General features: G+C 37.5%; 1 protein-coding gene and 2 pseudogenes across 3 annotated transcripts; 1 reads left to right on the top strand and 2 right to left on the bottom strand.

Annotated features, from left to right (window-relative positions):
* Window positions 1-33,321: 33,321 nt before the first annotated feature.
* LOC309962013 (mitochondrial import inner membrane translocase subunit Tim17-A-like) lies at window positions 33,322-33,834 on the bottom strand (annotated as a pseudogene). The gene has a single exon. The product of its transcript is annotated as a mitochondrial import inner membrane translocase subunit Tim17-A-like (transcript).
* Window positions 33,835-34,535: 701 nt separating this feature from the next.
* Window positions 34,536-34,956, bottom strand: LOC309961984 (phosphatidylinositol N-acetylglucosaminyltransferase subunit P-like; annotated as a pseudogene). The gene has a single exon. The product of its transcript is annotated as a phosphatidylinositol N-acetylglucosaminyltransferase subunit P-like (transcript).
* Window positions 34,957-140,491: 105,535 nt separating this feature from the next.
* Window positions 140,492-509,336, top strand: LOC309961738 (uncharacterized protein; the record flags this gene model as incomplete). The annotated part of the gene is made up of 5 exons (XM_082839243.1): window positions 140,492-140,526; window positions 206,671-206,750; window positions 335,292-335,437; window positions 506,217-506,337; window positions 509,251-509,336. Exons 2-5 carry the CDS (start codon window positions 206,684-206,686, stop codon window positions 509,334-509,336), a joined length of 420 nt encoding a protein of 139 aa, XP_082695369.1. The 5' UTR covers window positions 140,492-140,526; window positions 206,671-206,683.
* Window positions 509,337-576,716: the final 67,380 nt, after the last annotated feature.

Here is a 576,716-nt window from a genome sequence, read left to right as displayed (position 1 = left end):
TCCACTCCAGTCAGAAAATGTACCCTGATTTCAATTCTTTAAAATTTATTAACATTTGCTTTGGTCTATTTTGGCAAACGTCTAACTGCATTTGAAAAAAAAATGTGTACTTTGCAGTTGTTGGCTGTAGTGACTATATTATTGCTGATTATTCTGTCAGCTATTATAACATTTCCAGGAATGATTGTGGATTTGTCTCTTTTGCCTTTAAATATTAGGTGACATGCATTTAGGAATATTTTATTTTCTTGTTTAATGGACTCCTTTATCATTTTGAAATGTCACTCTATTTCTAGTAATGCTTAAAGTCTACTTTGCTTGGTATTATTAAAGCTGTACCATCTTTATTTTGTTTAGTTTTTGCATACGATATATATTTCCATTCTTTTTACTTTTAAGGCTTCTGTGTTCTTATATTTAAAGTTTGTCTTTTGTAAACATCATATAGCTGGGTATTATTTGTTTGTTTGTTTTAAATTCAGTCCAACAGTCTTTGTCTTTTAATTGAAGTCTTTGTTCTGTTTACATCTTGTATAACTACTGATATAGTTGGTGTTATGGAGTGAATGTTTCTCCCTAAAAATCATACGTTGAAACCCCACCTCTTAATGTGATGATATTAGGAGGTGGAGCCTTTGGGAGGTAATTAGGATTAGATGATGTCGTGATAGTGGAGCCTTCATGAATGGGATTAATGCCTTTAGAAGGGGAGCTTGCTTCCCCTTTCTGCGCTCTGCCATGTGAGGATGCAACAAGAAATCAGTAGTCTGCAACCTGGAAGAAGGCTCTCACCAGAACTCAAGCATGCTAGCACCCTAATCTTGGGCATCTAGCCTTTAGAACTGTGAAAAATAAGTTTCTGCTGTTTATAAGCCATCCAGCCTATGGTATTTTCTTATAGCAGCCCAAACTGACTGAAAAACAGTTTGGTTTACATCTACTAACATATTGTTTGTTTTCTATATATCCCATCTGTTCTTTGATTCTTCATTTTTCCTTTCTTGAATTACTTTAATCAGGTATTGTTCATTACTCTATTTGCCCTCTATAGGATTTTTTTGTTGTACAGTGTAAAAATTATTCTTTTTGATGTTTTCCATGTAATTACAATATACATCCATATCTTATTGTAGTCCACTTTAAATTAGTAGCTTTACCAGTTACTGACCAATATAAGAACACTTCAACAGTTTAATTCCATCTACCTACCGGCCACCATTTGTTCCAGTGTTGCCATCTATCTATCTATCTGTCTATATATATATACACATATATTAACCACATGAGGCATTAACATGAGTTGAAGGGAAGTTGAATGCAGATTTTTGGATCCTTCTCTCAATTCCTTTCCTGTCTGGGATTGTGATGCTCAATTCTAAGACACAATGGCAGTGCTGAGCTCAGACCTCTTTCCCCTCAGTCCAGTAAGACTGTGCCTTTCTGTTCTAGCTATATTCCCTACATTATAATTAGAAAAATGCCCTCAGAAAAAAGCCATAGCGTGAATATAGACCTCACCATATGTGCTTCCTTTCTCTCAGAGACTGAGTCCTGCCTATTCTGTCTTTTTTGTTTTGTTTTTTTTGCCTGTGCCTTCAAACAGTTGATTTACGTATGTCATCCAGCTTTTATAGTTGTTCTTGGCAGAAGGCTTCGTTCAATACCAGCTACTTTATCATGCATGACTGAGACTGGAAATCCCTTAGAATGCTTTTATAGACAGAAATTTCTCCTCATGTAATATTTGGTACACCAGTGGTATAGTTCATGTAAAAGCATGATTATTTCTTATCAGTATTTAAAATAGTGAGATAATTCCTTAGCATCCTTCAATGTTGACCAACTATTATTATTTTTAGTGTAATTATGAGTTCATGATTAAAACATATTTGTTGTAGGAATTATTCTTAGTGATGCCCAAATTTTCCCACCTTTGACCACTGGGAACCTCTTTAAGTTAACTCTTGAGTTCTTTTGAAATGACCCTGGTGGGCTTTTATACTTTCATTGTTATATGTTTGACAGATACTCCAGGATCATCTTGTGCGTTTTTTTCCTTCCTAGACCTGGAATCAGCCATTTGTCTAAGGAACCCAAGATAGAGTATGAGAGGAGGATCAAGGGTCAGTGGTGTTCTCAGGGCACTGCCAAGTTTCGGTTAAAGCAAGAAGGTAAAGAGCCTACCTAGACAAAAAGTTGAAGACATATTAGGTGATTTTGCTGATGGTGGTTCATGATTTCTAGAGGGCAGAGAGATTCTTAGAGGTAGGTAGGGTGCAAGATTAGGTAAAATGAATGAGTTAAAGGAAAAAAGGAGATGGAATATAGAAGCCTGGTGAATACTAACATGTATATTAAACCACGTAGTATGTATATACTTATTTCTTGTGCTAACAAATTTCATTATAAAAAGTCACCATCAAACAATTCCCATGTTGCTAATAGCTGCATAGACTCAAGTGTAGGACTTGACTGATGATATCTGTTGGCCATGCCTTTGTTTCTATCAGATTTATCTGGAAAATATCTCTGTACAGAGCTCAGAAAATGTGAATATTTCCTCCTTTTCATTAGCTTAGTAAAGTGGTCCCCTTTGAGAAGTGGGAAGAATCACCAGACACTGTAGAGAAACAATGAGTAGGACTGTAATTCATTCGTACATTTTATTCAGTAATAACTCTGCTTCATACATAACACATGTAAAGATATTTATTTCATTTACATATATTATTGAAAGAGTCTTAGTGCATAAACCGTTGGTTGATATTTTCTGTTGAGTTGATAGATTTCAGAGAAATTCCTGGTAGGAACAGTATCATTACTTGCAAAGTTATCTTCCTGGGCAGGAGTCTCTTGAAATTGTAGTTATGCTAATGGAGATAGTTGAATAGTAAAGTCATGTTAATGTTGACTGTAAACTGTGTGTGTTTGTGTATGCGTCTGCGGTACATGATTTTGATTTTTCACTGCGATGGATGAGAGGGACCTCTCTGATTTCAAGAATTTCATTAAGTCTAGCGGTAGGGACAGGTAAGCTATAGAAAATATTTAAGGCACGTAATAAATGCTTTATGCTTGGGCAGCAGGGATGTAGGGTTAGTAGTAAGTGCTTTATGCCTGGGCAGTAGGGAGCATCAGAGGCTTCACCGAGGAGATGATCCTTGAACCTCCTAGTTGGTGTTCACCCGCAGTGGAAGGAGCCTTTCCAAACAGAGGGAACAACTTGTGCAAGGGTGCATAAGGAAGAAGGATAGGAGATAAGGCTATAATAATGTATTATTCTATATATAATGTAGCTAAATCGAATGGCCTTTATTCCATCATAAGGAGTTTGCACTTTTATCCTATATGAAAAGGGGAAAATAACCATTAGTTGAAATTAGATACAGACAAGAGAAATTTAGTTAGTAGAATAGAGCCAGAACATTTTTAATAATTAGGTATGGGAGATTATGGAAAAAGAAAGGTTAAGTGGGCTTCCCACATCCCTGATTTTATAACTGGATAATAATAGAGTGGGAGTGGGTTGGAAATAAGCAGTCATTGGGGGAATGGGACTATGATAAATTTTATATTTATATATCTCTATTAATATATTGATCTACAGTTGTGTGTATGTCTCTCATGGTATTTTTTTTTTAAAATAAATTTATTTATTTATTTATTTTTGGCTGCGTTGGGTCTTCGTTGCTGCACGCAGGCTTTCTCTAGTTGTGGTGAGCGGGGGCTACTCTTTGTTGCAGTGCACGGGCTTCTCATTGCAGTGGCTTCTCTTGTTGCGAAGCACGGGCTCTAGGCATACGGGCTTCAGTAGTTGTGGCACATGGGCTCAGTAGTGGTGGCTCGTGGGCTCTAGAGCGCAGGCTCAGTAGTTGTGGCACACAGGCTTAGTTGCTCTGCGCCATGTGGGATCTTTCCGGACCAGGGCTCGGACCTGTGTCCCCTGCATTGGCAGGCATATTCTTAACGGCTGTGCAACCAGGGAAGTCCCTCTCATGGTATTTTTTTTTTTTTTTTTTTTTGCGGTACGTGGGCCTCTCACTGTTGTGGCCTCTCCTGTCACGGAGCACAGGCTCCGGACGCGCAGGCTCAGCGGCCATGGCTCACAGGCCCAGCCGCTCCGCAGCATGTGGGATCTTCCCGGATCAGGGCACAAACCCGTGTCCCCTGCATTGGCAGGCGGACTCTCAACCACTGCGCCACCAGGGAAGCCCTCTCATTGTATTTTTTAACCTTCTATATCTCTTAGGCTAACCTCTCTGCTCTTCATAGATAATGAAATATATTCCCTTGTTTTTATTAGGAAACATTTATCTTGTGCTGCTCTTTCAGCTGTTTACTTGTTCTGTAAGCTTTCATGTTTTCTTGAATAATGTTATGTACCCAGTGGATATTTTTATAATGAAAAGTCACACGTAGGGCTCTATCACACATAGAGATAATATTAGTCACTTCAAGAAAGTGTCATCACACAAAAATGGGCCAGATTGAAAGCTAGCTAGATATGCCTTGCTGGTTGCAGCCATGAAGGGGGTTCGGTACTTGACAACAGATTTAGACTTTAAGGGAGGAATTAACTGAAAATTCTTGAAGAAGACACAGGTAGCATAGAGGCAGACAGACAGGACGATGTTGGAATGGAAAAGAATGCATAGTTTGGGAGGCAGCTCTTTGATACACGTTTGGCTTGCATTAGAGTCTGCCACATTAACTGAGTGTTCAATCACCTTGCTATTTATTTCTTGTATGATTTAAAAATTGAAATGTTGGAGTTCCCTTGTGTCACAGTGGTTAAGAATCCGCTTGCCAATGCAGGGGACACGGGCTCGAGCCCTGGTCCGGGAAGATCCCACATGCCACGGAGCAACTAAGCTTGTGCGCCACGACTACTGAGCCCACGTGCCACAACTACTGAAGCCCGTACGCCTAGAGCCCAAGCTCTGCAACAAGAGAAGCCACCGCAATGAGAAGCCCGCGCACCGCAACAAAGAGTAGCCCCTGCCCGCCACAACTAGAGAAAGCCCGCGCACAGCAACGAAGACCCAATGCAGCCAAAACTAAATAAATAAAGAAAGAAAAATATTTTAAAATTGAAATGTTTACATATCTGTAAGTGAAAATATTGAGAGAGATATGGATTTGGATTTTTTTATTTGACCAAGTTCTCCATATTGGTAGGATGTAGGACAGAGTTACAGAGAGTCATGAAGCACCATCACAATGTCTCCCATTTGTCTCTTCTGACTCAGTTTATGTGCTCATTATCTCCTCCTGACCTACTGAAATAGCCCTCTCTCTGTTATGTTTCTATCTCTAGACCTCCTTCCTTCTGATGCATTTCAAACACAGCTAGAAAGAATTTTAGATGCCATTCAACAAGTCTTAACAATATGCATGTTGCTAAATTAATTAAGCAAGGAGTCCACAGACTATGGCTCTAATGCCCTGGTGGCCTGTAAGCAAACTGACCTCTAAGTCTGTCAATGCGTCAAGGTTAGGAAATCAAAACTCTGAGGATAACCAGTCACAAAGAGCCAACTAGGCATTAGCTTTAACCAATCAATAATTTCCTTTCTTTGCTTCCACACTTTCTCTGTATGTCTTTTTCCCGGTTTCTCTTGGTGGAGTTCTCATGACCACTTTCAGTTTGGGGCTGCCTGATTCACATCAGTTTTTGCTCAGATAAACTCGAAATTTTCAGTATGCCTCGGTTTATCTTTTAACAGTGATTTTTCAGTCAGTTTGTACTTTCAGCAAGACCTCTAGCTTTTAACTTTAATACGGGGTTAATGTTTTTGAAATTTCTTTCCAAAAGGCTTGAATAAAGTCCAAATATTTTACCTCGGCATTTGAAACTTTCCAAGATTTTGTTGTAAATTTATTAACAGCCGCTCTTCCCTTAGGCCATCGTGAACTTGCTCATGTCACTCACTTCCATATGGCTTTGCCTGCCATCAGTAGAGTGTAGGCACCACAAAGGCTAATCTCCAGGAAGTTGAACAAGGGGAAGATTTTGAAATGAATGAATCATTGATGAATCATCCACTCATTTGTCTACCTCCTCCTCAATCTCTGCATATCTAAATTCTGTGCTTACCATAAGGCCCAGATCAAATACCACCTCTTCCATGATGGTTTCCCAATTCCTTCACACAGAAGAGCCATGTACTCTGGAGTCTATAATATTTTGTTTATGCCTCTTTTATGATGCTTATTCTCTTCTTGAACTTATTCTTTATATATTCTCTAGAGTGGAGTCTATATTATATTTATTTTTGTATCTTCCCTAGACCCTAGACTCATGGGGCTTGGCACATAGTAGGAACTTAGTTAATGTTCCTTGAGTCCATTAATTACGAAAAGAGAACTGAGAGGTGATTGTTGCATGAATGCCTGAATCTCTAGCATAAGTTCGTGTAAACACACATTTGGAGCTCTCTTTTCATTAAAAAAAGAAAACCTAGTGAAAATAAAATTACAGCCCATTTTGGTATTACCATTCCAATGATTAACAACTTTGATAATAGTAGCGGCTATGCTTTATTGAAAACTGACTCTGTGCCAGACAGTGTAATCACTTTAAGTATATTATCATGAATCTTCAAAACTACCTTGTCAGGGACTGTATCCATTTAAATAATGAGCATATTAAGGCTGAGGCTGAGGCTTACACATTTAAAGCTTACATGACTAAGATTTACGTATTGATCTGACTGACTTCAAAGCTCTACCCACTCGGCCATACCTCTGCACTTTTGGGGTTAAGAAATACTTCTGGTTAACTAAGTTAAATGTCTTGTGTGATGTCCACAGTGGAGACACAAACATGACCAGGAAACCTGGCTATTTGCAGTGACAGCCCTTAGTCTCCTTAATAGAGAGCTGCTGACTATACTGCTACCAAAGGAAGAAGGTACTGTTAGTAAACTTTTAAGGGAAGTCCCAGAATTTAAGTTGAACTTGGTCACCATTTTCTATAATAACTGAATATTACAACCTGGAATCCAGGGGTGAAAGGGAATTTTGAGAGTACTCCTAACTGTGGCTACCTGATTACAGGTTAAAGATCTGTGTATCCTGATGACCAGGAGTCCACAGGATTGCCTTCCTCTACACTGCCTCATTAACCTAACTCCCCCTGCCTACTCTATCTCCAGTCATCCCTGGGAGATGCTAATTGTAATGGCTCTGGAGTCAGTGGAAGGTAGAAACCACACAGGCACAAAGCAAATAAACTGCAGAATTTCCAGTTTTATTTCACAGCCTCAGACTTTTGTCCTTATGATTTTCTTTTCTGGTGGTTTAAAAGATTATAGTATGGCTAAGTCAATGAACCTTTCATTCTGTAACTCTGTAGTGGGTGTTCATTATCTTTTACATGGGAACTAGAGAACATTAACTCTCTTTCCTTCCATTTCCCTAACTGATAAGAGTTAGGTAAGTGAGGAATGTTCTAGCTTTTTTTTTAGTTTCTAAATTATTTTTTTTATTATTGAGGTATAATTGACATACAGTATTATATTAGTTTCAGATGTACAACATAGCAATTCAACATTTGTGAAATGGTCAGCACAGTAAGTTTAATTGCCATCTGTCACTTTACAGAGTTAATGCAATATTATTGTCTAAATATAGCTCCTTCTTGGTTGTCTTCTTCCTGCTCCTCTAGTCTATCCCTGTTAGTAAGGTTTTCTGCCTCCCCACTTCAGCACTTCTTTTAGTATCTCCCAGTAGTAATAATTAATGAATGGAAATCATCCATGTGTTTTGTATGGTGATTTCTATTTTGCATATCCATTATCTTATTTTAGCCTAAAAATAACAATCTATGGAAGGTAGATTGATAGTATTTTCATCTCCATTTTACAGCTAAGGGGACAGGTCCTTTTTCTTTTGAATGTGAGAAAAAATAGCATTTGTAGTTCTGCTGTCATCAGAGCCATCAACTTCAAGACTATATTGTTGTAACAGAGGACCAGGAGATAAGCAAGCTGAACTAGGGTTCCTCTTCCTTGTTTTCTCTTGAACTTATCAGTACATGGAACACTGAGTTAAGAGCATAGCCTTTGGATTAAGACAGCAGGAGTACAAGTCTCAATTATGATACTTAGAAGCTGCATGTTATTGGGCAAGTTACTTGACCTACCTAAACCTCAATTTTGTATTCTAAAAAGATAAAAGATAAGGATTATGATAGTTATACCCAACTCAATAAAATAACATTAGGAACCATTTAATTCCAGGTCATCTTCATTACACTTAACACTCATCTATTCAAACTGGATATGTTGTTCCGGTGTTCGTACGTTCCCTTAACAAATATTTGAGCGTCCACTGTGTATTAGACACTGTGTTGTAAACCAGACACACACAGTCCCTGCCCTCATTAAAGTGTACATAACAAGCTCTTCACCCAGGGATGAGTTACCTGCTACAGGTAGATGGATCATGAGCAATTTAGGCCACTGCTTCATAATGTGAGATAGAATATGCTGTTATTATATTTGCAATACCATTTACATGGAAGATTTATTTAGAGAATCTGTAAGTGCTTGCAAATCATTGAGTATTTGCCATAAGTCCATAAGGTGAATGCTATGAAGCTATTTCCTTTGAGTTAAAGTGACTCACTAAATAGAGAAATCATAGCCATCATGTTTAAAGGTACATGAGTATATAGAAAAGGAATAGGGCCTCCAGTTCACACATCATGCCAATTCTTTGTGTAGATTGCCTTGGGGAATAATATTTTTTAAATTATAGGTATCCATAGAAAATAGGAATAGCAGATCATTTGCTTCTCACTGCTCACATTTACTAAGATTCTTATAAAGATTTTCCCTGGGCACATGAATCAGTTTAATAATGATTGCTGCCAGTTGGTGGCTAGACATCAGACTGCCAGCCTACTCAACAGTGTTGCCATCTGCTATTTGGATTCACAGTGTGCTGCGGCTACGCACCACCTCATTAAGAACGGGACCCTTGTGAGCTATAGACAGTAGCTTATTCAAGTGAGCTGAGGCAAACTCCTCCCCGGGCCACATTTGTAGAAGCTGCATGCATCTCATCTTCTTTGGGAATTGCTCTGATTATACGGTCTGATAGCTCACCATCTCTGATCATTTAGGCGTTAGTCTTTCAAGCCAGCTCCTTGTTTCAAAGTGGTATTAAAATACAAAAATGATTATTTCAAAGATATGGATTTTTTTTTTTGGTAATACAGTTACATCTTGGGATGATATTAGTCAGTGGCTTGCCAAACACAAATACTTTAGTAAGTTAAGTATATTATAATTCATTGGGCTTTTTTTGGTTAGACTTTCCAGTTCTGAAGTTTTTTTCAGTTTTGAGGAAATCCTACTGCCTAGTTTTCATGGAAAATGATTTTCAAAGGCTTTCAATATACTTTTCTTTTTTCTTCTCCCACTAAGTATCCCAAGGCAGCTGTGAATGCAAAATATTTGTGTTTGTCAGACAAAATTAAATGCGTTTTATCCAAACCCACTGATCACTTTTAGCGTTTTTTACAGGAAAATAAAAATTTATTTGTGTAGGTCATATAATATTTAGAGTTTCTCCCTCTGCCTCAATAGCTAATGGATTCTGTAGCACTTTAAGAATTAGGTATATCTCAAAATTGGTCTGGTTTCAAATTGTAAAGGACTCATGGGCTGGTGTTCAGGCTCAGGCACCCTTCCCTCACTTCCCACACAGACACTTACCCAGTTCTCACACTTGTACTTACCAACATCCAAGATGTGTTTCCTAACCCTGTGCTTGTTAGGTACTCTGTGAAGAAAGGTTTTGGTGGGCAAACAGAATTGGGAAGTGGGGCATCTCAGACTGGTTTCTCCAGGATGCAGACTCTGAGATGTAGCTTAACCTGCAGGATGTTTATTTAGAAGAGTGCTTGGGACCAATACTTGTAGAAAGAGGGGAAGAAACGGGAATGGGTAGAAGGAAAAGCTGAGATGTAATGCAGGTCCAGCAACAGCCTTGGCCGACATCGTGGAGAGCTCTGGAGTCGGAATGACCTTCAGAGTTTCCCTGAGATGGGCAAGAGAACAACTTTGTAATCTTGCTCTGGTGGGTCATTGGATATGGGCAACCCATGAAGGGGTGCGACCTTGGTTGAGTGGTTCCCTGCAGCTGAGGCAATTCCCAAAGAGGGCTGACGGCTGCAGGCTGCCTACTAACAGTACTCCCAGCAAATGAGGAGCAAGTCCTTCCTTGAAGGGGGATCTGGGCAGTAAATAGATCATAATGCTGCCACAGGACCCAGATCGAATAATATCTTTTGAAGAGCTTTACTAAACTTCCACATATGAATGGCTTTGAGAAGCTGACACTGAAGAAACCTTCCAACTTTGTTTTTCTTCTAACATCAATTCATATCCTATGGAACTAGTGTGTCACAGAACATAATATGATAAATGTCTCACTAATCTTACAGTGCCTTGCAGGCTATGTTAAAAGAACTGAGTACAGATGATTTTCTCCAGGCTCCGCTGCCTATAAGTCCTGATTGAAAACTTTGGTGTTGCCATAGTAATTATGGGCTTGCAAGTCACACATTCAGGTGTGTGGAAAAAGGACTTTGCTTTTCCATAATTGACCTTAATTTATTTTTTAAGCTGTCCTTCTGCCTAGTGGCAAACATACAGTCACACACCCCAGATCCTTAACTTTAGTCATTTTCCAGGTATACAGACATCATATCTTAAGGTAAGTTAATACAACATCTCCTCTTCCACCCAGGGTTGCAGCTAAGCTCCAGGGGACTTCAGTCATGTCTTGGTCTTGGGGGTACATCTGATTCTTTATTGGCACCTGTCCACAGCTGGCATCAGCTGAGATGAACACTGTCCTTTCTGGTCTTCACTGACATCACCTTCCATGCTGACATCTGATGGGATGTCTGCATTTCCATCCAGTACTGCTTCAAAGAGTTCACACTCCATCTCTGGCCAAGAGGTCCCTCTAGTCTGTCAGCTCTTGAGGTCATGTTTTCAATCACACCAAGAAAAGCATTAGCTCCATTCTGTAATTCTGTGGTCCCATAATGTCTGTGACATAGTTTAGGATCCATCTGCCTAGTTACTCAATGCCGATTTTTTTTTTTTTATTGAAGTATAGTTGATTTACAATGTGTTAGTTTCTGGTGTACAGCAAAGTGATTCAGTTATATATATGTATTCTTTTTCATTATAGGTTATTACAAGATATTGAATATAGTTCCCTATGCTATACAGTAGTACCTTGCTGTTTATCTATTTCATATATAGTAGTTTGTATAAGTCCAAACTCCTAATTTATCCCTCCCCACCCCTTTCCCCTTTGGTAACCATAAGTATGTTTTCTATGTCTGTTTACATTTTGTAAATAAGTTCATTTGTATCATATTTTAGATGTTTTGTAAATAACATCGTATTTTAGATCCCACATATAAGTGGTATTATATATTTGTTTTTCTCTGTCTTACTTCACTTAGTATGATAATCTCTAGGTCCATCCATGTTGCTGCAAATGGCATTATTTCATTCTTTTTTTATGGCTAAGTAGTATTCCATTCCATATATATATATCTATATCACATCTTCTTTATTCATCTGTCAATGGACATTTAGTTTGCTATGAACATTGGGGTACATGTATCTTTTCGAATTAGAGTTTTCTCTGGATATATGCCCAGTAGTAGGATTGCTGGATCATATAGCAACTCTATTGGAACCTCCATACTGTTTTCCATAGTGGGTGCACCAATTTACATTCCCACCAACAGTGTAGGAGGGTTCCTTTTTCTCCACACCCTCTCCAGCATTTATTGTTTGTGGACTTTTTAATGATGGCTATTCTGAACAGTGTGAGGTAGTTTTGATTTTCAATGTAGCTATTTCTACTCCAAGTTTAATGCCACAATGTCAAAACAACACTGTGGGACTTTCTCAGGATAACCAGACAAGAAAAATAGGGCACTGGTCTCTCTATTTTTAGTTCACATACATTTTTTCTGGGGGGTTCTTTCATGCTCTAAGTTAGAATAATGAAACTCTCTTCAGAACCCTCAGCAGCAGTTAACTCTCTTGCTTTCTCTTCAACTGTGATTTACTTTCTTCTTACTTAGTGTTGAGATTTTTTTTTCTTCCTTGAATGAGTTTGGAGGAGGTAGGCATGGAAGAGATTGGCTAGACAAGTATCCCTCCAAGCCTACATTTTAGGCCATGATTTTGGTCCTTGGAATCCCAAAGCCAATAACTAACTTTTATTTTGATGAATCATCTATGGCCTCTCTTCCCCAAGGCGTGACGCCTACAAGTATAATTTGAGTGGGGGAATGAGTTTGGGTGGGGAATGGGTGCTGGGGTAGGAACAAAGCGTTTGCTTCTAGAAAAAACATAACCATAGTTTTACTTCACTATTCTATTCTATTAGCCTATTAATTTATCGTTGTGCAAATATTACCTGTCTTTATTTCTGTAGCTTTCTGGTGGGTTTTGATATCTGGCAGTGTAAACCTTCCAACTTATTCTTCAAGACTGTCTTGGCTATTCCAGTCCTTTCTATTTCTATATACATTTTAGATTCAGTTTATTAATTTCCTCAAAAAAAAACCCTGCTAGAATTTTTATTGGTATTGCAATGACTCTATAAATAAATTTGGAAAAAATTAAAAATATTGATCTTTAAAATTGAGTCTTCCTTCCATTAACATTGTTCATATCTCTATTTAAATATTCTTTAATTTCACTTAGCAATATTTTGTAGTTTTTAGTGTAGAAAAATTGTATTACAATTAGTTTACTTCTAAGTATTTGATCTTTCTGATACTGTTGTAAATTTAAAATATTTTAATTTGTCCAATTGATCCAGTACAATAATATGTAGTACAATTGATTTTGATAGAGTTACCCTGTATCACAATGTTGACCTCACAGTCATTCTAATTGTTTATTTGTAGATTATTTCAGATTTTCTACATATGGTAGATCATGGGGTAACAATTTTATTTTTTCTCTCCAATATATATATTCCTGTTTTTTTCTCTTCTTCACTGTCCTGGCTAGGACATCAAGTGCAATGTTGAATAGAGGTGATGAGAGTGAACATCCTTGCCTTAATCTCAACCACAAGGGGAAAGATTCCATGTTTTACCATTATGTATTATGTTAGCTGTAGGTTTTTAGCAGATACCCTTATCGGGTTAGGAAAGTTCCCTTCCTTTCTAGTTTGCTGATAATTTATAATGTTGATGAGTGTTGATTTGTCAATTGCTTATTCTGCATCTATTATCATATTTTTTTCTCATTTTTCTGTTATTAATGTTCAGATGTTAAGCCAACATCCTGATGTACTAATTAACCTCTTTACATATTGCAGATTCTGTTTGATAATATTTCACTTAGTGTTCTAGCACCTACATTTGTGAGGTTTATTGGCTTCTGAGCAGGAAAGAGTTAAGTAGCTAGATTCCAAAGAGTATTTCCTGGAAATGTTTCCAGGAAAGAAAGATGTTTCCAGGAAAGAAAGAAGAAAAAAGAAGCCAGGTTAATTATCTTGTAAACATAGTGATAACAGACTTCATGTAAAGAAAGTAATATTAATTAGTAGGACATGAATCCTTATCTTTGAAACATTTTTAGCAGGATTTCCCTGACTTAGAATTGATTATGGTAAACAAAATCACAGTCTCTGCATTTATGGGGCATGTAAGTATCATGTAAGTATCATGTAAGTTACACATTTACCTGGATAGTATCATGTAAGTTACACAATTACCTGTAAGTATCATGTAAGTTACACAATTACCTGGAAAGTATCATGTAAGTTACACAATTACCTGGAAAGTATCATGTAAGTTACACAATTACCTGGATATAAAATGAAGACGTGTCATCACCTAAAATCCTCCATGTTGTGTGAAGTGACCTCATTTAGAGAATGTATCTTTCCAGCTTTGCCAAATAGCTCATCCAATGCAAGAAGGAAGGAAATAGGCATACATAGACATTATTCACGACTTCTCTCTGCTTTGCCTGTGCCTCTTGATTGCTTGTATTCTTGAGATTATTAGCAACACTATATCATGGATAAAATCTTTTATTCCTGTGTCTTTGAGTCTGATTTGACAATCCTATTATCTTTTATGTCGGCTCCATCTATAATTTTCCCTTTTTGTAATTCCATGTCAGTTATGCTTGTTTTTTTCCCTTAAATGTTTGGAAGAATTTACCAGTGAAGTCATATGGGACAGCATAGTATTTTATGGAAAGCTATGGACTTTTCCTGTGGTGGAAGATATCACAAAGCCCCCTTCTTGACGAGACAGTAGGTAGATGAGATGCCTCCATCTTCGTTCCAGTCTGCTGGGCAGATGACTAGAATTAAATCCAGCATAACCTCATTTGAGAAGTGCTGGGCCTGATAAGGGAAGAAAAAGATTATATACTGAAGGTGCTACAAGAAGTAGTATGTACCAGGTTTGGATTTTTGAGGGTGCTTTATCCAGGGGCCAGGATATAAGACTAGAAAAATAAGAACGTGTTTATTAAGGGACACTTTATTGGGACACAGGATTTATCATCCTAGCAAGAACCCCAGGAGATGGGACAAATTCACTGATAGGCTAACCCTTAGAAGTCTGATATAGTTATGACCAACACAGTGAAATGGAAATGCCCAATTTGTCCTGGATAATGGTAGGACATTCAATGAAAAGGCTGAGGGAAGTGGTTATACTGGACTGGATATATTAGGAACCTAGAAAACCCAGCACATGATTTTGTTCCAAAGCAGAGCCCAGAAGACACATGATTCAAAAGGTTGCCAGGGATGTGCTTGTAAAAGGGTGCGAGCATCATGGGTTCAGTGGTGGCTCTCCTCTTTAGAACAGGGCTGATTGCAGGTCAGGTGGTAACAGAGGTGGGCTTGTTAATGTCATTGGGGGTGAGGGGCGCTGAAGTAATAGCGGACTGGTGCTTAACTACCGAAAGTCAGGCTGCCATAATCACTGTAACAACTGGTGAAGTGGGAGGGACAGTCAAGGGGGCTTGACCCTCAGGGTGTTTGGGAGATGATTAATTGAACATAACACCCCTACAGCCAAAATAAAAGGGTAGGTGACAAGAATGCTGCTTAATATCTATAACCGGTAAGGCAAAAATGGAAAAGGATGAGGCCGAGGACATTGTTCCCAGTGAAATCTCGTGCTCCCTTGTTCACTCCCCAGATCTGAGGCAATTTTCAGATTCGGAACCCACAGATGGAAGAGGGGGCTGGGTCCCTAGGAGGAAGAACCCTGCTATACAGTGGCATGAATATACTGTGATGAATCACCAAGTTCTTCCCTAAATGGACATGTGACCAGTTACTAGGGTGACATTGATACCTGGAAATCCAAAGCAGCATCACGGCCCCCTGTTAAAGTGCAGACTCCTGGGGACTACTTGGTCCTGGCTGTCGTACTGGCTAAAATCTGGTTCACAAAGGACACATTGAGTCTGTGGACCCACAAGTGGTCACGCCCACAGTACCTTAATGTGTTCTTAGAAACGATTGCAACATACACATAAAGCCTTTTGGAAACCTCTGAAATTCCTCCTCATCCCAGCCAAAATAGGAAATCAAAAACATTTGGCCAGGGTGGGGATGGGGGGAGGTGGAGATCATTGGTGGTCCCCATCATTTCTCCATTTACTTTGCCAGTTTGGGCTTTGAAGAAACTGGAGAGAATGGCTGTAGACTACTGCAGGTATAACCTTGTATGAGCCCTGATTGCAGCTGCTGGGCAGATGTGGTTATCATCGGTGACAGAGATTAAGAAAAGCTCAGGTACCTAGTATGTGTCATTGATCTGGTGAATGTATACTTTTCAATCCCAATCAGGAAAGAGGATCAGAAAGAGTTGGCTACATTATAGCTATGACCAGGAATGTACTTAAAGGTCAGTGAGAGGGCAACTCTTTCTAATAAGCAGAGCTGTGAGTGGTGTACCTGATCATCTACTTTGTGTAGAGAACTGGTTCTAGGTGAGAATGTGTACTTTACTGGCCAGTGGCTAATGGCTGAGGCATCTGTTCAGGGACTTGGACGGAAAAAGTACTGGATAATTGGAGCCAAGGAAGTCTGGTGTAGAGGTATGTGGATGGGCCTATGGGAGTGGACACAGAGTGTGAAGATTTTTGTTTCACACACTAACATCCACCAGAAAGCAACCATTATGAAAGGGGCACTTAGCAACCAAATAAACAAAATGTTTTGACAGTCAGGCCTTGTCATCAGACACCCCGAACCGGCATGATAGACACATGAACGGAGTAGCTACAGTGGCAGAGCTGGAAGTTATGTTTGGGCTCAGCACATGGACTGTCACTTACCAAGGCTGATCTAGCTACTGTGGCCTCTGAATGTCCAGCCTGTCAGCCACAGAGACCGTCAGTAAGTCCTCAACATGGCACTGTTCCTCAAGGAGACTAACTGGTGTCACCTGGTGACAAGTTAACTATCACAGGCCTCTCCCATCTGGGAATAGCTATTAATTTGTCCTCACAGGGATAGAACCTAGTACAGGTATGGGTTTGTCTTCCCTACGCGCAGAGCCTCAGCCAGCACCACTATAAAGGACTTACATAGTAAGTCCTGGTGATGAAGGTGCAAGAGTAGGCCCATGACCATGAGATCCCCTGGTCTTATCACATACTCCACCACCTACAGCCTGATACATGCAGCCGGCCTCATGGAATGCTGGAACAGTCTTCTAAAGGCACAGCTAAAGTATGAGCTTCGAGGCAACATTCTGAAAGGTTGGGATGTTATCCTTCAGGATACAGTGTATTCATTAAACCAGAGACCTCTATGGTGCTGCGTCCCCAGTAGGAGGATTATGAGAGTCAAATGGGATGGCAGAGGAGTGGCCTCATTTCCAACACTCCCAATGACTTCTTATTGGAAGCATGCATGCTTCCTGCCCTGCAACTCTACCCTCTCTAAGCTGAGGCCCCGGTTCCCAAAGTGGGGATACTCTTGCCAGGGGCTACGGTAAGGGTCCCATTGAGCTACAAGAAATAACTGCCATTAGGGCACTTTGTACTCCTTGTGCCCAGGGGTATGCAGGTGAGGAGTCACCATATTCACGTGATGAGCAGGTCGGGCTGCTTTTACAAAATGGCACAGGGAGGCATGTGTGTGGATTCCAGGTGAGGCACTTGGTGCCTCCTGTTCCTGCCTTGCCCTACTGTAACTGTGAACAGACACACGTGGCAAACCCAACCTAAGAAGGGCGTGGTCACTAAAAGTTCAGACCCTTAGATGTGATGAAAATTTGCATCCCATCATCAGGTAAACTGCCAAGAACTGCTGAGACGATTGGTAAATGTGATGGGAACCCAAAATGGATAGTGGAGGAAGGAGAGGATGAGGACCACTTGAAGCCCTGAGATCAACTGCCAAGAGAGGGGATGTCGTTCATCTCGCTAATGTTACTACCTCCTTCTTCTAAGTTTCCCCCAGGAAGATAGGCCCACAGGGACCACGGCGGCCTCGCTCCCTGAGCTCGGCAGCACAAGGCGTGGACTACAGAGCCATGGAAGTACATTACCCAGATCTATTGCAGACAGTAGCATACCTGAGGGCCCCAGCTGCTCTCTGGATCCATTATTTTCATGCTTAGGCTACATTTCCCATGGGTCGTTTCTATTGGAACAACCACTGAGCAGGTATCCTAACGCACGCCTATTCCTGTGAGGTAGGAACTCCTTTGGGAGGCAAGTTCTGACCTTAAACCTTCCTGGAATTATGCTGCAGTCTGGGACCCTTGTTACTCAACCCTCCTTCCTTCTCTCTCTCTTTCAAAGGGGTCAGACATGTTAGGCAGTCTGAAGACTCTACTCCTCTGGCTTCCTCTCTATTTCAACCCTTACAGGCATTTCCCCAAGTACATCTCTTGTAAATCTAATTCCATATTTGCATGTGCTTCTTGGAGGACCTGAACTAACAAATTTGGACTTGGTTCTGGCAGGTAGTTACTTGAGGATCAGCTTCATGTTACTGAGGCTTGTCTTTTGAGCAAGTCTAGATTTTATTGTCACGCTACTTTAGCCCTACTTATGTAAGATGTCGCCTTCCTGGTGTGGAGTTCTCTGTGAGGACACCCCACTATGGCTGGATGGAAGTTAAATGTTTCCCACTCTTGTGCTTGTTTTGGGAATTGTTCAGTGTGCAGCAGTGGCACAGAGGGATCCGTATGCAAATTTCTGGAAATTTTTTCTCTGTATACCTTCCTTCTTGCTGATACTCTGCCCTGAAATTCAAGACACTTGTCCCACTCAATACTAACCCTTGTCTCCTCAAGTCAGCAGGACTCCTTTGCTCCGTTCAAGCTCCTCCTCCTGCAACGAGGTCCAGAGTGCTTAAACCCAGAAAGGCAGGACAATGGTAGGGTCACCTTGTTCCACCTGCTCTGTGATCAGTCCTTTGCTGCCAGTTGTCCCATGTCTGAAAAGCTGCTTCACACAACTATTTTCCTAGCTTCTTGAAACACTGATAGCTAACCTTTTTGTAAAGTTTCTAACAGATGTATTTGGAGGTATAAATTTCCCATAAGCATTTGCTTTCACAGCATGCCACGAAGTTTTGATATGTTGTATTTTCATTAGAATTCATTTAAAAATATTTTCTAAATTCCACTGTGATTTATAGGTTGACTCAGGGGTCATTAGGGGTATGTTCCTTATATTACGACCATTTGGGAAATTTTTTATCTTTATATAATTGATTTCTGATTTCACACTCTTACAGGATTTTAATCTTTTGAAATTTGTTCTGGCCATTTGTGATCAATCATATGGTCAGTTTTGGTAAATGTCCTGTATGTATTCTTAAGAGTATGTATTCTGAAATGTTTGGATGTAATGTTTTATATTATGTCTTACTCATATGCAGTGTGCCAATACATAGCAAATAGTAGGAGCTCGATCCATATATATATATACTTTTTTATAAATTTATTAATTTATTTATTTTTGGCTGTGCTGGGTCTTTTTTTCCGGTGCGTGGGCTTCTCATTGCGGTGGCTTCTCTTGTTGCGGAGCACAGGCTCTAGGCGCGCGGGCTTCAGTAGTTGTGGCTCGTGGGCTCTAGAGCGCAGGCTCAATAGTTGTGGCCCATGGGCTTAGTTGCTCTGCGGCATGTGGAATCTTCCCGGACCAGGGCTTGAACCCGTGTCCCCTGCATTGGCAGGTGCATTCTTAGCTACTGCATCACCAGGGAAGCCCTCGATCCATATTAAATAACTCAAAAGTTTATTCCTACTGGTGGCAGTTCCAGACCAAACAAGTGAGGATGATAATGACATCACATGGATGTAGGCAGAGAGAAAATTATTTCTGGTAAAATGTAACTTCAAAAGAGGAACCCCAAGTCAAAATGTGCAGTTTCCCCCCTGCCTCCCCGATTCCAGCCAATATTAATGCCAACCCTTTAGGTTATGGAAATTATTCCAACATTTTTCCTTCCTGTGTTTCTACCAATTTTTCCTTTGTTGGTTGTAAGCTGTGTATCACTAGTCTATGTGACAGTAGAAGACAATATCTTAGGAAAAATTAATGACACTGATTTACAAAGCTAATAGAAATATAAGAAATGATTAATTTTATTTCTCCAAACAATTCATGATTACTTCTGAGATTACATGAGTTTAGAAGATATCTAATATTGCTATCCAATGGTAAAATGTTTCAAGTAGAATAATTTAAAAATTTTCCAAGTTCTAGGGTCACTTTCTATTTCTTGTGTCACTCAAGGTTAAAACTGTTAACATACAGCTTCTAGGAAATACATTTAACCTTCCTATTTAACCCTTCTGCCAGCCTTGATCTGGACGATGAAATTTTGATGATAGAAAGAAGAGAGAATATGGATTTAGACAAGGCTAACAACACATTCTCTAGGCTTATGAGATGCCTCCTGTGCACTGTCTCCCATCTCTTCCACTTCCGATTCCAGCCGCAGCTTTGGTTAACAGCTCTGGGCAGGTTTCATCCCGCTCTGTGCTGTCAGTGCCTCATCTCAGGGTTGCGTCAAGAATCTAGCTTCCTGTCCCAAAGCTTCTCTGTTGCAGCACATGTGATGCTGTAGTACCAGTGAGGGTCTCCTCAGGGGGGAGTTAATGCCCCATGGGAGCAGCCCTCAGCACACAGGTGATAGCTGCTGAGAGATAAATCCTTCTTCTTTTCGTCTCTCAGGCAGACTGTTCTGAGCCAAAGTTTGTTAAGAATCCTGGGAAGGCTCTGCACTAAGTAGCCATGAACGCTAGTGGACCACTCAATAACACTACCTTGTTTTGTCTGGACTTTCCCTTTTCCGCCTGTTCACTCCCCTCTGTCTCATTCCTGTTCCCTGGGATCACATTCCCAAATAGAATGTGTCTACCTTTGTTTCAGGCTCTACTTTCAAGAATAACCCAGATTAAGACCGTAGGTAAATAGGTTGTTGGTAGACTAAATAATACAGGAATATAATTTCCCTTGACTCTGCACATGCTATAAGGAAACACTTAAGGGAGCACAGTTCATGGTAAGTTCGATGATTTTCCATCCTTTTCCTTTTTGAAAGTTCATCATCGATCCTGATGCCTGAATGCCTGAAGAAAGAAGTTGGTACAAATTAGCTTATAATTGAATAGGCAAATTTCTTTGTGATGACAGCTCTCAGTGTTTTTTCTTTGTGAGGCAGCCCTCAGCTATTTGATTGGATATTTCAATCTAATAAGGAGAAACCCTCAGTCTACTTAATGAGGTAAAGCTTTTCGTTGCTTTGGAAACAACCATATCACATTTCTTATTCTCTTTGGTAAAAAGCTGGAGCTTTTACTGCTCTAATCCTTTTTGCTAAGACACTCAGACATACCTTAAACATTTAAAAATTACTGGAATACTGTCAGGACTTTCCTATTCATGAAAAACTGAAGAAGTACCTTGAAAGATTTAGAGGTTATTAGGAATAAATTAAGGTTGCCCACATGCCAGCCCTGAGAAAAATGTTATCAGTTATAATTTTTTACTCATTTAAGGTACTGAAGACACTACAGAGAACAAGATTGGTTAAATCCCCCTCCGTCTTCACCAGAACTTATATTCTACTGGTGCGGAAAGTGAGACAGTAAGGAAATTAAATAATTAAAATACATAGCATTGGGCTTCCCTGGTGGTGCAGTGGTTGAGAGTCCGCCTGCCGATGCAGGGGACGCGGGTTCGTGCCCCGGTCCGGGAAGATCCCACATGCCGCGGAGTGGCTGGGCCCGTGAGCCATGGCCGCTGAGCCTGCGCGTCCGGAGCCTGTGCTCCGCAACGGGAGAGGCCACGGCAGTGTGAGGCCCGCGTACCACAAAAAACAAAAACAAAAACCAAAAAAACCCCATAGCATTTCAAATAAAGGCTACATATAAAAATAAATTGGGGATGGGGGAATGAACTCGCAAGTTTTTTGTTTTGTTTTAATTTCTAGGTCTTACTGAGAAAATGACGTTTGAACAAAGACCTGAGGAGGAGAAAAGAGTCAGTCATGTGCATGTCTGGGGGAGAACCATTCAGGAAGTGAGAAAAGCCATCCCAAAAGCCCTGAGATGGAAAGATGCCAGTGTGGTTTGCGAGATGTGAGCATTAGAGATGAGGTTAGAAAGGGCATGGGGCAAGGAGGAAAGGAGGCAGTGGCAGATCACGTGAGAGAGGGGTTCTCGATGGATGTAGGGCCATACTATGCACCGAGGGGATATTTTGAAAAACTGGGAGGACATTTTGGTATTACTATGATTGGGGTGGTACTATGGGCTTTAATGGGTAGGCAACATTTATGCGCAAAGTACAGTAATGCTCGGGACAGTTCCACCCAACAGAGTATTTTTCCACATTTTGTGTGTCTTTAAAGTGCCCTGCTGCTCATTTGTGTAGATGTATGCTAACTTCTAAATTCCATTCATGGTAAGCTAGGTTATTGGGATCCACTCCCCACTGAAAACAAGTAAATGTCCTGGATAAAATATAGTTGATCAATTTTGGAAAGCTTTTGCTAATATTTTTTCAAATATTTTTCTGCCCCAGGTTCTCTCTCCTTGCTTTTCAGGAGTTCAGTTTCATGTATGTTAGGCCATTTGATGCTGTTCCATCAGTCACTGATGCTTTGTTTATTTAAAATATTTTTTTCTCAGTGCACTTATATTCGGATGATTTCTAGCAACCTGTCTTCAAGTTTAATGATGCTTTCATGACTGTGTCCAACCTACTGATAACCTATCAAATAATTTCAGATATTATATTTTTCAGTTGTAGGATTTCCATCTCATAAAAAAATATTACCCGTATCTCTCTCGAAATTCTCTACTTCTTCACATATTACATCTTGTTTTCGTAAGATTCCTTAACATGTTTATCATGGCTAAAGACCTTGTCTGTTAATTGCAGGATCTGTACTGATTTGTGTTTCTATTGATTTATGAGAAAAGTGACACTGCAGGGCAGTGGGAAAAGAATAGTCTTTCAAGAAGAGCACCTGGGTCAGCGGGATAGCTATATGAAAAAAAAATTAACACTTAACTGCACACCATACTCCAAAATCAATCCTACGTGGTTAGTAGATTTAAAGATTCAAAGAAAAACATTATGTTTTATTTTTAATTAATTTTTTTTTTTTAATTTATGGCATGTGGGATCTTAATTACCTGACTAGGAGTCGAACCCTTGCTCTCTGCAGTGGAAAGTGTGGAGTCCTAACCACTGGACCACCAGGGAAGTCCCCCAAACATTATGTTTTTAGATGGTAAAACAGGAGAAGGTCCTTGTAGGCAATGGTTTCTTAGGATAGCAAAGGTACTAACCATAAAAGAAGATTGAAAAGTTAGACTGCAATAAAAATTTAAAATTTACAGTCATTAAAATTTAACAATGAGATGGTTAAAATGCAAGTCACAGATTAGGAAAAGTGTTTGTTTGTTTGCAGTACTCATAAATGAAAATGGACTCACTATAAATCAAACAGAAAAAGACAACCTCACCAAAAATGGAATAAAGAACCAAAAGGCATTTTACTAAAGGGCATATTCAAACGACTAATAATTACATGAAAAGGTGCTTTTTTTCATTAGTCATCAAGAAGTGTAAACTGAAACCACACAACCACCAAATGTTGGTGAGGGTGTGGAGCAATGAAAAGTCTCACACGCTGCGGGTGGGAGTGTAAATTTGGACAATTGTTTGGCACTGTCAACTACAGCTAACCATAAGCGTAACCTATGTTGGAGCTATTCTACTTTTAGGTATATATCCCAAGAGAAATATGTATCTATGTGATACATATATAGCTTTAGATACACATAATATGCTGATTAGTATAGTAATGTTCACAACAGTATTATTTGCAATAGCTGCAAACCTGGAAATAACATGAATATTCAGGATCAGTGTAAGGGACCAGCCACAAAAGACATATGACTCCATTTTTATGAACTATCTAGAATAGGCAAATCTATAGAGACAAAAAACAGATTAGTGGTTGCTTAGTGCTGGAGAGGATGCAGGGTAGGGGAGTGACAGCTAAAGAATATGGAGTTGTCCTGAGGTGATGAAAATGTTCTAAAACAGACTGTGCCTGTCAATGGTTGCACTTACCTGTGAATATACTAAAGAAACATTAAACTGTACATTTTAAATGGATGAAAATTGTATGGTATAGGAATTATAACTTAATATAGCTGAAATTTAAAAAATAACAGCATAAATGATAAACTGCAGCATATTCACACAATTAAATGCCATACAGCATATAATAAAATACAGACCTGTTACATGCAACAGTGGATGAATCTCAAATGTAATATGGAAAGAAATAAAATACTACAGAATATTTACTGAATAATTCATTTCATGTGAAATTAAAGAAAAGACAAAACTAATCTTTTGATTATGGTTATATTTGGGGAGAAGTTGCCCTTGACTGAGCACGCTCTATTTCTTGATCTGGGTGGCAGCTGCAAGGTTATGTTTGTGTTAGTCTTTGAAAGTTTATTGAACTGTTTATTTACAGTTTCACCACATTTTTGGATTTTGTAATTCAACAAAAGTTTATTAAGAAAAATTTTTTAGAAATCCAGTTCAGTAAGTTGTCCTATTAATATGCATTGAAAAGCTGGACTAGAAGAATACAGAAACATTTTGATAGTTCATTTTTGTGGGTTGGGAGTATGCTGAATTTTAATTTTTGTCCGTATGCTTTTCCGTATTTTCCAAATTACCAGAGTGGACATAAATATATTACATCTATCAGTAGAAAAAATGCTATATAAATACAATTGTCTGAGATCTTGTATTGTTTATACTCATTTAATCACAGTGTGAGGACTTTGGTTTTTGCTCCCAGATAGGAAGGGATTGTCATTTTAGAGTGAAGGAGGGTGTGGCTGCTTGTCTGGGGATATCCTGGCAGCCCTCCTGACTGCCAGGAACTCAACGGCCACTCAGCAGAGAAGAGCAGAGGTGCAGGTGTAGGGGCCCAAAAGATGGTAAACTAAGCCTCAGTAGGTGGCGCCCAGTAAGCCCGGTTGGGTCGTGGTCCTCCTGGAACCTGAGTCTTTACTGCAGAACTGTGGTTGGACCAGAGACTTAAGCTCTAGCCTCCGTGCTGGGTAAACTGAAAGACTGTAATCTAATCATAGTAATCCCCATGTTTTTGTAAAGCCCGAAGCTAAGAGCGGGTTTTTTTCCTTACATTTTTATGAGGTTGTTAAAAAAAAAAAAAAGAAAAATAAGCGACAGAGGCGACTGTTCCTGCCCTGCAAATCCTAAAATATTTGCTATCTGGCTTTTTACAGAAAAAGTCTGTCAACTCCTTAAGAAACTCTAGGCTGAAAATTTTTAAGGTATTTAAAAATGTTACCTGGGTAAGCTGTTGTTGGCGAGAAGCCCGGTGTGGAATGAGCCTGCCCGGGCATTTTCGGTCAGTGGTCACGAGCTGTAGTACTGCCCAGGCTCGTCAGAAAGTAAGTCAGAATCCACTAAGCAGAATGTGAAAGCTCACCTCTGGAGAATCCAGCCTGCACGGGAATGGCCAGGCACCAGCGGCCTCAAGCAACGTGCTCTTCCTGGCAGAGGGCTCCAAAGGATAAGCGATGCTCCGTGCAGCCCGCGGCGGATCGCAGAGGAGGGGGCGGGGTTCAACTGGGAAAGCAGCGTCGTCACTCCTGGAGAAGACAGCGGAGCCCCCTTGGGAGCTTTCTCTTCTCTCCTCTGCTCCAGGCAGCCGAGGTGACTGCGAGGTCTGCCCCACCTCTGTTAACTTTTGGAGAAGCGCCGCGTGGGCGTGGCTGCCACTTAGCGCCTGCGCAGTGGTCGCTCGCAGGGTCCTCCCACCGCGCAGGCTCGGCGGGTCCGTGCGCGCTAGGAGGAGTACGACCCTGCTTCGGTACCCGAGGGAGGAGGAAAGCAGGGCGGAAGGACATGTACAGTGTGTTTTGCTGAACAGTTTGAGAGTGAGTTGTGGACGTCATAACCCTTCACCCTTAAATGTTACCAATATTTGACCTGCGCGGCAGACCATTTCATTTAATTCAGCCTAATATCGCAGTACTGTCCCCTGAGAATAAGGGATTCTCCTACATCAAGGTTTATCAACTGTGGCGCTGTTGATTTTGGCGTGCAGTCTCTTTGTAGTGAGGGGAGTGGGGCTGTCGTGGGCATTGTACAGTGTTCAGTAGCACTCCTGGCCTTCACACGCTGCTGGATGCCAGTAGCACCCGGCCCTCCCCTCCCCAACTTGTGACAACCCAAAATGTTTTCAGACATTATCACGTGGGTGTGGGGAGGGCGGGGCAGGGCAAAATCGCCCCAACTGCGGACTACTGGCCTATAGGATCAGTGCTGTGTCTTTAGGAAATGTATCCCTAGGCTTTTCAGACCTGGGGAGGCGGAATGCGCTAAACGTTGTTACATTACTCTAAGTTAATATATAGTCCATATTAGAATTTCCTCCATTGTCACCCCACGCCACCCCAAATCCTTGCTTACCCTGTTGTTGTCTGTAGAATAAAAATCCAGGATATAACAAGGATCACGTGTCGATTTTAGTCATAAAGTCTCTTGAGCTTCCTTCAGTTTAGACTACTTCCTCAGCCTTTTTTGCTGATTTTTTTTTTTTTTTTCTGGCATTGACTTTTTTGGGAAAGTTCAGACCAGTGGTTTAACAGAATGCCCTTCAATTTGGATACTCAAATTGGTCCTCGTTGAAAGATTGACGTTGAATTTTTTGGCTTTTCTGGCTGGAATTCCACTTAGGTGATGTTGTATCCGATGTTTTCTGTTTCACAGACCTATTTAGCTGTTCTAACAACATTTAATTTTCAAAAACCCATTTATTTCGCGGTGATTTGAGATACCACTTTTATCACATACATAAATTTCCACATTGTACGTGGCTCTACATCTATATTTACTATTTTTTTCTATTGATCTGATTGTCTACTCAAGTGCTAATATTATACTGTTTTAATTATAGAAACTGTATAATATGTTCTAATATCTGGTAGAGCTAGGCCTGCCTTATTGCTGTTTTCTTATTTTGATTTCCTGTTTTGGGGGAAATAATCTTGCTTATTTATTTTTTCCATGTAAACTACAGAAACTAGCTGTGTAAAAAACACTTTGAAAATTGGCATTAATTTATGATTTTGATTTTGCATTATTCAATTGAGGAGCAAGGTTTATTTTTCCTTTTATTCAAGTCACAGTTTTCAATCTTTCAGGAAAGCTTTAAAGTTTTTCTCATACAGGTTTTGCACAGTTCCTATAACATTTACTCCTAGGATATTTTTTCATTTTTGTTGGTAATGTAAATGGGGTCATCTCTTCTATTTTCCCCTATAATCACTTATTGCTTAAACATATGAAGACATCGATTTCTACATGTAATTTTGTATCTCGCTCTCATATTGAATTTCCTATTGCTTCTAGTTTTGCATTGATTCTATTGGCATCTCTATTTACGCTTTTATATAATTGCAGTGATTATTCATTTTAAAGCTCAAATTGCCCATCTTTGGCTTCTGTGTTCATTTGATAACTGCAAATGTCTTGATAGCTTCCTTGCTTTTGGATACTTTAAAGAGTCCCAGTCTCGTATTGGAACAGTCTCATTTACTGCTCCAGACCTAGAATCAGCCATTTCTCAAAGGAGACTTCATTGCTTTCAGTGAAAATGGTATTTGTTGACCACAGTCTGTGCATGTAGGATGTTCATGGCTAAAAGGCTTGTTGTTACTTCTCAGACATTTTAATACAGATCTAGGAAATATGTGGTTTTTCAAAGAAAAATAAATCATAACTTTGTGCTGATACTCCAATTCTAATGAAAGGTTATAGAATTTTTTACTTATTTAATTTTATAGAATCTCTTTTCTGCTGAAAAGCATGGTTCCTAATAATGTTAACATAATTGCTTATTTACTTTTCCCCATAATATATGTTAGTTTCAAAATAACAGAACCAAAGTTATAATGAATTTATAAAAGTGCTAAATGCAGTTTGATACAACTAAGTTTATTTGTTTCAGGTTGTTTTCAAATCTAGGTTGCTTAATTAAAAAGAAAATTAAGTCCAAAGTAGGGAGAAAAAAAAAAAAAAACAAGTCTTAAATATTTCTAACTTTTTGAGGATAATGTCTATCTCATTTTCTCTCATTTTTATTGATACAAATATTTAAATCTATGAATCTTTTTCTAAACACTCTTTAGCAGTATCCTGTAAACTCTGATATCATGTTTTCATTATTTGTTTCTAGAAAATTTCATTATCAGTTGTTATTTTTTCCTTGAGTCAAGCTAAGTTTAATAGAAACATTTTAAATTTCACAGTGGGAAGATTTTCTTATGTTTTGATTGTTATGGATTCATACTTTTATCATCTTGTTGATGGAGAATATTATTTGTACTTTTCTTTATGTAATTTATTGAAGTATAGATGTCTCTGTAATTATGGAATCAATTATTATAAATGGTTTTTGGTACCATTTTTGGTCTTGGACCAAGGGAGGTATGCTAAAGTCTGCTATTATTTATGTATTTCTAGTCTCTTTGAGTCTCCCGTAGTTTCTGCTAAATGAAAGAAGCTACTGTGTTATTTGCTGCATATTTTATAAATATTTTATTTTCACTGTGAATTGTAGCATTTAGCATTTGTAAAGTGCTCTTTGACTTGTTAATAGGTTTGGGTCTAAATTCTACTTAGTTGGATTTCAAAATCTCAATTCTTTCTTTGTATTTTCTTGGTATACCTTTGTGCATCCTTTCATTGTTAGCATTTCTGAATTGTTTTAGGTGTGTCTTTGTCTTTTATGTGCAGCAAAGAGTTGGGTTTTGCTTTGGAATCAACTGTTTTGTCCATTTAGTAGGGAGGTTAAGCCCTCTGTTGGTAGATACGTTTGGTTTCAGTAGCTCATCTTTATTATATGTAAGATGTAGCATATAATATTTGATGATGATAAGTGCTATTGAGGAAGATAAAGGAGGGGGAGGAGAGTAGGAAATGCTAGGGGGGAGTTTTCTATTTTAAGTAAGTGGTCAGGGAGAGCCTCAGCGAGAAAGTGACTTTCGCACAAACTCTTGAAGTAGGTGAAGGAATGAGTCGTTTGGATAAGTGGGCTAAGACTTACCCTGACTTGAGAGAACTGCAAGGCCCTGAGGCACAAGATTACTTGGTGTGTTTTCAGAGAACAGCAAGGAGGCTGGTGTGACTGGAGCGCTGTGTGCAGGAGAATAGTAGGAGACAGGCCAGAGGGGATAAAGTCGAGGGTATCAGATAGAGCCCTCAGTCTCAGGGAGGGAAAGGACTATCCCTTGACGAGGAATTTTAGTGCCAGATGTTGAAATAATATTACTTCTGCCATTCCACAGTCATAAACTAATAACTCTGTGAGAATGCATTAGTAACTCTGGGAATTCCAGCCTAGGTGGGAGAAAGAAGCCAGTCTTATGGGTTTTATATTTTGGGGTGCAACTCAAATTATGCATGAAATAGTTCAATCTCTGCTGATTTTGAAGGTTGGATTATGAAACACCTTCCAATGCAGTGGAAATGATCCTTGAATATATTCCTCAAATCTCTGATGTTACAGTTTCTACTTTATATTCTACCCCCAAACTCATCAGATATAGCTTCACAACTGCAGCTTTTTGCTGTTTAGCTGAAGGCGTGAATTTACAGGGGAAAACTTTATTGAAAAATAGCAATGAAATGTATCTTGACTAATAAATGTTTAAAAAGCAGAAAAACATTAAAATTCTATACAGAGATGCTTGACCAAAGGCGAGCACACAGTTTTTTGAATTCTTTTAAAAAATATTCGGCTTAAAACAGTTTGTTCTTTTTATAAAGAAATACGTTGTTTTAACAGAAAACTGTGTGACAGAGAAGGTAGAATGAAATGAGTGCATCTATGAGGGAAGGGTTAAGGGTGAATTAAGTCTGTAATCCAGGAAAACAATGTTTAAGATTCCAGTGGATGGGAACAGAGAAGGGACAAACTTTCAATACATGCAGGATTACTTCTTCCTTGTCTTTTTGTGTTTCATTTTGCTGCACTTTAATTTTCTTTCCTCTTTTTTTTTTCTCCTTCACCTTTTTTTTTTTTTCTTAAGCTAAACTGTCAGTGAAATGCTGTCTGAATAAGTCACAACTCATAGAAAACTGAACAGTGCATTGTAAAATAGGACAGAAAACAAAAGACTTCATCTGAGAGCTGAGATCATCGCGTTGGGGTACACAGACCCAGTGCAGCAATTCAACAGTGTTTCTTAGAGCCTGAGACAGTTTCCACAATTCTTGGTGTGCTATTGCCCCCTGCTGTTCTTGTGGAAGCACTGACAACAGAAATAGGTTTTCAAAACGTTCCATGTTTTAGTCTAATTTAGCGTGCCATCAGAGAAAATTAGACGAAGCAGTTCAAATATTTAAAACAATAATTTAAGGAATTGTTTTCTAAAAAGCTGAATATCAGAGAAATCCCAAAGCATCTTCCCTACTCCCCAATAGATCAAAAAGAAATGTATGATTCTGTTATTTGGCTAATGAATCTAGTTTCCTTTTTAAGTTTCTGAAGAGAGCAAAGCACAAGGCAATTGAGGTAGCTCGGAGAAAAAGTGGTGAAGTAAGCAGGGAAAATGGAGGGCAAAATGTGCAAAAGGAGGGGGTAATGAGTAATTTACATACAGCGAGGGTAAAGCAGTTCAGTCCTGAACAGATCATTCGCATTCCTCTGAGGGTGTTGGATAGAAACTGTTTTGTCTCCACAGAAGAGGGTGGATGGGTCATTTGCGAACCTTCAGGTCTTCTGCCTCCTTGTTCTTGGGTTTGGTCATGAAAACTTCTCAGAGCCATTATGATGTGAATTGGGGCCCCTGAAGCAGAGTAGAAGCATATAATCCTTGGAGCTAATTTCCTGATTTACTCTGCAATTTCTAAAGAGGTCTGGGCTGTCTACTGGATGAAAGTTAGCCCATGTGCAAATATGTGTGTTTGAGCATAGGAGTTTCATGTTATTTTTTCCAGGTTTCATAACTCTAGCAACCATGGGCTGCTAGTTCCTGCATGCCAGTTCTTCCAGTGGGATTAGGTAATTAGGTGCCAGGATCCCCTCCACTCAGTAAAAGCAATTTAAAAACTAGGGACCTTGTTTCAGCATTTTGTTTTTGCTTAGACTCTTTCTCCATGAGGAACATGACTAGAGAAGAATCTTTTAGTATTTAGAAAATCACATGCATATTTATATACGAAATTACATCCTGTTATGATAAACCTAGAAATCCAGCCTGAACTACTGTTGAAAGATTTAGTTTTGGCTGTAAATACCACTAAGAATGTCGTTTCTAACTTCCGAAGTCCCCACCTCAAAGGCACGAATGATGAATTCTAAGATAAAAATTTGAGAAAACATTTACATCATTTATTTCAGATAACAATAAGCTGATTCCTTAATACTTGAGGTAGTTACGTTCACAGTGTTGGCTTTAGTGCTTACAGAATTTTGTTTCTCCTGTGTGATATTTTACTGTTTACTTACTAACTTAAATGTGTATTTTCCACTATGGCAGATGTTAAAGATATGGTGAAAAATATGATAGACTCTGCCTTTAAGCTTTTTATAGTAGTTTAGCAAAATGTAGAACAACAGTATGATAATCACATAAGAAGGAGCCAAGAGTAGAAAAATAATTTCCCATTCCTTTTCACTTTATCATTTTATTCCCTTTCATTCCGTTCCGTGTCATTCCATTTCTTCTCTTTACTATTTTATTTGTATTCATTTTGTTTAAATTACAAATCAGGAAAGCTGATTGTCCTTTTTATTTATCTTTGCACAACCCCTAGTACTCCAGCACTTTATACAAAGTTTGCATGTATTTGTAATAAATATCTGCTGAATGAAATATGAGCACTTACTAGTTGCCTTAGTACTATCCTGTGCCTATGTAAACTAGATGCACATTTGATTTCAACAGAGGAAAAGAGTGAAATTAAGGGGAATTTATCTAGACCTAGATGGAAGTATTAGAAATGTATTTTTTGTATTCAAACTCTAAGGGGTAATAAGAAACTTTTTAAATGAGAAAAACTAGAACACAAAAATTCCACCATGTAAGTACTTGAATCTTTTTTTTTTTAAACATCTTTATTGGAGTTTAATTGCTTTACAATGGTGTGTGAGTTTCTGCTTTATAACAAAGTGAATCAGCTATACATATACATATATCCCCATATCCCCTCCCTCTTGAGCCTCCGCCCACCCTCCCTATCCCACCCCTCTAGGTGGTCACAAAACACCGAGCTGATCTCCCTGTGCTATGTGGCTGCTTCCCACTAGCTATCTGTTTTACATTTGGTAGTGTATATATGTCCATGCCACTCTCTCACTTTGTCCCAGCTTACCCTTGCTTCCGTGTCCTCAAGTCCATTCTCTACGTCTGCGTCTTTATTCCTGTCCTGCCACTAGGTTCATCAGAACCATTTTTTTAAAAAAAATTCCATATATATGTGTTAGCATACGGTATTTGTTTTTCTCTTTCTGACTTACTTCACTCTGTATGACAGACTCTAGGTCACTACAAATAATTCAATTTCATTTCTTCTTATGGCTGAGTAATATTCCATTGTATAGATGTGCCACATCTTCTTTATTCATTCATGGACACTTAGGTTGCTTCCATGTCCTGGCTATTGTAAATAGAGCTGCAATGAACATTGTGGTACATGACTCTTTTTGAATTATGGTTTTCTCAGGATATATGCCCAGTAGTGGGATTGCTGGGTTGTATGGTAGTTCTATTTTTAGTTTTTTAAGGAACCTCCATACTGTTCTCCATAGTGGCCGTATCAATTTAAGTTCCCACCAACAGTGCAAGAGGGTCCCCTTCTCTCCACGCCCTCTCCAGCATTTATTGTTTGTAGATTTTTTGATGATGGCCATTCTGACTGGTGTGAGGTGATACCTCATTGTAGTTTTGATTTGTATTTCTCTAGTGATTAGTGATGTTGAGCATCCTTTCATGTGTTTGTTGGCAATCTGTATATCTTCTTTTGATAAATGTCTCTTTAGGTCTTCTGCCCATTTTTGGATTGGGTTGTTTGTTTTTTTGATATTGAGCTGCATGAGCTGCTTGTAAATTTTGGAGATTAATCCTTTGTCTGTTGCTTCATTTGCAAATATTTTCTCCCATTCTGAGGGTTGTCTTTTCATCTTGTTTTTGTCTTTTCCTTTGCTGAGCAAAAGCTTTTAAGTTTCATTAGGTCCCATTTGTTTATTTTTGTTTTTATTTCCATTTCTCTAGGAGTGGGTCAAAAAGGATCTTGCTGTGATTTTTGTCATAGAGTGTTCTATGTTTTCTTCTAAGAGTTTTATAGTGTCCGGCCTTACATTTAGGTCTTTAATCCATTTTGAGTTTATTTTTGTGTATGGTGTTAGGGAGTGTTCTAATTTCATTCTTTTACATGTAGCTGTCCAGTTTTCCCAGCACCACTTACTGAAGAGGCTGTCTTTTCTCCATGGTATATTCTTGCCTCCTTTATCAAAAATAAGGTGACCATATGTGCATGGGTTTATCTCTGGGCTTTCTATTCTGTTCCACTGATCTCCCACGTTCCCTTAAATAGAAAAAGGTGCTAAATGTCTCTTCATAGCCTATTTGGCCATAGTTGTCCCACCTACAGTTTTAAAAACAGACTGAACTTGATCTTCTGAAATCCTTCCTTGAACCGCAGCTCATTCTGTTAAAGAAGTCCTGGGAGAGAGGTCCTATTGGTATTGTTGATAGTCCCTAAAAGGTGAGGATGGTAACTGGGATGAAGGCAGCTGGGAGGGGTCTTCAGCAAACGGAGGGCTGTTGGGAAACTGGGCAGAGGCAAATCTGGTCAACAAGATACCAGCTCCTTCGATGAGAGCTAGCAGAATGCCACCCATCGCGGCTGACCCAACCATGGCCACTGGTCCATTTCTTGCTGCCAGGATGGCTCCTGTTAAGGCACCAGTCGTGATGCAGTTCCAGGGGTCTTCTTTCCCTCTGACGTGAACCATACTGCAGTCAATCATGGAAAACAGACCTCCCCAAACTGCAAAGCTACCTCCCAACTGCAGAGCCCTGGTTCTAATACCTGTCAGATTCCCTTATAGTCTGTGGTTTACTCCCACCCGAGAATTGCGAAAACCTTTGCTTGAAAGATCCCACCACCTATGGCTCCCATCGTAAAGACCCCATCACAGTCGTCCACATTGCGCCAGGGGCAAGACTTGTGCCGTGTACTCCTCCATCTTGACTCTGCCGCTCCTGAATCTCTTTTTAATGATTATCGTAAGTTGCCAAAACATATGAATTTTCAACATTTCTGCCTGTGCAATTCTTACCAGATCTGAGTACATGCAACCTACTGAAGATTTGGTAGAAACCTGAAGATAGGTAGCGAGCAATGATGATGCCTGTTTTTCAAAAGGAAGCTGAAACTTACTTTCTTTTTGAATCAAGAACTAACTTATCAGTGTTTCACTGTACAAAATTCATAGTATATTGGAACATGCTTTTTGCCACCTTAATGGTGTAACCCAAATTGTCTGCTCCTATTTAATTGTTCTACTTAAATTGTATTGAATGCCAGTATCTAAGAAAACTGTCAGCATAAATGGTTCCAGAATTTCATTGGGTTACTGAGAAGTGGATCTTCTCTGCAAGTATACTGTGTTATACTATAGAGTATTCTATATATGTAGTTTTCATATATAGTGTCTATATGTAGTTGTACTATGAAGTTATCTATATCTAGTAATGCAGTATTCCATTAATGTCTAATATTTGAGAACATTTACAATATGAATGGAACTTAATCTAAGAGACATTCAACTAACTTTTTTTTCTTTTTACATTTCAATACTGGATATTAATAAGAAAGATAGTCAAAATAATTATGATCAATATTATGTCAAAAATAATACATGCTTGGTGTTAGTCTACATACAATTCAGTTTTTGGTGTAAAGTTTTTTGGTTGCAAGAAGGAATATTTAGTTTATTTCACTAATAGAAATATCTTCTAATGCTAGATGGCCTCTTGGTATTTCTTCTGCTGTTGATTTTTAGCATCGTTATCTGTGATTACATGAATGGAGTTGAGTGGGGAGGTACTCATCATGTTTATTCCAAATAAGACTATGTAACGGATTGCTGTAGTAATAATGAGGTAGACGGGCAATGCAACTGCCTGATATTTTTGAGGCCAATAGGTTAAGCCTAAGGTGTTCAACCAAGATTCAGGAATAAAAGGCCACATGAGATATAGTGTGCACCAAAATTGGGAGCTTAACAGCAAAGAAAGCCATAGATCGCTCTTTCTGGAAATGGCAAGGGTGACTTTTCCACCATTTTTTCTGTGGCTGTAGACAATCTTGGGCCCGTCTTGCTGGCAGCTTGGCCTCCTGAGTGCCGAGTGCCCTGCAGGAGGAGAAATTGAGGGAAAGGCCAGGGCGTCACCCGCTGGGGTGCAGGCGCACCGCCTTCATACCGGGCCGGAGGGTGCAAGCTGTAGAGTAGTTTTATGTTCTTCCTTCTTTCCTGTCTCAAGTCCCACAGACTCCGCCTAGAAAGTTGGGAACTGTTTTCTGGTAAGTGGTCGTGTGGAAATTAGTATGGAAGAAGCTCACAGGGTTCAACAAATAGTTGACAGGAACTGTAGTTTAAATAGCGTAAAGCTTCTTTTAATTTTAGTATTTTGTGACTCTTCTTCACATCAGGCATTGCCTAAAAGCATGTTTAAAAAAAAGCGCCAGCTTCTGAGTTTCATATATGCGGTGGCTTCATGTCTAGTCAATCGTCACAAGGCATTTTATAAGTGCTTCATTGCATATGGTGCTGGGCTAGGTGCTGATGAGGGAGAACAGCACAGACTGTTCCATCCTCGAGTTACTTATAATAGAATGTGAGAGGAATAAAAAGAAGTCCGAAAGCACAGAATTAGAAGAAAAAGTAAGGTAGATAGCGTCTTGCTTCTATTTCAGTGAAGTGTCTTCGGGGAGGCTTGGTTAGTATAGGGTGGAGTGGTTGAAACTGTTGAAGGTACAGACCTTCTCAAATTATCCTCCAAAAAGTTGGAATTCATGAATATAGATCCCCCTCTGTACAGGAAGCAATCTGCCTGTCTCTGTCCCTATCTCTGTGTTGCTTTGAAACCCAGATCTCTGTCTGGATGGCTGAAAACAATGGAAATTATTAGAGCTCCTCATAATTGATCACTCTTGCCAAAGCCATATTGATAGATATGGTTGGGATTTAGGACAAAAACAATAGCCCACATGACTTGGAAAATGAAAATAAATGTGCTGCTGAGATGCTGAAAATATATCATTAAATAGCCTAAGAGGTATAGGGAATAATTTATGTATGTTTTAGGCTGGTCAGTATGAGGTTTGTATTTTAGATGGTCTCTTCTCTCAATTCAAATTGCCTTAGGCTTCTGGCTTTTTAAAAATATTTTGTATTCATGAACACTTCTTTTATAATTGATGGGGATGTTTGCTTATGGCCCAACTCTAATTTGTAAGCTGGAAAGTTCATTTATTTATTCATTCCACATCTATTATGTATTTACTGTGTGCCAGATATGATGATAGTGATTGGGCTTTACGTTAATTATAAAGCATACTTAAAATTTTGTGAGCTCTATTTACCTAAATTCCAAGAAATCATGTTCAGAGAACAAATCAAGGCAAGAACAAGTGGGTCTGTTACATTTTGTCTAGATCTCTATTGTAGCAGTTGTCACACTTTCCTTTTTTACATTAATTTTGCCTGCTGGAATGAGAGCAGAGCATCGTCTGGATTTGATCATCATTGTGTTCTCAGCATCTGACACAAAACTTGAAACATAATAGAGACCCAACAAGGGAGGTTTGGATGAATTTAAAGCACCACATACACAAACATAACATTGTTCTTTCTGAAGACATTTTTATTTTCACTGGGTGTCAAGGCCGTTTCACACCGGAATATCTTCCTCTAGGAAGAGGCAACATCTTTTCGTAAAAACCCTTGTTATCTAAATATCTTTCTTCCAGAATTAGACTGAACATTGATCTGAAGCACTTTGCCTTGACTTTGATCTGAAGCACTAAGATTCCCTCTTAGTGGAATCTGATTAAAATCATTTTTGTTATAATTAAGGTCTTCAGGTTCCAAGTGAGTATTTGCTCGACATTTATGAGAACAGTTACTTTATATTAATCAATAATATTTTTCAATTTGCCTGGTAGGTAAAAATCAGGCTTTAGAGAAGCAGTTCTTATTTGGGAGATGCTGACGATGAGCTTTCTGAGGAACCCTTCTCGTTCATCTAGCATTTGTTGCTTTCTGTGTTTTCAGTGGGTTTATGTCCACCTAAATACATTTCAGAAGTGCTTTGAGTATGAAACAGTGCAGAAAGGAGACAGCAATCATATGCAGCCAGAGGATTATGTAATTCACATGAAATTCTTGATGATTCCCATTTAGGGTGGGAGTTAATGGTAGTACTTCGGAGTAAAATCCCTGATGCTACGTTTATTAGATCTCATATGGGTCTGATGGGATTGTCACTTACCATTGAGTAAATTGTGCACTGTACAAAGAAACTGATCTAAGGTGCACACTGTTTATATCATAGACTTATCAATTTGAATATTTATTGAGACAGTTTTATGGCAGAGGGCAGTCAAGTTTCTTGTTCAGATAAAATTAGTATATTATGATACATTTTCTGGCAAATGGAAGTAAAATGTCTTGAGGAAGAGGTACCTTGTTTTTTTTGTTTGCACAAATGCTCTGTATGGGCTAGTGGTGGCCTGAACTTGGACAAGTTACATAACTCCTTTGGCCTTCAAGTGAAGATATTAATCCCTACCTCACTAAATTGGTTGACAGTGTTAGACATGTCTGGCATATGGTCAGCATTCAAGAAATGCTTTTGAATGAATATGAAAGCACTGAGCTTAATGTATGTGGTAAAGGTTTGATAAGTTTCAGCTCACTTTTGCCTTGAATAAGGGGAATTTTAGAGGGATTAAGTATATGTGTAAATATATGTATTTGAACTTTTGAACTTAAGTGTTTCACATTTTACACTTATTACTATGTGGTATTACCTTGGATATCCATACTGAGATGTTTGGGGTCCTTCTTTATTTTCCTGAGGGGTATGCATCCAGCATAAAGAAAATTATGATAATGTGACCCATTGAAAGGAAAATAGTGTCTCGTAGTTGAGTTTCTTTTGGAATCCCCAAATACTGGTATCCTAGGTTTAGAAGGGTCTGTTTGAATTTCCCTTGATTTATCAAATACGTATTAGTCAGTTATTACATGGGAGTATCTCTGCTATGCACTAGGGCTGTAAAGATAACCAAGATACTCTTGTCAAGTAGTTGCAAGTCTTTGCATGAACATTTCCAGGGACAATTCACAATTACTAACTTGATTTTTAGGAATCTCTTTTAAGACAAATCAAAATTTGTCTTCCTGTAACTTTCATTTATTGGTGTTAGCTTTACTCTTTGGGGCACAAAAAATAAGTCTGATTCTGTGATAGAAAGGTCCTTCTTACTTATTAAGGTAATTAAGGTTTTTCAGAAACTTCTGTTCTTCAAGTTAAACATCACTGTATAAATCTGCTGTTTCTCAAGGCTCTTCTCCCTCTTGCTCCCATTAGTGCCTTCCAGGTCATCTACTTACCTCTAAAGGTGTGGTAGCCACTGGGTATTCAGGGCTCCAGATGTATACCGACCACTGCAGGATACAGTAGTATGATCACTTCCTGCATTCCAGATTCTGTCCCTCAAATCTCTCTGAGTGTTCATTTTGTACTGTATTAAATAGTATTGTATTTATTTTGCACAAGTTACCATGTAAAGTATTTTTGGGAAAAGGATAAGTGACCTCCTTAATTTCTTGAGGAGCTCTTCATATACTGTATCCGATATTCCAAATGGGAACTATAATGAGGCTACCTTGCTAGAGTTCTGGGTTATTGAATTACGATTTGGAAGTCATTTTTGGTCCAGTTGGTTAAAGCTACTGTAATTCATACATTTTCTGACAGCTGAGAGGTGACTGACTAGCAGAGGAAGGACTTCTATAGTTTTGCACAATCCATTTCTATAAATTATTATCTCACTTAAACATTATGTTTCTTTTTGATGAACAAAGAATATGACAGGGAAAGAATTGTTCTACTTATGACTCTAAGCACTTACTAAAAAAAACTTAATATCTTCTTAACATTTTTATTCAAGTTAACAAATGTGTGGAACTCTCTTTATACCAGGTGTACTCTGACTCAGTGTTTGGGACAAGTAGCCCTGCCTAGCAGAGTGCCAGAAGATGCCAGTTATAACTCAGCCACAATTTATAGGTGTGTGCACTGCTTTGCTTTGTTCCTTTTAGTAGAAGGAAAGGACAAAGAGAGATGCAGTAATTAATTGGAAGATGGGAACAGGGAAGAGAACTATGCTTAAATAAATGCGGAGTGTTTGGCAGTAGTGTGGGTTAGAATTAGATGGGTAGTGTGTTAGTTTCTTAGGGCTACCATGACAAATTACGACAAACTTTGTGGCTTAAAACAACAGAAATTTGTTCTCTCTTAGGAGGTCAGAAGTCCAAAATCAAAGTGTTGGCGAGGCCATACTCCCTCTGAAGGCTCCACAGAGGAATCCTTCCTTGCTTCCTCCGAGCTTTGGTGGCTCCCGGCAATCCTTGGCGTTCCTTGGCATGTAGATGCATCACTTCAGTCTGTCTGTGTTTTCACATGACTTTCTTTCCTGTGTCTCCTCTTGTCTCTTTGTCCAGATCTCTTTTTCTTATAAAGGCACCAGTCATTGCATTAGGGCCCAACCTAATCCAGCAGAACCTCATCTTAACTTGATGACCTGTAAAGATGCTATTTCCAAATAAAGTCATATTTACAGGTACTGGGGGTTTGGATTTGAACATATCTTTCTGGGGAACACAGTTTAACCAACAACAGGTGAGACGGTACTAAATCATGGAACACTTTCAGTGACAGGTAGAATAGTTGGGGTTTTATTTATAAGCCAGTGGAATCACTGGACAATTTAAGCAAGGGTACTGATAAGATACTTATGACAGGAAGGTCTGGCAGCAGGCATTATGCTTCAGTATACTGAACTGAAGATGAAGTTTAGAGGCTAGGATATTAATGAGGAGTATGTTGCAATGTTCCAGGAATAACATGAACAAAAATTTATAGAGGAAGGTGGGGAAGAGTGTATTTTCCAAAGGTGGCTCCAACAGTGTCTGTCATACCACTTGCTCTTCTGCAACGAGACCTCCTTACACCTTCATCAATAGTTGGTGTCTGTTTCTCTATCCATGAACTTGGGCAGAGCCAGTGACTACTTTGACCAATAGAATAGGGTGAAAGTGACACCACGTACCAGTTATACGCAAAGACTTTTCTTGGCCCAGCAGCTTTAACTCCCTTACCTCTTGGAAGATAGTCATGATGTAGGAGGTGTGACTCCCCTGAGACCACTGTGCTGTGGTGTGTCTCAATTTGGTGCTTCTAAGCCATATGGAGAGGCCCTAGAGGTAGGGCCAGGGCTGGGGTGAGGCAAGTGGGTTTTCTAGGGTGCAAAATTTAAGGAGACATTCGCTCTCAGGTGTACTTGCATAATACTGAGAGTGAGCGCCTCCTTAAATTTTGCACTCTGGGAGATTCACTCTTAAGAAGGCACTCATTCTCAGGGGTCGGTAAGTACTGGGGCAGCACTTGAGAATTAGTGCCCCCTTAAATTTTGTGGCCAAGACACCTCTTCTTGCCTTACCCTAGTCCTCGCCCTTCCTGGAGGATGATATACAAAATGGAGAGAGGGAGGAGAGAGGAGAGAGGGGAGAGAGAGGAGAGAGAGGGGAGAGAGAGGAGAGAGAGGAGAGAAGAATGGGCCGGTAAGGAGCTTGAGAGGGAGAGAGAGAAAGAATAAAGCAAGAGTGGTGCAAGACATTTAAGTGAGGAGACCATCTTGAATATTGATCTTCTGGCCTTAGCTACCAGCTGGATCAGGTAGATGAGATGAACCACTCAGCTGAGTCCTCCTTAATTCCTGATCCACAGAATCGTGAGTGAGTTTTTTATACAGCAATATATTACCCAAAGCACTCTTGCCAATATTATGTAGGACTGAGAGTTGACTGAGAAATACCAGGTAGCTGTATATTTACTCAATTCTGATGGAGCAAAATATGTTTGATTGCTGCTTAGGGAGAAGGGATGAAGAAGGTGATGTAGAGAGATTATAGTCACTGGCAGCCTAGGAAATAGAATTTAAAGCTTTGCTTCTTCAACGCTCTGCTTAAACTACATACTCGTACAACTTTTAATGTTTGAAGTTGGCCAGAACAAAAAGATATACACACTCACAGTTTGAGTCTTTATAGAAACAAAGTCTGTTTTGATCTGACATGTAGAGGGTTGTGAAATTCTCATTTTTAAAGCAGATGGTCTGGATTCTTATGCTAAATGAATACAATTGTCCTTGGATCTCATTAACCCTCATATGGGATGGAGGGAACTCTGTATAGTTATTTCTTCTTGGCTTTGTCTGAACAAATCAAGCTTTGAAATGAAAGGTTTAGTTTTTACAAAGGCTGAATTTACTAATTCTTTTATTGAGTACCTCTGTTTCATGGTAATTTACACATTCTTTCAAATGGTTGTTGGCACATTTATTTATTTTCCTTTGAAGTATTTTCTAGCTACTTGTAAACAAAGCTGAGAGAAAAAGCAAATTTGGAAAAAAAATTAAGCGACTGTTTGGCAGAGGAGTTGTATTACACATAAAATTAAATATGATGGATATGTATTTTAATATTTATTTATTTATTTATTTTTGGCTGTGTTGGGTTGTTGGGTCTTTGTTGCTGCGCACGGCTTTCTTTAGTTGCGGCGAGCAGTGTCTACTCTGTTGCGGTGCGCGGGCTTCTCATTGTGGTGGCTTCTCTTGTTGTGGAGCACGTGCTCTAGGGCGCGCGGGCTTCAGTAGTTGTGGCACGTGGGCACAGTAGTTGTGGCTCACGGGCTCAGTAGCTGTGGCTCGTGGGCTCTAGAGTGCAGGCTCAGTAGTTGTGGCGCACGGGCTCTGTGGCATGTGGGATCTTCCTGGACCAGGGACTGAACCCGTGTCCCCTGCCTTGGCAGGCGGACTCTTAAGGACTGTGCCAGCAGGGAAGTCCCTGATGGATATTTTTATAATCCTTCAGTTCATTTTATAGGTTTCTCTGCTTGCTCCTACAAGTGGGCAGTGAGTAAAGATTTCCTGACCCATTATTCATTTCAACAAGGTGTTAGACATTTTTATGACCTCCTAGAGTACTTTATAGTCTGTACTACACAATTTAGCACCTAATTATATTCTGTGTTGTATTGTTCATTATTATATCATTGTATGATTCTTGTTCCCTCAAGTAGATTATATGATCTTAAAAGGCAGGGACCATATCTTATACTGCTATATTTGTATTACATCTAGTATAGTGCTGGTCATGGTATCCACTTGGGAGAATTTAATTGATAGAAGTATATTAAGTAATTTTAGTCCCTCAAAGCTCAGTGAATGTGTCTGTGGAGCATTTGTCATGGCTCTGGACTTAAGGGCAGAGATAGGCAAGTTACTTTTCCTTTCTCCAGGGAATTTGTCATCAAGTGGAAGTACCAAGGTGAAGGATTGCTTTGACTGATGAAGTGACTTCTCCTTTTTTCCTTTAGTGTCAGACCAGGGCAGTTGAAAAGCAGAGAGGCATGCGCCATTGTGCTACCATTATCATTTTGATATAGGTGATGGTTGACGTTTTTTCCTCTTCATTTCTTCGTTGGACAAGCCAGCTGATGGTGTCTGACCTGGGGAGGGATGGGTGTCTTTTCTGGCTGAGCAGCTATGGGCTAAGTGGGTTGGCAGCCTTTGCCTTTCTCTTGTTTTGAGTGAGCATGCTGTTTCTCGGGGCATTAGATCTACATTAGTATTTTTTTTTATTGTGGTAAAATGTAGGTAACCCCAAATTTACCATGTTAATCATTCTTTTTAAAAATTTTTATTGAAATATAGTTGATTTACAATGCGTTAGTTTCAGGTGATTCAGTTTTTACATATTTATGTATATATATACACATATATAGGTATCCTTTTTTAGATTCTTTTCCATTATAGGTTATTATAAGATATTGAGTATAGTTCCCTATACTTCAAGGTTGGTCCTTGTTGATTATCTGTTTCATATATAGTAGTGTGTATATTTTAATCCCAAACTCCTAATTTATCCCTCCCCGGTCTTCCCCTTCGGTAACCATAAATTTGCTTTCTATGTCTGTGAGTCTATTTCTGTTTTATAAATAAGTTCATTTGTATCATTTTTTTTAGATTCCACTTGTAAGCAATGTCATATGATATTTGTCTTTCTCTGTCTGACTTCGCTTAGTATGATAACCTCTAGGTCCATCCATGTTGCTGCAAATGGCATTATTTCATTCTTTTTTATGGCTGAGTAATACTCATTTTAAACATTTTAACCATTCTTAAGTAGACAGTTAAGTAGCAGTAAATATATTCACATTGTTGTGCAGCCATCACCAATATCTATCTCCAGAACTTTATCATCTAAAATTGAAACTCTGTACCCATTACACAGTTACTGCCCATTTTCCTTTCCCCAAGCCCCTGGCAACTACCATTCTACTTTCTGTCTCTATGAATTTGATAACTAGGTACCTCTTACAGGTGGAATCATAATGTTATTTGTCCTTTTGTGTTTGGCTTATTTCACTTAACATAATCTTTAAGGTTCATCCATATTGTAGCATGAATCAGAATTCCATTCCTTTTTAGGGTTGAATAATATTCTATTGTATGTATATATAACATTTGTTTGTCCATTCATCCATTGGTGGACATTTGGGTTGCTTCCACCTTCTGGCTAGTGTGAATAATGCTCCTATGAACATGGGTGTACAAATATAGATCATTATTAAGAGCACCAATACTGATTTAATGCTCATGGTGAGCAAAATATCCTTATCACCCATTAAACTATCTGGAAGAATCAACATGTCTCTGGAATTTCATAACTTGAATTCAGAGACTTAAGTACTCATAGGAAAATGTGGCTTGACAATATTTTTTAGATTAGGACTGTGACCAGTACTTGCATTCAGTGAGTATGTCTTGTTTATTTATCCTTCAAAATGCTTTTTGTCTCCATCTTTCTACTTGTCACTGCTCCAAGGTATGTCTTCATTGCCATGAAGTAGGTGTACTGCAGTCACATACTAACCAGTTTGTCTAACTTTTCTCCCCTTTCCAGTTTTTCTTATAAAGTACTGCTTTGGTCATTTTACTTTATTGAACAAAAACTTTCAGTCCCCGTCATTGTACAGGACAAAGCTCGAACTTGTTTGAAGGACTTTTGTAACCTGCTACCAGCTTACCTTTCAAGTCTTACTCCTACTTCCTTATACAAACTCTACTCAGAGTCAAAATTGTCTTCTTATTCCCCCCTGGAAAAATCATCATTATTTTGACTTTTGCTGTTGATTCCACCATGTAGAAACTTTTTCATGCTGCCTTCAAGTGTTAAGTCAAACCTCAGTGTCACTGCTAAATCTTTTTAAAATAGACACATTGGAAAATGATTGCTTGCTCTTTTGAATATTTGTACACTCACCATAAGATTAATCATATTAATGTTTTTGTGGTAGCTAACATTTTTCGAGTTCTCCGGCTTGGCCTAAGGGCTTTAGTTGCATTATTTCATTTCACCTTTATAGCAACATGTGAAGTATATACTATTATTATCCATTACGCAGATGATAAACTTGAGGCTTTGAGACACTCACTTGTCCCAAATCACACAAATAGTAAGTGGCAAATCTAGGGCTTGATCACAGGTTTTCTGCTGCTAAAGCATCATTTTAAACGTACTATCTTAATTAGATTATAGACCTGTAGGTGAATAGGGTATTTGCTGCTAATGGTGTCTTCCATAGGGGCTGCCTGTGGAGGTCAAAGTCAAGAAAAGACTGCCCATTGAGTGGAAACTTTTTTTTCTTTTTAACTAGCTCACTGTGGATGAGCTTAGCATGATTTTTCAACTGGTTACTTTCTACTGTTTCTTTAAGACCAGGAAGGCTTCCTGACTGCTCACCTCTGATTAGGTATCCTTCTGAGGCACTTCCTTCTATCGGAGTAGATGCCACACTGACTGTATTTATCTGCTACGTGTTTGTCTCCTCAACAGCATCTTTGCTTGAATTCCTAGTACCTAGAACAATATCCAGCACATATGCGCAGTAAATGCTTATTAAATGAATTAACTGCATTTGTGACCATGATCCATACAAGGAGTTGGTTTCTAAATGCGTTGCTGTTGTAGAGTTGAGTAATACCTAAGTCCAATGAAGTTGAACAGGGTATATCTTCAAGGAGGCATAATGGGAATATAAATGAAAACTGTAATTTATTTAATTGTACTGCAACTTACATTACGTGGTATAATGGTATTTGTGGTCACTTTTAACAAAGGCTGATTGATTGGAAGGAGTTGACATCTATATTAAAAGAAGAGAGATCCTGAGTTTTAAAGGCATGGGCGTATTTGGTCTGTAGGTAATTTGGGAGCAGATATAGTTTAATGTTTTGTATAATATTCTTTAAAACTAGCCAGTTATTTCTGGATATATGCTGTACACATAACCTTCTGATTAATAATTGGATTTCTCAAATACCTTGATACTCAAAACCAAATCCATAGAGAGTAGATATTAATATTTTGGTCACTGAGAAAAAGTATATTCCCCACAAAAATAGCAGATGATTTTTTATATTTAATTATTTATGAGTCTGCTAACAGTGTCTTAAAAAAATTGAAGCAGAAAAGCATAAGACATTAGACAATGGTGATGTTACTAAAAAAATTTCCCCGGAGTTCTTGCCTGAGAAGCCAACAAAACTCTTCATTTCTCTCTACAGATAGGTACAGCGGCATCTGGCACAATGCTTTGCACACAGTAGACCTGCAACAAATACTTTTTAATTTTTCAGTTCAGTAGACTACAGTAATCTAAAGCAACATTTGTCTATCATTTTTCCTTCATGACACACATGATACATGTTGCTTCAGCCTTCTAATGCATCTCTATATGTCTACTGAAGTTTGTTTCATGTATACCAGCTGTAACTGCACTTTCTCGCTCGTGAAGCATATGGAATGTGCATGAGAATACATTATTGTAGAGGTAATAACAGTAATAGTGATGATGATGATGATACAAGTAGAATATTTCAAGCATCAATCTGATCACTGTTTTCTTTATAACCTTGCAGTAGCTTCTCGTTGCCCGGTGTCAGCCCCTAAACTTTTGTTTGGGACACAGGGCTTAGCATGGTGGTGGTATCAGCTGCAGCTGAGTGCTTGTGCCCCTGTAGGATGCAGATTCACTTTGGCAAAGGCCACCAGGCCCCAACCACATTCCAGACCATAGAACTATCTGAAAAATAACTGAAGAGAAGCAGGAATAACAACTTGGTATTCAGTGTGAGCTCAGCTTGTTTCCTAGTCAGACAGCGGGTATATATAGATTCTTGGGTGCTCAGGGATTGTGAACTACTCTCGGGAAATCTCAAAGAGGCAATTTGATATGAAGCAGCTTCCACCTCGGGACCTTACTGAGGGTTTGCTAAAAATGGAACGACAGAATGTCCTGCTGTGAGGTTAGAGGGACCTCGCAACAAGGATAGAGTTATCTGACTTTGATGGGTTTTTGAGTACCACGCTACCACTTCCCAGTTCTTTGGCAACTTAATTCTGAGAAAAACTCAGCTTTTCTATGTAACGGAATTTTAATTTTCATTGGATTTGAGGCATTAAAAAATTTTTTTTTGTCCCTTATAAACTAGTTTATGGTACTTCCTGAAGGACTCCCAAGGCAATTTAGAGCAACTGAGTCATTGATGGACTATCCTTTAATATCCTAAGGGTAAAGTAGTAAATAATTAATTGATTTTTTTTTTTTTTTTACTCACATTATGGTATAATGGAAAGAGAGACTAGTTTCAAATCCTGGTTTTACAGTTTACATGCTATAGGACATTGGGCAATGCAGTTCATTCGTTCATTTTTTTTATATAGGAGATTATGGATTTCTTACTTTGTGTCAGACACAGTATTAAAGCTCTGAAGAGAGAAGTCAAATATAGAAATGATCTCTGTATTTACAGAGATTTTAGTCTACTGGGGGAGACTGGCAAGTAAACCAGCGATTTCATGAGTGTACCATGGAAGTATGTAGAATTGTAGTGTTGTGTGGAACTGAAACCAAGGCGAGTGTGAACTGAGAATGGGGGAGGGCGTTAGGGAAGGCTTCTCAGGGAAAGCCATACTTAAGCTGAGTCTTAAAGCCAAGTACAATTTAGTTGAATACAGATATAGAAAGAACATTCTAGCAGCCTGAGCAAAGCTAACAGGGAAGCACGAAGTAAGATATATTTACAGATCAGTATTAACTGTTCAATATTACTGATATGAAAGTTTCATCTTGAGGAGACAAAGGAGATAAATTTAGACAAATGTTTACATTTCCTTTTCTCTAAAATGAAAATTACTATGTCTACCTCGTGGAGTTGTTGTAAGCACTCAGTAAAGCAGCATATGTAGAGTACCTAGCACGTAGGTGCTCAAAATTCTTAGCTCCTTTTTTCTCCACCATATACCCTCCCCTGCCCTTCCTCACTTATGATGTTGCTAAGTGGAAAAAAACCCCTAATGATGGTTAGGTTATCAGTTTGGAAATTATGGCTGCATTTGGAAAGTGGAGGAAGAGTCAAGAGCTTTAGAACTCTGTTCTTTTTCTGACCTGGACTGCAGAATGTTGAATTGAATGGGGGCAGTCCTTGGCAACAACAGTACTTTATTCTGACACTGCACAGTTTCCTGTGTCATCACAATTGGTATGTGAGGAGGGCACTGGTTCCTAAAGGGCACTGTATTCTTGGTCTGTCTGTTTGATTTGCTGAGTTCAGCACTGAGCACAGGTCATGTGCGCTGGAGTGCCTGGAACAAACCTGGGAATGATGTTGCCTATGTTCTCTTTTCTTTCACCATTTTGAAGTCTCTGGATGTGTTGCAGGGAGCTCAGTTTTTAAGTATGCATTTTTTTCTGGGTAACAGGTCCGTAATTTCTGTGATCCAGTAAATGTTAAGGATCACTGCTTTTGAGGATTTTTGGTCTACAGTTTGATATTTCTTTCAAGGAGCTTTGCCTCAAGTACTGGGTTGGATTCTGATAAGAGTTACCTAGTCTGGAGAGATTTTATTCATTCTACCATTTATTGTTAATAAGAAATTGATGTTTATACTCAAATGTAATTTTCCCAAATGTTTGTCATTTGCAAATATCTTTCATGATTTTTGTCATACCCAGATACCTTCTGTTCTATATATTTACTCAATATTTTCTTTAAATTTCCAACCTTTAAAAAACTTACATGAATTTAGCCTCATTCTAAGCAATAATACTTATGAATTCATGGACTTGGTATGCTAGTTACAGTTTTCCAATACATATTCAGACAAGTGTTAAAATAAAAAATGATCTAATCTACCATCTAATACAGGAATCAACAAACACAGTCAAGTCTATTCATTTATGAATCGTCTATGGCTGCTTTTGACCTATAACAGCAGAGCAGTTGAGACAGAGACAGAATGGCCCACAATGACTAGCATATTTATTATTTAGCTCTTTAAGAAAACTTTGCCAACCTCTGACCTAAAATTGTCTGCATACCATCAATACAACACAAAGCACACTCTGTAAAACATTACTGTAGTGCAGTTTTGCCGAGAGAGTGTGCGTTAAATGTTTAATCACATTTTTTTCCAGAACCAGCAAATACTTTACCTTTTTATTCTGGAACTGAAATATTTAATTATAAATAACTTATGTTCTGAGACTCTTGGTGACAAGTCTGTTTGAGACCCAAAGAAAAACATAGACATTAAGGATAATTTGTATATTTTTAAAAGGGAATATTTGCCTATAAAAATACCTGATAGTACAAAAATGCATAAAGTGAGAAGTAAAAATTTCCCTGCAAGGAAACTCTAATCTTACCCACAAAAAACAACATTCGTTATATTTCCTCCTAGTCATTTTCTTTGCATATTCAAGATTAAAGACTTTTTTTTTTGCGGTACGCGGGCCTCTCGCTGTTGTGGCCTCTCCCGTTGCGGAGCACAGGCTCCGGACGCGCAGGCTCAGCGGCCATGGCTCACGGGCCCAGCCGCTCCGCGGCATGTGGGATCTTCCCGGACCGGGGCACGAACCCGCGTCCCCTGCATCGGCAGGCGGACTCTCAACCACTGCGCCACCAGGAAAGCCCCTAAAGACTTTTTTTCTTTCTTTAAAATATAGCTTCTTTTTTTTAATGAAAAAATATGATATTAATATTGCAAGCTTTTAATAACATATTTCTGTTTAGAAATTTAAGTAATATGGCTAAAATTATAAATTGTTTAATATTACTTCAGAGTGTTTCTTAAGAGCTTTGTTGATATATAATTTACATATTGTGAAATTCACTCATTTTAAGTGCACCATTCAATGAATTTTAATAAATTTGCAGAGTTGTGCAGCCATCAGCACAGGCCAATTTTAGAACATTTTCATCATCCCCAAAAGATTCTTCACGCCCATTTGCAGTCAGTCTGTTCCTACCCCCAGCCCCAGGCAACCACTAATCTACTTTCTGTTTGTATAGATATGTCTTTTCTGGATATTTTACATAAATGCAATCATATATTATATGATCTTTTGTGTCTGGCTTCTTTCACTTAGCATTTCAAAGTGATTTTAAGGTAAAAGATGAAGGAATTGTTCAAATAGCCCCAGGAATCTTCATTCTTTTGTATAGGATGCTTTAGCTACAGTCAGTATTTTGCTTTCTTTTCTTTGGAAATTAGTCTTTGAGACATGCAGTGATACAAGTACCAGGTAACTTCTGCAGTTCCTAAAATCCACAGCTTCCCAAACTTCTGTGTACACTTGGAACAGTGGTTATTTGTGCAGCACTCTGGAGTGATAGAAGAGGCCGCTCACTGCTGGTGGCAGCAGGTCCTTGCCTGGCCACTTAGAGGGGAAACAAGATCTTGGCACAGCTGTATCAAATGTACACCATCCCAGTGTGCTGTGCCAGGTGGACCAGGAAGTTCTCCTGCAAGTCTTCCAGCTTTGATGTAACAAAAACTTCGAAGTATTCTTATGAATGTGCTATGTGGATCCAGCCCCAAGAGCCCTTTTCTCAGCCTCGGTCCTATGCCCTTTCCTATGTAATGACGATGGCTTAAAGCCAGTTAACAGACAGTCAAAATCAGTGAGAAACTGATTTATTTTTCTTTATCATATCAGCACATATAGATTTACCTATTTCTTTTTAACAGAATTTCAGTGCTTTGATATCACACTTTATTTAATCCGTTTATTATTTAGTCTCTTCTTTTTTATTATTGCAAGCAGTGGTAAATGTCACATTGTGATTTGCATATTTTTGCCTTCTCCTCAAGTGTCAGTTGGATAAATTTCTACAAGTAGACGCGCTGGATCACGGGCTGTACACGTGCCTGTGGCACATGCCGCGGGACAGCTAAGCCTGGGCGCCACAACTACTGAGCTCACGTGCCTCAACGAGAGAGCCCGTGTGCTGCAAACTACAGAGCCCACACGCTCTGGAGCCTGCACGCCACAACTAGAGAGAGAAAAACCTGCACGTCACAACTAGAGAGAAGCCTGTGTACCGCAACGAAAGATGCCACAACTAAGACCCGACACAGCCAAAAAAATAAAGAAAATAGATATAGAAAATAAATGACAAGTGGTCGCCTACTGATCTCTGGAAATCTACTTTTGCACTATAATAAAATAATCCCAGGGTATAGTTTCAAGTTATAGGACAATGATACTCTGAGTTTCAAGGGGGGGAAAAAAATGAAAAAGGATATTTCTAAGTGGGTGTAGAAACATTTCCAAAATTAAATAGTAATGAATTAAACTCTTCAAGTCACAGTGTACTGTGGGATCAGGAAGCAGTTGTGGGTCAGCTTCAGAATTCTGGTATTTTCGTTGGAATTTCTTGGCAGTGACTCCCACTTAAAGGTTTATAGTGAATATAATATACTATTTCTACTGATCAAAGAAAGTTACTTGGTGTCAGACAGCGACTTGGGAGCCAGAGTGTTTACTATTTCTTAATGAGCTCTGGCTCATGGTTCTCATCTTTTTAAGAGGGAGGAATGTAACTCGGAATGCACAGAGTCAAACCATGAGCATTTTGGCAGATGTGGAGATGCAGCACAGCTGGAGAAGAACTCCCTTCTTTGAAATCTCATATCTCAAGTGCTACATCAATTTTTAAGCTTTTTCCGCTGCCAGTTCAGATTTTAATATGAGCAGGAACTGGGGGATGTTTATTGATACAGTCAAGGAAACATCAGTATCTGTTCACTGGTTGCCCTCTTCTGTCTGTACGAGTAATTTGTGAGGACAGTGGGTGAGGGGCAATGAGGGAGGAGAATGAGGTGCTCTGTTGTTGCTGGATTGGCAGGAAGCGTGGCAACAGGGACAGCTGGGATAGTAATTTATCCTATGGCATGATCTTCACCTCCTGAATCAGAAGCCCTGTGGTTAATCAGGGGGACACAAGGCACTGATAATTATTCTTTTAAAAATGCTTTTTATTTTTCATTATAAAGTTGTACATGTTCAGTACATAAAATACAGGAAGTAAAGGAAAAATTGGTGAAGATGTTGCTTTGTGCAGCTGCCAGCTTTCTATCTTTAATATATCATTTTTCTTCTGGTCCAATATGACTTGAATAAAGACCTCAATTCCCCCAGGCAACAAAATATAGTTCTTCAATAGCAGTCAGCAAACATATATCAAATTGCAACCACCAAATCAGGAACTGGACTACTGCTGAAAATACAAAGGCAACAGAGATTTGGTTCCTTACACACAGATCCTAATGAGTAGTGTAAATGATGAACAATTAAACTAACTGATGAAGCTTGAGAAATGACAATATAACTGGAGGCTCAATGAGTCTGTATAAATAAGAGAAGAAGAGTACAAGTGGCATGGGTCACTAACTGGTTGACTTGATGTGTTCTCCGCGCCTTGGCTTCTTTCCCTGTGAAATGAAGGGTCTGGACCAGGTGATATGTAGAGTGAGCAACTTGTTCTGATCTGCCTGGGACTTTTTCCAGACTGAAAGTCCCAGGTCCCAGGAACTCCTTAGTCCCAATTTTAAAACTCAAAGTCCCTTGTCTTAGTAGCCTCAAAGTCCTGGGCAAACAGAGAGTCGGTCAGTCTATTTATAGGGTTCCTTCTAATTTTCATGTTTATGATTTGTTAAAAAAACAAAATTCAATTGAGTAAATTTTAAAGATCTTATTGGTTTTATTCAGTGATTCATGAATTGGGCAGCATCCCAATTCTAGCAGATAGAAAGGAGCTCTGAGAAGCTGTACAAAAGGAAAGACTTTTATAGACAGAAGGGAGCAGGAACAAGGAAGTTATACTAGGCACAAAAGTAGGTTGGTTATCCCAAGGATACGTTTCTTGAGGGGATGGTAGGGGTCTCTCAGGCAGCTGACCTAGCTAGGGCTGATCAGGTGATTCCTGATTGACTGGTTTAAGATTCCATTTCTGGGAGAGCCAAAGCTGTAGTTAAGTCCTGGTTTGGTGACGTGGGGCTTAACATAAGCAACTCTATATTGGGCCTGTTGTCTTGTTTTTAACAGATGGTATATTGAGAAAGAATATTTGGCAAAGTGAGAAAGAATATTTGCCAAAGTTTATGATATGACCAAGTGTTAAGATGCTTAGGTTGAAATGCTGTATGTACATTAACAATACTACTGTTTATGGGAAAATGGGTTTTATGATATTTATGGGGAGATGGGTTTTATTCTTCTGAGAAAATATCTCACAAATAAGTATCTGCAAACACTTTGTAGAGTCAAGAGTTTTCTGCAAGCCGCTGCCTCGGTTGTGATTCTCAGTTGAGTCCTCTAGGCGTCTGGTGTATACAAACAGCACTGGCTTTGTAGTCAGGCAATTTTTGCTCTTTTATTTACTAGCCATGAGAGCTGATGAAAACTCTTTTGTGATGTAGTTTCTTCATTTTTAATATATGAATAATAATAGCTACCTTGCAAAGTTGTTAGGAGAATCACAGAGTATATTAGTAAGTAGTAAGTGCTCAGCAGATGTTTGTTTTGTTTTCCTAAACAGTTTGCTTTCTATTGTTTTTAAATTAATGGGAACTGGATCCAAATTAGGACAAAAAAAAAAATCTGAGAAAGATGCTTTTTACAGGAGCTTACCCTAAAATAATTGCGTATATAAATATATACGTGTGTGTGTATACATATGAATACATATATGTATACTTAAATATATAGATGTGTGTATACATATGAATACATACATAGAAGTATACTTAAATATATATTTTCCATTAATGTTGCCCAAGAAAACCAAAGCATGTTCTAAGTGTTATTACTGAAAATTAGGATCCAGCTTAGGTCATAGAGTCTTACAAACCCCATTTAACTGTTGAAACTAACTGTTTTAATGCAGTGATTTTACTTGTTCAATATCCATTAAGTTTAATTATTTATTTGAATGTTAATAGCAAAAAAGAAAGCTACAATTCTACAGGCAATACCTTGTTGAATGCTGATGCATAGGTTACTCGCACAAGGATAATTTTAAATTTAAAAGAAATATTTAAAGTCAAAATTCTTAAATATATACCATAAATGATGACTAATAAGTGATAATAGCTTTTAATTTATTCTAGTATGCATATATTAGAAAAACTACTGTGGGGAGTAATGGTCTAAAGAAAAAATAAGGCACACATAAAGGAAAAAAAAACCTGATGTCATAATGCATCTGAAAAAAAAAAACTGTGAAAACTCAAAGGTTTGTTATACATGTTTACTGGTGACTTTAAGGGCAAGCGGGCCCAGCTCCTTGAGATGTATAACTCTTCAGTAACAAGTCAGAGTGTTATTAGCCTGTTCTAGATAGTGAATAATATAATTTCTCCCCTCAGCTCTACATTTATACATTTCTTAGCTAAGAGACAAGTGTCAGTGTGTATTTCATAAACCCAAGCTATTTTAAGCGTCTCCATTTTCATTTTTCTGTATAGACAAAAATGTTGGCTTCCAAAAACATAGCCTTAAATATTGAATTACCTAGTTCTAGTTCAGTTACCAAAATGTGGTTGTATACCCACCGTGTGCATGGGAACCATGCTAGGTTCTGGGAGGAGTGATGATAAGTCAACTCACTAGCAAACAAACAAACAGTAGGCATATTTCTTGTCTTCTAAGAGTTAACAGTTTTGTTGGGGAGGCACAATTTCACAAAATAAAATAAGCAGTTTAGTTAGGATTGTTTAAATATGAGTTTTTGAAATGTTTTCCCCCAAAGTTAAAAAAATAGGATCCGTGCCAGAGTGGCCAGTTCCAAAGTGATGTTCTAAAACTTCAGAAGTTTCCTTGGAGTAGCAGAAACTTTCCAGGAAGTGAAGCAGTTTATAAATAGTTTCAGATCTTTGGGGAAATATACAGAGAAACTGACAGAAAATGAATCCATGGAGATTTGACACCTAACAAGACCCACCTAAGCAAGATCTAAAGATAAAACTGAATGGAGTTGTCCAAGGATTATGTACCTCTTATCAGAGACATTCATGCAAAACTTTAGGTTAGGCGGTGACAGGATTACAACCACAACAAGAAAGTGAGATACAGTTAGTGAAATTCTAAAGTGCTCTCTTAGGCTGAGTCAACCTTAAGAAAGAACACCCCCGTTTTTGATAACAGATGAAGAAAGGCTATGAAGGAGACATTCTGGTAAGGCAGAGATTTCTGTAACAAACACAATAAAGATGACATTTCTAATGTATGGGCATGGGCTTTATTTGCAGTGTTACAACTGTTTTTTGATCAAATGTGTTGTGCAGGATTTGTGGCATAATAGGCATCAAGGGAAAAGGTTTGGATATTTTTAGAGAACTGTACCTTCAGTATGTCTCAACAGTGTGATTGAGGGCTTTCAGGGAAAGCTTCCCATCTCCAATTAACTCTCACACTTAGGAATAAAAAGTTCCATTATTAGCAGTTTCTCTATGGTGAACATCATCCTTTCCTTGTCTCTTTTTGAAGGTGGAAGAATTGCCGAGAATGGCAGCACTTTCTTTCCTTCACACTTCAGATCAATACTTGTTAGGTCACTTTCCTGTTTGATGAGAGAGATGGGAAAGCTTGAGAATGAAAGGAAGTGGGTATGGAAGCGGGTGGGGAGAGCAGAGGCCACCGAATCAGAGTCAGAGTCCTGAAAGACAATCGTGTTGGTTTACCAATGGTTTCTGGGCTCTACTGAATGAAACATGGATTTGTGTACAATGACTTGAGAGTTAAGGGATCTTTATGTAGGAAATAACCTTCTGTCCTATCTCACTGGTATATTGTTAGGATAGAAGTAATAATGAAATAATTAATAAACAACTTTTAAAATTCTCTGAGCATTGCTGAAGAATATGATTATAATATTGTGATAGTGGATAAGTTATCAGTAGTCAACTTCCATGCCAATCTGGGTCAAAGAAAATTTAACCACGGGGGAAGAAAATAAATCCATGAGGCTGCCTTTAGCAAGGTCACAGAGCAAGATACTTTCCAGCCCTGAGAACCCGCGATTTCCTTCCTGTTTCTTTTCATCTTTATCTGTTCTGTATTCCACTATTTTATGTCCCTTCTCCCACCCTTTGCCTTTCTCAGTAAGGATATTTTCTTTTCGAGACCTGAGGATATTGCCACTGTTTTGGTTATTGCTTTTGCACTTGTGTAGCAGCTTTTAAATTCCCATCTTCTTTAGCAGCTGCAGCCAGACAAACATATGAGTCAGTGGGAGGGGTTTAGAGGAGCTGGCTCAGTTCTCCAGGGAGCAGTAACCTTTTGGCAGTCCAACAGACACACATTTAAAGTCCAATGACTGCAAAAGCTCTCTCTGTACATGTGATAGCAACTGCAGCTTTCCCAAGCTCTACCAAGAGTTTTTTCAGAGGGAATCAGGTTTCTGCCTATAGAGAGAGACATTCCTGAAGGCTTAACTCTGACCTCAGCTAAAATCTGAAGACAGCTGGGAAGTGATAGGGCGGTGGGGGGGGGGGGGGGGGGATGAAATTTGGGGATATGAATGTGAAAAGGTCTTATTAAATGTTCTCATTAGGTTTTGTTGCCGTGTACCCTATTCTCCAAATAGCGAATCAAAGCTAATCTTTCCTTTTTCAGTAGTTCAGAGTACCAAGATATTTCTCTTTACAGTGTTCACATAAGTGATTCTCAAAGTGTGGTTTCCGATCTGGTTATCCTTGAGGGCCTCCTGGAGGGGTGTGCATTTTCAGCTCAATCTTTTTCACCTGTTTATCCTCTGACAATGACAGTGGTCCACAGACTAAGATGTTCCTGTGAGTGAAGCTTCTACTTTGCTAATTGCTTATATTTGATTAAAAACAAAACTGCCAGTTTGATCAGCTTAATATTAAGAAGAAAATAAATATAGGAGTGGGTTGTTGATTCCTACAAGAAACCAGTAAATGATTTCTTTCTCTCTTTCCTTACATTGTACTTCCTGTATCTTTTGCTTTCTTCTTCATTGTTTATCATAAAATGAAAACAATAAGAGGATCTTGTGTAAAAGGGATGAATCATGGAAGATTTTTTTCTTTGTGGCGAGTAGGAACAATTGGTTCTTTTGCTAACTGAAAATTCAGACAGTACTTTCCTTGATATGCATTTTGCTAAGATGAAGTTTCACAATAAAGTCTGTTTACACTGAAAAAGGCAACAGAATAGTATCTTAGTTAACATAGAAGAAAGTGATGATTAGAGGCCAGTTGGAAAGCCAAAGCCACAGTCTCAATGAGGCTGGAAAGTTTTACTTGATGACCCAAGGTACCAGTTGGGGTTCTTGGTTTCAAATAACAGAGAACCTCTGTCTAACATAGGCAGAAAAATAATTTGTTGGAAGGATATTGGGTTTCTCACAAATTGGCTAGAGGGCTAGAGATCGAATTCAGAAAGAGACTGGGAACCAAGGGAGGATGAACAGCTGAGGACATAGCTGAGATCCCTCCACTGCTTAGAATCTGTCACTATTCCTGTTACCATTGACATTGATGCCCCTTGGCATTTACCACCACACCACTGGCCACCGCCCTCTGCTCTGGGGGTCAGGAATATTTCCTGGCAACTCGAGCAACTTGACATCTCTCTCTCAAGAATCAAAGAGCCAGGTGGCGCAGTGGTTGGGAATCCGCCTGCCAATACAGGGGACACGGGTTCAAGCCCTGGTCTGGGAAGATACCACATGCTGCGGAGCAGCTAAGCCCGTGCACCATGGCTACTGAGCCTGCGCTTTAGAGCCCGCGAGCCACAACTACTGAAGCCCATGCACCTAGAGCCGCTGCTCAGCAACAAGAGAAGCCACCACGATGAGAAGCCTGCACACCTCAATGAAGAGTAGCCCCCGCTCTCCTCAACTAAAGCCTGCGCACAGCAACGAAGACCCAATGCAGACAAAAATAAATAAATTTTAAAAAATAAAATAAAATATAATAATAATAAAAAGAATCAAAGGGCCAGTCAAGAGCACCTAATTGGCTGAGTTCAGGTCATGTGTGTTTGTCCAAACACCTAGGGAAGGTGCCTGATGCAGGGGTGTGTGTGGGGGGGGGCGAGCAGGAGATGAGGAGGTGGACCTTTTCATTTTCAACTCAATTTTATCTATCTATTCATCTCCCAACAATGACAAGAAGCCCCCTCCCCTTGCTTACGCTTATCCACCTTTCTTGCAGTACTTCGTAATCGGCTTTACTGCATTGTTTTATTTATAATTGACACGTCTGTTTTCCCTTACTAGACCTAATTTATGGAGAAGGATTGAGTTATGTTTTTAGCCTCATCATCTAGAGTGCCTAACAAGTATTAGGAACTTAAAACATATTAGTTGAATAAATTATGTTTAGTTATATCACAGGGAAGGCTAATACAATGAAAGCATATGAAATAATAATAGCAAACAAGTACTAATGAAGCACTTGTTATATACTGACCGTTCTCTCATTTCATCCTTATAACAGTCCTGTGAAATAGTTTCTATTCTTTTCTTCATTTTATGCATGAGAGACCAAGGCTCAGGTTAACTAACTTGTTCTAGCTTATATAACTGAAACTGACAGAGCAGGGATTTCAGATTCAGGGCAGTCCGACTTCATCAGAACTGTACTGCCCCCTGGAGGTAAATCAGAGAGAAGAGGAAAAGGGTCCAAGTCTCAGAGAAGAGAGATCTCTAGTTTGCTATTCTCTGTTCTTAGATGTTCACCTAGGATGGATGGCATTTACTTGATGGTAGACGAGTCAGGCAAGAGAGTTTTATGTTTACTGATATAAATGAGGTCCTTTTTTGAATTTGATATTGTCCTAAAGAAACTGGTGTTTCATCATAACTTGATTAATAAAGCATTCCTTATTTATGGAATTCTTAGCTCTGGGTTTCCCTCATAATATAAGCAAATAAAATAAGTATAAAATCCACATAAATGTAGATTATTCAAATCAGAATTTACAAATTTTGTATCTCACATCAAAATCTTTGTTTTATTTAGTTAACAAAAGCCATATTTTACCCTAAAACAAGAATTTTGAGTATTTTTTCTTCTTATCTTTAGAAAATGTACTAAAATCATGATTGTCTGCTTTTGAAAAGAATTCTTGCCTAAATGTAAGAAAATAGCAGTAATCCAGATATTTTTATTGGCATAAATGTATATATCTTTATTTTTATGGTGAGTTGTATCTGAGAGAGAGCATATACCTTCTTTTATCAGAAATGATGAAAACATGGGATTCCTCCTTGGGAAACATTAAAAGCAGGTTTTCTTCATGATAGTTAAGAAGACAGAATAGAGTGAATTTAAATGTGATTGCTTTGTATTTGGATAACCAGTTGCTAAAGCAAGGATATATTCTGTTATATCGTCATTTTATTCCTGGTACTTGAGGCATTATAGAAACGTGCAGAACTCATACTTGTAATTGCATTCTTATACATGTCTTCTTGTATAGATGGCTCTGTTACTCCGGAAGGCTAATTACTAGTGTGGATTTACTCAACTTGTAAGTTTCAAGCAGACATAGAGGAATAATTTGAATTTAAGTAGGCTTGTGGGAAAGACTTTGTAGGTTATGGAAGATTGAGTATATTTGTGTTAGAGGGAAGAGAGAGGAGAGGGAAGGAAGGAGTAAAGGTATGAAAGAGGCAGGAGATTGTTTATGAAGATGTTAACTAAAGAGTGGAAGGAAAAAGATCAGATTCAGTAATGGAGAGATTGGTGGTGGAAGTAAGAGTAATATAGCCAGAGAAAGGAAATGCAAAGATCATAACCTTGAAGGGGGGTGGTTCTAAAAGATGATAGGATGCAGAGTGGCTGAAGTGGATCACAGTTGTAGTTGTTTGACATTGAGAAGGTCATGGAAGATGGGATGACAGATGTGGGGCTGTGGAAGATTTTCTCTTGGGTGCTAAAGTTTTTAAATAACTTGGGAATGCCCTGGAGGTCACCAGATGATAGTGGTAAAGATACAGGAAAGTACACAAATGCTCAAGTATGCCTCAGAAAATGTGCTGAGAGCTGGTGATGGGCAATTGTGGGGAAGCCGCAGTGGAGATTATGTAATGCTAGCTCCTCCAGCCCACTGAATCCAGAGGCACGGAAGAGAGCAACATCTACTGGAGAGAAACCTGGGGGTGAGCATCAGACAGAAAAATTGAGATTTCCAATCAGGTTAGGAGAAAGTACATCTGTTTTTGGCTTTGGCTTTCATTATTAACACACTCTTAATGAGTTACAACCATGTGGTAGACATCATGCTGGATGTTGGGAATTCAGAGGTTTAAAACAGTGTGTCATCATGAAGAGGGTGGATTTTGAAGCTAGCCTCAGTTGGCTTTCAAATCTGACACCATCACCACTATCTCTGTGGCCCTGTGGAGTTCTTAGCTTACCTGAGACTTTGTTTCCTCTTCTGTAAAATAAAGATATTGATAACTTATCTTGCAGCATTGTTGTGAGGATAAAATAAATTGTAAATAAAAGTTCTATCGTTGCGTGGCCTTGCAGTTGCTATCATCATCATCATTATTGTTGTTGTTGTTATTATTTTGGTGTCTAATCTGATTGGTTGGGGCAGATGACATGCACATAACCATCAGCTGGTAGGAAGACTGAGGCTGACTAACCCCTGACAGTCTTATTTGGGAACTCTGGCAGTGGGTTAAAGTTTAATGAGCCCTAGGCCAGGCAATTTTGATGAGATGAGATAAGGAGGTAGAACACACGAGGACCACATTAACAGCACTGCCATATGTGTAGTGATCATGGATGCAGACCCAGAAGAAACAACACTTGCCTCAGAAATCAGAGAAACCATCTGTCTGGGTTTCAGTTTCTTCATTTACTGAGAATATAGACTTCCCTTCTTTCTGTTTGGTTGTTGTGAAGATGACGAGATAAGTGCGTTGACAGCTGTGAGTGGTGTGTATCTGAAAGGTTTTGTTGTTTATGAATTTTTGTGGACAGAATTTCCAGTGGCTGCTGTCCCCACCATCCTTACAAGACCTAGAGAAAATGGAGAAAATACCCTCCACAGTAGATTAAACCAAGAGTAAAAAAAAAAAATTTCTCCTCAGTGTAATTGAAACATTTGTGAATCATATGATAGGGAAAAGACAGAAAAATGTTGTAGCATGTAAATGTTGAAAAATGTAGGCGTGATCATGCTTGGTAGCTTCTAGAGTTGTCGTCAGTCATTAGAAAATGTTTTGCTTAGTAATCAATACTGTAATATGATGAAATGTGACATTTCTCCAAACCATTCTTGGATCCTTAAAAGGAAAAAAAAAACTTCCATTGTTTATTTGGAAGACTATCAGAAAGTGAGGATTTCTTGCCCACTAATATTTCTATCCAGACTTGTGTGACCCTTCCCTTTAACCGATCAGCCATCTCTATCACATATTCTTCCTCCCCCCTGCCTGTCTGTTGTCTGGATGGAGCAGGTTCTGCTCATCGGACTCAGCTTTGTGTTTCATTTGGCGTCCAAATGATTGGTTGGATCTAAAATATTTAAGAGCTAGCCAGTTTAAACTCTGGTAACAATAGGTAAAAGTGAGTAAGTATAAGGGATTGATTCCTCAGCAAATGCCACCCATTTAAGACCAGATGAAAGAGGTTAACATTCATAATAATAATGGCTAATATGTTGTGAATGCATCTTTTAACCAGTTTAAAATCCTCATCGTGACACGCTGAGCTTGTTATTACTACCCGATTTTAAAGGTGAGGGCATTGAAGGAGGAGAATAAAGTCACCTGCTCAAGGACTCCATTTAATCAGTGGCAGAGTTGGGACTGGAAACCTGATAGTATAGCTTTAAGCACTAGGATGCACCATCTTTTCAGGTTTGAAAGACTTAGAGAAGAAGTGTTAAAATGGAAAAAAATCAGTCAATCAATCCATCCATCAAAGGCCTGGAAAGGATTATAGTTGGTTATCAAATTTTAGAATGTGAGGAATAAGAGCACTTTTTGAAATGTGAGAGGTAAATTTAGCACAATAATTGGAAATGTGTTTCATAAATTTATGCAATTTAGTAACCCAAGAAATGATTTATACTGAAAACCTCCTCCCTTTAAAAAACCTCTGATGAAATAGATGTACATTTGAGTATCTTTTAGGGCATACGTCCTCTAATTTTTAGGCTTATTTCAGGGAAAACATTAGGCTCTTTGCCTTTTATTCTCATGGTGCTGTTCACAGAACCGTAGTACTGGGCTGTGGGAAACATTTTGTGTTCTGACTTATGAGAAATTAACTTCCTTCTTTGGGTTTGACTTTATTCTCATGTCTTTGTCTCCACGGGGAACTGTCTTCTTACAGTTTTTTAACATCAGCCTGACAACAATGAATGGAACAGTGACATGGTGGCTGGCAAGAGGCAAGAGGCTCAGGTTTCCAATAGTTTGTATAATAACTGAATTTATGTAATTTATGAAATACTCTAAAGAGGAACTTTTTATTATGAAATTAACAAGGTAGATTTTCAGATCCTTAAATCTGTCTTTGAAAAAATTATCCTGTTCTAATTTGTTGAAATGTAGCCCTTGAATCTTTCATTCAAAAATATGCGTACTGTCTTGGGTGTTATTTGCACTTGTGAATTTTTATGAGATTTTCATTTCAAATTGTTAAATGGAGTGATTACCTCTGTTTTTTTAACTTTTAGTTTTTAAAAGTTATTTCAATTTATTTTCTCTAATTTTTTTTTAAAATATTTATTTATTTGGCTGCACCGGGTCTCAGTTGCGGCATGAGGGATTTTTTTGTTTTTTAATTGTGGCACGAGGGATCTTCATTGCAGCATGCAGGATCTTTAGTTGCGGCATGTGGGATCTTTTAGTTGCAGCATGCGGGATCTTTTATTTGCAGCGTGCAAGCTCTTTTAGTTGCAGCGTGAGGGATCTAGTTCTCTGACCAGGGATTGAACCTCGGCCCCCTGCATTGGGAGCATGGAGTCTTAACCATTGGACCAGCAGGGAAGTCCCTAAATGTTTTAAAGAAACTTAAGATTTAAAAATATATTTGCAGAGCCAGAGCTATGATGTATTATTATTTTGTAAAATATTTTAGCAAAAAATTGCTAAATTTTTGCAAAGAAGGAATGACATCATTCAGTAGACTTGTAGAGACATGGTTAACTCTCAATGCAGTTACTCCTGTGTCTTTCCTGCTCTATTTGCCAATAACAAGAATTGAGTTTTTTGGATCCTGTGGTTTGGAAATAACAAATTACGCATTCCACATACTCTTTATTGAGGTATACTATGTGAGACAAATGGTGTGATGTTCTGTTTGGAGACCAGAAAGCTGAGATGTTCTAGGGGCAGTGGGCATTCTAGGATAGTGTGGTGATAAGTAGGATAGTGTGGTGATAAGGTGATGGTTCCCAGAGGCCGCGGGAGTTGGACTGGTGGCCTGGCCCAAGGGAGATACCCTGGCCTCTGGGTCACGGCTCTCTAACCCTCTGGGTTTATATGCTGCATTCGCTCAGGCACATTTCATGCTCACGTGAGAGGAAAACACCCTCACTGGTGCATTAAGGCACAAAGAGGCTTTCACAAATGCTGTCTCTGTTAGTTTCTGAAGGGGCTTTTCAGCTGTCACCATGACCCCTGCTGGACTAAACATATGTTTAAAACATGTGGAGGAATGGTCAGGTTGAGAGGCTCTGTTGCCACTTGGTATTATTCCTGGCTCTCTTTTCCAGTCGACTTGCCAACATTCTAATTGTGTGGGGCTTGCAGCTGCCACAGTCATACTAGTCTCAGTTTGGTGTTTCCAAGCTCCTGAAGGTTCCACCACTTCTGCCAGAAGTCCTTCCAGTTGTTACCACCCTGATTGCTTTCAAGTTCAGAGGCAAAGCAGGGGGGTGGGGGTCAGTCTGTCTCTCTCTGTCTGTCCTCTTGTGCTCTAGATCATGTTCTGGCTTTTTCTTATTTACATGCCATATATTCATGGAGAGCAGCTCTGTTACCTTGCATATATGCAGCCTCCACAGGGCTCTGTGAAGAACACTTCATGAATGGCTTAAATATCACTCACCAATGTCTTTCTAGTCCCCTCTGTTGTTTCTTGCTAAAAGGGTATCTGGGTTAACTTAAATGCTTCTATAGCAGGATCTCTTTCCTCTGTGTCAATGCAGTTATTAATGGATCATAAGTAGATCAGTTGTGATATTTAATTCTGGCAGCTTTTCATAAAAGATTTACCCTGTTTATTCAAATGATCCCCTCAATTTCCTGCTGGCTCTGGTACCTAAATGTAGTGGTCCAGATTGGTCAGGTACTATTTACTTTAGTAAAACAACGGATGTGACAAATATTTCAGTTGGTCCAAATGAAATCTCATTAAAGAGTCTGTAATGTAATTGATTCTGATGTTTTTGAATAGCAGCACTGAAGGAAAGGAGAGAAAGGGGGATTGGAAGACAATTGACATTTGTCTCCCCCAGGAGCCATGTTTAGATCTTTATAAGCATTTTCCCATTTAATCCTGACAAAAGCCCTTTCATCTAGTTAGTTTACTCCTATTTTAAAAGTGGGGAAACTGAGGCTCAGAGGGTTGAATATCATATTCTAGGATACATACGTATCTAGTAAGTGGTAGAAATAATTTCAAATCCTGGTGGGTTTGATGCCAAAGTCAGTGTTCTTTCACTTGAGTATACTGCACCCAAGGTTGCTTCACACTTACCTTGGTAAGTGTATAAATGTATATGTGGAAGTCTCCTTACCTGTCCTGTTACCATCTGTGAAGACTGCCTGCCAAAATTATTACCTGCTTTATGAGATGTAAATATAAATTAATGAGGCTCATTTAAATAATGTCCTTGCCCTATTTGTGCCAAACGAGAGCTGTCCCCACATATCACGTACCTCAGGAGGTTATGAAATCATACCAAAGCCAGTCCTGGTTAGTGGCATTTTAGCAATCTCTCTTTGGGAATCGTGCAGTGCAATTAGCTTTCTCTCAGAGATTTGTAGAAAGGGGCTGAGATGGGCCAGACATCTGAGGGACTTCATGTTTGCCACCCTCAGTGTCTCTGTGCAGTCGCAGAAAATGTTTTCTTTTGAGAGCAGGGTGGGTTACAGTGAGATGGGGTCTTGAAGAGATGTTTGGAATGTCTGCTGTGGGGAATTAACCAGTGTCACAGGGCAGTAGTGCTGAGGGTCTAGCCCGTAATTCAGAGACAACATGTTTGGTTTATTCTAGGAGCGCTAGATGGTTGGACTGATAAATATGTAGAGTGAGTATGGAAAAAGGAGCCATGGCAGTGAGGATAACGGCAGGGTGTGGAGGATATGAAGCACTCTGGGCTCTGGTTCTAGGGAGGAAACTGAAACCATAGGAGGGGTGTTGTTAAACAAGAGGATGGGATAAACATCCCAAGTGAGAAATGATGTGAGTATAAAGCAGACACTTAACAGGCACAGGGCTGGAAGGATGCCTGCCTTTAATCTGCTGCTGTGAGTATATGTGGTGGGGAGGGGACAGAGGTCACCTGACCAAGTTGAGAGACTTCAAAATAGTATTTTTAAAGGGTTGTAGCTATTCTTTGTTTATAATTTCAGACTAATGTAGAATGCCACTTTGACTATAATTTAAAAACTTGTACTAATTCTAGTGATACCTTTTGCATGATAAAAGCAAATAAAATCAATTTGTAGCTAATTACAAAATTTATATTCAGTTTCAAATGTACAGTGGTAAATCAAAGTTGATAAGAAACCCGTGATCTGAGGTCTTCCAGATTTTTTTATTCCCTAGGTTCCAGGCCCAGGCTTCCAGTTTTTAAGTTGAGAACAGAAATTGGTTTCCATATTCTGAGATAGAACACATGAAAGTCTTTAGTTGAAGGAAGTTCAGCTTGTAATCAAGTTTATAATGACTATATACAGTCTTGGTAGGTGAAATGAGCCATAGATTTGTCTTTTAGAAAACAATTGCATTTACATTAGAGAGAATTTCAAAGATAAACTAGCATGAAATTTCATGAATATTGTCTTTCTTTATATAAACTGAACCCTACATACAGTAGTGAAATCTTCTGGTATAAATTTACAACCTGCATATTCTGATAAGTTGAAGATTTTCTAAATGTCACAAAATTGTCATAAGAAGTATCATCATCGAAATTGCTTTTCACAAAAGCTCTCATTTATTAGTTCTACTGAATAATTTATATGTTTTGGAAATGGCGTGTGTTAATTTTTATGAAAAGTAATAATGTGATTTATTTGAAAGTTCTGTTTTTTCTGAGAATAAATCAATGCTTCTTAATCAGTTGTCTAATCTGCAAGCATTGTAGGTATAAATCAGGTTACAAATTAAGTCAGAAATCTAAGTTTAGACACAGATTGATTTTGATTTTGATTCCACTTGCCTTCAAGTGAAATAGCCTGGACCCAATAAAATTCTCTCCATTGATTTCCAGAAGTGGCATTTGGGGTAGCCTCATGGTATTAATGTGCTTGTCATGGCCCGGTATTTGTACTCAGCTGTGGTAGTAGAGTAAGTTTAAATTGATAAGATTGGATAAATAGCATTCTTCAGATGTTCTGGATGACAGCATATCTAATGTAATTGCATTTGTCTGCCAGTTTCTATGTGTTAGAGCACAAAAGATTTTGATCCATGAATAATTTCAATAAAGAAATTCAACTCACTTCCTTCTATAGTATACTACAAATTATAAATTTTCATTACAACTATTCAATCACTTGAGAAAAGAATGCATTTTAAATCAGGTTCCATGCCAAATATCTCATTTATGGAGCTGTGCTGCTTAACATTGGACAAATTGATTACTTTGGTGAATGTTGAAAATCTCAGTTGGAAACATTAAAACCATCTTTATTCGTTCTAGGATCTAGTAATACATATACTTGTGTAATGTTAGGAGCTCCTAATAGACCAGCTTGTAAGTGAGAGAATATCTATTTGCTTAATTGTGGTGAATTATCGGGATATGATTACGTAGGCCTGGGTGCTGAAATATGACTAAAACATTCATGAATGCTGTCAGCTCCTTTAGGAAGCTAATAAATATGCCCATTAGATAGTCTTATGAGATATTGTGGGCTTTAAGGCCTGATCATAATGGTTGATTTATGCCTGTGTAGCTACTTTTATTACAAGATCGTGAAAGGCTATGCAGTCATTCGCTAACTGATCACCACAATCCCTTTATGAGTGAAATGGCTGGTATTTATTGTTCCTTCAGTGTCTGGTCACTTTTCAAGAGGCTAACATTTTAATCAATGTCTTTTGGTTCCAGTAACTTCATAATTTGAATATATGATACTGAATTGAACTATTATGTTTAGAAACTCATTTATGTTTCACTTTAAAAGATAGCTAATTTTTTCAAAAGTTTTATTCCTTCCTCCATGCAGTCTCTCCTTACTTTTTTATATTAAATTTAACTCTGTAGCTTTGATAAGGTTTTCTGGATTCTGTCATGAAGAATCAGAATTGTGATTGGAACTGACCTTTAAAGTTTCAGGTTCTGACTCCAAGCCTCAATCCACTCTGGGCGTCTCTGAAAGATGGGCGTTGGGCCAGGATCATAAGTGCTTTCCCTGGAGTTTGTAGCAAGAAAGCCCTGATTTGAGTCTCTACCTAGTGAACCTGGTGGGGTTATTGCAAATTTTTTGAGATCAGCTTTTCAGTTAAGAGACAGCTTGAGTGATTATAGTTTTATTTTTATACCGAGGTAAAACTTCTTTTGCAGTGACCTTAGGAATTAATAGAGTATGCAGCTTCTACTATTTTGACACTTTTAATGACTGATATGTTCTTTACTTTTCCATATTCTGTGGTAAATATTCCTATTTCTAATTTCTTCAATCCCCAAATAATGACATGGTTTCCGGAGGTCTTGCAGATCACTCTTATCCGTATTTTCTCCTGATAGCCACAGTTGTCTTAAATTGTTGTTGCCAGAATTGCACGTGCTGGTGAAAAACTGTAATAGCTAACCTTTTTTTTTTTTTCCTAAAGTAGGTATTGTACTAAGTAGTTTATATGCATTATGTATTTTAAAAAGTTAAGCATTTTATTTTAAGGTAATTATAGATTTTATCACAAATAGTTGTAAAAAATGATGCAGAGAGATCACATGTATCCTTTACTCCGTTTTTCCCAGTGGTAATATATTCCAAAATTATAATATGTTATCATAACCAGGAAGTTGACATTGATGTGATTAATCTGTCTTTTCAGATTTCCCCAGTTTTATTTATCCTTTGTGTTGGTGTATTGAGCTCTATACAGTTGTATCAATGACGTATGTCTACCACAGTCCAGAGATGGGATATCCATCACCTGAAAGATCCCTTGTGTTGTCCCTTATGCAGACACATCCCCTTCCTTCCTGCTTCCCCTCCCCAACCCCATCCTTAACTCCTGGCAACCACTAATCTGTTCTCCGTTTCTCTAATTTTGTCATTCCATGAACGTTGTATAAATGTAATCCTAACAGGTATGCAAACTTTTGGAGACTGGCTCTTTTTGTTGTTTTTTTTACCAAGTAAAGTTATCTGGATAAACATTCAAACTGTTGTATGTATAAAAGGTTTGTTCTTTTTTATTGCTAAGGAGTATTATATAGTATGGATGTACCACAATTTGTTTATCCATTAACCTGTTAAAAGACATCTGGATAGCTTCCAGTTTTAGGCTATTAGAACATGAACAATCGTGTACAGGTTTTTTTGTGTGAGCATGCATTTTCTCTGCGATAAATGCCCAAGAATGCAATTGCTATTGTGTAGTAATTGTATGTTTAGTTTTCGAAGAAACTTCCAAACAGTTTTTTCAGAGTTTCGTACCAGCAATGTGTGAGTGATCTAGTTTCTCCATATCCTTGCCTGTATTTGGTGTTGAGGTACTTTTTAAAACATTTTAGCTATTCTGATAGGTGTGTACTATCTCACTGCCAAGATGACAGAGTAAGAAGACTCCCGAGTTCATCTCCTACAGGCACACCAGAATTACAATTCTTTACAGAGCAATTATTGATGAGAAGTATTAACATGCATTTTTTTAAATGGCTAATGATTTGAATATTTTTTCTCGAGTTCTTTGCGATTTGTGTATCCTTTTCAGTGAAACGTCTGTGCATGTCTTTTGCCTATTTTCTAAATGGATTGTTTGTTGTTTTGTTTGAGAATTCTTTATATATTCTACTAGTCCTTTGTTGGTTTGGAAAATTTCCTCTCAGTCTATATTTTGTCTTTTCAGTCTTTTAACAGGGTCTTTTGCAGAGCAAGAATTCTTAATTTTGATGAAGTTCAATTTTCAATTTTTCCTTTTATAGGTTATGCTTTTGGTGCTCAGTCTAAGAACTCTTTGCCTGGCTGTAGTTCCAGATGATTTTTCTCTGTTTTTTTTTTTCCCCTGGAAAGTTTTATAGCTTTCTGTTTTATGTTTAAATACATGATATATTTTAGTTGATTTTGGATAAGGTGTGTGGTTTAGGTTGAGATTCAGTTTTTTTTTTTTTTCCACCTAGGGACGTCCAGTTGCTCCAGACCATTTGTTTAAAAGGCTATTTATTCTTCCTTCACTGAGTTGCTTTTGCACCATTGGAAAAATCAATTGAATGTATTTATGTGGGTCTATTTGTGGGTTCTCTGTTCATTCCATATATCTATTTTCTGTCACTTCACCAGTACCACACTCTCTTGATTATGTAGACGTACTGTATATAATTAGGTAGAGTGATTATTCTCACTTTATTTTTCTATTCAGAATTGTTTTAGTTAGACAAGAGTGGCCAAGATGACAGAGTAAGAAGTCTCCGAGTTCATCTTGGAATTACAACTCTTTACAGAGCAATTATTGATGAGAATGACCTGAAGACTAGCAGAAAAAAATTTCAGAACTAAAGATATAAAGAATGAGCCACAGTGAGATGGGCAGGAGGGGCGGAGACGTGGTACAGTCAAGACCCATACCCCAGGCTAGGTGACCCACAAGTGGGAGGATAATCACAATTTCTGAGGTTCTTTCCAAGGATCAAGGGGTCCAAGCCCCACACTGGGCTCCCCAGTTCAGGGGTCCTGCATCAGGAAGATGAGCCCCAAGAATTTCTGGCTTTGAATGGCATTGGGGCTTGTGTATGTGAGACCCAGAGGGCTGTGGGATTCAGAGACTCCACTCTTAAAGGTCACATGCAAAATCTCACACCCTTTGGCACCCTGCGCCAACAGAGTACTTTGAAAGTAGCCGGGGTCAGACTCACTTGCTTATCTTAGAGAAGCCTCCCAGAAGTGAGAAGGCCATGTAACCAGCAGAAGGCCACTGGGATTCCCCCCAGAGACAAAGATACTGGCAGCAGCCATTTTAGGGGGCTCGTTCTACCACGAGAACACTAGTGCTGGCAAATGCCATTTTGGAGTCCTCCCTCTAGAATGTTAGTGCTGGGACACAGCCATGGCCACCAGACAGTGGGCACCAATCCACCACATCCTGAGCAGCCAGTTGTACTGGGACGTGACCCCTCCCACCAGCAGCTGGCACCAGCCCCAGGTCCCCTGGCCTCACAACCAGCCACCATGGGACCCAGCTTCAGCCACTAGTGGACTGGCACCAGCTCTGGAATCCCCCAGCCCCACAGCTGTTTTGGGACCCTGGGCCCATAGCCAGCCCACTGGGACCTGGCCCTGCCTGAGGGTGGGCCAGCACCAGCCCTGGGAAGCCCTGGTCCAGGCATCCAGCTGCCCCAGGACCCCATAGGCCTGAAGTTAGCAGGCTGGCACCAGTCCCAGGATGTTCAAGGCTCTGGCCCTGCCCACCAGTGGGCCAGCACCAGCCTCAGGACTCACCAGATCCCACAGCCAGCTGCCAAGGGGCACTGGCCCTGGGAACCCCCCCCCCCCCCAAAGACGCCTCAGCCAGTCATGCCAGGACCCAGCCCCATCCACCAGTGGGCTAGCATCAGTCCTGGGAGTCCCGAGGCCATGTAGCCAGCCGCTCCAGGACTCAGCCTTGCCCTAGAAACAAAAGTCCAGGACTCAATGGCTTTGCAGGTGAGTTATACCAATCATTTAGAGAAGAGTTAACACCAATCTTTCTCAAACTATTCCAAAAAATTTGCAGGGGAAGGAATGCTTCTGAACTCATTCTGTGAGGCCGGCATCACCTTGATACCAAAACCAGACAAAGATATTACAAAAAAAGAAAATTAATGAGATGATGGATGTTCACTAAACTTATTGTGTTAATCATTTCATGATGCATGTAATTCATATCATGCAGTACACCTTAAGCTTACACAGTGCTGTATGTCAATTATATCTCAATAACACTGGAAAAATTGTTTTAGTTATTCTAGGTCCTGTATCTTTCCATAAAATATAAAAATAAGCTTGTCTATGTATGTACAACACCTCTATGAGATTTTGATAGGAATGTTTTAAATCTGTAAATCAATTTAGGGAGAATTGACATCTTTGCTATGTTAAATATTCCAATACATGAACATGGTATGTCTCCCCATTTACTTAGATCTTTGATTTCTTTCATCAGCATTTTGTAATTTTAAACATACAGATCCTGTTCATGTTTTGATAAGATTATACCTGAGTATTTCAGTGTTTTTGAGGTGACTGTAAAAGGTACTGTGTTTTTAAATTCTAGTCAGCATATTCATTGCTAGTGTATAGGAATGCTATTGATTTTTTTGTGTTGATCTTGTGTCCTTCAGCCTTGCTGAATTCATGTATTACTTCTACAAGCATTTTTATAGATTCCTTTGGATTTCCTACACAGAAAATCATGTGATCTGCACATAAGTTTCTTACTTTCTAAACTGTATGCCTTTTATTTCTTTTTCTTGTCTTATTGCAGTGGCTAGAACTATGTTGACTAAGAGAAGTGAGAGTGGCTATCTTTGCCTTGTTCTTAATCTTAGGAGGAAAGCATTAAGTGTTTTACTATTAAGTATGTTATTAGCTATAGGCTTCTTGAAGATGCTCTTTATCAAGTTAAGGTAGTTTCCCCCATTACTAACTTGCTGAGTTTTTTTTCTTCTTTAGCTGTTAGTATGGTGGATTATAGTAATTGATTTTCAAATGCTGAGACAGCCTTTTATACCTGGAACAAATCCCACTGGGCCATGGTGTTTAATTCATTTTATACATCGCTCAATTTGATTTGCCAACGTTTTTGAGGATTTTTGCATCTAAGTTCATAAGAGATACTGGTTTGCAGTTTTTGCTTTTCGTCCTATATTGGTTTGATTTTGATATTTCGGTAAGACTGGCCTCATAAAATGAGCTTGGAAGTGTTCCCTCTTTTGTTTTCTGGAAGAGATTGTATATTTTTTCTTTAAACATTTAGTAGAGTTCTCCAGTGGAATCATTTGGTTGGAGATTTCTTTTTTGGAAGTTTTAAGTTGTGGGTTCAATTTCTTTAATGATTATAGGACTATTGAGATACTTCCTTCATCTTAATTGAGATTTAGTAGTTTGTGGTGTTCAAGGAGTTGGTACATATCATCTAAGTTGTTGAATATATGAACATTTTTCTATCAACTCTGCCAATCTGTGAATTTAATTGATGATTTTAGACCATTTGCATTTTAGGTAATTATTAATATTTTGGGGCATAAGTCCGTCATTTCAGTGTTTATTTTCTGTTTCCTGCATTTCTCATTTTTATGTTTCTTTTTGCTTTCCTTTGGGTTACTTAAATATTTCCTAGGATTCTATCTTGATTTATTCATAATGTTTTTTAGTGTATTTCTTTTATAGAGTTCTTAGTGGTGTCTCTGTGTATTATAATATATACACAGAGAGTATAATATAGTATAATATACATGTGTTTATTATCAAAGTGGTATCAATATTTTACCACTTTTATTGAAGTGTATACCTTACTGCTGTTTAGGTCTATCTCCCCTGCTTTTAAGTGTCATTGTCTTGAGTATCAGATAATGTTACAATTTTTGTTTCAATAATTGAATATGATTTATACAATTCATGAGGAGATAGTCTATTACATGTACTTATATTTGTGCTTTTTCAGTTGTTCTTTCTTCCTAACTGATACTCCAAGTTTCTTTCTTTTATCATTTCCTTTCTGTTTGAAGAATTTTTTTTAGTCATTATTTATGGTCCTGTCTGCTATCAACAAATTGTTTTAGTTTTTCTTCATCAGAGACTTTCTTTATTTTTTCCATATACCTGAAGGATAGTTTCACTGGCCATAGAATCTATAGTTGACCTTTCTTTTCTTTCAGCATTTGAAAAAAGTTGTGCCACTTTCTTCTGGCCTCCAAAGCTTCATATAAAAAATCTGCTGTTGTTCAAATTAGTTTTCCTTGTACATGTGTTGTTTCTCTCTGGCTGATTTTAAGATTTTCTATTTGTCTTTAGTTTTCAGAAGTTTAATTATGGTGTATCTTGGATTAAATTTCTTTGGATTTATTTTATTTGGGGTTTGCTCAACCTCTTGAATCTGTCGCTTTATGTCCTTTGCCAAATTTGGGAAGTTTTCTGTCATTATTTCTTCAAGCACTTTTTTAGCCCTACTCTCTCCTAGTCTTCTGAGACTTTAATGATACAAGGTGTTGGGTGTTTTGCTGTTTATCCCTCAGGTCCCTCTCGCTCCCTCCCTCCCCTCTCCCTCCTTCTCTCTCTCTCTCTCTCTCTCTCTCTGTCTCTCTGTTGTTCAGGATGGTATAAATTCCATTGATCACTGAGCTTATCCTCTGTTATCTCCACTATACTGTTGAGCCCATTCATGAGAGTTCATTCTCCACACCACCACCCCCCATTGTATTTCTCAGTTCTGTTTTTTTTGGTTTGGTCATTATTATTATTATTTTACAAATTCTGTTATTTGCTGCAACTTTTTACATTTTTCATTTACGAGAATTTGTAATTGCTTGTTGAAGTATTTTTTTTCAGTCACTTTTGGGCATTTTTATGTTTTTTATATTCAGTTTCTCTATACTTTTATCTTTTTTTTTAAATTGTAGTTTGTTGAAGTATTTTTATGATGGTTTCTTTAAAATTATTGTCAGATAATTCTAACATCTAATTTACTTTGTTGTTTATATCAGTTGATTGTTTTTTTCTCCTTCAAGTTGTGATTTTCCTAGTTCTTGGTATGAGAAGTGATTTTCCTTCTTTCCTTCCTTCCTTCTTTTCTTCTTTTTTTTCTGTATTCTGACAATCTTGGTTATTATGTTATGAGACTCTGGGTCTCAATTAAATCTTTAGTTTAGTAAGCAGTCATCCTGTTTAGATTTAGCTTGCAGGTCCTGGCCTACTTTCTGGGTTGTGATTCCAGTGGAGGTTTAATTTTAAGACCTTTGTGGTGCTATTTTCATCTGTTTATTGTCTGGTGCTGCCTGAACTTATAATGGTGCTTCCTGAAGCTGCAGGGAGCTTCCCCAGTCAAGACATGATGGTTCCTCTAGATGGCAATAGGGAGTCACATGGTTCACGGCGGGTGACAAGCACTTCTTAGGCCAGGCACTTGTGGTTGCCCCTGTTGGTACTGTCTGGAGAAAGAGATTCTCTAGCCTGTGGAGACTAGGAGGCTTCCTGAGCTGGGCCACTTGATGTGGTGGGATTCCACCTTGCCAGTGGTGTCTGGTGGCTCTCGGTGGGGGAGGGTAGTCTCAGGCCCAGCAGAGGAGAGTGCTTTGTCTGGCCTTTTATTTTCAGTGGGGTTTCTGACCAGTCTCCACTGCCAGTTATTGCTGAGCTCACTTAGTGTTGTCATTGGGATCCTATTTGATCTGGGGGGGAAAAAAATCACCTTCTGTTGATACGTTGGAAATGCCAGGTCTGGGTTGCCTTCTTTTGTTGAGTTGGATGTCATGTCATAGGTTCTGTAATCAGTCTATCTTCCTCTTTCCACATTTCAGGTTTCTCTTTCTCTTGCATCATTTCTAGAGTTATATTTGTTCTTAGTGGGGAGAAGCAAACAGAAATGAGCCCATGTCATCTTATTTAGTATGTACTATTTATTTTAATTCTAGGGACTGCCCAGTGCCACAGGAATAATTGCCTCCCTGCTGCTGCCTGCCCAATAAGGTGTTTTTTCAGTAATTGCTGTTTTAGCTGTCAACATGTTTTGAAATCTTAAGAGAATTTTATTTTTATATTAATTTATAGTCTAGTAAAAATTAAAATCATACATTTGGGAAGACTGTAGTTAATGTTGTTTTCAGGGACTATCTTCTTTTTTTTTTTCTTGTCTTCCTCAATGGTATAATAGCCACTCTTGAAATTTTCTCTAAGATAAAGCCAAACCTCATAGTTTCTGGAATCATTATACCTCTTTAAGAAATTTGCTTGTATTCCATCATTTGAGATCCTTAAAAACTATATGAATTCTGTATCTTTTGCTTTGGGGTATAATATTAATATAGGGACTTGCATCATTTAGATATACTCTTATTTCATTACCTATCTCTCTTTCTTTAATCATTCCAGACTATTCTCCCATCTGATTGTGTTTTACAAGGGTTTCAATATTATCATTCATTTCATTGGTGAAAATGGAAGAAGCACAGGAGTTGAATAGATCTATGGTCTTTATCTGTTAATATTGCACTATTTTCTCCAAAAAGGAGCCTATCCATTCTTAGGGCTTCATTTGTTCTGAATACATGTTTTGTTCTTTATCACATTCTCTATCAATTTTCTTTGATCTTCACTCTGAACTTTCTTTTTTTCTGGGTCCTACAAGTCTTAACAGTTCTTCTAAATAAAGAAAATTGGTCACTGTCATTACATAAGAAATATGGTTAAATTTTTCTCAACTGTCAAAGTAATACTATTATATGTTGACAGTACATTTCATTATGTGCTGTCCATCATATGCAGTGATAAAAATGATGTATTATTATCCCATGAGAATGGAGTCCCTTTCTTTGGATAGCTGTGTGTGTGTGTGTGTGTGTGTGTGTGTGTGTGTATGTGTATGTGTTAAAGGAATTTGCTTTTATCCATTTATATGATTTTATCATATAAATGATGTGTGTATGTGTCAAAGGATTTTGCTTTTATCCATTTATATGATTTTATCCTTTTTTTCCTTTGAAATCATGGCCATGTTTTTGATATAGCTGTCAGGTGTAGGGGTACAATTAGACTAGGGAACTAGTCATATGAAATTTGAACTCATGACATGAGCCTCAAAGCAGTGCCTGGATTGAGCTAGCTGGATACTAAATTATAGTATGCAGAATTTTTGTCAACTGAGTGGGCTTTACAGTCGGGTTAAGAAGTTCCTTTTGCCATGCATAGGAGATTATTTCAGTTTTTGAGTACTATACTCAGTATTTTGTTCTACCTATTCATACATGGTCATGAAAGAGCTATTCATTATCCATGACTAACTTACTCAGATGAAACTTATTTTGCTGATCATTCTTATTTTTAGACAAATCCTATAGCCCAAGATTATTTCTCCTCCTTATTTTCCATGTAAATAAACACACCTCCCCTATTTTTAATATTATTGTATATCTCCTTCCATTTCTCTGGATAGTAACTGTCCTGTCTAAAGTGAGGAATTATCTTACCCTCAGACCAGAGAAGGCAGCAAGTAGATGCTGTAGTTAAGTGTATGGCTTTGTAATCAGACTGCATCCTAACTTCACAACTGAGTAGCTTTGCTTTGTGACTTTGGACAAGTCAATTAAAGTTCTTAAAACCTCAGAACAAACTGAAAAGGCGATGGTTTATTTTTTACAGTTCCAACAGTTAAATTGCTCTAATTATAGATGAGTCTTTTATCTGTTCTGAGGTCCACCCATAGGCCTCATCCAGTGGTGTTTCTCTCTCCTTTCTTCCTTCCACCCCTCCCTCCCTCCCTTCTTCCCTTCCTTCCTTATTGTTTTTAATTGATATATAATTTAGATACCACAAAATTAACCTGCTTAAAAGGGAACAGTTAATGGTTTTTGGTACATTCAGAAGGTTGTACAACCATCACCATTATCTAATTCCAGAACGTTTTCATCACCCCAGAAAGAAATCCTGTATTCATTAACATTAACTCTGTTTCCCCTCCCCCTGGCAACCACTAATCTACTTTCTGTTTCTATGGATTTGCCTATTCTGGATAGTTCATATAATGGAATCATAAAGTATATGGCCTTTTGTGTCTGGCTTCTTTCACTTAGCATGATGTTTTCAAGGTTTATCCATATTCTAGCATGTATCATACTTCATTCCTTTTTGTATTCCATTGTATGGAATAGATGCACCATATTTTGTTTTTGTTGTTGCGGTATGCGGGCCTCTCACTGTTGTGGCCTCTCCCGTTGCGGAGCACAGGCTCCGGATGCACAGGCTCAGTGGCCATGGCTCACAGGCCCAGCCGCTCCGCGGCACGTGGGATCTTCCCGGACTGGGGCACGAACCCGTGTTCCCTGCATCGGCAGGCGGACTCTCAACCACTGTGCCACCAGGGAACCCCCCATATTTTATTTATCTATTCATCAGCTGGATATTTGGGTGGTTTCCACTTTTTGGCTTTTTGCTGCTATAAACATTCATGTATAGGTTTTTGTATGCATATATGTGTTCGTATATGTTTTAAGTCTCTCAATTATGTATCTGGTGGAATTACTGAGTCATCTGATAAATCTATGCTTAGCTTTTTAAGGAACTAACAAACTGTTTTCCAAAGCGGTTGCACTATTTTACACTCCCAGCAGTGTATAAGGTTCTGATTTTTCTCTACATCCTCACCAACACTTATAATTTTTTTATAGTCATCTTTGTGAGTGAAGTGGTGTCTCATTGTGGTTTTGATTTGCATTTCCCTAATGACTTCAAGCTCATCTCCCACCTTTTCTAAATATATTACACTGTTAACTCAGTAAAAACTTGTCTACCTGTGTCTTTTTTTAATCTCTTTTGTTTCCTATATCTAGAATGCCCTTATCTGTACTTCTTTTGATAACACTTGTCATCCTCAAAGACTCATGGTTAAATCAACACTTTATCCATGAAATAACTACTCCATATAAAAGTGACCTTGCAGGGCTTCCCTGGTGGCGCAGTGGTTGAGAGTTTGCCTGCCGATGCAGGGGACGTGGGTTCGTGCCCCGGTCCGGGAGGATCCCGCATGCTGTGGAGTGGCTGGGCCCGTGAGCCGTGGCAGCTGCTGAGCCTGCGCGTCTGGAGCCTGTGCTCCGCAATGGGAAAGGCCACAACAGTGAGAGGCCCGTGTACTGCAAAAAACGAAAACGAAAACAAAAACAAAAACAAAAACAAACAAACAAAAAAAAGTGACTTTGCAATTATTTAAACCTCCATAACACTCAGTGCTTCCTTTATTATAATTATTTTACCATTTATCATAATTTTATAGTGGTATTGTACCTCTGCATAACAGATTTTAATTTATTTAAGATAAAGGATAGTCTCTACAATTTTGGTTTTCTCTAAAGTGACAGTATGTATTTTCTATATCATAGACAATCATATGTTAGTGAATTGAACTGATTATCCTGCAACTCTCTCCTTTCCTTTTGTGTTCCACAGTAGTTTGGGCTCTTAATAGTTCCTGTCTGCCTTAATTTGATAAAATTCTAACCAGTTTGCCTGACTCTGTTTTCAGTCTGAATCAGTCTATATATTGTGTGATGATAATTTTACAACCCAGGACAAATCATGTCTTTTTGTTCCAAACACACTGTTGCCTTCTAAATAAGATCCAGTTTGGTTAATACGGCACCCAAGACCCTCCTGCCTCTTCTCCTTATCTACTCAGTGCCTAAACTTTAGGCATTCATCTTGATTCCTTAAATGAGCTCTTTGGTGTCACGGTACACATAGGAATAACATTAGTAAGTCACCCTGGGGTAGCTGCGCACAACTGCTTCTGACAGTGGTAATTGGCCTGTGGTCTCTGGCTACTCAGTGTTCACCCAATTGTCCTGAGAGTTGAGGGGAATTTATTTAAACACTGCCAAACCCATTTATGACACATCTTGGCAGAAGCTTTGTACCACGCTTTTGTACACTTTGACTTTTGCTCATGTTGTCTCCTTTCCTGGGAAACTTTGTCCTTCACCAGTTCCATGTGCCCTCCATCCCCTCCTCCCAACGTGGCTTCTGTTGTCAAAATGTATGCCTGTCTTTCAAGGCCTGACTCTGATGTTGCCTCAAAACTTTTTTTTTTGATGTCTTCTTCTAAAACCAATTTGTTTTGTTTTCCCCATAACATTTTATTTTGCATTTTCTGTAAAACTACAAATAATCTTTCTGGTATCAGTTAATTTTTGATAGCTTTCCTTCTTTCAGCCTCATATGGTTGAAAATTTTTTATTTGCACTCCAATCACTATTTAATCCACTCACTTTTTAAATCTTCCTTAGCAGATAAGGCGTAGCCTACACATATAAAACATGGAACAAACATTTTTGAGTTGAATTGTTGGGTATCTAATAAGAGTAATATGTTATGTTATATGTAGAACAATTATATTGGCAGTGTTTCTAGTCATTTCTTTTTAAAAAGAAATTAATCTTGATTTTGCTATATCATTTTTTTCAAAATCATTAGGTCAGTGGTTCTCTAACTTTAGTGTACATAGAATAACCTGGAAGGCTTGTTAAAACACAGACCGCTAGGCTCCAATCCCATGGTTTCTGATTTAATAGGTGTGGGGTAGTATCCAACATTAGCATTTCTAACAAGTTTGCTTGTGATGCTGATGCTGTTGATCAAGGGGTTACATTTGAAAAATTGTGCTTTAGGCTACAGATATACTTTTTTATGCTTCAGGAGGCCTTGTAAAAATATATCATTTTAGAAGGATTTTTTTTTTTTTTTTTTTTTTTGCATAGGTGTGACAAGACAGAAGTGTTGCGGGATACATTAAAACCAGAGGTTAGGCTTTCTAACCTCAACCGTGTTTTGTTGGGCTTATAAATAGGAAATAATAATGTTCCTTTGGGATTTACTCTCTTGCAGATATATTGGATCTCTCAAACTATAGATGTACAGTGCTGTGTCAGAGATTGTTCTCTTTGTGGGCCAGGGATCAAGAAACATTCTTGGAGCCTCTGTATTTCGCTTAGTATCTCCTAGAAGCCAGACGTCACCAAGTCTACACTATTTGTGTTCAAATTCTAGAGGAGAGAGAGGAGAAGGGCCAGGTTCATTGCTGGACCTTGTTGCCATCTTGAAAATGGGTGATTATAGCAAATGTGTGGCATAGAGAAGAGTAGAACTATGAGTGAGAGAGAGATGCATGTTCCTGGTGCCACATGGTTTCCATGTTATGCCCTATGAAGGATATTTTTCCCAATAAAGAATAGTCCGTTATTAAAGGCAGTGGCATTTTATTTATTTATTTATTTTTGTGGTACGCGGGCCTCTCACTGCTGTGGCCCCTCCCATTGCGGAGCACAGGCTCCGGACGCGCAGGCTTAGCGGCCATGGCTCATGGGCCCAGCCGCTCCGCGGCACGTGCGATCCTCCCGGACCGGGGCATGAACCCGTGTCCCCTGCATCGGCAGGCGGACTCTCAACCACCGCGCCACCAGGGCAGGCCAGGCAGTGGCATTTTAATTACATTGTGAGTTTACCAGGGCTTGTGGGCAATACTGTGAAGCTGGCCATCATTTATAACACTGTTTATGGGATAATTCTGAGCTCCAAGTAGCCAATTTGCAAATCAACTTAGAGAACACAACCTATCTCCAAATTGGGAACTGCTTGTATTACAATTTCTAGAGCGTATTTGTTCTACTCATTTCCCCAAATGGTTCATCTGTATATAGCAGGGCAATAATATGAGCAGGTGCTCAGTCTGTACAGAGGAATTGACAATTTCTTATACCTAGACATTGTTTCTTCACATAGAGTGGAGACAAGGATATAAAATCCTTCTTAAGGTAGTTGCAAATTTTAGCTCTGAATCAAAGAAAGGCTAAAGGCTAGTTCTGGATCAAAGAAAGGCTAAAGGCTACATCTGTATAGTTGCCAACACTCCAATGTGGTGAGTATCCTAAAACCATTGTGTCAGTAGTGGCCACTCTGGGCATGTTTGGCCGGTGGGCAGGCTGAGGAAGACCCTGAGGAAGGAAGGACCAGGACTAAAGGATAGCACTGGCTTTGACACGTAGCACTTGTCCAAAAATAGTGGCCAAGAGGGTTGTGCATGTTTATTTTACCAAATTGTGTGTTAAGTTGATTGTACGGTGTCAATAATAATAGCTAGGTGAGCGGTTTCGAGCAAGGGATTGTGGTAATCTCTTGTCACCAGATGGGTTCTCCAAGAGGCCAACTCTGAGCCAGAGATGGACATGTAGAATGTTTATGAGGGTGGGCTCTTAGGATCAGTATCTATAGGAAAAATGTAGGGAAGCAGGGCTGGACTGAGGGAAAAGTTGGGCTGTAGTGCAGTCACCACAAAGCCTCCCTTGGCCATCCCTGCTCTGAGGGTGGGAGAATTTCCCTGGCTTGGGCCAGTGGCACTGGTTTCTATCCTCTTGCATCCACCAATCTTTGGATACAAACCGCCCTTTCAGGAAGAGGGTGTGACTTTGGCTCAGGAAATTCCCAGAGAGGGCTGACAGTGTCTGTCATCAGTGGGGGAAATGCATCCTTTGGTCCTGAAGGGGGGGTCTGGGTGGCAAAGCAGGGCATCCATGACATCTATTTGGGAGGAAGGAAAAGGAGCTGGTAATACAAGGAATAAGAGGTCCATGGTCTCAGTTGAATAGGCTGTTACAGGGCTGTGTGCACAGTGGAAGGAACTGGAATACTATAATATGACCCTGATTTATTGATTTATTGTTATTTCTTATAATAGCCCTAAATGTAGATATTAATAACTCTACTTTACGGAAGGACACTCACAAGAAAAGGTCGCTTCCCCACAGCCAGATGGATGATAAGCGCCTGAAGCAGAATCCAGCTCAGTTTCTTCCCAAAGCTCCTGCTCCTTTGATTCTGTTTCCTGAACACACTCAGGAAATTGTCACACAGATTTTCAGAGCCAGGGCAAATCCTGGACTGGCCTCAGACTGGATGAACACAGGCTGGGGGATCACTCCCGAGTGCTAGGCTTAGGGCAAGAGGGTTCCTGACAGTTAGCAGCGGAGGCCTTGGTTGGAGTTTAGCTCACAGATGAACAGAGCTGGGGGAGGAGCGATGACAAATCAGAGACCCAAACTCAGTGCTTCCACCTCAGAATGAGGGAGTCCACTGACTGAAATGCGATGGTTTATTACTGTTGAAGCAGGCTTTCAAATTAAACTCACACTACACTGAGCTGTGTGAAGGAACGATAGCTTTATTTTCTGTAGATTTGATCTTCTTTAAGAACCTCCTATCTAGTTAGTGAGGAGGGTGGAAGTAAAACACCCAGATCTAGTCATTCTAATCCAATGATTTATACAGGCTCTTAAGGTAACTCAGAGTCTTTTAGATCAAACCCTAATCTTTAAGATTTTTACCCACCACCCCCCTCATATTTTCTTTTCAGACGATATATACATGAAGGTGGATGTGACTTGGCCCAGTGGTGCCAGGGAGGAATGGTGGGGACCCAGGAACCATGAGCAGGTCCCGGTACTGCTTCCTCTCCTTTGGTAGCAGTTTCCCTTATCTGCCCCTGAGGTCAGCTCAGGTCAAGTTGAGGTCTCTTCCCTCTGGCTCAGTCACATTCCCAAGGACTTCCCTGAAGACTCAGCCTCCCCTTGCCTTTGACAGCCCTGTGGGCCTGCCTGAAATCTGCTTGCAACTGATTTGATTCCCAACTGTGGTCTTTCCTGCTGCTTCCAACCTCGGCCATCTGACCTTTCTTGCCAGCCGTGATATCAGCTACCTTCTGCATCCCTCCACGCTGCATGTGGAAACCTCTACCTACTGTTCATGTCCTCAGGAACAGGAAGCCTCCAGACAGTTAGGTGCAGACCTGTCTCTGACCAACAACGACACCCTACCTCTTCACATTGGAATGGCCACCCAATGCTGATCTGAGCATGGCTGGTTAAATCATTACCTCACCATCTCAGACAGACATAGGGTCAAAGCACGCTGACTTTTGGCTTGACCCTTTCTTAACCATGCTTCCTGCATTGGCTGAAAAGGAGGGCAGGGCAGACAGTTGCTCTGTTCCTTTCTTCCTCTCACCAGCTCCCCAGTGCGGCAGTGACAAGCTCTCATATTCCTTCTCCTGATTCCTAAAAACTTCTTTCAATGTTCTCGTTTTTGGAGCAATGATGGTGGAATTGCTGTTGGGGAACAGGGAGAAGATCAAAAGCACATTGGTTTAATATTGCCAAATAGTTTTTTCTATCGGCTATGACACATGCAATGAATCGTCTTTGCACTCTTTCTTAGCACCCAATTGTCTGTGCAATGCATCCCCACTGGTATTTGCCTTAACTTCTACTGACTTATCGTGCCTCAGAATTAAATATTTCGCCAAAGTGGAGGAAAGAGCCTTTCTAAAACTTTGCATTTAGTTAAACTACTGAATTCAATAATTTAAAAAATCCTTTGGTTGCTTGACTGCGTGGTCAAAATAATAATAAAAAAAGCTGCAGTTAAATTTCTCAGAAATTGAAATAGTCATACACTAAGCCATTTCTTATATGATAATAATGGGTACTTCTAAGCCCATGGCATATGATCAGAAGTCTGAGAGGTCAAAAGAGCAATTTTAAATCATTAACATTAAAGGCTTCTTCAGTCATTCAGTTTCCTTTAAAAATCTCATCAGTATGTAGTTGCCTTTCATTCCCTGCTGATAGACCATTTCTTGCATTTGACAGCTTCACAGTGCTTTTGCCAGTCTCACATTCTGAAGTGCTGTGTAGTTGGCAGTTTTGGTACTCAGTGTCACCCGTGGACCAGCAGACCTGGCATCACCTGGAGCTGGTTAGAGATGCAGAATCCCAGCACAACCCAGACCTACTGAATCTGGAGTTTAACAAAGTCCCTAGTAGACTTGTATGCACATTACTGAATGAGACGCACTAGGCAGCAACACTGGTGAAAACCCTCTAAAGAGACATCATAATTCACTCAGTGTGTTTTTGTAAACCATTTATAAAAAATAATAAAGTGGAACCAAACCATCTCTTTGCACTCTGGTTCATAGAATGTTATTTTTCAAATCTGTGCCCACTTTTTTCCCCTAATCGAAGTAGAGACAGCTGTTCACTTGGTGCACCTGGGTTACGCCTGTTCCAGGTTCAGTTAGGTTTCTGCATCAGTCAAGCCAGCTGAGAGCAGCTGTGGCTTCAAGTCAGCAGTTCTTCAGGCCACCTGTTGCAACAAATGACATTAGAACACTCCCAGGCAATCCTGTCTCTAGGTCTTTCCTCCTCCATCCCCCAGTAACAGTCCATAGTAATTGAAAGCAACATAAATTACTAGTCAAAAGTAAATCTCTCTGAAGAAAAGCAGCTGTGTTTTATGGAAGGGACCTAATTTTACTGAGTAGTTTTCTTCCTCCCCATCAGTTAAAACCACAGGAGAGAGAGGAGTGGGAGGATGGGTTATAAAATTCCCTCATAATCCCACCAGGAAAGGCCTCTACAGCCAAAGAAAAATGAAGATCTAAACAAAGATCCTGCTAATATAGGCCAAACCCAGAAGTGTCAGGGTAATTGAGGATAAGAGTTTCTTTGTTCTCCCTTCCCACTCTCTGCTATTTTCTCCTGTTTCATTCCTCCATTTAGCTTTATCCTCAACAATTGCCCTACCTTTTTAGCATTCCAAGAATACCTCTAAGTATCTGTCTCTTCCTGTATACACCCACCCCTTCCTGCTCAATATTCTTTTGTAACTTGGTTAACTCAGCAGATAGACTGATGTAGAGTCATGCCCATAGCTCCGTTCTTTGGTAACAGGGGAGCAGAGCCCATAAACAGGCACAGTCTGGCATGGAGCAGAGTTTAGGGAGGAAAGAGGACAGTAAGGGCACGGAATCCAGTGTGCCTGGTGATAGGTGTAAGCTATTGGCCTTTGTTAGGAAGGTCCAGCAATGGTTATAAATAAAGATGATAATAATGGCTGCATTTAACACCCATGTCATGTTCATTTACTTATTACAGAGCTTTGAGGCAGATACTGTTACTATCACCATCGTCACTGCTTTAGGAAACCAAGGCTCTAAGAAATTAAAAAGAAATCCACAGTTAGTAAACTGTGGTATCAGGATTCACACCCAGGTTTGATTCCCAAGTCACTGCTCTTGCTACAAGGGCCTGCTTCCCTTATGGGTGTCTTAGCAGATGGGCACGGCATGAACACAGACATGTCTGACAACAAGACAATACATGGATATGCAGCCAGGTAGCCATATGGTGGGCATAAGGAAAGTCTGGTTGGAAGTAACAGAACATCTGCTATGGGCCTGGGGTTCGTGGGCAGGATCTAAATGCTGAAAGTATGGTTAAAAACCTAGTAGGATCTAGTCTTAGGAGAATGAAGCTTCTTGGTAGTTATCAATTGTAGGCTCTCTATCTGAGTGGAAGTAATTATCTGGAATAGAACATGGGGGCTGAGTCCTAGCAGCCACTTACTAAGGAGAACTAGGGACAAGGATAAAGTGGGAAAACGAGGACATGAAAAAAGTATGTTTCATTTTCACTTGAGATATGGATCTGTGAATTGTGGAATTCCCTCTGAGTACAGAACTGGTGCTAGAACAGGATTATAGTGGAATCTGAAGGTGGGGATTTAGAAAAAGAGGGGACGTTTTCTGGGGCTTCCCTTTGTGGTAGTAGGAATTTCAGTGGAAATTATAAAAATAAAACTCAGGGACGCTATGGTGGAACAGAATGTTGTATGAAGGTGTTATGCTCCCGGTCTCTGAGACTTTGGCAAGCATTCCCCTCCTTACAGGGCATTTAATGGCTTCTGTCGGCAGTTCTTCACTCTTACTGTGGTCCCAAGGTCCTCTGTAATGTGCCCTCTGTCTGGTTCTCTGACCTCCTCTTTAACAATTTCTCATTCACTCACTGTTCTCTGTCAGGGTTGCTCAAAGGAAGTGCTGGTATTTTGGGTGGAAAATTTCTTTCTGGAGCAGTCTCCTTCAGATTGTGCTAGATATCGAGTGTCCTTGGCCCCTGTTCGTGAAATAGCAGCAACACCCCCGTACTATCATGTGACAATCAAAAGTGCTCCCACACATTTGTGGCACTCCAGTGAAGACTCGCTCTGTGGTTTTCTGGCATGCTCTCATTTTAACATGCCAAGCTTGTTCTCATCTCAGGGCTGTCATGTTTGCCTTGGATCTTCCTCCCATGGCGTTTCATATTCCTTCTCATTTTTCAGTTTCCATATCACTATCTCCAAGAGCATTTCCCAGCCCTCCTTCTGAGCATTTAACATGGTATGAAATTACTTTCTTTTCTTTGCTTCTTTCTCTTTTCCCTTCCTCTCACTAGAATGTAATCTTTGTGAGAACGGGACCTTGTACTTCACATTCACGAGGTACATTGGCACACTGAGGAGTGCCTGGGGCATAATAGGTCCTCAAGTATTTTTTTATTTTATGAATTAAAAAAAAATTTGAGCATTATGAATGAAGGGACAGATGATCACTTTCCAACATCCTGTATAAGAGATTTTTGCATTGCATGGAAAATTGGGTTCCTTATCAACTGTAAGATTCTATTGCATTCTTTTCTATAGCTTCTGGAGTATTCGAAGGAGAAGAAATTCTTCTTGGTGAGCTTCTAATCTCCTGTTTGCATTATTTACCTGAAGATAAATATGACTGTATAGTTAACAGCATAATTAAATCCCCCTCTCGGAAAAGACATTTTAAATGATAGAAGGGATCTTCACCTCATCAAGATGAAACTGCAGAACACAGATTCATAAATATGACCTCCAAATACTGAACATACCCTAGTCTTTCCAAGATGACTGGGAAGATAATGGAATTAGTAGAGAGTCCTGAGCAAGCTTCTTGATATCAAAAAACAAACAAAAAAAGAAAACTCAAGAAGCCATTCATCCATTTTTTTTTAACATCTTTGTTGGAGTATAATTGCTTTACAATGGTGTGTTAGTTTCTGCTTTATAACAAAGTGAATCAGTTATACATATACATATGTTCCCATATCTCTTCCCTCTTGCGTCTCCCTCCCTCCCACCCTCCCTATCCCACCCCTCTAGGTGGTCACAAAGCACGGAGCTGATCTCCCTGTGCTATGCGGCTGCTTCCCACTAGCTATCTGTTTTACGTTTGGTAGTGTATATATGTCCATGCCACTCTCTCACTTTGTCCCAGCTTACCCTTCCCCTTTTCGTCCATTTTTGTTGCATATTCCCTCGATTCTCGGCATTCTCATGGGCACTGGGGGAATGGTAATTTGGGGGATCATTTCATCCAGCTGTCAGCGAAATCAAGAATGGCCCCAGAGGAGGTTTATTTGGTTTAAAACACTTTCGTCCTCTTACAACCCAGGCATAGAGGGAACCGGAGTCTGGTTGGTACACTAGTACCATTGTTTCCAGGTATCGCACAGCCTGTTTCCAACCCAGACCCCAGGAGTTCTTTGAAGGTAGATAGCTCCAGTCTTCTGAGAAGAGCATGGCTGAGGTTGCTTTATATTTGTTCACTATTTTCAGTTCATATACACAGTTCATATCCTCTTCCTGGGTCAAACTGGACCTCGTTTCAGAAATCTAACACTTCACGGTCCTAGAACTTACACCCCTACTGTGCTGGTCTTTCCAGATACGTTTAGATCCACCCCTACCCTTCCCTGTTGTCTTCCGTACCAAAGGGTTGACTCGTACTGGCATTTCCCAGATCTCTTGCCAACTAGCTTCAGTTAGATTAGGCCAATGTGAAGCACTGGAGCAGACTCTGGAGGGCAGGAAGAGGGAGCAACTGGAGTGTTTCCCGGTTCTCCCTGCCTCAGTGCCCAGCACTGGCTGTGTCTCCTCTGTGGTTCTAGCTCTTACTGATGACCTCTACCCTGAGCTCCAGTTATACCATCTGTGATGGTCAACTTTATGTCCACTTGCCTAAGCTATGATATCAAATGCTAGATGTTGCAGTGAAGGTTTCTGTGGATGTGATTATCAAATGCTAGATGTTGCAGTGAATGTTTCTGTGGATGTGATTAACATTTACTGTCAGTTGACTTCGGGTAAAGCAGATTACCCTCCAAAATGTGAATGGGCCTCATCCAATCAGTTGAAGGCCGTAAGAGCAAAGACTGAGGTTTCCCAAAGAAGAAGCAATGCTGCCTCGAGGTTGCAACATCATATCTTACCTCAGTTTCTGGCTGTCAGCCATCCTTACAAATTTCTGATTTGCCAGCCCCTGCAATCACAGGAACTGATTCCTTAAATCTTTCTCTCTCTCTCTCCCCCTCTCACTCCTCTCTCTCCCTTTTCCTCCCCATCCTCCCCTGCCCCCATTGGTTCTGTTTCTCAGGAGAACCCTGACTAATACACCACTTCTTCCCATTGTCTTTCCAGCCTTGAGGGTGACAGTGACTTCCTATAATTTTTTATCTCTGGAACTGCCTCACTAGCTCCTAAAAGCTCTTTAGTGCTTCCAGCTCCTTTGTGAACCAGTTCCCTGCATTCAGTTCTCTCTATTGAACTACAATATGGGTGTTGTCTTCCTAACTGAATTCAGCTTTATCCCAAGGCAGATTTTTAAGTCACTCAAAACCTAATCTGCCCTTCTCTTAGGAGGACAGGTAGGAGGCCTGTTCCTTTAGCACTTAAATAAAAAGGGATAGCACTCAAGAAAACCTTATGAAAAGGAGGAGACTATGTTACTGTGCCATTCTCTGTTCCTGTCTAGTTAAGAAGTAACAGTTGTAAAATAACAAAATAATGTCATTTGCAGCAACGTGGATGAACCTAGAGATTGTCATACTGAGTGAAGTAAGTCAGACAGAGGACAAATATGATACCGCTTACATGCGGAATCTAAAACAATGGTACAAATGAACTTATTTACAAAACAGAAATAGAGTCACAGATGTAGAAAACAAACTTATGGTTATGAGGGGGAAGCAGGGGGAGGGATAAATTGGGAGATTGGGATTGACATATACACACTACTATGTATAAAATAAATAATTAATAAGGACCTACTGTATATCATAGGGAACTCTACTCAATACTCTGTAATGGCCTATATGGGAAAAGAATCTAAAAAAAGAGTGGATAGATGTATATGTATAACTGATTCACTTTGCTGTACACCTGAAACTAATACAACATTGTAAATCAACTATACTTCAATAAAAATTAAAAAAGAAAAAGAAGTAACAGTTGTGGAAGAGAAAACAATTGTTGGGTGGAGCACCCCTGTGTGACTTTGGGTATGGACGTCAGCTAGGGTGGGGAGAGGGAGGTTAGGTGAGTGGAGCTGTGACAGAGTGAGAGAGGGGGAGGGTAGAACTGAGTAGATGGGATCTGTGTGAAGGAGTGGCCCTGGGTGTGTGAGTGTGAGTGAGTAGGACTCAGTTTGTGAGCTTGTGTGGAAGTGGACTTTGTGTGCGTGCGTGTGCGTGTGCGTGTGTAACCGGGTGTGTGTGCCCATGTGCGTGGGACTGTAAGGAGTGTGGGTGAGTGCATGTGACTGGGGCTGGGTATTACTGTAGAGGAGTGCATGGGACTGAGTGTGAGTGTGTGAGTGTACTTGTGCTATGGACTGAATGTCTGTGTCCCTCGAAAACTCATATGTTGAAACCTAACCCCCAGTGTGACAGTATTAGGAGGTGGGGCCTTTGGAAGGTGCTTATCTTCCATGAAATGAGTGAGATTAGTGTCCTTATAAATAATAATATTAGCACCCTTATAATCTCATGAATGGGATTAGTGCCCTTATAAAGAGACTCCAGAGAGCTCCCTTGTCCTTTCACCATGTGAGGATACAGCAAACATACACCATCTGTGAACCAGGAAGAGGGCCCTCACCAGACACCAGATCTGCTGGTGTCTTGATCTCGGACTTGCAGCATATAGAACTGTGAGAAAGAAATGTTTGTTGTTTTTGTCACCTAGCTTATGGTATTTTGATATAGGAGTCCAAACAGACTAAGGCAACTTATATGTGGGATGGGGAAGGTCTGTGTGAGAATATAATTATTGTAGAGTAAATCAAGGAGAGGAATAATAAAAGAATCATGAGAACAGGAGGGCAGGGTGAGAGAATTGGTCAGCCTCTACCCAGCAGCATAAACACGTGGACCCTATCAGGCTAGAAACCAGACACCTGGGGAGCAGACGTGACATGCAGGCTAGAGGGAGAGACCTTCTCAGATGCTTCTTGATAGAGCGTGGACTAAATCCAAGGTGTAGACCCCTCAGTGCTCATGTGGAGACAAGGTAGATGATTGAAGGCCCAGTGAGGTGAGAGGCAAAGTCTTGACAAAAGAATTAAATTTAGTTAATTGAGATTTTAATTTTATCTCTTGTCAGCTCCGGTATCCATCAGAACTTGAAAACGTTTATTCATCACAGAGATCCCAACACACACATCAAAGAGGTTTAATGAGGCAGACTGGTGTTGGCAGTCTCCTCTTTCCTTCCAGCTCTGAGCAGTGTACATCCTATTATTTTCTGTGCCACCCCCGCCCTGTTCTCTTTCTTTCAGCCTCACTTATGTTATAGAATTAATTTCTTACAGTTAAAAATGAGAGATCATTGCTCTTAGATAAGTAAACAAATGAAGAGATTAAATCGCAAGTCTGGATCATACCTACATGTCAGGATTGTTTGCAGTAAGTTATAAAAAGGTTACCTAGAGGGAAGGTTTGTCTTTCCTATGCAATAAATAACCAAAATATTGGTATGGCTGCTAGATAATGTTTCCATTGGAAACAAGGAATATAATATATAATAATCTCTAGATGATAAATCAAAAGTTTATTAGCTAAGTTCCATGAACTAACTATTCTAAGAACCCCCTGAAATCCTATTCAAAATCTGAATTTGCATTTTTCTGGATGGAGCATCCATAGTGTGCATTAAGGTCTCAGAGGGAGACTCTGACCTCCCGAGGTCATGCACTACTACTTTAGAGATTACCTCCCCCACAGACTTTGAGTTCCTGCGGGACTTCTTAGTGATTTCACTAAAGCTGCTCCTGCTTCTTTGGCTAGAGCTGGTTCTGCCGGGGCCTTGACCTTCAGTGGGTTGCTGTTATAGAATCTTTTGCAATCCTTAGAGTCAACATCAAAGGGAGAGAAAAGGAGAGGGGGTTCGCCATTTATTCACATTAAAAGCAGTATAAATAAATTCAGTTTATCTGTATATATAATAATTTTTTTGTTGTATCAGTTTCCATGGCAACTAGTTCTTTAAAATATTCTCCTCATTTAGAACTTAGGTTTTTTCATTCAATACCTTGTTCCAGGTATTGGCATACCGATAATTTTGCTCATATTAGATAATATTCTCTCAATATTCTTCTCTTTCTCTTTGACTATTTTCTTTTGTTTTTTTTCCTGTGTTGCAATTTACGAAGAGGGAGTTGCATCTATTTTAGTAGTATACGTAGGGGTAAATCCCGATTTGTGGGACCTCAAGTTTATACAGTTTTGGGCCCTTCTTTAAGAAAAAGAATAAATATTATGCATACAGCAATGCTAGGGACTTTCTCTGGGCTTTGGGCAGGTGAGGGGCCCTGAAGCTTAGGCATCACCTAAGGCATCATTGGCATCACCCCATGCGAATGCGTGCATGTGAGGAACAAACCTGTTTAACTTTTTAATGTTGGGGTAAGGGGTTAACTTTGGCCATTTTGTTTAAGTACACCATTAAGAAGAGCTACCTGGCCAAATCATTTATTCAACGTTAGCTTGAGGGATTTATACAAATTTAGACTATGCATGAAATCTATAAGACTCCAAGTACCATAAGCACTCTAGTACCAAATGGGCAGTTCAAGGGAGAGTTGGTTCAGTTTACAAGTTCAAAATAAGAGGGAAAACTAACTCTGGAAACTTGTTCCCTTGAGATGCTCAGAGAAGTGTCCTGGTTTAGAAAGCAAAAAAAGAAAAAAAAACACAGAAAGGAAGCTTTATTCTAAAAGCTGGGTTTGTCTTTAGGAGAAGGGTTGCTTCATACTCCTTGGCTCTGAATAAATTAGTAATGAATGCTATCATGAAACTATCAGTGGGGTTTAGTTGTTTCAGAAATAATTGTGAATGGGATGACAAAGAGAAAATGAGTGAATGAGAGAGATTGGAATGAATTACATAGACATAAAATTTTATATACAGACAAATGCTGGTGTGAGCATACAAACAAAATTTCCAAATGTGCCATTAATAATTTCATTTTATAATTAATTTGTAGGTTGCTAAGGATTCTAAATTTATTGAAGAAATATCTTATTGCAGCAAAATAAAAAAGCTTGCTTGGCTTTGGGAAGCAGCAGGCTTAGGAGAAAAAATTGTACAGGAATTCTTACTATAAGGTCAAGGTGAAAACATCGCATTTTTTCTACTGCTTCACTGCATAATCTAAAGATGTCTGGAAAGGAGCCAATCAATTAAAAATATAGCTGGAGGGAACTGTTCAGGGAGAAGGCTTGTGGCAGTAGCAGTCCATGAAAACATTCCCTTTCTCTTTCTCTCTTTGCAATTGAAAAATAAACTTTGATTATCCCTTTATCAAAGAAGGGTATTCAATTGCCAGTGAAATGTGGAAATTGCATCTCCTGAACAGCATAGTACCCAATTATTCTTACAGAAAATAATTTTATTTTTCTGTTACATACTTTAAAAAACCATAATGTCTCCTTGGGTGTGATTATTATTTTTGTGTGTACAAATAACCCTGTTTAGAATAATATTTAAAACTGCCGTGGATTTTTTGAGGGTTTCTGGATTAAGACATTGAGTAGATAATTAAAGTAAAATGTTAATAGAAATAATTCTCAAAGGTGGTCCTCACCCAGGAGTCTTTTAAAACTTAAAACGTATCATACGTTTCTTGTTGCTCTGCATACATACGTGTGTGTGTGTGTGTGTGTGTGTGTGTGTGTGTATGTTTATATACCTTGTGGGAAGACGTGGGTTTAATCAGTATAATTTCTGTGGTAGTCATTAACAAAATTCTATCAGTATATCTGTCTCTTCACCTTTTGGGTTCACAGTAGGATTGAATTCCATAATTCCATGGTCCTCTTACACCTGGGTTTGGATCATGTGACCAGTTCTAGCTAAATATTTATGAGCAAAGGTGACATTTGTTACTCTGGCCGATTGCAAGTCTCACTAGATCTCTCTTTTGCTCTGTGACGTTTGAAATGATGGCTGTTCTATGAGTCTGGGTTTCTGAATGACTAAGGTCAGCAGCACCCCTGGTTGACCTATTATGGACATATTCCATGAATAAGAAGGAAAGCTTTCCTGTTTAAGTCATCACAACTTGGGGTTATTTGATATTGCAGCATACACTAGACTATTCAGACTTCTACAGGCTGACAATAGGGCACATTTGGGGACAGTTTACCCACAGTATTATTCTGGTGACTCAGGTTGGAGAAAACAAATCCCTGGAGCTGCCATCTCTAGAAATAAAGGGCAATTGCTTCAATTTTTACAGATTCCAGTTTGTTTTCTGACTAGGACTCCAAAGGGTTTGTTGCACTATACAGTTTTTTAGAAATTTAAAGCTAAAACTTGGAAAATCCATTTTTTCCTCTAGAGCTATTTCATGGACTGTTTTCAGTAGTAGAGACCAGATCCCACTGTCTTGGATACACCATAAGCATTGCTAGTTTTTCTTTGCAAAGGTGAAGTTTCAAGTAACTATAATCTTGATTTATAATATACATTAATACAATGCAAAAATTGATACTTCGGGGGGTCTCTCATTAAGCACGTTTTATTGATTGAAGAGTTTTACAGCCAAAGGTGTTATAGAGAATGTTGGGGGATGCCTAAAAATGCTGAGTTTGTTGGCAGAATCTAGATTAATCTTAATTTCCAACAGAATGTTACTTTTTGGGGGGCAGGAGCCAAATGTTGTATTGTTTTAGCCAACCTTCTTGCAAGATTAGCCTATAATTTCTTTCGCTGTTTTCTGACATTTTTACTCACTGTCGTAAAGTTTTAGTCACCATCTCCACACCAAGCCTGCTCTGGAAAAGGTCTCTACTTTACTCCAAATCACCAAGATCCTTGGACACACTGCACACTTATTATTTTGATCTCTCTGCAGCCTTCAAAACTGACCAATCACTTCCTTCTTGAACCTCTTCCCTCCCTCCCTTCCTTGACTCCACCCTAGCTTGGAGGTTCTATTTGTCTCCATCTTAAAGTTCTGTTGAGGGCACAGGAGCTATATTGAAAATATTCGCCTGCTGATGCTTTGATTAAGATCCTCTACGGGGCTCCTACATTCAACAAATCAAACAGAAGCCATAATCTTCCCCTTTCCAAGCATCTCCACCTCAGAGTCTGTTCTTTCTTTTGTGTTTCTGTTCTTGATGAATGAAACTTCCATCTGTTGAGCTATTAAACCAGGAACATGGGATTCATTATTGGTCATCCATATATGTGTTAAAACCCCATTGTTTCGACTGCCTACATATGTCTTGAATTTATGTTTCCTGCTATATCCTTGTTAAAGCTGTCATATTTCTCTTTGTCTTTTTTTTTTATGAATTAATATAGTAGCTTCCTAATCAGTTCACTTTCCTCTTGTCTAAGCTTTCTGATTTGTCTTCCACAGGCAAGTCAGAATGATCTCTCTAAAGACAAATCAGAACATTTCATTCCTTTGAGCAAAACCAATCAGTGGTTCTCCATTGATTTAAAATTATACTGTAAACTCTTTTGTACAGCACATAATGACCCTTAGAATGGTTAGCTCCCTGAATTTTTATTTATTGCTCGTCTCTCTTTTTTTTTTTTTTTTTTTGTGGTACCCGGGCCTTTCACTGTTGTGGCCTCTGCCGTTGTGGAGCACAGGCTCCGGACGCGCAGGCTCAGCGGCCATGGCTTACGGGCCCAGCCGCTGCGCGGCATGTGGGATCTTCCCGGACTGGGGCATGAACCCGTGTCCCCTGCATCGGCAGGCGGACTCTCAACCACTGCGCCACCAGGGAAGCCCTGCTTGTCTCTTTTATGTGTGCTCTAGAACGATGGAATTTTTTAGGTCTCCAAATACCTATATCTTATTTTACCTTTCAACCAGTTTGTTCCTTCTGCTTAGAATAGAATGACCAGTTGTCCCGGTGTGCCTGAAATTTACCTGGTTTTAGCCCTGAAAGTCTCCCCTATCCCAGGCAACCCCTCATTCCCAGGCGAACAGGGTTGGTTTATCACTCTAGCTCAGAATGTCTCTTTCCCTTTAGTTTTCCTGCCTTGTTCTTCAAGAGTCTGATTAAGTTGACTTTTTCTAAAATCCTATTCCAATCCCATTTTCCCTCCAGGCTGAAATGTATCTGTTTATGCCGCAGGGAAAGGAATTGCCTTATTCTGCTTTAATCTGGTCCTGCTATACTTTGTACTCTTTGAAGGGAGTTGCTCTGTTTTGTTCATTTCTACATCTCCTCCTGTCATACACATCTAGCATAGTGTTTAGCACGTGGAAAGCTGCTGACAACTATTAGTTGTATGGTATTAGGAAAACCCAGGCCTTCTATCTTAATGTTGTTCAACAAGTATCATAAATACTTTGCTGATTAAATTAGTCTGGTATTTCCAAATGTTTCTGTTGTTTTCACCTTGAAATAAAATGTTTCATTTTTACTCATTTAATTTACTGTCATTATTTAACTCAAAAGTAATGATGATTTTTCTTGTTCTTTTAGTAAGTCTCCTCACACGTTTAACACGTATTTGAATATCTCCCCACTGTTTCTTCTGTCCTAGAATATTTAGAGATGTTTGGAATACTTAAGATTGTTTTCAAAAAGGATTTCTTACATCACCCAATGATGTCCAAAAATTTACCAGATGCTGTGAAATGCTAGGTATAAACCAAGGAAGTTAGACTTCTGTTCTCCAGAAGTTTACAATCCACGTGGTAAAGCAAGCATGTAGAATTGAGTACAGAATATTTTCTTAAAGATTTATTTTCGCACATGGGTCTGAGAACTAGAGTTCCAAATTACAGATGTACAATCTAATGACCTGAGGATCCCTTCCTATAATGTATAAAATGTGCAGTTGGTAGAGATAGTTTGAGAGGGGGTATTGCTTAGGGAAAAAAACCCGTCTACCTCCTGTGTTTCTCCTTTACCCCCACCCTACTGTTACACTCAGGACACTCTGGTCACAAAATGTGTAGCTTTTTCCCCCACCAGGAAGTTGTCTGTGATACCACCTGGGTGTCCTACAGTTTATGCAATTCTGACACTATCTACCTGGAGATAGCATCAGATCCCACAGGTTAAGAGCTCTGTCCCACAAGACCACTCCCACCTCACATCGGTTACCAATTGCAAGTACAGGTTGTCACCTGTGCTTCTGATCCCTAGGCTATAAATCCGAGGCTCCCATGACTTTCTTTTTGGGTTTGATTAATTTTAACTGAGCAGTTCTCAGAACTTAGGAAAGCAGTTACTTATGCTTACCAGTTTATTAAAGGATATGATCAAAGACACAGATGAACTGGGAGGATCCCGAGCACAGAAGCTTCTTTCCCATGGAGTTGGGGTGCATCACCCTCCAGGTCTGTGTTCACTAACCTGGAAGCTCCCTGATTCCCATACTACCGGATTTTATGGAGGCTTCCTCATGTAGACCTGATCAGTTATTAACTCCATTTCCAGCTCTTCTCCCCTCCTAGAGACTGAGGGGCAGGGCCGAAGATTCCAAGTTTCTAATCATGGTTTGGTCTTTCCAGTGACGGTCCACATCCAGGAGCCATTCAGGAGCCCATACAGTCTCCTCATTAGAACAAAAGACACTCCTTTCACCCAGGAAGTTATGAGTTTCAGGAGTCCCATGTCAGGGTCACAGACCAAATATTAGAACAAGAGATGTTCCTAGAGCTCTTATTACTTAGGAAGTTACAAAGGGTTTTTAGGAGCTCTGTGCAGGAACTGGGGACAGACACCAATGTATGTATTTTCTATTATCTCACAGGTATTTGACTTGTTAGTTGCCAAATAAAACCAAAAAAAGGGCATAGTATTATTTGAAACACAAAACAGAATCTTTCCTTTTTACTTTTATTGATTTGTTTTCAATTTTAGCTATCCTGTTTTTAATTTTAAAGAGTTTTTTTGTCTCCCATTGTTCCTTTTCAATAGCACTCTGTTCTTTGTTATTGATGTAAACTGATTTCTCAGAGTATGTTAGTGATAGGTTTTTTTTTTTTTAAATGCTTTATTATACCCTGTATTGCCTTTATTCCTTCTGTATTCCTATTTTGTCCTGTTCATTTTTCCCATTAGGGGATTCTTTCAAACACTGGTGATAACTTGGCTGTCCATTCATATTAAGAGTGAGGTGATAGAAAGTTAATTGGAAGCCTTGGGTCGGAGGGATTTATCTGCTGATGATTTACTGTAGGGTAATCTGAGGGCTCAGCCTTTTCATTAGGGGCCCTTAAACTTGTCGTGTCTTTTCTTTGGGACTGTTTGATTTTTTTTTTTCCTGGGGAAGAAACCTTTTATATCTTGCCCTGGGGTCGGGATTTAAGCCCAGCTTCTGGCATTCTAGAATCAGGGAGGAGGAAACTCTACTTCTTCGGTCCTGTCGTCAGCTCCATATTCCTACCTCCCTCCTCCCCCCTCAGTTGTGTCTGGTGTCTTAAGTCTGGGGCCTTCAGCTTCAATTTCTCCAGAGAATAAACCTCTCACCTTTAGGGAGGTGGTAGTGGTAGGGGCTTGGTAGGGAGAGGAGTGACCACAAATCCGTGAAGGGAGGTTGGGAGAAGACTATGGATCTAACCTCTTTACACGTAGATTTTCCTTTTAGTTTGTCTCTTCAGTCACTGTAAGTATGATAGAGTGTGTTGTTGGTAACATAAGGCACTACTTCTATAGAACACAGCCCATGGATGAACTGGAAACTAGCCTTCTTTAGGCATTCTAGAAAAATCACATTGCAAAATTACCTAATCACTTAAAAAATATTCTGTGCAGGAAATTTCTTTTTTTTACTGCTTTTTGAAGGGTGGTTTTCATGTAAAATAAAGATACAACAATAAAAGCCTTAACATTTTCAAAGGACCAGTTTTCTACTTAATCCACCCCCTCTTTTTTTGATGTCAGGTATTACTAAGAAGTGAAGTCTTTTTTTTTTCTTTCCATATAGATATAAAAAACAAACCTTTTCAATCTCCAGGTTTTGTTGATTTTGTTTCTTCATTTTCTCACTTTCTGTTGCCAGTACTCTGGTCAAACCACCCTCACTGTTCCCTGATTCTGATGAAAATGGCACATACTTTCCACTCCTTCACTGCAGCCTTTCGTGGCTTATTCCAACCCATTCTCCACATTGCCACCATAATGGTATAAAAACAAGCATTATCATAATCCTACAGCAGAGATTCTTAACCTGAAATCATCCATGGTTGATGACTTTAGAAGTCTGTGAGTCCTTTGAACTATAGGCAAAAAATTGTGTTTATGATTATTTTATTTCAGGGGAGAAGCATTGGTATTTTATCATGTCCTTGAAAGAGGCTATGATACGCTCAACTATTAAAAACCACTTCACAGAGAATTAAGATGATGAGTAATGATGAGAATAGCTGATGATCTCAAAACACACATCCACGAAGAGTCTCCATTATTTCTCTGGAAATGTGTTTACTAGAAATCCAAACAGCATATGTAATTGATTGCTATTCTTTTCTCCCCATACAATGGTGGCAAAAGAATGACTGTTAGTGAAGTGTCTGTCAAAGTGAGTCACAAATATGTTCATTAGAAAATAGTCTGTTAAAATGGATCAGGTATAAATATACTTTGCATACCACAAAAGAAGCCTAAATTAAGGAAAGCTGTGGAAGAGCCGATAGCCATTTTTCAATTATTATGACCAGTGTGGCATTTCTTGATACCTTAGTAATTCAAAGGTCTGGAAATGCCATACCTGGCTTTGTAATTTGGAGTCATTGTTTTTTTTAATTAATTAATTTATTTATTTATTTATTTATTTTGCGGTATGCAGGCCTCTCACTGTTGTGGCCTCTCCTGTTGCGGAGCACAGGTTCCGGACGCGCAGGCTCAGCGGCCATGGCTCATGAGTCCAGCCGCTCCGCGGCATGTGGGATCTTCCCGGACCGGGGCACGAACCCGTGTCCCCTGCATCGGCAGGCGGACTCTCAACCACTGCGCCACCAGGGAAGGCAAGCGCTGGAGTCATTGCTTTTAACACGGGCAGTGAGTCTAGAAATTCCTACCCTGCTCAGAACAATCATGCTTTGACTTTTCCCTATTTGTGCAGTTACCGAGATTGCACCTCATTGAACACTTTTATGTTTAGGCACATGAATATTTACTGGGAAATAGACGTGAGCATTAAGAAAAAAGTCATCCAGCTTCCTTGACTTCATCAGGTTGTTTGTGGAGAGGCTCTTTCACAAACATACAAGCTACAAATCAAAGGGATGTGACACCTTTTTATATTATCAGGCAACATGGTGAAGAAGAAAATGAAATGGAGTTTGTGAACTTTATTACTCAGGGTGACAAGTTAATATGTGGGTGATGGTGTGCTGCTCCCAAGTGAGATTCGTTGCATCCTCAGCGCTGCTTAAAATGTCTAAAGAGAGAGGGAAGTTTCCGCGCCGTCGACAGACTCGTTGGCTCTCCTGAGGATGTTAGATTGGAAACGTATAAGTCCACAATCGTTTGCAGGTGATAAAGTGTGTGAAGTGGAGAGCTGGGAGAGACTGTGTTTGCGTGAAGAATTTTAATGAGTTAAAGTTTCTTTTCTTATTATTAATTTTGGCATAGGGAGGCAATGAGATAAGGAAGTCATCAATCTTACAGATGTCTTTTTCCCCTACAAAAGGCATGGTTGATTTTGTACAAGCACCATAAAGCAGGAAACCAAAAAACAGAATCAAATCAAACATGATTTTATAGTTATCATTCCTAAGAATGGCTGCACTCCCATTGACGTATATCTTAGATAGGAGAATGATAGTGGAAGTCCTAGTTTGTGCGCCGAGGGGCTATGCATTTGGAGAGGATGTGCTTGTTGGATATGACAGGCTTGCTCCAAGAAGCATCACTGGGTCTGCTCCCAGACCTACTCATGATTCAAGGCTGTGAGTCTTCTCTTTGCACATAAGACAGGTGAGTTATATTACTTGCTGGGTTAAAAAGGAGGGCAGGAGATGAGTTACCTGAAACCATCTGACTCATTATTATCCCCTCAGTACTAACATGATGTCAGAGGAGGATCACTGAATCAACTAGAACTAAAGCATTCTTTTTAATCTCTGTGTTGGGGGCTTGTCTGTCCTGCTGTGCTAGACTGTTCAGGTGGAAACCAGATAAACTCAAATCACTTGTCTGATTAAATGGGCCAACTGTTTCAATCATAGAGCAAATAAATGGTGTTTCTGTGTCAGTTTCCACATGTATACTTTGGAGTAAACTGTTATATTGTCATCTCATGTTTTCTAGAGGCGACTTAGAAGTATTGGAAAACTGTTTTGAAATCCTAATTAGAACCTAACATTGAGGCTCATATTATTTTTCCTTTTTATGTGGGCATTCTCAGTTTAAGTATCTTTATATTTTTACTTTTTCATTAAAAAAATGTAAAATAATTTATTTTGCTCCTCTTTGGGGATGCTAAAATAGGATCATTGAAAGGACAGTTATAGTTGTCCACTTGGCCCAGAATTCCTGCCTTTTTCTGAGATGGCACTAAAACGTTTGATCTAAAATAACACAGTAATTCCCAGATTAGACCCTCATCCATTAAAAAAAATTACTTAGCTATGAAAGATCAGAACTTGTACTTGCTGTCTACCATTCCGTTATTAAATCAGTGAGCATAATGGCCTTAAAAGGAACATTCAGTTGAATCCAAAGAAACATTATTTGAGGTCCTATTATATGTCAAACCTTGTGAAGCGCATTGGGGAGGAAAAGGCAAATATTATACCATTTATGAAAGTAAGTAAAGATATTAACAAACAATTCTAACACAATGTGATAAGTACTATGAAAGGGAATTTGGTTGTGTGATTTCAGTGTCAGTAGATTTCTAATTCAGTTAGTCTCATCTGCCAAAGAAAATATTTTCGTAGTGAGGAAATGCTACTTCTGTTCACCACTGGAAATAACTGTTTATCACACTGTCATTTACTTGGATAATTTTACTAGGCATTGCCTTACAGATGATATTGAGGGAGAATAAAACTTTTCGGCAGACCCACCTTTGGCTTATAAACTATGATACTTACAATGTTTAGTGCATGGTGCATATGTGGCTTCCTGCCCATCTGGTCTTTTGTTGAAGGACTAAATAATTGGATCTAGGACTAAAACAAGTCCTCACTGTGATTAATTTTATTACTGTCTTCCTTGGGCCACTTTTTCCAAATAAGAATATTTACTGAGCATAAACTTAATTGCTTCAGAGGTTTTCGGAAAAGTATTATGGTCATGCCCTTGATTTGCTCCTTATCCCATGGATGAATTTTAATTGACCTTTTTTCCTTAGCGAGTGTTTCAGTTTCATTTTTTATGACTTAGAAAAAAGAATCAGTTGCATATGCCAATCCAGGAAGTCCCTGAATTTAAAAACTCTGAATGAAGGGCAAGAAAGGAAGAATCAGGATGCCCTGTGATCCTCTCTGTGTGTGTCTAATGTCTGTCTTCTTCATGTCTGCCAACACCCAAAGCCCTGTACAAAGACTCCACATTCACCTTCCTGTTGCCCACAAGGAGTCTCCCTGGTCTTCACCCTCTTGCTTTTACAGGTTGACTTCCCCTTGTCATTGTGTGCATCAGGGTCTGACTCCCTTAGTGCTGTCTGGAAACCCTATATGGCCTGACCTCTTATCTCTGGCACTTGCACTGGCTCAGCTCTCTCTTGGTAACTGTGGACACGAGTGCCCTGCCCCCTTGCCCAACTCCTTAATGAAATATACTGGAAACCAGTGTATGTGCTATCGCTAAAATCAATCAAAGCATAGTGACCTAACAGAAAGAACATGGTCACCCCAAAGGGAGTGGCCACAGGGCAGGAGGCCTTGGATATAGAGAAGAAACTCACTTTGGGATACTGGAAGCTTTCTGTGAATGGATACAACTTGTGTCCAGGGGGCCTTGGGTGAAGGCTGGTGAATAACGTGAAATTATAGGAGTTGTATGACCTTAATAAGTAATACTATTTAACCTGAGTTTTTTATACAGATTCCAATTGCACAGTGTCCTAAGGCTGTCTAAATTTAGCAGAATGATTTCTCCTAAGTAAATCACCTTACTCTTCTGAGCAGAGCCCAGATAGCCTGGTTATCTTAACTGAAAAACTGAGAGTTCTCTTGTCTCCTTGGGGGATATTTGAAAATACATAAGGCAAAATTATATCATCTTAACTACACTATGAGTTCAAAAGCATTCAGTCAGCCCCAACAGATTTTCCTTTGCCTTGGAGAACTGGAATAATCATAAATGTAGACAAAATGAGGTTTCTCTCACAGGCAGTCTTGTGAGTCCATCCTGGATCTTTGGGAATTCTTTTCAGTTTCTCTGGGGAGCTAAATTAAATTTCTGCAGTGAGGCCAGTGGGGGGCACCAAATAATCATGATCGATAGAGTGGTTAGGCTGAGCGGTTGTGGGAGGTTCAAGCATCAGGCCTGTGAAGCCTCTGTGTCTGTTTTGAACATTTTGGGCAGAAAGTGTATTGAAGTCTCTGTGTTACTGAATCATCGTCGAAGCAGGAGCTGACACCCCAGCTTAAGTGGCCCAAACTGTGCTCAGCTAACGAGGAAGCAGAAGTTGGCAGGATCTGTGGTAGCAAACATTCTTAGAAAGCCTCTGTACTCCTTACACCCTTTTCTTCTTTCACTAATCAGAGTTAAACTGTAGGAAGAATTGAGAAGCAAAGTTTGCCATGTCCTTAAAAAGGACTGGGATGGGTCTTTCTTGATCTTTCTCTCTGAGGCAGAGAAATCACTGGCAGATTTCCAGCTTTAATACTTCTGGATACGTTGCCGAAACGTCACTTTGGTCTTCAGGAAAGGGGGATACATTATCACATTTTAAAATTCATCTTTACCTTTGGCTATTTGAGAAAAGTCTGCTTCCTTCCCTTCGGCAGGATTTCTAAGTTGAAGACAACTTTCAGAAGTATTCCACCATAATTTTGTAATTTATCTCATATGGAAAAGTCATGCTTCCTGTTATTGGTACTTGTTACCCTTTGTGATCTGTAGTTTCCTTACATTTCCTTATTTGTAGTGGATTAATTGAGGGCAAGGGGCTAGGATGAGGGCAGAGAAGTTGGAATTTCCTCTGTTCAATTGAGGAGGATACAGGTATGCCTACTCTGTTCTTTGCCAGTACTTGATGGGTTCCAGCTCTTGCAAAATACGTTTGAATGCCAAAAGTTGTTAGTTATGATCATGCGAAGTTTAACACACACTTAAGCCCTGGACTCTCATTTGTCACCTCAGTTCTCCTTTTTGACTTTCTGTATGGTTTAGGGGTATATATTTCAAAGTGGCCCTTTACTGTCTCTTTTTGTAAGGTAAAATCTGTGCTTATTTTCTTTCCCAGTATGGGGTACATGACAAGTAAACCGATGTGTGCAGAACAATTCTGACTTGGGGAGACAGACACTGTGAGGATCCTTATAGCTACAGGCCCCTTTATATGTCCACATTTTAACTTAGTGTTTAGGAACTTGGACTCTGGAGCCAGACTGCATTTAGGCTCTGCCTGTTACTACCTGTATGACCTTGGCAAGGTGCTCAGCCTCTCTGTGCTTCAGTTTCCACATTTGTAAAGTGGGGTAATGACAGTATCATAGGGTTATTACAAAAGTTAAATGAGAATTAAATTACATATAAAGCAGTTAGAATAGAACCCCTTATATAGTGTTTCATAAATACATGCTAAATAAATGTTAAAAGGCAATGTAAAACCTGTTACTCTAGTCCTACAGACTTTTTATTTCTCCAGAGAAATTCCCCATCAGGTGATTTTTATATGGGCAGATATTGACTTGGGTGTTTCATGTACATGTACCTGGTACTCCCTGGCTGGAGGTTTAGGACTCTCCCGCTATCTCTTATGCACATAGAAACCTTTGAGAGAGAAGAAATGGAACAGCCAAAATCTTGTACAAAGATCCTGTTACAACTGACTCCTCAACATAATTTATTTAACAAACATTTATATAGCACTTACTATGTGCCACACAGTGTTTTAAACCCTGTCCAAATATTAACTTATTTAATCTTCATTATAACACAAGAATACTTGTTGAATTTCAATTAAGTGACGTGGGAAAATCCTGTATCCCAGTGTCCAACATGATAATCCTTCAGCAAATGTTTGTTGAGCGAATGAATACCTGAGAGTGACTCGATCAATCAGTCTATCTTGTTTGCTATCAAAAAGCAAACAATACACCAGGATGTTATATTAAGTGGCCTAACGTGTTCTCAGAGACTGGAAACAGTTGAGACTCTTCTTCCACAGATAAATTCAATTTGTACTGAAGGGACTAAAGTAGTCTAAATGTTCCTGTTGCTTTCTCAGTATTCACTCACTTATTATTTTAATGTTAAGTTTAGCTGTTTAGATGTCATAGAATAGATAAAGTCTTTGGTGACTTGTAGACTATTACACTCAACTATATTGACAGTTGAACGTACCATTCTAAATTTTCATTTTAATCGTTATTTTGGATTTTGAGCAGAAAGTATTATGGTTCTGTTTGAAACACTAAGATTTGCCAATTTTTCTGCACTCTTTAAATTGCATCCTTTATTTTTATTCTAATCTAGGAAAACATATTTACATCATACTTCTTAATTTGTCACTATTCTGAGAAGATAATCAAATAAGTACTTAATATTTTATAATGCTTTATCATAGTTGAATATATCCACAAATTAAGCCTGAGGAGTAAATTACCTTAAAAATAAATATGTCAGATCTGTTCAAACACCCATTTGGGAACACTTGAGAGGTAAATGCCAGTTTTTTATGAGGTACAGTACATATTTTTATTCAGCATGTTATTGCTCCAGTCAATTGTAGACTCTTTTTATAGTCACCAAATTTGTTGCATTTAGTCTTAAATTGTACTTGTTGAAGCATGGTTAACAGGACAGAAAAGAATCAATGTAATAACAACCTGAGACTTCAATAGTGTCTTGTCCGTCTCTCTTCTCTCTTGCTCTCTCTCTTGCTCCCTTCGTCTCTAGCTACTAATTGAAATATTTATCTCTTCCTAACTATGACAAGAATCTGGTGAAATGGGATTTAAAATTTTTTATGGAGCTATTGAGATGTGGCAACTGAAGGGCATTTGGAAAAGTGGGTAAATTTGCATGAGGACTTTGGTGGTTATGAAGTGGAGAGGAAAGATCAAATCTGCAGCCTTTTATCTCTGAGATTAAATGTTATTGATACTGCTGGGGTAGACACGGGTGATTGAAGAATTGTCAGTTGGTAAAAACTGTCCCAATCCAGCCAAGTGACGGTCAGGCTTGAAGCCAGGTGGCTGTTCAAATTACTCTAAGAATTCCAGTCCAATTTGGACACCTTTGTTTGGGTGTAGTTCTAAGATGGGGGAAGGGGGTGGTCTCCTCACTGCATGTTGAAGGTTTATTGAGGTGAGGGCACAGTGAGGAAAAGAGGATATCATTGGAAAGTCTAGATTTCAGCTGTGAACTGAAGCCTCACATTTGGCAGTAGGGACTTTGCATTATGGACTTTGGTGTTATTCAAAGAATATATAATTTAAATTCCGACAAGCTTTTAACACATTTTCTTCAAAGTAATGCCTACAGATTAGTCCTTTACTTCCCCATCTTAGACTGGGGCTGTGACTGAAATATCAGATGGGAATAGGATCATAAATTTCTGTTATAGTTGGACCTAGATCAACAGGAAGACCTATGGGTAAGTAGAAGCAGAGTTACGGATGGATTCTGGAGCCTGCTTGCTGACATACGCTTGTGGCTATGACTTTGTAAGTTTAGTTTTTAATCTGCTGTCAACTAGCACAATATCATAAATAGCATAAGGGAATAAACATTTAATCTTATGAGGAAGGCTCCATTGACCTGAACCTTTCTCTGAATAACTTGACAAAAGATCTCACTCTCCATGATGTGAGAGAAGTCTACAGTTGCACTGTTTTGCTGCATAAAGTATATTCGAGTTTAAATTAGTGGCGTATAAAGTTATCATCTTGCTTGAACAAAAGTCATATTAAATTGAGCATGTTTTTATTCCCCCCCCAAAATTAAATTTTTAGACATTTTTTCAGTTGGAAATTTATTGAGTTAATAGAAAATAAGTTACACAGCCTTCCAAGGAATATATTACACGGTTTTGCATTTTGGTTTTCTTTGGCATTGTGTGGTTTTTAGAAAATCTTGCAAGTTAAATATATTAGGGTAGAAATTGAAAGAAAATAACCAGAGATAACAACAGTAAGTTTGCAGATAAATATTTCTGTAAATAAATGTTCACCGCAATATTATTTATATATATAGTCTGGAACTACCAAAGTCTCTAACAATAAATATATTGTTATAAAAACTGTGACCTTTCCATTAATGGACTATTAGATAGACATTAAAAATATTTTTGAAGAAGTTTTAAAAGCACATTTTTTTTTTAATGTAAGAAAAAATACAACAACAACAAACCCAGAAAACCAACTTTATATACAAGAGAATTTTGGTTTGTAAAGACAAACTCATGAATGGGCATAAGGCAAAGTATCATATTTAATCCTCTTAGGAGCACAATGAGACTGTTATGGGCAGCTCAGAAAATGCCGCTGTCAAGGACTGATTCCCTGGATGAATAGTTTTTGGAGATCATTTTGAAGTTGAAAATCATAGGTCAACAGTTTGAAATTTTGTACTAGAAGAAATTAGATATGCAAATATAGTGGATGTAATTGATTTTAAGAATATGTTTCCTTGGATGAGGTGTATTAACTGCTGTTGTTCAGACTGGTTCGTAAAGTATAAACTGGCCAAGTGGGTTTAGGCATTAAAATACCCAACAATGACTGGTTCCCTCTGTAGCCTTGGCTAGAGCTTTAACACCTTAAGGCTCCCCTGAAATGAACTGCTTTACCGCAATGAAATAGAACAGTCTCTTTGATAGAATTTACATTCCAGTCATGGTGGTTTTCCCATGAGGACTCCAAAGAGGAGGTGATCTTCTCCCAAAGCAGAACGAAGAGTCCCAACATGCTTGGAGTCCAAGGTTTCTAGGACCTGCCTTTGCCATTTTTCTTCACTTATTGCCACCCTCCCATCATCTACACTGACATCTAAAGGGTTAAAGAATGGTGTTGCTTGTTGCGCTAACAGTCTTCACTTATGATTTTAGGGACTGAGGTAAGCACCAGCAGTAAAGTGTTTGTGCTTAGATGCCAATTTTCTCCTAAGAATCATTATTATGTTATGTTGCCAATGCATGCAAATGTTTTTTAATACAGAGGAGAATTGGGCTTTGGTTCTTTACTTGAGAATGACACCTAAACATTGGTTGGTAACTTCATTTAGCGTATGAGTAAAATTAAAACATAGAGAAGACCGTAATTTGTCTAAAATCCTGTCTACTTGTGACAGACAGAGTCAGGATTTCACCCAGCTCTGTCTAGCCTTTGGTTATTTCAGTAATGGGATCACAGATAGTTTTTCTGCTTTTTTTAAAAAAATTTTTTTCCTCTGTATTTTCTAAACCTTAGATGGTGGTATTGCTTTTATAATTAAGTGATAAATATTATGAAAGCGGAGATAAAACATTTTAACATAACCTGAAGAAGTGGGAAAGAAGAGATTTTTCCTATTAATTAGAAACATGTTCCTGTTTCTCTTTTCCATCCTGGACTATTTGCTGTGATTGCACCTGACATAGTCTGAAATGACCTGAAGACAGATAGAAACAATGTGTGCTCTACAAGCCTGGAAATATATACCTCAACCTAGTTTTATTAATGCCTGTGTGATCAAATTGTGCAAAAATTAGTGTATATTATTAGGTAAAGTTATTCAAGTGCTATTTCTTAATAAAAATACAGAACAATAAAAACAGTTCATAAGATATTCTTTATTAGTTACCACTTGATTTCTTCCAGTTCCACCAGCATTCTGTTTAACTGTAGAAACTTGAATATATACAAATCTGCATGGATATAATTCTTAGTCCTTTTTGGGCTAGGTGTGCTTGCCCCCAGGAAAGAAACAGAGTTTTTGGAATACATTTTTATTCATGGAGGTGCTCTCTTTAGACTTCTGAGAGAAGAGCTGCTGGGCAGATGAGTTAAATGTTACTCCTGTCTGGCATGTCTGCCCATCAAGACTAGCTGATACAGTGTGCTATAATGACCCTTCTATAGTCAGAACTGACACTGGCACTAACAAAAAGGATTTGGGACAAAGAACTGTGTTCACCTGCAAATCAGCTTCAAGTTTCACCACAAGCTTTGCTTTTTGTGTTACCTATTCTGCTTAAGCACTTATTTGTATCTCTATAAATTAAATGCTACTTTAATACTTAAGGACTTTATCCTAGGTCGGGGAGGGGACAGTTTGGATCATACTGTTTTGGCAGGTAAGCTCTTTGATAGGGAAAACTATGTGGCTCGATCATTTAAGAGCTAAAAGTCACTAAATCTGGAACTACTGAAATTTTAAAATATCTGTTGGAATGTCTCCTATTTGAGCCATGTTTGTAAATGAACTTATTCAAAGGCATTTCAAAAGCAAGTACGTTAAAAAATTCATTTGATTCTGAGAGTCATATAAAACTTCAAGTACTTTATTAAAAACCCTAAAAATTGAATGATTGAAGATTGTTAACAGAAGACTGGGCAGTGAAAACAAATTGGGAGTTGGAGAAATGGAGTGGTATTCAGATACACAGCTAATTTAGACTATCTCCAGGGCAGGGCTTAAATAACTGAAAATTTGAATGGACTTCTGAAGGATAGCCTGTTTGTGTTTGAGTCTTACATTACAGGATGTTCAGCTTTAAAGAGTGTTTAAGAGTATGGTTCCAAGGAGCTTGAGGGCCCACAGCTGCAGTGAATCCTGGCATAAGCCAACAACAGACTTTCAGAATGACAAGAATTCTTCTGAAACTGTTAGTTCTTCTCAAGGAATAGCAAAACACTCAGCTTTGAGACTCTCTTACCAATGCCCATTAGGTTTAGAGCAATAGCTAGATGATAATTAACCTAGTAGCTCTCTCAGTAATTTTATATTTAGGTGATCAATGTCAATATATATCTGCATGGTTTCAGTTCTTTTGTGTGTACCTGCTTTGTACCAAATTGAGGCAGCCCTGGCGCTTTGGGATGATTGAATTGGACTGCTAGGGGGAGGCTCCCTTCTGACTCACCCCAAGAATACTGGTGACTCCCATGGCCTCAGTACCCCAGGAAGAACTGAATGAAACAGCTAAACAGAAAATCCGTGGTGATTACATCTAGGGATTATTTAATGCTGGTAAATAGAATATTTCATAGAGATTGTAACTGATCAAGGAGGGTAACTTTTTCCTCTGTGAATGCAACCTGAAAATTCTATCAAAGCAAGAGTGAGATAAAAATCCGTCTACTGACGCGACTTATGGTAGATAAGGAATGTAATACAGCAGAAAAGAAAAACAGGCTTACAGTGGATATTAGGCAGAGCTGAGAGAAATTTTCTCAGATAATAAACACTTGCAGTCAGGATTTTGCAGGGTGTTTGGGAAGAAAACAATGCCACAGAAATGCATTTGAGGGAGACCATGTTGAAATGTTGAATTTTGCCATTTGTAATAAAGAGATCAAAAGTTACTTTTGAATTGTATTGAAAACATTGATATTAAAAAGTGACCACTCCAATAGATATTTGTGGAAGGTATAATCAGTGTCAAATGCAGATAAGGCCTACAGGTGAAAAGAATTAGATGACTAACAGGGACCAGAAGCCAAACCAGAATAGTGCTGAGTCATTTCCTCTGGCTTCGGGATTCCACAGGAGGGAAGAGCTGGATGCTTAGCTCAGGAAGAGGCTGCAGGTAAGTGAGCATAGGGTGCCTGTGTGTTTGAGGATGAGTGAAGCCTAGTTTTAGTATCAGTAATGAAGCATTTGTTATTAAAACAAAACAAAACAAAACTCCTGTTAAATTAATTAAGCAAAGAGGCTGTTAGACTGAGGTGTCTCCACTGCCGGGACCCATGTGATCAAACCAGACTCTAAGCCTGTAAATGCCCTGAGGTTACCAAATCAAAACACTAAGGACAACCACAAACAGCCAACTAGGCTTTAAGCTACAGTCGATCAAATTTCCTTTCTTTGTTTCCGCACTTTAGATGCCTTTCCCCTGGCTCCTGTCGGTGGAGCACCCGGAACCACTTTTGTTTGGCGTTGCTCGATTCCAGTTGTGTTTCTGTATGTTGAGATAGGACATATCAAGCCTGACTTTAGGGGAGGAAGAGGGGAAGCCCAGTGAGGTCTAGTTTATTCATTCAGTGAATGAACTGAATTTTAAATGTATACATTTTTTCTTCTCTAATCTATAGGGTGCGTTTTATCATTCTCCATTTTTGTTTATCTTTATAAAATATTTGTTTAATCTCCTCCAGATGTTATTACACATAAGTAACTGAATTAGTGAAACTTCTGCTGACAATTGCAGTCAGGATTCTCTGCCTAGAGGGTAGAGTGAATGAATAAACATTTTTATAGAATGATTCCAGAAAAACTTTCATTTCTGTTGACGTGAGTTTGACATAATATGCCTACAAGTTATCATTATTTGCAGATTAATAAGACAGTTTAGAAGCTTCTTATCAATTTTGTCAAGATGTAATTCTTTATCCAACTAAGGAGGGATTGTTAGCACATAAGTAACATTCCAAGAGTGTGTCTTGCCCATTATAGTAAGTCAAATACGTATTCAGTTGGTGTTACAAACAAGATCTAAATTCAAGAGGATTTTATGTCCTTCCTCAGTTGAAGGTATAACGCAAAGTAAATTAAGGTTCTGTATAATTTATTGGATTTTGAAAAGCTTTGTGAACTTTTCCTAACAATGCCTTGAGGCATTAACAATAAAATTAAGCATCTGCATCTCCTTACTACAATAATGATATATTCAAAAGGAAATTAGGAACATGCAAATGAAGCAAGATGCCTAGTTACCCTTGGAATACTGAAGGGTGCATTAAAGATACATACTTATTTTCATGCGGAAGGGTGTTCTCTTTTTATATTCTCTTCACTTCTCTTGATAAAGCAGCCTCTTTTTGATAAATATTCCACCTGTTCAAAGTTAAAACTCACTATCAGGGCTGCTGCTTTTCTTTCAGGTGGTACCACCTCCTTCTCTTCCTTCCCAGGAAGGCAGGTTGGTGCAGGAGGACGCTGTGTTCTCACAGTGGGGGTGGGAATTAGGGGATTGAGGATGGGAGGAGGATCTGTTCCAGCCAGTCCTCTGGGTCAAGGTGTCTTGTCCTGCTTGTTCATGGGCCTCTGTCACTGACACGTCTGGTACTGTTCTCTCAACACCAGTAGTGCCGTGGGCTCTAAACTGTCGGGCTGCTCCCGATCATTGCTTTCTTCCCCACATCTGCTTTTCTGAGCCCTAGATCCCTGAGGTTTGGCAGTGAGTCCCATTTAACCTCAGCTGGACAGCTGGCCCCTCTGCTCCCTTCCTCAGGGTTACTCCCTTTCACTGTGCTGCTCCACCAGGTCAACCCACCAGCCAGCGACACCAGCTGTTCCCTCTGGGACAGAGGGGGCTTCTGGATCACTTACATGTCACACCTAGGCCCTGGAGAATGTGGGGAACTGTCTCAGGTTCTCTCTCTATCTAAGCATGCCATCAGCCATTTTATTCCACCATAGTCACCCCAGATTGGCATGGCTGATTTTGAGGGATTGATTGCCTCCCAGAGTTCCAGATAGCACTTGGCTTCCCCTTTAATTAATCTGGGGTAACCAATCTGTCCCTCTTGACCTGAGGCCTGATTCAGATCTGTAGGTTTCTGTAACCTCTGCTCTTTCCCCCTTATTTTCCCCTGTGAGGAAGGAGCCATTCTTACGTGGGAAATATAAGGAGGAAAAAAATAGGTGATCAATTGCCTGTAATCTTGAGTCAAATGCATGTCTCACTCCTAGCTCTTCAGTGCTTGGTGTGTGCTGGGGAATCAAATCCCTTGACTCCTGTGAGTGCAGATGTACAGCCAGGGGCTGTGTTAGCCGGTACTTGGTAGGGAGAGGAGAAGGAACACAAGGCACGGGAGGAGGACGTGTCGCAGAAATCTTTGTTAATAACTTAGTAGTGTCGGCGATGATCCGGGATGCAGCATGGTTGTCATCTAGGAGTGTGGATTTGCTCTCACTCACTGTATTCATCTCCTCAGCTGAAAAATGAAACTAGCTTAATAATTTTTGTTTGCTCTTTGCCTTTAACCCCTTTTAGTGAGAATAAAATAGGAACCAATAGATAAATTTCATTTTTACAGTATTCTTATACAGCAACGATATTAGTTTGCTAGGGCTGCCATAACAAAATTACCACAGACTGTATGGCTTAAACAACAGAATATGTTTTCCCATAGTTCTGGAGGCTGGAAGTTCAAGATAAAGGTGTCCGTTACTTTGGTACCTTCTGAGTCCACTCACCTTGGCTTGCAGATGGCTACCTTCTCCCTTGTGTCTTCACTGGTCTTTCCTCTGTGTACTGCATTCCCAGTGTTTCTTCATCTTCTTATAAGGACACTAGTCATGTAGGATTAGGGCCCTGCTTAATGGCCTCATTTTATTTTATTTTTAAAATTTGTTTATTTTTGAAATTTATTTTATTTATTTTTTATACAGCAAGTCCTTATTAGTCATCCACTTTATACACATCAGTGTATACATGTGAATCCCAGTCGCCGAATACACCACACCACAACCCCCACCTCTCACTGCTTTCCCACTTTGGTGTCCATACGTTTTTTCTCTACTTCTGTGTCTCAATTTCTGCCCTGCAAACCAGTTCATCTGTACCATTTTTCTAGGTTCCACATACATGCGTTAATATACGATATTTGTTTTTCTCTTTCTGACTTACTTCACTCCATATGACAGTCTCTAGATGCATCCACGTCTCAACAAATGACCCAATTTCGTACCTTTTTATGGCCGAGTAATATTCCATTGTATATCTGTGCCACATCTTCTTTATCCATTCGTCTGTTGATGGGCATTTAGGTTGCTTCCATGACCTGGCTATTGTAAATAGTGCTGCAGTGAACATTGGGGTGCATGTGTCTTTTTGAATTATGGATTTCTCTGGGTATATGCCCAGTAGTGGGATTGCTGGGTCATATGGTAATTCTATTTTTAGTTTTTTAAGGAACCTCCATACTGTTCTGCATAGTGGCTGTATCAATTTACATTCCCACTAACAGTGCAAAAGTGTTCCCTTTTCTCCACACCCTCTCCAGCATTTGTTGTTTGTAGATTTTCTGATGATGCCCATTCTAACCGGTGTGAGGTGATACCTCTTTGTAGTTTTGATTTGCATTTCTCTAATAATTAGGGATGTTGAGCAGCTTTTCATGTGCTTCTTGGCCATCTGTATGTCTTCTTTGGAGAAATGTCTATTTAGGTCTTCTGCCCATCTTTTAATTGGGTTGTTGTTTTTTTTTTTTTTTAATATTGAGCTGTATGAGCTGTTTGTGAATTTTGGAGATTACTCCTTTGTCCATTGATTCGTTTGCAAATATTTTCTCCCATTCTGAGGGTTGTCCTTTTGTCTTGTTTGTAGTTTGCTTTGCAAAAGCTTTGAAGTTTCATTAGGTCCCATTTGTTTATTTTTGTTTTTATTTCCATTGCTCAAGGAGGTGGATCAAAAAAGATCTTGCTGTGATTTATGTCAAAGAGTGTTCTTCCTATATTTTACTCTAAGAGTTTTATAGTGTCCGGCCTTACATTTAGGTCTCTAATTCATTTTGAGTTTATTTTTGTGTATTGTGTTAGGGAGTGTTCTAATTTCATTCTTTTACATGTAGCTGTCCAGTTTTCCCAGCACCACTTATTGAAGAGGCTGTCTTTTCTCCATTGTATATCCTTGCCTCCTTTGTCATGCATTAGTAGACCATAGGTGCATTGGTTTATCTCTGGGCTTTCTATCCTGTTGCATCGATCTATGTTTCTGTTTTTGTGCCAGTACCATATTGTCTTGATTACTGTAGCTTTGTTGTATAGACTGAAGTCAGCTGATTCCTCCAGCTCTTGTTTTTTTCCCTCAAGACTGTTTTGGCTATCTGAGGGTTTTTGTGTCTCCATACAAATTTTAAGATTTTTTGTTCTAGTTCTGTAAAAAATGCCACTGGTAATTTGATAGGGATTACGTTGAATCTGTAGATCGCTTTGGGTAGTATAGTCATTTTCACAATACTGATTCTTCCAATCCAAGAACATGGTATATCTCTCCATCTGTTTGTCACATCTTTGATTTCTTTCATCAGTGTCTTATAGTTTTCTGAGAACAAGTTTTTACCTCCTTAGGTAGGTTTATTCCTAGGTATTTTATTCTTTTCTTTTTTGCAATGATGAATGGGATTGTTTCCTTAATTTCTCTTTCTGATCTTTTGTTCTTAGTGTATAGGAATGCAGGAGATTTCTGTGCATTAATTTTGTATCCTGCAACTTTACCAAATTCATTGATTAGCTCTAGTAGTTTTCTGGTGGCATCTTTAGGATTCTCTATGTATACTATCATGTCATGTGCAAACAGTGACAGTTTTACTTCTTCTTTTCCAATTTATATTCCTTTTTCTTCTCTGATTGTCGTGGCTAGGATTTCCAAAACTATGTTGAGTAATAGTGGTGAGAGTGGGCATCCTTGTCTTGTTTCTGATCTTAGAGGAAATGCTTTCAGTTTTTCACCATTGAGAATGATGTTTGCTGTGGCTTTGTCATATATGGCCTTTATTATGTTGAGGTAGGTTCCCTCTGTGCCCACTTTCTGGAGAGTTTTTTTCATAAATGGGTGTTGAATTTTGTCAGAAGCTTTTTCTGCATCTATTGAGATGATCATATGGTTTTTATTCTTCAGTTTGTTACTGTGGTGTATCACATTGATTGATTTGTGTATACTGAAGAATCCTTGTATCCCTGGGATAAATCCCACTTGATCGTGGTGTATGATCCTTTTAATGTGTTGTTGGATTCTGTTTGCTAGTATTTTGTTGAGGATTTTTGCATCTTTATTTATCAGTGACATTGGTGTGTAATTTTCTTTTTTTGTAGTATCTTTGTCTGGTTTTGGTATCAGGGTGATGGTGGCCTCATAGAATGAGTTTGGGAGTGTTCTATGTTCCTTCCTCTGCAATTTTTTGGAAGAGTTTTAGAAGGATGGCTGTTAACTCTTCTCTGAATGTTTGATAGAATTCACCTGTGAAGCCATCTGGTTCTGGACTTCTGTTGGTTGGAAGATTTTAAATCACAGTTTCAATTTCATTACTTGTGATTGGTTTGTTCATATTTTCTATTTCTTCCTGGTTCAGTCTTGGAAAGTTATACCTTTCTAAGAAATTGCCCATTTCTTCCAGGTTGTCCATTTAATTGGCAGAGTTGCTTGTAGTAGTCTCTTATGATGCTTTGTATTTCTGCGGTGTCCATTGTAAGTTCTCGTTTTTCATTTCTAATTTTATTGATTTCAGTCTTCTGCCTCTTTTTCTTGATGACTCTGGCTAAAGGTTTATCAATTTTATTTATCTTCTGAAAGAACCAGCTTTTAGTTTTATTGATCTTTGCTATTGTTTTCTTTGTTTCTATTTCATTTATTTCTGCTCTGATATTATGATTTCTTTCCTTCTGCTAACTTTGGGGTTTGTTTGTTCTTCTCTCCCTAGTTTCTTTAGGTGTAATGTTAGATGGTTTATATGAGATTTTTCTCGTTTCCTGAGGTAGGCTTGTATTGCTGTAAACTTCCCTCTTAGAACTGCTTTTGCTGCATCCCATAGGCTTTGGGTCGTCGTGTTTTCATAGTTATTTGTCTCTAGGTATTTTTTGATTTCCTCTTTGATTTCTTCAGTGATCTCTTGGTTATTTAGTACTGTATTGTTTATCCTCCATGTGTTTGTGATTTTTTTTCCCTGTAATTGATTTCTAATCTCATAGCACTGTGGTCGGAAAAGATGCTTGATATGATTTCAGTTTTCTTAAATTTACCGAGGGTTGATTTGTGACCCAAGGTGTGATCTATCACAGAATTTTCTGTGTGCACTTGAGAAGAAGGTGTAATCTACTGTTTTTGGATGGAATGTCCTATAAATATCAATGAAATCTATCTGATCTGTTGTGTCATTTAAAGCTTGTGTTTCCTTATTAATTTTCTGTCTGGATGATCTGTCCATTGATGTAAGTGAGGTGTTAAAGTTCCCCACTATTATTGTGTTACTGTCGATTTCCTCTTTTGTAGCTGTTAGCAGTTCCCTTATGTATTAAAGTGCTCCTATGTTGGGTGCATATATATTTATAATTGTTATATCTTCTTCTTGGGTTGATCCCTTGGTCATTATGTAGTGTCCTTCTTTGTCTCTTGTAACATCTTTATTTTAAAGTCTATTTTATTTGATATGAGTATTGCTACTCCAGCTTTCTTTTGATTTCCATTTGCATGGAATATCTTTTTCCATCTTGTCACTTTCAGTCTGTATGTGTCCCTAGGTCTGAAGTGGGTCTCTTGTAGACAGCATATATATGGGTCTTGTGTTTGTATCCATTCAGTGAGCCTGTGTCTTTTGGTTGGAGCATTTAATCCATTCACGTTTAAGGTAATTATCGATATGTATGTTCCTGTTACCATTTTCTTAATTGTTTCAGGTTTGTTTTTGTAGGTCCTTTTCTTCTCTTGTGTTTCCCACTTAGAGAAGTTCCTTTAGCATTTGTTGTAGAGCTGGTTTTGTGGTGCTGAATTCTCTTAGCTTTTGCTTGTCTGTAAAGCTTTTGATTTCTCCATCAAATCTCAATGAGATCCTTGCTGGGTAGAGTAATCTTGGTTGTAGCTTCTTGCCTTTCATCACTTTTCACCACTAACTATAACATGCCACTCCCTTCTGGCTTGTAGAGTGTCTGCTGAGAAATCAGCTGTTAACCTTATGGGAGTTCCCTTGTGTGTTATTTGTTGATTTTCCCTTGTTGTTTTCCATAATTATTCTTCCTCTTTAATTTTTGTCAGTTTGGTTACTGTGTGTCTTGTCATGTTTTTCCCAGGGTTTATTCTGCCTGGGACGCTCTGTGCTTCCTGGATTTGGGTGGCTGTTTCCTTTCCCATGTTAGGGACGCTTTTGAGTGTAATCTCTTCAAATATTTTCTCTGGTCCTTTCTCTCTCTCTTTTCCTTCTGGGACCCCTATAATGCAAATGTTGTGTTTAATGTTGTCCCAGAGGTCTCTTAGGCTGTCTTCATTTCTTTTCATTCTTTTTTCTTCTGTTCCGTGGCAGTGAATTCCACCATTCTGTCTTTCAGGTCACTTATCTGTTCTTCTGCCTCAGTTATTCTGGTACTGGTTACTTCTAGTGTATTTTCCATTTCAGTTATTGTATTGTTCATCTCTGTTTGATTGTTCTTTAATTCTTCTAGGTGTTTGTGTTTAATTCTTCTAGGTCTTTGTTAAACATTTCTTGTATCTTCTCGATCTTTGCCTCCATTCTTTTTCCAAGGTCCTGGATCATCTTCACTATCATTATTCTGAATTCTTTTTCTGGAAGGTTGCCTATCTCCCCTTCATTAAGTTGTTTCTCTGGGGTTTTGTCTTATTCCTTCATCTGATACATAGTCTCTGCCTTTTCATTTTGTCTGTCTTTCTGTGAATATGGTTTCCCTTCCACAGGCAGCAGAATTGTAGTTCTTCTTGCTTCTGCTGTCTGCCTTCTGGTGGATGAGGCTATCTAAGAGGTTTGTGCAAGCCTCCTGATGGGAGGGACTGGTGGTGGGTAGAGCTGGGTGTTGCTCTGGTGGGCAGAGCTCAGTAAAACTCTAATCCACTTGACTGTTGACGGGCGGGGCTGGGTTCCCTCCCTGTTGTTTGTTTGGCCTGAGGCGACCCAGTACTGGAGCCTACCTGGCTCTTTGGTGGGGCTAATGGCAGACTCTGGGAGCGCTCACACAAAGGAGTACTTCCCAGGACTTCTGCTGCCAGTGTCCTTTTCCCCACGGTGAGCCACAGCCACCCCCCCCGCCTCTGCAGGAGACCCTCCAACACTAGCAGGTAGGTCTGGTTCAGTCTCCTATGGGGTCACTGCTCCTTCCCCTGGGGCCTGATATGCACACGGCTTTGTGTGTGCCCTGAAAGAGTGGAGTCTCTGTTTCCCCCAGTCCTGTCGAAGTCCTGCAATCAAATCCCATTATCCTTCAAAGTTGACTCTCCAGGAATTCCTCCTCCCGTTGCTGGACCTCCAGACTGGGAAGCCTGACATGGGGCACAGAACCTTCACTCCAGTGGGGGGACTTCTGTGGTACAAGTGTTCTCCTGTTTGTGAGTCACCCATCAAGTGGTTATGGGATTTGATTTTATTGTGATTGCGCCCCTCCTGCCGTCTTGTTGCAGCTTCTCCTTTGTCTTTGGATGTGGGGTATCGTTTTTGGTGAGTTCCAGTGTGTTCCTGTCGATGATTGTTCAGCAGTTAGTTGTGATTCTGGTGTTGCAAGAGGGAGTGAGCATGTGTCCTTCTACTCCGCCATCTTTTTTTTTTTCTATTTTTCTTTGCGGTACACGGGCCTTCCACTGCTGTGGCCTCTCCCGTTGCGGAACACAGGCTCCGGACGCGCAGGCTCAGCGGCCATGGCTCACGGGCCCAGCTGCTCCGCGGCATGTGGGATCTTCCTGGACCGGGGCATGAACCCGTGTCCCCTGCATCGGCAGGCAGCACTCTGCCATCTTGAACCAATCTCCAATGGCCTCATTTTACATTAATCACTTCTGTAAAGAGCTTGTCTCTATATACAGTTACATTCTGAAGTAATGGGAGTTGGGACTTCAGCAGTTGAATTTTGGGCTGGAAACAGCTCAGCGCATAAGAGCAACTGTATTCTAGGGAATTCAAAGTACTTTTAAATCAAAATCATTACTGAAACAAATGTTTGTACTATCACTACTTTTCAGACAATAATATGCAAGAGTCGGGAGTGGTTTATCAGAGGTTCCAAAGCTCAGGAGAGAAAGTGAGAACTTCATTTAATCCACTTAGAATGAATGGAATATATGCTTTTGCAATTTTATTTTGTTCTTTTAATTACGTAAATAATACCTTAAAATGTGCTAGGTGGGGAAATTTCAAACTGTACAGAAAAATGTAGCGTTGCTATCTACTTTATATTGTCTCCCTTTCCCCCAGAAGTTAAATACTGTTAATATTTTAATATCTGTTCATCCAGAAAAATGATATTTATACGCAAACACATTGTGAAGATGTTTAAATTTTGATTTTGATTTTACGAAGTGTGATAATACCGTAAGTGTTGTTGTCTGGCTTGCTTTTGTCACTTAGCATGATGACTTGGAGTTCTTTTTATGTTAGTATAAGGCAAGGTTTCTCAACCTTGGCACTATCATTTGGGACTGGATAATTCTTTGTTTGGGGGAGAGGTGTCCTGTGCATTGTAGAATGTTTAGCAATATCCCTGACCTCTACTCATTGGATGCTAGTAGCACCCCCACCCCTTCTATTTGTATCAACCAAAAATGTCCCTCGCTGTTCATTGCCAAAACTGTTTCCAGCTTGAAAAACCACTCGTGTAGAGATTTCCGTAATTTTTAGAAACTGCTATGCAGTATCCAGAGTATGGGTTACGCCATAGTTTATTTACCTCTCCTCCTGTTGTTGGACATCTAGAATACTTCCATTTTATTACCATTAGGAGTAACACTGAACTGACCATCCTTGTGTGTGACTCTTTGTTACACATACTAACATTGCTTTAGATGAAAATACCTGGAAATTTAATTGCTGGGTCAAGGATAACGCACGTTTTATATTTTGATAGATGCTGTCAAATTATCCTTCAAAACCTTTGTTTACTTTACATTTCCAAAAGTGAGTGTTCTTTCCTTTACCTTGCCAACACTGAATAGTATCAAACCTTTTACTTTTCGTTAGTGTGACTAAAAATTTGTATCTTGTTATATTTCCCTAATGACTAAAAGTTGAGCATCTGTGTACTTTATTTCCAATTTTGTGATCTGTTCAATTTTCTTACACTCTACCTTTTTTTTTTTTTTTGCGGTACGCGGGCCTCTCACTGTTGTGGCCTCTCCCGTTTGCGGAGCACAGGCTCCAGACGCACAGGCTCAGCGGCCATGGCTCACAGGCCCAGCTGCTCCGCAGCATGTGGGATCCTCCTGGACCAGGGCACAAACCCGTGTCCCCTGCATCAGCAGGTGGACCCTCAACCACTGCGCCAACCGGGAAGCCCTGCCCTCTACCATTTTTATGGATGATTTGATATGTAGGAGTTCTTCATATGTATTCTGACTCCTAATCCTTCTACTGCTACATACATTGCAAACATTTTCTCCTAATCTGTTACCTGTTTTCTAACTTTGTTAACACAGCCTTTTATGATCATGCATTTAAATTTTTATACAGTTAAGCATTTGAATCTGATTTCAGAAAGCACTCCAAACTTCTATTGCATAATACTTTATATTTTTATTCTTCTTTATGTATTTTTATCTTGCTTCACATTTTACCATTTAGATCTTTAATTGTCTAATCTATTTTTTGTAAATATTTTTATATGGGGTATTTTCATTATTCTTTTTTTAAGGTATATTTTATTTATTTATAAATTTATGTATCTATTTATTTTTGGCTGCGTTGGGTCTTTGTTGCTGCCCACGGGCTTTCTCCAGTTGCGGCGAGCGGGGGCTACTCTTTGTTGCAGTGAGTGGGCTCAGTAGTTGTGACACGCGGGCTCTAGAGTGTGGGCTTCGGTAGTTGTGGTGCACGGGCTTAGTTGCTCTGCGGCATGTGGGATCTTCCCGGACCAGAGCTGGAACCCGTGTCCCCTGCATTGGCAGGTGGATTCTTAACCACTGATCCACCAGGGAAATCTCTTTTCATTATTCTTGAACCAAGCATTTATATAAACAAGGTTGAAGCTGTATGATCAATTTTTATTTGGGATGTTCTGTCCAATACAAATGTGATGATAGAAAACAAATGAAATTTGCATTTCTATCCATATTAAAATTATTTACAGATCTCCTATCTCTCTTTTATGTAGAGAATTCATGGCACTTAGGGCAGGTGAATTTCTGAGTGTTGTTCCCATTGCTCTCCTGTTCACTGTTTGGCTACAAGTGGATGGAGTAGAGCAGTCTCTGAGCGGGGAGCAGAGGAGCGGGATTCTGATGATCCATAACTAGTGGCTCCTTTCCGGAGAGCAGGATCACCATCCGTATGAGGCCTTTGAATTCCTTCTCCATCTTGCTCTGGGCTAGCCCCCCTGTGAAATGTATGCCACGCAAGAGATAGGTCTCTTTTCATTCCCTGGGTTGGTCAAGCTGGATGACTTCCAAAGGTGCGGGATCGTCACATATTGAAGAGCATATTGTTTTTGGATTGCAAACCAAGAGGATGAGCTGAGGCCTGGGAGGGCCCCGCTAGGAGGCAGGAATTTAAAAAGGTTCTTGAAAAGAAGCAGCCCGGAGCCCGAAGTTCTAGCAGAGTCAGAAGAAGTCAGTGGTTTCTTTACATCTCATTACCAATTCTGCCCTCACACTGGATGAGTTCAAACCCTTTCATATTCACTGCAGATTAATTAAACTTTGTACTCAGGGAGGAGAACAATGAAGGAAGTAAAAAGAGTCTCAAAGAATATAACATCAGTGAGACTGTACATGAAAAAGGACAAACTAAAATGTAAGTGGGCAGTGGCATCTGTTTCCTCCTCTGGCCCCATGTCCTGCCAACCCCACATCTTCTCACTCAGCTCCAGCTACCAGCACCTCCTTGTTGCTCCGTGAATACACCAAAGTGAGCCACTTTGGAAGGGGCACTCTGACCCCCAATATTCCGGGCCTGCTTACTCACTTTCTTCAGTCTCTGCACACAGGGAGCCTATTAGTGACACCACTGAGTTCCTGTCTATAAAGTAACACCTCTCTGGTCACCTTATCTGCGTTTGTCTTTCTCTGCAGCATGTCATACCTTTGCTGGGCTGTATACTTAGTTACAATGTGCACATTCACTTATGCACATGCATTACTGTCTGCTTCCCCCACTGGAATGTAAGTGCCTCATCTTTAGTACCTAGAACAAGTACCTGGTGCTCAATGTATTTTTCTGCTGAAGGAATGACTAGATTGAGGTTACTCAGCTAAGATGTGGGGAAGGGAAGACATCAAGTACCATCCTCTGATTCCTAATTCCATCCTTCTTAGGAGCCCTGAGATATTGCATTTAAAATGAATATGTCATTTAGGGATGAGGTAAATGTACTTTTAGTGTATATTTTGTGTGTATCTTGTACTGTGCATCTAACTTGTGGCAGTTTAAAGGGCATGCTAAATTTGCTGAAATAACTTTGTAATAACTTTGGAATTCTGTGAGATCACAAAGCAGAAACTAGGGGATGCAGTGTTACTATGATAGATTTCCCTGGTCCGTGGCTAGCCTGCACCTCTCTATGAGGCCACCCCTGAAAATCTTTCTATTTCAGGCTCAGTAAGGTGCACTATTAGAGATTTATCCTTTTGTGAATAATGGAATCAATAAAAGATTAGAAGGATGTTCCTTGAAAACTAACAAATACTTTTTCTTCTGTACTACCTGTTTCCCAGTAATTATGAATAGTATCTCCTCACCTTCACATATTGTTATGTGAAAAATAGAATCAACTGTACACATTGTATATCTGCAGATGGTCAAATAAAACCTCTGAATCCTGCTTTCCTGTTTTGTGTATTTTGATAGAATGTTTGAATCTTTTTACCATATAAAGGAAGAAAAATGAAGTAAATAGTATTATATTGAAATCAAATTCATTTCCAAATCCTGTCTTAAAATTGTTGTTCTCAGTGAGCTTATCCTGAGCCTGTCAACCAGTGGAGCTTTCCTACCTTGGAACAAGGAAGTACTTTGGACTTTCCTGCAAACACTTGCTGGCTTTATATTTTAATAAATTATATACATGTCCCATTTGCTCAGTGCAGTTGTGATTTTAAAATTTATAGCTGCTTGGGATAGGCCTTTTAAAAATTTAAATGTTGAAAATGTCAGTTTCATAATAAGATAAAATAGGATTTTTTTCATTTGGTTATATTTAGGGCACCATGAATGTTTATCTAGAATAAGGAATATAATTTAACATTCATCAAACTATATTACTAAATTCTGAGAAATGAGACTGCCCTTTGCCCTCAAATGATTCTGGTGAAAAAAACATTAAAATAAATATCTGGAATACATGTGAGAAATCACAAAAAGAAAAATAATGAGCAAAATTACATTCTTAATTCCCATACTTAAGCATTGTGCTTTTTCTAAGAGTTCTCACTGCAGAACTATGGCACAAAAGGAGGGCAAACATATGCAGAAAGACAAATTAATAGAAATTTTCTATTAATTTCTCTGCCCGTTCTCTCAGGCAGGAGAGAAGTGGAAATATCTCTAAAGAAACGCAATGAGAAAAGAGAATGCAATTACCAAATTTACCAAGCTGAATATTTAAGCTGTATGAAAAATCTAATGTTTCCAGCTTATATATGCACTGGAAACATGATAGCTAGAACTGTCCCATTCCATAATATCTACTCTTATTAAATGGTATAAAGAGTAAAGTAAGAATTAACTTGGATTATTTAATAAATAGTCTCATCTCTAATAGTGAGTTGTTTGCATTTTTTCTTGAAATCTTTTGCCTATTTTTGAACAATTCATTGTTTGCTTTATTATCAGTTATGACAGGATCATCAGCTACAGGCTTCCTTCTGCAGGGATGTTACTCAGGAGCAGGTTAACTGATGCTTTCTTGGAAACTTTATTCCAGGCAGGATTTATAATGCTGTGGCTCTTAGGTTCAGCCTAAATCTCATCTGTTTAATAGTTTTACTGACCAAATGAGATACTTCTGGAGATTCACTGAGAGCCTGTCAGTTCAGTGGGAATCCTTAGATATAACAGCATTGCTCACATGGCGGATCCAGAAGACACCACTCATTTGTTGATGACTGTGAAATGAAGTAGAAATGGTTTCCAGTGAATGTAAGATGAGAGCTAGGGCTAGAGATGATATTTGCAGAAAACAGTGCCCATAAAACTGTCAGAAAAATAAAATTTCCTTTGAAGAAAAGCAAACAAAAAAAACAACTTTCTACCTAAGCCCAACTTACATGACTTATGTGGTGGTGGTCATTTTCAAGGCAGTATTCCCTCCCTCCTCCCCCATAGGTAGCAACTAGGTATTTGGATAGGCAGTAGAGCATAAGTATTTATTTCTGAAAGATATACAGGAAAGAATGACTTAGAAACTAGAATGATTTTCTCTTTCTCTTTCCTTTCTAAATATTCATACACTTGCTCTTCCCTCTGCCAGGCACACGGTGTTGGATATCACCCTGTTAACAAGGATAATACCAGGATTGCACACTTCTTTCTGTGTGTCATTCTTTTATAGGGCATTGACTCTGGAAATCATCTCCGACAATTACTACTGTTAGTTATATAGTATGACAGAGACCCTTAGACTATTATCCTTCCATGGCATTTTCATTACAAGTCCCATTAAAATGTGATTTATTGTTTCAAGTACCCCATACTTTATGCGGAATCGCTGTTCAAGGCTGATATAAACCACTCCATAGCTTTCTTTTTTGATCTGTTAAACAAAACAAAGGCTCTACTGTCCAAAATCTGTGTATATGTCATAGTAAAATAATGCCTATTGAGTCTTTAAAAGAAACTAAACTTCTACGTGAGACTGCCTTTAATGGGAGCTGCTGCTGACTTATTGTATTACTGTTGGCATTAACCAACACAGCTACATGCTCTCAGGCCTTTCCCCCCAGGTCTAAGTGCTTCTGTAGAATGTGAATTGTTTCAGGACAGGAGCTACATCTTTTGAAGGTGCCATTTAAATTTATCGTATTTAATATCCATGGATGCAAAGTATTAAGTGATGATGAATGTGATGAAGATGAGTCTAGGTTTTCTTTAATTTATTGTAAGAATCATAACAACCCCAGTGCTTTTAGTCTCAAAGATCCCCCTGCCTCGTAGATAATTTTATAAACTGTCTCAGAACTTCTTCCTTTGCCCTGATTAGTTTCTGCATGTGTATGCAGTGGACCACCAGGCTCAGTGTCTTGAGACAGGACAGAGCTTGGCAGGGACTTAACGTAGAAAAGAAGTTCTCAAAGTACTGGATTTCCTCCAGCCCCTTTCAGGAGACCAGGCTCTCAGGCTGTGTAACTGAGTGGGCCTGTGGAGTCTCTGGGTTTCCACGTACCTCGGTTCCTGCTTGTTGCTGGTGGATGATGAGGAACCCAGCTCCTGGCCCACAACCTCTGTGTGATTTGTTTTAAGCCTGACCGTAGGAAATAACAAAGCCCGCCAAGCGAAGCTGCCTTCCTTACACCAGGCTTGGTGCAAAGCTGATGTATTTGCAGTGTCTGGAGGGAATAGCAGCTGAGGACTCCAGCCCCCTGGCTGGCCATGCTCTCAAGTATTTCTGCATTCCTAGACCAGGCACCTCCATTTGGAGGTCTCTTTACTGGGGGCTTTTGGCAGAAGCCTTTCTCAGGTGCCTCTGCAGAGACCTCCTTGTCTAGGGAAGGGGGGAAAGCTTGAAGACACTTTTTCTCCATCTGACCCTGTACTTAGTACTTTTTCATTCCTAACCCTTCCCTCTCCCCTCTTTCTGGCCCTCAGGTCCATAAAAACCTCAAGAGTCTTTTATTTTGGACTCTCTTGGCAGTGAGATGATTCCCATCTGGGCTTATTCACCAGACCCTGACCTAGGGCTGATCCACGGGGAAAAGTGGTCCAGTGAGGGAGCTGGCACTTCCCCTATTTGACCGCTTGCTCATACTGTCACAGTAAATTATTAAAGGCTTGACTGTTTCATTTTGGCTTGTTATCTTAATTGACCACTCTAACACCACTCAGCTCAACTCAGCTCAGCCCTTGACAGTCGATATTACTTTCATGTAGCATTGTCTCACCTTACCCAATTTCACATCTGAATTTTAAACATCAGAATTTGAACCAGAAGTCTAACCATTGAACCATATCTTGGAGTAGTGTACAGAGGGGGGAATCCACTCTTGACCATTACTAGGACAACTGGTTTTATAGGTGAAGCCAGTCATCAAGACTGAACTGTCTTCCTTCATCTGTCTGCCATGGTTTACCTTATCTGCAATGTAGATAGAAATTTTAACCAGTAATATCTTTAATTAAATAATAATGAACATTTATTGAATGAACACTTTGTGGCATACACTATGCTGGGCATATAGTAATAAAAAAAATCTCACAAGTTCTGTATAAAATATTGGAGCAAAATGTGGGTGGGTAATGCTTAAAAGCAGATGAGTAGAGCTTCATGTTTGCGGATCATTTTTTACAATAGCAAGGTGCTGACTAGTTGTTGGTGGATGTGGAGATGAGTAGGTGGCTAGCAAAGATGGGGTGGCTAGCAAAATTCAGGTATCACTATCGTGGCCATGTAGGATGGAGAGCAGGGCATGGTACTAATTTCACCATGTCACTGAAATGTCAGATGGGAAACAAATCAGATTAGACATATAAATGGAAACAATATTGTAGGTATCAGGGAAGGTCCTTATAGTTGAAGAGCTGTGTATATTAATATCCACTCATCCTGCCTAATCCCATAAACAGACTCTAACCCTAAAGCATCCACCTCAACCCTGTACATACAACCAGAGGCTGGTAGGCAAGGCAGTGAGGTTGCTAATTTATCTATTGATCTGATGAAAATTGGCATATAAACTGGGCCAGGAGGAGGGCATCAATCACTCTAGTTGTACAAGCTAGTAAGTGGGAGAGAAATTTGAGCAGGTATTGAAAGATCATTTATCACTGGCCCATCTGTTGAGTGAAAAGGTTATGGACCTTAAATATATTGAAATACAAGGACTTCTGCTTCCTGTTTTGAGGTAGAAAGTTGAAAAAGACCATCGATTCCACTGTGAATGAGAACAATCCGATAAACTTGAATAGCAAAGAGCTAAAGAATTACAAGTGAATTAAAGTCAAGAAAGGAATCATGATCCTTCCTAGCAGCAAAGGACCCATGACTGCTTTTTTCCCTGGGGAACAGCAGAAAGAGGCACCAACTCACCTCACATTGGACAGGAAGAAACCAGATGAACTTCTAATAAACATTTAACAATGCCTGTTGGATTAGACCCCAAGGAGCCCTGGTCAGAGAGCAAAGCCATGTCTACCTCCCAGTTCTTGCCACTGAGAGTAGAGGCAGCATGCTGAAGGATGGGAGCAAAGTAGGAGAGCTAAGAAATTCCCCTGAGGCACACAGTGTCTTTTAGCATATAGGGCAGGTGCATGGCCTAGAGGCTGGAGGCAGGGCCAGAGAGCTGAGAGAAGCCCCTTTGGCATACCAGGAATTTACTGATTACAACATGGTGGCACACTGAAGTCTAGGGGAAGGATAGTAGGGCGTAGAAAGATTTTCATGGTTTGGGATGGGAGAGCAGAGGGACTCCACAGAGGTCTTAAAAGCTGTTGGATAGATTATAAAGCATAGAGGGACCTTTGAAGCATTGCTTGTGTTCAGATCACAATCCGTGATCTTGCCTGATACAGGAAGAAGCAATATCTGAATAGCCTCATGTCAATGAAAGAAATTTAATTTGTAATCAATCACCAGAAAACGCCAGGACCATATATTTTCAATGATGAATCTTATCAAACATCTAAGGAAGAGAACTATTGATCTTACATAAACTTTTTCAAAATACAGAGGAAGAGAAAACACTTCCTAACTTGTGTTTTGAGCATTTCCCTGATACCAAAACCTGAGAAGGACATTTCAGGATAAGGAGACTACAGATGAGTATCCCTCATGAGCACAGACACAGAAATCTTCAGTACAATATTAGCAAATAAGTCTAATAATATATAAAATGTATTCCACTAAAATATGCTGTGGCCATTTATTTAAACCAAGGTAAATATTACTGTGTTACTGTAAACTAGTTTCAAAATGATTACCATAACAAAAACTCTTCATGATAATAGAAATGCCTTTCAGGTAGAACTACAAAACCAGTTGCTGGATGAGATTTTTAACATGTTAAAGTTAGGCTGCTGCCTTAATGCTGGCAAATGTTTAAACAGTTTGAATTAGTGTCACTTTAGAACCAACCTTCCTCCCTTCCTCCCTTCCTCCCTTCCTTCCTTCCTTCCTTCCTTCCTTCCTTCCTTCCTTCCTTCCTTCCTTCCTTCCTTCCTTCCCTCCCCCCATCCCCCCTTCCTTCCTTTCCCCCATCCCCCCTTCCTTCCTTCCTCCCTCCCTCTCACCCTCCCTCCCTCCCTCCCTTCCTTCCTTCCTCCCTCCCACCCTATCTATCTATCTACATCTATCATCTATCTAGTGAGAATTATTCAGTTTTCTTTAATCATGTTCTTGTTATCTACTGACAAGTTTTAGTAGGCTTTGTCTTCCTACATTATTGCTTCCTAGAATGTGTTGATCCTTAATTCTATGACCTTACAGGGAGGCCTTGCAGAGCCTTATTGGTCCAGGTATGTGTGATGCTAGTATAGTGGACTACTTTGGAGCCTGCCTCAGTTGGTATGTTCCCCAAACTTACTACTTTGATTTCAGACACTTTAAGAATGTGGATCTTAACTACAGGTATTCTTGAAGAGATAAACATAGATTACGTAGTGTGTTATAAAGCAAACATCCATCATTAAAGCAGCTGCTCAAAAATATTTTCTCTGTGCCATTTTCTCCTTTTCTCTTCTTCCTTTTCCCCACTTATCCATTTATCTGTTTGTCTTTCTGTTTTTCTGTCAGTCTGTCTCTCTACCCATTTACTACTCCATTCATTCTCACTCTCTTTCCGTGCATTCATGTTTATTTACCCTACACATTTTCTTTTCACTCTCCTTTTCTTTAGTTGAGATATCTATAACTATATATCTCCCTATATATAGAGAGTGTGTATATATCTCTCTCTACACACACACACACACACACACACACACACACACACACACACACACACACACACAAGCAGCCCTCTGTATCTGCTGGTTCTGCATCTGTGGATTCAACCAACTGCTAAAAAGCTAAAAAGCAAAATTCAAATTTATGTGCCAGCAACTATTTACATATCATTTACATTAAATTTACAACTAGTTACATAACATTTACACTGTATTAGGTATTATAAGTAATCCAGAGATAACTTTAAGTATATGGGAAGATGTGCATAGGTTATCTGCAAACCCTATGCCATTTCATATAAGGGACCTGAGCATCCTGGGACTTGGGTATCTGTGGAGGTCCTGGAACCCATCCCCCAGAGATACCAAAGGATGCCCCCCCACCTCTCTCTATATATGAAAACATTCCCAATATGAAAACTTTTATGTCTTTTGCAGCACCCTTGGAAGTTTAATATAGTTTATGCTGTATTTTCTTTTTGACTTTTCCTTTCCTCCTTTCTTTTTCTTTTCCTCTCTTCCCTTCTTCTCCCTACCTTCTCTCTTTGCCTCTTCTTTTTGTGGGGATAAACATCCTGGGATTCTGGTAAGCAAAAATTTCCAGCTAATTACATTTCATTTCTCTAAGAGAGGTATTTATTATATGGTGTGTGCTGTTTCATCAGCTTATTTAACCATAGATTTTTTTTGAGGGGACATTTTGTGGAAATAATTTTATATGGAAAAAAATTGGGACACTCTGCTCTATTTTAATAAATTCATTCTCTTTTTTTGCTTTTAAGGTATTTTTCAATAATAAAAGCAAAGTAAGTGCTCATTATAAATGACAATTTTACAAATGTATAAAGTTAAAGAGTTACAGTTCTCTTACATTTCAACTAAAGGGGTGCTCCATGAGGGGAGGGACCATGTCTGTCTGATTCACTGTTTTATTCTTTCATCCAGCACATTGCTGGGTACTGAGTAGGCCCTGAATAAATATGTGTTGCATTTTATAAATTTGTACACACATATAATGCATATCTGGTAATCAGAAGCTAAAATATATTTGCAACTATTCTGCATTTAAATGTCATATAGTTCTTATTCAGTGACTCACAATGAATTCATAGTCAGTCTATGTAATGTGAAAGTCCCTGCCTAACAGCAGATGTAATCCAAGGCTTTAGACTGAATTATTGCAACAATTTATGAATATATTCTCAGAAGCAATGGGCTGCTCAGAATCCCCCTCCCCATAAAATAGAATCCCTAATGTAGGGACCCAGGATTCTATTTTCTGCAACAGTCTTAAGTGCACCTATTTCTCTACATCATTCATGCCACAGGCAGTGAAGAATATTAGAGACTTTGAAATCACAGACCTGAATAATTGCTATTCTGTCTATAGGGGGAATCAGTGTTGGCAGCTGCCTTCTAATTTAAAACCACATTACCCTGTATACTGTCTGTGACAGGTCATAATTGAAAGTTATTTTGATAACTAGTTCTTTAAATTTGAAAATAAATTCATGGAAGCTATTAAATGTTCGAATAGCATGGAAGAGAATACATTAAAAACAAGTCTAGAGACCCCTACCCACCTAGCCCACCCTTTCCAGAGGCAAATGCTCTAACAGTTTCCTTCCAAAATTTTTTTGATCACAGATTTAGCTTCCAAGATTGTTTTCTGGGAGAGAGTTAAACAGAGACATACAGAGAAAACACATAACAGGAGATCATTAAAAAAAAGAAGGAAAAAGAAAATGGAGCCCTCTAGTTTCCATATATCAAGTTGGGAAATAGAGATTAAAATACACACACTCATTTGTACTCCAGGCCTCCTGCTTTCTGTATTCTCTATGGGGATGTTGAGAATCCCAGCCTATCTTTTGTGAATGAGAACTCATGGGATGGGTGGTTTCTTGGCTGTTGCCCTGGTGGTCTGTCATTTGATCACCCCTCCAGAGAATGAGTCATGTTAAAAAAAATTCCGGGCTTCCCTGGTGGCGCCATGGTTGGGAGTCCACCTGCCGATGCAGGGGACGCGGGTTTGTGCCCCCGTCCGGGAGGATCCCGTGTGCCGCGGAGTGGCTGGGCCTGTGAGCCATGGTCGCTAAGCCTGCGCGTCCGGAGCCTGTGCTCTGCAACGGGAGAGACCGCAATGGTGAGAGGCCCACGTGCCACCCCCCCCCCCAAAAAAAAAATTCCCTACTCACTGGTAACTGTCTTGTTTCATATGGATAAAGGGTGTTCTCAGTATGATAATGGCAGGTGGGGTGATACAGATTTGGAACTGGACAAGTGTGTATGAGCTTTCTTTAAACCAGTGGTTCACAATGGAAGCAATTTTGTCTCTCCAGGGGCATTTGGCAATGTGTCTGGAAACATTGTTGATTGTCATGACGGGGTGGGTGAGTACTGCTGGCACCCGGTGGGTAGAGGCCAGGGATGCTGCAACATCCTACGAGGCATAGGACAGCCTCTCACAGCACAGAATTATCTGGTCCAGAATGCAATACTGCTAAGGTTGAGGAACTCTAAATTAGCTGTTTTGCCATTTGTTCTTTTGGGGACAATGATTTTCATTCAGAGAAACAACTCAAAATAAGCAATAACGTCAACAGCAATAAAATCCTATGCAGTTTTCCACTGGGTTTACAGTTCAGGTTCTTGAACCTTGGAACATAATGGAAGAATTTGGTGTCTTACTAGTTCATCCAGAAAATACTTTTTTCATAGCATTATCTACCCTTAGCCTTTTCTCTCTCTCTCTTTTTAAATAACCTTTCTGATTATATTGCCAATGGGAAAAAAGCAACATATTGCAGGGAGATGAAACTTGAATAGCAGGAATAATATCAAATAAATATTCTATATCTGTTTGAAAAATACTAAAAAAATAGATAGCAAGCCCCATGTTCATTTTCCTTTGCTGAGTTTTGTTACCAGCTATTCTTTATCTGGTTGTGACCAGAATCTTTACACAGATACCCTCTTTCAGTTAAGTAGTGCTATATAAATCCCTTTCAGGGGGTGAAGCCTGACAACTGTGTTCTGGTGGGTTAATTATATTTAATCTGCTCATTTCTGAATGTCATCACAGATTAAAGCATGTGAAAAATTAAATAATGTGAGATTGCATTGACTCTGGGTTAGAAGATTCTTGACCCATAGTAAATCCTGCCTTTGCTTCATTTTGGAGCATTTTGTTGGCATAGAGGAAAATGTGAAATATTGAACACTTAAAGTTGCCTTAATGAAGGGAATTAGATTGTTGGATCTGCAGTAAGGTGGTTTAGAGGGTGTGGAATACATCCCCTTGAGTTGTTGATGAGGAAGTGGAGACTCCAACAGGTAAGTGGCTTGGCCTGGGTCACAGGTCATGGTGATCCTGAGGCTAGAGTCCAGCCCCGCCCTCCCCCCCCCCCCCCACACACACACATCTGAGTCCACTGCTCTTTTGGCACTATTTCTGTGCAGGAGTTCATAATTATCACCATGTGACCAGAGCTGCCCAAAGTGAAATATGCCAAGGTCAGACCATAATACCTTGTATGTGTTCATCACTTTAGATTATTCAGGCTACTTTCACATATATTATCTCATGTCAGAAACAACCTTATTACATAAATAGAACAAGAATTATCTCAGTTGATCAGAAGAAATAGAGATGTTAAGTAACTTATGTGAAGTTAAATAACACTAAGAAATAGACGCAGATGTCCCAGTTCAGGACTCTCCTCTCCAGTTCCCTGCAGGTTTATTGTAGAGGTAAACAATTCTGCACTGGTGTAAAAATAGCTGCTCTCTACTGGTTGCTTACTGTGTGTCTGGTACTGTGCGAAGTGTATGCATCAGCCCATTTATCCCACACAATAGCTCTAAGAGGTTGGTATGATTTTTGATATTATTTGTGTGATGAATAAACTGAGGTTTAGTGAGGTTTTGTAACCTGCTTAAGTTTGCACTGTTAGTAAGTTTAGACTAAGATCTGTTTCAATCCAGAGTCCATACATTAACAATTATACTGTTCTACCAGCATTGTTCAGTATGGTTTTTCTATGGCTATTTTGTAACCAGTACAATTTCTTGATTGGAATAGCTATTGCACATCTAATTTTATGCATTGATATTCTGATTTTTTTTTAAAAATATACTTTTTCACCCTTATTTGTAGCTGATGTTGGGGAGAATGGCGACAATAGGTTAAGGTAATTTTCTCTCTTTCTCCTCCATATTTACCCAATAGCTCCTATCCGATTTTCCTCCCTCAGCATACCTGCATTTACACATTCGATCTAACCTACCCACTGCAGATAGAGCAGGCTTTCTAGGAAAGAAATCTGGTTGTGTCACTACTTAGGAGCCTTTAATGGATCACCCATAACGTAAAACACAAGATATTCTAAGATCTGTTCCCTGCTTTATTATGCAATTTTATCTCTTGCCAATCTACCACAGACTCTGCTCTAGCCATCCTGAAGTTTGGTAGTTTCCCAGTGACACATGCTGCTTCATGTGTGTGCATTTTCCTGTTCTTCAGATGACATCTCCACACTGCTACCTGCTTCCTTCCCCAGCCCCAATCTGGCCCTTATTTAATTCTTTTTGTTTAAAACTCCCTTCAAGAATATTGCTTCTGAGCTCCCAAAACAGTCAAAACATGGTTCTATCATGGCCCCTATCACTGTCATTGATAACTGACTTTCCTTCTCGACTATTTTATGAGCTATTTGATAGAAGGCACCATTTTTTATGTGTCTTTATTTCCCCAATGCTTAGCTCAGTTCCTGGCATATAATGGCAAGCCAATAAAGTTGAATGAGCGTGGTAATATCACAAGAATTTGGGGATTGAGTAGATATGGAAAGTAAAGGAGAGAGAAGAGTGAAAGATGATTCCAAGATATCTCCTTTGGGTAACTGGGAAGATCTTTATGATATTAACTGGAACAGGAGACTTAAGAGAACGATAATGAATCTGGTTGTGAGAAGGAAAGTTGGTAAACTTGGGTTTGCTCATGACCAAAGAATAGCAATCTTCAACCAACTAAATAATATGTAACTAGCAGAGTAGTTAGAAATTTAGGTTTTGGGACAAAAAACTTGAAAAGGCTCTGTTATCCTTTGTAACCGTAAAATAAATAGACCTTAAGTTCCTCTTTAATGCATGTGTTTATGCAAATGAAAGAGTGGGCTGACTTCCTTGCTCAGACTGCAGGTTTTCTTCTATTACCTTTTTGATGTTGCTCTTGCAGAAGCAGAAATTGGCTCTACACTTAGGAGCACCTGTTCTGCAGCAAGTGAGTACACTTTATGAGTTTGGCTGAAATGGAATGCTGTGTACAAATGGAATGTTTTTTGGTAGCTAAATGGCTCTTAATAACATTGTGTAAATATCATTCATTGAATTAGCGAACTAGGAGTAGTTTGCTTTAAGATGCTTATGCCTTTAGTTTATAAGCCTTATTATTTAAGCAGAAAATTTGTTTATGCAACTGGACTTTCTATTCTCAAAGTCTGAGCTGGGGACCCAGTGTAGACTGGAAACGAAGAACAGAGAACAGAGTCCTGTGATGAATAAACTCGCTTTGTAAGAATTATACAGATAAAGCAGAAGGGCAGATAGTAAACAGTTAGTGATTTTGCTTTTTCTGGAATGGACCTGTCTAGTTACTTCACTACTATTTTATCTCCGACATGCATGCATACCTTTTGGCAAAGTGTAGCCATTATGATTTTTAGTTCCACAAGGATTTTGAAGATACAGAATGCCTCTCTGGCAGAGGGGCTAGTTAGCAGAACTTAGAATTCTCTTAACAGAGAACTTACTGTGCATGCAGTTTAAATAGAAGAAAGGTAAGCTCATTGCTGGGAAGTAGAACTCTGTCAGGCAAGTGCTGGACAGCAACAATATTTTTGCTTTCCCAGGTCTTCCTGGGAGCACTTCACTGAGAAATCACATATGAGTATTCTGAAGTAGGGCATGTGTCTGTTGTGGGCTGAATCATGTCCTTGCCACAAGTTATCTGTTGAAGTCCTGACTTTCAAAATGTGACTGTGTTTGGAGATAGGGTCGTTACAGAGGGAATTAGGTTAAAATAAGGTCCTTAGGGAGGGCTTTAATCCGATAGAAGAGGACATTTGGACACAGACACACATAGAGGGAAGACTGTGTAGAGATACAGAGTGGAGCCAAGGAGAGGGGCCTGGAACAGATCCCTCCCTCACAGCCCTCACAAGGGTTCCAACTGAAGACAGTTTCATCTTGAACTCCTAGTCTCCAGAACTGTGAGAAGATCAGTTTGTCTTGTTAAGCCACCCAGTGGTACCTTGTTGTGGTAGCCCTAGCACACTAAAACAGGGTCCTCTCATCTTTGTATCCTCAGGCCTTAGTGTGTGGCCCGGGATATAGGAAGTTCTCAATAAGCATATTTGTATCAAAGGAGTAGAAAAAAGGTCATTCTGGTCTTTGTAAAACGATTAGCACAACTTGGAGGAATGTGCATAATCCACAAACTATTATCCATTTAAAAAAATTCACCAGTCAACCGATACCACAGCTTTAGGTGTTTGGTCTTGTAGTGGGTCCTGTGTGTTGGTTGTGCTCAGAAGAGTGGGCATCAGCCCTGCTTTCAAAGAGCTCATTGCCTGGGTTTCTTCATCCTGGAAAAGACTTAATGAACAGTCTCATGGTAGCCTCATCTGCAAAGGTGGTCCTCCCTCTTTACTCCCTAGCTCTGTCTGTATCAATAATGGTACTTTTTTTTGGTGGTGTGGGGGTCATCAGTCATTTAAATTATAGCCCCATAAACACATACATTCAAATTTTCCTGCCAGTAGGTAGAGAAGTAGACTGGCATAATTGGGGATTGTTTTTGGCCTGGGTTCCAGGCCAATGATCAAATGATCATTAGTGTCCACTGAGATGTAAGTATCCACTATACATTTGTCAGTATCATTTTAGTGTTCTTTATTTAGACTTGCAGCAAAAGAGAATATTTACCCTGTGCATGAACTTTAACTGAATTTTCTATGGAGTTGAATCGAGCATGAAATACACAAGGCTGAGTTTAAGTTGGACCGAAAATCTTTTCTCACTTTGAGAGCTGGTAAATTCTCTCTAGCCATCCCTGGATACATCGACATTTCAGCCTTGCTTTCTGGGAATGAGAATTATTCTTCAGTGCAACATTCTCTATGTAGCACATATTTTGGTGACCCTTTATAGCTGCTGCAACAACCCAAGGCAGTGAATGTAATTGTGCTGAGCCATATTACCTCCTTGTTTTCATCAGTGTTCCTCTTTTGATCCACTTTCTCCTGTTCTTTTCTTACGAATGTTGTGTGTATAGTGGGTAGATGTTGAGAGGGCTTGGAACTTCTTAATGGCTTTACGATTTCCCAACTTACCTGTTTCTTAACTCTATTCTTTCTTTGTGTCTCTGTGATTCTTATCCTAAGCATATTCACTGAAGGATGTTCTCTGCTCCGTGCCCTGCTGCTGTGTGTCCTGACACTGCCACTTCTCCACACTGCCATTCCAGCCCTCCGTTTTGGGAGTTTAGTCTTGTCTGCTTCATCATCAGCCGTTTCCTTTCCTTGTATGCTCTGCATTTCCTTTCTTTGTGTTGCCTGATACCACACTCTGATTACATTCTCTGGACTTGCCTGCCCTCTAACATATGATTTAGCTCACTCTAGAGGCCTGGGCATTGGATAACTGGTTTCACATACTCTGTGGTCCCACTTATTTACTTGTTTCTTTTATAAGTAAAACAGAAGCTTATCTTTTGCTTAGGCAACTTCACTCTTGAAATGGGAAAAGATCTACTTTGTGGCAGCACCTGCCAGGAAAATTATCTTCTCAACCCACAAAAAAAAAAAAAAACCTTTTATGGTGTTCCCACATTTTCAAGAATACCTATGCTTGATAGATATCAAATCACACAGAAGATTAATCTAACATGTTTCTAGACCTGCATTTTCCAATGTGTGTTCCCAGAAACATTAGTTCTGTAATTTTTTTCCTTAAAAATTATAATCACAGATAATCTCATGTCATTTTCCTCTCTCATTCACCTCACTCCTGATCCATGAACACAGAGACTATGCCCATCTTGTTCTGATGAATGCATAGTACCTAACACAGAGCCTGGTGAGTAATAAATATGCAATAAAAGCTCATTACATGAGAATTCATAAATAAAGAAATGAACAATAGCCCTGTGAAGTACACAGGCTTTTCAAAGAGGCCAAGATTGTTTGCTAATATCACACACCTGTTAAATGATGAGCAAACTAGAGTTTAAGCCTTTGTGATTGAAAGTTTAGGGTCCAATCATGTTCATTGATTGGCTCTCTCCCTCTCCTGCTACGCACTTCTGTTGAGAAAATTACTAAATAATGGGGAAAAAAACTGAGAATAGTCGTGGAGCATGAACTGCACAAATAATAGATAAATTTGTTATTTTTTGTACATGAGAAATGAGCAGACCAAATATAATATCTGTGAAGTATGTAAAAAAACAGATTGGAGAAGGCCTTGAATGTTAGGGTAAAAAAATCCAAACTTTATTTGGGAGGTAATGATCAGCCTTTGAAGGTTTCGGAGCAGAGAAATGGTATTTATAAAACAGAACTTTGCAGTGAAGAATGTGAGGATGTTGTTTCAAAGGGGAATGGAAGGGATGCCCACTAAGGGATATACTGCTGTTTGGTTATGTGGTTGGTCACATCATATCCTTCTTGTTCTTGGTGTTAAAATGATGAAAGAAGGAGAGTCCAGAACAAGAAGAGCATGATCCCTATTCTTCTAGTCCTCTTGTGACTTCCTAAGGTTGTCTCATAACCTCTCTGGGTTTTTCCAGCCGGTCAGGTAAACAGTTCGTACTGGATAATCTCTTAGCTTCTCATTCTAGCACTGAAAGTGCTAAGCACATAGCATGCACTAAAGAAATATTTATTTGTTAAATGAATTAGGGAAGAAGTGAATGAATCTATGACTATGACTATGTGATACATTTTCCACCTTTTAATATTTATAGTTCCTTGCAGAAGTCGTGAAATTTCAGAAAAGTACAAAGAAGGAAACAAAAGTCACACATAACCCCATCATCCTGAGACAACCATGATGAACATTCTCATGCATCTCCCTTCCATCCTTCTTCCTCTGTCTTATTTCTTCCACCCTGCCTTTGTAAAAATGTTTGTTATGAATTTCTTGGGGGTGATTAATATATTCTCTATGTGAAACATTTGGAAACTCCAAGAAGAAGAAAATATTTCTTTAGAATAAAAAAATGTATATAATCACAGTAATATGTCCCTTTTGCCCCCACCAGGATGCTGCGGGTGGTGGGAGCTAGTCACAGAGCTCTCACCACTGCCCCTCACTGCTGACCACATGCCCCGTCTCTGCATCACAATGTGCCTGAGAGGCCCATTGAAGGAGGCTACAAGTACACCTAACCATCTGCCTTTCCCTAAGATGTCACCAAACCCTGCATCTTCATTTTTCTCAATCACTTCAAGCCTCCCAAGCCTGCCAGTCCGTCTTGCAGCCCAAGACCCTTATTGTCCTGTATTAAATGGGACTACATTCGCTGATAAGCCACAGTCTCCCTCCCTTCCCAGCTCTTCCATTGCACATTCTGCAATCATGGAGTGTGTACAAATCAGGAGAGCCTAGGTTTTACTGTGGTGACAAATCAAACACACATACACGCAGACACACACACTCACACCCAGAAACACCACTGGCCCTCACAAAACAAAAGCTCATTTCTCACTTAATCTTTATGGTCAACACTGGTTGGCAAGGAGTCCATTCTACATAGTCACCCAGAGAAGAAGCTGACAGAGGCTCCAGTCTCTTATCAAAAACATCTGGCAATAAAGCCTTCTTGGCGGCCTCAGAAGAGTAAGAGTGAAATGAGAGAATTGCACATGGGCTTTTCACTGCCTCAGCCCAAAAGTAACATGGGTCATGTCTCACATTTCTTTGCCAGAAGTATTCAGATGTCCCTGCTTAAGTAGAATGGGGTTGAGAAGTCCTGTCTTCCAAGTGGCTGAAAGGGGAGGTGAATGATATTTTTGATCACCAGTAAAAACTATCTCAGTCTGTAATTTAAAAAAAAATACCCCATCTTCAATCTCTTCTCTTAAATTTCTCTTCAACTTCTTGTACTAAGAGAATCTGGCTTTTCCTAAAGCTTTTTCTCCTATACTCCATATACTCCTGGACTTGTAGGCAAAGTAATGTATTCTTTGCTCACTGTTTATTCTTCCAGAATGTGGCTCTCCCTTGCTTTCCTTGCTTCTTCCCACAAATCTCAGTTCCTTTAAAACACATGCCGTCTGACCGGACCATCTGATACCCTTCCTTGTTGCAGCCATCAGCTGTCCTCTGGTCACCTTGCCTCCCGTTCTCCCTCCCACCTGTCCCACTCTCCCTCCCCACACCTCCCACACACAAACACAGGTTCATGGAAGATTTTAGCACTTTCTCTACTTTGGTTTACTGTATTTTTCTCCTTTGTGGATTCTGTCATCAAGCTTGGTGATTTCAGTATCCACAAGGATAATTCATTCTGTGCCTTATTCTTGACTGCTTCATCCCCAACTGTTTTGTCTTTTCCTCACCTCTGACATCTATTTTCTTTTCTTTTCTTTTCTTTTTTTTTTGTGGTATGCGGGCCTCTCACTGTTGTGGCCTCTCCCGTTGCGGAGCACAGGCTCTGGACGCGCAGGCTCAGTGGCCATGGCTCATGGGCCCAGCCGCTCCGCGGCATGTGGGATCTTCCTGCACCGGGGCACGAACCCGTGTCCCCCGCATCAGCAGGCGGACTGTCAACCACTGTGCCACCAGGGAAGCCCTGACATCTATTTTCTTGATCCTATTGAGGCCTATTTTCCAAAACCTCAATTTTGTGCATCTTATTTCCTGGACGTCGCTTTGTTTTTCCATTTCAATCCCCTTGTTATGGGCTGAATTGTGTTCCTCTAAAGTGCTGACTCTGAAGTCCCAATCCCCAATACTCAGAATCTGACAGTATTTGGAGATAGGTCTACAAAGGTGATTACAGAGGTGATTAAGTGTAAATTAGGTCATTAAGCTGGGACTAATTCTATAGACTGGTGTTCTTATAAGAAGAGGAAATTTGGACACAGACACACAGAGGGAAGACCCTGAGAAGATACAGGGAGAGGGGATGGCGATCTATAAGTTAAAGAGAGGAGACTTCGTAGAAACCTTGATCTTGTACTTTCAGCCTCCAGAATTGTGAGAAAATAAATTTCTCTTGTTTTAGTTACTCAGTCTGTGGTATTTAGTTATGGTAGCCCATGTTGACTGACATAGCTCGCTGATAGCACCATGCTCTCACATCTTTCCTCAGATCAGATTTCATGGTCCCACATCATAATCATGGCCTCTCTACACCTTTGTTTTTGTGGTGCCTCATCTTTTTGTTATATTTTATAAGTCCTGCTTGGCAAAACTTCCACTCTGATTAGATCCTGCTCTCCACTTGGATAAAGCCCGTGCCCAAACAGCTGAGCACGGCTAAAGGAAAACAACACTCATTCAGTACCTGTGGGAGCATCTCACATTTAACATTTACTCTCTTCTTCCCGAGAAGACTGTTTTTTTTGTTTTTTTTTTGTTTTTTTTTTTGTAGTACGCGGGCCTCTCACTGTTGTGGCCTCTCCCGTTGCAGAGCACAGGCTCCGGATGCACAGGCTCAGCGGCCATGGCTCACGGGCCCAGCCTCTCTGCGGCATGTGGGATCTTCCTGGACCGGGGCACGAACCCGCGTCCCCTGCATCGGCAGGCGGACTCTCAACCACTGCGCCACCAGAGAAGCCCCGAGAAGACTGTTTTACAGCATCAGGTTAGTCCTCATACTTGCACTCCCCTTTACAGTCTCAGCCAATGATCTGCCTCGTGATTTAGGGCCAGAATAGTGGTAACCAAAACAGTACCCCCGATCCTCCCTCAGCAAGTATACCAGCTTCACATACTCCGTAGTCTTATCTGTGAAAATGGGTTCCTGCAATTGTCGCCTTTCTCTCCTGCATCAATGCCCTTCCCTCCTTTCTGCAGGATCATTCCTATCAGCATGTCTATATGCCCTAATACTTTATTACAGTAGGCTTTGCTGGTTTGTGGTTACAAGCCCTGAAATCTTAATGTACAGAACAGTGATTTATTTCTTGCCTATACAGCATTAAGCAGGTGCTGGATGACTCTTTAGAGCAGCTCTCCCCTATAAGAGTGACACAGGGATTCTGGTTCCTTCAGCTTGTGAGGTCAATACATGGCTCTAGGGTCCCCATGGCCAGGAAAAGAGAGTGGAAGGTGGCATAAACAGAGTTGGAAAAAGAAGCTTTGAAGAACAACATACAAATTTTTTTTTTAAGGAGAAGCTGTTTTAGAGATAAACATTTAAAAATCCAAGATATTTTAAATTTAACTGTTTACTATCCACTATGTGAGATTTCACCTACCACTGATAAATAAAATAAGGATGATGGTCTCCTTTGCATGCAGTAGACACATTAATGGGATTTTCGCTTTCATTGTGTGTGTGTGTGTGTGTGTGTGTGTGTGTGTGTGTTCTCCATAGAATCTGTAGCAGTATACTCATCTTATTCTTGGGAGAGCAAAGGTGATTTCATTCAGTAAATATGCAATTGAGAGGGAGGGATTGTTCATCTGGGTTAAATTTTCTTTTCAGACTCTGCAGAATCAGGCATAAAAATCATCTGAATTCATATATGAAAGGGAACTATTTGCTGTCCATATTGTCAGAGTGAGGGCAATGTATTTGTTTATGCTTGTGCATACCTGCTTGGGGTTTTTAATAGGCATTCATGTCACTCCAGACTAACCTTTGGTTTTAAGAACCCAGCTGCATGTCTATAAATATGTCCTTCAAAATTGACAGAACTAACAAAGAAGCATATGGTATATGATTTCCTTTTGTTATATAATAAACCACTCCAAAACTTACTGGCTTAAGACACTTGTTTATTTTGTTCATGATTCTGTGGGTTCGTTTGTTCTTTTGGTCTCACTGGACTAAGTTACGTGTCTGCAAGCAGTTGTCTTTCAGCTAGGCAGCTCTGCTTCTGAGGGTTGGCTGGTTGTAGACTGGGTGACAGTGGAGATGGCTAAGCCAGCGTCTCTCATCTGTCTGCAGTACAGCCCAGGTGTGTTCACACAGAAGTAGGCAGGATCCCAAGAAAGAGTGGAAGAATGTAGGGCGCTTGAACTCAAGGCATGGAACTGATACACTCTCAGCTCTGCCACATTCTATTGGCCAGACAAAACTCAATGTCAGGCCGTATTCAGGGAGTGACGGAATAGATTCCAACTTTTTTGTGGCAAGAGCTGCAAAGTCAAATGCAAACGGATATAGGAAAAGGAAGAGAAATGATTTATGGCCACTTAGTAACCTACCACATCGGACAGGCACTTGAGAAGTGCAGCACGAGATCTTTGAAATCTGTTCCTTCACCTAGTGCTAGCCAGAGAGGAAAACAAAAGTCAGAAATAAGTGTTTGAAAACAAGGCTTCCTAAGTATTTCTCCATTGCTTGCCCAGTTCTGCTGTCACTATTAAATACAGAACTTTAAGAAAATAGTCATTCTTTTAAAACTAAAAGCTTCAGTTTTTGAGCTCATTTATTTTCCTGTGGAAATAGTTTTTCTGAACGAGGAAGTGTGTTGACTGCACTGAGAAGGACCAACATCTTGTCCCCATGGTAACAAAATTTTGAATTCTCCAAGTGTTCGCCACGTGGTGTTTTGAAACCCAATAGCCATATAGTACTGCATTATATAACGTGACGACGGAATCTACACACACTGCACGTACAGGGACAGTGAGTGGGCTCATAGGTGCAATTTGGTATCAGATCAGAATTATGGCCTATGAAATAATAAGAATATGGTTATATTGCTGAAAATAATAATAATAAAAGTAATCTTTCTTGTAGGAGATACTTGGATAACTCTGTTATCTTAGAAAAGTACTCCTTTCAGCAACATAGGAATAGACTGCATTTTAACGCTTTTAAATACATTGTAGGCATCAAGCTTACATGCTCATGTGCAAATACACAGGAACATACACACACATGTGCATGTGCATAACTGTTGAGCTCTGAATTTAAACAAAAGTGACAGCAACTGTAACAGGCCTGCTGTTAGTTACTGGAATATTTGAAATGATGACTCTTGTCCTGACTTACTGTATTCTTTTAAAGAAGATGTTTAAGAAATATAATGTCTGAGTCATAAGATATTTGTGTGGGTGGTTGCTTTTCCATGGTAATTGTTCACTCTCCTAAACCCCTATCTTAGTAAGTGTCACTAGGGCTTTTAAAAATTAGAATTTAGATTCAAATCAAGCTACATCTCTATGTAGTGATTTGGGGTATATAAATGATAGATTTAATATCTGTGTCTATGACTTTTGTTAAGCTGCATAGGAACCATGAAAGAACAGATTTCTGCTCACTGTGGTAGCTGAATGGCTGCTGTTGCTGCTAGGACTGTAAAGCAATTTTCTATTGTAAAACCCATGGTAATAGAATGCAGGAAAGGTGGATTCCTAGGGGGATTGAGGAGGGGATGCATGTGGGATGTTTTTGAATGAGTCACTGGACAGGATTGGAAGCATTCTTCAGATTAGAGATAAGAACTAGTGCTTGGAAAAGCAGACATGGGCTTTGAACTGAGAAGAGAGAGGTCTTCGGGACCCTAGGAGGGATCCTGGGATGATGTCTTCCATCTGAAGGGGATACAGAAAGTTTGGAACCTAGGTCCTGATACTAACTGCAAATAGTAGGTTAATAAGACAGGCCTGTCATCAGCTGGTGTAATGATTAAAGAAGCAATGGAAGCAACATGTTTTAAAAACTGTAAAGCAATGCACGAAGCTCTTTCCTCTTCACTGGGGGCCCACAGAGGGAGAAGTGAGCTAGAAGGTAGGTGGAGTGTTAAAAAAGAAAACACTGTTGATATGCACTTTCCTTCCCCAAACTGCAGAAGGGCCGGCTCCCATAGGGCTTGGAAATACAGGTCTGAAGAAGGGAATACTGAGTGGAAGAAGGGGGATCTATGTACCTTCTCAGTGTTCCTCTCAGGTCACTTGGCAACTGGATGTTGGTTATCTTAGGAGAGGGCGTTTATGCTCAGGAAAGATCTCCCTTGTACTTGCATTCCTTGGGTTCTCATTTGTAATCCATCCTCCATAATCTTATGAGTTTCTATCCACCATATGCCATTTATCCACCATTTATTCCTCACAATCACTCTAGGATGAATATAGTTATGGGTTGCCCTCCCCAAATTCAAAAATCCAGAAAGCTCTAAATTGGAAAGTTCTTTTCGTAATTTTGGTGACAACACCTAACTTGAACTGCCAGAAAACTGTTAATAAATTTTATTTTTCTCATCTAGTAGATTACTGATACTTCATTTTTCTGAAGGAATATCAATATGTTTGCTTACTAATTGCTGTCCCAAACATTGTGAGTCTGGGACATTATAAAAAATTCTGAAATCTGATCCCAAGGATATCAGGTAAGAGACTGCGGACATGTATTATCTCTAGACTAAAGATTGAAACTGAGGTTCAATGAGACTAACTGCTTGGTTTAAGGTCACATAACCAGGAAACAATGGATTTCAACTCAGGTATATTGGAATGGTGGTTTCTTTTTCAACCAAACTGTAACCAGTTTCAGTGAATTCTTTGTTTCTGAGTCAGAGAATTATTTTGATGCACCACTTTTAAAAGAATAATGAAAAATGTCTTTGAGAGCTGCAGCCTTAGGCAAGCACTCACCATCGATCCATCACTCACATTGTAAAGACGGAGAAACCTTCCATTGTTCTTTTAGCTTGCAGAAGCCTGTTCATTCCATACGCCTTTCTCTCTAGCATTAGTCCCTGGATGACATACTGGCTTCCTGTCATCTTAAGCTGAATATCTTGTTAGCAACACAAATAAAACATGGTGAGGACAAAGCAAGTTCCAAACACAATCCCTGGGCCCTCAGTATGTGAAATCTAAACCTTGTGATCCTTGTCAGTCTTTCCAGACCTCGTTCTTCATCTCAATCTGTTTCTATATTCTCTTTTCTTCGTTTTACACACTCCATGAAAGAGGGTTATATGATGCCATCTCTACTCTTTACCTGCTTCCTTTTAAAGGGCTGAGTTTTCCTTTTCTCCCAATCATTTGCCAATTTTGGTAGATCAGGTGATTTAGTTGATTTAGTGGTGCATAGTCAGGATTCCATGATTATGGTTATGTTTATTTTAGAAATGGAAAAGTGTGTGAGGCTGATGTCATCTGTCTTAGTCAGCTTGGGCCGCCGTAACAAAATACAATAGACTGGATGGTTTAAACCACAGACATTTTTCACAGTTCTGGCTGCTGGGAAGACCAGTATCAAGGTGCCCGAAGATTTGGCTCTTGGTGAGGATCTTCTTCCTGGTTTGCCTTAGTCCCAGGGCCATCTTCTCGCTGTGCTCATGTGGTGGAGAGACAGAGAGAGCTCTGGTCTCTCTCTTTTTCTTATAAGGACACTAATCCTGTCATGGGGCCCCCACCCTCATGACCTCATCTCCAAAGGTCCCACCTCCAAATACCATTACACTGGACTTAACGGCTTCAACATATGAATTTGGGGGGACACAATTCAGTTCATAAAATCATCTATTTACTATAACACATTCTTTTAATATTTAAAAATTCTACATAAATGTATACATAGCATTGGATTGGTAATCAAAATGTTAGATTCTGGTTCCTGCTTTGCTATTGGAAGAAAAAGAAACCACCTTAATACAATATACCCCAGTTAAAATAATTTTGTCAAGTCTGAACACTATGTTACATGTATAACAGAGCAACACAAAAGTAATAATATCTCTAAAGTATACTACAAAGACTTTTTTGTAACTTCACTTTTTCTTACTAGTTAGTGATTTATCCATCTTTTCTGAATTGCTACAAGTAAACATTTTCCTAGTTTCACAGATTTTGGAGTCATTTTTTCAGCTTCTGCTCAATGGATATTTCTATGGTAGATAATAATTGCCTTTTGATCTCCCTCTCTCTATCTCTCTCTCTCTTTTTTTTTTTGGCCACGCTGTGTGGCTTGCAGGATCTTAGTTCCCCGACTTGAACCTGGGCCTCAGCAAAGCTCCAAGTCCTAACCCCTGGACCACCAGGGAATTCTCTGCTCTCGTTTTCTTTTGCTCCCTTTTTAGGTAGCTCTGACTTTGCTTTTTTGGGGGAGAATTGATAGTGATAGCGCAGTGGCTATAAGTGTTTAAAAACAAGTGAGATGAAAGTCCTATATTTTCAGAATATAATTTCTATACAATTTGCAGTTTCAGAATTGAACATTGACATGATCCCCTTTCTAAAACAAAAAAAGGTATAAAATTCCCAGTGCATGTGTTTAAAAAAATTCTTTCATTTCATAGCTGGCAAAAATCATGCCAGATATTTAATTTTTTTTTTTTGCTAAAAGACTGTTCTAAAGTAGCCCTGACTAAAAAAAAAGTCGTTCTGAAGAACCTAGGGGCAGGACAGGAATAAAGACAGGAATGGACTTGAGGACATGGGGAGGGGGAAGGGTAAGCTGGGACGAAGTGAGAGAGTGGCATGGACTTATATATACTACCAAATGTAAAATAGATAGCTTGTGGGAAGCAGCTGCATAGCACAGGGAGATCAGCTGGGTGCTTTGTGACCACCTAGAGGGGTGGCATAGGGAGGGTGGGAGGGAGACGCAAGAGGGAGGGGATATGGGGATATATGTATACATATAGCTTTGTCGTACAGCAGAAACTAACACAACATTGTAAAGCAGTTATACTCCAATAAAGATGTTAAAAAAATAAATAAATAAAGTAGCCCTGAATATGTCTTTTCAAAGTGTATAAAGAAATAAAACTGTCATCTATTGGGGTTCGGTGTGACTTTGTCCTTTGTCTTTTCTGTCACACTAGCCTGCAATCGTTTGCTTTAGCTTGGCCCACTCTTCAGAGACGTGATTGTGTGGGTTTCAGGGGACTGTCAGCTCTCCTTTCCCCAGATGCTGTGGGCCAGCTCGAGGCCTCCGGACACCTCTGACAGGCAAGTCCCAAAGTCGATAACTCTGAAGAGGCTGCTGATCCCAGGACGGATGACTAGATGTGCTGAGCCTTTGGGACAGACATGGCAGGACGTTACTATTAAGAGACACACCTGCTGCTGAAGAAGGGGAGGGAAGCAGATGTGAGGGCAAGATTCAGGTGACAACCTGGGCACTGCAAGATACAGGAGGTTATGGAGGAGGGAGAAAAGTAAGTTGGCATCGGGCAGTATGTGCAGAGGCGAGACCTGAGTGTGGGCAGTGGAAATGGCAGCTTTCAAAGATTTCTGAACTTCTGCCTCCCAACTTGGAATTAGATTTCTTGATGGAGGGGGAGGAGGAGGGAAGGGGTGAAAAAGGCAGATGCCAAGAGAGATTATTGACCTGGCAACCAGACAAAAGGCTACTGTGGCTGGCACCCAAGGCAGAGAAGGGCAGAGTGGTGTAGCTCATAGGTGTAATCCAAAGGGCTGAGTGCCAGAGTTTCAGCTGCTAGAGAGTAGCCTGAGGTGGCCTCTTCTGTTGACAGGAGAAAATAATCAGTACAGCAATAAAAGAAAGAAAAGTGAAATTTAATATCTTTGGATAATTTTTAGGGTTGGCATTCAGAAGTCTATTCAGCTACCTTTATCCTCCTATCTGAGAAGCATAACCTCTTGCAGCCATATTGATAATGCTTAAAAAAAAAAAAAATCCCAGTAATACTGCTGCCACCTTTCCAATTCCAAGACCGAGGTGGTATGATTTGACTACCGGCTTCTCATTCCCCAGCAGTGAATATTAAGTGACTTTTCCAAATGTTGACCCAGAAAAATATTTTCTTGGAGACAGGACTCACTGATTCCATTGGAATACAGTTTTGTTGCCACATAAATCAGGAAACTTTAAATGTAGCTCCCTAGTTCCCAGGTTTTGCTCTCAGCTCTCACTGAGCATTTCTGTCTCACCCTCCTATATCACTGTGTGCCACTAGATGTCACTGTTACCCGTGCCTTTGGGTGACAGAAACAGCAATCCGTCTGCCGTTTTGTGCAGGGGGAAAAATCTTCAGAAGTGGAGGATAATGCTATGTGGATTTCAATACAAAGACCTCTTTACTTGGCATTTTTCATTGAAAAACAGACACTCTGTATATTGTGTTATTTGGTTGCTATTTCCCTTTGTGCTTTTGAAAAGGAGAAAATGAATTAAGTGCAGTTCTTCCCACGAATGCACCTTCCCCTACATCCTTACTAATTCTTAATTCTCCCTTAATATATAGTTTTCAGCTTTATAATATGAGGACTATTCGTTAGCAGATTTGGAAAATTACTGTTATTCTGTCTAACCTTGTTTTTTCCCTTTAGAACACTTCCACAGTAGTGACACTATACTGGTTCACTTGTCCTTTGTCTGTCACCCCAAGTTGACTGTTAGCTCCCCAAGAAAAAGTGCTGTATCTTTTTTACTCATTGATATACTCCCTAGCATCTAGCACAGTAACTTGCATGTAATAATGCTAAAATAAATGATGGTTTGATGAATGAATACTTGAGAAGAAACAGGTGCTATATAATGTCATTGTGAAGAGAGAGAACTCTCTAGGGCCTGACTTCCCTGAGTGCAGATCCTTTCCCAGGTGTGTGACTTGCCTAAGTCATTATTCATTCTGTGCTCAAGTCCTTCACTTGTAAAATGAGGGTGATAATAGTAACAACCACATAAGGTGGTTTTGAGGATGAGGTATTCTTTAATGTTTTAATATATGTCAACATTCCTGGCACAGAGCAAGGACGAGGTATTAGCTAGAGGAGGTAGAAGCAGATCATTGTCATGCGGACCTACAGAAAGAGAGCTGGGTGAGGGAGGGATCCTGCCTGTGGAGTTGACAACCTCAGGCCAGAGGGCTGCACCCAGGGCAGGGGAGGGGACAGGGAGCAGTTGCTCAATCAGAGAGAAAGCCTGGAGCAGGAGGCAATCTGCATTCTGTACGAAAGATAGCTCCAGGAAGGGTGCTGTCAAGTGGAGGTGCCATGAAAGGCAACGCAGCCATTGCCAGGTTTTGCCTGCCGCCTGCAGGAACTGTCTGTCGTTGGCAGGGACCAAACTGCTCCTGATTTTGGCAGGGATTCATGAAACTGATAATTTGGAGTTTGTTTTTCTCAATGAAAAAAAAAAAACTTGAATTAACGATCTTAAAAGAGGAGAAATGTGCATGCTTGCTGACCTGTGGTTTGCAAATTGCTTATAATTCTATTACTGTCTGCCACCAAAATATCTCAGCCTGACAAGATCAGAACTACTGTCATCCTTTTACATTTAATTTTAATGTACACGAAATAATGTTCTTCTGCTTCATTTCTTCCAGTTCTTTTCTTCTCCTCCCATTCATTTTTCCTTATCATTTCAAAGTTACTTCTCTCAGCAATGTCATCTTCTTCTGCTGTAATGTGCTTCACCTTTATACATCTAATAAACGCATTATTTTCAAGTTTATGTCCTCTGTGGTCACACTTATAGGCTGTAGAATTGAACTTAGAAAAAAATAATAAGCTGACTTTGTAACAGAGATGATTTCGCTTTTGTTAACAATCATTTTGGCTGGCATTTCTTTATTTTGGAAACCTTTATTTTGAATTTAATTTAGAAATTCAGGGGGCACTAGAGTGCACATGAATGACTCTTTCTTCCTCCCCTCCTTTCTGCCTCTCTTTCCCCACATCTCTTTCCTTCTTTCCTTTTCCATGCCTTTACAATACACCTATAACATGAAGAAAATTTTTAAAATTTTATGGCTATTGGTTTGTATCTTTTCTAGACCTTAGATTTATTACTAACAGATTTTTAAACAGTTTTCTATACAAAAATGTTTGCTTTGACACAAGACCTTGCACTGGGGAATAACTTTACTATAAATATGCAATGTACAGCTTTAGGGATAGGCGTTTGGTTTCTTTTTCAGCTCAACAAGTAAGCATTTACTAGCCACCACATTTAGAGACCTAACACTATCCTGGATGAATCATAAACCTGCTCTAATTTGGTAATTCTTTATGTACTTGCACGGGAGCTACAGATATTTTATCATAATACATTGCCTTCATAATTATTCTGCTTTGGAATACAGAAACACCCAGTGCTCTGATTTCTTCTTTTAAATTTGTCTCACATTTCAACTCTAACCTCTTCCCAAAGAGGTTACCTCTTAATTCCATTACTAATATCACATGTTGAAAGTTCGAACAGACTTTTGCTAATTCACTTTTTCCCCAAGAGATGATGGCTACTATTCTTTTGAATTATTGCATCCATTTTAGAAAAGGAACTAATTATTCTTTATTTAACGAAGACTATCCTGTGACTGATATAGTTAGATTCATGTGAAAATGCATAAGTGGTAGTGAGGATATCATTTTCTCCAACAAAATGTAATTTCAAAAGTAATTTAAATGGAACATAAAGAAGTACTCATGACTTTGGTTGCTTTTATAGCTAATGCAGATATCTTACTTCTACCACTGATATTCCTGAGTGCCTTCTACTTAGCAGGTTCTCAGTAAATATTTCTTGATATTAACAGTTTTCCAATCCTGAATTTTGTGATAGCTCTTGAAAGCTTTACATGGTGTTTAGAAAATATGAGATTCATAAATATGGATATGGGTATAGGTATCCATATCTATGGATCTCATATTATCTAGGTGATATTATAGCTGGTGACCTGGATAATTGTGTGTTGATATGACCCCACAAGACTCTAGTGCCATGTACACTCCTCTTCCTACTGCATAAGTATCCCTTTATGTGCCCTGGCTTGCATTCCTTCCTTCAATTACAGACAAAACTTTGCCTCTTTCAAGGCACATGCTTGGCTATAGGAAGTTTTGTGACAGTTAAGAATTTACTTCTGAATTTTCTGCATTACAGATTCCACTTCAGTGCACTAAAACTGGCTGCAATTAAAACAATGTGTATCATACATTCTGTGTATGCTACCCATTTGAGCGTGATGCTTGGAAGATAACAATTTTTCCCCATCATTGACTTTGGTGAGCCTCATTGCTGCTGTGAAAGCAAAATACCCTACACATGAAAGCAGAAAAGAGGACTCTAGATAGAAACCTGGCATGGGAGTAGTGATGGCCACTGCCTCCATTGTTGTTTCATTGATTTTCCTTCATTCACGATCTTTAAACAAGCGTTTATTAATTACGTAATATCAATCAAGGCTTCTTCCTGGGGCTTTGTTTTCCTTTCACATCTGCTTTTTCGTTTGTTTTGTTTTTGGCCATGCGGCTTGTGGGATCTTTGTTCCCTGACCAGGGACCGAACCGGGGGCCCCTGGCAGTGAGAGTGCCAAGTCCTAACCACTGGGCCACTAGGGAATTCCCATATCTGCTTTTTCTTTAACTAACTTTTATTTTACAATTTAAGCAGGATTTTGTTTGATGTGGGCCATGTTGTTTACATGATGAGCAGTTATAGTTAGAGTGGATTTCACTGGTTGCTAAGAAAATGAGTTAAGCTGCCAGGTGGGATACCATTCAGGGTCTAGTTATCATAGTTGTGGGAAGTTAACTGCAACACCCCTCCTTTTGGATCTTCCAGTTAGTTGGTGTTCATTTGACACCAGATTTGATCAGTTCCTACAGGTGCGCTGGACCTGGACTTGATGCTCCACCTGCTTATTCGCAGCTTCATTGTAATGTGAGATGTCTGCTTTGCTCCTGACTCTATGCTCTTATGACTCGGAGAGCAAATCTCCAGAATTACTGTCAACTTCTAGTTGTATATGATAGAAACTTTTGAAACCTGATGCAGGCTCCTGATGTATTTGTTTTCCTTAGGCAAATTACCATTTCAGAATAATATGCATCATCTAGAAAGTATATCATAATTAGATGTAAAGTATATATTGAAGCTTCCAGATGACTCATGGAATATGTTTTGTTGATGCTTACAGACTAGCTTATGCTACTCTTCAGGACTGTATAAGACTGGGACCAACAGGTAGTACTTCAGTCCTTTGGTAATAAGGGCATTCATTAATCAAGAAACCATTATTTCTGAACAAAGATACTTCTAATGTATTAAAACACTCTGCCAATTCTCTTATGCTCTCTCTTCAGTATTCTGTTGCAGAAAATGTCAAGTCACCTAGCTTCAGCTCTGCTTTTCTTTATTTGCTCTGGCTGACCACTGTGTTCTCCTTATTCCTTTGAGAGGGAAACATGCTGACACACATGTGAGTATGAAGTGAGAAGCTGACTCTAGAGTTACATCTAATCACCATAGTATTAGGAGAGTTTTGGCCCACAGTCCCAAGCTTCTGACAGTGGCAGGACGCTGAATCTACTGGAATATAAATTCCAGTGAGATTTACACCAGAGCTATGCTTCTCAAACTTTAATGTGCATATGGACCACCTGGGACCTTTCGAAAATGTGGATTCTAATTTAATAGGCTCGGGATGAGGCCCAGGATTCTGCTTTGTTACAAGTTCAGCACTTGAACCAGGCCTAGAGGAGCAGAACCCTTTTGATTTTCAGTATAGGCCCTAAGTGTTATGGGCTAGATAAAATTGATATTCTTAGATTTCCATGCAGAGGAATTGAACTCAAAGAGAAGGCCTTATCACTGACATTCTCATGCTGAATGGACCCACTCAGAATTCTCAATCCAGAATTCTGGGAGTACTGAACTATTCATTCTAAAGACTACTGAACTTGTACCGTGCCTGAAATTAGCTTACAGTTTCTAATGTCTTATAGAGTTGTTGTACAGAGACAACAGAATGGGTGAATGGGACAAGTAGATTATCCAGAGTCAGAAATTCTGAGTTTGAACCCAGTTTTGCCTCTACTTGGTTCCTTGAGTTTGAACAAGTCATATATCCTCTTTCAGTTTCCATTTTCTTGTGCCTAAATTGGCAATAGCAAAGTATAACTTTATAGGTTTGCTTTGATATCAAGTTGAGAATATATATAAAGGTGTTTTGTAAATATCAAGTACTATGCAAACATTATTTGAGGAGCTTGTAACCTAGCGATGATGATTTACATTCACATCAGAACACTTGTGTTTCCTGAGATCCTTTTTTTTTTTTTTTTTTTTTTTTTTTTTGCGGTACGCGGGCCTCTCACCGCTACGGCCTCTCCCGCTGCGGAGCACAGGCTCCGGACGCGCAGGCTCAGCGGCCATGGCTCACGGGCCCAGCCGCTCCGCAGCATGTGGGATCCTCCCGGACCGGGGCACGAACCCGTGTTCCCTGCATCGGCAGGCGGACTCCCAACCACTGCACCACCAGGGAAGCCCCTGAGATCCTTTTGTTGTTTGTTTATTAAGCAGCGAACATTCTGACTGAGAACACAGGTATTTCATTGTTTCTTCTGGGTGTCATTTGTATACAGTCATTGGTCATAATTCTGGAGTAAAAAATCCTTTATTTTGTCCCTTAAAATGCCAGTGTTGTCATTAACACCCCATTATGTTTTGGGGAAGGAGAAGTGATGGGTAGCATGTATAAAAGTTGGTATAGAATTCTGCTTGGAAGAACTAATTAATTGATTTCTTTTTTTTTTACGCGGGCCTCTCACTGTTGTGGCCTCTCCCGTTGCGGAGCACAGGCTCCAGACGTGCAGGCTCAGCGGCCATGGCTCACGGGCCTAGCCGCTCCGCGGCATGTGGGATCTTCCCAGACCAGGGCACGAACCTGCGTCCCCTGCATCAGCAGGCGGACTCTCAACCACTGCACCACCAGGGAAGCCCTTAATTGATTTCTTGATGAGCATTGACTTTATTAAATTTTAGACAAAATGCCCTATGTCATCTGTCAGTGATAAGTGACAGGAAAGACATTAAAAGTTTAGTGAACACTTAGGAATTCTTTATCAGCAGGAATGTATTGAATGCCCCTGGATGAGAATAATAATGCTTGCATTTATAACTTACAAGTCATTTCCACAAATTTTATTTATGACACAATTTTCATTGGGTCTATTCCCTTTTCTGATATAAAAATCAACTTTGTGGTGCTTTCATTCATCATTATGTTACAGACGCAGCACAATTTCCATTTCAGGGAGGTATAATATATCTTTGAGGGAGGAAGGGAGAAGTGGAAGGAGGAAGGATGGATGGAAGGAAGGAAGGAAGGAGGCAGGGAAGGAGGGAAGGAAGGGAAGGGAAGGAAAGGAGGGAGGGAGGGAGGAAAGGGAATGGTAAACACAAAAGTGTTATTTTTTGTTTTGCTTTGACTTTCCAGAAAACTTGCTCTGAGTTAATGCCCAAGAAAAGAAGAAATGGTTTTGGACAATTAAATATGTGAGACATAGTGTCAGGTTTTTTGGAGTTGATATCTCAGTTTGTCAAAATGTACATCTTTGCAGGAACTAAAGAGTTCAGTAGCTGCTCTGGTGTGCGTTTTAGCTTGATTTAGTCCCACTTTCTGCTTTTCTTTCTAGACTCTCTCTGATTTTTGTTTTCATCCTTAGCCATGTCTTTTCATTCCTGTCGTTCTCTTCCATAATTAGAATACTCTAAGGATTTGTCATTAAAGTTTAAGGTATACTAAGCATCCAAAGTCTTTCTTTTAAGATAGTGCTGTGAATAAGGTAGATGACACTTCCCAAGGACATCTTATTTAGAGGGTCCTTCTGTTGCTGAGGAGGCCTCATCCAGGACTACCAGACTCTTCATTTCGACACACAGACCTGTTGTTGAGTAGGTGGTGCCTGGGTGAGGCTCCATTCGTTGCAGCCTGCTTCTGCAGAGCCTGCTTTGGCTCAGACCCCTGTAGGTGTTGCATTCATTGGAAGACTAGTTCAGAATAAGTAGAGAACAGCCAGTAAGAATTTCTGAAAGTTTTGAATTAAGGGATATTTAGAGAAGATTGAACTTTAAATTTTCAGAAGTATAAATGACATCGTATCTGATCTGACTAGTAAATATGCGTCTTTACATGCAGAAGTTAGAAATAATGAAATGAAACAATCTTCTATTAACTGGTAAATAAACAGAACTTTTCTAAATGTTTGTTGCTTGTATTCAACCATTTATATATAATATAATTTATGTTTAATCACATCCAAAGCCTTGCCAAGTAGTAGTCCCACAGGAATTACTCTAATGAATACACGAGCATCTCTTGTATTGAGCATATTAATTGCTTATATGCAAATGATTTTAAGTACTTGAAAAGCTTACCTTAAGAAGGATAAACATTATCTTTGTAATCTTGTATATGATATTCATTTGCTTAGCAAGCCCTTTTCTGATGGATTAAATAAAAGCAAACTTTACAATCAGCTGGATACAAATTATCCTGAGTTTGGAAAAACAAATTAGTGAGGTTTTATGATCTTAAGTTCCAGACCTCTCTGCCACCTGATTCAATATAGGACAATAATATACCATAAATTGATATGAATGACTCATAGTTTTACAATGACTTTCAGTCTTTGTTTTTCTCTACTAATTTTTAGATGAATCCCTAGGTAATTCTGAGAGATAGAATTTGCATTAATATTTGGGAATTAGACATCCGGCAACTCAGTTTACCTATATGAATGGCAGCACCTTCATTCTCTTGGCATTTACATGAATGAATCTTCCAGTACCTTTGTTGTCCAAAGCCATCCTTGATGATATTTCTCTAGGGTCTTAATATATCATGCATCTATTTGAGGTGTTAGTTCTTAAGTACAAAAAGTAGAATAGTATCTCAGAGTTGGCAGGACCTTTAAGATTAGCTTGTAAAAAGTACTCTTTGATGCACAAATCATAATTTCCAGAAAATCTTTTATTTGGAAAGTTCCCCTAGTGCAATGAGAGGAGTTTTCCATATGTAGATCCAGGCAAATAGTCACATGCACCCTAATTAATCATAATCATACACATATACATTCATAGCAATCAGATGATAAAATAATTTATTGTTAGAGCCAAGTAAACATATCATAATTAATTCGAACCACACACATATGGGTCCCTATACCTGAGAAATAGGACTTTGATCACAGGATGATTAGTTGATGTAAGAGAAAGAGGGTAGGAGATCCTTTTAGAATTCATCTGAAAAATTTCAAGAATCTGTATAAAATTCTCCTAATCAGATTCTGATTTCTGTTTTTCAAATCTGCAGATATGTGACCTTCGTCCTATGGATTTACTTGCCAGGACATATCTTTATCCCAGGGAAGTTTAGATAATTGGCATGTTTCCTGAAGTGCGCTCTGGATAATACTGGTTAAGCAAAATATTTATAAGTAGGCCTTGTAATCTTTTTACAAGTAAATTAAAGGAATTCTGGGTACATTTATTTATTTATTGAACAAATGTCTATTACTTATTATGTGGTGAACACAGTGCAAGATGCTGTCGATATAATGTTGAGCAAAATGGACATGATTGCTGCCTCATGTTGTTTATGATCTAGAAGGAAAACAGACATTGATTGTCATGGTCTGAATGTTAGTATCCCCCCCCCCCATTCATAAGTTGAAATCCTGATGTCCAATGTGATAGTATTAGAAGGTGAAGCCTTTAGGAAGTGATTTAGGTCATGAGAGTAGAGCCCTTATAAATGAGGTTGGTGCTCTTATAAAAGAGACCTCATAGAGCTTCCTGTCCCCTTTTACCATGTGAGGACACAGCAAGAAGACACCAGCTCTGAACTAGGAAGGGGTCCTCATCTGACCATGTTGGCACCTTGATCTTAGACTTCCACCCTCCAGAACTGTGGGAAATAAATTTCTGTTGTTTATAAGCCACCCAGTCTATATTGTTAAAGCAGCCCAAATGGACTAGGACATTAATCAACTAATTACACAAATATATAATATCTAACTGAGGTAATTCTAATGCATAAAAAGTGTAGGACATTATAGCAGACTATTTTAGGAGGTCTTGTTTAGTTTTGGAGTATCTGGGGGCCAGAGAAGGCTTCTCAGGAGAAGAGGGAAGTCAGCAATGCAGAAATGGAGCAGCATGCACAAAGGACTTGGGATAAACAGAAACATGATGTTTGAGAAATTTAAAGAAGGTCTTTGTAACAGAAGCACACACAGGGAGGTAACAAGGTAAACAGAAGCCAGAATGAGCAAAGCATCAATGATTTTTTTTTTTAAGACCATTTTTGAGGGAGAGTGGCATGATCAGATTTTCATTTTTAAAGTAACACTTTGATTACAGTTGGACATTAGAGTAAAAGGGGGTGGTATGAACTGAATTGTGACCCTCCAAATTTATATGTTTGAAGCCCTAACTTCTAATGTGACTGTATGTGGAGATAGGGCCTATAAGGAAATAATAAAGGTTAAGTACTTGAAGTCATAAGTATGGGGCCTTAATCTTATAGAACTGGGGTCTCTATAAGAAGAGGAAGAAGCAACAGAGCTCTTTCTTCCTCTCAGCCTGTGCACAGAGAAGAGGCCATGTGAGGAGTAAGAAGTGGCCCTACAGTAAGAAGGTGGCCATTTGCAAGCCAGGAAGAGGCGCCTTGATCATGAACTTGCAACCTCCATAACTGTGAGAAAAAAAGTTTCTGTTGTTTAAGTCACACAGTCTATGGCATTTTGTTATGGCAGCCCAGGCAGACTGATACTAACAGGTGGCAAGAATGGACATGAAGTACTGGGTAGGGAACCACAGCAGTAGTTCCGATAAGAGATAATGTAGTATGTACTACAATGGGAACGGCAGACATTGAGAAAAGTGTACAGAAGTGAGAGCCTTTTTGTAAGTAGAGGTAATGGGATTTGGTGTTGGATTGTGTGTATAGGATGAGAGAAAGTGGTATTGAGTTTGCTGATTTGCACCACTAGATGAATGACTTGCACACTTTAGGCATCACCTGAGAAGATCAGGTTTGGGGATATAACCCATATGTTCAGTTTTTGACACATGAGGGCTTAGATGCCTTTGGATATGTCGAAGGGGCAGATGAGTGGAGCTTAGAGAGAAATTAAACAATGTTCAACAGGTTCTGTTACTACATGACTTCTCAGAACTTTTAGTGTGTTTAACTATGTATGTATGTGAATTGTGACTCCCAAGACAGGGTGATGGGTTCTTGCACTTTTCCAAACTTGGACCTCTTTTCTGAATGGAGAAGATCACAGGACTTCTGTAGACTCTCTCTGGTAATTGCTGGTCTATCAGCACCTTTTAAATCATTCTCCTTCCTCTGATTTTATTTAATAGAACATGCTTTGGACACATGATGGCCAGTGTACTTGCATGTTGTGAGAATAGGTGGAGAAGGACTCAAGACAGGAAATTCATAGTCGCTCACAGTTCCTCAGTGAACATTGCCAGTGTCTTTTAGAGCACCTGTCAGGAGCTGAGCTGAATGCCACAGATGCAGCGGGGGGAACAGCCTCTGCTTTCAGGTCATTCGTGGTTACAGTATTCAGGTAGAGTGAATGAGCAACGCCTCTCTCAGGAGGTCCTTGCCTTCCTGACTCTCTCTCAGGGTAATACCGCTCCTGGGCTTGAATCCTATCTTGTAAACTTAGGAACTTAGGATATGTCTCCCTTGGGTTGGCCTATACCAAGTTTTCAAAGTTATTGCCTAGAGGTTCAAGTCAATTGAGCATTAGGGTCTTAGAATTTAGATAAAGATAATTATGTAAATTATAACGAATCCTCCTTAGTGTTTTGGCATATATAATATGATACAGTATACAGCATTCAACAACTGGCTTTTCCATTCAACATATATTGTGGAAGTTTATTCGTCTAACTATGTGTAAAAATGTTTTTTAAGCTACTGTGTACTATTCTGTAGTATGAATATATCAAAATATATCATTTAGCCATTCAATTATATTCAGCTAGATTAAAAAACAAAAACAAAAAAACACTGTGCACCAGGCAGTATTAGTGGGAGATATAGGAAGAGGAAGATTAAATACATGAATTGAATGATTCTGCCTGTTCTTTGCCGAAAAGATTACATGGACTACTAAAAGTTTAATTTATTCATATGAATTACCTTCTCTTCATGCTCATTTTGAGAAATAAATTACCAGCTAAACAAGTCTCTAGAAAAACCCTTTGTGCCAGGTTTTTTTTTTTTTTTTTTTTTTTGCGGTACGCGGGCCTCTCACTGTTGTGGCCTCTCCCGTTGCAGAGTACAGGCTCCGGGCGCGCAGGCTCAGTGGCCATGGCTCACGGGCCCAGCCGCTCCATGGCATGTGGGATCTTCCCGGACCGGGGCATGAACCCGTGTCCCCTGCATCGGCAGACGGACTCTCAACCACTGCGCCACCAGGGAAGCCCTGTGCCAGGTTTTATTCCCATTGTCAAATCCTCCACAACACTTTTCTTGTGGTTGCAAAAAGTATGATCTCTCACTTTTTTAATGCTTCCTCTGCACTCCAGTTAAATGGCTTGGGACCTTGTATTCCAGTTATTTGTGATAGCTTATTAAGGCACACAGCCTCCTTTGTGTTCCCCAGAATGCCTTGCTCTTAGGGCTTCTGTAGAGGTGTTTTGGTTTGAATTTTGAATTAAACTCGATTACTTATTCAGTTCTGGTTATTAAGTGACCAATGTGTTCTTGAGCTTCATTTGTACCATTATATTCCAGAGGGACAGTTTTTAAGAAATTATGAGTTGGAAGGTTAATAGTGATTTAAACACTTCCCAAAGTAGACCTATTAGTTATCTGTGCTTCTAATGCCCCTTTCCACCTTACTATGCCATTGTCTACATGAAGTACAGCAGCAGAATAATTGCTAACTAGCTGAAGATCTTGAACTCAATTTACCAATAGCTGCAAAGTAGAAAAAAAAATTACATGAGCCATACTTTCCATTATGAAATATTCATAGAAATGAGTTTCAACCTGTGTTACAATAAAATGTTCATACGACTTTTAAGAAGACAAAGACACACGTTTACTGTTGGGATAACTAGATTCAAATCTTTTATTCCTCAATTTGGTAAAAAAAAGGGGTAGTTTGGGATAATTTAAGTGTAGTGTTGTCAGGTAGATGGATACTTGCTTATTTCCAGGAAAACTTTGCATTGCTATGAAGTTTTCATGGATAATTATAATTTTCAGCATCTCCCTGTGGCAAAATAAAACAGTTGGAGGTATATCTAAGTATGTGCTCATACCTTACTACCATAATATATTTAATAGCAACTTAAATCCCCTTCATTTGGGGGGAGCTCAAAAATACTATCTAAGATTGTTTGCTGTCCAAGTGAAGATCATAGTCAAGGAATAATAACATTGCTCAGAGTTTAGGAATTTCTCCGCAGAGATAGAAGTGGGAAGTCAGAGTATCTGCTAAGAATTAATAAGCTCTAATAGGATGAGAAGAGTCTCTCCCATTTTTTTTCATACTGCTTCACTTACTGACTCTAAGCAGCTGTGGAGAGAATGTCAGTCCCCTGTCACTTTAGGTGGCAAGTGTAGCATCAGCCTAGTGTATTGACCTACAAACTCTTTGCCTCTATCAATTTTTCTGTTGGTATTGTGGAACTGACCGTTCTGGGCAGGACTACTACTGAGCTGCTCTTCTGAAATGTCAAAGATATTATTGACTGGAACTCTTGCATTTTTTGACAATAATAAGTTCCTTGACAGGACATCTGGACTCTAGCTTGTCTATTTACACTATAGGGAGAAGGAAATTTTCTATGTTGTGTCTGCAGAATTCTGGAATCAGCAGCCATTTTTTTGGAATTCCTAATGTGATAGCCTCAAATTATACAACATGTACCGATAATACAGTGGTCACCATGACTTGGAGTATAAATCGTCTGTAGGAAGCAATGTTAGTATTATGTTGAAGCCAGAGGAAAGAGGAGAAGGTTGCAGCATATACAGAGCTGGCTTGAGGTTATAAGAACCCAAGTTCTTCTAAGTTTTAATCTGACATATTCTGACCTTCTTCAATTCAGTCTTTTATTGTTAAAGCATTCTTTTATAAATAACAGGCAATGGGTGGCAGGCTGTGTCTTCTCACTCTTTTGCATATAACTACTGGTACTGAGTTGTGGGTGTTTTGGTCACACCGTGTGTATTCAGGGCTACTGCTTTTGCTGGTGATTGCAGCAACTGTTCAGATAATTGCAGTTATCTCTATATGATCCCTTCTATGATTAAAAACATTAATATGTGAATGTAATTCTAGAGAGAACTGTCCTTATAGCTTATTATCAATTTTCAGCACACGGTTATGCAAATCTAGGACTTCATAAATGTCACTTTCTGCTAATGATTTGCAGTTTGGTGAGAAGTTTTAGCTTTTTAGATGGACTAAAAGAATATATAGAATTTTACATTTGTGAGAAATACAGTGTCAGTGAAGTACCTAATTGAGAGGCTGATCTTTTCTGAGAGAGAGAAAAAAATGTTACCTTTTTGTTTCTGTCTACTTAAAAACGAGGTTAACATCCCCTCATTTCTTTCTCAAGCCTTTCTCAGGATGGAGACGCCGTCTGTGTCACATGCCTCGAAGTGAGAAAGCATTGTAGAAGAGTTGCAGCTTTTTGTTATCCCAGTGGTATAAAACACCAATTTTCTGGGATAAAGTATAAGTTCAAAGAAAATAGAATTTACTAGCATGTCAGTTTTGGACATTCTGTGAGTGTCCAGCAAGGAAGGCTGTGATGTGAATTGCTTCTGTCATTATGACTGACGTAAGCTCTTCAAGCTGTTGACGGCCTGCAGTTCTTCTTACTGACTTTCAAAGAATTATTGACATTATTATGCACTAACTCTCCTGTTAATGCAACAATAAATGATAAAATATAAATTTGATTTCAAATAAAATCTCACACTTAAAAATTAAACCTCTGAAGATCTATATTTATTGTCATTCAGTGGCCATTTGATTGTATCAGGGTGTTGCACTTGAATTCAGTTTCAAACAAGTTTTAAAATCTGAGGTAACTTCCTGGGATGTCCACATGCTTGAACTGGATTGGGCCAACATTGTGTTGTTAATTAATCCCTCTGGAAAAATTGCATCTGGCTTATGCTTTTACTCTGCAAAAGCAATTATATTTTGAATTATGCTGTAAACTATGCCTTACCAAATTCTTTCTATGCCTTAGCTAGTTGTATTCTGATATGCTGCAAAATCGTTTGTATTCTAATCAAGGTACCCTGATTTATCATTCTTTTATAAACCAAGATCTCAGATAGTGACACTTATTTATTATAGTGTTTAATGCTGAATTCCACCTTTTGATTAAAGGCTTAGTCTACTAAAATGGGGTTTGGTTTAAATTCCAGTTAACCTTTTGCTTCCTCTGTGCTATTTAGGTGCATAGTATTATTTCACCTTGATAAGAGAGTGCAATTTTATCCTTTAGTTTTTCACTGAAACCAACTATATTTATTAAGCTAGTTTGAATCTCCTAACTCCAGCTATACTGCTGGGATGAGTAAACTGATCATTGTAAAATAAAATAAATGATTCCATTTACAAATTTTTTAAAAAAATATTTCCTTATAATATTTTTAGAACTATGAGTAAAATATTTTTTGATAAAAGTGAATATGAGTCACATTTTCATAAACTTGGATGAACTTCATATGACTCTAGCTTTGGTTAACACCACCTATTCTGAAATATTTAATAGTAAATTATATTCAATTTAATTCAGCAAGGCACTTGAGGCCTTTGTAGTATAAAGTTGAATAGCATCTCCTGACTTTGAAGAACTCAGTAACCAGCAGGGAAGACAAGCACATGAAGAGTTAGCATGTTGTGTGATACGCTCTGAGGGAGTAGTGTGTATGAAGTAGTGCACAACACTGATAACGGAGCATCTGATGTGGGACCACAAGGGAAGGCTTCCCAGGAGAGGTAGAGCATTTGAACTAGGTCAAAGTAAGAGTATGTCAGGCATATGAAAGGATGGGGATGCAATATCCAGGATGAGAGGGTAGCATAAGCAAAGGCCCAAATCGATGAAAGTGTATTGTGGATTTAGAAAGTTTGAGTTGTGCAAAATGAAAGGTTCATGGTAAGTGTATATGGAGCAGGGGAAATGGAATAGAAAGGTGGGAATAGGAGGGGTAGGAGATTAGGTTATAAAGGGTTAGATAGCCACAGGATATTTTTATGCAGGCTAAAATGTTTTACTTTAAATTGTTTTTAGAAGTATCAGATGATGTGCATAAAGACAAAGACGCTCTTTCTCCACCTCTGACACTTGTGCTGTCAGCCATTCCCTAAACTACTTAGGGTTAGGATGAAGGCCAGAGTTGTAAGGTGCTGTGAGAGATAGGATGGAAGTCCAGATTCAGTACAATTTAGGAATAATTATTTTTCATATTAGCTGGCTTCTTTAGACATCTTGGACTACAAAATTAGTTGAAGATGAATCAGCACAACTGCTGTAAGTTTGCCCCTTTTCTAATAGGGCTCAAAGGTAAAACCGTACACTAAGACCACGCCTCACCAAAGACTTTTTCCTACCCAGTCCCAGGACTAAGGTCCTATTCTAGAGACTTCTTGACTCCATGACGAGGGGTTAAGAGAAAGTTCCAAACATCCAACCCTCCCCACCTCTGAACTCAGATCATCACCAACACAATTGACCCTGAATCCACCAGGACAAATCTTATGGCTTCTATCTCTTCCTGATCTGTCAGACAATAAGAGGGCCCCTAGACTATCAGTCGTCCTTTAGCTCCAGTGTTCTCCATAAGGCTTTGTAGAATCTTATGCTCCCTTTTCCCACCTATCTCCAACTCCTGAAATATTTTTGTTGTGCTTTCTAAAAATCATTATCTAGCGTCACCAAATAGTATATCAATATATGTGACTGCTCTCTTATTGAGACATTCAGATTACCTTTTTTGAGCTAATGGAAGCCTGTTCTTTCACATGCTTAGCCCCCTGGCCCTTAAGACACTACTTCCCCTTTAGCTCTTTCAGCTATTGATAGTTTTTCTCTCACATATATCATACTCTTGAACCTGAAGAGGAATTTTATGTCACCTGATTATATCACCCACTTTCTATTATTTTTCTGTCATCTCAATCTCTGGATTGTTCCTGTTCCTTTTTCATAGATTTTAGCACCTGGTTACTTGATACTTTTGCCAACACCATTCCTACCTTAATTCTGCTTGGGTTCAGTTTCACTGATGATCCTTTCAACATTCTATCCTCCAGTGATTTTGTCCTTTACCCTGTTTCAGCTCTCACTCATATGGTGTTTCTCGAGACCCTATCATTATCAGTAATTACAGCCCTTCTAATATGTTAATTTCATTCATTCCACTCTCTTACCAGGCTTGAATTCTGTGAGCAATCATTATAGATGCTTCTTGCACACATGCTCAATTCTTTTCTTCCTTTCTCACTTCATTGAACTTACTTGGAAAGAGCACAACTCTAGTTAAAAGAGCTCTTTGACTACTCAGTGCTTGCCCCTGTCCACTGATTGGAGAAAAATACCTAAACATGCTGATTGGTCCTACTTTAAATTCATGGCCATGAGCATCAATTTTTTTTATTTTAATGCTGCCTGGCAATCATGATGAATTTTTGTAGGCTACCATGGGCTCTCCTAAACTACTATTTCATATTCTCCCCTCTTTCCTCAAACCTCCCAAACCTTGCCCTCCATCTCCTATCTCAGTTAATGACATTGGTTCCTACTTCACCGAGAAAATTGAAATGCCAAAATAAAAACTTCTAAGGACTCCCACAGCTGCATCCAGTCACCTGTCAGCTTTTGCATTCATATTCTTATGCCTTTGTGCTTAAATCTGGGCTCCTATCTAACACTATCCTAACAGATTTCATTCTTGCTCCCCTATTTGATTATCTTTCCACTTAGTTTCTCAAAGATAGCACTTCAGCAGTAATCCACTGTTGACATCTAAGTTGACATCTTAAAAATATTGACTTTTCTGACTCAAGAATATGGTTTACCTATTTATTTGGGTTTTCTTTAATTTCTCTTAGCAACATTTTCTAGTTTTCAGTGTATAGGTACTGTATATATTTTTTGGTCATTTATTCCTAAGTATTTCTTTTATATATTTTGTATTACAAATGGCATTATTTTCAATTACCAACTGTTTATTGCTAGTATACAGAGATAAAATTGACTTTTGCATATCGATCTTGAATCCTATGTGACCTTGCTAAATTCACTTGTTAGTTTTAGTGTTTTTTTTTTTTAAGATTTCATCGAATTTTCCAAGAACATGATCATGTCATCTGTGAATAGTCAGTTTTACTTCTTTTAAAAAAATACGGATGCATTTTATTTAATTTTCTTGAAGAATTACGTGGAGTAGAACCTCCAGTGTAATGTCCAACAGAAGAGATGGGGGCAGACATCCTTGTCTTACTCATGATCTTAGTTTGAGAAAAGCAAGCTGTCTTTCATTATTTGGTATGTTGTTATGTATGTGGTATATTGTTAGATGTAGATGTTTTGTAGATGCTCTTTATGAAGTTGAAAAAGTTCCCTTCTATTCCTAGTTTTGTGAGAATTTTTGTCAAGACTGGATATTTTGTCAAATGCTTTCTTGTCTATTGAATTGATCATATGATTTTTCCATTTTGGTTTGTTGCTGTGATGAATTACATTGACTTTTGAATGATTAAATCAACATTGCATTACTGTGATAAATCTCTTTTGGTTATGATATTACTCTTTTTATAGACTGCTGGATTTAATTTACTAAAATTGTGTTAAGAATTATTTCTGTTTGTATAAGGGACATTGATTTGCCATTTTCTTTTCTGGTAATGTCTTTGTCTGCTTTGGTGTCAATATAAGGCTGGCCTCGTAGAATGAGTTGGGAAGTATTGCCTGTCCTTCAATTTTATGAAACATTGAAAAAAAGTGGTATTATTTCTTTCTTAAATATTTGGAAGAATTCATCAGTGAAGCCATCTGGTCCTGTAGTATTCTTTGGGGAAAGGTTTTTGACAAATTCAATTTCTTTAAGAGATATAGTACTATTCAGAATATTTATTTCTTAAGTGAGATTTAGTAGTTAGTCTTTTAAGGAACTTTCATTTAATCCAAGTTGATGAGTTTATTGGCATAAAATTTTTCATAATATTACCATATTGTGCTTGTAACAATAAAATTTGTAGTTTGTTACTTCATTTATTCCTGATATTGGTACTTTGTTTCTTCTCTCTTTTCCTTGGTCAGTATAGCTAGGTCTATTAATTTTATTGATCTCAAAGAATCAGTTTTTGTTTCATTGATATTCTCTATTGTTTTTCTGTTTTATACTTTATTGATTTATGATCTGGTTTTTATTATATCCTTTCTTTCGGTTGCTTTATGTTCATTTTGCTCCTTATTTTCTAGATTCTTAGGTGAAGCTGAGGTCACTGATTTGAGATCTTTCTTCTTTTCTAATTTGGGCATTTAGGACTATAAGTTTCTAAATACCGTTTTAGTGGCATCTCACAAATTTTTATATGTTGTGTTTTCACTCATTCTAGAATACTTTCTAATTTTCCTTTTGATTTCTTCTTTCACCTTTGGGTCATTTAGAAGTATGTTATTCAATTTCCAAGTGTTTAGGATATTTCCAGATATATTTTTGCTATTAATCTCTAATTTAATTCCACTGTGATCAGAGAACATGCCTTGTATAAATAAAATTCTTTTAAGTTTATTGAGACTCAATTTATTTACTCTGGTAAATAGGCCATATACACTTGAAAAGATTGTGTATTCTGCAGCTGTAAGGTGGTGTGTTCTCTAAATGTAAATTTGGTCAAATTGACTGATACTGTTATTCAAACCTACTATATCTTTACTGGTTTTGAGTCTCGTTGTTCCATCAGTCATTGGCAGGGCATTGGATTCTCTGACTGGAATTGTGGATTTATCTAGTTTTCCTCAGAGTTCTATCAGTATTTGCTTTAGCATTTTAAAGCTTTTTTTTTTCATTATGGCACAAAACTTAGGATTTTTAGGTCCTATTGATGAATGGACCCATTTATCATTATGAAATGACCTTCTTTAACTCAGGCAATATTCTGTGCTTTGAAATCCAGTTTGTCTGATAACAATATAGCTACTCCTGTTTTCTTTTGATTTAGTGTTTGCAACAATTTTTTTCTATCCTTTCACTTTTAAGCTTTTTGTTTCTTTATAGCTCTTGTAGGCACCATGTAATTGGGTCTTTTTTCTTGTCAAATCTGAAAATATCTGCTTTTTTATTAGGGTGTTTAGATCATTTATATTTAATATGAGATCCACACCCACAATTTGCTACACCTGCAGTCTTCTCTTACATTTAATAACTCCATTTTCCTTTCTCCAGGCCAAAAAAAAAGGAAAGAAAACATAGGCTTAGAATTATACCTGACTCTTCTTTTTCTCTCATAATCCCCATCCAATCTGTTAGGACATGCTATTAGTTCTACCTTAAAACTATATTCATCATCTAACATCATTTTCACTAATGCCACCTCGTTCTGAGCCAACATCATCTTTCACTTGGATTAATGCAGAAGCTATTCACTTTGTTCTCTGCTTCTTCCCTTTTCTCCTCCTCAAGACAGCAGCTAGAGTGTTGCCTTGAAAGTGTAAATTAGATCATGCCATGCTGCTCAAAACCCTGCAATCATTTCCTACTTCACTCAGAATAAAGGCTAATATCCTTCTAATATCAACCAAGGTCTCAAATAATCTGTCCCCTCATACTCTCTGCCCTCATCTTATACTATTCTTTTATTCACTTCCTCTATGTCAGCTATACTAGTCTCCTTGTTATTCCTTGAGCATGCTGTGCCCTTTCTTCCCTTAGAACCTTTAAACTGGCAGTTTCTTTTGCTGGGAACACCCTTTCTCTGATATCCCCCTTAGCTCCTTTAACTCTTTGCTCATATCTTATATTCTCGTTGAAGTCAATCCTAATAACATATTAAAAATTTCAAACTGCCCCGCTTCCCAAACCCAGCATACTTGATTCTTTAACCTCTTCAACTTCTTTATTATGCTTGTCATATTGTAACATATTAATTTCATTTCTTATTAGTTTATTTTTATTATCTCTCTCACCTTACTAGGATTTAAACTCCACAAGGCAGGGATCTTTGTCTGTTTCATCCACTGATATATTCTAAGCATCTGTAAGAGCACATGCACCTAAGAATGATTAGTTGAACTAAATAAATAAAAATGTTTTTGTATTTTGATGTTACCACTTTGTTATGGGAATGTTAGAATAATCCTGTTAAAAGAGCTGATTCAAAATCCACTTACTGCCACCACTGCTAATAGGTTATGTCTCTTGTCCTGTTTCAAGCATGAGCTATGTATACTTGGCTACAGAGTTTGTGTCTTATGCTACAGGTAGTAGGGATGCATACATTTTTTTTTTTTTTAGCAGTTGTCCTATAAGACATGACGTGTTTTAGAAAAATGAAAAGTAGCCATGTGAAAAAGGGGTTTTGATGAGAAAATACTGCTAGCAGAAAAATCACTTAAAAGAGACTATTGTGTAAATCTGTTTCAGGGATATTGAGGTACGTGAGTATCTCTCAGTGTGCCTTGCTCTCTAGTATCTCACATGCTATTCCCTCTCCTTGACATACTCTTCAAAACCATGTATCTGCATCTGACTCCTTCAAGAAAAATCAGTTTTTTCTTCTCCAAGTTTCTAAAGTATTTAACATGCTGTATCTAATTGATTACGCATCTGTTTTCACAACTATACTTTGATATCTGCGGTTTTAAATTTAATTTTTGTGAGCCCAGTAACAAGCATGTTGTTTGGTGCAATGTATATAGTAAAGTGTTCAATAAATTATTTTGAGATGATTGAACAGGATGATGAGAAAGTGAGTGGCAGTGACAATGAGGATGGAGAAGTGTGCATGTATGTGTGGCAGAGGGAGTTAATCAGTTATAAATGAGCCTTGAAGGAGATAGAGAATCTAGGATATCATTTAGATTTACGCCTTGTCCTTTGGGTAAATATTTGATTCACCAAGGACACTAGGTGCTATGGTAGAAAAAAATACTGTATGTAGTCTTCTTTTGGAGACATTTGGAAAATATCCCTGAAATGTATTATGTGCTTTCTAACTTATAAAAGAAAATATGATGGGGTCCAAGTCCGATTCAAATAATTGTTGGAAAAAAGTGCTTCTTCCAGTATTGGGTTACCCTTAATTGAGCACAATATTGTACATTCATTGACAATGTAGCCACATTTACAGTCATTAATATCTTTTGAAAATGTCTGGCTACAATATTGGTAAGCATTTGTATAAAAGAATTCTAAAGCAGCAACGTGATAGCTTGGGTGCTAGCATATATTTGAATGAGTCACATGTGGTTCTAAAGATGCTGACTGAGAATAATTGATCTGGAGGAAATCTAGATATCAGTTCAATTTGGTGGGTGCTAGTCTGGGACATGAAGGGTCCAATACAGAGTAATAATGTAAAATTAAATAAGAGTGGGCATTCTCCTCGATGGTAATCTGGTTCATTGTAGGATGGATAAAAAGGGTAGCCTCCAAACACAAAGTTTCTGCCTTGAGTTGAATCAGTCAAATTCCACATCCACAGTGAAATTCCAGAAGAACATCCTCACATGAGAAATAAGGGACGGATATATTCAGATTCATTTATTTTATTTGTTGTCATTAGGTGTCTTGAATGTGTCAATGAGAGAAGTATTTGAATTGAAACAGGTTCTTATAAATCTCTGTTGATTTAAATACATAGCATATATGAATTAATATTAGATCAGTCTCAGGAATTATGGGTAGAGTGTGTGCGGTTTCTGTAAAAACGAATATATTGGAAAAAGGTATTTGGAGATATTTTCCACAATTGTGTTCTATGGAAATGGGGTTAAGCATCTCCTTATACTGCTGTTATGAAGATGAAAGAAAATAAAGAAAGGAAATATCTTTGAAGAAGAAAGAGTACTGTCCCTATATATGTGGGTGTAGGAACATTTCTGTTCTTCTCTGTGCACCAGGAAGCTTCCATTTCTGCTTGTTTCTTCCTGTATCCACCTCCATGAGAGAAAACTATTCAGTGAGTTATGTTTACAAGTGGGCAGATGACTGTGTTAAAAATTAGGTAGTTATGTTCTATTCTCTCCTATATAGCTGGGCAGAATGGTGGATTCAGTCATTCTTGCTATTTCTTCTCTTTTACTTTCTTTTATTCTCACCACCTCTGTGAATATTGAGGAGGGGGTAAGTGAGCCAGGGCTCATGCTGTAAATCCAGCTGACTCTTTTGACTCCATTTCTGCACAAGCATGTAGATCCATGTAGACTGTCATCTTTCTAGGCAGTGTGTCATACAGGCTGCTAGCCAAGAATAGGGACATTGTTGTTTCAATGCCCTGAGATTTCCTTCCCTGGGAAACTGGAGGAGGCAGACAGCACTGTTGTCATTGGTTTTAACAAGTACAGCATACCTTTCCTATTCCCATACCTTTCCTATTCAGGGTTCCTAGGCAACCCTGAAAATAGGGCTATTTGCTTGGAACAGGAGGGCCAACTCCAAAAGCGTTACTTCCTACCCAGACAAAGATTTCGTTTCATAGAGTGGACATCAAGGGCAAGCTATTTAGTTCAGCTCTTACAAGGAAATTCTGGATTGAATTATTGGGCCCTTATCTTGTTACAGGAGGCAGTCTGGGGGAACGTTTAGAACATAGGCTCTGGATTCAAATCCTGCATTCAGATCTGAGATTTGCCGCATATTAGCTGTTTGAGTCAGTTTATCTTTGACTCTCTTGGACTCAGTTTTCTTTTATGAAAAATGGAGATAAGAGTAGAACCTTTCTTATAATAAGGTTTGCTTTGAAGATCGTATAAGTTAATGCACATAAAATGCTTAGAGTGAGTCCTGACACACAGTAGATGATTAAAAATTTTAGTCATTATCATCATTTCTGATTTATTACAACAACTATACTTTGGTTCTTATTTGTTACTCCTTGTATGTGTAATTCCCTTGGGGATGCCTTGGAAAGAATGGGTGATTGACAAGAATTTCTGGTTCTCTGGAAGTATTATCTATCTCAATTGAATAACTTCTAACTCAGTTCCTAAAAGAATAAATTATTTCTATTAGTCAGCAAACTGAAGGCTACATTTCTGAAGTTTAGCGCAATGCCTGGCAAATGGTCAGTGTACAATAAATACCTGGGATAAATGAGTGAATCCTAGAACCCTCTCTGTTTATGGGGGAGCGAGTCATGACACAGAGAAGTGAGAGATTAGTTGAAGGCCACACAGCTAGGTACCAACAGGCCAAGATACGAAGCTACCTGTTCTGATGAATCTCAGTCTATTACTTTTAAAATTGTTTCCATTGCTTCTTTTTTTTTTTTTTTAACATCTTTATTGGGGTATAATTGCTTTACAATGGTGTGTTAGTTTCTGCTTTATAACGAAGTGAATCAGTTATACATATACATATATTCCCATATCTCTTCCCTCTTGCGTCTCCCTCCCTCCCACCCTCCCTATCCCACCCCTCCAGGCGGTCACAAAGCACCGAGCCGACATCCCTGTGCCATGCGGCTGCTTCCCACTAGCTATCTACCTTACGTTTGGTAGTGTATATACGTCCATGCCTCTCTCTCGCCCTGTCACAGCTCACCCTTCCCCCTCCCCATATCCTCAAGTCCGTTCTCCAGTAAGTCTGTGTCTTTATTCCCGTCTTACCCCTAGGTTCTTCATGACATTTTTTTTCCCTTAAATTCCATATATATATGTTAGCATACGGTATTTGTCTTTCTCCTTCTGACTTACTTCACTCTGTATGACAGACTCTAGGTCTATCCACCTCATTACAAATAGCTCAATTTCGTTTCCTTTTATGGCTGAGTAATATTCTATTGTATATATGTGCCACATCTTCTTTATCCATTCATCCGATGATGGGCACTTAGGTTGTTTCTGTCTCCAGGCTATTGTAAATAGAGCTGCAATGAACATTTTGGAACATGACTCTTTTTGAATTTTGGTTTTCTTAGGGTATATGCCCAGTAGTGGGATTGCTGGGTCATATGGTAGTTCTATTTGTAGTTTTTAAAGGAACCTCCGTACTGTTCTCCATAGTGGCTGAACCAATTCACATTCCCACCAGCAGTACAAGAGTGTTCCCTTTTCTCCACACCCTCTCCAGCATTTATTGTTTATAGATTTTTTGATGATGGCCATTCTGACTGGTGTGAGATGATATCTCATTGTAGTTTCGATTTGCATTTCTCTAATGATTAATGATGTTGAGCATTCTTTCATGTGTTTGTTGGCAGTCTGTATATCTTCTTTGGAGAAATGCCTGTTTAGGTCTTCTGCCCATTTTTGGATTGGGTTGTTTGTTTTTTTGTTATTGAGCTGCATGAGCTGCTTGTAAATTTTGGAAATTAATCCTTTGTCAGTTGCTTCGTTTGCATATATTTTCTCCCATTCTGAGGGTTGTCTTTTGGTCTTGTTTATGGTTTCCTTTGCTGTGCAAAAGCTTTTAAGTTTCATTAGGTCCCATTTGTTTATTTTTGTTTTTATTTCCATTTCTCTAGGAGGTGGATCAAAAACGATCATGCTGTGATTTATGTCATAGAGTGTTCTTCCTATGTTTTCCTCTAAGAGCTTTATAGTGCCTGGCCTTACATTTAGGTCTTTAATCCATTTTGAGCTTATTTTTGTGTATGGTGTTAGGGAGTGTTCTAATTTCATTCTTTTACATGTAGCTGTCCAGTTTTCCCAGCACCACTTATTGAAGAGGCTGTCTTTTATCCATTGTATATTCTTGCCTCCTTTATCAAACATAAGGTGACCATAGGTGTGTGGGTTTATCTCTGGGCTTCCTATCCTGTTGCATTGATCTATATTTCTGTTTTTGTGCCAGTACCATACTGTCTTGATTACTGTAGCTTTGTAGTATAGTCTGAAGTCAGGGAGTCTGATTCCTCCAGCTCCGTTTTTCTTTCCAGGATTGCTTTGGCTATTCGGGGTCTTTTGTGTTTCCATGCAAATTGTGAAATTTTTTTTCTAGTTTTGTGAAAAATGCCATTGGTAGTTTGATAGGGATTGCATTAAATCTGTAGATTGCTTTGGGTAGTATAGCCATTTTCACAATGTTGATTCTTCCAGTCAAAGATCATGGTATATCTCTCCATCTGTTTGTATGATCTTTAATTTCTTTCATCAGTGTCTGATAGTTTTCTGCATACAGGTCTTTTGTCTCCTTAGGTAGGTTTATTCCTAGGTATTTTATTTTTTTGTTGCAATGGTAAATGGGAGTGTTTCCTTAATATATCTTTCAGATTTTTCATCCTCAGTATATAGGAATGCAAGAGATGTCTGTGCATCAATTTTGTATCCTGATACTTTACCAAATTCATTGATTAGTTCTAGTAGTTTTCTGGTAGCATCTTTAGGATTCTCTTTGTATAGTATCATGTCATCTGCAAACAGTGACAGTTTTACTTCTTCTTTTGCAATCTGGATTCCTTTTATTTCTTTTTCTTCTCTGACTACCATGTCTAAAACTTCCAAAACTGTGTTGAATAATAGTGATGAGAGTGGGCAACCTTGTTTTGTTCCTGATCTTAGTGGAAATGGTTTCAGGTTTTCACCATTGAGAACAATGTTGACTGTGGGTTTGTCATTTATGGCCTTTATTTTATATATATATATATATATATATATATATATATATTTACATCTTTATTGGAGTGTAATTGCTTTACAATGGTGTGTTAGTTTCTGGTTTATAACAAAGTGAATCAGTTATACACATACATATGTTCCCGTATCTCTTCCCTCTTGCGCCTCCCTCCCTCCCACCCTCCCTATCCCACCCCTCCAGGCGGTCACAAAGCACCGAGCCGACATCCCTGTGCCATGCGGCTGCTTCCCACTAGCTATCTACCTTACGTTTGGTAGTGTATATATGTCCATACCTCTCTCTTGCTTTGTCACAGCTTACCCTTCCCCCTCCCCATATCCTCAAGTCCCTTCTCTAGTAGGTCTGTGTCTTTATTCCCGTCTTACCCCTAGGTTCTTCATGACCTTTTTTTTCCCTTAAATTCCATATATATGTGTTAGCATATGGTATTTGTTTTTCTCTTTCTGACTTACTTCACTCTCTATGACAGACTCTAGGTCCATCCATCTCACTACAAATAACTCAGTTTCGTTCCTTTTTATGGCTGAGTAATATTCCATTGTATATATGTGCCACATCTTCTTTATCCATTCAGCCGATGATGGACACTTAGGTTGTTTCCGTCTCTGGGCTATTGTAAATAGAGCTGCAATGAACATTTTGGCACAGTCCTTTATGTCTACTATGTCTACTTTCTTTTATGTCCTATGTCTACTTTCTGGAGAGTTTTTATCATAGATGGTGTTGAATTTTGTCAAAAGCTTTTTCTGCATCTATTGCGATGATCATATGTTTTTTATCCTTCAATTTGTTAATATGGTGTATCACACTGATTGATTTGCATATGTTGAAGAATCCTTGCATTCCTGGGATAAACCCCACTTGATTATGGTGTATGATCCTTTTAATGTGCTGTTGGATTCTGTTTGCTAGTATTTTGTTGAGGATTTTTGCATCTATATTCATCTGTGATATTGGTTTGTAATTTTCTTTTTTTGTAGTATCTTTGTCTGGTTTTGGTATCAGGATGATGGTGGCCTCATAGAATGAGTTTGGGAGTGTTCCTTCCTCTGAAATTTTTTGTAAGAGTTTGAAAAGCATGGGTGTTAGCTCTTCTCTAAATGTGTGATAGAATTCACCTGTGAAGCCATCTGGTCCTGGACTTTTGTTTGTTGGAAGATTTTTAATCACAGTTTCAATTTCATTACTTGTAATTGGTCTGTTCATATTTTCTATTTCTTCCTCGTTCAGTCTTGGAAGTTTATACCTTTCTAAGAAATTGTCCACTTCTTCCAGGTTGTCCATTTTATTGGCATAGGGTTGCTTGTAGTAGTCTCTTATGATGCTTTGTATTTCTGCAGTGCCCGTTGTAACTTTTCCTTTTTCATTTCTAATTCTATTGATTTGAGTCTTCTCCCTTTTTTTCTTGATGAGTCTGGCTAAAGGTTTATCAATTTTGTTTATCTTCTCAAAGAACCAGCTTTTGGTTTTATTGATCTTTGCTATTGTTTTCTTTGCTTCTATTTCATTTATTTCTGCTCTGATTTCAACTTCTGCCCTCTCAATATGGTGAGTTAAGCAAGGGAATTAAGTCAATAAATCTAAGACAGTATGATAGCATAATGGTGGAGCTAAGTTCAAGGTACTGTGGAAGCATAAAGATTCTGAAGAGGAAATGATTCTTGGACCACAGATAATGGACTACAGCACTGTGTAGAAACGTTGCTGAGTTGGATATACTGTAGTGTCTTCTGGGGTGATTATCTTAAGTACCTTGAAGCTAGTACTGTATCTTTAAATATTTGCATGCAAATGATTCAAGTATCTGCATAGGGCAGATTTAATACCATCTTTTAAAAGTACTCAAAGTGAGTTTAGAAGAGGGAGATCGAGTTTGGAAAGGCCTGAATTTCGATCTTTGGTTCTTTACGTGGAGGCCACCTAGCACAGGTGGCAGAGGGCAGGGTGAAAAGCTTGGTATTTGGAGCCAGTCTTCCTGGGATCAAGGGTCAGCTCTGATATTTACTGACTTTGTGCCCTTAGACAAATTAATCCATAAATCTTACTTCCTTTTCTTCATTTGAACAAATGTGGATGAAAATAGTATATACGTTTATAGGGTTGTGATAAAAGTTAAATGAATTTATTCTTATAATTTAGGCCAGTTTAGAGCAGTTTCTGACACATAAGGGCTCAATAAGTGATAACAGTTACTATTATTATTACTATATAACAATTATTATAATTACTATATTATTATTATTATTATGCATTATAACAAAAACAAATATTAAGATTTTTAACCCAACATTCTTCATGGCCATTTGAAAACAAACAAACAAAACAAGTAAATGCTGTATTACCTGACTACATTTCTTCACCTTCTAGACCACTGGTGAAGGGCTGGTTAGAATGGAGCTGGGTCACTCGAAGGGGTGTGTCTCATTGGATGCTCGTGTTGTAGGAGTGGACTGGGTTGCACTATTACAATACATTTTTCATGACAATAACAAATGGATAAAGATTCCAGAAGTAGCTGGCAAGAGTTGAGCTTAAATACACAGGTCACTGGATATATTTCTGATGACTCTGTTGATTGGAGTCAACTGTGAAAGGGCCTGCCTACTCCTTTGAAGTGAATTTGGATTTTAATAAAAAAAAAAATCCAACTAGTATTGCTACCGACCCTCCTGGGTTGGGCCCCAACAAGGGTCCTTCTGCCCGGTGTGTTGTTTGAGTCAATAGGAGATGCAGTTCGGTTCAGAAGCAAAGGATGGAGAGGTGCCTGCGAGCCCTTCTCTAGAGCACACTATTCCCTCTGCCTCCCGCAAACCAGGCCATGGGCGGAGCTGCTTTGTAGGGATCTTTCAGCAGGGAGGGGGTAGAGTTGTCGTGGGTCAGTTGCACCTGCGCCGCTCGTGCTCTGGATCGCAGTAGAGGCACAGTGCCTCTGCGCATGCCCCGCCGACGCTATCTTGAATTGAGGTGTCGTGGTGTCCCGATTTCCATGAGGAACTCCGGTCTGAAGCGCTGGGTTCGAGGCCTCTCTGCCGGCAGCATCCTGCGAGCAAGTGAAACTAGACTAAGCATAAAGGGGAAAACAAAAAAAAAAGCTATACTTTATTTTATTACCCAGATTCTATTTTTATTTCCTGGGAATTGTTAATGGGCTCTGCCAGTGATGTTATGGGATAGATTTGTTATGACTTGGATGAAGAGAAGGGAGTAAGAGAATGACAAACTGGATCTTTATGGAGCAGATATCAATAATCTACATGTAGTGAATTTCATCTGGATATAAGTCTGTGAGGAAAAAATAAGGGTGCGGGTTGCTTCTGAAGATTGGAGAAACCCAGTGAAGAAAATATTATGTGCTTTAGTGTTTTACAGAGATTGACTCTATCAATTACCAGCAACATATTTTACCTAATTTCCTTGATATGCAGTTTCCTCATCTGTAAAATGGGTGTAGTATTTCCTGCTTTCAAGGTTGTTATGAGGAATAAATGTACTAAAGCATGCAATATAGGACAAGAGAAATTCCTATTAAGTATCAGATCTTTTCCACAATCTGGGAATTCTAGATAATTTGCTACTGACATCTGGAAGGAAAGCTGCTCTAGGAAAGTAGGAACGGATTACTACTGGAAGATGCTCCTTCCTTCTGACCTTCCCCTGTGCTTTCTGTAATTCCACATCTGGTAAGCTAGGCTTCCCATCTCTCTAGATAATAAAGTTCTCCTTTTCTTGCCTAATGCATCCTTCTAGAAAATATTAGGGTAGAGAGTGTGTAGTACTAGAATTCCCAAAGCGGTTTAACTTATCTCTTTTATATGTAGCTTTTAAAAAGGGTAAATATTAAATCACTGAATTTGATTTTCGATGAGGAGGAGGAAAAAAAGAAACAAATAGAAGCACACAGAGAGGAGGAGAAGAACTGAATAGTCTCTGAATTGCATCCTCTGCTGATGCAGGCAAATGGTGGCTGCCGATGTGCCGTGTGTTTTGCGGAGTCCTGCAGCGCTGCCAGCCATTATCAACCTCAATATTTAATAGGCATTTGTACAGAAACACCACATGAGTATGAGAGATGTTAATTGTTCATAACACTTTAATTTTTTTTTTAATTTAGCAGGCTGTTAGTCATTAAATAAAGAATGCTGTTTGGCTAGGTTGAGGTTTTAATGTTCAGCTCTTAATTTTTCTGAGATAGTTTTTCTGTGAAAAGTTTGTAAGAAATACTTTGTATTTGCACCATGCCTCACTCCAAAGAGATCAAAGTCCTGATCAGAAACTTCTTGAGACCCGGGAAGGATTCCAGGCTCTTATGTACTTTGCTCAGCTCTCATGGAAATGCTGCTCCTAGCAGTGGGTCTGACCTATGGGGAAACCGTCTCTTTTATGTACCATCAGCTTCTTGAAGTTCTTCTCAGTTACTTATCCCTTGTGGCAAACATCTTCACTGCCCATCTAGTTCTAGTACAATCTTTGAATGATTGTTTTTTTTCATGTTTTTGTTACAATTTCACTTAAAAATCAGTTTTACTTTAAAGAGAGTTATGCAAAATATCTGTACAAAAGCACTAAATAAAACAATTTCTAGTAACCTCTTAGGGTTACAGCAGGAGAAGTGATATCTGAAGGTAAACAGTGACAGAATGTATTTTAATAGAGAAATCTTACATAATCTGAGACTTTTCTGATCATTCGTAGTATATATAGTCATGTTCTATACTTCTGTGTTCTTTTAATGAAACGTGCTATCCTGCATGCTTTTAACGTGTTTCGAACCATTCTTTTCACTGCTGTGAAGGCTTATTCTTTTTTTGTCTGTTCAAAAGTTACTTCCTCTGAGAAGTTTTTCCATACCTGACCATAGGCTCAATTTGTTATTATTTACTCCAGCCTAAATGTTTCCTCAAGTCTAGTATCCATGGCACTGTAAATATCTGTATACATGTTTATCTCTCTCACTGTGCTATGAACCCTTTGGAGAGAGATCATCTGTCTTACTGTTTTCTGAATGTTTACTGTCTAACACAGTGCTGCACACATATAAAGTGTTCAGAAATATTTTTAGAATGAATGATTTCTGTAAATTACCAAAAGATTTTACAAAATTTAAAACTACAACAGATGTTCCATTTCAAATAGGCTCCTCTCTGCTTACACCAAATTAGCGTCACTTCAGGAGACTTTCTATTGTTGGTGCGTTAAAAACAATTAAATCATTTCCTTTATTGACCTTAAATGAGTATTTGAGAAAGAAATAGGAAAAAGGAAATAACCTGTAGTCTTAAATAAAAATTAGGTAAAAAAAAAATTATGGAATTAACTTTCTAAAATGAATTTGCTTTGTTAAGTGAAAAACTCTGTGTATTTAAACAGAAAGGAAAATGCCTGCCTATGAAAGGCAACAAGGTGGTGCAATTTCTGGAAACTTCCACAGATATATTAAATGTAATTCTTTGCAGTTTCATCCCTAAAGCAATATAGTCACTTGTTTGCTCTTGTGTGTTAAATTCAGCTCTTCATTTTTTATCTCATTTGTCTGCTTGAATTTCATAGCACAGTCTAATCTTCAAGAGAATGTGGGTGTAACTTTCTCATTCTTTCTTACTCTGTAGAAGCTTGAGTCAGTTTTTCAACAAAATAGTTCAGTGAATTGCTGTAGGCCACAGAGCAAGTAAATTGTAATGAAGGGAAGCAACTTCAGGTCTCTCACTTTCCTGGATTCCCATTCTGCTCTATGAAGATTAAAATGTTCTATCCTTAGACCACATATTTCATAATGATCTATAAAAGAGTATAGAGTTTCTAAGGTAGTATGACCCTCCATAAAGAAATAAAGATCTATATAAATAATAGAACCTTAATACAACAAATCTGGAATGAAGAGCTTTTTTTTTTTTTTTTTTTTTTTGCGGTACGCGGGCCTCTCACTGTTGTGGCCTCTCCCGTTGCGGAGCACAGGCTCCGGATGCGCAGGCTCAGCGGCCATGGCTCACGGGCCTAGCTGCTCCGCGGCATGTGGGATCTTCCCGGACCGGGGCACGAACCCGTGTCCCCTGCATCGGCAGGCGGACTCTCAACCACTGCGCCACCAGGGAAGCCCAAGAATAACTATATTTTTTTCATTTTTTCAGTATCCTATAATGAGCATATATTGCTGCAGAAGTTTTTCAAAAAGGAATCTTGAAAGATACCAACTTATAGGTTAATAATTTTCTATTCAGATTTTATTGCAGAAAGTTACTTTTCAGGGTAGATTCAATACATGGTAGAGTGTTGTTATAAATGATATCTTGCTGCATAGTGTCCTAGAAAATGCAAATGGATCTCATTTGATGATCACGGGCTGTTCATCAGAGTAACTTTAGTAGAGAGAAGCTTTTAAAGAATATTCCTGCCTGGGACTCATCTCGGTCCTGTTGCATAGGTACATCTGGGAATGTGGATGTAGAATCCAGTATAAATACATTCTGTAAACCTTTCTCCAGGTAATTCAGATACATATCACTGATTATGCTTTGCTACTTTGGTTATAAATAAAGAGACTAAATCTTGAATCAAGCTTAAAGAGGAGAGGTGAGGTTGGATGAGTAGGAAACATTTAGCTTCTGGTGGAAGGGATAAGTGAGGTGCTCAGAGCTCTCTGAATAGGGAGATAATCATCGAAACATCTTTAAAAACCTGCCAGTTACAACAGATATAGAATAATAGTTGGTGACTTACTACTTTCTTAAACTCCAGAACTGAGGGTGGGCAGAAGAGGAATAAATAGATATTTTTTTAAATTGGAATTATGACTTGAGAAAGATATTTAAATCATTTATAAGCCTATGCATATCTAAATTGGCAGCCTGATTTAATCAATATTTCTATTCTTTAGCAGTACCATACACCCAACTCAGGAAATTCCTATTACCCTCTCCCATTTTATATAATACTATTTCCACTATTCTTATCTAGTTTTTATATCACAGAAATTTTTGTTACTTTTTAGAATCAGTGTTTGTTCAAATTGACCATAAAATCTGGCAATTTATTTGCTCATCTTGGTTTCTTTCAAACCATTTTTTCCTTTATTCAAATTATTTCCTATGAAAATATAGTGGCTCATTGTGAGAATGCGAGTGGGATTCTGAATTTTCTCAGACTTTGACTTTTAAAATGTGTGAATTTTACCCTCATTCTTGAATATACAAAACAAAATATGAGCAGATATCAGCAAGATGGAAGAATAGGTCTATGCTCTCATTCCCCCATAGAAACACTGATTTAACAATGAGATACAAACCAGAATACCTTTATGAGACTTCCAGAGTCCAGTTAAGAAGTTGTAGAACCCCAGGTGAGCCTGAAGCTGAGAACTGCTCCATTGAAACAGATAAGAGCAATTTCACTTTACCCACATCAACCTCTCCTTCAGGCCAGCACAGCTCAATGTCCGCAGGGAATGCTCTGGCTCACCACTTCTACTTTGGGGGAAAGAGGAGCATGGAACATGTGTACCAATGTTCCAGGATTTTGGAGGGCTGCACAAAGGACTGGTGTCTGTCTTACCTCACTTAGAGAGTTAAGAGGACCAGGATAGTTTGAATGCTAGGGTTGACTGGAAGGTTGGTTCAGAGGGGAAAAGCATACAACTTGAGGATTCTTTCTCAGAGGGAAGAAGAAGAGTGCAGTGTGTTTCTGGCAGTCCAGCTTTTCAGAGATACCTCAAGAGACTGGTATCTGTCTTTACTGACTCAGGGTGCTGATAAGGAGTTGGCATACTCTGGATGTCTGGTGGCTTTATCTTGCTGCTGAAGATCCAGAGAACATGCAGTTCCACAGACAGATACCAGAGGGAGCAAGAGATTACAAGTTCCTGAAAAAGAAACTGTCAAACCTCTCTAATTGAGAAATTTTATGCACAGACCCAGAGAAATTGCTTCCCAAAATGGTTCAGAGGCCCCCACAATCTGTAGATGGATAGACTGGTGAGGGTCTCTCCCTGCACAAAGTCAGTCTATAAAGACAAAGAGAAGGCTGTTTTTCAAATGTGTGGATGTTAACATAAAGCTACAAGACACATAAACAAACAGGGAAACATGGCCCAATTAAAGAAACAAAGTATATCTCCAGAAGCCAACCCTAATGAAATGGAGATAAATGAGTTATCTGACAAAGGATTAAAAATAATCTTAATAAAGATGCTCTACGAACTCAAGAAAACAGTGCATGAACAAAATGAGAATATCAACAATGAGATGGAACTTATAAAAAAGAACCAAACGGAAATTTTGGAGCTGAAGAATACAATAACCGAGCTGACAAATGCACTAGAGGGGTTCTACAGCAGACTTATCATGAAGAAGAAAAATCAGCAAACTTGAAAATAGGTCATTTGAAATTATCTGGTCAGAGGAAGAAAAAGAAAAAAAAGTGAAAATGAGTGAAGAAGGCCCAAGGGACATATGAGGCACCACCAAATGGACCAATATATGCATTATGGGAGATTCAGGCAGAGAAGAGAGAGAGAGAAAGGGGCAGAAGGCTTATGTAAAGAAATAATGGGCAAAAGCTTCTCAAATCTGAGGAAGAAGATGGACATACAGATTCAAGAAGCCCAGCAGAACCCAACTGGTATGAACTCAAAGAAATCCACAGTGAAACACCTTATAATTAAAGTGTCAAAAATTAAAGACAATTTTGAAAGCAGCAAGGGAAAAGCTACTCATCATATACAAGGTAGCTCTTAGAAGAAAATTTCTCAGCAGAAACTTTGCAGGCCAAAAGGGAGTGGGATGATATATCCAATCAGTGGATTTTTCGGCAGATATCTTGTAGGTCATAAGGCAGTGGGATACCATGTTCAAAGGGATGAAAAAAAACCCTACCAAACAAGAATACTATAGCCAGCAAAAGTATCTTTCAAAAATTAAGTATAAATAAAGCCTTCCCTAGATAAACAAAAGCTGAGAGTTCATCAGCAGTAGGCCTGACTTAAAAAATTGCTAAAGAAGTCCTTCAGGTTGAAACAAAAGGACACTAAACAGCAATGCTAATCATATGAAAGTTTGAGGCTTTCTGGTAAAGGTAAATATATAGACAAATACAGAATACTGTAATACTGTAATGATGGTGTGTAAATCACTTTTAAATATGGTATGGAAGTTAGAAGACAAACTATAAAAAAGTAACTTTAGCTATAAAATATGCAATACTTTGTTATTCATTTCATAAATTACATATTTTATATTGTATATCTAAATGAGTAACAAAGTGTGGGAGAGAGAAGTGAAAGTGTAGAATTTTTGTATGCATTTGAAGTTAAGTTATTATTAGCCTAAAATAGATCATTATAACTATAAGGTGTTTTATGTAACCCTTATGGCAACCACACATAAAATATCTATATAAGATATAAAAGAAATTGAAAAAGGAATCAAAACATGTCACTACAAAAAAAAAAATGAATGAAATACAAAGGGAGGCAGCAAGAGAAGTAAAGAGGGACCAAAAATGCTACAAGATAGAAAGAAATTGACAAAATGGCAATGAGTTTTCACCTATCAGTAACTACTTTAAACATGAATGGATTAAACGCCCCAATCAAAAGACATAGAATGGCTAAATGGATTAAAAAAAAAAAAAACAAGATTCAACTATATACTGTCTACAAGAGACTCACTTTAGACTTATGAACACACATAGGCTGCAAGTAAAAGGATGGATTTTCCACGCATGTGATAACTAAAAGACAGCTGAGATGGATATACTTACATCAGACAAAATAGACTTAATATAAGAAACACTGTCAAAAGAGACAAAGAAGTACATTACATAATGATAAAAAAATCAATTCACCAGGAAGATATAGCAATTATAAAAGTATATGTACTCAACATCAGAGAACCCAAATATATAAAGTAAACAATGGCTAAACTGAAGGGAAAAATAGACAGCAACACAATAATAGTGGGGATTTCAATATCTCACTTTAAAAATAGATAGGACAGGGCTTCCCTGGTGGCGCAGTGGTTGAGAGTCTGCCTGCCGATGCAGGGGACACGGGTTCGTGCCCCGGTCCGGGAAGATCCCACATGCCGCGGAGCGACTGGGCCCGTGAGCCATGGCCGCTGAGCCTGCGCGTCGGAGCCTGTGCTCCACAACGGGAGAGGCCACAACAGTGAGAGGCCCGCGTACCACAAAAAAAAAAAGGACATCCAGACAGAAAATCAGTAAAAATACAGAGGACTTGAACAACATTCTAGACCAAATAGACCTGAAAGACATGTATAAAACATTCCAACAGCATCAGAATACCCATTCTCTTCAACTGCACATGGAACATTCTCCAGGATAGATCACATGTTGAGTCATAAAAGAAGACTAAACAGATTTAAGATGGAAATCATACAAAGTATAATTTCTGACCACAATGGAATAAAATTAGAAATTAATGGCAGAAGGAAAATTTTAAATTATATGAAAATAAATAACACAGTCTTTTTTTCAGTATTTTTTAATTGACGTATAGTTGATTTACAATGTTTTGTTAATTCCTGCTGTATAGCAAAGTGATAGTTTTTTATATATATATATATATATGTATACATACACATTCATTTTTTAAAATTCTTTTCCATTGTGGTTTATCATAGGATATTGAATATAGTTCTCTGTGCTATACAGTAGGGCCTTGTTGTTTATATTCCATTCTATATATAAAAGCTTACATCTGCTAACCCCAATCTCCCATGCCATCCCTCTCCCAACCCCCTCCCTGTTGACAGCCACCAGTCTGTTCTCTATGTCCATGATTTTGTTTCTGTTTCATAGATAGGTTCATTTGAAACAACACAATCTTGAACAACCAATGAATCAAAGAAGAAGTCAAAAGGGAAATTAGAAAATATCTGTAGACAAATGAAAATGAAAACATACTAAAACTAAAGGGAGGCAGCAAAAGCAGAACTAAGAGGGAAGTTTATAGTGATACTTGGCTACATGAAAAAGAAGAAAGATCAAAAATAAACAAAATAGCTTTACACCTCAAAGAGCTAGAAAGAGAAGAACAAACTAAAATTATAAAAAGGAAGAAAATATTAAGATTAAAGTAAAAATAAATGAAATATAAGAGAGAAAGACAATAGGAAAAAGTGAAGAAACTAAGGAAGACAGTTCAAGATGGTGACATAGGAAGATCGTGAACTCACCTCCTCCCATAGACACATTGAATCTACAGCTACATATAGAACAAATCCCTCTGAAAAAGACATAAAAACTATCTAAACAGCTCCTTCACGTCAAAGAAAAGGGTCATATTGAGGCAAGTAGGAGTGGCAAAGACACAATCTCACCTTAAACCCTGGTGCGGCAACCCACAATTGGGAGGGAACTCACAAATTTGGAGTATCTCCCTAAAGAGCGCAGTGTTCACACCCCACATCAGGCACCCCTACTCTTCAGGTTTGCCACACATCTAAAGGCCTGTGGAGGTCCTTCCAGGGAATGTAGGCTGGGGACTCCATTTTGTGCTCTGTCTCTGCCTTGTGGCAGCTTGCTAATACCTCCCAGAAAGGAGCTTATCCACTCCTCTGGAGCCCTGAGTTTTGCAACTGTTGCCCAAGGGACACTTCCAGATTGTCTGGTCTGGAGACCAGTGGGGTTTATGGCTGTGGTACCATGGGATTGTGTATGTTTGCATACTTTACAAGCCATTGCCTGAGGGTCTGGTTTCCAGTCACCCTGAAACTAGGTGCTGACTGAGATCCCTTTCTTTGGAGCACTAACAGGTCTTGGCACGTCTTCAACAACTAGGAGCTAATAAAAATAAAATGGGCTGCTTGGATAATCACAAAGGTTTGAGACACAACCAAGAACTGAGACAAAGTTGAACAATATGGTTTATTCTCTATATGAGGCCACACATCAACTCTGCAAGAGGTAGTTGTTTCACCTAATACGTAGAAATAAACAAAGAAGAGTCAAGCAATATGAGGAAGTAGAGGAATATGTTCCAAATGAAAGAACAAGATAAAACCTCAGGAAAAAAACTTAATGAAATGGGAATAAGTATTATTTACCTAATAAACAGTTCAAACTAATGTTTATAGAGATGTTCACCAAACTTGGGAGAAGAATGTATAACTGCAGTGAGAACTTCAACAAAAAGATAGAAACTATAAGAAAATACCAAACAGAAGCCACAGAGCTGAAGAATAAAGGAACTACTTTCAACTGAAAAGAAAGGGCACTAATTAGTAATAAGAAAACACATGAAAGTGTAAAGCTCACTGGTAAAAATAAATATATAGTAAAGGTAGATTAATCACAACGCTAGTATGAAGGTTAAGAGACAAAAGTAGTAAAAATAATTTTAATTACAATAATTAGGTAAGGGATACATGAGATAAAGAGATGTAAAATGTGACATCAAAAACATAAAACCTGAGGAGGAACCAAGATTATGGAGTAGAAGGACGTGCTGTCACTCCCTCTTGCAAGAACACCAGAATCACAACTAGCTGCTGGACAGTCATTGACAGGAAGGCACTGGAACTCACCAAAAAAGATACCCCACATCCAAAGACAAAGGACAAGCCACAGTGAGATGGTAGGAGGGACGCAATAACAGTAAAATCAAATCCCATAACTGCTGGGTGGGTGACTCAGACTGGAGAACACTTATACCACAGAAGTCCACCCACAGGAGTGAAGGTTCTGAGCCCCACATCAGGCTTCCCAACCAGGGTGTCCGGCAACGGGAGGATGAATTCCTAGAGAATCAGACTTTGAAGCCTAGTGGGAATTGATTACAGGACTTTGACAGGACTGGAGGAAACAGAGACTCTTGGAGGGCACACACAAAGTAGTGTGTGCATCGGGACCCAGGGGAAGGAGTAGTGACCCCAGGGGAGACTGAACTAGACCTACCTGCTAGTGTTGGAGGGTCTCCTGTAGAGGTGGGGGGTGGCTGTGGCTCACCGTGGGGACAAGGACACTGGCAGCAGAAGTTCTGGGAAGTACTCCTTGGCGTGAGCCATCCCAGAGTCTGTCATTACGCACCAAAGCACCAAGGTAGGCTCCAGTGTTGGGTTGCCTCAGGCCAAACAACCAACAGGGAGGGAACCCAGCCCCACCCGTCAACAGTCAAGTGGATTAAAGTTTTACTGAGCTCTGCCCACCAGAGCAACACCCAGCTCTACCCACCACCAGTCCCTCCCATCAGGAAACTTCCACAGGCCTCTTAGATAGCCTCATCCACCGGAAGGCAGACAGCAGAAGCAAGAAGAACTACAATCCTGCAGCCTGTGGAACAAAAACCACATTCCCAGAAAGGTAGACAAGATGAAAAGGCAGAGGGCTATGTACCAGATGAAGCAACAAGATAAAACCCCAGAAAAACAATTAAATGAAGTGGAGATAGGCAACCTTCCAGAAAAAGAATTCAGAATAATGATAGTGAAGATGATCCAGGACCTTGGAAAAAGAATGGAGGCAAAGATCAAGAAGATGCAAGAAATGTTTAACAACGACCTAGAAGAATTAAAGAACAAACAGAGATGAACAATACAATAACTGAAATGAAAAATACACTGGAAGGAATCAATAGCAGAATAACTGAGGCAAGAAGAATGGATAAGTGACCTGGAAGACAGAATGGTGGAATTCACAGCTGCAGAACAGAATGAAGAAAAAAGAATGAAAAGAAATGAAGACAGCCTAAGAGACCTCTGGGACAACATTAAACGCAACAACATTCACATTATAGGGGTCCCAGAAGTAGGAACATGGATACAAAACACTGACAAAACACAATGATCCAAAACCTATGGGTTGCAGCAAAAGCAGTTCTAAGAGGGAAGTTTATAGCTATACAAGCCTACCTCAAGAAACAAGAAAAATCTCAAACAATCTAACCTTACACCTAAAGGAACTAGAGAAAGAAGAACAAACAAAACCCAAAGTTAGCAGAAGGAAAGAAATCATAAAGATCAGAGCAGAAATAAATGAAATAGAAACAAAGAAAACAATAGCAAAGATCAATAAAACTAAAAGCTGGTTCTTTGAGAAGATAAACGAAATTGATAAAGCATTAGCCAGACTCATCAAGAAAAAGAGGGAGAGGGAGAGGGAGAGGACTCAAATCAATAAAATTAGAAATGAAAAAGGAAAGTTAAAACAGACACCACAGAAATAAAGAGCATCCTAAGAGACTACTACAAGCAACTCTATGCCAATAAAATGCACAACCTGGAAGAAATGGAAAAATTGTTAGAAAGATATAACCTTCCAAGACGGAACCAGGAAGAATTAGAAAATATGAACAGACCAATCCCAACTAATGAAATTGAAACTATGATTAAAAATCTTCCAACAAGCAAAAGTCCAGAACCAGATGGCTTCACAGGTGAACTCTATCAAACATTTAGAGAAGAGCTAACACCCATCTTTCTCAAACTCTTCCAAAAAATTTTGCGGAGGAAGGAACACTCCCAAACTTATTCTATGAGGTCACCATCACCCTGATACCAAAACCATACAAAGATACTACAAAAAAAGAGAATTACAGACAAATATCACTGATGAATATAGATGCAAAAATCCTCAACAAAATACTAGCAAACAGAATCCAATGACACATTAAAAGTATCATACACCATGATCAAGTGGGATTTATCCCAGGAATGCAAGGATTCTTCAATATACATAAATCAATCAATGTGATACACCATATTACCAAAATGAAGAGTAAAAACCATATGATCATCTCAATAGATGCAGAAAAAGCTCTTGACAGAATTCAACACCTGTGTATGATAAAAAACTCACCAGAAAGTGGGCATAGAGGGAACCTACCTCAACATAATAAAGGCCATATATGACAAACCCACAGCAAACATTATTCTCAATGGTGAAAAACTGAAAGCATTTCCTCTAAGATCAGGAACAAGATAAGGATGTCCACTCTTACCAGTATTATTCAACATAGTTTTGGAAGTCCTGGCCATGGCAATCAGAGAAGAAAAGGAAATGAATACAAATTGGAAAAGAAGAGGTAAAACTGTCACTGTTTGCAGAGGACATGATACTATATATAGAGAACCCTAAAGATGCCACCAGAAAACTAGTCGAGCTAATCAATGAATTTGGTAAAGTTACAGGATACAAAATTTATGCATAGAAATCTCTTGTATTCCTATACACTAATGATGAAAAATCTGAAGGATAAATTAAGGAAACACTCCAATTTACCACTGCAACAAAAAGAATAAAATACCTAGGAATAAACCTACCTAGGGAGACAAAAGACCTGTATGTAGAACACTATAAGACACTGATGAAAGAAATTAAAGATGATACCAGCAGATGGAGAGATATATCATGTTCTTGGATTGTAAGAACTGACATTGTGAAAATGACTATACTACCCAAAGCAATCTACAGATTCAATGCAATCCCTATCAAATTACCAACAGCATTTTTTATGGAACTAGAACAAAAAATCTTAAAATTTGTATGGAGACACAAAAGACCCCGAATAGCCAAAGCAGTCTTGAGGGAAAAACACGGAGCTGGAGGAATCAGACTCCCTGACTTCAGACTACACTACAAAGCTACAGTAATCAAGACAATATGGTACTGGCACAAAAACAGAAACATAGATCAATGGAACAAGATAGAAAGCCCAGAGATGAACCCACGCACCTATGGTCAAGTAATCTATGACAAAGGAGGCAAGGATATACAATGGAGAAAAGACAGTCTCTTCAGTAAGTGGTGCTGGGAAAACTGGACAGCTACATGTAAAAGAATGAAAGTAGAACACTCCCTAACACCATACACAAAAATAAACTCAAAATGGATTAAAGACCTAAATGTAAGACTGGACACTATAAAACTCTTAGAGGAAAACATAGGAAGAACACTCTTTGACATAAATCACAGCAAGATCTTTTTTGATCCACCTCCTAGAGTAATGGAAATAAAAACAAAAATAAACAAATGGGACCTAATGAAACTTCAAAGGTTTTGCACAGCAAAGGACACCATAAACAAGACAAAAAGAGAGCCCTCAGAATGGGAGAAAATATTTGCAAACAAATCAATGGACAAAGGATTAATGTCCAAAATATATAAACAGCTCATGCAGCTCAATATTAAAGAAACAAACAACCTAATCCAAAAATGGACAGAAGACCTAAACAGACATTTCTCCAAAGAAGACATACAGATGGCCGAGAAGGACATGAAAAGCTGTTCAACATCACTAATTATTAGAGAAATGCAAATCAAAAGTACAGTGAGGTATCACCTCACACCAGTTAGATTGGGCATCATCAGAAAATCTAGAAACAACAAATGCTGGAGAGGGTGTGGAGAAAAGAGAACTCTCTTGCACTGTTGGTGGGAATGTAAATTGATACAGCCCCTATGGAGAACAGTATGGAGGTTCCTTAAAAAACTACAAATAGAATTACCGTATGACCCAGCAATGCCACTACTGGACATATACCCAGAGAAAACCATAATTCAAAAAGACACATGCACCCCAATGTTCATTGCAGCACTATTTACAATAGCCAGGACATGGAAGCAACCTAAATGCCCATCAACAGATGAATGGATAAAGAAGATGTGGTACATATATACAATGGAATATTACTCAGCCATAAAAAGGAATGAAATTGGGTCATTTGTTGAGACGTGGATGGATCTAGAGACTGTCATACAGAGTGAAGTAAGTCAGAAAGAGAAAAACAAATATTGTATATTAATGCATGTATGTGGAACCTAGAAAAATGGTACAGATGAACCGGTTTGCAGGGCAGAAGTTGAGACACAGATGTAGAGAACAAATGTATGGTCACCAAGGGGAGAAAACCACGGTGGGGTGGGGATGGTGGTGTGCTGAATTGGGCGATTGGGATTGACATGTATACAGTGATGTGTATAAAATTGATGACTAATAACCTGCTGTATGAAAAAATAAATAAAAGAAAATTTAAAAATTAAATAAAAATAAATTTCCCATCTTAAAAAAAGAAAAACATAAAACTTGGGAAGGGTGGTGGGAGTAAAAACATAGAATTTTAGAATGTGTTCAAACTTATGTTGTTATCAACTTAAAATAGGCTATTATATATATGTGTTGTTCTATGTAAAGCTCATCGTAACCACAAAGCAAAAACCTATTGTAGATACACAAAAGATATAATGGAACAGGATAGAATGCCCAGAGATAAACCCACGACAAAGGGGGCAACAGTATACAATGGAGAAAAGACAGCCTCTTCAATAAGTGGTGCTGGGAAAACTGGACAGCTACACGTAAAAGAATGAAATTAGAACACTACCTAATACTATACACAAAAATAAACTCCAAATGGATTACAGACCTAAATGTAAGACCAGACACTATAAAACTCTTAAAGGAAAACATAGGAAAAACACTCTTTGACATAAAGCACAGCAAGATCTTTTTTGATTCACCTCCTAGAGAAATGTAAATAAATAAAAAATAAACAAATGGGACTTAAAAACTTACCCACAGTAAAGGAAACCATAAACAAAATAAAAAGACAACCCTCAGAATGGGAGAAAATATTTGCAAATGAAACAACCGACAAAGGATTAATCTCCAAAATATACAAACAGCTCGTGGAGCTCAATATCAAAAAAACCAACAATCCAGTTAAAAAATGGGCGGACGGGGCTTCCCTGGTGGTGCAGTGGTTGAGAGTCTGCCTGCCGATGCAGGGCACACGGGTTCGTGCCCCGGTCTGGGAAGATCCCACATGCTGCGGAGTGGCTGGGCCTGTGAGCCATGGCCGCTGAGCCTGTGTGTCTGGAGCCTGTGGTCCATACCGGGAGTGGCCACAACAGTGAGAGGCCTGCGTAGCGCAAAAAGAAAAAAAAAAGGGTGGACAACCTAAATAGACTTTTCACCAAGGAAGACATACAGATGGCCAAGAGGCACATGAAAAGATGCTCAACATCACTAATTATTAGAGAAATGCAAATCAAAACTACAATGAGGTATTACCTCATGCCAGTCAGAATGGCCATTGTCAAAAAATCTAGAAACAATAAATGCTGGAAAGTGTGTGGTGAAAAGGGAACTCTCCTGCACTGTTGGTGGGAATGTAAATTGATACAAACACTATGGAAAACAGTATGGAGGTTCCTTAAAAAACTAAAAGTAGAACTACCATATGACCCAGCAGTCCTATGGACCTAGAGTCTGTCATACAGAGTGAAGCAAGTCAGAAAGAGGAAAACAAATACCGTATGCTAACGCATATATACAGAATCTTAAAAAAAGAAAAAAATGGCACTGAAAAAACCTAATTGCAGGGCAGGAATGGAATAAAGATGTAGACATAGAGAATGGACTTGAGGACACGGGGTGGGAGGGGGAAGCTAGGGTGTAGTGAGAGTAGCAGCGACATATATACACTACTGAATGTAAAATAGTTGGCTGGTGGGAAGCCGCAGCATAGCACAGGGAGACGGGCTTGGTGCTTTGCGATGACCTAGAGGGGTGGGATAGGGAGGATGGGAGGGAGGCTCAAGAGGGAGGGGATATGGAGACATGTGTATGCATATGGCTGATTCACTTTGTTGTACAACAGAAACTAACACAGTATTGTGAAGCAATTATACTCCAATAAAAATCTATTTTAAAAAAAAGGTAATGAGAAAGGAATCTAAGCATAACACTAAAGAAAGACATCAAACCACAATTGAAGAGAGCAAGAGAAGAAGAAAGTAACAGAGAGGAACTACTAAACAGCCAAAAAAACAATTAACAAAATGGCAATACGTACATACCTATCAATAATTACTTTAAATGTAAATGAAATAAATTATCCAATCAAAAGACAGAATGGCTGAATGGCTGAAAAAACAGAGACTCACTTCATATGTAAGGACACACACAGACTAAAGGTGAAGGGATGGAAAAAGATATTCCATATAAATGGAAATCAAAGGAACGCTGGGGTAGCTATTTTATATCAGACAGAATAGTTTTTAAAATAAAGACTGTATCAAAAGATAAAGTTCTAGAAGTGGAACTATTATGTGATCCAGGTATCCCACTTCTGGGTATTTATCCAAAATAATTGAAATCAGGATTTTGAAGATATTTGCACTTCCATGTTCATTGCCTCATTACTCCCAATAGCTGAGAGGTGGAAATGACCTGAATGTTCATTGATACCTGAATAAATAAATAAAATGTGGTATATACATATAATGGAATATTTTTTAGCCATAAAAAATAAATAAATTCTGTCATGCCATAATATTGATGAACCTTGAGGATGTTATGCTAAGTGAAATAACTCAGTAACACAAGGACAACTATTGTATGATTCCACTTATTTGATGTTCTCTAAAGCATCTTAGTAGAAGCAGAGAGTAGAATGGTGGTTGCCAAGGATGTGGGGGAGGAGGAAATGGAGAGCTGCTGTTCAGTGGGTTTTGAGTTCCAGTCGTGCAAGATATAGAAGTTCTGGAGATCTGCTATATAACATTGTGCTTATAGTTAGCAATACTGCGCTGTACAACTAAATTTTTCGGAACAGAATAGATCTCATGTTATGTGGGGCTTTTTTGGCTGTAATTTAAAAAAAAGAGAAAATTGAATTCAGTAATACATAAACTATGTTAACATGTATAAGAAGTATGGTTTATTCTGAGGTAGCGATGTTGATTTAACATTTGAAAACCTCAGTCACTGCATTGACCAAATTAACCTAATCAAGGAGAAAAGCCCTGATTATCTCATTAGAAAACCAAAAAGTTTGATAAAATTAAACACATATTCATGGAACAAAATTTCAGTAAGCCAGAAATGGAAGGGAACTTTCTCAATCTGAAAAGAATATCTATAAACATTTAAATAGAATATTTAATAGATTTAATAGAGTACTTAACAGTAAATATTGAATGCTTTGCTTCTTAAAGTATGAAATGAGACAAGAATATTATCACTTCATTATACTGGTGTTCCTAATCTGTACAATAGTGCAAAATGAACTTTATTATTCACGTATCTATATAATATTAATATTTCATGAATATTGAAAATATAGATTAAAACAGCTATTATCTGCAAATGACGTGGTGTGTGTATATAGAAAATTCCAAAAGAATTCACTAAGAACATTAGAATTAATAAGTGAATTTGGCAGTTTTCCTGAATAAAAAGGTAGATATAAAAACTGTTTCTATATACTAGGAACAGTATTTAAAATAGTATGAAGTATTAAATACCTAAAAACAAGTACAATAAAAGATGTACTAGACCTTTCCTCTGAACATACAAATGCATTTTAGAAAAAAAAATTAAAGACCATAATAAATGGAACAATATGAAGTGTTTATGGACCAGAAGACTCAACATTGTTAAGATGTCAGTTTCCCCTAAACTAATCTGTAAATTCAAAGCAATATTGACCAAAATCCCAACAGTTTTTTCTGAAATTTTCATGCTGTTACGAAGAACATAAAATAGCAAGAGCCAACATGATCTTGAAAGAGAAGAAAATAGTTTGAAGGACTTCTATTGCCACACAGCAGTATTTAACACAAAACTACAATTATCAAGGTAGTGCAGTATTGGTGTAAGGATAGAAAATAAATTTGAAAAATTTTGATAAATTTATACATTCGTGTAATCTAGACTCTGATCTCCTGATCAAAATATAAAATATTTTTATCTTCCCAGAAAGTTTTGCCTTGTTGCTTTCCAATAAATCCTCACCCCTTCCTCAGAGTAAATCACTGTTATGATTTTTATGACCATAGATTATTTTTTCTGGCCTTGAACATTATAAAAATGAAACAGTGAGTACTCTTTTGTGTCTGACTTCTTTCACTCAAAACAGTATGAGAGTTTCATTCATGCTGTTGAGTTTCTGTTTTGTTTTTTATTGCTGAGAACTATGAATATAGCATAATTTGTTTTTTCCATTATCCCTTAGATGGGTATTTGGGCTCTTTCCAGTTTTGGCCGATACGAATAAAACCGCTATGTAAATTTATGTATAAGTCATTTCATGGGCATATGTTTTAATTTTTCTTGGACTTGCCTAGGAATTTCTAGGGCATGGGTAAAGCATGTGTTTAAGTTTATAAGAAATTGCCAAATGGTGTAGTTTTTTTTTTTTTTTTCCCGCAAGGTGGTTATACCATTTTGCCTTCCCATCCACAAATTTTGAGAGTTTTATTTATCCCACGTCCTTGCCGATGTTTGGTTTTCTCAGTCTTTTAAATAATTGTTTTGAGTATGCAATTCTTTATCTGATGACTGATAATGATTAGTAAATTTTTATGTGCTTTTTTGGCCTGGAAATGGCTGATATATATATATATATATATATATATATATATATATATATATATATATCTTCTTTTGTGAAAAATATTTTCAAGTTAGTTGCCTTTTTATTTTTCATTTGGTTGGTGTTTTTCTTATTGAGTTTTAGAAGTGCTTTATATATTCTACATATGAGTCCTTTGATATCTGTGTTACAAATATTTCTTCCAACCTTTGTATTGCCTATATATTTTAAAACATTTTAAAGTAAACATATGTCAAGGATTATTATTCAACATATGAATGAAGTAACCAGTAAGAATTTTTAACTGGTTCATATGAGAATTTGAGTTATAAAGATTCATAATCTCTACTAAAGAAAATTGACTTACATTGTTATGAATAGGGATTATTTTGTTGCTAGTAATCCTTTGCATGGCTATCAGTTTTCTACAACTTAATCACTACAATGTAGAGTTATAAAATTTCCCAGTCAATAGAAAGTTAATGAAAGGTGCATGCTCCTATAGAATCAGATAATTAGAGGGTTCTCTAGGCAATGCCTAGCACTCCACTGAAAGGATACCAAGTACACTCTTTTAACTATTTCCAAGTTGTGGGGTATTTTTTTCCCCAAAATATTCCTTCCTCTAATCACCTGTGACTATGAATAATCTCTAAAGCTTATTCTTGATCACAAAAATGTCTAGTTCATTAGATCTTGTTTGATTCCTTACTAAGATGCATCAATAGTGTTAATCAATTATATATGTCTTCTTGCATTTTCTCGGCAAATCTTGAGCCATACAGTATAGACCAGCAACTAAGTCTAAAGAATTTACTTTAGCCTAAAATATTTATAAGGATTTTTGGATTGGAATTTTTATATCCTTTCTGATTACTTCACTTAATATGATAATCTCTAGGTCCATTCATGTTGCTGCAAATGGCATTATTTCATTCTTTTTCATGGCTGAGTAATATTCCATTGTATATATATTCCACATCTTTTTTATCCATTCATCTGTCAGTGGACGTTTAGGTTGCTTCCATGTCTTGGCTATTCTAAATAGTGCTGCTGTGAACATTGGGGGTGCATATATCTTTTCAAATTAGAGTTTTCTCTGGATATATGCCCAGGAGTGGGATTGTCGGATCATATGGTAAGTCTATTTTTAGTTTTTTTGCCTATTTCTTTTTTTTTTTTTTTTTTTTTGCGGTACGCGGGCCTCTCACTGCTATGGCCTCTCCCATTGTGGAGCACAGGCTCCGGACGCGCAGGCTCAGCGGCCATGGCTCACGGGCCCAGCCGCTCCGTGGCATGTGGGATCTTCCCGGACCGGGGCACGAACCCGTGTCCCCTGCATCGGCAGGCGGACTCTCAACCACTGCGCCACCAGGGAAGCCCCTATTTTTAGTTTTTTTAAGGAACCTCCATACTGTTCTCCATAGTGGCTGCACCAATTTACCTTCCCACATATAGTGTAGGAGGGTTTCCTTTTTTCCACACTCTTTCCAGCATTTGTTATTTGTAGACTTTTTGATGATGGCCATTCTGACTGGTGTGAGGTGATATCTTGTAATTTTGAGTTGCATTTCTCTAATAATTAGCAATATTGAGCATCTTTTCATGTGCTTTTTGGCCATCTGTTTGTTTCCTTTGGAGAAATGTCTATTTAGGTCTTCTGCCCATTTTTTGATTGGGTTGTTTGTTTGTTTTGGTATTAAGCTGTATGAGCTGTTCGACACATGTAAAAATTTTTTATTTTATGTATTTAATATTTTTGATGCTAACTTCTATTTCTCAGAGAAAACTAAATGGTAGATAATTGAGAACTTTCTGTAACATAGAAGAAGTTTTAACAGTACCAAAGTGCATGAATAAAGGAAAAAGCCTTATATTCCTTTACACCTTCTTATGCCAAGTGATCAATCTTCCAGTAATCAGTCCTTCATAGAAATCATCTCCCATAGAAATCAATGGGTAATTACCTATTTATTAACTCAAGATGATGTTAGTATAAGTTATTATGGTACCTAAAGATCTTGAAAATTAAGGTCTAGCTGACACACTCGAAAACCTAGTTACTATTGGTATAAAAATGATCAAACTTATGATTCGATTTAATTGAACAAAATTTTATATAAACATTATTTTAAAGATTAAGCATTAATCTGAGTCATCTGAGAAACAGAAGACAAGATGGCATTGGTCATTCATGAGCTTCATTGGGAGATTTCCCTCTGTGAGGGAAAATGAGAAGGGAGCTGGAGGAGGCTGGGCGAGCATCTGATTGTGATCTGTCTGACCCCTGTGAAGGAGAAAAGGAAAGAAGGAAGGAAGAAAGAAAGCCTTAGATTGCAGTGCCGTTTTATGAATGTTTTGGCAAGGCCAGTGTAGAGTCTCTGTGCCAAAATAGTCTGTCAGAGGAGTCCCAAATCACTGGAGTGTGCTTGCCATAACATCCTTTTGCACTAAGTCACTGGTTGGGAGCAGCTCAGTGGAAGCATGCCCTTGGCCAGGATACAGTGATGTATTCAAAGCATAGCAGCTGGGGGTGTCAGTCAGTTGTAGTCACTACAGTTGGAAATATGAGTGGTACTTTTTTTTATGACTGTCATAGTCTATCCCTTACATCACACAGATCTGCCTCTCAAGTTCAGGGATCAGCTTCTCCATGATTCCTACGGGCTTATCTTTCTTTCTTTTTTTTTTTTTTTGGCGGTATGCGGGCCTCTCACTGTTGTGGCCTCTCCCGTTGAGCACAGGCTCCGGACGCACAGGCTCAGCGGCCATGGCTCACGGGCCCAGCCGCTCCGCGGCATGTGGGATCCTCCCGGACCGGGGCACGAACCCATGTCCCCTGCATTGGCAGGCAGACTCTCAACCACTGCGCCACCAGGGAAGTCCCGGGCTTATCTTTCTGAGAGGAAACTTAGCAGATTAGTGAGATAAGCTACAGCTTTAATAATTGCAGTTGATATTTGGGCTAAAACCATTCTCATCTTTTACCATTTCCACTCTCCATTCCAAATTCCCCTCACCCTCTGCTAATGCCGTGTTGGATCTTAGTAGCTTACCTGGTGGTGTGACCCAAATCTTCCTTTCAGAGGGCTCTGAAACTCTGGGAATTATTTCCAGGCCAGAGTTGCTGCTTATGTTCATTTCTTGCTACAGTGGACAAAAGAGTACCAGTTGCCATCCAAGTGGATCACCTGGGTTCCACATGTATTCTTCCCTTTCCGTATTGTGCAAAACCATCTCTACTCCTCCTGTCGATCATGGTTAATTACCCTGGACAATATGGTAGTAACTCCTTGACTGCTGGTCCCTGTACACAACAATTCCAAAGTGCCTAGCAGCAGCTCTAACTTATAGTTCCTTGGAACCTTTGCTCTGTCCACTGGCAAGATTATGTCCCTGTGCTCTCAATTGTTAGCTAGGTGTATATATCATTAGAATTTTTTTTTCTCGATAAATTGACCTTTATCACTACAAAATGAGCTTTTTTCCTCTGGCAACACTTCTTGTTTTAAAGTCTACTTTGTATATTCGTATGGCTACTTCCGTTTTCTTACGATTATTTTATCTTTTCTCTACCTTTTAATCTATTTGTATCTTTAAATTTAAAGTATGTCTCTTGCAAACATCATTCAGTTGGTTCTTGACTTTTTAATCCAGTGTGACAATGTGTGACTAATACTTGGAATATTTTGTCTATTTACATTTAACATAGATATCAGTATGATTTTGGTGTAAGTCTATCATCATATTATTTATTTTCTGTTTAAACCATCCGTTCTTTGTTAGACTGAATTTCCTGCTTGAAATTTTTAAGAATTTTATTCCAGATATTGTGCATAAAAAGTAGATTGAAGTGTCATATTGTTCGTTACGTAGTTTAGAGAGCTGAATTCCTTTCTTGTGTTGAGCTGAGGCTAGGTCACAGCTTTTATTAGATTGAGTTCATTCCCTTTAAATCTCATAAATATGTGAGCTGGGAGTCAGTTGGCTGCAGCTTCAAATATGTTGGTTAGTCTTTGGATTCTATACCTGTATGACTCAGCAGTCCGGTCACCGTGAGAATGCATGGATTATGTTTCTATTCCTTTCTCCACTGAAGCTCTCTTTGCAGAATTTTAAGGATAGAGTTGGTGGAGAGAATTGTCAGGCTCAGCGATTTGCTCTTGTACTTGGGACTTTTCTATACTCCAGTTCAGTCTACACTATCATTCAGGGCTTGTCTGACCTCTCCCGTTCCCACGTAATTGTTTCATCTTTAGCATCTCTCTCCTTAGTCAGCTGTACCTAGACCATATACCCACCTCCAGGTATGGAGGCTGTCAGCTTATCAAGACTCCTTTGTCACATTGAAAATATGACTTTTATTTTGTTAGGTTTTTTTCTGGTTGTTACCACTAGGATCAAGGTCTTTTTCATCCCATACATTTTATCCAGAAGCAGAAGTCTTTTGCTCTTTCTTGAAAGGTCAGCTGTGTATTATATTCTATCTGATGTTTGAGCTGGAGATTTTTTAGGCCATCTTATTTCTCCATCTTGTTGAAATACGAACAGAAACCATAAGTTTAGCTTTACATTATGACTGTTAGAGGGATGATGTATTAGTGGTTTAAAACACTGATGTGCGTTAGAATTTTTTGAAGCCTATAAAAATATAGATACCTTGGTCTTAAAATAGATGATTCAGATTCACTCACTTCATGGGGAAAACCCAAAGGAACATATGTTTTCCAAAGGCTCCTCAAACTTACTTTGATGCAAATAGAAGTTTGAAAAGAAAATGATAAATTAAATGAATGGTGCCCTGAAAGTCCGTGATATTTATCTATATTTTATCCCTAGTGCCCAGCACAGAGCTAGTGAGTGCTCGGTTTATGTTTGTTGAATGGGTGAATGAATGCATCTTGGTTTTCTACCTAAATCAGTTGTGAGATGATTTAGACATTTTAGACATTATTTCAGTAAGTAAAACTATAGCCATATGAGCAAAGACTGAATCAATTTACTGCTTTTGAGAAGGTTACCGATGTCCTCCTTGTTGCTTAATATATTGGACACTTTTCCTTATATATTTTATTTGAGCTCACTTTAGAGTTTGACACTATTTTCTTCCTGAAATAAAAATATTTCCTTGCCTTTATTTTTTTTAATTAATTAATTTTTTAACATCTTTATTGGAGTATAACTGCTTTACAATGGTGTGTTAGTTTCTGCTTTATAACAAAGTGAATCAGTTATACATATACATATGTTCCCATATCTCTTCCTTCTTGCGTCTCCCTCCCTCCCACCTTCCCTATCCCACCCCTCCAGGTGGTCACAAAGCACTGAGCTGATCTCCCTGTGTCCTTGTCTTTATATTTTCTGGTTTCTCCCTACCTGTTGGTCTCTTCATTAGAATTTATAATTCTGGTTTCCTCCTACTAAATCTAGGGCTTCTAACATGCTTTTTTTTGTTTGTTTGTTTAGGGCTTCTAACATGCTTTTTGAAACTTACCATAGTTGCCTCAGTTTTCTCAAGATGGGTACAACAAAATTCTTATAGACAAGGAATTCGCTATCAATGCATGAGTCTGTGTGTGTGTGTGTGTGTGTGTGTGTGTGTGCGTGCACATACACACGCGTGTATTCCCTATCAAGAATAAATATTTATTAAGTTTTCTTTACTGTGCTAGATACTGGGAATACAAAGAACCTTAAGATACCACCTCTGTGCTTAAGGAGCTTGTAAATCAAATAAGTAATGATATTATTGTAATTCTGAAAGAGTTCTGAGAACACTGCCCCAAGATATGAAACACAGGTTGGTTCCTCCTCGAAGACTTTAAATGTCCTTCTCTTCACCTTCTCTTTTTATTTTCTTGGAAATTTCTTTTAAGGACTTCACTGTCTTCAAGTATATGTACATGAGAATTTGTGATAGGAGGAGATGGGGGAGAGCAGTGAGGAGGAAAGGTAAGAGGGAAGGAAGGATGGTCTCTAGGCATGTGGCTTTCTGCTTCTTTATTATAAACAAGCATGAACAGAATAAAGATACACTATAGTATTTTAACTTTCTAAAGTGTCCTTAAAACTTCCTCCAATTTTATTTTCACAACATTACATTTTACTGATGGGGAAACTGGATCAGGGGATGTCCATATGCCTACTAGACACCTCCATCCTTCAGCCCTCAAAGCACATTTCATCTACAGTATCAATTTGATCCTAAACACAGTCCTCTGAGTTTGTTGCTCATAAAACAGGGAGCAGCAGGAGAATGAACCATGTTTGAAAGGGAAAATAACCCAACCCAGCTGAATTTAAATCTCTGCTCATCCATTTGCTAGCTGTGTGACTTCCAGTTAACCTCCATGAGCCTATTTATCTATTAAATATGAATAAAAATTCCTACCAATAGAGTTTTGTGGCTCACCTCATGCTTTCTAAATGTTGGTTAATTTTCCCTTTTGTCTGAATTTACTTTTGTTCCTGGAGATCAGTCCTTCCAAAGACAGGTTTTTTTGTTTTGTTTTGTTTTTTTCTTTTCATGGCAAAAGACAGTAATCTGTCTGTAGTCTGCATTTGAGAAGGTAAACACGAACTGCATCTGGCTGTTACTAGTCTGGTAGAGCCCGTATCCCTTTCTCTCACATGAAACAAAGTCTCAGGGAACACTTTATCCTATGCAAGATTTACTTTTTAATAGCACAGCAACACCCTAGATGGAATAATCTCTTGAAAATAGAAAAAAAAAAAAAAGAAAAGAAAAGAAAAAGAGGACCTGGAAGTTGTTATGTGCCATGTGTGTAGCTGCACAATTTCTAATCTAGTAAGAATTCAGATGTAACAATTAATGTCACATCTCACTTCATTCAGATTAGTCTAAAGCTTATCTGCCTCAGGCAGTAATAATTGGGACTCAGTAAAAGATGCTAGAGCAGATGGATGTACTACAGTTCCCAATTAAACTCTTCTTTGTTAAACTTTGTATTCTTTCATGATTTATTGAACTGACTTCAGCTCTCCATCACCTACACAACTGCTGTGTGTGTTTAGAACAACCGATGACTTTGGTTACTTTCTTAGGTAAGGAAGGGCTTTGTTTAAATAGAGAATCTCATTTTACCTTAATGAGATAGTTGTAGAAAAGATGGCATTTCCTTTTGTAGCTGGAATAAAACGAGAAGGAGAAAAAAGGCAGCTGATGTTTACTGAGCATTGGGAATGCCCTATAGGCATTTTGAATAAATATACTCTGGGGCAATGCTTTGTATGTATTGTTGCATTTAATCCTCATAACCATACTGTGAGGAAGAGGTTGTTTCTTGTTCGCTCACCATTTTGTTGATGAGAAAACGGAAACTGGCATGAGTCTGAATCAGCAAGCTTATAAAATCATATCATCAAGGGAGAGAAAGGTAAGAGATTTTACAAATGAGAATGTTGAGAATGTTAAGAATAAAAACATCTAGTTTTATTAAAAGAGGAACATAGAGCATATACATGTATATATGAATCAAAATTAATCTTTTGAAAATTCGAGGAGTCTCTTCTGCATGTGAATAGCATCACTATGTGAAGCATGTAACAAACATGTGTGTAGATGTCACACAGCCAGACACTGTGATAGGCATTGGCAGTTTAGTGGTGGAAAAGACCGCCTCTAGTTTTGCTTTCATAGAAAAAATGAACACAGATATTCATGTAATTCCAGTTAATGCTTACCCATTGTTCACTAAGAAGATGAGAGCTTTGTCTGCTTGAGTAGTCTGAGGTGATTAACAAGGCAGAAAGGATGCACTACTGTGGGAAGTGCAAAAGAACTCTAAAAAGAAGGTGGGAAAAAGGCAGGTGCTATCTCATCTCATAACTCCTGGTTCCTGAGAAGGACTATGGAATAGAGTGAGAGATGGGTCAGGTGTTTCAGTATCTTGTTAAGAACAGCAGGGTCTAAAAGTGTTTAGGATTCCTCAGAAAGTGGAATTTCTTTCTGTGCAACTGTATTTGCTCCCAAGAAATTACTGTTCTTCCTGGCACGTTAATAAGGCAGTTTAGCTAGTCAATAGCAAGTAACACTTGCTAACCATGTATTTCTTGTATCTCATGACCAGGAGACGCTTAACTGTCTTAAAAACAGTGCATTTGATATGTCATTCTACATACACAGATTCAAAAATTTTGTGTTGCAACATGAATTCTCCAAATACCATAATTTGAGTTAAGCCAAAAATAAGTTAATCATTGATAGCTTAAGTGTAATGTTGATGTCGTATCTTTTGTTTCCAGAATTTAAAAATAGTTGGTTATATTTTCAAGATACAGTGAAAGATGTAAATTCAGGAGTAAACATATGATGTGAGATGTGAGTTTATGATAAAGTTTGGTGTAGAAATTAATGGACAGTCCAACAAAAGCATCTCAAAAACAAGCAGGAAAAGAGTAATAAAGGAAAAATAAAATCAGGGATTAGTCCGCATATTTGGGCAAAATATGAAGCAATATTCAAAACATTATTAGACTGTCGAGTTTATCTAATTAATAGGAATGTTGGAAAGGCTCAGATATCACAAAAATGATCAAAGTGTCAGAAAAAAGGAGCTATAGAGAAAACTTCAATTAGAAATATAACAAACCCCTCATTACCACACCTCATATCACAAATTTGAATATAACACAGTCACATGACTCTCCAAAGAAAACTTCACAATAAAATTATAAAATTTTTAGCGTATAAGGTAATAGTTCTATCCCCTACATTAGCACTGAAATTGGGCTTGGAAAGAGAAAGATAAGAGCAGACTTAATAACTCTTTATAATAGTGCTTTATGTGGTGAACCAACAAATTGTGGAAGCAATGTAAGAAGATGCATGATTTGTAATAATGGCAATGAACTCTTCTAAACCTTAGGAAATTATTCTAATTCCAGTTCTTTGTAGCACATGGATATATCATAAAACATGTGTGTGATTCCTCATTTATACATGGGGATTATACTTGGTTTATTCATTTAAGAAAGCATTAGTGGGTTAAATTAACATGCTTTCAGAAAAGGGATTTGAAAAAGTTACAGAGTAAAGTTTCTACCTATAAAATAGTCAAATGATAGAGTGGATCAGAGAAGATGGTTGTTGTGATGCCAAGAGTAGGAGGAAATTATTTTAGTTTTGACTCTAGAAAGTTAAGAGGTTCTTACCACAAGAAGTTAAGACCTCGTGCCCCTCAGAGACTTGAAATTTTGCCTTTTAGGTTTTATGGAAGTGCCATGTGTTAATTCAGTGGCTTGAATTCTAATCTAGGTTCTAAGGTGTGGGAATTCTCATAAAGGCCGCAAATGAACTTCTTATTATGCTGCCCGGGCTGTCTTACATAGTAGTTTCTAGACACACCCTTCCTCTTATCTGCAAAAGTCTCTCTTATTTGCAGAAGTCTATGGAATGAGGACTAGGGTACAAATACAGTCTACTGAAAACATGAAAATGTGCAGTTCTCTGTTATTGCTGTTAAAAGAATCCATAAATTTTCAAACGTTTTACTCTCTCTGAAGTACAGCTTTCCATTTGGAAATAAATACAGGTTTATTTCTTCGGATATTCAGGAAGCACACAACTTTCATTGAACAATGAAAAATGTTTTAGGAATATGGAAACTTAATATTATACTGTAATGGTATATAATAGAATTTATATTTTTTAAATGTGTGTGTGTGTGTATGATATCCACATTCAATTTCCTAGCCAATTTTAGAAGTGTATCTATCTCAGGTAGGGATTAAGAATGCCAGAAGAGGAAATCAAAGAGAGTGAATTAATATTCAGTTTCTGACACTATACAGATAGAAGTTTACAGAAGACAATAGACTTAAAAGCCTGGCTTTGGTAAAACAGAGGATTTTCTACATTCTTTTATTTCTTCATGAAGCATAACATGAGTGAAGCTGATGAAACTGGACTGCAGAGTTCCATTTTCAGGTGGTCCTTATCAAGCAGGGGCAGAGAGAGAGAGGTAGAGAAAAACTGCTGCTTGTCTTGGTAGTTTGTGGGGAGAGGAAGGCAGAGGAGAGGACAGAGAGGAGAGTGAGTAGATGAGGAATAAGGGCTCTTACTATCTGCCTAAATTGAAAAAAAAAAAAAAAAGAGTTGACTTGATATATTCACATGGGTATGCGGGGCCTGAGTCCATTCAGGCTGGTCATGCTTCCCTGGCAAAACTGAATGGAAGCCTTTGAGCCTCTATCCCTCAGATACTTCCAGCTTGGCATGGAGTGGTTATGCATATCCTTGCTGTAAGGCAGCTAGGTAGATGGTCTGTACGGCGTTCTGGGATCCCAGAATTTCTCCAATGAAGTGATGAAGAGATGTTGAAATTGCTGGCAGGTAGCAGAGACCAGGGATCAAGACAGAGTGGCCACCATAGGTAAGGACTTTGAGGCTGGGTGAAAAGTCCTTATGGGTCCTAGCAGTGGTGCCAGCATGTCACCCCAAAAGCCTGGTCCAGCCACCTGCCCATCAGCAGTCACCAATCTGGGGAGGAGACTACTCCATATATGCTGTATAAGAGAATATAGAGATCCAGGTGATACCTCATGGATCTGAGGAATGAATCTCTCCACCATCCTTTCATGTGTCCTTCACCTACTTCTATGAGGACAAAGTCAAACCCCCTCACACACTCATATAAACTTGAGAGGACTAAGGGGGTAAATCTGAAAGACTGGACATTTACCTTAGAAGACTAAATTCTGTGAAAGAGGCAAATTTTAAAAAGCCCTAATAGGAAGTTGAACTTTGGAAAGACTGAATAAGGGTTGTTGAAACAAGAAGAGGCAGAAATACTTTAACTGACCAGTTGAAAAAAAAAAAAAAATCTTCCTACCCATGGTTAGAGGTTGTGAAAAAAATAAATGCAGATTTAAAGAATTTAAGAAGCTATTTTCTTTGTGCAGCTCAATCACAGTGAGTAAATATTAAAATCTTCACAGAGTTTAGAAAAATAATGGAGTTTGAGGATTAAAATGTTGGTGTTTCTCTTGGGAAAATGATAATTTCAACCGATACAAATATTTTGAATTAAGAAAAATGACTTTACTATTGCCTCAGTGGAATTACCTCCAGAGTAGCCAACTTTGATGCAACAGAATCTGACTTGAAATAGGAAGTCCTGGTTTGAAAAATTCATTAGCATTATTACCTGTGTCACTTCAGGTAATAAGTCGATTAATTTCTCTGAGCCTCAGTTTCTTCACCCATGAAATACATAACGCTAACCTCGCAGAGTTGTGATAAATCTCTCATATATGATCATGCATATGACTTGTAGTGCAGACCTGAGCCAGAGCCAAAGCCTGCGTGCTGCCTGTTTGGTGTATGAAGTTATAGTGGGAAATGGCCTTGCCCATTTCTTTACCTGCCCTATCCATGGCTGTTTCACACTACAAAGTTAGAGTTGAGTAGCTGTGACAGAGACTGTACTCTGTGAGCAGGTGCTGTTGTTTTTATCATGTTAACCCCTTTGCTCTGAGTCCAAGCTCATATAATTGCATTTTGGTAAATATATATATTTTTAAAGCCTTCGTTCTGGAGAAAACTATTCTTTCATTCAAAAATATGTTTCTCATTGTAAGTTAACCAATTGGCAACAGGTTTATAAAGCAGCCTATTCAGAATTTGGTTACATTTTCTCTCTTTGCCAAGGCCTGATCTCCCCAACTGAGCTGATACAATTAAACTTCTGAGTCTAAAAATCTAAGGACCACCTGTTCCTCTGCAGCCACAATGAGCCATTCCCTGCCCAGCATCATCACTGAGATCAGGAGCCTGCTACTTTACCACACTTATCACAGGATAGCCATAAATTTTTGCCTCCTTATGTGAACATGAAATCAAAAGATAAATTACTTTCAAAAAAGACACAGTATATCCTCTTTGATATTTTTCCTTTTTCTTTTCTCCAGTGTTCATCCTCACATGGACCATCTGTCACCTGCTGCAGGGCAAAACCTACTGAGAACAACAGGCGGCTATTCCGTGAAAGGTAACCTTGGGTAGATTTGCCATGATGCTAATAATAATTTCAAATGCTAGTTTATTATTAAATGAAGCCTGATTTCTAAAAAATAAAATTAGTGATATAACATCCAGTGATGGGAACGTAACATGCTTAGGTTAATTATGTCACTCTTTAGGTAAAAAGTTAGTTGTTAACAGCTAACCACCTGCCATGTGTTAAAACATAAGAGGCTTTAGATTCCTTTCTGGAAATAAAACGTTTTTGAAATTGAGATGCTGTAATTTTGCCAAATGCTGATGAAACCCCAAAAGGTAATTATGTCAGCCTGAGAAGACTATGATGGTGAAAATAAGATTAAAAAAAGAATTGTGGGTTTTCAGCCATAACCAGCAGACAATTTTAATTTTGGAAGTGAACGTCACTGTGCTTGGACATAGTTTAATTTTTTTCCTCCCTACCAACTGTTCCCCTCATTTGCCTGAAAACCTTCCAGTTCCCTCTCACCTTCTTTTCTCTCTTTTCCTTCTTTTCTTCCTCTCTGAACTCTTCTCTGCTTCTCACCCCTCCCATGGCCACAAATGCTCTTAACAAAACTTAGAATAATATAGAAACCTGTGCTCTTTCAACAGTGATGGGAAAGCAAAGGGTTTTCTTAGTGCATCACCTTTGCTTCTTCTTTACGCATTAAAAAAGTATCGAGCATTCCCCACAAGTCCAATTCAAGGAATCTGTTCTACAGATAGACTCTCACCAGGGTGCAAAGTTCTATTATGAAAATGTTCATTGCAGCCTGAGGATAGAAAGAAAAAGAGAAGCTGAGCCCAGCAGAGAGCTGGAACGATAGGAGCAGTGGGAACAGGAGAGCCCAGGAGCTGGGAGCAGCACTAATAACGGAGCAAGGTTCAGGAACAGCGTGGGAGAGAAGAGCCAGCAGTGCGGGCTCCCCGCTTCTTCTTGGTCCCCAGTGGGCTGTGTGCCAGGCAGGTATCCCTGCAGGCTGCATGGCAGTGGTGACAGACACAGCTGAGCAGTGCCGGCTGCCTTACAGGAGCCTCCCCACTGTGTGGATTCTAAAATGCTTCCACATCCAAGCTTAGCCAGTGCCCTAATGGGAAGGATTGAATTGAGGGATGGGAAACTTTGGCATTTCCAAGTGGCATAGCCAGTGGGGAGAAAACTCAATCCTTAAAAACCACAGAATGAAAATGGGTCTTTACATAGAATTTGTTTTTGAATAGTGACCATTTTCTGATCATTTTATCAGTAAAAAAAAAAATGAGCCTTTTTTTCTCAGATCTTGTCAAATTTTATACCAGTGGTAGTTGTTAATGAACACACTGCTACTGGGAGCCATCTTCTGTGTGTCCATACTCCAGGCTAGCATGACATAAAACATCTGGCAATTTGAAATGTTCATTAAAACATTTAAAGGAATATAATTGACTGTAGTGTAAACAAAACATACTAGTACATGGATAGACCAAGATATTTCTTTCTGAAGCATCATTTAGAGACAACTTAGAGACTAGAGGTTTATCAGGTACAGTAACTATTTTCACTATTGTCCAGCCCATTTCAGAAAGTCAGATTTAGTGGTAAAATTTTACTCATTTTGCCTGTGAGTATTATCTCACAGGTTCCTAGTGAGGTCAAGATTAAAAGTTTGAAATAGTTTTTCAGCCACTTAATAACCTCTAAAAGAGGTCTACTATGGGTGACTCATTCTTCAAAGCAGTATACTAAGACCTTGTGAAGAGGATATTATTTCAGGTGTTATGGGATAAATTGTCCCACCTTCCCTCTGAAATTCATATGTTGAAGCCCTAACCACCAGTACCTCAGAATGCGACTGTATTGAGAGACAGGGCCTTTAATGAGGCTATTGATTTTATTTATTTATTTATTTTTTTAAATTGAAGTTTAGTTGATTTATAATGTGTTAGTTTCAGGTGTACAGCAAAGTGATTCACATATATGTGTATATACATATATATATATATATTCTTTTTTCAGATTTTTTTTTTGCATTATAGGTTAGTACAAGGTATTGAATATAGTTCCCTGTGCTACATAGTAGGTCCTTGTTGTTGAGGCAGCTAATTTAAAATAAGACCATTAGGGTGAGCCTTAATCCAATCTGGCTGGTATCCTTTATAAGAGGAAATTTGGACACATGAGAGAGACATCAGGGATGCACTTGCACAAAGAAAAGGACATGTTGGGATACAGCAAGAGAGCAGCCATCTGCAAGCCAAGGAGAGAGGCCTCAGGAGAAACCAAACCTGCCAACACTTTGATTTTGAACTTCCAGCCTCTAGAACTGTGAGAAAGTACATCTCTGTTGCTTAAGCCACCCACCCAGTATGTGGTATTTTATTATGGTAGGTGGAGTAAACTAATACAGTGTGTCACAAACAGACTTTATACAGCGTAAACTGTACAAATTTCATTGTTTTAACTCAGTATCATAGCTGTAGAGAATCTCTTTTTATTTTGTTGGTGAGGCATTAGTAATGAGCCCAAAGTATCCTAGAAAAGTACTGGGTACATCTGAGGGTACTTTTCATTGACAGCGTATTAATGAAAGATGCCAGAGAGAAGGAGAGCATTAGGCTGCCAAAGGTATTTATCGTAATAAACTTTGTAGGATGGGTCATGTGGCATGATGAATCCTCAATTGTTTGGCCTGCAGCAAGAGAAAAACAAGTTAGGAACAGGCAGGGCCAGGACTAGGGAAACCTTCTCAGCAGAGGGTTTGCCTATGAGGATGGTGGCAGGAATCCGATTTGGGATCCAAGTTGATGCAGCAAATTTGTTCTCCATCTGGACTTGAATTGATATCCTGAGATTCAAATCAGGTGGTGGGGGCCCCTCAGCCTGAGTTTCCCTGCAGTAGTGCCATGGAGACAGGTGGATGGGGATTGTGTGGTTTCCGGAGTGTGGGAGTCCATCTGGGTTGAAGCAGGATTCCAGCCAGCTGTTGGCAGGAGGGACAGAGGGTCCAACTCCTAGGGAAAGTAGGCTTGTTTTAGAACCCTGTTAGGATTGTTGAAACTGAGAAGCCAGATCCGATCCTAGTCAGAAAACTGGCATATAAATCAGTGCTTGAAACAGTTTTCCATTTGGGTGGAGAAAGCAATAGCTCTGTAGACACAAAAGTATCTTGGAACTCACACCTGTTACAGGGCTGACAGTTATTGCAGACCCTAATTCAAAATTATACAGTCAAGTTTGTTCATTTGGTTTGGGCATGGAGAGGACAGTATGAGAAACAACACAGGCGCTCTGAAATGACATGCATGGTGGAATCTTAAGAAATGTTTTGAATGGTGCTGACAACTCAAAAGATACTGGAAGCACAAGCAAAGAAGATAATTTTTCTGGCAGGCAAGTAAAGCAGTTCAGGGATGATTACTTCACTCTTTAATTTATTAATCTATTCTTCAAAAAGTTCATGGTGTTCTGTTGCCCTGAAGGACAAACAGCTCAACATATTCAATTTCATAAGAATAATGCAGACGAGCAAAAAGCAAGCTAATCATCTGCTTTATGTAGAAAGCAAGTGTTTGAGAATGTCTTTAAATCCATACTCCTTACTCCCTATATCCCACATCAGGAGCAGCTATGGCATGTATAATTAATATAATGGTAATTCTAAGTCATTGATAAAATGTGAAATTTGGTTATATTGTATATAAGAAGGCAGAGAAAAAATTTGCTATTTAATGAGTTGCTTTAAGAGTCTATACTGGGACTTCCCTGGTGGCTCAGTGGTTAAGAATCTGCCTGCCAAGGCAGGGGACATGGGTTTGAGCCGTGGTCCAGGAAGATCCCACGTGCTGCTGCGGAGCAACTAAACTAAGCCTGCGCGCCACAACTACTGAAGCCCGCGCACCTAGAGCCCGTGCTCCGCAGCAAGAGAGGCCACCACAAGGAGAGGCCTACACAACGAAGAGTAGCCCCTGCTCGCCACTAGAGAGGGCCCAATGCAGCCAAAGATAAATAAATAAAATAAATAAATTTATTAAAAAAAGAGGCTATACTAACATTGTAAATATCTTTTGAAATTCCGTTTTTACAAATTTTTTTTTTTTGCGGTACGCGGGCCTCTCACCGTCGTGGCCTCTCGCGCAGGCCCAGCGGCCATGGCTCACGGGCCCAGCAGCTCCGCGGCATGTGGGATCTTCCTGGACCGGGGCATGAACCCATGTCCCCTGTGTCAGCAGGCGGACTCTCAACCACTGCGCCACCAGGGAAGCCCCGTTTTTACAAATTTTAATCTTTAATTTGTGTTATATACTATCAGATCCCATTCATGCTTTGCAGATGTGAATTCTCTGTGGTAACTCAATTACAAACATTTCCATAGAGGTACAAATATAAGTGATTTAGCAGATGTAACAAGTTTTCATTCGTAATATATATGTGGGTATGAATATTTATATGCAGGTATATCCATTGTGTGATTACAGTGTACTGAGAGGAATGGATTTCTGCACATCATGATAATTATCATTAGTGTGTGCTTACTAGTTGTCAGACATTGTATTAAACGATTTTACAAACGTTAACTCTTTTAATACTCAGAAAACTTCTTTGTAGCAAATACTCTTATCCTGATTTTACAGATAAGGAAACAGAGAGCTAACAAGTGGTTAAACTGCCTAGGGCCCTAGACTTGGAGGGTGGTGAAATTGGAATTCGGGCCAAAGTCTATCTGGTAGGCATTGGTGCTCTGAACCTCTCTGCTACATTACTGTACAAATTAACTTAAGTATTCACGAATGAAGCCACAGTTGTACAGTCAGTTTATACAGAAGCCAGTTGGCTTTGGGTAGAGGAAAGACCGCTGCTTAACTGTCACCATCCTTGACACTGCTCGAAACATCTGTGCCTCTTATTTCCACATGGTTGGGCAAGACTGAGGAGTTATTTTATATTTTATGAAACTTGCAGATGAATAACTCTTTCAATTCCATATTTTGATGCCGTGGTATCTAATATGTAGGAAAGTAAGTTATGACATTTCTTAATACTTTCTAATTATATCTAATTCAACAGCAGATAGTATGATGGAAAGAAGAGCATTTCACTATAGGCAATGCTATTCACTTAACCTCTATCTCATTTTGCCCCATCTGCAAAATAAAGGGATGGATTCAGGTTCCTTTTATCCTTAAAACTTTTATTCTAAGCATCTAATTCATTTCTAGTCAAATTATATTTTTTAGAAATAATACAAAACACGAAATTAATATTCACTGAGCTGTTTTTGTACTCCAAGGAGTGCAAGCACATATATACACTCACAAATTTACTCACTTGTTTAGTTACCTAAGGTACTTTGTATAGTACTTTGTACAGTAAAACTGCATAGCATGTGATATTCTATGCATTTTATAGAAAAAGCATATTAGGACTTAGAAGTCATTTAACTTTCTAAAGATTTCAATCATAAGATGTAAAGTTGGTATTTAAAACCAAGTTTATCAAACTCCAAAGCCAATGTACTTCTGTTTAATAACTAATCTTAAGTTTAATTGGGAAAGTAACTTGTTTAGAACACACTGTGTATTAGGTTAGGCAAGGATATGCAGTGTAACAAATTAGAACATGCAGTAACAGTGATGTAATATGGAATTTTTTTTTTTTTTTTTTTTTTTTTTTTTTTGGCCTCATGGCATGGCTTGTGGGATCTTAGTTCCTAGACCAGGGATAGGGATTGAACCCAGGCTCTCCGCAGTGAAAGTGCTGAGTCCTGACCACTGGACCACCGGGGAATTCCCTGTTTCTTATTCATGTGAAATTTAGCAGCAGGTCTGAAATGGTTTCAGAAGAGAGTGGGCAGATGATATATACCCACCCTTAACTTCTGACTAGAATTTACATGTATGAATTCCATTTACATACTGCTAGACGGACTAATCATACAGCCCTGACCTAATAGCAAGGGCAATTTGGAAATGTGGTTTTCTTGCATTTTCAGAAGAAAAATGAAATGAGATTTCATGAACCCACAGCATTGGTTCTCCTGTGCTGTATCTCCACCACTGGTCATGGTGCAAATAACTGAAGGACTGCTACATTATCTTTTATTATTATGCCTATAGACAGAAAGAAAGTAACACAGAGCTTATGTCTTCCTGATAGTAGTATTCTTTATTTAGAAATTTCCAGAAAACTGTAATATAGTGGGACATCAAAGCCTTCCTCTTGATATAGGAGTTCCACAATTGCTTTATCATGTTTCCCATCTTCATCATTTCCCTCCAGTGTCTCTCACAGGGTCCAGGCATCTGTACTTGTGGCAGGGATGTTGAAATGTGGCTGTAGTGATTATGGATGATTAATGGGTGAAGATACTAATATTTTATCACCTGCTTCAGAAGCCTCTCAATGGAGGTAAATATTTAGAAAGACACCACTGAAATTTTGAAACATTGTAACAGTGTGAGTTTTATGGTCTACTACCTTCTCTCAGTCTCAACTTAACAATATTAAAAAAGAAGGCATGTTTCATCCACAATGGTTTAAGCTATTTCTGAGCAAAGGCCTGACCTTTCTGCTGAAACAGAATTCACAAATGTAGACAAACTCAGGCAATGATGCCTAGAGCAGTTTAGATGAGAAGGCTGAACAGGAGCACTTCTGGTCTGTGTATTCCTTGACTCAGGTGCCCTTTGCTGCTTGCCGGGGAGCTTGGGGAGGGCAAGATGACATTTTGGTGGTGCAGCATGACCTAAACCTGTGATTCTCAACCTTTCCACGTTTAAGATTCCCATTTAAATGTCAAACTTTTCAGAATCCCCAAAGACACTAGTTGTATTTTTTTGAATCAATTGCCAAAGAATTTTAAGATAATGAAGGAACTACAAAACAATGAGGAACTACAAAACAATGCTAATTCCATTGAACTCAGTAGTAGTTTTAAATGCATTCATATTTTATTAATTACAATGCATATATCTGAAAGATAGTCAAAGAAATGCAAGACAGATTTATGTAGTCAATCAGCTATTCTTCGGGCACTGTGGACTTGAAGATGCTTTGCAGTAACTCTGAGGACCACTGGTTGGGAAGCCTTGAATTTGGCTGAAGCATGGGTCCTTGTGGTGCCAAATGCAGTTCTGAGCTTCACAGTAACACTGCACGTTACTTGTATATATTTGACACATACAGGTACTTTGAACAGTTTTAATTATTTAAAAGTAAACACCTGATTATGAATATTCCACATTTCAGTAGAAAGTTAGGATGTGCAGAATGTATATGTGTACATGTGTGTTTGAATATTTATCCATTCATTTGCTGTTCTAGGCATTGAGGAAAGTGGTGAACATACACAATAAAAGCTAAGACTTATATAGTGGTTAATATCTATAAAATATATATTTGTTATTGTATATTTTAAAGTGTATCAGTCCTGTTATTAACTGTATTTTCCAGGTGAGGAAACCAAGACATGGAGACATTAAGCAATGTGCCCAGGACTCTAATTCTAGTGTTTAGTTCTCAAATCTGTGCTCTTAATCTTTATGCTGTGTGGCCTTTCAAAATCGTTACTATCCTCTGTCTCATGGACCTTATATTCCATTGGGTGAAAAAGAAAATAACCAAGTAAAAAATTAAGAAACGTAATTAATGCATATACAAGCTCTGTGATAGAGTGAGTGCTGGACATCTGTTTTCTATAGGAGTGTATAGGGAAAGCCTCATTGAAGAGATGACATTGTAATATTTAAATAAGGATATGTTCAACTTCTCCCTTCTCAACCAGACCATCACCATCAAAGCCTCTCTTTTCTTTTTAGGGAACCAATTGCAGATACAGTGCTTGTGAAGTCATAATTTGTAGCATCTACAGAATGATTAGATTACTGGCTCAGACATATCTTTCCAACATAATTTCATTATATATTTATCTCTTTGTATGCATAGGTAATCTCTGGGTTGATCAACTCTGCCAACAGAGGTCCTATATTAAAAATTCTAAGGAATTGCTTTTTGCTTGTGATTTTTTTTTTTTTTTTTTTTGGCCACCGCCACGCGGCATGCAGGATCCTTAGTTCCCAGACCAGGGACCGAACCCGTGCCCCCTGCAGTGGAAGCATGGAATCTTAACCACTAGACCGCCAGGGAAGTCCCTTGTTTGGGATTTTATTGCAAAATTGTATTATACTGACTCATTTGCCATTCTTTTGTTTCTATACACCACTTCTTACAAGAACTCTGAGCATAAGTTATGCTAAGAAGTTGACTTAAAAGAAAATAGCATCTAATAAATTTAAGCCAGCAGCACATCAGGTTGACCTGCTACCTCAGCCATGCTGCCAAGCTCCTTATATTTTGAATTTCTTTCACCTTGTTCCATTAACTGGAACTTCGAAAAGTAAGGTCATGAGTGTTAGGAGCACCTCAGAGGCAGGCACCATCTCATCTGCACCGTTCCTCTGTATTCTTATGTCCTTGTTTTGACCCACGAGGTCTGCTTCCCACATTTATGGTACCCACTGGTGGCTTGTTATCTATATGCATCCATTGCTCTATGCTGTCGGCTCACTTTTGCTCTGAAATACATAGGACACACACACACACACACACACACACACACACACACACACACACACACGCGCCTCTAACCTTTGTGGAGAATGTGAAACCTCTCTCCTCTAAGTAACTGTCCCCAGTATTTGTCTCCCCACAGAAAATCTCTGTCTCTGCTTCTATATATGTTTTGCAACACTCAAGACTCTATTCTCTTTGAAGAGTTCCCTTCCTGGTTCATCTCTTCAGCTTTCCTGACTCCTGTTAAATTTCACATGTGATTCTGCATCTTTTTGGGGAGACCTAGAATGATTAAGCTGTCAGTTTGCTCTTGTGTATGATTTCAGAAAATTTTCCTACATTTCCTTGGAACACATTGTGGATATTCGTTCAGTGCATTTCTCTAAGTTCTGAGGGGGTCAGAGTAGTTGATGCAGTCTTGTTACCCTCATGAATTTTTTCTATTAGCCTAATAATCAATATCCAATATTAGCCTATCTCTCCCTTTCCATATTTTTTTTTCTTTAGGAAATATCTATTGTATGCCTGTTCTGTGACTTGTACCTTGCAAACTGCTGTGGGATGTAGTTTTGAAAAATTCATAATCCTTTATCCTCAAGTTAATAATTTTTACACGATGAGAGAATTAATATAAAAATTGTGTGTGTGAATATGCAACATATACATGTAATTCCCAATAATAATAATGGCATTGTTTTATTGACTGCTCATGATGTACCTGCTCTACTCCAAGCTTTTAACCTGTATTAATCCATTTAATTTTCATAATAATCCAATGAGCTAGGTATTTTATTATACCAAAATTTTAGATGAGAAAACTGCTGCCCAAGGATTTCAGCAGCAGTTCTGGGTACCCCAGTAAGTAGAGTTGCTGGGAGTCCAGTCAAGACACACGCACTCTGGAGCTCGTTTCCAGTATGTTGTATACGTTAAAGTGTTCAATGCAATCATTAATTTCTTAATACCCTACTTTACCACTGCTTCCTGATGAATCTTCTAAGACAAAAGCTTACAGGTTGTATTTTCCTACTTCAATCCTTTTGGTGGCTGTCCCTACAGGTTCACATGTGCCATTTAACACTCTCCATTAACCAGGTACTATGATAAACATCTCATTGATGAATCAATCACATTGGTTAACCTCTGTCTTCTACATGCTCATTCCCATTTTGTACCATTTTCCAAGTGGTCTCCCTTCCACATGAGATATCTTCTTGCCTCTCCACCAATCAGTTCAACACATATATTTCCTTCAATGACAGTTTGAGACCAAGCTCTTCCATTCCTTGCTAAATTCCCAAAGCAAGTATAGTTTGAAAACGTTCTAGTGTGTTGTAATACACACTACACTTTATTTTCTAGTAACTTTTGTATGTCTTTTTTTAAAACAACCAGATATGATTCTTCACCGGTAGAGGTCACATATTTTACTCTTTTTTTTTTTTACTCTTTTTTTTTAAACCTCCACAGTGACTAGAATATATTTGATGATGACTAGCTCCTTCTTGATTGACAATTTTTTGAAGAATAAGAAATTATAATGTGATTTAAGGCACTTCTTCAATGTGGAAAGTATGTTTCCAGAAAAGAGTTAAAGATTCAGGTCAATGCTGTTCATGTAAGTGATAATTGTAGCACATGCAATATTATATAAATTATTCCCCAGAATTTTAAGACTCTCTGCACTTTGACTACAACACAGTGTAAACCAAAGTGCTCGCCTGACTTATTGGTATTACTTAAATGCTGTTTAAACACATGCATGGTTTGATCTTGTCACCCTTGGAATAGGCAGAATAGAGATAGCAGGGAGAAGAGGCAAGTGGAAGCTGCATAGGATGTTGTTTCCCCAGTAATCGTCCTGTTTCTTTTGTCCTTGATTCTGTGGAAAGGACTGCTAGAGCAGGTGGTAGGACATGATTTTATTACTATTCAGAATTTGAAATGGGTGAGCAGGCCTTTGATATGGTGCTTTGGGCATTCCTGCTTTTTCTCAATGGATGAACTATCTCTGTTTCAAATTCTACTTTCTTTATAAATTACAGTTTAACATGTCTACCAAGAATCACAGAGTTAGTAGGTGTACACAAGCCCCTAATAAATAATAATAGTGTATGGTATGTCACTGAGTTAGGGAAGGCTGTCTTACTTTCTGATGTAACTCATAATGAACTAGTCACTAAATATAACAATATAATAAAAGATTGGATTGTATGGAATTGAACAATACTTTTAATTGTAGTCCCTAGGCATTCATACCAATTGTTGCTCATATATTTTTTGAAAATATACTGGCAAATAGCAATCATCGTATTTCATAGGAGAAGTTGCACATCAACTGCATACTTCAATTTGTAATATTTCATTCATGTGGACTACAGAGAAGTTGACATTTCTATTATAGACAGTGTTTTAGAGCATTAACAGAACCATAATAATTGGCCACCAGACAAAATCTTCAATGCCAAGCCTAACCTTGGGGCAGTTTTTAAGCAATTATTGTTGTGAAGTCAAACCACTTTGGAGTATTTATTTTACAAAGTACTGTATGCTGAAATAGACCAGGGAAATATGACTTCATTTTCAATATGTTTTAAAAAGATTTCTAGCTTTGGGGCTTGAAAACACATTTTCTTTTAAATGTAGAGGATTCATAACTCCCCATCAAAATAAAAGCAATCAGAACCTACCAGCTTTAATACATAAATATCCTTTACATATTTTAGGCTTATATACTTAAGGATAATTACTCTTATTTGAATACAACTTTAGTGAATTCATAAAGAAGACTTGGGGTTTATGCTGTTGTATAGAAGATTAAAAAGTATTATTATGAAGGCTCTAGTAAGTAGCTTTTGGGGCAATATGAATATTCAAAATTGTGCTAAAATATGCAACAAAAGGTATCTGAAATATCCTATTGTGTATACAATAGGGACTTACTCTGCAAGAAAGGAAATCCCTTTGAATATTTTACAGCAATATATATTTTTGCAAATTATTTTACAATCATTTATATGTTTTTCTTCAGACACGCTGGCTAGAAATGGTGCTGTTTTAAATTGGAAGGAATAGAAAGAGGAAAAGAAAGGTATATATACAGATGGAGTCACAACCTCTCAGATGAAGATAGCTCCACACAAGGAAGCCTTCTCCCCTTGCTCATTTACTGTTAGTTTACTTAGAGGAGCTCAGGAATTTTGTCAGAATTCCTATCTTCTTGGAAGATAGTTGAAACTATAAGGCTGATTACCATCAGAGAGCTGAATGTACCCCGGGGAACAGAGAGAACTGGGGGATATGGTGGAGTTGGAGCTCTCAAATGAGTGGCAGTCTGATTTGAATAACATGTTAGTGCATGGCGAGACTAAGGTTGTCAAACTAGCTAGAGCCAGGGTTATTTGAGTACTTGTGTCTCCTGCTTAGTACTGCCACTTGCTTGGCTGACTCACAACACAGACCCGTTTCATCAGTGTGGTGTATATAAGAGCTTGACTGGAAATGGTGGTTATGCCCCCTCAGAGGGTATCATCACCTGTGACTGAGGATATCCAGGTAGTCATGTTGCAGTGGTGTGTGCCTGATTCCTGAGCAGTACTAGATAGACATAGACCTAGAGTTTTATTATTATTATTTCTGTTTATTACAATTAGCTTGTCAAATCAAGTGCATTTATTTTTATGTCTTCTTGATTACAAAGGCTGTATTTTTAGATGATGTACATTTGCAGGTCTAAAAGAAGGAATTTCTAAATTTAATGTTAAATGTAGCATTAACTTTGAATTTAACGTTTGAAAGCCTAAACAAAGGAATTTATAAAAGCAGTACAAAAACTCCATACCTGGGTTCTAAAATTAAAATACTTCTTAAAGACTGGCCTCAGCTCACTGATGTCTGCTTTCTGTTTCAATTAGCCATTATGAGCCATTATGAAAAATACTAACACTAACATTCATATATTCCTATTTCAAACATGTGCTGTTAATGGTTGATATAAGTTACAGGGGCACTGACTTTTGTGAATTATTCCATTGTTAATGTACCAGACAGTAGTTTAAGAACGTGGGTTTTGGGGACGTGTTGCCTAGGTTCACATTCCAGCTATAATACTTACAAACTAGATGACCGTGGGCAATTTACTTAACCTCCTGTGCTAGTTTCCTCATCTGTAAAATGGGAATAATAATATAATAATAGTACCTTTATCATAGGGTTGTTGTGAAGACTACATTACATATGTACTTCTTAGAACAGTAAAACAGTGTCTGGCACAAAGTAAGTCCTATATATAGGCATTAGCCACTAGTATTATTGCATGCCTTCAGATATCTAATGAAACATTTCTCTCAAAGTTTCCATGTGCTCAAATTTTTATAATAGCAGAAATTCTTCTCAACTTTGACCTTTATTTTGTATTGGGTTTCATGACTGAAACAAGAATCCTCCTATACTGCTGCTAGGACTGGACTATAAATTAGTGTGATCACTTTGGAAAAATACTTAATAGTATCTCTTAAAGCTGATCTTTTGCATAACTTATGACCTAGCAATTTCACTCCTTAGTGAAATTGGATAGGGGTATCCAGCAGAAAAGTGTGGATAGGGGTATCCAGCAGAAAAGTGTGTGTGTATGTCCACACCAATGGACATACAAATGAATATTCATAGCATCATTATTCATTATGATCCTAAACTGGAAAAACATAAAATGTCCACTGAACAGTAGTATAGATAAATAAGGGTGTTATAGTCATACAATGAAATACTGTTTAAAAATGGAAATGAAGGAACTACCATCACAGCCAACAACAGGGATGAATTTCACAATTATAATATTGCTGGGAAGGTCAGATACAAAAATGTCTATACTATGTAATTTCGTTGATAAAAAATTGTATCAAATAGTGAAAACTAAGCTGTAGTGTTAGAAGTCAGGATAGTGGTTTCCTCTGAGGAGATGGGAAAGCATGGTGGTTGGGAGTGGCCATGAAGGGAGGGCTTTTGCAGGGTTAGCAATATTCTTTGTTGACCTAGTGATAGTTACACAGGAACTGGTTTTGTGATAACTCACTGAGCTGTACATTTGTATTTTTTTGCACTTTTCATTATGTGTATTATATATCATAATACAAAACAGTTTTGGTGTTTTTTTCAATATCTTTATTAGAGTATAATTGCTTTACAATGGTGTGTTAGTTTCTGCTTTGTAACAAAGTGAATCAGTTATATATATACATATACCCCATATCTCCTCCGTCTTGTGTCTCCCCCCCACCCTCCCTATCCCACCCCTCTAGGTGGTCACAAAGCACCCAGCTGATCTCCCTGTGCTATGCAGCTGCTTCCCGCTAGCTATCTATTTTACATTTGGTAGTGTATATATGTCTGTGCCACTCTCTCATTTCGTCCCACCTTACCCTTCCCCCTCCCCATGTCCTCAAGTCCATTTTCTATATCTGTGTCTTTATTCCTGTCCTGCCCCTAGGTTCTTCAGACTTTTTTTTTTTAGATTCCATATATATGTGTTAGCATACAATATTTGTTTTTCTCTTTCTGACTTACTTCACTCTGTATGACATATTCTAGGTTCATCCACCTCACTACAATTAACTCAACTTTGTTTCTTTTATGGCTGAGGAATATTCCATTGTATATATGTGCCACATCTTCTTTATCCATTCATCTGTCGATGGACACTTAGGTTGCTTCCATGTCCTGGCTATTGTAAAGAGTGCTGCAATGAACATTGGGGTACATGTGTCCTTTTGAATTATGGTTTCCTCAGGGTATATGCCCAGTAGTGGGATTGCTGGGTCGTATGGTAGTTCTATTTTTAGTTTCTTAAGGAACCTCCATACTGTTCTCCATAGTGGCTGTATCAATTTACATTCCCAGCAACAGTGCAAGAGGGTTCCCTTTTCTCCACACCCTCTCCAGCATTTACTGGTTGTAAACTTTTTTTTTTTTTTTGTGGTACACGGGCCTCTCACTGTTGTGGCCTCTCCCGTTGTGGAACACAGATTCCGGACGCCCAGGCTCAGCAGCCATGGCTCACGGGCCCAGCCGCTCCGCAGCATGTGGGATCTTCCCGGACCGGGGCACGAACCCACGTCCCCTGCATCGACAGGCGGACTCTCAACCACTGCACCACCAGGGAAGCCCTGGTTGTAAACTTTTCGATGATGGCCATTCTGACTGGCGTGAGGTGAAACCTCATTGCAGTTTTGATTTGCATTTCTCTAATGACTAGTGATGTTGAGGATCCTTTCTTGTGTTTGTTGCCCATCTGTATATCGTCTTTGCAGAAATGTCTATTTAGGTCTTCTGCCCATTTTTGGATTGGGTTGTTTGTGTTTTTTGATATTGAGCTGCATGAGCTGCTTGTAAATTTTGGAGGTTCATCCTTTGTCAGTTGCTTCGTTTGCAAATACTTTCTCCCATTCTGAGGGTTGTCTTTTCATCTTATTTATGGTTTCCTTTTCTGTTCAAAAGCTTTTAAGTTTCATTAGGTCCCATTTGTTTGTTTTTATTTCCATTTCTCTAGGAGGTGCATCAAACAGGATCTTGGTGTGATTTATGTCACAGAGTGTTCTGCCTATGTTTTCCTCTAAGAGTTTTATAGTGTCTGGCCTTCCATTTAGATCTTTAATCCATTTTGAGTTTACTTTTGTGTATGGTTTTAGGGAGTGTTCTGATTTCATTCTTTTACATGTAGCTGTCCAGTTTTCCCAGCACCATTTATTGAAGAAGCTGTCTTTTCTCCATTGTATATTCTTGCCTCCTTTATCAAAAATAAGGTGACCATATGTGCGTGGGTTTATCTCTGGGCTTTCTATCCTATCCCATTGATCTATATTTCTGTTTTTGTTCCAGTCAAAACAGTTTTAAAAAGTGAAGCTATACTGGCCATAAGCATGGATCTTTCGGTGTGTGTATGGCGAGTTTACATATCTAACTGTATAAGAGATTTGCAACTAAAAGACCAAAAGTGCAGTAACCAAAATCATGAACTGAAATTTTATGTGTGCATACCCATGAATACTTTAAATTTTAATGTTGCCTCCTGTTCCATAAGTCTCAATGCCAAATCAGTCTACTTTTCTCTTTTCATCATTCTAAGATTTAAACAGGCATTCTTAGATTGGCTGGTTCGCACCAAGCTGTTGAAGAGGCTGCTATTGAGAAAGGAGCTGAATACAATTGCCTAGGCTTTTTAGCAGACAAGAGCACAATCAAGGCAGTTTTTCTCCTGTGCTGGCAAGACTGGCACCATGTCAGGGGCCCTAGCCCTCTAAAAAGAGCCTTGAGAGCAAATTTAGTCACGGTTGTTTGTCACTAGCCTATCTGAAAACTGCTGAACCTTAAAGATGTTCTGCATATTCATTAGTGATCACTGTGGCAGTCAGGACTTCTAAGACAATCATGCAGATGAATGAATACCTTCCACTGATGTTTTTTGGCACAATGCACTGTCCATGAAATTACAAATAAAAGCATTCCAGAAACAGTTGCACAATTTTTTCTAGACCCCAGCTATTCTGTTATCCTAAAGGTCTGAGCATGATGCATTCATGCTAATCATTTGTCTCTTGGAAAACATACCCTTCCTCCCCCCCCTCCTCATGTATTACTGACAGCACATTCACAGAGGTGTTTAGGTGGATGCAGTTTACAGGTTTTTTCTTTTTCTGTTCTTTGATCTCTTTGGCTCCTCTTAGCGAGAAATTAGCTTCTGGATGATGAAGAGTAGTTTTTAATTTGGGGGACATTTTGTAAGCTTAGTAAGGTTTGAGATATAAGTCTTTGCATTCCAGTAGCAATGCTAATCTACTAACAATGAATTTATATACATTAAATATTTAAGCCAGATTTAAAAAAATGAGCTTTGGGACAGTTGAAAAAATATTTGAATGGGCTATCACAAAGGAGGGAAATGTTTTTTACCTGGAAGTCTTAGGAAATAGGATTTATTCTCATCTACCTGGGATAATATAAGTGGAACACAGACTAGACGACCTGAAAATGGTTTCTTCTAAGCAGTTTAACTTATTTTTCATTAGGGTGAGAGCATACGGAGGACTTTAGACACATTTGGGGCAGTTTATTTCTGGATTATAATGTTTCGCCATTTGTCATTAGCACTAGATGAAGATGAATTGTGACTCTTAGAAAACCATTACAGCTCATTACTTTAAGCCAGTGTTTTCCAGATATTCCTGATGACAAATTTTAATTTGGGTGTTTGTGAAATAACATTTGTCTGGGCCCCTCCTGAATCTGAATCTCCAGAGGAAGCCCTAGAACTTATTATTCATGTAACAAGCAACTCAAGAGATTCTTTCGTTCGAACATGAAGGGGAAACATGATTTATAATTGAATCTTCAGATTGGGATATTAAGGACATCAAGGGAATATTATTTAACTATTCATCTATATATGAAAAAGGGATAGGATAAGAAGAGATATTACACAGAAAAGCAAAAGTAAATTTCAAAATTTTATTTTATTACAAATTGGCTTAATAATAATGAATAACATGTGTAGTTTCTTTTATAGTGAGGGCCTGCATATGTGGCAAATGATGTTTTAGAAGATTTTACCATTTATAAAATATAAAGTCAGATATATTCATCCATTTAGTCCTCTCAAAACCTTGTGATATGTGTGTTACTATGATCAATCTCAGTTTCTAAATGTCAGTGGAAGATCACAGAGGTTAAATGACTTGATCTTGTATCTCTTGCAAAGTTAAATCTCATCTAATTTTAGAACAATTCATATTGAAATTGCTTTTCTACTCATGACTTTGCAAGCAGCTAAGATTCTGAATGCCCTGGGTTACATTTTTCCTACCAAACTTCTTTTCATGGAGTAGCCTAAAGAAAACAACCTCTTGAAATAAAAATCTTCTATCTGAAGTGAAATATCCCACCATGATTTTTCCTTTTATAGCAGAATTTTTTTGGAGCTGCTATTTTTGTACTAGAATCTGTTGGTGATATTATTCTACCCAAAGTTCTCTAAGAAATTATTTGTTTTTGTCTTCCAGGTAGAATAAATATTCTTTTCTATCTTATTATTTCATTTAAAGGCCAAAAGTATACTCAACTTCTCCTTAGAAAGCTAAAGTTGACAGCACGTGAATCACACAATAAAGCTAATCTTTCTATTAGCTGTTCTGTAAGTTAGCAGTAAACTCATTGCTAGTGCAGGAGCAGGATTTTGGTATAGCAAAGAAAAAGAGTGAAGTGCTACAGCAGACATCCTAACAGAGAATCTTCCCTTTTAAAAGGAATACAGAATTAAAAAATCACCAAGTACTCAGGGAAATTCATTGCCATGAAAGAGAGACAACAAAGGTGATAAACAGAAGAACTTAAACCCAAAGAAACAGAGCTGTTAGAATAAGGATTTCTTATTAGAGCAAATTATATTTTAGCAACAGGGAGTTGCAAGAGGATATTGATACCTAAAAAGTAATCAATTATTTTACATGGAAAATAAAAATTGGTTAGTCAAACAACAGCAAAATAGATGAACTAAGTATAACAGAATGAGCCCTGAAGCTGATAAGTGAATTTACATACTAAAAAAAATATATATATGAACTGAGGAATTCTTACAGAATCCAGAACAAAAAAAAGAGATGAAACATATTAAAGGTAAGGTAATCTCCTGTCTCAAACTTCACATACTAAAAGATTCAGAAGAAGAGAGTGGAGTGGAGGTAATTAATAACATTAAATGAAAGAACTGTCAAAAATTTCTTAGAATTGGGAGAAGTTCTGTCTTCAGGTTGAAGAAAGCTATCAGAGCACCACCCATCCTAATGAAATTTAAAAGGACAAAGACAAAACCAAGGACAAAGACAAAACCCGAAAAGCTTCCAGAGGAGGAAAGTAGAAGAGATTGTTTACTAGGAAATAATGGTCAAATTGAAATTAGATTCACCTCAAAGTTCACTAGGTTAAATAGATGCAAGAAGATAATGAGAAAGTACATTTGAGGTAAATAACTTTGTATAATTCTTTATCTGATCATTCAGTTGTGTGAGAGAAAGAGGGTTGGTTTGTACATAGCATGGTTCAGAGAATGTATCATTTATAGACAAGGTTGAATTACTGTTGGATGTTCTCCTGCAAGAAGACAAATATGGATCCAAGAGGAAGAATAAGGATACTAAAGCACTGATAAGCAACTAAATTAGTCAAAACTATTATAAATCCTAAATAAATATTGACTGTAATTATTTTTTCTAAAATTATTTATAATTAAAAATTTCCAGGTTATATCAACAAGGCAAATGGGATGGTGAAGAAAAGCATAAACATGCTACAGTTCTTAACTTTTAGTGAGAAAATTTGTTTATGCCATTTTTAGAAACAGTAGAATTATAATTCATTATAAAGGAGTAGTTTAAAAATTAAAGTTACTACTAGAAGAAGAGAAATAGATGTTTTACCCATTAGTAAAAATAAAAGATACAAACAAAAGTTGATTGATTCAATAAAAGGCAAGAAAGGGGGAGTACAAATATTTAAAAACGTGGTAAAGAGAAAACAATACATAGGTTCACAGAAAAAACATATAAACATAGATGCAAAATTTTTAAATAAAATATTTATAAATATCAAGCAGTGCATTGAAATTAAAATATATCATGAACATCCAGTGTTTACCCCAGAAATATAACAAATGTTTCAGCAACACAGAATCTGTCAATGGAATACACAATAGTGACATACTAGAGGATACGAAAAACTTTTTAAATAAAACTTAAATTCATCCTTTAACAAACAAGGACTAGAAAGGTTGTTATCATTATCTTGAAGGTTTTTTACAAAAATCTATAAAAATACATATCCCATTAAATGGTACTTTCAGGATTCCCACTGAAAAGACGGACAATAAAGAAGGTCCGTTATTACTGTAGCTATTTAACAGGGCACCAGAGGCCTGGTCAATGAAACAATAACAACAACAATGTAACCGGATAACCTGCAGAAGATGATTGTCACATAGACAATCCAAGAGAATCAGCGGACAAACTATCAGAACCCAAGCTTGTTCAACAAGGTGGCTAGATAAAATATCAACATACAAAAGTAATTACTTTCATATATGTGAACTTAACAAACTAGGGAATACAGAGTTAATAATCCAAATAAAAATAGCTAATAACAACAACAAATGCACAAACCATAAAGCACTTAAGAAGAAAGCCAGCAAGTCTGTCCACGGAACTCAGGATTAAAATTTTAAAATATCTAAAATGTTATTTAAGGAGTTTTATTAGAAGAGCTGCAAAAATGGAGAGAGAGAAAATTTTATGGGTGAGGAAATTTATCATTTTAAATATTTCAGTTGCCATGAGGCAAATCTGTAATCTAGATCTGTAATTTAAATTCAAACCATTCAAAATCAATAGATTTTTTCCAATGAACTTGAGAAGCTGATGGCAATTTATAAGTAAAAGTAAATGTGAAAAAATAGCCAAGACGATATTGAAAGAAAAGCAATGATGGAAGCTTGCCCTAATAAAGTGTTAAAAATTATAGTAATTAAATAGGAATTAAGTAATTATTAATTGAAAAAGATATTAGCAAATAGGTAAATGGAGTAAAGAGCCCAGAAGTGTTTACTTCTCTCTTCCTTTCTTTGAATTTGACATAAATTGTAAAGGAGACATTTTAAGTCAGTATGGAGAATGGGTTATTCAGTAAATAAGACAAAAGTTGGTGTGTGTTCTACAAAATTTTTAAGATATGATTTCTTACTCATACAACTTATAAGATAAATGAAAAATAGATTAAATATATTCATGTGAAAGTAAATTATAAAACTATTAGAAGACAATATAGAAGAATGTATATTTGATCTTTAGGTTGGAGAAACCTTTCTAAAATAAAGTAGCCAAACTTATGAAGGAAAAATTGAAGAAATTGACATTACAATTAAAATTTAAATACAGCAAGAGACACGTTAATATTTAGAATACACAGAAAGCTACACAAATCAATAAGGAAAAGATAAATAGCCTTACAGGAAAAATGGAGGAAATACTTGTATAAGTAATTCATAGAAGATGAGAAAAAAGCTCATTTTCAGTGGTAATAGGTATATTCCTACATTGCTATTGGAATTTTTATGGATTTGTGTTTGTATGTGTAGTGTATATAAAATACTATATACTTTTACATACACATTAAAGTATATGGTATTTTACATATATATTATTATATATTATGTTTAATAGTTATACATAAATGTGATAAAAGGAGGAGGAAGGATGCACACTCAACTGATAATGTTGGGTACCTCTGGGGATGAGACTGAAATTTAAGTTAGTTATCAACATTTTCTTTAATCTCACATCTTAATTTTGCACAGGGAGAATATGTGTTATGTGTGTTTGAAATTATTTTAATCAATTTATATATAAGGTATTAAAAAAGGTAAAATGAGAAGTTCACATAAATATTTTTTCTAAATTCTAAGCTCTAGATATTAGTAACTGAAGCCAGTTCATATAACAACCAAGCACTCTAACCAATGTTCATTTTGGAAAAACAATTACAACCATTTAACTAAGTTATCGCTAATAAGGCACCAAAGTTTTTATACTTTACTTGGGTGTCCAACAGCACCTAAGTCTCATCTACTAGCTAACCCTCTCTTTTTTGTCCCTTGCAGAATTTGACAAGATTAATGTTAAACTTCCAGGCCACATTGACATTTTCTAGAGTTTGTATTTCAAAGCATGTACATATTCATAGGGATAAATCTATAACTTCCTAAAACATTATTGTCATTTGTTGAGAGCAATACAAACAGATATTTAATTCCACTTTGGGAAGATTTTTTAAAAGCATTTTTGAAAGTGAATTCATAGCTTTACTTTAGAAGTCAGGGAAATGTTATTACAATATTTGTAGCACAGAGATGCAAGAATATTCAAAATGTGCTGTAATTTAGAAGTGATCAAATTATGATAGAAAAAAAGCCTCATTTTGGTATCAGACAATGATGATAACACAGTCTGAAAACGATTTCCTAAAGATTCATTTCCTGAAGAGAATTGATGGAAATGGAGCCTTGATATCCATAATTTATCACCTTGTACAGAAAACAGACCCACAGCACAACCAGGAAGGTGATGAAATATAGCCACCCCATTCTTCTATGTTTCAATGGCTCACTTATTTATTTGGTAGAAAGCTTTTTACACCAGAGAGAGAAGACTTGTTCAAGGATTAATATAAAGAATAGAATTTCTTAAAAGAGAAAGCTGCCACAGAGTAATAGTATGCGTAGACAAATAATATAATCAGAAGCACTTCAGCTGTTAATCCTATTGACAAGCCCTGCATTCATGCAATTAGCTTAATTTTTCTTGCAGAGAAAATGGTTTTCCTGGCTTCTCTTTCTAGTCACCCTCATAACCTTTATACTTAAAAACCCAGGATTTATCTAGGGTCCAAAATTTAAGGTAAAAAACATTGATTAAATTTAGTTTTACTTTTAAACCTTCATTAATTTGAAAACTTCTGTCCCTAATTAACTATGCAATTTTTTTCATCATCATGCAATTCTTTTAAGTTGTTTTCACATATTCTACATTATACACATTTAAAAAAAAGTATGGCAGCATCTGCCATAACAGATCTATCGTAAGACATGTTAAAAAGCTGTAGATGTAAGTGAAAATGGCAGTTGACTAGGCAGGTAGATGACTGTTAGGAAAATAGAATAACATGATTGTTTTTCTCAGAAGGACACTTGACCCTGCACTTCCTGGTAGGCAAGGATGAAAGGAAAACAAGCAGGTGTATAATCATCAGAGTCTTTTAAAAAGAATGACTCGGATTTTCCGTATTAAAAAAAAAAAAATCCTTGTACAGAATTTTAAGAGAAAAATCAGTGAATCATTATATGAAAGAAAATGAATAGAAGTTTTCAACCAAGATTTAAACATTATTTTTACCTGTTGTTATACTAATGATTGCCAGAAGCTAATATTTTCTTTTTAAATTTTTCCCTCTTAAATGATTAAACATTTTCTCTCTTTTTACCTTTTTCTAATAGTAAGTGATACAGACTTGTTTTTGAAACATGGAAAGCAAAAACAAATTAAATCTCTCATAGTACTTCCGTAAAGCCAGAATTACTCCCAACTTTTTGGAATATTGTATTCCAGGCTTCTTTGATATACATTTTATGTAATGGGAAATATAATGAATATTTTTGTACCCTTTCTTATTAATATTATATCATATGCAGTTCACAATATGTAAAAACCTTTGTAAAATCTTTATATAAGTATATGAGGATTGGATTTAATCATTTCCTAAAACTGAATATTTATGTTGTGTCCACCATTTTACTAGTAATAAACAATGCAATAATATGTGGTGTTGACATAAATTTTCTTTTCAATTTAATTTCATAAAACAGACCTTCAAAAGTAGAATCACTTAGTCATAGGTTTTGGATACTTTTCAAGCAACTAATAACTGGGTTGTTCTTCATAAAAATTGTATCAGTTTAGACTATTATCAGTTGTGGTTGGGAGTGCCTAGCTTCAATGCACCATTTCCAGAACTGGATGTTCTTATTTTTTAATCATTGTTTATTTTATCAATTAAAATTGGATTCTATTGATTTAATTTGCATGTAAATGATCCTTAGTGATGTTAAACATTTATTCAGATGTTTATTATACATTTATTTTTGCTATTTCTTCAACTACTTACTGAACTGTTATTTTTCCAAAACAGATAGGAGGGTCTTTCATTTTTACTTATTTATTAATTTGCGTCAGTTCTTTACATAAGAATAATGATTTGTCATATTATAAAATTTTTATGTTGTGATTTTAATCTCCATATTATTGTAGATATATTGTTTAAACTTCTGTATTTGACCTTTACAGTACTTTTTTTCCAGAGTAATCAACTCAGTTACTGTATGACTTCTTCATTTTTAAGTACGTTAAACCTTTCTTTGTGATTTATGTCAATTTTTGTGAGTAGTTCATAGATACAGATAAGATGGTTTTTTCTCCATGAAGTAAATGATTTTTCTTAATTTGGTTTAGGGTCTAAAAAATTATCTGATGTGGATATTGGATGACTAATTTAATTACATTAAAATTGTGTTATGTAACGGTGTAGACTGGTATTTTTTCTGGCATCTGTTTTATTTTTAAAGCAAAAATATAAATAAAATATATTTTTTAATAAAATATTTTTAATAATGTTTTCTAAAAATAGGTTAATAGTTCAGTGTTTATGGGTAAGCAGCAATATATATGAAGTTATAACTGTCAGCTGGTTTACTTTTATTTATTTTTGTCAAATTTTAAATAAAAACTGTTTTTCTTTGTAGTTCACAGTCTGACCTCAGGTCTGTTAAAGGCACAGTTCTGAGTGAGAAGTAGCATGTTGCTTTCTAAAGACTGAAGGCTGTATTACATGTTAATGGGTTTTATCTGCATTTAATTTTCATATATCAGTGTTTTCAGAAATTAGAATTTTAAAAATATTCTGTTGACAAATGAACACCTTTAAAATGAGACTCCAACACTGCTATCCAAAATATATGAAACATTCCAGAAAAAAGTACCTTAAGTATAATTATGCTATCTTTGACAGCAGCTGAGTGGAAATTTGTCAGCATTTGAGTTATGAAGTGTCGGTGATTAGTTTTGGATGAGAACAACATTATAGGCGCTGAACTCTTAAGGTCAATAAATGTTTAAAACCAAATTTGGAGTAATTATGTTTTTGCCTTGCATGCCCCTGTTACTTTAAGTGGAGTTGTAAGCTTAACACACCTGAGGGTCTTGCTCGAGTTGAATGCTTATTGTAATATTTAAAGGTTCCTGCAATTTTCACAAGGGCTTAAAGAAATTACTTTATAAAAAAAGGAATCCTGTATTTCTTTCTTTTTCACAGTAGGTATGTTTTTATTTATTTTTATTATTTTCGAGAATGAATAATTCAATTCTAGATTATTGATGGTAGTAGTCCACAAAGAAAAATCAACTAATTGTGTGTTTTTAAAAAGATTTTGCTCAGGAATCAGTTAGGCAACACTGGCCCCACCCATGCTTTCTCCAATTAAAACATCTCAGCGGTACTACCAGAGGGAAAAATGCCTATATAGTCCTAAAAGCAGACAGTAAAATGAAACACATGTACCCAGAGTTTGCACTGAGGAAAGAGAAAGAAAGATGAGTGAAATGTTTATATTCCTTTCTGTTCAAAGCAAGTTTTATTTGTTAACCTGCAGCTTGTTCAGAGATACTAGTTAAGTTCTAGCTTTTTGCATACAGGAAATGTGACTTTGTATTGTATTCTTATTACAAAGTTATAAGGTGATAAAACTTTTTAAAATTAAATTTTATTGAGGTAAAATAAGTACATAACATTATATAAGTTTCAGGTGTACAACATTATGATTTGATATCTGTATTCACTACAACTTTGTTGTAGTGATCATCACCAAAAGTCTAGTTACCATCCATCACCATATGCTTGACCTCCTTCATCCATTTCACCCACTTCGTAACCCCCTTCCTTTCTGGTAACCACCAACCTGTACTCTGTGTCTATGAGTTTGTTTTTGTTTTGTTTCATTTGTTGTTGTTCTCCTTTTTTTTAGACTCTACATATGAGTAGAGTCATCTTTTGACTTATTTCACTAATACCTTCAAGGTCCATCTGTGTCATCGCAAATGGCAAGATTTCATTCTTTTTTATGGCTGAGTAGTTTATTATGTATATATAGTTCATCTTCTTTATTCATTCATCTGTCAGTGGACACTTAGATTGTTTTCATATCTTGGCTATTGTAAGTAATGTTGCTATGAACATTGGGGTATATATATCTTTTCAAATTAAGTGTTTTTGTTTCTTTGCATAAATACCCAGACATAGAATAGCTCCATACTGTTTTCCATAGTGGCTGCACCAATTTACATTCCTACCAACGTTGTATGAGGGTTTCCTTTTCTCCATATCCTCGCCAACATTTGTTACTTGTTGTCTTTTTGATAATAGCCATTCTGACAGGTGTGAGGTGATATCACTGTGGTTTTGATTTGCATCTCCATAAAACTTACGTTGAACATCTTTTAGTGTCTGTTGGCCACCTGTATGTCTTCTTTGGAAAAATGTCTATTCAGATCTTCTCCTCATTTTTTAATCAGAGTTTTTTTTGTTGTTGTTGTTAAATTGTATGAGGGTTTTTTTTTTTTTGTATGAGTTCTTTATATGTTTTGGATATTAACCCTTTTGTTGGATGTGTGATTTGCAAAAACCTATATTCAGTAGGTAGCCATTTCGTTTTGATGATGGTTTATCCTTTGCTGTGTTTTTTAGTTTGATGTAGTCCCATTTGTTTATTTTTGCTCCTGCTTCCCTTGCCTTTGGAATCAGATCCACAAAAACATCGCTAAGATCTATGTCAGTGAGGTTACCGCCTATGTTTTCCTCTAGGAGTTTTATAGTTTCGGGTCTTACACTCAAGTCTTTAATTCATTTTGAGTTAATTTTTGTTTATGGTGTAACGGTGGTCTAATTTCATTCTTTTGCATGTGACTGTCCAGTTTTCCCAACACCATTTATTGAAGAGACTCTCCTTTCTCCATTGTATGTTCTTGGCTCCTTTGTTGTAAATTAATTGTTCATATATGTATGGGTTTAGCCATCACCTGTATTTCTAAAACTTTTCATAAAGACTTGCAGTATTGTTGATGATTTGGGTATTATAGATACCATGTTAGATGAGAGAGGGAGAGAGCATTTTAAGCATTTTAATGTAACAAGATATATGATGGGAAAATAATTCTGTTGGAAGTTAAAAGACTATTAATTGGTTCAGTGACCTAGACAAGTTATTTTAACTCTCTGTGCCTTACTATATTTATTTGTAAACTTGGGGTATTTTGTAGAGGAGCACTAAATCCTCTTTATAGCATTAAAATCAGAAAAAAATGTATAGATTTCAAATACATATTCTTAAGATACAAGACTTAAGATATCATTACACTTTGAATTTTGGAGGCATGTAAGCATAGACATCTCAGTCTTCTTTTAATAGTATGTGTGGCAGATCATATTTACCAAAATGGTTGCAATAAGTTCTCTTATTCTACCTACACTTCTTATGATATATTATAGGCATTTCTCCCACTGAAATGTTGGGGCAAAGGAGGAAGGTTGTCTGTGTTACCTTTCCTTGAATTTGGGCATGCCTTTGACTAAGGCAAGAGTCATACTATGTGACTTCCAAAGATAGGCCATAAAAGGCAATACAGCTTGTTCTTTGAACACAATCACCATGCTGTGAGGAGATGAAGAGACCATATGGATTGGCCATATGTAGGTGTTCTGACTGATAACCCTAGCCAAGGGCCCAGCTAATAGCCAACATTAACCTCAAGGCACCTGAGTGACCAAAGCATCATATGATTTCATCCCCCAGCCTTTGAGTCTTCCCAGCTGAGACTCCGGACATTGTGGAGCAGAGGCAAGCCGTCACTTCTGTGCCCTGTCCAAATTTCTGATGCACAGAAATTGTGAGATATAATAAATATCCATAAGGCGTTGGAGTAATTTTTGCTCAGCAACAAAAAGCCAGAACAGATTTGGGTGCTGGAAATGAGCAGCTAAACAATTAAAACAGGTGGCTTTGGCTTTCGATGGCAGATGGAAGCTGGAAGGACTTTGAGAAGACTGTCAAGGGCAGCCTAAAGGACCCTAAAGAATGAGTTAGTGGACACCTAAAAGCCACAGGGAGGCTACTGGTGAAGCCTTAAAGGAAAGTAAGAAAAATGTTATTAGAGACTAGAGGTAAAGGAACCATGGTTATATAGTGGCAAAAAGTTTGGTGACATTGACACTTACAGTATATGGAAAATAGTATATGTATCTAATGAATTCCATGATCTAGTTAAAGAACTTTCCAGGGAGAATGTTGAAAGTGTCACTGAACTTCTTGGCACCCGTGATAAAATATGAAAACAGGGAGATAAGCTAAAAAACAAACTGTTAAAAATAAAGGAGCCAGGAAACACATGTAAAAACAAAACTGTTTTTCATTCCCACCTCTCCAAATGGAAAATTATTCTAAAATTAAGAAAAGGCTTCCTAATATATGTCAAATCCACGTCATTGTCAGGAAAACATGGTCTAAAGAAAAAGCCAGGAATATGACTGTATAGTCTTTTTTTTGAGACCTCAGAAAGATTTAAGGTGGTGCTTCATCGACTCTTTTAGACAGACTAAAGCCTCTCTAAGGACCTTATGGGTGTACCTTATAGATCTCTGTTAAGTAATAAGGCTTCAAGATTCTTAACGTTTGTTGAACCATAGCAGTGTTTCAAGGAAGACTAGGTAGAGGAGCTCATCCAGAAGAGATTTGTGGTTATGACTTTTGCCTAATGAAGTGAATGAATACCAAAAAATGTCGTAGAAAATCTCAAGGAATTTTTAATTTCATGGAGGCACCACCAGCTTGGACTGAAAGGGACAGAGTGTACAAGTAAAAGAGACTTTCAGTCCCTTTCCCCACAAGTTTTACAAACAAGACACATCTTGAGAAAATTACTCAGCTGCAAACATGAGCTGATTTATACATAAAAGGAAAGATAATTCATAAGGCAGAACAAAGAGTCACGGAGAATCATTCCTAGGGGCAGTAATTAAGGAACTGGCAATATATGTTAGGATGGATTTCAGAATTGCTGTTAACTTGTGACTGCTATGTGCCTCCTGCTTTTCCCCTTTTTGAATGTTTGTCCTGTCCACTATCGCTGCCTGAGTCATTTGTAGGAAAGACGCTGCTCTGATAATCTGTTAATGCCTAACTTGTCTCCTAATGTCATAAGTCTCCAGCTGGAAAGGAAGGGTGCTTAAGGAGCTGTTGTCGGAGAATCTCAGCTAAGGAGCCCCATCTGCTTGATTTAGATGATTCTCATGGACTTTGAGCTGTTGCTGTAATGGAATGAGACTTTGTAGTCTTGATGGTGGGAATGGAGGTGGTTTGTATGTTTGAGAGAGAGTCGACTGTAGCAGATTGTATTTTCCATGTTGGCAGCAACAATAATATCGCCTGCCCTTTATGCTTTTCTTATATTGTGATGTTGACACTCTTCCTTAGAGTCTGGGTGGACGTATGACTATGGTAGAAGTGAAGCTATATGACTTCTGAATCTAAACAGCAAATGGTGATAGAGCTTCTGCCTGCTCTTCCTGGGATACTTACTCTTAGAACCCTCTCACTGTGCTCTAAGGAAACAGAAAAACCGTGAGAGATTACTGCTAAGTATTTTGGCAGATAACCCTAATAAACCCACAGCTGAGGTCCAAGTCAGTAGTTAGCAACAACCTTCAGAAATGTGAATGAATGAGCTATTAGATGATTTTGTCCTCCAGCCATTCAGTTACTTCAGCCTTCAAGTCTTCTCAGCTGAGACCTCGAACGTCATAAAAAAGACACAAGTTGTTCCCCCGTGCCCTGGTCAAATACCTGACCCAAAGAAACCATAAGAGGTAATGGAATGATTATTATGGTTTTAAGCCACAAAGTTTTGGGGGATTTGTTGTACAGTTGTAGATAACTGGAACACTATCACTTATTTAAATGATTCTTGGAAACAAATTATATCTTTGTACTCATACTCCTTATACACATGAGCTACATCATGGAGTTTACAATCCAGTACATTTAAAGGTAACAATTACACAATCAAAATGTATCTTTTGATTGAATTTCGATACTTATTAGAGCATATATTCTGAACAATGTTCATATAACACTGAAATAGAGTTTAGTACATTTTTTTCTTGGGAAGTGTCTTAATCTATTCATTCACCAAACTCTTTTTGAGCACCTACTATATTACAGACACTGCATTAAGTTCTGGGGATACAGAGATGGATTAGACTCCAGTCTTATCCTTAGGGAACTCATAAAGCTTTCTCAAACTGGAAAATTTCTCTCTAGCTATCAGAATACTGTGACTTTTTGATCCAGAGTTTATTTTTCTGATGAATCAAATTTATATTTTCTTACTAGTTATAACCTGTTCTTATCCATTATTCTGAGGAGAGCTTTTCTCGGATTGCCCAGTATGTGAAGATTTGGAAATGTTGGTTCTTCATTTTTTGTTTCATCTCAGTTAGGATAGCACAATTTATTCATTTTTTGATTTGGTCATTCAAAATATGTTAATTGAACACCTACTATACATTATGTCAGATTACTAAGGATAAAGTAGTAAACCAAATTAATAGTCTCTCTGTCCCAGAACTCAGTCTAGTGGGGGATGTAGACACGTAAGTAATTACAGTACGGTGCTATGGTAGGACAGGATACAGTGATCTCCTGGATGCGGGCACCTCATTCATTTGGGGGTGAAGGAATCCTTTCTGGAGAATGCTACTCCCATGACCTTAAAGTGTTTTCTGATTCCCAGGTTTTATAGAGTTGCCTCCATCTCTTCCATTCTTAACTATCCTGTTTCCCAGGATCTTAAAGATACACAGTTGTAACATTTTTATACTGTCACTTTCTTTGGAACCAGCTCCTCTGACTCATAATTAGCAAATAATTGTAGACATTTACTCTTACTACACACAGATGTAGCCTAGGCTTTAACTCTAATAGTTACAAGATCTCAGCAAGAAATATAGAGATGGAGGCCCATTTGCCATAGGTCTAAATATTTAGAAGTTATAAATCAAGCCAACAGACTGGTAGATAAAATATATTCTATCCTCCTTCTTTGACAAATATACTTTTATAATTGCCTGGAAGGCCAACTTCAAATTTGAATTATGGGACTGCCCCATCCACATCTTCTGCAAAAAGCCATCCTTGACTATACCTAAGCTCATATCAGTTGATATAACCTTAGGAGTACAGACCCTTGGAAGTGCTTGTGCAGGCCCTGAAAGAAGGTTGGGTCAATTGGAGAGGACATAGTAGGGTCCTAGGTATAAAGAGAGTGGCCCAAAATTGGGGGCATGTATCTGGTTGGGCCTAGTCCCATGGCCCCATAGACTCCTCCCCTTGTATGCTGGGAGCGAGTGGGGGAGGGCAAGAGCAATGTCCTCTTTCCCTGCTCTAGGGTGGTATGCATTACCTAACAGGCCATACCTAAGTTATATTCCAATGGTGATGAGACTGAGCTTTATATTCGTCAACTTTTATAAAAGGAAACTGAACTGACTACACCTCACATCGGTCTAGGAGGCAAGTAAGTGCATGACCAGAGAAAGAAGTGTTGATGGGAAAATGTTCCCAGCAATTAGTTCTGAGTGAGTGATAGTTAAGGATAGCCTGATAGTCTACTTCTCTTTTCCTGGGACTCCATGTCCACTGAGGAGTGAGGAGATTTCTTGAGGTATGTTGCTTTGCCTTAGTTTTCTACCAGACCTGCTGAGTCTTTAAAAAGTTAAGTCTGCAGTTGAGGACTTAGCAGTAAGAGGGTATCAGCTCCTTACACATTCTCACAGTTGCTCAGGGAACAAAGGGCTCAGGAAATCATCTCAGGAGAGGAGCAAAGACAGAGTAGATAATACTTACAGATATGAAAGATAGTTCTAGATGTTTGCATCTAAACTGCATAAAATCACATCCGCAGGCATATAGTGTACCAGTAATAAGTTGTCTTGACAAGCAGTTGTTTATTATAAATTTAGCAACTTTTTATTCAGATGCCTTTGGTTTCATTAAATTCAACATTAAGATAGGAATGCATAGCTGAAGATAAATATTCCAGTGTGAATCTTATGGATGTAAAATAAATTTAATGTTTTTACATTTCTATTAGCGTATTTTAAGACCTGCCTCGGGAAAGTGCTTGCTTGGCAGCGAGCTGAGCTCAGTGTAACTTTTGATTTTAAGATAATTTTAGGGGCATGCCAGAGTCGAGCACGAGGCTGTTCAGAAGACTATGAGTGAAGGGAGATTTCTTCCTTGAGTTTTGGGGACTTTCTGGTAGCTCAGGATTTTCTAATGTGACCCTCGTGGATGCCCTGAGAAACAGGAAGCAGTGTCAGTAGAGGCCAGGATGGGAGCGACAACAATAACAGCGCAGTATCTTTTCAACTAGAGAGTTGTCACCGTTGTCCTGCTCGGGGGATGGAGTTTCAGCCACTGCTCCACAGTACCAGTTAGCTCCCACCTTGGGTATATATGAAGGCTGAGTGAGGAACCTGGGCGTCTGCCTCCACCTGGCTGTAAAAGTCAGCTCGTCTCCTTGCCCTGCCGAGTGGTTTCAGAAACCCAGCTAATGCAGGAGACAAATAAGATAAAGTGTTTCATAACGTAACATCTACAATGTCCAGGTTTCAATAAAAATGACGCCTTATTTGAAGAACAGGGAGGATCTCAAACTGAAATAAAAAAGATAACCAATAGATGCCAACACCAAGCAGAGAGAGAGATAATAATTATCTGAAAAAGGGTTTAAGCAACCATCATGAAAATACCTCAATGAACAGTTATTAACTTGCTCAAAGAAAAAAAGTCTCAGCAAAGAAATCAAAAAGTCTCAGGAAGAAATAGAAGATATAAAGAAGAATCCAGTGGCAATTTTAGAACTAAAAAATATAGTAACCAAAATTTTAAAAAAGCTAATGAATTGGCTCAACAGCAGAATGGTGGGAAAAGACAAAGGAGTCAGTGAACTTGATGACAGAACGATAGAAATTGCCCAATGTGGAAAAAGACGAGAAAAGAGACTGAAAAAAAATTAGCACAGCCTCAGAGATCTGTAGAACTAAAACCAAAAATCGAATATTTGTGTTATCAGAGTCCTTGCTGTGTGGTATTGATGGAGAGATAGACACAGAGATCAATGCAGCAGAATAGAGAACCCAGAAATATGCCCACAAATGTATACCCAACTGATTTTTGGCAAAAGTGCAAAAGAAATTCAGTGGAGGAAGGGTAGCTGGAGCAGCTGGATATCCATTAAAAAAAAAAAAAAAGAACCTTGATTTATGTCTCATACCTTCACATCTTACACAAACGTCAGCTCAAAGTGGATCACAGACTTAAATTGAAAATGTAAAATTATAACATTCTTAGAAAAAATATAGAAAAATTTTAAGCTCTACAGTTAGTCAAAGAGTTCTTAAAATTGACATTAAAAGTACCATCCATAAAAGGAAAAATTGATAACTTGAACCTCATCAAAATGAAAACCTTTATTCTGCCAAAAAAAAAAAACCAACTGTTGATAGGATGAAAAGATAAGCTACAGACTGGTACAGACTGGGAGAAAATATTTACCAACTGTATATCCATCAGGGAATTAGTATGTAGAATATATAAAGCACCCTCAAAACTCAATAGTAAAACAAACACTCAATTAGATAATGGGCAAGAGGATATACAGAGGATATCCTCTTCTCTGAAGAGAATATACAGATGGCATATAATCACATAAAGAGGATGTTCATCATCATTAGCTATTAGTGAAATGGATATTAACATCATGAGATATCACTGTGCACCTATCAGAATGTCTAAAAATGACTAAAATAAAGACAGTGACAACACATAGTGCAGACAAGAATGTAGAAAAATTCGCTGACTCATACACTGCTGGTGGGAATGTAAAATGGTACAGCTACTCCAGAGAAGAGTTTGGCAGTTTCTTAAAAAAACTAAACATGCAACTACCATACAACCCAGAAGTTGTTCTTTTGGGCATTCATCCTGAAGAACTGAAAACTTGTATTCACACAAAAACCTGTACATGGATTATACAGGGATTTAATTCTCTTAATTCTTTTTTTTTCTCTAATTTTTCTAATAACTTAAAAAAATTTTTTTATTGGCGTATGGTTGCTTTACAATGTTGTGTTAGCCTCCACTGCACAACAAAATGAATCAGCCATACACATACAGATATCCCCTTCCTTTTGGACTTCCTTCCCATTTAGGTTACCACAGTGCATTAGGTAGAGCTCCCTGTGCTATACAGTATGTTCCAATCAGTTGTCTATTTTATACATAGTATCAATAATGTATATGTGTCAATCCCTGTCTCCCAATTCTTCCCTCCCCACCCCTTTCCCCCTTGGTATCTATACATTTGTTCTCTACATCTATGTCTCTATTTTTACTTTGAAAATAAGATTATCTATACCGTTTTTCTAGATTCCACATATATGTGTTATTGTACGATATTTGCTTTTCTCTTTCTGACTTACTTCACTCTGTGTGGCACTCTCTAGGTCCATCCACATCTCTACAAATGACCCAATTTTAGTTCTCTTAATTCTTAAGAGGGGAGTGGTTAAACTGTAGTACCATAGATTACGACTCAGCAATAAAAAGAAACAAACTATTAATATACTCAACAACTTATATGAATCTCCAGAGAACTGTACTGAGTGAAAAAAGGCAATCCAAAAATGTTACATACTATATGATTCCATATCTGTAATATTCTTGAAATGTCAACATTATAAAAATGGAGCCCAGATTAATGGTTGCCAGGTGAAAAGGAGGGGATATGTGGCTCTAAAAGGCAGCATGAAGGATCCTTGTGGTGATAGAAATATTTTATATCTTGACTGTATCAATGTCCATATCCTGGTTGTAATTCTGTACTATAGTTATGCAAGACGTTACCATTGGAGAAAGTTGGGTAAATGGTACATGGGATCTCACCGTATTATTTCTTACAACAGTATATAAATCCATAATTATTTTAAAATAAAAAGTGTAACTAAAGAAAACCAAAATGTAAATCGTGTCCTTTCCTTGCTCAGATCCTCCAATTGTTTCCTGTAACTCTTAGAATAAAATGTATACTCCTTTCCATGGCTACAAAGTCCCAAAATACATAGTTACTGCTTACCTCTCCCCTCTCCTTGCTCTTCTTCTAACATACCAAGTTGTCCTCAGGGCCATTGTGTTTGCTGTTCCTTCTGCCTAACACACACTTCTCCCTGTTTTCCCAATAGTCAACTTCCTTACTTAATTCAGAGCTCTGCTCAAAAGTTAATTCTTCAGAGATGCCTCATCTAGCACCCTCTTTAAAGAAGAACCCTTCCGCCATCCTCACTAAGTCTCTTTCTCTGTCGGTCTGTCTCTCTCTTGCTCTCTCATTCTCTTTTCTCTACATACTATCTATAATTGCTCAAAGTTCAATATGTTATAAACTAATTTATAATCTGTTTCAGACCAGATCTTTGCATGGTTATGTTTTCCTTATAGAAGTAAAATATTGTAGAAAATGCTGAGGTCCTCTTTGACCATGAAAACTAAATGTGTGTCTTTTCCCTACTCCTCTGTTAGATGTGTTTATTGTCAGATGTTTTTCTATGGACTAATATATACAAGCTCCATGTAGATTGTAAGTGTTGTGTTTTATTGATATACTCATATACTACACATTATTTTGCAAGTTGCTTTTTTCAGTGATACATTTTGGAAATGGGTCCATGGTAGTATCTACAGATATAATTGGTATTCCATGGTATGTGTCCCATGTTTTATTCAGCAATTTTATTTATCCTATTAAAGAACAGACTTTTCCCTAAAATTTTATTTGTTGTTTAAAACAATAATTAACTAAACATCTTCTACATGTCTCCTTGGGCATATTTGTGATAACTAGTTTGTTATTTAATTTCCTACATAGTACAATGACTGGTAATGTGAATTTCAATTTTAAGATGTATGAATGTTTCTTGCTATTTTTGTTGTTGATTTCTGATTTTTTCTAATAGGATCAGTGAATAAGCCTTGTGAGACTTATACCAATTTTTTGAAACTTGTCATCTTTATAGCCTGATAGAAAATCATTTTTTTTGTTGTGTAAGTGTGCTTAAAAAAGAATCTGTTCTTTTTCATGCAACTCCTCATGGGGGTGTGTGTGTGTGTGTGTGTGTGTCTGTGTAGTAGATCAAACTTTTAAAGTGTGGCATTAAAATCCTCTGTACTAATATGCTTTTCTATTTTATCTGTTGATTTCTGAGATGTGTTATATTCTCCTACTGTGAACTATGGATTTATCCATTTTCCTTGGAAGTATCAGTTCTTCCTTTATAAGTTTTGTACTTCTGTTGTTAGATGCTTAAAATTTATGATTAGATTGTTGTGTTATCAGTATGTCATGAACTGCTTGAAAACTCTTTTAAAGCTTTTGCTTTGAATTCTCTTTCGTGTGCTATTGCCAATGCAGATTTATTTTGCTAGCTTTTACCTTTATTTTCAACTTTCTTGTGTCCTTTTTATAAAAAGTGCATCATTTAAAAAGAATATGGTTAATTAGTTTGTTTTAACAAATTTGAAAATGTCTTCCAAAAGAGGTGCTAATTTAAACACATTTATATTTACTGTGTCCACTGAAACCTGATGTCTTGCTTTGTGTTTTCTCTTCACCATGGTATCTCTTTCTAAATTGAAAATGATACTGCTATTTCTATGCTTTTAATGTTTCCATTGTGACTTTAGCAGGTGTTAGAACTTATACTTTTAAAAACAAAGATTTAAATTATTGAACATCTATATATACCCTAAAAGACATAAATAAAGATGTGTCTGCATCATTTAATTTCCACTGCTGTGCTCCACCCTCACCTCAGGCACCTCTTCCCTTCCCCCACATACACATATGTGTTAAATGTTTTAATAATCAGTACCTATTTAAACTTTACAGTAACGCTGAGTAATTAATTTACTGTTACTTCCTGAATTCCAATAATTCCTCCTGGCTTCATTTTTCTACTTTCTGTGGTACCTTCTTTGGTAATTCTTTTACAAAATACCTCTCCGGGACACATATTGTGAGCCCTTATAGATCTGAAATCTCCTTATGTTAGTCCCACTTTTGAATAATAGTTTGTCTGTTATAGAATTCTAGGGTATGAGGTGACTTGGAAGCTGGTCTCTGGGCACAGGTTGCTATGGGCCCTGCCAGGGCTCTGGAGCATATGCTCTCACCTAGACTTTCCACCCAAGGGGGACACTCTCCTTTTCTCTCTGTGTAGAGGTGTGTGCCTGTGGAGGGTGTGTATAGTGCATGGGTGGTGTATGCTTGAGGATCTGTCTCTCCTGGCTGATTGAACATTGAATACACTTAAAGTGTTCAGTGTTGCTGCAGTGAAAAATGGGAGGAACAGAGCTGCTCAACCATCACCCTAAAGCTGTTGGACATTACTTTCCTATGTGCTTTCCAGTAGCGGATGACAGTGCTACCTCACCCATAGATGCCTTGGTTATTTTGCTATAGTGCATATGTAATTGAGCTTCATACTCTTCCAGCTGATCACCTATAAGACAGCTTTTCAATATGAACTCTTGAAGACAGGGGTGTGTCTTAGTCCCTTTCAGGCTGCTACAACAAAAGTATCATAAACTAGGTGTCTTATAAACAGCATTCACTTCTCGCAGTTACAGAGAAGCTGAGAAGTACGAGATCATGGTGAGAAGTGCTTCCTGGACTGCTGTCTTTTCACTGTAACCTCATGAGACCCAAGAGGTGAGGGATCTCTCTGGGGTCTCTTTTATAAGGTCACTAATCCCATTCATGAGGGCTCCACGTTCATGACCTAATCACCTCTCAAATTATCTAACTCTTAATACCATCATTTTGGGGGCTAGTGTTTCAACATATGAATTTGGGGTAGTGCAAACACCCAGACCGTAGCAGGGTGTCATCAGTAGCTATGAGTCACCAGGCCCTAATGGGTCCTGAACCTCATTAGGTGAATGATTTAATGCCCTAACCTAACTCATTCTCTTTGTATCTTATGCTTCCCTAGTTTATCTTTTCTTCAGGCTACTGCATTATCATTTGACACCACTTAGCCCTTTGGTCCTCTTGTCACTGAACCCTACTACGTTCTTCTGCCTTACATTGGAGGATTGGTGGAAGAGGAAGAATCTATAGAAAGATGATATTTATCGAAATCGTCAAGAGGAGATATTTATCGAAATCATCAAGAGGAGAATGGGGAATGTAATTACCACTGGTGTGTAGTGATTGTGGATACTTTTTTTGCTTCTTTGTCTGTTCATGCATTTAGTAAGTATTTACTGAGGATTTGCTGTTGCCAACCACAGTTTCAGGTGCTGCAGACAAAGTGCAGGTGATGAATGTGGTCTTGGAGTTTTGTATGCTATTGGTAAAGACAGAGGTAGTTGTTTGAATCAGACACTTTTTGTGATATTCTACCAAATCACAGTTACAGTTTCTGGATTCAGATTTATCGGTGCATATTTGTTTTTCATTAACTTTTTGCATTCATTTTCCTTTGATTCACTATTGCTGTGTGATGTGGGGAATCCATAAATCTTTGAGAAATAGCTGCTTTATGAGTAGTAATTCATCCATTCTCCAAAGTGACCAATTAAAAACATAAGAGTGGGGCTTCCCTGGTGGCGCAGTGGTTGAGAGTCCGCCTGCCGATGCAGGGGACGCGGGTTCGTGCCCCGGTCCAGGAAGATCCCACATGCCGCGGAGCAGCTAGACCCGTGAGCCATGGCCACTGAGCCTGCGCATCCGGAGCCTGTGCTCCGCAACGGGAGAGGCCACAACAGTGAGAGGCCCGCGCATCGCAAAAAAACAAAAACAAAAACAAAAACAAAACGAAACAAAACAAAAACATAAGAGTGATTGTATCAATGTACTGCTCAACACCTTTTAACGGTTTCTTATTGTTATCAGGGTAAAGTAGAATCTTTGATGTGGCTTCCGAATCTGGCATGGTCTGACCTCTGCCCACTTCCTCCTCTGCCTCATGCCATGCTTGTACCTCCTCTTGGCTGTCTCCATTCTGGTTTTCTCTCAGTTCTCAAACTTTCAGCACATCAATCCACTCTGGGGCCTGTTAGCCTGCATAGTTTTCCTTCTCCCACAACTAGTTCCCAGCTGCTTTCCCTATTAATTCTCTTCATCTTTCAAAATTAGCTCATATATCCAATGAGTCATTCTATAAAGCTCCACTTAGTCAAAGCTCCCATAATACCCTGTTCTGCTTCACAATGCTTATCACACTAAAATGAATAAATAGTTGCTTTTTTTTTTTTTTTTTCCTACATGTAAACTGTAAATTCTGTGCAGGCAGGTACTATACCCATCTGGATCATTGTTTTATTTTTAGAACTTAGCATAGGTAACAATACATTATAGATACTCAGAAATATTTTTTGGTAAACTAATTCAATTTTTAAGTTGACCTGGTGTATGCAAAACACACTTTGTGTATTAAAGTCATGAAATAAAGCTTCTGTAGATGGTGGATTCAGTAATGTTTTCTCTTGGATGGGAACACAAGAGGAGTATAACTTCAGAGAACTGATGAAATGCACATTAGGGTATGCTCTTGGATGAGAGATGAAATGAGTTTTGAGGAGGAGAAGTTCTTTTGTATTTCTTGAGTTTTCTGATATTGACTTACCTAAATTGAACTACAATATAAACCAAGGGTCCACTCAGCTTTTGTTCTTTTTTCATTTTGTTTTTCAAAAAGTCCTCTGGACATCTATCAAAACTACAAAGTGGAAATTGGTTAACTTCATTTAACACCATATCCTGCTGGAAAGGCCTCACATCAAGGCACTTGCCATTTTACATTCTTCTTATTTTAATAGTTTTCCCAACTTGAAAAACTTAGAGTTGTAGATAGCTAAAGGCTCCCGTTGTAAATCCCTCGAAGATTCAATTCTATGAAGATATTAAAACCCCAGCGTTTCAGCAGCCAAAGGAATACAAACTTTCTCTGATTCCTCATCGCAAGACTGATGAAATCACACTGATGAAATTAGGAGGGCTTTGGCAACACACATTGAAAGCAACATCTCTGGTGCTTTAACAGTAGAATTCCTTTGCCTTGGCTGACAGTATATATGTGTCTCTAGTCTCTAGCTGTAATTTTAAGTTTAAAAGGCATTAAAAGTTTTCTGCTTTTCACTCAAATTTCACAAGAAAAAGACAGGAAACCGTAAGGTAATTTCCTCATAGGAAACAGTATTATTAAAGGACAAATTATTGTTGCTTTGATATACTTATATTTTGTTCATGAATATGAAAGCTTGTGGAGTTTGCAGTTTATGTAACTAGTTAATGAAAGCATAAGCTTTACAATTGGGATTTTTAAGAGATTTTAAAATAAAATATACACATTTTGATACATGCCACAGGTACTGCACCAGGAAACTATTCTTGTTTTATTGATGACGTCCCCTTCTTTGGTGTTTGATAGATTTCCTACGAGAAGCAAGCTTGTTTTGTTGAATTGTTTGTCCAAAAGTGTGACAGTAGACATTTTGACAATAAAAATAAGAGTATTTTTTATAAACAACTGTAAATACTTTTTTCTATTCTATATTTGTTTGCAATTAGTGTTGCTTTAGATTTCTGTAGGGAATGTATTATCTGCTCAATATTTAGCACTCGATTTTTAAAAAGATATGTTCTGTATATCCTAGCATAAATGAGGCTTGATATAACTTGTCATGGTCAGCTAGCTCAGAAACCTTTTCATTTCAAATGCTGACTTGGGGAGGTAGTGTCAGGAACTACTTAATGACCTAAAGAAATTACAGAAAGAGGTTAGCAATTATATTCACAATGTAAGATCTATATAGCTCTTTATTTTTAAACTGACCTCTAACTCAAGGCAGAAAATTAAGTCCTCTGTGATAGCCTGCAGACAGTACTTCCGTCTGTTGGTGCTCCTTCAGCTGAATTAGCATTCCAGTGTTGTCTGTTTTCAGTTTTGTGACTGTGGCATTTGGAACTTTGTGTAATTTAATTGTCAAAACTTGACCATTTCTTTAATTTGTTATTGGGCAGTTCATCAGAGAGTTTTATAAAGTATTATCATGAAAGAAGTTATAGCTCTGCAGGAATTCTTCTGAAGCTGGATTCCATTCAGGAATATAAATGTTGTACATTTAACCAAATAATGGAAAACATCCTTGCATAGGGTAAATAGTAAATAGTTGCTAGGTAAATAGTAACTCCCCTGGACCAAGCTCTGTGATAGGTACTTAAGGGGCATGGTCTTCAATTCTCCCGACCACCCTAAAACATGGCTATAATACAGAAACAGTCTCCATTTTACATGTGAGAAACTGAGGCATTGATTTCTTAGGTAGCTTACCTGCAGTCACCTAGCTAGTAAGAAGAAGAGCCTAGCATTCCAGCTGGCGGGTCATTCAGTGGTAATATAGATGACCCCACCCGCTCCACACACACCCCGCTCATATCTTTCGGCCTCCAACTTTATATTTATTTTTACCATACAGTAGTAGAATTTCTTCTCCCCTCATCACAGATGTTTGGTTTATTGCACTGTGTAGCCCACATGTGAACCATTTCTTAGATGTCACATTGAAGAGTTTTGTTCTTTGGAATCATACTAAGAACTTTAACTGACATTTAAAAGTACTTTCATCATCATTTTTTATACAAAAGAGGCCAAAGAATCTTTTGTTATAAACTCTTTTAAGTCTTTGTTTCCAGATCAGTGAGTATAAATTCCAGACAAATATGCCGTGGTAGGCATAATAATGGCCCTCCAAAGATGTCCGTGTCCTGTGAATGAATGTTAGGTTATATGGGAAAAGGGACTTTGTAGATGTTATTAAGCTAAGGAACTTCAGACTGGGAGATTATTCGTGGATTATCTGAGTGGGCACAACATAACCACAAAGATCTTTAAAAGAAGAAAAGGCAGTTGGAAGTGGTGGTCAGAGGCAGAGAGAGAGATTGGATGATGATGCTATCCAGCTGGCTTTGAAGGTGGAAGAAGGAACCATGAGTCAGGGTTTGCAGGTGGCCCTTAGAAGCTGGAAAAGGCAAGGCGATTGGTTCTTCTTTAGAGCCTTGAAAAGAAATGCAGCCTGTTGCCCCTTTGATTTTACATTCAGTAAGGCCCATTTTGGACTTTTGACCTTCAGAACTGTAGCATAATGAATTTGTGTTGCTTTAAGTAATTTGTTATAGCAGTAATAGGAAACTAACACAGATGCTATGGATTTAACTTTAGTTTTAGATGTGAAATCGAACGTAGATTGCCTTTTCTCCTCAGTGGGAGCCCAGAAGTTCTACGTAGAAGGTGGTTAAGGCCAGTAATGTGACTGAAATGGGGAGCTGGGAGACTTGTATCGACAACAAGTCTTCACATGACAAATCATTTTTCTTTGTAAAAAATAAAGGTACTATTTCTTTTTCTTATTTATTTCTTTATTCATTCATTTTTACTTTGATTTTACTTTACTAGCTTTTTGATTTGGAGGAAACTAAAATCACACTTGGGTTTCCCCTTGTCTAAAGGGTGTTTTGAAGATAAACTTTGACGATGTATCATCCCCCACTAGAGTAGTGTAAAGAAAAGAACGTTGCCGGCTGTTCCAGTTCTTCAGGGATCAAGCCCTTTGTCACTGCAGTTACCCACCAACATTATACCCTGAGGGGAATTCAGGATGGAGAAAACCAGGAGGCATTCTGTGCTTTGGATACTGGCCCTAGACAGTTCAGATGTATATTTAGATACAGTAAGTCCCCTACATACGAATGACTTCCGTTCCGAGAGCAAATTCAAAAGTTCAGTCTGCTCGTGAATCCAACAAACTTAGCCTAGGTACCCAACTAACACAATCGGCTATATAGTACTGTACTGTAATAGGTTTATAATACTTTTCACACAAATAATACATTAAAAAAACACAAAAACTAAAGAAAACCTTTTTAATCTTACAGTACAGTATCTTGAAAAGTACCATAATCCAGTACAACAGCTGGCATACGGGGGCTGGCATGGAGTGAACAGGCAAGAAGAGTTACTGACTGGAGGAGGGAGAGGAGGTGGGAGATAGTACTGTACTCCTGTACTCTATACAGTACTGTACAGTAAAGTACACAAAAGCACAACCACTTGCAGAGGATGCACGCATGTGACACTGTACACCAGACACGTGAACTAACTTACTTGACTGGACATGCGAATTCATGTTTGCATCTTTGAAAGTTCACAACTTGAAGGTTCGTGTGTAGGAGACTTACTGTATAGATAATTTCAATGACCCCAGATTTTTGCATCTTCCCACGCATAAATAGAAAAGCACTAAAACCATTAACTTGAGATGTCTGTTCTTTTGGATTAGAAGTAATCATTTGATGTTCGACTACATGTCTTTTCCCAGCAAAAAAAGTTCGTATATATCCTGGCTCCTACCTTACCTCTTCAGAGCAGTTCCTTGGATCTACTGAGAGGCTGTCTCCTGGGCTGTAGTCCTCAGTTAAGGTCCCCGAATAAAACTTAACTTGAAACTTTTAGGTTGTGCATTTTTCTTTCAATTGGCAGTAGTTAGTACATGGTAGGTTCTCAAAAATTGATAGTACTTTTGAAAAGCGTGTCCTGTTTCCAGCCAGACTCCAGGACTGTTGGGAGTGTGTGGAGAGGCAGTCCTTGATTAAACACTTTGTGAACTTTGAAGTACTCTGCCTGGAGCTCTCCCTTGTTTACACTGTCAATAAAATGGATGCAAGATGTTGAAATGCACATGCGTGGGAAAAATGACGCCTATTTTCGTGATCAAAAGGTCACTTTCAGTTGTTCTCTGCCCCTTCAGCAATTCTGTCCTCAATAGCTAGACCTGGGAAGGTTTTCTCTGACTTTCTTGCCAATCTCACTGTGCCCTCAGCCAGGCCCTGGGCACTGCTTCCCTGTCATCCGGGAAAGCAGGTGAGAGGCTTTTCAGTTGCAGTCCTTCCACGAGAGTCCCAAACACCCCATAGTTAAAAAAAAAAGCTACCCCTCACTGAATCTCAACTGAAACTCATTTTTATGCAGAGCAGTAGAAAGAACATCAGCTGTGGATTCTGATAGACCAAAGTTTGCATCCGAGCTTTCTCACGAATTCGCAGTGTAGCCTTGGGTAGACTGTCAACATCTCTGAATATTAGTATCTAATCCATAACATGTGAATAATAATGCCTACCTTGCAGGGTCTCTGCACTATTGAATTGAGATAATGTATATATAATGGGTCTAGGACAGGGCCTTGACAGTGGGCATCCAAAAATGGCCAATAATTTGCAGTAGTGTTGAGGGCATTTGAGGCACTAGAGACAGTTGAGTTAGTTTTCAGCTTTTAAAAATATTTCTCTAGAGCCTCCTTTTACTAATTCCATGTAAGTTTGAAGGGTGAGAGTGAAAAATAATTTAGAATTAGCAATGTATTCTTTCAACCTTAAAATATACATTTTTACTTTTTTTTTTTTTTTTTTTTTTTTTAAATGGCGTGATGGAGATAAAAGAGGCAAGAGTTTGTAGGACTGGTCTGCATTGCCTGAAAGGCTAAGACTGTCTTGTCAAGCACATCTGCATTGTTAATGACTGTTTCAATTTGCCTTGTTCACATAATGGTTTTCTTTAATGTGAGATTAACTTCAATAAAAGCCTTTTGTGGCTATGTTCATTCTTGGACTTTCCCTTTAATTGTTCTCTGTGCATTTCTTTTGCATTAGCAGCAATTTATTTGTGCCTACTACTGCAGTTAGAACTAAGCTGAACTAATGCAACTTCTTACGCTGAATTTTAGCTATGAGTCTTTTTTCTGGGTAGTTTAAAAATTTAATCCATTATTAAGCTAGTGAAAGTAAAACCCTGTAAAAATTCTTACGATGATTATAACTGACATGGCTCCTTTTCTAGACTTGAAAGGATTAAACTCAGCATCTGTGGTATTGATTGTATAAGATTCTTCATTTTCTCTCTCTCGTAAGAAAGGAAAATTTCCCAGGCAAGAGAAAATGCACTGCAGTGTTGTCCAAGCCTCTCTTACTGATTGTGGTTCAGAATTGTGCAGTATTGACTACATTGATTTAAAGTCTTATGGACAATGAATACTCATAATTCTGTGTCTGAATGAGAGAGGGAGAGAAAGTGGGTCACTGAAGATTGCTGAAGCTGCCGATTAGTGACACTGTTCATTACTTTCTGTAAAGAAAGGCAGGTAAGACCTTCAGGGCTCTGATGATGGAATTCACAAGGCTTTGGGGTAGCTCTAAACAAAGTAATTACTTATATGTAGCTGCTGCTTTATTCCAGAAAGACAGTAGATGCTTAGGGACCATGAGGAGGGGAAACTAAAATACAAAATATAAAATCAGGAGAGCAGAATGTTCTCAAGTTTGGAGGAAGAAGAAGTGGTGTCATTATGAAGAGATGGACCCGCCAAAGCCTGCAGCATCTGTCTTCAGCTTCTGGAGTATGTAGTAGGCCCTCCAAGTGGGCACACAATTATGGAAATATGTGGACCTGTGCTTATAACATTGCAGTGGGGGTGGGTAACATCTAGAAGGTATTTTTAGTTTGCTGGCATAAATAAGTCCCTACACCATGTCTGTTTTAATTTATATCATCTATGCTTCTTCAGTTAAGGAGTAATTCCCTTATGCTTTATGACAGGAGATGTATAGACTTTTCCAACTTGTTGAGCTGTCATATTTCTTGAGGTCCTGTTTAAACAAAGTAAGATATAGAGGAAAGAAACAAGGTGAGATTTCTCAGTTGGAAAGAACCTAATTCAGAACCCTTGTTTTGCATTTGGGGAAGTCTGTGTCCTGCAATAGTGAAGTGATTTATCAGAGAGGAAGTAAGGTGAGTGGCAGAGCCACATTAGAGCTCAGGCCTATGAATCTACAATCCAATCCTTTTCACTGCACTCATTGGAAAAACTTCAAAGTAATCATTATAGAAATTCCTATGATGTGTTGAAAAACAAAAGGTGGTTATTGAATAGTTACTGTGTTTCAGACACTGTTCTCAGTGAATATAATAAAGATCCCTGCCTTCCTGGAGCTTATCCTAGTGGGAAGAGATACACGATGAACAAATAAGCACAGAAGTACAGTGGATGTCAGATTGTGATAAGTGCTGCGGAGAATAATAAATCAGGAAAGCAATGAAGGGAAGTGATATTTGAGCAAAATCTGAGCAAAGTGAAGAGGCGCCTTTTAAGCCTTTGGGGAAGAATATTTCAGAGGGAACAACAATGTTCCTGAAGAAAGAATGTACTTGATGAGCTTGAGAACTTGCAAGGAGACCAGAGTGGCTGGGCAGAGTGAATGAGAGAGAGAGTGGAAAGAGGTGAGGTCAGAGCTAACACAGGGATGGAATACACAGGGCTTTTAAGGCAATCTTAAGGATTTTTGGCTTGGAGGAATATGATTATCAGTTTCATGTGTCAACTTGGCTAGGCTATAGTACCTAGGTATTTAATCAAACACTAATTTAGGTGTTGTAGAAGTATTTTGTAGATGTATTAGCACCTATAATCTTGATTTTAAAGCAGTTTTTCCTCAATAATGTGGTAGACTTCATCCAATCAAGTGAAAGTCCATAAGAACAAAACCTGAGGTTTCCTAGAGAAGAAGAAATTCAGCCTCATGACTTCAACATCAACTCCTGCCTGAGTTTCTAGCCTGCTAGACTGCCTTCTCTAGACTTCAGACTTGCCAGCCTGCACTATCACCTGAGCCAATTGCTTAAAGAAATCTCTTTATTTTGTTCCGGTTCTCCGTACAGTTTGTCCTGTTTTATTGATTCAGTTTTCTCTGGAGAACCCTGACAGATACAAGTGAGATGGGAAACTATTTTAGGGTTTTGACCAGAGAAGAAATATGATCTTTCTTAGGTTGAGAATAAGCTGCAGACGTTCAAGAGTGGATGCAGGGTGACCAGTTAAGTCTATTGCAATAACTCAAGTGAGAGATGATGGTAGCTTTGCACTAAGATAGTAGCAATTGAAGTGGTAAAAAATGGCAGATTCTGAATATATTTTGAAGGTAGAGTCAACAGAATTTGCTGATGGGTTAATGGGGAGTATGAAAGAAGGAAGAATCAAAGCTACTCCAGGTTTTTTGGCCACAAGTAGAACAATGAGGTTGCCATGCACTAAACTGGGGAAGATTTAGGGAAGATCAATTTTCGTGAAGGGAGGAGATCAGAATTCAGTTTATACCTGGTACATTTGAGATTCCCATTAGACATCTAAGTGTGGGTGGGGAGTAAGCAGTTGGACATAATAGTCTAGAGTTTAGTGAGAGAGATCTGGACAGGAGGTATAGGTTTTTTGTTTGTTTTGTTTTGTTTTTTGGCTGTGCCACGCAGCATGCGGGATCTTAGTTCCCTGACCAGGGATCAAACCTGTGCTCCTTGCATTGGAAGCGTGGAATCTTAACCACTGGACTTCCAGGGAAGTCCCAGTAGGTATAATTTATAGCATCAAAAATAGTTGATATTTTAAGAAATGTGTGTAGATAGAAAAGGAGAGAATATTTAAGGCCTTGAGCCCTGGGTACTCGAACATTAGAAACATGGGAGATGGAGATGAAATGGCGAAGAGACTGAGACAAGGCAGCTAGTGTGATGGGAGGAGAACAAGAAAGAGGAAAAGAAGTGAAAAGAAGTGAAGTGGCTGAGAAAATGTCAACTATGACAAATGCTGTTTATAGAATAAGGTCTGAAAATTGATTATTTGATTTAACAATGCTGACCTTCACCAGAGCCATTTTGGTGTAGTGGAAACAAAAGTCTGATTGGAAAGGAAGAAAGGAGAGAAGGTAGACAGGGAGGATAGCTGTATGCTTTTAGGAGTTTTCCTATTGGAAAGAGTGTTTTCCAGAAGGGGTTGTGAGGTCTAGATGCCTTAAAAAAAGATGCAAATAAAACGTTGAATTTCTGTGCTCATGTGAATGATGTAGTGAAGAAAGAAATTGGTCACAGGGAAAAGGGGAGCATTGTGGAACTATGTCCCTGAGGATACGAGTGGGGAAGGGAGCTAGTGCATCAGTGGAAGCTCCTCATAGAGGAGCTAAGTAAGGCAGTTCCTCTATAGCAATGGGAGAGAAGGCAGTGTATGTACAAGGGTTCAATTGCAGGCATGTTGATAGCTGTGGAAATGGCAGCATGCGAAAAACCATTTCTGATGGCCTTGCTCTTCTGAATAACAGGAAATAAGACCATGAGCTGAAAGTGAGCACACATAAGGAGGAGCTAGGATTTGAGGAATGAGAAGACTGATATGGTCATCCAGGGGTGGAAAGGAAAAAGATTAAGAAAATGTGGTGCATAGAAGGGTAGTTTAGGCTTCTTGTCAGGGACACACAGCTCTGGGCTTCTGTCTTTACTATTGATTATGCATATGGAAAAGAGTTAGATTTTTCTTTAAATTGACGTTTTAATTTTTTGTGTGTGTTTTTGGCTGATGAGTAAGAAAGTAGCAAATTGAAGTCAGAGTTAGAATGAATTCTGGTAAATGAGACTAAAGGTGGATTTTCCTTAGACTTGTTATACCTCTAAAAATTGTGTTAATCTAACAAATGCCACTAAAACTTTATGGTCATATCTTTGAATCGAATATGATACAATTAAACCTCAATATGGCAATTAGGATATGTTCCAATCCTCAAGCCAGAAGCTGGGTTAGGAGAAAACCAATATCACTAAGGATATGAGGAGATACTAAGTCTCATCCAGGCTTACGGTTGGGAAAATGCTATTTGATATAATTACATCTAAAACTATATTTCTGAGAACAGTTGTATTGAGAATTTTTATACTCATATACATAAACAAGAATGTAGAAGGTTTGGGAAAAATGTATCCTTAATTGTCGTATTTATGTGATATTGATACTCTCAAACATGAGAGTCATCAAAAAACATGATTTGACAGCTGCCTTTGAAGATAACTCTTCCTTTAGTACCTTGCCAGACTTCCTCTCCTCTAAAACATTCAGTCCTCTTAAAAAAAAAAAAGGGCAATGTCTAGTTCTTTTTGACACTTGGGAAATGATAATAGAAGCTTTGCATAGTTTTACTTAGAATTCACGCCTATGCAATTCCAAATAAGAGCTGTTGAAACAAATAAGAAAAACAGTCTAAGAACAAAGATATATGAATTCAGACAGAATAATCTAAGAAAATAGAGTTTTCTCTTTAAAAATCTCATTTTAACAATGCTAAGAAGACTAAACTCCTTTAAAAGTTATCATTGGTGTTTATTTAAACAATTTTCTCTGAGCTGAAGATACACCCTTGAGGTGAAAATATTTTTCTTTGCCAAAACCTTGAGGAAGTTATAATTGACTAATAATTCTCTGCTTTGAGAAAAACACAACCATCAATATCAGGAGCATGTGTAATCTTTTTTTTGGAGTATAGTTGCTTTACAATGTTGTGTTAGTTTCTACTCTACAGCAAAGTGAATCAGCTATATGTGTACATATATCCCCTCTTTTCTGGATTTCCTTCCCATGTAGGTCACTGCAGAGCATTGAGTTCCCTGTGCTTTACAGTAGGTTCTCATTAGTTATCTATTTTATACATAGTATCAATAGTGTATATATGTCAATCCCCATCTCCCAATTCATCCCACCTCCTCCTTCCCCCTTGGTATCCGTACGTTTGTTCTCTATGTTTGTGTCTCTATTTATGCTTTGCAAATAAGATCATCTATACCATTTGTTAGATTCCACATATATGCGTTAGTGTACGATATTTTTCTCTTTCTGACTTACTTCACTCTGTATGACAGTCTCTAAGTCCACCCACTTCTCTACAAATGACCCAATTTTGTTCCTTTTAATGGCTGAGTAATATTCCATTGCATATATGTACCACATCTTCTTTATGCATTCCTCTGTTGATGGACATTTAGGTTGCTTCCATGTTCTGGCTATTGTAAATAGAGCTGCAATGATGAACATTGGGGTGCATGTGTCTTTTTGAATTATGGTTTTCTCTGGGTATATGCCCAGGAGTGGGATTGCTGGGTGATATGGTATTTCTATTTTTAGTTTTTTAAAGACCCTCCGTACTGTTCTCCATAGTGGTTATATCAATTTACATTCCCACCAACAGTGCAAGAGGGTTCCCTTTTCTCCACACCCTCTCCAGCATTTATTGTTTATAGATTTTTTGATGATGGCCATTCTGACCGGTGTGAGGTGATATCTCATTGTAGTTTTGATTTGCATTTCTCTAATGATTAATGATGTTGAGCATTCTTCCATGTGTTTGTTGGCAGTCTGTATGTCTTCTTTGTAGAAATGTCTATTTAGGTCTTCTGCCCATTATTTGATTGGGTTGTTTGTTTTTTCGATATTGAGCTGCATGAGCTTTTTGTGAATTTTGGAGATTAATCCCTTGTCAGTTGCTTCGTTTGCAAATATTTTCTCCCATTCTGAGGGTTGTCTTTTCATCTTGTTTATGGTTTCCTTATATTACAACTTTCATTGTAAAATAGTGGATTGACTTTTAACTAAATTTTAGGATACTATTATTTTGGAGTCCTTTCTTTATTGCGTTCTTTCTGGAAGAAAAACTCATAGTTCCACTTTGATGAGTAGGGCTTATGTTATGTTTTGCTTCAGAGAGAGTGATCTTTCATAGAGTATGGTGGCTATGGAGAGGTGTTGTTTAGATCTTTCTTCCGGTAAGAACTTACTATTCACTTGAAGGAAGTACAGTTAACTGACAGCTTCTAGTTTTGGCACCATCAGGATACACCTCAGCTTTCAGGCCAAGGTAATGGTTTTCCTAGGCAGTCCCTGATCCACGAGTGTGCAGGTTGGAGGTACTGGGCCTGGTCATTTCTGCCCAACATGGGACTCCACTTAAGGGTACTTATTGGTCTGAAGCTCCAGATTCATTGCTCTGGGTTGGCTATGACTTTTTCAGATATGCATTGAAGTCTGAAATCTTTCCATGACCAGTTCAGCTTCCCTGTGTTTTAGCTTTACAGGCCTGAATCCCTCTATACCTCCACAAATTCCTCACGCTCCTAACTCTCAGTGTTTGCTTCTCATTGGACTCAACTGACATAGTAACATCCCCTAAGATATTCAATATATGCTTGTTGAACATCTCCCATCCCATATGTCAAGTAATGTGCTAGATGCTGGGAATACAAACATCGTTTAAACATAACTTTTCATCCAAAGCAGCTCACAAGCTAACTGAGGAGAGAGCACCATAAATAAGAAATGCAAGGGAGCCAGCATAAGCATGGATCGATAACTATGGAGTTTCGTTTTTCAATTGCTGCAAAACAAATCTCCACAGACTTAGCAAACTTAAAACAGCATCCAGTTCTATCAGTTAGATATCTGGGCAGGCGTATTTGGATTCTCTGCTTAGGATCTCACAAGGCCAAAAATCAAGGTGTCAGCCAGTCTGGGCTCTTATGTGGAGGGTCTAGGGAATAATCCACTTTCAGGTCCATTCAAGTTTCTGGCAGAATCTAGTTCCTTATGGTTGTAGTACTGAAGTTCCTGTTTCCTTGTTGGCTGTCAGTCACGGGCCTCTCCTGTATTCCTCATCATGTGGCCCCTTCCATCTTCAGGTCAGCAATGGTCTATTGAATCCTTCTCAGTCTTGGAATCTTTCTAACTTCCTCTTCTGCTACCAGGCAGAGAAAACTCTGCCTTTAAAGGGCTCATATATCCTACCTGGATAATCTCCCCTTTGATTAACTCATGGTCAACTAATTAGTAATCTTAATTACATCTGTAAAATCCCTTTTATTAATTGACACAATTAGAACTTGAATGAATTCTCATCACATTCATGGTCCTGGGAATTGGACAGAAAAATCTTGGGGGACTATTTTAGGGTTCTACCTACCACAGGAGTGTAGAGGAAGGGTTCATCATGGTGAAGCGAGGAATAGAAAACTTCCAGGGTGAGATGATGGCTGAGGTGAATTTTTAAAGAGTAATAATAAGGTCAAATGGGGCAATTTTAGCCAAGAATTGAAGATTTGAAGTAGTATATTATGAGCCAGCATACATAAGTAGGACTGTTGCTTAAGAACACTGGTCCAAAGTTCCAAGAAACTAAGCTTTGGAATTAGGTTTTATTGTTGGAAAACCATCATAGGGTGTTAAGCAGGTGATTGGCATGTGTGTTAAAGAGTGACTTGGCAGCAGTATAGACAGGAAATATTAAAGTGTAATACTGGAGCCAGAGTGATCAACTAGAAGCTGTGAAAATTGTCCATCTGAGACAGTGATTGTCTGAATCAGAACATTGGTAGTGAGATGGGGAAGAGAAGGACTTTCATAATTTAGGAGGTAAATTTTGTAGCACTCAGTGATGGACTGCATGTAGAAAATGCCAGAGGCAAAGCAGTCTAGGATGACTTTTGGTTTAGGTTACAGTAAGTGGAGCTTGTCTAAATTGATTAGCATAAGAGCAGGGCATGCTGACTGAAGGGAGGTGGGAGCGGTGGGATGATGATGAATTCAGTATTTGAAATGTTGAATCTGAAAGAGTTGTGGAGCATCCACATCATCAACTTTTCTCTCTCTACTGGATCAGTACAAAACATGCTCTTCTAATTCCCATTAAAAATAAAACAAGAAGTCCTCCCTGAATCTCTCACAGCCCTCTTGCTACCAGCTTATACTTTTTCCTGCTCTTCCAGTAGCTAAACTTATTTCACATATCTCCTTGCATTCACTTTCTTTTTACTTTTCAGCTCTTCTCCAGTTTTGGTTCCCACCCAACCGCTCTATCAAAACTGCTTTTTCGGGGCTTCCCTGGTGGCACAGTGGTTGAGAGTCCACCTGCTGATGTAGATGCAGGGGACACAGGTTCGTGCCCCGATCCGGGAAGATCCCACATGCTGCGGAGCGGCTAGGCCCGTGAACCATGGCTGCTGAGCCTGCGTGTCCAGAGCCTGTGCTCCGCAACGGGAGAGGCCACTACAGTGAGAGGCCCGCGTACCGCAAAAAAAAACCCAACAAAAACAAAAAAACTGCTTTTTCAAGGTCAGAGGTGGCTTTCGTGTTGCCAAACCAAATGGACATTTTTGTCTCCTCAGTTTACTCAATGCCCCAGCAGTATTTGATGTAGTTGACCTGCTACTTAAATCCACAAATTGACTTAGCAGTACCAACTGCAGACCTAGAGAGTGAGAAATAGTAATCACACATGAAGTTCATCACAGCAAAATGAAAATAATACTGAAATGAATAATGCAAGCCATTTATTTAAGACATGTTCTCATTGTGTTTTCTATTCAGCAAGTTAAAATAGTAGACTGGGCAGTTCAAAATTGCATGTTTCAAAATTGTTTTTTTCTTCCTTAAAGAATATCTTCTTACATCAAAAGCTAAAGCCTTTGCCTGTGCTTTGATCTTGTCCCCTCACAGGTCTTCTTACATAGGCCTGAAGAGGTAAAAAACTTTACCAAGATTTAAAAACAAGCAGGTAACAAAAAATGTTAACAAGATTTCAGAGGCAAAGGGAGAGGTGAGGTTGAAACTGGTTTTGAGGCTAAGCCATCCACTTTTTTCATTATTCCACAGCTTTCATTTTCACTTTTCATTTCACCTTAAACTTCATGTAAAATACCAAATTTCTATTCATTTATTTAAGTTATTATGAAATATTATAGACATGTAGAATTTTATAAAAGATATGTGCATGGAACATGCATGTTCTCACTATCTATTTAAGAAATAAATAATTTAAAAAATAATTAAATCATGTTTACTTCCCAGTAAAGGAAACCATTAATTCAGTTTTAATGTTTATCAATTTACTCAATGATAAATTGAGTAAATCATCTATTTCTTTATATTTTTGCTCAATATATATATAGCCCTATATAGTATGTAGTTTCATTTTGCATATTTTCATTTCTGTATAAATGGAGTCACTGAGTATGTAGGTTTTTGTCCCAAATATTTGTGATTTATCCGTATTCACTTGCTGTGAATTCATTTTCATTGTTGTTTAATATTTTAATGTATGATTATGTCAGAATTCATTAGCCTGTTCTTTTGATAGACATTAAGTTGTTAATTAATTTTGCTGTTATTTTTTGACATATCTACTTATGAATATGTGTGATCATTTATCTGGTTATGTACTTATAAGTATGCCTTCTGAGTAGTAGGTATAATCTCTTCAGAATTGCTAGATAATGCTAATTGCTCTAAAAGTAGTTGCCTTTATTGGTGGAATGTAAAATTCTCATTTATTATTCTTGCCAAAGCAGTATTTTCAGAGATGTGAAGTAATATCTAAAGTTGGTTTTCATTTTTTTTTTTTTTTTTTGCGTTATGCGGGCCTCTCACAGTTGTGGCCTCTCCCATTGCGGAGCACAGGCTCCGGACGTGCAGGCTTAGCGGCCCAGCAGCTCCACATGTGGGATCCTCCCGGACTGGGGCACGAACCCGTGTCCCCTGCATCGGCAGGCGGACTCTCAACCACTGCGCCACCAGGGAAGCCCTGGTTTTCATTTTTACCTCCTTCTTTCCTAACTTGGTTGAACATCTATTTGTATTTAAAATTTAGTAGTTGATTTTTCTTTTCTTTCAACGGCCTGTTTGTATCTTGTGACATTTTACATTGGATTTGTGTTCTTTTTCCTTATTGGTTTTCATGAGTCCTTCATATATTTGGGCAAATAAATGTGGTAGGTATTATTACATGCTTACTTAATATCCATGTACTCTTTTTTGTTACTAACAACTGATTTTGTCTGTGGCAGTAATGAGCCCAACTGAAAATATTCCATTTCCCAATCACCATTGCAGTGACAGGTAGCCGTTTGATACAGTTCTCATAGATGAGGTGTCAGTGGAAATGTAAGAGAAGGGCTTTCCCATTCAGAAGAAAAAGCAAAGCCTCCGAACCTGAAAGCAATATGCTCTCTGCCTTTTGCCTTTTCTTCCAAATGGATGTGAGGCCTTTAACGATACAGATGTCTTGAAGCCATGAGACCACGGCATGAGGATATATGTCCTGATAATGGTGAGAAGAAAGGTGGAAATGCCTAGATCTCTGATGGTATCTTTGAGTCAATCGCAAACCCTTCTACCTTCAAACTTCTTGTTGCACAAGACTAATGTGTTTAAGCAACTGGTATAGTGTTGTATTTTGGCTTTGTTTTTTGTTTTAATTCACCATATGTTTTGCAAATATTTCCTTTCTGTGAATTTCTTTTTTTTTTTTTTTTTTACAAGATGTTGGGGGTAGGAGTTTATTAATTAATTATTTAGTTTTGCTGTGTTGCGTCTTCGTTTCTGTGCGAGGGCTTTCTCTAGTTGTGGCAAGCGGGGGCCACTCTTCATCGCAGTGCGTGGGCCTCTCACTATGGCTGCCTCTCTTGTTGTGGAGCACAGGCTCCAGACGCGCAGGCTCAGTAGTTGTGGCTCATGGGCCTAGTTGCTCTGCGGCATGTGGGATCCTCCCAGACCAGGGCTCGAACCCGTGTCCCCTGCATTAGCAGGCAGATACTCAACCACTGTGCCACCAGGGAAGCCCCTCTGTGAATTTCTTTTGACACTTCGTGTCTCTTAAAAAGTGTTTTAAACTTTAGCATGGTAGGTTTTTTGTTAGATATTCTTTACCACACTGAGGAAGTTTCCCTCTGTTTCTAGTTTACTGAGAGTTTTTGTCATGAATGGTTGTTGAGTTCTGTCAGATGCTTTTTCTGCATCTATTGATATGATCATGTGATTTCTTTTTCTGTTTATGTGATGGATTACATTAATTGATTTTCTCATGTTGAACCAGCCTTATATACCTGAGATAAATTTTACTTGGCTGTGGTATATAATTTTTTTGTACTTTTTTGGATTTGACTTGCTAATATTTTGTTGAGGATTTTTACATCTGTATTCATGAGAGGAATTGGCCAGTAGTTTTCTTTTCTTGGAATGACTGTGTCTGGTTTTGGTATTCGGGTAATTCTGGCCTCATAAAATGAGTTAGAAAATATTCTCTCTGCTTCTATCCTCTGAAAGACATTGTAGAGAATTGTATTTATTTCCTTAGATGTTTGCTAGAATTCACCAGTGAATCCATCTGGGCCTGGTGCTTTCTACTTTGGAATATTATTAATTGTTGATTCAATTTCTAAAATAGATTTTCTAGAGTTTTTAATCACAAATGAATGATGGGGTTTTTGCCAGAGCCATCTTCTGCATTTATCGAGATGTAGTTTTCTTATCTATTATTTTGTTAATTACATTAATATATTTTTTAATGTTAAACATTCTGCTTCTCTGTGGTTAATGAGTTGACTTGATAATATTTTATTTAGAATGTCTGTATCCATCTCCATCAAAAATATTGGGCTAAAATTTAATCTTGTGTTGGTGTCTATGTCTAATTTTTTTTTTTTTTTTTGGTGGTACGTGGGCCTCTCACTGTTGTGGCCTCTCCCGTTGCAGAGCACAAGCTCCGGACGCGCAGGCTCAGCGGCCATGGCTCACGGGCCCAGCCGCTCCGTGGCATGTGGGATCTTCCCAGACCGGGGCACGAACCCATGTCCCCTGCATCAGCAGGTGGACTCTCAACCACTGCGCCACCAGGGAAGCCCTATGTCTAATTTTTTAATCAAAATTTTCTCACCACATAAAATATATTGTAGAGTAGCGTATCTATTTTTCTTCCATGGGAGAGCGCACTTTGGTAGACTGGACCACTGTTCTTTTCTATGAGAATATTATTTACACTCTTGCCTGTTATCATTTGATTAGCACTGTCTCCTCATGGGAGTATTCTTTGTTCATTAGCATAGTGATTGGACGTATGATTTATATGAGAACTAATTATGCTTTTACTTGATTATCCAAGTGTCTGAAAAACTCTTAGCTTTAAATCTTGCTTCTTCCTTTTTTTTCTTTTAACATCTTTATTGGAGTATAATTGCTTTACAATGGTGTGTAAGTTTCTGCTTTATAACAAAGTGAATCAGCTATACATATACATATATCCCCATATCTCCTCCCTCTTGTGTCTCCCTCCCATCCTCCCTATCCCACCCCTCTAGGTGGTCACAAAGCACTGAGCTGATCTCACTGTGCTGTGTGGCTGCTTCCCACTAGCTATCTGTTTTACATTTGGTAGTGTATATGTTCATGCCACTATCTCACTTCGTCTCAGCTTACCCTTCCCTATCCCTGTGTCCTCAAGTCCATTCTCTATGTCTGCGTCTTTATTCCTGTCATGTTCCTAGGTTCTTCAGAACCATTTTCTTTTCTTTTTTTAAGATTCCATATATATGTGTTAGCATACGGTATTTGTTTTTCTCTTTCTGACTTACTTCACTCTGCATGACAGACTCTAGGTCCATCTACCTCACTACAAATAGTTCAATTTCATTTCTTTTTATGATTGAGTAATATTCCATTGTATATATGTGCTACATCTTCTTTATCCATTCATCTGTCAATGGACACTTAGGTTGCTTCCATGTCCTGGCTATTGTAAATAGACCTACAATGAACATTGTGGTACATGACTCTTTTTGAATTATGGTTTTCTCAGGGTATATGCCCATTAGTGGGATTGCTGGGTCGTATGGTAGTTCTATTTTTAGTTTTTTAAGGAACCTCCCTACTGTTCTCCATAGTGGCTATATCAATTTACATTCCCACCAACAGTGCAAGAGGGTTCCCTTTTCTCCATACCCTCTCCAGCATTTATTGTTTGTTGATTTTTTTGATGATGGCCATTCTGACTGGTGTGAGGTGATATCTCATTGTAGTTTTGATTTGCATTTTTCTAATGATTAGTGATGTTGAGCATCCTTTCATGTGTTTGTTGGCAATCTGTGTATCTTCTTTGGAGAAATGTCTATTCAGGTCTTCTGCCCATTTTTGGATTGGGTTGTTTGTTTTTTTGACATTGAGCTGCATGAGCTGCTTGTATATTTTGGAGATTAATCCTTTGTCCGTTGCTTTGCTTGCATCTATTTTCTCCCATTCTGGGGGTTGTCTTTTGGTCTTGTTTATGGTTTCCTTTGCTGTGCAAAAGCTTTTAAGTTTCATTAGGTCCCATTTGTTTATTTTTGTTTTTATTTCCATTTCTCTAGGAGGTGGATCAAACAGGATCTTGCTGTGATTTATGTCATAGAGTGTTCTGCCTGTGTTTTCCTCTAAGAGTTTGACAGTGTCTGGCCTTACATTTAGGTCTTGAGTCCATTCTGAGTTTATTTTTGTGTATGGTGTTAGGGAGTGTTCTAATTTCATTCTTTTACATGTAGCTGTCCAGTTTTCCCAGCACCACTTATTGAAGAGGCTGTCCTTTCTCCATTGTATATTCTTGCCTCCTTTATCAAAAATAAGGTGGCCACAGGTGCGTGGGTTTATCTCTGGGCTTTCTATCCTGTTCTTTTGATCTATATTTCTTTTTTTGTGCAAGTACTGTATTGTCTTGATTACTGTAGCTTTGTAATATAGTCTGAAGTCAGGGAGCCGGATTCCTCCAGCTCCGTTTTTCTTTCTTAAGATTGGTTTGGCTATTTGGGGTCTTTTGTGTTTCCATACAAGTTGTGGAATTTTTTGTTCTAATTCTGTGAAAAGTGCCATTGGTAGTTTGATAGGGATTGCATTGAGTCTGTACATTGCTTTGGGGGTAGTAGAGTCATTTTCACAATGTTGATTCTTCCAGTCCAAAGTCTTGCTTCTTCTTCATGTACTCTTCCTTCTTTTAGTGCTGTAAGTTGGTGTTTTTACACTTGATCACTCAATGCTTTTAAAAATGCATAACCTAAAAGTTGAGAGTTATGTTTTATTTGGTGGGACTTTCTGAGGACTTCAAGCAGGTCTGAGGGACTGCTCTGAAGATGTAAGGGAGGAGCCAGGATATAAAGGAGTTTTTGCAACAAAGACCAGGTAGTCAGAACATCTAAAGATTACTGTTGAAGAAAACCAGACATCTCAAGTTATTGAATTTAGTGCTTCTCTATGTATGGGAACATGCAAAAATATGGGCTCATTGAAATCATTCCTTTGATATGCACCTCAGATACCTGGGGCCAGTAGCCTGTGCTTTCTCATCCTGAGTCTCGTCAGGGGTGGCTGTAATATGGTAGCTTGATGGCTGCAACACCCTTTGTTTGTTTACTGATATGACAGGTAACATTTTTTCCTTCACACTTTTAAACTATCTCTAATATTTGCCATAACTTTGTTTTTCTATACTGTACTTTAGGAAATTACATTAGATCATTCTTTAGTTCAGTTAACTAATTCTTTCTTTTCCTGTGTCTGATCTGCCCTTTTTCCTATACTTTATGTTTCTAATTGCAATGAAATATATTATATTTAATTTCTAAAGTAGTGTTTGGTTCCTGTTCTAAATATGTCTGTTCTCTTTTTATACTATATTACTATAATTCACGTTTTCAGCTATCTTTTATGTCTATCATTTTAAGCATAATTATTTTATGATAATTTTTATGGTAGCTTAAATATTTGACACCCTTGAGTTCTAAACCTGTTATGATTGTTTCTGCTTACTCATGGTTGTTAATTTCCTCATGTGTTTTGAAACTGTGGGTTGTGAGCAAATGTTTGAAGAGTTGCTGTTATCCAGGATAATCCTATACCACCTAAGTTTTTTAGATTGCCTTTCCTTTTTTTAAATAAACTCCTAGGGTGCTTAAACACAGGGGCAATTTTAACTGAATTTCTCACCTTCGTTTTCCTGGATCATGTGGACAGAGTAAATTCACACACAAACTCACATAAAATCAGGCTCTTGGTTATAATTACAAGGAAAGGTTTTTTTTTTTTTTTTTTTTTTGTGGTATGTGGGCCTCTCCCTGTTGTGGCCTCTCCTGTTACGGAGCACAGGCTCCGGACGCACAGGCTCAACAGCCATGGCTCACAGGCCTAGCTGCTCCGTGGCATGTGGGATCTTCCTGGACCGGGGCACGAACCCGTGTCCCCTGCATCGGCAGGAGGACTCTCAACCACTGCGCCACCAGGGAAGCCCAAGGAAAGGTCTTTTTAGTCCGCAATTAGAGTGAAGACCAACCCAAATATATTTTGTTAGCTTCCTTCTTTTTTAGTCAAACTGTCTACTGAGAATGTAGTCCTTTGTGTTTTGTGCTACAGTCTAAATCAGGAATATTTACTTTGTGGGTTCAAGACAGAATGTCTTGTCCTCTGGGTGGCTATTAGAATGCAAGGCAATAAGTAACACAGAATGTAAATGCCCCATGGTAGCCACAGGTTAAGTGCCCACCTCCAACACAGGTTTTCAACATATTTTTCTTTTTAAGCTTATGGAGTTTCCATTATTTTCTGGCAGAGTGAAATATGCATTGAAAACTATTGTTAAAATTTATTCATTATGTTTCCTTTCTTTATGGGGGACGTGTTTGAGGTTGTCTCATATAAATTACCCCAGAAATGATAGTTTTCTTTCATTCTTAAACTCTTTGCATTCTGAATTCCTGCCCTCACCTCAGTTCTTGTAAATTTTCTTAAAACTCTCATAAATATCAATGTAATGACCTTCTCTGAATACTCACCAGCTCATGATTTCTCCTTGACTTTTCCCTTGCATTTCTGACCTCTTTTCTTATGCACTTCTTGTAATAGTACTCCTCTTTCCTAAATTGCCTACAATCTAAACTTCAAAATTATATAACATTGTGATATCACCATTTTTGTCTCATAAAGAACAATAATCAAAATTAAGTTTTGCAATTTAATATGAAAAGGATGCCTTATACACATTAAATTCTCATTACTTTCTGCGTTGGCCTAGGATTGCATAACTAGTGAGTGGTGGGAACAGAACTTATAAATAAATATATAACTCTTCTAAAATCTAAGTCCTTTGTACTTTAAACATGCTTATTCCATTATATTATACTTATATTGGCTTTGAAATTTTCTCTCTGAGACTGTCTTCTAACAGAACGTCAAAGACAGTGTTCAGCTCCCTTCCAGGGTGTGTTTACATATAGCTGTACTAAACTCCATCATGCTCACTCTGCATATATGGGAAAGTTCTTTTCAGACGCAGACTTACAGAGTTATAGTTAGAGTACTAAATTACACTCAGAACCCCATTGGAACTGATACACTGTGTTAAATATAGGATATGAATTATATCATGATTAGAGAAACTCTGGTATTTTTTAATTCTAGAGAAGATGTCATAAGTACTGAGAGTTATATCCATGTGGATGTTTAAAGTTGCTATTACCACATGATTTTAATTAATTTTGCAGAATATGCATATCAGTGAATTACTATTTTTTTATTTCAGCACAATTGGAAATTTAAAAATAACTGATAAAAACTAAGTCAGAAAAAGTGACATCCTCACATCTGTGGAGACATTGTTTCCAACTGTTGGCATGTGTCTCCAAGTAATTCATTGACTTTAGACTCTAAGATCTTTTCCTCATTTTAGGTGGCTCCTAAAAATTTGCTTTGTTTAATCTGATGTTTCTCGAATAAAATTGCATATATCCATTGCCAGGGAATGTTTGATAATTCACATATCCTAAAATATTGGAAACATTGAAATTTGGCTTTTTATTTCAATATTGCTTTGTCAATTTAAGAATATTCTGGATTACCCAAAGATCAGATTAAAACTGAGTATTCCCAAATGATTTTAGTTGTTAATTTAGTATTATTTTTGTGATTTTATTCAGCATAAGTGGTTACCATAATTGATAATGTATTAAGCACATCCTCAATTATCTTTTAATGTATTAAGCATATCCACAGTTATCTTAGCATCTCTTAATGTTAAAATGATTACTATCTGTCACTATATTCACATTTGAATTTTTGTCATAAGGATCTACTTTGGATCCTTATATTAAAAGTGTGATATCTGACATAATTTTCATGTTTGACTTTTTAACAGTTACAGATGAATTTATAGTTATACATTTCTATTGAAAACATTTTCATACATTGAAACTTTAAATTATTAAGCTACATAAAAACTGGGATCTGATATTATGAAAGAACTTTGAGGTAGAGTAATGTACCACTTGTAGTGGACTGAGAAGAGGAAAACAGAGGTTGACTTAAAATGCAAATGTAATGTTTGCACCTAGTAAAGGTAAAGTGATATCACAAAGGAACACAAGCCATATGATAGTTTAAATAGACAAAAGTGGCGAGGAGTTTGTGCCATCACACCACCACTAGATTGCTGAAACTCAGCTAACTTCCACTACAGCATTCAGTACCATATTTATATTGTGAATTTTAATTTAGCTTCAACAAAATATCATTCATCCCGTTAATGCTGTCACTCTGAATTTTTATTTTCTTAAATTTTTTAGTATTTGATATAAATGCTTGGTTTTATGATTGGGAGAGTATTAAGCACATGAGAGATTTATACTGTTGTATGTTTGTATGTATTTAAGCAAGTTAAAAATAATTTATTAATTCACTGCTGGTCCATAATGTATCTTTTCTTTTATATGGATCTCTCCTGTTCTCTCGGTGGAGGCATTGGCTTTAACCCTAATCATTCACACAACAGTTTTAAAGGAAAAAACAAACACATTCTAAAGACCTACTATGATCTATTTTTGAAATGCTATGATAGGTTTCCCAGTTTCAGAATTTAGAGCAATTCATTATCACAGATAGTTGATCAAAGCTTGGAGCAATGATCTGCTGAAAAATGTTAGGAAAAATATAAAGCTAACCCTTGAACTCTGAAACTGTTTTGAAATACTTAATTGTCAGTCCACTCTATGTATGTAACACATTTCCTCATTGATGTACAATTGAAAGCAAATTGAAACAAGCTTGAAAATAGCTAGAAATTAAGTAGATTGATCTAATATAGATAATTTAACCGCCTCCTCAAGAAGAGTAAAAAGCAATACAAATTTTGGGGTCTCTACTTATCAACATTTAGTTGTTTTATTTATTCTTTGTTTCATGGAGTTCTGGTAATTTACCACTGATCTTTAGGCCAGTGATCCACTTTTGCCATGAGATAATAGGAAGTGATAGAGGTTAAGAAGATCCCCAACTACGCAGCTTTCTCCCTTAGTGGATTCGGGAAGCTCGAGTTTCTTCCCATGATTTTTCAATTACACTTTCACAACTGCTTAAATTCTTGTGCTGGAAATAGAAATGAGTAATGTAGCTCTCTAGTTAGACTATTCATCTGATGCCAGGTTTTCACTAACGATAACTCAGTGACTCTTGGCAGAAGTTTCACAGTGGGCCTAAGATGCTCTATTTGGTGCACAAATCCATATAGTTAGTATTTATAACATTAGTGTCACCTGCTCTTAAACAGTACTTCCCTTTTCTTCCCTACCATCCCTCTCATTCCCTGCTCCTCCCAACGCGTACCACAAATCCACTCTCCAACTCTAGGTTCGAAAGGTACTGAATATTTAGTTCAAATGGTAAAATTAAGTTACCATTATCTCTCTTTTTCCCTCTACCTCACTGATGAGGACTACTGAAGCTTGAGAGGCAGGTACTTGTCAGAGATATGGAAAGTATTTATGAACTTAGAGATGTGTCCGTGGAATTCTTTGCCCAGTTACAAAGGAGATATTTAGAAGGGCTCCTATCACAACAATTACGCAGAAAAAAGTCTAGTCAAGTGTCTTGTGTATTCAGAGGAATTTTCTAGTATTTGATTGTGCTGTCCTCTGAATAACCTAAATGCTCTGGTTGAATAAGTAAATTGGCTAGTGTTTGATTCTTAAGGTTGGATTTTTAGATATATTCCTTTTTTTTTGGTTTAACTGAAAACAATCACTCAAGAACAGTGGCATCTCACTTTGAAAGAAGGTTGGATCCTTGCTTCTTCAGACACAAAACATTTTATGGGATTTTTGCAATTTTTCAAAATGTTTGAAAGATCTCTACTTGCAATATCTTAAAAGGCCACAAGTTGACAATATTGTTCCATGGAGGTCAGTTTCCATTACTGATGTTCCTTTTTTCACTGTTTCTGTCAGTCCAAATTTCTTTCTCTGCCTCTTTTCCTCTATCTGCCTGGGCCTGTCTTTCTTTCACTTTCTTTGCATTTTTTTCTCTGTGTTTCTCCCTGCAAAACTCCTGTTTCTTTATTGTTTTTTACTTTCTCACATTCCTTTTTTTAAAAATATTTATTTATTTTTTATTTTATTTATTTATTTATTTTCACCACTCCATGCAGCATGCTGGATCTTAGTTCCCTGACCAGGGATTGAACCCGTGTCCCCTGCAGTGGAAGTGTGGAGTCTTAACCACTGGACTGCCAGGGAAGTCTCACTTTCTCATACTCCTTTAACTGTCTATAATATAGAACTATATTTTAATATAAATATATGTGTACATATTTATTTAACACATGCACATAGAAGTTTGAACAATTTAAAATAGCACCACATGTCAAGTAAAAAATTATTGCTATTTTTTTTTTCTATTGAGACAATATCTTGGGACTGCACATTCTATTCACATTTTCATTTGATGAGGAATTAACTCATGTCTACTAACATTGATCTCTCATCACCTCCTGAGTTTTGCTACCAATATTATAGTTTTCAATTATTCTGTTTACTAAAATACTTAAATCTTTATTTTTTTGTTTCATCAACTTCAGAACTATTTCAAAATACATCACTATGAAATAGGACAAAATTAAGACTCCCTTATCACTGTCTATCTACCCCTCACAACCCTCACTATTCACTTTTGTATACCATATCATTTCTTACATATTTTTCAGTTTGTAACATTTATGTTCTATTAAGTGAGTAATTAATAGAATTCAGTTAAAATTTAATTTAAAATGCTTTGCTTATAGGTTGGTTTTAAAAATGGCAAATGAATAAAGGGCTCCTATAATTTAATGATTTTATATATATATATATAATCTACTACAGGATTAAATATTCTGAATAGATCTACAGAGAATGTGTGTAATCCTATATCATTTCAAAGAGAATGACAATCTTGCAAGAGACAGGTCAGTGGATATTCAAATACATGTTCAAAATCAAGTCATAATGAAAGATAAGCTCCAGAATGAGAGAATATACTTGCAAATCACAAATCTGGTAAAGGACTTAAGTCTGAAATATATGGAGCTCACTGAAAGCTCAATAGTAATAAGCCAAACAACCCAGTTTTAAAAATGAGCAAATAAGTAGTCACTTCACAAAAGAGCATACTGCGATGGAAATGAGCATCTGAAAAATTGCTCCATGTTACTGGCCATTAGGAAAATGCAAATTAAAACCACAGGGAGATGCCACTACATACACAGTAAAATGGCTGAAAAACAAAACAAAACAAAATAAAGCAAACATGGCAATCTAAAGTGCTGACAAGAATGTGGAGTAGCTGCAGTGTTCACACTTCGTTAGTAGGAAAGCAAAATAGCACAGCTACTTTGGAAAACATTCTGGCAGTTTCTTATAAATCACATATACACTTATTATGACCCAACAATCCCATTCTTAGGTATTTGCCCTAGAGAAACAAAAACTTATGTGCACACAAAACCTGTTGACAAATGTTTATAGCAGCTCTTTTCTTTTGCCCAAACCTAGAAATAATCCAGAGTTTTTCAATGAGTGAATAGATGAGCTATGGCACATTGAAATACTGGAATACTCCTCAGCAGTGAAAAGGAATGAACTGTTGATACACACATCAACACAGATGGATCTTGAAGGCATTATGCTGTGTTAAAGAAGCCAGTTTCAAAAGTTACATACATACTGTATGATTGCATTTATATGACATCCTGGAAAAGGCAAAACTATCTAATGATCAAAAGATCAGTTGTTGCCAAAGGTTAGGCATAGGGAGATAGTGCAACTACAGAGGGGCAGCATTAGAGAGATCTGGGGGTTGAGAGAACTGTTTTGTATCCTGATGGTAGTGGTATTAACATGTGTTAATACTCAAAGAACTGTACGTGGACAAGAAGCCAATTATACTCTGTTAAAAAATAATTTAAAGTAAAATAAATCATACCATATATTAGTTTCTTCAGATCTGGAGCACAACTTTCTTTTACAACATTTTCCCATAATTTTCTATTGCCTTTTAAAATTTTACCTTAAAGTAAAGTTAAAATAAAATATAACTATATAATACTGCAAATATCTTCCAGTTTCTTAATAATATTACGTGTTATGTGGGATTTATTTTTTTCTTGAAAGCAGTTGTTGGGTCCTTGGCTTTAAAAATTTCTAATTTTGACTGAATACTTGATATGTGTCTGTATTATGATCCAGAATCTCTTTACTTTTACACTCCTGAGTCAGTTGTGTTGTTTGCTGGATTTCAAGTCTTCTTTCTCAGAATACTTTTTAAAATTCCTAGGTTACCTCTTTAATTTTTTTTTTTGAGAAAAGGTGCATAAGAGGTAAGAAATCTATTTCTTACCTCTTACATTTCTTTCCATGTCTGAAAATATATTTTGCTTTCATGCTTGATAATAGTTAGGCTAGGTATAGAAATCAACATTCCTTGTAGATAGTGTTGCTGATAACAAGTCTGTTATCAATCTGATTGTCTTAATTTGAGTTCCTCATCAAAGCAGAATGTAAGAGAAAGGCTTGGGTACAGGTAGTTTATTTCAGTGTCAATCCAAAGTATGAGAAGTGAGAGAAGGGGGAGAGTGAGATTGGTAAGGAAGAGAATTCAATACAAGGGTACTTTCTCAAGGGAGCTACTGAGGGCAACAGGGCTCAATTCCTGTAGTATCTCCTGAAAAATGTACATAATATTGCACCGATATTTTCACCTGCAGAACAGGAGGCTGGAGACTTAATATGCAGGCTATCACTCCTCATTGGTTGTTTCTTTCTAGGTCCATTAAGTTTCCCCTTACCACTGCCACTTGTTCTGTCAATTCTTCCAATTTCTTACAATGTTAGAGAAGATTTTGAGGCAGCATACAAAAGGATGCACTCTTGATGTGCGATGCTGTCGGCATTAGATAACTTTGATCCCACATAGAACTGTCTACTGCAGCTGAGAATGAAATCGCATGTGGATTGTTGGGATGTGACCAGTGCACCAGAGTTCTCTGGTCCACTCCTTGCACTATAAAGATTTCCTTATGTTCCACATTAAGTCCACTCTGTTTCTGATGCTTCAAGGTGATGAGCAGCTGGAATCTTTGTAAGATTTCATATTTAGTGTCTTTTTGAAACAAACTATAGTCCCCAGTGCAACCACTGCTTCCAAGGCTGTGATGGATATTTATTATCTCTTTCCTGTAGGACTCATTCTAGATTTTTCTCATCTTTGGCCAGCACCTCAGCTGGTCTAAACTGCTTGCTTGGTGATATAACCAAAAGCTTAATCTCTGAAAAGTCAGTGTGATTACCCAGAACTTCTTCCCTAATTGCCGATTATCTAATGCTGGATAATAAGCCACTGCAAAATTTAGTGGCTTCAAATAACAATGCCTTATTATCTCTATGGTTCTTTGTGTTGACCAGGCTTAGCTGGGTGGTTCTTCCTTGGGATCTCGCCTGTGGCTTCAGTCAGATAGAGGCTGGTGCTAGCATCATCAGAAGACTCAACTGACCTGGATGTTCAAGATGGCTAAAACACATGGCTAGTAGTTACTGATTGTTGTCTGGATGTTCAGGTGGGGTTGTTGATTGGAGCATCTACATATTGCCTTTCCATATGTCTTAAGCATCTCATATATGGCAGCTGAGTTTCAAAAGTAAGTTTTCCAAGAGACAGGAAGTGGAAACTGCCAATTTCCTGAGGCCATGACCTGGAACCCCGGCATTGTGTAGCTGGCACTATATTTTATTAGTCAAAGCAATCACAGAGCCTACCCAAATCTTAAGGGGTTGGGCATAAACCCTACTCTTGGTGAGAGGATTGTCTTTTTCATAGAAATAACCCATGTTTGCAACTAAGTAATTTTCTTAGGCTGATTCTTGTGTAGATGTCCAAAGACAGATTTTCATTTCATTTTGTCCTGTTTCTCTCCCTTTCAGTCTAAGCTGATATCATTCTTTTAAAATCTTTGTGGACTTCCTGTGTATCAAATTATAGTCCAGTGCTTTAGATCAGTGGTTCTGAGATGAAGATGATCTCCTCTCCGCCAGGTGTCATTTAGAAGGTCTGGAAACAATTTTTATTGTCAAGAATGCAAGGAGGTATAAAACAGATAACTAATATGAACCTGCTGTACAAACAAAATAAAATTCAAAAAGAATACAAGGATGGATACTACTGGCAACTACGTGGTAGAGGCCAGGGATGCTGCTATACCTCGCACAGTGCCTGGACAAGAGAACAACCTCCTCCTGCCCCCTTAAACAAAGAACTATCTGGCATAAAATGTTAGTAGTGCCAACGTACAGATACTTGCTTCAGACAACAGCCACACTCATAACTCTTTTGGGGACAGGTCTTCTCTACCTTTGGTCCCCTGTGGGACAATGTCTTTAAGATTATTAGAAGCCTTTATGTTTTACCACAGAGGGTCTACAAGGCCCTTTGTCTGAAATTGTCTTTCAGTTACCGTCTTAGCTCTTTCTGAGGTTTATCACTCCGACATGATTTGATCTTTGCTTTTAAGAAATTCGCACCATAAGAATCTTTTCTGGAGGGACTGGAGATAAAAAAAAAAGTCTTATTTTTGATCCCCCAAAGCTTGACCCTTTATGTTTAAGTTCTGCTAAAAAAAACACTTAAAGATTTTCTCCTTTATTTTATTTCTCTCTTCTTCTATTTTATCACAGGCAGCTGAAAGAAGCCAGTTGAGGTTTGGAAGTTTGCCTTCAAATCTCCCCAGGCATCCACAATTCCACTGGGGACTCTTTCTAGTTTCCTCATTAATGCGGGTGACAGTGTTGCCAAATTGTCTACCACTACATAAGAAATGCCCTTTTTCTTTGGCCTCCAATAACATTTTCCTCACTGTATTCAAACCTTCACTAACAACTTCCTCGTGGTCCTTTCAGGTTTCCCGAACAGTCTTCTGAAGACTTTTCCAGCTTCTGCCGATTGAATAGTCAGCAGGAAGCTAATGCCAGGAAGGTTTAGGGTTTACTTCTTCTTAGTAGTAAAGGTTACCTTGCTCCTGTCAGGCTCTGGTTGCCGAAACTGCTCACTCATTGTTGTCACCAGGCATGTGAGCACCAAAATTTTAGTTCATGTTTCTCCAAACTAAGTCTGAGTAAAGGACTTGGGTGCAGGCCAGTTTATTTGCAGTGAGATCCCAGGAAACAGGGTTGAGGAAGGAGAGAAGTGAGACAAAGAAGGAGGAAAAGGTAATCTTAAGGTGCATTAATGAGGTCACTACTGTGGTACACAGGGGCTTGAGTCTGCTAAGATCTTTTGAGAGTCACATGTAATGCCACCAGAATTAGCCTCTGGAAATACAGGGAGCTGGATCATTTATTTACCAGCTCCTCTGCTGGTAAGGTTGCTCCTGGGTATAACTCTCTTATACTCTGGAATGTGCTTGTGCCTGAGCACAGGAGCTCCTGTGGGCTTGGAGAAGGCTTGGGGGCAGAAAGAGAAAAGACACACAATGTGTGTTTCAGTTGGGATGCTGTCTCTGTGAGATGTGTCGCAGTTCCCATGGAATATACTCTCCAGATGCAACTGAAATGAGACTCAGGCAGTGGGCTGTGATGTAACTGGGGGGCGGGGGCACTGGAAACATCTGCTGCCCTGAAACTTGTTACTTCGGAGCACATCTTATTTTTCTTTCTGGAAGCTTTTAGCATTTTGTCTTCATCCTAGGTATTTTAGAATTTCATAATTATGTGTCTAGGTGTAGCTCTTTTAAAATTCATTATGTTTGGCACTGGTGACCCCTTTAAGTAGGAAGCCTCATATCTCTTTTTAACTCTGGGATTTTGAATTCCTACATAATTTTCTTTCCTCCATTTTATTCTTTCTTTCTGAAACTTTTATTTTTTAGCAATTGGATCTTTTGTATTTTCCCTCTTTGTCTTTTTGCTATATGTTGTAGGAAGTTTCTTTAACTTTATCAGCCAGCCTTTCCACTGAACTTTCAATTTCAGTAATAATATGTTTAATTTCCCATTCTTTCCCTATTATCTGTGTTTTCTCCAGGATCCAGGATCAGTGATTTGGCTTGTTCTTCTTTTTTTTTTTTTTTTTTTTGGTATGCGGGCGTCTCACTGTTGTGGCCTCTCCCGTTGCGGAGCGCAGGCTCCGGACGCGCAGGCTCAGCGGCCATGGTTCATGGGCCCAGCCGCTCCGCGGCATGTGGGATCTTTCCGGACTGGGGCACGAACCCGCGTCCCCTGCATTGGCAAGCGGACTGTCAACCACTGTGCCACCAGGGAAGCCCAGGCTTGTTCTTCTTGATACTTTTCTTTGTACTGATGATTTTTCCCAACTGTCTCATGATAATTAGGTTTCCATTCATCTTTGTGAATAAAATACAATATTGATTAACTTAAGTTGCTAGAATAAGTTCCTTCTGCTGTAGATTTGTTTTTTATCAAACCATCATTTTCCTTATCCAGGAGGGCAGGGCTCAGTGTGTGTGTGTGTGTGTGTGTGTGTGTGTGTGTGTGTGTGTGTGTGGTATTATTGGCAATGCACAAGTTTCATTTTAAGGTATGGAGATGAGAAGATGAGAAGCAGGCAGGTATACTGCCCTCAGGATACCCCCAGAGAAAGTAAGGACAACTTTAATCTGGGCACAAAATCCCACACATGGAACACTTGCTGTTTCCAAGCAACTGATTCAATTTCTTTAGAAAACAGTCCTCTGGTTTATACTCATTGAACATTCAAGACCTATCATTCACCATTCACGCGGGAATGGGGGTTTGCTGGGGGGAGCCAAGTTGCAGTGATGTGGACAGCTTTTTAATTATTTCCTTTGATTGCTTCTCCCTAGTTCTTTCTTACTCTCTAGGCCTGCCAATTTTTAGCTTCAGCCTTCTCAGTTTCTCTAAAAGAACAGTTTCTACAATTGCTGACACTTGTTCCTCTCTTCATATTCTGAACCATGGCTTCAGCTGTCCTGCGTAGTTTATCTGCCATCACATCTGGTCTATGGATGACCTCTCCACTCCAAACCTTACTGTGGTTATGGACGCACTTTATAACATTTTGAGAGCTTGGAAAGGAAAGTACATGTTCTCAGTCTGTCATTTTATCCTGGAGTCTAGAAATCTTTCTCTTTTCCATTTTATTTATTTAATAAAGCTTTATTTTTTCTAGTAACAATTTAAAAGTCAGTGTAGGAAATATTTTATATATATATATATATATATATATATTTCCTTCTAAAAAATAAAAATTTTCTTTTATGTAGAATTTGACAGTATCAGTAGAGGAGGGCAGCCAACCCAATAGCTGCACATTCCAGATGCAAAATGTCTTCCCAAATGGTTATTAGCTCTTTTAAAGAAAGGGGTACAGCCTTCTTGTTGATCGCTTCTCAGCCACTCTTTCCTGAGTGCTGCCCCTTTCACCACTGCCCCACTCACTAAAGGTGCTGCCCTAAGCAGCAGTGCTTTTCCTGCACTTGACCTTGGCTGCTTATCCTGGTGACCTCTCTTTGACACAAGCTGGGGAGTAGGTGGGAACTGCGGCATCAGTAACCCTTCTCTGGGTATTCAGTATTGGATGGTCCTTGATAGCCACATTTCCCACTATGTCTACAAAAGTGATAGCTAGTTGGGATGGTGGGGTGGATGGGAAACTGAGAGTCAGCAAGTATGAGAGAAAGAAATAAAACAAACTGGCAGAAAGAAGAAGAGGTTAAAAGAATCCTGTTCGGTTCAGAGGCTTGCTGAGCTCTCTGCCCTTGTGTTGTATATTAAGTCCTTGTAGCCTAGGTTTCTTATATTGGCTAGAGTGGGTTTCTACAGCTTGAGACACACGCATGCAAAATTTGAATCAATACACCTTCCTTCCAGTGAACTGCAAAGGACATCAAGTGATCAGTTGTTTCTAGTGAATGCTATTCCAAGTTTCTTCCAATGACATTTGACACTTCATGAAGCCAAGCATTAAAAGGGTTCCACAATCTTAATGATTTTAAACTATCCACAACAGTTTAAAAATGATTACTCTAAGATAATCTTCATAGATGCCTTTCAGGAGAAATACATGGATGCCTGAGGCCTTGAGGCAGAGGAAGTTGACAGGCTTGGGGTAATGAACTTTGGGTACAGCTGGGCCAAGTCTTATAGTTGTGACTGGGAGAGTTAGGAGAGAATGGAGTCAAAAGAAATGTCAGGAGTGCCAGGAGCTAAAGGCAAATTGGAGACTGTTCTAACTCTGAAAATAAATGAAATATTGGTAGGAATTGGGAGTGGGAGAATTCACAAATAGAAACCTCCACAAAGTTTGCATTATATTATTTCTCATTTAGGATCAAACTCTGCCCTCTGGTCCCTTTAATAGGGGAAACTTCTAAAAGTGTCAGCGTGACTAACCATTTTCTGAAGGCTGAGCAAGCTTTAGGGCCAACTGTGAATTAAGAACAACAGTAACACATAGTCTGAACATTATAAAAGCAATATGATACAAGTTATACTGAAGGCTTTGAAGACTAAAATATTTCAAGAGAGATCACTTCAGGTTACGGAGAATATAGATGTGCCAAATGTCAACTCCTGAGGGAATTTTCATGTGTTTGTGTTCTCAGAAATGTGTACTCCCCTGAGAATTGTTATAAACATACGTATAAATATTAGGCACCAAATGAAACAGCTCCTCTTTTTGTCTGAATACTTTAAAACTACACTTAAAATAAAGGAAAACGGGGGCCAAGGCCCCAGCTAAGCTTTCCTTTCTGCAGGCTCTCCGTTCTCCATTTCCTACACCATATTTCAGACCAATATCATTTTCCCTTAGACTGTTTATAGTAAAAATGATGGAAAGCACCTATTATATGTCAGTTGTTCTCTCAGCAATGCTATTGTTGAGATAACAATGCTATCTCTAACAATGGATATTATTATTCCCACTTAGAACTGAGGAAATAGGTCAGAGAAGTTGAGTATTGCCCAAGGTCACCCAGCTAGTAAGTGGTAGAAACCTTTGGCCCCTGAGTCTGTCCCCCTAACTACTACACGTTCATAATACATAGTCTCCAAGTACTATTTCAGGCAACACCTGTCCTCAGCTGCCTGGTTGGTAAATTCTCCCAACCCACAGACCAAGCTGAAAGGGTGGGTGCTCAGGTTTGTATCAAGTAACCTCCTTCCACTGCACATAAGAGGTTCAACCAGGAATGTATATCTCACAAACAATGCTGATCAACTCATATCCAGAAAATTTGGAATTAGAACAATAGAAGAGCCAGTTAGCCAAAGGGAGCTACAGTTAGAGATCTTAAGATGGGGTAGGTTTACTGCACTGCTGTGCCAAAGCCATGTGCAAAATGCAGTTGTGCAAGGGCAGAAACTTAGGGTAAACAGAGGAATGCACTCTGCACCACGAGGAATCTCTTGACTTTAGGAATTTTGCTCATCTTTCAAAAAGATTGTAGCTATTTACACTTTCTGCAACTGTCTGAGAGTTCCCTTACCTTCATAAAAACCAGGCTGTCCATCATTTTTGTTGTTGTTGTTTATGCTAATTGTTTGGTCAAAATGGTGTTGTTTTTATTTCCGTGTTTGAGATTAATGGTGAGTTGAATATCTTCTACTATATTTTCCTATTTTCTTAACCATTCCTATTTCTTATTTTGTGAATTTTCTATTTACATTTTTTTGCCAGTGTTTCTATTGTTTTTTCTATTGATTTTTCTCCCCCCCAGTTTTGAGAAACAGTCGATGTATAACTTTGTATTCATTTAAAGTGTACAACATAATGATTTGATATATGTATATATTGAAAAATGATTACCACAGTAAGTTTAGTTAACATCCCTCACCTTACCTAGTTACAGGTTTCTTTTTTCCTTATGATACGAACTTGTAAGATCTACTCTCAGCAACTTTCTTTTTTTTTCCCCCACATCGTTACTGGAGTATAATTGCTTTATAATGTTGTGCTAGCTTCTGCTGTACAACACAGTGAATCAGCTATATGTATACATATATCCCCATATCCCCTCCCTCTTGAGCCTCCCTCCCACCCTCCCTATCCCACCCCTCTAGGTGGTCACAAAGCACGAGCTGATCTCCCTGTGCTATGCAGCTGCTTCCCACTAGCTATCTATTTTACATTTGGTAGTGTATATATGTCAATGCTACTCTCTCACGTCAGAAACTTTCAAATATACAAATCAGTATTTAACTATGGTCACCATGCTGTATATTATACCCCCAGAACTTATTTATCTTATAACTGGGAATCTGTACACTTTCATCCATTTCCTCCTGTGATACATAAGAGTTCCTGGTTTATTAACAACATTGTAATTTTTTTATCTGTCATGTTTTACATATGTTTTTTCCTAGCTTGTTTACACTTAGTTGATTCCTTTGCCTCTTGTTTTGTCCCTTCTGGTATCACTACTGGAGTGCTCTTTCCAAAATCCAAATATAACCATGAGTCTCTCCTGTTTTAAAAATGTTCAGTAGCTCTCCATCACTTACCAATTAAATTGTAAACGCAGTGGTTTGGCATACAAAGCTCTTCACTGCCTGATTGCTACCTCTCTGATGGCTTCCTTCTCTATGTAACTCCAATAATACTTATTTTTAACATTTAGTGTTATAAAACTTATACATGTTGAGTTAAATCATTCTATATATCTTACTACTAAATGAGTCTTCTGTCTTTCCTTCCTACTCCTTGTTTCTACTCCCTAGGAACAATTTTTTTAATGCTTTTCATTGTTCCTTTCTGCGTTTCCTCGAATGTTTATAAATACATTCTTATCCTTCCTTTTTTTTTTAAAAAAAATATTTTTACGTATAGCATATTTACTTTCAACTCTGAAAGATGAGAATTGTGCTTTGTTATATATCCCTTGTGCCACTGTGCACTTCCCCTCCCTCCAATACGGTTAAGTGGTAATTTTGTTCTGATCAGTATTGCTTGTTCTTGCGTTACTACGGACATGTACATATTATTTACAGCTGAGCCATTTTGTTTTCATGAAGTTAAGTAGTCTCAATTTTTATTTGCTTAATTTTCTGAATATTCGTCACAAGTTCATTTACAAACACTTTGTTAGAAATCTCAGTCTCTTTTCAGTATGTTTAAACATCTCAGTATATCTCTTCATCTCATTTCTTTTTCCTTAGAGGTATCCCTTTGGAGCTTTCTGACTCCCTGCTCCAGTATGTACTGATTGTTTTGCAGGCCTACTGCACGTCTGTTCTCCTGGGATTGTTACAGAACACAGGTTCATGTGCACGATGCACAGTGAGGCCACACAAACAGAAATGTTGGAGTTCGGAGCAGAGAAAGGTGTATTGCAGGGCCATTCAAGATGACGGGTGGCTCATGCCCCCAGAACTGCCAGACTCCTGGAAGGGTTTCAGCTAAGCACTTTTAAAGGCAAGGTGAGGGAGGGGTGTGGTTAGTTGTTGCAAACTTCTTGAGGTCAGAATCCTTTGTTCTTGTAACTTTCTACTGAAGGTCAGCTCATGATGTTCTTGTAAACCTCCAACAAGACAAATGTTATTCTCTGTTCTGCAACTTTTTATCTCTATATAAATGGACTCTTTTAAAGGTCAGAGCCCTGAGAATAGGCTATTCTATATATTTCAGGCTGTAGGCAGCATTCTTTTGCAAAAGGTGCAGAGCCAGCATGACTAAGCACAGGCAACAAAGTACAAGGGTTAAAGTAAAAGGAACAGATCTAATATGGAGTCAGATTTGTTTTTCCCTATTATAGGATCTACCTTTACCATCATCATTTGGATTCCCTCTCCTGTGTTGAATCCCTTGCTTTCTTGATCCTGCATCTTCTCTCTTGGTTTATTTTTCTTTAGTCAGTGAAGTGGATTTGCAGTTGTTTCCCAGGATATGGTGCAAGATGGCTAAACTTTTCCACATCTTATATATCTGAAATATCTTAATCCTATCATCATGGTTGATATTGTGGCTAAGTATAGAATACTAAGTTGGAAATTATTTTCCTTCAAATAGTTTTCTAGATTCCTAAAACATTTTGAAAGCTGGGTGTCATTTTTATTTCCTTTCTTTTGTATGTGACCTGTTTCTTTCTCTCTGGGTACATCAGTGTCTTTTCTTTGTTGCCAGTTTCCTGAGACATTGTGATATGTGTCTTGATGTGAACTCTTTTCAAACCATATTGTATGGGAGTTCTCTGTGAGTACTTTTAACCTGGACTCTCTTGTTCTTTTATTCTAGTGAACCAGTTGGAATCATGAATAGACATTTTCTTGAAACTCCCCTCTCTACATAAAAAACTCCTATTTACATTGCAAATTGAAATTTAAAAATTGCATTCATTGGGATATCTGACAACCCTCCCACCTCAAAAACAAATACAAAGCAAAGCAAAACACCACCAACAACAACCCAGGGCTATTATTCTCCCTTGTGCGTGTACCTATTACTCCCTTTTGTTGTAATGTTTTTTATTGTTTATTTTTCTGCTCAGACAATGAGCAGTTTGAGGGTAGAGACTGTATTTTAAAAATAAATAATTAAAAAGTGTATCCCTAATTCTTTTACATATTTGTCTTATTGAAAGAAATTCAATATTTTTGAGAAAAAGGAAATGCCTATTATACAACAGTAAGTACTACAAAAAAGAAAAGCAGAGACTGCTCTACTTCTTAGTGGAGTGGGTAAGCAGCACTGATGCTGAGGGCAGCCAAGTGGGCTGTTTGTAAGCAACTGCTGGGGTCCTGCTGCTGGATTAAAAGAGCAGAGGTTTCCTGGCTTCTGTTTGCATTAAGTTGAGTGCAACGGAGATGGAAATCTGATTTCCTGAGGAGAATGTCTTTCTGGTGACACTAGCAGGAAGCCAGCCCTTTCCATCAACGTGGCTAGGTTATCAAAGGACATAAATAGCTCCTTATACTGTGAGTGAAAGAAAAGCAAAGTGAAACTTGGAGACTAAAGGCAGGCTATCTAGAGGAATTAGCAAAAAAGCTAGTGAGTACGTACGATAAATGCTTTGTTTCAGGAGTAATTGCTTAGTAGTAGTGTCGGAATTCTACTATATATGTTTAAGGGGCTTAATCCATACCTGTTATTCTCCCACAAGCAATGCATGTATATTACCTCCAAAGAAATCTTCAGTTTTTTGAATTGTATAACTTATTTACAAAACCTAGAAAGGAATTGTGCCTCATTCCAAGTGATACCTACATATTAAGTGATGACTGAACTAGTATTCAGGCTGGGATTCACAGTACTTGAGTCAGCATGTTTGTTCTCCTTAACAGTAAGAAAAAAAAGGGGGGAGGGGGATGTGAAAAAATAGTGACATCAATAATTTAAATAATACATTTATATTTTATCAAGCAACTCAAGAATAAGCTCAATGAGTGATTAAAAATAAAAGGTTTACAAATAAATTAATTGAATCATTTTATTGAAAAACAGGCAACAATGCATAAGAATGGCCACAAACAAGTATCTTTAGAATATCACAGTTTATAAAGCACTTACACATATATTGTCTCACTCAACCCTTATTGTTTAAATAATGTCTCAGTGATATAGATTGTATTATTATCCCCCTTTCACTGATTATAAACTAAACTCAGAGACATTAAGTGTTCTTCCATGTTCATGCAACCAGTAAATTGTAACACTGGATCCAATTACTTTTCTAAGTCTTTTCTGCTAAATCATTGCCAAGGTATAATTTGTGATGGTTTAGTTAATTCTAATATGCTGTCACTGATTGAATAGTAAAAACAGTTTATATTGCAGAGAGCTGTAACCCACATAGTTTCCCTCCTCTAACTCCTCCTTCTGTTTTTACCTTTCCCTTTCTGAATCACAACCACTTCTGAGTAAACCCGGCATTGGAACTCCCCATAGCAGTTCCTTCCCCACAAAGATCTTTAAGCTTGGGTGTGGGAAGTGCATTCTAGGAACTAGAGACGTAGATTATACCACTGAAGTTAGTGGCAGAGTATTTCTGGGCTATGTGTTTGTGCATCAGTGTGTAGATTAGTTCCTCCTGTGGATTGTAAGGGGGGAAGAAACAAGATTTTCTAAACCAGCAACGGAAGAAAAAGAAAGGGGGAGAAGTAAAAATATAGAACTATATTTATTAGGAAGTTGGATCCATTCAAATTTCTGAACACTTTGGAGCATGCAAAAATCATGTTTTTTCTTTTTTCCCCTTTCTTTTCTTCTTTCTTTTCCCCTTCCTTCCTTCCTTCCTTCCTTCCTTCCTTCCTTCCTTTTTTCCTTCTTTCACAATAAGAACATATTCCAGTTTTAATCTGGTAACTTTTATATTTAATGAATTTACAAAATAGAGATAATCATTAAACTATAACAGGAAATAGATTTAAAGTGGAGAGAAACCTCCCCTTTAATTTTCTTCTCTGTTTTCTGGTCTCTGCTGCGTCTTCATTGATTAGTTTGCTTTGCTTGTGATAAGTGAGTTGTTTCCTTTAAAATTAAATTGACTGTCCATACTGGAGATAGATATAAGTTACAAGATGTTTTAAGATAAAAATCAAATTGATTGTTAAAAAAAAGAGAATGTGTCTTAGAAATTTGCTTGGGGAGAGGGCATGGAGGTGGGTGAGCCAGGTGTTCCTACTGTGAATCTTGTCGTCACTTGTGCCACGTGTGAGAGGGGAACACATGCTGACTTTTTTTTAATGTCAATATCATCATTAGATAAAATAACAGTTTTATTTTGGCCTTTTACATAAATACTTCCATGTAACACAAATTAAATGACTCCTTTAATTTTCTCCAAATCTAATAGCATATGGCACATTAATATATGTCAGCTGATACGTTATTCAGATGATTTGCAGTGTATAGTATATGGTGTATGTATGCGTGCATGCGTGTGTGTGTTTCTGAATGTCCCCACAGTCTGCCTCCTTGTTTTTTATACATGCTGCACTTGGTTTATTCTTCCCTGCAGGGAAGAATGAGTGAGAAAATTACAGGAGAGACATTAAACAGCTGTTTGGGTTAAATTTTCTTAGCCTAATTGGCAGAATATGACCAGTCTCACAACATGCAGAAGACGAGGTGTTGAGCGAAGAAAAGTCTGGAGGAATGTGTGGATATTTTGCATTTCTAGTTTGTAAATACAATGGGTCACATATTACAGTTGGTCTGCTTACAGCAGCTTCCAGGTGTGGCTGTAGAAGGATGTGCTTATTAGAGACCAATTAGAGTAGAGAGGAGATCTTAACCCCTCCTGTTATTGCTCCTGGGTTCTTGGGTTGCAGTACTGATAAATTAGTCGACAAACCTAAGATTCTTAGAGGCATACCCTACGGAATATCCACAGGCTTTGAGACTCTCCTAGAGTGACTGTATCGTTTCCCTAGCATTACCTCTATTTTCACATAAGAAAAGACAAAGGCACTCCCCAAATTAGTTGCCTAAGGTCCAAATTTAACCCACATCTTATAACACCAAGCATCAAAGTTTTCTTATTGAATTATTTGAAACATAGCTGTGAAGAATGCAAGACTGTGTGCTCTCTTACAGAAGGGTGAGGTTTTTATTGTGATATTTTAATACTCATCGTAAGAGTGAAAAAGAATGGTCTGCTGATGTCTTATGTGTGTGCAACCTCCTGAAAATTCCAGTTTCCAAGGGCTCCTGAAATATTTCAGGGTAGAGTATGGAATGGAGGTTAAGAACACAGACTTTACAGTCAGACTGCCCGAGTTTATGACCTTAGAAAAATGCATTTTCTCCCTCTCTCTATCTTCTCATTTGTGAAATGTGGAGAATAATAATTCATTCTTCATAGTTGAAAAACATTGCTTTGTACACACCTCATAGTTGAAAGGCAGTCTGAGTAGTACTTAGAAATATGGGCTTTGGAACCATATACTGGGATTAAATCCAGGCTTCTCCACTTGTTACCTCTGTGACCTTGGGCAAGTCACTCAACATTTCAGTGCCTCAGTTTTTTCACGTGTGAAATGAGAATAAAAATAGTATCTATTTCATGAGTGGTTGAGCATGAGAAGTGAGGCGTGAGTCAAATCTTTTTTCCCCCACTTTTATTAAGATATAATAATTGACGTATAATACTGTATTAGTTTAAGGTATATAACATGATGATTTGATATATGTATATATTGCAAAATGATTAATACAAGATTAATTAATATTCATCATCTCACATAGTTACAGTTTTTTTTCCTTGTGATGAGAACTTTTAAGGTCTACTCTCTTAGCTATATTCAAATATATAATACACTATTGCTAACTATAGTCACCACATGTACATTGCATCCCCTGACTTTAGTTATCTTGCAACTGGTGACTTGTACCTTTTGACCACCTTCATCTAATTCCCCCAACTCCAACGCCCTCCTCTGGCAACCACAAATCTGATCTGTTTCTATGAGGTTTTTTTTTTAAGATTCCACATATAAGTGAAATCATACAGCATTTGTCTTTCTCTGTTTGAATATTTCAGTTAGCGTAATACCCTCAGGGTCCATCCGAGTTGTTGCAAATGGCAGGATTTTTCTCCTTTTATATGGCCGAATAGTATTTCATTGTATGCAGCTATACCTTGTTTTATTGGGCTTCGAAGATACTGTGTTTTTCACAAATTGGAGGTTTGTGGCAACCCTGCATTGAGCTAGTCTACTGGCACCATTTTCCCAACAGCATTTGCTCATTTCATGTCTCTGTGTCACATATTGGTAATTTTCAAAACATTTCAAACTTTTCACTATTATTATAAAGGCATACGTCATTTTATTGCACTTCACTTTATTGTGCTTTACAGATACTGCATTTTTTACAAAATCAAGGTTTGGGGCAACTCAGCATTGTCAGATGATAGTTAGCATTTTTAAGCAATAAAGTATTCTTAATTAAGGTATGTATATTGCTTTTTAAAAACAGAATGCTATTGCACAGTTAATAGACTACAATGTAAACATAACTTTTATATGCACTAGTAAACCAAAAAAAAAAATTCATGTGACTCACTTTATTGCGATATTTCCCTTATTGTGGATCTGGAACCAAACCTGCAATATCTCCATGGTATGCCTGTATATACACCAGTATTTCTTTATCCATTCGTCTGTCAGTGGACACTTAAGTTTTTTCTGTATCTTGGTTATTGTAAATAATGCTGTAATGAACATGGGGATGTATAAGTGATTGAGCCAAAACTCTTATAATAGCCCCTGGCACATTGATGCTCAATGATTATTAGCTGTTTCTGTTAAGTATTTATTCATAGAATGACCATAGAATTTATCATCCACTTTGGGACACTTTTGGTGGTTGAAAGGGAACACTATGAATAATTATGCAGGAACAATAGAAATTAACAAGACCTGTCCCATAGTAAACAGAAATGTACCCTTTTTACTGAGCCGTAAGTAAAGAGCCCTGGTGTCATCTTGGGATTCTTAGACTATTTCTAAGTAGCAAGTGTTTCCTGTTTGCCTTTCTCCAGGTCTTTGGCTCACTAAGAAGGAAGCTGCTCTTTGAGATGGATTCTGGCATCCTTTCAGCTTCCTTACTTTTCAGCAGCTTGGTGTCTATTGCCATTTATGGTCTTCTCTTCCATGTGGCTTCAATAATTGACCATGTGCTCCACATTTTCTTTATAATAAAACCATTTTTTACATAGTAGTGTATATATATGTCAATCCCAATCTCCCAATTTGTCCTACATGTATATATATATACACACTACTATGTATAAAAGAAAATTCATCCCATATATATACACTACTATGTATAAATAGGTAACTAATGAGAACCTGCTGTATAGCACAGGGGACTCCACTCAATGCTCTGTGATGACCTAAATGGGAAAGAAATCTAAAAGAGTGGATATACGTATACGTATAACTGATTCACTTTGCTGTACAGACGAAACTAACAAACATTGTAAAGCAACCATACTCCAATAAAAATTAATTTAAAAAAAATCCAATGAACTTAGAAAAAAAACTCACAGCCAAATCCTAAATCAGTTTATTCTTCCATATTTCTCTTCCTCCTTCAAAAATATAATAACTTTCAAGGAGATCAGAAGTGAGGGAAAAATAATACAACTTGCATTTGTGGTGTCCCCCTCCATCTGCCATCGCCAGGACAGTCCTCAGACAGATCACCAGTGGAGGAGTGGGAGAGCATAAAGTGAAGACAGCACGCGTGCACAAGCGCCACACGGATCTCTGAGTCCCGTTAGACTGTTTCACCATTTTAAGGGTAGAAGAGTCAGTGGGGGGTGTGGGTCTTATACATAGGGAAAAGGTCACAGATTTGATAGTGCATCTGGAGGTTCATTTTACTCTGTCCTGGATGTTGGCAGTATCAAAAGTTATATCAAATTAATTTTGATCAGATTAACCACTTAAAAATACTCATGTGTTTGACTTCAGAAAAGAGAGAAAAACAAGGCAGCACAAGTAATAGACAACTCTTTTGTGAGCCGATAATCAAAATGAATTTTTAGTTTAGTTTATACATATTTTGAATAAATTGGAAAGTTATGCTCCATCCTGCTAAGTTCTAGGGGAGTGGTACTTGTCCAGAGGTGCTTCCAGATTTTACCGTCACAGGGTGATGAGCTTAGTCAGAGGGCTGAGTTAAGTACTGAGGATTCTAAAGTGGGCCTAGCAGCCAGCTGTTTCTCATTTTGGGGTTTTTGTCACATGCAGGTCTTTGCATTGGGTGTCCTGTACCCCATGAGCCCTTATTATGCTTTTCTTTTTCTAATAGTTTAGGAGATAAAAGTTCCCATTTATCTTACGAATCTTGTTCAAGATTTACCTTCTCTGTGAAATCTTCTTAACTCTAAAAAGCTGGAATTAGACATGTCCCAATTGATCTTCAGCTTTACATCTATGATAACATCTATTATGATTGATGACTGATGCTGGCTTACCTGCCTATCTTCTGTTACGAGTCTTTGAAATTTTTGGAAAAGGGGCTGAGTCATCAGTGTCCAGTGCATTACAAGGTTCTAGTAGAGACACCTCAGAACCTTCTCCAAATTGAACAGAACTTCGATCATAATGTGATGAGTTAGAGATGCCTAGGGCCTGGTTCACATGATTAGATTAGTAAGTGTATAAGGTTACCCAGAAATTCTTGGTTAACTGGTTGGTGTATGCTTTGGTCCTCCTATATGTTTTTCAAAGTATTGACTGAGGACCATATGAAATAATTGTCGGGGTAGGTTTTTTCTCCCTTATCCCAGAACAGAGGAATCAGAATAACCAGAGATGAGTCCTGGAATTCTGCATTTTATCAAGACCCTCAGGAAATTCTTACGGTAAACAATATTGGGAACCAACACAATATAGATAGTAACTTTCTCATACTTAAAAAAATACACTGAATGACATCATTATTAATGATAATAATAATGGCTAAGTTTTATTGAGTACTTATTAGGTACTTAGTAATAGTAGTAAGATCTGTTACTATACTGTAATTTCACAGGTGTAATATTATGAGGATTATGAATTAATAGACATGTCTGAAAGACACTGCACAGCCATGAAGTACAATTATCCCTTTATGTCCATGAGATCATAGAGTGATTTAGTAGCAGAATTGAAAATTGAATCCAGGAAACTCATTTTTCTTTCACCAATGCTTAATAGAGTGACTTCCATGAATAAAGAGAAAATGTAATATTTAATACCCAGCCCCAATATTATCTCATTTTTTTATTGCTTTTCCCTTATTCTATGAGTCCTCCTCATATAAGTGACCAACTACTCATGGCTTCTCATCCTTCTATATTTACTGTGAAGAAGAAATGTATTTTCATGGTTTCAAAAAATCAGAATTCTTTGTCATTAACATACTCTCATCACGGGCACTTGCATTGCCTGATTGACTTATTCATTAATGAGTAAACCTACCAATGGTAATGAACCAACCAATTCATGATGGTGAAACTGTCAAACCACTGAAGAGCTAGAACATTGACAATAGCTTTCATTTACTTATGTGCTCCTCCCTTTATTGTATTTCCATATCTTAATTTTGTCTTTCTCTTAATTTTTTTCAATAGTTTTATCCTAAATGTATATGCCTAAATAAGAAATTATTTAATTTTAATTATTTAAAAGTCCAACAAAATTATAACAGTCTCATAAAGCATCTTATTTAATTAATATTAATGTACTGTATTTTATCCCTATTATTGTGGGTGCTATAGTTCTTTTATTTTTGCTACAGGATTACATTGTGTTATTTGAGTATACCAAAATTTTAATTCCATTCTCCGTGCAGTAGGCATTTTTAATGTTTATAGTTTTGTTTTATTACATACACTGTTTCCATGAATATACATGTATTTATCTCCTGGTGCATAAGTACACCAGAGTTTCTTGTACATACTTAGGAGCAGAAGTGTTTGGTCATAGGATATACATATTTTCAAATTTACCTAATAATACCACACCACTTTCTGCCAGCAACACATAAGAGACCTTGTTTGTTTTACCTGTTTATCTTAGTAATGTCTAATTTTAATCAGGATCTCTAATCTTTCCCAAAATTGTACAAGAAAATTGAAAAACTTTAACTCCAATCATTCTTCTCCATATTACATTTTATTATTATTTATATTTTTTGTAATTTTCTCAGGTATCTGTTCTATGTTACTAATTCATAGTGGCAGTACAGGGTACTAATGAAGAGCATAGACTCCCCAGGTTCAAATTCTGGGTCTCCTATTTGCCAGCTGTGATTTCTTAGGCAAGTTGCTTAGTCTACTTTGGCCTGGTTTCTCCATCTGTTAGTGAGGATATTATACGAACTATCCCATAGATTTGTTAAGAGAATTAAACTAATTGATATATGTAAAAACACTTTTAAAGAACTTCTGGTACATAGAAATATATTAGCTGTCACTTTTTCATATCTTATTTGCTCCTAAATTTTTATCCTCAGATTAGTAATTATTGTTAGTCTTTTAACAATTAATGCTTGATTAGATTTATACATGCGTGCTCATTTCTTTGCCTACCACTGCTTCTTGCATCCTACTCCTTCCTTTATTAACATAAATTTCTAACCTTCTTCCTGAATTATGTCTTCTAATCATTTCTTTAATAAATACATGTGAGTGGTAAGTTTTTAAAATCTGAAAATGTTTTTCTTTTTTGAATTGTAGTTTAGCTAAGCATAGAATTTTACTTTGAATATTTTAACTCAGCAGTAGGAAGAGTCATTGTCTCCTTCCTCTATTACTACTAATGAGCAGTATTCTAACAGTCGTTTTGTTTGCTTGCAGATGACCTGTCTTTTTTCTTTGGGTGCTCTTAAGATGTTTTCTTTGTTTTAGTGTCTGGTTATTTCAAAATATTATGTTTTATATGTATTCTTAAATATGACTCTATGTTTTCCATTAACTGTGGTTTATTTTCAGCCATTATGTTTTTTCCCCCACAAACTAGTTTATTATATATTTCCTGTAACGTAACAAAGCATAGAGTTGAATGGTGTTAGTAGTTGAGGAAACTGAAGCCCAGAGATTAAATGCTTTTTCTAACAGCAGAACTAATTTAAAAACATGGTGTCTAACAGTAATCAATAGATGAGTAACTTAGTAATCATGATAATAATAATTATTATCACAGAAATGAACTCACTTTTTTCTGAGCAAAAAAAAGCCTATGATTTATCTTTATGTTACAAAATGCCAAGCCAGACAGAAGAGGTATTTGAAAAGTGAGATTATCCTGAAAAAACAGATCTATTTTACTATTTTAAAATAGCAAAAAACAGAGCTATTTTACTCCTAATGGCAGCAGCATGCTGGAGTTATCTGGGGGAGAGATTGGTTCCAGTGGCAGATTGTGGAGAGGATTTGGGAGGTCCTAGGAGGGAAGTCTAGCAGCTCTCTCTAAGTTTTGTGTCTGAAGACTGGCTAGAGTTCTGTTGATGTTAGTTAATGATTCTACTTTAGGCATTCAAATGATTGTCCTCTGCAGTAGGCTGAATGATGGTTCCCAAAAAGATATGTCCATACCCTAATCCCCAGAACCTATCAACACTACCTGTTACATCAAAAGACATGATTAAGTTAACAATTTTGAAAGGAGGAGCGAAGCCTGGATGATCCAGGTGAGTTCTAAATGCAATCACATGTATTAGTATAAGTGAGAGGCAGAGGGAGTTTTGAGACAAGAGGATAAGGCTGGGTGACTACAGAGTGATGTGGCCACAAGGCAAGGAATGCCTGGATCCACCAGAAACTGAAAGAAGCAAGGAATGGATTCTCCCTTGGAGTCTTCAAAGGGAGAATGGCCCTGGTGGACATCTTGATATCAGACTTCTGAACTTCAGAACCATGAAATAATACATTTCTATCATTTGAAGCCACCAGGTTTGAGGCAATTTGTTATGGCAGCCATAGGAAACTAATACAACCCCTATCAGAGACATTATGTATTAAATACTTTTGGGGCCAGGGTTTTGCTTATAGGTGGAATGTTTGTGTTTTTCCCCCCACCCTATCATATGTTGCAACCCTAACTCCCAGTGTGGAGATGGAACCTTTGGGAGGTGATTAGGTTATGAGAGTACACTCCTCATGAGTGGGATTCTTACCCTTATGAAACCCCAGAGAGTTCCCTTGTCTCTTCTGCCATGTGAGGTTACAGAGAGAAGACAGCCATGTATGAGCTGGAAAGTGGCCCTCATCAGAAACCAGATCTGCTGGCACCTTCACCTTAGACTTCCCAGCCTCCAGAACCATGAGAAATAAATGTTTGCTTAAGCCATCCAGTCTGATATTTTTGTTGTAGTAGCCTGAATGGAATAAGTTCCTATTTCTTCTGTAATTTTCCAATGTTTCACCATTACTGTTGGTATTACTGCTGCAGTCTGGCACTGCTGAACTTAGAGAATGGGATAGAATATCGAATGGGGAGAATCCACAACCAGGGAGCTTGACAGTAGGTCTGATATACGGAGACTAGGTTGGCGTAGATAGAGGCGTCTCTCACCCACATACACACAAGGACAAAGAGGGCTATTCTATTGAGCAGCTATAAGTTGTGTTTAAAAGATGAGCTGATTTTGGAAATAGGGTAGGGTCATAGGTAAGAGGAATGGAACACAAGTCAGCACAGATACATTTGTTCTGTATTTTACACAAGGTCTTGGCCACTTTTAATTGACTCAGTCTTGTGTTCGGAGACTCATATATCAGAGCCGTCCTACAAGGCACTTCTCAGACTCTCACAGTTATATTAGGAGAAAAAAATGTCAGCTTAAACTGGGGAGGTGGGTACATGAGTGTTATTGAATGATTTTTTGTGTCATATAGATTTTATAAATCATCATATGTGTCTCCCGATTATATAATTTTTAAATGTTCTCTACTAGCCAAGGAGTTATAATCGAAATTGACAGTAATGCTATTCCTTTCAGAAAAATAGCCCATGCCCTTCACTAGATTGCTGTGTATGCAGCATCTGTTTGTATGGTGTTTGCCAGCAAGTTTAAACAAATAATGTTGAATGATAGTATCCTCCATCCTCCATCACTGCAGACCCCAGATGTGGATTGGCACTTTCACTTCAGTCTCTGATGTTGGAAGATCTCCCTGGCCCAGTTCTGCAGTTATTAGGACAAGATCCCAGACTGACTTAAAGTGATCATCATGCGGAACCGTTGACAAACCGCGAGCATGATTTACCTACCTACGCAGTATGGTTTCATGGGGATGTTGCACTGATTTTCTAGAAGGGTAGTATTGTATCTTGGTCATGATACATGCAGCAAGCCACTCTGGAGTAAATACGCATGATTAAATATGACTTTACTCATCACACTTTAAGTATGAAATAAAACTAACAAACACCATGGCACATAGTAGGTGTTCCATGCATGGCCATTCATTTTGACAGCATTGGCAAACGTCTATGTCAGGGGCCCAGACTATTTTCAGAGTGGAAAGGCCATAAACAACCTGTTGAACACTGGCATTTTTCTCTGAGGTGTGACTAAGAAAGCGTAGTAGGAATATATATGGGTTCCGCATACCTTCCATAGGGAAGCTTCTGGATTGAGGCATAGATGTGGTGAGACATATCAAAGTGTCACTGGAGGCATCAATTCACCCCACTTTTAATGTTCAGATCTTTTCCAGCATCCCCACTGAGTGGTTATCCACTCTATATATGAACAACTTCACAATAGGGATCTCACCATCCATATTTCCACTGGTGGAGAGTTCAGTCTTTAAGGTCCAGCTAAAAACAGTCCCTCTTGTGAAGCTTTACCTGACTGCTGTTCTATTCTGTACTCACATAACACATATAAAGAACATTTTTTACATTATATATTAGGTATTGAATATTTGTCTATTTCTTCCACTAAACTGCAACACCAACATATCTTATTTACTTTATTCACCTCTGTATCTCAACTTTTCCCATTTAGTACCTAGTACAAAGTAGGTACTCCATGAGTATCTTTAAAGTTTCTATGCATTTTTTTAATAGATTTTTATTGGAGTATAATTGCTTCACAATACTGTGCTAGTTTCTGTTGTACACCAAAGTGAATCAGCCATATGCATACATATGTCCCCATATCCCGTCCCTCTTGAACCTCCCTCCCACCCTCCCTATCCCACCCCTCTAGGTCATCGCAAAGCACTGAGCTGGTCTCCCTGTGCTATGCTGTGGCTTCCCACTAGCTATTTTATATCAGTAGTGTATATATGTCGATACTACTCTCACTTCACCCCAGCTTCCCCCTCCCACCCCATGTCCTCAAGTCCATTCTCTATGTCTACATCTTTATTCCTGCCCTGCAACTAGGTTCATCAGTACCATTTTTTTTTTTTTTTAGATTCCACATATATGCATTAGCATATGGTATTTGTTTTTGTCTTTCTGACTTACTTCACTCTGTATGACATCTACCTCACTACAAATAACTCAATTTTGTTTCTTTTTATGGCTGAGTAATATTCCATTGTATATATGTGCCACATCTTCTTTATCCATTCATCTATCGATGGACATTTAGGTTGCTTCCATGCCCTGGCTATTGTAAATGGTGCTGCAGTGAACATTGTGGTACATGTCTTTTTTGAATTATGGTTTTCTCAGGGTGTACACCCAGTAGTGGGACTGCTGGGTCATATGGTAGTTCTACTTTTAGTTTTTTAAGGAACCTCCATACTGTTTTCCATAGTGGTGGTTCTTTTTATTAGATGAAAAATGATAACATTTAAATTAGCCTGTCCTACTAAATATAGAGTACAATTAAATAGTTAATTGTATTCTGTACTCTGACACATTTCACAGAGGTAAATCTCTTGAGGAAAAGTGTTTGTAAATGAAATTGGGAATTGAACCATAACTGCATATTTTCCAAGTTACTAGATCTCTACTTTTAATAAATTGTCAATGATTCTTATTAGAGTTTTATCTGATCCATGACAAAATAGGAAACAGTCTTTAAGCAAATATTTAATGCACTGTGGGGTATGCTATATTTAAAATAACCCTGCTATGAATCCTTTCATAAACTTGAAATAATGTAATATAAATAATTACTCCAAATTGTAGCTTCAGAACTTTTTCGGCTGTGGGATATAATAGCAAAATGAACAGCATTTACTCTTTTTTTTGTCAGAACTAACTTGAAACATTTTCTTGCAATGATTGATATATTGAGGACACTGAAACTCTATTCAATATTTTAGAAATTTCTAACTTTATATCATAGAGCCTTCACTTATTGAAAATAGTTTTTTTGTTTTTCCCTGTTTTTCTTCTTGAGGGCAACATATCAAATTGGATGATTCAAAGCTCGGGTTGAAAAGTTTTGTACTTATCAAACATCTCTTGTCTCTCGGTTATTTTCTTTCTTTTTTTTTTTTTCCTCTTTTAAAGTCTCTTCCAGATTCAATACCAAATGTGATGCCATTAAAGGGAGATTCTCTAAATAATTTTTAGAGAATCAAAGCAGGCAATTCTGTTGAAGTATTAGCTTCTCCTGATACTTAAAATGTGAAATATCAATGTGTCTTACATTGTCCTTTGAAGAAAGAAATACTTGAATATCAAATAAAGAATGATTTAGTAAATTCTACATGAATACAATCAATGTTAATTAGCAGATAACACTTAAAATGACTTAAAAATATGAACACTAACATTAGCTCTTGGAGCAACAGTAAAAGATGACTCATTAAAATTAATCCTCAGAAAAGCTGTTTTTGTGCAAGCTGTTCCTCTGCATGTATGAAATATAGGAAACATTGCTTCCTAGCTAAAATTTAATAAAATGGTCAAAGAAATGTCTTTCTGTGAAAGGGTAAGCTCTTAGGCTGTTTAGGTTAAAAAAAACCAAGGAGATGAACTCACTGCTGCTGCCGCTTCTCGTCAAAATTTCATTGAAATGAGTATAGGTCTCTTACCAAAATAAACATGAGATGAATTGCAGGGTTCACGGTCCATTTCCTTGCTGTTGGAGGTGCTGTTGGTTTTTCCTGTAGCTGTAAATGATGCTGAAAGAATGCAGACCAGAAGCTAATGAATTCTATGTCGAGTAGTCACAGAAGCAAGCAAGCTTTCACTGTCACCCTATTCACGGAGGGATTTTTTTTTTTTTTAAAGCTATTGATACAGAAGAGTCTATAGAATTCATAATGTTCAAGTCTGGAAGGCAAAATATATGTTTTTGAGTATTACAGGCTCTAGTTTCTGTATCTGTGTTTCATTTGAAGATGTTAGAAATTATAAAGAGGGGGTGCCTTTTAGGTAAGCTAACATTAGTGCTACGTTATATTTAGGTGTATTTGCTTAAGCACAGATCCACTGGTGGAAGCTCAAGTGATTTATCACTCAGTAAAAATATGCAGTAACAGCTTTTATTCTGAATGTACTGCTGCAAGATGTGAAACAAAGGAAACAAAACTTAATTTATCTTTTTAAGGGGGGGAGGACATCCTTATTTGCCACAAAGAATGAAACCTAAAATATTAAGCAACCTGTCTCAAAAAGGACTCAAAGCTCCAAACAGCCTTTAGTCAAGTAATTGTTCAATATGTAACCATGCCTCTGTGACTCTTTTGTAAAGGGTCACAATAACTCAAATGATTTGATCAAATTTCTTTGTGCACTCATCTTAGAAACAGAAACTAAAAATTGCTTCAAATTTTTTTTTTTTTTAAGATTTAATTTTATTTATTTTCGTCTGCGTTGGGTCTTCGTTGCTGCACGCGGGCTTTCTCTAGTTGTGGTGAGTGGCGGCTACTCTTCGTTGCGGTGCGCAGGCTTCTCATTGCGGTGGCTTCTCTTGCTGTGGAGCATGGGCTCTAGGCGCGTGGGCTTCAGTAGTTGTGGCGCATGGGCTTCAGTAGTTGTGGCTTGCGGGCTCTAGAGCGCAGGCTCAGTAGTTGTGGCGCGCAGGCTTAGTTGCTCTGTGGCATGTGGGATCTTCCCGGACCAGGGCTCAAACCCATGTCCCCTGCATTGGCAGGCGGATTCTTAACCACTGCACCGCCAGGGAAGTCCCCAAATATGTTATTTTTGGATACTTTAAACAAAGCCACAGACATATTTCATTTGGTGGTCATAACATGCCTAAGAGAATAGCTATTTGTATTTGGCAGGGGCCGGGGGGGTGCTTCTTTAAATGCATTGAATTTAGTGTATTTGCATATGGAAAAATTGAAGAGGAAGGGAGAAAAGAGAGTTCCACACAAATGTCAGTACTATGTACTGTAGTAAGTCGCAATTCAACTTTAATTTCTATTTTAGTTTTCTTTTTCCAGTTAATTATATGTAGGTACAAGGTACTGCAGGGGACGTAAAATAGGAAGAAGATGGTCCTGCCTTTGAGAACTTTGTGATCTAATTGGGAAGACAAGAGTCATGCAGAATTTACTTTTTTGCTTGGTGTAGAAACATAAAGCTGGGCAGATGGTTTATAGGAATACTGGTGGGTGTTGTAATGACCACCAATTCACCAACCCCATTCGTTTTTTTGTTTTTTAAATATTTATTTATTTGGTTGCACCAGGTCTTAGTTGTGGCAGGTGGGCTCCTTAGTTGTGGCATGGGAGCTCTTAGTTGCAGCATGCATGTGGGATTTAGTTCCCTTACCAGGGATCGAGCCCGGGCCCCCTGCATTGGGAGTGTGGAGTCCTAACCACTGCACTTCCAAACATTAAAAACCAAATGGGGAAGTCTCCCCATTTGGTTTTTAATGTTTGGAAAATCATTAGGCAAAGTGCACATGAGATTAATATAATAACCAGCATTTTTAAATATTAGTTGTGTGGATCTTAATTTACTCTTTTTTTTAAAAAATTGAAGTATGGTTGATTTACAATATTGTGTTAGTTTGAGGTGTACAGCATAATGATTCAGTATTTTGCAGATTATATTCCATTATAGGTTGTTAAAAGATAATGGGTATAATTATCAGTGCTATACACTAAATCCTTGTTGCTTATCTATTTTATATATAGCAGTTTGTATCTGTCAACCCCATACCCCTAATTTGTATCCCCCTTCCCTCTCCCCTTTGGTAACCACAAGTTTGTGGGTCTGTTTCTGTTTTGCATATACATTCATTTGTATTATTTTTTAGATTCCACATATAAGTGATATCATATAGTATTTGTCTTTCTCTGTCTGACTTATTTCACTAAGCATAATATTCTCTAGGTGCATCCACATTGCTGCAAATGGCAGTAAAGTACTTGTCAACACCGCTGGAAGAAAGATGAATGCTGTCTCTATATTTTTAGATTGATTTTGGTATAAGTAATGAGATGGCAAAATTTTAAACAAACATAAGTGGGGTATGTTACTAAAATGCATTACAGCTGAGAATATTATTTCTAAAAACTAATTTTTGAGTTAAGCACACTCGTTGGTATGTGTTCTTCTTTTTTAATTAATAGGTTGAAAACAAATATCCATAAGGTCATTTATTTGAGCATTTATTGACCATCTGCTGCTTTCGGAAGACTGTTAAAAAAGCAGAAAACAAATAAGATAGGTTGCAACTGCGTATGTATACATTCTACAAATGCTTACAAAACTAATTAGATGTCTAATGATAATGACTCATGAGTTTGCAACAAGAGATAATCTATTTCCAACACGTTCCCTCTGATTACTTGTAAGGAATAGTCAGTGTAACATTAAGGACAGCAGCAGCAACTTATGTATACATATACTACCTAGGTTTATTTCTAGGGACTGGATGTCAAGTTATCCAGCACTAATGATTGTGGTCAGTGAGGTTTGAATAACCCAGGAAAGTTCTAAAAAACTAAAGGAATTCATTTACCTTAACCAACACGGTGGCTAAATGCACAGGCAAAATTTCCAGGACTTGTATGAAAGAAGATTCAAGTCTCATAGTAATAATAGTTGATAGTGTAGAAAAATGCATTGACTACAATGGAAGAAGTAGGTAGGTATCATTGGTCTCCTATTATATTCTTGCTTAGATTTTTGGCTTGTTTGCAAGAGTAGTTTTTGGGTTGAGGTGGATTTTATTTACAGAGTTGGAGTTTTTTGAGATGAAAAAATTGGTCTGAAAGGAAAGTACATATTTGATGCCAGGACAACAAAAATAAAAAAATAAAAAGAAAGAAAAATATCAGTTCTAGTTCACGCTAGTCCTTTTTCTATTATTTTATGCACATGCCACTAAAATAAATTTAATTTCTTTTTCTTTAGACATAATTATTGAATATTCATAGATACTTTATTTGTTGAGTTTATTTGCCCTGTAAGATTATTTATTATTGAAAATGTTTTGAAATCAGCTCATTGTGGTCTATGAACTGCCTGCTTTGTAATGTAAAAAGCCACCATATTGGTCAAACCATATTGGTTTTAGTGTATGTATACATTTGAATGACTCATTATGAAATAATGTGGAATTTTAATTTTTTTACAGTTAATATCATAATGCCTCAAAAATTATCTTTGAATTATAGGACATAAATATATTCTTTTATATTTTCTTACAAAACTGCTGAAGTTTTGCTTTTCACATTTAAGTCATGAATTCACGTGATTTGATTTGTGTGTAGAAAACCATCACCATAAATTAAAGACAACATTTCCTCAGTGATCTGAAATGCCACCTCTCTCATTTGTTGTTTCCATTTATATATGGATCTGCTTCTGGACTCTCTAGTTCCTTCCATCAAGCAATTTGGTTTTCCCTTAACGTACATCATATTGTCTTAATTCATCTGGCATTATACTAAGCTCTGTTTTTGCTGAGGGCAAGTCTGCCCGCCTTTTTCTTTTTAAGTGTTTTGGATATACTTGGCTCTTTGCTCTTCTGTGAACATTTTAGAATCAGCTTATCAAAATTTACAGCAAATCCTGTGGTGATTTTGACTGGGATTGCACTGAATCTTTGGGTCAGTTGGGAGAGAATTGATATTTTAAAAAATGCCTCTTCATCACACATATGACATATGTTTTCATCACTTTATCATCTGGGATGTTTTTTATATTTGTATAATTTTCTCTGGGTTGTGAAACAATGTTTGTTAGATATATTCTAGGAAACTTACAGTATTTTTGGCCATTGTAAATGTTATTTTTACAAGGCTTTTCCCAGTTTGTTGATGGGATATAAAAATGTACATAATTATTGTATATTAATCTTATAACCAACCACTTGACTGTTTTCTCATCAGTTCCTACAAACTTTGGATTTTTTTTCATTTTCTTGATTGTACAATATTATCTATGAGTAATGAGTTTTGTCTCTTCCTTTCAAATCGTTAATCCCTTATTCTTTGTCAAGCCTGATGCTACTAGTTAGACATTCTCACTAAATGTTGAACTGAAGCAGTTGAATCTTTGTCAAATTTCTGACTTCGAAAGAGATGCCTCTTAAATTTCACCCTTAACAGTAACATTTGCAATATGTTTTTATTAGACTTATCAGGTTAAGTAAGTTCATTTCTCTTGCTATTTTGCTTAGAGTTTTTATCCTAAAGGAGTTTCTATCTTTCCTGTTTTAACTATCTTTATTGAATCTATATATCACGGTTAAAACTTTAAGACCAGTGTACCATTCTCATTGATTTGGGCAATATGCACCTGTCCTTTTTTTCCATTATTTGGAAGACTTTGTATAAATTAGAAAGATTTTATCATTGAAAGTATATTAGAAATTGCATGGTAAATCACCCAAACCTGGAATATTGTTCTTTTTAGTTATTGATTAATTTTTATAATAATTCTAGGACTCTTCAGACTTTGTACTTTGTCTTGAGTTTTCAGTTCTGTTTTTTTATGAATTTGTCAATTTTAGCTGAGTTTATAAGTTTATTGACAAGCCTCTCTTTTATTCTCTCTTCTCTCTCTTTCTAGTGCTAGCAAACTAAATTTGGATCCTCTTACCTGTGCACAGTAAAGCCAATCTGCTGACACCAAGTTGTAAAAAAAAAAAAAGGGGGCAACATTTATTGTGAGCCCAAACAAGGAGTATGGGTGGCTAATGCCCAAAAAACCCAAAGTCTCCTATGGCTTTCAGTGAAGGATTTTTAAAGACAAGGTGAGGGAGAGGGTCACAGGATGCTTGATCAGCTCATGGACATCCTTCTCATTGGTTGGTGGTGAAGTAACTTGGTGATGTTTCAGGAATCTCAATCATCAACCTTCTGTTTCCAATTTGCCTGAGATCTACATGCTGGTGGTCATCAGTTAACTTCTTCCACCTGATGGGAATTCTAGTATCTGCAAAACAAAACAAGGATATGGCTCAGGATATTATCTGTAGCCTTTGAGGGGGAACTAAAGTTTCTTGACTTGTTTTGTGGCTAAACTATTATTATTTTGTCTTGCTTCACTGTTTTCCTTTATTTCTACATTTTCTCATTTCTCTGGTTAAATTATTTGCTCTTTAGAACTTGGAAAAGGCCTAGGAAGCTAAAACTTTTCTACAAAGAAGCATGGAGGACACAGGAGGGTTGTGTCCTTGGGAAGATCCCCACAAGGTCCTGCTCAGTTTCACTATGACTCCAATTAGAATTTAATAGATCTATATTGCAATAAGTGAGTCACATGAATTTTTTGGTTTCCCAATGCATATAAAAGTTATGTCTACACTGTAATCTATTAGATGTGTAAAGCATAATATCTTAAAAAAATGTGCATACCTTAACTGAAAAAATACTTTATTGTTAAAAAAATGCTAACCGTTATCTGAGCCTTCAGCAAGTTGTAATATTTTTGCAATAGTAACATCAAAGATCACTGACCACAGATGACTATGATGAATATAATAATAATGAAAAAGTTTGAAATATTGCAAGAATTACCAAAATGTGACACAGAGATATGAAGTGAGCAAATGCTGTTGGAAAAATGATGCCCATAGACTTGTTCAATGCAGGGTTGCCACAAACCTTCAATTTGTAAAAAATGCAATATCTGTGAAGCACAGTAAAGCAAAGCACAATAAAACGAGGTATGCCTGTATATATTTCATTTTTATATTTTCTATCCCATTCTATTGCACTTCTTTCATTTCAACAATTACATTTTTCATATCTAGAAATTCCATTTAATTGCTTTTCTAGAATTGCCTGATCATTTCTGAAAATCTCTTGAGGCTTGTTCCATTTCTGAATTTATCATTTTTTTAAATACATTTTCCATTTTATATTTTGCACTTGACATTTCCACTCTCTTAAGGTTTTTGGTATATTAAACCTTTTTTGTTTGTTTGTTTCTGCTGCCTCACTCAGGAAGCATCTGCTTAATGATATTAGAAACTTACACTTGATTGATCTTAATCTGAGAATACCGTGGGCTTAAATTGTGAATGCTTTCCTTCACCTTTTGTTTCTGAAGAGAGCCCTGGGGGACCATAGATTTAGGACTCCATTAGTCTCTTAAGTGTCAGCTTTAAATTCTTCATTTGGTTTCTGGCCCAATGTTTAATGTAGTACAATTACAGTCGTATTATGGGTACCTGCTCTTAAGGGGTATGTTTCTCCCACTTGATTGCCTCTCACTGCTTGCACATTCAACTCGTAGTTTGTTCCTTCTGAGGGAGGGATGACAGACTTCCCTGCTCCTTGCAAGCACTGCATGCATTGAGAACTATGTTATCCATTATCTAGTTGATTTATTGTAGGAGAGTCTCTCAGAGAATTCAGTCTGCCACACTACCAGATGGAGAACCCTCACACTTACTCTTGGAGGATGGTTGAACTAGTACAGAATTCCTTCAGCTCTTTGATGATGTCATGTCATTATTTCCTAGCATTTATTTTTTGCTAATGAAAATTTTTCTGCCAATGTGATTATTACTTTTTGGTAAGTAACCAACTTTTCTTTCTGGTAACTTTTAAAATTTATATTTTATTATGCCATTTCAAATGTAGACTTAAATTCCAGCTTGGTAATTGGAAGTCCTTTGGATTTGAGGTCTCTTTTCCTTCTTTACTTTGGGAAAAAACAGTCAGCCATAATATCTTCTAATATTGCTTCTTTTCCACTTTTTTTTGAGGGGGTGGATAAATTCCTATTCAAGCTGTCTTGGAGACTTTCAGTTATTCTCCATGTCTAGAAACTCTCTCTCCTTCTCCCTCCCTTCCTCTCTCCCTTCCTCCCTTTGTTTTTCTTTCTTTTTAAATACTTTTTACCCTCTGCCCATGTTCATAGTGAATATCACTCTCTTCAAATTTAATAATTCATTAACTCAAAAATATTATATCTGACCTATTGTTTTAATTTCAGTGACCATATTGTCAATTTCAAAAAAAAAAGTGTTGATTGGTTTACTTTCATTTCTACCAGTTCATGTTTTATAATATCTGTTTTAAAAGTGTTTGGTTTTTTTTTGGTTTGTTTGTTTGTTATTTGTAGCATTATTTATCTTCATGTATTTTGGAGTTTTACTTTGCACAGTGTCTTCAATGAGATATTCTATTTTCTCTCTTGCTCTTGTCCTTGGCTAGTAGTTTTATGGCTGCCACCACATGGCTTCTGGATCGTCTTCCCCTAAGGGGGTCTCACTTCAGCAATTCCGAGTTTTTTTGCTGTGAGGGCTCTTGGAGAGTTTCATAGACAGTGCGACCTGTCCAGTGAGTGGCTTGGTTTAGGATCCAATTTTAAAGCTGTGACCTTCCTTCTTAAGTTGGTAGCTTTATGTAAGCTATTCCCACATTCAGTGTTTGTTACTGAACACAAGTTCGTGTGCTTGATGCACAGTGAGGCCAGACAGTAGCAAAACGTTGGAGTTTGGAGCAGAGAAATGTTTATTGCAGGTCAAAGCAAGGAGAAGGGAGGCGGGTGGGCTCATGCTCCCCAAACCTCTGAATTCCGCGAAGAGTTTCAGCGAAGCATTTTTAAAGGCCAGGTGAGGGAAGTGGGTGTTGCAGGGTATGTGATCATCTTGTACACAGTTCTCTGATTTGTTGATGTTGAAGTAACAGGGCAGTTAACATTATCAGTCCTTGGGTGCCAGTAAGTCTGGGGAACTACATACTCATCATCATCAAGTATAGTAAGTCCCCTACATACAAACGAGTTCCGTTCCGAAAGTGCGTTCGTAAGTCCAACAAAGTTAGCCTAGGTGCCCAACTAACACAATCGGCTATATAGTACTGTACTGTAATAGGTTTATAATACTTTTCACACAAATAATACGTAAAAAGCAAACAAACACAAAAAATAAACATTTTTAATCTTATAGTACAGTACCTTGAAAAGTACAGTAGTACTGTACAACAGCTGGCATACAGGGTCTGGCATCTAGTGAACAGGCAAGAAGAGTTATTGACTGGAGGAAGGAGAGGAGGTGGGAGATGGTAGAGCTGAAGGATCGTGAGCAATAGGAGACGGAGGGCAAGCTGCAGTTTCACTCACACCTGACGTTGATGACACAGGTTCTGGTTCCTTGCTGGATTCAATTCTATCTACCCTCTTGAAAAACCGATCCAGTGATGTCTGGGTAGTAGCTCTTTTTTTCTCATGATAGTTGACACGGTAGCCCTGGATTGCATTTGAAACGGCTGCTGCACCCTTCCTGTACCTCTCCACATTCGGGTCCTGTGCCTCAAAAACTAACAGTGCCTCCTCAAATAAAAAAAAATTTCCTTGGGGCTTCCCTGGTGGCGCAGTGGTTGAGAGTCCGCCTGCCGATGCAGGGGACACGGGTTCGTGCCCCGGTCTGGGAGGATCCCACATGCCGCGGAGTGGCTGGGCCCGTGAGCCATGGCCGCTGAGCCTGCACGTCCCGAGCCTGTGCTCCGCAAAGGGAGAGGCCACGACAGTGAGAGGCCCACATACCGCAAAAAAAAAAAAAAAAATTTCCTTGCCATTTCCTGCATTGTGAATCTTTTCGGTTCTTCAGTTACTTCTTCTTCCTCTTGTCTCTCTTCATCCTTTCTCTGGGCCTCCAATTCCATCAGATCTTCATTAGGAAGCTCTTCGTGTTGCACAGCAACAGTACTGTACAGTAAAGTACACAAAAGCACAACCACTTGTAGAGGATGCATGGACATCCTCTTCAAGTTCACAACTTGAAGGTTTGTATGTAGGGGACTTACTGTAGTTAATTTCTTCCATTTGGTGGTGGTTTTTAGCCTCTGAAAAACTCAGGAAATATGCATGAGATATTATCCGCGTACTTCACAGAGGAACTAAAGCAGAGGATTTGGGGGAGGGATCTGTCCCGGGAAGGCACTAGAGGGTCCTGCTCAGTTACATTTTCTGGAGCAGTTTATCAGCCTCCTTTTAGGCACCAAGAAGGCCAGTCCTGGCTCATTTCTAAGCGATAAACCTGGTTAAGGTTTCCCCTCTTACCTTGGCCACCTTATGCCCTGGTGCTTCTTCCTGCTACTGGACTCAGAGCAAGGAGACCAGCAGCTTGAGGCCTACTTGCCTCTTGATGTTCGTCTTCCATTTCCTGTTCACAAAAATATTTTCTTAATATCTATGAAGGCATTTAGATTTAGTTATAGTTGATTTAAACACGTATATCCTGGGCCATGTATAAACCATTTTTATAGGAATCTTTAATGCTTATTTTTATGATACATAATAAAATTATTTTGAAAGTGATGAAAATTAATTGACTATACTTGCTATTCAGTAAAAGTCTAAATTGCGTACTACTTTTTAAAAAAAATATTTCAAATTCTCTTTTTTCAATGTAATTACCCCTAGAGATATCTCATTATATGTCCTTGGATAACTTTATTTTGTGTGTTATCTAAATACTGCAATATGATATAGTGAAAGCAAAAAAGATTTTATTGTCAGGCAGAAGTAGGTTCCTATCTGAATTTCAATAGCCAAGGGATTGAGGAAGTTTCTAAACTGTGTTTTCTTTCTAAAAACAAAACATCATTTCAAATATGAAAAAGGAATTAGATCAACATGCAATATAATTCTTATTCAGCCTTATTTCATAAAAAGACACAAAATACTATACTTGGCATGCAGGTCTTCATTTATTTATTCATCTTGTGGTCATGGCAGGGATCACTAGTTAAACTTTGTAGTTTCCATCTGAGCCAAGATCCAGCTGCAAAATTCTCCACAAAGAGCACCTACCAGTTGATAAGGGATGACACTGTAGAAAACTGATAGGTGATTTTAGCTCTAAACCTATACCTTTCACCTTTTTCCTAATATGCTGCTTTTATTTATTGCTGATATGCATCTAGCAAATAAATGTATTCAAAGGTCCAGGGAAATGTTAATATCTCACATGGTTTAATTTCAGATGTGTCACTTTTCTTAAACAGATTAGGCTACAGAATAAGCCATTTTACAGAACGCATTCTATTCGAATGGCAATAATTATCAAGTGGTAGAAAAGGATATGGATAAGAAATGGCTCAGCAGAATAATAGTTTAGCATAAAAGCACTTGACAGAGCATATTCTACAAGCTGTGAATAGGTGTTGCCAGAAAAAAGTTTTTCATGAGAAAATAATTTTATGATAAAAGTCTGCATTTAATGATGTTGAGGATATTTTTTTTTCCCTGACAAGAACTCCCAAGAAGAGGAAATAGTATTATTTTCCCAAAGTACTTGGCCATGGAACACTTTTTCCTAGGGTTTTAAAGGCTGATATGCCCCCTATGTTGTTCTAGACAGTCCTTTCTGACTTCTGGGCAGTCATTCTTACTAGTTTCTGCCTGGTCCTTACCAGTTGCTCAGTATTTTTAAATCACATTATGCAGAATATATTTTAGAAAATGCTATTTGAAAGGTTGTGTCACTGATGAGTTAAATGTTATATAGGGTTTTAATACATTATATTAAAATCATATTATAATAGGGGACATTTATTTGTCTATTTTAAATTGTTTCAGATTTGTTATTTTTTTGCAAAATAAATTTAACTTTGTATATTGATTGCTATGTGACATATAAAGTGCTGTTCTAGGCATTATATTTGTAAAAACACATTTATATGAAACACAAGTAATTCATATCCAGTAAAAAATTTTGGAAAACACAGATAAAGAAGAACTTAAAAATTAAAATATCATTTGGGATACTTCCCCCTATTCCTTTTGGTAAGTACAGCTAAAACCCTGGACATTAAATGTTAAACAAACATAAGAAAACTCTGAAAGGTGGAAAGAGGAAGGCAGATGACCCAGGAATTTTGAGACCCAAGAAACAATATAGTGATGAACTCCTTGGGTGTTCTTCTTGCCTCATATATCCCAGACTTGGAGCTGAAGAAGCAAGCAACCTGAAACATCAAGGGCAGAGACATAATTAAGGATCCAAAAAAAGCAATCTCACGACTTTTCCTCTAAAGAATACCCCTCTTTCAAAAGTCATCAGTGAATTCTGTATTGCAAAATTCACCTCTTACATAGTGCATTAGTTTCCCATTGCTGTTGTAACAAATTACCAGAAAATTAGTGGCTTATAACAACATAAATTTATTATCTTACAGTCCTAGAGGCCAGAAGTCTGAAATGAATCTGCAGGGCCACATTCCTTCTCTCTAGGGGAGGATCCAATTGCTGGTGTCTTCCAGCTTCTACAGGTCATTGGTATTCCTTGGTTTATCTCTCTTTATCACCTCTTCCTCTTCACATCTCCTTCCCCAACTCTGAGCCTTCTGCCTCCCTTTTGTAAGGACCCTTGTGATTGCATTGGGTTTGCCCAGATAATAATACAGTAAAATTTCCCATCTCAGGATCCTTAACTTAATTACACCTGCAAAGTCACTTTTGCCCTTTGTGAAGGTATCATATTCACAGTTTCTGAGGATTAATGCCCAAACATTTTTTGGGGGGGCATTATTTTACCTACCAAATATGGCTTTCCTTGAATTCCATGACTCTATACTGCCCTGATTTATATTTCTTAAATAAGTGGCCATTTTTTCTCAATTTCCTTTCCAGGATTTTATTCTCTACTCTGTCCTTAATTATTGGGTCTTTTCAGGTTCTCTTCTTAGCCCTGTCTCCTCCTGGGCAATTTAGATCATCCTCTATGTGAATCCTAAAGATCTCTATATTTCTGACTCTGTTATTGAAATTTCATACAAATGACACAACACCTCAGATATAGCCTATCTCAAACTGAAATCAGTTTTGTACCATCAAGGGTGAACCATTTTGCACCCTTAGTGACTGCCACCTCTATGCACTCTTTGCCTAAATCAAAGAGGGATTATCCTTGATTTCTCTGTCTGCCTCATATCCCCAAATCAATTAGTCCACAAACCACATAGGTTTGATTCCTCCATAAATATCCACATGCACAGCCACTCCCCAATTTAGGTTCCTTCGTCTTTTTTTCATATTTTGGCAACAGGTTCCCAAACGGTCTTCTATCCAAGTTTGTTTCCTTCTAATTTGTTCTCCACATTGCAGCCTATGATATTCCTGTTTAAAACCCTCCAACGACTTCTCAGTGATGTTAGGATAGAGGTGAGACCACGTGCTCAACTTGGTGTAAAAACTCCTATATAGTGAGTTCACTGGCTTTCTCTCTAGTCTCATCTCTCATTGTATTATTTTACTTCTTTACAGGCACTAATAATATCTCTTTCTCTCTCCTTTGGCCTCTACCAGCTGTCTTTCCTCCTGAGCCTCCTATATGCTGTTTATGCTATTTCTTCTGTCGGAAAGATATTTTTCTCTCCTGTCACCTAGCTAACTGTTACTTTCTTTTCAGTTTTCCAACTCTTCCTGGAAGCATTTTCTGGCCCTGACTTCAGGTCAAATGTATTTTCTTAAAGGCTCCTGTAACACTAGTACTCCTTGTGTCACCCGCTTGATGTGCATTGTAACAAAATAGCTTCAACCGAGGAGGTCAACGGAAGACCTGGACCGGTTATCTCCATCCCACAATAGTAAGCAAAGAATTGCAAACTACCACTTGAGGCTTAAGCACAAAGCAAAGTTTATTTAAGCACAGATACACTCTCAGAGAGGGGGAGAGAGAGCGAGAGAGAGAGCGGGCTGTTTCTGAGAGCAGGCAGTTTCAGCGAAGTGAAGCAAGCCCAAAGCAAAGTTTATCGAAGCAAAGGTACACTCAGAGAAAGAGAGAGAGAGCGGGCGGCTGTTTTCGCGAAATGAAAACAACCTTCCTGTACAGGCTTAAGGGCTCCATTAAGGAGCATTTTGCAGGGAAGCAGGGGTGCGTGACAGGGGATCGTTATTTCATTGACCGTCTGGAGCTATGGCACAAGTTTACTGCTGCGCATGCTCTCACCTTTGAATCGCTAAGAAACGCCCACGGGGGCGGGAGGGCAAAACCACATGTAGATTTTATTATAATGATGGTATAATGAGTTTGGGTTTACTATAGGTTCTACGCCTGTCTGGTCTGGGCATGCGCAGCCCGGGGACGTTCCCTTGTGTTACTGTGCCCCTCTTTATCAGGATAAGCTGCCCACTACACAACCATAGTTTCGCCTGTTGTGAGTGGGGTCAGGGGAGAGTCCCCAGATGGTTGGGTGTGACTTGATTGCTTGCTCTTGTCTTTCTCGCCACTGTCACCTTCTTGCTGCAGATATCTACCTACCTAACACTTGTACATTGTTTCAGGTTACCCTCATGCCCTTTCATAACTGCCCATCATCAGCAGTAGACTGTACACACTGTGAGGGCAGACATACAGAGTTTGTATTAGGCATTCATTAATTATCTGATGAAAGAAGAAGTAAAAAATTACAATATTTTATGAAATACTAATTGTGTGTGAGGGATTGTAAATCTTCTTTGAAAAATAGAAACGCGCTTGAGTGTAAGATCTCATGTTTTCTTAAAAAGAGAGGAAGAGAGAAAAAGAACGAAGATAATCTTTAATATCTCTTGAGATAAAGTATTAATGCAAATGTTTCATTGATGGATTGACATTTTTGATATTTTTAACATAGAGAGCTTTAACTGTTTACTGTCTTTATCAAGGAACTTTACTGTGATAAGATACAAACAAAATCCCATGTTGTTTTTAGAACTGACAAACCTAAGTTGGACTTGCCAACTATGTAATTGTGACTACCTGTAAAATGGGGATGAAACACTTGCTGAATTTAATTTTAGAAGGCTTCAAATAAGAAACTAGGGCTTCCCTGGTGGCGCAGTGGTTGAGAGTCCGCCTGCCGATGCAGGGGACGTGGGTTCGTGCCCCGGTCCGGGAAGATCCCACATGCCACGGAGCGGCTGGGCCCGTGAGCCATGGCCGCTGAGCCTGCGCGTCCGGAGCCTGTGCTCCGCAACGGGAGAGGCCACAACAGTGAGAGGCCCGCGTACCGCAAAAAAAAAAAAAAAAAAGAAACTAGTTTATTTGGGGTCCTAAGGATTGCAACTTGGGGAAAAAAATGAGAGCATGTTCCTGGAAAGAGAAAGAGTCAGGGGCCAATAAAGACAAAAAGCCACAAGGGTGTTAAAGTTGCCTGGATAATTGTGGTCAACTCTGACACAAGTTGGGAAATATTTGGCCTTAAGGGATTATGAGTTATTTTGGGATAAGGGCCCGATAACTATGAGTTTCTGGCAGATATTCTGGATGCCTTTGTTAGGACAGTAGTGGTCAAAAGGTCCAATTCTATCCAGGCATAAAGGACTTGTATGATAGTCACACTTCCTGAGTGGCCTCCCTGCTCCATTTTCGAGAGCTCTATTAGCAATACTCCATTTTGAGAGTCCTTTCATAAGACAAAATACCATTGGTTCTTACAATAATTAGAAAAAGTTAAGGTTCAGAATTTGCATCTTCATTTCAATAGTATCCTTTTCTATAAGTCTTAAACACATCTGAAACTGGACTTATAAATTTTATGAGATAAATAGAATTCTAAATTGTATGAAAGCACTCTGTATGTTAAAACTGCTAAGGTCTGAACATCTGTGTTCTTTGGTGCCCTATTTCCTTTGATTTGAAGTTTGAAATGAAAGATATTAAGTTCAAATGCAAAACAAAAAGCTACAAAAAATATGCTCCAACATAAAAACTGTTCAAAAAGAGTAATCATTCTTGAAACTCTGTAACTGTTTTGCAGATGATTTATTCACTTCCCTTCTCTAATCACAGGTTTTTCTGTACAGTCACAGAGTTAAGATTGTTTCCTTGAGGCGAGAAAGAAATGCAGAGGTCCTGACAAATAAGAGGTTGCCTTGGGGAAAGGAACTACAGTAAACACTCAGAAGTTCTTTCCTTAACAAGAAAACCTTTCAAAGTAAACATAAAAAGTGGTGTGGGTTACTGACTTTTAACCACATAGCTTAACATTTAATCTTTTATAATCTGGTCATTTACAAAATGCTTCATATATGTTAAATATGTGGACTAAGAATGCCACCCGCCATATCAGCAAACAAAGGATGTTGTGGCCCTCAAGTCATCAGCCACTGCAGCTTCCCCCCACGGTGAGCCCTGAGGGGACTCAGGATGGGAAAGAAGAGGATACTGGCCCTAGATAGCTGAGGTGCACATCAAGGGAATGATTTCATTGAGCCCAGACTCTTGCATCTTCCCATACATAGAAAAGGGCTAAATTCATTAACTTAACGTGTCTTTTTTTTTTTTTTTTTAAGTTAACAGTGATCTTTCGATGTTCTAACTACCTGGTTTTTGTTGTAAAAGCTCCTATATATCCAGGGACCTCCCTTACCTCTGCGGAGCAGTCCCTCAGAGCTACCTGAGAGGCTGTCTTCTGGACTTAAGTCCTCAGAGTCCATTGAATAAAACATAATTCTCAACTTATAGGTTGTGCATTTTTTTCCAGTTGACAAATAATTGTTCCTAATAATACTACTCCACTGTAGATGAAGATTATTCAATATTAAAATTTTATTTATAAATACACAAATAAGAGTCATTCAGGTTTGAGAAAGTCACTAAGTAAATGTAACAAAGAGCTATATAGACAGGAATCCAGGATACTAAGGCATCTTTAAAATAAAAGAAATAATAAAGACCAGCTTAGTGGTGTAGAGGAAAAGGCATTTTAGTTTTAATTAAAATCTGTATTACCAATGTTGGGCAAGTAATTTACGTTTCTAAAAGTCAGTTTACTTATCTGTAAAAGAGGTTTCTTCCTGGGGAAGCAGCGAGGATGCCTCTTTCAGTTTGTAGAGTAGTCCCTCGTTATCCACAGGGGATCGTTTCCAGGACCCTCACAGATACCAATGTCTGAGGATGCTCATGTCCCTTATGTAAAATGGTGCAGTATTTGCACCTACACATATCCTCCAGTATACTTTAAATCAGCTCTAGATTACTTATAATTTCCAATGCAGTGTAAATGCTCTGTAAATAGTCATAAATACAATGTAAATGCTATGTAAGTAGTTGCTGGTATGCAGCAAATCCAAGTTCTTTTTGGAACGTTCTGGAATCTTTTTTTAAATATTTTCCATCCCCGGTTTGTTGAATCCATGGATGTGGAACTGGTGGATACGGAAAGATGACTGTATTCCATTTTTCTGACATATTTTGAGTTAAAATATCAGGGGGAGAAGAAATGGGGGTAGGGTTTCTCTGTGAGAGGCAATAAACATTTGCTAGATTCCAATGGTAATAGTCAATTACATCAGTTCCCACATGTTTGTTTTTAACAGTTGTTAAAACAACAAAGTTAGTTAACCCATATTAACAGTTGTGTATACCCTCAAGTCTATCTACAGCTCATCTTCAAAATCTGGAATAACTGGATCTGTGTTTATTGTGCATGTAAACAGGTGCTGGAAGGGGAAAAAATAATTACTGCTATGGAGGGATACTAAATAGAAAATAAATGCTTAGAGAGATCTGAGACGTTTTAAAAAATAACAGAAATTAAAGCAAGTTCCATTTGATGATATTTGAGTTAAATATCAAAGTTTTTTCATAGTTTGAAATCCTCAGGACAAATCTCTTTAAAATGTCATGGATGACAGGTTTGTAAAACTGTGTGAACCCATCATCTTCTCGAAATGTTAAACAGTGATGGTTCTAAAGAAAGTAAATGTAATTCTCTTGAATTTACTAGGAAATTTTGGCGGTGGTTTTTTTAACTTAATGTACCACCACATAGAGGTCGAAAATTTTTAAAGTGAAAGGAAATAAAGAATTATGCCAGTTTATCTCTTAAAAGAGAATTAACTGGTATATGAAGAAAGATGTAAAAGATGGATGAATGAAGAATTAGATACTTAACTGTGGTCAGAAATATTGAGAAAAAGAACTGAAGATTGAACCAAGCGTGAATAGCTGTAGATATTCAGTTTCTCAGGCTGTGTATTGCTGTTGTAAAACATGAATAATTATGTGATCACTTATTTGGCAGCTATGAAACCAGTGCATTCTTTAACCTAAGATCATAGAAAAAGAATAAGAAAAAACATTTTCAGATTTTTATCATAATCAGACCTCTCTAGTTCCATATTTCTCTGGGGTTTTCCTTCTTTTCTAATTGTGTTCGGAACTTATGATTTTGGACTGTGGAACACATTGAAAATTTTAACATATGTTTTCTCTTACTCTTTTCTTCAAGAATAGTCTTAGAGATGTTTTCAAACCACATAAATCAAAGACCTTGAATAAAATCTATCTCACACCTTCTCTTTGATCCTATTTCCTTTGCCCTCAAATGCTCTGTCCATTTCAGAAAGTAAATGGGGTTTCAACTTTGCATTGTTCTTTTCCAATATGACTTTCAAAGACATTAAAATAATCCTTTCCACTTCACTAAAAGTGATTGTGCCCTGGGTTTTTTTTTTCCCCCTTTCTCAGTTATTAAACACCCCGAATCATTACATTTTTTGTGTGTTGATCTTAATTTGGGATATAGCCTCACTTATGAAATTAGTGAAAATCCTAAACTTTTTAGGGAATAAGGAATAAAGATTCCAGCCTTGAAGGGCATTGAGGTTTTCAGCATCATAACAATTTCTAACTTCTTAATTTACTGTAGTTAATTAAATCATCAACTAGACATATCCTGTTTATTGCTCTTTTGGATTAAATTAAAGCAGAAAGGAAATACAACTTAATTGGCCTTAGATAAGTTGTTACTGTTACTACAACAGTTCTCTTGGAATTCAGTAATCATAATTATGTGACTCTTAATTAGATAATTATTGTTGTGCAGTTTTTCTTGACTTAAGGGGGGAAATTCATTGGCATAATCAGCCATATCATGCTGTGTCAGAAACTTTAAATCAGAAAAAATGTTAGAGTAAGTTGTAGAGTGCTTTATTATTTATAGGAGTATAATCCCCTAGGCAACTAACAGAGGAAAGGTCTGAAAATACTCCTTGCTTGAATATTTGTTCTTTTGCGTAGTTGCCAAAGTATTGCTCTGATTTGTCAGAGTAAGGCTAATGGAGGAAAGACAAGTCATCGTGCATGGGTGATTTTTCATCAAAGTGGACACCTGATAAAAGAGGCTCATGGATTTTTGGTTCTTTCAAGAATAAATTTTGAATAAAATTTGAATAAATTTTTGTGTTAGCCCATCAGAGATTGAGTTTAGCCATTTCGTTTCTACTTTTCATATACAAACAAATCAAAGAAGGAGGAGAAATGAAGTGTTTCTACCATAACACATTATATGCATTCCTCGAAATTTACATATTCTGCAAAATAGAAGAATGTGAATTTTGAGAAAAGTAGAGTTAATTAAAATAAAAATTTCTAACCAAAATGCTAACAAAAACAGTGATAGGTATTTTAAGAGATAACTTGAACGAACCAGAAAGGCAGTTCAACATGGATAGAGGATGCTGCAGTTACAGAGTAGAATGACTTATGGCATCAATAGAGTAGATAGAAGTGGATCTCTTAGCCAGTATAGCTTTCATTGAGATGGTCACAGAGGAAGAACAACCTGCTCTGACGTTGGATCTGGCAAAGCTGAAATACTGCCTCTTGGGAGATCTGGGTTTAGGCGGCATTTGATTTTTTTACCAATAGAATTAATGAACCTGCTTTACAGTCCTCCTGGTTTTTTCATCAATGAGTTAAACACATTTTTTCTCAACTTTATTCTAACTCAGCTTTTTAAATTTTGAAAATTGTAGCTTGATTGCTTTGGAGGTTACACCAGAGATTTCCAAGTAAATACATTCCAGAGCCATTTAAACAGTGTAGCGAGGGAATAAACATCTTCTTTCCTTGGCTCCCGAAGCAAATCCCAAGGACCAATATAACTTTATTTACCTTCACTGACTCTTTGTTTCTCCTCCACACCCCACACCCTGATTCTGTGCTTTTGCTTTTGCTTCTGGTTTCCTAAAACCTGGAAGTTATTCTTTTTTTTTTTTTTTTTTTGCGGTATGCGGGCCTCTCACTGTTGTGGACTCTCCTGTTGCGGCGCACAGGCTCCGGACGCGCAGGCTCAGCGGGCGCTCAACCACTGCGCCACCAGGGAAGCCCTGGAAGTTATTCTTAATTTGCCACCAATGTATGTGAATTTGGTTTTATGGCCTATTTGATGGTCTTTATCAGGCAGAGACCTATCCTGTTGGGTGAAGGATGACAGAAAATTTTGTTTGTTGGTTTCCTTGTTTATTCAAGAATACATCAGCCTTCCACTGAAAAGGTTAAGAGCATTTTGACATGCAGATTTGTGAGCTTTTGTTCTCCATGTTTATTTTAAGTTATGACTAATGGTATAGAACTAAAGCTACAAGCTGTGTGTCTGTGTCTGTAATTGCAAAAAAGTCTTTCTCTCTCATTTTGTGTTAGAAATATTCTCTTACTTCTGGAAAAATAAGTAAATCAATTAGATATAAAATCTTGTAAATTAAGGAGTTCTATATTGATTGGTTTATAAATAAGGTTTATAAAAGTCTAATATAAGGGAACATACAATTTCCTAGAGAATTAAAGACACTAAATATCTAATGCTTTAAATATGGAACCCTTAAAAAACAAAAAATACCAAAAGAACACTTTTCACTGAAAATGCCAGTTTAAAAGCATTTAAAAAAAATACACAAGAATCCCGACTTCCGTAATTAAAACAAATTTTTAGACAATTCTGACTAGTTTGAAAATGTTTTTTCACCTACCTCAGTTACTTTATTTTTTTAATTGAAATATAGTTGATTTACAATATTAAATTAGTTTCAGATGTACAACATAGAGATTCAACATTTTTATATATTCTGTTCCACTTAAAGCTATAAAATAATGGCTATATTTCTCTGTGCTGTATAATATACCCTTGTTATTTATTTATTTCATACATAATAGTTTGAATCTCTTAATCCTTACCCTATCTTGCCCCTCCCCCTTCTTTCTCCCCACTGGTAACCACCAGTTTGATCTCTATATCTGTGAGTCTGTTTCTGTTTTGTTATATTCATTCATTTTATTTTTTAGATTGCACATATAAAGGATTACATAGAGTATTTGTCGTTCTCTGTCTGACTTATTTTATGAAGGATAATGCCCTCTAGGTCCATCCACGTTGCTGCAAATGGCAGAATTTCATTATTTTTTATGGTTGAGTAATATTCCTCTGTGTGTGTGTGTGTGTGTGCGTGTGTGCGCGTGCATGTGTGTGTACACCACATCTTCCTTAGCCATCTGCTGATACACGTTTAGATTGCTTTCATATTTTGGCTATTGTAAATAATGCTACTGTGAACACTGGGGTACATGTGTCTTCACGAATTAGTGTTTTTGGGTTTTTTTTGGATTTATAAACAGGAGTGGAATTGCTGGAACATATGGTGATTCTAAGCTTAGTTCTTTGAGGAAGCTCCATACTGTTTTCTAAAGGGACTGCACCAAGTTACATTTCTACCAACAGTGTATTAGGGTTCTCTTTTCTCCATATCTTTGCCAACATTTGTTATTTGTGGTCCGTTTGATGATAGCCATTCAGAAAGGTGCGAGGTGATATATCATTGTGGTTTTGATTGGCATTTCTCTGAATAGCAATGTTGAACATCCTTGCATGTGCCTGTTGGCCATCTGTATGTCTTCTTTGGGAAAATGTCTATTCAGCTCTTCTGCCCATTTTTTTAAATCAGGCTGTTTTTGTTTTTTTTTTAATATTGAGTTGCATGAGCTATTTATAAATTTTGGATATTAACTCCTGGTTAGTTACATCATTTACAATCATTTTCTACCATTCAGTAAGTCTTTTCATTTTGTCAGTGGTTTCCTTTGCTGTGCAAAAGCTTTTAAGCTTAATTAGGTCTCATTTGTTTATTTTGTCTTTTGCTTCTTTTGCCTTAGGAGACAGATCCAAAAACATATTGCCATGATTTATGTCAAAGAGTGTTCTGCCTGTGTTCTCCTCTAGCAGTTTTATGTTTTCTGCTCTTACATTTAGGTCTTTACTCCATTTTGAGTTTATTTTTGTAGATGGTATGAGAAAATGTACTAATTTCATTTTTTAACATGTAGCTGTCCAGTTTTCCTAGCACCATGCATTGAAGATACTGTCTTCTCTCCATTGTATATTCTTCCATACAAATTGTGAAAATTTTTGTTCTAATTCTGTGAAATATGCCACTGGTATAAAGAATGAAGAATAAAATATAAAGAATATTTTATTTTATTTTATTTTATTCTTTTATAAAGAATAAAATATCTAGGAATAAACCTACCTAAGGAGGTAAAAGACCTATACTCGGAAAACTGTAAGACACTGATGAAAGAAATCAAAGATGACATAAACAGATGGAGAGATGTACTATGTTCTTGGATGGGAAGAATCAATATTCTGAAAATGACTCTACTACCCAAAGCAATCTACAGATTTAATGCAATCCCTATCAAATTACCAATGGCATTTTTCACAGAATTAGAACAAAAAATTTTACAATTTGTATGGAAACACAAAAGACCCCAAATAACCAAAGCAATCTTGAGAAAGAAAAACGGAGCTGGAGAATCAGGCTCCCTGACTTCAGACTATACTACAAAGCTACAGTGATCAGACAGTATGGTACTGGCACAAAAACAGAAATATAGATCAATGGAACAGGATAGAAAGCCCAGAGATAAACCCACACACGTCTGGCCACCTAATCTATGACAAAGTAGACAAGAATATACAATGGAGAAAAGACAGTCTCTTCAATAAGTGGTGCTGGGAAAACTGGACAGCTACATGTAAAAGAATGAAATTAGAACACTCCCTAACACCATACACAAAAATAAACTCAAAATGGATTAAAGACCTAAATGTAGGACTGGGCACTATAAAACTCTTAGAGGAAAACATAGGAAGAAGAACACTCTTTGACATAAATCACAGCAAGATCTTTTTGGACCCACCTCCAACAGTAATGAAAATAAAAAGAAAAGTAAACAAATGGGACATAATGAAACTTAAAAGCTTTTGCATAGCAAAGAAAACCATAAATAGACAAAAAGACAACCCTCAGAATGGGAGAAAATATTTGCAAATGAAAAAACTGACAAGGGATTAATCTCCAAAATATACAAACATCTCATGAAGCTCAATATCAAAAAAACAAACATGGGGCTTCCCTGGTGGCTCAGTGGTTGAGAGTCCGCCTGCCGATGCAGGGGACATGGGTTCGTGCCCTGGTCCAGGAAGATCCCACATGCCACGGAGTGGCTGGGCCCGTAAGCCATGGCTGCTGAGCTTGCGCGTCCGGAGCCTGTGCTCCGCAATGGGAGAGGCCACAACAGTGAGAGGCCCGCGTACCACAAAAAAAAAAAAATAAAATAAAGTCTATTTTGTCTGATATGAGTACAGTATGTCCCCTACATACACCTTCAGAGATGCAAACATGTGTTTGCATGTCCAGTCATGTAAATTAGTTCACGTGTCTGGTGTACGTTGTCATGTGCGTGCGTTCTCTACAAGCGGTTGTGCTTTTGTGTACTTTACTGTACAGTACTGTATAGAGTACAGTAGTATAGCATCTTTATTTCAAGCTCAAGATGTCCAGGAGCAAACATAAAAGCAGCAGTATATACTGATTATGTTAGTTGGGTACCTAGGCTACCTTTGTTGGACTTATGAACAAATTGGGCTTCTGAACACTCTCTCAGAACTGAACTCGTTCATATGTAGGGGACTTACTGTATTGCTACTCCACTTTCTTGTTTCCATTTGCATGAAATATTTTTTCATCTTCAAACACTTTCATTTTTTGTGTGTCTTTAGCTCTGAAGTGAGTGTCTTGTAAGCAGCATATAGATAGGTCTTGATTATTTTATCCAATCAGCCAACCGATGTCTTTTGATTGGAGCATTTAGTCCATTGACATTTAATGTAATTATTGATTGGTATGTGCTTATTGCCATTTTATTACTTGTTTTCTGGTTGTTTTCTGTTCCTTCCTTCTTTCTGTTTCTTTCTTTGTGATTTGATGGTTTTCTTTAGTAGTATGCTTGTGATTCTTTCTTTCTAGTTTTTGTGTATCTATTGTAGGTTTTTGATTTGTGTTTACTGTGGGGTTCGTGTATGCAGATCTATAACTATATCTACTTGTTTTAAACTGGCAGTCATTTACATTCAAGCGGATTCTAGAAGAGCTACATTTTCTACTCCCCTTGAGGTAAAATTTTGATGTCATATTTTACATCTTCACGTTTATAACTTTACTGATTATTATAGTTATACTTGATCTTATAGTTTTTTCTCTTTTAATATTTACACTAGCTTATTTAAGTGGTTGATCCTCAGCCTTACTATATATTTGCCTTTAATAGTGGGAATTTTCCTTTACTACAGATACTTACTGTTATATCCCCTTCCTTTCCAGTTAGAAAAGACCATTGAGGGTTGGTTTAGTATTGATGAACTAATTTAGTTTTTGCTTGTCTAAGAAGTTCTTTATCTCTCCTTCAATTCTAAAAGATAATCTTTCAGGGTAGAGTATCCTAGGTTGCAGGGTTTTTTTCAGGACTTTGAATATATCTTGCCACTCCCTCCTGGCCTGCAAAGTTTTTGCAGAAAAATCAGTGTATAGCCTTATGGGGGTTCCTGGGTATATGACTCTTTGTTTTTCCCTTGCTGTCCTTAGAATACTCTCTTTATCTTTAACTTTTGCCATTTTAATTATGATATGTCCTGGTTTGGGTCTGTTTGCGTTCATCTTGTTAGGGACCTTCTGTGCTTCCTGGACCTGGTTATTAGTTTCCATCTTCAGATTCAGGATGTTTTCAGCCATAATTTTATCAAATACATTTTCTACTCCTTTCTTCCTCTCTTCTTCTGAGACCCCTATAATGCGAATGTTGGTATGCTTGATGTTGCCTCTTAAGTCCCTTAAACTTATCTTTTTAAAATTTGTTTTTCCTTTTGCTGTTCTGGTTTGGTGATTTCCAGTATTCTGTCTTCCAGATCACTATTCATTCTTCTGAATCACCTAGCCTGCTATTATTTCCTTCTAGTGTGTTTTTCATTTCAGTTATTTTATTCTTCAGTTCCGACTGGCTCTTTTTTAAAAAATATTTTTTAGTTCTTTGTTAAAATTCTTACTGTGTTCATCTATTCTTGTCCCACGTTAGTTAGCATTCTCATTACTAATGCTTTGAACCCTTTATCTGGAAAATTGTTTATTTATGTTCATTGGTGGTTTTTTCCGGGCCTTTGTTTTGTTCTTTCAATTGAAACAAATTTCCTCTGTCTTCTCATTTTGCTTAACTTTCTCTGTCTCTATGAAATTAGGTGAAACAGTTTCCTATTCCAGTCTTGAAGGGGTGTCCTCGTATGGGAGCATCCTTATATAGTCTGTGTGTCCCCAGTGGCTTTGGTGCGAGAGCTGGATCTGATGTGAGCACGTGTTATATCTTTCCCCAGGGTTTGCTGGCAGGTATCACCTTGGTAGGAGGTGGGGCTGAGGATGGAGGGGATAGAACCAGAGTCAAGTGTAAGCCAGGCCTTCTCCTCTGCTCAGTGTGCCCAGTGGCCAGCACCACCCTGTTGGGGGTGGGCTCTAAGTTGCTGGAGCAGAAGCCATGAGGGTCAGCCCTGAGGTGGCTGTGTTCCCTTTAAATTTGTGTTCTTCCCACTCCCAGCACTGGCTTGGGGTGGGTCTGGGTATGAGCTCCAGCTACAGTCAGAGCCCAGAACTGCTTTTGATGGCTGCCTCCTTAGGCGCTGTAACGGCTGCCCCTACACTGTTCAGAAACTGATCCATGTCTGTGCTGGTCCCGCCCCTCACAGTGGAGCTCTCTCCTTGGCGGTGGCAGTGCTTACTCCAGTGTGGAGCTGCATCGTGAAACAAGCAGGGCCAGAGTAGGCACTGGCTGAGGCCTGGGCGCCCACTGGGCGGTCATGGGAAACTGGCCAGCATCCCACGCAGTTTCAATCTACCTCTGCTCTATTTTAGGAGTAAGCAAGCATATGTGTTCCTCCTGAGTGGAGTCCAGGCTTCCCCCAGCCCTTCTGTTAGTCCTCCCAGCTCTCTAACCAGCCAAGGGGACTTGTCTTCATGGTGTTGGACCCCAGGGCAGTGTGCGCAATCTGTTGCTCAAACTGTTCACTCTGTGGGGAGGTTCTCTGCCCATGTAATCCCCCTCCTCTTTTGAGTACCCTCCCTGTGGTGCAGGTCCCAACCTGATCACTTCTCTTGCCTTTCCCCATTCTTTGTGGTTCTTTCTTATAGCCTTGATTGTGTAAGAGTCTTTCTGCCAGTCTCCAGTTAGTTTTTACTGAAAATTGCTCCACATACAGATGCATTTTTGTTGTGTTCCTGGGGAGAGGTTAATTCCGTGTCCTCCTACTCCACCATCTTGATCTATCTCCTTTGGGTTTGACAGTTTTGGTTTTAAAACAGCTACATGCATTTACCTTGTCTTATCTGTGTGATTTTTATTTAAACTTCCTAAACATATTATATACATTCTATACTTCTGGTATATCAATCAGATAAATAACATCATTCCTACAAAATGTTTAAGAATTTTAGGGGACAGAGATCAAGATGGCAAAATTGGAGGATGTGGACTCACCTCTTCCCACGAATGCATAAAAAAAGTATGTCTACATGTGGAACAGTTCTCACAGAATACCTGCTGAAAGCTGGCAAAAACACTCATATAACCAAAATTGCAACAAAGATCATCACATAACTGAGTAGAACAAAAGAAAAGAAAAGAAAAGAAAAGAAAAGAAAAGAAAAAAGAATCAGTACATGACCTGCACCTCTGTGAGGGAGCTGTGAAAGAGAAAATGTTCCCTCACCCTCGGAACTCGCTTCATTGGCTAGAGGATTGGCCAAGACAGAAAGGGAGCTTCAGAGGCTCAGAGGAGAGTGCAGCACCTGGATTGCGGCAGGCAGAACAGAGAGAGACCAGTGCAGAGGGTCTTGGCCACCTGCCTGCAGTCCCCAGCCTGAGATGTGCGTCTGCTGGTGTGTACGGGGGCTGGGAGCTGAAACTCGGGCTTCAGAGCACAGACTCAGGGAGAGGACTGGGGTTGGCTGCATGGAGACAACCTGAAGGGGCTGGAGTGTGGTCTGAGCTGCAATGGGGGCGTCCGCAGGACTGAGCCTGGGTCTGCTATAGGAGCCCGATTTTTAACACAAGTGCTGAAAGGGAGGCGTGGACCCCAGACATAGCGGCCTCATTCTTGGTGTGCTCACAGGAGGCATGGCTCCACCTCTACGAGACCTGGGAGCACACAGGCACTGGCGGGTTGCCCACACATGGAGAGGCTGAAATCTGAGCCATCTCCTAGTGGCTGTGCTGCCCCCGGATTTACGTGCTGCCAGCAGCTTTGTAAGCTCAGTGCTTGTGGGACATCTGAGCAGATTACTGGTGCCCCCGTGGCAGGGGCAGATCGGGGTTAGCAGCTGTGGGCTCTACGGGAGTGCGCATGTGGAGGCAGGGCTGGGGTGTGGTCTGATTCTGTAGCTCCTGGCAGGGGGTCCAGGTGCATGACTGTGGCAGTCCTGGTACCTGACTTCAGCAGATCTGTGCCAACAAATCTGCACTGGTGGCTGTGTGAGCACAGTGCCTGAGGGACACCTGGGCTGATTGCCTGCATTCCCATGGTTGAAGTGGGGCCAGGGGCAGTGCCAACAACAGTGTACTTTGTGAGCCCACACAACTGGGGGTAGGCGACACCATAGAGTGCACTTCCTGGTGGACAGCTCCTGTGGAGGAATACCCAATGGTTCCTCTCCCAGCAGAAGTGTTCCAGTCCTGCCTGCCTCACACCACAGCTCAGAAATGGCTCTGGGGGCTTCTGCTCCAACAATCAGGGAGCAGACCCTGCACTCGACGGGGCTGTGACAGCCACAGAGCAAAGAGGAGGCCCCACTCAACATCCAGTGCAAGCTCTGGTCATCACAACACTGATCATACCCCTTATCAAAGGGGTGATGGCCAGCAAACACTGAGGAAAGACATGACAGGCATCCATACTGAAAACAACCCTTATACCAACAATATTAATTTGAACAGACTGATCGCTAGAAGTGAAATAGAATCTGTAATTTAAAAAACTCCCTGCAAAGAAAAGTCCAAGATCAGATGTCTTCACTGGGGAATTCTATCAAACATACAAAGAAGAACTTACACCAATTCTTCTCAAACTCTTCCAAAAGATTGAAAAGGGGTGAACACTTCCAAAGTCATTCTATGAAGCTGCCATCACCCTGATATCAAAACAAGACAGGCAGTACCAAAAAAGAAAATTGTGGGCCAATATTGATGAATATAGATGCAAAAATTCTCAACAAAATATTAGCAAACTGAATCCAGCAACGCATAAAAAAGATCATACACTACGACCAAGTTGGATTCATCCCAGGGTCACAAGGATATTTCAACATACGCAAATCAGTCGATGTGATATACCACATCGACTAAAAAAAAAGACAGAATACACATGATCATCTCAATAGGTGCAGAAAAAACACTTGATAAATTCAACATCCATTCATGATAAAAACTTCAGAGTGGGTATGGAGGGAACTTATCTCATCATAATAAAAGCTATTTATGACAAACCCACAGCCAACATAATACTCAATGGTGAAAATGAAAGCCTTCCCACTAAAATCTGGAACAAGACAAGGATGCCCACTCACACTAGTTCTATTCAACATAGTATTGGAAGTCCTAGCTACAGCAGACAAACAAGGAAAAGAAATAAAAAGTATCCAAATTGGAAGGGAAGAGGTAAAATTGTCCTTATATGCAGATAACATGATACTATATATAGAAAACCCTAAAGGTGCCACACAAAACTACTAGAACTGATAAATGAATTCAGCAAGGTAGCAGGATACAAGATTAACATACAGAAATCTGTTGCATTCCGTTACACTAGCAATGAAATATCAGAAAAAGAAAGTTAAAAAAAAATCCAGTTTAAAATTGCATCAAAAAATACTTAGGGGACTTCTCTGGTGGCACAGTGGTTAAGAATCCACCTGCCAATGCAGGCAACACAGGTTCAATCCCTGCTCCAGGAAGGTCCCACATGCTGTGGAGCAACTAAACCTGTGCACCACAACTACTAAGCCCGTGTGCTACAGCTACTGAAGCTGCACGCCTAGAGCCCATGCTCCACAACAAGAGAAGCCACAGCAATGAGAGGCCTGCACATCACAATGAAGAGTAGCCCCCTCTCACCGCAACTGGAGAAAGCCCGCACACAGCAACAAATAGCCAATGCAGCCAAAAATAAATAAATAAAATATATAAATGTATAAAAAAATACTTAGGAATAAACCTGACCAAGGAGGTGAAAGACTATAATGCTGAGAAGTGTTAAACATTAATAAAGGAAATTGAAAATGATGCAAAGAAATAGGACGATATCCCATGCTCTTGGATTGGAAGAATTAATATAGTTAAAATGGCCATACTGACCAAAGCAATCTACAGATTTAATGTGATTCCTATCAAAGTAACTGTGACATTTTTCACAGAACTAGAACAAATTATTCTAAAATTTATATGGAGCCACGAAAGACCCAGAATTGCCAAAGCAATCCTGAGTAAAAAGAACAAAGATGGAAGCATAACCCTTTCAGACTTCAGACAATACTGCAAAGCTACAGTAGTCAAAAGAGCATAGTACTGGCACAAAAACAGACATATAGATCAATAGAACATAATAGAGAGACCAGAAATGAACCCACATATCTAAGGTCAATTAATCTTTGACGAAGGAGGCAAGCATATCCAGTGGAGAAAAGACAGTCTCTTCAGCAAGTGGCATTGGCAAAGCTGGACAGCTGCATGTTAATCAGTGAAGTTAGAACATTCCCTCACATCCTACACAAAAATAAATTCAAAATGGCTTAAAGACATGACATCATAAAACTCCTAGAGAGAACATAGGCAAAACATTCTCTGACATAAATCATAGCAATGTTTTCTTAGGTTAGTCCCCCAAGGCGATAGAAATAAAAGCAAAGATAAACAAATGGGACCTAATCAAACTTATAAGCTTTTGCACAGCAAAGGAAACCATAAACAAAATGAAAAGACAACCTACAGACTGGGAAGGAATATTTGCAAACGATGCAACCAACAGGGCTTAATTTCCAGAATATACAAACAGCTCATACAAGTCAACAACAAAAAACAAACAACCCAATCAATAAATAGGCAGAAAACCTAAACAGATATTTCTTCAAAGAAGACATACAGATGGCCAATAGGCACATGAAAAAATGTTCAACATTGCTAATTATTAGAGAAATTCAAATCAAGATCACAATGAGGTTTAACTTCACACCAGTCAGAATGGCTATTATTAAAAGTCTACAGTTATGCTGGAGAGGGTGTGGAGAAAAAGGAACCCTCCTACACTGTTGATGGGAATGTAAATTGGTGCAGCCACTATGGAAAACAGTATGGAGGTTCCTTAAAAACTAAAAATAGAGTTGCTGTATGATCCTGCAATACCACTCCTGGGTACATATCCAGAGAAAACTCTAATTCTAAAAGATACATGCACCCCAGTGTTCATAGCAGCATTATTTACAATAGCCAAGACATGGAAGTAACCTAAATGTCCATTGACAGATGAATGGATAAGGAAGATGTGGTATATATACACGATGGAATGCTACTCAGCTATAAAAAAAATGAAATAATGCCATTTGTAGCAACATGGATGGACCTAGAGATTATCATATTAAGTGAAGTAAGTCAAATGGAGAAAGACAAATATCATATGATATCACTTATTTGTGGAATCTAAAATATGATACAAATAAACTTACTTACAAAATGGAAACAGACTCACAGACACAGAAAAATTTATGTTTACCAAAGGGTAACAGGGGAGGAATAAATTAGAAGTTTGAGATTAGCTGATACAAACTACTCTGTATAAAATAAACTGTAGGGGCTTCCCTGGTGGTGCAGTGGTTGAGAGTCCGCCTGCCGATGCAGGGGACACAGGTTCGTGCCCCGGTCCAGGAAGATCCCACATACCGCGGAGCGGCTGGGCCCGTGAGCCATGGCCGCTGAGCCTTGTGCGTCCGGAGCCTGTGCTCCGCAACGGGAGAGGCCGCAGCAGTGAGAGGCCCGCGTACCGCAAAAAATAAAAAATAAAAAATAAAAAAATAAAAAAATAAACTGTATAGTACCAGGAACTGTACTTAATATCCTGTAATAAAGCATAATGGAAAAGAATAGGAGAAAGAAATACATATGTATAACTGAATCTCTTTGCTGTACACCAGAAACTAATACAACATTGTAAGTCAACTATACTTCAATAAAAAAGAATTTTAGAAAAACATATTCTTTAAATTAAATACTAATTTCAATGATTTTTATATCAATAGTAATTATCTTCTGGATGCAACAGCTGAAAATATAATTTTTCAGGATTTTAGTTATTTTTAAAATATCAGATTTATATTTTCTCGTCATTAATTGATAGTTCTTTGGACTTGAATAATTTCTAAGCAAGATAAAATACTGAAAAATTGGTCATCATGCATGGTTTTACTATATATATACATTGTTTTAATATATAATGCATATTTAATATAATATATGTGTATTTTACATATATAATATATTATATATTCCTGTGTTTTTTAATTTGATATGTTATAGAGTTGCTGTACCTTTGTGTGAGAATACTGTGATATGCCATTCAGATCTTCTTTTAGGAATAAAATGTTTATTCATCTAGGAGCAGAGAGTGCTAATAAAAGAAGACCCTTATCCCATTTGGAGGAGTGCCCCAGTTAAAGAAAACTGACTTGCCCTTGGTCACATCTTCCAGAGGCAGCTTATATTCAATGACTAATCAAACATGGGCATAAGAAGGTCCCTTTTATCAATTTGGACATCTCTCAATGGCTATCCCAGTCCTGAGATGTGTGCTCACCTGTGGCCTTCGTAATACTTGCATCCCAGCTCTACTTCTCCCCCTGCTCAGTACTGCTTCCTTCCCCCTACTTCCACAGGTCTTGATCCTAAAAGCACTCCTTGATAATTGTTGTACATGCTCATCTCCATTTCATATTCTCATATTCTTTTCCTTTATGCATTGTTACAGGATATTGAATATAGTTCCCTGTACTATACAGTAAGACCTTGTTGTTTATTTTACATAGAGTAGTTTGTATCTGCTAACCTCCAACTTCTAATCTATTCCTCCCCCACCCCCTTTCCCCTTTGGTCACCATAAATTTGTTTTCTATGTCTGCTTCTGGGGAATCCAGACTAGGGCACTTTGGGTCTATCTATATACCTACCTACTTGTTATCTTTATCTTCATTATCTATTGATCTATCGATCTAGCTATCCATCCATCCACTCTAAGAAAGTGTAAAAAGGATGTGTGCACCTATAAAATTTTTGATATACCAAATGCTTGTAACAGTTCTCATTACCTATTCTCTAGTTCTCTGAAATAAAAATCAGTTATTTCATTACAAGTTGTAATGTGCATGAGTGATTACGGGTCTGTGAGCAATAGTGCCAAATTTTTTGACTGTATATTTAAGATTATGAGATGTGTTTTTGTTTATCAAGAAAAAATATGAGCTAATTGGTCTTATAGAAACATGTGCTGATGTAGAACAGGCCGTACCTCGGTAAATCTTGAGAATGTAGCAGAGAGTTTTACCGAGGAAACTGCAGTCAGTGATGTGAGTATGATACTTGGCAGAAACTTCTGAAAACAGTGTAGACAGAATTCTTTGGCACCTAAGCAACAATTCAGGAAGGATGACCAATGTTAATTACAACTAAACAAACCTTTCTTATTTACCAGTCTCTGTCAAAGGAGGGCTCTTGAGCAGTATTTATTTTTCAAAAGACAGAAAATAGATGCAGTTGGCCGAGGCTCCAACTCTGATTTATTTATTACCCTTTTGCACATATCATATAAATTCAGAACTTTATGACTATCACCATTTTTATTGGTATCACTAGCAGTAGCTTTATAATTTCTATTAACCCAAGTTTCTTCATGGCATGATCTCTGTTTATCACTTCTGCTTCATCTCTTGTGCTCTTCTTTCTGTCACACCCTGCCACCAACCCCACAAACCACCAGTGTCACTTCTGTTGGTAAAACACTCTGTGCTCTTGCTTCAATACAGTCAAGTGGTTAAGAGGGTAGACCCTGCATTCGGTCCAGCCCTACATGTTTTCTGCCACTTCCAAACTGTGTGTCTACAGTAAGTTACTTTCCCACCTTGTGCCTCAGTTTCCTCAAGTGAGAACAATGTTAGTACCTCACTTGGATGTGGAAAGATTAAGTGGAGAGTGCTTGGTTCATAGTAGCTTACATACTGTTTGGTGCTGTGTTATTTGGTAGAAATTACATATTCTTGTTTAGGGGCTGTTCTGTTCCGTTTTGCTCTCCAAACCTATTACTGTGATTGGGAGTATAGTAAATGTGTGTGCTTAAACATTTCAAGTTCTACTTTATGAATATGTATGGTAAAAGGAATTCATTTTGATAGAGTACTTGCACATGTAGATTACTGCGTAACTGTTGAGAAATTAATGAAAATTTTATTTAAAATGTTCCTGTTGCCTGGAGACAACACAGATGCTTGAAAGTATCTCTACAAATTTTGCATTGAACAACTGAGGTTTATGTGTGGATTTGTTTCTTCCTATAAAAAAAAATTAGATGTGTAGAAGGCCCCAAGAAAAGTCTCTTTCCTTTTACCTTGACTGGTTCACTACAGGGAGAACATTCTGGAATTCTCTGGTAATCAGGCTTAGGTGTGATTCAAGAAGAGGGGCTGACCTGTGTGAGGAGACTGAAATGCTAGTTCACATTCAGTTCCTCACTCTGGCTGTTATTACCACTAACGGAATTGCTGTGTGCCCAGCGCAGCTGCTGTGTCCGTATCTCTCACAAACTGCAGAAAGGCTGCAGGAAGTCTTTAGAAAAGTAGATATTTGTTTTTCCAGGGATTAATGGCACCCTTCTTTGTCTAAGTAATGGATCTTACATGGTATATTTTAAACTTATTGAGCATTACTTAATTCCTATGATGCATGCCAACAATGTGATTAAAGCTGATTTGCACTAGATCATTTGTCAGATTACTTGGTTACCAGTTAGCCTCCCCAGGTACAGATTTCCACTTCTAAGCACTAAAAATAGCATCTTTACAGAATCCTCAAAAATGCACACTGTAAACCAGTTGCCACATCCAAAAATGAAATTATTCAAGTATTTTATTTGCAACTGAATGTTTGACCGTTGTGGGAAATAGCAACGTAACAAATATGGGGAAATGTTTTGGACGTAATTTTTGCTCTTTCGACACTTAATTTGCTGTCATACATTGACTTCAAAACCCTCAGAATCCCAAAACATTCCCTTCATTTGTTTGTTTTCCTTGATTCCATGTTAGCTTTCCCTGACTTCCCACAGACACTGCATTCTATTCACTTTTCTTCACATCTAAATTTTTATTTTCCTAATTCCTGTGGGAAAAAGTGAACAAACCAACATAGCATGCATCAGTTAACCAAAAGACCACCCAAATGTGATTATATATACCTATAAATATATAAAGCCCAAGACTATCATTTGTTTTTTTCTGCTCACTCAGCAAATCAGTCAGTATATCCTCATATTGATTATTTTCTTGTCATTCTTTCTCTACTGTCTTGGTCTGGGCCTCATCGTTCCCTGCCCATGTTATTGCAATAGCTTCGTAACAGGTCCCTCTGTCTCTGGTTTATCCCCTCACTAGGTTCTTCTAGTCAGCATGGCCAGTATAATTCTCCACTTTCATCATGTCATTTTTTTGCTTAAAACCTGACAATGCCTATTATTTATTTATCATAATGAAACTTTTCAACCCTTCTAACTTAAAGTCAAATACTGAGTTCTGGCCAGCAGAGTGTGGCCAGAGTGCCCATCTCCATGCCTGGACCACAAGACCTTCCACACTACATGCTTGCTCTCTTCCATCATCTGTTGACTGAATGTAGGCAATCCAGTGGAGAACTTGGAGGTGATAGGGGATGGAAGAACCAATAAAAGAGTAGGGTCTTTGAATAACTTCATGGTGCAGAGCTTCTTGCCCCCAAATCCCACTCTTGCCATTGGACTCTTATGTAAACCAGAAAGAAAATTCCATTGTGTGAAGACAGTGAAGTTGTTTGGGGTATTTGTTGAAGCAGTTAGCCGGTTATCCTAATATGTATCAATTTTGCAATAACAGTGTTATCAGTGCAAATCAAGATTAATGAACTTGCTGGGAGGTTATTATTTGGATTTGGGACTTTCTGTGCACAGTTTTTTCATTAGTTCCTTCTATATGGCTTTTGAATATAATTGTCTTTTTACTTTTATAATTCTTTAAGCAAGTAATTTTTAATACTGTTTTAGAGCATTCGAAAATGTCTATTCATTGGTTCATTCGTTCATGGATGCAACAAACATTTATTTAGCATCTATTTTGTCCTAGGAACAAAGAAGAAGAGAAAAAAAGTTATCTTCAATATACTTTTAAAAAGTTAATGGTATATTACAGTCTTATCCTGAGCCCATTTACTACTTAATTTTTACACTCAGTGTAAAACTTCAACATTACCACTCTTCTCAGTGTTCCAAGGGATTAGAATCATTTTCAGTTCTTATCTGAGACACCCTGAATTGTTCTGTTGCCTGATTCTTCCTAGGGTTTGATGGTAATGGAAGAGTTTTTGTTTGTTTTTCATTATTCCTTCTGAAGGAAAAATTCTCTTTTACTGAATTCCCACCCTTGTACAAAATCAGTATAGGTTTTCTTTTGCAAGCACCCATTACTTTAGGCATTCCTTTTCATGGCTTGAGAACTTTGATGGCAATACCTTAGTAAAGAAAGCACCTCCCATCACTCCTAGAAGCTGAGTTTTTGTTGGGTAACTAGGTCTAGGGACAGAAGAAGGAAATCACATCTTCTGACATGGTCCAGGACTGAAAGAGTGTGTCATTCTTGGCCAATTCTTTTTCAACCATTCTTCTCTCTGCCATCTGATAAAGTCTGTCTTGTATCTGAGGGCTTAAAAATGACATTTACTAGCTCCCCACTATGGAATTCACATTTTGGACAAGTACAGGGATGTCAAGAGGGTCTTGACACTTTATTTCAAAATCTTGTTTTGCTTCCCAATAGCACCAGTGGCTCATTCTTTGCATTTCCTGCTGTAGGAAAATATATATGCCAAGAGCTTTAGATTTGACTCCTGGGTTACTTAAAATGCTGAATTAACAGGTGAGCTTGGTCAATGCCATTCTCAGGTGTGTGTAAGAGCGTTAAACAATCCCTGATAATATCTTTCATAACCTTTCTGAGTGAGTAGAGGTTGAAGCATGTCAAGAAAGGTCAAGAAAGGGGAGAGGGAGGTTAAAAAGAAGCCTGATATTTGGTTTCTGAGCCTGGAACCAGGCTCTGGAACCAGATCTAACATATATACACTACCAAACATAAAATAGATAGGTAGTGGGAAGCAGCCGCATAGCACAGGGAGATCAGCTCGGTGCTTTGTGACCACCTAGAGGGGTGGCATAGGGAGGGAGGGAGGGAGATGCCAGAGGGAAGAGATATGGGAACATATGTATGTGTATAACTGATTCAGTTTGTTATAAAGCAGAAACTAACACACCATTGTAAAGCAATTATACTCCAATAAAGATGTTAAAAAACAGAACAAAAACAAAAATAAAAGCTCTAGGGACCAGTGCCAGCAACCATAGAGACCATGCTGCTAACCTTCTTTGTTTTTCCTATACATTAGTGGGCTCAATAAAATGATGACACTTCACGTTGTATTGTCATTGCCTGTCATTGTCATTTGTTTGTCTTCCATGTTTGAAGGGAAGGACCATGTGTTACCTTTGAATCTTGAAACAAACACATTCAATAAAGTTTTGGTGGCTAAGGGAGTGAATAAGTGAAGTGACCTCTACATTTGACCATCATTGTAGTATAATAGGATGATGTAATTGAACTATAGACTTGATCACGTATGAATCCTGTGCTCCCATTTAGGCTTTTTACAGAATAAGGGTGGAAAAGGAAGAAATTAGTAGCAAGAAAGAGGAATGAAGGGTGGGGTAGTGTAGATGGGGAGGAATGGGTGAGAGTTAATCATTAGAGAACAGAAGAGATTGAAAGGTGAGAGGAAATAAGATTTATAGATGGAGATAGAGAGAGAGCTATGGAAGAGATGAACATGTTGGTGGAATCAGCCAGTAAGCATCCAGGATTATAGTCAAGTAGTTCTCTGACCCACCAAACAGCATGTTGGGAAGATGGAGTACAGTAAACCATGGAGTTTCTCAGAGGGAAGCTGTTGCATAGATAAGAAAGTCCGATTATTCCATATTATTATTTTCCTTTCATGTTGGGAGGATGTACCAGTAACAGTTGGAGTCTCCTTTCAGCCAAATAGCTCCCATATGCTACATAATTCTGCTGCTGATTAAAATCCTATGGAAGATTCAGGCTGTATCTGGAACAATAGCAGGCTGAATTCGATTTATCAGTCTTCAGGGGAAGAAAAGATAATCAAATTTCCCCCTTCAGCAACTTTAGGACTATGCCATTTGCCGAGATGACAATGGATGTGAGTTGTACACTTTCTGTTTGTACACCTGCTTCTTGTTAATCACAAGTTCCTGGCATTTTGTGATATATTTTTCCCTATTGATATCTTATGGGCTTTGTCATTTAAAGGCAAGGGCATTTCTGTAAAAACTGTTACCGAAACGTGTATGAAAAATTAGGGAGACCAGTAGGGAGACAGAGTTGTGGATGATGTGAAGAAAAACAGTCTTTAGTCAGAGAAATCTGGGTTTCAGTATGCTTTTTAACGTTTTAGTATGTGACCTGGGCAAGTGATTTAAGTCCTCTGAACTTTGATTCCCTTATCTGTAAAATGGGGATAATGATATTTACATCAGATGATTATTTTATGGATTAAATTACATAATTTATGTTTGTCTGTGCATTCTGGAAAAATCTAGGTAGTGAGAATTGCAAAGAACTCTCGGCTCGAAAACACCATTCAAACCCCGGCCCTCGGAGACTTGGCCAAACTTTAACATGGCTTCTAGCAGCCTAAGACCTCGTGTCCCTGGGACAATGAGCCCCCTTTGGAGTTCTTGTTTTGAAAAGCTCAGGGATGTCAGAAGAATTTACTGTTTGTTCTAGCCAACACCAGTTCTCTTCTTAGAGCATCTACTAAGAAAGTCTTGCAATTGTGAATCCTTCCTCTGAACCTTTAAGATGTAGATGTATCTTCCATAACTCAGAAGTGTCTTTCTCAAGGACCTGAAACACATTCCTTTGAAATGTAATAATCAGGAAGGCCAGGGGCTCTATCTCCTACACTCTGGGAAGATAGGATCCTAACTTTAATAATTGCCACGTAGCAGAGTCAGCTGGCTGGCCTAATCATGTTTACACCGATCAGCCCTTGGTAATTTTGAGTCCCTGCTCGCTTCCCTTTTCTACACCATCATTCTGCCTTTAAAATCCCAGTCACCACTGTGCAAATCAGAATGGAGCTCAGCTCTTTCCCCTACTGTCAGTGTTTACTGAATAAAATCTGTTATCACTCTAACTAATGTCTGGCTTTGTTTCTCTTTGGAAGTAAAAGCTGGCTTTGTGGTAACACCTACCAAACCTCTGCCCCCAGGTCTCTTTTAATGGGATATGTGTGTGTGCGCGTGTGTGCGTGCCTGCGTGTGTGTGTGTGTGTGTGTGTGTGTGTGTGTGTGTGTGTGTGTGTTTGTGTGTGTGTGTGTGTGTTTTCCGAAGGAGAGAGTGAAGTTCAGTCTTGTCAGGAAAGGTCATGGGAAGAAATTGGGAAAATGTGAGAAGGCTGTTGTGTGTTTCCTGACTGTCTCTGGGGAATAGGCTTGAGGGTTAGTTTCTTCTCATACATTTTTCAAAGGCCAGAAATATAACTTAAACAGCTTTCATTATTTTAGCTTAAACCAAAATGGAATTTAAGGTGGATCCAGCTTAGGGCAAGGTGGGATGCAGATATCTAAAGGATGAAATTAGGGCTCTATTTCTTCCTCTAGATTATGCTGTTTAGTAAAATGCTCTGTGTTTACAGAAATGTTTTATATCTAAACTGTCCAATATGATAGCCTTTGTGACTATTAAGCACTTGAAGTGTGGCTAATAGCAACTGAGGAAATGAATGTGTTAACTTAATTTTAATGACTTCAAGTGTAAAGCCACATGTGGCCGGTGGCTGCCCTGGTATAGGGCACAGCTCTAAATCATGCTCTGCTTGCCTCTTCTTGGCTTTATTCTCAGGCTGTCTCCATGTGGTGTCAGTGGCTCCTGGAAACTGCAGAATTAGTTGGTCCTCAAATAATACGATCTCACAGAAGGAGAGAAAACCATCTCTTCTTCAGCAGCCTTATCCATCCCTGAGAAGGATTCGAATTGGCCTTGTTGAGGTAAGTCATGATGTGCAGGAGGGTGGACACTCATGGTCCACCCTGAGTCACATCCTGTTGTGGGCCATTCAGTTCACTGTCTTCCAGAATTGCTTTGAGTTTGAGAGAAATAGTTACCAGGTAGTGGTTAAAGCAAAAGTAGACCGACTTTCTGAGACAGGGCAAAAGTAGTGGTACCTTGTGGCCGTGGTGACAGGGTGCTGCATATTGTTGAGGAATGGAGCATTTCTTCTTCATCACAGAGAGGATTTGGCACCGAAAGTCCTGGTCAGGCAGCAGCAGAAACCGTACGATTTATAAAGCAGTGTCGTCAAAACAACAACAGCAGCATCCAATATGCATTCGAGAAATCTTATGTACAGAGAGCAATAAAAAGGTAGGAGAGTGAAAGACAGTGAGAGCATGACAGGTGTTATGTGGCCCCTGCTTCATGAGCACATGACAGACACTCTTCAGGAACTCTCAGAACGCTAGAGAGCATCTGATAGGCATCCGGAATACCTGTGAGTAAAGGTGGGAGTTAAATACAGGAAATAAGGCTTTACTATTAATGTGACAATAGTTGTGTTCAAGGTAATGCTGAAGTATTTGAATTACATATTTAAGCACTTGGAACTATTAGGTGCTCAAATTTTACCTGCCAGTACCAGTGTATGCACGTACACAAACACAGCCTACATTCATTCCTCCTTGAATAAGTACACAGTTTTTCTGTGCTTTATCGAAGTTGGTGGTATGAAGAGACATGCTAGAGTTAACTTCAGGATTTAGCATATCCTTTAGAACTCTGAGGGTTCATTTTCTGAAACCATAAGAGTTAGAAAAATCCACTGTTGAGAATGTTGGAAGCAAATCTATAGACCAGGACTAACATTCAGCATTGTACAACATATAGCCATATCTTTTATTAAAATATAAAATGATTTTGGATGGACCTGCTATATATAGCAACTTTCCTGAGTCTCTCAAGTTTCCTCCTACCCCTTATTGCTTAAGGCACTTCTGCCTCTTGCCACAATCCAGCAATGGAAGGGTTGATTCTCAACACGGGCAGGGGCCTCCGGGACCAAGGCACTCTAAACCAGCTCATGTTCACATTTGTTAGTGGTCTTGCCATTCATTTTCTCTAAAATCCCAGTTGCTAAGCACCATCTTTGGCTCCTCAGGAAAACCCACAATGACCATTCATGTTCCACTAGCGTTTTATTTTGCTTGTGTTTATTCATCCACCTAAGTTGTTACTGATTTGCTGATTACATAACTTTTACATCCTCTTGTGATCAAACAGTAATGGAAATTTTAAGATATGTTGCCTCGTTTTAGGGAAGCTATAAAGTCTTTGCTTTATATCAGATGAATATATTAAGAAAAAGGTGTTAAAATTTGATTTTGTAATGACAGAACGCACAGAATCTGAAAAGAAATGTTGCAAGGATGCCAGGAGACTAAGCCTTTTCTAAAGAAAACTGCCATTGGTAGCTGTAAGTTAGATTAAAAATTTATGAATGCATAGGGGGCACAAGCAACTGGGACGAAAACTGTGATCCATAGACTCCATCACTTCCAATATAATCGCCTCAAGTCCTTGCCTTACAGGTGAACACGTGGCTCACCGGTAGAGAAATCTGTGTCGTGACTGGCTGAGGGTGCTCATTTTCTGTCAGGAACTCATATGCCAATGGTTTGGGCTTTCCTTCAGGAAATGAATATTCACCTTCTTTACCACAAAACCAATTTCTATCCATGGTTTTATCTTTATGAGATATAAATCGGTATCTTGTCAAATACACACACACACACACACACACTTTGCATTATAGTTATTGGCATACATAGGTTGATTTAGTTAGGTTATGATAAAATTGTTTATGGAGATTTCTGTGGAGGCTAAGTGATTGAAAAGTTTGGAAAAAGCTGTGCCCTTAATTCAAGGCAGTTTGGATCAATAATTCTGAAGGCAAAACTGTAGCTATTAATAAGCCTAAAACCTTGAGGGAAACAGAATTTTTCAGCTTTAGGCCATAGGGAATAAGAACACATTGTTTTGCAGTGTTTTTATGGTTTAAATTTTTGAGAGCTTCTGCAGTATAAGTCTGAACTCTTTTGCCGGGTGATAAACTCATCATGCTAGAGATGAAGCAATAAGTTCAGATAGGTTTTTGACTTCTTTAAACCATTTTCCCTTTTTGCTCAAATATGGATCAAAACCTAGAGAGGTGACTCTTGTTTCCTCTGCCTCATTACCCTAAAACTGTGAAGAAACTTTTGAGTTTGTAAATTCCAAATGTGAATATCTCAGAGGTCAAATTTCTCTAACTCCAAATCATGTCACAGAACAATAATACATGAGCCAGCAACTCAGATCTATGTTTCTTTAGTTAGATTTGTTTACTGAGGAACATTATGGCAACGGCTATGACTTCTGAAAGTCCAACCTCAGCATTTGAGAGCATTTAATATTTAATCAAGTGGCAGAGCAGCAAACTCATTTTGAGTAAGATATTAAAAAGAAGAAAGAAATGTCATATGTCATCAGCTGGAATAATTTAACTTGCAAATCAGATGTTGGCAAGAGCTGGTTGACAGCAGATGGCTCAACTCTTCTGTGTTTGACTCCAAACCTATCCTTTCCCATTTTGCATTGGAAATCTAATTAAAAGCCTTTTTATCACCATCAGATTAATTATAAACATGCCTTCTTATCTGGTAGGAAATTGACCTGTGCTTAACAAATTTCCCCCAAAACCCTCTATTTTCCAAGATTTTCAAGAAGAATTTTTTTCCAAGCTTATTTATTCAGACTAAATGCACCTAATCTTTATAGGTTAAATCCCATGAGCTACTACTTAGGCCAAATATGAGTTACTTATTTACTATTTAGGACATAAACTGATATTAACTTAAGAGTACTTGCTAATTTAATTTCTTTACTTCTAGTTAATTTGATGAACTTCATTGAAAGACAACTTTCTTCCAAGTAAATAATTTGTCATGGCAAATAGAATCTTATAAAGCTTAATTTTAAAGTATTTTATCATATGGTGGTGCAATTAATATCAGAAAAAAGGACATGTGTTTCATTAACTTGTCTGTCACTCCATGAGTTTATGATGTGAGAACTGACACTTCTGTGCCATCTGTTTGTATATGACCATAATAGAAGCCGTACATGCCAGCGGACTGAAGTATTTTCATAGAGTAAATCCACAGGTATGGGCTCAACATTTCAATAAGTGTTAGATTATTCCCCACACATAATTTTGTCATTATTAGACTAATTCTTGTAGTAATGCATAAATTTTGAAAAAGCTAGTGCTATAAAAATGGGCAGGAATGAGTATATTTCCTCAATATACAAAGGAACTGTGTATTTCAGTGGTTAAAATAAAAGAGAGAAAGTGATCATCTGGCTTTTACTTAGGATGTAGAAAGCTGGAAAGAGCATCATTACTACGCTTACAATGAAAAAGAGAGATAATCTGCAAATTAATAGTTGTCCTTGAATTTATCAGAGAGCTGAGGTTGTAGAGCAGTCAACTAACTCAAAATCTAAAGAAAAACATTCTTCTGGAAGGAGAAGCAAAATATGAGCAATTTCTTTCCTGGGGTAAATGCTAAACCCCATGCAAGCTGTTCATGAGAGTTCAGCTAAAATTTCTGACGAGTTACTTCAGACTGTGGACCGGCATGAGTGTATAGAATCTCTTGGGAGCTGCAGTCACAAGGAGAAATTGCCCATATGTACACGATCTTCTCCACAGACCATGTATGTACTTATAAGAGAGATTAGGGGCTGGGTTGGAGACCTGAGAAAGCCTCTATTTTGCTGAAGGTATGAGAGAGGAGAACAACAGCTCTTGTGGAAAAGGTGTAAAGCCTCACCTAGAACCTTCTCTCTTACCTTCTTTATGGGGTAAAAGCTTAAGCTGATGTGGGAAGGACAGCAGATATTGTCACCCTCAGGCCAGAAGTGAACATGCATTGCAATTAGGTGAAGGAAATAACAAAACACCATCTGCCCTTAGGGGAGGGACAGAAAAACACCCTGAGCCTAGACCACTTAGAGCTCTACCTTTGGGGGAGGAGTATGACCACAAAAAAGGCCTCATATCCAAGATCTGGACACACAGTGCCTTCCTCAGATTGAGGTTGAACCAGAACAACAGAAAATGATTCCCTGTTCCCCCTCTTCCATTCTTCTTTATCAGGCTGGCAAGTGACCCATAGCAGTTGTCATATGTATAATGCTGGGAGAAGGGCAAAGTGAAGAGAGAGATCTTTTCTCAGGCACAAAGGAAAAACCTAAAACTGAGAGGCGAGCAGCCCTTGAGAAAAAATCTTCTGAAAAAGTATTCCTCACTCTAAGTACAAGTTAAAGCCACAGAATTTTGTGGTGCCCTGAGGGTAACCATAGAAGCCAAAATAACAAAACAAACAAAAAAAAGATTCAGCTCAATTCCTGACTAGACTGACACAAACTCTTATAATCCAAAGAGAAAAGGCATGCCTATTTCCAGGCATAAATACTATTTACAGTCATCTCTACTCTTCCACACAAGATATTCAGCTTTCAGCTAAAATGCAGGGCATACAAAGAAGCAAGGGGAAAAAAAGCAACAATACACTGTCAAGAGACAAAACAATCAACAGAACCAGATCAAATATGATTCATATTTTAGATTTAAAATAGCTGAATAATGTGACAAAGATTCTGGAGGAAAAAGTGGACAATATGCATGAATAGATATGGAATCTCAGCTGAGAGATGGAAACTATGATAAAGAACCAAATGGAAATGGAAGAAATTAAAAGCATGGTTATCGAAGAGATGAATGCCTTTGATGAATTTATCAGTACAATCAATACAGTAAAAAAAAAAAAAAAAAGAAACAGTAAAGTTGGAGATAGGTCAAGGGAAGTTTTCCAAACTGACAAGCATGAAACAAAAAACCATAATGGTTCTTCTAAGAGCTAAGGGACAATAGTAAATGGTATAAAATAAATGGAATTGGAATCATAGAGAAGAGAGACTGAGCAGAAGAAATGTTTGAATAGATAATGACCAAGAATTTTTCAAAAGCAGTAAATTATAAGAACTATAGATCTATGAAGCTCAGAGAACACCATACTTCCAACCACACCTAGAAACATAACTGTTCAAACTTCTGGAACCTGAAGATAAAGAGAAAATCTTGAAGGCTGCCAGATAAAAAGTGCACATTGTATACAAAGAAACAAAAATAAGGATTGGAACAGACTTCTCATCCATGAACTATGAAATCTAGAGACAAGGGAGTAACATCTTAAAGTGCTGGAACAACAACAACAAAACCTGTCAGCCCAGGTTTCATACTCAAAGAAAATATTTTGTAGAATTGAAGGAGAAATAAATACTTGCAGAAAAAAAACAAGAACTGAGAGAATTCCTTACGAGCATACCTATTATTTATTCCTTAAAGGAAGTTCTTCAAAAATAAGGACTAAGATACCAGACAATAACTAGGATCTACACAAAGAAAGAGTGCTGGAAATGGCATTCATGATGGAAAATTTAAAATTTAGTTTTCTTATTTTGAATTTCTGTAAAGATAGCTATGAAAAGCAAACATTATATCAAAGTATTACATGTTTATGGTATATATAAAGTAAAATGCATGACAATAATAGCACAAAGGATAGGAAAGGAATTTAAATTACAATGTTATAAGTTCCTTATAGTGCATGATTAATTAAATGTGAATATTGTAAACTCTACGACAGTCATTAGGATGTGTAAAACTTTTAAATAATAACCCCAAATTGGAGATGTTAGTAGATTTAAAACCAATCATTTAAATAATTACATTAAATTTAAACTGTGAAAATATACCAAATAAAAATTAGAGATTTTCAGATTGGATGAAAAAGTAGCACCCAACTGTGTCCTGACAACAAGATCTACTTTAAATATAATGAAATAGATTAAAGTAAAAATATGAAAATAATATAGTGTGGAACCATTAATCAAAAGAAAACTAAAGTGTCTGTATTAATTTCAGACAAAGTGGACTTCAGAATAAGGAATAGTACTAGGACAGTATGCATAGTGATAAGAGGGACAATTCAATAAAAGAATAGTAATCTTAAATATGTATGCACCTAACAACAGAGCTTAAAGTATATGAAATAAAACAGACAGAACTGATAAGAAAAATAAATCTACAAGTAGAGTTAGAGACTTCAACTTTAAGTATTAGATTAAACAAATAGAAAGTTGGTAAGGAAACAGAGGATTTCAACAACACTATTTACCAAATGGATCTGTTAGATACATAAAAAACACTTCAAATCACAGCAGTAGAATATTTGTTTTTCTCAAGAGCATATGGAACTTTCACCAAGATAGATATTATTCAAGATAGACCAATAAAGAACCAAAATCATTTAAGGTTTGGTCTCAAATCAAATGGGATTTAAACTAGAAACCAGCAACAGTAAGATATCTGAAAGATTTCCAAATATTTGAAAATAAACACTTCAGAATAGCCCATGGTTCAAAGAGAATGTCACAAGGGAAATTCAAGCATGTTTTGAATCAAATGAAAATAAAAGTTCCATGTGTCAAAATTTGTGGGATGTAGCTAAAGAAGTTTAGAGTTAAATTTATAGCTTTTAATGCTTTTTATTTGAAAAGCAAAATTTTATTTTTTTAATTTATTTTTAAAATTAATTAATATTTATTGGAGTATAGTATAGCTTTACAAGGATTTTTTTCCTATTATAGATTGTTTATTATTTGTCGACAACATTTATGAAGACCATTATAAAATTTTGTTGAAATACAGTAAGGAAGATCTAAATACATGGTGAGCTATAACTTGTTCATGGATAGGAAGAGTTAGTATCATTAAGATGTTAATTCCTCCAAAATGGTCCTATGGATTACATGTAATTTCATCCAGACTCCCTAGGGATTTTCATGGAATTGGACAAGTGAATTCTACATTTATGGAAATGCAAAGAGCTGAGATGATCCTGAACAAAAGCAAAACAGAACTTTCCCTACCAGACATCATGATGTAGTCACAAAATGGAATAGTATACAGCAAAGAAAATGAACAAACCACAGATAATATGCATCAATATGCATGAATCTCAAAAAATATTAACATTGAGCCAAAACAAAAAAAGCCACAGATATGTAAAATATTCCAGTTTACACATTTAGAAAACAGGCAAGTGGAGCTATATTTCTTAGGGATACATACACATGAGATGAAACAATGAGGAAAAGCACAGGGATTATTAATAAAATCCAGAGAAATAGCTACAAGGGACTGATAATAATTAATTAAGTTAGGTGGTGAATACACAGGTGTTCATTTTATTATTCAAAGTGTCTTCTTACACATTATTCTCTTTGTGTATATTTTATAATAAAACAGTTTAAAAGATGGAATGCTTAGAAAATAGTGAGTCATGTTGAAACCCTAAACAAAGAATGTATTAAATTTTGCCATGCTTTTTTAGAATAGTTTAACAAAACAACCATAACTGAAAGGGAACAGGAGGGGTCCCTCAAAAGTAATGTGGTCCAAAGTTTAAAACTCCAATTTTTTTTAACATCTTTATTGGAGTATGATTGCTTTACAATGGTGTGTTAGTTTCTGCTTTATAACAAAGTGAATCAGCTATACATATACATATATCCCCATATCCCCTCCCTCTTGCGCCTCCCTCCCACCCTCCCTATCCCACCCCTCTAGGTGGTCACAAAGCGCCGAGCTGATCTCCCTGTGCTATGCGGCTGCTTCCCGCTAGCTATCTGTTTTACATTTGGTAGTGTATGTATGTCAGTGCTACTTTCTCACTTCATCCCAGCTTACCCTTCCCTCTCCCCGTGTCCTCAAGTCCATTCTCTACGTCTGCATCTTTATTACTGCCCTGCAACTAGGTTGATCAGAACTATTTTTTTTTTTTTTTTTTAGATTCCATGTATATGTTTAGCATACGGTATTTGTTTTTCTCTTTCTGACTTACTTCACTCTGTACGACAGACTCTAGGTCCATCCACCTCACTACAAATAACTCAATTTTGTTTCTTTTTATGTCTGAGTAATATTCCATTGTATATATGGGCCACATCTTCTTTATCCATTCATCTGTCAATGGACACTTAGGTTGCTGAAAAGCGAAGTTTTAAATCAACAATTTAAGATTCCACTTCAGGAGACTAGAAAAAAAAAAAGAGAAAATTAAGCCCAAAGCAAATATCATAGAAGAAATAATAACAGAGCAGAAGCCAATGAAATTAAACACAGAAACATATGAGAGAAAAGCATAGTAAGCAAAAGCCAGTTTCTTGAAAATGACAGTAAAATTGATGAACCTTTAGTCAGGTTAACCAAGTAAAATGAGAGACAACACAAATTGTAAATATTGGAATGAAAAGGGGTACTTACCACAAACCTTGTAGACATTAAAAGAGTAAGCAGAGACTACTGTAAAGAATTCAGTGCACATGAGTTCAACAATTTATATAAAATGGACAAATTTCTTGAATGATTAAAAACTGCCAACGATCACTCAAGAAAAATAACCTGAATGGATCTATAGATCTCTGTAGATTTGTATCCATATTTAGAATACATCCACAACGTTTAAACAACCTGCCCTTTGCTCCAGAGAAAGACACTGTCTCTCTCCTCCATGGCTGTTCACTATAAAAACATTCTTGAAAGATAGTGTGGAACAGAGACAGTAAGTTCCTCTGCTTATAAGATGTGAATAAATGCAAGAGACCCATGGAGAATTGTCTCCTAACTGGATTGAGATGACTTAGGGATGGTTGAAATTCTGTAGACTCTGGTTCTCCTTATATCTTATGTGTAGCTCTTCAGAAGTTCCAAATGAGAAACTGAGAGCCTGGGAATTTTCTAGGTCCCCTGTTTTTTCGATGGTCTTGAACAACAATTTCTCTCTCTTTAGCAGTGGAAGATTACAGAAAAATTCATCCTGCATTTCACTGGTTTTGTATCTTTTGTCCCACGAGATTATTCAAAGCTCTTTTGACTTCTCTGCCCCTTAATAGAAGTCATGAGACTCCTGGGTCAGAGTCAAAGGACAGTTTCTTTTAGCAGTGTGTCATAGCACAATTTTCTAGTTTTAGTTTTCCACACCCTATCACTCAGATGTGGACACAACGAGCGTCAGTTGTCACCTGCACACACAGAGGGGTGTGTAGTCCCTTGACTTAATTCTTGACATTTAGTCTCACTCCAAGAATTGCCTGAGAGAAGAAATGGCCAACAGATTGTCTGCTCACCTCTCTGTGGTTCCAGTGTCTCTGTGATTTTGGCTCCTCGAATTCTAGAAGCTTCAGCCAGTCTCTAATGCCTTAAATCAAAAGCTTCTTTATTTTCCTTTTACCTGGCTCTTCTACTTTTTCCTGAGAGGACTACTGGTTTCTGCAAGTAATTCCACCTTAGCTGCTTGCAAGATTCTTCAATTTAGTCACACTTCAAATTATATTACATATTAGTTTCTTGTTTATTTTCCATCTTTTTTAGGACTATAAGCTCTGTGAAATCAGTTTACTTTGGTTAATTCTTCAGTGAATCCCCAGTGCCTTGAAAAGCACATGGCAACTGGTAAGCATTCAGTAATATTAAGTAAGTAGACAGCTGGACTCATTTAGGTGAAAAATGATAAAATCACAATTTAAAAAGTTTCTAGCTGGATGTCTGCTGACATATCTAATCATTTCTACTTCTACCTATATCTCTGTTAGTACTTATTTTCTCAGTGAAAATAGCTCACATTTTAGCATATAAATTTATTAATGCACAGATATGTCTTTAGCTCTAACTAGGGGGAGATGCATAAATGTTCTGTGAGTTTAGACATAGTTACCTTTTTCTCTGTGACCTAAAAGAAGGTGTAAATAGAGATTATTTTGTGCACACATCCTGTTTCTTCTCCTTGTAGAGTTTTTCAACTCTCTGCAGCTTCATGCCTGCTGTCTTCTTCCTTTGATCAAAATTACACTCATTTTGGATCCAGTTAAAAAGTCACCTTTTATAAAAAGTCTTCTGAGACTTTTTCATGGTAACTCAATTATTCTCATCTCCATGCTCCCACAGCTCTGCATGCATTTACCTGTTACAGCCCTTATTATACCATCTTTTAGTTAATTGCTTACATGGCCTGGGTTCCTACCTGATTACTGAACTCCTTTCGTAAATGTCTTTGTGTCCTTAGTACCTAGCACATGGTCCGGCACATAGAAGTGTTTTAGAAAATGTTGCTTGGATGCTTTATTAAATTTAAAATGCTATCTTAGGAATATGCACATTTAAAAAAGACAACAAAATGAAACTTAATTTTGGAATTTTGACTAGCAATCAGCTGTGTATGGAAGCCACTGAAGGAAGGGGAGGCCTTCCCAGAGCCACTTGACTCTACTATTCTGTTTATTCAAGAACTTACACACTTTAAATCCTTTTTCCACAAGTTATATTTTTGGAATCAGCTTTGATTTGCGGGGAGGGGAGGCTATAGGGTGTCATCTATATGGTATAATTTTAAGAGAACCAGCAAGATTTTCCTCTCTTTATTTGTGTTAGGAATTCCACATATAGTAATCTACTGCCTTGTTTTAGCTCTGCAATCATGCTGTAGATTCATCTTTAAAAATACTTTTACGTAGGGACGTATATCAACTTATTACGTAGATAATTTCTCTTCGTGATAGAAGAAATCTGGTCTGGTGATACCATGCACACCTGGAGAGGGGTATGAATAGCAGAAAGGGTAGAACAGAGATAGCAAGGTTGACAAATGGGGAAACCAAAGACCACTGGTGAATTATTGGCACCTTTGTAAAAAATTTAATCTTCCCTCGAGATGCTATTTTTATATTGTATTTTCCTACTCTGCCAAAATAATGCAAATAGTGCTCTAACTATCTCCTTAAGTGTTTATTTAGTAGACTGTTATATGTCTCAGATGTTGAAAAAAGTTTGGGTTTGTTTTGAAAAGCTTATGAAGGCCATTTAGTATGAGAACAAATTTACAGAGACGTGAAAATATCCCACTATTTTCTGTTTCTGACTTAACTATTCAAATCACATGTGAAAATAGGTATTTTATCCTATTTTTGCTCTTTACCACCAAACGTTAAGAATTATAATAGCTTTAATGCAAATCTGTTTTGCTTTGCTTTTTGTAGGTTAATGGCAGTTTAAGTATCTTGGACCATGAGTACTTCTGTTTGGCATGATGTTGCTCTATACTTGCAAAAGAATTTGCTTTTGTAAATAGACTGCTGTGTCTCTCACCGGCAATATTTAGAGGCTGTAGATATAGGTAAAAGGATGGTGATGGTAGGCTTATTTAAGTTGGCCACAACCAAAATCAATATCTGTAAACCTTTTCTCGACATGTGCTTACAATATAGAACCATGTGTTGCATGTATATGATATGATTAAAGAATCCTTAGCTTCTGTGAAAAAACATACCTATATTTTTGCGTTGAAGAGTTTATCTACATAATGAGATGTCACCTCACACCTGTTAAGATGCCTATTACAACAACAACAAAAAAGGTAACAAGTGTTGAGAAATTGGAACCCTTGTGCACTGTTGGTGGGAATATAAAATGATGTAGCCACTATGGAAAATAGTATGGAGGGTTCTCAAAAAATCACAAATAGACTACCATATGAACCAGCAACCCCTTTTCTGGGTATATAGCCAAAAGAATGGAAATTAAATCTGGAAGAGATATCTGCACTCCCATGTTCATTGCAGCATTATTCACAATAGCTAAGACATGGAAACAACCCAAACGGCCAAACGGATAAAGAAAATGTGGCAAGCACACAAAATTTTTTGAAGAGTGTAGATGTCGTATTAAGTGTTCTTAACAAACACACATACACACACACATACACAAAAGCAGAAGGACACAAAACTTTTGGAGGTGATGGATATGTTTATTACCTTAATTGTTGTGATGGTATCACAGGTTCTGCCTATGTTCAAACTCATCTAATTATATACATTAAATACATGCAGTTTTTTTGTATATTAATTATAGCTCATTAAAGCTGTGGGGAAAAGAAGAAAGAACATGCTTAAAAAAGTTTAACAGTGGAACGGTAGAGCTAACCGTGCAGAGGATGTAGGTTACAGCTAAGCCGAGGGCCTTTGTTAGGTCCCCTGTCCTCCTGGTAATATATGGGACTTGAGCTCACCTCATTCCTTATCCAGTCCCTTTACTTTCTCTTTTTTCTTCGGAGTACTTAGGAGCTCACAGCCCTCACTTGCAGGAGGCAGAAGGGTGTAGGGGTTGAAGCACAAACTCCAGACTTTGGCTCTTCATAACTATGTAACGTTGGGCAGGGAACCAATCCTCAGATTCTGTGTAGTTATGTGTGAACATGAGGTTTAAAAACAATGCCTACCTATGAGGTTGTGGTGAGGATTTAATTAGATAATACACAAAGCACAGTGCTGGAAGACAACAAATATTTAATAAATAATAGTTGCCATTATTATTATGGTTAATGTAATAATATTTCCCCCCTCCTCATACTTCCAAAAAGGATGGAAAATTAGCACTTCACTCACCTAGAGGAAAAGTTATGGTGGATTAGGGGAAGAGCCTCTTTTCACTCTCTGTTCACTCCTACCCATGGATGAAAGACTAGGAAAGTTTATGTTAGGAACATTCAACTCCTAATGTGCCCAGTCCAACTCCTTCTTAATTTTTAGAGCCTGTTTGCCCACAGGGCATTAAATTCTGGTATTTTCTCCACCAAGTCTGCCTCTTGCTTGCTGTTGTCCAGCTATGCCAGTGTCTAATTTAGGATGAAGTGTAAACAAGCTCATTTAACTGCAGATCTTGAGCCACATTCTGCAGTCAGCTTTATCAGTAGTAAGTGTGATAATTTTATCTCCATCTGTCTGACTTTCCTCCCTCTGTTATGAAGTTGAACATGGAAAGTGAAAGGGTTATTTACTTGCCCCCTTACTCCCCCAGGTTTTCATTTTCTAAATTATTGCTGTGTCTTTGGTGCTATTAACTGGAGTTATCATTGTGGAATTTCTTTACAATTTGAGCCTTAGGCATTATTCCCCCACCTGCTGGCTGCCCCCTTGCCAGGCAATAGCCATTGCCCCTGTTGGACTGCTTCCACAAATGCCTTTGGCCCTGGTCCCATCACAGCTGCAGGCTGATGTGGGAGATGGTGCTGCCTTAGACACTTTCTCAGTGTTTGCCACCGCCCCTTCCACTGTTGCCATCACAGACATATGGCCGCCTGATGTGGCCAGCATCCGGGAGGCACATTCCACACAGTTTAGGAAACAGTATCTTTTAGTGCCAGGCCCCATGGACTGGCCCTGGGAGCTCTCTTCTGCAAACGAAGTAAGACACTTCTCCAAATATTCAGGATATGTGCCGTGTTTAATCTGCCTACACTGTGAGAATGGTTGCTTTTCCATTCCCATGTAGATTGCCTCCTTGTTGAATATATAGATTTCCTCCTTAGAAGCACTCCCATTATTGTGTATCAACACTTCATCCTTCTCTTTTAGGGATCTTCTCCTCTATAGTGAGAAAAACTCTCCTCTCAAGGTTTGGCTGACAGCTGCTGAAATGAATACCTGGTCAGAGATTGTGTGGCCAGAAGCAAAAGCATATTGTCAGTCATGCAGGAATTTCTTGGCCTATGTTCTATGCAAACAGCTGCTGCATTTTCAGTTTTTAACTTGGCAGGCCTTATTTTAAATATGCATTGCCAAAAATTACGGCTCATTTACTGTACTTTCCTTCTCCCAATTGGAAAAGAAGGGTCAAATAGAGAGCTAAAGTGGGGTCGATATGGCATTGAACCTCTAGTAAATGACAATATTTACTTATCAGCATCAGGTGTTTTGGGGGTATTCGTGTGGTCTGTTCCATTTATGTATGTATATATGTGTGTGTGTGTGTGTGTGTGTATATATATATACACACACATACACACATAATATATATATCTTATGTATATATTATATATATATATATATTATGTGTGTATGTATGTATGTATTTATGAAGCAAATCAGCCATAGGTTTTTACAGAGTAGACAACCATGAAGTAAACGGTTTGTGATGGTTTCCTAATGCCTACGGAGATTTCTGGTCTAGTAAAACATGATCTTTTACAACCTTGAAATAGTGTTTATTTCCGTTACTAAAATTTCTTATATCAGGTATTACTCTTACAACTATTCCCCACCAGTTGATTTTCATGTCTTGTTAAAAAAGTAAGGGAGAGAATTTATGATACTTGGGACTCAAAAGTCCCCATCCTTTTTTATTGTCTCATTTTTGATAACTGTAACTGCTGTGGACATAGTTCTGGTGGTCTGCATTACTGAACCTCTTTTCTATGCCACAGCCTCTCCCTTCCAGTGCACTTTCCATATTACTATTGGTGATACAGATCAAAATGTAAATCTGACCATGTCACACTCCCCTGTGTTCAAACTCTTGCCAGTTTCTAATTTCCTACTGAATAAATCTCCTACTCTTTATCTTAGCATAAAGGGAAGACCCTTCAATATCTAATGTGAAACTCTTTCCAGACTTCTACCTTGGAGCTCTTCTTTCTAGCTTCTTCCCTAATTCTTCCTCATCCATTCCTTCCCTGGTAACCATAATTCTAATTAAGTACTCTTTTGGAACATATCATGCACTGCCATGCCTCTGAGAATTTCTTCATGATATTCACATCGAATGTTACCTCTAGATTCCTTTGTCTCCCTTGTCTGCTTGGAGAGTTTATACCCATCCTTCAGGACCCAACACAAACAATACCTTGTTATGAACTCCTCATGTTAATTGTACAGTATTTCTTTGTTTGCACGTTTGTCTAACCAACTAGTTGTAAGCTCTTCAAGTGTGGAGATAGTACTTTATTAAGTTTCTTCCTGAGATTTATGCCCATTGTATTGGAGCAGGAGGAAGAGAAAAACAGATGTCTACCTCCTCGTACAAGTGCCTGCAAAGACATCATTTCCTCTTTCTGTTTGTCATCACAGCAGGTCTAAATTATTGTCTAAGGGCCCAACATGTGTGGGTGTTGGTAGCCTCAACTGGCCCTACTGTTGCGGCATTCAGACCTAAGCAGCTCCCTCAGGTATCGTTAGCTCTTGAGAGATGCTGCCTCATCTTCTGGCTGGTGGTGTCTTGCTCATGTTCTTTTCCTCTGAGGCTAAGCTCTGCCCTGCATTAGTTGGTCCATGACTAGCCTGGAGGCTCCAATCTCATCTTCCCCCTATGGCTCAATTGTGTGGACTAAAGGCAATGTCTGCTTTACTCTGAAGAGCTGGTGCTCCATGCAGCTTCCTGGCCTCCTTTCACCTTGGCTGATTTCCCAGGCTCTTTCTCCTCAGTACAAATAAATGAACTCAGTTTACCCTCATAACAATCCTATGCAGTATATAGTATTATTAACCCAGTTTTACAGAAGAGGAAACTGTGGAACAGAGACACAAAGTCAAAAGAACCAGGATTCAAACCCAAGCAGACACCAGAGTCGTGGCGCCAGACTCCATGCTCTTAACCAGTGTACTGCAGTCTTTATATTAAACATTGTGCTTAAAACGGGAGATAATTAATATATGCTTATTGCCTATAACATGACAGTTAATTATATATATATGATGTATATGAAATGTATATATTCATTGAATCATTGAATCCTCCCACCAAATGTGAGAAAATGGTGGAACCATGATTGAAATTCTAGTTTTATCACTCTAAAGTAAATGATTTTTTCACTTAATACAATTTTTTTTATAGTTTGTATGCCAAAAGTAGTTTTTGAAGATCTTTTTTAAAAGTCAATTTATTTTATTTATTTATTTTTGGCTGCGTTGGGTCTTCGTTGCTGCATGTGGGCTTTCTCTGGTTGTGGTGAGTGGGGGCTACTCTTCGTTGCAGTGCGCAGGCTTCTCATTGCGGTGGCTCCTTTTGTTGCAGAACATGGGCTCTAGGCGCATGGGCTTCAGTAGTTGAGGCTTGCAGGCTCTAGAGCACAGGTTCAGTAGTTGTGGTGCATGGGCTTAGTTGCTCCGTGTCATGTGGGATCTTCCCGGACTAGGGCTCGAACCCATGTCCCCTGCACTGGTGGGCGGATTCTTAACCACTGGACCACCAGGGAAGCCCTGAAGATTTATTTTTAAAGGAGGGGTAACTTCCCTGTTTTATAAAAGTATTCATAACAAAGGTAGCTATAGTAAGGATAGTGAACAATCTTAGGACCTGAGAGGTTTTCGTGTGCATTGACATTTTGTCTTTTTTTTCAGCCCATAGTGTCAAATAGCCTGGCTTTTTTCTTTTTTTTTTTTAAAGGTAGACTGAATGAAAGCATCAGTTTTTATTCCAGTGACTCAGTCCCCATTGTTTGAAGTAGATTAGAATGGATAAGTTGAGCTCTGTATGTTGTGCACCTCAATTATCCACAGAGACAGGCTGTCAAGTTTACTGTGGAAGTTCTTGGTGTTGCAGGTATGAATGTTTATCTGTTTGTGCTATGTCATCATAACTAGGTTTTTGCCTTTTAAATAGACCATCAGATTAACACATTAAAGCAACATCCCTGATTCTCATGGAACATTTGAATTATGTACAGCAGTATGTGTTTTAATCATTTATTTTAATCATGTTCCTCACCCTGCAGCTTAAAATGAAAGATATTGAAATCAAAATATGTAGCATCAAATCACTCTAATTATTTCAGATAGATTACACTTGTTAGTACCTAAATGGAGAGATGCTTTTGTAAATTTTTGCATTTCTGTTTGTTTGTGAGGCCCCCTCCTTTAAATTTTTTTTTTTCTACTAAAAGTTTGTTAGGTTGCAACGTCAGTTGACACTATAATATTTCTTTTTTCTTTTATGTTTGGATACTGGTTTTCCAGACTAACTGGCTTTCCTGGGAACTGTGACTCTGGCTACAACATGAAGACTGAAAGCTTTCCTTTCTGTACTTCTAGAGGAGACTTCAGTGCACTCATGGAGAGAGAGACAAGGACCAGACTTTTGACACAACTGGCTTTGGCCCTGTTAATGAATGTTTCCTGAGCACTGGAAAGCTGGTGGCAAGATACGAGAACCAAAAATGGGCTATGGGGAAATGCATTCAATGAAGCAAAAATCTCTAAAAAGATGATTTTGCATATCCAATGCATTTCCAACACATGGCAGATAATCTTAGCTTCTGCTATGACTTATAAGCCCAAATAAGGCAGTTCTTTGAGTTCTCTGGCACATTTGCAACCGATGGCTTTCCTTGAATGAATATTGTGGCGGTGGATTCATTGGCTGTGTAAAAACAAACTGCTCATTCCTTATCTATGCTGAAAGGTCATCTGGCTTGTGTATCAGGTGCCATCTCAGGGATGTCAGCCAGTATCCTGTGGTGCATTCAGCCCAGTCATTGTGCCCTGTCAGAGAGGCAGTCATGGAGTTCCATTTGTACAGAGGTACAAAGATAGAGACAAGCTGTATTGGCTTTTTCTTCTTTTTTTTTAAATTAATTTTTATTGGAGTATAGTTGATTTACAATATTGTGTTAGTTTCAGATGTACAGCAAAGTGAGTCAGTTATATATATATCCACTCATTTTTAGAATCTTTTCCCATAGAGGTCATTACAGAATATTGAGTAGAGTTCCCTGTGCTATACAGTAAGTTCTTATTAGTTATCTATTAATATTTTATATATAGTAGTGTGTATATGTCAATCCCAATCTCCCAATTTATCCCTCCCCCTTCCCCCTTGCTAATACATAAGTGTCTTTTCTACACCTGTGACTCTATTTCTGTTTTGCAAATAGGTTCGTTTGTACCATTTTTTTAGATTCAACATATAAGTGATATCATATGATATTTGTCTTTCTCTGTCTGACTTACTTCACTTGGTATTACAATCTCTAGGTCCATCCATGTCTCTGCAAATGGCAGTATTTTGTTCTTTTTCATGGCTGAGTAATATTTCATTGTATATATGTCCTACGTCTTCTTTCTCCATTCATCCGTTGATGGACATTTAGGTTGCTTCCGTGTCCTGGTTATTGTAAATAGTGCTGCAATGAACATTGGGGTGCATGTATCTTTTCGAATTATGATTTTCTCTGGATACATGCCCAGGAGTAGGATTGCTGGACCATATGGGAGCTCTATTTTTAGTTTCTAAAGGAACCTCTGGTAGTGGCTGTACCAATTACATTCCCACCAAAAGTGTAGGAAGGTACCCTTTTCTAGACAACCTCTCCAGCATTTACTGTCTGTAGATTTTTTTTTTTTAACATCTTTACTGGAGTATAATAGCTTTACAATGATGTGTTAGTTTCTGCTTTATAAGAAAGTGAATCAGCTATACATATACGTATATCCCCATATCTCCTCCCTCTTGCATCTCCCTCCCCCGCTGCCTATCCCACCCTTCTAGGTGGTCACAAAGCACCGGGCTGATCTCCCTGTGCTATGCAGCTGCTTCCCACTAGCTATCGGTTTTACATTTGGTAGTGTATATATGTCCATGCCACTCTCTCACTTTGTCCCAGCTTACCCTTCCCCCTCCCCATGTCCTCAAGACCATTCTCTAGTAGGTCTGCATCTTTATTCCCGGCCTGCCCCTAGGTTCTTCATGACCATTTTTATCTTTTTAAGATTCCATATATATGTGTTAGCATACGGTATTTGTTTTTCTCTTTCTGACTTACTTCACTTTGTATGACAGACTCTAGGTCCATCCACCTCACTACAAATAACTCAATATTGTTTCTTTTTATGGCTGAGTAATATTCCATTGTATATATGTGCCACATCTTCTTTATCCATTCATCCGATCATGGGCACTTAGGTTGTTTCCATGTCCTGGCTATTGTAACTAGAGCTACAATGAACATTGTGGTACATGACTCTTTTTGAATTATGGTCTTCTCGGGGTATATGCCCAGTAGTGGGATTGCTGGGTCATATGGTAGTTCTATTTTTAGTTTTTAAAGGAACCTCCATACTGTTCTCCATAGTGGCTGTATCAATTTACATTCCCACCAACAGTGCAAGAGGGTTCCCTTTTCTCCACACCCTCTCCAGCATTTATTGTTTGTGGATTTTTTGATGATGGCCATTCTGACCGGTGTGAGATGATACCTCATTGTAGTTTTGATTTGCATTTCTTTAATGATTAATGATGTTGAGCATTCTTTCATGTGTTTGTTGGCAATCTGTATATCTTCTTTGGAGAAATGCCTGTTTAGGTCTTCTGCCCATTTTTGTATTGGGTTCTTTTTTTTTTTTTTTTTTTTTTTTGATGTTGAGCTGCATGAGATGCTTGTAAATTTTGGAGATTAATCCTTTGTCAGTTGCTTCATTTGCAAATATTTTCTCCCATTCTGAGGGTTGTCTTTTCATCTTGTCTATGGTTTCCTTTGCTGTGCAAAAGCTTTTAAGTTTCATTAGGTCCCATTTGTTTATTTTGGTTTTTAATTCCATTTCTCTAGTAGTTGGGTAAAACAGGATCTTGCTGTGATTTATGTCATAGAGTGTTCTGCCTATATTTTCTTCTAAGAGTGTGGTAGTGTCTGGCCTTACATTTAGGTCTTTAATCCACTTTGAGTTTATTTTTGTGTATGGTGTTAGGGAGTGTTCTAATTTCATTCTTTTACATGTAGCTGTCCAGTTTTCCCAGCACCACTTACTGAAGAGGCTGTCTTTTTTCCATTATGTATTCTTGCCTCTTTTATCAAAGATAAGGTGACCATAGTTGCGTGGGTTTATCTCTGGGCTTCCTATCCTGTTCCATTGGTCTATATTTCTGTTTTTATGCCACTACCACACTATCTAGATTACTGTAGCTTTATGGTATAGTCTGAAGTCTGGGAGCCTGATTTCTCTAGCTCCATATTTCTTTTCAAGATTGCTTTGGCTATTCAGGGTCTTTTGTGTTTCCATACAAACTGTGAAAATTTTTGTTCTAATTCTGTGAAAAATGCCATTAGTGGTTTGATAAGGATTGCATTGAATCTGTAGATTGCTTTGGGTAGTAGAGTCATTTTCACAATATTGATTCTTCCAATCCAAGAACATGGTATATCTCTCCATCTATTTGTATCATCTTTAATTTCTTTCATCAGTGTCTTATAGTTTTCTGCATACAGATCTTTTGTCTCCTTAGGTAGGTTTATTCCTAGGTATTTTATTCTTTTTGTTGCAGTGGTAAATGGGAGTGTTTCCTTAATTTCTCTTTCAGATTTTTCATCATTAGTGTATAGAAATGCAAGAGATTTCTGTGCATTAATTTTGTATCCTGCTTCTTTATCAAATCCATTTATTAGCTCTAATAGTTTTCTGGTAGCATCTTTAGGATTCTCTATGTATAGTATCATGTCATCTGCAAACAGTGACAGCTTTACTTCTTCTTTTCCAGTTTGGATTCCTTTTACTTCTTTTTCTTCCCTGATTGCTGTGGCTAAAACTTGCAAAACAATGTTGAATAATAGTGGTGAGAGCAGGCAACTGTCTTGTTCCTGATCTTAGTGGAAATGGTTTCAGGTTTCATCATTGAGGACGATGTTGCCTGTGGGTTTGTCATATATGGCCTTTATTATGTTGAAGTAGGTTCCCTCTAAGCCTACTTTCTGGAGGGTTTTTATCATAAATTGGTGTTGAATTTTGTCGAAAGCTTTCTCTGCATCTATTGAGATGATCATATGGTTTTTCTCATTCAGTTAGTTAATATGGTGTATCACGTTGATTGATTTGTGTATATTGAAGAATCCTTGCATCCCTGGGATAAACCCCACTTGATCATAGTGTATGATCCTTTTAATGTGCTGTTGGATTCTGTTTGCTAGTATTTTGTTGAGGACTTTTGTGTCTATGTTCATCAGTGATATTGGCCTGTAGTTTTCTTTCTTTGTGACATCCTTGTCTGGTTTTGGTATCAGGGTGATATTGGCCTCATAGCATGAGTTTTGGAGTGTTCCTCCCTCTGCTATATTTTGGAAGAGTTTGAGAAGGATAGGTGTTAGCTCTTCTCTAATGTTTGTTAGAATTCACCTGTGAAGCCATCTGGTCCTGGACTTTTGTTTGTTGGAAGATTTTTAATCACAGTTTCAATTTCAGTGCTTGGGATTGGTCTGTTTATATTTTCTGTTTCTTCCTGGTTCATCTTGGAAGGTTGTGCTTTTCTAAGAGTTTGTCCATTTCTTCCAGGTTGTCCATTTTATTGGCATATAGTTGCATGTAGTAATCTCTCAGGATCCTTTGTATTTCTGCAGTGTCAGTTGTTACTTCTCCTTTTTCATTTCTAATCGTATTGATTTAAGTCTTCTCCTTTTTTCTTTATGTGTCTGGCTAATGGCTTATCAACTTTGTTTATCTTCTCAAAGAACCAGCTTTTAGTTTTATTGATCTTTGCTATTGTTTCCTTCATTTCTTTTTCATTTATTTCTGATATGATCTTTATGATTTCTATGATTGCTAACTTTGGGGGTTTTTTGTTCTTCTTTCTCTAATTCCTTTAGGCATAAGGTTAGGTTGTTTGTTTGAGATGTTTCTTATTTCTTAAGGCAGGATTGTATTGCTATGGACTTCCCTCTTAGAACTGCTTTTGCTGCATCCCATAGGTTTTGGGTCGTTGTGTTTTCATCGTCATTTGTTTCTAAGTAGTTTTTGATTTCCCCTTTGATTTCTTCAGTGATCTCTTGGTTATTAAGTAGTATATTATTTAGCCTCCATGTGTGTGTATTTTTTACATGTTTTTTCCTGTAATTGATATCTAGTCTCATAGCATTGTGGTCAGAAAATATACTTGATATGATTTCAGTTTTCTTATATTTATTGAGGCTTGTTTTGTGACCCAAGATATGATCTATCATGGAGAATGTTATATGAGCACTTGAGAAGAAAGTGTGTTCTGTTGTTTTGGGATGGAATGTCCTATAAATATCAATTAAGTCCATCTTGTTTCATGTGTCATTTAAAGCTTGTGTTTCCTTATTTATTTTCATTTTGGATGATCTGTCCATTGGTGCAGTTGGGGTGTTAAAGTCCCCACTATGATTGTGTTACTGTTGATTTCCCCTTTTATGGCTGTTAGCATTTGCCTTATGTATTGAGGTGCTCCTATGTTGGGTGCATAAATATTTACAATTGTTATATTTTCTTCTTGGATTGATCCCTTGATCATTATGTAGTGTCCTTCTTTGTCTCTTGAAGTAGTCTATTTTAAAGTCTACTTTGTCTGATATGAGAATTGCTACTCCAGCTTTCTTTTGATTTCCCTTTGCATGGAATATCTTTTTCCATCCCCTGACTTACAGTCTGTATGTGTCCCTAGGTCTGAAGTGGGTCTCTTGTAGACAGCATATATATGGGTCTTGTTTTTGTATCCATTCAGCCAGTCTGTGTCTTTTGGTTGGGTCATTTAATCCATTTACATTTAAGGTAATTATCGATATGTTTGTTCCTATGACCATTTTCTTAATTGTTTTAGGTTTGTTATTGTAGGTCTTTTCCTTCTCTTGTGTTTCCTGCCTAGAGCAGTTCCTTTAGCATTTGTTGTAAAGCTGGTTTAGTGGTGCTGAATTCTCTTAGCTTTTGCTTGTCTGTAAAGCTTTTAATTACTCCATCAAATCTGAATGAGATCCTTGCTGGGTAGTGTAATCTTGGTTGTAGCTTTTTCCCTTTCATCACTTTAAATATGTCCTGCCACTCCCTTCGGGCCTGCAGAGTTTCTGCTGACAGATCAGCTATTATCCTTATGGGGATTCCCTTGTATGTTATTTGTTGTTTTTCCCCTGCTGCTTTTAATATTTTTTCTTTGTATTTAATTTCTGATAGTTTGATTAATATGTGTCTTGGCGTGTTTCTTCATGGATTTATCCTGTATGGGACTCTGTGTGCTTCCTGGACTTGATTGACTATTTCCTTTCCCATATTAGGGAAGTTTTCAACTATAATCTCTTCAAATATTTTCTCAGTCCCTTTCTTTCTCTCTTCTTCTTCTGGGCCCCATATAATTCGAATGTTGGTGCGTTTAATGTTGTCCCAGAGGTCTCTGAGACTGTCCTCAGTTCTTTTCATTCTTTTTTCTTTATCCTGCTCTGTGGTAGTTATTTCCACTATTTTATCTTCCAGGTCACTCATACGTTCTGCCTCAGTTATTCTGGTATTGATTCTTTCTAGAGACGTTTTAATTTCATTTATTGTGTTGTTCATCATTGTTTGTTTGCTCTTTAGTTCTTCTAGGTTCTCGTTAAACGTTTCTTGTATTTTCTCCATTCTATTTCCAAGATTTTGGATCATCTTTACTCTCATTATTCTGAATTCTTTTTCAGGTAGACTGCCTATTTCCTCTTCACTTGCTTGGTCTGGTGGGTTTTTACCTTGCTTCTTCATCTGCTCTCTGTTTCTCTGCCTTCTCATTTTGCTTAACCTACTGTGTTTGGGGTCTCCTTTTTGCAGGCTGCAGGTTCATAGTCCCTGTTGTTTTTGGTGTCTGTCCCCAGTGGCTAAGGTTGGTTCAGTGGGTTGTGTAGGCTTCCTGGTGTAGGGGACTAGTGCCTGTGTTCAGGTGGATGAGGCTAGATCTTGTCTTTCTTGTGGGCAGGTCTGTGTCTGGTGGTGTGTTTTGGGGTGTTTGTTATCTTATGATTTTAGGCAGCCTCTGTGCTAATGGGTGGGGTTGTGTTCCTGTCTTGCTAGTTGTTTGGCATAGGGTGTCCAGCACTGTAGCTTGCTAGTCACTGAGTGGAGCTGGGTCTTGGCGTTGAGATGGAGATCTCTGGGAGATTTTTGCCATTTGATATTACATGGAGCTGGGAGGTCTCTGGTGGACCAGTTTCCTGAACTTGGCCTTCCCACTTAAGTGGCACAGCCCTGACGCCCGGCTGGAGCACCAAGAGGCTGTCAACCACCAAGATGCTGTCATCCACTCGGAAAAAGAGAAAAAGGGAAAAGTATATGTATATCGTTGCTCCCAAAGTCCACTGCCTCAATTTGGGATGATTCGTTGTCTATTCAGGTACTCCACAGATGCACGGTGCATCAAGTTGATTGTGGAGATTTAATCTGCTGCTCCTGAGGCTGCTGAGGCTCCTGGGAGAGATTTCCCTTTGTCTTCTTTGTTAGCACAGCTCCCTGAGTTCAGCTTTGGATTTGGCCCCGCCTTTGTGTGTAGGTCGCCTGAGGGCATTTGTTCCTGCTCAGAGAGGACGGGGTTACAGTAGCGTCTGATTTGGGGGCTCTGGCTCACTCAGGCTGGGGAGAGGGAGGCGCACAGATGCGGGGCGAGCCTGCGGCGGGAGAGGCTGGCGTGACGTTGCACCAGCCTGAGGCGCCATGTGTTCTCCCAGGGAAGTTGTCCCTGGATCACGGGACCCTGGCAGTGGCGGGCTGCACAGGCTCCGGGGAGGGGAGGTGTGGATAGTGACCTGTGCTCGCACATAGGCTTCTTGGTGGCGGCAGTAGCAGCCTTAGCGTCTCATGCCCGTCTCTGGGGTCCGCGCTGATAGCCGTGGCTCGCGCTCGTCTCTGGAGCTCCTTTAAGCAGCGCTCTTAATCCCCTCTCCTCGTGCACCAGGAAACAAAGAGGGAAGAAAAAGTCTCTTGCCTCTTCGGCAGCTCCAGACTTTTTCCCGGACTCCCTCCCGGCTAGCCGTGGTGCACTAACCCCCTGCAGGCTGTGTTCACGCCGCCAACCCCAGTCCTCTCCCTGCGATCCGACCTCAGAAGACCTGAGCCTCAGCTCCCAGCCTCCACCCGCCCCGGCGGGTGAGCAGACAAGCCTCTCGGCCTGGTGAGTGTCGGTCGGCACCGATCCTCTGTGCGGGAATCTCTCCGCTTTGCCCTCCGCACCCCTGTTGCTGTGCTCTCCTCCACGGCTTCGAAGCACCCCCCTCCGCCATCCACAGTCTCCGCGCGCGAAGGGGCTTCCTAGTGTGTGGAAACCTTTCCTCCTTCACAGCTCCCTCCCACTGGTGCAGGTCCCATCCCTATTCTTTTGTCTCTGTTTTCCCTTTTTTCTTTTGCCCTACCCAGGTACGTGGGGAGTTTCTTGCCTTTTGGGAAGTCTGAGGTCTTCTGCCAGCGTTCAGTAGGTGTTCTGTACAGGTTGTTCCACATGTAGATGTATTTCTGGTGTATCTGTGGGGAGGAAGGTGATCTCCGCATCTTACTCTTCCACCATCTTGAAGCTCCTCACATTTGTAGATTTTTTGATGATGGCCATTCTGACCGGTGTGAGGTGATACCTCATTGTAGTTTTAATTTGCATTTCTCTAAGAATCAGTGATGTTGAGCAGCTTTTCATGTGCCTCTTGGCCACCTGTATGTCTTCTTTGGAGAAATGTCTATTTAGGTCTTTCTCCATTTTTTGACTGGGTTGTTTGTTTATTTGTTACTGAGCTGCATGATCTGTTTGTATATTTTGGAGATTAATGCCTTGTCAGTTGCTTCATTTGCAAATATTTTCTCCCATACTTTATTGGCTTTTAAGAGACGCATCTGGTGTCCCTTGGGCTGGAGGCCAGATATTTCTACTCTTGAATTTTTATATCATTGTGCAAGTTTCAGTATTTTAGAATAATTATGCACTTGATAATCGTGACTTTTCTAAAGTTTTGGGGAGAATATTTTGTTTAGGTGCTATCCAGTACTACAGTTGACATACTGACTGTAAGAGAAGGTTGCACAGCTAATTCTTGGTAGATTTGTGGTAGTATTGAATACTAACATCCTTTGGCCTTTTGTCAGGCAATCTTTCCTTTATACCAGACTTTTAAAGGATGTTTAATGCCTTTTAAAATTAAATTATATTGGGTATAAGATAGGCTACAAGGATGTATTTTAATCTTCTTAAACCAGAGACAACTAATTGTTCTTAGTATTCTTTATCCTTTTCTTACCTAATAGTAGAACTCCTAATTTTAACTTGGCATTGTGTTCACCCAGAATAAAGACTACATGTCCCAGACTCCCTTTCAGTTTTGGGTAACTGTGTGATTAAATAAGCTCCAGTGGGGTTAGGGGAAGAAATGATGTGTTCAACTGCCTGGTCACACCTTTATAGGAAAGGTATAACCTTACATTTTCCTTTCCTCTTTCCTACTCATGAGAGTAGTGGTGTGGTCATGCTTCATTTTGGAACACACTGAAAAGGGCAAAATCCTAAAGATAGAAAAGAAATTAATAAGAACTTGGGTCCCTGTTACTAGAAAGTCTTGCCAACTTTGGTTTGCTTATGCCTAGACTTTTATGCAAGAGAGAGATATATATTTATCTTGCTCTCATCACTGATACTTAGGTCTCAGTTACAGCAACTGAACATATAGTGCAATTTAATGATTTGCAAATTTAATGCTGCAAGTTAATATTTTATAACCACCAAATTTGAGTGCTTTGTATGGACATTATGCTTGTGTATATGTCTAGCAGTCTTGGAATTAAGCTGCTATCATCACATGTTACAGGAGATGGCTTTCCATTTCACTCAGACTTCTTATAGTAACCTTCACAGTGTGATCCCATATGTGGCCTCTTTAACATTCCCTACAGCTCTCTCCTCTCAGTGGGCTCCAGCCATACTTACCTCTTTGCTGTTCCTAAACATTCTAGGCATGCTTCATGTTCCATCCTCAGGGTATATGTTGTTTTTGTTTTTCCTAGTTTTTTTTTTTTTTAATCTCTCTTCTGCAGATCTCTTTGCCTAGCAATCTGCATATATCTCTGTTTCCACAATTTTAGAATTTTGCTCAATTGTGACTTTTTCACTAAATCCTCCCCTGACCACTTCAATAAATTTTCTTCTCCTTTGCGTGATACTTACATCCTCTTTGTACACTTACTTTTTCTCCATTTATTTCCATTTTTTTCTCCTCACTGAAATACTAGCTCTATGAGAGCAGGGACTTTGCCTGTTTAGTCCATTGGTGTGTTCCCAGCGTACTGTCTGACACCTAGAAATCAGTGGATAAATATTTATTGAATGGGTGTATGAATCAACCACTTAGTGTGTGTATAGTTATAAATGATGTTATATCTATTTAAGGGGATAATAATATTCTGATAACTCATGTTGTTTTCTGAAATATCTATAAAAGAAACATGTTGGCTTTTCTAGAAATATGTTCTCTTTCAGTGAAGCTATGAATGATGGAAATTTCATAGACTGGTAGGAAAAGCTCATTTATTCACATCCATTATTAAAATTTCTTAACAGACTAATAATCTCTGATCTTGAAATAATTAGAAAAAAATCCTAAAATTGCAAGGTTTTTAGGGAACAGTTTATTATACATATTCTGCAATATAATTGTGTTTTAATATTATATTTCCTATCTTTATTTTCCCAAAGTAAGAAATCTGTGCTAAATCAGCCTTGAAAGTAAAAGTAACCACAGAACAAATAATCCTTTCTTGTAATGCCACTAACCAAAAGCTTAATACTATAGTGAGAATGGATTAATTATACTATATTTGAGTTTCAAAAATGTCACATTACTCTACTTTTTAAGTCAAATGAAGCCAGCTGTGAGTCCTGAGTCCTGGGGTTAGAATAGAAATTTAGGCTTTTAAGATACCTTCCTCTAGTCAAGAACTCTGGGCTTACATGGATCCGGAAAGCTAGGAGTAGGGCTCATTCCTAGTCTGTGGGAGTTGCAGTCCATACCACTGCATCAGATTGAACATGCAACTCCATGTTGGGCTCAGCTGCTCTGCATGAGTTAGTGCTGTCCCTCACAGCTGTGCTGCCTGCTGACACAGACCCAGCCATACCTCTTTGGTCTCTGCTTTCATAACTTTTCCACTCCATCAACACTCATTACCTTTTCCCCTAAGAACACTTGTTTCTACCCTTTGTGGAAACTCCCCAAGTCTTATTCTCTCTCTCACATATAGGAAACTACTTCCTTTTCCCAATATACTCTATAAATTCTGTGTGAGACATAAAATGCCATCCTATCACTACCTATAGTCTTGAAAACTAAAGCTATTTATTTCATCTCTAATTAGAACACAACTTTAAGGAGCTTAATAAGACTTTTAAGGAGACTTTTAAGGACATTTTAGTGTCAGAAAAAAATATTGAAGGACTTTGAAATGGTCAAACAAATTAGTAATTCTTCTACTTAGTGCAACCCTCTTGGCTTTCTTTACCTTTCGTTTTCTTTGAGCTATTTTACATAGCTATTTTCAGAAAACTGATAATAATACAAGTAATTTTTGCCCACAGAAATACAAATGAAATGTGTCAGGTTGAATGTAATTGATTATTGCCCTATAGGTAGTGACCAGTTTTGCATCTATTTGTAAATTCATTTCAGAATTCCTGATTGCCTATATATGACAATTTTAAGAGTTTTAATATGTTACTAGTTCCCTCACTAAGGAGTTAAATATAGCATTTGACAAGCATTAGTTTTGTATTTGTATGAGAGCCATGATTTTATCTTTAAAAACTTATTTTACTTTAGAGGCACAGTGATGACCTCTCCTACTTAAGAAGGGGCCATAGAAAGGAAGTGCGTGAATATTATTCTTTCTTAGAACACCCAGTGTAGACTAAAACAAACTAGAACAAAAAACATTAACCACAAAGAAGGACAGAAGTTAGTCAGATTTTTCTTTTTAACTCACCATTATATAGTCTTTTTATGTCTGCCAACTAAAGGATGTCACTCACCATCTGACTCTACAAGGATTGAGTCCTTAGCCTCTGCAGCCACTTACCTTCAGCACACCCTGAACGGAGTTCAGGGCAGAGATCAGGAATGAGGCACTCTGTACTCTGAGAAAAACTGGCAGAACAGGCCCTCAGATCGTTAGATATTTTCAGGAGAAAAATTTTATAAACCTGGATTCTTCTATCTTCCCATACTTAGAAAAATTCTAAAACCATTAACCAAGATATCTGTTCCTGTGACGAGTAGCAACCTTCTACTGATATGTGTGCTTGGTTACGTGTACTCCCTTTGCCAAAATCACATATGTGTTGCCCTCTCCCCTTACCTCTTTGGAACAGTTCCTCAGAGCTCTCTGAGAGGCTGTCTCCCAGGCTAGAGTCCTCAGTAAGACACTGAATAAACTCGACTCACAGCTTTTACATTGTGTTTTTTTTTCTTTCAGTCGATAATGTAAGAATTCTGAGCTTTAATAATACTCATAAAAACAGTTGAATTAAGGTATTTTATAAAAAGAACAGCTTTGTCTTGCTGATCCTTTGCCACATACTAAGAAAAGTTTAGTATCTATCTCTCTATCTATCTATCTACATATGGAAGAAAAAAACTAGCAATGATGAATGAAACCTTAAAGAAATCTGTAATTAATTTGAGTTATATTAAAATGGAATGTGTGGAATTTCATTCCAGGTCTGAACTAAATTTTACATTTGCCTATAAAAATTAACATATTTCAAACATTTTTTTAAAAAAAATTCTTAAGTATTTAATGTAAAAATGATTCTAGGGGGTATAATCACATTGTTAAGTAACAAAAATTCAACTAAGTGAGTTTCAAAGGCCTAATTGGCTTTATTGAATGAGCCATGACTCAACATCCCATCTAGCAAGTAGAGAGGAGCTCCAAGGAGGTGTACAGTATAGAAGGTTGTTAAAGGCAGGTGGCGGAGGGAAAAGGAGAGAGCAGATGACCTCATTTTCCTTTGGTTAATGGAAAAGGGCCTGTGTGGCAGATTACCTCATTGGTGCTGACCAGAAAATTCCAGACTGACAGGTTAAGTCTCCATTCATGGGGGAGGTTGTAACTGCAATTAAGTTAGGTATTAAGCCTTGGTCTGGTGATGTGGGCTTAGCATGAGGACTCCGTTTTGGGATTGTTGTCTCTTTTTTTCAAGACTGTTAAGAATAAAATGGTGTTGGTGTCCCAAGAAATCTCTCTTTATTAATATGTTTGTATGAATTATATCATACCTTATCCTTATCTGCTCATGAAATATGTTTCTAAACCCTAAAGTTAGTTGGTTTAATTTTAATGGAAAGTAGTATTGAGGAATTATATGTGGTTTTTGACAGATCTTTCCATAATTTCTTTATTTTCTACCTACTTTTCTCAAATTATTCTATGATAGAGAAGACAAGATAGTTTTAATTTTTTTCACTGTTGCTATTTAAGAGGTCTGTAGATGAGCAGTAAAAGTGATAACTGATTTTTAATATTTCCACTTGAGAAAGAATCATCCCCACTTGACTCTTCCCTGACCCTTGGTTTGAAAAGGCTCTGTTGATTATTGAAATAGATCAATATTGAAGAGGGTTTTTTATTTGTTAAATAAAAAACCCAATTACTAAAAAATGCAAATACTAATAATTCAGAGCATATAAATTTTTTTTTTTTTTTTGGTACGCGGGCCTGTCACTGTTGTGGCCTCTCCCATTGCGGAGCACAGGCTCAGCGGCCATGGCTCACAGGCCCAGCCGCTCTGTGGCATGTGAGATCTTCCCTGACCGGTGCATGAACCCGTGTCCCCTGCATCACTGGCAGGCAGACTCTCAACCACTGCGCCACCAGGGAAGCCCACAAATTTATTTTATAAATGATCATAAGTTGGCCAAAAATAGAATAGAAAACTATGTTTAATTATTTTGAGGGGGAAATAAAAGGAATTATGTCAAAATCACATACTCAAAATAACTTATGATAAGCAGCATGATTAAGAGGAGAATTTCTGAACAGACTGAATTATATACTAAGTCCTTCAGTAGCTATTCAGTATAACTATTTCACAAAGTTTTCAGTGGTTTAAAAATTCAATAGCTAATCGAAACTGGCTGAGATCTGAACGGTGTCATGAACCTTTAGAACTAAACAAAAGATAAGAGATTGCAGAAGCAACAGGGATGATTAAAATGCTTTGATTGGGGGGAAAAGTAAAATGGAATAACTATAGATGAGTAACTATTAAAGTAAAACATCTTTCACTCAGATATATGGATTTATATCAAAGGCTAAATTTTTAAGGCCACCACATAAGTAAGTTTTATAATCTGCTCCAAATGCATCCTGTGAAAACATGAATACCAGCTAATTGGGATGAACTATTAGGGAATAGTTTATTTATTTATTTATTTATTATAAATTTATTTATCTATTTTTGGCTGCGTTGGGTCTTCTTTGTGGTGCACGGGCTTCTCATTGTGGTGGCTTCTCTTGTTATGAAGCACGGGCTCTAGGCGCGCGGGCTTCAGAGGTAATACTTTATATGGTATATTTCCTGAATAAAATAAAGCTTTTATAAAAAGCTCTGTTATGTTTATCAGTATCTGTGTTTTGGAAAAAGTTAAGTATGAATACAAATAAATTCATTTTGAATACTTACTGAGGATTTACTCAATCCAGACACCAGCCAAGTAATTTTTCATGTCGCACCTCATTTAATCCTCACAATATCCCTAAGAAATGTCACTGAATCCCTCAGTCTCCTTCGATTATGCTAATGTTAGCATTTTGCCTTAATTGCAGCAGCTTCTCCAATCCGTTTTTCTTTTATCCTTCATCCATCTCTCTCTCTCTTCGCTTGTGGATATCGTGCATTAGAAGACAATTCGGTCTAAGGGAGAAACCACTATTTCCCTTTTAAAAAAAAATCTGCATCTTAATCATAACAATTTTTACTACTCTTGAGCACATATTATATGCTAGTCACTGTTCTAAACGCTTCCATACATTATATTATTTAATCTTCAGGATAACTCTGTGTGATGGATATTGTGATCACTCCAGTTTTCTGCCTGGAGAGCACAGGGCCAGACAAGTTTATGTAGATCATCCAGTGCTACAAAATGGGAGGTGGCAGACCTGGGATTACAGTTCTCTTTGTCTGATTTCAAAGCTAATTCTCATAATTTTTGTAGTATACAAAAATTGGTATTATATGTCACTCCCTGGAAATTGGTATTATATGTCACTCCAGTTTTACACACACACACAATTGAAGTAAAATTTACATATAGTGAATGAACAGATCCTAAGTGTATAATTCACTGAGTTTTGATAAATGAATATCTGTCTAATCACCACACAGTCAAGATACAGAACATATACTTCACTTCAGAAAGCTCCCTCATCTTCCTTCAAGAGAATCCAGAGTCAAATAGGTAAACATGGTTCTGGTCTTTATTACTATGGAGTAGTTTTTCCTCCTCTTGAACTTCATATAAATAGAATAATACAGTATAGACTCTTTTATGTCTGGCTTCTTCCACTCACCATAATGTTTTTAAGATTCATCCATGTTGTGTGTATGAGCAGTTCATTTTTTTCAGTATCATATTGCATATCTTTAGTTAATTTTTACATACGTATTTTCTGGTTTTAATGCTGTTATAAATGAAATTTTTGTCTTTTAAAAAAAATTTATTTTCTATTTGTTTTTGCTGCTAATGTATTGAAATATCATTGATCATACCCTTCAAAATTGGTAAATTCACTTATTAGTTCTGATTATCTCCTGAATTATGTTCTCGCAAAATTATGTTGAAGCATAACCCTCAGTACCTCAGAATGAGTGTATTTGGAGATAAGGTCTTGAAAAGGGTGACTAAGTTAAAATGAGGCCCTTACAGTAGGCCCTAATCCAATTTGACTTGTGTCCTTGTAATAATAGGAAATTTGGATACACAAAGAGACACTAGGTATGCGCACACATTGTGAGATGTTCGCCATCTACAAGCCAAGGAGAGAGGCCTTAGAGGAAACCAAACCTTCCCACACCTTGTGTTTGACTTCTAGCCTCCAGAACTTTAAGGAAATAAATTTCTGTTGTATATGCAACTGAGACTGTGATAGTTTGTTAGGGCAGCCCTAGAAAACCAATACAGTTCCTTTGTGTTTAGGGGTAGATTCCTTAGGACTTTGGGGGCATAAGTGTTTATGCCCTCATCAAATATAGAAACTTTTATTTCTTCATTTACAATCTTCATGTCTTTTTTTTTTTTTTTTTCGGGCCTCTCCCTGTTGTGGCCTCTCCCGTTGCGGAGCACAGGCTCCGGACGCGCAGGCTCAGCGGCCGTGGCTCACAGGCCCAGCCGCTCCGTGGCATGTGGGATCTTCCCAGACTGGGGCACGAACCCGCGTCCCCTGCATCGGCAGGCGGACTCTCAACCACTGCTCCACCAGGGAAGCCCCATACAATCTTCATGTTTTTTAAAATTGTATTTGTATTAGCTAGGTGTATCATAATAATGATGAAAGGAAATAGAAAATAACCATATGTTCCTTGCTCCCAATCTTAGAAAGTGTTCAATATTTCATATTAAAATTATGTATGATATTAGCTGTAGGTTTTTTATGTATGTCGTATATCAGTAATGAATGTTCCCTTCTCTTCTTAGATTTCTGAGTTTCTTTTTAATAAAATCAAGTGCTTTATTTGAAGTGGGAATGATTATGTGATTTTCTTCTCTGTATTTTGTTAATATGGTGAATTACTTTTATCTTCAAATGTAAAGGCGACCATTTATTCCTGGGATAAACCTTGATGTATTTTTTTGTGTATTGCTAAATTCTATTTTTTAATAATTTGTTAAGGAATTTGTTTCCCTATTTTTGAGAGACTTTGGTCTGTGATTTTCTTTCGTGGCAATATTTTTGCCAGGTTTTGGCATCAGAGTTATGCTGGTCTCAGAAAATAAGTTGGGGAGTGTACTTTGTGTTTTCTGAAGAATTTTCTATAAGATTGACATAATTTCTTCCTGAAATATTTGATAGAATTGGTCATTGAAATCTTCTGGATTGAGGTTTTAGATAAAAAATTCATTGTCTTTAATAGATACAGGACTATTCATATTTTCAATTTCCATGTGTTAGTTTTGGTGAGTTGTGTTTTTTTTCTTCCATTTTTCGCATTTAATCCATGACATTGTCATACAATTGGTTTGTCATCATCTCTGTATCTTTAGTATCTGAAGTGGCATCTTTTAATTCCTTAGTTGTTAATTTGTTTTTTCTCTCTTAATTTCTAGACCAGTCTAGCTATTTTTGTTTTCTGTTTCTTTAATTTCTGTCCTTATTTTTGCCCATTTACTTTATGTATAATTTGCTCTTCTTTTTCTAGTTTCCTAAAGTGATAATTTGTCGTTAATTTTAGACTTTTCATCCTTTTTAGTATAAATTTATAGAGCTATGAATTTCCTTGTAAGCACTTCATTTTATGAATTTTGATATACTGTATTTTTATTATTAATTATCATTAAATCATAAATAATTCTAGTGCCTTTGTGGTTTCTTCTTAGATCCATGTAATTTAGAATATAGTTTAGATTGTTTAATTTTCTTATATTTGGAGCTTTTTTAGATATCTAGGTTATTATTAATTTTTAAACTTAACTTTATTATTGATTTCTAATTGAATTTTGATGTGAACTAAATGTGAATATCTTGCCATTTAAGATTTATCTTGTTGGCCAGGTATGGTCAATCTTGCTGAACATCTCATGTGCATTTTTAAAGATGATTTTTTCTGCCTTTGTGGGATGAAATGTTTGTTCTGTGAATGTCAGTTACAACAAGTGGTTTGATGTTGTGAATTCTATAAATTTTCTATTTCTTTGTCTAGCTTTTTTTTTTATCAGTTTCTGAGAAAGATGTGTTTAAACTTCCAGCTATGACTGTTGATTTATCTCTCTTAATTTTTGTTTTTTTGTTTCTTGTGTTTTGAACCTTTGTTATTAATGTTATTAATGTACATACACGTTTAAGATTGTTATGTCTCCTTGATTAATTTACTCATTTATCATTATAAAATGTTCCTCTTAATTTCTAGCAATATTCCTTGTCTTGAACTCACAGTTTGCTTATGAATATACCCACTTTAGTTTTCTTATTATTAGTGTTTGAATGACATATATTTTTCTTTTAACCTATTTCTTCATATTTAAAATGCTTTTTTTATGGGCAGCATTTAGTTGGGTTTTGCTTCCCCTATCAAATCTAAGAATCTCTTCCTTTTAATTGGAGTGTTTAGTAATTTACATTTAGCCTAATTATTAATTCAGTTTGAATAAAGCCTATCACTCTGCCATTTGTTTTCTATTTGTCCCATCTCATTTTTATTTCTCTGTTCCTTCTTTCCTGCTCTTTTAAAATATGAGTTTAATATTCCAGTTTAATATTCTAGTTTGATTCTTCCATTAACTTTAATTATATACCTCTGTGTTATTTTTACTGGTGTCTCTAGGCATTATATATGTATCCTTAATTTATCAGTCTACTTAGAATTAATATTGTACCTTATTATCCTCCTGTCTTTTGTGTTATTGTTTTAATACGTTTTATATTTACATACATCATAAATCCAACAATATAATGCTATACTTTTTTGCTTTTAACAGGCATAGGTCCTTTAAAGAAATTAAGAGAGAATTTTGATTTTATATTTACTCACATATTTATCATTTCCAGTGCTGTTTCTTTCTGTAGATTTATGTTTCATCTTGTATATTTACTTTTAGCCTGTACACTCCCTTTTCCATTTTTTAATAATACAGATCTGATGTTTGATGGTGATACATTCTCTCAACTTTCACATATCTGAAAATGACTTTATTTCTCCTTAATTTTTGAATTATATTTTTTATGGAAAAGAGAATTCAGAATTGACTTATATTTTATAGGACATCAAAGATATAGTTCCCTTGTCTTCTGGCTTTTATTGCTTCAGGTGAGAGCCAGCTCTCCTACATATAGTTATTCCTTTGTGTGTTATTTAACTCTTTATGTCTGTCTGCTTTCAAGGTTTTGTTTTTCAACAGTGTGACATTAATATACCCAAGTGTGATTTTCTTTGTATTAACCCAGTTTGGATTTAATTTAGGTTTATGAATTTGCAGGTTGATACTGTAACAAAACTTAGTAAATGTTTGACCATTTCTTTGAATATATTTTTAAAAATCTACCTCTCTCCTTTCTTTCCTTCTAAGACTGTACTTCATATATGTTAGACTGATGCGTATTGCCAGACAGGTCACTTAGAACCTGATGTTTATTGTTCAGTCTTTTGCTTTTCAGTTCTTTAGATTAAGTCATTTCTATTAATCTGTCTTTAATTTTACTGTTCAGTTCTCGTTTCTCTCCAGTCTGCTTGTATGTCCATCAAGGAAAAGTTTCATATTATATATTGTAATTTTCCATTTTAGAATTTTTATTTTGTCCTTTTAAAGATAGTTTCCATTTTCTATGTTAAGATTTCCTATTTTGTAATTCATTGTAAGGATAGTTTTTGCTTTACTACACTGAGCCTAATTCTAATAGCTACTTTAAATTCCTTGTCTGCTAATTCCAATATTTTAGTCATATTGTGTCTTTTTCTATTGACTGCTTTTGTGTGTGTATGTGACAGTTGGTTATATTTTTCTGCTTATTTAATTATCTGCTATTTTTTTTTTCCTGGAAATTCTGATTTATTGTATATTGTTGATTCTGTTATGGTCCTCTGAAGAGTGTTGCTTTTTGTTCTATCAGACAGTTAAACTAGTTGCCTGATCACTTTGAATTCATGGAGGCTTGTTTTTATGTAAACACCTTGCCGTAAGGCAAAGACCTGAGGTGTTTACCAAGTCCCTCTGACGTGGAAGGATTTGTACTCCACACTCTTATGCAGTGGGAAGTCCCTGAGATCTCTGCTCAGTTCTTTCAGCCTTCTAACTCTTGTTTTCCTCTAAGGTTTTTCAAGTCTTCCTTATGTGTTTGCCATTCAGGGGTCAGCCAAGAGTATATGGGAAGTATGTATGATAATTTTGGGTCTTCCTCCATCGTGAATCCCTTCTTTATGGGATTTCTTCCCATAAGTTTTCACCATTTTGGTAGGCACAATTACTTCATTTGACACCTTAAGCAACAAAACAAAGCGAAGTAAAATAAAATAAAGTGGAAAAAAAATGCTGTAACTTTTTGCTTGAGTTCTATTTGCCACCTCTATACAGACTTGAGAATGTCCTCAGGGGAAAAGCAATATAAATGTGAGTTCTATCGCATGCATTTTTTTTTCTTCAAGAATCAAATCCCTTCTAGTTTTTGCCTTTTTTGGTCATTCTCCAATGTGTTATTATTATTATTTTTTTTTACATTTTGTTCAGATAATTATAATTATTATCTGTAAGAAGGATAGTCTGCTAACAGGAAGGCACATTTAATCCATTTAGACTAAGTGGCTTAAGATTTGTAGGATTCAATGGTCTATACTAGTTTGCCGTCTTTTTTCACTCTCTCTCTTTGGTCACCTACCCTAAAGTTTAATCCTTAGACCCACTGCTCTGCTAAGGAAACCTATCTTTAAATGCCTGATCATACGGCATTTAAAGTGTTTCCAGGTCTTGTTCATCACAGTCCAAAAAGGACCAAATGAAAACCTGGCCAATAATGCATGATTCTGGCCTTAAACATCTCTCAGAGGTTCTCCTTCCCTTTCTTTTTCTCTTTCTCTCTTTACCACAACCCAAACCCCTGAGCTATTACTGAACTATTTTTCTTACTACAATGATTTTAAGCCCAAGTGCCACAAATGAGACTCTCATCTACAAACAAAAGTCACCTTCCTATTTCTATCTTTAAACATTTTTCTTTTTTCAATTGAAAAGTAATGGAAAAAAAGTCATGCATGCTATGAAGAATAGATGGTTTGCAGTCAAATTATTTCTGTGCCAATAGGAAAAAAAAAGCAAGCCAGACAAAATCTTTCAGTATTTCTATTTTTCATTCCTATTCATTACAGAGAAGGCTGGTTTTGGTTGAAATTGTTTTTAAAACTCATTTACTATGCAGCTGCATGTAAAAGTAAAGGATAAAGGAGGACCAGCTCCCAAAATAGTATGTTTTCACCCTCATCACAATGAAAGTGAGGGCTAATCTAGGCATCTAAAAAATTTTCAGGCAGCAGTTTGACCTTGGTTCTAGGGTAGTATTTTACATGGGAAAAATCATTCCATATATTCCTATTATGCAATATTACCAGGAAAAAAGTTAAACAAATAATTACAAGATAGAATTTGAGACAATTTAAATTAAGTATTAATATCATATTGGAACTACTATTATAATAAGTATGAGACAAAATGATACTACATTTCAGAAATTAAAAAAAAATAACTAAAATCAATAAAATTTATTTTCAGATACTTTTATCTTTGGTATTATCTAAATTTTAGTGCATTTTAGTTCTTCATAGAACAGAATTTTTACCTGTGTAAAAGTGATTTATCTACATTATAACAATGAATCAGAAAATATAAAAAAGAAAAATGTGCCCTATTTGCCCACTCTAATACATCTCCTTTTGGATTTACTTGTTCTAATTCTATGAATTATTTATTATATTTTCATTGAATTTCTGTCCTTTTTCGTACGTAAATTTCTAAAGATTTGAAATAAGAGCTTGCATACACTTTCATGTATTGTTTTTAATAATAATATGCTCAAATATTTTTTATTGTGCTCCACTTTTTTCATAGTCATCACTATAGGTGGGCTTACCACAGTTGACTCATTTTTTTAAGTATGAAAACATTTTTCAAATGTTTAATGTTATATACAGTGAATTCTGTCATCTGTATAACTGTGGGGTTCATTTTTCTTGTTTTTAAAAGGAAATGATACCTATCTTGTAGATTGTGGTGAGAATATTCTATATTAAATGTTTAGTATACTACCTGAAACATCTTTGACTAAAAGAAATTGTTAGTCCCTCTTATCTTTTGAGACAAATCCTTAGGTCACAGATGCCATTGCCATACTACAGATGAGTGGATACATATGGTAGAGAAAATGAAAAAGCATTTTCTGATGCTTGGTGAATATTTGTAGCACTTGAAGCAGGTCATACACTAAGGAAGAGCTTGGGACAGATATGTTGTGAATATTAAATTGTAATGTACATAAGAAGTATATCTTTCAGGCATCAGATATTTGCTAATATATGGGTTTTGGGAAGATAGTTTATTTTCTTTATGTCTCATCTTCCCATCTCTACAAATGGTATTTTTTCTGTTACAATCCCATGTCAGAAGTTTGGAGTTGGAGGTTGACTGTGACCTTTTGCTCCATGATGAAACATCCTATTTTAAAAACTCAAATTCTCACTTAAAGTAAATGTCTAAATTGACAGGCGTCCATAGGAGATTTCAGAAAAAAAAAAAAAAAAAAAAAGAAAAAAGAAGGGCATATTAAAGAACTCTGGATCAGGAATGAGAAGCCCAGTATCTACGTTTAACGCCATCACTAACATTCTCAGAGATTAAGCCTAGTTAGTTAGGTTCTGTTTCCTCATTTATAACATAAAATGTGTGATGGTTAATTCTGTGTATCTACTTGACTGGCCATGGGGTGCCTGGATTAAATATTATTTCTGGGTATACTGGTGAGGGTGTTTCCAGATGAGATTGGCATTTGAATTGGTGGACTCAGTAGATTATGCTCCCCAAATTTTGCGGGCATCATCTAATCCATTGAGGGTCTGAATAGAACAAAAGGCAGAAAAGAAGGAATCTGCTCCTTTTTTCCTGTCTGAGTTGAGCTGGGATATCTCATCTCATCTTCTCTTGCCCTCAGACTGGGATTTGTATCATTGGTTCCCCTGTTTCTCAGGTGTTTGGACCCAGACCAAATTACACCACCAGCTTTCCTGAGTCTCCACCTTGCACATGGTAGACTGTGAGGCTACTCAGCCTCCATAATTGCATGAGCCAATTCCCCATAATAAATCTCTGCTTTGAGAGACTTACTTACTAATAAGAATGGAGAATGCTTACTAATACAGATGCATTTTATTATTTTATCTTTGAGATTCCATGACCAGAAGTATACACAGGAAACAAACATTTTAAACATTTCATTTTAATTTGAATGTGTAGTTGAGCAAATATCAACACATTTAGAAATAGTGTGGGGAATATCTAATGGCTACATCTTTGATACAGAAAGACTGATAAATTAAAATTTTTAAATTTAATTATTTTTTCAAAATGAATGTGAGTGAAAATGAAATAATTTCATTATATCTCCTAATGGCCTAGATCCATGTTTCTATTCTGTTGTGGCCCTATGACCTCCAGAGAACATATGTTTATTTTGCTATTAAAAAAAAAAAGTATTATTGAGTCTAACTTTCATTGAAAACTAAGAATCTTGACCCATCAGGTATCATCATTAGAGTCACCTCAGTTGGGGTAATTCTAGTCAAGTGATTCTATCAGGGCTAAAATTATCATAGTTTTTGCCAGATTAATTAGTAATGATATACATATTTCTTTAAAAATTATCTACTGCTAAATTAATATAACAATAACAATATGAGTTTGATTCTGATTTTTCTGGGAAAATTTACAATTACAATTTTGGAAATCCAGTTTTAATATTCTCAGCATCAAAGCGAACCTCCATTATATGGAATACAAGAACATTTCACTGAAGCATCCTCTAACACTAATGGCAGAACTAAAAGCTGGGGAAGATGGAGCCAAATTCACTTAGCTGAGAAGGCCTCAAGAAATAAGTACACTTTCTTCTTTCAAAGATACACGAGTGGAAAACTAAATGTACTGTTCTGTAGCAAATGTCTGTGCTCCCTAAAAGGAAACCTGTAGAAATTGAAAATCCAATTGCTGAGGTCACGAGATATAAGTAGAGATTGGGATGTTGGTTGTGTTTAAGATTTGTGGTGGGAAAGAACAGGCAGATAAGAATGTAAGAAATGTCTTGCTATGCTGGACGGTTCACTGTGAATTCCATAAGAAATGGAAGTTGACATAGTCCCTTACCTAGAAATAAAACACATTTTTAGGTCAAGCAGCCATTTTTCAAAAGGTCACAAAAGCTCAGCCAGCAAGAAAGCCAAACAGGCATGGAACGAATGGGCGCACTCAGGCCATTTTAGGCTGATTAGCCATTCATATCATTTTCAGGTCATAGACTAGTTAGTGGGCAAATTGTGAGACCTTAATATTACGTATCTGCATCAGTGAAAGAAATGGTACAAGGAGGAAGAACGTGTGCATCAGTTCCGTTACCCTGGCCTATGTCATAAGGTAAAAATGGAATGTGAACAGTGCTAGTCATGGTGGCTAGTACTTGTGTAGAAAACTCTTATAGCTGGCTTGGTAGCAACACTTGTTCTACAGTGTGAAACATGCATTATGGCAATATAATGCAAGTGTCTATATGCCTGGGATGTGATTAAAATCATGTCCTGAATACTCTAAGTCAAAATTCAAAACCACCATATTTTTTTCATTTATTGTAGGAGAATCTTTACTCTTGTTTTCACACATGCAATTGTTTTCCCATTAATTGTGGTATAATCTTTACCATATTTCTGAAAAATAGGAAGGAGATATAGCAAGTAGAAATAAAAAAACTCAACAGAATAAGAAAATTGTCCCAGCTATTTTTGCCCTAGAAAAGGTTTGTCTTCCAAGAATTCTCAAATATATTGAAAGTAATAGTATACGTTATAGTTGTGTAATTATAATAAGGAGTGAGTTTCATCACTGCCCTATCCCTCATGTAACTATACTGTGATTTTAACTGTTCTAGTGGGATATACAAATGCTAAATGATCCAAGACGTTGAAAGCATCTGTGGGCAAAAGGCCTTTACTCCACATCTGTTGGATAGATGCCTTACAGTGGATGAGACAGAATTCTCACCTCAGTGGTGACCCGTGGTATACAGGCATTGGCTCAAGCTTCCACGTGGACCTCTACCCTGGTGTTTAATCTGCCCTACCTCTGCTTCTCCCTTTGCTCTCTGTTTTGGAAGCTCACTCTTTCATATTTTTCTTCCTGTTCCCAGCCAAGATGATCTTCACTCATTCTCCAGAGATAACCAGAGAATAGCTCCCACTGGCTATTCCTGGAGAATTCCATCTCTGGTTATTATTGTAGATGAAGGAGAGACTCACTGAATATGATAAATTGTGCTAGGCCCACAGTTTCCAGACTTCCGAGGGTAAAAACCTCATTTTGAAGGCCAAAGCAATTTCAAGAAACTACAACATAAAAGTAGTAATACTGATGGTATTGTTGCTGAACCAGGTTCCTTTGCCTGATATGCAGCAAGCCAAATGCCAAGATGCCACGGTTTGCAGCAGAGAAGATTTATTCATGAGGCAGCCAAGTGAGCAGACCAGAGAACAAATCTCAAATCCACCTCCCTGAAGAGAGGGTTTAGGGACATTTATGGAATGAAGAGGCAGGGTGATCTGAGGTGTGGGGAAGGACATCGGAGGTAAGAAAAGAGAGGTAATTGGTGGTCTGAGCAAGCGTAGTCAGGCTTCATGGCTCTTCACACAATGTGTGTTCAGAAAATGGAAGCCTTAGCCTGTCCTGAGGATGGAGTTTTTGGCCCTCTGAAGTCAAAATGTCATTCATGGGACACTCATGAGGACCCAGTTGGATGGTCAGTGGTCTCAACTGGTCTAAACTGGGCAAGAACTAGCTCCATGTTCCTGAAAAAAAAGCTTAAGCAACCATTACTGTAGTGACTCAAAAGTCAGATGTGTTGTCTTTAAGGAAACTAGTGGGAGTTTAGTTTAATATCTACTAAAAGCAAGAGACTGAAAGCAAGCAAGGCAGGTTAGGTTTGGAGGGCCTCATCAGGTCAGCCCTCAGTTTCAATATCTATTGGCTTCTAAGAATTAGTACCTACTCTTCTACTATTTATACTTTATTAATCATAGCAGCATCAACATACATTGGGAACATATTTGTTACTATAAGAAAGGCAGTCTAACATTATGCATGCAAGCCGTGGGACTGGTCTCCCTGGGTTTAAACATGAATGTGGCTCTGCCACTTATTAGTTGTGTGACCTTGGGCAAGGTACCCAAGATTTCCATGCTTCAGTTTCCTTATCTGCAAAGTGAGCCTAAAAATAGTAGCTATCTTGTAAGGTTGCGATAAGCATTAAATGAATTAATACGTATAAAGTGCTTAGAACAGAGTACTCAACAAATTTTAGGTATTACTATTAGATGTGAGGCATATTGCTTACTGAGCCTGTTCATAGCACAGCTTGTTCATAACACAGCTTCTCTAAGATTTTCAGGGACAACAGTTTTTTTTTAGATTCTGTTAAATAACATAACTGATTTAATAGCACATGGTCTACATATCTACTAAGATGTGTTTGGTCTTGTACGTTTAATGTGGGAGAATTAATAAATTGGACCTTGTCAGTATTAAGAGACAGAATATTTTAAGCCTAGCTGATTAGGAGGCAAGATATAATTTAGAGGATCATGAAAGGTGAACATTAACCTGTGGATCTAGTTGTAAGAAATCCCCATTGCCTTTAGTCATGTTAATCATGTCTCCCTGGACTCCACTTCTATCCATTAACAAATTACCTCATTGTCTCTTCTGGGGCTGACAGGCAATTTTAGTGATAAATAAAGTTGAAGACTTTAAAAGTAAAGTTTGAATTACTTTGCATATATTTACACACATAAACAAAACGACATTTGGCAATTTAGGATTTGTCAGGATAAAAGGCATTTAATAAATTTATCACCACCTAGGTGTTCCAGAGGCAAACACTAATTTTGATGCAATTAATCTAAGCATTCAAAGAGTGAATTAATGAATTTCTAAGTAACTTACTATGGCTTACTTCTGCCTTTGCAGATCTTACATCCACTCGTGTTGAAATCTCTTTCTCTCATTTAATTTCTCTCACCTCTTCTAAATTTGGGGGGATCAAAACAAACAAATAGTTAAAGACAAATGGGAAAAGGAATTTCTCACTCTTCCAAATGCAAATATACATGGAAAAGAAGAACACAATGTTTTGATGGTGACGTATTTTTTTATTATTTACCTGATGCCTAATACATAATAATAAATCACTTTCATGAGTCAAGAGATTGAGAAGAAGTTTGCCTCTACTTTGTAGAGCACTATATACTTCAGAGTATTCAATAGGAAGGGTGGGTAAAAACATTTGGAATAAGAGAGTTATAGGGAGGGGGCGGTAGTATAGCACAGCTTCTTTTACAGATTGAATTTGGCAATGTTCCTGTGCATAGGTTGCCAGTAAGTGAATAAATGTTACCAGTGATCAATAGAGAGTGTTAGAAAAGGCTAAGTTATCAAAACAGAGAACAGTTTAGTTTGTTCCGGGAGACCAAGCATCAGACTGTCATTGAAGTAGTGATAACCTCAGGCAACTTTAGGTATTTATTTAGCCAGCCACTTACCTTGGGGTCTCACCCTCCATAGTTTGTAGTTCCTTAAGTTGGTTTGAAAAATGTGAGGTCAAACAGTAGGTGGTTATTCCTAAAGCAGTGGTAGGGGAGAAAAAATAATTTCCCAACTACCTTTCTAGGTTCTCCAGCTGGGGCCCTGAAAATTTGACTTCCAAACGACATAGATAATAAGAGAAAAACAAAATTTGTTAGCAGGTGCATTGTGCTTACACATGGGAGTATCCAGAGATAAGTAGCCCAAAGGGGTAGTTAGACCTTGGGTGTATAGATAGAGCATCTTAGCAAAGGAACAATACATTTTCAGATAAGTGAAAAGACAGACTGATTTTCTAGGAGTGATAAATTGTAGAAAAGCAAATATGTGGGGAACTAATGGAAGATAAGGCTAATTAGTAAAGTTTGTTGTGGAGATTCCTCTGATGCCAATGGGCTGATAAAGGTTGAAAGTTGTCTCTGGTGATTAACTTTTGTCCTTCCAGGTAGAGGGGGGAAAGGGGACACTTTGGCAAATTTATGTCCTGCTTTTAGGCAGATAGAGGGAGGGCAGAGAGCTTTTCTTGTATCTGCTTCTTTTCTGTTGCCTTTAGCTAAAAATAATCTTGTTGCCGAAGTGGCATATTTGGGGGTGGCATATTCTGCTACCATACACAGTTAAATTTTCACTCTCATCTCTAAAACTGAAAACTCCAAACTGCTTAGGATGAAACTTGAGTGGACGTAGATAGCAAGCTACCCCAAATCAAATGCCTGATAAAAAAAACTTGGAGAACATTAACTATTTTCTTGAGTCTAGAAAAGAAAAGCTAGACTGATCAATAATATAATGTTTTAATTTAGTAGGAGGTTTTAAATTCACGCACATCTTGTTATATTTCTCTAAAATTCTCCCTATTCACATCTTATGTTATATAAATCTTAGAATACTAAAAATTATTTTGATAATAAGTTTGAAATACATAAGTCAGAATAAAATATTTGCAGTTCCTTTCTTGTAGCTTTCCATGTCCAAGTGGAGATCACTTTTTGCCTATATATCAATTAAAAGGCACTACTCTTTACGTAGCAACAACTAACAGAGATTCATTCAAACTCTCCTCCTGTTTGAGAGGTTTACATCAACATAACTGATAGTAGTGTTTTAATATTTTGTTTTAAATTTATGCCCCAAATCATGATACTACCACCACCATCATAGTTAACAATAAAAATATATTAAACATCTACTATTTACCAGATTCTACGCTACAATTTTATAAAATTTCTCTACTGTATGTCTCAGTATCTACTATGATCCAATGACTGCCCTAGGTGCAAGAAAAATAGCAATGAATAAAAGAGACAAAACCTAGAGAATGGACTTGAGGACACGGGGAGGGGGAAGGGTAAGCTGGGACGAAGTGAGAGAGTGGCATGGACATATATACACTACCAAACGTAAAATAGATAGCTAGTGGGAAGCAGCCGCATAGCACAGGGAGATGAGCTCAGTGCTTTGTGACCACCTAGAGGGGTGGGATAGGGAGGGTGGGAGGGAGGGAGATGCCAGAGGGAAAAGATATGGGGATATATGTATATGTATAACTGATTCACTTTTGTTATAAAGCAGAAACTAACACACCATTGTAAAGCAATTATATTCCAATAAAAACAAACAAACAAAAAAACCTCTGCCTCAATGGAGCTTATATTTTAGGGGTGAAAAACCTGAGCTTAGACAGATTAAGTAAATTCTTCAAGATCACAACAAGCAATGACAATCTGTGAGGAAACTAAGATTCCATGTCAAGTCTTGTGATTGCATAGACAATCAAATTGTCTATTCACATTAAACAACTGTTCTATTCTTATGAATCCAAAATATTTTCTCCTAAAAATATTATCTACAGTATGATAGTTGGCTTGCTGTTTTAAATCATTTTGTCCACAGAACTGGTCTTCTTTTAAAAAAATAAAGTATAGTTGATTTACACATTATATTAGTTTTAGGTGTACAACATAGTGATTCAATATTTTTACAGATTATACTCCATTTAAAGTTATTGTAAAATATTGGCTGTATTCCTTGTGCTATGCAATATATCCTTATATCGTATTTATTTTATATATAGTAGTTTGTACCACTTAATCCCCTACCTCTGTCTTGCCCTCCCCCAACCTGTCCCCCCACCAGTAACCACTAGTTTGTTCTCTATTATCTGTGAGTCTGTTTCTGTTTTGTTACATTCATCTGTTGGTCTTTTTTTTAGATTCCACATATAAGTGATAACATAAATATTTGCAAATGATATGTCTGTTAAGGGGTTAATATCCAAAATATATACACAACTCGTACAACTCAATATCAAACAGGTTTTTTAACCAGTTTAAAAATGGGCAGAGGACCTGGATAACTATTTTTTCCAAAGAAGCCATACAGATGGCCAACAGGCACGTGAAAAGATGTTCAACATCCCTAATCATTAGGGAAATGCAAGTCAAAACCACAATAAGTTATCACCTCACACTGGTCAGAATGGCTGTCATTAAAAAGGCCATAAATAACAATGTTGGCAAGCATGTGAAAAAAAAGAAACCCTAGTAAACTGTTGGTGGGAATGTAAATTGGTGGAGCCACCTTGGAGAACTGTATGGTGGTTCCTCAAAAAGCTAAAAATACAATTACCATATGATCCGGCAATATCCACTCCTGGATATATATCCAAAGAAAATGAAAAGGCCAATTTGAAAAGATATTGATATCTGCACCCCAGTGTTCACAGCAGCATTATTTATAATAGCCAAGATATGAAAGCAACCTAATTGTCCATCTACAGGTAAATGAATAAAGAAGATGTGGTATATATGTATATATGTGTATATATATGTGTGTATATATATATATATATATATATATATATATGCAAAGGAATATTACTCAGCCATAAAAAAAGAATGAAATGTTGTCATTTGCAACAATGTGGGTGAACCTGGAGGACATTATGCCTGGTGAAATAAGTCAGAGAAAGGCAAATACTGTGTATTATTACAGAGCTATTCTTATCACAACACAAGGATTTGCCATTCTAACTCTTGTCCAGATGTAAGGAAATTAAATCTTCCTTTGGTTTTTGATCTGTTTTCTCCCCTATAGTCCATCTCTATGGACTATAATTTTACCCAAAGTGAAAATTACTAAGTAAACAACTCATGTTTAAACTATGTGAGGTTTTTCTTCAGAATGAACCTTATTAAAACAGTAATACTATATACATTTGAGCAAAAAGTAAGTCTCAAGTAGCAGCTCAGTTAACAGCTTAACCTCCCTGAACACAGTCTTGCCCAGTCACTCTGGGACCAGCATCCAGCCTCTAGAGTGGTCCAGAAAGAGAGAGCTGAGGCCAGAGCTTGCTTGTGAGGTGACATAGAATCTACAATAGAATCTACAGACCCTGACTTGATGAACAGTTTCTTCTTGTTAGCTGTTTTTTGTTTGTTTGTTTTTTAATTGTTTCTCATGTGGCAATGAAGAGGATGTTAGGAAAAAAGGGCTGACACTCAAAATGGCCCCTAGCCATTTATTTGTCATTCCAAGTGTGTGATTAAATTTCTTCTTTTTGCACTTTTGTCAGTGCCGTTCCGCCAAGACCATCAGGAACACACCTGCAGTTGAACAAAGTTGGGTTTATTGACTCGTTGCAATGAGGGAGAACATGTGCCATGGGGAACCATGGAATATCTCAGTAAGAAGGTTTTAGAGGGGACTCCCTGCAGAATTTCAGCTTCTGTTAGTTGCTTTTTAGAAGGATTCAAGGAAGCAGGGCTTTGCTGTGTATTGGATGCCATTAGAAAGTAGAGGTAACTCTGTTTCTTAACAATTCTTATCTAAAAAACAAAAGGAATGAAGCAAGACTAAAGCTATGTTTGGTAAAGAAGTAGCATTCACTCATATAAGCCAGGACAGAAAGATGTTTGGTCATTTTTATGGTTGGAAATGTATATGATACTGTCTGTGATCAGACATGATTTTCAGTGGTCTTGATTTTTGCCTGGCATAATCACTGATTCAGAGTGGCCTTCTCCCATATTGGTGTTCTGTGAGACTGTTGATGTTCCACAAGAGAAGAGCATGAACTAGCCAGGAATGCTAGTCCAGCTCATGGTAACACTGAAGCCCAGCTAATAGTGCTGTACCAAGACCTGGCTGTCACTGTCAGGGGTTGCCTTTCTCTCTCACTATTAACAACTTGCTTCAGAAATTTCAAGATCAGTTGTTGTTGTTAAAATATTGGTTGGTTTGAGCACAGGAAATATTGGGAACTTAAGATTTCATGAAGTGGGATTGTGGAGGAACAACACATTTCTTCCTCAGACACAACTTTTTGTTCGCTAGGACAAGGAGCAAGGTACACACATATGTGAGGGGGAAGCTCTTAAGCATTCCTGTGGGTATGTCTCTGTATAGCTGTATATATGTGTGTATGTGTTACATGTTTAAATCATGCATTGATTACCACTGCAGTCAGGTGAAGATAATCACAATTACATTATACATTGGTATCATACTTGAGCATTTCATTACCCAATTGACCCTGGAACACTTTAAAGTTTAAGGAGATCTCTCCCAAAAGTTTTAGTTACTACTTTTGGAGGGACTTAGTTAGGATACAAGCTGTAGAAAAAGAAATAGTGCATTAGAATTTAAGAGGTCTGGATTCTAGACTTTATCATTAAAACACTGTATGACCATGGGCAAGTCACTTCACATCCTTCCCTCTCGTTTTTTTCAAAAAAACAAAAAACTAAAAAGGTTGACATACAGAAGTGGTTTAAAATTTTTCTTTTAGCCTTAGAATTCTTTATTTTAAAAAGTTTCTGTAGAGTCCCATTAGACAAAACAAAAGAAACTTAAGTGTTATCTGGTTGCAGTGGTTGAAAAGGGGAGGAGACTAGGGTTTCAGGGAGTTGGGTAACACTCACGTGACCTCCTTCTTTTCTCTGAGGCAGTTGTCAAACATCTTAGACAATGTTCAAACTCAGACAGTTGATAACTTCTGAATCAAATAACCTTTCTGAGGTTTCCTATATTTCAAGCACTCTATGAATCCATGATTCTTTTCAGGAATGGAGTCATGGACTAGACCTTGAGAGTAATGATTTGAGAAGGGTTGATTGTGCCTTGTGCTATATATATATATATATATATATATATATATCAACTGGCCAATACTCTGCTAATGCTGAGATTAAAACAATAGTGATAAACTACTACAGTTGATTTCTCTGATTGCTTTTAGGAACGTAAAGCAGAAAATGTGTTCTAATTCTAAAATCTTATGAGAAGAGGAGTTAGATGGCATTTAATCCAAATCACATTAGATTTTTAGATTTTATTTTATAAAATCAATGCAGTGTTTCTGTGTCTATTGGTTTTCTGCTAGCCTCATGGCAACTTGAACACATAAACATAGTCCCTTCAGTGCAGCAGGTACTTTCATTAGATTTCTAAAACCATTTATCTTTGAATAACTTAGACTTACAGAAGGGTTGCAAAGATAGCACATAGAGTTCCTGTACATCCTTCACAGTTTCTTTGTTTCCATAATATTAACATCTTACATAACCACGGTGAAATAATCAAAACTAGCAAATTAACATTGGTACGATACTGATTACTAATCTACAGACTTTACTTGGCTTTTACCATTTATCTACTAATGTCTCTATTTCGTTGTAGGGTCCAGTCCAGGATCCAGTATTGCCTTTAATTGTGATGTCTCCTTAGGCTCCTCCAATCTATGACAGTTTCTCTGATTTTTCTTGCCTTTCACTATCTCAGTACTTTTAAGGGTATTGATCACTATTTTGTTCCTTAATTTGGATTAGTCTTATGTTTTCTCATGATTAGATTGATGTTATAAATTTTTAGTAAGGCCATCACTTCTCAGCAAATTATTATCAAGGATTACTGGTGATGTTACTCTTGATCAGTTGGTTAAATGCTGTCTGTCAGTTTTCTTTATCACACTTTTTGAACGATTCTGGTTTTTGGCAAATGCATAGAGCTGTATTTCTACCACCACAATAATGTATAGTATCATTTCATCACTCAAAAATTTTTCTCATGCCTCTCCTTTGTCCCTACCCCTCTTTCTACCTCTAATCTCTAGCAAACACTAATCTGTTTTCCATCCTTATAGTCTTGCCTTTTCCAGAATGTCATATGAAGAGAATCATGTACTATGTAGCCTTTTGTGTCTGACTTCTTTCACTTAAAAATGCATTAAAACAAATACACTTTAGACCCATCCATGCTGTTGTATGAATCAGTTGTTTGTTCATTTTTTATTTCTGAATAATATTCCATTGCGTGGGTCTACAATTATTTATTTATTAGATTTTGTCTTATAAACACAAGTGAATGAGAAGGAAGTAAAAACAAGTAAGGAGGTGATTTTTATGTATTATCTTGTACATATATTTCTTTATTACTGTTATTGTTTGGCATTTTAATGATGTAATTTTTTTTCTTGGAGTAACTGTGAATTGGAGATAGTCTGAACTTAATTCCATGGAGAATTTAAAATACTCCACATGCAAATCAAATAGAATCTTTGCTTTTCTTATAAAAAGGAGGGTTCTCAGTAACCTATGTTAATAGTTTTAATATGCCAGCAGAAACTCTTGACTAAATGTAATGTAGTATGTCTTGCCATTGCCTGGGGGAGGGAGGTGGGCACCAAACTCAGTTTACCACCTAGGGTTATCTTGCAGTTGTCTAATTTACTGAATATTCCACTTCCTAGTTATTCAGCCCCAAATTCGTAGCTTTTTTACTCTTAAAAAGCTCAAAGAAAATTACCCATGTAACTGTCCAGAAAAAGCAGAAGAGCTGAATATATCTTTTAACAATATAGAGTTTAGGAAAAATTCAATGTAAAAATGATCATGTAAGCATAGAGTGAAATTGGAGAAATCTTATGTTTTGTAAAGATTTTTTCTAAAAAGTCTTAGCAACTAGTTCTGGTTTTTTGTTAATTCTCCTACTGATAATGTTAAGGGTTTGTTAGCAATTTCTTATAAAGTATAGGCTGTATTAGTGTTCTGTGATAATATGCATTAACTTGGTAGACAAGGGACCATTACAGTCTGTCACTGCAGTGATCCATACAGTGAAGACTCCCTTAGTAGATGTTGACACAATATTACAGCAGTGATCCATGAATTAAATATGCTTTGGATCCGAGTCATTACAAGTTTAATGGGAGAAATGCACCAATTCCACTGAAAAGTGCCAGTATCGACTCTGTGATCGATTCTTCCATAAACACATTTCCATTGTTTCTCAGTAATGAATATTCTTCCTAAACCATCCATGCTTACTGTTTAGTGACTTCATCAACATTTAAAGTCCCATTTTATATTTACTACATTTGAAACTCCTGAGTGTCACAGAAGAGATCTATGGAATAATTGCACAATAGTATCCATACAAATGTAATTCTTTTGTGAATAATGGAAAGCATTATTTTATCCTTTTTAAGGACCAGGTATAATAAGTACTCAATAAGCTTAAAATGAAAGAAAATTAAAGTTTTATTTGGGCCATTATTCAGTCCATCCTTCATCATAAAGTGTTCCTGAAGTTGTTGTCATGGCAGAGTGAGCACAAGAAATGTGACAATGTTCCCTGGTACTTAGCATTTATTCCTTTTATTCCATCATTTTTCTTTTACATGTATTAAATTTTTCATAGTACATGTTATGCAAGGTAATAGTAGTAGTTTCTCAAGTATTTATAATAGAGTTATTATATGTATTAGACTTACAAACATTCTTTACTCTGCTGAACATACTGGGCATTACTTCTGAAGAAACAGGATGCTAATTATGGAAAGAGGAATCGAAGAAAAGGGAAAGGAATGAAGGGTGAAGAAAGTTTGAAGGAATAGTCCCCCAAGTATTTGAGTCAGATGTTCATCTGAAATGGGAGACAAGTTAAAAAGAACAGATAGAAGGACAGAAAACAGTGAGAAGGAATTTAGACAAGATAAAAATATTTTCAATGGCTTCACTTTAATCAATACACCAAGGAATGAATTATTTTGCCTTGAGGCTGGGTGTAGAAGCAGCGGCCCGAAGACAATGAAAATTCAGGTGTCTCATTGAGAGGTGCTTCATAGCCTAGTCTTTTCCCACCAGAATGTCCATTCTCTGATCCTTCCCCAGGACAACTGTCACCCAATACTGTCTTCTCTGCTCTCCTTTTAGGATGGGACTTTCCAATCCTTGAGTCCTTGAAAGCAAAACAAAACAAAAAACTGCTACCTTTATTTTTAAACTAATTCTCATTCTATTTCTTGCTTTTCTTTGCACCTTTTCTGACTCTGTCATTTCTTTCTCTCGTTTTTTCTGTCCTTCTTTGACTTTTCTTCTCTTCACTTTTTCAGAATCATAACATCTGGGACGTTTCTGTGGGGCTTTGTTCAGGTGTAGGATGCGCCAGGGATCGGGCTGCCCCTCTAGCAACCTGTGAATTCCAGGGATGATTCCGCTCTTCTGTCTGGTCTGCCTTGCCTTTCTCAATGCTGAGTTGTAGAGAGCTGTAGAAGAGAACCAGAACTGGGAGGTGTGTGTATGAGAGAGGCAGTGGGGCAAGGAGCAGACTGGCAGAGTGAAGGCATTGCTACTGCTGAGGCCATGGACCCGAGATGGGCATGCAGTTGTCAGCAGGTGTGGCGCATTCTCACAAAGGTAAGAGAAAAGGAGGCTGAAGACTAAAACAAGAAAGGGAAAGAGAGCAGGTGGCAGGGGTAGTCAGAAGAGGTGAAATAATGCATAAAGGATTGACTCACTTAAAAAGTATTTCTTAACCGCTATTTTCAAGGGACTGTGCACTGTGCTTTCACATACATTATCTCACTCATTTCTCACAACAGCCTTGTAAGGTGTATGCTGAGTGTCTTGGGTATGAAATTGTCAATTTAGGTAGCTTGAGCAACTGAAGCTGCAAATCTCTGTGGCTACCTGAGACTAAATGTGAGCAGGGATGATTGAGCATATGGTCCCACAAAATCTCAGCAGTGACGGAAGGAGGAGGAAATCACTAGGGAAGAGGAGAGGACAGATACAGAGAAAGGTGGGATAACGCCACATGTGCAAAATACTGCATTATCATTGAAATAAATGCTTAAAATATATTAAAACATATCGTTAAAAAGACTAAGCGGTCTCCTTCTATGGATCTAAATATACAGTGAAATTATGTAGCTTTATCTACTTATAGATTAGCTACTGACCAAGATGGCCTAATGTTTTCCTCAGTTTGACTATACTTTAGACAAGTTTTGTCCTAACTATAGGCCCCTGACCTTCTTTTACGTAGAGCATTTACTTTAGGAAATTTGTAATTATAAGTTCTTTCTCTGTCCCTTTGAGATATAAATCTTGTCCAAGGCTCTTGCCAGTTTTACAGCCCAGGAATGTTTTTCTCAAGGACCTGGGAACCATCCTTTGAAATGTCATCTTCAAGAAAGATAGCACCTGTATCTCCCAGTCTCAGTGGGAGGGTAGGAGCCTAATTTCAATGAGTGCCAATTAGCAAACACAGGTGGTCTAATCAGATTGACCACAGCCCAGTAATGTCCTCCAGAACTTTTCACTAGCTCTCGCCAGCACTTAAAACCTCTCCTGCCTTTTGTTCCAGAGGAGATGAGTTCCTCTCTCCCTTATTGCTGTCCTCTTGAACCCTATTGCAATAATCTCTAATAAAATCTTCCTTTCATGTTTAACTCCATCAGGTGCAATTTTCCTCTGATAGTTCTAACCCTAGGTGAGTGTCCATTTGTAAGACTAAGTACACAGTATTCTGCATCTATCAAAACAAACTTCAATAAAATAAATGACCATAAATCTGTAATAATTCAGGTATTGTCCCCTCTAGAGATAAAGGGTGGTTCAGATCATCTTTGAGGTCAGGACATCTTTTGACCTTTGAAATTTAACCTCACAGGTGGTGAAAAGGAAGTGTTCATTCAATGGGCAAAAAGCACAATTTCAGACAGGTGTAGTATATATTTTAAGAAAAAAAAGTGTGATGAAGGAAAACACCATAAGGTGAAATTTACTACTACACACACACACACCCCCACACACACATTGTGTAATCTAGTAGGCAATATAATTAACTGAACGCTGAACTGAATACAAATGAAATATACTTTGTAAGGTTATTTTATGTCTCTTATTTTTAAATTAATTAATTAATTCATTCATTTATTTATTTTTGGCTGCGTTGGGTCTTTGTTGCTGCGCGTGGGCTTTCTTTTTTAGTTGCGATGAGCAGGGGCTGCTCTTCATTGCCGTGCGCGGGCCTCTCATTGCAGTGGCCTCTCTCATCGCGGAGCACCGGCTCTAGGCGCGCGGGCTGTAGAGCTCAGGCTCAGTAGTTGTGGCGCATGGACCTAGCTGCTCTGCAGCATGTGGGATCTTCCTGAACCAGGGCTTGAACCCGTGTCCCCTGCATTGGCAGGTGGATTCCTAACCACTGCTCCACCAGGGAAGCCCTCTTATGTCTCTTGATATAAAGTTGGTAAAAAATTTCCGAAGTTAATTTCTATAAAAGTTATCGTATAGGGGCCAAGATACCTAGCATCTGGTTCTCTGAGAGTCTTGTCTAGTCTGTAATTTAAACTATGTAGAAAAATTAATGAAATACAAATTCTTAAAAATATGAGATTCCACAAGTTGAGGTTTTTGTAACAATTGGGCTGTAAAAAGCGTCAAGTTATATTCTTGGGCAAATTTCTATGACTGCTAGATTTAAGACAAAGATGTTCTAGGCAAGATGAAAAGAAACTGTTATTTTGACCTTAAATTATTGTTATTGCAAAGAAAAAATACTTTTTCTCTAATGATTAATTTTTAAAACTTGAAAAATAAATAAAGCACAAAATAAAAATTATCCACAATTCTATTTATCTTAGAAGAGATGGAAATATAGAGATTAAAAATAATATTACAATTTTGGCTATGTGCATCCTATATAAAACTCTCATACTATTTTGAGAGATAGGATAGTACAGTACTTAGAGGTTAGAGTTCCAGAGTTCAAATGCTGAATCTGTCCTTTACGTCTTGTAGGACCTTGGGTAAATATTCCAACTCTTGGATCTGCCTTAGTTTGTTTTTAGTTTAGCTTAGTTTTTTTCCCCATATGTCTCATTCTTGCCTTATGATTTTAATCCTTTCTTTTTATGTCTCTGATTATTTTAACATACTTGTTTCAGTGTCCTTAGTTTTATTCCATTATTGCATTTCTTAAAATTTGGGTTCTCCAGGTGGTTGTTTCCATCAAGTCTCAAAGTGATCTGTTTCCTTGTGTTATGACATTTCCTGCGAATATGGATTTAGCATGCCTTCCTCCAGGGTTGTTCAACCTGCTCTGGGTTGTAGAGACACACCTATGAAGAAGTTTTATTTTCCTCTGCTGGGAAATATGCATTTTACCCATTTTATGTCATGGGGTTTCCATCTGAGTACTGTTAAGTTCAGATCCAATATCCACAGATGGTGTAGGTTTGGGCTTGATTTCTTGTACAAGATTCTTTCTTCCAACCATGGCTACTGGTGAACAGCTTAGCCTCTTTGCCATTTTCTATAGCCAGTGAGTGGAGTTGCCTCATTCCTATTTCATGGACTGACAGCCCACTGTGGTTCCTGGGTTTATGCAGAAAGCTTGCATCCAACTCTCCACTGTGTACAGGCCTGAGGGTTCATCTCCTGACATAGTGAAGCATTAATATCCAGTCCTACAAAGGGTGTCTCATCTTCAGTAATCCCAGGTTTCTTTCAGTTTCAGTTCTACTCACCTCTGTAACTTTGAGTTCTCTCTTTTTTTTCTTACGTATGGAAATTTTCCTTTCTTTTATATGGTTATACTTTGTCCAGCATCTTCATTTGCTTGGTGGAATTGGCCAGGGTGAAGGTGAGATGGGGAGTGGACTTTATACTATAACCGAATACACTGTTTCGGCTAAAAAGCAATTTAGCCTATCTAAAACTCCATTTTCCCATTATATCTTTATCAGAAAAGTTTTGCTTTTGATAACTCAATGAGATAATACATGCAAAGTTCTGGTACCTGGTACATGGAAAGTGCCTAATAAATATTAACTAGTATTATCACTAGCTAACCTACATTAAAATTTTTATATAGAGGGCTTCCCTGGTGGCGCAGTGGTTGAGAGTCCGCCTGCCGATGCAGGGGACGCGGGTTTGTGCCCCGGTCCGGGAAGATCCCACATGCCGCGGAGCGGCTGGGTCCGTGAGTCATGGTCGCTGAGCCTGCGCGTCCGGAGCCTGTGCTCCGCAACGGGAGAGGCCACAGCAGTGAGAGGCCCGCGTACCGCAAAAAAAAAAAAAAAAAAAAAAAAATTATATAGAAATATAATGTATTGATAGATTATTATATACTAATAATAGATTATTATATATCAATATATTATCAATAATATAAATTTATATAAGTATAAAGTATATACAAGCATATATTTAAACACTGGGACTTACTATGTGCCAGAAAGTTTTCTAAGAACTTTATAAATGCTAACTTATTTATTTCTTACAACGACCCTGTGAGGTACAATTATTATCCCTATCTTACAGGCGAGGAGACTGAGGCACTGCGATCTTAAGCAAATTACCCAAAGTCACACAACTAGTCAGTGGAGAAGCTGTATTTTAACATATGTGATCTGGCTCCAAAGTCAGTTCTATCGCCTGTGCCATGCTGCCTTTTTAATGTTTATCTGTATTAGTTTTTATCCATAATATTGAGTCATCGCCAACAATATTTTTACAGTAAGCAATGTTTTCTGATAGAGATTAGATATCAGGGTTTCTTGTAGCAATTCTATGTTTGGAAGAATCAAAACCACATAAAAGAATGCAGAAGAGCTCATGTGATGGCTTCTTTCTCTGTTGTGGCTTTTTAATGAATCCAGGTAAAGCTGAAGCAATATCAAGGTGCTTAGAATGGTTTTCTTAAAAAAAAAAAGAAAGAAAAACAAAAAGTTAGAATAGAAACTTCACAAAGGACGATATATAAAATCACATAAAAAGTGTGCACGATCGTTGTTCATTGTATCAGTTATCAGTATATTGTCACTCAGCTCGAAATTCCCCCTTCAGTCTGTGCCCTGTGATAATAGGGTTCCTTTAAGCCCTTCTTTTTTTTTTTTTTTTTTTTTGCGGTACGCGGGGCCTCTCACTGTTGTGGCACGGGCCCAGCCGCTCCGCGGTAAGCCCTTCTTCTTTAAAGTAAGCACAATGTTAAGCTTTCTCAGTAGAAGGTGCTAGATGAGCATCACAGGAAGAAAGGGCTCTCTTGCAGTTTCCAGGTACTACGAGGAGGGTGGGCAGCGTGGCTGGGAGGATGTGCAGCGGCTCTGCTGCAGACAGAGACACCAGCACCCCAAAAACCTCCTACTGCCACAGGCAACCTGATTTCCCTTGCAGGCAGCAGCGTAGCCCCTCTGAGACCCAGAGGATCCCACCTGGCTGATGCTGTCTCAGCATGTATAGCCTGGGACCTGGAGGATTCCTACCCCATCTGAACAACAGCATTCCAGTTGCTAATGAACTAGTCCCCAGCAGCATACCAGAGGACTGCTTTGTGCTGGCCCAGTTTTGCAGATAAGCTTTAGCCTGGAAAAACCACGGAATTTTTCACCATCCAGTGAGCTAAACTGTAACTTCTCCAACAAGGTCTGAACCTCAGCCTTGAGGAGGAAGTCCCCTTCTAAGTATGTCCTTCCTTGGGTATGCTCTCTCAGTCCTAGGGTATGTACAGCATTTTCTTATCTGTTATAGTTATTCTTTTATCATAGCTTGATAATTCTTTATATTAAACTTCTGTTTGATCCACTGTGTGGTTTCTATTCCGTGTTTGGACCCAGATTAGTTCAGTCACTGGACCGTGCAAATTAAAACCACAAAGATACAATTACATATGCACTTGAATGGATAAATTTCTTTTTAAAAAATTGAACAATGTCAAATGCTGGTGAGGATGTAGGGTGCCTGGAACTCTCATGCATTGTTCGTGGGAGTATAAAATATTACTAGCACTTTGGAAAAAAGCCTTGAAGTTTCTTATAACACTAAACCGACACCTATCCTATGATTTGTCAGTTTCACTCCAAGAACAATAAAAATGTGTGTCCACAGAAAGGCTTGTGTAGGAATGTTCTGAGAAACTGTATGCATAATGGCGCAAATCTGAAAGCAAACCAAATGTCCAGCAAATAGGTACATGAATAAACAGACTATGGTATATTCATACGATGGAATACTACTCAGTGATAAAAGGAAAGAATAAAAACTACTTATATGCAACAACATGAATGAATCTCAAGAGTATGCTGAGTGAAAGAAGCCTTCAATAAAATGGTCATACTATATAGTTCCATTTTTATGATGTTCTAGAGCCTAATGTTTGGTGGAAAAAGTAAAAAACAGTGATAGTCTCTGGGAGGAGTGGGGATTAATTGGGGAGGAGCATGAGGTAAATTTCTGGGGTGATGGTAATATTCTACCTCTCGATATTCTATATCAAAGTACTAAGAGTGTATCTTTTAAAAAATGGGGGTTTAGGTTAATACAGGTTATGTATTTGTCAAAACTCATTTAATGGTACTGTTAAGATTTGTGCATTTCATAGCACCACATTTAACCTGAAAAATTTTAAACAAATAATAATATATATGCTGAAGTATTTAGATGGGAAGTATACTGGTATCTGCAATTTATTTTGAAACGCATCCAAAATATAGATGAATTGATGGATGCAAAGAGGGATGGATAGGTGAATAGATATACAATAAAGCAAATCTAGAAAAATGTTAACTGTGGACTCTTTGGTGATTGGGATACAGGTGTTCACTTAATTTATTTTTTCAATTTTACTGTGTTTTTGAAAAATTTTACACAAAAGTAATTGGAAATAAAACTGGAGGTAGTCAAAACCATCTTAGATTTTGTCTCTTGAAACTGCTCAAAGCATTCCCTGGCTTGCTAGGACAGCAAAGCGCTAGTTTTGAATGTGTATTGAGAGCTGAGGGTCTGTGTTGAGCTTGTGAGCCTCACTCATAATATAGGTATTTCTCCAGTGCTGAAGACTGAGGAGAACTGACTGGCTTGAATTTACTATTATAGCACCTCTCCTTTCTTGCAATTTATCATGGTCTGTGTAATGGCCTAGAGTGTCTTTGTTTTATGTGATGAAGGCGTGTGTGCTTTTGTGAAGGTATATATTTGTATTCTATAACTGTTAAAGACTTAGCCTGACTTTAAACCATACCACCTGGAACTAATGTATAAAGGTTTTTTTTTATCTATTGGCTTTTCATTTCATCCATGTACATCTTGATTAAATTGTAAATTGCTCAATGTAGGATCAATCTTCTATTTATTTTGCCCTCTATACCCAGATAATATTGTATACTGCCATAGACACAGGGGATACTTAAATGATAGTGTCAATTATGTAGATCTTTAAAACCTTTTTGAAATATCCAGGTAAGGCCAGGACTCTCACCAAATAATACTTATTTCACACAGGGTCAGTAGTACAACTAAAAATATGTAGTTCACTCAAATACACAATCTTTGATCTTTAAAAAAAAATTCTGTATTGTAGAAAGTGCCGAATAGCTTTCACATTAGGAACTGATTTTATTTTTATGCAGGAGAAAAAAGAATTAGAAGCTACTATGTCCATTTTGGACATAAGGTCCCCCTACACTCCCAATATATCTACCATAAGCATGCCAATGAAGGGTAATAACCTCTGGGGAAACAAGCATCTACTTACCTATAAGCCATGGACAACAGAAGTCAGATGAGACTGCAGGTCTTAAGTGGTCATAGAAGAGGGAAAAGTATCACCTTTCCAAGTAACAGTAATACTGTCTATCTTCTATATAAACTGTTAAAATGAAAAGAAATTGTTTTAACAATAGGTAAAAATGACAATTAAATGTCACACATTTCTTCAAAAGTCAGTAGGCCGTGGATATACTTGAAGACCCCAAAGCATGCCAAAAGTATGAATCAGAAAAACACCAGGGCACTTACCAAGAGCCATCATGTTATTGTTGCAAGCAACAAGAATCAAAAAGGGTGAGGTTAGCTATCTTCAGGAAGTTTTCTGAGAAGGAGTCAGTTCTGTACCAAGATTTATAGACATTTATAGACATTATCTTTGAGATTAATGAAGCTGGCTATTAGGCAACAGGAAATGACCAACAGAAAAGACAGTCACTGAAAAATCCTATAATGTGTGACACGTGATGAAAATATGCTGAAATGACAGAGATATATGAAATCTAGAAAATGATAGTGGAGGCAGCTGGAGGAAATAAAAACTTGTTAATATTTTACCAAATATTAATATATTATCTAAAATATATAAAAAGAGGTAAGCAGTCTGGTCTCTAGAAACTCAGAATTACCCATCTATTTTAACTTAACTCAAATTAAATAAAATATTCATTAGGACTGCAAGCATCTTTTTCTCTCATGACATATTGACCAGAAAACATTGTAACTATTAACCTGACTTTTCAGGTATGATGTTACTGAGGAGGTAAACTTGGTAGGAAATATGAACATTCCAGTCCACTATAAGGTTTACCTTTAGTTTCAAATTAATCAAATTTCTAGTCCCAAGCAGTCTAAGTTTGTACATTCCATGGCTATAATTTAAAATTTACATAACCCCTGAATCAAAAGACATTAAATTTCCAGACTTGTGGAGTGTTGTAACTGAGTTATAGCTGGCATTTACACAAGTGTCTTGTGTTTATTTCTGAGCTTCCCAAACAAATCAGTAACACAAATGCCTATTTGTTGGGTTTAATTTAATATTTATGCCAATTCCAATCATCCCATAAAACACATATTTTCACCTAAACCCTTTTATGAGTATGAACACACCCATATAATTTTAATTTCCTAGGAAATAAACATCTCCCTACCAATTATTTCAAATCATTTTCTACCATTGCATAAACCCTGTAGTAAAATTTTTGCTGCGAGTGTAACCATAAGTTTTTACTAAAAATACTCATCACACTAAGAGAGAGTGATGGGATATTCTTCCCCCAAAGCCTTCTTCTCTACAATTTAAGGTACAATGGGGTTTGTTAGTCTTCCTCTCTTGTAAGTTTTCAGTACTTCTTCAGCAATGAGAAGAATATAATGTCTAGTATCTATTGATGGTTACACATTTGACTACTTGCTTTGAACATATCAATCGTAAGCCAGCGTCCAGAATTAAGTAGATTTTTATTTTTAGGCTCTGGCCTTGATCTACCTATGACATGTCTGCTAGTTAAGAGACAGTAATGAAGGCTATTTAGCCCACATTGCTTCAGGAAACAAGTTTAGCACTCTATAAATCCTACGTTTTACCTTATTTATACCAGTCACACATGCATCCTTTATTCTGTTCATCTACTTGGAGTCTAATTTAATCTACTGAAGAGTGTGCATTATTCGCTCAACCTTAACATGGATTTGATTCAGCTGTAACTACTGTAAGCTAATTGTGCTGTGTTGGATTTGAAGCAGATAATGATGTACAGTGACAGGTTTAACACATTTTTGATGACCACATTCAGTTATTTTGGTTCATCCTACTTATCAGTGAGCCAGACACTTAATTCATTTAAGGTTTTGACAAAGAATATGGGATGAGATGATTCATTCGGGTGATTCCCAGGACAGGTCTTCCTCAATAGATGTCGTTAAACAACTCCCTCTATGTAGTTTCAGAGGTTGATTTTAGAGTCTAGTTGTGCTGTAGGAAATGTACTGCTTATTTGCCACATGTTCCTGTCTGGAAACAGATTATTCAGCATGCTGAGATTTGCATTAATGTGTATGTCAGCAAAGTAATGTTTGTGGCTTATGAATTCATAAGTAAAAATGAAGTTATTTTCATTTTTGATCAGTGATAATATGAGTAATTTATTATCGGTGATAAGATGAATGATAATATGAATAAATTATTATTTGTTTTATAATTGACTCATTTCTGAGTCTACTTTTAGCAATACTATCCTGTTAAAAAGAACAAGGGTTTTAAAAATAAAGTGAAGATCACCTATTTCAATTATAAATCTGTAATTCTCCATAGATGAGGTTAGCTAACAGGAAAATTTACTTAGAAAATTTCACCCTTTGAGCCAATAGAAAACAAAAAAATATTTAGTAAAAGATCATTTTAAGCCCTGTCTATAGAAGAAATAAAGTTCATCTTATTCTTATCCACCTAAAGGTGGATGAGAATCTGGAAGAAGATTCTTAAGGTAGAAAAACAAAAACTGGATGGTGACAGTTTGTTTGAAACAAATTAATCCATATATCAAATAGAGGATCATTACCCCTTACAAAACAAGCTATAATGATATCTGCACTGGTTAGGGTCTCTTCTTTCTTTCAACCTTCTTTATCAAGAAGAAGGTATTTGAGTCATAGGGACATTCATTACTACGTTTATTTTGGTTTTTATATTGCTGGGTAATCAGATGTGGTGTCTCAGGTTTTGTGTGGGAAACCTGGTTCATTATTGGATATGTGTATCCAGCAAGACAGTGATTAAAAGTAATGCATAATAGGTACAGAAGTCTCTTTGTCTACATATTTGCTAAAGGCAATTTTATTTCTTTATTTAATTGAAGTATCAGAGTTGATTCACAATGTTGTGTTAAAAGGTGAGGACATGGGGTGGGAGGGCGAAGCTGGGGCGTAGTGAGAGTAGCATCAACATATATAAACTACCGAATGTAAAATAGTTGGCCGGTGGGAAGCAGCGGCATAGCACAGGGAGATCAACTCGGTGCTTTGCGATGATCTAGAGGGGTGGGATAGGGAGGATGGGAGGGAGGCTCAAGAGGGAGGGGATATGGGGACATGTGTATGCATATGGCTGATTCACTTTCTTGTGCAACAGAAACTAACACAGTATTATGAAACAATTATACTCCAATAAAGATCGATTAAAAAAATTAGGAAACAAAAAATCAACCCCACATTGCCCAGAGTGTAATGATGCGGTATGAGGGCCTCTCACGGCTGTGGCCTCTCCTGTTGCGGAGCACAGGCTCCAGATGCGCAGGCTCAGCGGCCATGGCTCACGGGCCCAGCTGCTCCGCGACATTCCACCAGCAGGTGAGCCTGGAAGATCCTGAGCCCCAGATGAGATTGCAGCCCTAGCTAATACCTTGACTTCCTCTGGGGAGACCCTGAGCCAGAGGACCCCTTTCACCTGAGTCCAGACTGCTGCTGCATGGAACCCGTGAGATAATAAATTTGCATTAAGCCACTAAGTTTGTGGTGATTTGTTATACAGCAATAAAAAACTAATGCAATATCCAGTATTTATTTAACTCTTTTAATGTACCAGCACATCTATGGAATACCCATCTCTGTGCAATGGATAATACATAGATAATTTTATTTAATACAACAGGCTTGTGAAGCAAGATCTATTTTTAAAATTTTACAGATGAGAAAATTAAGTGTTAGAGAAGTCAAAACACTTGGTGCAGGTCACAGAGCTGGTTGATGAAGGAACTGGGATTTGTACTTGAGCTTTAATCACTTTTCTAGACTATGTTCTTTAATGTGAAACATTCCATAGAATAATGCAAGTCAATATTGTCCTGATTACCACCTTTTCAACTACTCTTTATCTTGTACATATCCAACAAAATATGATAAATACTATAGAATAAGCAGCCTTTGATGAAATCCATTTTTTTAGATGATTTCATGTGAAGATCTTTTTACGAATACTTCACCAATTATAGAAGAAAGTCTTCTGAAAATAAATCCTTTTTAAAAGGTTACTTAATTGCTATTTTACCTAGAAGAAGAACAATCTATTTCCATCTATCAGGTGGTAATGAGACGTCATTATCTTGCACTCTTCTTTAATTAACATCAATCCTGATTAGTCAGAATAAATTAGGCTCTTTGTCTTTGTCCATAGTTGTAATTCTTCTGGTACAGGAGCCATTCAATTATGTGTTATCATGTGTTATCACTCACAAAAGATGTCAGTATAATTATATTACTGTATTTCAAATTTGACTTTTAAACATACTTCACTGTTAAGATGTAAGTTTTTTGTTTCCATTTTTCCCCTTAAGATATGGGCAAGTAATGTTCTATAAATTTTTTCATATTAAAAACAAACTACTCAAAGTTTAATAAGGCTCAGTGATTTTAATAGCTATTATTCATCATAATATTCATTGGACACAATAGTAAAAATATCAGAGGTATTAACTGACTGTTACTACAAATTGGAGGGGGTTGTAGTGAAGGACAGAATTATTCTGAATATAATTTGGAACAGATATTGAAAATTCAAATTGATAGTTTGGCATATCTACATGGAAACTATGGCCATCATTTAAAACATTATTCTCCATTCCTTTTTTAGGGTTTTATGTACGCATTGATTTAGCCACTGTTTTATTGGCTTTAGGATTAAAATGACACCTCTTCCCACTGATCACTAAAAACTAAGTGATGTAAATACAACTTTAATTTGTTTTGGATGGGATGGAAGTGGGTATACAGGTCCTGCATTACCTAAGATGGAAATAATTATTGGCTGCCACCCAGGTAAGCTAGAATGAGAACGAACATCAGGCCCCTCCAACCTCATCATAGAAGTACAATTTTCTGGCTTAGGAATCTATCAGTTTGAATTGATTAGCTAGCTACTCTATCAGTTTGAACAAAAATCAAATTGTACCATATCTAACAATGCCTTAAAGAGAAAACTTTATTCTCTAGACATATCTAGAAAACCCTTTTGAGATCAGAACTGGAACAGGAGGAATTTCCAGACCTGTACAGCAGACATCAGGGTAAAGGCAATGCTGATTTGCTGCTCTGGCAGCGTCTATAAATCATACTTCTTAGTGTGGCTGCACCTTTCTTTCTACACTTCCTTTGCTTTCACATTCTCATCAGTTCAGCATCTCTACAGTGCTTTATCAACCCAAACATCCCATCTTCCTTTCTTTTTTTAACTACAGAAATATACCTGAAGTTATTTTTTCTCTAAGAATTTTAGGTTGTGCTCTTCTCTGTGGCATTTATTTGGTATTTTTAAGGTTAACCGATCATGCTGAAACATAAATGAAAGCAAAACAGTCTTCGTCTTTCTTGAGCCAACAATGTTACAGATCATAGACTTTGCCCAGGAGAAACTAGGTTCTTTATTTGCAACTAAAATGGTTTTTATTGGGATCATTTTCTGTTTCCATTATTTGACATGGCCATCTGACAAAAAGAAACTTATTGTTTGGGCATAGAAACATTATTAAAGATAAAGCAATTTTAAATATTGTCTTCTCTGTTCTAATAGAGCTGATTTAGAAATAAAATCAGGGAGGGGAAGGGAAGAATGCCTTTGTGGATTTTGCATCCTTCTACTAATAAATTGTTAATTCTTCTATTAACATAGAGAAAAAATATCAGTGCTATTGTAGAAATTTGAATATCAGGAGTAAAAAAGACCATGTATTTAAAAACAATATTTACATTACAGTATAAAGCTTGAATCACTAATTTATTATCTTTGATAAGCAATTCAGTATAATGACCATTTGAAATTTAGAAATTCAGTTCTTTTAAATAAAACCAAGGTTTGGTGGGCACATGCTTTGTACTTTGTGAACTGAGTGATTACAGTTCAAATGGGCAAAATGGGTTATATATGACAAACATATTTTTAAAATTTCAAAATAATTTTGGAAGTAATCATAGGAGACCCAAAAGGAAATTTCACTTGTTTATGTAATAGTTTCTAAACAAATGAGCCTACTTCCTGCGAGCCTGAGGGTCTCACTCAGCATTCAGTCCATATTTGCTCAGTTGAAACAGGCATATTTAAAAGGGTATGGATTTATTTTTCACAATCCTGAACCCTAGTCCCTAGTAGAACACCTGAGACATTAATAATAAATTCTGACAATATTTTTTCCAAACAAATAAATGTGGCTGTGTCTTCTGAATTCCATTTTAACTTTGAGCACAATGTGTTATCTTTCAGCCTGATTTTGAGTCTTCCTAAAATTACAAGGTGTGTTAAAAACAATGTCCAGATGGCAGGAATTAGAAAACATGTGTTAATCTTGAAGACTGCTAATGAAGAAATCTTTATAAACTCATCAATCAGTGCTTTATAAAAGTGTTGTCTGAGTACCATCTGCATTGAAATCACTTGCATTACTGGACCATGCTGGGACTGTTGTCTCAGAATATCTAGCTGTAGGGCTTAAGAACCAATAGTTTTTCCCAAGGTCACCAGGTGAAAGTTTTGTAACGTAAGGCTTTGCTACTCAAAGCGTGGTCTGTGGATAAGCGGCGTCTAAGCACCTGGGAGCTCGATGCAAATGTGTAAGTCTCAGACCCCTACGCCAGAGCTGCTGCCTCAGAATCTGCATCTTAACAAGGTCCCCAGGGAATTTAATCACGCTTGAGAACTCGGGAATCTGAAGTTTCAGAATCACCATTGCCATCTTAAATTATAAGTTGACTTACATGCTCAAGGATCCATTTATCAGTTTCTACTATCAGAACATATTCTCACTATTTCCTGCTGTAACTGGAAAAAAAAATCACCTATTGTTCAACCTTGCACCCATGAACATGTGAGATGATGTTATAATTGTCTTTCTCACTGGGCTGTGGGTTCCAAGCGGACAACAATAGTATCTTGTCATGTTTTACCTCCAACATCTAATGCTTACACAGAGTAAGTACTTGAATGTTTAGTGAATAAATGGAAACTATCCCCAGATTGGGGGAGGTATGCATTTCAAAAGAGAGAGAAAACTATTTTTATTAAGGTACTGACTACAATTCTGATTTTTACCTTGTTCCCTGTTGATGCATAAATTGGCTTTAATGGGAAAGTTACACCTGTTTTTGTGAACTTCATGATAAAATGGTCTAACCACATCACTATCCACCAAGTTTCCCAGGCTCAGACACCACAAATTCGCTCCAATTGGTTTTCCACCTCTCCCTGCAAAGCTAACGCACCATTACATTGATCCAGTTCTTGATTTTCTGTGACTTTCAAGTCACCACCCCGAACCCTTCAATTCAATAGCCATAATTCTAATGTCCTAGTAAGATCCTAGTAACCACGAATATAGGGGAGGGAGAGACCAGAGTGACAATAAGTGGCCACAGGCTGGGAGAAGCAGGGAGTCAACAAAACTCTGCTACTTAGAGGCCTTTTCTCATTTTCAGTGTGAAGGTCATGGTCCAGGTAACTGTACAAGAAATCTGAGCTTTGGATAATTGATGTGTATTATTTTGCAACTATATCTATCAGTCAATCTTTCTGATGCTCTTATTTATATTGCCTTACAATATATCACCACAGGTAAACCATGCCTTTCTAAAAATCAAATCCAGTCAGTTCTTATTATTTATGATAGTTAAACGTTTTGTAAAATTACCACAAATATTGAATTAGGAGATACTGAGCAATTGCTCACAGGAAATGCAGAATTAGGTTCCTGGGAACTTTTGTTCACAACATTTTCATCACAACATCAATGTATAACCTTGTTTTATGTGCTTTTTCTGCTTGAAAACTCCTTATTTAATATATACTGTTGATTCATTAAGATTGGTTTTGGGGCCAATAATGCTATAACTCATGCTTGAATGAAGCTTACCCAACACAGGTGCTTTTTCCATAAGGCACATCACAGCCTTCTTGCACTTAGAAACACTAGACAGCATTTCAGCACTACACTTGGGGGCCATTATAAACAGCAAAATCACCTACAAAAAGCATAAAAATGTGAAAAACATGGCAAAATAAACCTTCTAAAGGACACTCAGTTACACTGCGAGACCTGTAATAATAAGGCAGAGGTTGCCTTTAGTGGGATGTGCATGTCAAGTGGCTCAAAATTTTCACTGCTGTGCATATCCAGGAATAAATTTTAGCAAGTAAACCAACTAGAATCTATGGAGTTTGCAAATAATGTGAATCAACTATACCATGTTTTGGTGTTCAGGGACTTTCCTTACTGTTAAATACAATCTATAGAGAGGTACATATTGAATTAATGAAGTGAGTCTATCTTTTTCATGGATGGAAAAGTCTTTAAAATAAGCCTATGATTGACAAGTGAGGATTAGGCAATGAGAGTTTATGTATATAAATATAAAGCATTGTGTAAATACACAAAACATATCAGGCCGTGCTCCAAGCAAATATAAATAAAATTTGTTGGACCCTAAATTTGTGCTAGAATTCTGCTGAGAACATCACATATACAGTCTTCTTTATGGAGGCTTAGGGTGGTGAAGTCCTATATTCAAATTCATACCTCTAATAAGTGTCATTATTTTCTTGGCTAGAATGAATTAAATTGTATTGCTTCTGTGTTTAAAATAACTGCTGAGCTTATTTATTGTGATACTAGCATAATTTAGTGATGATGAGAGCACTGGTTAAATATATGTATGAGAGAGTGAGTGTTTTGTTTGGCTTATAAAGTCACGTTATTCAATCACTGGTTTCCATATCTATTTTTCACTATATTTTCATGTTCTGTAGAATCCATGTCTGCTCTATATTTTCTGACATATAAATTGTTAATATATGTCTATATTTCTACATATGCACAAATTCTGAATTTAATAATTTTTGCATGTTTTTCTAGTGCATACAGCCTAAAGTACTTTTTGTGTCTTTGAACAATTGCTTAAATGTTAAAGATAACAATGAGGCTTATAATTGCAGTCATTGTCTCATTTCTGTAATTGTGCTTTCACAAATTCGCCTCTAAACCAAATCTAGTTGTTTGAAGCATACTCTCCACTTTCATCTTTCCCAGCTCTCCCTTTCCCCTTCCTCCTCGCCTTCCCCTACTTCCCTGTCCCTGTTCCTTTCTCTCTCTCTCTCTCTCTCTCTCTCTCTCTCCACACACACACACACACACACACACACACACACACATTTAGGTTTGACTTTTCAATTTTGGGCCTTTGAATTAGGTATCCTATTTACAGCAAATCACTGAGTTACTGTGATCCTCTTATTTTAACCCTTTATGACCATTTGCCTGCCTCACTGAACTAAAATAAAATAAAATGTGACAGGGTTCAGAATTATTAGCAGTCTTGCTTTTGGTGAAACCCCAAACTGGAACTCCAAAAGAGTGTCAGGTCAGGATAAACACATAGAGTAGATATGAACAGAGAATCAGATTAGTAATCTATTTGAAAATCAGTGATTTGTCTTATTCCCATGCTACATGTGGAGTCCTCTTAGTTCTATGCCCATAAAGTCTTAATTTTCTCTGGCATCTGCCATCATGTTTCACCATATCATGCTAATTCATCCTGTTATAAAAGTTATAAAATGCAGGAAGCTTACATAAGTCTAGAAAGTGCTATTCATCACTTTTTTAAAAATGAAACAATATATTTGCCTTATTTTGCTTTACTTACAGTATTGGCATCATGCAAATCAAATTTATGTGAAGTATTATTGCATCAATAGGGTATAATGTATATTTCTTGCATGGTACTAAATTTATCATTAGGAAGCTAAGACAAGTGAGATGACAGTAGTCTGTAGTCTCAACTTGCTAGATAATCTTTGTCATTGTACTAGTACTTTTGTGAGTTAAAAGTTATGCTTTTGATCCTAATTATTTATACTATCAATTCCAGTATTGCACACATGTCCATAGTCTATTAATTTTCAAAAAGTTTCATTTTATTAATCAGCATACAATAGGGCAAAGGGCATTACTGTATCTATAAATGAGACATTTATTGTCTAAACTGGTTGGTGAAAACCTGGCCTCACTACATCCTAGGGGCAGTGGTTGAGGCAGTGTTGTGGACCCAGCAGCCTGGGTTCAAATCCTGCCCTCTCCTAAATTAGTGAGTAAGGCCAAGGTACCATGGATACTGCTAATCATAGAGGGAGCCATAATGAGGTGTTAAGACCCAACTCTTGCCCTGACAAAGCTTTCAGGCAAGATCTTTGATCAGTAGATATTGAGAATGTGAAAGTGTAACTTTTTCCACTCTACCCAGAGCAATACTTAGGCAAGTTAGAATGGATTATGCTGTAGGATGTATAATCTGGGTTTTTACTTTAAGAGAACCATTAAATTAGCTAAGCATTCATACATACTGAGTTCAGTTGAAAATTTGTGATTATTGCAAAGTGAAACACCTCAGAGTGGGATCAGAGAAAAAAATACTCAGAAAAGAAATAAAGATGTCAAGGTGTAACCAAGCACAACTTCTTTGGCCTCAAATATCAATAATACCAGAAAGAATACACTTTTAAAGGTGGAAGGCATTTTGGAGTCATTAAATCAATTTCTTTGTTTTGTAAAGTACAGGAGGTCAAGGTCTTAGGAAGCTATGTGGTATACTGGGTATTCAATATATGTTGTTTGAATGAAAGAATGAAGCCTAGAAAATTGAATATCTTGCCCAATGTTCACAAATTCAAAATCAACATTAACCTTGGTGTACTAAGTTGTTATTCAATACCTCACCTATGTTGCTTCTTTGTAGAAACATGTGAATGTCAATGACACCCAAAGGGACTGTTTTAGGTGCAGGTCAAGATAATGACTAAAATTTATGATAATCAAGTTCAGATTTTAAGTTGTTAAGTTAACTTCCAGGGATACTAAGAACTTATCTTTGTGGTTTTGAAATTTCCCTATTTGTTTTATTCTCTATTTCTCCATCTTCCCTCCCAACCCCCATTCCTGTAGGTAAAATTCATGTGAAACCTATAATAGTATTATTTTAGTATAAGGAAGAGTAGCAGAAAAGTTCAATATGGAGAAGTGCATGTGGTTCATCCACAGATAAGTGAGAAGAGCCCAGGGCCTAAGAGGTTGTACTTCAAGAGAACACCAAAAAGGACATCGGTCAGACTCTCCCCAAAGATTTAGAAATAGGTACCAGGGACCACTCTATTTGGTTCAGGATTACAAGGATTAGAAGTGAAAGGCTGAGGCCTCATGAGTCCCCATCCATTATGTAATGAAAATGATTAGTTTTCTGACTTGCTGAATAAAATGGTATTCCTAATAGAGTCAAAAACTTTCCTGAAGGTCAGACATGCTATATTTATTGCTTCCTCCTTGTCTGTAAGCCAGAACATTCTGTCACTGTTGTCATACAAGCCAACAAGGGCCAAATAAATCTTTGATTCTTTTGGCTTGCTCTGCCATTAAACATAAGCCGTTGTAAAGTCATGAAAATTACCTGAGAAGGATGTGGAGAAATTGGTTGGTTCAGAAAAGACCGACCACAGTGATTACAGGGATGAAAAATGTGACCTGTCTAGACTCTTCTGAAGCTAGTCATATTTAGTTGAAAGAAGAGGAGGCTGAATGGTAACTTAATAACTATCTTCAAATTTCAAGAGGATTACTACCTCTGTTTTTATCCATCTCTACAGTGTTCGAACCACCAAGAAATTTTCCTGTAACCAGCACATTTGACTGATTTTATATTAATTATTATAATGTTTTTTCATTAAAAATATCTGACCTTGTATTTATCATTCTTTCATTTGAAAGAGTAAGTGGTGAGAAGAGACAATAAGTGAAGGGTATCGTTTTCGTCTCCTGCTTCTCACATCTGAGGGAGAGCATGCATTTTTCTTTGTATAAACAAGTTTTGACAGGTTCTTGCCATTTATCAAACTCAAATACCTATGGATTAAACTCTTCTGTTACTTGGCTCCCACTATACTTGGAGTTATTATTGTCAAGTCTTAATGATAATGACAAAAAGGAGGAAATAAACCTGTTAGAAGTTAAATTGCACTCCTTGTCACTTTATAAAGTGAAATAACAAGACTTGGAATCATTACCTTGTGTATTTCTGGATAAAGATTAATTTATAGAGTCTCAAAGTTGTTTTGAATCAGTCAGTGAGCATTTACTAAGTGTCAAATATTGTTTAGTGCTAGGTGTTTGGATGAAAGAGAAGAGAGAGAGAGTTAAGACAGGGCCTCAGAGCTCAAGATGCTTGTAATCTGGAGGTAAAGATAAGGTAATGAATTAAAGGTTGGTGAGCAGTACTTATTCACATAAATGTGCAAGGCCTCAAGGGAAGCACAAATCCGGAGCCAGGACACACAGAGCTAGGAGTCTTATTAGAAGCCTTTCTTGGCTGTTAACTCTAGTGATCTACTTTCATATCGCTCTGTTCCTTTTAGCGCCCCTATACTTGAGTATATTTCCACCAGACTATCCCTTCTCCCTGTTTGTTTGAGTTTTGTTTTGTTTGTTCTTTGCAGCTGAGCTTCTCCTTGCTTATATTTTCTTCATAAGTTTTTGCCTGTAAAAGCCTCAATCTTTTGCTTCTGAGATTTACATTCTTTAATTTCCAGCTTCTATGAGCCACCTACTTCTGTTTTTTAATTCTAATTCCGGAGAATGAACTTCTGATTATTCCCGTTTATTTGCACATCAGGTCATGTCATAGGTCACTAGCCAACCCCTGGGTCAGGAGCCATGGTACATCAAATTCGCACTCTCCCTAGGGCTCTCCCTATAACAGGCACTGTCGTCTGGGCAGTTTCTGTTGGAATGAGATAAGAGCATAGCCAGCATCATAATTTGCATTTAAATTTTTAAGAAAATATGTAATTTAGAAAGTTGAAAAGAAAAAGATCAGTTTGAAGGAACATCTGGAGAAGATCCAGATATGCAGATGAACACAATGATTATAGGACTCAGAGAAATGACCTACTTACTGGGGGAGAAAGCAATAGTGTAAATAAATATATCTCGTTAGGTAGGGTGAGGAATGGAAGCAGAAGCTGCCTAAAGCAGGATGAGATTTTAGTCTGTGTTCTTGAGTCAAGAATTTAACAGTTAAACAATAGTTAAAGGGATATGGTTGTGCCATGTTCAAATTAAATGCCTGAGGTGGAGTTCTAAAATCAATGAGGAAAAAAACCTTTTTATTTTGATTAGTAAGGGACTCTTTTAGAGAGGGACTTGGGCATGTTGCACTACAGCAAGAGATTGTATTCTTTTTTCTTGGAGAATTATATAACACTAGAGGAGCTAGAATGTGATAAGTTGGGAAATAAAGTATCACTGTTAAGTGTGGACAGAGGAAATTCACATTTCAGCCTGACCCATTCCCCAACCCAAACACTAACCCTAATTCTAATCTTTAGAGAGATCATCTTTGAAATGGTCTTTAATCCTGGAGAACACAGAAAGCTAAACTTTTCTAAGTTTTAGTCTTAAAGAGATATGCTATTTAGGATTAAATAAAAAATTATATATATACACAGACAGACAGACACAGATATACATATTGTGACTGTTTTGAACTTTTTCCCTTTTAAATAGATATGAGACTATATTATTTTCCCTCTATTTAGAGAGACATATGTCATTGATCATTATTTTATCACATGGTAACCCTGGTTTAATTTTTAGTCTATGTTCACATTAAAGGAGAAAAGGACAAATGACAATGTAATAAAGAAAATTAAGAAAATTAAATATAAGCTTGATGTTCTTCTAATTACAGAGTTTAGTGCTTGTGAGTTCAAATCTGTCTATTACTAGAGAGCTGTTTTGTATCCATCAACAAATCAATTTACAATACTGAAAATCTTCTGTTCCCAGTACTATGCTGTTTATCAAATGATACATGAAAATATAAGATATGACTGCTGCCCACAGTAAGCTCATGATTTATTTGAGGACACAAAACTCATACACATCAAACAATTCATGAATGAGACATATTCATGTATCATATGTAGGCAGGCCCTGCTTTTGCTGTGTTTGCAGAGATCCAATTTTAAAATACATTATTGCAGGGTAAATTTTCAACTGGGGGTGTGCCATATTCTGATAGTATTATCTTTGTCTTTTGGAACATATTTGATTTACCTACTAGTTAAAGAATAACAGTTAAAAATTTTGTTAAATTCACATTTACCTAACATATATTATTTGTTATATATAATGCATCCTTTTAATAGGTATTTAATCAGCAAAAAATTTCAGTTCAGTACATGTTCCTTATTTTCAGATAAGAAATGGCTCAGAGAAGTTAAGTTGCATGGCCAAAGTTACATATTTACTAAATGTCGACACTGAGATTTGAAAATTGATTTTTCTCATTCCAACTTCAGTAGTCTTTTTGCTATCTCTCCCATGGCCTTCATCCCATGATTGTGTGGGTTAGGGATTGAGAATTGGTTATAGCTATTTACTAGGTACTGCTAATGATTAAAGCTCTAAAATGAAAAACACAGAGAGTTAGATACTATTTGCCCAGATATGATAAATTCTATTGTCCAGATTATTTGAATCAAGAACTATTATACTTGAGGTGCTAATTGAGGGATACACACATACACCAATTTTTTTTTTTTTTTTTTTTTTTTTTTTTTGCGGTACGTGGGCCTCTCACTGTTGTGGCCTCTCCCGTTGCGGAGCACAGGCTCCGGACGCGCAGGCTCAGCGGCCATGGCTCACGGGCCCAGCCGCTCCGCGGCACGTGGGATCCTCCCAGACCGGGGCACGAACCCGCGTCCCCTGCATCGGCAGGCGGACTCTCAACCACTGCGCCACCAGGGAAGCCCTACACCAATTTTTAAAAAGGTTAAAGAAAACATGGCCAATGTGGACTAGCATCACTAGGAAAACTTCATGGGGAATTTGACTAAGTTCTGGAAAGTTTAATAACAACCATCTGAATAAATATCTGTTTCACTTCTTTCTTTCCTCCTCTGTCCTTTCCTTCCTTTCTTTTTTCCTATTTGCTATATAACTGCTGTGTGTAGCTTTGGGGATTTTCTATTGTAAGTGACTTTCAAATATGATATATCATGTTATTCTCAAGAATCTTTTGTGTTAGGCATAGCAGGTGTCACCTTCTCTTTCTGATGAGGAAATATGTAAACCTTGTTTCCCTAGTTCTTGCCTTGCATATTAATATAGGTCCCAACACCATACAAGTCCCATCAAGAATTGCCAAGTCCCCAGGGAGTGTCTTATATGTATTCATGGGCCAGTCTGCAGCTAGCTCATTTTCGAGGTTCTGGTAGGGCTTCTTCCAGGTGGTGCTTCATCTGTCGTGTCATGTTCACTGGGTGCTACCACCCAAAAATGTCACTGCTGCCACTTATACTGTCTCACCACTAGTGCAGTATGCCCTCAGGGAGCCAAAACTAGACAGAGCTCTCTGGCACAGTTGAGAGATTGCTTTTACTCTCATTCTGTGTATTATGCTTTTTAAAGATTCCAAATAGCTCACAATTCTTTTTAAGGAATCAGCTTTTAGTGACAGCCCATTTTCAAAATCCAAGATGTAAGTTCACAGGGAGCTCAGGTAAGAACTAACACTAGCACTTAGTCTCGCCTCTTAGCATATAGCCATCAAGACTCTATTATTCAACAAACTTCTGCTAAAAATGTCTCTTTTCTTTAGGAATAGTTTCTTCAGTCCCTCTTGCAAACAGGTGGCAGACTTACTTCTTTTTTTTTTTTTTTTACATCTTTATTGGAGTATAATTGCTTTACAATGGTATGTTAGTTTCTGCTTCATAACAAAGTGAATCAGTTATACATATACATATGTTCCCATATCTCTTCCCTCTTGCGTCTCCCACCCTCCCACCCTCCCTATCCCACCCCTCCAGGTGGTCACAAAGCACTGAGCTGATCTCCCGGTGCTGTGCGGCTTGGCAGGCTTACTTCTTCCTCTGGCCAGGCATGCCTTGCTTTTTTCTGACTCCTACTGATGGTAGATTAGGGTGGAACCTAAGAATAATAGGCAGGTCAGAACTGAACTTTCTTGTTGTAGAACTAAAAATCTTTAATTTTTCAAAAAATTAATTAAAAATAAATTTTGTAATTAAAATTTAAATATTTTATCTGTTAAAATGAATACATTTTAACTACTTCATTCCAGGGTAGAATACAGATATGTAGACAGTGGAAACTCAGACAGAAACAACTTTGACAAAGGTACAGACACGTGTATGAGCTTTTTTTGTAATGGGAAAAGCACGGGTTCCCATATGACATAAAAGGTTGCTGCTGGGTAAGAAAATGTGTAGACCCTTAAGTGCTAGACAAAGAAATTTGCAAATTTCCTTTTAACATCCTATTAAACTTTTTCATGCCATGGTTTATTGTATACTCCTATGATATAAAACTTACAGTTTTCTCTAATTTCCCATGATTTCAGTCACTTCATGGTTATAAATACAAATAGAATTTCTGTATTAAATCTCATATTTTAGTAAGATGAATTCCATTGATTAATACTCTTTAAGAATATAGAAAACACACCTTAAATTCAGTTTTTATAATAGAACAAATTGATTTACTCATAACACATTCATATCTTCCAGCAACTATCTGCTGCATTAGGAACCTCAACATTGTCTTCTTCTGCAAAGAAAATAATGTAAAGAAAATATTTTAGAGCTACTTTCAGATCCAAATTCAAAATCTTGGCTTGGACTAAGGACTCAGTGGGGCTTCATTAGAATTGCTACTGAGGATTTGATTGAAAATTCAAAAGAGTTTCTGCATTCCTTCTGCGGAGAGAATTTTTAGGGCAATGAAAATACTTTATAGGATATCATAATGATGGATAAATCTCATTATGTATTTGTCCAAACCCATAGATTGTTCTCTGCAGATTCATACCTCACCACCACCTCCAACCCCTGGTAACCACAGGTCTACAGAATTTAGAATAACACCCCTGAGAAGCATTAAGCAACAAGTCATGATTTCTCACTTTCTGGTCTCATTTGTTTGAGAAAGTCATTTTTCTTTCATGAGAGAGGGTAAGAATGAGGCCATTAGTTTCAGTTTTCACTGTTCTCTAGTTTTGTGCCAAGCTTAGGTCTCAAGTTAAATTTTCAGCTGTTTCTCTACATGGGTGGATAAAGTGTGCCTTTTATAAATAAGATTAGTATTGAGAATTAACATATTAACAGATAGAATTGTAAATTGATAGATTTCCAAGTTAACCTGTGATCCACAAATCAAGTTCTATTACTGTTTCCTCATATCACATCAGTGATGAGGAACCTCCACACCAAATGCAGAGTAGCACGGGCTACCGTTGAACTTGCCTTTCCCTTTGATGGATTCACTACATCATGCAAAGCTTTTTGTTCTTCTCCTTTAATATTGTGTTGGCTGTTCTGAGTCTTTTGCCTCACTACATAAACTTTAGAATCAGTTTGTTGGTACCATGAACGTGTTTCTTAGATAATCTAAAACATATTATTTATTTGAATACTGATGTAGCACTGTTTTTTAAGATATTGATAGAATGAGCTATAATATTACTTTAAAAATAAGACAGAAAATAGTAGTGGCTAATGGTTACTTTTTTCCCTTTCCAACAATTTTATGATTCCAATAATTTTCTGCTGTAATCAGAGACGTTCATAGAGGTAAAAAAGAAGTTTACTTGGAGTCTGTGATTCGAGGGGCAGGAACCAAGACCATCTTTGAAATAACAGCCTCCAGCTTATCCGTGAGAACTCCTGGTATTCTCTCCTTAGAGGTCCATTTCTTTTGGGAGTTAAGGAGGGAATGCTACAAAAGTAGAGACAGCAGCATTATTCCCTCAAAGGGGTGAGAGGGTGTGCTCTCCAGATTCTTTGAAATCTTTTAAATTATTATTTTAAATAATATTTGACATCCTTAAAAATTATTTTTAAAAATTATTATTATTTAAAAATTATTATTATCCATTTTTAAGAGCAGTATTTGGGTCACAGCAAAAGTGAGGAGAAGAAACAGATTTCTCATATGTGCCCTGCCCTCACACATGTATAGCCTCCCCCATTGTCAACATCCCTCACCAGAGTGGTACATTTGTTACAGTTGACGAACCTACATTGACACATTATATTCACCCAAAGTCCATATTTGCATTGTAATCACTCTTGGTGTTGTACAATCTATGGGTTTGGACAAATACATAATGAGATTTATCCATCTTTATGATATCCTATAAAGTATTTTCATTGCCCTAAAAATTCTCTGTTCTCTGCAGATTCATACCTCACCACCATCTCCAACCCCTGGTAACCACTGATATTTTTACTGTCTCAATAGTTTTGGCTTTTCCAGAATGCCTTATAGTTGGAATTATACAGTATATACCCTTCTCAGATTGGCTTCTTTCTTAGTAATGTGAATTCAAATTTCCTCCATGTCTTTTCATGCCTTCATAGCTCTTTTTTTTAGCACTAAATAGTATTTCATGGTCTGTATGTACCACAGTTTATTTATCCATTTACTTACTGAACGACATCTTGGTTGCATCCAAGTTTTGGCAATTATGACTACAGCTGCTATAAATACCCTTGTGCAGGTTTCTGTGGGGACATAAGTTTTCAACTCCTTTGGGTTAATACCAAAAAGCTTGATTGCTGGATCCCATGCTAAGAGTATGTTTAGTTTTGTAAGAAGACACCAAGCTATCTTTCAAACTGTACCAATTTGCATTCCTATTAGCAATGTATGAGAGTTCCTGTTGCTCTGTACCCTTGCCAGTGTTTGGTGTTGTCTGTGTTTCAGATTTTGGCCATTCTAATAGGTGTGCAGTGGTATCTCATTGTTTCGATTTGCATTTCCCTGATGGCACACATATGATGCAGAGCATCTTTTTATATGCTTATTTGCCATCTGATATATCTTCTTTGGTGTGGTGTATAAAAAGGCATTGGCATCTCTAAGGTCATCTAGGTTTCCTCCTATGTTATCTTCTAGGAATTTTATAGTTTTGCATTTTACATTTAGGTCTGTGATCCATTTTGAATTAATTCTTGTGAGGAGTGTGAGGTCTATGTCTAGATTTTTTTTTTTTTTGCATGTGTATGTCCCAGCATCATTTGTTGAAGAGACTATCTTTGCTCCATTCTATTGCCTTTGCTCCTTTGTCTAACATCAGCTGACTATGTTTATGTGGGTCTATTTCTGGGTCCTCTTTTCTCTTCCACTAATCTATTTGTTCTTTCACCAATACCATACTGTCTTGATTACTGTAGCATTATAGTAAGTATAGAAGTCAGGTAGTGTTAGTCTTCCAACTTTATTTTTCTCCTTCAATATTGTATTGGCTACTCTGAGTCTTTTGCCTCTCTATATAAACTTTAGAATCAGTTTGTCAATATGCGTAAAATAAAGTGCTGAGATTTTGATTGGGATTGCATTCAATTTATAGATCAATTTGAGGAGAACTGACCTCTTGACAACATTGAGTCTTCCTGTCTATGAACATGGAATATCTCTCCACTTATGTAGTTCTTCTTTTATTTACTCATCAGTTTTGTAGTTTTCTTCATATAAATTTAGTATATAATTCATTATATTTATGACTAAGTAGTTCATTTTGGGGGATGTGAATATAAATGGCATTGTGTTTTTTTAATTTAAAATTCCACTTGTTCACTGCTGGTTTATAGGACAGCAGTTGACTTTTTTATATTAACCTTGTATTCTGCAACCTTGCTATAATTGCTATCAGTTCTGTGAGGTTTTTGTTGATTATTTTTAATTTTCTTCACAGACGATCAAGTCATCTGCAAAGACAGTTTTATGTCTTCCTTCCCAGTCTGTATACCTTTTATTTCATTTTCTTATTGCCTTAGGTAGAACTTCTAGTGTGATGTTGAGAGTAATGGTGAGAGTGGACATCCTTACCTTATATCTGAACTTTGTGGTGAAGCTTCAAGTTTCTCACCATTTAGTATGAAGTTAGCTATAGGTTTTTTGTATAGTCTTTATCAAGTTGAGAAAGTTTCCCTCTTTTTCTAGCTTACTGAGAGTTTTTATCATGAATGGGTGTTATATTTCAGCAGCACTTTTTAGGCATCTATTGATATGATCATGTGATTTTTCTTTTTTTGTCTATTGAAGTGATGGATTACATTGTTTAATTTTCACATATTGAGCCAGACTTGCTTGCCAAGAATAAATCCTACTTGGTTGTGCTGTGAAATTATTTTTATGCTTATTGGATTAAATTTGCTAATATTTTGTTGAGGATTTCTGTGTCTATTTTCATGAGATATATTGGTCTGTAGTTTTCTTTTATTGTACTATCTTTGTCTGGTTTTGGTATTAAGGTAATGATGGCCATAGAATTGTTAAACTCATGAATGAGTTAAGAAGTATTCCTTCTGTTCTAATTTCTGAATGAGATTATAGATAATTAGTATAATTTCTTCCTTAAATGTTTGGTAGATTTTACCAGTGAACACATCTGGACCTGGTGCTTTCTATTTTGGAAGGCTGTTAACTATAGATTCAATTTATTTATTAGTTATAGGCCTATTCTTATTTTCCTTAATATCTTTATATTATTATGTATCACAGGTCTTGTTCTGCACTTCATTGTTCAGTATTACATGAAGTCATTTAGTTTCCACATCAAGATGTTAGCTGCTTCAGCCAGGGAATGAGGATATCATTTGTATAAGGAGATGAAAGGTACAATGAAGGGAGATTAAGAAAACTAAATGGCCCTTAAATTTCAGGAAGGATGATGATATCACAAAACAAAGTTAATATTATGTACAAAGACATTTAGTGGATTAGATCGAGAAGGTACAGTAACCAAGAGACAACCATGGCTAGTGCCACCATTAACACAAGCAAATAGGCCCCTGGACTAGTCCCCCTGATTTAGAAGTCCCCACTCTAATTCTTCTCTGACTGTGTCCCTCATCTCAATATGAAGATTTTCTGGGTCTAAGGGTATGTGTCCATCTTGAACCCATGGTCCCCCATTCTAAACCATGCTCCAGCAACCTCAGAATTCATCAGCTTATATCCAGTGCCTACATAGACTTCTTCCCTATATCCATCTTCCAAGCTAGACACATGTGTGTTTCTCTTGATCCAAGCAGGACATCTATTTGTGCTCTTGCCTAAGTTCAGAATATGTTAGGGGCAATCTGACTATGTTTGCTCATAATAAGATTTAGACTGGAGATGTGTGTGTGTGTGTGTGTGTGTGTGTGTGTGTGTGTGTGTGTCTGGAGTTTATTAGAGAGTTAAGGGGAGAAAATATAATCAACTCTTTGGTTATGTTTCTAGGGCTTTGGAAGCTTAGGCCTGGATTTGCTCCCATCTGTCAGCAAATTAACACAGAAAAGATCAATGGTGTGTGCATGAAAATCTGAAAAAAATCAGTTTTACAAGTTTGGAATCAGTTTATCCTGTTACGGGATATATGGGAGGAAGGTGGAAAGAAGACCATTGCTGCAGATAGAAGCCCTAGTAATGGAGAAATAATAGTTAAAGTTGATATCAGGGTTGGTAGAGGGTTTGATTTGGAAAGGGGATGTCAGAACATGCTTATAGGCAGAGAGAAATAAACCAGTTGAAAGGGAAAGAAAAAATTGCTTTATTATATATTGACATTACTAAAACATATCCTTTGAGTTTACTGGGTAGTAAAAATTCCTTTTTATATTGCAAATATTTTATCTTTACTTTTTTTAGTGTACAGAGTTTTCCTATAATGTATTTCTATAAATAAAATATGTATATATACATAAAAACTATAATATTTATAAGTTTATATATACATATAAACTATAATTTACTGACACTTAAATGTGGGCCTGGTAACACTAATTCATCTAGTGTTGATGATTCAGGATTGTTCGTAGGCATGACAGTTGCTATAATGTCCCATGGAGGCACCCACAGATTTGCAGATTGCTATGGATTGAATTGTGTCCCGTCAAAACTCATATGTTGAAGTATAATCTCCAGTGTGATGGTGTTTGGAAATGGAACCTTTGAGAGATACAATCATCCTTTGGTATCCATGGAGGATTGGTTACAGGACCCCTTGCAAATACCAAAATCCAAGGATGCTCAAGTCATTTATATAAAATGGTATAGTATTTGCATATAGCCCATGCACATCCTCCTGTTTACTTTAAATCATCACTAGATTACTTATAATACCTAATACAATGTCAATGCTATGTAAATAGTTGCTGGTGCAAATTCAAGTTTTGCTTTTTGGAACTTTCTGGAGTTTTTTTTTTTTTTAATATTTTTGATTTGTGGTTGGTTGAATCTGCAGATGTGGAACCTGTGAATACAGAGGGCTGACTGTAACTAGGTTCAGAGGAGGTCGTGAGGGTGGGTCCTTCATGATGGGATTAGTGCCCTTATAAGAAGAGACATGAGAGATAAGAGCTTGCTCTCTATCTCTCTCTGCTATGTGAAGACACAGTGAGAATGTGGCTGTATACAAGATAGGAAGAATCTTCACCAGAAACCAATCATGCTGGCACTCTGATTTTAGACTTCCAGCTTCCAGACTGTGAGAATATAAATGTCTATTGTTTAAGCCACCCTGTCTGTGGTATTTTGTTATAGCAGCCAGAGCTGCCTAAGACACAGATAGAGACTTAGTGTTGACGATGTGGGGCATAGAGCTCAACAGATGCTGAGTTCTGTAGTGCCTGTCCCTCCAACTTGCTTTTTAAAAAAATCTCTAGAAGTCATCTTTCTTTCTTGGATTCCTAAAGGAAGCATATACAGCTGCATGCCAGGATACAATAACATAGCTGCCTTTCAGTACAATTAATTATAGACCCTACGGATATAGCATTTTTCTTCCTGGTCCCCAGAAAACCAATTCCTCTGCTATTGTCATCAGTATTCTCCAACTGGATACCATTCAGAGCCCTGACTCTGATTTATATATCAGTGACCCAACAGACCACAGACTTCCATATTCACTTTACCACATTTACTTATCTTGCATGCATAGTTGATAGAGGGTAGGGAAGTATCCCTATTTCAAGAATATGTACATGTACAACTTGGAGTAGCTTATTGCAAAGCATATGTATTGGTATCAATCAAAATAAATGTTGACCATTCATCAGATGTAGTATTAGATCCATTGATTTATTCCCTATTTGAGTAGAGCTGCAAGCACAAACAATAGCAAAAATTGTGTTTTTTGGGGGGGTAAGATTAAAAACTATAGTAAGTGGCTGGATAATAATTCAATCTGGATTAACATTTATTATAATGACTCACATTTTGATCCATGTATTGAATCAATGATGTCATATTAAGGAGAGAGAAAAAATGGTTTTAAAATAATTCCCAGCCTCTGTTGTTGACTGGAAGTAGATTTCCAGTTTTTCATAGATTATTTAGAATGGACCATGTGTTCTAGAAAAGAGGTAAGGAGGAGCTACTGTGAGCAGTTTCTTGATGCTCCACTCCTCTGGGGAAGCTGAGCTGTAAGGTAGCCTTCTATCGAGTAGAGAGTATATGAACTGGGAAGGATCCTGCTAGCTGGCTGGGCATAGTTCCTCTCTGAGAAAGCAGATGCTCTCATTCAGAGCTATATTCCAGCCTTTGCCTGCACCACACTGTGGATGAATTTTTCAAAATATAATTGTGTCATTACTTCTAGTTGGGACAAAATAGTATAGACCCATTTTCCTTGCTCCTCCCTGCAAAGCACAAGTATAAAGTACAGGAAACAATCAAAACATAACTCTAAAAAATGCTAAGAAGGCGAGTTGTCTTGAGACCCCAGGAGAGAGAAATGGTACAGCAGCAGAACATCTTGCATCCTTCCACCCAAAAGAGGAAGCCTGCTCAGACCTGGCATTTCTAGACCCCCAATATAGCATGTGAAGGCAGCCTAAGTAGGCTCATTTACCCCCGATTCAATGGGAGTCCCTCTGATGACGCTAGCGGAGCATGACACCACCAGAAAGGAGAATCAACTGGGACTCCTGCCAGAAAAAACCATCCAGGAGAGTCTCCTTCCCTGCTGGCTCTAAGACTTATCTTTCCACCAAAAGATACTGAAGCTGGTAGGCAGAACCAGTAAGAGAGACTCAGCTACAGCAAGTAGTCTCATCTGGGAAGCTTCTTTCTCTTCTGGGATGATACTTTCCTCCCTGACCCAGAGACATCAGGGTAGGTGGGTAGAACCAGAAAAAGAGACCCAATCACAGCAAGTGACATGGTATGGGAAGCCTCTTTGTCCCCACAGATCAAGATATTAGAGCAGACAAGCACAGGTAGGAGGATCCTACTGGACTCCTCCACCATGGGGAGACACCCAGAAATACTCAGACACCAACAGCAGGGACCAGTGGGAGCCCCAGAAAGTTAACTGTACAGAAGAAAACCAAAATAATACCACTAAGGTCCTGAAAATTAAACTGCTATAGAACCACAGCCTATAAAATTAAACTAAAATACAAGTGCTAAAACTAAACAAAGTGACTACCTGCTAAAATAAAACATTTAAATAGGATACAGAGTCTCCTAAATAACAGATGAATGTTCAGGATACAATAAAAATCCATTCATCATACCAAAGACCAAGAAAATCACAACTTGAATGAGGAAAGACAATCAACTGATGTCAACATTAAGATGAATGAGATGTTGGCATTATTTGACACGTATTGTATGCAACATTATAAAAATGCTTTAATAACCAATTGCAAATTCTCCTGAAGCAAAAAATATAAAATATTACTAAAGAAATAGAAATTATAAAAAGGACCCAAATGGAACCTTAACAAAAATACAGTAAGAGAAATTAAAAACTCACTGGATGGGTTTAATAGTAGGGTGGAGATAACAGAAGGTAAGTTAGTAAATTTGAAGACAGAATAATAGAACTTATCAATTCTAAACAACAGAGAGAAAATAGACTGAGGAAAAAAAGACAGAGGCAGCGTCCTGTGGCATGAGAGCAAATGATCCAGCATTCATATTGTCAGGGTCCCAGAAGGAGGCAAGAGAAAGTGGGGCTGAAAGAGAATTCAAAGAAATAATGGCTAAAACTCCCCAAATTTGGTGAAAGACATAAACCTACAGATATGATAAGCTGAGTGAACCCCAAACAGATAAACCTGAGGAAGCACATGCCAAGAAATATCTTAATTAAAATTTTAAAGCTAAAGATAAATTTTTAAAAAACTTAAAAGGAATCAGGGAGAAATAGCATTACCTGTAGGGAATCCTAAATCAATTGGCAGCAGATTTCTTATCTGAAACCATGGAGACGAGAAGGAAGTGGCATAATATTCTATAAGTGCTAAAAGGAAAGAACTGTTAACCACAAATTCTATATCCATCAAGTCTATACTCATGGGGAATAAATAATAAAGGGGAAATAAAAACATTCTCAGGTGAAAATTAAAGATCTCTTACTAGAGTATTTTCCCTTAAAGATTGCCTAAAGGAAGTTATTTTACAGAAAGGAAATGATAAAAAGAAGGAAACTTGTAGCATCTGGATGGAAGAAGGAACAACAGAAAGAGCAGAAATAGAGGTACAAACATAAGGCTATCTTTTTCCTCCTGAGCTTTGTCAATTATATTTATCATTAAAACAAAAGTTATGTGATCATCTGATACTCAAGACAATTATATTTAAAACTGGGGGAAGGAAAAGAGACCTAAATGGAGGTGAGGTTTCCACACTTCATCTGATGTCGTAGATGTTGATCTCAGTAGACTATGAGTTACGCAGCTATTTATCTATATTTCTATTTCTATTTCTATATCTATCTATTGATATCTATATCTATATCATCTATTTCTATATGTAAAATATACAGAGCAGCGTCTCTAAAAATTATGCAAAAATATACTCAAACACTATAAATAAATCAAGATGGGCTCCCAAAATTGTTTAATTGCCAGAAGGCAGGCAAGAACAAAGGAACAGAATAAAAAGAAGAACCAAATAGAAAATATATAATAAGATGGCAGATGTAAGTATTAACATATAACAATTACCTTATATAAATATCTTAAACCTACCAATAAAAATGCAGAAATTGCAGAGAAAATAATAAAAACATGACCTACATATTATTGCTTACAGGAAAGTCACTTTTGACTTAAAGGCAAAATAGATGAAGGTAAAAGGATGCCTAAAGATACACCATACAAACATTAATAAAAAATTAGGAATAGCTATATTAATACCTGAAAAAATAGATTTCACAGAGAATAAAATTACTAGAGACAAAAAGATATTGCATAATGATGAAATGATTAATCCACAAGAATTAATAATTCTAAATTTTTATATATTAAGAAACAGAGTCTCAATAGACAGGAAATAAAATCTCATAGAGCTGAAAGGAGAAGTAGATAAATAGGCAATTATAACTAGAGACTTCAACACCCCCTCTCAGCAACTGATAGAAACACTAGACAGAAAAGTCAGCAAGGATATAGAGTATTTTATTAATACTGTCAACCAATGGGATCTAATTGGCATATGAAGAAGACTCCACCCAACAACAGAGTACAGAAGTTTTTCAAGTATCCGTGGAACATTCACTGAGATAAACTATGTCCTGTGCTAGAAAACAAACCTCAAAAATTTAACAGAGTTGAAATCATACAGAATATGTTTTCTTTCCATAATGAAATCAAATTAAATAGCAATAACATAATGACAACAAGAAAATCTGTAAACACATGGAAATTAAACAGCATACTTCTAAAGAATCCATGGGTTGAAAAGGAAGTCAAAAAGGAAATAAGAAAATATACAGGTATGGATATAAACAAAAAAGCAGCATATTAAAATTTGTGGAATTCAGCTAAAGCAATGATGAATAGAAAGTCATACCACTGAATACATATTAGTAGGGAATAAAAGTCTAAAATCAATATCCTAAGTTCCTATCTCAAGAAACTAGAAAAAGAAGAGCAAAGTAAACCTAAAACAAGATGAAAGAAGGAAATAATAAAGAGCATATTTCAATGGAATTGAAAATAGGAACACAGTAGAGAAAAATAAATGAAACAAAACCTGCTTCTTAAGAAAATCAGTAAGATTGATAAATGCTTAGCAAGACTGACATTAATAAAAAGAAAGAAAACATGCTAACAAATATAAAGAATAAAATAGGGGATAATTGTTACAGATGGTGCAGCCCTTAAGAAGATAATCAGGGAATACTATGGACAACTTTACTCATAAATTTCATGACTTAGAACAAATGAACCAATTTCTCAAAAATCTCAAATTGACAAAACTCAATGAAGATGAAATTGATAATTTAAATAGACTTATAACCATAAAATAAATTGAATTCATAGTTTAAAACCTTCTGTAAAAGAAATCTTCAGGCCCATATGGATTAATTGGAGAATTCTACTAAACATGTAAAGAATTACACCAGCTTTATACAAGTTGTTTCAGAAAATGGAAGAGGGGGGTACACTTCCCAGCTTATTTTTTATGAGGCCAATATTATCTGGATGCCAAAACCAGACAATGGCAGGACAAAAATATGAACCTACTGACCAATATCTCTTATGAACTTAGACACAAAAATCTTCAACAGAATGTTAGTAGGCAGAATTCAACAATGTATACAGATAATTATACACCATGACCAAGTGGGATTTTTTTCCAGGTATATAATGCTGGTTCAACTTTGGAAAAGTCAATCCATCTAGTTCACCATATCAACAAGCTAAAGGGAAAAAAAAATCACATGATCATGTTATCACAGAAAAAAGCTTGACAATACCTGACCTCCATTCATGATAAAAAAAATAGTGAATTAGGAATAAAGGAGAATTACCTAAGCTTGATTAAGAGCTCCTACCAAAAAACAAAAACAAATACACCCCAAAAAACAAAACAAGCAAACCAAAAAACCAAAAACAGAACCCTATAGTTAACATACTTAATGTACTTAATGGTAAAAGACTGAAGGCTTCCTTCTTTAACTTTAGAAACAAAGCAAGGCTGTTCCCTCTCACCACTCTTATTCAATATAGTACTGGAAGTCCTAGAAATTGTAATATGGTAAGAAAAAGAAATTAAAAGCATGCAGATTAGAAATAAATACATAAAGCTATATCTATTCACAGATGACATAATTGTCTACATAGAAAATCCTGAGGACTCTACCAAGAAAAATCTTAGAATAAGTGAGTTCAGCATGGTCACAGGATACAAGATAAGCATGCCAAAATTAGAAATACGATACCATTTATATTATATCCAAAATATATGAAATTCTGAGATCTAAATCTAATGAAACATGTGCAAGACTTGTATGCTGAAAGCTACAAAATGCTAATGAAAGAAATCAAAGAAGACCTAAATAAATTAAGAGATGTACCATGTTTGTGGATTAGAAGACTCAACACAGTAAAAATAGCAATTCTCCAAATTGATATATGGGTTTAACACAATTCCTATCAAAATCCCCCAGTTCTTTTGTTTAGATATAGATAAACTCACTTAAAATTTTACATGGAAAGGCACTGGACCTAGTATAGCTAAAAGCATATTGAAAAGAAGAATAAAGTGGGAAGAATTACTCTACCAAATGTTAAGGGTTATACAGTGTGATATTGGTAGAAGGGTAGAAACAGAGATCAATGAAACAGAATACAGGATTCAAAAATAGGCCCATACAAATATGTTCAAGTGATTTTTGACAAAGTGCAAATGCAACTCAAAGAGAAAATATAGCCTTTTCAACAAATGGTACTGGAGCAATTGGGTATTCAGAAGCAAAAAATTAACTTCGGCCTTAACCTATATGATATAAAAATTAATTCAAGATGGATCATAGACTTAAATGAAAATGTAAAACTATAAAATTTTTACAAAAAGAAACTTAAAAAAATCTTCAGGATCTTGGACTATGGAAGAGTTCTTAGATATCACACAGAAGCACAATCCATTAAAGGAAAAATTGATAAGTTGAATCTCATCAAAATTTAAAACTGTTCTGGAAAGCCCACCTGAAGAGGATAGAAGACAAGCTTCAGACTGAAAGAAAATACTTGCAAACCATATATCTGTTGAAAGACTAGTGTCTATATTATATAAAGAAATCTCAAATTCATCACTAAAAGGTATAAATAATTCAATTAGAAAATGGACAAAAGATATGAACAGTTATTACACTAAAGCAAATATACAGATAGCAAATAACCATATGAAAATATATTTGACATTATTAGCCATTAGGGAAATGCAAATTCAAACTACAAAGTTATATCACTACATACTTATCAGAATGGCTAAAATTAAAAAACAAAACAAAACACTAACAACACCAAATGCTAGTGAGGATATGGAGAAATTGGAGCACCCTATGTTGTTGGTGGGAGTGTAAAATGGTAAATCCACCCTGAAAAACAGTTTGACAGTTTCATAAAAAACTAAATATCTAGCAACCACATGACCCAGCATTTGCACTACTATTTATCCCAGAGAGATTAAAATTTATGTTCACACAACAACTTGTATATAATTATTCATAACAGCGTTATTAGTAATGCCCAAACCTGGAAACAGCCCAGATGTCTTTCAATGGGTGAATGGTCCAACTGTGGTATATCCATACCATGGAATACTGGTGAGCAATGAAAAGGAACACACTGGTGATACATGTGTAACAAATCAAATGAATCTTCAGGGAATTATGCTGAGTGAAAAAAATGCCAATCCCAAGATTACATGTTGTGATTCCATTTCTACAACATGTTTGAATGACAGATTTTTAGAAATGGAGGATAGTCTGGTAGATGCCTGGGATTTGGGAAGGAAGGAGATGGGCTGGGCACGGTTATAAAATGGCAACACAGGGATTCTCCTTGTGGTTTGGGAACTGTTCAGTATCTTGACTGTGGTGGTAGATACATCAACCTACACAGACGATAAAATTGTATATAACTTAATACATGCACTGCACATGATTACAAATTCACCTGGGGAAATCTGAATAAGATTAGTGGATTGTATCAATGTCAACATCCTGGTTGTGATATTATACTAAGGTTTTGCAAAATGTCATGATTGGAGGAAGCTGGGAAAAACATGCATGAGAACACTGCATTATTTCTTACAACTGCATGTGAATCTGTAATTAATGAATAAATATGTCCATTAAAAATAATTTAGAAACAATGAACTTCCTCAGGAAAAAGCCTAAAACTCTCCAGCAGTAGACTTACTTCCTTTTCCTTGGCTTGTACCAAGTAATGTGATAATAGTATTTCACTTCCTATATAAGACAAAGAAACTAAACCAAACCGAACAAAATGTTCTCCATCCAGTTATTGACTTGCTTCTTGTAAGCCACAGGTAAATTCTTAACATTTTTTAAAGCTTGCATGGATGACACTTTCAAACAACCTAACGTGTTCATTACAGTAGTTTCTCATATCTTAAATATAACTCAATTTATACTTTTTAATTTTCATAATTCAATTTGTTAACACCAATCAGTGAAATTTGGCAAAAATTGGCAATTGTAAATAATTAATATAACTAACTGATTTAAATTAATTATATACAGTTTTTTAATGCCATATCATTTAAAATTTTGAGTCAGTCTTTTTAAAAAATGTTCTCAAATGCAGTCAACTGCCTATGCAAACTAATGTCTTCTCTATTTACATTCAGTTAGAAATAGGGGCATTGCTGTCTTTTTATTGTAAACAAGCATTAAAAAGCAGATCAGTATATGTACAATACAGGGGTAATATAGTGTCACACTTAAGGTCAGGATTTGAGTCCAAGATTTGCCACTTCATAGCTGTTATACATTTTACCAAGGTACTTCAGCTTCCTCATCTCTGAAAAAGAAGAAATATCCAGAACTTCCTCCAAAAGTTACCTGCTTAACACAGTACCCGGCATATAGAAATTTCTCCATGAATTTTAACTACCATTATAGCTCCAGGTGCACCAATTTAGACAGCTTTCTAGAGTTTTGGATAACTTTTAGTCTGCAAAGATTTTTGAACTTTTGTTCAGCTCATTCAGCATTCTGATCTCAGTGTTGATAAACTAATTTTGTAATAAAGCATGAATGTTCATCTGTGCTCAAACTTTTCAAGTAATGGAGACTTACTCTATCTTTTAACAATGCAGCATTTTCAGATTTCTACCTTTTGTTTTTCTCTAAATGTAGTTTGGAATTCGTATTGTATAATGCATTTTGGGATTCACCTAACCCTTAGATGTTACAATAGAAACACTGTATTTTATTTATGGCTTAGCTAGTCGTATTTTCTTACACGGTTTTACATAAAATAAATATTCCTTTCTCTCAGATTGCTGAATTACTCTGGCTAGCATGCTTTTATTTATTTATTTATTTATTTATTTGGGCATGCTGTGTAGGCATATGGGATCTCAGTTCTCCCAGCAGGGATGAACCCATGCCCACTGCAGTGGAAGCTTGGATTCTTAACCACTGGGCCGCCGGGGAACTCCCCTAGCATGCTTTAGGAAAGTATATTATTGCTACATTATTAGGAAGTATTATTCTGCTATTGAAAAAAGTCTCCCTCAACCCCTTCCCATTAAAAAGAAATTTTTATGTGAGTATTTATTTCTCCATCTAAAGCTGTTCTAGAAGACAGTGAAGGCTGATTTCAGACAGAAAAGCTTTTAATTGTATTCTACTAAATGTAATAATTGTAACCCTTTTCTCTTTTAACACATAATTTCTCTATGGTAACTAAATGTATATCCTTCCATGTTGAACAGATTGTTGTGACCTGCCAATGGTCATCAGAAATACGTAATAACATTTCTGAGTCATTTTGATCTACATCATTATTGATGTTGGTTTAAAAAAAAACCACATCACTGTAATTACTACCCAAAATAGAAACATGCTTTCGATAATTATAGTGACTTAGTGAATATATAACAAAACATTTTAAAGTAAATTTTTATTCCTCAAATGTAAATGCTTCCAGAGGCAATTTATATGAAATATCACATGAAAAATTATTTATATATTTCTGTAACTATGCATCGGTCCATTCATTGTTTGAATGCAAACTGTTTCTAGAGCACCATTTGAAATTTGTCTTTTAAGTGCTGATATTTACCTTTTTAAAATATGAATTTGTTTACATTTGCCAAACAGTATTGTTTAGAAAGAGCTTTCAATCAACCATTTTCTGATGGCTCAATATGTACCATTCTCTAGGGTTAATGAAGATAATGGATTTCTTGAACAAAAATGTTTAGGTAACCCAAATTCGCACATCCAGAAAGTGTTAGAGTTAGGATTAAACGTTAGGGTTCCTATTCATTCCACTATTATTTCTAACATACTGCACTATTCATCAGAGCTTTTCTTAACATTATTTCAAAAGTAAACTCAAATTGTTTCAGATTCTCAAATTCCAATTTAATGCCTGAGTTAAAATTTTTCCTATTTGTCCACATAAAAGTCATGGTTACTTTTGCTTTGACACTAATAATTGTTTTGGTAGAAATTTTTATGGAAGTCATACTCACAAATGATAATGTCTTTTGTCCAGCTATAAAAAAGGAAGGGACATATATAGGTCATGGACAGTTTATATTTACATTTTCCCTTTACATGCACATTACTTGTAGACTTCTCCAGAACACTAATTTTTAGAGCCTAGCGCATTAGCTGTAGAAATCCTGGGTTTGTTCATGTTTTAAACTGAGGGAGAGCTAGCTGGGTTCTGCCTTTTTTTCTGTGCCCCTCCCAACCTGCTCACAAATACACAGGGTGACCATAATGCTGGTCTGAGGCAATGGTGCTTTTGAACATAGCTTCACTGCTTTTAGTTGAAGGTTTGGCAGAGGACTAAATGCAGAATCTGGTATCTTGGCTGCCTTTACTCATAACTTGAATTTAAAAGAAAGAAAAAAGCTTTTTGAGTTAAGTACAAATTTTATCTTACTTTCCATCATCTAATTTCACCTGCCACCAGTCAGTGGGTTTACCTGGGGCAACTCATATTTGCTACATTGAATTTTACCAGTCAGCATTATTGAATTAATATTTAATTCTTAATGAACACATTGGACTTACAAGATAAGCAACTTGAGAAATCATAAATAACTGCTTTTTGTTTTTCTGTGGCATATATTGTACCCTTGCCAGTCAGCTATTGGTTAGACTTTTTTTCTCTTATATTGCAAATCTTCTGTGTTTTAGGATATGTGTCATAAATTATATTATCCATTCTCCACTTTGCTGGTTTTAACTTTACTCTGTGGGTACTTAGTCTTTTAAATGTTCCAGAAAGTCATCATTCTTCATTTTGATCTGTTGGAGGTGAAATCCATTTACTGAAAGAAAAACCATTCTCAAATCATAATGATTTTCTTTGTTCTGCTTTTTCAATTTTGATGCAATAGACAGAAGCAAGAGGTTAGAATTTTCTGTAAGCCAAATAATAAGATTAAGGAAAAATGCCAATAAGAAAAATAATTTGAAGTTTAATAATTTGAGGTTTTTCATCAAGATATAAAGGTTAAAGTATGAAAAAGGATTGTTTCCAAAAAAGAAAAAAGAGGATTGTTTCAATCATGCTCAGAAACTCTCATGACTTACATATTGTTTGGTGGGCCCAAATGTAAGCTTTCAAATTAATATGAAAATGGATTCCTTTACCTGGTATTTTTTCTTACTTAGAAAGTTAGTTAATGTGCCTTTTATTTTCTTCAGAAAATATTAGAAGTGCAAAGAAAAAGATTTTGAAGAAATTATGCTAAAAATATCTTTGTGATTTTCTGCATGGCAGTGTTTTCAGTAAACATCAAACATCACAAAGTTATATCTAAACAAATATACTTCTAAAGAAATCATTTTGTTTCTATGCACAAACATAAGTATTCTTGACCTGTAAACTCTTTGTTAATGTGCATTCTAAAAAATGGCAGCATCCCTTTCAGCTTATTCAGTATCCAATATGCCCCTTCAGCCGCTAACAAGCATCATTTAGCATTAGACTGACTTAAACTAAATTATACCAAGAAAAGTTTAGTATGAAGGGTATTACCAGTTCAGTGAAGAATAAATTGATTTAGTAAAGAAATACTATAAAATAATTAATGTGAACGTAATATATCAGTTTGAAATATTTTTATTAATTTTTTTATTTTCATTAAGGAAAAATTATGGGGTAATTTAATAAGTAATATTTCAATTACCTCCTGTAATAAGAAGAGTAATTTCTAAAAATGGATAATGTAAGGTTTTAGATTTACTTTCCCGAAAAACCATTTATTTAGCTATGTCACAACCGGATGTTTACATGGCACAAGTTTACCCATAGTTTAATAAACCACATAACCTCTTTTCATGTAGAAAATTATATTTTTACAGCTAATCCAGATTTCTCATATTTGGCAGTTTTGGATCTTGGTTGATCTTTATATGTATACCGTTGAAATGTGACTTTCACAAAATCCATTTAGTTCCTAGAATCCTTTTGAGCACTTTCAGCTCCCTGAATGTTCCATGCTTTCTTCCCTTTCTGTAGGTATTTATACTGTCTTTTCTCTCCAACTTGACGGTCTCTGACCCCAACCCTCTTCTGAGACTATTTTAAAGTGGGCATAGTATCCCTTTCCTATCTCTGTTAATGTCCACAATACCACATTGCAATGCCTCATTTAATTGTCTAGGCTGAGCCATATAGACTGCACCAATGTAATAAGAACTGGCACATAATAACAATTCCATAATTATTTGTAGAATGAATGAGAATTTGAAATAAATGCTGCAGAATGTTGCTGAACCACTTCCTTTTAAAACAAAGCCCAATGAAATCTTTCAACCCTATAAATACACATGAAGGTAGAAATAAAAGGAATTAACAGTCATTGATATCATGCTGCTATGGGTTAGACAAGAAACCAGGTTCTTTGCATACAATATCAGAGAGCAAAGCATCAATAATTCTAAACCCCACCTGTATTAAATGAATTGATTAATGGGTAATAATCTCAGTGTAATTAATTATTAATCTTGCTCCCTCCCTAACCCTATTCTTACACACTAATCGCTAAAAACCACACTCAAACCTATAACGTTGAAGGCAAAAATAAAACCATCATGATGTCAAAAACATACAAATGAAAAGTTCTTGGGATAATCTATATGTTGAAAATAATTTCCTGTCCTGTGGTAATATATGAAACCACATATATGAAAGGTAATATATCCTTCTCATATGTGCTGAATCATGATTGTAATAGGAAATATATGTATTTGTGATGGATAAAGTTCTGAGATGTAGTCACCAATGAATGTAGAGGAATTTAAGAGCAGTCTAGAGAATAATGGCTTTTCTTGTCCCCACTCACATAATCTCTGTACAACAGAGCCAGCGTTGCCTCTGTATTTTATATTGCTGTTATTTTGTTTGTATATAGTTTTGTGATTAACCAACCTCCGTACATTTCTCATCCTGTGTCAGATTTTAAATTGTTATACAGACCATATTTTTTCTTTCGTCAATTTCAATAATTTTTTTTCTGTGTGCAAAAATGAAGCTGCTGGGCCATAATTAGTAGTTAAAATTGACTTTTTCTATTCCTAGTGATGGATTTTTATTGATTCAGCTAAACGTTCTCAGCTGTTTTGATCAGCAACACATTAACACACGCAAACATACACATGCAGTGGCTTTCCATGTAGATCATGAGACCCTAGAATGAAGCAACATGTGTAACTCATGGGCTATAGAGGTATAATCTGGATCGAGCTTAGTTAGCAGAGCACGCTAAACCGGGAAACTAACTAACTAGCTACTACTCTGGTCATAGCTATTTCTCGAGAAAAACTGATGAATCACTTACTAATTCCTATATATTTATCCTGAGTTTAAGACTACAAAGAGTGTAGGACAATATTATAAAGTTGTATTGTGGCATTAATAAAGGTTTAGAATTACACAGTTACGGGGACTTTCAAGATGGTGGAAGAATAAGACGTGGAGATCACCTTCCTCCCCACAAATACATCAAAAATACATCTACATGTGGAGCAGCTCCTATAGAACACCTATTGAATGCTGGCAGAGGACCTCAGACTTCCCAAAAGGCAAGAAAATCCCCATGTACCTGGGTAGGGCAAAAGAAAAAAGAAAAAAACAGAGGCAAAAGAATAGGGACAGGACCTGCACCTCTGGGAGGGAGCTGTGAAGGAGAAAAGTTTCCACACACTAGGAAGTCCCTTCACTGGCAGAGATGGGGGACGGGCAGGAGGGAAGCTTCGGAGCCATGGAGCAGAGCACAGCAACAGGGGTACAAAGGGCAAAGCGGAGAGATTCCCGTACAGAGGATCGGTGCCGACCAGCACTCATCAGCCTGAGAGGTTTGTCTGCTCACCTGCCAGGGCAAGTGGGGGCAGGTAGCTGAGTCTCGAGATTTGGAGGTCAGACCCCAGGGAGAAGACGGGGGTTGTCTGCATGAACACAGCCTGAAGAGGGCTAGAGCTCCAGAGCTAGCTGGAAGAGAGTCCGGGGAAAAGTCTGGACCTGCCTGAAAGGCAAGAGACCATTGTTTTAGGGTGCGTGAGGATAGGGGATTCTTTCCCTGTCTGCCCACAGAAGGCAGAACAGCACCTAAACAAGCTCCAGAGATGGTGCAAGCCACGGCTATCAGCTTGGACACCAGAGATTGCATGAAATGCTAACACTGCTGCAACCACCAAGAATCCTGTGTGAAGCACAGGTCACTGTCCACACCCCCCTTGGAACCTGTGAAACATGCCTCTTCCAGTGACTTGTGATCCAGGGACAAGTTCCCTGGGGGAACACACAGAGCGCCTCAGGCTGTTGCAACATCATTTGAGTATCTGCTGCCCGCAGGCAGGCTTGCCTCGCATTCCAATTATAACTACCTTACCCCTCCCTTGCCCCCAGCATGAGTGAGCCAGAGCCCCCTAATCAGCTGCTGCTTTAACTCTGTCCTGTCTGGGTGGGAACAGATGCCTGAGGGCAACCTACATGCAGAGGTGGTCCCAAAACCAAAGCTGAACCCCAAAAGCTGTGCAAACGAAGAGAAAGGGACATTTCTCTGTACAGCCTCAGGAGCAGCAGATTAAATCGCCACAATCAACTTGAAGTACGCTGCATCTGTGGAATACCTGAAATAACAACGAATCATCCCAAAATTGAGGTGGTGGACGTTGGGAGCAACTGTAGACTTGGGGTTTACTGTCTGCAACTGATTTTGTTTCTGATTTTTATGTTTACCTTAGGATAGTTTTTAGCACTTGTTATCAGTGGTGGATTTGTTTACTGGTTTGGTTGCTCTCTTCTACTTTTTTTTATTACTATTTTTTTATTAAAAAATTTTTTTTCTTTCTTTTTTTCTGCCTTTTCTTCTGAGCCCTGTGGCTGAGAGGGGCTTGGTGCTCTGGCCGGGTGTCAGGCCTGAGTCTTTGAGGTGGGAGAGACGAGTTCAGGATATTGGACCACCAGAGACCTCCTGGCCCCACGTAATGTCAATCGGTGAGACCTCTTCCAGAGATCTCTGTCTCAGTGCTAAGACCCAGCTCCACCCAACAGCCAGCAAGCTCCAGTCCTGGATGCTCCATGCCAGTCAACTAGCAAGACAGGAGCAAAACCCCACCCATTAGCAGAGAGGCTGCCTAAAATCATACTAAGTTCACAGACATGCAAATACACACCACTGAACGTGGCCCTGCCCACCAGAACACAGGCACCAGTCCCCTCCACCAGGAAGCCTACACAACCCACTGAGCCAACCTCACTCACTGGGGACAGACACCAAAAACCATGGGAACTACGAACTGGCATCCTGAGAAAAGGAGACCCCAAACACAGTAAGTTAAACAAAATGAGAAGACAGAGAAATATTCAGCAGAGGAAGGAGCAAGGTAAAAACCCACCAGACCAAACAAATGAAGAGGAAATAGGCAGTCTCCTTTAAAAGAATTCAGAGTAATGACAGCAAAGATGATCCAAAATCTTGGAAATAGAATGGGGAAAATACAAGAAATGTTTAATAAGGACCTACAAGAACTAATGAGCAAACAAACGATGAACAACATAATAAATGAAATTTAAAATTCTCTAGAAGGAATCAATAGCAGACTAACTGAGGCAGAAGAACGGATAAGTGACCTGGAAGGTGAAATAGTGAAAATAACTACCACAGAGCAGAATAAAGAAAAAAATAATGAAAAGAATTGAGGAGAGTCTCAGAGACCCCTGGGACAACATTAAATGCACCAATATTTGAATTATAGGGGTCCCAGAAGAAGAAGAGTAAAAGAAAGGGTCTGAGAAAATATTTGAAGAGATTATAGTTGAAAACTTCCCTAACATGGGAAAGGAAATAGTTAATCAAGTCCAGCAAAATCAGAGAGTCCCATACAGGATAAATCCAAGGAGAAACACACCAAGACACATATTAATCAAACTATCAAAAATTAAATACAAAGAAAAAATATTAAAAGCAGCAAGGGAAAAGCAACAAATATCAGATAAGGGAATCCCCATAAGGTTAACAGCTGTTCTTTCAGCAGAAACTCTGCAAGCCAGAAGGGAGTGGCAGGACATATTTTAAGTGATGAAGGGGAAAAACCTACAAACAAGATTACCCTACCCAGCAAGGATCTCATTCAGATTTGACAGGCAAATAAGAACCTTTTAGACAAGCAAAAGTTAACAGAATTCAGCACCACAAAATCAACTTTACAACAAATGCTAAAGGAACTTCCCTAGGCAGGAAACACGGAGAAGGAAAAGACCTACAAAAACAAACCCAAACCAGTAAAGAAAATGGCAGTAGGAACATACATATCGATAACTACCTTAAATGTAAATGGATTAAATACTCCAAGCAAAAGACATAGACTGGCTAAATGGATACAAAAACAAGACCCGTATATATGCTGTGTACAAGAGGCCCCCTTAAGATGTAGAGACACATACAGACCAAGAGTGAGAGGATGGAAAAAGATCATCCATGCAAATGGAAATCAAAAGAAAGCTGGAGTAGCAAAACTCATATCAGACAAAATAGACTTTAAAATAAAGACTATTACAAGAGACAAAGAAGGACACTACATAATGGTCAAGGGATCAATCCAAGAAGATATAACAATTGTAAATACTTATGCACCCAACATAGGAGCACCTTAATACATAAGGCAAATGCTAACAACCATAAAAGGGGAAATCAATAGTAACACAATAATAGTAGGGGACTGTACCCCACTTTCACCAATGGACAGATCATCCAAAATGAAAATAATTAAGGAAACACAAGCTTTAAATGACACATTAAACAAGATGGACTTAATTGATATTTAAAGGACATTCCATCCAAAAACAACAGAATATACTTTCTTCTCAAGTGCTCATGGAACATTCTCCAGGATAGATCATATCTTGGGCCACAAATCAAGCCTTGGTGAATTTAAGAAAATTGAAATCATATCAAGTATCTTTTTGGACCACAATTCTATGAGACTAGATATCAATTACAGGAAAAAAATCTGTAAATAATATAAACACATGGAAGCTAAACAATACACTACTTAATAACCAAGAGATCACTGAAGAAATCAAAGAGGAAATCAAAAATGACCTAGAAACAAATGACAATGAAAACACGATGACCCAAAACCTATGGGATGCAGCAAAAGCAGTTCTAAGAGGGAAGGTTATAGCAATACAATCCCACCTCAAGAAACAAGAAATATCTCAAATAAGCAACCTAACCTTCCACCTAAAGCAATTAGAGAAAGAAGAACAAAAAAACCCCCAAAGTTAGCAGAGGAAAGAAATCATAAAGATCAGATCAGAAATAAATGAAAAAGAGATTAAGGAAATGATACCAAAGATCAATAAAACTAAAACCTAGTTCTCTAAGAAGATAAACAAAATTGATAAACCATTAGCCAGACTCATCAAGAAAAAAAGGGAGAAGACTCAAATCAACAGAATTACAAATGAAAAAGGAGAAATGACAACTGACACTGCAGCAATACAAAGGATCATGAGAGATTACTACAAGCAACTCTATGCCAATAAAATGGACAACCTGGAAGAAATGGACAAATTCTTAGAAGAGCACAACCTTTCGAGAGTGTACCAGGAAGAAATAGAAAATATAAGCAGACCAATCATAAGCACAGAAATTGAAACTGTGATTAAAAATCTTCCAACAACAAAAACCCAGGACCAGATGGTCTCACAGGTGAATTCCTTGAAACATTTAGAGAAGAGTTAACACCTGTACTTCTCAAACTCTTCCAAAATATAGCAGAGGTAGGGACACTCTCAAACTCATTTTACAAGGCCACCATCACCCTGATGCCAATACCAGACAAAGACATCACACAAAAAGAAAACTATAGGCCAATATCACTGATGAACATAGATGTGAAAATCCTTAACAAAATACTAGCAAACAGAATCCAGCAGCACATTAAAAGGGATCATACACCATGATCAAGTGGGCTTTATCCCAGGATTGCAAGGTTACAATATATGCAAATCAATCAATGTCATACACCATATTAACAAACTGAAGGAGAAAAACCATATGATCAACTCAATAGATACCGAAAAAGCATTCAACAATATTCAACACCCATTTGTGATAAAAAACTCTCCAGAAAGTAGGCATACAGGGAACCTACCTCAACATAATAAAGACCATATATGACAAACTCCCAGCAGACATCATTATGAATGGTGAAAAAGTAAAACCACTTCCTCTAGGATCAGGAAGAAGACAAGATTGCCCACTCTCACAACTATTATTCAACATAGTTTTGGAAGTGTTAGCCACAGCAATCAGAGAAGAAAAAGAAATAAAAAGAATCCAAATCAGAAAAGAAGAAGTAAAGCTGTCACTGTTTGCAAGTGACATGATGCTATACATAAAGAATCCTAAAGAAAACTACTAGAGTGAATCAATGGATTTGGTAAAGAAGCAGGATACAAAATTAATGCACAGAAATCTCTTGCATTACTATAAACAAATGATGAAAAATCAGAAAGAGAAATTAAGGAAACACTCCCATTTACCATTGCCACAGAAAGAATAAAATACCTAGAATAAACCTACCTAAGGAGGCAAAAGACCTGTATGCAGAAACTATAAGACACTGATGAAATAAATTAAAGATGATACAATGAGATGGAGAGATATATCATGTACTTGGATTGGAAGAATCAACATTATGGCAATGACTGTACTACCCAAAGCAATCTACAGATTGAGTGCAATCCCTATCAAACTACCAATGGCATTTTCCACAGAATTAGAACAAAAAAAATCACAATTTATATGGAAACACAAAAGACCCTGAATAGCCAAAGCAATCTTGAGAGAAAAAATGGAGCTGGAGGAATCAGGCTCCTGGACTTCAGACTATATTACAAAGCTACAATAATCAAGACAGTATGGGACTGGCACAAAAATAGAAATATAGATCAGTGGAACAGGATAGAAAGCCCAGAGATGAACCCATACACATATGGTCCCCTCATCTTTGATAAAGGCGGCAAGAATATACAACAGAGAAAAGACAGCCTCTTCAATAAGTGGTGCTGGGAAAACTGGACAGCTACATGTAAAAGAATGAAATTTGAACACTCCCTAACACCATACTGAAAAATAAACTCAAAATGGATTAAAGACATAAATGTAAGGCCAGACACTGTAAAACTCTTAGAGGAAAACATAGGCAGAACACTCTATGACATAAATCACAGCAAGATCCTTTTTGACCCACCTCCTAGAGAAATGAAAATAAAAGCAAAAATTAACAAATTAGACCTAGTGAAACCTAAAAGCTTTTTCACAGTAAGGGAAACCATAAATGAGATGAAAAGACAACCTTCAGAATGGGAGAAATATTTGCCAACAAAGCAACGGGCAAAGGATTAATCTCCAAAATATACAAGCAGCTCATGCAGCTCAATATCAAAAAAACAAACAACCCAATCCAAAAATGGGCAGAAGATCCAAATAGACATTTATCCAAGCAAGATATACAGATTGCCAACAAACACATGAAAGGATGCTCAACATCACTAATCATTAGAGAAATGCAGATCAAAACTACAATGAGGTATCAACTAACACTGGTCAGAATGGCCATCAGCAGAAAATCTACAAACAATAAATGCTGGAGAGGGTGTGGAGAAAAGGGAATCCTCTTGCAGTGTTGGTGGGAGTATAAATTGATACAGCCAGTGTGGAGAACAGTATGGAGGGTCCTTAAAAAACTAAAAATAGTAATACCATATGACCCAGCAATCCCATTACTGGGCATATACCCTGAGAAAACCATAATTCAAAAAGAGTCATGTACCAAAATGTTCATTGCAGCTCTATTTACAATAGCCAGGACATGGAAGCAACTTAAGTGTCCATTGACAGATGAATGGATAAAGAAGATGTGGCACCTATATACAATGGAGTATTACTCAGCCATAAAAAGGAATGAAATTGGGTCATTTGTAGAGATGTGGATGGACCTAGAGTCTGTCATAGCGAGTGAAGTAAGTCAGAAAGAGAAAAAGAAGTACAGTATGCTAACACATATATGTGGAATCTAAAAAAAAAAGACATGGTTCTGATGAACCTAGGGGCAGGACAGGAATAAGGACTCAGACGTAGAGTATGTAGACTTGAAGACACGGGGAGGGGAAATGGTATGCTGGGACGAAGTGAGAGAGTAGCGTTGACATATATACACTACCAAATGTAAAATAGATAGCTAGTGGGAAGCAGCCACATAGCACAGGGAGATCAGCTAGGTGCTTTGTGACCACCTAGAGGGGTGGGATATGGAGGGTGGGAGGGAGATGCAAGAGGGAGGGGATATGGGGATATATGTATACATATAGCTTATTCACTTTGTTATGCAGCAGAAACTAACACAACATTTTAAAGCAATTATACTTCAATAAAGATGTTAAAAAAACCCAAAAGAAACATGGAATATTTCTAAGTATAAATTAGATAAAACATAGAAAAAGTACATGCCTGGGTATAAAATATCATTGAAGAGTAGTAAATTTTAGCATCATTTTCAAGATCATCATCATCACCATCATTAATCTCTCATATTATTCACTTCAATTGCAGGATGATAAAATTTCAAATTGTTTTCATATACTATGTGCATTTGATTCTCACGAAATCTCTGGAAGTTTTTTTTCTGGTGTTATTAGTCTTTTACTGAAAACTTATTGATGTGTACAGGAAATTAAAAAATAAAGTGCATAAATTTAAAAAGAATTATACAATTAATAAAAATGGAACAAAAGCATTCTCATTTTCCTTCAGTCTTGCTTAAAGGAAAAATAACCTCCCTGTTGGTTGATATATACATATATATTTCGCTCAAAGTTTATTATGTCTCGGTTAAAGAACAATTAAAACAGCATATTAGCCTGACCAAAGCTTAAAATACACTCCTAGCATTTAGCATATTTCTTATTCAATGCATACATGAATATCCTTTGAAAGGATTACAGAGAAACCCAGCTCTTTAAATGAGGTCTCTTCCATACAGAAGCGCATCCTCTAACCTCCAATACATTCTTGAAATATATTCTTTAGGTCCCTGTGCAAAACATAAAGTTATGAAAGTCTGAATGATGATTGCAAATCACATATCCTAGTAACTTCAGTCTGATGGCACGTTTTTGCCCCTCCTTGAAATATGAAATAGGCAGCAGTTGATGAAAAATGGAAAAATGTAAGGATGTAAGTATAAATGTACTATTTGTAACAAATGTCATACATGGTTTCCAAATGGATTTTTCATAGAGCATGAAATTATATGAAAACTGCTTCCAAATTGTTTGAAATTATTATTTGGGCTCAGATGCTAGCTCATCAGATTATACTCTGAAGAAATAATTATTTGTATCTTAATTCCTCTCCTTTTTGGAACTGATAATTCTGATTCAGGATTTCAACAAATGGGGCTTTAGAAGAAAATAGAGTCTAATTTGTAAACTATAAATGAACATCTATAAAAAACAAATCAAACTTTTAAAGTAATTCTCCTTCTAACATACTGTTGCTTAATCTGAAAAAGCCCAAATTTCTCTGTTTATCAGTTCCCAGGTTCTGCAGTTAATCACAATGGTAATTGTTGTCATTTGCAAGAATTCAAAGTAAATAAAAATATCTGTAATTATTTTATTTATGAAATCATCAAAATGGTAGTTATTTATTGATTTGAGACTCTTCTTAGAACTGAAAGCAAGATAGAGACAGTAGACTTCTTGAACAGTGAAAAATATAATTTCTTATGACAGCATTATGAATATTTTTGAGAGAAAGGGTTGGTAAATTATATTAGTGATAAAAATTTTCTCTTATTTTTTCCCAGTTATCTTCGTGGAAGATTGTTTACCATTATATTATCTATTCTTTTAACTGTGTGTGTGCAGGTAGGGTGAAACTAAAGGAGAGAAAGGTGGATTTAATGGCTCAGGACAGCTCTTCATGGCCATCTAATAGAATCTTCAAACTGTGCTGATACGTGCCTCCATTGATTTCTCTTTTGGAAGGTAGAGTAGACAGGTCAAAGGTAGAGAGGTGAGCAGCAAGTCACAAATTTGGCCTTTTCAATTCAAAATTAAGGTCACTTGTAAAGGAAGTTTGTGTGCCTATTCAAAGGAAATGTGTATCCAGAGGGAGTGTTCCTCTTGTAGGATTCTGTTTTTTTCTGTTTTGCTTTTAAATTTAATATTCAAAATAACATTTCAGCCAATATCACAAATGGGGCATACAACATATGTTTACCAGAAATCTCTATAAGTATATTAACTTACTATTTTATGGATGAATGGTGTTTTTTAGGTTTCAGAATGCATTAAAGTCACTTAGAAGAGGATTTTGTTTTCTTTTTCTTTGTTTTCTTTTTCTGCCTGCAGTTTACCTGTTATCCTCTTGCTAACCTCCATTCCAATCTATAGCTTATTCTTATGTATATTCTTGCTTAAGCACTCTACCCAAAGACCATTCTAGAAGAAAAGTAATATAAGCATTTTAAACAAATCTCTAGTCTTGCCCTGTGTAGAACAGTTGGGGAGGAAGGATGGGCTAATGAAGGGAGTCTGTTAGGAGTGGGTCACTTGCATTTAAATGTCTTTCTTTCATTTGTATAGCATTTATAGTATTATCTTACAGTGCTATTACTTTTACTTAGGAATTCATGGTTTTTGTTTTCAAAATGTCATTACATTTTAAGCACCACTGCATAACATTTTTATCTTTGGTTAGCATTTCAAGAAAGCTGAGAAAGCATTATTTGTACTTGTCCATCTCTAACTCACCGAGTTAAGAACTGCACCATCAGAAAGAAAAGGGAAAATGTTAAAATGACCTTTCCTCCTCTGTTCTTCCAGAGATCCAAGGCTTGAAGCATTTTAAACAACACAAATACCATGCACTAGACAGTCTCAGGGTCTGTCTCCTCCTGTTCATCAGGGACCAGGTTCAATAGCCTGCATACTAAACAGTATGACAACAGCTCACAGAATCCTTTCCTGAGTCTCCATAATGGGTGATGAGAGTTGTGATGAGAGGTGCAGGACTTGGGGGACTAGGAAAATAGCCTGGATTCCTCTGATGCTCTTTTCATTCTGGTTTCATAATTTTCTCAAGTTAACAAGAGAGCAGGGATACTATTTGGAATTAGAGTTAAGGAAATGAAGAGAGCTCACAGAGTTCCCTGGTAAACTTCCCTTCTCACCAAGGTGGATTTGACCAGGTCTCAAAGCACTATGACATTTGACTGATTTCATATTGCTGATCAAACAAAATTTTAATTTTGTTTGATAAGTGAAAGCTCTACCTTGGGCCAGTACAAATGTAGCAATTACAATAGACTCTGCTTAAATAAACAATTTTTTTTAAATGGCCTGCTTGTATCTAAGATCCTCTGGGCATCTTACTTTAGTCTTTGGTTGACAGTAAGATCAGCTGTACTGATGAACTCAGCCTTATCTTTTTCTTTCATGTATTCTCCATAAAAATATTTTCCAAGTGAATTGATTGCTTTATGATGCCTTTATTATCAAGTTATCTTAAAATACATTTAATTTGCATTATAGATGCTACTTTTTGTATGCCTTTATTAATACTGATCCACCGTCACATTGACATGAGTTTGATTTATTTTTCCAATAATGGAAGTTGATTGTGCTGACCTATCCACACGTTTTTGCCAGTATTTGATGAATCCACCTATTTTCTGGAATGGTGAGGTCTACATAGTGTGATTTTAGAAGAAATTCTACAGGGATAAATGCCCCAAATAATTTTATTCAACCTGGTGCTAGCAATTCCACCAGCAGAGAAACATTCTTTTGGTTCTTAGGAGTTTTAAGAATTCTTATTTAAAATAATGTATCTCTGGGTGGCATAACATCTTAAGTTACCATAAATAATATTTTAAAAAAGAGACTGGATGATAGTCTTCTATGGAAAGGTCCTTGTAGTCCCTAAAAGGTAGACCTCAAGGGAGAAATCAGCTGTCTGTTATAGGAGAAAGGATTGAAGAGAAGAAATATGAAACCACCAAAGGCATATTGCCTATGAATAATTCTACCCTGCACATGTTCTCTCCTGGTGCTGTTGCAGTAAAATGAAAATATTCGTTTGAGAATGCTCTAAGTGAATCAGAATCTATGTGTGTATGAGTGTATGTGTGAATGTGTGAGTGTGTGTATGAGTGTGTGTGTGTGTGTGTGTGTGTGTGTATGTAGTGAATCTGTTTCTATACATGCCCCTACATCCTCCTTAACCCCTGGCAACTGCTAACCTGTTCTTTTCTATGACTTGTCATTTTGAGAATATTATAGAAATAGAATCCTACAGTATGCAAATTTGGGGGGATTGGATTTTTTTTTACTAAAGCATAATTCTCTGGAGATGCATCCAAGTTTTGTGTATCTGTAGTTTGTTTTTACTGCTATTCCATGGTATGGATTTACCATGGTTTGTTTAACCACTCACCTGTTGAAGGTCTTCTGAGTTGTTTCCAGGTTTTGGCTAATATGAATAAAACTGCTGTAAACATTCATTTACAGGTTTGTGTGTGAAAGTAAGTCTTTATTTCACTGAGATATGTGACAGAGGGCAATTACTGGTCATATGGTAATTGCATGTTCAGTGTTGAAGAAGCTATAAAGCTGTTTCCTAGAGTGGCTATTTGTACTGCATCAAGCAATGTATGAGGGATTCAATTTCTCCACATTTTTGCCAGTATTTGATGTTGCCACAGTATTTCTTTCTTTTTTTTTTTTTTTTAACATCTTTATTGGGGTATAATTGCTTTACAATGGTGTGTTAGTTTCTGCTTTATAACAAAGTGAATCAGTTATACATATACATATGTTCCCATATGTCTTCCCTCTTGCGTCTCCCTCCCTCCCACCCTCCCTATCCCACCCCTCCAGGCTGTCACAAAGCACCGAGCCAATATCCCTGTGCTATGCGGCTGCTTCCCACTAGCTATCTACCTTACTACGTTTGTTAGTGTGTATATGTCCATGACTCTCTTTCGCCCTGTCACAGCTCACCCTTCCCCCTCCCCATATCCTCAAGTCCGTTCTCCAGTAGGTCTGCGTCTTTATTCCTGTCTTACCCCTAGGTTCTTCATGACATTTTTTTTTCTTAAATTTCATATATATGTATTAGCATACGGTATTTGTCTTTTTCTTTCTGATTTACTTCACTCTGTATGACAGACTCTAGGTCTATCCACCTCATTACAAATAGCTCAATTTCGTTTCTTTTTAAGGCTGAGTAATATTCCATTGTATATATGTGCCACATCTTCTTTATCCATTCATCCGATGATGGGCACTTAGGTGGTTTCCATCTCCAGACTATTGTAAATAGAGCTGCAATGAACATTTTGATACACTTTTTTTGAATTTTGGTTTTCTCAGGGTATATGCCCAGGAGTGGGATTGCTGGGCCATATGGTAATTCTATTTGTAGTTTTTTAAGGAACCTCCATACTGTTCTCCATAGTGGCTGAACCAATTCACATTCCCACCAGCAGTGCAAGAGTGTTCCCTATTCTCCACACCCTCTCCAGCATTTATTGTTTCTAGATTTTTTGATGATGGCCATTCTGACTGGTGTGAGATGATATCTCATTGTAGTTTTGATTTGCATTTCTCTAATGATTAATGATGTTGAGCATTCTTTCATGTGTTTGTTGGCATTCTGTATATCTTCTTTGGAGAAATGTCTATTTAGGTGTTCTGCCCATTTTTGTATTGGGTTGTTTGTTTTTTTGTTATTGAGCTGCATGAGCTCCTTGTAAATTTTGGAGATTCATCCTTTGTCAGTTGCTTCATTTGCAAATATTTTCTCCCATTCTGAGGGTTGTCTTTTGGTCTTGTTTATGGTTTCCTTGGCTGTGCAAAAGCTTTGAAGTTTCAATAGGTCCCATTTGTTTATTTTTGTTTTTATTTCCATTACTCTAGGAGGTGGGTCAGAAAGGATCTTGCTGTGATTTATGTCATAGAGTGTTCTGCCTATGTTTTCCTCTAAGAGTTTGATAGTTTCTGGCCTTACATTTAGGTCTTTAATCCATTTTGAGTTTATTTTTGTGTATGGTGTTAGGGAGTGATCTAATCTCATACTTTTACATGTACCTGTCCAGTTTTCCCAGCACCATTTATTGAAGAGGCTGTCCTTTCTCCACTGTACATTCCTGCCCCCTTTATCAAAGATAAGGTGTCCACATGTGCGTGGGTTTATCTCTGGGCTTTCTATCCTGTTCCAATGATCTATCTTTCTTTCTTTGTGCCAGTACCATACTGTCTTGATTACTGTAGCTTTGTAGTATAGTCTGAAGTCAGGGTGCCTGATTCCTCCAGCTCCTTTTTTCATTCTCAAGATTGCTTTGGCTATTCGGGGTCTTTTGTGTTTCCATACAAATTGTGAAATTTTTTGTTCTAGTTCTGTGAAAAATGCCAGTGGTAGTTTGATAGGGATTGCATTGAATCTATAGATTGCTTTGGGTAGTAGAGTCATTTTTACAATGTTGATTCTTCCAATCCAAGAACATGGTATATCTCTCCATCTATTTGTATCATCTTTAATTTCTTTCATCAGTGTCTTATAGTTTTCTGCATACAGATCTTTTGTCTCCTTAGGTAGGTTTATTCCTAGATATTTTATTCTTTTTGTTGCAGTGGTAAATGGGAGTGTTTTCTTGATTTCACTTTCAGATTTTTCATCATTAGTATATAGGAATGCCAGAGATTTCTGTGCATTAATTTTATATCCTGCTACTTTACCAAATTCATTGATTAGCTCTAGTAGTTTTCTGGTAGCATCTTTAGGATTCTCTATGTATAGTATCATGTCATCTGCAAACAGTGACAGCTTTACTTCTTCTTTTCTGATTTGGATTCCTTTTATTTCCTTTTCTTCTCTGATTGCTGTGGCTAAAACTTCCAAAACTATGTTGAATAATAGTGGTGAGAGTGGGCAACCTTGTCTTGTTCCTGATCTTAGTGGAAATGCTTTCAGTTTTTCACCATTGAGGATGATGTTTGCTGTGGGCTTGTCATATATGGCCTTTATTATGTTGAGGAAAGTTCCCTCTATGCCTACTTTCTGCAGGGTTTTTATCATAAATGGGTGTTGAATTTTGTCGAAAGCTTTCTCTGCATCTATTGAGATGATCATATGGTTTTTCTCATTCAATTTGTTAATATGGTTTATCACATTGATAGATTTGCGTATATTGAAGCATCCCTGCATTCCTGGAATAAACCCCACTTGATCATGATGTATGATCCTTTTAATGTGCTGTTGGATTCTGTTTGCTAGTATTTTGTTGAGGATTTTTGCATCTATGTTCATCAGTGATATTGGCCTGTAGTTTTATTTCTTTGTGACATCCTTGTCTGGTTTTGGTATCAAGGTGATGGTGGCCTCATAGAAGGAATTTGGGAGTGTTCCTCCCTCTGCTATATTTTGGAAGAGTTTGAGAAGGATAGGTGTTAGCTTTTCTCTAAATGTTTGATAGAATTCGCCTGTGAAGCCATCTGGTCCTGGGCTTTTGTTTGTTGGAAGATTTTTAATCACAGTTTCAATTTCAGTGCTTGTGATTGGTCTGTTCATATTTTCTATTTCTTCCTGATTCAGTCTTGGCAGGTTGTGCATTTCTAAGAATTTGTCCATTTCTTCCAGATTGTCAATTTTATTGGCATAGAGTTGCTTGTAGTAATCTCTCATGATGTTTTTTATTTCTGCAGTGTCAGTTGTTACTTCTCCTTTTTCATTTCTAATTCTATTAATTTCAGTCTTCTCCCTTTTTTTCTTGATGAGTTTATCTATTTTGTTTATCTTCTCAAAGAACCAGCTTTTAGTTTTATTGATCTTTGCTGTCGTTTCCTTCATTTCTTTTTCATTTATTTCTGATCTGATTTTTATGATTTCTTTCCTTCTGCTAGCTTTGGGGTTCTTTTGTTCTTCTTTCTCTAATTGCTTGAGATGCAAGGTTAGGTTGTTTATTCGAGATGTTTCCTGCTTCTTAAGGTGGGCTTGTATTGCTATAAACTTCCCCCTTAGAGCTGCTTTTGCTGCATCCCATAGGTTTTGGGTCGTTGTGTCTCCATTGTCATTTGTTTCTAGGTATTTTTTTTATTTCCTCTTTGATTTATTCAGTGATCACTTCATTATTAAGTAGTGTATTGTTTAGCCTCCATGTGTTTGTATTTTTTACAGATCTTTTCCTGTAATTGATATCTAGTTTCATAGTGTTGTGGTCGGAAAAGATACTTGATACAATTTCAATTTTCTTAAATTTACCAAGGCTTGATTTGTGACCCAAGATATGATCTATCCTGGAGAATGTTCCATGAGCACTTGAGAAAAATGTGTATTCTGTTGTTTTTGGATGGAGTGTCCTATAAATATCAATTAAGTCCATCTTGTTTAATGTATCATTTAAAGCTTGTGTTTCCTTATTTATTTTCATTTTGGATGATCTGTCCATGGGTGAAAGTGGGGTGTTTAAGTCCCCTACTATGAATGTGTTACTGTCGATTTCCCCTTTTATGGCTGTTAGTATTTGCCTTATGTATTGAGGTGCTCCTATGTTGGGTGCATAAATATTTACAATTGTTATATCTTCTTCTTGGATCTATCCCTTGATCATTATGTAGTGTCCTTGTTTGTCTCTTCTAATAGTCCTTATTTTAAAGTCTATTTTGTCTGATATGAGAATTGCTACTCCAGCTTGCTTTTGGTTTCCATTTGCGTGGAATATCTTTTTCCATCCCCTTACTTTCAGTCTGTATGTGTCTCTAGGTCTGAAGTGGGTCTCTTGTAGACAGCGTATATAAGGGTCTTGTTTTTGTATCCATTCAGCCAATCTGTGTCTTTTGGTGGGAGCATTTAGTCCATTTACATTTAAGGTAATTATCGATATGTATGTTCCTATTCCCATTTTCTAAATTGTTTTGGGTTCTTTATTATAGGTCTTTTCCTTCTCTTGTGTTTCTTGTCTAGAGAAGTTCCTTTAGCATTTGTTGTAAAGCTGGTTTGGTGGTGCTGAACTCTCTAAGCTTTTGCTTGTCTGTAAAGGTTTTAATTTCTCCATCAAATCTGAATGAGATCCTTGCTGGGTAGAGTAGTCTTGGTTGCAGGTTTTTCTCCTTCATCACTTTCAGTATGTCCTGCCACTCCCTTCTGGCTTGTAGGGTTTCTGCTGAGAGATCAGCTGTTAACCTTATGGGGATTCCCTTGTGTGTTACTTGTTGTTTTTCCCTTGCTTCTTTTAATATGTTTTCTTTGTATTTAATTTTTTGACAGTTTGATTAATATGTGTCTTGGCATGTTTCTCCTTGGATTTATCCTGTATGGGACTCTCTGTGCTTCCTGGACTTGATTAACTATTTCCTTTCCCATATTAGGGAAGTTTTCAACTATAATCTCTTCAAATATTTTCTCAGTCCCTTTCTTTTTCTCTTCTTTTGGAACCCCTATAGTTCGAATATTGGTGCATTTATTGTTGTCCCAGAGGTCTCTGAGACTGTCCTCAGTTCTTTTCATTCTTTTTTCTTTATTCTGCTCTGCAGTAGTTATATGCACTATTTTATCTTCCAGGTCACTTATCCGTTCTTCTGCCTCAGTTATTCTGCTATTGATCCCATCTAGAGTACTTTTAATTTCATTTATTGTGTTGTTCATCATTGCTTGTTTCATCTTTATTTCTTTTAGGTCCTTGTTAACTGTTTCTTGCATTTTGTCCATTCTGTTTCCAAGATTTCGGATCATCCTCACTATCATTATTCTGAATTCTTTTTCAGGTAGACTGCCTATTTCCTCTTCATTTGTTAGGTCTGGTGCATTTTTATCTTGCTCCTTTATCTGCTGTGTGTTTTTCTGTCTTCTCATTTTGCTTATCTTACTGTGTTTGGGGTCTCCTTTTTGCAGGCTGCAGGGTCATAGTTCCCGCTGTTTTTGATGTCTGTCTCCAGTGGCTAAGGTTGGTTCAGTGGGTTGTGTAGGCTTCCTGGTGGAGGGGACTAGTGCCTGTGTTGTGGTGGATGAGGATGGATCTTGTACCTCTAGTGGGCAGTTTCACGTCTGGTGGTGTGTTTTGGGGTGTTGTGGCCTTATTATGATTTTAGGCAGTCTCTCTGCTAATGGGTGGGATTGTGTTCCTGTTTTGCTAGTTGTTTGGCATAGGCTATCCAGCACTGTGGCTTGCTGGTCGTTGAGTGAAGCTGGGTGCTGGTGTTAAGATGGAGGTCTCTGGCAGATTTTTGCCGTTTAATATTATGTGGAGCTGGGAGGTCTCTTGTTTACCAGTGTCCTGAAGTTGGCTCTCCTACCTCAGAGGCAGAGCCCTGACTCCTGGCTGGAGCACCAAGAGCCTTTCATCCACACGGCTCAGAATAAAAGGGAGAAAAAGTAGAGAGAATTAGTAGAAGTATGAGAAATGAAAGAAGGAAAGGAGGGAAGGAAGGAAGGAAGAAAGAAGCAAAGAAGGAAAGAAAGGAGGGAGGGAGGGAGTAAGGAAGGAAGAAAGAAGCAAAGAAGGAAAGAAAGGAGGGAGGGAGGGAGGAAGGAAGGAAGGAAGGAGGGAAAGAAGGAAAAAAGAAAGAAAGAAGATACAGTCAAAATAAAATAAAGTGTAATAAAGTTATTGAATTAAAAAATACTTATTTAAAAAAAAAAAAAAGGACGGATGGAACCTTAGGACAAATGTTGGAAGCAAAGCTATACAGAGAAAATCTTACACAGAAGCATACACATACACCGTCACAAAAAGAGGTAAAGGGGGGAAAATCATAAATCTTGCTCTCAGAGACCACCTCCTCATTTGGGATCATTCCTTGTCTATTCAGGTATTCCACAGATGCAGGGTATATCAAGTTGATTGTGGAGCTTTAATCCGCTGCTTCTGAGGCTGCTGGGAGAGATTTCCCTTTCTCTTCTTTGTTCTCACAGCTCACAGGAGCTCAGCTTTGGATTTGGCCCTGTGTCTGCGTGTAGGTCGCTGGAGGGCGTCTGTTTTTTGCTCAGACAGGACGGGGTTAAAGGAGCCGCTGATTGGGGGCTCTGGCGCACTCAGGCCGGGGGCGGGGAGGGAGGGGCACTGCGTGCGGGGCGGGCCTACGGCGGCAGAGGCCGGTGTGGCGTTGCTCCAGCCTGAGGCCCACCGTGCGTTCTCCCGGGGAAGGTGTCCCTGGATCCCGGGAACCTGGCAGTGACGGGCTGCACTGGCTCCGCGGAAGAGGGGTTGGAGAGTGACCTGTGCTCGCACACAGGCCCCTTGGTGGCGGCAGCAGCAGCCTTAGCGTCTCCCGCCCGTCTCTGGGGTCCGCGCTTTTAGCCGCGGCTCGCGCCCGTCCCTGGGGTTCGCGCTTTTAGCCGTGGCTCGTGCCCGTCTCTGGAGTTCCTTCAAGCAGCGCTCTTAAACCCCTCTCCTCGCGCACCAGGAAACAAAGAGGGAAGAAAAGGTCTCTTGCCTCTTCGGTAGGTGCAGACTTTTCCCCGGACTCCCTCCCGGCTAGCCGTGGTGCACTAACCCCTTCAGGCTATTGTTCAAGCTGCCAACCCCAGTCCTCTCGCTGCGCTCCGTCTGAAACCGAAACCCGAGCCTCAGCTCGCAGCCCCGCCTGCCCCGGCGGGTGAGCAGACAAGCCTCTCGGGCTGGTGAGTGCAGGTCGGCACCAATCCTCTGTGCGGGAATCTCCCCGCTTTGCCCTCCGCACCCGTTGCTGTGCACTCCTCCGCGGTACCGAAGCTTCCCCCTCCGCCTCCCGCAGTCTCCGCCTGCGAAGGGGCTTCCTAGTGTGTGGAAACTTTTCCTCCTTCACAGCTCCCTCCCACTGGTGCAGGTGCTGTCCTTATTCTTTTGTCTCTGTTTTTTCTTTTTTTCTTTTGCCCTACCCAGGTACGTGGGGAGTTTCTTGCCTTTTGGGAAGTCTGAGGTCTTCTGCCAGCGTTCAGTAGGTGTTCTGTAGGAGTTGTTCCACGTGTAGATGTATTTCTGGTGTATCTGTGGGGGAGGAAGGTGATCTCCGCGTCTTACTCTTCCGCCATCTTCAAGGTCCCCCCCACAGTATTTCATTTTAGCCATTCTGATAGCTGTGTATTGATAGCTCATTGTAGTTTTAATCACATTTTCCTAATCTCTAAATTGTTTAACATTTTTCCATGTGCTTATTTTCTATCTAATATCAGGCTTGGTGAAATTTTTTGTGTGTCTTTAGCCCATTTTCTAACTATATTGTTTATGTTTTTACTTGGTATTGATGTATAATTCTTTATATATTGCTAAATTCTAGTTGCTATTATTGTATTTTGTTAAGATATTTACATTTATATTCATGAGGGATATTGGTCTCTAATTTTCTTTGGTTGTATTGTCTTTATCTGCTTTTGGTATGACAGTAATACCAGCTTCATAAAATCAATTGAGAAAGTCTTCTTTCTATTTTCTGGAAGCGAGGACTCTTCTAGTCTTTTTGCAATAAATCAAAACATTCATGTGTGAATTTCTGAATGTTCATCCCTGAGTGGATCGGGGTGTGTGTGTGTCTGTGTGTATGTGTTTATGTGTGTGTATATATAGTGAGCCTGTTTCTGAACATGACCTTATAGAGTTATACAATAAGCTGCTAATAGCTTGAGCTACTCTAAAAGTATCTCTTAAGAACAGGGAAATTATCTTATGTGAATTCCTACTACAGGACTAAGAAGAAAGGTAGGTGAAAATTTTATTACTAATTTTCAGTAATAGAGAACTATTCCACAACAAGTTCTATAATATACCTCTTGTTAATCAGGACACTTCACAGAAATATCCAGATTCTTTGAAATTGTCTCCCCAGACAGGTATAGGCCAGGATAAGGCAGTATTCCATAGGGATGATGTTGCCTGATTTTGCATACAATTGGTGCTGGGATTTTGACTGCAATAGTCTAGTAGGGTCCACTTAAGCCAGATGATCTTATGTAACATCTGGATGGGTTTTTATAGTTTAGAACTTCATGAAGAAGACAATGAAATGATTAGTTGATAGAAAGTGAAGCAACACTCTGAAATGTGAACAATGAACACTGTGATTCTCAATATAGTGCCTTAAAAGTTATCACAAGAAAAAATTAATACAAATATACCTATGGTCCTTATAATAATGTCCATTTTTTTCCTAGCTAAGAAATTGATGAAAACCTTAAGACTGCTGTGACCTGTGTTCTAGGCTGGATTTATCATCCCTGCATTATTCAGATTCTGCTCATACTTTTATAATATCCCATATTAATGTTCCTTCTTGTTATTCTGATTTCTTTTTGTTTGGTTGTATTAGAACTTTTTGTTATTTTTCGTGGACCGATTCATATATTCAGAGATGCTTGTTAATATGATTTGATATGTACTAAATCTTTATCCCATATTGTATTCTAAAGATGTTTTGTATTCTTCTAACATATTCTGAACAAACTTTCCTAGACATTATTCCATGGAACACTATTCTTATAAAATATTCCACATCCATTACAAGAAAAAATATTTAAAAAAATTGAATAATAAACTTAGCACTGAGCTGGGCATTGTGGATACAAGGGAAAAAGGTGGCTTTCTTGTCTGGATAAAATTAAAGTTCCTAAGGTTATTCCTAGGTTATAATTCCCAGACATTTTTTTTTTTCTGGTGATAAGACTCAAAGGTTTTATTTTTAAAACATATTTTTTTCCTCAAATCCATATGGAATCTTGGGAACCTAATGTGAGATTGTGAGATTAAAATTTATAATACATAGTTAAGATAAAAATGAGAAAAACCATTGAAGATATATTCTTACTGCGCTTGGTCAGTTACCAAGGGTTCTACCTCAGTGGGCTTAAAAAAATAAGAGGAGGAAGGTTAAAGTACTCAAAAAGGGCTGGTTGGCAAGCAGACAAATACTACTTGTATAAAAATAGTTACTATGAAAATTTTCTTCTAAATTCATTGTTTGACACAAGATAGGTGTCTTTTCAACATAATCTATTACAAATCAAGTTGAGGAGATTACTAAATTGATTCTCAAGAAATTGAGTCTCCAAGCCAAGCAATTGCAAGTAGGTAAATACTTAAAAAAAAAAAATCATGATCGAGGGGGTGGAAAAAAGCAGATTTGGTAAATTGACATACTCATTTATTTTCAATCACTTTCACTTCCTAAAATTCCTTTGAGTAAGTTTGCAACTTTCCACAAAGACAAACATATAGGGGTATCTGAAGAGTAATGGTAGGAGTTTCCTACTAAGTGACTGGTGAGCCGAGATCTAAAGGATGAGGAGGAGTTTACTGGGCTAAAGAATGGTGGATGGGGAGGAAGCCCTGCAAAGACCTTGTGGGAGTTGGAGCATGGAGTCCAAGGACCTGAAATTAAGCAGTGTGACTGACACAGAGACTTGAGGTGGGGTCCTGGTGTGGGAAGAGACTAGAGAGGTGAGTTAGACCAAGACCATACAAAGAAGGCAAGTTGAAATTTTATTCTAATCCTAAGAACAATGGGAAGGCTTTCCTAACTTTTAAAAGATGGTGGGGCTGGTATTCATTCACATTTTGAAAAGATAACTGTAGCATCAGCAGGAAGAGCTCCTCGGGGAAAACAAGAAGGCAAGGTGGGCAGTTAGGATGTGAATTGCTTTAGTAAGGGTAAGATATTTAGTGGCTTGTACTTTGGTGATGATAGTTTGAAATGGAGAGGAATGGGTAGCTCTTAGGGCTACTGAGTAAAACTGACAGGAGACTAGTGGCGCTATTCATAAAATAGAGACACTAGAAGAGGATCAGCTGTTAATAGAGCTGTAATCATAGTTGGGATCATTTAGGAAGAGCAGAGAGAAAAGAAAGCATGTTGTGAACAAGTTTTAAGAAATTCTAACGTGTAGTCTCTAGACAGTGGAGGATAAGCCTGCAGAAGAGACTCCAAAGTAGTAGCCAAAGTTGGAGGCAGCAACTTGGGGAATGAAGCGTCTCAGAAGCTCAGGAGAGAAGTGTGCTCAACCTTGTGCTAATGGAAGGTTCTTTGGTGTCATAACATGAGACTATCTATGGATTTAGCAAGAGGCCTTTCATTAGAGAAGAGAAAATCCAGACTAAAGTGGAATGAGGAGTGAATGCTAAGTGAAAAAACTGGGAACTGAAACAGAAATTTAGAGAACTCCTTTGAGATGCTGAGCATTGAAAAGAAGGCAAAAACTAGGATGGTATTTAGGGACTGGGATTCAGACTTGCCCTTTGTCATCAATCTGTTCCTAGTTATCTGATGTAGTAAGTTTTGCAAACTATTAAGGTACTTATCTTGTAGATTCTTTTTCTTTTGAATACTATCACTTTTTTTAACCTCTTTATTAGAGTACAATTGCTTTACAATGCTTCTGCTTTATAACAAAGTGAATCAGTTATACATATACATATGTCCCCATATCTCTTCTCTCTTTCATCCCCCTCCCTCCCACCCTCCCTATCCCACCCCTCTAGGTGGTCACAAAGCACCGAGCTGATCTTCCTGTACTATGTGGCTGCTTACCACTGGCTATCTACTTTACGTTTGGTAGTGTATATATGTCCATGCCACTCTCTCACTTTGTCCCAGCTAACCCTTCCCCCTCCCCGTATCCTCAAGTACATTCTCTAGTAGGTCTGCGTCTTTATTCCTGTCTTGCCACTAGGTTCTTCTGGCCATTTTTCTTCTTTTTTTAGATTCCATATATATGTGTTAGCATATGGTATTTGTTTTTCTCTTTCAGACTTCACTCTGTATGACAGTCTCTAGGTCCATCCACCTCACTACAAATAACTCAGTTTCGTTCCTCCTTATGGCTGAGTAATATTCCATTGTATATATGTGCCACATCCTCTTTATCCATTCATCTGTTGATGGACACTTAGGTTGCTTCCATGTCCTAGCTATTGTAAATAGTGCTGCAGTGAACATTGTGGTACATGACTCTTTGAATTATGGTTTTCTCAGGGTATATGCCCAGTAGTGGGATTGCTGGGTTGTATTGTAGTTCTATTTTTAGTTTTTTAAGGAACCTCCATACTGTTCTCCATAGTGGCTGTATCAATTTACATTCCCACCAGCAGTGCAAGAGGGTTCCCTTTTCTCCACACCCTCTCCAGCATTTATTGTTTCTAGATGTTTTGATGATGGCCATTCTGACCGGTGTGAGGTGATATGTCACTGTAGTTTTGATTTGCATTTCTCTAATGATTACTGATGTTGAGCATCCTTTCATGTGTTTGTTGGCAATCTGTATATCTTCTTTGAAGAAATGTCTATTTAGGTCTTCTGTCCATTTTTGGGTTGGGTTGTTTGTTTTTTTGATATTGAGCTGCATGAGCTGCTTGTATATTTTGGAGATTAATCCTTTGTCAGTTGCTTCATTTGCAAATATTATCTCGCATTCTGAGGGCTATCTTTTCGTCTTGGTTATGGTTTCGTTTGCTGTGCAAAAGCTTTTAAGTTCCATTAGGTCCCATTTTTTTTATTTTTGTTTTAATTCCATTTCTCTAGGAGTTGGGTCAAAAAGGATCTTGCTGTGATTTATGTCATAGAGTGTTCTGCCTTATGTTTTCTTCTAAGAGTGTGATAGTGTCTGGCCTTACATTTAGGTCTTTAATGCATTTTCAGTTTATTTTTGTGTATGGTGTTAGGGAGTGTTCTAATTTCATTCTTTTACATGTAGCTGTCCAGTTTTCCCGACACCATTTACTGAAGAGGCTGTCTATTCTCCATTGTATATTCTTGCATCTTTTATCAAAGATATGGTGACCATAGGTGCGTGCATTTATCTCTGGGCTTTCTATTCTGTTCCATTGGTCTATATTTCTGGTTTTGTGCCACTACCATACTGTCTAGATTACTGTAGCTTTGTAGTGTAGTCTGAAGTCAGGGAGCCTGATTTCTCTAGCTCCGTATTTCTTTCTCAAGATTGCTTTGGCTATTTGGGGTCTTTTGTGTTCCCATACAAATTGTGAAAATTTTTGTTCTAATTCTGTGAAAAATGCCATTAGTAGTTTGATAGGGATTGCATTGAATCTGTAGATTTCTTTGGGTAGTATAGTCATTTTCACAATGTTGATTCTTCCAATCCAAGAACATGGTATATCTCTCCATCTCATTGTATCAACTTTAATTTCTTTCATCAGTGTCTTATAGTTTTCTGCAGACAGATCTTTTGTCTGCTTAGGTAGGTTTATTCCTTTGTATTTTATTCTTTTTGTTGCAGTGGTAAATGGGAGTGTTTTCTTGATTTCACTTTCAGATTTTTCATCATTAGTGTATAGGAATGCCACAGATTTCTGTGCATTAATTTTGTATCCTGCCACTTTACCAAATTCATTGATTAGCTCTAGTAGTTTTCTGGTAGCATCTTTAGGATTCTCTGTGTATAGTAACATGTCATCTGCAAACAGTGACAGCTTTACTCCTTCTTTTCTGGTTTGGATTATTTTTATTTCTTTTTCTTCTCTTATTGCTGTGGCTAACACTTCCAAAAGTATTTTAAATAATAGCAGTGAGAGCGGGCAACCATGTCTTGTTTCTGATCTTAGTGGAAATGGTTTCAGATTTTTACCATTGAGGATGAAGTTTACTGTGGGTTTGTCATATACGGCCTTTATTATGTTGAGGTAAGTTCCCTCTATGCCTACTTTCTGGAGGGTGTTTATCATAAATGGGTGTTGAATTTTGTAAAAAGCTTTCTCTGCATCTATTGAGATGATCATGTGGTTTTTCTCCTTCAATTTGTTAATATGGTGTATAATGTTGATTGATTTGCGTATATTGAAAAATCCTTGCATTCTTTGGATAAACCCCACTTGATCATAGTGTATGTTCCTTTTAATGTGCCGTTGGATTCTGTTTTCTAGTATTTTGTTGAATATTTTTGCGTCTATGTTCATCAGTGATATTGGCCTATAGTTTTCTTTCTTTGTGACATCTTTGTCTGGTTTTGGTGTGAGAGTGATGGTGGCCTCGTAGAATGAGTTTGGGAGTGTTCTTCCCTCTGCTATATTTTGGAAGAGTTTTAGAAGGACAGGTGTTAGCTCTTCTCTAAGTGTTTGATAGAATTCGCCTGTGAAGCCATCTGGTCCTGGGCTTTTGTTTGTTGGAAGATTTTTAAACATAGTTTCAATTTCAGTGCTTGTGATTGTTCTGTTCATATTTTCTATTTATGCCTGGTTCAGTCTTGGAAGGTTGTTCATTTTAAGAATTTGTCCATTTCTTCCAGTTTGTCCATTTTATTGGCATAGAGTTGCTTGTAGTAATCTCTCATTATCCTTTGTATTTCTGCAGTGTCAGTTGTTACTTCTCCTTTTTCATTTCTAATTCTATTGATTTGAGTCTTCTCCCTTTTTTTCTTGATGAGTCTGGCTAATGGTTTATCAATTTTGTTTATCTTCTCAAAGAACCAGTTTTTAGTTTTATTGAACTTTTCTATGGTTTCCTTCATTACTTTTTCATTTATTTCTGATCTGATCTTTATGATTTCTTTCCTTCTGCTAACTTTGGGTTTTTTTTGTTCTTCTTTCTCTCATAGCTTTAGTTGTAAGGTTAGGTTATTTATTTGAGTTGTTTTAAGTTTCTTAAGGTAGGCATGTATAGCTAATAACTTCCTCTTAGAACTGCTTTTGCTGCATCCCATAGGTTTTGGTTCGTTGTGTTTTCATTGTCATTTTTTTCTAGGTATTTTTTGATTTCCTCTTTGATTTCTTCAGTGATCTCTTGGTTATTAAGTAGTGTGTTGTTTAGCCTCCATGTGTTTGTATCTCTTACAGATTTTTTCCAATAATTGATATCTAGTCTCATAGTGTTGTGATCGGAAAAGATACTTGATATGATTTTCTATTTTCTTAAATTTACCAAGGCTTTTTGTGACCCAAGATATGATCTATCCTGGAGAATGTTCCATGAGCACTTGAGAAGAATGTGTATTCTGTTGTTTTTGGATGGAATGTCCTATAAGTATCAATTAAGTCCCTCTTGTTTAATGTATCATTTAAAGCTTGTGTTTCCTTATTTATTTTCATTTTGGATGATCTGTCCATTGTTGGGTGTGGGGTGTTAAAGTCCCCTACTATGATTGTGTTACTGTCCATTTCCCCTTTTATGGCTGTTAGTATTTGCCTTATGTATTGAGGTGCTCCTATGTTGCGTGTATAAATATTTACAATTTTTATATCTTCTTCTTGGATCGATCCCTTGATCATTATGTAGTGTCCTTCTTTGTCTCTTGTAATAGTCTTTGTTTAAAGTCTATTTTGTCTGATATGAGAATTGCTACTCCAGCTTTCTTTTGATTTCCATTTGCATTGAATATCTTTTTCCATCCCCTCACTTTCAGTCTGTATGTGTCCCTAGGTCTGAAGTGGGTCTCTTGTAGACAGCATATATACAGGTCTTGTTTTTGTATCCATTCAGCCAGTCTATGTCTTTTGGTTGGAACATTTAATCCATTTACACTTAAGGTAATTATCGATATGTATGTTCCTATTACCATATTCTTAATTGTTTTGGGTTTATTATATAGGTCTTTTTCTTCTCTTGTGTTTCCTGCCTAGAGAAGTTCCTTTAGCATTGTTGTAAAGCTGGTCTGGTGGTGCTGAATTCTCTTAGCTGTTGCTTGTCTGTAAGGCTTTTAATTTCTGCATCAAATCTGAATGAGTTCCTTGCTGGGTAGAGTAATCTTGGTTGTAGGTTTTTCTCCTTCATCACTTTAAATATGTCCTGCCACTCCCTTCTGGCTTACAGTTTTTCTGCTGAAAGATCAGCTGATAACCTTATGGGGATTGCCTTATCTGTTATTTGTTGTTTTTCCCTTGCTACTTTTAAAAGTTGTTCTTTGTATTTAATTTTTGATAGTTTGATTAATATGTGTCTTGGTGTGTTTCTCCTTGGATTTATCCTGTATGGGACTTCCTGTGCTTCCTGGACTTGATTAACTATTTCCTTTCCCATATTAGGGAAGTTTTCAACTATAATCTCTTCAAATATTTTCTCAGTCCCTTTCTTTTTCTCTTCTTCTTCTGGGACCCCTATAATTAGGATGTTGGTGCATTTAATATTGTCCCAGAGGTCTCTGAGACTGTCCTCAGTTCTTTTTATTCTTTTTTCTTTATTCTGCTCTGCAGTAGTTATATCCACTATTTTATCTTCCAGGTCACTTATCTGTTCTTCTGTCTCAGTTAGTCTGCTATTGATCCCTTCTAGAGAATTTTTAATTTCATTTATTGTGTTGTTCATTACTGTTTGCTTGCTCTTTAGTTCTTCTATGTCCTTGTTAAACGTTTCTTGTATTTTCTCCATTCTATTTCCAAGATTCTGGATCATCTTTACTATCATTACTGTGAATTCTTTTTCAGGTAGACTGACTATTTCCTCTTCATTTGGTAGGTCTGGTGGGTTTTTGCCTTGCTCCTTCATCTGCTGTGTGTTTCTCTGTCTTCTCATTTTGCTTAACTTTCTGTTTTCGGTCTCCTTTTTGCAGGCTGTACGTTCGTATTTTCCATTGTTTTTGGTGTCTGTCCCCAGTGGCTAAGTCTGGTTCAGTGGGGTGTGTAGGCTTCCTGGTGGAGGGGACTAGTTCCTGTGTTCTGGTGGATGTGGCTAGATCTTATCTTTTTGGTGGGCAGGTCCACATCTGGTGGTGTGTTTTGGGGTGTCTGTGGACTTTTTATGATTTTAGGCAGCCTCTCTGCTAATAGGTGGGGTTGTGTTCCTGTCTTGCAAGTTGTTTGGCATAGGGTGTCCTGTACTGTAGCTTGCTGGTCGTTGAGTTGCGCTGGGTCTTGGTGTTGAGATGGAGATCTCTGGGAGATTTTTGCCATTTGATATTACTGGAGCTGGGAGGTCTCTTGTGGACCAGTGTCCTGAACTTGGCTCTCCCACCTCAGTGGCAGAGCCCTGATGCCTGGCTGGAGCACCAAGAGCCTGTCCTCCATGTAGCTCAGAATAAAAGGGAGAAAAAAAAAGAAAGAAAGAAAGAAAGAAAGAAGATAAAATTAAATTTAAAAGTTATTAAAATAAAAATTTATTAAGAAAAAAAAATTTAAGTAAAAAAAAAAGGATACACTGAACTCTAGGACAAATAATAAAAGCAAAGCTTTAAAGACAAAATCACACACCGAAGCATACACATACATACTCATAAAAAGAAAAAAAATGGAAAAATATATATATATATCGTTGCTCCCAAAGTCGGCCTCCTCAATTTGGGATGAATTGTTGTCTGTTCAGGTATTCCATAGATGCAGGGTACATGAAGTTGATTGTGGAGATTTAATCCGCTGCTCCTGAGGCTGCTGGGAGAAATTTCCCTTTCTCTTCTTTGTTCGCGCAGCTCCTGGGGTTCAGCTTTGGATTTGGACCCGCCTCTGCATGTAGGTCGCCTGAGGGCGTCTGTTCTTTGCTCAGACAGGACGGGGTTAAAGGAGCCGCTGCTTCGGGGGCTCCGGCTCACTCAGGCTGGGGGGAGGGAGGGTTACGTATGCGTGGCAAGCCTGCGGGCGACAGAGGCCGGCGTGACGTTGCACCAGCCTGAGGCGCGCCGTGCGTTTTCCCGGGGAAGTTGTCCCTGGATCACAGGACCCTGGCAGTGGCGGGCTGCACAGGCTCCTGGGAGGGGAGGTGTGGACAGTGACCTGTGCTCGCACACAGGCTTCTTGGTCGCGGCAGCAGCAGCCTTAACGCCTCATGCCCGTCTCTGGGGTCCGCGCTCATAGCCGCGGCTCACACCCTTTTCTCGAGCTCCTTTAAGCGGCGCTCTTAATCCCCTCTCCTCACGCACCAGGAAACAAAGAGGGAAGAAAAAGTCTCTTGCCTCTTCGGCAGCTCCAGACCTTTTCCCGGACTCCCTCCCGGCTAGCTGTGGCGTACTAGCACCCTTCAGGCTGTGTTCACGCAGCCAACCCCAGTCCTCTCCCTGGGATCAGACCGAAGCCAGAGCCTCGACTCCCAGCCCCCGCCCGTCCTGGCCGGTGAGCAGACAAGCCTCTCGGGCTGGTGAGTGCTGGTCGGCACCCATCCTCTGTGTGGGAATCTCCCAGTTTTGCCCTCTGCTCCCCTGTTGCTGCGCTCTCCTCCGTGGCTCCCTCTGCCACCACGTAGTCTCCTCCCGCGAAGGGTCTTCTAGTGTGTGGAAACCTTTCCTCCTTCACAGCTCCCTCCCACTGGTGCAGGTCCCGTCCCTATTCTTTTGTCTATGTTTTTTCTTTTTTCTTTTGCCCTACCCAGGTACGTGGGGAGTTTCTTTCCTTTGAGAGGTCTGAGGTCTTCTGCCAGCATTCAGTAGTTGTTCTATAGGGGTTGTTCCACATGTAGATGTATTTCTGATGTATTTGTGCAGAGGAAGGTGATTTCTGCATCTTACTCTTCTGCCATCTTGAAGCTCCTAACTTCTAATCTAATTTCTAAAGAGGAAAAAATTATCTTCTAAGTTTTCTGTGTCAGTCTGGGCATTTGCTGATGAACCCAGTAGTGCATAACTTTAATTAACATTATCATTTTTCTTAAGTGATTCAATTTCAGAGTGTATTAATGCCATTTATATGATGTATTTTAATTTAATTCTATGCCATTAACTGGGAAATGTACCAATTTGCCAGTAACATATTTGCCCTGTAAGAGGACCAAGATAGTGATTGTGTTTACCTACAAAATAACTTGGTTCATTATGACTCAAGAGTCACAGAATAATTGAGAATCTACATTAGAAAGGTTTAAATGGTTCTGAAAGAGTCTTTTCTATATTATTGACCTGAGAGTTAGTGAATAATCTTTAGTAGAATTATTTGTATTGTTACATGAATTCTGTGTTGTAGTACTATAACAATTTTTTTTCTCTGTTTTCAGAGAAAGTACATTTATATTTTCTCTGATTAAAATATTATTTCACTTGGAATATAAATAAAATATATTAAAATTAAGGGAAGGAGAACATGAAATGTTTTGGCTGGAAATTTATAACAATTAGAGATAGTACTTCAATAATTAATGTGTTTTGAAATAAGATCACAAAGTTCATTACAATTGTTATTTGATTTCTCAAGGAGTATAAAAAGAGACACATAATTAAGAGGGAAAAAGTTAATTGCTACTTTTTTCCCACTATGAAAATTTACCTAAAAGCAAGTTACAAGATGTTTTAATCAGGCTGAATTTATTAGTAGAATTTTAAGTTTAGGAGAAACATAAGAGGACGTAAAACTCTATTGATGATATTTTTTACTTTGGGAAGAAGTGATCAAAATGTGAAGGAATAATTAATCCAAAGACATTTCGTGTACATTTATGCCAGCCACTAAACAAATTAGTTTGAACTTAAAACTTAATCCACTTTTTGTTTCTTTATAAAAATGTCTTTCTCTCTAGCACTGTACTTTATAACTTTTACCTTAGGAATCTATTAAGTGACTAGAAATCCTAACCCATTCCCAGTACTTTTTCTAGTCTGATTAATTGTCTTTTATGAAAACTATGGCTGTCACCTTTACTGAATTAGTTATTATGTCCTCTTATGTGTCAAACATTTATTCAGTATGTATTGCATATTCCATGTGCCAGGCAGTGTTACAAAGTCACATAAGTGTATTTGAAAAGTTTAGTTTCTAATGAAGTAAAATAGACATTGGAGTACCTTGATTCAATGAAGGTTACATGGGCTCTGATAGGCAAATTTTCAGGTTATAAGGTGGGGGGGCGGTCAGAGAAGACAGATCATAGAAAGTGCTAGACAGATGATAGGAAAAGTAATCCACAAGCCTTCAGAGAAAAGATGACCCTTGAGGTGAGTTTTGACAGATGACCATGAGTTCCATAAAACTAAGAAGACTAAGGAGAAGAGGGAATGGGCATTACCAACAACAAGAATTGTGTAAATGAAGATGGGAGGCTGGCAACATCTTGTTTCAGTCTAACAATTGTCCGTTGTGTGATGTAGCTGGAGACTGTGATTGGAGTACAAGTGTCACAATACACAGGGGCGCAAGCATGCAGAGCGGGTGGAAGATCTTTCTTGGATGAGTTTATTCTGTATCCTATGGAATGGCATGCTTATGAGGAGTTTTAATCTGTGAAGTATCATGATAAGATTTGGATTTTAGAGATACTGTCTGGGCAAATATGTAGTGGAAGATGTGACAGCCAGAAACCAATTAGGAGTCTACTATAGTACCTCATAGGGGAGTTAATGTAGTTTGAACAAAAAAGTGGCCCTGAGTAAGCATAGATATAGGACAGGTCAGAGATCGATAAGGAAATAAGTCTTCAGGATTAGCTAATTGATTAGATATATTGGGAGAAAGAGACTTCCAGGTTTCCGAAAATTCACCTTTCTCCAAAGGGAATACAGGGAAAGAAGCAGGTTCATTTTGAAAAGATAGAGAGGGCTTGTACCTAATGCATTCACTTTTTTGTGCCATCGAGTTTAAGCTAGGTGTCAAGTAGTCAGCTGCATATTTAAGTCTGGCATTCAGTGGTCTACTCCAGATGGAGATAAAGTTTAACAAGTGGATGTATTAATACTTATGATATGCCAAGCATTGTTTAAAGTGTATTAATCCATTTATTCCTTGTGTGAATCATATAATATAGACAGTATTATTATTATCTTCATTTTACAAGTGAGGGAACAGAGGTACATACTGTTAAGCAACGGCTCGGCACCCAGCTAGTAAGGGACGGGAACAGGATTCAAATCCAGGTAGCCTGATTCCAGAGCCCAGACCCTTAACCACCATGCTGCATTGCTTCTCTGATGTCTGAATCCCTGTTACATGGAAGGAAGCATCCTGGGAATTAAAAATTTAGTGGCAACATACAATATTCTATCATTTCAATCCAGGTACTTCAAAATGATTATCTTTTTTCATGATAATCATTTATCATAAAGAGATATTTAACCTTAAATTTATCTTTTTTAAATACTGTATTTCTATTAAAAGAATCAGTCTCAGAGACACACTGATTAACCTGGGGCATATTTGATTTATTCCATTTTCTGCTCACCCAATCTCAATAAATACTTAGCCCAATCAATCCTCTCACATCTGGCTTCTAACTATGCATTCTGTGACAGTTACCTAAATTCATAACCTCATTATTTCTTGCCTGGACTATTCTGATAGCCTCTAAACTGTCTTTTTACCTTCAGTATTTCCTTGCTACAAATTTATCACACATACTATTACCTATAGTACAACTCAAAAGCCACCAGTTCCAAAAAATTATTTATAGTGTTATGCATAGATTGTAAAGGCCTTAAAGACAAGAACTATTTTTTATCTCTTTATCTCCAATGCCTATCACAATTATTCACACATAGTAAATTCTTGATAATATGCTATTGAATAGGTAGGTGATCTCTCTCTGTCCTCCACACTGGTGATGTTTTCTACTGTTACATATCACATTTTTAAGTTCTGTGAGAAAGATATGTTACTTACCTTTAAATATACTAAAAATTACCTAGCATGATGTGTTTCCTATACCAGGGTTCAATACATAATTGATGAATGGTTGGATTATTAAGTCAATCAGTCAATTAAACAACTATGGATAATAATAGAATGCTAGTAAGAAGAAACTGTAAATTCACATCAACTAGTAAATAATGGGGACTAAAATTTAATAAAAATTATATATGGGTACTTTAAAAAGAGATTTATAAAATATATTTGTCTACATTTATTATGTAACAGTTCGGAAGCAGTTACTATTTCTTTCCCATTTTATGGTCAAATTCATGTTTCTACATTAATTATACCTCAGAACATACCTTCTGCAGGCAGACCATATTTGTTTGACTTTAGAAGTGGAAAAACAAAGGCATAATAGCATTCTAATTTTTGTGTGCTTCTAATTCAATGTTCAGGTCAGAACCGATGTTCAATAAATGTTTCCTTAATGTTTAATAGTAATCTTTTTTTGACAAGGTATGTTGAGATGTTTCCTTTGTTTGGTTGGAAAAGTGTTGTAGAAATAATTTATCTGAATTGTATGAGTATTTAAAAGTTATTGTAGCTAAAGTATGGAAATGTCTGTTGGGAAATAATACAATCAAGTACATTGGTAACTGGCTGAGTGCTACTTCTTGAATTAATGTCAGCATAGAGGCCAGAGTGCTGTTCTCCATGGTATTATTTGAGTTCACATTTTAGTTAATGGCATATGTGAGTAAGTGGGAGATGTAAATTGAATATGACATGCACACAATGGGCTATGAGGATGTAGGGGAAGAAAAATCCTCCTCTGCTCTCTTAGGGTCTCTGGCTGAGCCTAAGAATTAAACTGACATAAAACAGATTAGGAGAAAAGCGTACAAGATTTATTAAAATTTTACATGTACATGGGGGGCTTCATGGGAGATTGGAGACCAAAAAAAGTGGCCAGGGAAAAAAGCTTTATGCCTTTCAGACAAAGAAACAATAAGTTTGTGCAGGATTGATAAGTCAAATGGTTTGGGCTAGGGGTAGTAAATTGTGGAGAAGTGACTAGAAAGATGGAGTTAGTTTAACAAGATTGGTTTGAACAGATTTCTTGGCCTGAATTCTCTGTCTCTGTGATAGGAATGTCTTCCTTCCTCCAGGTACAGGAAAGGTACCTTTCACCTGGGAGTTTTAACTCTTGCTTTTAGGAAGAAAAAGAGGGTCAGAGTGCTCTTCTTGCACCTAATGTTTCTGAAGTCTTTCAACTCAAATAGTCAATATGCCAAAGCAGCATATTTGGGGATGACATCCTCTGGATTCCTTTAAGGAGAAAGGAAAGAAAGAGAAGGTGTACAAATGATGCATTCAGTGACCACATTCAGGATCTCAAGAAATATTAAAGGATCTGGATGAAAGGCTAAATCTAATGATGAAATCTAATAAGAATCAATATACTTTGTATCTAAAAATATCTACCTTGAGGAGCCATAATTCAGAATAGCACATGTAAAAAAAAAGTTAAGGTAAACTAAACTAGATTATAGGCACAGTGAGTCAGCCTTTTTATATGACTTCTAAAGATGTTATTGCCACTTTGAACTGCTTCATAGAGGTATGGAGTTCCAGTCCAACTAATGATAACCCTATTATACTTTTCACAAACAAAACAACCACAACAATATTGCAGAAATCGTCCAGAGAATTGTGTCCAGTTGTAGGCACTAAAAGTAAATTAAAGTGTCCAAGAAAATGTTAAGAGGATATTAATGGTGATTGAAAACCATGCTTTGATGAAAGATTTATGACATTAGAGACGTGGTCTAGAGAAGAAAAAACTCAAAGATGGAAAATATCATGATTTCAAATATTTGAAATAGAGATTATCCTTGTTCTTTCTGACTCCAAATGCCAAGATGTGAATTAGAGCTGCAAAAATGGACTTTTTAGCTAGATAAGCAAAAGTGTTTTTTTGAAAATGTGAGTTTTCATATATCTATCAAACTATCATACGTTGTGCAAAGATTGGAGTGAGTTCCTGGTATAAGTACCAAACTAAGTAAAACATGCATGTTGCCTTTGAGGAGTTCATAGTTAAGAAAAGAGCTAGTCTTGTGTTTATTAAAATATGGCATGAGCTGATTGTGGAAGTAATAAAGTGACTGTTAACGAAATGTTCAAATATATGTGTGGCAGGCAGAATTCTAAGATGGCCCTCAGTATCTCCAGTTGCTAACATTAAGATATTAATTTTAACTGTACATCAGTTATTTAATCAAGCACTAATTTAGGAGCTGTTTTGAAGGTGTTTTGCAGATATAATTAAGGTCCTAATCAGTTGACTTTATGAAAGGAAATAGGGTAATTTATCCTGGGGGCACCTAACCTAATCAGGTGAGCTCTTAAAAGGGACTGGGCTCCCTCAGGAGGGAGAGATTCAAAGCAGTAGGATTTTTTTTTTTTAATTTTTTAATTAAATTTTATTTATTTTTTTATACAGCAGGTTCTTATTAGTCATCCATTTTATACACATCAGTGTATACATGTCAATCCCAATCGCCAAATTCATCACACCACCCCCCAACCCCCCACCGCTTTCCCCCCTTAGTGTCCATACGTTTGTTGTCTACATCTGTGTCTCAATTTCTGCCCTGCAAACTGGTTCATCTGTACCATTTTTCTTGGTTCCACATATATGCGTTAATATATGATATTTGTTTTTCTCTTTCTGACTTACGTCACTCTGTATGACAGACATTATATCCATCCACATCTCAACAAATGACTCAATTTCATTCCTTTTTATGGCTGAGTAATATTCCATTGTATATATATACCACATCTTCTTTATCCATTCATCTGTCAATGGGCATTTAGTTTGCTTCCATGACCTGTGTATTGTAAATAGTGCTGCAGTGAACATTGGGGTGCATTTCTTTTTGAATTATGGTTTTCTCTGGGTATATGCCCAGTAGTGGGATTGCTGGATCATATGGTAATTCTATTTTTAGTTTTTTAAGAAACCTCCGTATTGTTCTCCATAGTGGCTGTATCAATTTACATTCCCACCAGCAGTGCAAGAGGGTTCCCTTTTCTCCACACCCGCTCCAGCATTTGTTGTTTGTAGATTTTCTGATGATGCCCATTCTAACTGGTGTGAGGTGATACCTCATTGTGGTTTTGATTTGCATTTCTCTAATAATTAATGATGTTGAGCAGCTTTTCATGTGCTTCTTGGCCATCTGTATGTCTTCTTTGGAGAAATATCTATTTAGGTCTTCTGCCCATTTTTGGATTGGGTTGTTTGTTTTTTCAATATTGAGCTGCATGAGCTATTTATATATTTTGGAGATTAATCCTTTGTCGGTTGATTCGTTTGCAAAAATCTTCTCCCATTCTGAGGGTTGTCTTTTGATCTTGTTTATGGTTTCCTTTGCTGTGCAAACGCTTTGAAGTTTCATTAGGTCCCACTTGTTATTTTTGTTTTTATTTCCATTACTCTAGGAGGTGAATCAAAAAAGATCTTGCTATGATTTATGTCAAAGAGTGTTCTCCCTATGTTTTTCTCTAAGACTTTTATAGTGTTCAGTCTAACATTTAGGTCTCTAATCCATTTTGAGTTTAATTTTGTGTATGGTGTGAGGGAGTGTTCTCATTTCATTCTTTTACATGTAGCTGTCCAGATTTCCCAGCACCACTTATTGAAGATACTGTCTTTTCTTCATTGTATATCCTTGCCTCCTTTGTCATAGATTAGTGGACCATAGGTGCATGGGTTTATCTCTGAGCTTTCTATCTTGTTCCATTGATCTATGTTTCTGTTTTTGTGCCAGTACCATATTGTCTTGATTACTGTAGCTTTGTAGTATAGCCTGAAATCAGAGAGTCTGATTCCTCCAGCTCCGTTTTTTTCCCTCAAGACTGCTTTGGCTATTCGGGGTCTTTTGTGTCTCCATACAAATTTTAAGATTTTTTTCTTCTACCAAAATGCCATTGGTAATTTGATAGGGATTGCATCGAATCTGTAGATTGTTTTGGGTAGTAGAGTCATTTTCACAATATTGATTCCTCCAATCCAAGAACATGGTATATCTCTCCACCTGTTTGTATCATCATTAATTTATTTTATCAGTGCCTTATAGTTTTTTGCATGCAGGTCTTTTATTTCCCTAGGTAGGTTTATTCCTAGGTATTTTATTCTTTTTGTTGCAATGGTAAATGGGAGTGTTTCCTTAATTTCTCTTCCAGAGTTTTCATCATTAGTGTATAGGAATGCAAGAGATTTCTGTGCATTAATTTTGTATCCTGCAACTTTACCAAATTCATTGATTAGCTCTAGTAGTTTTCCGGTGGCATCTTTCGGATTCTCTATGTATAGCATCATGTTATCTGCAAACAGTGACAGTTTTACTTCTTCTTTTCCAATTTGTATTCCTTTTGTTTCTTTTTCTTCTCTGATTGCCATGTCTAGGACTTCCAAAACTATGTTGAATAATAATGGTGAGAGTGGACATCCTTGTCTTGTTCCTGATCTTAGAGGAAATGCTTTCAGCTTTTCACCATTGAGAAAGATGTTTGCTGTGGGTTTGATGTATATGGCCTTTATTATGTTGAAGTAGATTCCCTCTATGCCCATTTTCTGGAGAGTTTTTATCATAAATGGTGTTGAATTTTGTCAAAAGCTTTTTCTGCATCTATTGAGATGATCATATGGTTTTTATTCTTCTATTTGTTAATATGGTGTATCACATTGATTGATTTGCGTATATTGAAGAATCCTTGTATCCCTGGGATAAATCCCTCTTGATCATGGTGTATGATCAAGAGGGATTAATGTGTTGTTGGATTCTGTTTGCTAGTACTTTGTTGAGGATTTTTGCATCTATATTCATCAGTGATATTGGTCTGTAATTTTCTTTTTTTGTGGTATCTTTGTCTGGTTTTGGTATCAGGGTGATGGTGGCCTCATAGAATGAGTTTGGAGTGTCCACACTTTTTTGGAAGAGTTTGAGAAGGATATGGTGTTAGCCCTTCTCTAAATGATAGAATTCACCTGTGAAGCTATCTGGTCCTGGGCTTTTCTTTGTTGGAAGATTTTTAATCACAGTTTCAGTTTCATTACTTGTGATTGGTCTGTTTATATTTTCTATTTCTTCCTGGTTCAGTCTTGGAAGGTTATACCTTTCTAAGAACTTGTCCATTTCTTCCAGGTTGTCCATTTTATTGGCATAGAGTTGCCTGTAGTAGTCTCTTAGGACGCTTTGTATTTCGGTGATGTCTGTTGTAACTTCTCCTTTTTCATTTCTAATTTTATTGATTTGAGTCCTCTCCCTCTGTTTCTTGATGAGTCTGTCTAATGGTTTATCAATTTTGTTTATCTTCTCAAAGAACTAGCTTTTAGTTTTATTGATCTTTGCTATTGTTTTCTTTGTTTTTATTTCATTTATTTCTGCTCTGATCTTTATGATTTATTTCCTTCTGCTAACTTTGGGATTTGTTTATTCTTCATCCTCTAGTTCCTTTGGGTGTAAGGTTAGATTTTTTATTTGAGATTTTTCTTGTTTCTTGAGGTAGGCTTGTATAGCTATGGACTTCCCTCTTAGAACTGCTTTTGCTGCATCCCATAGGTTTTGGATCCTTGTGTTTTCATTGTCATTTGTGTCTAGGTATTTTTTGATTTCCTCTTTGGTTTCTTTAGTTGTCTCTTGGTTGTTTAGTAATGTATTGTTTAGCCTCCATGTGTTTGTGTTTTTACGTTTTTTTCCTGGCAATTCATGTCTAATCTCATAGTATTGTGGTCAGAAAAGATGCTTGATACAATTTCAATTTTCTTAAATTTACTGAGGCTTGATTTGTGACCCAAGATGTGATCTGTTCTGGAGAATATTCTGTGCACACTTGAGTGTAATCTGCTGTTTTTGGATGGAATGTCCTATAAATATCAATTAAATCTATCTGGTCTATTGTGTCATTTAAAGCTTCTCTTCCCTTATTTATTTTCACTTGGGATGATCTGTCCATTGGTGTAAGTGAGCTGTTAAAGTCCCCCACTATTATTGTGTTACTGTCAATTTCCTCTTTTATAGCTGTTAGCAGTTGCCTTATGTATTGACGTGCTCCTATGTTGGGTGCATATATATTTATACTTGTTATATCTTCTTCTTGGATTGATCGTTTGATCATTATGTACTGTCCTTCCTTGTCTCTTGTAACATTCTTTATTTTAAAGTCTGTTTTATCTGATATGAGTATTGCTACTCCAGCTTTCTTTTGATTTCCATTTGCATGGAATATCTTTTTCCATCCCGTCACTTTCAGTCTGTATGTGTCCCTAAGTCTGAAGTGGGTCTCTTGTAGATAGCTTATATATGGGTCTTGTTTTTGTGTCCATTCAGCAAGACTGTGTCTTTCGGTTGGAGCATTTAATCCATTCATGTTTAAAGTAATGATTGATATGTATGTTCCTATGACCATTTTCTTAATTGTTTGGGGTTTGTTTTTGTAGGTCCTTTTCAGCTCTTGTGTTTCCCACTTAGAGAAGTTCCTTTAGCATTTGTTATAGAGCTGGTTTTGTGGTGCTGAATTGTCTTAGCTTTTGCCTGTCTTATAAAGCTTTTGATTTCTCCATCGAATCTGAATGAGATCCTTTAGTAATCTTGCTTGTAGGTTCTTCCCTTTCATCACTTTAAGTATATGATGCCACTCCCTTCTGGCTTGTAGAGTTTCTGCTGAGAAATTAGCTGTTAACCTTATGGGAGTTCCCTTGTATGTTATTTGTCATTTTTTCTTGCTGCTTTCAATAATTTTTCTTTGTCTTTAATTTTTGCCAATTTGATTACTATGTGTCTTGGCATGTTTCTCCTTGGGTTTATCCTGTATGGGACTCTCTGCACTTCCTGGACTTGGGTGGCTATTTCCTTTCCCATGTTAGGGAAGTTTTCAATTTTAATCTATTCAAATATTTTCTCTGGTCCTTTCTCTCTCTCTTCTCCTTCTGGGACCCCTATAATTCGAACGTTGTTGCCTTTAATGTTGTCCCAGGTGTCTCTTAGGCTGTCTTCATTTCTTTTCATTCTTTTTTCTTTATTCTGTTCCACAGCAGTGAATTCCACCATTCTGTCTTCCAGGTCACTTATCCATTCTTCTGCCTCAGTTATTCTGCTATTGATTCCTTCTAGTGTAGTTTTCATTTCAGTTATTTTATTGTTCATCTCTGTTTGATTGTTCTTTATTTCTTCTAGGTCTTTGTTAAACATTTTTTGCATCTTCTCGATCTTTGCCTCCATTCTTTTTCCGAGGTCCTGGATCATCTTCACTATCATTATTCTGAATTCTCTTTCTGGAAGGTTGCCTATCTCCACTTCATTTAGTTGTTTTTCTGGGGTTTTATCTTGTTCCTTCATCTGGTACATAGCCCTCTGCCTTTTCATCTTGTCTATCTTTCTGTGAATGTGGTTTTTGTTCCACAGGCTGCAGGATTGTAGTTCTTCTTCAGAGCAGTAGGATTTGATGCACCATTACTGACATGAAATTGGAGATGGCCAAATGCCAAGGAATGGTGTCTTGGAACTAAAAGCAGTGCCTGCTGACACATAGCAAGGAAATGAGGGGCTCAGTCCTCCAACTGCAAAGAACTGAATTATGCCTACAAGAAGAATGAACTTAAAAGCAGATTTTCCCCCAGAGCCTCCAAATGGGGGTTCAAACTGGCTGATACCATGATTTGTGTTGTTATTTCTTGAGATGAGAACCCAGTTTTGCCACGCCAGATTTCTGAACTGTGAGTGAGGATGTGGAGGAAACTAAACCTTTGTGCACTGCTATTGGGAATGTAAATTGGTACTGTGGAAAGCAGTATGAAGAGTTCTCAAAAAATTAAAAAAAGAATTACCATATGATCTCGTAATCCTACTTCTGGGTATATATCTGAAGGAAATGAAATCACTGTCTCTAAGAGATACCTGCACCCCCATGTTTCAGCATTATTTATAATAGCCAAGACAGGGAAACATCCAAAGTGTCCATTGATGGATGTATGGAATATTATTCAGCCTTAAAAAAGAAGGAAATCCTGCAATTTTCACAACATGGATTAACCTTGAGTCATTGTGCTAAGCGAAGTAAGTCAGAGAGAGAAAGGCAAATATTGTGTGATCTCACTTATAAGTGGAATCTAAAAAAACCAAACTTGTAGAAAAAGAGAGTAGATTGATGGTTGCCAGGAGCAGGGACTGTGGGTAGGTGGGGGAAATGGGTGAAGGTGGTCAAAGGGTACCAGCTGTAGGATAAGGAAGTTCCAGGGACATAATGTACAGCATTAACTATAGTTAACAATACTGTGTTTTATATTTGAAAGTTGCTGAAAGAGTAGATCTTAAAAGTTCTCAACATACCCTCAAACACACAAATTGTAACAATGTAAGTGGTGACTATTGTTAACAATACTGTGTTTTATATTTGAAAGTTGCTAAAAGAGTAGATCTTAAAAGTTCTCAATACAATAAAAAAAAAGTTCTCAATACACACAAACATAAAGATAGTAACAATGTAAGGTGATGGATATGTTAACTAATGTGATAATCACTTCACAGTATGTATATATATGAAATCACCATATTATATACCTTAAACTTACACAATGTTGTATGGCAATTATATCTCAATAAAGCTAGGAAGAACATCCTGTAAAACTTAAAAAAGCTAATACAATATGCTGATTAGCAATTATCAGGTATCTCCAGACATCAATTGAGGAGCTGCCAAGTCAGGCTTCAAGGGTAAAAATATGCTCCTCTCCTTTGTTTCTGAGTTGTCAAATGGAAGTCAGAGTCACAGAACAAAAAAAAATGAATTCAGTTTGTTACAAAAGAACAGTAGGTCTATCAGAGCCCCAAGCCAGATGTGCACATACAAAGCTATAAACAACATATAATGCCTAGAGGCACTTAAATATCAGATTCATCTCAGGTAGCCACCAGAAACAATAATACATACATTAATGAAATAAATAGCTGGTAGCTTTTCAGATTAAACTTCTCTATGACTATAAAGAAAGTAATGCTGAAACAGACACTGTCTTATAGGACACTTTCATAGGACAAAAGGAAAAAAAATATATATCCATAGAAAATTTGCCCCTTAACTATGATTTCTACCTTTTTTACATTCATTTATGGAACATATCATGATTGCCCAGAAATGAATGAGTTTTAAAGATCTTACTATTCCAAAGATATTATTGACCTTCATATGTGACTTTATCCATTCATTTAAATATTTTTTTGTTTTAATATAAAACTACTAAAAATATTGGTGCTGGCTCTTTCAAAAAGGAGATATCAGAAAGAAGCCAGAAGGATTTTTTAAACCCAGTGCTTCTGCGATTCTTGCGTGATGGATAATTGAGTTGCAAACCATTTAGCTGTGCTGTTGTCATTCCAGTGAATTCAGTCTGAATTGTGATCATAGAAGAGCCTATGTCAGATATACTTTCAAAGACCTCAGACCAAATAAATATACGTAATTATTTCTATTCTCTGGAACATTTTTTTCTTAGAAGGAAGTAATAATCAAATGCCTGACTAAAAGAAGATCGAAGGAAAAAAAATCCCTGTTTCCTGTCCCAATTATCCAAGTTATAGAAGAAAGTGTAACCTTTAAATTTCAAATGATGTAGAAATAATTCTATTATGAGAAGAGAAACATCAACTATAATAAGGGCTTTAATTAATCAAAAATAGAAAAGATGGTTTATTACTTATTAACTTGAAAAACATGTATATATCTATATTAAATATATATAAATACATATATGGATATATACATATATGTACACACATGTATGAGAGGTTTTTTGTAGTATGTGAGGTTGTAAACCAGTGTTCCAGAAGACTATTTTTATCGATTTCTGTGTTGATTCAAACTTTTAGGGTGCATTACAATATAATAATATGCTTCCCATTGTCAGGCCTGCATTTTGCATAGTATTCCACAGCATGAATTCTTTTTCCACGTTGGGCGTAAGTTGTGAGTTACTAACTCTGTTTACAAAGTGGTGTTAAGCAAGTGTCTCTTTTACAAGCACACTCTAGTCGTAAGCAAGCATTCATCATTCGTCTTCTCAGTTGTGTGCTTATCCAAAGATGAATTTCCATTCAGCTTGAAATGTTTTGCTGTTTCTCACTTCACTCATTAGCGTGTAGAGATTGGCAAGTTACCCTCCAGACAGGGCACCATCTTCTATGTGTCGGTTTAGGAGCAAGAATCCAATAAAACATAGACAAAAGGGAATATATAAATCTGTTTCAAAATTCAATGAATTCATAAGCCATGCTACTCACCAAGGCCTGTGGGAGCATATACATCATAAAACACTACTGTAAAACTATAAATATTTCAAGCAGTTAGTAACGGCTGAGAGCCTACAGCTGAAAGCCTGGTTAAAGATGGGCAATGCACGATTCCCTAGTAAGAGCCAGTGCAAGGTCTTTGGTGGAGCAGTTGGTTTGCTTTTCCAAGTAAATGCAAAAAGCACAGTCCCAGCTGGCATCTAGTACTCCTTTATTTCAGGTCGCAGAGGCACTGGAAATCATCTTAAGCCCAACTCCCAGTTCTGTTTGTTCTCTCCTTCTTTCCTTCTGTCACCCATTCTGTGGGTCCTGTTTCTCACCAGCTCAGATATGAGGAAGCAGTGACCCATACAGGTGTGGAAGGTAAGCTAGGGTTGGCACACAGCAGGATCGGCCTCAGCACTTTCTTGGGTTATTGGGTCTCCGCCATCAGCTTTCAGTCCAGACCAACCACATTCAACCCCTCATTTTAGTCTTGCATACCACTGTGTTTAATTTCACGAATATTTGCTCTTTGTTTTTCTTCCTGCTGCCATATTTGGATATAGTCTGATTCTTTTTCCAGCTTCTTAAGGTGAATGCTTAAGTCATTTACTTTCAGCCTTTTTTCTTTCCTAATATGAGCATTTTAGGTTTAGCTCCTTTCTATGAGTATATAGTTTTTAACACATCAAATCTTTTATTATGACTGAAAAAATCCAGTTTGTGGTCAATTTTGGCCATTTCCCATTATTGATTTGGAAGCTGTACACATTTTTTTAGTATATTATTCTAGTATTGTTCTAGTATCATTTAGTCTATTAATAATCTTTTAGTGGTTATTCTAGAAATTTTGATATACATTAAATATTAAATACAATAAAATCTAAAATTAATTATTATCGTTACATTCTTCCTAAACTAAACAAACATCTACGAGTATTTTAACTTCATTTAATTCATCCCAATTCACATGCTATTTTAGTCAAATGTTCTTTGCTGACTTTTTTTTTTTAACATCTTTATTAGAGTATAATTGCTTTACAGTGGTGTGTCAGTTTCTGCTTTATAACAAAGTGAATCAGTTATACATATACATATGTCCCCATATCTCTTCCCTCTTGCATCTCCCTCCCTCCCACCCCTCCCTATCCCACCCCTCTAGGTGGTCACAAAGCACCGAGCTGATCTCCCTGTGCTATGTGGCTGCTTCCCACTAGCTATCTGTCTTACGTTTGATAGTGTATATATGTCCATGCCACTCTCTCACTTTGTCCCAGCTTACCCTTCCCCATCCCTGCTGACTTTGTTTTGCCCCACAAATTATATTTTATTGTTTTATATTGTTAATGTTTATAAGATTTAACCAAACAAATATTGAGATTTTTGTTCATCATTATTCATTCTTGAATCTTATACTTTCCTTCTGAAATCTTTTTCCTAAAGTACTTCCTATAGAAATGTCTCTTAGTGAAGGTTTTCTGGTGGTAAAAACTCCAATTTTGCCTAAAAAAGTTATAAAAATAATATAACTTCGCTTCACTCTTCACGTTGAGATACCATTTCTCATTTTTGCTGCTATTGTTGATATTAAAAAGTTAAGTGACTGTCCAACTGCAATTTCCTCTAATTGCTTCTAAATCTTGACCTTGCTTTTGGTCTTGTGCATTTTCACCACATTGTCTGGTGGAAATCTTGAATCTGATCATTGGTGTTTTTCATCACTTTTGAAATATTCTTAGCCACTATTTCTTCTAATATGGCTTCTTTCTCCTTAGATCTGTGTTGGATCTTCTAATCTTTTCTTCACCTCATTTTCATATATTTTATTTTTTCTTTTTGCTTCTGTGCTACTTTCATCTTTAGATGTTTCTTTCAATATTTTGGTGTCATGTTCACCTGTGTTTTAATAAGTCATGAGACATATTTGTGATGATACTAGTATTTCTTTTTGGTAAATAATAGTATTTCTCTTTGGGTGGAATTATGGGGTCAGAGGTAAGGTAATTATTTAAGTGTATGAGAAATTTTCTTGTGTTTATACTATTTCACATTTCCATAAATAATCTCTAGAGTTTCAGTATCGCTATCATACTATGATGCTTATATTGTCACTACTTTTTATTTTAGATAGTCTAGTAATTTAATATTTTATTTCATTGTGATTTTAATTTATGGTTCTCTGAAATCTAATAACATTAAATACCTTTTTTGTGCATTTACCATTGTTTTATTTGATAAGTGCCTGTTGAAATCATTTACCTATTTTTATTGCATCGCTTGTCCTTTCATCGTTGTATTATCAGTGTTCTTTTCATGTCCTGATATTACTCTTCTCTTAGATGTATGTATTACATATTTTTAAACAGTATTTTTGCTTGTCTTTTCATTTATTAACATTGTCTTTTGAAAAGCAGAGTATTCTTTATTTTATAAAGGCCAGTTTATCAATGATTAATGTATTTTGTGCCCTTAGAAGTCTTTCAATTTTATTCTTCTTTTATAATTCTGTTGTGGTTATTCTAGGTCTTTTATATTTTTATCTACATTTTTTAAAACAATTTTGTCATTTTCCACCAAAAAACTTGCTTGAATTTAGACTTGAATGGGCATGAAATCTATAATCAGCTTATTGATGATTAACCTATTTTGAATCTTCTAATCCATGAACATTGAATATCTCTTCATTTATTTAAGTATTCTCTCTGGCTGTGCTGATAAATATTTAATAACGTTCTCTCTAGAATATACAGCTCTCATGTGTAGCATTTGCCAATTTCTGTGAGATAAATAATCCTATGACTCATTTCTAGTAGTTACTGGTATGATATGACTGAGCAAGAAGCTGGGAAAGCCAGTAAATGGGCTTCAATATACCGTGAGGGCTTCACTAATCTAGTGGAGTGATCTTGTACATTGTTTATTAAATTTATTTTTCTAATAATTTTATGTTTTGTGGTTATCAGAAGTGGTACATGTAATTTAATTTTATTTTGCAAATGTTTATCTCTAACATAATAGGAATATTATTTATTTTTATATTATCCTGTATTCTGTTACTTTGCTTTATTCACTTATTAATTCTAGCAAGTTTTTCTGTAGTAAGAATTCTTTAGGTATGAAAGGAATTATATAATCTATTAATAGAGACATCTTTGTACCTTTATGTCATTTTCAGCTTTATGTTTTTGGTTTTTCTTGTGAAAATCAGTACTTACACATAGAATTTGCAATATTCATCTGTCTAAGAATAAGTCAAATACTACCCCCATTATGTAAATTAAAGTTTTATCTCTTTTTTGGGGGGTGAGATACAGGTAGTATAATTTCTAACCCCAAACACGTGAAATTTTATTATTAGAAATTTCGAAGTAGACATGTACTTGTTATTAATATGTCAGTGATTTTAGTATACTCATTATATTATGCACTCATCATCACTGTCTATTCTCAGAGCATTTCTATCACCCCAAAAAGAAACTCTGTCCTTATTAGCAGTTAGTCCCAATTTTTGCCTCCTCCCATCCCCTGGCAACCACTAATCAACTTTCTGTCTCTATTGATTTGCCTATTCTAGATATTTAATATAAATGGAACCGTACACTATTTGGCCGTTTGTCTCCACCTTCTTTAATTTACAGTAGTATTTTCAATGTTCATCTATGTTGTAGCACATAACAGTACTTCATTCTTTTTATGAAATATCATTCTACTGCATGGAAATACCACATTTGTTTATCCATTAATCAGTTGATGGACCTTTGAGTTATTTCCACTATTTGAGTATTGTGAATTAATGCTGCTGTGAACATGCATGTACAACTTCTTTTGAATATATGTTTTCAATTCTCTTGGTATAAAACTAGGAGTGGAATTGCTGGGTCATATGGTTATTTTCCATTCAACTTTCTGAAGAACTGCCAAATGATTTTCCACAATGGCTACACCATTATACCTTTCCACCAGCAATGTATGAGAGTTCCAATTTGTCCAAATCATCACTACTATTTGTTATTTTTTGATTTGTTTTTTCCTTAATAGCCATCCTAGTGGGTATGAAGTTGTATCTCATTGTGGTTTTGATTTGTTTTTTTCCTAGTTACTAATAATGTTAAGCATCTTTTCATGTGCTTTTTGGTTATTTGTAGTATATCTTCTTTGGGGAAATGTCTATTTAAGTCCTTTGATCAATTTTTAGTTATCTGTCTCTTTGGTGTGGATTGTAAGACTTACTTATACATTTTGGATATTAGACCTTTATCAGATAGTTTGCAGATTCTTTCATTCTGTGTTTTTTCACTTCCTCCATTGTGCCCTTTGACACACAAAAGATTTTAATTTTGATGAAGTCTAATTTATCTATTTTTTCTTCTGTTATTTGTGCTTTTTGTGTTATAAGACTATCATCTAATCCAAGATAAGGCAGGTTTTCGCCTATATTTCCTTCTAAGAGTTTATAGTTTTAACTATTACATCTAGGCCTTTGATCCATTTTCAGTTAATTTTTATACATAGTATGAAGTAGGATTCCAAATTCATTCTTTAGTATGTTGATATTCACTTGTCCGAGCACCATTTGTTGAAAAGACTATTCATTCCCCATCAAATGGTCTTGGCATCCTTGTGGAAAACGAATTGAACGTAAATGTGTGACTTTATTTCTGGCCTCTCAATTCTAATCCTTGTGCCATTGTTCTGTGTGTCAATCCTAGTGTCAGCACCACCTTGTTTTGATTACTGTAGCTTTGTACTAAGTTTTGAAATCAAGAATGTAAATCCTCCAACTTTGTGTTTTTCAAGATTGTTTTGTCTATTCTGTGTTGGAGGAGACATATGCTTTTAAAAATTCTTTCTGTTTTTCTGGAACTGAGATCAAGACTGGAAAATGCTGCCATTAACTTTCTGCAGGTTGTATTTTTGTCCTGGCTAATTCATCTGAGCATGCCCTTCTGTGCAATATCTCTGACCCCAATTGGGCCCAAGACTTTTTTGCCTCTTCTCGGGCATATTGCCTTTTTTTTTTTTTTTTTTTTTTTTTTGCGGTACACGGGCCTCTCACTGTTGTGGCCTCTCCCGTTGCGGAGCACAGGCTCCGGACGCGCAGGCTCAACGGCCATGGCTCACGGGCCCAGCCGCTCCACGGCATGTGGGATCTTCCCGGACCGGGGCACGAACCCGTGTCCCCTGCATCGGCAGGCGGACTCTCAACCACTGCGCCACCAGGGAAGCCCCCGGGCATATTGCCTTTTAAAATCCAGGCCCTATATTTATGAAGACTCAATAGCACACATAATACTTAATGGTGAAAGACAAAATGGTTCCATCCTGCATTCATTTCCTAAGGCTGCTGTAATATATTAGTATAAACTTGGTGGCTTACAACAATAGATATCTATTCTCTCATAGTTCTGAAAGTCAGAGGCTGTAATCAACATGTCAGCAAGGCCTTGCTCCCTCTGACGTTTCTAGGAAGAAACCTTTCTTGCCTCTTTCAGCTTCTGGTAGCCCTTGATATTCCTTGGATTGTGGTATCCTAACTCCTATCTCTGCCTCCATCTTTACATGCTTAGTTCCTGTGTGTGTGTCTTTGTGTGTAATTTTCCGTTTCCTATAAGGATACTGTCATTGGATTCAGGGTCCACCTTAATTCACTCTATCTCATCTTGATTCTTACTTTATTACATAAGCAAAGATCCTATTTCTAAGTGATGTCATAATCTGAGGTTCCAGATGGATATGAATTTTGGAGGAACACTATTTCATCTACCACCCTTGATTTTTCTAAAATCAAGAAAAAGTCAAGGTAGATGTTCAGCATTATACTGGGGAGGTGGGGTCCTAGCCAGTGCAATAAGGCAAGAATAAGAGGCAAACAAATTTAAAAGGACAAATAAAATTGCTTTTATTTTGCTTTTATTATGAATTGATTGTATATGTGAAAAACATAAGGAATTTATGAAAAAGCTCATAGAACTAGTAAGTGTTAAGGAATGTTACACAATACAAATCAATATTTTAAAAAAATGTATTTCTGTAGTTAGACAATGAACAATTGAAAATTGAAAGTAAAATTAACATTTACAGTACTGTAAAGACATGACAAAAGTTAACATTATATTTATCAAAAAGCATATAAGGCCCATATACTGAAAATTACATTTCTTATATTTAGGACTAAACATTATGCAAAATATTCAGCATTCAGAGATTGGTAAGTAAGTGTTGGTGATGCCAATCTTGACACATTTATTAAATATTTTGGTTTGTTAGCTTTAATCATTTTTTTAGGTTTCTTTTTCTTCAATCTCTATTGATTCCTGGTAACTACCAAGGCATTACAGAAGCAGGCGGCATTATTATTTTTCACTAAAATCATATCTTGCCTTATTCTAAATATGAACAGGGTATAAATAAATGTATTAAAATATTGTAAGGAACATAGGATTTTCATTAAAAATGTGCCACTTGAAATTTTTTCCAGCTTTATTGAGGTATAATTGACAAAGAAGATATTTAATTGGTGCAATGTGATGATTTCATATATGTATACATTGTGAAAGATTCCCCTCCATCGAGTTAAACATATCCATTGCCTCACTTATGTGTCTATCTATCAGTTTATTTTAAGAACATTTAAATTCTACTCCCTTAGGAAATTTTAGTTATTCAATACCGTGTTATCAGCTATAGTCACCATGTTATACCTTAGGTGCTTGGACCTTATTCATTTTATAACTGAAGGTGTGTACCCTTTTACCAACCTCTCCCTACTTCCCCAACACCCACCCCGCCCAGCTTCTGGCACTTTTCTACTCTCGGTTTATATAAGTTCAAAAATGGTTCACATTGTTTTAGTAAGGAATGGTATTTTTTTGATTGTATATGACCAAAGAAAGAACATAATTCTCAGAAGTTCATGAATTCAATATATAGCTGTTGCAGACTGTAGGAAATTATAGCTGAAAATTTCAGTCTATAAAAGTAATAAAATAAGTTTTATTTTTATGAGAATACATACACTTAATACACAAAGAGAGTGATGAGGCAGGCTGTATGGTGAAAAATATAATTCTTCCTAAGCAAGCTTGCAAACAAAAGTATTCACTTTAGTCCTCTGTTTTAGTCCATATGTTTGATAACAAATAAGTTGAAATGAAATTCTCTTTACAAATAAGTAGCTATCATCTTACCTTGAAATAAAAGAGTTCTTAGAGAAAAGAAAACAAAATAGATCCAAACCATCTATTAAAATACCAAGAAAAACTGGGAAAATAATTCAGAGAGATGCTTCTCTATTAACTGAAAATTTTCATGTTACTGGACATTTTTCTTGAGGAATATGGATAAACTGCCCATTTTAGTGTTATCCCAACTCAGCAATGTCGATCTGGCCTCCAAAGCTTAGTGTGAGAACAGAAAAGACATTTCCTGAACCTGAGCTATGACTTCCTACAATTCCTCCAGTATCCAGCTGCCTCATAAAATATTCTTAAGATGACAAGTTGTTTGTTATGACACTTTTAAGAGCTTTAGTGTATCAACTTAGAGATATATTGGTCATTTGGATGCCCTGGTCTTTCAGAGATTTTAATTGCTCCCAGTGCTTAAAATGTGAACTCCTCTTTGAATCGACTAAGAAAATCTTTTTTTTTTTTTTTTTTTCTTTTTGTGCTGTTTCACATAGTCTAGTGATTAATGGCTGGTTGGTCTTTGACTAAATTGATTCTAAGTTTCATCTTAGTGTCTTGAAGTGTGACACGTAGGAGCAATTGTATTACCTAAAATATTGCAGAAAGATTTTTCTAAATGTGCCATTGATTTAGCTGGAATCTAGAAATTAGATAATTTTGATAAAATAATCAAATGTACAATGATTTTAAAATGACTATTTTTTGTTGGTCACCTATTAATAATACCCAGTTGTTTCCAATCCTCACCTAGCCCTTTGCCATTAGCTACTTGTAAGCAGAAGCTAAGTAACATGACATAATTTGATAGTTCTTGATTTGTGACTTCTTTCATCAACCTTCAGTTTTGATAAATCTCTCCCATCTCGGTTCCTTTTCAACCAGATTGTTAACAGCATTTTAGGCTTTTCGTGGAACATTTTGCACATCTGTAAATTGTTCCATACTTCGCATGATGTCAGATGTACAAATATGTGAAGCACGTAAATCATTTTTGTAAATCATTTTCAGGAGGGAATGCAAGCTGAATTATATTCCCAGTGAGGTTGATGGATTAAGGCTGAAATACACATTTAAAAATTTGCATCCTTGTTAACTGACACATACATTTACTGCGTGGCAAGTTGAAATCAGAGCAGCCTTCCATGGCAAAAGGTCAAAGAGAAGTGAGGCCTTATCAGTCTCTTCTACTGCAAACAAAGGAAATGCAGCTTCTCACTAGTGCCACTGCAAGCTGGGAGCTGAATATATATAAAAATGGGAAATCTGTCAAACTCACCAGACTCCTTGATTTCAAGAAACAAACAATTACTGACCTGAAACTATTCTACTGCAAGCTCACGTGGGTTAACACGTTATCTTTTCCTACATGTCAGTGACAGTCGGATCCTTATTTCTAATATTCATTTCTATGTGCTTCATGAAACAGAATATTAAGAAGCACACAACTAGAAGTAATGGATGCATACGAAGACATTCTGTTTAGCTGGTACTTGTTTAGCCTTTTTGTCATCTCCAGACGGTGTCAGACAGGATTAATATTTAAGTTTTACAAAGAGAACTGGTTATATTGACTGTCAAGGGTATCACTACTTTTTATTTCTGTAGGCATATCTACACTAAGCAGTTTCCAAATCAATTTCTCTGGAAAATCTTTATTAGCAGCAATTATCCCCCAACCAAATGAGTTAGACAGAGATAGGAATATTAAATTGTTGGCACAGGAAACATTAGTTATAAAAAATTATATAACTTTAGAAATGTTATAAAACATGATTGAGGGCTGAAGGCAATTACAGACACCTAGCTATGTGTCTCCCAATAATAATACCAAAAAATACAAGAAGAGGAAAAAAAAGCTAAGAAAAATCATCCCTGCAGAATAATTTGAAGACAGAGAATGCTGAAACTTCAAAACAACTATGAATAAAGAGGAAAAAATCACCTATCCTATTGTATGACCTAGCACACTCTGACACATCCCTGCCCTGCTTCTAGGCTTTTTGGTGAGCAAAGGTAAACCATGAAAAACTGCAGGGAAGACAGAAAAAGAAAATGAGAGAAGGGACCTAAAGTTGATCTAAAATTATTGTATGAAACACTAGACTGTTCTAAGTCTGAAATTACTGAAAAAGCTCTGGGCAGTTAGGAGCATGAATCATAGGGAAGGGACCACAAAATATTTATAAATTAGAGGGGTATCTTTAAAAGGTATAGCTCTGGGCAGAAGAAGGAATCCAAAAAGGGAGAAATACATTTTAGCCATTGGGTGGTGAAGGGGAAAAAAAGCAGAAGTGGGAAATGCAGGGTACTATGAATAAAAGGGAACTCATCAGCCCTTTCCCCACTACCAGACAAACAAAATCTGCTAAAATATCTGGACGTTGGTGAAATAGGAAACTTTAACAAACAACCCAATACCATAAAAATTAGGAAAGGTAAACAAATCCATATAGAGTCCCCTGGTTCCCATGGGAGGATGTGATTGGCTTGTTTGAATAATTCCTCCGCCTAGCAGGGAACTGAAACCTCAGGGATAAGCAGGAACTGCACCTGCTCCCGTGATAAGGAGGTCACTGGGTTAGGGCACAGAGTGAGGAGGGAAACTTGTCATTAGGCTATTTGAGCCATCCTGACTTTACCAGATGTCAAGGCAGCACATAGTAGTGAGCCTTAATTTTAGGTCATCCACGACATACAACCACACCAAAGAGAATTGGGAAGGGATGAACTAATCTAGAAGAAATCGGAAAGAAGTATTTTGACTCAAGACTAAAGAAAAATAAACCATTTCAGTACTGTACTCTAGTTATTAATATTTTCTTTGCAAGGGTATGGGTTATCAATTCTGAAAATATTTTTATATAGTAGAATTGAACAAATAAGCAAATTTATTGTAGATAATGAAAACCAGGTAACTCACTGGTGGAGGAAGATGATATAGATAAATGATTGATAGATAGATAGATAGACAGATAAGGAAAATGGGAAGGCTTGAAAAAACTCTGATGGATTGGAATATGAGGTAGGAGTGTCAACTCACAGGATACATACATAGATTGATAGGTACATAGATACACATGTAGAAAATTAAATGTAGATGTGTATACATGGGTTAGTGTTTATAAGTATATTTTCTGACTTTCTATGTGGAGTGCCTAGAAGAAATGCAATGAAATCTCTGTAGTAAAGAGCACACCTAGTGCTGAGATTATGGTTTCTAAAAGTCATTCTCTAATAATGGAAGCCAGTGCTCCTTGGAGAAATAGTTGCTTCCAGGACTAGGGAAAAAAAAATATGAGAAGCTTGGAATATCTTGCGGTGCCAGAAAATAAGGAAGTGTTGAAAGTGGTTGAAGATGTTTTGAAAGGAACTCTCAGTTGCCAAAGCTGGAACATTTTGAGCAAAAGAAAAACAATAATGATAGAATTTATAACATAATTATAATGTATAATGTAACTTTACAGTGGAGACGTGGTAGAAATCACCTTAACCAAGTGACAAAGTTTAACCTGTATCAGCATCATCTATATCATATATCTCCTGATAGAATGCACTGAGAAGGCTTCACCACTTTTGTGGTATTATTGCCAACATACATAACCTCAATCTAATCATGAGAAAACAGACAAGTCCAAGTTAAATAAAATAACAAGGCAGTACTCTTCCAAAGTGTCAAGGTCATGTGAGACTTGGGGACACTAGGGAGACACACGTAAATACAATGTGGAATCCTGGGTTAAATACTAGAATGGAAAAAAGGAGTTTAGTGACAAATTAGTGAAATTTGAATAAGATGTGTGTTTAATTAATAGTATTGCATCAGTGTTAATTTCCTGATTTGATAATTGTACTATGGTTTATAAAAGATATTAACATTAGGGGAAGCTGAGTTAAAACTATAAGCTAACATAAAAGCCAGTATGGAAAGGAAAATCAAGAATCATCTTTGAGTCTGAAAACGGGCCCTTAAGCTGCATATTAGAATTATAGAAGGAGCCCTATCACTTGCAGAGAACAGTTTAATAATTTTATGTCTGTGGCATTGCCTCTTAGGTTATATGCTTTCCAAAACAGCTTATGATAGAGGTGTGTCATCTGTCTTTGTCATACTCAACTTACCAACCTCATAAAGATAGTGAGTCAGGGCTAAATTTAAGAAATATACAATGTTGTCACTTTCTATATGGGGCCAAATTAGAAGGGAGTGTAGGTTTTAAATTACCCATACATTCTATCATCTATCTATCATCATCTATCTAGGTTAATAGAATCTAGATAGATACTTAGATAGACAGATATGTAGATACATGATAGGATGTATGGGATAGATGGAATATAGATATAGATAGATTGATGTATAGACGTATATAGATATCTATATCTATGATGTTATAGTATAATACAGTCTAATAACTCTTCATTAGCAAATATCTTTCTGAATCTCAATTAATTCTTCAATTTTTCCCCAAGGCTTTTCAGGAAAGTCATTATCACCTTGCCTGTCCTTTCTAACAATGCAGTTAGCTCTTTATTGTAAGTCAGGAAATCCTTGAAACTATTGTCCCAATCCTTCAAAAGGTTTCACCAACCAGCATTGAATATTTCAGGTTTTTCTGTATCCACTGCTTGGGATATACTTGTACTGATACTGAGTGAAAGAGCAGGTGCAATTTCAAGAGAATTCAAATTGGTCTTCTTTTTTCTCTATGCTCCTCTCTTCTTTTTCATTCTGTATTTCATGATCCCAAGTTATGCAGCAACATTAATGACACTGAGGCAGACTGCTGAGGATTACTCTTATCTTTATTAAAATGCAGAGTACCCATTACCTCTGCATGGTAACAGTCATTGCAAGTTTATGAAGCACAGTTAATCAGGGGTTACAGCCTTCTGTCACTAGACCAGTCCAAAGATGTAGATCTCATCGTCCTGTGAGGTCAATATGGTGTTGGAACGTGGAGGTCTGTCAGTTCCACTAGGCCTCTCCTCCCTGTAAAATGCACGGAGTCAGAATTCTTTTCAGTGGCCTTGGTAGAGAAAAGGTTGGAAATCTCATACATTCATTATGTGCTAGGTAGATAAATGCTCAATCAATGTAAACAATAATGATAAGCATCATTATAGCTAATAGAGGATCACAACCCTTGTCTAATAGTCTGCAAAATTTTACAAGTGATATTAAATTCTTTTAAATGTGTTGGATGGTAAATACGGCAATGCTAATTGCCCAATTTACCTTCTCTATAGATACGTCATTTTATAGTTTGATCATCCTTGCTGTGATGGCCAGTAATACAGAGGATACTGTACTTTTCTGTAGATCCATATCCTGACCCTTAATTAAGGTATCATTCTATTTCTTTTGGTCTGCAATTTTAAGTATCTGGTTGCATGGTAATGACATTTTTAGGGTCTCTGCTGTAATGATAAAAACTGAGAATCTTATGGAAATCTTTCTGTGAAAAATCTCTCCTTTTTTGGAGTAATATAATAATAAATATCATTCCTCTATCAAGGCCATCAAAATGTGTCAAGGGAAGGAGTATCCAGTATTTCATAATTTAACTTCTGGTAAGGTAAAAATGATAAGAATCTAAAATAAAACAAATTCTGTGAAGTAAAATTTGAAAAATTCATGTTTTTAAAGCAGGTCCTTGAATTCTTTTTTTTTCTTGAATTCTTTTTTAATGTTTCTTCATTAGATTGATAGGATCTAGACTTCTTTGCTAACAGGCTTTATTATAGGCACATGTAATTCATCATTGTTCTTGCTCTCATTAATCTTTTTTTCCCCTTTTCTCTGAAATAATACCTCCTGCTTTAGCTCATACATTTTGAAAACAATGAAATGATGTTCCATCAAGTTGATCTATGTGTCCCACATGTGTTTAAGGTACTTTAAAGACTTTGGCACTTACCCATCTTTTGAATACTTTTTTTCTAAGAGGATAGAAGAATATATATTCTGTGCCACTTTTCCTTTTCAAGGGATGTTTATGACCTGATTTATAAAATGAAAGACAAAAAATGAAGAAAAAAACCCTGAAATTTAAATAGAATTTTAAATTATTGTTCTATTTATTTAAAATAGAATAATACTTAAAAGAAGAAAGAAAAGGAAAGAGGAAGTGAGTGAGAGAAGGAAGGAAGGAAGAATGGGGAGGGAGGGAGTGATAAAACTTGAATTGAAATTGAGCATTAAAATAGAATAATAATCGGAAAGGAAAGGAAAGTACCCTTTTTTGAATATCCTTCTGATTGAATAGCTATGGAAGATAAACTACCTGAAGATGAATCATTCATTAATTTTCTTCTTAGATATGGTGTTAGTACTGCAGAACTATTTTTAACATGTTACATTTGCACATTAAGAAAAAAAAATCAAATTTTTGTTCAAACTTATAAACTTGCACATGCGCATAGTACATAATAAGCTCCTCATAATTTATAGGTGGTGAGATGATAAGTAGTAAGACTTATATGAATGCTTATTTGCATACAAAGATGATCTTCAATAAAAGTAAGGAAAAATATCAGGACAGTGAATTACAAGTAAAGATAAAGAAAGCTTTATTGTTTAGAGTTTCTAAAAAATCACTTTTTTTTAAATATCAAAAATTCTTTATTTCGAAAAACAATGAAATCAATTTGACATAATTTATATATTGAACCTGTGGTACGCACACACAATAAAACTAATTTAAAATTTTTCTGCATTTAAAAAATATTTTCAAGTGTAGTTGATTTACAATGTTGTGGGTTTTTTGTGTTTTTTTTTTTACATCTTTATTGGAGTATAATTGCTTTACAATGGTGTGTTAGTTTCTGCTTTATAACAAAGTGAATCAGTTATACATACACATATGTTCCCATATCTCTTCCCTCTTGCGTCTCCCTCCCTCCCACCCACCCTATCCCACCCCTCCAGGCTGTCACAAAGCACCGAGCCAATATCCCTGTGCCATGCGGCTGCTTCCCACTAGCTATCTACCTTACTACATTTGTTAGTGTGTATATGTCCATGACTCTCTCTCGCCCTGTCACAGCTCACCCTTCCCCCTCCCCATATCCTCAAGTCCGTTCTCCAGTAGGTCTGCGTCTTTATTCCTGTCTTACCCCTAGGTTCTTCATGACATTTTTTTTCTTAAATTCCATATATATGTGTTAGCATACGGTATTTGTCTTTTTCTTTCTGACTTACTTCACTCTGTATGACAGACTCTAGGTCTATCCATCTCATTACGAATAGCTCAATTTCGTTTCTTTTTAAGGCTGAGTAATATTCCATTGTATATATGTGCCACATCTTCTTTATCCATTCATCCGATGATGGGCACTTAGGTAGTTTCCATCTCTGGGCTATTGTAAATAGAGCTGCAATGAACATTTTGGTACATGACTCTTTTTGAATTATGGTCTTCTCGGGGTATATGCCCAGTAGTGGGATTGCTGGGTCATATGGTAGTTCTATTTTTAGTTTTTAAAGGAACCTCCATATTGTTCTCCGTAGTGGCTGTACCAATTTATATTCCCACCAGCAGTGCAAGAGGGTTCCCTTTTCCCCACACCCTCTCCAGCATTTATTGTTTGTGGATTTTTTGATGATGGCCATTCTGACTGGTGTGAGATGATACCTCATTGTAGTTTTGATTTGCATTTCTCTGATTAATGATGTTGAGCATTCTCTCATGTGTTTGTAGGCAGTCTGTATATCTTCTTTGGAGAAATGTCTATTTAGGTCTTCTGCCCATTTTTGGATTGGGTTGTTTGTTTTTTTGTTATTGAGCTGCATGAGCTGCTTATAAATTTTGGAAATTAATCCTTTGTCAGTTGCTTCATTTGCAAATATTTTCTCCCATTCTGAGGCTTGTCTTTTGGTCTTGTTTCTGGTTTCCTTGGCTGTGCAAAAGCTTTGAAGTTTCATTAGGTCCCATTTGTTTATTTTTGTTTCTATTTCCATTTCTCTAGGAGAGGGGTCAAAAAAGATCTTGCTGTCATTTATGTCATAGAGTGTTCTGCCTGTGTTTTCCTCTAAGAGTTTGATAGTTTCTGGCCTTACATTTAGGTCTTTAATCCATTTTGAACTTATTTTTGTGTATGGTGTTAGGGAGTGATCTAATCTCATACTTTTGCATGTACCTGTCCAGTTTCCCAGCACCACTTATTGAAGACACTGTCCTTTCTCCACTGAACATTCCTGCCTCCTTTATCAAAGATAAGGTGACCATATGTATGTGGGTTTATCTCTGGGCTTTCTATCCTGTTCCATTGATCTATCTTTCTCTTTTTGTGCCAGTCCCATACTGTCTTGATTACGGTAGCTTTGTAGTATAGTCTGAAGTCAGGGAGCCTGATTCCTCCAGCTCCCTTTTTCGTTCTCAAGATTGCTTTGGCTATTCGGGGTCTTTTGTGTTTCCACACAAATTGTGAAAATTTTTGTTCTAGATCTGTGAAAAATGCCAGTAGTAGTTTGATAGGGATTGCATTGAATCTGTAGATTGCTTTGGGTAGTAGAGTCATTTTCACAATGTTGATTCTTCCAATCCAAGAACATGGTATATCTCTCCATCTATTTGTATCATCTTTAATTTCTTTCATCAGTGTCTTATAATTTTCTACATACAGGTCTTTTGTCTCCTTAGGTAGGTTTATTCCTAGATATTTTATTCTTTTTGTTGCAATGGTAAATGGGAGTGTTTTCTTGATTTCACTTTCTTATTTTTCATCATTAGTGTATAGGAATGCCAGAAATTTCTGTGCATTAATTTTGCATCCTGCTTCTTTACCAAATTCATTGATTAGTTCTAGTAGTTTTCTGGTAGCTTCTTTAGGAATCTCTATGTATAGTATCATGTCATCTGCAAAAAGTGATAGCTTTACTTCTTCTTTTCCGATTTGGATTCCTTTTATTTCCTTTTATTCTCTGATTGCTGTGGCTAAAACTTCCAAACTATGTTGAATAATAGTGGTGAGAGTGGGCAACCTTGTCTTGTTCCTGATCTTAGTGGAAATGCTTTCAGTTTTTCACCACTGAGGATGATATTGGCTGTGGGTTTGTCATATATGGCCTTTATTATGTTGAGGAAAGTTCCCTCTATGCCTACTTTCTGCAGGGTTTTTATCATAAATGGGTGTCAAATTTTGTCAAAAGCTTTCTCTGCATCTATTGAGATGATCATATGGTTTTTCTCCTTCAATTTGTTAATATGGTGTATCACGTTGATTGATTTGCGTATATTGAAGAATCCCTGCATTCCTGGAATAAACCCCACTTGATCATGGTGTATGATCCATCTAATGTGCTGTTGGGTTCTGTTTGCTAGTATTTTATTGAGGATTTTTGCATCTATGTTCATCAGTGATATTGGTCTGTAGTTTTCTTTCTTTGTGACATCCTTGTCTGGTTTTGCTATCAGGGTGACGGTGGCCTTGTAGAATGAGTTTGGGAGTGTTCCTCCCTCTGCTATTTTTTGGAAGAGTTTGAGGATAGGCGTTAGCTCTTCTCTAAATATTTGATAGAATTCGCCTGTGAAGCCATCTGGCCCTGGGCTTTTGTTTTTTGGAAGATTTTTAATCACAGTTTCAATTTCAGTGCTTGTGATTGGTCTGTTCATATTTTCTATTTCTTCCTGATTCAGTCTTGGCAGGTTGTGCATTTCTAAGAATTTGTCCATTTCTTCCAGGTTGTCCATTTTGTCAGCTTAGAGTTGCTTGTAGTAATCTCTCATGATCTTTTTTATTTCTGCAGTGTCAGTTTTTACTCCTCCTTTTTCATTTCTAATTTTATTGATTTCAGTCTTCTCCCTTTTTTTCTTGATGAGTCTGGCTAATGGTTTATCAATTTTATTTATCTTCTCAAAGAACCAGCTTTTAGTTTTATTGAACTTTGCTATTGTTTCCTTCATTTCTTTTTCATTTATTTCTGATATGATGTTTATGTTTTCTTTCCTTCTGCTAACTTTGGGTTTTTTATGTCCTTCCTTCTCTAATTGCTTTATGTGCAAGGTTAGGTTGTTTATTCGAGATGTTTCCTGTTTCTTAAGGTAGGATTGTATTGCTATAAACTTCCCTCTTAGAACTGCTTTTGCTGCATCCCATAGATTTTGGGTCATCATATCTCCATTGTCATTTGTTTCTAGGTATTTTTTTTATTTCCTCTTTGATTTATTCAGTGATCACTTCGTTATTAAATAGTGTATTGTTTACCCTCCGTGTGTTTGTATTTTTACAGATCTTTTCCTGTAATTTATATCTAGTCTCATAGTGTTGTGGTCGGAAAAGGTACCTGATACAATTTCATATTTCTTAAATTTACCAAGGCCTCATTTGTGACCCAAGATATGATCTATCCTGGAGAATGTTCCATGAGCACTTGAGAAAAATGTGTATTCTGTTGTTTTTGGATGGAATGTCCTATAAATATCAATTAAGTCCATCTTGTTGAATGTATCATTTAAAGCTTGTGTTTCCTTATTTATTTTCATTTTGGATGATCTGTCCATTGGTGAAAGTGTGATGTTAAAGTCCCCTACTATGAATGTGTTACTGTTGATTTCCCCTTTTATGCCTGTTAGTATTTGCCTTATGTATTGAGGTGCTCCTTTGTTGGGTGCATAAATATTTACAATTGTTATATCTTCTTCTTGGATCGATCCCTTGATCATTATGTAGTGTCCTTCTTTGTCTCTTCTAATAGTCTTTATTTTAAAGTCTGTTTTGTCTGATATGAGAATTGCTACTCCAGATTTCTTTTGGTTTCCATTTGCATGGAATATCTTTTTCCATCCCCTTACTTTCAGTCTGTATGTGTCTCTAGGTCTTAAGTGGGTCTCTTGTAGACAGCAAATATATGGGTCTTATTTTTGTATCCATTCAGCCAATTTGTGTCTTTTGGTGGGAGCATTTAGTCCATTTACATTTAAGGTAATTATCGATATGTATGTTCCTATTCCCATTTTCTTAATTGTTTTGGGTTCGTTATTGTAGGTCTTCCTTCTCTTGTGTTTCTTGCCTGGAGATGTTCCTTTATCATTTTTTGCAAAGCTGGTTTTGTGGTGCTGAACTCTCTCATCTTTTGCTTGTCTGTAAAGGTTTTAATTTCTCCATCAAATCTGAATGAGATCCTTGCTGGGTAGAGTAATCTTGGTTGCAGGTTTTTCTCCTTCATCACTTTAAATATGTCCTGCCAGTCCCTTCTGGCTTGCAGAGTTTCTGCTGAAAGATCAGCTGTTAACCTTGTGGGGATTCCCTTGTGTGTTATTTGTTGTTTTTCCCTTGCTGCTTTTAATGTTTTCTTTGTATTTAATTTTTGACAATTTGATTAATATGTGTCTTGGCGTATTTCTCCTTGGATTTATCCTGTATGGGACTCTCTGTGCTTCCTGGACTTGATTAACTATTTCCTTTCCCATATTAGGGAAGTTTTCAACTATAATCTCTTCAAATATTTTCTCGGTCCCTTTCTTTTTCTCTTCTTCTTCTGGAACCCCTATAATTCGAATGTTGGTGCATTTAATGTTGTCCCAGAGGTCTCTGAGACTGTCCTCAGTTCTTTTCATTCTTTTCTCTTTATTCTGCTCTGCAGTAGTTATTTCCAGTATTTTATCTTCCAGGTCACTTATCCGTTCTTCTCCCTCAGTTATTCTGCTATTGATCCCATCTAGAGTATTTTTCATTCCATTTATTGTGTTGTTCGTTATTGTTTGTTTCATCTTTAATTCTTCTAGGTCCTTGTTAAATGTTTCTTGCATTTTGTCTATTCTATTTCCAAGATTTTGGATCATCTTTACTATCATTATTCTAAATTCTTTTTCAGGTAGACTGCCTATTTCCTCTTCATTTGTTAGGTCTGCTGGGTTTTTATCTTGCTCCTTCATCTGCTGTGTGTTTTTCTGTCTTCTCATTTTGCTTATCTTACTGTGTTTGGGGTCTCCTTTTTGCAGGCTGCAGGTTCGTAGTTCCCGTTGTTTTTGGCATCTCTCCCCAGTGGCTAAGGTTGGTTCAGTGGGTTGTGTAGGCTTCCTGGTGGAGGGGACTAGTGCCTGTGTTCTGGTGGATGAGGCTGGATCTTGTCTTTCTTGTGGGCAGGTCCATGTCTGGTGATGTGTTTTGGGGTGTCTGTGGACTTATTATGATTTTAGGCAGCCTCTTTGCTAATGGGTGCAGTTGTGTCCTGTCTTGCTAGTTGTTTTGCATTGGATTTCCAGCACTGTAGCTTGCTGGTCGTTGAGTGAAGCTGGGTGCTCGTGTTGAGATGGAGATCTCTGGGAGATTTTCGCCGTTTCATATTATGTGGAGCTGCGCAGTCTTTTGTGGACCAGTGCCCTGAAGTTGGCACTCCCACCTCAGAGGCACAGCAGTGACTTCTGGCTGCATCACCAAGAGCCTTTCATCCACACGGCTCAGAATAAAAGGGAGAAAAAGTAGAAAGAAAGAATTAGTAGTAGAAAGAAAGAAAGAAAGGAGGGAGGAAGGAAGGAAGGAGGGAGGGAAGGAAGGAAAAAAAGAAAATAAAGTAAAGTAAGATAAAATATAATAAAGTTATTAAAATAAAAAATAATTATTAAAGAAAAAAAATTAAAAAAACAAAAAACAAAAAAACAGACGGATAGAACCCTAGGACAAATGGTGGAAGCAAAGCTATACAGACAAAATCTCACACAGAAGCATACACCTCCACACTCACAAAAAGAGGAAAAGGGGAAAAAAATCATAAAACTTGCTCTCAAAGTCCCCCTCCTTAATTTGGGATGATTCGTTGTCTATTCATGTATTCCACAGGTGCAGGGTACATCAAGTTGATTGTGGAGCTTTAATCTGCTGCTTCTGAGGCTGCTGGGGGAGATTTCCCTTTCTCTTGTTTGTTCTCACAGCTCCCAGGGGCTCAGCTTTGGATTTTGCCCCGCCTCTGCGTGTAGGTCGCGGGAGGGCGTCTGTTCTTCGCTCAGACAGGACGGGGTTAAAGGAGCCGCTGCTTCGGGGGCTCTGGCTCACTCAGGCCGGGGGGAGAGAGGGGCACGGAGTGGAAGGCGAGCCCGCGGCAGCAGAGGCCGGCGTGACGTTGCACCAGCCTGAGGCGCGCCGTGCGTTCTCCTGGGGGAGTTGTCCCTGGATCCCGGGACCCTGGCAGTGGCGGGCTGCACAGGTTCCCCGGAAGGCGGGTGTGGATAGTGACATGTGCTCACACACAGGTTTCTTGGTGGCGGCAGCAGCAGCGTTAGTGTCTCATGCCTGTCTCTGGGGCCCGCGCTTTTAGCCGCGGCTCGCGCCCGTCTCTGGAGCTCCTTTAAGCAGCGCGCTTAATCCCCTCTACTCGCGCACCAGGCAACAAAGAGAGAAGAAAAAGTCTCTTGCCTCTTCGGCAGGTCCAGACTTTTCCCCGGACTCCCTCCTGGCTAGCTGTGGCGTACTAACCCCCTGCAGGCTGTGTTCACGCCTCCAACCCCAGTCCTCTCCCGGCGCTGTGACCGAAGCCCAAGCCTCAACTCCCAGCCCCGCCCTCCCCGGCGGGTGAGCAGACAAGTCTGCCGGGCTGGTGAATGCCGGTTGGCCGTGATCCTCTTGCTGGAATCTCTCCACTTTGCCCTTCGCACCCCTGTTGCTGTGCTCTCCTCCGGGGCTCCGAAGCTTCCCCTCTCCACCACCCACAGTCTCCACCCTTGAAGGGGCTTCCTAGTGTGTGGAAACCTTTCCTCCTTCACAGCTCCCTCCCACTGGTGCAGGTCCCCTCCCTATTCTTTTGTCTCTGTTTATTCTTTTTTCTTTTGCCCTACCCAGGTACGTGGGGGGTTCCTTGCCTTTTGGGAGGTCTGAGGTCTTCTGCCAGCGTTCAGTAGGTGTTCTGTAGGAGTTGTTCCACGTGTAGATGTATTTCTGGTGTATCTGTGGGGAGGAAGGTGATCTCTGCATCTTACTCTTCCGCCATCCTCCCGGAAGCCTCAAAATAAGTTCTTAAAATAAGTATGTGTAATTAATTTAGGCAAATGGGAAGTATAGTCAATATAGTCGTCCCTCGTTATTCACTGGGTTTTGGTTGCAAAACCCCCTCAGATACCAAAATTTGCAGATGGCCAAGTCTCTTATTTCTGTATTTAAATCAATTCTAAATTACTTATAATACCTAATACATGGTATTATATAAATAGTATGTAAATATTTGTAAATACAATGTAAATCCTTTATCAGTAGTTGCCAGTGTGTGGCAAATTCAAGTTTTGCTTTTTGGAACTTTGTGGATTTTTTTTTTTTTTTTGGAATATTTTAATCCGTGGTTGGTTGAATCCATGGATACAGAACATGGGGTAAAGAAGGCCAGCTGTATATTAAAAATTCTCACAAATTAGAAAAGAATAAGCTACTTAACATAAAAATGAGAACAACAGGTAATCCAGAGAAAATTGAATGCAAATGACTAATTAAAATCACAAGTAGGCAACAGTGCTGTTGCCATGTCACTTTTAAGGTAAACAAAAACTAGGAAAAATCATTGCATCCATTGCTGGAGGATGCAGGAAAATGGCTCCTCTCATGTAATACCAGTGAGACTGCAAGTCAGCATACATTTTTTTGGAAAGAATTCTATCAGCATTTAAATTAAAGTTTAAACTATCATACTCTGTAACCCAGCAACACCACCTTTGGGACTCTAAACCATAAAACTAAAAATAAGATATATAAGGATATAGGATATATGTTAAAAGATATTTCTTTTAAGTGGTTTTTTATGTCAAAAAAGCTGCAAAAGTCTGAATATTAAGTAGGGAATGGTTTACCAAATAATATATTTCATACTTTCTCTTTTTCTGTTTTTCTTCTCTTTCTCTACCTCTCTGTCTCTAGCTCTGTATCTTAGTCTCTATCTAACTATATATAAATCTGAAAATAAAGTCATGATATTTGTAATCACAAAAAAAAAGTTGAAGTAAATATATTGGGATATTATCCTATTTTTGTCAAAACCAAATCTATATATTTGTACATATAGAGAATGATCTGGTCTATACATCCCACATCAAACTATTTCTTGCAGTGACTAGACTGAAGAGAAGTATGCAGGAGGGTACCAAGTTTTTCTTTACACATTGCTGTCTTGCTTGATTTGTTAAATCAAGCATTATTAACTTTGTAATAAATTTAAAAAACTGACAAAAATCAGTTTAAAAATCAAAGTCTGTCTCATCCACATTCTCCTTTCTTTGGTTAATTATTATATTAGTCTTCTGTTGTACCAGATGCTATGTAATGACTTTGAGAAGGCACATTCAGGCTGTACCCTGGAGTAGCTTTAGTTCTAATTCTGCCAGTCAGGGACTGTTCTGGCCACTTGAAAGTTCTTTCTTTTTGGTATTTTTCCTAGCCTATATATTTCTTTAGGTAAATTCAATCTATAATAGTGATTCTGAACATGGTGTGAGAAGGACATATCAGAATTAGCTGAGGAGTATTCATCCACATATATCCCCCTCGGCATTTGATACCCAACTGTCCCAACCCACAAGTGGTCAACACTGTGGTGAGGACTGTTACTAACCGGCATGTGCTTCATGACTTAGTATGTTGGATTGGGAGAAGTTTGGGAGCCACTGATCCATAAAGTGCTCATGCAGAGCATCCGAAGTCAGAGATGCTCAGTTCTCTTCAGCAGAATAGATCCATTCACTCCAAATATAACAACATCAAATTGAAAGCAAGAATAACTTAATTCTTACTGCCATTTTAAAGCTATCGTCACAGACTTTTGGACTGAAAGAGAATTCTTCATTATATAAAAGGGCAACTATAAGTCAAGGGTGTGAAGTGACTTGATCATTTTCTCATAAGTTGATGGTTAACTGGGATGCACTTAGATTCTAGAAGTTCCTCGGACTTCCATGAGGGAGATTCTTTTTGTCTGAAGAGAAGGCTCAATCCAAGCCTGAAGAAGAAGGAGGGCCCATTAGGCACCCAGAGTGTTCTTCCTTAGCTGTATCTTTAATTCTGCCTTTTTTTAAATGGGAATTTTAGTACACTTTTAGCAGGGCTGAGCTGAGTTCTCCATTACTTTCCTCCCTGATGCTGTTGGAATTTAAGACCCCAGGCAGTGTGACACAGACAGTGTCGCTGTGATCCAAGCATTCTGTCATTAGGGTGGTCAGTACCATTTCTAGTATGTGAGCTACTTTTCAAGAACCAGTAAACCTGTGCCTTTGTGCACATACCTTAAGGTCTAGGATTTGAGTCCCATGAGAAATATATTCCCAGTGCTGTGTTCTGTGTAGCTCAGAGTCCTGAGACCTGGAATGTTTCAGACTGTGGCAGGAAAGGGAGATAAACCGGCTGGCCAGCTGCTGTTGAAAGAATACAGTGTTATATCAGGCATATATTCAACTCAGACAGCTCTTCACTGTGGAGACCACAGCACTGATACTGGATTCTTGGCAGCCAGCACCCCCCATTTAACCCCATGGATGTAGAGAGAGAGCAATTTTTGGCTTAGTTTCCGTAACCCCTTCCCTGGCCAGTGGGGTGGGGTTGTGCTAGTGGTTGCTCGTTGGCAGCCAGAGTACTGTCCAGGGGCTGGAGCCAGCAGAGTAACCTTGTGGTTGGAGTCAAAGGTCAACCTGTGCACAGTCTCCTATGGGAGTGCTGGGTCTGAGTCTTGCAGAGGACCATGTGATGTCTGCTATTGAATGAGACAGGAACATGGCAAAAGACATGGCAGTCAAGGCACAAAGTCAAGTAAGACTAGACATAAGGGCACATACTGAGAAAGGGTTAAACAAAGGAGGATGGAAGAAAGCCTGGAACAAGACAGAAGCCAATTATAAACGTCTATAGCCACTGGGTGAATGTGTCCATTGCATGTCAAGGGGTATTGATGTTAGGAGTCCATATCATCTCATTTTGTTCTCTCAGAAATCTTTCAAGACAGTGAAGGAGCTAAAGTGCAGAGAGGCTGGGTGGCTTATCCAAGATAAGTCACCCAGTTGACAAACAGAAAACACAAACTTAAAGCCCAGATCTTCTGATTTCAGATAAACTCCTTAGGCTGTAGTTTCCATTTGGTAGCATTCTTCTTCTTCTCTTCCTCTAAAAGTTATCTTTAATTTATGATTAAGAAAAAACTTTATGTATAATTTTAAAATTTTTGCTTTTTTTTCCGATTTTTGGATGGAAAGAGTAAGGAACAGACACTGAATATGCTCCAGGTCTATCATCTTCCTGATGATGGCTAGTTATACAGTAGGTTGGACAGTGTGATTATAAATATCTTTGAGCGTTCTGGAGAAGATACCACACTGCTTATAGTCTCCTTATAATAACACATTTTAAGAATGTATGTAACAAATCAGTTTTCTTCCTTTAAAGATTATACCTGTGCATCTCTTTCCTTTAAACTATTTTGACCAGTATTATCCCATGTCTGTATCCTAATGTCTCTGGTTTTTCAATTTGAGGTCCAAACATACATGTTCAGAGTTTTGTAATGGGGACTTTGAGTAAATTTGAACCTCAATATTCTCTCAGTTCTGTCAGCACAGCTCCTTAAGGAACTGCAGGCAGCTCAAATCCTGTGTGAACTTGCATAGGCATTACTACATGTGCTTCCTCTACCCAATAATAATAGCTATGAATCTTCCTTAATACTTATTGAACATTTTATCTGTGCCAGACACCATATAAAGAAGCATTCATATTTTCCTTATTTAATCCTCACAACTGTACTATAAAGTATTATATTCAATTTATATATAAAGAAACAGGCTCAGAGAGGTGAGGTAACTCTCACAAGATAAGACAGTAATTTGGCCAGACAGGTTTCAAATCAGGTCTACTTAACTCTGTAGCCCATACTCCATCATGCTTTGTGGAAAGAAAGAAAAAAAAAGGATATTTAGTATTGTGAAAACCTGCATAATATATAGAAAGCTACTTTAAAAATGTGGGAGGATATCTTGAAAAGCAGGTCTCATCTTATTCTGTTTTAATGAACAGAATAAAACAAAAGTATATATGCATTGCTTCCTTGGAATGTTTTCCTGTTGTGATCTCTAATGATTTCTCCCTGCCTTATGTAGAGAATTAATCTGGTCTCCCAGACTGTGGAGATGTGGTTTTGTATTATATGTTTTTTTTTGCTGAAAAATAATTTTTATCCTCTAGTTGAACTGAAGTGATTTGTAAAATAGCAAAGGGCTGTGCAACATTCTAGAACAGCAAGGGAATTCATGTGGGAAGTTAGTGGCTATGAGTGAAAATAAAATAGTGGCTAAATCAGCTGTTGATGTGTGAAATTGTAAGAAGATGATTGGATCTGAAAATTCCTACTCATGCTTTCAGTTTTGGGTTTTTTTTTTTTGAATATTGAAGAAAGAAATAAACTAATATTTACTGAAGGCTGTCTGGGCCTGGTATTATACTAGGTAATTTTCACAAAAGTTTCTAATTTACTGCACTCAAAAACCTTTTATGAAATGCCATATTATTCCTATTTTACCGAAGAAGAATGCAAGATTTTGCAGTTAGAATATGACAAACCCAGGAATCAAATGTATGTCTTTATGACTTCAAAATTTGAAATTAGGGCTTCCCTGGTGGCACAGTGGTTGAGAGTCTGCCTGCCAGTGCAGAGGACGCGGCTTCGTGCCCCGGTCCGGGAAGATCCCACGTGCCGCGGAGCGGCTGAGCCCGTGAGCCATGGTCTCGGAGCCTGCGTGTCCGGAGCCTGTGCTCCGCAACAGGAGAGGCCACGACAGTGAGAGGCCCGCGTACCGCAAAAAAAAAAAAAAAAAATTGAAATTATTAGCCATGTGGAAATTTCACAGATGCATAACCTGACTCTCCCTCAAATTATTTCAACTTCAAACTTCTAATAGAAGTTGCCATTCTGAGGATCTGAACAAGCCCAGTGAAAAGAAGTTATGAAACATTTCTCCAATTTCTCCAGAGTTATTTGGCTGGAATATTACACACAGAAGACTACACATATGGCTATTGATTTTGTTATTACATTGATAAAACCCAGTTTCAATAGTGGCTCTCTCCATGTTTTAGACTGCCAGTAAGATACCCAGCCACATAGTAGGTAAGGTATTAGTGTTTATTAAACTGAACAAAAATCTCTATCTTCTAAGAACTAGTAGTCTCTCTGTTTGATATAGGAACCAGTTAAGAATCCATATGTGATCTGGATTACAACTTCGACTTCCTTTCTGAAATCCCAGCCCATCTGACAGATTTCTGCTGCTCTGAATTTCCTTTAGTCCCACAATTACTCTTACGAGTTCTTTATTTAGAAACCTACAAAGGTGGTCTTTTGCCTAACTACTTAAACACCTTTTCTTAGATTTCAGTCTTTAATAATCTATCCTACCATAACCTGCCAACTTGAGGATAGAAGGATGGAAAGGAACATTTGGGTGAGAAAAGAAGGAAAGAGAAGCAGAACACTATAATTATGAAAGTTTTTTGGCTTTAAAACTGTTGGTGTGAGACTTGTGGGACTATTTTGAACTCTCTGAGTGATATGTCTGTGCCTTGTTAGTCTGTAAGAAAAATTTACTGCTTTTCTCATTTACTCTTCCCTACCTTCTCCATCTCCATTCACGTACTTGGTCACTCTCTGTGGACATCCTGCCTGGTCTCCTGCCCTCTAGTGGAAAGATCCCTGTCTATCCCCAAATTTGTCCTTAGGCTCTCCTCCCAACCCATTTCTCCAGTGTCCTTTAGTCAACACCCTTGGTCTATCTGGACCCTGAATACAGGATATAAAGAATGGAACCTTTATAAACTCAAGTGCAATATAATTAACAAAAATGAGATGGAGAGATATCATTGCAGTGAGAATGGGGTGCTGTCTACTCATGAAAATATAAAGCCAAAATTTGATCCAGAGTTAATTTTTAACTCCCAAAGTTTCTTTAAGAACATTAGTTCTGAAACAAGATTATTGGATCCAAGTGAGCATTTCCAGGTATGGATCAGAAAAAAGATAGATGAGGCTGGAGACTGATTCTTTTTTCTGGTATTTTTGTTGTTTTAACTGTTACTGTCAGACATTAGTATAGTATACCCAATAAGTCTACACTGGTGGTGCAGTAACTTCCCATACGATTGCAATTTGGAATTCATGCAGTAAAATACTGCATGGAGGCAAATAAAAGAAGGCTACTGCATGGATCGACAGATCCACTGGTTGTCAGCATGGAGTAAACTAGCAAAATGACTTCTAACTGATTATCATCTTAATCAATGACCCATCCACTGTGGCTCTTTGTGCTATGGATTCTAGAGTGTTCTCACACCAAGTGGGCTCCTCTTCTTTTCTGATTTCCTTCGAAGACCTTAGTTATATGTGGAAGTCATCTATTAAAATACTCATGTTTGGTGAGCTTTAGGCTTTACCATCTGTTTCCTTACCCCATGTGGCCATCAGAATGGTGTCTCAAAGTGTCCAAGAATCAATAGAAATGTCCTTGTTGAAAACTGGTTTCATGGATCATTTATCTTCTGTTATTTCTGCTTTCACATAAGTCTTGACCTATGCAGAGTCCTTCCTTTTGTGACAAACTTACCTGTATGTTTTTCATTCCAGCATTTTAGGATTTTAGTTAGAGGAGTCTTCCAGAATTCTTAAACTACCCCCTTGTCCCTGCTGCAAATGGGATCTGGCCTCCCTTGATGCTTCAGTTACTGAGGAGGGATTATTTTGGACCAAACTCTATCTTAGAACATTTCAGTGAAGTGATAAATAGCTGGTTTTTCTGCTTAGAACACCTAGATTTTAATCATGGCTTCACAAGCTCTTGGCTCTTGAACTTGTAGAATTATTTATCGCTGAGCCTCAGTTTCCTCGTTTATGAAGTCAAAATAATGATATTACTTTCCTCATAGGATTATTGTAAAGGCTAGGTATGTGTAATGGGAAATGGGAGTGTTAAAAGAAGCAGACTAAAAGATGATAGAGGGTGTTGTGTTTTATTTCTCAAATGGCAGAACTACCATCTTCCCTCTGGAAAGGAAGCAACAGACAAACGTCCTTAAGCATAAGGGGTCTTATTTTACTGCTTCATTTACCATATACCGGAATGGCTCTAGCTTTACTTAAAAAGAGACAGAAGTTAAAAAAAAAAAAAAGAGAGAGGAAAAAATCCAACACCTAACATTTACTAAACATTAGTCATATGTCAAATTCGAAACGCTTAATATTAAGTATTATTAAGTTGTCAAGACAATCCTCAGAGGTATATTCTATTCTTTCCCCATTATGGAGGTGAGGAAACTGAGACTCAGGTTAAGTGACTTGTCCAAAGTCACACAGTTAGAAATGAATAGAGATAATTCGACTTTTTAGCCTATACTCCTGATTAACATGCTGTTACTGCAGTGTTTATGTATGAAGTCAAGGGTCACAAATAATTTGTGTGAATATTCATATTTGAATATTCCTACTTCCTGATATTCATCCCTCCTCCACCAATAGTGTGGTTGACAGCATTTCACATTTCTATTGAAATATCCGTGTCTCTCTGAAGACTTTCCAAAGACTAGCAGAATTAAATATTCCCTGTTCTCTGCTCTCAGAGCATTGCACACAAGCTGATAAAACACACATCACCCTCTTTAGTTATTTCTCCCCTGCCCTCCATCCTGTGACTTCCTGAGTATGGAAGTGTTGCCTGATTTCCTAACACCCCTTTATGATCATCATTGTTATTATTATTGTTGCCGATATTGCTATTACTTTAATTATCAGAGATGAGCACAATATCTGGTATATTGGAAGGTCTCAATATTTGTTTTTTAAATGGACAGTCTGTTAAAATTATTTTTCGTACAATTAATAGTTTATTGAAAACCCGAGACCTTCTTACCTACTAATTTTTCATTACTGACTGTGGATTTTTAAAATTTATTTATTTACTTTTGGCTGTGTTGGGTCTTCGTTTCTGTGCATGGGCTTTCTGTACTTGCGGCGAGCGGGGGCCACTCTTCATTGCAGTGTGCGGGTCTCTCACTGTCACAGCCTCTCTTGTTGCGGAGCACAGGCTCCAGACGCGCAGGCTCAGTAGTTGTGGCTCACGGGCCCAGTTGCTCTGTGGCATGTGGGATCTTCCCAGACCAGGGCTCGAACCCGTGTCCCCTGCATCGGCAGGCAGATTCTCAACTACTGCGCCACCAGGGAAGCCCCTGACTGTGGATTTTTGAAATGTGTTTGCTTCTGGTCCATGCAGTTCTGCTTCCTCCTGGCAGCCTTTCAAGGTGCAGGAACCATGCCTCGGCTATTTGTGTTACACTGGTCCCCAGATCACCATAGGTTCCTAATAAATCTTCTTTCTAATCAGCTTTTGAAAATGGAGCTTCGTGCTTTTCTGCAGTCAGTTATGAAGATGGCTGTCTCTAGAGCCTTCTCTTTAGCTACAACCACCTTCCCAGAATTACTTTCCTTTCCTCAGCTCCATTTATGAGACTGCAGCTCTCCAGAACCATATGTTGCAGCTGAATTGTGCTTTCCCCTAGTAGCAGGATATCATTTTTTTTAATACCATGTTATTTGTTGGTCCCTTGATTATTCAAGAAAACTAGGAATCTCACACATGTTAGCAATTGTAGCTCCAGGAGCTGAAGATTTATACTACAGGCAAGCATACGTTTATAAGCCAGTTTTCAGATCTCATATCTTAACTTCCTGGCGATATAGCAGAAGTATAACTAAGCCTGAAACTCGTGCATGCTCCAGAACTGACAGACATTTGTGTGTGTGTGTGTGTGTGTGTGTGTGTGTGTGTGTGTTGATCCGAATGAGTACATAATGGGAGAGAATGATGCTTTTAAATTTAGTTGTGTCTTTAATATTGTTACCAGTGTTACATGTCTGTGATCATTTTTCCCCTGGCAAATGTAGTCTTCATTACAAAATCCAGTCATGCAATTTGCATGCTTTGGAGATAAGGCTGAGGCTCTGTCAGAGCACTTAACCACAGGTGTAAAAATGTTGTGATTAAAAAGAGACTGCACATTTAAGTAGGAGTAATTAGAAGTGAATTCTTAATTGTAAAATTACACAAGCATTTATGCTTTGCTTTGTGATCCTCAGCCTTTGAAAGGTGCTATATAAATGCAAATTGCTTGTCACATCATTCATGCCATGTATTCATGACATTGAAAAATGTGCATTTATACTGAACTAAGCTTAATAATAAAATACTAAATATGAAGTATGTATTAAATAGACCTACATTTCCATCAACCAAGAAAGTACATTTCTGTATTTTCCTTTTGAACGTGTACCTGGGCTGATGAGATACAAGTTCTCTCTTATTACATCTGATTAAGAGAATGAAGTATAAAAATAGAACTCTTCAGACTGATTAAACTACAAAACTGTAAACAGTTTTTTCTAAATATTATTATTGTAGCTTAACAGCATTAAAATTTTCTGAATGTGAACTCACATGTTGGTTGTAGTACCTTTATTGCCTGTTGGTAATCTAAAGAAGGCCTTCTTTCAAGACTTATAGATATGGTAATTTATCAGTTATTGGAATATTCCATTGCTATAAATATTTCAGCCTTCTTTATGACCTCTTGATATAATTCCCACATCAGGAGTTTGGATTGTGAATTAAGAAATGTAATTTTTATGAATATCAAGGTTTAAAACCACTTGGGAGAGAGTGAGAATCTCATCTTCACAAGATGGATGCCAGAAAATGATAAACATCAGGTCCCCCTACACCCCATGTTTCATGTGTTTGTCAACAGAAAGAAATTATTTCAGGGAGGTGCTTCTCAGTCACTGATGTGTCATTATGTCATTTGGAGATCTCATTAAAGTATAGATTCTGATTCAGTAGATTTGATGTGGGGCCTGAGATTTTGCATTTCTATCGATAACAATCTTTCTTGTGATGCAGATGCTACTGGTCTACAGACCACATGTGGAATAGTGAGGATTAAGGCAGGGCTCTGCAAACTTTTCTGTAAAGAACCAGAAGATAGATAGTTTAGCCTTTGCAGGCCATAGGCTTTCTGTCACAGCTAGTCAGTTCTGCTGCTGAAGCACAAAAGAGTCATGGTTAAATACATAAATAAGTAAGCATGGTGGTGTTTCAGTGAAACTTCATTTACAGGACACGAGGCAAGAGGATTTGGCTCCAGGGCTGTAGTTTGCCCACGCCTGTTTTAGGGAATTATGAGTGTTTTTTTTTTTTTTTAATATATCTTTTTTTTTTTTTTTAAGATTTATTATTTATTTATTTAATTTATTTTTGGCTGCATCGGGTCTTAGTTGCGGCACGCAGGATCTTCGTTGAGGCATGTGGGATCTTTCGTTGTGGTGCACAGGCTCTTCATTGTGGTGTGCGGGCTTCTCTCTAGTTGTGGCACTAGAGAGGGCTCATAGGCTCTGTAGATGTGGCAGGTGGGCTTAGTTGCCCTGTGGCATGTGGGATCTTAGTCCCCTGACCAGGGATCAAACCCATGTCCCCTGCATTGTAAGGCAGATTCTTTACTACTGGACCACCAAGGAAGTCCCACTATGAGTGTTCTAAGAAACTCATTTTTATTCCAAAATTGCCCCTCTTCAGAGTTAACACAGCAGAGGCTAACTTAAATTCTCGAATAGTCTTCAGTGACAATCTGTCTCTGAAAGTTACTAATATTAATCTATATAGGCCCCATTTGCATTTATCCATCTTCCATTTTCTTCCCCTCCTGGTATCTTTATCTTCTTTCCTCATTCTCCCAGTTGAAGAGCTCCAAGGCAACATTCAGTTCCCCATAACCAAAATCCACGGATGCTCAAGTTCCTTATAACAGGGGTCCCCAACCCCTGGGCCACGGACTGTTACCAGTCCGTGGCCTGTTAGGAACTAGGCCACACAGCAGGAGGTGAGTGGCAGGTGAGCGAGAGAAGCTTCATCTGTATTTACAGCCACTCCCCATCGCTTGCATTACCGCCTGAGCTCTGCCTCCTTTCAGCACCATAACTAGACGAATTGATGAAATAGCAGAGGATATTGAGGCACAATTGTTAGAGAGGATTAATGAGTCACCGTGGTATGCAGTCCAGGTTGACGAGTCTACTGATGTTGACAACAAGGCAACAATGCTTGTTTTTGTGTGATCTATTTTTCAGGAGGATGTGCATGAGGATATGTTATGTGCACTTTTGTTGCCAACCAACACCACAGCTGCAGAGCTATTCAAGTCCTTGAATGATTACATCTCAGGAAAACTGAATTGGTCATTTTGTGTCGGTATGTGCACACACGGAGCCATGACTGGATGGCTTTCTGGTTTCACTACTCGGGTCAAAGAGGTCACTTCTGAATGTGAGTCTACACACTGTGTCATCCATAGAGAAATGCTGGCTAGCAGAAAAATGTCACCTGAACTTAACAACGTTTTGCAGGATGTGATTAAAATTACCAACCACATTAAAGTACATGCCCTTAATTCACGTCCGTTCGTGCAGCTCTGTGAGGAGATGGACACAAAGCACACACGTCTTCTCTTATACATAGAAGTGAGATGGCTTTCTAAAGGTAGATCACTGGCCAGAGTTTTTGAGTTACGAGAGCTGCTCCAGAGATTTCTTTTAGAGAAACAGTCACCACTGGCAGCACATTCCAGTGACGCAGAATGCGTCACAAAACTTGCTTACTTGTGTGACATATTCAACCTGCTCAGCAAACTCAGTCTGTCATCACTTCGGGGGAGAATGGCAGCTGTGTTCAAGTTGGCACATAAAGTGGCTGCATTCAAAGCCAAACTGGAATTATGGGGGCAACAAGTGAACCTTGGGACTTTTGTCATGTTTCAAGCATTAGCAGAGATTTTGAAAGAGACTGAGCCAGGGCCTTCTTTCTCCCGGCTGGTGCCTGTTCACCAATCTCAGCTTTCAAAAGAGTTTGAGCATTACTTCCCAACCACAAAAGACCCCCGAACTGGGAAGGAATGGATCCACAACCCATTTGTGAATAAGCCAGTTGAATCGACTTTATCCGTGCTAGAAGAGGATCAACTGCTTGAGATCGCAAATGACGGTGGCCTTAAAAGTTTGTTTGAGGGTGTCCCTGGTGGCGCAGTGGTTGAGAGTCCGCCTGCCGATGCTAGGGGACGTGGGTTTGTGTCCCGGTCCGGGAAGATCCCACATGCCGTGGGGCGGCTGGGCCCGTGAGCCATGGCCGCTGAGCCTGCGCGTCTGGAGCCTGTGCTCCGCAACTGGAGAGACCACAACAGTGAGAGGCCCGCGTACCGAAAAAAAAAAAAAAAAAATTTGTTTGAGACAACTTCAAATCTTCATACGTTCTGGATGAAAGTCAAGGCGGAGTATCCTGAGATTGCCACAAAAGCACTGAAAAGCCTGCTTCCGTTTCCAACATCCTATCTTTGTGAAGCAGGGTTTTCTGCAGTGACAGCAACCAAAACGAGATCACGGAGTAAACTGGACATAAGCAACATGCCTCGGGTGTCACTGTCTCCCATCACCCCCAGATGGGACCATCCAGTTGCTGGAAAACAAGCTCAGGGCTCCCACTGATTCTGCATTATGGTGAGTTATATAATTATTTCATTACCATGTGATAATAATAAAATTACCATGTGATAATAATAGAAATAAAGTGCACAATAAATGTAACGCACTTGAATCATCCCGAAGTCATCCCATCCCCGTCCCCGGTCCGTGGAAAAATTGTCTTCCATGAAACCGGTCCCTAGTGCCAAAAAGGTTGGAGACCGCTGCCTTATAAGTATAAAATGGCATAGTAGAGCCGGCCCTCCAGTTCTCCAGTTCTGCACCCACGAATTCAACCAACCTTGGATTGAATTTGGTCTGGAATTGGTTGAATCCAATACTAGGTTGGTTGAATCTGTGGATGTGGAAGCTGCATAGCTGGAGTTCCGGTTGTAAATATCAGATGTTATTTAATATACTCAGAATCCTCAAGAGTCTCCTCAAAGAGCAGAGCAGTAGGCCAGTAGAGTTTTATATTTATTGGATGATCTCTCCCTTGTTCTTTTTTCCACGTTCTTTTTTCTTTTTATTCTCAAATAAAGCCACACAAACAACCAGTGTTGTTTACCAAAGGTGAACTGTCCGATCAGATGATCTACATCCAATCCTTTTTTTAAATCTCAATCAAGATCAGAGTCATTCTTCTAGACAAGTCTTTTTATCTTTCCAATTATCTAGCCTCCCTCAGTTCTTCCAATGGCTGTGTCATTTGACAACTCCAGAGCTGACATTTCATTACAGTGATCAGGTAGGCAGGTTTACTCTTCCCCAGAATGACCAGCCTTAGTACTAATGTCTAAAGTACCCTTTACCTTATTTTTACATTTCAGAGGAAATAAAATTAAGGAATGTGCCAAATTGTGTTAGAAATTTTTAGCATTAACCACTAGGACTGTTAATATCCCAGTAAAATACTAGGCTATTGACAGGGCATATTCATTAATTTCACTAGTAAATAGTCAAGAACGTTGAAAGAATTTATATATAATTTATCTTTAAATACAAGCTATAACGATTAAACAGTTTTAGTAGAAATAATGGATTAGGAGTTCAATAAACTATAGCCTGAGGGCCAAATACCACTCACTTCTGGTTTGTGTGTGACCCGCAAGCTAGGATGGTTTTTGTTTTACTTTTTAAAAAGGTTGAAAAGAAAATCAAAATATGAATAATATTTTGTGCCACTTGAAAATTGCATGAAATTCAAATTTCAGTTTCCATAAATTAAGTGTTATTGGGCCACAGCGACACCTGTTGATTTGTGTATTGTCTGTATTATCTATGGCTACGTTGGCACTACAGCGGCAGAATTGACTGCAGCAGAGGCTATGGCTCTCAATATTTACTGTCTGTCTATTTACAGAAAAAAGTTCAGCAACCCCTAAGTTAGGTGAAAACATGTCTTATGACTTATATCTATGTGCTTCACTAAAACTTGATTGCTTTAACATCAATTAGTTAAAACAAAACTAAGAAGGTTGAGAACAATGCATGTGGTATTTGGAAGAATGGAAAAAATTGTTTAAAATATCTGGATCTTGTCTAGTTCACAATATAATAACAGATTTATAAAAATTAACACTGAACACATCCTTACTGTTTATGTCAGGCGTATGCTAAGAACTTGTGGGTCTTATATTTTATATTACAGCTAGTCAACTGGCATTATCTCACAACCCACAATTACCATTTGAAATAGGCACCATCGTGATCCTTATTTTGGCAACGAGGAGGTGAGACTTAAGTTAAATGACTTGCCCCATGTCACCCAGCCAGCAAATGGCAAAGTCAGATTTGAACAGAGACAGTTTAACTCTTGAGATCAATATTTTAACCCTATAATATAGTTCATCAACATTTTACAAAGATAGTACAGTTGTCCCTTGGTGTCTGTGGGGGATTGGATCCAGGACATACCCCCCTCCGCAACAATACAAAAACCTGAGGGCGCTCAAGTTCCTTGTATAGAATGGCGTAGTACAGTTGACCCTTGAACAACTCAGAGGTTAGGGGTGCTGACCCTCCTCACATTTGAAAATCTGTGAATAAATTAGAGTTGGCCCTCTATATCAATTCTTCTGTGTCCAAGGATTCAACCTTGGATCGTGTAGTACTGTAGTATTTACAATTGAAAAAAATCTGCGTATAAATGGACCCGAGCAGTTCAAATCCTTGATGTTCAAGAGTCAGCTGTATTTGCATATAACCTATTCACATCTTCCCATATACTTTAAATCATCTAATCATCTTTATATCTTCCATATACTTTAAATCATCTTTATACAATGTAAATGTTGTGTAAATAGTTGTAAACACAATGTAAGTACTACGTAAATAGATGCCAGTGTGCATCAAATTCAAGTTTTGCTCTTTGGAACTTTCTGGATTTTTTTAAAAAATATTTTTGATCTGTAGTTGGTTGAATCTGTGGCTGTAGGACCCACCAATATGGAGGGCCAACTGTACCAATTTTCTTATACACATACTGATCAATTCAGTAACATGTATGTGGGAAGTATCCAGTTGCTCACTACCTTGTGATCTTCTGGCCTGAATGTGGTCTTGTTCAATTTGAGAGGAAGTGGAACTCTTGCAGATTATTATTAAAGTCACTGAGGTATACACTTCTTTTAAAATTGCTTCTCCTATTTCCCTTAGTGTTTGAGTGACTGTGAAGTAAAATGACAACAGGCAGGTTGAAGTTTAATCCAGGTAAGATGGAAGCTTTTGGAGAAGCTGAAGAGTATTTTCTTTACACTGAATTAAAGTCTTCACAGAGCAGAAGTGATTTAGATGGTGCCTCAGGAAAGAGAAACTTTGCATTATGCTCTGCATAGCACACAAGTTGTTACCATTTTTTTTTTTTACCTGATGGCCTCATTACAATTCTTAAAGGCTGATAACCTTTACTTAAATACCTTTTTTTGCAATGCCATGTTTATGCATGTATGCCTACGTAAAATCAGATGAGCAAGGGAGCACAGTCAGGGCTCTCAAAGCTGCAATTAGATGCATCGCCAGCTTTTTCCTCCACCAAAAATTTAGCTAGCACAGAAAACAATAGGCCACGTGCATAAAGCAATTAGTGATATCAAGGCCTGGACAATCACCTAATTCTGTAGCAAGCTACTCTAGACTGGATTATTTATTTACCCTTGCCTTATTTTACTGTGCTAGTGGGATTTCTTAGGGCTTAAGGAGAGTTAATTCTGCTGGTAGGCATGATCTTTATGCAATTCCACTGTTGGAATTATATGTATTGAGATAAATGTGGGATTCATTGTAGATTAAAAAGGTTCTTTTGTTTGGAGTTGAGGAAATAACAAGGAGAGTGTTTTGAATTCTCTGTTTGTTTGGTTTTTTTCCCCTCTTATTGCGTCACACATTTCCACTGCTGACCTTCAGGCAGGCCTCTTTGTAGAGGTTTTTGCCCAAATGATTTGTGAGGGTCTTTTGAGTGGGTAATTGGACATTCAGTTGGAAGCTTTATTTTGACAGTGGGCTAATAGGTTAATTCTGTATTCAAAAACAGATGTGTTTGTTTGTTTGTTTTAAATAATGAGGTGTCAAGCCAATTCCCATTTTCCGGGCATTTTGCTTTCTTTTGATGGCAGGTAATTTGGTAAACAGATCATGTTACTTAACTGTATTCACTTCTTCATCCACAGCAGAAATCTTGTTTCTCCTCTAAAGAGAAACTTAAATATGATATTTATAATTCACGTGAAGGCTGTAGGAGCTAGCATCAAGTGCTTATGATTATATTCAGATGATAAGAAAATGTAATGAAAGTCTAGTAGAGCTTGCTTATTACCGTTGACCTCAAGTGCAACATCATTTAAATTGAAACGGCTCTGCCCTCTACTATGAAAAATTGTCCAAAGGGCAAAGAGTTGTCTCTAGGGCTATTCATTGATGTACATTAAACCTTCTTAGAGAATACATTTCCATTGACAGTATGAAAGGGAAAACCAGAGTGTTTTTTGGAAAACTACTTATTTCAGTAAATAATTTCCAAATGATTTCATTAGATAATTGAGGCTTTTCAAATATGAATATACAGAGAATTAGGACAGAAAGACAAATAGTGACATTTAGTAATGCCGCACCATGAAAACAGTCTTGGCTACCACTCTAAAAGCGAACAAATAATTATTAAAACCCTATCATCTTATTTTATTATTTTATTAGGGGCCATGGTCTATTAAGTTTCCTATATCCTGATAAAAATGTGAATTTTTCCTTAGCAGTACTGTGAATAATACAAATCTAATATCGTATTTCATTTTATTAACCAAAGGAAGACAGCAAACACACACACACACACACACACACACACACATCAGACTGCTCTAAGGGAAAAAAAAATCAGCAAACAAAACAAAACAACTGAACAAGTATATAAAAAAAGCAGAAAATATTAGGAGGGGAAAAAATCAACTAATTTCTCTGGACAATCACCTAAATCTGTAGCAAGCTACTTTATAGTGGGTTATTTATTTACCCTTGCCTTATTTTACTGTGCTAGTGAGATATTTAGAGAAAAGAAAACAGAAGCCTAAAAATATTTAAGAATATTATTTCTTAAATATTGATGAATATATGTATGAAATAATATCTGACTTCTTAGGCAAAAAGTATACACACATTTCTTAGAGAATGTTAGGAAATAATTTTGAAAATATTGGTGGAATGGTAAAATAACAACTTCTTTAATTTTTTTCCATTTTTAAAAATATTAAAGTAACATTTTTGTCACTGATTTGATAAATAATCATGAACATTTATCATTATGTTAATTTATCATAGTTTTGCTTTAATTATCTTTAAAATGAAATGTGGACAAAATAGTATTTACCCTGTTTACCTCATGGGATACTGACAGTGTCAAAGGAAAGATCTTATTAAATATATCGACTTTATTTCAATTTGTTTCCAAGCTACCCCAAAATATTTTAAATAAACTAAGTATTGTATTTTCTTTAAGAAAACACGCAGAACTTTATTTTTCAGTGGAAGGAGAAAGTAAGTAATATTGACCAAATTCAAATCAATTCAGTTAAGCAGTTATTTCTGACTCTCTCTCAAAGAAAGTAATGCAGTGGCAAGAAAACATATTCACAATTATATGTGATTTAAGAAAAATGAGTAAATTTTCCCAAGTGTTGAGACACTGCTCATCAGCTCCCGACCTGTTGTCCCCATATCCCTGTGTGCCACTGAGTTCTAGTATCATCCAACAAAACCAAATTTGCTCTCTGTCTTCCTTTAGTGTTTTGCCCCGATGCATTTTATCCCATTAGACCATTCTACTTAGATAATTCCTTATTTAATACTACCCAAGTTTTGATTTTCCTTCTTAGTCTGATCCTTGGTTTTTCTGATTAGATCATCAAGCTTCTCTCTCTCCCTCCTCTTTATTTTCTGAAGAACTAACCCATCCTTACCTAATAAGGCCATCTTCTCCATCAGTAGCTCAAATGTGGAGCACGTATGAATGCCGCCAAATAGGCATCGTGGATAAGCTCAGTTACTTCTTCCACTCGACAAAGCGGATCTTCCATTTTGAAATACAGTGCACTGCAAATAACTGAGAAGTAACATGATGAAAGGTAAAATGAGATAGCACAAGCACAATGTTTTGATCCACAAACAAAATCTGATTTTTGGTCTGTTGAAACCTTTCCAGTCTCTTTTCTGTTTGTTCATTTATTTTTTAACATCTTTATTGGAGTATAATTGCTTTACTAATGTTGTGTTAGTTTCTGCCGTATAACAAAGTGAATCAACTATATGTATACATATATCCCCATATCCCCTCCCTCTAAATTTTCATATGGAACAACAACTAAAAATATGATTAGTCACTTTGGTTTAATAATTTGTTCTCATTTTCCTTAAAAGTAGATTTGACATTTATCCTCTCTAAACCACATCATTACTTCAGCATAGCAAATTCCTTCTTCCCTTCCTCCTTTTTTCCTTCCTTTCTTGCTAGTTTCTGCATTCTCTCTCTCTCTGAAATAAAACTTCTCCTGAACAACAAGAATACAAATAGCCATGAAGATAACGTACATCTAGAGACTACAAACAGAAATGATGTGAGAAAACCATCATCCCATTTTTAATAACTTAATAATTAGAGATGTCTTTGCATCAGTCTAAAATTGACTTCTTTCCTATCCCTGGAAATGACAATCATGTTGCCGGAAATAGATGGTGGACATATCTGGTAGATTATTTTTTCATGGTGGTCAAGAACAGATTTTTCATGTAGAGCACTTTTCTGATACATTTTAATGTTTCTTACAGGCATATATGTGTATCACAAGTGATAATTGTTAGAATTGTTTAAATGAAGGCCTTGCACCCTGCTTTATGACCAAGATTTGTACATTTACTGCCGCCAGTGACCTACACTTCATTTTACAGTAACAGCAGTTGAAAACAGCCTGTGCCAAGTATTTGCTTTATTCATCATTCTTTCCTATTTTCCTTGTCCATTAGATTATAAGCTTTCTGCCAGTATAGCTCCTGTTGGTACTACTCAAAGATATATGTCCATAGAACTGCACTGTCCAATATGGTAACCACTAGCCACCTGTAGCTATGTAAATTTATATTTAAATTAATCAAAATTAAATTTAAAAAGTTTAGTTTCTCGGTCATGCTGACCACAAACCAAGTCCTCAATAGCTGCATGTGGTTAGTGACTACCATATTAGATGGTGAAGATTTAGAACTAGTAGACTAGCTCACTTAGCCAGTGATATTTTAGAGCCTAGCACTGTTCATAGAGAAACAAAATAAATATTATCTGAATAAGCTTACTAATTAATCTTTAGGGAGCAGCAATTCCATTTAATTTCTCTTCATGATGGAGTGGTAGATTGGGGATGCTGATATAGGAATATGCACATTAAAAAATTGTTTTTACATCTTTATTGGAGTATAATTGCTTTACAAGGTTGTGTTAGTTTCTGCTGTATAACAAAGTGAATCAGCTATATGTATACATATATCCTCATATCCCCTCTCTCATGCCTCTCCCTCCCACCCTCCCTATCCCACCCCTCTAGGTGGTTCCAGAGCACCAAGCTGATCTCCCTGTGCTATGCAGCTGCTTCCCGCTAGCTATCTGTTTTACATTTGGTAGAGTGTATATGTCAGTGCTACTTTCTCACTTCATACCACATACCCTTCCCCCCAACCCTGTATCCTCAAGTCCATTCTCTACGTCTGCATCTTTATTCATGTCCTGCTCCTAGGTTCATCAGAACCATTTTTTTTTTTTTTAGATTCCTTATCTATGTGTTACCATACTGTTTTTGTTTTTCTCTTTATAACTTACGACACTTTGTTTGACAGACTCTAGGTCCAACCACCTCACTACAAATAATTTTGTTTCTTTTTATGGCTGAGTAATATTCCAATGTATATATATACCACATCTTCTTTATCCATTCATCTGTCAATGGACATTTAGGTTGCTTCCATGTCCTACAATGAACACTGTGGTACATGTCTCTTTTTGAATTATGGTTTTCTCCAGGTATATGCCCAGGAGTGGCTCATATGGTAGTTCTATTTTTAGTTTTTAAAGGAACCTTCATATAGTTCTCCATAGTGGTTGTATCAATTTACATTCCCACCAACAGTGCCAGAGGGTTCCCTTTTCTCCACACCCTCTCCAGCATTTAATGTTTGTAGATTTTTTGAACATGGCCATTCTGACTGGTGTGAGGTGATACCTCATTGTAGTTTTGATTTGCATTTCTGTAATGATTAGTGATGTTGAGCATCCTTTCATGTGTTTGTTGGCAATCTGTCTATCTTCTTTAAAGAAATGTCTCTTTAGGTCTTCTGCCCATTTTTGGATTGGGTTGTTTGTTTTTTTGTTATTGAGCTGCATGAGCTGCTTGTAAATTTTGGAGATTCATCCTTTGTCAGTTGCTTCGCTTGCGAATATTTTTTCCCATTCTGAACGTTGTCTTTTCATCTTGTTTATGGTTTCCTTTGCAGTGCAAAAGCTTTTAAGTTTCATTAGGTCCCATTGTTTATTTTTGTTTTTATTTCCGTTTCTCTAGGAGGTGGGTCAAAAAGGATCTTGCTATGATTTATGTCATGTCTATGTTTTCTATTTATGTCATGCCTATGTTTTCCTCTAAGAGTTTGATAGTGTCTGGCCTTACATTTAGGTCTTTAATCCATTTTGAGTTTAGTTTCGTGTATGGTGTTAGGAAGTATTCTAAGTTCATTCTTTTACATGTAGCTGTCCACTTTTCCCAGCACCACTTCTTGAAGAGGCTGTCTTTTCTCCATTTTATATTTTTGCTTCCTTTGTCAAAGATAAGGTGACCATATGTGTGTGGGTTTATCTCTGGGCTTTCTATCCTGTTCCATTGATCTATATTTCTGTTTTTGTGCTAGTACCATACTGTCTTGATTCCTGTAGCATTGTAGTATAGTCTGAAGTCACAGAGCCTGATTCCTCCAGCTCTGTTTTTCTTTCAAAGATTTCTTTGGCTCTTTGGGGTCTTTTGTGTTTCCATACAAATTATAAAATTTTTTGTTCTAATTGTGTGAAAAATGCCATTGGTAGTTTGATAGGGATTGCACTGAATCTGTAGATTGCTTTGGATAGTATAGTCATTATCACAAGGTTGATCATTCCAATCCAAGAACATGGTACATCTCTCCATCTGTTTGTATCGTCTTTGATTTCTTTCATAGGTGCCTTATAGTTTTCTGCATCCATGATTTTGTCTCCTTAGGTAGGTTTATTCCTAGGTATTTTATTCTTTTTATTGCAGTGGTAAATGGGAGTGCTTCCTTAATTTCTCTTTCTGATTTTTCATCGTTAGTGTATAGGAATGCAAGAGATTTCTGTGCATTAAGTTTGTATCTTGCTACTTTACCAAATCCATCGATTAACTCTAGTAGTTTTCTGGTAGCATCCTTAGGATTATTTATGTATAATATCATGTCATCTGAAAGCAGTGATAGTATTAATTCTTCTCTTGTGATTTGGATTCCTTTTATTTCTTTTTCTTCTCTGACTGCCATGGCTAAAACTTCCAAAACTATGTTGAATAATAGTGGTGAGACTGGGCAACCTTGTCTTGTTCCCGATCTTAGAGGATATGCTTTCAGATTTTCACCATTGAAAAAGATGTTTGCTGTGGGTTTGTTGTATATGGCCTTTATTATGTTGAGGTAGGTTCACTCTATGCTCACTTTCTGGAGGGTTTTTATCATAAATGGGGGGTGAACTTTGTCGAAAGCTTTTTCTCATCTGTTGAGATGATCATATGGTTTTTTCCTTCAGTTTGTTAATATGATGTATCACAGTGATATATTTGCATATATTGAAGAATCCTTGCATCCCTGGGATAAACCCCACTTGATCATGGTGTATGATCCTTTTCATGTGCTGCTGGATTCTGTTTGCTAGTACTTTGTTGAGGAATTTTGCATCTATGTTCATCAGTGATATTAGCTTGTTGTTTTCTTTATTTCTGACATCTTTGTCTGGTTTTGGTATCAGGTTGATTGTGGCCTTGTAGAATGAGTTTGGGAGTGTTCTCCCTCTGCAATAGTTTGGAAAAGTTTGAGAAGGTTAGGTGTTAGCTCTTCTCTAAATGTTTGACAGAAATCGGCTGTGAAGCCATCTGGTCCTGGGCTTTTGTTTGTTGGAAGATTTTTAAACACAGTTTCAATTTCAGTGCTTGTGATTGGTCTGTTCATATTTTCTATTTCTTCCTGTTTCAGTCGTGAAATGTTGTACTTTTCTGAGAATCTGTCCATTTCTTCCAGGTAGTCCATTTTATTGGCATATAGTTGCTTGTAGTGGTGTCTCATGATCCTTTGTATTTCTGCAGTGTCAGTTGTTACTTCTCCTTTTTCATTTCTAATTCTGTTGATTTGAATCTTTTCCCATTTTTTTCTTGATGAGTCTGGCTAATGGTTTATCAATTTTTTTTTATCTTCTCAAAGAACCAGCTTTTAATTTTATTGAACTTTGCTATTGTTTCCTTCCTTTCTTTTTCATTTATTTCTGATCTGATCTTTATGATTTCTTTTCTTCTGCTAACTTTGGGTTTTCTTCTTTTTTTCCTTCTTTCTCTAACTGCTTTAGGTGTAAGGTTAGGTTGTTTATTTGAGATGTTTCTTGTTTCTTGAGGTAGGATTATATTGCTGTAAACTTCCCTCTTAGAACTGCTTTTGCTGCATCCCATAGGTTTTGGATCATCGTGCTTTCATTGTCATTTTTTTCTAGCTATTTTTGGATTTCCTCTGATTTCTTCAGTGATATCTTGGTTATTTAGTAGTGTATTGTTTAGCCTCTATGTGTTTGTATTTTTTACTGTTTTTATCCTGTAATTGATATCTAGTCTCATAGCATTGTGGTTGGAAAAGATACTTGATATGATTTCAATTTTCTTAAATTTATTGAGGCTTGATTTGTGACCCAAGATATGATCTGTCCTGGAGAATGTTCCATGAGCACTTGAGAAGAAAGCGTGTTCTGTTGTTTTTGGATGGAATGTCCTATAAATATCCATTAAGTCCATCCTGTTTAATGTGTCATTTAAAGGTTGTGTTTCCTTATATATTTTCATTTTGGATGATCTGTCCATTGGTAAAAGTGTGGTATTAAAGTCCCCTACTATTACTGTGTTACTGTCATTTCCACTGTTATGGCTCTTAAAATTTGCCTTATGTATTGAGGTGCTCCTATGTTGGGTGCATAAATATTTACAATTGTTATATCTTCTTCTTGGATCGATCCCTTGATCTTTATGTAGAGTCCTCTTTTGTCTCTTGTAATAGTCATCATTTTAAAGTCTATATTTTCTGATGAGTATTGCTACTCCAGCTTTCTTTTGATTACCATTTGCATGGAATATCTTTTTCCATCCCCTCACTTTCAGTCTGTATGTGTCCCTAGGTCTGAAGTGGGTCTCTTGTAGATAGCATATATATGGGTCTTGTTTTTGTATCCATTCAGCAAGCCTGTGTCTTTTGGTTGGGGCATTTAATCCATTTACACTTAAGGTAATTATCAATATGTATGTTCCTATTACCATTTTCTTAATTGTTTTGGGTTTGTGTTCGTAGGTGTTTTCCTTCTCTTGTGTTTCCTGCCTAGAGAAGTTCTTTTAGCATTTGTTGTAAAGCTTATTTGGTGGTGCTGAATTCTCTTAACTTTTGCTTGCCTATAAAGGTTTTTATTTGTCTGTTGAATCTAGATCATTGCTGGGTAGAATAATCTTGGTTGTAGGTTTTTCCCCTTCATCACTTTAAATATGTCCTGCCCCTCCCTTCTGGCTTGCAGAGTTTCTGCTGAAAGATCAACTGTCAACCTTATGGGGATTCCCTTGTGTGTTATTTGTTGCGTTTCCCTTGCTGCTTTTAATATTTTTTCTTTGTATTTAATTTCTGACAGTTTGATTATTATGTGTCTTGGCATGTTTCTCCTTGGATTTATCCTGTATGGGACTCTCTGCTCTTCCTTGATTTGATTGACTACTTCCTTTCCCATGTTAGGGAAGTTTTCAACTATAATCTCCTCAAATATTTTCAGTTCCTTTCTTCTTCTCTTCTTCTTCTGGGACCCTTATAATTCTAATGTTGGTGCAGTTCATGGTGTCCCAGAGGTCTCTGAGACTGTCCTCAATGCTTTTCATTCTTTTCTCTTTATTCTGCTCTGTGGTAGTTATTTCCATTATTTTATCTTCCAGGTCACTTATCCGTTCTTCCGCCTCAGTTATTCTGCTATTGATTCCTTCTAAAGAATTTTTAATTTCATTTTTTGTGTTGTTCATCATTGTTTATTAGCTGTTTAGTTCTTCTAGGTCCTTGTTGTTTCTTGTATTTTCTTCATTCTATTTCTGAGATTTTGGATCATGTTTCCTATCATTACTCTGAATTCTTTGTCAGGTAGACTGTTTCCTCTTCATTTGTTTGGTCTGGTGGGTTTTTACCTTGCTCCTTCGTCTGCTGCGTATTTCTCTGTCTTCTCATTTTGTTTAACTTCTGGATTTGGGGTCTCCTTTTCACAGGCTGCAGGTTCGTAGTTCCTCTTATTTTTGGTGGCTGCCCCCACTGGGTGAGGTTGATTCAGTGGCTTGTGTTGGCTTCCTGGTGAGGGGGACTGGTGCCTATGTTCTGGTGGGTGGGGTTGGGTCTTGTCCCTCTGGTGGGCAGGGCCGCGTCTGGTGGTGTGTTTTGGAGTGTCTGTGAACTTAGTTTGACTTTAGGCAGCCTGTCTGCTAATGGGTGGGGTTGTGTTCCTGTCTTGCTAGTTGTTTGGCATGGGGCATCCAGCACTGTAGCTTGCTTGCCGTTGGGTGGAGCTGGGTCTTTGTGTTGAGATGGAGATCTCTGGGATAGCTCTCATTGATTAATATACGTGGGGCTGGGAGGGCTCTGGTGGTCCAATGTCCTGGAGGTGGTTCTCCCATGTTGGAGGCTCAGGCCCGACACCCAGCCGGAGCACCAAGACCCTGCCAGGCACGTGGCATGGAAGAAAAGGAAGAAAAAAACCCAAAAACGAACAGACAGAACCCCAAAACAAATGGTAAAAACAAAACGAAAGAGACAAAAATCACACAAGGAAACATACACACACACACTCATAAAAGGAAAAAAACCAACAAAAAAACCTGAACAGACTGAACCCTAAGTCCAATGGTAAAGCAAACCTAAACAGACAAAATCACACCAAGAAACTTACACACACACACTCACAAAAAGAGAGAAAAAAAAAAAGGAAGAGAGTAGCCAAACCAATAAACAAACCCACCAATGAAAACAAACACTAAAACCTTAACTAAGATAAACATACAAACAAAAACAAATCAGATGCGGAAAGCAAACCCCAAGTCTACAGTTGCTCTCAAAGTCCAGTGCCTCAGTTTTGGGAACATTCATTGTCTATTCATGTATTCCGCAGATGCAGGGTAGATCAAGTTGATTGTGGGGATTTAATCCGCTGCTCCTGAGGCTGCTGGGAGAGATTTCCCTTTTTCTTCTTTGTTCCACAGCTCCTAGGGTTCATCTTTGGTTTTGGCCCTGCCTCTACGTGTAGGCCACCCTCAGGAGTCTGTTCCCCACCCAGACAGGAGGGGATTAAAGCAGCCACTGATTAGGATTCTATTGCTCACTCAGGCCAGGGAGAGGGAGGGGTATGGTGGTCATAAGTGGAATGCAGGGTGTGCCTGCGGTGGCAGAGGCCAGCATGACATTGCAGGAGCCTGAGGCACGCCGTGTGTTCTCCCGGGGAAGTTCGCCCTGGATCACGGGACCCTGGCAGTGGTGGGCTGCACCGGCTTCCAGGGGGGTGTGGGTAATGACCTGCGCTTGCATACAGTATTCTTGGTGGCAGCATTAGCGGTCCTTGCCCACCTCTGGGGTCCGAAATGATAGCCGTGGCTCGCGCCCATTTCTGGAGCTTGCTTAAGCAGTGCTCTGCCATCTCTGGGCACACGGAGCAGGAAGCCCCTCTCCTTGCTCACGCTGAAACAATGGTCTCTTGCCTCTCTGGAAGGTCCAGACTTTTTCCCAGACTCCCTCCCTGCTACCTATGACACACTAGCCCCCTTCAGGCTGTCTTCACACAGCCAATCCCAGTCCTCTCCCTGGGGTCTGACCTCCAAAGCCCGAGCCTCAGCTCCCAGCCCCGGCCACCCCGGCCGCCCCGGCGGGTGAGCAGACAAACCTCTCGGGCTGGTGAGTGCTGGTCGGCACTGATCCTCTGTGCAGGAATCTCTCTGCTTTGCCCTCTGCACCCCTGTTGCTGTGCTCTCCTCTGTGGCTCTGAAGCTTCCCCCCACACTCCCACTTGTCCCCACCAGTGAGGGGACTTCCTACTGTGTGGAAACCTTTCCTCCTTCACAGCTCCCTCCCACTGGTGCAGTCCCGTCCCTATTCTTTTGTCTCTGTTTTTTTCTTTTTTCTTTTGCCCTACCCAGGTATGTGGGGAATTTCTTGCCTTTTGGGAAGTCTGAGGTCTTCTGACAGCATTCAGTACGTGTTGTGTAGGAGTTGTTCCGCATGTAGATGTATTTTTGATGTATTTGTGAGGAGGAAGGTGATCTCCACGTCTTACTCCTCTGCCATCTTGGAGGTCTCCCCAGTACGTGTACCTCTAAGGGTTTTGCTCTTGTTTTTGTTTCTTTGTTTTTGTGGAAGAAGTCTTAATGCAATTCCTAGCTCATATAATCTACTTCCTAGACCAGAAAGGCAGTCAAGAATGATCACATTCTAAGAATTCAATCTTATCAATCCTTATGAACATTGATAGACATTAAGGAAATGGTGGTAGTAGTGGGGACCTGTCTTAGTCTGTTTGGGCTGCTATAACAAAATACCACAGACTGAGTAGCTTATAAACAACAGAAATTTATTTCTCACAGTTTTGGAGGCTGGACATCTACGATCAGGGTGCCTGCACAGTCAGGTAAAAGTCAGATTGCAGACTTCTCATTATATATATCTCCTCACATGGCTGAAGGGGCTAAGGAGCTATGTTGTGCTTCTTTTATAAGGGCACTAGTCCCATTCATGGGGGCTCCACCCTCATGACCTAATCACATCTCAAAGGCCCTACCACCTAATGCCAAAACTTGGAGGTTCTGTTTCAACATATTAATTTCAGGGAGACATAAACATTCAGACCATTGCAAGACCTTTTAGAATTGTAATGAAAGATTTCAGCAATGAGAATCTGAAGTTTCAATTGTATCATGATAACTTCTTCGACTCCATAAGATTGAGGGAAAAGCTTTGAATCAAATATGTGAGTTTAAGATGATAGCAAAGGGACTATAGAAAAATAATTGTTAAAGAAATTTGTTTTTTAATTAAATGTTCTTTCTTTAACTTTCTGTCATTCTAGATTTTTTTTTTCATTAAATTCCCCAAAGCTAGATCCAATTTAAGTCCTGTCACTCCATCTTTGGTTCACACTGCTAAGATACAGTACCACACTGTAGTACACAATATTGTGCACTGACCACAGACCCAGAAAGAATAGAATTTATTGTTTTCTCATCATTGATGAAATTTAGCCAGGCATTAATATCTATTCACTGTATAGAACTGTTTCCTTTTGGGGCTATAATATTAAAACACAGAGAAGAAAGTGATGAGATTCTTTCAACATGCTATTTGTAGATTTAACTGAAGTGAAAAGAACATCTTAAGGCACAGATTAGGGAGGACCATAATGAAAGCATGACAATTTGAAGGAAAAAATACTCATTAGCCTTTCTCCCAGTGTTCTTTTATCTAAGGAATTCGCTAATCTAGCAGAATAGTTAAAATAAGTGTAAATCAATAGAATGTGAGCTCTGAAGTTATTTAACCAAAATTCCTTTTGGGTAGAGAGGACATGGAACCACCAGAGATCTCCTAAGTGTCAGCAGCTAAAATTAAAAATCCTTGACACTATGCTAGAGAAAAGGGAGTTTTGAAATGCAGTCTTATACCAGCAAATATTTATTGAGCATTTATAAATGTCAAGGTATTGAGAGGTTTTATTCAAACATGAGACAGACATAATTTCAAAGATCACATAGTTTAGATAATTACATTGATTTTCCCTGTCTCAGAGACATACTCTCTAGCATCTACTCTCATCAAAGATAATAGGATTGTATATGACTTAAAAGAGTGTCTGCCTCATTCTGTTTAATTGACATTTTATAAAGTAACACTCATCAGACTTTAACAGTAAAGCACAGTATTTAAATAGCAATTGCTCTAAACACTTAGCAAAAATATGCCCTGGAAGAATTATATTCATTTATGTTTCCCTGGTGAAGGATTGGCCAACTAAAAAATTCATTGACCCTTTACCCTGCAGCTCTGAAACACAAGATGGCTATTTAGAGACCAATTTTGGTGGGAGAATGTGAAGATGCTTTCATTCATCCACTCTTTCATTCAACAAATATTAGTTCAGTATCTACTATTTAGGAACTGAACTAGATGCTTGGGATTCAACAGTGTTTGTTTTGTTAAACAAACATGCCTGCTCTCCAGGAGCTTACCTTTTAGGCAAAATGGTTATAAAATTTAAAAAGTATATGTATTATATATAGGTTTTCTTGTGTGTTAGAAGATGATAACTGGCAAAGCATATGTAAGAGGAGCAAGATGAGGAGTATCAGTGGAGGGAACATATTTAAATAGGATGGTCAGGATTGGCATTATTCATGTCTTCTAGCAAATGCTTGCAGAACAAGAGGGCATCAACCATGTTGAAATTTTGAAGCAGATTCTAAAAAGAAGGACCAGCCAGTAAATGCCTTACCTTAGGATGGTACCTAGTTTGTTTGAGAAGTAGCCAAGAGGCCAGAGGGGACTGGAGCAGAGTGACTGAGAGGGAGAGCAGCAAGAGAGAGATCAGAGAGGTAGCAGGTGCCAGTTCATACAAGATCATTGTGAGGACTTTGACCGTACTCAGAGTGTAATGCAAGGCCATTTCAGGGTCTTACGCAGAGGAGTGGCACGATCATGACTCATATTTCTACTTAACTTTTGTTGGACAAAATTACCTTTAGCTGATTATCCAAAGTAAATCTTATGTAGGTTACACCGTAAAACAGCTATGGAAAAGAGTTGGACCCGCATTCAAGTTACAGTCACATTGCTCATTCAATAGTAAATCGTTATCAAACACACTTTGTATGCCCTAGTCGTGACTTCCTGGTAGAAAAATTTTATGCCAGATTTAATGCTTTTTAAATATTTAATTCAAGCTTAGATATTCATATTTCTAATTAGGTATTATTTGTGCAAAGTTATTTAATAAGCATATCTCTAAAGAAGATAGGTAAGATCTAACAAAAATCAGGGAATGAACTCATTGTTATTCTTACTTTTTCATAAGAATCTGTTTTGGATGAAACTTTGCAAGAATTTACTGTGAGCAGATTTTTAATGCTTTCCTACTTTCCTATGTCTTCCTAACACTTTCCTTTAATGCTTTCCTTACTCCAAAAGAAACTGAAGAAGAATAATCAGATGGAAAGATGCCTTTAGGAAACATAGGTAAGGACAAAGCTAATTTTTCCTTAAGAGACCTGTCTGCAAAGCTGGTTTGTATCATTTCTACTGAATACATATTGGGGGAAAATCATTCACACAAAACCAAACCATCACCAGCAGAGCAATCTGACAAAATGAGTCTATTCTGAGACATCTGCAAATTGTTTGCATCTAGAATTTTCTTTCAAACCAGTCTAGGATAACTGACTATCATTAGCATGACCACATGATTCAGGAAAAGGTAGAAGCAAATTTCTGCAAAGAAAATGTGGATAATACTAATACATTCTTACTCAAAAATTTTATTCCTTAAATGTGTTACGTTTTCACAGCACTGTTTGATCTGATCTGATTTCCTTCACATTTTCTTTAGCACCCTTTCATTCCTCTTTATTTTCACTCTAGCTGCACAGTAGAGCAACTTATCACAAAAGACCAGTTTTAATTACTTGCCTGCAGGAGTCTAGCTTAAAGACTTACTGCCCACATTAAGTTCTGGCTCATTCATGGGTCAGCTTGGGGATCTTGGGGAAATTCTTGAACCTGTCTTAACCTTATCTTCTCCCCTGGAAATAGGAATTACTATAGCATCAGCCTCTAAGTACATTTAAGATGACACAATCCATGTTGGTCACCTAGCACAATGCCTATTACACAGTAAGTGCTGAGTAAATTTTAGGTATTAGTATTATCATCCATCCATGTTATTTCTTATATCTAGATGAATTTTTATAAAGCATTGCCACCTCAGATAAAAGATTTTTAAGAATTTCTCTCTTCCCATAGGATAAAATGCTTTTTCCTTAGACTTGTATTAGAAGTCCCTATGTACTAGCATGTCCCTATGGTCTAGTATGACCTAGATTCCAGCTAGTTTTCAATGGATATATCCTACAGTTTTGTTTTTTTTTTCTTAAAGTCTATTCTGACCAGATAGATATGTACCTTCTTCCTAAACCAGTCCCCTACCATGTGCTTTAATATAAGTTCACACAATTATCAATGCCTAAAATGGATTTTTCATTTTCCACTGTAAGTCTGAATTCCTTTCACCATCAAGTGATGCTTCCAGTTAAATTTCTTCTATGAAGTAGTGACTACAGACTTTTTCCTTAAAAATCTACAGTACCTTATTGCCTTTCTACTCATTTCTCATGTATCGTATGTTGTTGCTATTCGACTTTTCTGTTGTTTGTAGATCGTTGATCCCTAGATAGTTCAAAAGCTCCTAGAAATGAAGGACCATATTTCTCTGTATAAACTATAGATCCTGGCACAATGTTAGACTCAGAATCAAACCTTAATTTTGATCAATGTATTGTTCCTAATACAATGATCTACATAGTGTGTACATTAAATTTAATGGTGGTGAAATGATGAGTGAATTTTTCTGAGACCAATGCAGTAGATGTCATAATAAAAACAAGGGCAGTAAATTGTTCAGGCATTTGATGATTGAAGTCCTAGATGTCTTATTAAAGAGTAGTAATTTTTTTTTTACGGATACAGTTTTAGGTACTATTGCTACAACTGTATTTAGAACCAGGCAGATACTGATAATCTAAGCTGACTGTGATCTCTAGAATAAATTCAATCATTATGAAGATTGATGAATGTGTGTGGGGGGTCAGGGGGGAGAGGGAGAGATCTAAACATTTCTCCCTTCACGATGTTCTGTGATAATAAATACATATAAAGCAACATACACTATATTTAATACTTGATTATTGGAAGAGCATTTTGAAATTAAACCCACGTTCTCAAAAAAGTTACATAAGAAGGCCTCAAGGAATATATTTTAGAACATGTATTTTAAGGACAAAATCTTGAAAAAAAAAACTAGATTATTATGTATTTTCTCATTTTCAGAAAACTTGAACACAGCTGCGCTTCCTGTATATACCCGTGGTCCAAAGTTTTCCATTTCTCAAATTGCTTGCTAGAAACTGGAGATCTAATAAATTTGTTGACCCTGGTTATAAAAACTTTGTCTACTACACAGTGATCAGCCTAGTACTGTTTACTCTAGATCTTAAATTCTTCCAAATAAAAAGACATTTTAAATTTCTCTATCTAAATAGAATAATTAAGGATAAATTTTCAAATATCTAAGTCTCCCTCCCTCCCAGTGAAAGATCAAATGAAAAAATAGAGTATGTCATTGAACCATATGTTTGTTCTATACCAGCAGAAATGGTTAGGAGTTAGGAGGCATATATTCACTTTGTTCCATAATAACTTACCATTTTCAGGGAATTGTGTGATTTTAATGGCTTTAAATGTGAAATCATTCAAATATTGGGCTAATTACTTTCTGCATTGATGAAAAATATGTTATCTTATTTGGCATTAATAATTTTGTTTGCTTTTTTGATGCTGCATATTCAAGAAATAATGACATTCATTATTAATATGCCCTAACAATTTATTAACCTAATATAACTAAAATTATAGTTTTATTTTTATTTTAAATCTTACAAACTAGTGATTGCTATCGTCATTTTGTTGTGCTCTTCAAAATTTAATTCCAGTGTTGGCCATCAACTATTTTTCCCAAGGTATTTTCTCTAAGTTTTTATTTATTTATTTATTTATTCATTTATTATCGAAGTGTAGTTGATTTACAATATTGTGTTAGTTTCAGGTATACATATACAAATATATATATATACATATATATATGTTCTTTTTCAGATTTTTTTCCCTTATAGGTTATTAAAAAATATTGAGTATAGTTTCCTGTGCTATACAGTAGGTCCTCGTTGATTATTTTATATGTAGTAGTGTGTAATTGTTAATCCCAAACTCCTAATTTATCCCCACTCCCCCACCCCCACCTTGTTTTCTTCTTTGGTAACCATAAGTTTGTTTTCTATGTTTGTGGGTCTATTTCTGTTTTGTATATAAATTCATTTGTATCATTTTTTTAAGATTCCACATATAAGTGGTATCATATGATATTTGTTTTTCTCTGTCTGGCTTACTTCACTTAGTATGATAATCTCTAGGTCAGTCCATGTTGCTGCAAATGCCATTATTTTATTTTATTTTTTTATGGCTGAGTACAATTCCATTGTATATATGTACCACATCTTCTTTATCCATTCATCTGCCGATGGACATTTAGGTTGCTTTCGTGTCTTGGCTATTGTAAACAGTGCTGCAATGAACATTGGGGTGCATATATCTTTTTGAGTTATGTTTTTCTCCAGATATATGCCTGGGAATGGGATTGCAGGATCACATGGTAGCTCTATTTTCGGCTTTTTAAGGAACCTCCACACTATTCTCCACAGAGGCTGTACCAATCTACATTCCCAGCAACAGTAAAAGATGGTTCCTTTTTCTCAGCACCCTCTCCAGCATTTATTATTTGTGGTCTTTTTGATGATGGTCATTCTGACTGGTGTGAGATGATACCTCATTGTAGTTTTTATTTGCTTTTCTCTGATAATTAGTGATTTTGAGCATCTTTTCACGTGCCTCACATTTATATGTCTTCTTTGTAGAAATGTCTATTTAGATCTTCTGACCATTTTTTGATTGGGTTGTTTGCTTTTTTGATATTGAGCTGCATGAGCTGTTTGTATATTTTGAAGATTACTCCCTTGTCAGTCACATAGGTTGCAAATATTTTCTCCCATTCTGTAGCTTGTCTTTTCATTTTGTTTATGGTTTCCTTTGCTGTGCAAAAGCTTTTAAGTTTAATCAAGTCCCATTTGTTTATTTTTGTTTTTATTTCCATTACTCTAGGAGACAGATCCAAAAAGATATTGCTGCAATTTATGTTGAAGAGTGTTCTGCCTATGTTATCCTCTAGGAGTTTTATAGTATCCGGTCTTACATTTAGGTCTTTAATCCATTTTGAGTTTATTTTTGTATATGGTGTTAGAGAATGTTCTAATTTCATTCTTTCACATGTAGCTGTCCAGTTTTCTCAGCACCACGTATTGAAAAGACTGTCTTTTCTTCATTGTATAGTCTTGCCTCCTTTGTTGTAGATTAATTGACCATAGGTACATGGGTTTATTTCTGGGCTTTCTATCCTGTTCCACTGATCCATATTTTTGTTCCTGTGCCAGTACCATACTGTTTTGATGACTGCAGCTTTTTTAGTATAGTGTGAAGTCAGGGAGACTGATTCCTCTAGCTCTGTTTTTCTTTCTCAAGATTGCTTTGGCTATTTGGGTTCTTTTGTGTTTACATACAAATTTGAAAATTTTTGTTCTAGTTCTGTAAAAATATTTATGTTTTGTTTTGAGTTGTTTTTACAAAATTATCATTTATCTTGTCCATTGTTGATTAACTTTACTCTTAAAATGGATTGTATCTGCACTGTATTAAAAATATGTCATAGTTAGCTGATATAATTTAATATTAACTAAATTATAGTATATATATATATTTACATACATGCTTAGACATAGAAATTTCCCTACTAAGAATTTATCCTACAGTTACATTCACAGATGTGTGCGATATATATAAATATGTAATTATATTATTTATCCAGAAGATAATATATATAAATATATCCATAACAATCTATCAATTCATAGAATATGTATAGAATGATCTGCCAAAAATCATCAATAATGAATTTCTCCATTTTAATATGACTATCCAAATGACCTTTGAGGATAGGAATTAGGCAGCCAAGGCTTGGGAATGAAGTCTATTTTAATCTATAATTTCTCCTATATTATTAAATATTTTATTATGAGTGTAAGTTTTTTATAATTAAACAAAATTGACCTAATTTAATTTAAGCTTTTCACTATTTTTCTAGATATAAATGATTTTTGATACATATGAAATAAACTTCCTAACCTCAAGAAATAAAAAGATAGGAATTAAACTCCAAAATTTTTATCATTGTTTGTAAGAATAAAAGGTGAATGCATTAAGGATGTGTATTTGTTGTATTCACCAGTCAGAGAAAAGGTTATGGTTGGCACCTTTTGTCATTTTCTAAGAGGACTATAAAACTATGCAATTTCATAAATTTAGAATGGCGTTTTAAAGTATATCCTTCTGTGTAATTGTGTGGCTTTGTTGTCCTACTGTCAGTTTTGATTGACACTTAATAATTAGGTGTGGAGATATAACGGATGGTGAGTTTTTTTTTTTTTTTTTTCAGTACGCGGGCCTCTCACTGTTGTGGCCTCTCCCGTTGCGGAGCACAGGCTCCAGACGCGCAGGCTCAGTGGCCATGGCTCACGCGCCTAGCCGCTCCGTGGCATGTGGGATCTTCCCGGACCGGGGCACGAACCCGTGTCCCGTAAAGTGGCAGGTGGACTCTCAACCACTGCGCCACCAGGGAAGCCCTAGTTTTGTGTTTTTTTAACATAGCTTGGATACGGATGGAAATTGTCAAATCTTTTCTCAAAATGCCTGAGTAGAACGTCAAGATCACAAACTATTTTTTTTTTCAATTTCTCTGAGTAAAAGAAGAGGTCTCTTTGTTACAAAGGCAATTTATTAAAAAGTAAGAACACCAAATCCCTTTGAGTATAAATTGAAGGGCATGCCGACTGAAACATTGGTTTACTCTCCTAATAGCATTTAGAAGCAAAATTTCTCCATTTTAATAAGACTGTCCATATGAACCTATTCAACTTTCATAAATACCTTACTCATGCTGAATATATTATTTAACAGTGTTAAACAGTGTCCTTATTATATAGAAAATCGGCATTTCTGTTTCTTCATGAATCTAAAAAGGAAGAAATCAGAATGCAACCTTGAATGTAAGTGTAGAAAACAACCAATTTCTTTTTAAAACATGTACTTAAGCACATTAAGCACATTAATGATTCCTAAAATTCTGAAGCATAAGCCAAAAATATATTTTATATATTTTTAGACAGCTCTATGATGTGATTATGTGGATAATTCTATTGATGGATTCCATTTTTTTAATCCGAAGAAAAACTAATGTTTTTTCCCATTTGTACTGCTGAAAAAATTTTTTATTGAAGAGACCATCTCTAGAAGTTCCCCTACCTTATTATTTTAAGATCTTTGTTAACTCGATTTTCTTCAGTTCTTTGGTAAAAGAACTTGAGTAAAATTACCTTTTTTTGCTCATTCTCAATACCTTGCCATTTTTTGTTGGCTTTCAAAAGCCATAGGAAATACCTTTGATTTGTGCTGTTGTGACAACCTCATATTTGTACATTTCAGGTTTCTTTATTACTTCATTAAGCAGATATGCCTTCATGTTACTATTTTCATCTGTTCTTGATATCTTCCCTACTATTTCCTAAAAGTCTGTCTACATAATCACTAGGAAAATAATTTTTAGCAATTGCTTAAGTGTTTAAGAATCAAATATGCCTAGTAGCATTTTGAAATCTTTTATGCATAACATAAAACTGTGATGATTCCTTTTCTGTTACATTTAGATCAGACTTTAGACATATGTTTTTCTAATCATTCTACTTGGAAATTGAAAGAGATAAATTATATTTCATATAATATAAATTTATGTATTTCATATAATACAAGGTACATTGAATACATATTTCATATGAGAAAGCTAAGGTTGGATGAATTAGGGGAGAAGAGAGAAAAATGAATCATGTGTCTTTTGTTGGGTACTGGTTGGAAAACAGAATAGTATCTAAAGGTAGAAACAATGTGAAGTTCAATTAAGTGCTGCCAAAAAATGTTGATAGCTTTATTTTAAAAATTAATTTTTTCTTAACTCCCTTATATCAAAATGATTGTTGAGAGTTTTTCTTCTACCATATTCCAGATTTGAAAATTAGATTAGTAAACCTTAATTTGAGTTGGAATTGAAAAAAATCCCTTCAAGATATTGTGTTAGAAAACATTTTACTTCTTTTTTTTCCACTATATTTTACTTCTATAGGGAACCAGAATAATAGAAAAATGACATATAGAATGGTGCAAAAGAAAGAATGCTAACCTGGTTGTTGAGAGTTTTGGATTCTGACGCAGTTATGCAGCTAGTTAGACCTGATTTCAAACATGTCACTATTCATATCTGTACCTTGGTTAAATCATATATCAAAGACATGGCTAAATTGGATGATAGTTAAGGCCCCTTCCAGCCCTAAGATGTTATGGTTCTATAATACCAAGTCTCATTGGGAGTCAATATGGTAAATTAGTAATTCTCATGTAGGTCTTATATAGATAGCATGACTTAATATCTGTGGATTGATTACTGATACTCTTTGTAGAGTTTCTTATTCATCAACAACTATTTAATGAGACTAAGCTGTAGTCTCTGAGCCGTGGGGAGCTGTTGAATGAAGCAGCGTGTTCATTTAATTCTGTTGTCATCTCAATTATAATGAAGGATAAAACTTACATGCCACTTTACAGTTAGAAGGATATATAATAAATCAGGTATAATAATTTTGAATTAACACAGATTACTAAATTATGTTATGTTTATATACTAATCTGTACCTTACAAAAGCACTTTTACGTATTGAAATATTTCGGTCTTCACAATAACCCTTGAAGCATTCATAAAACACACACACACACACACACACACACACACACACACACATACACACATAAAAGAAACATACAGAGCTTGCCCTACATCGTATCATTAGAAGGCACCCTAACTGCATGCCCTAGGTCACATAAAAGACAGTAGAAATAGAATTTGAACCCAGGTCTTCTCACTTCCAGACCAGTGCTCTTTCCAAGATGTAATATTTTAGTTGCTTCTCTGAATACTGGGAAGGAGAAAAATGTCCCTAGTATTGATTTCTCTGGCTATCCCATGGAATTTTTTTAAGAATTGAGAGTATTTGCTTTTTTATAAAGTTAATTTTTTGCTATACAATTTGGTGATGTTATTTTATTTTATTTTGTTTTTTAAGTCATAAATTATTTTAAATGACTTTGAAAATAACACACATATCAATCCTTTGTTGATACAATACCTACTTTAAGTATGGTTGTGTATAGTGTACACTAGAACATTGGAAAACATGATGTTAATTGAATTCAACTCCTATGGAGAGACTTAAAAATTGCACTGAACTTCTTTTCAGTTTACTAGTGAACTTTTTATGATATAATATGCCAAGTGGGGGTGTAGTAGACATTGTGACCCCTTCTTTAGGAATAAAGGGCTTCCCCCCAACCTGCCCTGCCAACTGCTGTTAGAGATGTAAACTGAAAGTCCTCAATTATTAGTTCCATTCAGATTGCCTCGGCTAAAAGAGCCTCCTCACCCAGGATCACATCCCCTTCCCTGGGCAGCCTGTATCCACCAACTGGTCGACACAGAGGTATAGCGTTCTGGCTATTTTGCCACAACTTAGAATAATTCTGAAGGGTTATCGAAGCTTCAGTGCTCCCTGTGAGGCCAGCTGAGATCTCTTCTGAGAGAGCATCACAGTTCAATTTTCCTTCCATCCAATCCTGTATCCTTTACTTTTCTGTAGATGTTGATTTTGAGAGCACTCCCCAATAAACTTCCTGCTTAGAAATTGCTATATAAAATCTGCTTCTGGAATAACCATTTACTCAGGAAAGGGAATACCCAACCATTTGGAGTGTTAGACACAGGGTCTGAGTTGACATTGATACCAAGGCACCTTCATACCCCCCATCTCTGAAGAGACTTGAATTATCTGGACATCATCATAATTATCTCACTAGTACGGTATATTGATGACATCATGTGAATCAGATTGGAAAAGCAAGAAGTAACAAGTATGTTAGGGGTGTTTGCAAGATACAAGCATTACAGAGATGGGAAGATTCAGGGGCTTGTCATATTAGTGCTCAGGGATTCAATGGTCAGGGACAAGTCAGTATACATCCCCTAAAGTAAAGGACAAATGATTACCTCTGTTATCTCTCGCCATGAAGAAGGAAACACAACAAGCACTGCGTAGACCTCTTAAGGCTTTGGAATCAGCATATTCTACACCTGGAAAAACTGCTCTGTCCATATAAAGTGTGACATGAAAAGCTGCCAGCTTTGACTGGATAACAGAAAAACGAAGGTTTCTGTAGCAGGTCCAGGCTGTAGGACAAGCAGCTCTGCTTCTTGAGCCTTATACTGTATCGGAGAGGTCTGTAATGGAAGAAGATGTCTGGTGGAGTACTGGGTAAGTTTCAGTGGGACAAACACAATACAGTTTATTCTGGAGCAAGGCTCTGCTGAGAATTTTATGCCTTTTGGAAAATATCTTTTTTTCTGCCACTGGGCACTGGTAGAGATGGAATGTCTCACCATGGGGTCATCAAATGACCGTGTGGTCAGAGCTTCCTTCATGAGTAGATCTGTGATTAAAATTAGTAGCCCTATAAGGATTTCATTGTAATATAGAAGCAGTGCATCTGAGATCTGGTATAAGCAAAGCCCAAAGACTCAAGTTAAGCTTGTATCTTAAGCAGATGGCTGAGCCCACCCCCCTTATCATCACTACAACCATAGCATTCACTCTACCATCACTACCCCACCTCCCCTCACCCCCCACCAGATCATTCACTTTTGCACCAGAACCTCTCACTCTACTTACATTTATAGATAAATGGGGATTTGGAGGAGGAAACGAATCAGAGCTTGGTTCATAAATATGTTAGTTTAGTACGTTGGTTCAGCAAAAAAACATTCTATCCTCGGGGAGTAGACAAAAAATGTGAATTTTTTTTCATTGCAAGCTGATTCCACCAGAGAACACCCATCATGGAAGAGGCACTAAACAACCAAGTAGACAAAATGAATAATCCAATTGATGTCAGCCAGACTCTGTCATGGTCCGCTCCAGTGCTTACAGAATGGGCATGTGAATGTAGCAGACATGATGGCAGGGATGGAGGCTATGCATGGACTCAAGACCATGGGCTCACACCCACCAAGGCTGGTCTAGCTATCCCCCTACTGAACTGTCCACCTCTCAGCAATAGAAACAAACACTGAGTCTAATACAGCACCATCCCTCAAGAAAACCAAGAAGACACTTGGTGGCAAGTTGACTCTACTGGACCCCGTTACCCTTCAGTGGCAATGATTCATTTTAAGAAGAATAGGTATATTTTCTGAGCATGAGTTTCCCTTTCCTGACTGCAGGATGTCAAACAGCACCACTATCCAAGGGCTTAAAGAAAGATCCACCAGATCAGGATCTCACTTAATATCATGTCAGATTGAGACACTGAGACACTCATTTGACAGCAAAAGAGGAGTGGAAGTGAACACATGACCATGAGATCAACAGGCCACATTGCACTGCCCAGAAGCTGTCAGCCCAATAGAACAAAAAATGGAATTGTGAAGGCAAAGGTGCCAGCGTGAAGATGATTCCTTGCAAGGATAGGGCACTGTCCTCCAGGATGCAATATATGTGTGCGATCAAGAGTTGGCAAACTTTTCTGTAAAGAGACAGATAATAAATATTTCAGGTTTTGCAAGCCATGTGGTCTCTGATGCAACCACTTAACTCTGTCACTCTAGTGTGAAAGCAGCCTTAAATAATATGTAAATGAGAGTGTATGGCTGAGATCCAATAAAGTTTTATTTACATAAATAGGCAAACAGGATGGATTTGGCCTGAGAGCCATAGTTCACCAACCTCTATACTGAATCTATGGCCTTTATATGTATATGAATTCAAGAATCAAGGGGTTAAAGGACACATGACCCCATTTACTATCATTCCTAGTAATCTTCTTGAGAAATTTGTGCTTTCTGTCTGCACAACTCAGTCCTTCTCCTGGGAAATATCTTCTGTGTTGAATGGCTAGGATCCATCATGGCTGAAGACTCTGGGGCCTTTTCCACAGGTCTGAGTGTCTTCCAATTATCATTTGAGGAGAGTCAGGGGCCCTCTTCTGCAAGAAACCTATCTCTAGATCATGCTTCTGGAACCTCCATATATGTCCATAAGGTATTGGATATTATGCAATCAAGTAAGACTTTATGAAGGTGGTTACATTCACCCATTTAAAATTTTTTCTCACGTCAGTATTCTACTTAATAGTTTGTATGAATGAGACCTACTTGGAAACATATACTGCTTTTGAGTGTCATGCTTGTTTAAGACATTGCATCAAATCTTCTTAGACTGACTTTCTTGAGGCTGTGTTTTAGAAAACGGGAATGATAATACTGAATGAAACTGAAAATGGATGAAAAACAAGCTTATGAAGAATATACTCACAATCTAATACATTAGGCTGTAAATTACAAAGTGGTAAACAATCCTTGTGGATACACATCAGGTTTGAGCCACCTAACTCTTAAAGTGTATTTTCTGGCAGGAAACCGTAGGGTCGGTCAATGTATTGGGGAGATAATCTAAGCATAATGTAACTCAGTGTTCATGCAGAGCTCATTGCAGGTACCTGAGTGCAGGGGAAAGCTTTGAAACAGATTGGTATCACTGCCTCCTCGGAAGAGCATTTCTTTTGAAGAACTGGTGCACTGTTTGCCCCAAGATATTTAACACCCCTCTCAGGCTCAATACTTGAGGTTTATTGTTTGCATTTAAAATCTGGTTAAATCACTGGAGCTATGGTTGCTAGGACGCCAGCGTTATTTGGAGGCTACTTTACTATCTCCCTTCTAGTCACGCCCTTAATTAGAAGAGCCATCAGACTGCAAAGTTTTGACTCAATGTATATTTCCCTTTCAAAGGTCATTGAAAATAAAGACCACATTTCCAGCATTTCCACTTCTCTATATTCAAAAACTGTCTGTGTAATACATTCCTTTGTGGACTTGATTAAATTATCCTTATTAAATAGATTCCTATGTCTCCCATTGTATTAATACTTAGCATTTAAAAAATTCTCCTGATGTGGATTTCCATTGTGAAAAAAGCAGTGTTCATTTATAAGAACAACTAAAGGGTTAACACTTACAGTTGGCAATTTAAATACCAGAGACCTTTAAAGGAGAGCTAATTAGTTAAATAAATCACAGTAATATGCTTTTACTGCCTTCTTCACATTGACAGCATTTTGGGTGCATTGGATAAATATTCACCATTTCCAGTCTGATGTTTAGGATTGTTTCTTTGTTGCCGTTTCCTCTTTTTACCTCCCCTATAAAATAATGTTATTTTCTCAAGTTGTTGGGCTGTGACTCTACCAATTTCCTGAATGAAATGGTGGGAACATGATCTTCCAATTCAATATTCTTAAAAGGTTGGACAGAGCTTACTAGCCTAAGAAAATAATATCAGCAAATTATGCATGCTGTCATCTATACCAGTCATGCAGATTACAGAATCTCAGATTAGCATTTACCCAAAGCATAGAAAAGAGAGATTATAAAGACATTTAATACACTTTACATCTGCTTATTATAAACTTGCTGAATTTTCAAGAAAAGATATGGGAGAATGTGTTCTGAGGCCACATCTTTACACGGCAAGTGACAGCAGAGCTAGGCAGTCTGCTAGTGTTTCAGGGGATCAGAGAATAGTTCATTTATTCAATAAGTATTTGTTGGCACCTAACAGCAGCTTTGCTAATGGCCAAGGGTAAAATGAAAAAGCAATTATGCTTCCTTTGCTAAAGGAACTTTTATTCCAGTTAAAGGAGAAAAAAGACATGTGCACAAGAAGCATAAAAAAAAACCCAGGAATATATTTACTGAGGGAAAGGACTGATTATTTGCACCCCCAAGCTAAAGAGGATGGCTTGTGAATGCCTTGTTTATCCTGGACTGCCATGTATACAATCACAGCCTAATATAATCCCTTGGGTACGCAAAGAATGAAAACTATCTTAACAAGCATTTATTTCCCTCAAATATTCACCTTAAGAGATTATATGACTCTTTTTTTGATATCAACGTTGCTCAAAATATTTCTGAACACATCTTTGCAAATGACCTTTTTTTTTGCTTTTTTTTTCTTTTTGCGGTACGCGGGCCTCTCACTGTTGTGGCCTCTTCCGTTGCAGAGCACAGGCTCCGGATGCACAGGCTCCGGATGCGCAGGCTCAGCGGCCATGGCTCACGGGCCTAGCCGCTCCGCGGCATGTGGGATATTCCCGGACCGGGTCACGAACCCGTGTCCCCTGCATCGGCAGGCAGACTCTCAACCACTGCGCCACCAGGGAAGACCTGCAAATAACCTTTGAAGTCTGTCACTTTTTGCAGACCCTTATAGTCTATTTATAGAATTTGAAATTGGACTTGGGTGTTGGAAATGAATGAATATCATTTAAAGATGAGTCTGGTATATATTATTGGTCATCCTTGAGTATGGTTTTATTATAAAACTAATATATGATTTAAAGTAATGAGACGCCAAAGAATTTTCTTCTATTTCATGGAAAGCAATCCCTCCTACCGAAAAGAATTAAAAAATTTTGCCAGTTGGCAACATGGTTTTAATAAATACATGACCTCCAAAGAGTCAACACTTTTATGCACGTATCAACTGTGCTTTTCCTGACCAACTATCTTTAACCTCCTTATAGACTCTGAATTAAAAATGATAGTATTTCTCATTTTGTTTTGTCTATTAGGAAGCTCACAGCAAAATCAATGACTTATATTTAAAGAAATTTTGGTATGCATTTTTTGGGTAACCTTACCTTGAATCTCATTTTCTGTTTATCTTATTTTTCCTTTTTTCTTGTTCTTGTTATCTATTTCTGTGCCATTGCAGTGTATATGTTTTATAAATTATTTCAAATCTCTTCGAAAAAAATTGAGTATAAATATTTATATTCTTCTTCAATGCTTTTTCTTTATAGATATATCTCATAATTTATGGATAGTTGTACATTTTTCTTTTAAGCAAATAATTTAGGGAAGTGAGACTATGTAATTAGGAGATTATTCAGTAAAAAATCAGTAGAAAGTTCAATGAGGTTATGCATTTAATTAAGTCTAGCTTAAATAGTAAATAACTCTTTTGGAATTTATAACAGATTTATTAAAAAGTTAGCATAACATTAAATAATAACAGCACATTGATTTGCTAGATTGTAGAGATTAACAGTGAACAAGCTAGATACATTTCTAATTTCCAGGACATGAATATGTTCTGGAAGTCATAAACAATACTTCATTTACTTTATGAGTAAAGACATGATTTAAAAGGATCCGTTTTCAAAATAAGAGGGAAAAAATACCTCTATGTACACTTTGTTTCATACACATATATGTTTAATTAGGAATGCAAGGTTTCGTTAACCAATTTGGGCAGAAAGGGATAGGGCTTAGTCTCTTTAAACTTTTATGAATTATTGGAATTTACACTTGAATCAGTGAAGTGAGGTGGTGTCCACGGCAGTGTGTGATGATGATGCAGTATTTACAGATGATGTCTTTCCATAAGTTGCTTTGGGATTTGGAAAGTAGATCCAAATTCAAATCAATATTCAAGATCTGTTTTCATCTCATTTAAGAAGATAGTGTCATACGTTGGTAGTGTTAAACATTTGAATCCTCATATGTTAAGTTTTGTGTAAAACACTTTCATCAACTGACAGACCTACCCTAGGACCTTAGGTATTAAGATAGCTGATTACACATGGCAGCATGAGGATACATACTCTCTTACTTTCTGTATTCTCCATAATGGTTAAGAGCATGGACTTTAAAGTCAGATAGATCTGGATTCATTATTTAACAGGTTATATAATTTCTTTGTTACTCAATTTCTTTACTGTAAAATGGGAATAATTATACTTAGGTTTGTTTTGAAAATTATACATATATAAATTGCTTAGCGTAGTAGGTCATCAGTAAATAATATTAACTAATAGTAATAGGAGTTTTAGTACTAGAAGCAGTAATAAAAGTAGCAGTGATAATAGTAGAGTAATTATTCAAGAAACATATGAGGAATATAGATTACATATGAAAATGCCAATATTAAATAATATTGGGTTGGTCAAAAAGTTCCTTCAGGGTTTTCCTTAACATCTTATGCAAAACCTGAATGAACTTTTTGGCCAACCAATATTTCTCATATGCAAATGCTATCAGTCTTGTGGTTCTATGAAACATAGTTAATAGTTTGCCTTATACGGTCAGAGTACGAAACACATGTGCACAGGGAAGTGAAATGGCAACAGAAATGAGGTCTTAAAACCCCTCATCTCTAAATGTTTTTAATAAGTATGTGGCAGAGGAGACTGTGTAATTGGCAAAATGAGGTGGAAGACGGATATGCATGACAAAGAGCTATTTGCAGTGATAAAGTAACAGATCTTTTGTGCGTATACGAGTATATGTGTGTGCACATGTGTACGTGTGTCTGCTCTGTAATCCTCAGTTGATGATTTATCCCTGAGATTGTTCATGTTCGTAAGAATACAGTGCAGGAATGAAGGATGCCTAAATTGACATATACAAAAAACAAAATCCAACTAAAGTAATTACCTTTAAGATGGAAAATTGTTTAATGGCCATGTCATATTTCACGCAACTAGGGCAGTTGGTGTCTTGAGGGGAAGTGATGCTGAAGGTGTGCAAAAGGAGCAAATAAGCAAAATCATACTGGCACAGTGTGGGAGGGGATGCGGGGGTAGGAATCATCAAGATTGCAAGTGTTTGCCCAGAATACTACCTTTTATGATCTCCATGTACTGCTTTCATAGGTTCTTTTTTTTTTTTTTTTTTTTTTTTGCGGTACGCGGGTCTCTCACTGCTGTGGCCTCTCCCGTTGCGGAGCACAGGCCCCCGACGCGCAGGCTCAGCGGCCATGGCTCACGGGCCCAGCCGCTCCCGGGAAGCGGCATGCGGGATCTTCCCGAACCGGGGCACGAACCCGTGTCCCCTGCTTCGGCAGGCAGACTCTCAACCACTGCGCCACTAGGGAAGCCCACTTTCATAGGTTCTTTGTCCTCTGTTTCTGCAGTGAGTTTTGAAAGATCTAGACAGGATAAAGCCTTGGAGATTCTTAAGAAAGAAGCTTTCATAAAAAGTAGCCTCTGGAGTTGAACCCAGCAGTCCTGCTACACATTCCATCTTGCTGTTAAGAATACCTTCTTTCATTGAAACTGGTAATAAGCTTGGCTGGCAAATATGGGGGTAGGTCTTCTGAGCAGATTTTAAGAAAGGACTGTGACATTTCTCCCAATGTCTCCACTTGCATTAGGAGAGAAATTGGATAGAGTCGCTTTTCCTTTATCCCCTCCCCTCACCAGTGAAAAAGCTTTGATAGTATGGAACCCTATCTGATTCCTCTGTCTCCATGGCTGTGACTGTCCTTACCCTCCCAGCCCCACTTATTCAGCTACTATAAATATATCCATGTTTATCAAGGCTTCCTGATTTTATAGGAAACCTCTAAGCTATGCATTTTTTTGTATGGGATAGTGGCAGCTTGCTCTCATTACTTGTTGGGATAATTTGCTGACATCTCTCCAATTGTAGTGCTAGGAATCAAGATAGGAAGCCAATGGCCTCCCCATTTCATGAGGTATCTATCTTGATACAATCTGTTTTAAACTGTCTGTTGGACTCAACTTTATGGTCATTGACCCCTAGAGTCCTGGTGCCTAGGTAAGTGCATTGACCTAAGATAAGCCCAGAGACTCCAGTTCACTTTTATTTCTGCTGATCAAACCTCCTGACCTCAACCCAGGATGTGCATGTCTCCCAGTGCTTGATTTTCTCTCTAAATGGCCATGGATCTGACATACAGATCTACACTCTGTTGAAAGTTCATATGTTTACTTAAAAAATACTAGAGTGTTGCTGCTAGTTTCTTATATACAGAATAAGTTCAGAATCCCTAGTAGGTGCTCAACACAAATTTATGAAATAAATTATTGATGGACTTTTAAGTTAGTGTCCCGGTGTTGCATGCTTTAGTGATATTCCTGGTAAATGATGGGTATCTGTTGACAACAGTTTAGGGGTACAGCCCAAGGCCGAGGAACTGACATACAAAAACTGAATCCATGACCTTGCCCTCATGACTACAAAATCTCAGTTAACAAGATAAGATCCTGGCAAAAAAATGTATTTTTTGCTGGTACCAGTGCCAAACGCACCCAAAGTGTTCTCATCCCTGAGACCCCCTTGAGATTTCTTCAACATGACCTCCTTAGGTTCCCAAACTCTAGTTTTAGTAAACCCCCTGCCACAGAGTTAAATGTTCACAGAAACTGGTATAATCACAGAACGTCAAAGTGTTCTGTTTTGTAGCTGAATTTCAAAGTGAGCTGGATAATCCTATGACAAGCAGTAAAAGTAGTAGTTATGAGAGCTAAATTAAAAAAGCTAATCAGATCTCATGTTTCAGGATATAAACTTGTCACCATGAGCATTAACAAGATTTTTCCCCCTTAGATGTTATAGAGGATTTTCACGTTTTAGTCATCTGAGCCATATGTTTGTTCCTGGGAAAATTTAATTCAGCTGCATTTATTAGGTGCCTACTGTGCATAAAGCACCATCCTAGGCAAGATTTCGTAAGATTGAGAGGCTTGAAAAATAGAATTAGGCATAATCTCATTGCAGAGGGAGAGGTATGCAGCCAGAGCCTACATCAATGACTCCAAGAGTCATAGAATTTCTAGGAATTCTCATTCCAAAAAGGACCTAAAATTCTTTTGGGGCAACTGGAAATGGAGTATTATGATCAGAAGTTAGTTCTTTTCAATTAAAATCTTTATCAAAGGCTGAGATGAAGGGTGTCCACCCAACCCTGGAGAGGGTTCCATGTGACAACCCTAAATGTCAGAGAATATTTAAGGGACCAGATGTGAGAGTAGAAGAATGTTAGGAAAAGCCTAGTTTACCATAACCTGGTCTGAATTTCTTATCTAAGGGAGCTTTAAATCTAAAAAAGCAAGTATCTCTTTAGGAGATTTTTAAAAATGCATAATTTCTTAGAGGTGAGTCCATCTCTGTGAAAACTTTGTCATGTTTGGAAGAAAGTTTTCTTCTATGGCAGAAAGAACCATGATTCTAAATGGGAATTCATCAGGAATACCAGAGAGTAGAGAAGAAAGGTAATGGCCAGGAAGCTCAGGTCGTTAGGGAGGAAAGGAGAAATAAAGCACAGGCAAGGTCAAATTCTAGGTGCTAAAGGGGTACCTGATAGTGAGAAATACCACTGGGAACATCCAGTATCAAGTTACCCTTGCTACTTGGAGGGAGACAGGAAATTATGGGCAACTGTATTTTCACTGTGGCAATAAAGCAGCTAAGGAGGAAGAAAGCTTTCTAGACTGGAGTGTGGACTAGGAATTCTAAAGCAGTGGGGCAGGGGCTTCCAAGTTGCTAGTATAGCCTAAACTTCAGCTACAAACAAAGATCTACTATAGAAAGCAGAATAAAATAGGTGCTATATGATAGAGGAACAATGAATGGGCTGCAGAATTTTTTTAAAAGCAGCTAATTCTGAATGGAAGGGCAAGGGAAACTTCCCAGAAAACAATATTTTAACAGATATTTCAAGGATAAGTAGGATTTCATGGGATGTTGAGAAGGCATTACAGTGTGGGGCATTCCAGTATAAGCAGATAGCACAAACAACAACAACAAAAAGTTTAACTGTTCCTGTTTTTCAGCAAAGGACTAATACTCTTTGCTGGACTAATACTCTTTTGCCCTTTGTTGGAGAAGATGAGACTGGAAACAATCTCAAGTTTGTAATTTCTTTAGTAGACAATAGGGAATCTATAAACAGAGGATGGCCATGATCTGAAGTATTTTTAAGGATATAAATCTGTAATCATTGTGAAGCTTGGCACTGAGAGTCAAGAGACAAGAAACAGATCATTCCCCTTGCCTGGAAAAATGTTCCTTCTTTTATTTTGCTTAATTAGAGAAGGGGCTCACCACTGGGTTTTGGCTTAGACATTCACCTGTTCCGGGAGCCTTCATGATCCTCAGCTCTGGATTAGTACTAAATTTAACTGTTGATTTATTTGTCATTATCTACCTTAGACTATCAACACCATTAAAACAGGTATCTTGTCTGCCTTATTCCCCACTCACAATTTTCTTTTTTGTGCCTGGCCTCAGTGGATACTTAATCCATGTTTATTGAATAAGTAAATGAAAACTGTGTGAATACATTGAACAAGTCAGTTGGGGGAGAAGGCCATCAGAAGAATAGTGATGATGGAAATGAAAAACATGGGAAATATACTGTAAAATTCTATCCAAAGGATTTGGAGACATGTGAGATGTGGAAAGACAGATTTAAACATGTCTCCAGTGTATCTGTCCTGATTGGGATAGTGATGCTACTACAATGATGCAGTTAGAGTCTTGTATCCTCCCAGAGATAATCTCCTCCCTGTACAAAAATTTTCATCCAGGTGTTTGGAGATCCCTTATTAATTTTAGAAATGTGGCCATGGTCTCCCCATATATGTACCCTCCAGGCTGGTTCCTAGGATGAGAAGATATGAATAAGATCCTGGTGCCAACTAAATAGGGTCTGATACTCCTCTCGGGTGTGATTTCTTATCATCCTACAATCGTGATGGGAAGAGAATCCAGAAGTTGGGATGCTTAGATTTGATGCTATTGACATCTGAAGCCCCCAAAATTGTTTCTGGACCCCTTCTCTGTGTTCAAATAATATATCTGAGAAACGTAAGAATATTTATTGAATAATTTCCTAGAATAAAAGGGTTTAAGTCTATGAAAGTCTGTAACGTTGGCACCGTAGCAATAGAATAATCAAATAGATCACAAAGATTCTCGTTCTACAAAACATGAAAGTGACTAACCTGTACCCAGTTTCATGGAGTAGTCATGGTGCCCGGGCTGGAAGTTAAATCTTCCATTTAAGTTACCTGTTTTGAAGCAGAATAACTGAATAGGATTACTATATAATGTAATATATTTTAATACATTTATTGTAATCAAAATTCATTGTTTTAAGAAAGAAGAAAAAAATTCTATTATTTTAAAAAGAAAGTTAATTTTTATTGAAAAAACATCTGCCTAATTTGCTAGCCAAATATCAGAATGAAAAAGTAAAATTCTCAAAGCCACAATTCAAAATCTGAAATAATTAAATTCTTAATTTAGATTGGAAGCATTGTAACTGGTCATATTTTTCTGCACATTAATCTAAAAGAGTTTTGTATTTGGATTATTTCCATCTTGTGTACCCAGCCACTTGGCGATTTATCCGTTGAATATGCACCTGCTTCTCATATTGGCAAAGGAACAATTTACTGTGAAGAATCAGTTGTTTTGAATGACTAATTGGTTACAGGTGCAATGAATTAACCATCTGCCTTAGAGACTGACTCAACTAAGGAAAGGAAAATCCCTTTCCTTTTTGTCACTTTGGGAGCACATCAGGGAGATGTGATTCTAACTTGGAATTTGTAGATCCTATGGTGGTGGGTGGGGTGAGGTGAGTGGGAGGAAAAGAAAGCAAGTTCAGAGGTTAATCAGAAGAATATTACAGAGTCATATGTGAGACTAGTTTATTAGCTTTTATCAGTAATCTAATTATCTTTTGAATTAAACAAACCCACAAACATCTCAAAGTATAAAATATTTGGACTGTATCTGGAAGAGAGCATGTAAACCCATAGATGGATTTATACCAGAACATTTGACATTGTCTTCGTTTATGATTTTATTTTCTAGCTGTTCTTTCTTGGTTCAAATCTAATTTTCAAAATATTCTGAACATTTATGACATTAATCTATTGACGTGTTACAATATTTAAAAGCAAATCTTTAATTTACTCAGGTGACTGTCTGATTGGTCCGCTGACGTGAATCATAACATTTTTAAATGGGCAACAATCACTTTTTTTTCTGGATGGTCACAATCTCCTGACTCCAAGATGATAAAATGAAGTTCTTGTTAACTAGGAAATGGCAATCTGCATTGGGTGACTAGGTGGGGAATGATAGTAGATAATTTGGTCTGACTCTACCTCTTTGCCTTCAGGTAAACACTTCATTCTTCTTCCCCATAACTGAATTCATGTTTTATATGTCATTTAGTTTACTATGCCTAACTTTTAATAAATATGTAAGTGTTCCATTTGGCTTAACATGCTTCCATGTTAACACGTTTCCGCAGTTAATTGTCAGAGAATCACAGAGTCCTGTAACCTGTTCTGATTAGGGATTTTTCTGCAAGCCTCTCTGCCTACCCACATTTATCTTGGGGAATTGGTAAGATGAAAATTAGCATTTCCTCACAAAGTGATGAGGAATCTTTCAAGGTGCATGCACCCAGAAGTACTATTTCCCTTCCAGCTAGTCTTATAATACATCCTGATGTTTGATTGACTTGGTCAAACAAATTAATACTTTTTCCTTAATTATTTTCAGCAAAGCACAATCATTTGCGTGTATGTTGCCCTTATAAAAACCACATGACCTCTTGACATCACTGAGAAGAGCAATCTATGTAGCCAAGTAGAAAGGACTTTTCTACATCATTTTAGTTATTAAGAGTATATGAGAGTGAATGGGAATTTTAGGCATGATTTATTCTTTTCCAAGAGTGCTTCATTTCTCTTATAAAGTATACTCTAATACAAACAGAATATTTTGGGAGAATCCTATTTTCAAGATTCTTTTTAAGGAGTTAACTCTAGTTGGGTTGTTTTAAAAAATATTTCCCATCAAATAATAGTAGGATATTGAATAGATGAGGTACATTATAATTCCAGTTTTCTGTACCTAGTCAAAATGTCATAAAATGAGATATCTTTTAACAGATTGCCATTTTAATTTCCTTTATTCATTTAGAAAAATACATTTCTGAATTTTCCATTCTCTTCGAATACAAATAAAATTTTATTGTGATGAAATCTTTGTACAACAATGAAATATTTCTGACAAAAGCTCACTCTTTTCACATGCTATTCAGTACAACATTTTATCTGATCAAAAAATTTAGTTCAAGGGTTTCTTAAGATCATTGTAAACATCCATGGTTAATGTATACCTAATAAATTGCTCTAGAAATAATTTGAGTTATTAATTAGCACTACAGAAGTTATGTTCTTTCACTTTCTTTTTTTTAATTTCATAATTTCATTTACTTTTGTAGCCCATTCAATGGAAAACTACCAAATAGTAGCATTCTTTTCTACTTATTTCTGAATGAATACAAATGCTCATGTTGACTTTCTCTTTTAACAAAGTGAAGGCCCTTCACTGTCTATCTCCACTATATTCCCTTCCTTTATTAGTGTTTTAGTGATGCCCATTCTCTGATGTAAATTTGTGTTGATGAAAATCCTGTCACAGGAGCTGTGTGCACAGAGGTTACTTAGGGTAGAGTTGAGAATTATACACCTTGTCTACAATACCTTTGCCATCATGAGAGCTGGAAGTCACTTTAGAAACCCTCTTCTAGACTACGAATTTTTCAAGCATTTTATGGCAACAGGACTCCTTTAAATGAAAATGTAAAATGCAATAGAAAAATGCAATACTACTGCTCCAGTTGATGCAAGGATAAAATGCTCAGATGCATTTTTAGTTACTGTCCCTGTTGTGTCCTGTAGTCCTTAATGTTCCGGGTGAAATAGTCCTTTTCTAACCATATTTTTTCCTACTGGGAAACGGAGGCATGGAAAAATCATTTGGTTTGTCTAAAGGCAACCAATGAGTTATTAACAAAATCAGAGGGAAAACTAAGTACACTTGAATTCTGATCTAGAGTTTCTCTCCTGTTAAACTATTAATTTTAGTATGTGAATTATCCATGTGGTTTCTTTTTATTGGTTAAAATGCCTTTGGTCACTTACCACTCTATTTGACCTAACCTCTGTATATGAAGTTACTGTGCGAACCCCTTTCTAGATCCTCCCTTCTCTGAGCTCATGCTAACCTTAAATCCCAGTGCCTAGGACTTTCAATCTCTTAGACAGTTGATTGCATCAAATGCTTAGCGCAGGACCAATAGCTAGCTCCAGGCTACAGATGATTTCATTACATTTTCCCCAATCTATTTGTTTACACAATTTCAGCTGGAAAAAAAAATGCATTGAAATCAAACATCTCATTTCCAGTACTGTCCCGAGGCAAAAAGAGACAATGATACATGCCCCCAATTTAGACTAGATGAAGCTAGCCACATTTCAAATAGAGTTAAGTCACATTGCGAGTTAAAACCAAGTTAACCTGAAAGGAGCCATTTTCTCCCAGCATATCTGTGCACAGCTTCAATTGATGGCACTGTGAACTGTAAAACGGAACCAAAGACCAACATTTTTTCTAAAGAAACTTTAAAACTAGGAAAGTTGCTCAAAGATTGCCTTAGAGTTGCCTCCTCTATTGTCTTTCCTGCGGTGATGGTCTCTGTGGCATTCACTGGTGGCAAATAGATGAAAGTTTCTTACTGAATTGTCTTGATTGCCATATTGATCAGTTTTTGTGCTTTTGTTCTTAAGACAACAGTAAAAGAAAGTAGTCAAGAAAAGTTTCACTTTGACCAAAAAAAAAAAAAAAAAAAAAAATTTCAGGAGAAGCAGTTGGTTCCAGTTAAGAATCAGTTAAGAACTTTCTTTCGACTTGGAAGGATTGCTTTTGTTTTGTAACTAAGACTGCCAATTGGTCACAAATGAACTTGAGCATGTTTTCTTGATAATCATGCAGCTGATGACTGGATGGATGAGCCACACATGCGTTATAGTTAGTCTCACTGCACTGCCTTTACCTACTGTGTTCCAAGTAGTAGCAAATATTAAGCTGTTAATAACCGATCAACATTTTAAAAGAAGGTTTCACAAGAAATGTAATTAGATTTTATAATTGCGTTTAAGCTAATGTGTGTGTTTCTGCAAAAGATCAGGTGCTTAGATTATATTTCAATTTATGCTTGCCATCTGCTAAAGTTTTTTTTTTTCCCCCCCTTCTCTCACTATATATATTCAACATCCTGATCAGGTCTCCATATTTCCAAATCAACTTTGATTATTCAAGACTCACTGTAAATTTCAAATACCAGATTGATTTCTTAGTCTACATGTTCTCCCTGTATGCTTACAGTTTTATATAAGAAAAGCCATTTCTTAAGTATTAAGCACAGTGTATTAATATTTCTTCACTATGCAGTATTCTTGTAGTTCTTGAATACTATGAAGTATTCAAAACATCTCATTGGAAATATTTATGCTCTGAAACATAATGTTTTGAATTGTTGAATGTAAGTCATTTATACTGTAGTACTTTATGGGAGAAGCATATGTTGACTTTTAATGTTGTTTAATTTGCAGTCCAAAATTGGGAATGCATGTATACAAAACCATGAAGTGGCTAGTGAAGTATTGTAAGCTGGCTACATAAGATTCTACTGTCTGTCTATCTATCTATCATCTATCTATCTATGTTATGTATATCTAATGATATAAAACTTTAAAGAAAAGATGCTTTAATTATCAAGTAAATAATGTTGTAACTCCCCAAATGGTATTCATGTAGATGGTACAGAGATTGAAATTTTGAGAACAACTATTCTAGTTGCTAGACAACTGACTTCAGTAAGCACCAGCATTAGAATCAGTTAGAGAGCAGCTTGACCCCACCTGAACCTCCAGACTCAATCTCCAGGAATGGGTACTGACCTTTTGCATTAGGAATGAGCCGTCCAGGTAACTCTGACACTAAAGTTGGTCTAGAGAGATTTTTCTCTAAGAAAGGGTAAAGGGCTATGCTGTGCTTGCTGTTTGCTTCTGCATACTTCCATGTTTTTGTGCTTTAAAAATCGTGTCTGGTAACAGATTTTTGGAACAAGATTTTAGGGTTTGGAGGAAGATAGCCGAATTGACTTTATTTTTGCTTGCTTGTATTTTAGCATAGGCCATTAATAGTGTTGGCAGCATTTCCTACAGAAAGACCCTCTAGCACTCTTCAGAAGATGGACCTGAAGGGTAGATAGTGTGAAACCAGGATGTCTATGCTGAAGTGTGTAAGATATCAGTATAATACTAGCCTCTGAGATGCCTCACATGATATTTTGAATTTAGACTACAGATAAAGGTGACACATTGCATTATACTTTTTTATTATCTCTCTACTTTAATGTATACTTTCTTAATTTTGCAAAATATAATTTATTTAATAGAATTACAAAATAGGAATGAGCTTAAGGAATGAACATCTTCCTTATACTTGTATTTTCAGTGTTAGATAGGAATTTACCTAAAATATAAAAAGGTAAAAGTCTGGGAAATCAACCAAACAAAACTTGAGAATTTCTCCTGACTTTAAATCCATATTCTTATGTACTTTGTCCTCTCGAGCATTTTCTTTTCCCTTTGTTTTAAGTAGAAAATGAAGAAAAGTGTGTCCTTTGTGTGCTGTCTCTGTCACAATTCTTTTCTGTACTTTGTATCATGTAACTTGGTGCCTTCAAGAACATCAGCTTCAGAGCTGGTTCTTCCATCAGGAGATTCTGGATCTTCAAATTGTGTAGATATGAGGAAAGGTAATGAATGGGTTTCCATCAGATGGAGCACCTTGGAAAATTTTAAGGATGGTTTACAGTTCCTGTTGTTATTCTCATGTGCTATTTTGCTACATATAAACAAAATGCAGCACCAAAGATGTTTATTTGTTTAATGGCAATAATGGTATTGCTAGAGACCAAAAGCTTTCTAACAAACTAACAACATCGTATAATGTAACAAACACAGAATCTAAGTTTTCTTGTTCTTAATGTAAGTTGATAGTGGTGTGGAATTGAGTCTCAGTCTCCTCCTTTCAGAGAATTTCAGCTAAGAGTACAGACTCCATTGCCAGACTGTCTATGTTTAAATCCTGAGCTTGCCACTTAGACGTTATGTGACTTTGTGAACATTACTTAACTTTTCTGTACTTCTGTTTTCCTGTATGTAAAATGGATTCCTACCTCAATGGGTGCTGTGAACAATACATTTTTAAATATGAGTAACGCTTCTAGAGTAGCCCTTGACATAGTACACATTAAATAAAAGTTATCAGTATTCAGTTCAGCCTCCAAAGAAGAACCTTACAGTTTACCCCTTGGGACATCAAATAGCAAAGGAAATGGCCAGATTAGCAGAAGGTAATCTTGGCATCATTCTCAAGCCTAAGAGTGTCTGACTACCTGAATGTTCTGATGATGGATCAAGGAGACATGCTTTCATGGGGAAAAAGCTGCTCTCCCGAAGATTTTTCAGGGCAAAGGCTGCATGGATCATGCCCATCCTGTGGTCTTAGGGGGACTCAGGCCTGTGAGAGTCACTTGGTGGGGAATTGGCTCAATAGAGCTTCTCTGGAGCAAACTGCTCAAAACCAGGGTGATGAGAGAATATTTATAAAAGATTAGATGGAGGAGATATGATCTGAATTTAGGAAACTAGACCTTATCCCAAGTCAGGGGCAGGAATGGGGGATGGTGAGGGGAGACTAAGTTTGAGGCATTTTCCAAGCCTAGGGGGTCAGATATAAATACCTACCACACTCAAAGACCAGAGTCAGAGTTCATTAATGCTGTTCAAGGGTCATCTCTCCTTTCCCTCACATCTCCTTCCTTCTCCCTCATCTTTTTTTACCCCCAAGAACCCAGCAGCAGCCTCATTAATGGAGTGGAGTCGTAAATGAGACAGGCAGGAAAAGGAAGTCAACTACACCCCACTTATGCCACTGAAGCATTTCCAAAGCTAACTTCAGTCAGAAGCGGGAGTTTTTCATCATACACAGAATGACATTTTAATGACTGAAACAGTACCTTTTTACAACTAAAGTGATTGGAGAACTTTTTCTCTGCTTCCTTTTACAGCAAAACTCAAAAGGGCTGTCAATATCTGCCAGCCCTATCAGTCAGGCTTTTGCCCACACCATTCATCAAAAAAATGCTCTTGTTAAGGTCACAGATGACTTGCAAACGTTCACAAGTCCAGTGCTCTCCTCTCAGTCCTCATCTTGTTTGATCCAAAGCCATCATAAGACACACCACCACCTTTCTCCTTTGTCCACTTTCTTCATTGGCTCCAGAACATAATTCCTTTGTTTTGTTTTGTTTTTCTTACATTTTCTTAGTCTCTGCAGCTTTCCCAAATTCCTTACCTCTAAATTATGCAGTGCACCAGGGTTTGATCCTTGCAGCTATCTTCCCAACTATAATCACTCCTTAGGAGAGTTTATCCAGTCCCACAGCTTTTAAAAACTATTTTTTAATATGCAGTTGACTTACGATATTATATTTATTTCAGGTGTACAACATAGTGATTCAAAATTTTTATAGTTTATACTCCATTTAAAGATATTATACAATATTGACTATATTCCCTGTGTTGTACAATATATCCTTGTAGCTTATTTATTTTATCCGTAGTAGTTAGTACCTCTTAATTCCCTAATCCTATCTTGCTGCCCCCCCTTCCTTCTCCCCAGTGGTAACCACTAGTTTGCCTTCTATATCTATGAGTCTGTTTCTTTTTTGTTATATTCACTGGTTTGTTTTATTTTTCAGATTCCACATATAAGTGAAAATATACAGTATTTTTCTTTTATTGTCTGACTTACTTCACTAAGCATAATTCCCTCCAGGTCCATCCATGTTGTTGCAAATGGCAAAGTGTCATTATTTTTTATGGCTGAATAGTATTCCATATATAATACATCTTTTTATCCATTTATCTGTTGACGGACAGTTAGGCTGCTTCCGTATCTTGGCTATTGTAAATAATGCTCTATGAACATTAAGGTGTATGTATATTTTTGAATTAGTGTTTTCATTTTCTTCAGATATATACCCAGCAGTGGAATTCCTGGATCTTATGGTAGTTCTATTTTTAGTTTTTTGAGGAAACTTCATACTGTTTTACGCAATGGTTGCACCAATTTACATTCCCACCAGCAGTGCACAGGGGTTTCCTTTTCTCCACATCCTCACCAATATTTGTTATTTGTGTTCTTTTTGATGATATCTATTCTGACAGGTGTAAGGTGATATCTCATTATGGTTTTGATTTGCATTTCCCTGATGATTAGCGATGTTGAGCATCTTTTCATGTGCCTGTTGGCCATCTGTATGTCTTCTTTAGATAAATGTCTCTTTAGGCCTTCTGTCCATTTTTAAACTAGGTTGTTTGGTTTTTTTTGATATTGAATTGTATGAGCTGTTTATATATTTAGGATATTAACCCCTTATTGGTCATATCATTGCAAATACTTTCTCTCATTCAGGAGGTTGTCTTTTTATTTTGTTGATGGTTTCCTTTCCTGTGAAAAATCTTTTGTTTAATTAGGTCCCATGTATTTATTTTTGCTTTTGTTTCCTTTGCCTTAGGAGACAGATCAAAAAAAATATATTGCTACAATTTATGTCAAGGGTGTCTGCCTCTGTTTTCTTCTAGGAATTTTATGGTTTTCAGTCTTACATTTAGACCTTTAATCTATATGGTGTGAGAAAATGTACTAATTTTATTCTTTTACATGCAGTTGTCCGGTTTTAAATATAATTTATAACTTCTTATTGACTCCTATACAATCCTAGACCACTCATATGAACTCCACATGTATTTTACTGTGTATTCAGCTTATTCACTTGGATGTTCACTGGCTTCTCAAACTTGACATGATTAGAACTTCCCTTTTTTTAATATTTGTTTGTTTGTTTGTTTATTTACTTATCTATTGTCCACGCTGCGTAGCATGCAGGATCTTAGTTCCCCGACCAGGAACCAAGGGTTGAACCTGTGCCCCCTGCAGTGGAAGCACAGAGTCCTAACCACCAGTGCCAGGGAATTCCCAGAACTTAACTCTTGATTTAAATCTGCCCATTAAACCTGTTTCTGTCTTGGTCTTCTTCCATCTCAGTATATAGCAACTACAATCCTCCAGTTGTTCATTAGAAAACTGTAAAGTCATTTTTGATTTCTTTTCTCTGACATCTTATATCCAATTCATTAAGAAATCATGTTGGCTGTACATGTAAATGATATTGAGAAACTTACTACTTCTCAGTATATCCCAGTGTATCACTGACATGCTCATATAAGTCACCATCATTTCTCACCTTTGCTCATTTAAAAGCCGTCTAATGGTAGTCTCCTTATTTTGATGTATGCCATGTACTGTTTACTTTTCAACACAGTAACCAGGGTGATCCTATTAAAATAAAATTCAGAATATGTCATCTGTCTATTTATAACCATCCAAATGCATTCCTTTTGTTCCATAGAAAAGTCCATAATTTTTAACCTGACCTACAAGGCCCTATACGATCGGGGCCCTGTTGCCTCTTTGATGTCATTTTCCTCTGCTCTCCCCTTTGCTAAGTCACGCACTGTCTCCCCAACTTCTTCTCTGCTCCAAGAACACAGGGAGCCTGCTCTTTCCGTAGAAGTTTGCCTTTGCAGTTCCCTCTATCCAGAATGTTTTTGCCCACCCACATAGCCTCCTGGCTTATTTATTCTGTTGGGTTTCAGATATAACCTTTCAGAGGTAACTTCCCAGACCAGCCCATGTAAAATTGCACCCGCATACAAGTCATTCTTTATCCCCAGTTCTCTAGATCACTTGTTTTCACCATATTATAAAGTTTTAAAAAACTTTTTATGCTTCGAGTTTTGTTACCTTCTGCTTCGCACACACCTGGCATATAAGAGATGATCTTATTTGAGAGCGATTGGGACAATCATGGGACCTGTCAGAGAGTTAATGGAGAGGAAAGGAAGAACATGTTCCCCAGAGCTGGTTTGAAAGGACACAAAATGGGGAGTGGGGGAAAATAAAGTTGTTTTCTGGTACATCCTTTGGACTAACATTTTTTAACTTAGTGTATTCATATATATTAAATAAGCAGTTATAATTAGAACATTGTACATTGCTGTTAATTGGTGATTAAAGTTCATTTATTTGCTTTCACTCCTAAATAGTATAAATATTAACTTTATTTGTACTGATATTTGTTTCTTCATCTGTGTTTTAAATGTGCTTCCCCAACCCTTTGTGGTTTTGGCTGTTGCTAGTTTTTCTTGGATCTTACTGTAATTGTTGGCATACTGTCTCCCCTCTCAGACTATATATGGTCGGCAAAGGTAGGTTTTTTTTTTTTTAATTTTTAAAAAAATTCTAAATAACCTTGGGGACTTCCCTGGCAGTCCAGTGGTTAAGACTCTGCGCATCCAATGCAGGGAGCACGGGTTCGAACCCTGTTTGGGGAACTAAGATCCCACATGCCACATGGCGTGGCCAAAAAATAAACAAAAGTGATGTAAAAAATAACGTTGACACCTTGGTCAAGGTGTATGTACTCGAAACATAACGGGAACTAAAAAAGTGCTTGTGAAATTTATTTTTAATAAGTATTTGACTCAGTTATCTCTTTTAACATAAATATTGTGTACTGAAGGAGTCTCAGAATATGTGAGCCAGGGATTTTACATCTAAGCAAGCTGTTCTTCAAACATAAAGGCTACAAATACTGAATTTTTACACAAGAACGCTGAGAATATTGTTTTCTTAAGTCCTCCTTGAGAAAAATCCTTGAGTCCTCCAACAAATCAAGGGTACTTTAGCAAAAGAACTGGCAATAGGGCTTTCCTGGTGGTGCAGTGGTTGGGATTCCGCCTGCCAATGCAGGGGACGTGGGTTCGTGCCCCAGTCCGGGAAGATCCCACATGCCGCGGAGCGGCTAGGCCCGTGAGCCATGGCCACTGGGCCTGCGCGTCCGGAGCCTGTGCTCTGCAACGGGAGAGGCCACAACAGTGAGAGGCCCATGTACTGCAAAAAAAAAAAAAAAAAAAAGAACTGGCAATAAGCACTGAATAGATTTAATTGCAAATCTAAGCCAAAAAAAGTGAATATAAGGCTATAAAAATGGAATGTAAATTTTAAATTTTCTTAGACATAGAAATGATATACGAATAATAAAAATTGGGAGAAAGAGGAATAAACACTGGAAGTAGAATAAACTCATGGATTACTCATTTGTGAGCGTTGGGGATCAAGGAATATCATTTAAACTGACTATTCTAGTAGTGAAAGTGTTAGCAAATTTAAGGGAACAAAAGCAATCATTCAGTAAAAACATAATTGTATGACAAAGGAGCAGGGAAGGATGGAAGGGAAGAGGATTAGAGCTGACATTATTGGTTTTCATAAAAGATAACATTTGTTATCTAAAGGGGGGAGGTCTAGGGTATTGTATCACAGGATAAGTATAAAGTTAACCACTAGAACAAAAATACAAGAATTCCAAAATTTCAGAGGAACTTCAAAAAGAGGCAAAGAAAACAAATCATGCAGACACATGCACACACATGCATATATGCACGTATGTAATTTATACCTGTTTATATACACATTCACGTGTATTTAAGTTACATAATGTTCATGTATATTATGCAGCACATGTTGTTTTGCATGCTAGCTGTTATATAAGATAAAATTTGAAAGACTGTCATGTGTCTTTTTCAGTAAGTATAAATGGGCTTAACTATTAAAAGATAAAAGATTTTTAGCATGCATGGCAACTCTTTGCTGTCAAAAAGTAATATATCTAAAAACAAATTGATTTGGAATGGTTAAATATAAAAAATGGAGTAGGTATGTCAGGCAAATACAAAGTAAATAAAATAACAGGTAGTGATCTTAATCTCAGTGTAGAATCTAGGCCGAAAGCATTGAATGCTAAAGCTACAAGATCCAGTAAGATCTAATACTTAGGAATATATACGTACAAATACTGTAGCAGCAAATTTTATAAAGCAAAAGTTATAGATGATATGGAAAGGGGGCTAAAAAAGTAACTTCACAGTGTAGAAACAGAATAGTCATTGCCGCAGCTGTGTGGGAAAGCTTACCTTCCATCAGTGATTAAGTCATGCCCTTGATACGATGTGATGAGAATGGCAGCTTTCCCTCTGTGGTTTTCCTCCCCAAGACCCGTAACTGCAGTCTAATCATTAGAAACATAATGGACGAACTCAAATGGAGGGGCATCCTTCAAAACGCTCACTAGCACTCCTCAGAACTGCCAAGGTCATCAAAAACGAGTAAAGTAGGAGAAACTTGTCACAGCCAAGAGGTGCCTGAGGAGACATGACAACTAAATGTAGTGTGGTATCCTGGATGGGATTCTGAAACAGAAAAAGGACATTAGGTAAAATCGAAGGAAATTTTTAAAATATATGGACTTTACATATATATATATAATTTATATATTTACATATAATTTATATATTACTACTTTACAGTAGTAATTGACTCAGAAATCTCTTATTAAAATGGCTTAAATTTAAGTCTAGCATGTTAGAGTCATGCAAATTCAGAAAATATTGATTCCCAAAATATATATTTTTAGTTGTCTAAATTCGGTTAATATGTCTGGACAACAGTTTGGCAAAGATAGAGTAATTAAGCATATAGTAATGCACTGTATTATAACACTAGTCTTTAAATTGTGTAAAGTACTTTCACATATATTATCTCTTTTATTTATTTGCCTTTTAAAATAAAGAATAAGAAGTAGATTTTCTCTCCTCCCTCCCTCCCCCTTCTTTCTCTCTCCTTCCTTGCTTCCTTCCTTGCTTCCTTCCTTCCTTCCTTCTTTCTCCCTCTCCCTCTCCCTCTCCCTCTCCCTCTTTCCCTCCCTCCCTCCCTCCCTCCCTCCCTCCCTTCCTTCCTTCCTTCCTTCCTTCCTTCCTTCCTTCCTTCCTTCCTTCCTTCCTTTCTTCCTTCCTTCCTTCCTTCTCTCCTTCCTTCCTTCCCAATGTGGAGTGGCAGAGGAAATAGGACATAAGAGAATCAAATTTATTCTAGTTCCTAATTCAGTGCTTTCCACCATATTTTGCCGTCTATGTGAAATTATCCTACTGGACATAAATTCTGCAGTAAATTGTTCTCTTGAAAGAGAAGATTGCAGTGTAGTTACCTTCAGTCTCAAAATAGGTTGAGTAACATCCCTGTGTGCTGTGAGCAGATAACAGTGAATGAGTAATAGTTTTTAGATAGGATGGGCCAGATTTGAACCAAAAACATGACCAGGAGTAGATCGATAATACATTTACCAGCCTAAGAACTGTCAGGAACTTAATAATAAGGTCTGAGCATTCCCTCTGCTGATTTTCTTCAATTGTGAATGACTTCCAGATAAACTTACAAATAAGCCATGACTGGTGTATTTCCACTGCTAGCTTCCCTAGGGAGTGTGTGAATGAAGATCACCACTTCAAGGATAGGAAATCACAGTATCATGTAATGCAGATTCTTATACTCAAGCCTTGCTCCCTTTCTTGAATATATTAAGTGAGCACTATTTTATGTTTTCAAGTTGTACGTTAAAGTCACTAGATGTATTTTCTTTAATTTTTTTTTTTTTTTTTTTTTACAGTTCCCTCCCCGAAGTGCAAGTCCCATCCCTATTCTTTTGTCTCTGTTTATTCTTTTTTCTTTTGCCCTACCCAGGTAGTGGGGAGTTTCTTGCCTTTTGGGAGGTCTGAGGTCTTCTACCAGGGTTCAGTAGGTGTTCTGTAGGAGTTGTTCCACGTGTAGATGTATTTCTGATGTATCTGTGGGGAGGAGGGTGATCTCCGTGTCTTACTCCTCCATCTTGAAGGTCCTCTCTGTAAGATCTCTTTTTTTTGGATTTTTGAATTCTATTTTATTTATTTTTTATACAGCAGGTTCTTATTAGTTATCTATTTTATACATATTAGTGTATATATGTCAACCCCAATCTCCCAATTGATCTCACCACCACCAAACCTCCCCTAAAAAAATTTTTTATTGAAGTATAGTTGATATACAATATTATATGTTACAGGTATACAATATGGTGATTCACAATTTTTGAAGTTTAGACTCCATTTATAGCTATTATAAAATATTGGGTGTATTCCCTGTGCTGTACAGTATGTTCTTGTAACTTATTTATTTTATGCATAATAATTTGTACCTCTTAATATACTACCCCTATGTTGCCCCTCCCCTTTCCATCTCCCCACTGGTAACCACTAGCTTAGCCTCTATATCTGTGAGTCTGCTTCTTTTGTTTTATTCACTAGTTCATTGTATTTTTTAGATTACACATATAAGTGATATCATACAGTATTTTTCTTTCTCTGTCTGACTTATTTCACTTAGTATAATACCATTCAAGTCCATCCATGTTGCTGCAAATGGCAAAATTCCATTCTTTTTTATGGCTGAGTAGTATTCCACATATATATACTATATATATGTGTGTGTGTGTGTATATATATATATATATATATATATAGTGTGTGTGTGTGCATATATATATATATATACACTACATCTTCTTTATCTATTCATCTGTTGATGGACACAGGTTGCTTCCATATTTTGGCAATTATAAATAATGCTGCTATGAACATTGGGGTGCATGTATATTTTTGAATTAGTGTTTTGGGTTTTTCTTAGATATATATCCAAGAGTGGAATTGCTGGTTCATATGGTAGTTCTATTTTTAGTTTTTTTGGGAAACCGCCATACTCTTTTCCATGGAGACTGTACCAATTTACATTCCCACCAACTTTGTAAAAGGGTTGCCTTTCCTTCACATCCTCTCTAACATTTGTTTTCTGTGGTCTTTTTGATGATAGCCATTCAGATAGTTGTGAGGTGATGTCTCAGTGTGGTTTTGATTTGCATTTCCCCGATGATTAGCAATGTTGAGCATCTTTTCATGTGCTTGCTGCCCATCTGCATTTCCTCTTTGGAAAAATGTCTGTTCAGTTCTGCCTATTTTTTAATAAGGTTGTTTGTTTTTTTGCTGTTGAGTTGTTTGAGCTATTTAAGTAAGTTGGATATTAATCCCTTATCGGTCATAACATTTGCAAATATTTTCTCCCATTCAGTAGGTTATTTTTTCATTGTGTTGATGGTTTCCTTTGCTGTGCAAAACCTTTTAAGTTTATTTTCCATTTAATTTTTAACTATCCATATTGAAATAATGTATCTCTTTTATTTAGATTTCAATATTTTAACACATTAAATGTCTCTTTTCCTCCCCTTTAGATATTTCGTCAGTCATTCCATTCCTTGGTCTAACCACTAGAGAAATAAAAAGTCATTCAAGCTCATCTTTCAGATATTATTTAAATTAATACCTTTGGTATTAATTTAAATAAAGGCTATACTCTAAGAAGCTTCCAGTCTTTTAGAAGAAAAATAAAGCAGACATATGGATAAATATGTATATATAGTTTCAAATTGTGACAAGTGATATGAAGGAAAATAATCTTGTAGGACAAAATTAATATCTGAGATGAATCCTGGTAGATAATTAAGCATAAGCCAGACCATGAGGGACAAGAGACAAAGGTCCAGGCAGCGCTTCAGCTTTCACTAGAGGCCTAACACGTAAAGAGTTCTGCATAGTTAAGGAAACAAAATAAACATGACCATTTCCTATGTTTGAAATTGAGTGCTTCCTTTCTAAAATGTATCCCTGTTAATAGATCTTCAGGACCTTATAGAGGTAGATTATATTCCAGTACAATAGGTGTTTCTTAGAAGGGTTGTGGCATGATTGAATTTATATTTCTAAAACACCCACTCTGACTGCTCTGTGCAGATCACTGCAGAGGACTGCTGGAAAGTGGCTATTGCAACATTAGACCAGATGAGAGACAGAGCACTGGACTAGGGTGGTTTATTAGATGAGTATTTTGCTGCAGTAATGCCGTGTAACAATAACCTCAGAAATCACAAGCATTTATTTTTATCAATCATGGTTTTGCAGGTAGACTGAGGGCTCAGGGGCTTGCCTCAAGCATCGGGTGCAAGTCTGTTCTACGTATCTTCTCTTTCTCATGGGACGAGAAGCTTCCCCAGGTATGTTCTTTTCAAAGCAAATAGGCAGAAGTGCAAAAGTCTAATAAGCCAAAGTATCCAAGTACATTAAAGCCCCTCTGTCAGATGGGGCATATATTATATTTGCCTACATTTTATTAGCTAAAGCAAATCATATGACCAAGCAAAACATTGGGTGGGGATTAAAGTCTGACTGCTCCAATGGGAGGTACTACAAAATTATATTGCAAGAATATATATATGTATAAAATTCTGTAACAGTGAGTGAAGAATATAATCTAATGGATTATTATAATAGGTTGGATGTATAATGTATTTTGCAGGTAGCATTAAATTAGATATGAGGGATGAGAGAGGGAGTTATAAATGACGATTCCCTCAGTTCAGGCATAAACAACTGTGTAGATGCAAGTACCATTTACTGATAAAAGGAAACTAGTGTAAAAGAAAATCAAGGCTGAGAAGACCACCAGTATTTCAGTTTGGAATATATCAATGAAATAGACAAGTGATAGAGGTGGGTAACTGCATATTCTTGATAGTGAAAAGTGTGGTTAGGGCTAGAGTTGTTGGCATATCAATAGTATCTCTCTCTCTTTCCTTCTTTCATTTTTTTGTTGCTTCTTTTACAAGAATAAGCAGAAGTAAATTGTAGAAGCAGCAATGGGGAAGACCATGGGCTCCACCTCTGTACCCTGAGGTGTGACACATGTGGGAGAATAAATGCCTATAATAAAGAGAAACTTCAGGGGAGGAAGAGTGGTCAGGACCAGGTAGTCAAGTCAAAGCAGGGGAGTCAGGGGAAGGATTTAGGAGGACTGAGATTTGGGTCTGACAAAGGGATATATGGAGCACTATGGAAATGAGATATTGATAAACAAATGACCAAAGAGATTTAGAAATCCAGTTTTGATGAACTTAAAGAAAAATGTAAGACATCATTCTTTTGTTTATGTTCCCAACTTTTAAAATATGTATTGTAGAAATGCATGACGTTTCAAGATACTTGTAAAAGAATAGTCACCATTTTAATTTTTTAGCACCTTTTATTTTATTCATATGCATATATCCCCCTCCATTAATTTATTATAAGTCAAATGATATGGAAATTTATAAGAGGAAAATTAATATTTTTCTAACCCTGGCAAATTCTACCCTTTTTCGTAACTAACGATAACAGTTTGAGAATTCTTTTATACGTTTCTGTATGCTTGTGGGTATGTGTATACTTATTTATATGGCTTTTTATATTGTTCCAGTTTTTCTCATATAAACTTGCCTTATTCACTTGACAATATGTCTTGAAACATCCCTCTAAGTCAATAATGTAGATATATCTTTTTATATGGGATAGCTGTTATGCTATCAGATACGATAATGTGATGCTGCATTATTTGTACAATATTAATTCAACCTGTGTCTTAATGATGAACATACATGTTTCAAGAGTTAGTATTTTTGTTATTGTTTTTATTCTTTACTTTATTGGCCACTATAAACAATGCTTTCATAAATGCTTTATGCATAGGTCCTTATGTACTGAAGCTTTTATTTCTGCCTGCTTTTATTTCCAAAACTACCAAGATTACTGCTCCAAGGAAAGTGGAGACTTTTTTTTTTAATTTTAGTACATGTTGTCGGTTACTTAATCTGAAAGTTTGTGGCAATTCACATTTCCACCAAAAATATATGTGTATCCATTTAGTGGTACCATTTTCAGCATTGTTTGTGATTGCTTTTTTTGTTGTTGATCTTATCTCTCTTTTTTAAAACTAATATTTTTGGTGACCACATTATTCATTTATTCTAAAAACATTTCCTGTGTTCTTAGGGTACTAGGCACTAAGAAATACATTGACAGGCAAGGTAGGAATAATACCAGCCTTCCTGGACTCTAGTAGTCCTGGAAGTTAGTTTATTATTAATTAACAAATTTATTTATTGTCACAAATGCTGTAAGAGGAAAAATACATGGTGCTAAGGAATATTGTCTGCTAGGGCTTCCCAGAGAAAGTAACACCTAAGCCAAAATATAATAGATGAGTAGGAATCAGCCAGGTGAAGGCGAGATGGGGTGTGGAGAACCCTTCTAAGCGGAGGAAGTAAATCAAAGGTAAAGGTCCAGAACTAGAGAACCTGGTTAGCACATAGCATGAGAAGTAAAGGAGAGCCCTGCAGTGAACAACATTTTGCCTTTTAAGCCTAGTTGAGGAGCGATATACAGTAACAGTAAGAAAACACTGGAAAGACTTATGAAGGAGAGTGACATGACAAGATTTGCATTTTACAAGGATCTGTTGGTTTGTGGTATGCAAAACCTATTGACCGAGAGAGCAGGCGATTGAAACAATTCAGGTGAGGGACCCCTGGAGTGAGGTAGTAGAAGAGGAGCTAGTAAAGTAGAGAAGGCTTTGTGTTTAATTGGATGAGTCAGTTAAGTAGAGAGGAGGGATTCCCAGGTTTCTCATTGTAACAATGGAGTGGAGGGTGGTTCTGTTAACTAAGAAAGAATATATTCTGGCTTATAACCAAGTTTAACGGGTTTAATTTCAAAGCTGCCAATTGCCCTAGTCGGGCTGTCTAATTGGCATCTGGGTAGATGTGTCTGGAGCTCAGGGTTGAGCCTGAGATGAAAGTTTTTCGTTCCTTTAGCTCCTTTCTTGAGGATAACTTCCCAAAGTATGCCAAATGGTCATGGATATTTTATGCTTCTCGGTGCTCATTACTATAATTTTTATAAAATCAGTTTCTTATTTACATTCCTACTAGTAATATATGACTATACCATTTTCATCTCATAACTGCTCTCATTGAATAATGCCATTAATATAATTTTTCTTTGAGTAAGTGACTGAAGACAGATTTGTCTTAATTTCTACTTCTTTGATTTGCATGGTAAACAAGGCATGTTTAATTGATTTTATTTCCTCTTGGGTGAATTGTCTATTCCTCTCCTTTTCCTCGTCACCACTTGTGCTGTCATCTATGCATGTGAGCTCATTCATTAAGTAGTCATTTGTTGTGTACTTATCACCATGCATTAGGCAGTTACATAACAGTTTGGAGCTCAGAAAAAATAATGTATGAGACATTTTCTTTGCCTTCTGGTTCTGAGAAACAGAAACACACACGGTAACTAGAAGATTAAAATAGCATGTACTGGGCTTCCCTGGTGGCACAGTGGTTGAAAGTCCGCCTGCCGATGCAGGGGACACGGGTTTGTGCCCCGGTCCGGGAAGATCCCACATGCCGCGGAGCGGCTGGGCCCATGAGCCATGGCCGCTGGGCCTGCGCGTCCGGAGCCTGTGCTCCGCAATGGGAGAGGTCACAACAGTGAGAGGCCCACGTACCGCAAAAAAAAAAAATAAATAAAATAGCATGTACTTAGTGCCATGAGAGAGATATTTCTAGGTTGGCATGGAGGTATCTGGAGGGGTGTCTGACCCAGACTGGGCAGTGAGTGGGACAGAAAAGGAAACAACATCTGAGCTAAAAGCAGGGGTAACTGGGCCAGGAAAAGGTGGGTTATGGGGATGATTGGGGTGTGCTGAGAGTGCAGTGGGTCAGGTAGAAGTAACTGCTTGTAGGAAGGCAGAGAGAGGAACATAGAAGTTCAGGTACAAAAATTAGTTCAATAAGATTAAGGCATTGAGTGGGAAAGCAGAGAAAGGCAAAAATAATACTAGAAAGATGAGCAGAGGTCAGATTACAAGGTTAGCTGTGTGGTAGATCTGTGTTTCCTTGATATGTACACTTCAGAAACTATTCTATTTATACACAGACACCATACTTATGTCCTACTTCCATAGGATGGAATTTGGCACAAGGTGTTACATTTTCTGCTCATTTTGACCCACGTGGATGGAGAAATCAATGAAATAAAGATTTTATTGTTCATAGCAGAAATACAAACAAAAAAATTGAAGCTGGATTGTATTCTATTCCATTTATGTCCCAAACTTCTTTCAAGTCTCAAGACCATCTCCTTCATGTGAGTGTTCAGTGATTTTTTAATGTTTCAAGGCTGATTGCATCCATAATTGTTAGTTTCACAGATTTTGATAAGCTAATACTAATTTAGAAAAATGGGATTAATTACATAGACTATTAAAGACCCTATTCATGAAGTCAGAACTTACAAAAATGAAAAATATAGAATTTGAAATAAATAATAAATGAACTGATAGTTTCCGAATCTCATACTTTCAGATATTCTTTTTTATTTTGTTCTTGGAAGTAATAAACACATATTTTTAGATTATTATTATTCACCAGGTAGTTTGTGAGATGCCAGATAGGTTGCCAGTGAATGAAAAAAAATAAAACAAAACCAGAAAAATACAATTCTACCCTCTTGTCAGCACAGGAGGATTAGTTGTTATTTCCTGTTTAATTAGCATATTTGCTTACATTGTGCTTAATTTGTTAAACTTCATAAATAGTAGCAAAGTCATCAATTTTAACTGGAACATACAGTTTAGAAAGTTAAAAGAGCAATAAAATACCCAAAATTTAAATAAAAAACTGTCTTTTAGGATCTTTGATGGCATTGTATTTTTTAATTTCTAATATAAAACCAGGTACTTTAAATATATAAAAGTATGTTTCTGCATACTGCAAACCATATTTCTTTGTGGGAATATGTTTGGCAACATATGTTTAGTTCATAATCTCTATCATCATATGTATTCAAATAGAAATGAATTTGCCAGCAAATTTCTCTTAATTTATTTGTCATGCAGTCTTCATGTATGGTCTTAATGTAGAAAATAAAATATGGAAATAAAAACAAAAATAAACAAATGGGACTTAATTAAACTCAAAAGCTTTTGCACAGAAAAGGAAACCATAAGCAAAATGAAAAGACAACCCACAGAATGGAGAAAATATTTGCAAACGATGTGACCGACAATTAGTCTCCAAAATTTACAAACAGATCATGCGGCTCAATATCAAAAAAAACATTAACTCAATCAGAAAATGGTCAGAAGATCTAAATAGACATTTCTCCAAAGAAAACATACAGATGGGCAAGAGACAAATGAAAAGATGCTCAACATCACTAATTATTAGAGAAATGCAAATCAAAACTACAGTGAGTACCACCTCACACCAGTCAGAATGGCCATCAACAAAAAATCTACAAATAATAAATGCTGGAGAGGGTGTGGAGAAAAGGGAACCCTCCTACACTGTTGGTAGGAAAGTAAATTAGTACAGCCACTATGGAGAACAGTATGGAGGTTCCTAAATAAACTAAAAATAGAGCTACCATATGATCCAGCAATCCCACTCCTGGGCATATATCTGGAGAAAAACATGGTTCGAAAGGGTACATGCATACCAGTGTTCATTGCGGCATTGTTTACAGTAGCCAAGAGATGGAAGAAACCTAAATGTCCATCAACAGATGAATGGATAAAGAAGATGCGGTACATATATACAATGGAATATTACTCAGCCATTAAAAAGAATGAAATAATGCCATGTGCAGCAACATGGATAGACCTGGAGATTATCATACTAAGTGAAGTAAGTCAGACAGAGAAAGACAAATATCATATGATATTGCTTATATGCAGAATCTAAAAAAAAGATACAAATGAACAAAACAGAAGCAGACTCACAGACTTAGAGAATGATTTTATGGTTACCAGGGGGGAAGGGGAGGGATGAATAGACTGGGAGTTTGGGATTGACATGTACACGCTACTATATTTAAAATAGATAAACAACAAGGACCTGTTGTATATAGCACAGGGTACTCTGCTTAATATTCTGTAATAACCTAAATGGGAAAAGAATTTGAAAAAGAATAGATACATGTATACATATAACTGAATTGCTTTGTTGTACACCTGAGTATAACACAACATAGTTAATCAACTATACTCCAATATAAAATAAATTTTCAAAAAGTGTTTGCAGAAGTTAATTTTCACCTCAGTCACCTTGACTGATATTCAATCCAATCCCATTCAAACTCTTAGTTTGAAACATATAAATGAAAAAGAATTACTTTCACTGTAAAATAGAGGCTAAAAATTTACAAAATATAATTACCTAGGCAAATAAACCAAAGCAATGTAGCCTAAATAAATATCAAGAAACAGTGTAAAAACCATCTATACTTTGCTTAAAAATAACCCATGCTACCACATCACATGTGGAAAGACAGGAGTTAGTAACCAATGGCATATACTGATAAATGCTGCAATGTTGTACATACAGGTGAGTTGTAACCTTAGGTTATTTCAGATATATTATAAATGTTCCAGTGTAATGAATCAATAGAACTCTGACTAGAATAGGTGAATTGATGAATACTAGAATTCAACTCATGAATGTGTTATCTAAGTGTCCTTGAACAAGTATTTCTGAGTTCCTTCCATATGTTGAGTACTATCCTAGGTGCTAGGGATACAGAAGCAAACATGATGGACAAAAACCTTGCCATCAAGGAGACTGTATTCCATTAAGGGAACAGGACAGTAAGCAAATAAAGAAAATAAATAAATAAATAAACTAATTTCAAACTGTGGTCTGCACCTTTTAGTAAATAAAATAGGGTGATAGTATAGAAAGAATTTTAGATAGACTGACTTCTCTAAGAAGTGAATATTTGCAATGAACCTTGAAGATAAGCGAGAGCCAACAATGCCTGTTAGAAATCACAGCAGAAAGGTCAGACAGACAAATGAATTTATTAATGTGGTGCTGAGGGGAACAAAACAGAGGTATAAAGTTTGGAGTCATAGTATTCAGTGCTATTTAAATCCATGGAAGTATACTCACCCAGGAAGATAATATTGCTAGAGAAGAGAATAGGGTACGAAACCAATCCCTGGAGTGCTCCCGTATTTTGTGTAAGGGTATTTTATACAGTAAAGAGTTAAAGGGTCACAAGGAAAAGTTAGAAGGTTATGAGGTCTTAAGCCTAAAAATAGGGAACTACATCAACTGTGTTGCCTTTGACAGAAATGAAAAATGATAACATGTTTCCATTGGATTGGACAATAAGGAAGTATTTAGTGATCATTAAAGTAATTTCAGTGGGGAAGTGAGGAAGAAAGCCAAATCAGAGTAGTTCGAAGAGTAAATGGTAGATATAGATGGATTTACTACTTAGTGTATGGAAAATATTTTCAAAAATAGGCCTTTGAAACAAAGAAAAACATGTTGGGGTGATAACTGAAGGAGGGTATAAGCTCAAAGAGTACATTGATAATTCAGAAGAGAGAGGAGACAAGTTCCTTGAGCAAATGAGAGGTGATAGGATCTAGTGTCCAAGTGGAGGAATTAATATTATAAAGGAGTAGGAACAATTATTTTATGAAATAGAAGGAAAAAAATTATATGAATACAGAAAAAGATGGAAAATGAGATTGTATGTATCTAATTGTTTTTTCTCAGTGAGTAAGGATTGGAGTCATAGGCTGAAAAAGAAAGAAAACTCTTTTGGAGGTTTGATATTACATTGTTATGATGAAGACTGAGAAAACAAATTTACTGGTGAAATGTGGAATAATGGCTTGGTAGTGCTAAGTGCCCACTTGAAATCTGGGTTCAAGAATATAAAGTGAGGGCTTCCCTGCTGGCACAGTGGTTGAGAGTCCGCCTGCCGATGCAGGGGACACGGGTTCATGCCCCGGTCCGGGAAGATCCCACATGCCACGGAGCGGCTGGGCCCGTGAGCCATGGCCGCTGAGCCTGCGCGTCCGGAGCCTGTGCTCTGCAACGGGAGAGGCCACAACAGTGCGAGGCCCGCATACCGGAAAAAAAAAAAAAAAAAGAATGTAAAGTGAGTCTAGGCAATAAGATTCTGTTTTCTCCATTTGTATTCATATGATGGGGTCCTGTCATGGAATAGATTGGATTTGGGGTTTAACTTGTTTTTTCAGGTATATTCAAAGAAGATAGAGGAAACTGGGGGGCGTGATAGGTAAATTCAAAAGTATGATTATCATGATAGATCACTGGCCAGTAGCTGAGTAAAGAAGAAAATAAGAACATTGAGGGGAGCAAGAGAGCAGAAATAGTTGGACCAGTAGTTTGTAGATACTGGTGAAATTGAAGTTGGAGGACAAATATTAAGGACCTGGAAAAATAGGTGACAGTTGGCAGAGAGAATGGAAATAAGAATGAAATAGCAAAGAAAATGTAGTTAATTTGTTACAGAACAACAGTTTTGTCTATCAGAACCCCAAGCCCAGAGATGCACATATAGGACAATAAAGAATATGCAATCCTGAATACTTTAAAATACTACTTCTGACTAAGAAGAACAGATTGAAATAACACACATCTTAATGAAACAAACAGCTGGTAGTTTTACAAATTAAACTTTTATTGCTCTGTGATGATAAAGTAAGTCATTCTCAAACACAATTTTATAGAGTAGACTGTCTTACAGCAAAACTGTAGAATGACAAAGGAAATGTATATTTATAAGAGTTTAAATTCATAAGAATATTTTGCCCTTAAACACTGAAATACTTCCTTCATAAATTTAGAAAACATAAGTCATGACTCCCCAGACATGAATGAGTTAGAATTTTTCTTCTTTTTCCAAAGATAAAACTGTCTTTGTAGGTAATTCAACCAATCCATTTTTTAAAATGTTTGTTTAAATTTAAAAATATGGATTCTATTTGTAAACGGGGAGGTCTGAAATAAATGAATATTTTCTCCCACTGTCTCTGAGATTCCTGGCTAATTGGTAATTGAGTTATAAATTCCTTTGATATGCTGTTGTGAATTTAGTGAATTCAGTTTGCAATTGTGAATAGAAGAAAATCTAAGTAAGATATGCTTAAAAGCCTGAGAAATGTATGATTATATTTCTATTATCTGCTACATTTTTTTAGAAGGAAGTAATAACAGAATCCCTAACTGAAATACTAAAATCCACTTCCCTGTACCTATCACACAAGAAGTAGAAGAAAATAGGGCTTTCCGATTGCAAGTGATAAAGAAATATTCTAATATGAGACAAGAAACATCAACCATGATGAGGACTTTCATTATTAAACATAACAACAGCAAAAATGATTTTATTCCTTGTTACATTGTAAAATGTATGTGTGTGTGTTTGTGTGTGTGCACACATGTAAGATTATGTGTGCATGGTATGGAGGAAAAGAAAGGAATGGGTGGAGATGAGTGGTCCTATAACTTTTTGGATCAATTTCTATGTTGCCTCAATCCTGTAGGATTTTTTGAGTATGACTGTCAGGAGAGTGTTATGCTTGAAAGCGAGATTTCTCTATGAAGAGACTAGGAATCTTAGGACTCTGGATTCAGTTAGAGAGGGTTTATCATGGAGAGTATTATTGAAGCAGGAGGAAAATTTGTTGAACATGTTTACAAGATAGTAATTATAATAATGGATTTTGGTTTAAACTTTTCTTCTTATATTAGTATTTAACAGTGTAACTTTAAATATCTGTACTGGTTTAATTACATCCTACATACTTTGATATTTTATTTTAACTGCATTTCATTCAAAATACTTTCTAATTTATCTTGGTATTTCTTTTTTAACCTATGGCTATTTAGAGTATGTTGTTTAATTTCTAAATATTTGGAGCTTTTCCAGATAACTTATGGTTATTGACTTCTGATTTAATTCACTTGCTATCACAATACATACTCTGTAAAGTTTATTCTTTTGAGCTGCATTAAGACATATAGTTCAGCATTTTGTCTATTTTGACACCCGTTCCATCCATACATGAAAAGAATAACGTATTCTGCAGATGTTGGGTACAATGTTCTCTAAATATAAACTAGATCAAGACAGTTGATGGCATTATTCAAATATTCTATATTCTTATTGATATTTTAAAATAGTTATTTTGTCAATTACTAAGAAAGTGTTAAAATATGTCATTAGTTTGTAGGTGTTTTTTTTTTTTTCCTCCTTTTAGTTCTACCAGTTTTTGTTATAGATATCTTGAAGCTCTTTGATTAGGTGCATACCCATTTAGGATTGTTATGGTTTTCTGATGGGATTGACCCTTTTGTTATTAGAAAGTACCATTCTTTATCTCTGACAGTATTCCTTGTCTTCAAATAGAAATTTACCCAGAAGTGAAATCCATAGCAGCTTGCTTTCATTTGTGGCTGTATTTTGATTGATTTAGTTTTCCATGGACTATGGATCACATTTTCCTGTTTCTTTCTATGTCTAGAAATATTTCATTGTATATTGGGCAATGTGGATAATATAATATATATACTGTATGTCCTATTATCTTCCTCTGAAGAGTGTTGATTTTGCTGTAGCAGGCAGTTAAGTTAAAGGTCTATTATCCTGAACATGTGAGGGATTGGTTTCATATGAATAATTTCATATGGAAGAATGGCTTGTCCTGATTTTGCTCTTAGTCTTAAGGTTATGTTTAGCGCTGGCCTGATATCTTTTCTCTTAAGGCTTAACTGTCCTGGGGTTTTTTTTGTTTTTTAATTAATTAATTTATTTTTGGCTTTGTTTGGTCTTTGTTGCTGTGTGCGGGCTTTCTCTAGCTGTGGCGAGTCGGAGCTACTCTTCATTGGGCTGGCTTCTCTTGTTGCAGAGCACAGGCTCCAGGCACGCAGGCTTCAGTAGTTGTGGCATGCAGGCTCTAGAGCGTAGGCTCAGTAGTTGTGGCACATGGGTTAGTTGCTCCGCGGCATGTGGGATCTTCCCGGAACAGGGATCAAACCCGTGTCCCCTGCATTGGCAGGTGGATTCTTAACCACTGCGCCACCAGGGAAGTCCCTGTCCCGGGGCTTTAATGGAATGCGCAAGCTGCTCGTCAAGGCCTTCTAACACAACAAAATTAAAACTTCAAACTCTGTCTCCTTTGTTATGGATATTAGCTGAAATATCTGCTCATTTTTTTCAGCTTTACAAATATCCCCTGCTGCTGGATTTTGGGAGTCTGTGCTATATTTATGTAATTTAGAGGCTAAGCCAGTGCTTGAGACTTCAGAGCTTTTCTCTCTGTGCCTACCTCCTTTCTGGCACTTTTCCCTTCAAATTTCCAGCTGTACTAGCAGCCCTAAATGTCATCCTCTGAGATTTCAAACCAATAAGACTTTGGCTTTTTGTTTGAGTTCAAACTGCACCAGCCATACAGACAGGGAAATGCCCTGGGGTGGAGGGGGAAAACATGTAAACATAGATCTTTACTCAGTGTAATTTCCTTCTTTCTTGATGGAATCACTTCCAATTCTAGCCTGCCTTTGGGCATTCCCTAGTGCTTTCAACTAGTTGTTGTCTTTTAAAAGTTTGGTTCAGAGTTTATAGTTATTCTTAGTGGGAGGATTAGTCTGATACAAGCTACTTCTCCATTACTGGGGCCAAAACTAGTATGATAATGAACTTTAGAATTACACAATTTGGTTAATTTACTTTCACTAACTAAATGCTTACTTACTACCCAATGTGCTAGGAAACAATGCAAGTATTATAAATGATAAAGTTCTTGCTTTACAATCTACAGATTCAATGCAATCCCTATCAAACTACCACTGGCATTTTTCACAGAACTAGAACAAAATATTTCACAATTTGTATGGAAACACAAAAGACCCCGAATAGCCAAAGCAGTCTTGAGAAAGAAAAACAGCTGGAGGAATCAGGCTCCCTGACTTCAGACTATACTATAAAGCTGCAATAATCAAGACAGTATGGTCCTGGCACAAAAACAGAATAGAACAATGGAACAGAATAGAAAGCCCAGAGATAAACCCACGCACATATGGTCACCTTATCGTTGATAAAGGAGGCAAGAATATACAATGGAGAAAAGACAGCCTCTTCAATAAGTGGTGCTGGGAAAACTGGACAGCTACATGTAAAAGAATGAAATTAGAACACTCCCTAACACCGTATGCAAAAATAAACTCAAAATGGATTAAAGACCTAAATGTAAGGCCAAACACTATCAAACTCTTAGAGGAAAACATAGGCAGAACACTCTACAACATAAATCACAGCAAGATCCTTTTTGATCCACCTCCTAGAGAAATGGAAATAACAACAAAAATAAACAAATGGGACCTAATGAAACTTAAAAGCTTTTGCACAGCAAAGGAAACCATAAACAAGACGAAAAGACAACCCTCAGAATGGGAGAAAATATTTTCAGGTGAGGAACTGACAAAGAGTTAATCTCCAAAATTTACAAGCAGCTCATGCAGCTTAATATCAAAAAAACAAACAACCCAATCCAAAAATGGGCAGAAGACCTAAATAGACATTTCTCCAAAGAAGATATACAGACTGCCAACAAACACATGAAAGAATGCTCAATATCATTAATCATTAGAGAAATGCAAATCAAAACTACAATGAGATATCATCTCATACCGGTCAGAATGGCCGTCATCAAAAAACCTACAGACAATAAATGCTGGAGAGGGTGTGGAGAAAAGGCAGCCCTCTTGCACTGTTGGTGGGAATGTAAATTGATACAGCCACTATGGAGAACAGTATGGAGGTTCCTTAAAAAACTAAAAATAGAACTACCATATGACCAAGCAATCCCACTACTGGGCATATACCCTGAGAAAACCATAATTCAGAAAGAGTCATGTACCACAATGTTCATTGCAGCTCTATTTACAATAGCCAGGACATGGAAGCAACCTTAGTGTCCATCGAGAGATGAATGGATAAAGATGTGGCACATATATACAATGGAATATTACTCAGCCATAAAAAGAAACGAAACTGAGTTATTTGTAGTGAGGTGGATGGACCTAGAGTCTGTCATACAGAGTGAAGTAAGTCAGAAAGAGAAAAACAAATACTGTATGCTAACACATGTATATGGATTGTAAAAAAAAAAAAAAATGGTCATGAAGGACCTAGGGGCAGGATGGGAATAAAGATGCAGACCTACTAGAGAATAGACTTGAGGACACGGGGAGGGGGAAGGGTAAGCTGGTACAAACTGAGATAGTGGCATGGACATATATACACTACCAAATGTAAAACCGATAGCTAGTGGGAAGCAGCTGCATAGCACAGGGAGATCAGCTCAGTGCTTTGTGATCACCTAGAGGGGTGGGATAGGGAGGATGGGAGGGAGGGAGACACAAGAGGGAGGAGATATGGGAACATCTGTATATGTATAGCTGATTCACTTTGTTATAAAGCAGAAACTAACACACCATTGTAAAGCAATTATACTCCAATAACGATGTTAAAAAAAAGTTCTTGCTTTAGTTTGGCAGGAAGGACAGACTCTATAATATTGGGAAGGACAGACTCCACTACATGTCTATGATACAGCATGAGAAGTGCTAAGAGAGGAATACTTCCAAGGGCTATGCTAGCACAGTTCCGGGAGACTGGAACTCTACTTAGTCAAGTTTTCCTAGAAGAGGTGATAGCTGGATTGGATCCTTGAAAAATATGTCAGGGGTTTACCTAAAGAAAGGTGTGAAAGTTGTGAGGAAGGAAATTTTAGACAAAGGCAACATACAAACCAAAGAAGTGTGAAGCTGTTTTGAAAATGGCACATGAACATGAGTAATAAGTTTAGTTGTAAAGATGTTATGATCAAGATTGTAAAGGATGTGTAATAGTAATAAGAGTAGTTAAAAATTACCACCACTTAAGGAGAACTGATTATGCAGGTGCTTAGGCTAAGCAGTTAACATGTTTTCTCTGTTGATTACAACTACAGCCCTTTTCAGGAGGTACTATTAGGATTCTCCCATTTTTCAGATGAAGATATTGAGGTTTAAAGGGATTGAATCTGTTGGTAAGTGCAGCGTTGTGATTCAAACTTACTGTTTTTGATTTCAGATTCTACATACTTAGCTACTCCCCTAAAGAGTTTGAAAGTAAATAGGAAAACCTGAATAGTTTAAAAGAGGCCAGTGTCTTTATTAGATCTGAATTTTAGGAAATTTAGCTTTATATTATATATGGAAGTTCACAGAGGAAAGAGATAAGAAGAAAATTTACTGAATTCTACACATAACACTTTATAAAGGCATTTAAATTACCCAACAGTTCATTGCTGTTTGTGGGTTTTATGGTATATAAAGAGACAAATAATGGAGTGTAGAAGGTGGAAAAAAGATCAGGCCAGACAATTCTTATGTCCTTAAATTTAACACCATCATACAATAGTTTAGAGTCTTATAACTCCAGTTGCCATTATCCTCCCCTCTTTCCCCATCCCATTTTGTAAAATGCCACCTGATACACATTAGGGAACATTCTGATTAACCTCGATGACCAAAGATAGATTCTACATTCTTAGCCAGTTTTGGATTAACGTTTATTCTGATAACTGCTGCTTTTTTTCTTTTTTAATTGAAGTATAGTTGATTTACAATGTGTTAGTTTCTGGTGCACAGTGAAGTGATTCAGTTATATATATATATATATAAAAAATATATAATTTTTCAGATTCTTTTCCATTATAAGTTATTACAAGATATTGAATATAGTTCTCTGCGCTGTACAGTAGGTCCTTGTTGTTTATCTATTTTATGTATAGTAGTGTGTAGCTGTTAATCCCAAATTCCTAATTTATCCCTCCCGTCATCCTTCCCCTTTGGTAACCATAGGTTTGTTTTCTATGTCTGTGAGTCGTTTTCTGTTTTGTAGATAAGTTCATTTGTATCATTTTTTTTTAGATATCACATGATATTTATCTTTATCTGTCTGACTTACTTCACTTAGTATGATACTCTCTAGGTCCGTTCATGTTGCTGCAAATGCCATTATGTCATTTTTTTTATGGCTGAGAGCTTTTACTAATTTGAAATACCAACTCAAAAAGGGAGAAGTCGGTTTAGATCCACCTTTGAAATAAATTGGGGTGGATAGCACAAATAAATGTATTTTTCTGTCTTAAAGGGAAATGTTCATCTGCCTGTATTCATTTCCTAGGGCTGCCATAACATATTATCACAGACTTGGTGGCTTAGAACAACAAAAATTTATTTTCTCACCGTTCTGGAGGCCAGAAGTCTGAAATCAAGGTGTCACCAGAGTTGGTTCCGTCTGGAGTCTCTTGAGTCTGTTCCACGCCTGTCTCCTTGCTTCTGTTTGTTGCTCGCAATCCTTGGGTTTCCTTGGCCTATAGAAAAATAATCCCAATATTTGTCTACCCCTTCACATCATCTTCTCTCTGTAACGAATTTTCCTTTTCTTTCTTTAATAAAGATACCAGTCATTAGACTGAGGGCCAACTCTAAATCTAGGACGATCTTATCTCAAGATCTTTAACTTAATTGCAACTGCGAAGACACTATTTCCAAAAAAAGTCACATTCACAGGTACTAGGGTTAGAGCTTTGACAAATCTTTTTGGCACCACTATTCAACCCACTACACTGCCAAATGCTAGATTAGGGGAATTGTTATAAAAATATTAATATTCCGATGACAGCATAATAACTGACAAGGCACTAAAGATACATGAATTAAATATAAGTTGTCACAAGCGCAATTGAGATGTAGAGAAAATAAACTTTATACATGAAATGATTGTTTATTCAATAGAGCATTTAATAGAATTCTAAATTATCTAGACCAAGGAATTATACAATGGGATAGGTAATATGTTCCACTCAGGAGTCAAAATAGAAACATTCAAATGGAATTTAGAAATAACATTTATTTCAACCTAATTTTTTTTTTTTTTTTGCGGTATGCGGGCCTCTCACTGTTGTGGCCTCTCCCGTTGCAGAGCAACAGGCTCTGGACGCACAGGCTCAGTGGCCATGGCTCACGGGCCTAGCCGCTCCCCGGCATGTGGGACCTTCCCGGACCAGGGCACGAACCTGTATCCCCTGCATCGGCAGGCGGACTCTCAACCACTGTGCCACCAGGGAAGCCCTCAACCTAATTCTTAATCTTATCATGGGAGCTTGTGTAAGAGAAAAAAATCTCTATATTATGTACTTCACTTTGAATTCTCTTAAGTCAGTTTGCATACTTGTTTGATGGACAGAACGTGGACCTTGCAATTCAGCAGAATTGGGTTTAAATGTCATATCACTACTGTTAGCTATGTGATCCCAGGAAAGTAAATTAACCTGTTGGTGTCCCAGTTACCTCATCTGCAAAACAAGTGTGTTAATCCCAACTTCCCAGGTGTTTAACTAGCTATTTGCACAAAATTTGAGAAATTATATAAAGGGGTCCTGATACAGAAGTGCTCAGTAATGTGGAGTTCTTTCCTGCACTTGGCTGTTCAAGTGATGCCCAATCTGATCAGGCACTAAACTAAACTAAACTAATGAAACACAAAAGGCATTTTTAATTGATATTTTTCGTATTATCTCTCTCCCTGCAAGTTGGAATAGTTGATGAATGACTTTTTATTAATCTTACCAACATCTGTTTATCTATTTGTGTT

This window comes from Leucopleurus acutus (genome assembly GCF_964270905.1).
Source record: "Leucopleurus acutus genome assembly, chromosome: 5".
In the NCBI taxonomy this organism is placed as follows: domain Eukaryota; kingdom Metazoa; phylum Chordata; class Mammalia; order Artiodactyla; family Delphinidae; genus Leucopleurus; species Leucopleurus acutus.
This window is presented reverse-complemented; position numbering and strand designations above follow the sequence as displayed.